General features: G+C 36.7%; 3 protein-coding genes across 5 annotated transcripts; 2 read left to right on the top strand and 1 right to left on the bottom strand.

Moving 5' to 3' along the window:
* Positions 1-4,470: 4,470 nt before the first annotated feature.
* On the top strand, positions 4,471-34,881 carry TASOR (transcription activation suppressor). 3 transcript variants are annotated; one of them, XM_034066294.1, is made up of 23 exons: positions 4,471-4,962; positions 11,230-11,375; positions 12,483-12,575; positions 13,426-13,498; positions 14,853-14,944; positions 15,279-15,437; positions 16,751-16,878; positions 18,127-18,158; positions 19,626-19,731; positions 20,158-20,261; positions 20,366-20,469; positions 20,697-20,769; positions 20,895-20,969; positions 22,336-23,034; positions 24,442-24,875; positions 25,952-26,093; positions 29,536-30,359; positions 31,063-31,185; positions 31,688-31,847; positions 32,490-32,598; positions 32,738-32,916; positions 32,997-33,155; positions 33,767-34,881. In XM_034066294.1, the coding sequence occupies exons 1-23, from the start codon at positions 4,596-4,598 to the stop codon at positions 34,285-34,287; spliced, it is 4,902 nt and encodes a 1,633-aa protein (XP_033922185.1). In that variant the 5' UTR covers positions 4,471-4,595; the 3' UTR covers positions 34,288-34,881. The 3 variants fall into 3 exon arrangements, with proteins under 3 accessions (XP_033922185.1, XP_033922184.1, XP_033922186.1); XM_034066293.1 differs by having other exon boundaries at positions 29,413-30,359; XM_034066295.1 differs by having other exon boundaries at positions 29,413-30,359; positions 33,504-33,908.
* Positions 34,882-35,605: 724 nt separating this feature from the next.
* CCDC66 (coiled-coil domain containing 66) lies at positions 35,606-54,474 on the bottom strand. The gene is made up of 18 exons (XM_034066380.1): positions 54,404-54,474; positions 53,454-53,518; positions 52,294-52,316; positions 51,189-51,609; positions 50,183-50,318; positions 49,912-50,015; positions 48,874-48,995; positions 46,068-46,321; positions 45,620-45,704; positions 44,794-44,955; positions 43,321-43,468; positions 42,746-42,868; positions 41,567-42,030; positions 40,315-40,352; positions 39,755-40,041; positions 39,190-39,311; positions 36,657-36,743; positions 35,606-35,980 (listed from the first exon to the last, which is right to left on the bottom strand). Exons 1-17 carry the CDS (start codon positions 54,412-54,414, stop codon positions 36,660-36,662), a joined length of 2,649 nt encoding a protein of 882 aa, XP_033922271.1. The 5' UTR covers positions 54,415-54,474; the 3' UTR covers positions 35,606-35,980; positions 36,657-36,659.
* Positions 54,475-76,630: 22,156 nt separating this feature from the next.
* ERC2 (ELKS/RAB6-interacting/CAST family member 2) lies at positions 76,631-416,161 on the top strand. The gene is made up of 17 exons (XM_031046076.2): positions 76,631-76,858; positions 88,690-89,492; positions 129,814-130,230; positions 167,077-167,151; positions 175,629-175,784; positions 182,354-182,521; positions 217,597-217,764; positions 242,130-242,267; positions 248,899-249,039; positions 249,594-249,734; positions 259,022-259,215; positions 263,015-263,026; positions 275,837-275,972; positions 313,168-313,328; positions 386,219-386,366; positions 402,179-402,313; positions 416,112-416,161. Exons 2-17 carry the CDS (start codon positions 88,836-88,838, stop codon positions 416,136-416,138), a joined length of 2,874 nt encoding a protein of 957 aa, XP_030901936.2. The 5' UTR covers positions 76,631-76,858; positions 88,690-88,835; the 3' UTR covers positions 416,139-416,161.
* Positions 416,162-476,460: the final 60,299 nt, after the last annotated feature.

Genomic DNA, 476,460 nt, shown 5'->3' with positions numbered 1-476,460 from the left:
TGCATCAGTGAACTGGCATGCATACTGCATCCATGCTGCAGGTGTATACCTCATGCAGAAAAATTGCTTCTGATTTCTCAGGTCACCTACCATTGTACATGCAGTGCCTCCACTAATGAGGCAGTTCAAAGCTGTGTGACTTTTATATTGGATCTCTCAGGGAATAAATGTAAGAGGACAGATCACCCTGACTGAGAAAGAAAGGTAAGCAAAGGGAATACCCATGGAAGTCTGGACTGTATGGGTCCTCTGAGACTACCAAAAAGACAATTTAACTGTCTGTGATCTTTAGTTCCCTAGATATGGTCTGCAGCGCTGAAAAGGAGAAGTCGAGGATGAAGACCTGTCTACTGGGACACAAAGGTCTGCTGTGAGGCACCAGGAGCACTTAGTTTAAGGTTGGTGAAGCTCAGTACCAGGGAATCAATTGCCATAATCTGCCTACAGGACAGGACCAAAGTTGAACTCTAGGGTAGAGAAAGTGTTTCTCAGTGGTCACTCCTTTTCAGCATGACCCACCTGAACAAGGGATACTGGCTTAGGATGCCTCTGACACAGTGAGAACCACATTGCTTGAGGTTCCACAGATACTGAATTTGAAGGACACATCAGAACTTTAATGTACCAGTTTAATGGATTGCTCTTTTTGAATGTGCTGTTGTTTTATGGTGATGCTGACTGGTACTTAACACCCAATCAGGATGTAACACAGTCAGAAATCCAGTTCCATGTACATGGAAGATTTGTTTCCTCTGAATAAGGGGTTCCAGATCCAGAAGGGGCAGTTCTTCCATAGTTCCTGCTTACTCATAAATACTGACATTAAAATAATGTAACCTGTTCTACAGGTTCGTGCTGCCATCTACTGGAAATAACTGCTTAATTTTGGAACTGATTTGATTACATTAAAACATTTTAAGATTTTAAAGGCATTCATTATAGTTTTAATACAAGTAGAAAGTTTCAGACTTAGAAGATCAAAGATTTGTTAGAAAAAAAGTACTAGGTGAATTTCTGCTAACTCATGCATGGCTTTACAGAGTGAAGTTGAGGCTATGTCCCCTGTTTGTCTCACTTTCTACTATTACAGTGATTTTTACTACCAGCACAGGCTTTTTACTATCAGAGGTTTTTGACAAGGTAAATGGTACTAAAGCCCTTTCCAAGTGTGTAAGTTAGGTTTTGTCTCTGAATTTTTCTCTCTGTACAGTCTATGAGGAAAGCTTAATGATACAGTTCTCCTGTCTTTGATCTCCTGGCACCAAAAGTTTAGTCAGCACTAAACATCTGAAGAAATGAGATGTGTTTTGCATCACTTGTGTAATGTCTGGAAAGTAAAATAGACATTTCTAGTTATTCAATTAAACTGTAACAATATGTTTAGACTAAATAATATTTTGCTTTTCTAAATCTGCTTTCATGAAAGAATACTGAGGTAACAACTGGAGCAAGCACCCAAGTTTTCTCCTTCGGCATGGAGGCTTATGCACCCCATTCTTATAAATGCCTTTTATTTTGTGGCTATTAACCTGATGTCAATCTCCATTACTAATGTATTACATATCATCTGATTTCAGAATCAAAGGGATCTGCAGCTGCCTTGTACTTGGGAGGGAAACCACTTAGTGCAAGCCCAGGGAGTTGTGGTTGCATGCTTGGCAAATAGCAGAAACCACAGAAACCAGAATCTAGACAAGCAGTAAGGTGACAGGTTTTATAACCTTGCAATTTTTATGATGGTCTCTCCCAGGCTTGTGTTAATTAATGCCTACAATAATTTTGTATAACTGCAAACAAGGATCTCCTTAAAGCAAGTGATGAGGAAAACCTCTTTGTATGTTTGGGAAATAAGCAAGACTTTGTGATTTTAGCAGCTTTATCAAATGAAACTTAATAAAGCAGGTTGGTATCTTTGGAGATGCATAATGGATCAACACAGACTTAAAACACTAGACTGGTATTCTGGTAGTTCCTTTTTTTTTTCCTTGTAGGTGGAAAGTTCCATTAGAATGAGATAAAGCACAGCAAAATTACTGTGATAGTCTGTTGGCTCATTTGTGATGCTCTCTTTAGCACTACTGAATCCTCACAGAGGCAGGACATCAAGTTCTCAGGGAGACAACCTTAAATGTACCCATAGGTTGAATACAGCATTTGTGGGTTTTATGACCTCTGGATAATGTTTCTGATGTCAGATAAATGTTTGGTGTTATGTTTCTGTAATTGATGTAAATTGTAGTTACAGATACTAATTACCCTGTTTAAACTTGGCCACTCCCCAAAGACTTCTAAAAAGAAACTAATAATTATTAGCTTATCTTCTTTTAACACCCTGGAGGCTTCTATTGGCACCAGACCATTTGTTGGTTGGTAAGTTACTTATGTCTTCTGACTTGCAGGTAATCTAAGAAGTGATCAGTAAAAGGGCTAGGTAAAAATATTTGTTCCTTTCATAGGTAAAACTGTGCATTTAAGCTTGGTAGCTGCTTTAGAGATAACAGTATAAATGGCTGCAGTTATCAGGGTTTAAGGTAATTGGTAAAAGTAATGAAATATGCATTAGTGCAACAGCACTAGTATACTTTTAACAAGGAAAACAAACCTGTCAATGTTCTGTGAGTTACTTGTACAACTAAACATGTGCTACTCTCATTTCCTAGGCACTGCAAAAACGGGTATTTTCAGCAGGCACCTTTCAATTTAGTTCACTCCTCAGAGTTGCCAGTGAGAGGTCTTTGCTTTGGCTCTGTCACACCCTGCGTTTACCAGAAGTTACAAGCTTTGCAGCACGGGTGGCAGAGGTAAGTGTTAAACTGGTATTTTGACACTGGCCTCCAATGCAGGTGTAGGATGGACCACAAGACACAGAAACCCCTTGAAGTACTACAGAAGAATCAACCAAGTTGGATACCTAACAAAGGTGTGATGAAATCTCATTATTTGTTTTGAAATGCCAGTTACTGGCATAATATTTGAAGCCTTGCTTTTCCTTAAAAGCCGATTTACACAAGGACCACAAGGATTAAAGGCACTCACTTAGATTACAGAATCTAAACCAGACAACACTGATCTTGTGAGAGAGAAATAATTTAAGCTAGCACTTGTGTCACATGTGTTTTGCTGTGTCATGCTTGGGTCCATAAATACAATCTTAGGGTTTTTTTTGTAAGTGAACAAAACTTGTAACAGCTTCACCTTATTACTCAGCTCTTGCACTGAAAAAAACCCATGTTGCACAGAACCATCCCAGTTTCTTTAGCAAATCTGCTGGAAAAACAATTTCTGATGTAGCTTCAATAGCACCAAATCCATTTATGGCATTTAGTTTCACTCCATTTGAAAAATCATACTCTTTGGTATATGAGCAATGGATTGTGTGGCCCTCAGTTGATCTCTCATTATTTATATTACCGCTGAGACATTGAAGTTTTCATTTTTTGAAGGTCAGTTTGTTACTTGCACATTCTGTTCTTTTCATCTTGAAGCTTGCTTGCAGTTTGTAGATTCACAAGGCATGGAATATACCCTTGCTATAGAACCTGTCTTTTGTCATAATCCTACATGCACTTGATTAAACATGTAAAAGAGGATTAAATTCAACAAAGTTACACAATTAAAAGTCATTGCAGCAACACACACTTCCTTTGCTTTTTCTGTTCTCAAAGAAGTGTAACAAATGTTGTATTTTAACAGTTTTAGTAAGAACTCTCATACTTTTATGTTTTCATTATAATTACTCCTTACAGTGAAGATATGTTAGTTTGAAGGCATTACTCTAACGACAGAGTTTGTCAGTGTTTGTATGCCCCCAGTGCAGAGGAAGCTGTTGGGTGGGTAAAGTTATTTGGTGCTGTTCTAATGAATCACGACACTAACCCAGCTTCTCTTGCAGTATCCGGACAATTTCTGCCCATCCTTCATGCTTAATAATTCATTTTTATTCTTCAAAGAGTAAAATGTTTTCATTTTGCCCCATGCACTGGGGACAGAAGCCGGCATGGCGCTGGCAGCAGGCCGCGGTTCTCGTTCCGGGGGCCTGTGGCGATGCTGCTTGGCCGGAGGGCGATGGTGCCGCACTGTGGGGCAGCAGTGGGCCCGGCGCTTCATGGCGCTCGCATGTGGCGTTATCCCAGTGACATTCCCTGTCTCCTCTCCCCAGGGCACTGGACAACCACCGACGGACACCGAGACCCGGCACCGAGACCTCGCTTAGGGCCTGAAGAGCCGACTGAAGGCGCAGCCGCTGGTGGGAGGGGAGAGGCGGCCGCGGAGGAACGTTCTGGAGCCCGGCCGGGGCCCGGCGGGCCGGCGGCGGCCCGTGCGCGCACCCGGAGCCTCGGCGTGTGCCCGCGGCGGCTCCCACCGCACCCACAGCTGATTGGCTGCGCTGGGCCGGCTCAGCCCCGCCCCCTACCGCGTGCGCTGCCGCCATGTTACCGCTCGGGGAGGGGGTGCCGGGGGTGCCATAAGGCGAGCCGGACGGAGGGGGAGCAGTAGCGGCCAGAGGCGGTGCATGGGCCCGGGGAAGGAGCGGCTCGTTGGGGCAGGAAGAGGAGACGCGAGCTGGCGTTTTCGCTTCTCGGAGATAGGAGCGAATGGTGGATGCCGTGATGCTGAACGGTGACGAGATGGAGCCGGAGCGGACGGGGAAGAGCAGCGCGGGCCTCGTCGGGGCGGAGAGTCCTAGAGCTGCCGAGCGCAGCACACAAAATGGCGGACGCTGTGAGGGCAGTAGCAGTGGGGAGGCGCTGCTGGTGGCTGCTGCGGAGGACAAGGTCCCCCCAAACCTCAGCATCGCTGCTAAGAGCAGCCAGCGCAGGAGCAGCACCTCAACGGCTCATGAACAACAGCAGCAGCCGCTCAGCAGTCAGCTGGGGGGGCCTCCCCCTCTCCCTAAGCTCCCAGAAGATCTGCATGTTAGGAGGAACTTTCAGATTCCCAGGAAGAGCAGAGAAAAGAAAGGTTGTGCCCTTCCCTTTCCTTCCTTTCTTTCCCTCACTTCCCCCTTCATCTTATTCATGAGACAGGCTCTTTATGCACCTCACACAGCTGCATGCAAAATCCTGCGGGTGTGGAGGAGGCTGTGGCATGGTTTGGACTAGAGAGGCTGCTGGGGATGAGATTTTCAGTGTCAGAGGGGCTTTTACATTCTTTCCCTACCCCTCCTTCTTTTCCGTATTTATTTTGCCACAAGGAGGAGAAAAAAACCCCAAAAACTCGTCTTGAATTTCACTGTTGCTTTAAAAGGATGGAGAAGCTTGACGTGATCTGGGTGGGCTTGAGTACTGATCCTGCCTGTGCTGGAGAGGCAGTCGCATGCTGCGAAGATGGTTCTCTGACACATGGACACAGAAGATGATCCGTTTTTCTCTTCCCCCTGACCTCCTCTCTGCAGGAGAGGGGTGTAATCCTCTTTAGGGTAGGCTGGCAAATACTGAGCGTAATTGTTCTTCATCGATGATACGCAGAAGACTTCTTACCTAGTGTGTGCCTTCCTTGGCAGAAAGGAAGTGAGCATCCCATGTTCACGTGCCTAGCCTTGGAAGCATTCCTCTTTCACGTGTCCAGGGTTTGTTTTGCGGTTTGTTTGGGTTTTTTCCTCTAAAGCCTGTGGTGATTCTTGCTTTTCATCAGACTCCCTTAGCTTCTGCTTACATTATCTTAAGTGACACGAAGACAAGTCTTCTCTCCCTGAAAGTTAACCTCAGTTCTTGACCCTTTGCAACATGGGGTTAGTAACTTAGACTATCAAAAAATCAAACCTGTTCTCATAGGGTTTTAGTTCTTCAGAGAAGAGTCTTAACATCTAACTTCTTGAAATGTTTTCTTCTATAAGGAAGAGATGAAGGTAGGTTTATTTCATTATCCAGTCTTTCCCTTCTGTTTTTTGGCAGTAATATCCTCATTTTCCTTCCATTTCTTTGCCATTGCCACCCCGTGAAGGGGAACACGTCTGGCACAGATCCAGTGTAAAAAGAACTGGGTTGATTTGAGGGGAAAAAAAGTCTTATTCATCTGACAGAAAAATGTCTGCATAAAACATGGTGCCTCTTGCAGTTCTACATGTCAGACCCAAGGGTGGTTGCATTTGAATACCTTTAAATATATCTCAGATATGCTTAGTACTTAACCACAGACTTGTGAAGTTCCTCTCTAGCATTTGATTCCAGTGTGGATGGAAACCTGCAAAATACCTTCTGTGTGATCTAATTCATCATTTGCCCATGCACAACCATCTCCTATGGTGTGTAACAAGTGTTTTAGACTAGTTGAAATGGGCTTCTGTGTCATCTAGAAGGGAAGCCATTCTTTTGCTGTTTCTGAAATTCACTCACTAAAGTCAAGGTCACTTGACCTAATTCAGAAGTGCTTACTTTTTAGTGTACTTGTCTTTTATTCTTGCCCTTTCAGCTTACAGAAAGCTTCTTGGGTATTTTAATCATACTGGTGATTTAGGGTTTCCAGAATTCTCAAAATAGGCCTTTTTCCATTCAATCCATGGTGCTTTTGATCGTGGAGTTGCATATTATTGTTGGTGTTAGACCTTGTGATACCACAATGCAGAGTGCTGTGGGAGAGCATATCTGCCACAGGCAAGATCAGCAAAGTGGGCTGCCACCACCAGCTGTGAGGCCAGCCAATTTCTTTGTTGGCATTAGAGCTATGATGCAGTTAAATCAGTCTGGAACTAAACTAAGATCAGTGGTACATGGGTCATCTTAACATTGCAGGGGCATACACTTAGAACATGCTTAGCACAAATGGTTGAGTACATCTTGTTAATCAGAATACCACCTCTCAAAAGAGCTCTCTTGGCTACATTATGAATTCCATCATAAAACAATACATGTGCAAGCTTCCTCCATACTTCCTTGTTTTGAAGTTGTCCTTGTTCTGCTATTTAAAACTCCTTTTTTTTCCTGGACATACCATCCTGAGATACAGCTGTGTTTTGACTGTGAAGACTGGTCTGTCATGCGTAGGGTATAAAACCTGTACAGAATGATTTTGTTTGAGGAGTTTTGTTTTTTTCTTTTTAAGCACCAAAATGTGTTTTGGAAACAACCCCCAAACCATCAAGTCCTAGAACCCAGGATTAAGTTGCTTATTTAGCCTTTCTGGAATTGACATGTCCACCTCTGTTTGGAAACTGATGAGGGACTAAAAGCAGCAGAACCTTGCTGATGTGAAGAAATGCATCTGGAAGAAACATACTTCTTACAACTAACTGTGATTGGTTGTCACATAGAATCTTTCTTAAGGTGTGTGTGAATTGGTTTTCCTGCTTGGAACTCTCTTGCAAGTTTGTTTTCCCAGGACATAACAGTTTAGTACTGGTGTTACTGTCTTGAGTAGCTTATCTCTTCTTTTTACCTTAGTACTTTGCCTGTTGTCATGGCCTCTTCTTGATTCAGTTGTCACATCTTCCTCGGTTTCCAAGTCTGCCCGAAACTTCAGTGATCCTGGTTTAATAGGATTAAGAAAATGAATTTTCAAGATAAACTACTGGAAGAGCATTTTCTAACTTGCTGAACTATATGAATGGGCCTTGTACCAAAAGACAATTCCAGAACACATGCTCAAGTAGCAAACAATGATTCAATCAGTTGCTTGTTGATTAATGGTGGACATTTATTCCCATAATCTACCAAGTTAACTTCTGTTTCTTAGGCTGACTCAGGGAAAAAAGGTCTTGCTTTCATCCATGAAAGGCTTAGAAATACTTGTTTGGAGGTCGAGGTTGTCCCTTCTTTTAATATTTGATGATTCATTTTCCATATCTTTGGTAGAGAGGAGTTTCTGCTGCTTGATATTTCTACATGGGGATTTCATTAGAAATCCTTGGACTTGATAACTGCTTAGATCTCTTTCAAGCAAAAGACATCTTGGGATGAAAAAAATCATAAAAATAACAATGTTATGATCTGTTAAAACCACACATTTTTGGTGTCATCTTAAAAAATGAAGACTTAAAATGGTGCTTCTCAATGAAGTTTTTGTAGCAGAAACACTTGTTTGTCAAGAGTGCTAGCATTCTGTCAGAATAGGTAGTTTTCTTAAGTTCACTTAAAAGTTAGTTCAGGTTTCCTTAAGGAGAATGTCTCTGTTGCTTCTTCACATTTTAACTTAGAAAAACCACCCAAAACCCCAAACCAACCGAATGTTCTAGCTCCAAGCTGTTTTCTCATGTTGAAGCATCAGAAAGCTGTGAAAGAGAAATCTAAAGCCTGTAGGGAGTGAATGTGCATCTAAACATTATCCAGTCTAATGTCTGTCCCTTTACTACGTGCTATATTGCCTAAAATAAGTTTTCACCTGATAGTACTTGTATGTGTTACAGTACACTGAGTAGAAACTGAACAAAACCAATATATTTTGCTTATTTTTACTTAGAACAAGCCAGCAAAACCCATAATAATGGACTGGTATGTGGTATAAGGATACTGCAAGTTAGTCCCTACATAAATCACTTTAATTTAGACAGGTCAATAAAGGTGCAGCATACCAACATCAGGTTTATGTAGTGAGCCTGAAAAATATGTATGTACATACTACTGTCTTTGATGTAGGACAGGAGACAATCTCATCATTTGCTTGTGGACATAAGGCTTGGTTACTATGGGAGGTCTAGTTTAGTGCTTACTATTAGGTGAGGTATGAGCTCTTCTATACTAACTGCAACCTCCTGGAAAATAGCAGCTCCTCAATACAAGTGCTTTTCAATGACAACTTGAAAAGTATTGCTATGCTACTTAACTCATTGGCTAATGTTTCAGGTTTTTAGTAGGAACCTGAAGACTGCAAAGCCTCAAGTTTTGGAACAACTGGGAAGTGGATTTGGGAGCATATGATGAGTGTGTGTGAGGAATCATGCATCAAGAAGGAGAAAAAGTTTATGCCATGCACACTGACAGATTTGTTGACTGCCATATGTGATAGTTGATCTGAAATTCAAAGCTAAATAACATGTTCTAGTTTAATGGTTATAGTGCTGTCCTTTAGTCACTTCAGTAGTTATTTTGTGTTCCATCTAGTATTTGGCAACTCAGAAAAACAATGCAATAGACACAAAATTAGGCTGTCTCAGAGAAGAAATCCCTAGTTGGGGGATGCTGTCTAGATTTCAAACAGTGTGGATTGTCTGCTAGTACTGTGTATGAAAAGTTGGCAGGCAAACAATTGCTTTTGGTGATAACATTTGGTATTTACAAGGGATCTTCAGAACCTGAGTAGTGTTTCTTTCTGTGAGGATTACACGTTCAACAAACCTTGTTTGTGCTGCTTTTTTCCCAGACAATGGGTGGCATCAGCTATGAACCCAATCACTCTTATTACATGCATGAAGTAAACTAAGGCAAGATTATAGATGTAGTTGCTGTTGCTGTTCCTGTTCACTTTGGATTGCTTGGACAAGGTGCATTCAAAGGAACAGAAATTCCATTACTGGGATGTTTTTGGATTGTTAAGCATTTTCTTATCAAAAGGTGGATGTAGAATCTTGATCTTGCACTGATATGATCATTTAGGAGGAATCAGCCTTGTTTTAATGCTCTGTACTCAGACTGAAAAATTTGAGTCTCAGAAGGGTCTTTTATGCCTGTGTACTTCAGAATGTTTCAGTTTTGATCTGTGTTCATACAGCATAGCAACAGATCTTCTGCTGCCTTCAGTAGTCTGGTGAATTTGGAGGATATAAATTTGGTGAAGAACAGGAAAATGTATTATCGAATAATAAGTAACAATAGCAGTAAAACACATTTCTTTGTCCTCTGCTAAGAAACTGAAAAAAACAACAATCTTTTAAAAAAATCTCTAATTTGCTGTATTCAGTAATTTAGGGGATTAAGTAGAGCTTTTCCCTAAGTCTGTGGAGAGATAATTGTATGCTGGGTTCTCTCTCCGTAGCTTGCTGTTCTTGGGCAAGGCTGTCTTGGCTCTCTTGCCAGAACTTTCTGCAAAGCAGGAAATGTTTAAACACAAATGGGAACGTAATTGACAACATTTGAATGAATGGCAGGGTCCTAATCAATGTGATAATGTGCCTTTTCCTAGATTTGTGGCTGGGAAGTAGGGAACACATTGTATATAGTTTGTGGTCACTCTTTCTAGCTAGTCCTGTAGACTTTTGTCCTCACCTGGGTTGATGATGAACGGAATAGGGTGTATTTGGCTAAGCATGTATTTCTAGGGGTAAGGGGTGAGGTACAGCAATCACCCATAGGAAAATGGGAAATTTGGACATGCAGCTGGCATTGGTAAGCTGCTGCCTTCACTGGTCCTTTCAGAGACAAGAGGAACAGGCAATATGTGAAACTCTTGCACCACAACAGTGGGGTTTGTTAACTCCTTGTCTGAAGGAACAGAGGTGTGTGGGGATGGGAGATGCTTTTCAAGTGTGTGTAGATCTATAGTAGGGTTGGTTTATATTTTACTGGTGTTTCTCTCTTCAGTACAAATGCATTCAATCTTAGTGATACAAAGTAGTTCAGTTTCCTGGGAAGTATTCTCTTAGGCACTCCTCTCAGAACTTGTGCTCAGATTCCCTGCTGGCCTACTCTTAGGTTGCTCTTCTGATCAGTTTGTCACCTTCAGTACCCAAATACAACTGAAGAAGCTTGGGGAGATGAGCACTTTGCTGTGCAAACTTTCATGCAGAGGTTTGCCTGGAAGGTGTATCTGTCCAACAGTAAATGAAAGGCTGTTCTTCTAAAGCAGTCCTTGTTAAGGGGTAAGGTAATAAAGTATGAACACAGGCAGTGTGTTTTTAGTGCCAGGAGCTTATTGGACTTCTTCAGGAAGTGTTGAATTTATTCATATTTAGCCTTATTACAATAAGCAAACAAACAAAAAGCCCCGTAAGGGCTCTAAAGAGAGGCAGAACTATGAATCTGTTGTTAAGGGTTTTATATAGACCAATTTGTAGCTCTTAATTAAAAGAGCTAATTAGTTTAATTATAGAAGTTTAATTACAGTGTTTTGCAATACATATCAGATATTTTCAACGGTAAATTCAGACTTGAGGTGCTTCCTTTCTAGGCTGCTGAGAACCAGCTGTTCAAGAGTAACAACTGCTAAGGAAATGTAGTTTGTTTTATTCTTTTGAAGCTGCTATAATTCCAGGCAACTTCAAGTTAAACTTCCTACCCTGAATTCCATCTTTCTCAAATACTTCAGGCATTTTGTATTCTAAATTGAAGCATTAACCATTTGTCTTTTTCACTTTTATAGCACTCTTCCAGCCAGTAGCTGTAGGATCTCGAGAATTTGAGGATGTTGTGAAGATTCTGCATTCATCTTACTTGGAACCAAGTTCAGTGTCCAATTTTAGTTACAAGAGAGCCAGCTTAGTTCACAGCGAACTGTTGGAAAAGGAAGTGAGTGTATTTATGGCTTCTCTTTATGAATAACGTACAAGTCAAATGAAATTTAATGTCCTTTCTGGGTCCAGAGGCAAAGACCTAGAGATTATTTTGTACTCATGTGCTTCACAATTGCAAACTGACATCCTCAAAAGTGTAAACTGCTATTTTTCAGGCCAGTTTGTTAGTGCATAGATATAATATCTTGCCTGCCAGATACTCAGAAGAGACTAAAAAAAATTGTGTTTGGCATTGCTCATCTCTGTGCATTTTAAGTTTTCAAACAGTTTCTTAATTTTTATGTATTTTTAATAACCTGGGAAGATGTTACAGTGCCTTGTCTGAAAGGCCTGATGTTCCTTGTGAAACTTAAGATGAAAATAGTTTTCTGACACTTAAGTTCACACAGTCTCTATAATTCTGTTGTTTTCCAAGAAGTACCACCTGAAAGAGGTGATTGCTTGACCTAGCAAGTTGAGCAGCTTGGTTGAAACAGTTCTGCTGTACCTTATACAGTGTCTCTTAAATCCAAACTGAGAAATAACTTTTCAGTCCCAGTGCCAACAAGCTTCATGTATGTTGTAATAGAATACATAATTGGTTTGCTGTCATTATTATCTTGAAACTGCAGTGTAAGCTCTGATGTATATTTGTTTTTCTTACTATAACATAGTTACAGCTAAGGAGTATTGCAACTGATGAAAACCACACCTGAGTAGGAGTGAGGTGCAACAGCAAAAGTACATGCGCAGTCTGAAATACACTGATCTGTCTTCTAGGAAGAGTAAAAGGCTTATTTCAAAGATGATAGGGAAGGCATTGAGCTGGATGCTTGTAGCTATTTATACTCCAAAGACAACACTAAACATTACTGCAGGTTTGTTTGAGGAGTGTCTCTTCCTTAAACAAACAAATCTCTGGGCAGATGAAGCCAATGACATTTTTTCCATGGTGCAGTGGGTTCGAAATAGACTTTTAGCATACTATAGTCGCATTCAACTTAATCTTCTGATTATTTTTGTACACTTGGATCTGCTGACATAGATGGGGCCTTAGAACATTGACACTTGAATGTGACATTAAGTAATTTTTCTGATGTGTTAATAACTTTCTGTTTAATAGTACACAGAAAAACGCAGAGAGCTGAAATTTGATGGTCGCCCAGAAAAAGAACTTTCTGAAACCTATGCCTTTCTGATGGTTGATCGAGCTCAGGTAAGAAAAAACTTCTGTCTAAAATTCTTTCAGTTAGAAGTTTGGTTTTATTTTTAAATTGAATATTTTTGTTGACACAATCATTAAGTTATTTTTTGCAAAATTGGAAAGAGATAGGATATTATGTCACCTTTTAAGTCCTTTATTCTCTGCTATTAGAGGTGCTCCATGTGCATGTTTCTGTAAAGTATCTTCTCTGTTTTAGGTTCTGCTTCATAACTAAAAAAAGAGATTTCTGGATGGCATGTTGGTTTCTAGTGGTCTTGTGTTTAGTTTTTAATTGAAAAGGAGTGTTGTGTATTTTCATTGCAGTTGAGTTTTGGGGGTGCTGATATTTTTGGGGTTTTCTGATTGTTTTGGGTTGGTTTATTTTTTTCTATGTCAGAGAGGGTTACCTTAAGGAGAAGGTAACATGTAATGCTAGAAAATGGACCTTCCTGTCTGTCTCTTCTTTGAATATACATCTTTAATGGCAGTGATGGACAGGGAGTTTTTGTGGGTTTTCTGCTATTATAGAGCCAGGATGTCCTAAGTATTCAGTCGTTTGCCAGGTTTCCTTCTGCTTTGTGTATTAAATGCAAGTAATGTTCATAAAGTGTGTTTAAGGTATAGGGAGGCTGTTCTTAAGTTACAGGTGAATCTGTGTAATTGTTTTATATTGAGCATTTGACTTCTATAGTTTAATAATTTGTATTGCAGTTCAGTCTGGGTTTGGTTGTGAGGCTTTTTGGGGTTTGATTTTGATTTAGCTCAATCAAAATTGTGTAATTGTTGTTTCTCCCCATTTGTTCTGTTCCTATTCTGGCTTTTTGGATAGACTTGCTTTAACAAAAATGTCTGTTCTTTTCAGATCCAGACCATATGTGAAAAGGGGCTGCAGGTGGGCCACTCCAAAATAACAATTCTTGGCAGCCCTTCCATGGGTAACTATCTTTTGATTATGTGTGCTGGTATTGTTCAGTGTGAGCTGGCAGATAATGTGATGCAGTTGTGTAACTTTCAGTCCTTTTTCTATCACTTACTGCAGGGACATCACAGCTTAATTGTTCTTAGCAGAGTAGATTCACATCAGGACATTACTTCATAACTCTGGTTTTGACTAGTTTATTTAATTCCTTTCCTTCAGGGAAAACCTAATTCTCATTTTTGCTTAACTTGAACCAGTGTATCATGTCTTCCCCATACAGTAGGGAGGCCAGGGAACAAATTCAGTCTAAGTCTGTGTGCCTCTGTGTTTGTACATACATATGTGCATGTATATGCATTCACAAATACCTAATGGCAATTGCAGCTCAGCTTAGTATTGATGTAGATAGAACTAAGGTTCTTAGATCCTCAGGTCCAAGAAGAGCATAGATGAATTGGAGACCTGGAAGAGTCACAGCATGTTGAGAAGTTTGAAAGTTCAGGATGCAAAATTCCTTTTTTGCAAAGCTTTTAAAATAGAAAATCAAGAAATGATGTTGTCATCCTTTTGAAGGGTAACATGATACAGAGGTGACAGTATGAATGTTGAAAGCAGGATAGATGGAAGTTGAGGAGAACAAAGGTACATGAGCATATATCTTTTTATTAGCTTAGTCAGTAAAGGTTCTGAGCAGTTTATCAAAGCAGTTAAATACAGACTTGGAGTGAGAGGAACCTAAGCAAAATGAATGCTTTTCTGAGTAACTCAGTTCATTTGCAGTTACTTGATCTGAGGTAGTAAAATAGACCAACAGATGCAGTATGTATCTAAGGCCTTAAAAAATCTATGGAATTATGGTTGAAGTGTTGAAAGGCAAGAAATTATTTTACCTTTCCATTTGAGTGTCAGTTTAGGATTCCAAGACTGTATTTTTGTCAACAGTGCAGGATGAAAGATTGCTGAAGATGCCAGGGTTTTCTTGCCCTGTTTCACTATCTTATCTTTGGTGCTTATCTCCACTTTCTGCAGTGGTGCATTGTATGTAACATTAGCTCTTTAAAAAAGCCCCACCTGAAAACAGTATCTGTAGAGCCGCTGGGCAGGGCTTGACCTGTTAGACACAACATTGTGGGTGTGCTGCTTTTAAACTGAGCTGCTGTCCGTATTCTGCTGCAGTTTCATACTGGTGCTGGTGCAAGTAAACATTCGCTCTGCTGTCTTGAAGCTGCAGCCTTTCAACCTTTCTCTGATCTTGCTCCAGAAAAATTATAGTATCTGTATTGTTTGCTACATGTTGAACTTGTAATGCTTTTTTACACATCTAATAATGTTTTGATGTTCACCATAATGTGCTGTTTTTTATTTTTCAGGTGTATATCTCTCCAGGTATGCTGATTTATTGCAGCCTAATCCTCTGGAAGCTGGAGCAACTGGAGATGTGATTGTTTTTAAAATAATAAAGGTAAATTTATCTTGCTTATTCTTGAAGGATTCTGTTGCTCACTCATAAAATAAAGGTGGTTTAAACATAACTTATTCCATTTACAGAGTTAGCTGCTTGTAGAGAAACTAGAACCCTTCTAGGCTTAAAATGTGTTGACATTGAGCTTCAAAAAATAATAATTTCTTTATAGAAGGTGAAAATGCTGTGTTTTCTATGAAAATAATGTACTTATATAAGTTTCTTTTTTAATGGTCTGTTTTCATTTCTGTGCTCTTATTTCCTTTAGTACTTGAAGCATGTTGCTGGTTTTCAGTAAAAAGCTTATGTTTACAAATTTTTTGCTTTGTTACAGGGAAAAATGAAAAGCATATATGACCACATCGGTATGAAAGCAATGGAATCAACAGTAAAGAGTGCATTGGATCCAACACCAAAGCATGAGTGTCATGTTTCAAAGAATGCAAATAAAGTGACCTCTTTGTTGGCTTATCGAGCCTATGAACTCACACAGGTGAAAGCTGTACATGTGTTAACTTCTTATCTAAGACTTGATAAACAGAAGTTACAACATGATGGAGATAAAATCACTGAAGATATAACAAATACTGACCATGTGCTGTAATGCTGCAGTCTAGTGTATGCTTAGCAGTAGCCCAGAGATGTCTGTATTAGAGATTAAGAACATGTCAGTCTCTCCTGTTTCTCTTATATATATGTATGTGTGTGTGGATACATATATATATATATATATATATACATATATATATATATATATATCTGGACCTGATGGAGAGCTCCTTCAAGTCATCAGTATGTAGGTGGAGTAAGAGATAGCTAGGGAACATACATGGGGACTGGAATGTGGGCCAGGGAAGAGAGGAGAGAATGAAAAGCTTTAAGTGTAAAACTGGCTAGGAAAGAACATAATTTTTCTTTTTTCATTTTCCTTTTACCCCTTCTCCCCCTTCCCTCCCCCCCCCCCTTTTTTTTTTTCCTTTTTTTTTTGTGTTTCCCATACCAGATTCTTAGGTTTGGAGATGGGGAGGGGAGGACATAATGGAGTCAGTTCCAGGCATCTCTGTTCCTCCATCTGTTCACTGCAGTAATCTGTTGCAGTTGGATTATTCTATCAAGTTCATAGATTTCAGGATATTTAACTTGAAAGCATCCTGTTTAGTATTGCAGCTTCTTTTGACTTCTGTAAGTCAGAGCTGGGCACTGAATCAGATGACTGGCAGATGGATACATGTTTTCATTTCTCACTACAAACTTGCCTGAACTAACATTTTTCTTTAACATCAGAGTTTTGTGACTGCACTAAAGAGAGACTCCAATACTTGTAGAAATACTTCCCTCAGTGATTTCTTTTGTTACTTGTCCCATACCTCATCAAGAATATACTTTCAAATAATTGTTGCAAAATTATTATTTCGTTATTGATTAGCTTATTGATTAGTGTTTCGTAGAGGATGGAGGAGCAGGTGAGAATAGACCTTAACTGATTGTATAACAAAGTACATATGAGAAGGACCTTTAGAAGTTTTTTTTAAGTATCACCTTTTGAAGAAATAGGCTGTTGGTAAAACAAACATAGATTTGATTTATTATAGTAACATATGACTTGGTTTGTATACCAGTTAATGTATGGCATAATGCATTTCAAACAAAATCCGTTTGTTAAATAATGAATCATGAGGTATATTTTGTAAGCTCTTCTGTGAATCAGAGTACACCTTTCAATGAAGAAAGGTCATGGATTTTAGTGTATCTGCAAAATACAGGTTACCAGACTTGTAATAAACATTGTGTTCACTTCTTTTTTAGTACTATTTCTATGAATATGGCTTTGATGAGATCAGGAGAAGACCAAGACATGTATGTCCTTATGCTGTCGTGTCATTTACTTATAAAGATGAAATGGTGCCATTACCAAAATTCTTGCCGCCATCAAGGTAAGCTAGAAAATAGAGTTTTGGAAAGACTGCATGCAGCATGAAGAATTTATAGCTCTTGGCAGTAGCGTACAAGTGATTTAGGTGAACATCAATGGACATGTTACAGGGACTTAGAATAATAAGTATTTCTAATGCAAAGCAAGAGGTGACAGAATTGGTTTTATACAGCAGGCTGGCCCCTGTAGGAAGCAGTTCTGCTGCTCTCTGCACCTGCTCACCCTCTGCCTAGGTGGAACTCATGTATAGTGGATTGGGGTTCTGGTTTTTTTTGTTTTAGTTTGGGGGTTTTTTGTTTTTTGTTTTGGTTTTTTTTGGTTAACCAAGGAAATTCAGGCCTAAAAATGTTCACGGCATTATTTTGTTTGGTATTTGTCCTAGGTTCAGCAGTAGCAGTCAGTTTTTTCCTTCTCAGTAGCTGGTGCAGTGCTGTGTCTTCAACCTTAGCCTGAGAACAGCACTGATAACACACCGGTGGTTTTAGTTGTGGCTGAGCATTGTTACTCCAGTCAAGGACTTTCTGAGTCTCATGCTCTGCCAGGGAGGAGGGAGGCAGGGAGGAAGCAGAGACAGGACACCTGACCCACACTAACTGAACGGGTATTCCATACCACAGCACGCCATGCCCAGCATAGAAACTGGGGAGAGTTAACCAAAAGGGCTAGATCGCTGCTCGGGTTTGGCTGGGTATCAGTTGGCGGGTGGTGAGCGGTTGTATTCTCTCCCCTTGATATTTCCTTTATTACTATTGGTGGCAGCAGCAGTGGTTTGTGTTATACCTTAGTTACTGGGCTGTTCTTATCTTAACCCATAGGAGTTACATTCTTTTGATTCTCCTCACCATTCCTTCGGGAGCAGTGGGAGGAAGGTGGGGAGTGAGCGAGTAGCTGCGTGATTCTGGGTTGCTGGCTCGGCTTAAACCACGACTGTATTCCAAAAGTATTTTCCATATACTTTGTCACTGACCTCTTCACTGGTGGTGTCTTCCTGCCTGTGGAGAGAATATTGAAGTGAGCAATTGGTTACAGGTACAGTATGAAAGCTGTGCTGATAGGAAGGCATCAAGATGTGGGGACTGTACCATGTAGTGCTAAAAAATAGTGATCAAAATGCCCAATAGCTTGAGGCTAGAGAGCAAATTATCAGTGTTGCTTTGTTGTGAGACTGATAAAATATCCTTAATGTCAAATTCAGTAGCCAGAAGTTTCTGCTTCAACCTGGTCATTCTGGTTTTTTTCTTTTTGATAGATCAAACAGCTTCAACGCAGATAGAATTATAGGTAAGAATAAATTGAAATTTACTGCTTTTATTATGGTGATTATGGAAGGCTTTTTTCCCCACGTAGTTTTATTTGCTTTTAAGCAGCTTAGTTATGCTGATGGTATACCTGAGTTTTAATGATACTGAGTGATCAGATACCTTAATAGATATCTTCTTTTACCAGAACAAACCAAAACTGAACAAAATGAAGTCTTTCTTTTTCCCTCCTTTTCTAATTACAGTGAAGTAAGAACCTAAATTCTGATTCTTAATCTCCTGCTCAGTGGCATTTAAATAAATATGATCCTCTGTCCTGCTTTTCTTTTGAACCTCATTCCAGTAAAATATTAATGTTTGAACATACATTAACTACACCATGTTTAATATAATGTTCTTTACTGTGAGGGTGGTGAGGCACTGGAATGGGTTGTCCAGGGGGGCTGTGAATGCTCCATCCCTGACAGTGTTCAAGACCAGGTTGGATGAAGCCTTGGGTGATATGGTTTAGTGTGAGGTGTCCCTGCCCATGGCAGGGGGGTTGGAACTAGATGATCTTGAGGTCCTTTCCAACCCTAACTATTCTATGATTCTATGAAAATGGTTGACAGTTAAGGTAAGGACAGAGGATACCATTCCACAGATGCTGGCATCAAGGGTGTGCTTTTATAGATAGGTATGGGTGACCTACTAACCTCCTTTAATCTGCTCAGAGCAGGTTAAAACGAGAGGATTGTAAATCTCTTTCTGTTACCTTTTAGCTTATTATTTACCATACTGTCATCTGGTCTGGTGTTAGTATGGAATTTTCCCTATACTGCTTTTGGAGATTCACTGCCTTTTTATTGCCATTTCCTTTCAGTCCCACAAGTGGTTTTGTCACCAGAAGTCAGGAGAGTAAAACTCCTTAGTGCTAATGTAGCACTAAGAGCAGGCACTTCTTTATTACAGCCCTGGGTGCTAGGTGGAGTTTCCACAAATCAAGCACACCCCATGCCCCTTTCGTTGTTACATTTATACACACAAATTACAAGGTAATGTACTCCCAGTTACAATGATTGGTTAGTGATTTGCACGGAGGAAGGGTCTTCACCTGGGTGTTTTTTAGTAGTATAATGAGAATATAATGAGGACAGTTCAACTAAAGGACACCCTGATCTTACATTGTTGCCAAGCTGGCCAGCCTAGGTATCTGCCTTGCCAGGTTGTCACATAACTCATCCTATATACAACACACCCTAGGCACTCTGGTTATGGTCTAGAGAGTAAGGACTAAAGCTAATATGTTACAGAGAACAGGGACTTCAAGCAACACAGTATCAGATTTCAAGTAGCACAGCAACCCATGCTACCATAAAGGCTAAACTTCTTAAATCAAGATGTTCCTATAGCTGCTTCACAAACAAACACAAAATACAGAAAGATTCAGTGAAATTCAAGATAATCTGCAGGTGTTTCACTTAATCTTCATTTCTCTACCTTATTTTAGATAAATACATCTATACATTATGGAGGGGACAGCTTTGGAATAAAGGCAAACTTTTGTGCCACATTTCCTTGAAGTCAGCAGCACGTCCTTTCCTTCCATGCAAGCTGTGAGTATTACCATTTAAACAGGAGGTTTAGGATATTGGTTTGTTAAAACTCTTTTCTAGTAGAGACTGGTGAACTTTGGATGTATTCAGGTGAAAATGTAAAATACACACTGACTGAACACTTGAAGTATGCCAGACTAGACTCTTGAGTCATGTGTGTCCAGAGCTGCTTTTAGTGCATGCACACAATACTGGCAGCACCTCTATTTTTGTTGGTTGGTTGTTTTTTGCTTTGAGGTGACACCACAACCCTCCCCCCACCTTTGCAGGAGTAAACACCACTGGCTCATGAGGTAGTCCAAGGAACTGATTTTTAAGAGCATATACTGAATAGTTCTCACTTGCTCAACAAGGGTAGGACTGGGGGGGGGTGTAAAGAGAGCTTTATCTTGTATTTAATTCCTTCTGCCCACCCTTCCTCTTCAGTCCAGAGAAATTGGAGGTTGAAAAAGTTGTGAGCATTGATCAACTGAAGAAAAAAATCTCCCCAGCGCTGTTGTATAAAGAAACGTATGTAGGAGCAAGAGAAGGTAATTCCAGATTTTCTTTTTAATCTGCATTTTTAGAGTTTTCTGAGTTACAGAATCTTTTGGGTTTTTTCTTACCTTTTCTCTCTCTCTTTGTATTGTGTCAGTGTTGAAGAACGGCATGTACTGTAGCCTGTATGAAGTTGTGGAGAAGTCCCGTTCTGGCAGTCACTTTGAGAGTTTACTTCACAAACTAGAGAAGGAGAAACTTGTGAGTGCAACAGATTTTACTCTTCCTGTTTTGAAAAATGATTTTACTAACTCTTCATTAAGGTGCATTACAAGATCCATGATCTTACTGGAATTCCTTAGCTGCCATATTCTTGGGCACTTCTCTGCCCATGATGAAATTTAGCTTACCAGTAGTAAGCAGTAAGAGTATTAGTAGTGAATGTATATCTGTGCTTGATACCATATCCTCTTTTTGGTTGAAAACAGGTTCTTGTGAAACCACTACTGGACAGAGGATTCCTTTTTCTTCTCTCTCCTTGGCAAATGATATCCCCTTATGGTATGTATATCTGGGGTGTTTTGGTTTTGAGTTGGTTTTGTTTTTTTCTTTTAGTGGGTTTTTGAGTACCAGATTTTGAAGCACAGTGGTGGTCCTGTCAACTGGTCTTATTTCTTGCCTTCTAGACCATCAAACTGGACGGCCTCGCATGCTGCATGCATTGTTTCTGTTCCCAGAACCTAGAGGTATAGTGAATGCAGGTAAGTTTGGTCACTGCTAAGAGTGGTGTGTACATGCTTATTTAAATGTAGTTTAGATTGTGTTGAAGACCCTGTAGTGTTATCCCCTGTAAGTGTAAACTAGGAATAACAGTTTGCATTGGTTATAGTCATGGTGATGGTGTTCAAAAAGCAGTTGTTCATGAAAGCAGTTATTAAATAACATATTTTAGGTTCTTTTTGTTCATGTTTGAGAAAGCAAAACTTTATTCCACTGTCTTTTGACTGTATATTCTAGTAGAACTGAGCATCAGTAGCATTGCACTGAAGAGGTTTGAGGGCTTTCTTTAATGTCAAAACATATTAGTCTTCATTCAGTGTACCTGTTTGGTTTTTTGGTTTGTTTTTGAGTTTTTTTTGCATTGGGCTGTGTACCAAAATCTGAGTAAAAGAGCAAAGAACATAATGATACAATGAAGTAATAACAGATAACTACAGGAACTTGGCTTTGGGATCAAACTTTAATCTTTTACAGTTGAAATTTGCCATAGTTGCTACTAGCAGCAGAGTGCAGTCTCTTTGGACTCTTGTTAGTTAGAAGTGATATTATCAAGACACAGCTCTTCCTAGGTGTTTCACGTTTACAAAGAAGTTCTTGTCCAACATCCTGGCAGCTTCTTAGGTTCTTATGTCTCTATTTCTGATTTTAATAACCCCTTACATTTTTCTTATACAATTAACAATTGGGAAAATTCAGTCCATGTTAGATTGGGTAAGAGGGAATATTATACAAGATGACATTTCACACAAGCTTAATCACTGGTTTGAGTCTTCAGGGTACTCCAGTGGCTGAATGAAGAAAAGTTTCAGTCTGTGATTGGAAGGAGGGTCAGATTGCTCCAGTTGCATCTCTTTGATTTAATGAGTTGTATTGCTTTGGAAAGGAATGGAAAAGGCTGTGTAGGTTTCTGGGGGGTTACTAAGCTGAATCATTTTGTAGGGGTCCAGTGAGCTTAGAAGCAGCATGAATGCATCAGGACTGCATAGGAAGGAGTAATACTTTTGTTTCTTCCAGGAGCTGTTAGGTTGCTTCATAGCAAACCTTAGTAAGCCTTTGAAGTGGCCTTCTAGAAGGGTCACTGGAGTGGTTTATGTGTATCTAGGATATAGGTTACCACAGAATTATGAAAGTGAGCAGTTTATCATGACTATCTGTAGGTCGACTTGTAAGTAGGCTTTATAGATGGTTACCTTCCTTCCAAAAATATCATTCTTCTGGCTTTTGGGCTATTTCCAAACTGTCTTTCACCAAATAACGTATAACACAGAATATTGCTAACTAGTCGTAATTTATTTGTAACTTTATAATTTGATCTTTAATTGTGAATTCCGTTTTCTCCTATGGCAGCACAAAGAGGTGTTCTGTCTGGAGCACAGAAAAACTCAGCTACCATGCATGAAAATCAGGAAATCATTCCAGAATTCACAAAGTTTATTCAGTCTCTACATTTCGCTTTAATCCAGTCTCGTAAAGACACTACTGCAGATTTCAATGCTGTTGTGGAAAAGTATATACATGAGTATTTGAAAAGAGACTCTAGTGGCTCTGGAAAACATAGAGAATTTGTATTATATCGGTATGAATCGCGGCTGGATGAAAAGAAATTCCTTTATTCTGCTCCAAAAAATAAATCTCATATTGACGGTTCCTTGCAAAACTATATTTTTGGTTGTGAGGCCTATCAGCTGCCTGTTTCTAGAGCTGTGGAACTGATGGGAGGGAATCAGAAGTATCAGCACTTCAGTCCCATGTCAGATTATGAAGTCGCAGAAGATTCCAATTTTGCCAATGCAAGAATAAGGAAAAGAATCCGTGCAAAATATGAAGCCAAGAGAAAACTGTCTCATTCTGGAGATTATGATCCTGATAGACTCAAAGAACTTATTAACTTAATCCAGAGCAGGAAAAAAACCTCAAGTGGAGATTCTGATTCTGAAGACCCTAGAAATAGAAACAGTCTGAAAAGGAAGCTGGAAAAAGAGTCTGGAAGTTTGAGGAAATACTTAAAAATGAGTGAATCAGCAGAGAATACTTGTCAGTACGAAGGTAAGTTAGTGTTTGGAGTTCCTCTTCAAACACTGCAATTTAAAGTGTATTTAATTATCTGTATAGGTTAAATGTGTTTTACATGCTGTGGATATTTTAATGCATGGTGGTTCACTTAGACATTGACCTGAGCTCTATGAATAGAGATCAAGTTGATTTTTATGTAGGTTGCCTCTTTGTAGGAGACAAGTTAACAGCAGTTGTCATGGAAGCTGCTTTTGTTCTGCCTCTTTGGAAAGAGGGCAGACTTCCAGAGCTTAGCTTGTGGAACTGTGCTTTCTCCTGTAGAGTACTCACTAAGCAGACTTGATATCATGATGTCTTTTGCAGAGTTTGACTTTAGGGATTGCTGTAATCCTGTTGAAGTTAGGTTGAAGGGGAGGATGAAACTTCTCAGCATGAGCACAGTTAAATTTTTAAATAGCCAGGAATGTGTGTAGTGGGACTGAGGAAACAACCTAATAGGGTTGAGTTACCATGTATATGAAATCATCTCCATCTGAGTCTCAGATAATTACCACAGGTATCATCTGATACTTAGGGAAACAAAAAAAGCCCAAGTCTTTGATTTGTTTCCCTGACCCTTTTCCCAAGGCAGTGAGCCAGGCCTCCTTCAGGAGAAAACCTGGGGGAGAAGAGTGCTCAACATGGTGGAATTTGCACTGATCATTCCTGTGTATGTGAATCACTTTGGAAGATGAAGTGGCTGATTTTAGGAATAAGTTTCCCTTTTGAGAGGGACAAAAGATCTTAAGTATCTAAACATGATTAGATTCTGTATTTCCACATGTGATAAATGGGTTAGGGGTTCATCAGGTACTTGTATACTACAAGTCTCTTCCCAAGAAGAATAAATAAATACCTGTGGCATTTACTCATCCAAGGGGATGAGGATAACAACCCTGTTGTAAAATTATGTTTCCTATAAATAGGTGTGATGATGGTTTAGAATTGTGCTTAGTCTAAGATAACTTACGAGGTTACATGTTAAGATACTCATCAGCTTTTGGAACAACACTGATAGCACGGAGAAAAGTAAATATTTTACACAAACTAATCTTTTTCTTTCAGCAAGTGATGGAGACTTTTAGAGGGTGTCCATAAAATATGTAGATCATGGTATGTGACTTCTATTAAGGCATAAAATAGTGTGTTATTGAGTGACCTAACCCCCCCTGCCCCCCATTTATTTACCTGGGAGAGGCTGTTAGCTTTAGAAACTGCTTTTTTATCAACATCTACCTGTTTAAAATTTCTTATTAGGAAAATAGGTGCCTGTGCAGTATATGAACTGATGCTGTTCTGTAAGACTGTGGGTATGTGGCTGGTGTTGGGGGATGGAAATCTGGTTTTGCTTTTCTTTGATAAGTTAATAATGGATTACTCTTCCCTTCTCCCTGTTCTAAGCGGGCAGAACAACCTTGGACTCGCCACATGCTGCTTTCTCAGTTAATACGGGTCTTGGTGGACATGATCCTGACTTGAGGCAGCAGGATGTACCCGACCCTGCTGTTGCTGACCCACATGGCCTCATTAAACTGCTTTTAGAAACACTGGCTAATGCAGGACACTTGGATTCATCGTTGGCACGATCTGTAAATCAAACTTTAGGACTAAGCAGTGATGAAGAGGATATGAGACAAAAATATGAGTACGAATCCATTCCAGCACAGGACAGAGATGATCATGAGCTTCATAATACTGCTCAGGCTGAAAATCTGAAGGACCCACAGAGCCCAGGGATACTGGAAACTGATGTGGCATGTTTGCCCTACCCTGTTGATGTGGATCTGCAGCTTTCAGCTAATGAAGTAGGCCTTGAACAGACACTACATTTAAAAGTAAGTGCAGCTGCCACATAGGTAGATGGAAATAATGAATATACTATTTTCATGAAGAAGCTTTTTTGTTTGATAGGAGCATATATGGAAATATTCTAAACACTAGACGTGTTGCTGGTTCCTTCTGTCTACTCTTTCTGTGATATAATTAAGAAAACCTCAGAGATGGTGGTTTGGATATGACACCTTACATATCTATATCAGCAGTGTCTGAGTGCAAAAGTGTTAAGGAATGTGCATAGTGGAAGGCTTGAAGTGCTCTGTGGATGTTAAAGGTGGGTGGGGAATTGGCTTTATTTTGTTTTAGTGGGAGCAGAGTTCAAAGGTTCTGAGCATTTAAATGCATGCCTTGTGCTCTCTGTGCCCTCTTGGTATATATGGGTTCCATATACATGTCATGCTTTGCATGACAGCATATAACTAACTGGCAGAACACCCTTTGAAGAAGGCTCTTGTCCTTAGGATTCAGAATGCCACAGCTGCTTGCTCAATCACCATACTCTGTAGAGTGGTTGTTCTATGATCTTTATTATCAATACCTAGAAACAAAGCCCTGTTTCTGAGTCATGAAAGGGTTTGTCCTACCTTGTACTCTCTGCACTGTTTTGCTTCCAGCCATCTGGAATGTGAAATGAAATAGTTCAAGTATTTAATACTAGTTGCAGGCAATTGCTCAGTCATGCCAGCATCTCGTGGATTTAGTCAGCTTGCAAGACAAGAGCCTGAAAAGGGCAAAGGAACAGACAGTTTTCCTAACTTTTTTCCCCTGTTTGCCTCCTTTCTTCCCTGCCCCACGCAGCTTCTCTGCTCTAAGACAGGTGGTCAGGACTGTATTAGTTACTTAATGATACCCCATCAGCAAAGACATCTGTCTTAGAAATTGCCAAACAGGTGAATAAAATACATAAGTACCAGGTGTAAACATGTCCAAGTTTGACCTGACTTGATTGATGGCAAGATTGCCAGTATCTGGTGAACTCAGGTATGTTCTTGATGTCAGCTGTTCAGAATGTAGAAGCTTAACAGCTACCAAAGGAAAAAACAGCTTTGAGCTGAGAATGTCTATTGTTTTTTAGGAAACAAGCACTGGAAGTGTAAGTAGTTATGAGGACTGCAGTCCCTGTCCTGTTACACCTATAGAGCATGTTCATCGCAAGAAGCGTTCCAACTCAAATAACACAGAAGTTGGAATGCACTGGAAACTTATTCCAATTACAGGTAAGATGGGTTTAACTCATCTGTTGCTACAAATAGTGAGAGAAAACTTGCTCTAAAGGTTTGTACTTTTCATAGATCCCATTCTTGGATTACATGTTGGTACACAAGTGTATGTACTATGCAGTTATTTCTGATATTTGGTTAATGCAGAAATCCGCTGGATGAAAACAGATGCTGGTGGAGAGTATTGCATTGGGTGCATACTGACATAATGTAGAAATGTGAATATCTGAGTATTTGTCAGATGAAGTACATAACTGTTTTGAGTTCAGTGTTTGAACCTGCTAGGTTCTGCTGACAGATTGGATAGGCAGATAACTGCAGCTTCTAATCCACAAAAGTAATGAGAAATGTGTTCTCACAGAAAGTAGCCTACTTTTTACTACACGAAGCTCTTCTGCTGGAAGTGCTTCCAAGTCTTTGTCCTGTCTAAGGATTTAAATCTTAAATAGTCATGTGGAAGAAGCATCTTGTTCTCCTTCTTGATGAATCAGCAGTGTCAAGTCTTGGGAGAGTGTAACAGAATGAATTTGAAGCATGTGAAAACTGGGCTGTAGGAATAGTCAGCAAGAGCTCTAAATTCAAGGCTACAAATCAAGTCATTTTATGACTAAATCCAAGTAGAATTTTAACTGCATTCTCCCGAGTACAAACTGACTGATTTCTGATCATATTCCAGGAATGCTGGAATCTGTCTCTTGGACATATCTTGCTTCCACCCAGTTGTGTAGCTCAGCAGCTCTCTTTTGCTTGTTTGGCTGAGGAGGGAGGAGGACTAGGAAAGCAGGTTTCCCCTCACACTGTTCTTAGGGCTTTTAATGACATGATGGGGTAATTCTGGATGATACTTTCTAAACTTTTCAGGGCCAAACATCAAAAATCTGTTCTGATATTTTGCAAAGTAACAGAGTATGGAGACTGTGAAATTGTTTGGATGGAACATTGTTTCTTTTACTCCTGGAGGAGCATACACAGCAGGATATGGTTGCTGAGATAACTAGTTACCTGAATGATTTAGCATCTAAAAACTAATGCATCATAGATGCTGGATGTAGGAGTTCATGCAAGGATTTGTCAGTTGACTGACAGATTGCACAGGCACCTTGGACACTACAAATGTTATGAAAAAAAGAAGTATGTTTGAAATCATAGGATCATAGAATAGAGTTGGAAAGGACCTTAAGATCATCAAGTTCCTATCCCCTGCCATGGGCAGGGACACCTCACACTAAACCATATCACTCAAGGCTTCTGCTCCCTGCTTGTGCATTTGTTTCTGGGAAGGCTTGTGACCCAAAGGTCTAGGTCCATGAAGGACCTTCAGAGAATTTAATTTAAAAAGGGTAACTTTAGTTTAAATCATCCTTTTTTTTCATTCAATCCATTTTTGTTTACATGTCAGGGAACATTTAGGATTCCATATTCAGCAGTATACCTCTCTGCTTAAATTCTGCTGAATGGTTTTAATAAAACCTTGTAGTAAAACCAAAGGCTTTTGGTTTTTGAAACAAAGTTTGTTTTTTTTTCTGTTAAACTTAAAATAGTAACCTCTGAAGAGTAAAGCTAATCAGTTCTGAATCATATATATCCTGAAAAGGTTTTTCCTAATATAGTTGGTACAGAAACTTGCCATCACATCAGGAGTGGATGGGATATTGATTATTCTTAGTAACCTTAGGATTTGAAATTTCAGCTGTATTGGGGGTTCAGAGAGGAGAGCCACAGAACATTTTATGATTAAGCACTGGTATTCAGCTGATTAGCTGTATCAAAATGTAAAAAGTTACAAAGGCAGCCCCAAATTTAAAGCCCCACAGTATAGCTTTTAATCTTCTTACTAACATTTGCTTCTATAGTAAGTACAACATTCCTTGATTGCAAGTAGTGAGGGAGCTTGTAAGTGTTGGGCAGTTCAAGAAGAATGAGATACAAAACACTTCTTAGGTACCTTATATCTGAAATGAGCTTGAACTAAGTTTACTCTGTTAACATTGTGATTTGGTACCAAGTTCTTCAGTCTTCAGAACACAAGTTCTTCAGAACACAAGAATCCCAGAATCCCAAGGGTTGGAAGGGACCTCGAAAGATCATTGAGTCCAACCCCCTGCAAGAGCAGGGTAACCTAGAGTACATCACACAGGAACTTGTCCAGGCGGGCCTTGAATATCTCCAACGTAGGGAGACTCCACAACCCCCCTGGGCAACCTGTTCCAGTGCTCTGTCAGTCTCACAGTAAAGGAGTTCTTCCTGATGTTAACATGGAACCTCTTATGCTCCAGTTTACACCCATTGCCCCTTGTCCTACCAGTGGATATCACTGAAAAAAGCCTAGCTCCATCATCCTGACACCCACCCTTTACATATCTGTAAACACTGATGAGGTCACCCCTCAGTCTCCTCTTCTCCAAGCTAGAGACCCATCTCCCTCAGCCTCTCCTAAGGGAGATGACACTTCTAGAAACTGTATTATGTTGGTTATTGCTTCTGTTCCAGAAATGTGATTTTCCGCTTACAACTGTATTTACTGAATAGTAATGCCCTGCCAAACCCCTCAAACAGATTTAACAAAGGAAACCTCCTTTGAAGCATTTATGGAACAGATATGTATAGGAATACCTGTATGTATCTGAAATATCTGGGTATATATGTGTCATTACTTGCAACAAAGTGTTCAATTTGGTTTAAAACCAAACAAAACCATAGTTTTGAATGTGGATGATAAAACTGAGCGCTGCAGACATGATGTGAGATGTGGGTTTGGAGGTTTGGATGATGCTGGGTGTTCAACACTCCATGCAATGTATTATTCAGTGTAGCAGTAACTACCATAGGACTGAAGTCTTGCCTTTTTTTAGCCAAACCCTTCTGCTGTCAGTGGCAAGATCAGACATGCAGCCCACACTTTGCAGCCTGACTCCCTGGGGCAGTGTGTGGCTGCAGAAAGCCCTTGGAAGGTCTGAGGATTATGACCTAGTACCAAATGAAAGGATGTGAATAATTTGTCACTGTGCTTGATTTTTAATGTGTGTGTAATGAAGGCAGTGTCTGTCATAATCAGATGTCATCTCTGAGATAACTGTTCATGTTCTGCTTTCTGAGCAAACGTTGACTTTATTGTCTCGCCATCCTAGGAGCTATTACATGTGCTGTGATTGTGTACCTCACCTAACAGTAACACCTGAGTCTTTGGATTTAAGTTGGTTAGCGGGGGAGGCACAACAGTAATGCAGTTTTAAAACTGTGTTTTGGAGGTTTTAGTGTTATCAGTTGTGCATGACTGTCAAACACGAGATGGTGATGATTAACTCTTCCTATATAGGTCTGAAATCACCAGAAGAACCACTGGTGTGTTTACCGCCAAAGGATGCCTTTCCTAATGACCCCCGGGTAATAAATAGACAGAGAAGTTCTGATTATCAGTTTCCATACTCTCCATTTTCAGACACACAAAAGGGGACAACGGAAGATGAGCTTTATGCAAGACAAGTGGAGAAACTAGAAGATCAGTGTGGGCTAGCAGACCACCCTTTTTCAACTAAGCATTCCATTAGTGCAGTAATAGAGACTACACTATTAGAAGAATATAATCTCTTTGCAAGAAGGGTTCAAGAGATTTTGCAGCAGAAGAATATCACCTATGTTAGTGGTATATTCACACCAGTCTTCTCTGCCCAGGAGAGGATAATGAGACTTTCTGAATACATCTGTTTACAGGCATCGGAAGTTTCTGTCCAAGAATATATAGAGACACTGAATGAAAAGCTGCATAGTGTTATTTTGTCGTCTTCATGCATTAGACAAACCCCTCCAGTTGGTTCTAGTCCTGAACCAGCAGAAGTGGTCAGAAACGCTGTGCTGAACCCTCCACCCAACACACTGCCCGTTTGCAGGGACTCTGACCCGGCGGTGCTCCCAGAGCTGGTGTGTAATAACACGGTGGAAGATGGGGATTCGAGCGAGCAGCGTGCATCAAGCTTGCCCATAGGGAAGGAGGAAGTAGATCAAGTGAATGCTAGAACAGAGGACACGGTGACATGTGATGAGCAGACCTCTTCCAGCGGTGATCTGACAGAGATGCCAGAAAAGACACAGAAATCCCCAGACAATTTCAACATTTCAACCCAACCAGCCTTTTCTGATTTCATAAGCCAGTTAAAACCTGAAGTATTTAACAGTTTGGTTAAAATTATTAAAGACGTACAGAAAAACACTGTGAAATTTTATATTCATGAAGAGAAGGAAAGTGTTCTCTGCAAAGAAATCAAGGTAAGTATGTTCCAGTTCAACTTCTCATGTTAAAATAGTCTAGAGCACATTTTAAATCACAGTGTATAAAGCTGGACTTGCAAACATATGGTAGTCTGAAATCTTGTTTCAGAAGAGGTTGAATTGTGAAAGTAGGCTGTCCTGTCCCAGTTCTTCTTCAAGCTTCTGAGGTAGTCTTGCTTATATTAAGTTATATGGAAGTCTGTTGTAGTTTGGCTCTTTCTGAAGATACTGCCAGGGGGTGGCCTTAAGTGTGGGGGGGGGGGGGGGGTGCAGGGAAGGTAAGGGCAAAAATGTGATGGTACCGTTTTAGAAAGAATATATGTGAAGTTGATGCTTTGGGTTTTTTTCCTTTCTATCCAGTTAATAGTACAGGTAATTTTTGAGGTTACTGTTCTTCTGTATTTATATGTGTAAGATTGAAGCTGAAAGTGAAGTAATAAAAACTTCTGGCTTTAGTTGAAAACTTCAGCAGTTTCAATAGACTGACAGTTGGCCATTTATGTGCAAAGAGCAACTGACTGCTGAAACAGCTGATCTGTGTGTGCTGCATCCTTCTGCCTACTGTATGGAAAGGACAAGAAAAGCAGTGTCTCCAAGACTGACCTGAGTGCAAAACTTAGTTGATGTGGTCATCATGTGGGGATGGTTTTGGCTGAACTACCTGTTCACTTTGTCTAACCTTCTCTTTCTGCGGTGCTAGGAGTATCTCACAAAGTTAGGTAACACCGAGTGCCATCCAGAGCAGTTCCTTAAAAGAAGAGCTGATTTGGATAAACTGTTGATTATTATCCAAAATGAAGACATCGCCAACCTCATCCATAAGGTACTTCACAAAACAAATGTCTACTATAGAAAGCAGTTGCTAAAACAGTGAGCCAGGCTCACAGGATGCCCTGTGTTTAGCTGCTGAAGAAACAGAAATGGTTGTGATAGATAACTACTTTTGGTCTGTCATAGACCCCTAACTGCTTCCACCTCCACATGTGCTAATGCATGTTTATTCTTAGTAGTTGTAAAGTTGTAGAGAGGCCTGAGTTTGCTTTAACGGCAAGTCAGGTTACTATAGGCATTCTCAGTAGCTGTGGTTTAGGAGCCTGGGCTGGACAGGACAAGCCATTATTGTAAGTGCCCAGAAGCATCAGAGCTGCCACTGTTTCATTCATGCAGTGGTTTTGAGAGCACCTCCCAAGGCACAAAAAACTCTCTTACACTTTGAAAATGCGTTTTGCAGTTTGATATTTGCTACGGCTCAGTAGAGAAGTTCTGTAGTTGCTGGTGTTGTATCAGCTTTGGTGTACATCTCTGCTTTCTCACGTTTTAAACAGATACCTGGCCTAGTAACTTTGAAGAGGCTTTCCTGTGTCAGCTTTGCGGGTGTCGATAGTCTGGATGACGTGAAAAACCACACTTACAATGAGTTGTTTGTGTCTGGTGGTTTTGTTGTGTCAGACGAATCTGTCCTTAATCCAGAGTCCATCACTACAGGTAAGTGGGATGCTTCCTGATGCTATAAAACACAGACTAGGAAAGCCCAACAATTCAGTATATGTGAGAGGTGCCACACTCACCACAGGGAAGAATCAGATCTTCTAATTTCCAAGTCCTCTCATTTTTGTGAGGTTGTTGGAGAGCTTTGGTTAATTCAGTCTCTTCCTTCCCTTGGTGGATGGTTTGGAGAACGTGTTTCTGGGAAACATGGGGACTTGAGGATCTTGTCTCAGTTTGTATTAGATGGTGTGGTTACGTATGTGGAACCTGTCACTCCCTACCACTCACTCCACAAATCTACTAGGAAAAAAATACTGAAAACCTATGGGTTTTTTTCCCACTTCATCTGAAATGGAATAGTTTAACAGTTACCAGGTTTTTAAATAGCTGTTTTAGCAAGTCAGGCTGTGACTGAATTCAGCTTTTACCACTGTTAGGCATCTGACTTGCAAAAAAAGCACCTTAGTTTTGGGATACTGTTCTTGGTTGATCTGCTAGGAAGAAAATCCAGAAGCCTGGGCCAATGTTCATAGTTGTATAACTACACTTTTAAAACAGCAAGGTATATGTGTATGCTGAAGCACTATGTTCAGTTTGTATACCACAAAATGTAACTTCTGTTCAATATCTCCAAAACAGATAAACTAAAACAGTTCTTAAAATTCTTGGAGGATCTCAACACCCCAGATGGGAAATGGCAGTGGAAGGTCCACTGCAAAATACAAAAGAAACTTAAAGAGATGGGGAGGTAAGTAGTGCTCTTCAACTACCAGCTGTTAAAATGCTTCAGCTTTAACTATCCAGCACCCAGTTAAGTGGAACTTACTCTGTTAATATTTAGACTGAGATTAAATCAAGTATCTAACAGTGCACTTTTTCCATCACAGGATGAATGCCAATGCCCTGAGCCTGCTGAGCCTTCTGAACACCTATCAAAAGCAGCACTTGGTTGAGATTCTGTCCTACCATAATTGTGATTCTCAGACTCGAAATGCCCCAGAGTTGGACTGTCTTATCAGGCTTCAGGCTCAAAACATACAGCAGAGACATGTTGTTTTCTTAACAGGTAAAGTAACGACTGTGTCTCTCCCTTTTTTTGATAATAGGTGCAAATATTAATACAAAATCTTCTTTTTATGTATTTAGAAAAGAATCTCAAACCACTTTCGGTTTATGTTGATAATGGAATAGTCGTTGCTGCTGTCGATGACTTCATGCACAATTTTAAAAGTCTTGTTGGGTATCACAACTCAATCACTGAGGAGAACAGTCTTCCTCCCACTGATGCTCAAGGAACCCAATCAGGTAATATGGAACACACTTAAGACTTTATTTACTGAGTTAGATGGTGTGGGGTGGAGGGCCTGGGGACAGGGTACCTATACACTTGTAATGAACACTGCTGCTGGCGAGGAGAAACCCCAACTCACAGCTACTCTTTTTATAGTCTATAAATGGTGGGGGAAAAGCAGTGGGGCTGGAGCACCAGAGTAGATGTTACACATAGCTCCTAGCCTACCTAGCAGGATGCTTGAGAAAGTAGACAGAGTGGTATAACCTCTGTTCTCAGGAGGGGAATGGACTTGAAACTGAGCTGTTAGTAACTGTACTCCTTTAACTGACTGATTACATACTCACCTGCTGTAACTTTAGATGCTGGTTTGACATAACCCCTTGGAACTGGGAGTTGGGATTTCCCAACACTAAGCATGAACACAGTGTGCAGAAGCTTTAGCATCAGAATAACTGGACAGTCACACAGAGGGTTACGTGTGTGTGTTGACTGGCTGAAGACCAAGACATAAGTGATATTGGACTTGCAGACCTGAAGCATAACACTTTGTGAGTAGTATATAGCTTTTCTAACAAAAGTGTGTATTCCAATAGAACAGAACTTTATCTGTCTTCTAATCTAGAAAATGTAGAAAATGATGAGAAGGATGAGGAGGACATGTCTCTGGATTCAGGGGATGAAACAGCACAAATAGAAATCTGCAGTGATGCTCATGTGGAAACTGTGCAGGCACAGGCCAAGGGTTCAGACTGCAGAGAAAGCAGTCTGACAGTTAGAGAGTTACCTCCTGCAGCACCAATTGCCCTGTTGGAAAAGACTTCTAAAACTGACTTGGAAGAGATACAGACAATGGCTCCAGTTTCTACAACAAGCTCTACTAAAGGAGAAAGCCACAGTTCAGCTGAACAAGCTCCTTTCAGTAATTTCCAGGTGTACCGCCGACAGCTAAACATGTCCCATCAGTTCAGCCACTTTAATGTTCTCACTCATCAGACTTTTCTGGGATCATACCCACTCTCATCTGCAAATCAAAACCAAGAAGGGGGCAACTATTTTCTATCTGCATACAGTCAGAGTGTGGATACAGAGAAGTCATCATCGCCTGGTGGCTGGGATGCAAGTTGTGATTCTTCCAGGTCATAATCCACCCAGAAGTAAACTCACAAGTGTCTTTTTGTAAGTTGCTGTGGACTTTTCTGTTTCTAAAATGGTGGATTAACAATTTCTATTTTATTCTGGAACAAAATGTTTCTTGTTCTTGATCTCAAATGTTTTCTTGTCTTATTTAAAGCCTGAGGGCCTGTACCTGTTGGAAGCATCTGAAGATTGAAATAAATATATATATTTTCTAACATTATTGTACTTGAATTATCTTCTTTGTTGGCACTTTTAAGTTTCTACATTTGTATTTGACCTGTACCTGGGCTTCTGTTTTTGAGGGTCTGTTTAATTGTAAAACTGAATGTTTGCCTAAAATATGTGAAACGGTGAGGTTTGGTTTTTGGGTTTTTTGTCTTTTTTTTTACTCTGAGAGTATCCAACTGACTTTTTTCATAAATATCAAAACTTGTGTATTTATTTGACACAGATTTTGTACAAATGTTTTTACGTGACTATAAGTCAGTGTAGTTAATGACCTAGAGACTGGATCTTGGCGAAATACCTCAATCAGAGTAACCAATGGTGCAGTTCCATTACAAAATGAAATAAACTCTTAATGCACAAGGGACTTGCTAACACATTGCCTTGTTCGTGGTTTTTATGTTCATTTCAGAGCCTGTGAGAAACACATCCAGACTTTATTTGAGGAACAGTGATTATCCTCATGTCTCCTTTGGCTGCTCTGTGCTTGCTGCAGCACCATCAGCGCCATCTCACACACAACCTTTATCTTGCCATTGTAATTTCTGTACCGAGGGGACAGACCTGTTTTAATGACTCCGGTAGTTTGCCTTTGAGAAACCTCCATCCTCTCCCCCTTCAGCATTAATGATTACTGGGACCTTCCTCAGTTTTTGTTATTCTTTAAACGCATTGTGGTATAACTACAGAGGTTTATCCATTTCTTATTCTTTTTAATTTCATATCTGCTGAATTATAACGTATTTTTCCCAGTGTTTCTCTCTCAATTGTCTTATTTCATAGCTCATCTTCTGAGTCAGCTTCTGGAAAATGGCAGCTGCTGGCATTAGATGTGGAGTCTTAAGAAGACCCTTGTTCTGACACTGCTGGCTTTGTGGGTACTCATCCTCTGCTCCTATAGTCACTGCTCTTGGCTTCAAGTCGGTTTGGTTGGTTGGATTTTTCCTGTTTGTAATTTCTTTTAGTGTGTTTATAGAGGATGTGTGGTTTAATGCCAGATGACAGTGATGGAAATGACATGATGAACTCGCTAGCTGGGACAAATACTATTGGTTAAAAAAGGGTAGCTTTAGAAAAACCAAAAACCATAAACTTATCCTTAAATTTGAAGATCTTTTATTAGCAGTTGTTTGGTGTTTAAATCAAGAACAAGCCAGTGCGAGGCTGGGGTAGCAGCTGTCCCCCTCCCACCAACCATGGCAAATGCATTCTCTTTTTCAAAGCAAACAACTCCCCTGTATCAATAGACCTCAATGGCTCTTGTGAAGAACTGTCCACCTGCAGGGTAGAGCACAGTCTCACACACCCCAAGAGCCTCTCTTCCCTTCACTGCTGCGAGGTGGCTTCAGGTTCCGGCTGTGGTTACCACCAGTGGTTGCAGGTAAGAGCCTCAAGCTGGAGGTTCTGTGGCATTTACCACATGAGGTCATAGAACCACTACCACAAACGCAGGCTGTGCGTCTTCTGTGGAGATCTGGAAGAGAGAGAAGTTCCCCCACGTTACCCTGTGAAGACTGAAAGCAAACTCATCTGAAGTGAACAATTCTGACCGGGAGCACTGAATATTGACCCCTGCAGACCCTGTTTATGAGAAAACTTCCTTAAACTCAGTTCCACTGCCTTGGGCCCAGCCCATTGCAGTGTTAAGTGCTCTTATCCTGGTTTAATTGAGAAGGGGGAAATGTTTAGAGTCAGCACTTCTGTGGACTTAAATCCTGGAATTACTGGAGTTAACACACATTGTTTAAGCCTAAAATGTGACTGGTTAAATATGAGCTGTTTCACACAGTTAAAAATAACAACCCAGTCTATCCAAGCCATTCAGAATACAGCTTAATGCTTTTATTTATCAAAATACATCCAGCCACATGCTAAAAAAAAACCAACAAACCATTTAACATTTTTATGTTGTTTTGATGGCTTATATTAAATGGACACGTCTTCAGACAGCATGAAGACCATTCTAAACAGACACACCATCATTAGTTTAATGCATCTTCAATATGAAAAGCAACATGATGCTGTAATCCATCAAAATTCACATAATTTAAATGTGTTGTTAAAAAGATAGAGATGGTTCATAATTATTTACAGTAGCAAACAAAATGCTGTGCATTGGCATTGTAAGAATCCAGAACATTCCCAAGTACCTGTCAAAACAGTGACATAAAGTTCTCTTCCTGAGCCATGCTGGGCATCAGTGCAGTCTCCAACTCCTTCTGCTTCTGCAAAAGGCCCTGAAATAGGGTATTAATGTGAATGTTCTGTCTCCCTCATGCAGCCCAAAGAAGTAACATGTCACTGTTATCGTTAAAACAGTTCAATTGTGAAAGCACAATGCTTTTTAAATAGACAAATAAAAGCAGTACAGTGTAACACATTCAGTAGAGAGGGAACCTGAGGTTATCTCCATGTGTATCTCCAAAAGACTCCATGTGTAGCAGAAGTAGGAGCCAGCCCAGTTTCCAGAGGTGACTTTTCCACTGAATTAAACTTAAGTTTCTTACTCCTCTGTGCATTGTCACTTACAGCTGTAACATTCCAGACTGTTCTGGTACCAGCTTTTAGCCTTAACATAAATTATACTCTAAGCTAAAGGTCGCCACTGCCATTTGAGTTAGAACAGTGTCAGTTCAGGATACACACATTTACTTTCAAAACATAACAGGTTCCTGCTTTGTTAATGGCTCTGGTAAGTACTAAACCCTGACTGTGACTTCTGCAGTCCCTTTATCAATCATTAGTGTTGTTATGGAGTAGTTTTGCATTTAGCTTGTTACAGCATGTTACAAAATGAAGTCATGCAGTTAAGTGCCCTAAATCAACCCAGAGCTAAGGGGATAAAGAGGTAACACTGAGAAGTGGAACAAAGTCTATCCTGTGGTTTGCAAAGGTTAAAAAGGGCCTGGACACAAGTAATATGAAATGTTTCCGTAGGGATAAGTCCCGAGGTCTTGCTCTGCCTGTCGGTGGACAGCCTGGTGATGGTACTTGGCACAACCTGCTGGCAAAAGGTTTCAAAACTGAGATGCTCTGGTATGTACTGACTGTAACTGGGCATAGATTTCAGAGGCTAAAGACTTGTCAAATATGAAGAGTAAAGAACAGCCATCAGTGTTGTGAATATTTGCATATTCTGGAACAATCCAATATATGCATGTATATAAAAAAATTTATAGACGAGACAATTCTGAAATAGAAAAGTAATCTTTGCTTTTTGCAAAGTGGAGTAACTGATGCTGAACTGGTGCCATCTGTAGGAGTGCACACCCCACTTCAGCAGCTGACGAAGCCCTATGTGCGTTCTGCACCTGGTAGGACAGTTAAAAAAGAACTTGACATGTTTTCAGTTAACTCTCTCCCAGAGCCAAGGCCCACTGAAAGAGTAATCTTAGCTATTCACAAGACCTGAATATGCACTATGCATCAAAAGTGTCCCTAAGTGCCTGCTTCCTAAGTTTGCCAATGTGGGTATTATCACCTTCAACCTCTTTAAATCTCAATAGCTTTAGCTCACCTCAGCAAATGCAAGGATCAGATTCTGCTTTGAAGATGGCTTCACTTTACTCTTAACCAAAATACCACTGAGAAATGAAGCCTGAATGCAAAATATGGAACAGTTGCAGGTATTTAACAAAAATACTAATGAGCACTGGGGAAGACCAGACCCAGTGAAACCCATTTGGAAGACATTAGAAACTGGCAACCTTTCAGTCTTCCTGGATTGCAACTTAATACCTTGGAAAGAGCCATGACCATTTTTGCTTGCACAAGGAATTTATCTGCTCCTATAGCACAATTGTATGTGTGGCAGAACTTGTGTCTTTCTAAAGCATAGCAGGTAATTAATAACATTAACTATTGGTACCTTTCTTGTACTTAAGGCTGTCAAATAGTCTTCTCTTTATTTTGATATGACTAGTGCTGCTGGTAACAAAGTACGTTAAGTATAGAGCCGTTCAAAAACCAGGGATGATCCTGATACATGTTTATCTTTAGTGTTCTACAAGAACAAAATGCAAACCTAAAAGTGAATGTGTTTGTCTTGCAGTCCCATGTCAGGACATTTAGAAGCATAAAAGTAAGCTGTTCAGTGATTGTCCAGACAAACAGCTTTAATCTGTCACAGGCCACATACTGTTGCCAACAGGTAAAGTACCAAATTCACTTATGTTTTAATAATGATATGCCTGACTTTTTTTCCTGGCATTCTGACTCCAATCAGGAAAATACATAACTTCATGCTTACCATCTTCTGGGCTCACCCACAAAATGCAGGAGTGAAATTTCATTAACAAGAGTGTTTTGTTAAAAGATGATTCTTTCTCCCCTTAAAACTGAAACATTCTTATTAGAAGCAACCCTAATGATCAAAACCTGGAGACTAAATGAAGCCATTCCTCTTGACTTCAGGTTTTCTCAGATATTTCTCAGTTTCATAGCTCATCTAAGGACTAAAGTGTCCATAGTCCCTCTGGATGACACTCCAAATGTAGAAGTATTGCATGAAAAGCAAAAGTAGCGAGAGGGAACAAAAGTGTAGAGAGGAGAGCCCAAACCTTAATCATATATGATGAAAGAATTCATTAAAGGCTAATGCTTTGAACTATGTAATGCTTTACAACGTTCATTTTGACTTTTAATGTATAAATACACACGTTTATCCAGTAACATTTTGCTTACCTGTCGTAATTCTGACAATCCTTTGAGAATTGCTTGTTGTCTCTCTCTAACTGCATCAGGATTTAGAAGAGGATCTCTAACATGATCAGAACTAAGAATCTGCCTTGGCATTTGGTAAGAATCTGAAAGTAAATGTAGATCAAATCAGTTAACAATACTCTTTATCGTTCTTTGTTTAATACTGAAGCAGTAGATTGTCACAGCTTGTGAAAATGAGGTTTTGGTTGCTCTCAGATTACATAGATTGCTAAACGCAGTTCAATACATAATACCTGAGAAATGCAGTTTACCTCATTAAAGGTAAGCAGACAAAAAAGGCAAATAAAAGGGTAAGAAATATTGTTGCTTTTTTGATTTTTTTTAACTTTTTATGTTTTGTTTTTGTGTTCTAAATACAGAGCATCATCTGTTTGCAAAGGCTTTTGCGCAGTGCTGTGACACACATGGGCTATGGCAAAATTCAGTAGAAACAAATACCAAATAGTATAAACTGCAGCACTCGGTTCAAAATCACTGTAACACTGCTTCTCTTCTACATGAATCGGTTCACAATACATTTCAGTACCATTGAACTGTCGATACTGTGGGTCATGTGTTGAAGGTCGAGTCACTGGTGCATCTGGATCAAGACAATAGACTTCATTTGTTCGAACATACGGAATGAACTGTAAAGAGGGAGGTCTTCCAGCTTCTGTACTGGGAGGAGGGGAGCTCCCCTGATGGGAATCTGGCTTGGTGTTTTTCTCTCTTCTACTACTGTTGTTATGCACCAAGCAATTAGAAACGTGTGTCTGGTTTTGTTGCATTTGGTGTAATCTGTTCTTAACTCCCGGAGCAGGTGATGACTCAGACCTGTGTGAAACAATTTGAGTTAAAAAAACCCCAAACAATACATAAGTAACAATTGTCTCCAATAGGCAGAGACAGAGAATCCTCAGAGGACTGGACTTGTCCTCATTTACTCTGCTTTCATACCTGCAGCGTGTCTGGTCTTGTGTGTTTTTCATAATAGATAATCAAGGGCAACTAAATTACTATTTCTGCTAAACAAAGCACAGACAGAAAAGCCTGTGGATTTCATGTTAGTGTAGTTATACACGTAAGTGATGCAGTGTATTGACATACCTTTCTTCATTCGCATGATTCTTATGTAATTGTTCTTCCTAGGAGAAAACCAAGAAAGTAAATGGTACAATAAGAAGCTCCATGGCTTGTATATTAAAAGCTTTCAGTTTTCAGGGCAAGTTTATTCTGAAGTTCAAAAAGTACTGTTTGAATGGGTTCAGAAGAAAGACATTTATCAAACAGACTCGTAATATCTATGAACGGAATTAAACAAGTAACAGGAGGACTGGCTCCAATTTTGTGTGTCTATGGCAGCATTAAGCACTATCAAAAATGTTCTCTGTATTTTCCAATTACCTTGCATTTGTAAGCCTGAAAGGTTCAGTCTGAGATCATGATTATTGGTCATGGGTCTAGATACATCAGTATCTAGATGTGATACATCAGTATCTAGAAGTGAAATCTATTTAAATGAAATCTATTAACGTATCCCATGGTTCTTAAGGTATCAGACAATGCTTTATTGTAAAACTCTGCTTAAAATTCCTTATTTCCTGGTACAAATTTCTTGAACATTTACCTTTCAATCACGTAAGCACAGAACTGACCACTAACCTCAAACCATCCAACTCAGTGTAACAAACCAACAGATCTTTAAAGGCATCTGTGAACAGTTCTGGATCTTCACACTGGTTTTTTGACATACACACAGCTTCTAAAGTATGTGTGTGCAAGCACAGTAAGCAAATGGTTAAACAGAACTGAGGTGGCCAGGAAGTTGTGAGAAAGGTGCTTATGTGCACATATGTATAGATACAGAGTGAGCAGGGAGGGGCAGGGAGAGAGAGAAGGTATGGATATATTCTAGAATATCTGCTTTAAATGAAAATTGTGTTTTTTTTCCCCCAGACACAAGCTATACCAACGTGCTTTCACTGCAAATGGGTACAAAATTACTCCACTAAGAAGGATGCATATCTGAGACATCCTCAGTAATGCATATTCTTTTGTGGAAGTAAAAATTCTCTTAATCAAGTAACTCTACCTGCACGCTGCTTTCATCAGGCTCCTTCTTTACATAACGAATCAATGGTAATGAATAAATGGGAGAATCAACACTTTGGAAGACTGAAATAACAGAGCTATGTCACAAAATCTGAATACATTCTGATTGTGATGAAGGAAACAACACTGTAATACCATTCTTCACACAAAGGATAGTGCCTGAAATTCTCAGTGCCTGAGTTACAGAACTGAATTCCCATGCAGGCAAAACCATATGGAAGATGAGTGTTAAAGCCCACACAGTTACCTTTCTGCCTCTGTGTCCCTTATTTAGTTCTCTGTGAGGTGAAGATGACCTGTCTGAGTAACAGCCCTTTTTTGGGCAGAGATTCCATGGGTTGTTTCTTTCCACCATCTGAAGCAGCTCCATTTGTCGTCTCACTTTGTTTTGTTCCCTTTGTTTCTGCAGCTGTTTAGGGTATCTTTCTGATGCTGGAATGTATCTTTTCCCAGGCTTGTTTATGTTCCAGTCAGGTCTTTTGTTGTATTTTTCTGAAGGTTTAATCTGTCTTTCTTTTCGTGCATACTGTTCATACAGATCACTGTAAATGCCACCAGTCTCTTTTCCTGAATCTTTATCTATATAGTGCATTTCCTTCTGGCATTTTTTACTGTTAGAGGTTTCTTTATATTCTATGGCAATATCAGGTGATCCACAACACACAGCTCTTCCCTCAGCTGGCTCAGTGTATGCTGAAGTGTTAAAGTAATCTACAAAAAATAATAAAGAAATTAGATTTTAACTCTAAGTTTAAGCTATTCAAATAATTTTAAATGACCTGACACATGACTTGTGCATGGATCTGAATCTATCATTGATTTTAGTCAAAAATTGGTTCTTACAGTTTTATAATGTTTATTATTCTTCTTACTGTGGAAGATAGATGGGACCAGTAGAGGCAAACAGTATTCTACCTGGATGGACCTGCAATTCTGTCAGGGTATTTAGCAAACATTGTAGAAAACTCTTCTAGACATTTGAATGTAAGCTCTCATGTTCTAATGAGTCTGGTTTTGTAACTCCAGAATTACTGAGGATGCTTCTGTCAGTATTTTCAGATTCATGAGGAACCCAGCCCAGCTCCATATCAAACTTGTGAATTTTCACACTGAAGACTACAAATCCATGTTTAAATGCCTTAGTAAACTTAGTCCCGCATGGCTTGTGACCATGACTCGCTCAACACCGTATTTCAGACTGCAGGATTTGACTCTGTAACTGGTAAGTAACAACTTTATAGACCTAGAATTTATTTAAAGAATACAATTGTATACTGTAATATACCAACATGTCTGTGTCTGTCCAAGTATTTCCTCTAGCTTTACTCCATTCTGCATGACAGTGATTTGGCTCAGTGTCACAAATACGCTATTCTACTGTCTTTCTTGAGGTGCATTGAAGTAACTGAATTTAAAGGCTGAATACCTGTCTGTACAGCAGTGTCTTTCCGAGGAGAAGCCTGCTGATCAATGGGGCTCTTAATGTCATCAGAAAAATTATGACTTTGATGTGAAACACCAGTATTGCAATTTTCAAACTCTGCACCACCTAAAAAGAAGCAGAATTGTTCAATTTAGTCACGTATGTTCCATTTAAACCATGCTATCAAGTTACCAGACTGCTGTGGTTTAGAACTCAAAGGAAGACTGAGAACTATGGTTCAGATTCTAATACTGTCCCTTTTTCATTGGAAATCTAATTGACAGCACATAGGACTTGATTATTCCCTATGCACTCCTGGTAGTATCTTTATATTTCTTCCTTAATGCAATATAGCATTTGGTGCTTCCTGAAATACAATGATGTTCTGCATATCAGCTAACACTGGTATTTGTTTGGAAATAAGTAAACTGAAATGAGATTTGGTCCATGAAGACAAGACACAATTTCTGACCCAAATGCAAACAGGGGGAAAAAACCCAACAAAGCAAACCCACAAATGACTTGCACACAAACACCAAAGGAATGAGCAAACTGAATATGAAAAGACTTGTACTTGCCAGCACCAAGATTCCTCTGAAGTTTGGAAATGTCATGTCCCTTCTGAGCCAAGTCTTCAATGCGCTGCTCTTGTTTTAATCTCTGTGCTAATTCTTGAGCTTTCTGCATTGTCTGATAGAGCTCATTTCTCTTCAGAGTCACAAGTTCCTTTAAAAAAAGTGGTAAAAAAAGTGATCATTTATTTTGAGAATAAAATTAATAGGATTATTTACTCCCTATGTAATCTTATTTCGGGTAGAGTTTTTTTTAAAGCAAACAAACAAAACCAGAACTAGTTGAGTGGATGCAATGTGTAACATAGAACTTTTATGACTATAAAGATACATTCAGAACCTCTGCTGTGCTAAAGAAAGGTGTTCAATCCTAGCATTAAAAAGCAAGTACCTAAATCCTCAAACTTATTTGGATATTTATCTCCTTTCTAGTAACTTAATCTTCTCCCAAATTCTGCCTGATTTCAGCCACTTCTGACTTCCTAGATCATTGTGCCAAATAAAAGAAGCGTAAATAATAATTTAAAACCCACCCTCCTCCTAAAGGCAGAACATCCCTAAACATGAAAGCGACAGTTTCCAGGTTACAGGTGCAAGAGACTGGGACAAGGAAAATCTCCTGTCCAAACCCCTATTGCTGTCTCATCCCTACTTCCTATTGCATTTGCAGGTGGAAGCATAATGTTTTTCCAGAGCTGTGCTATTACAAAGATGTCTTTTCCAATTTGTTACCAGTTTGTTCCAGAATCTAAAGGCAGATGCTGTTTCCATATAAAAACTCAGAGAAATCACAGATCTGTATTTCTGCAGGTTTTAGACAAGGGGGTGTGTTGGGATCACCTTGTCTTATGACACGGAATCTGCTACTGTTCCAGATATGAAGGAAACCATAATAGCTGCTACAGTGCCAAAAGGATGAATAAAGCATCAGACAAGGCTTTTAACCTTCTACTAAGGTAAGAATGTATACAAATGCAAAATCTGCACTTAGAACTTTTGGATTAAATCTTATAGGAAAGGAGTATTTAAAGCTCAGCAACAGTTAAAGGAGAAAGCTCTAGAACATAAATATATTTAATGCAGAGTGAAAGCACACCCAGTAAGAAACTTCATGGTACTGAAGCATCTTAAACACACTGAGTTACCAACAACAATAACTGGATCACATACTCTGAAAGTTTTCTTGTTTATTTAAAATTTGCATTTTGAAATGCATGTTTCTGCATTATTTCAAATGACAGTTCCATTTTTGCTAGTTATTCTCTTCCTGAAGAGACCCTTGTCTGAAAAAAAAGAGACTCAAACTTGTGTGCTGTTATTAACTGAGGAAACAGATTTTGATTTCAAATATCTAAATTTCTGACAGTTTTCATTTTCAAAACCATGAGATGACAAATTGGAAGGTGAAGAACAAGAAGCCTTTTCCTCAAACCCCAGTATTATTAGACCACCTGCACTAAAGAAAAAGCAAACCCCCACCTCCTTTTGTTTTTGTTTCAGCATCTCTTCTTCAAACTGTTTCTGCATTTGTTCTTTTTCTCGTGCTAAGCGCAGTTCATCCTCTTGTTCTTCCCATTTTCTCTGCTCTTTCTCCAGTTGTTTCTTCTTCCGGTTTTCTTCTACCTGAGCCATTATTGCTTTCTAGTAGCATCAGGGGGGGAAAAAAAGAAAATTAGAAGATATATTAAAAAAAACAAGACCATTAGGTTTTGTTTCATTTCTCATAAGGCAGGTAGATGCCCTCTTCCTTTGTATGTTTTAAAAGAGGCTTTTATTTGTCTTATAGAGAAATGATGGTCAAATTTTTACCTTAGGTACTGTAAGTAATATTTTGATCTAGCAGAATAACAGTTCAACCATTATATTTATACTATTTATACCATTACATTCTTTAGCCGGAGACATCATCATGCAGATACACGTTCAGCTGAAGTGCCACAGAAGTAATGTGAATGACTGTAGATAAAAGTTTACAGATTCATGGAGTGGGTACTGGTAAATATCAGTTCTCCTGCAGACATTGGGGACTGAATTAAAATGCACACAAAGCTACTGGACTTTTAAAGACTCCATGGCACCTTTTTTGAGGCAAGAATTCAGTTAGAGAAATGCCACCATCTCTCTACTAAAAGCAACCAGCAGAGTCTAACTGTATGTAGTACCATGAAACAACTGTAAATATGTGATCTGAAGTGTAAGAGTGCTTCACTGGGTTTTGATATTAAATCCCATGCTTTATTCATGAGACAACACTGTCTTTCATCCTTTCTCATTAAAATAGTGTTAGTCTTGAAAACAAGTTTACCTGATGTTCTAACTGCTTCTGCCGTCGCCTGTCTCTCTCTTCAATCTGAGCAGGGTCCAGGAGAGCTGTCATTGAACGGAGGAAACTATGAACAAAGAAACATGTAGATGTTTTTAGTCATCAGAAAACAAGTGTACAGACTTCCTTAATTAGAACCAGTTTGTTTTCAAGTAATATTTTCATACTGAAGTTATCCCATTATGTTAATTCACATTTATGAAATTCATTTCACTAAAGAAGAAAGTACAGTTATTTGCAGTAAATTTCATTACTGAACAATGGAAATACCCGTGTTTTCCAAAAGTGAAATATCAGGTATTTCTAAGCCAGATCAGTAAGATCCAAATATCAGATTTAAAGGATTTAATTAATTTTCCTTTTTAATTTTTGAGGAGGAATCAGAAGTGTTCTGGTTGGGAGGATGATTATCCCGATAAAGCTCACTCACCTGGCTTTCTGACTGTGTTCCAAGGCACTGCTCTTAGCAGCTTTTTCTGCATTTCCTGCCTTTAAAGGCATGAGACTGTCTGAAGCTGCAGGTGAGAAAGGGTGAGTAACAGCAGTCAGCTCCTCAGGATCCGGTGACAGGCAAAGATTTTCAGGCTGCTTTTTGTGCGTTCCATTTAAGGGGTGTTTTGCACTAGCATTAAGGTGGTTCTTTAAAGAATCAAAATGCACTGCCCATCTGTCATGTTCTTCAGCCTAAATACCAGTCAACAAAGAAACAGAAAGGCGCTCAATTACACTGTTTCTATTAAGCATGGTAACAAAACAGACAATGCACCTTTTGTAGGACAGGAACATTTGAAAAGCTCTTTTATGGAGCTACAATACAGACTGTAGTTAATTCCCTAAATAAGAAAACAGAAGTGTCTCTTGCTCTAAATGCAAGTCAGATGAGAAGATACACTCCTGATCCATATACTTGGGCAGTAAAACCATATTGCTACTGTATTTTCAGGGAAAAAATATTTTTTAAAATCAAAAAGTTAAGATGGATTCAGGTTTTTTTTGGTACCGTTGTGTTTTGGTCAGTTTTTTGTTGGTTTGGGTTTTTTTCCAGTTTATATTCCTATTCCATTCCACATTTTTTCTAATGGTACTGGGAACTGCTTGATTGAGAGATCAGTTCCCTATCCACCCTGCCATGCTCTGCTCCTGTTGTGTGTATACTCTAGCAACGTGAGCAAGCAGCGTCTCTTACACTGTCCTGCATTTATCCCTCCATTTTAAGTCTGGACAGTAGCAGAATGAATGTGCTTCTGAGCAGAGATATTAATCTCCAAATTCCTATTTTTAGCTAGACAGGCCTGTTATAAAATACACCTTCTTTCAACATCTCTCCCATCCACAGCAGCCACCACTGTACCTAAAACTTCTGCAGAGGTGATATACTGTGTTCAGGTCTCTCTTCTCCACCCAGACTCCCAGACTTATGTTTTGGCTCAGTGATGGCCATGGGAACATTCCAATATATCACTAGTAAAAGATTTTTACCTAAGGGCCTTTGGTTTTGCTATAGTTGTTTTCTCCTGACTAGAAGAACAGTTTCCCTGGAGGGACTGGAGAATGGCTGCCTCAGAACCTGTATTCTGCAGGTTAAATAACACAGCCTGATACAATAAACTTCCTGTGATGCCTTCAACAAAAAAGTCCTTTGTGTCAGAGAAGTTTCACACCTATTTTAAAAAAACCCAAGAAAATCATAGTCCATACAATTAGAATCCAAATTATTCTTCCTCCTGTTCCCTGAGTTTTGTTCCCTTTGAACTCTGTAGTGTGTAAGCAGGTCAGAGTGGTTGGAAAATTTACTCTTATGCACATCTGTGGTGCAGTATGCAGAAAGGTTGTGGGTATAACACAAGGCTTAAAAACAAAAGATGTAGAGAAAATAAGATTAAGTGCATGTTAACTTCCTTTCAAAAAGAGGCTGGAAGGAAGATTGCTGTTAGGTTACTAACTGGTGACTGCAACCATCTTCCCATAGCACACCTATCAAATTAGAACCCAAAGCAGCTAATAAAGGAACCTTTCACAGAGGAAATTTGATCCATTCCACAGTTCAGGAAAAGCACAGACTTGTGTTGTGTGCAGGTATGTAACCTGCTTTGGCAACAAGGGGTTTTTTTGTAGGGTGGGTAGGAAAGCTCTCTTCTAATATTACTAACTATGGAATTAATGAAGAATTTCTCTAGGAATTGTCTAACTATACACAATTTACTCTCATGCTTTATTTGAGAGTAAAAAATGTAGTCTTTTAATTTGGAAGGCCACAGGCTATCAACATTCATATCAATTTTGGTAACCAAGATTCCTGTTCACTAATAATACAGAACATCTCACAAGGTGAATACATCTCCTGCATGGTGAAATATATAATCCAGGGTTAAAGCTGCATACAGTAATTTGGAAAGCTGTATTCTAGCGCTAGTAAAATCTTGCTGCATGTTTCTTCACTTTAAAAGACAAAGTCTTTGGCAGAGTTGTGTCAGTATGTAAGAAAGCAGAGTATTCAACTAACCTTGAAACTACTACTAGTAGAAGTAGGAACATATAAAGGAAAAAAGTCAGCTTTTATATGAAAAACTTCCAGGGCTAAAACTAAATTGACCAAATTGGCCAACAGTGACAGTATTATAAGTCTCTTCGGGTATTCTACCTGCAAAGTAATTGTATTTGCCACTGTTTCCTTCTAAATCCAGCATAAGAGACTTATATTCAACTGCTCTGAAAAACCAAAGGGTTAAAAAGGTAAGGCTATTTTGTTCAATACTTTTTGGAGAAGCATTTAAAAAGGTTTTGTATGAGTGCACGTGTACTAAAATACTATTTCTAGAAACAGGATTTGAACACCACTGTGACACACTGCAGGTGTCTGTAACTTGCCTTCTCTTTTCTTGTCTCCTTCTGTAATCTACAGGAAATTTCCTTTTAAGAAGTGTGGGCATTGTCTCTACAGCACCTTCCAAACCCCAGCTCTTTTGCTCAATGGTGGGAAAGACAAAATATAGCAGTATCATTGCCTTCATCTCTGCAGCAAGCACTGTGACACATCACGTGAGGCACGTGTAGTCTATTCTCTGCCACTGCAATAGCAGAACACCACCGGAATTTATGTCATGGAAGAGTTTAAAGTGACCACTGAGACTGGGTTTATACAGAAAAGAAAATCTTGTATGAATTAGAAGTTAAGTTGGCCTGGAACAGTGCTGTGTGGAAACTGTGTGCTCTTTTGTGTTTATTGACAGCCTTACCGTATCTGGGTCAGCTGGTTCCACTTCCTCTTTATGGATTTTATTATTGCCAGGTTTTTCCCAGAAATTACCTACTTCTTCCAAACCTTCTTTCAGTTTCTTCTTCAGTGCTACCTGTTCATCTTCGAAAAATCAAACTCTGGTTAAGAATTCCTAATACTGACATTAACAGGTTCTTAAAAACCAAACCAAAACAAAAAGCAGTGCATGTCTGTATTTTGACTGTAAAATGGAATTAACAGAGGAGTAATAGCCTACATATGACTGCATCTGAGTCTCTGCCCAGAGATACAGAGATAACTAGGGAATCTCTCTGGGAAGATTACAAGACATTGAGGGCTTAATTTCCCAGTGAAAGATGGAAAACTAACAGATAACCACGTATGTAAATTCTCTCAATTTTATTGTACTAGTCTTGGACTAGTTTAATATTATTAAAACCAATGGAACTATACATGAAAGCTATTGACAATGCAGAATCAAACCCTAAAGTGAGATGGTCTACACTCCAGCTGAATTCAAAACACAAGACTCCTGCATGTGAATCATAGACAGCTTAATTTGTCAGATAGAATTTACTACTGTGTTCCATGTTTTGTTTTCTGACAGAGATTCCCCATGGCTGGTGATGAGGCAGGACTAGAAACTGTTTCATGTTCAAACTGCAATTTGATATATTCAGTCATGCTTGTAGATTAGGGTGATGCTTTTCCCACTAAAACCAAATGAATTTGTTAAGAATAATGGCTTTCAACTACAGGTTGAATATAAGAAAATCAATGGCAAGTAACTCCTAAAATAGTAAATGTAACTGAATATATTATTTGTGATAATAGCTATTTGGTTAACAAACATTTCTGAAAGAATTGATAATATTTGCATAAAATTATGAAATTCAAGAAAATCTGTCTTGGAGACTGTACTTTCCAATTTGTAGCAACTGCACTGATGTAAGTACATTTAAGAGAGTATAAGGAACACAAGTTTCCTGCCATCCTGAATGTAATAAATTGACCAGAAATATATTCTGTGAAGTACCTAATTCCTTCTTCCATTGGGTCTTCCTAAATTCTAACAAGGCTTTCTCCCTTTCTCTTTCACCAAACGTAGTAAACATGTCAGCAGGTTTCCATGAATCCTTTCTAGAGAAAAGGATAGGAAAAAGGTAATTTTACCTCAAAAGCGAATCTGTTGATTTTAAAGGTAACTTTTACATTAGTATTTATAAAGATTCTTACTGTGATTAAGAACTACAGCACCACTCTATCAAAGACGTATGTTTTGTAATAGGTAATGCATATCTACGTACGTAACTTTCTCTCCTGGCTGTGGATCTGCTTCTTGTTTCCTGCTTGAATCAGAGCTGGCTTCATCTGGAGCAGATGAAACCTCACAAGCTTTTTGGGGTAATGTTACAATATTATCCTCTGATGCCTCGGTAGTAGCTGTGGTAGAATATTAATATATTTAAATATATATATAAATATGACCATTGACCTGTCTTCAACATTGAGTAAATACTTCAGAAACAGGAGAAATTTACAATTTCTCCACTATTTAACACAACTATTGTAATGTTCAGGCACATTAAGTTCCAGCTTCACAGGGTATTTTTAGAGTGCTAGACTTATAGTAACTTATTGTTGGCTAAGAGCTCAGCCTTTGGAACTTTACTTCATTGCAGTGTGTCTTATGGCAAAAAACTGACCACCTCCATTGGTCTACAAACAGGAGGATATGCAATAGTTCTTATGCTTCTAAGTAGAGGAACGGGAAAGGAAACCCACAACTGTTCAACAAAAAGATAAATCTTTGGGCCAGAGGACAAAGGCACATATATTACAATATATTATATATACAATATATTACAATATACTCTTGAGCCCCACAGCTAGACCTCTTCGCATAACTAGGAGGGCTTATCTTTTTTGAGGAACTGGGTTGTTTGGTGGGTATTTTTCATTCTGGTTTGTGTTGATTTCCCAGACTCCTAATGGCAATGGTACATATGTTCTTTTTTCCCCAGTGTAAAATGGTTCCTTTTTTGCATGAAACATTGACAGAACTGCTTGCAGATTTGCTCTTCAATAAAATATATAATCAAGCATTCCTTAGTTTTTATTGTTAAAATTACCAAACGCATGGTTCCTAACAGTAACAGGCAATTTCACATCAATAATAGCAAACAGCATTTTGTCTGAGATTAAACATACAAGTAACATCTCCACAGCCTGCAAATAAACTTGAGTGATGAACTCTAAGTTAACCTTTCATATTTTGCTGTTTCCATGAAAGCTTCAGTATCAGTATCTTACCCATTTCCTCTTGCTTCTCATTATTAGTCTCAGAGATGCTTCCAGTTCCTTCTTTTACAGTCATCAAAATCTGCTGAAGCTGTTCTTGTGTTAAACACACCACACTACTTAGGTCTTCAGTTGATACACATGGGCTTTGAGGTTTCTGTTTGTGTTTTTTAAGAACATTCCGATTCTCTGAATCAGGGTATCTGTTTGTGCTATCTCTTTGGAAAATCAAAGAGTGGTCTTTAGTTGTGGCTTCATCTGAGGAGTGTTTAGTGACTTGCAGTTTTTCACCTTGTCTTACTGATGATCTTGATTCACTCCTTGGTTTTGTTAAGTTTTCCTGCTTGATACAAGCATTTTGCGCTGACCTCAGAACACGCGCTGTGTGCCTCATTCTCAATGCCTGTTTAGACGTTCTGCCTTTGTTACCCACCTGTTAAAGCAATAAGATTTGGCCATAAATTAAATAAGGAAATATAGTTGAAAAAATTGCATGGGTAACAAATACAAACAAGATTGAAGCAACAGGTCAAGTGTCATTTTTGTTCTCTGTTACATCAATAGACACTAACTCAGTATAAACTAATGAAGCATCTTCATGGGTATGACGAATACGGTGGAGGAGAATACACCACCTAAATGTGGATATTTAAAATTGACAGTATGATAAATACCTTTATGTAGCAGAACATTTAGAAGAATTAACAGACGTTAATTTTCCTTTTCTTTGGTGTTTCTGATGCCTGGTTCCAAACACGTATATGTTTCCACAATTCAGCTAGTATTATTTCAATGTCAATTCTTCTGTACTAAAGTTTTATCCTTTTCAAGGTCCTTGATCTACAGCTGTAATTATCTCCTATGTACTGAGACCTTTTTCTGCTTGCTTTCTTTGTCCAACCCATTCCAGTCATAGAACTTTTAATTAATCCTTTCTAACAGCTATTAAGAACCTGAGAAGTCAGAGTATCAAGTTGGAAGGGACCCATAAGTACATATTTATCTTTCACAAATATCACTGATTACAAGCATTTAGACAGTTCAAATGTGTTCCCAAACTTCTGTGTTAACTAGTTAATTTGTATGCTTTAAGCAAAGAAGTAATTTTTCCCCTTACCTTCACAGCAGGCTTTGATTTATCTTTCGGGAAACAAGCACAAACATATGAAAGAAGTGGTTAAAAACAACTTCCTCCTGAAAAAAACCTTGAGAAATTAGTAAACCGTTATATTCATCTGATTTTTGTAAGGCAGAGAGAGAGTGGGGAAGTACTTTTCCTGTAACATTATTTGATTGTGATTCTTTCAGTTTGCTTTCTTGTCACACCCTTCCAGGCTAGTCCTGGCATCCAACCCCACCTTATTATATGATGTTACCTGTCTTGATCACTGAAAGCCTAAAGAATCAATACTTGCATAATCACACTATCCATTATTGTTCCCCTTACCTATGCCCTGAAATACCCCTCAGTCTTTTAACACAAATCTTTCAGGATGCATAGATGTGTAGTGGTCTCAATAAGTACTATGTTTGATATAATTGTTAATAAAGATCATAATATTGACACATAGATGGGATGTGGTACTCAAGAAATGATGCACATAGAATCATAGAATAGTTAGGGTTGGAAAGGACCTTAAGATGATCTAGTTCCAACCCCTCTGCCAACAGTCGGGGAAAGTGGATTTGTGCTTGTATAGAAACATACATCTGACAGATCACAAAAATAGAATTTATTAATGCTTTATTATGAGCATATATTGGAAAAGTCTATTTCAGGTGGTAATAACGAGACCTAGCCTAAATAAATTGCTTACTGGAAACTACAACTGTTTATATGATAACTATAAAAGCTGCCAAACACCAAAGCTGCTTTAAAGTCAGAAATGTGACCAATGATATAATTCTGTGTAAACGAAGCACAGTTATTAGGCCTCTTCTTCCTTGGTAAGGAAGGTGCTATAATTACAGAAATTATCAAATTATGCCAGTCAATATATAGAAGTATTTAATTTTTTATGAATGGAGAGACAAGCTGTAAAGAGTCCAGATTATCTGCCAGCTGTTCACAGTGGAAAGAGTACACAGAAGGTCATTCTCAACCTACTGTTCAGTATCAAGTTGGTGAGCAAGAGGCCTTGTAATTAACAATGCAAATATATTCTTCCTAATCTGAAAACTATTTGCATAAAGCTGTGCTTCACGTTGCTTGGATCTCAGATTTCATTTCAAGAAGCTTTAAAGATCACTTGAGATAAATGATTTAAAGAAAAATACCATAAGCAGCTAAAATTAGCCTGGGCTTTCCATCCAGCACTTCAGTTTCAAGCTTCAGTCCATCACTGCAAAACAAGAGAGAAGGGAATCTGAAATATTAAGTATCTAGTAATGGTAAGATTTTTACATGAGTAACAAGGGCAACTGTATATAATTATAACGTTGTATTCATTGTTGGTCCAGATGGTCTTTCATACCCCCCAAGCTTCCTATGTTTGTGAGAAGTTACTTAATGTGAAGAAATTGACAGCTCTTGAAGAGGGTATATTTTTATTACTGATACCAGAAAATCTGGATGTAGATGTTGCACAGTGTGCTGAAGGTGCCACTCTGCATTTTTATACACAGCAATACGCTGGCCTCAAGAATTTAATAACCCTACAATGTCAACTATCCGGTACAATTAAAATCACAGGCGCTAAAGATGCGCAACACGTCTGCCTGGATGCCAGTGCTGATCACAGAGGGGCTGTACTCTGCAAACGGTCTTTAACTGTGCTGCTATGCACAGCTCGCACACAACCTTCTAACGCAGGACAGCACAGAGGTACATGGAGCTGTAACTCCAGGCCGTCAACCCGCACCCGGCAGCCGAGCCGAGCCCAGCACCATCCCCTCTGCGGGCAGATCGCAGAGAGGGGCCTGGTTCTGGCCGAGGGTCCCTGGCTGGATGGGGTGCTCCTGCTCACCCTGAAGGCCACGGCCGCTTCGAGCACCTCATTTCCCCCCGAGCCCCTCTGCAGACCCCTTCCCAATGTCCTTTACCCCCCTCCGGCTCTGTCACGGACATCGCTCCCCTCACCCGTAGTGCGGATGGACCGCGGGGCTCCTGCTCGGGCCGGGCAGGGGAAGGCCGTGCAGGGCTCCGACCATGAGGGACAGTCCCTCCCATGCCATGGTAACGGCTCCTGCTGCCAGCCCCGAGTCCTCCCCTCCCTGCCCTGTCTTACCCCAGGTTCATGGCTCTGCCGGCGGCGGAGGCTGAGGGGCCACACGTGCCCCCCTGTCCCCTGTGTACTGCGGTTGCCACCCCGAGCAAGGAGCCGGGAGCCCATAGGCTTCCAGGCAGCGGCAGCCTCGCCAATGGACAGATCCTACACTGAGGGGCCCTCCGCAGCGAGGCCTTGTGGGGGATGGAGTTCAGGGCCGGGAGAGTCCCGCTGCAGAGCGCAGCATTCCCGAGGGCTCTCCCGGCTGGAGAAGGGATGAATGGGGCCGTGTGGAGGGACGGAAAGGTGTCTGCGCTGCAGCGGGAGGGAGGTGAGGGTGTCTGTCCCTATGGCTCCGGAGAAGAGGCCGTTCGCCTTTTATTTGTCTTCTTTCTTCCCCCTGGTTGGGTTTGACAAAGCGAGCAGGGTAGGACAGGGAACTGCTTGAAAGAGTCCAGCGCAGAGCCACAGAGATGATGTGCCTGACCTGTAGGAGCTTGTGATGTAGCCCTTGGCACTCGTCGCTGCTTCTGATGGGCCCCCCAAACCACGCTCTGGGTGTTCGTGGACCGCTTCTGACGCTCCAGGAACCGAACGTTAATCACTGTCCGCGTAAACGTGGGGAGTAAATGAATCCACATTTCGCCTCATTTTTTAGGGAAAGCATCTTCAATTTACCGAAGGAGGATGTGACTGTGTTGAAGGGTACGGTCAGCTTCAGTACAGTGCTTCAAAGCCCGTTTAGATCTGCTCTTCAAGATGGTATTAAAGCTTACTTTTAAAGCCAGTGCTTACTGAAATCCTTAATTTCAAAGGATGTCAAGACCTGTCTTGGATAGTCTTGCTTCCAGATACAGTTAATTTTGTTTGGCCACAGGTGCCATATGTTTCGGGGCAGTGATGACTGCAGCTGACAGTAACAGAAGTTTGGCCCTTTGAGACTGCAAAGAAAACAAATGTTGTGTTTGTCAAACATATGCATCTTTCTAAACTTTTGGTGTACATTTTTTGGGGGGGGGCTGGGGGAAGATGTTCTCTATTGATATTCATAATTCCTTCTAATTAATTTAACAGTGGTTATATAACAAATTATGTTCTCTTTAATTCCCTCAAAACACTCAAAGTAAGGTGTTAAAAACACTTTAACCTTACTCTATTTTTTTTCCACTATCCTACTTCTCTCAAAACTTAAATCATTGAAATGAACTGTTACCATAGAAAGATTAAACCCTAGTGTCCTGCAGACAATCACCTCTAGATTGATGGAGGAGATGGCTGAAGCATTTTCTTCTTCCTAGTCAGCTTGCAGCATCTACAGTCTCTCAAAGCATTGTGCCTGTAGTAAGCAGCTCCCTAATCTGCCTGATTTCCTCCCAGCTGTATGTACCTGGTCATGGTGTGATAAGAGCTGCAAGAGAATGTTGTATTGTGATGAGTGGGGCATGACTTGCTATGTAAAGTTCACTTGTAATTTCCTTTTCATTGACTCATCTCATGTTTTCTGGACCAACCATGGCCAAACAAAAGGAAAGGAGAGTGGGCACTAAGTCATTCTTCACCACTTTAAAAAGTGTATTTCACAACGGATTTGCCAAATTAATAAGTTTCTATTGTACTTGCAGACTTACAGCCAACCGGACCTGTCTCCTCATTTGCCTCCTTGACAGCAGGTGGCAATCTAGTTTAAAACATGTCTTCAAAAGTTTAACCTTGTCATACAGAGAATCAGGACTGTAAAACCTCAGATTTTCTAAGCAAGTGTGAAATAGGTGCTTTCAGAAAGCTGATAATTGATCAAATGCTGCGGTGTCCAGGATGATACCAGAGTTAAGATTAAATAGTCCTTTTAATGCAAATCACAGTGGTTTCAAGACCTGGGGAAAAACCCCAGTGCTATTCTTTGTCTACGAGACCAATCCAGAAAACTTGTTCTACACATAGGGAACTGGAGATTCTATAATGGAATAGGGTTGAAGGGAACAATATGCAGGCTTAGTAGATAATTAATCACAAGTCTGTTTCAAAAAGCCCCCCAGTATTAAAGAGCAATTCAGGCTCTTATCATGATGATTGTTGGCTGTAGCATTATGGGGGAAGGGAATGCTTTCAAAGTGACAGAATAAGCCAGTCCTCTATAGACTGTGTTTAATTCTGTTCTATATTTAATGCTGTTTGTAAATGAACATGTGTGAAATGTCATGGAACATTCACACAGTAGATTACAGGAAGGCTATAATGCAAGTACACATCAATGTTCAGTTTTGATAGCTGCAGAACACTGGTCACTTTTTGTTCAGGTCATACCAGCTCTACAGTAAACACCTACATAATGGAGTTAATTGTGCTAATTGCTGTGCTTTGATAAAACTGCATGTGTTTGGTTGAGGTATCGTTAACAAAAAAGTGAGAATCAGGGAACCTGAAACAAAGTCACCCAGTAGCCCTGTCTGAATTCATCCTCACCCATTACATCCTTGGCATGCTGGTTTACTGCTTGTTTTCAGGCCTCTGAAACTGAACCACAGTTTCATAAGGAATCCCTATGTAATGTTTATATGTTGTGAGAAGGATTATATCAAAGTGTTTATTTGAAAGGAGAATTACTCTCTCCCAGAGCAGGAGAGTCCACGGTGCACTGATGCTGACAGTGCAGATTTTAAGGCAGTCTAATTGCCTATATGACATACTTTTCAAATGAGCAAGAAAATCTGTTGTGTTTTTTTAGGAAACAATAAAGGAGTCTTTGAAGATAAATCCTGCTCTGATTCACAGTTAAAAAAAGACTTTGTTTTTTTCATCTTTCAGTATTTGCTATGATTTTAAATCATGGGAACCTTTCAACTTTAAGACTATTACTCTATTTTATGTGAAGAGTTTTAACATAGGTTGCATCAGATAGTAAAACTCCAGCCTGAATTTGTGGTTCTATCTTCCCTGTATCTTTTCACAAGATATGAAATTACTTGCCTTTGTTGACATACATTGTTTAAATATGTGACTATGGAATCTATATATTATCATGAGGCTTTTCTGTATTTTGGACTGGATGCTTTAGCCATGCATTCCAAACTCTGTAATTCATGGCATTATGTCTGATTGTATGGACTAAAACTTGCCAGACTTCCATATTACAAATAAGTTTTGTAGTTTTATTTACTGACTCTTACCTGCAGAATTCCATGTGAATGTTAGAATCCAGTATAATGAGTGTAACAGGAGATGATGTGAAATATCTGAAGAAATCTAAACACTGTTTCCTGCTACTGCTTGTCCAAAAATATCATTTAAAGGCCTTTGCTTTTAGGAAGAATAGAGGAGATAATACTTGTTTCTGTAACATGAGGACTGTTTGAATGCCTGCAGGAAGAGTTAACCAGGCTTTATTTAATTTCCTGATAAATTAATCACCAGCATTCCTAAATCCTTGACTTATCATTCCAGAGGACTGAGTAAAAATGCTTTCAGGCTACATGCATCTCTCCTAAGGATCACAAAACACTATGCAAAGCACTTCACTCATTAATTAAACTTTCTAATAGCCCATGTAAGTAAGGTAAGAGGATGAGATTTCAGTGGGAGGTAGGTGTTATGAAACTCCCATCAGGTGGCTGCCTTGATCTCCAGACACATAAATACCATTAATATCTGGTCTTAAGTGACTTGAGAGAACAAGTCTCATTGATTTTTCAATCACTTACATACTCATGAAAACCCCACTCAGAATTGTTAGGCTTATTTTCTAGGTGGATAAATGGATTGGCACAGTGATTAAATTCAGATTGCTACTGATGGCTACTGGAAGATAGAACCATGGGGTTTCGGCTTGGGGTTGGGTTTATAGATTCATTTACAATGCAAATGCAGATGAGGGTCCCCCAAGAATACATATTTTTGGGCCTTGCATATGCAATGTAACCAGACTCTCTTTGTCATTGTTGCTGCAGGGGGGTATATTTTTAAATAGTTTAATATACCGCAATTGTGGTTTGATTTCATTAATAACTATTTTATCTGATTTTTAACTTAATTTTGGGAGTGATTCCTATTTTCAGAGTAGAAAGTGTATCTTTTTACCCTACAGTTACAGAGATCATCATCCTTCTTTTTAACATGTGTATGTATTTTCTCTGTGACACCCAGCCATTGCAGATGTGGTAAAGTAAATCAGGAATGTCTTTAAGGTGTATTTAATTTTTCTTCATGAAATTTAGGATTTTAAACTATAGAGAAGCTGAGCACAAAGGTGAATGAACAGCAAATCCCTGTCAAGTGCTCTAGAGATGAGCATTAACAGAAAGGTGACTGCTGAAGAGCTCTCAAAGCATAAGAATGTCTTATATGCTACTGGACAGGTTCAAATTCATACCTAGTTCTTCATATCAGGTCTTCAGAAATTAAAACGGAAACCTAAGAAGTTCTGGTCTTGCTTCCAATACATTTTAGGGAATGTAAATGAAAAGTTTTAGATTTGTTTTCTTGATTGCTTCCTGCAAAAGCAAAGTGATGAAGAGTAACTATCAACTTTATGCAATCAAATGCCAGCGTGAGATGGTGTTAATCTTTATCTAGCATACTTGACAATTAATGAAGTGAATGTATGAACTGGATGCCAAATAAACTGTTGAAATCAAACAAAATCTTGCTTTCAAGAAAATCAGTTACTTTTTGGGACTCCAACTGATACAGGACTGCGTGTTCTGATTTTAAAATAGTATTCCAAACAGGAGCGTACGTGATATGCATACATTAGAGTTTATATTTGATATCATGGATTACTACACACTGAGAAGTTTTTAAACACTAGCATATTTCTAAAATATATTCCTATGTAGCAGAGGAATGCAGTTCCTGAAATGTGCCTTTATGGCCAAGAAATGTGCAGACCATATGTATCATATTTTGTTTTCAGTGTGGGGCATTACATATTCCTTCCCTTCATATTTATAGATTTAAATTACAGCTATCCTTGAGATTGTGCTACAAGGCATTGTCTTTGTATTGTCTCTGTATAACTTGTTCCCTTGCAATGACTGTTATGTGGAGGATTGGTACTTTTCTGTTCTGAAATATACACAGTTTGAACCACCAAGAAGCACATAAGGAATGCAAGGAAACTGTGCTTATTGCATATGCATTACTGAACAACATTAAATCAGGAAGACAAACTTGGAAGTAATCCACCCGGATTTATGTAAATTGAAGACTACAGCAGTCTTGTCTTTTTGTAACCTTCAACTCCATCAGTTTGATTGGGTTGCAGCCAAATGGCTGCAAAAATGGTGGCAAAAATGGTTGTTGCTCCAGTGGAGTTGTGCTGTATCAGAACAACAGTAAATCCTACTCCTATGGAGATAAACTCTTTAATTAACTTCTTGGGCTTTATAGCATTTGCCTTAAGTATTTGTAAGGTATATTCTATATTCAGGTATCTCATGCACCTCTGCGAATATGAACTTTTACATTTCCACTATTCATAGGAACATACTTAACTGAATATTCCAGTAACCTGTTTTGGAAAAACATCTTTTGAAGTGAGCCTGGCTTCAAAAAGGCATATTCAATGTGTGTTTGTTGTCTACATGGCACGTGGTACTGTGAGATTGCACATAGCTGCACAAGGGTCTTGTCACAGTCATTTCCTGTTCTATTTCTTCCCAAGGCAGTCTTGAATGAAAAAAAGAAATATCTCAAATTCATCACAAAACTTACTTCAAAGTTTGTGGCTAAAAAGATTTATGTGTAGTGTCATAGAATTGGTCCAAAGTGTAGGAGTAGAACATGTTGCATAGTAAGGCAAAATGCTATGAAGGAAAGAATGAATTGTGATCTAAGTTAAGTGGCTGCAGATTTTTACCAGGTTTTCTTTACATATTCTTACTAGCAAAGAAACCTCCTGGTACTGTATTGTAATACACAGTGATTGTCAAAACACAAAGGCATCGAGTGGTATTTCTTACAGATATATTCCCCATCAAATGTTGGGGAAGAATAAAGCTTGCATCAAAATAACATCATTTTTTTGCGAATGAGATTCAAATGTTAATTACATAACACTAATATGTAGCATCAGCTTTGGATTTTTAAAAGCATGAGATTACTAATGATCAGCCTATTAAATGAGAATGGACCAGTGTTTCATCTAAAGTATCATCTTTTTTTTCCTAAAAGTATGTTTTGATATAGTTTATAATAAAACATTATAAAAGCTAAAATTACCACTTAACATTTCATTCTTGTCAGGAAAGCATCTCCTGCAAAATACTTACAAATGTGAGCCTCTTACTTCTCAAGTCTTGACTGAAATGCATTATGCAGAAATCTGACAACTGTTCAGTACAATTTGCAAGCTGCAGAGAATGCAAAATAGCCTTTGATGTCTGGGCAGAAATTCACTGTACAGCAGGGAGTTTAGATAGGTCCCTGCATTTTATCAGCCCATGTTGTATTTCATTTAGACATGGCAAGCATTTCAGGATTATCCTTTGACAGCTAAGAGGTTTTGCTCCAAGTTAATAAGCTTGATATTTTTTCTTCTCCCATTTTTCCCTTTCATAGAAATCAGATGGGCTTGAAGGAGCTGCCTTTTTAAATAGAGCTATCCTATTGGCAGTGATGCATGCTTCAACTTCATGCATAGCTTCCCATGTGAGCTGACTAGGTTCTACTACAGAACAGATGAGCAGAAGTATTTGATATAGTAAAATTAGTATCTCACAGCAGATACAAATATCTGATGTGAGTACCACAGAAACTGTCCTCACAGGAAATCAATCAGTATGGATTAGAACATACACTAATAAGAGCTAGATTGCGGCTTTAAAAGAAATAGCAGAAAATAATATCCAAATAATTAAAACATTAGTGATGTTTATTTGTACTTGTTAACAAATACGAATGGTTGTTGTAAAGCAAGGGAAAACTGTAGTAAATCAAACACTAATAAAGCAAAACTATATTAGACTTTGAAAATTTAAATGTCATCTTAAACTCAAAGAGCCCCAAAAAGTGGAGGAAAAGGGAAGAAAGTTATTTGCATACCAAAAATGGATGAAGCCAGTGAACTTTTCTGAGCAAGCACTTGATCAGGTGTTATGCAGATAGCTTTCTCATCTTATATATTTGTTGATATACATATTCTTCAGAGTATCTTATGAAGAAAATGTCCATAAATGGTGAAAAATCTACAAGATAAAAACAAATAGATCAACTACATCAGGAATATTCATCTGAGCTTGGACAAATCGGTATTCAGAGTATATACTGGGAGAAAGCCCTGAAACAATCAGTTAAACCAGCTGCACAAGTATTAAAGAAAATGATAGCTTTAGCAAATGAATGCTAGTAATTATAATTCCATCAGTTTGTATTATATTGTCTTCTCGGGATAAGATTTAACTTATTCAGAATTGGAACCAGTGATTTCTAGAACTTAGACAAAGGGACTGCTCAGAAGAACCCCTGAAGGAAACAAAACCAGTATGTTCACGTTACAATGATCTCTGAAAAGGTATGCTCCGAGCTTCTGGGGCTGTGTGTGTTTAGTTTTTAAAGCCAAATTTTCAGGGATTTTAGAGTAAAGTTAATATTGAGTTGCACAGCTGCATCAGCTTGGGGAGTGAAGGAAGGTATGAAGGCACTTGTTTCTGCACAGGAAATAAATGAAGCTCTGTAGTATCGGATAATAATAATACATAGAATAAATAATAGACATAATAATAAACATTCTGAATAGCAGTATTAGCTAGAAATCGTGTGGCTTTGAGAAATCAGCTATGAGCTTATTTTTTACCTTCACATGAGATAATGGAAGTATAAACAAGAGAGGAGATGATTGTCATTTATCTTGCTCTAAGATAAGTATATTAATTTCTACAGATGGATACCCTATGTATCCATTTATTGTATAGTGGTCAGGAAACCACACCTTCATTTATGACATGACATTATCACAGGATGATAATCACAGGTATTTTGCAAAGATACTGTTAACATCACAAGTTACACATGATGGTGAATTGGTCCCTCAGTCAAATGTCATATATGCTCTCAAATGGACAGTTTTATTATGGTTGTGCCTTCTCTGAAGAATTTTACAGTTGTAATTACAGTTGGTGCTAGGTGAAATTTCATACATTTTTATAGATTAATAAACTCTGTCCTAACAGTTCTATAAGTTTCTAGGATTTCTTTCATATTTTGTGTGGTACTTCATAAATCTTTGCCTGGCTAAATGGTGCATAAAAAAGTTAACAAAAGCAGTAATAGCACGTTCAGCTCTGACTAAAAGAAGTAATTGCAGAGATTGATTTGGCATAAAACCCATCAACTACACTGAATTCCATCCTCTCCCTCCTGCAAAATTTAAGAATAAAAAGGCTTTTAGAACTGGAAATGTTTTGCTTTTATCCTTATGTCTTGGTTTTAACCTGCTCAGCTCTTGGGTATAGCTGAAACAGAAAATGCAGCATAATGGATGGAGATTTACAAGAAAAGTAATGATCTATGTAATGTTTTCTCTCATGTTTTGTATGAATCTCCCCTTTTGTCAGGGTTCCTGAGCAAAGCTATTTATAACTTGCTTCTTAAACCAAGGTGGGCTTGAACTTGGATGTATTTCAAAATCATTTTAATAAATCTCAACACATGCTACTTGCTAAATATTGTTATTTTCATCTGAGCTTTAGAATTTCTGAAGATATAAATTCATTTAGATGTAATCCTCACCAGCCTGTGAAGAGAGTGTTCATTACATCTGGCAATAAATGTTTTTGCAGAAAATTGGGAAAACAGCCTAGAACCCTTGAATGGTTTATGATTCAATCCCACTTCATGAGTAAGCTTTGCCAACTGTTTTGTTTCTACCATGAAAGCTATGTATATATGGGTGGATGTGTATACACACACACACACATATATATAGGGTTGTTCTTGTAAGTATACATACACAAAAATGTACATAAGTATATACTGTAGTTCTGTTCATTCTGAAAGCTTCATACTGTTGAATTAGATAAGCTTGAATAGAAAGATACTGGGACACCCGTAGTTCAGGATATTCCTTTTGAACAAGCAAAGGAGCTTTATTAAAGAGATAAAAATATTGTGGCATAGCTTTCAAAAATGTTCTGTGCTTCAAAGAAAAAGACACTTATCTAGCTACTACAAGATGAGACTGAACTTGTGATGACAAGTGTGACAACAAAATATCATGTTGCTTACTGTAGCTCAAGTCAGTGTAGTCTTCCTTCTGCAGTGATTTTTCTGTACTACTGCAATGCAAATGTACATCTGATAGGGATAGTGTACTATATCCTGGAACAAATGGAACCTGCCAGCAATTACTCTAATAACTATGAGAAATTGCTTCATACTTGTGCAGCTCTTTACAGGTTACAAAAAATTGTCAGTTCTTGAAAGGGCATTCTATAATATTATGTCGTACTTAACATTTTTAATTGAGTATGTTCTTACAACGTGGTAATTTAGAAGCATATATTATTGGATCATAGTAGTAAGAACGAACCAAAATCTGTCACTTTTATGTACACTAAGTAGAAAATAACGTGGTTTCAATGGGCTTATTGCCATACCAATGGAAGTCTCTGAGGTGTATCAACGAAGTTGCCAAGGAAGAGGCTGCAGCAGTGACACAGTAATGGCTATTTCTATCTCTTAACAGTGATTAAAATATTTTCCCTGGAATTTTGTATTATTATTCTTAGCTGAGTGTGTGTGTGTGTGTGCTCCTTTTGACTTGTATTTGGTGAGTTAAAATGCAGAGCTAGATAGATGTTGTGCTACTACAGTTCTGTTAGAACTGCTCAAATAGAATGTCCAAAGATAGTCTGTGAAACAGCCATATGGCGAGGAGCTGAAACACATTAATTTCTATTCCAGAATATCTGGAGTGTAACCTTTTCCCTCCCTAATTCACTTTTCCATTTGCAAAATAAGGCAGTACTATTAAACCATTTGATAAGATTTTTCACCACATAGGTTATAGTGGCATCTCACTTGTATAGCATATACACTGCTCTTGCTTCAGTAACACAGAAAAATGCAGTTTCTTGTCATCTCTATGGCTACATGGCGTTATGCAACGTGACTTTTGGGAAAATTTAAGAGGTGCCTTTTTTCTGTTCAGTCTCAGGGGAAAACAAAATACTGAGAATAATAGTACGGTAAAGGCTACATGATTCTTTGGACTGGCTCAAGTGAGCCCAAAGAAGGGCCACAAAGATGCTGCAAGGGCTGGAGAACCTCTCTTGTGAAGACAGGCTGAGAGAGTTGGGCTTGTTCGGTCTGGGAGAGAAGGCTTTCAGTACCTAAAGGGGGCCTACAGGAAAGCTGGAGAGGCACTTTTTACAAGGGCAGGTAGTGGCAGGACAAGGGGGAATGACTTTAAACTGAAAAAGGGGGATTTGGTTAGATCTAAGGAAGAAGTTCTTTCCTGTGAGGGTGCTGAGGCACTGGCACAGGGTGCCCAGAGAAGCTGTGGCTGCTCCATCCCTGGCAGTGTTAAAAGCCAGGTTGGATGGGGCTTGAAGCAACCTGCTCTAGTGGAAGGTGTCCCTGCCAGTGGCAGGGTTTGGAACTGGATGAGCTTTAAGTTCCCTTCCAACACATTCCAAACCATTCTATATTGTGTACGAACCTTTAAACAAAAGCTCTTTGGAAAGGGATTCCTTTTCCAGCCTTGCTATGCACCCACCACCCCTGATAGCTACTATATCAAAGTGGTTAACACCTGTTGTCCATATGTATTTTATTCACTTGTGTTTCTTTCCTAAAAAAATGAGTTATTTATTATATTTCTTCTTCCATACTAAGGAAGTTAACAACTTCAGAGCACTTAAGATCTCATTGAATGACCTTTGTATACTTGTAAAGTTGCAATAAGCCAAATAACATCACTATGGAATTAAACAATACTTTCAAGGCCACTTGAAAGCTCATGGAGATCATAAAATGTTTACACATTTGAATTTTGGTTTGGTGAATGAAAAAGTGATGTCTGTGACACTTAGAACTGGTTGTCATGGCTGAAAAATAAAAGGAGAAAAATAGGGATAGTGGGACTGTTGACTGTGTAAAGGGCAGAGGTTGCTGAGTGATTCCAGAAGTTTCAAGCTCAAAAAGTATTTTATGGGTGTTGCAGAAACAGAGCTATTTTTTCTTCATCATCAGTATGATATGGATTGTTGCAACGAAGACTTTCTATTCCCTCCTTCCATCTGTGTTCTGCATCCATCTGTCATACTTTATCCATGTTTAGATTGAAAATGTTCTGGATTGTGGCAGTATTTGTATTTACAAACCAAACAACCAATAGGCTGAATGTGACAGAAGCTGTGAGACCTACTGATAGTCACTTGGTAATAGAACCCCAGCTACAAGAGGCCAATTTTGTTATTAGAGTTCCTAAATTCTGGCATCTAATGCTTATCCTGTGACAGCTAAGAATAAAACACAGTTATGCTCTGCTGTCCTTAGGACACACCACTTCTGAACAATAATGGATTATCCAAAGGATGTCTGGAAACAACTTGCATGTGAGTGAGCAGAGTAATACTTCCTAAAATGCAAGACTCAGGCTAATCAATAAATAGATTTTTTTTTCCTCAGATGACAAAGCCAAATGTCTAATGGTTACTATAGAGCTATATACAAGCTCTGTAGTCTTTGCTGAGTCTTTAATTTGCTAAAAATATGGATACATACGGAGAAATATCAATTCTCAGTTCATATTTTTTTATTCAGTACCATTTTGAGTATTAGCACAGAGGCCAGGAAAGAACAATGGGTTTACTTCTCTGAAAGAGGCTCTTTCCCCTACGCCCTTAAGGATGTTTTACTAAAATTACACAAATACACATTTTAGATTTAAAAATGCTATTCCAAGAGATTGGTAATTTATACAATTAACTGTAAATAAAAAGTAAATAGCAATCTCAGGTAACATATTGTAGCCTAAATTCCATTAAAAACTAACTGCCAGAGGTGATTGGTATAGGGACTATCTCTGTACTTGAAATGCTGACCATTGCTGGAGTTGGGGTAATAAAAAGTATTTAATTAATAGCTCAGTAGTTTTTACTTGTTCTTGCTGTGTCTATTTCATAACACAGCCATAATTCCATTGTAATATAGGATTTTGGTTTTGTTATTTTTTTTCTACAAATAAAAATTCTGATTATTGCAGTACTTTATTCTGGTCTTTTCCCCACCTCTCATTCATTTTGTTCTAGGTTTATTTTATTCTACTTTCATGTGTCTTAAGTCATTCCTATGCCTGTGAACATGTTCTGCTTTCCAAGCTGATCTGCAAAAAAGCATCTCTAAGATGCACCCTAATTAACATGGATGGGTTTGGTGATCACAGCTTACATTTCAAATAGCAACATGCAGATCTTAACTATTTTCTGTTCTATATAAGAGCTATGTGATTTTGGAACACCTCAGTTTGAGCTTCAGTAGCATACAGAATTTGTCTTTTAATAACTTTGTGTAGGAGAACTACAGTACCCCAACCGTCTGCTTTATGCTGAACGCTCTGGAGCAGCCAATTTTGTCTTCCAGAACGTGGCTGTTGCACATGCTGGGTGCTGATTGCAAGTATTATCTTAAGAGAATTACTTCTCAATATTTAAGGAAATTACTCTTCTTTTAAAGGCATTCTTTTGTGCTTTTGTACTCCTACTGGCTTCATCACACAGGGAGGTAACTGACAAATAGCATCATTCTATTCCATGGCTGCTTTAATAAACATTGTGTTTATCAAACAAAATTGGGATGAAGAGGACTATGAAAAATCAACAACCTGCAAAGAATGTGGTTTGGCAAAAAAGGAAAACCTGTACTATAGTGCAACCAGAGTAGTTTGTCTGTATAACAAGATGAGAGCAGTGTTTGACCTGAAACAAAGATTCATGGCGTTTGGACATACTAATGTCCTGTTTACAGAGAACTCATGAAATATCACATGCAGGTAGGAGCCCTGCAAGAAAGAGCATAACCAGAATATTTGCTATCAGGCATTTTTCCTTACCTTTTGTATTATTAGGCATATGATACAAAAGTTTAATAATGCATTTGCTAAACAACCAATATTAGTTTTGAAGATCTAGTGGGTTTATATGCAAATAACTTGAACTCACCTTACATTCCTGAGTACCTGCTGCTATGCCAAACTAAATCCTTTGTAAGCCTGATCTTCTTTCTTCACTTCTGTTCCTTATAATACATTGTGGATCACCAGAATCTCTGCTCTGTAACAATACTACAGAAGTAAATTTCACTCAACTAATATAATTCTAAACTTTTTTTTTCATTAAGACAACAAATTGTTTTTTTCTCAGTTTCCCTTTTATTTCTAAATTAGCTCTTCTGTCTGTTGAGCACAAGCCACAGTCCTGTTTAGGATCCTAAAATTGCAACTATACTTACACACAAAACATGAATCCCATTAGCTGTATGAAAGAAGGAGGCAAAATATTTCCAGTGAGATAAGGTTAGTGCAGAGAGGTAATGCATTTTCCTAAGCCAATTGCTGTAGCTGCAAAATATTTCTACTCATTTTCAAATGTACTCCTCTTCATAGCTGTCTGGTCAAGGTATTAAATAAAAAGGAATGCAGGAAATAAAAACATGTTTTGAAAATCCAAAGGACATTTAAATAAGGAGCAGAGAAACGTAAGTACATATAAATAAGAAGCACAGATATGTTATGAAAAAAACTGTTGGTGTAATTACTGCCTCTTGTTTTATCCAGGTATCTCTCTGGTTCTTCTATATTAAAGATGGTTATATACAGTTCTCATAAATCACTAGCAGCATAGTCTGCTCGGGGATCAAGAAATTACACTCTGCATTGTAGTCTGATCTTTCATGGTTTATAAAGATCTTTTTAATTGAGATATACTTCAGTGATTAGTGCATTTATCCTCCCCTTCACAGCGGCTGTTGCTGCTGTAACATATGGTTTGCCTGTCTGTTTTTGCTATACGTATTTGCTTTCCAATTGCCCTGAAGATTTCAGAATAAAGTCAGTACTGCATGGCAAAATACTCCTTTATCCCAACATGAAAAATCTTGTGATTTATAGTTTATAGTTCACTTGTATATAGGTGTTTTACATCCTGAAGGAGCAGGAGATGGCTTTAACACAATGGAAATAAGCTGTATTTGTGAGGCTTTCCATTGCCTTTCTTTTACTTTCTGTATGGCTGATAAATTTGTATAAATTTTGCACTGATATTTCTTCTTTTAGTTAGTGATTTCATTAAAGAATTTTACCAATACTCTATTTGTCTTTATCACCTGATGTTTCTGGGAGTTCTGAATCTGCTCCTCAACATTTCTTTAAGGCTTCAGCAGAGATGATGATTTTCTTCTGCTTTTTTCCACATCTGCCAAAAGAATATTGTGCTATTCAATGCTAATGGATTGACAGGAATGTACACATTTCTTCACCCTTAAAGGTGAGGGAAGGACAGAGCAACAGCTGTTCATGGGCTTCATGTTTGTTTCTTATGTTTTGAGGTTTCTGTCATTTTTCAGCAGCTTTGATTAAGTTTTCTTCCTCAGATTACATCTAAATGATAAAGAAGCAAAACTATGTGGAAATTAGTTACTATGGTCTATTTAATCAATAACCAGAATTGGTTGGAAACAAAATTGTTAGTTATTGTTCCTAAGCTTTAAAGTTTAACATTTTCCTGTTACCTTTTTAATTTTTATTTGACACCTTCAATAAAGTCAATTAAACAATGAGAAAGCCACAGAAATGGACAAAGGAGATCAGGATTGATCACACATTGGGATTTTTCCCCTCTAAACAATATTTTGTCCAGTGATAGCAGAAGAAGAAATCTCTTGAACTTGCAAGAGCTATGTTATGAGAAGCACCTTCTCCCTCACTGCACAGTCACACCTCAGGCATATTCATGCCTGCAAATTGCATTTGCTGAGATTTGCAGTCCACTAGAAATAGATGTGTCAGACTGACAAGGATTCCTGTACATTAGCAGCCATTTTGTACCTGTTTGCAGGGAAATGTTATGTAATGTCAAGCTGGCAATTAGAAAACATTTTTCTCTCTCTATTTTGACTTCTGAGCCCTTTCTTTTTTCTTTTTTTTTTTTTATGTAGCTGAATAAAGGAAAAAAAAGTCATCAGTTCATTTTCATGTAGACCTCAATACTGTTATATACACAAATCCTTCTGTTACAATACATGGTTGTGTTTGTGTTACTGAAGTCACAAAGTGCTCTTAGTCAGAAAGATAATCAACAAACTATACTAGTGGAATAGGATGTAAAAGTGGGATTGGAGCAATGAAGAAAGCAGAAACTTTTAAGGGAAGAATACAGAAAAAAACAATAATGACTTGATCCCAGGATCTAAATGCCCCAAACTAAGGAAGGCACTTCATCCACAATCATCAATACATCAAAAATCAATAGGCCTTTTTAAAGGCACATTTTGTGTTCTGAGAAGAACTTATTCATTAGGTGGTTCTGTAGAGAGAGGAAAAGAATGTCTTCAGAATCAACTGGATACAATGAATTTCACCTACAGTTACAGTTACAGGTTCAGGAACCTCTTCTTGGCACTGGAACTTAACTGTTAAATTGTTAAAACAGTACTTGTGCTTTGGGCTAGTCAAACTTCCCCTCCCAGTTCTAAGGCATATTCTGGAAGCTGGCATAAGTTTATGTTCTCAATAAGAAATCTATATCAGAACACCCTATTTTGAGAGCTGAAATCGTCCAGAAGCACCACTCCAGATAATGTTAAGCCATTTCCTCCTCATGCCAGAAAGTGGTTCTGGATAAATTCAATTAAATGTGCTACATGTAGTTCACAGGGCTGGTTCTCAATAGTAAAAAGGAGAAAAAGTAAATGAGAAAAAGACCATTATCTCTTTTTAGTTCTAGAACTAGCAAGATAAATTGAACCACTTGAAGTTAGTTAACTTGAAGTTAGATCCTCAAAGAGTGACCAAGTTTTACTCAAATGTGGGAGAAGTCCTGATATTTCATAAAGTCAGGATATCAAGAGATACTTGATCATAGAAATACTGATATTTAATTATAGCATCATAAAAAAGATACTTTTAAGCCTATCTTTAACCTTTCTTCAATTTTGAAGACCAGAACATAAATGAAATATTCAGAATGGCATATGCTATTAGTTATTCTGTGTTACAGCACTGACAAGAATCTCGATGACAAAAGTGAAATCCAATGGTTATAAGATCTTTTTGCAAGTTATCACCACAATACTAAGAAAATAGGACAATGAAGTTAAGACTATGAAGACTATGGATTATATGACAACTGTCTGGATACTGGAACATAGTATTCCTTAATATGTGACCATAGGTTCTACATGAAGAAAAAAAATGTATTGGTACAGACAGAAATCTTCCACTCTTGTGTTCTCTAGATGTTTTTTTTACATGGTATAACTTTGTGTATAACAGATTAATTCAAAATTAGTTTTAAAAGAATGTAGGGATGGCATAAAATATTTCCTAACTAAATCATGAACCATGAAAGCAGGAAAAATGTTTCTTTTCTTTAGCTATCGAGTCAAGTATAGGTCATAGTATTACTTTTTTCTTTTCTTTTTAAGTTCTGGGACTTTGTTGTGAAGCTGAAGATTGAGAGGACCTGAGCTTTGTATCATAGTTTCTCAATGGGGAACATATGGAGGGGATTTTGTGTTTTCAAGAAGGAGTACTAGTATATATGTAAAAGCACCTATAAAAACTCCTCACAAATTGTCTAATATATAAAATAAATCAAACTTAATTCCTCATAAATTTACACTTTATGTAATCCTGTAGAGTATTATGAGGTGTTACCCTCTCAAAACTAGTTCTATGAATCCTCTTCAGCATGTCTTTATAGAGTAACAGATGGAAGACTATCAAGTCCTCTTGTTATAAACCTAACAGTTGTGTGAACCTCATGCCTTTTATGTAATGTCAGTTATTAGTTGATAACTAGCATTTAGTGTGAGTTGGGTCATTCATGGTCAGGCATGTTATACTTGTTGCTATTCTGTTGGACTTGCACTTCTTCAACAGAATCCATGACTACTATGAAAACCGTGAAGCATCCGCAGGTTCACTGTCAGTTTTGAAGCAGTCTTACCAGGCTACTGTTTTTCACTGATTTCACATTGTTCCTTAATGTATTTGATCTACTGGGGAGCTATCAGCTGTAGAAATTTTATTCCATTTTGGGATCATGTTTCTAGCTCCACCCAACTTAGGCAGTTTGGTTCCTGCCAGTCTTTCCAACAGGTGAACGTGATTAAGGTAGTTACCTAGACTTTAGTACCCAGCTGTTTAAAATTGGAGGAGATTGGCTAACCAATAAAAGGTTCCCTTACCAAGCAGCTGTTTTGTATTTCTGCTGAGAAGATGTGATATGTTGGGGGTTAGTAATCCTATGATCCTGATTTTGTTTGTACCTACCAGCTTCACTGCAATGGTTGAGCTCCTAAGTAAGGAAGGAGATCTGTTTCCTCCCATTGAAGAATTGAGAGGGGAGAGTCAATTGTCTTCAGACAAAAGGCACCCTGTTGATTCTTGTAAGTACAAGTTCTAATATCTAGATTGACTTTTCAGGAATAAAATAGGCATTTAAAAGCTTAAGCCTTACTGAAAAGCCCATTGGGCTACAGCTCTGAGGTGTACTGATTTTAAAAAATGAACAGGCAGGTGAGAGTTTACTATTCAATGCTCATTTAGCAGCAGCTCTAGTATAGTCACTGAGTATAGTGGCATGTAATAGTGGCAGTAGTAATACTCTGTTTCCAGAAAAAAAAGTCCAACTAGGCTGATAAAGAACTGTTGATAATATTTAGGTCTTCAAATATTATACCTAATTCAAGATATTCTAAGCCACTAGAGTTTGAATTTTTGTAAGAAGTGTTAGATTTCAGAAATACACTGTACAGTTGAAAAAAGCCTATTAATAGCCCTATTTTGAGATGTGTCAGCTGAAAAACTTGTTAGATGAGTCTTTTTACCATTAAATAATTTTGCTGGTTTTGTTCTGTTTGCAATAATGCAATTAACAACATGTGCTGTAGAAGCTTTATTTTTATTCTGAATAGATTATCAGTGCAGTACTTAATAAGTTACTTAAATTATGCAATTACAAAAAATTAAATCTTTCCTTGTTTGGTTTTGCATAATAATGAATTCCACAACAGCATATTGTGTATTCATGTATATCCAAGTAACATTTCTCCATCATCCATAAGGCATGTGCTGCTGTTAGACTAAAAAGACAAACTATAATAATGATTTTTAAAAAGCAGGACAGCATACTTTGATTGGGATCTGTCATGAAGAAGGTGAGGGATACTAATATTTGGTGATTTAAGATTCAATTCGTTAGATATGTGTAGGTGGGTATCTGAACTGATAAAGAGGAAAAGGTGTAGTTCTTCAAGTTACTGACGGGGCAATATCTCCAAGGACTAAACTAATAAGGGCCTCATTCTGAAATCAAGTGAAAAACTTAAGCTTGTTTCAGTGATCTTTGGATTTTTTCATTGGTCTGGGACAAGTAATCACCATGAGTCTGATCACCACAGTGTGGTTTCACTCTGGGGGTTTTCTTTTCGGTGATGCCCTGGAGTGCCAGTGTAATCCATGTGAAAATAAATTTTCTTGCACATTTCAATTAATTTTCTTTTTTTCTGGGTCTTACCAGTTGGGAAGAACTTGCACTATGGAAGTAACTTTCTGATTTGACTGTTGATGAGAATAGGGCATTAATATGAATATTGTAACTAGCTTTAGAAGTGCTTGTGAAAGCAATAAATAGCTAAATTTTGTCAAGAACCTTACTACCACATTTACTTCCTTTGTATTGCAGAATAGGGTAAGCAAATTAGTGATTCCATTTCTTGATGATAGTCTAGCATTCTCTAGATATTTCTGTTTTTTACCATCAAAACAATGCTGACCTGCATTATCATCTTTCTTTCTGCTTAAGAAGCTCCCATGTTTCTAACAATTTTCATGTCTTTCTGTTTCAATTTCTGCTGTAGTTTTCATAGGTGTTTTTGTGAGAAAGTATTTCAGTTTTTCATACATTAATGCAACACTATACTGATTTTTACAATTAATTTTCACTTTTAATTTTTGGTGAAAAGGTAGACTGTTGTATCATGTTCTTGACTTAGCTTTTGTAACAGAAAATGAAAGCTCTGCCACTAGGGAACCAGAGATGAATACATCAGAGCCAGGTTCAATGGAATAAAGCTTAAATGCCTTTTCCTGTTTTTCAAGCATACAGCTGCAGATGCTTGCTCTTAATTATACAGCAGCAGTGACTGAGCTCCATTTATGTTTATATTTATGTTTATATTTCTGGTTTTGAAAAATGAAGCATTGAGCAGCATATATCTTCCCCAAGATATGATAGGGAGCTAGATGCTGCTAAAGTGTAACCACAGGTAAGAAGAGAAGAGGGAGCTGGGATGCATAAAGGGAGGCACAGGAACTGAGGACAATCAGTAACATTATATGTTTTCTAATGTTGTTTTGAATTATTTATACTTAGAATAACTAAACAGTAAAATTATAACAAGAGTACATTTTATACTTTGCTGTTTCCAAAATAAGTGTACCATATGCTGAGAAAAACAGCAGACTTTAAAATCTGTATTTTGTAGGTACTTCAATGATTTAGGGCCTTAGTCTCATGTAAATAAAATTAATCTTCTCAGTAAATTCAGTGGGGTTTTCAAGGCTCCTGATGTACGATATGAGCAAAAGGAACAATGAATATATTGCATTTTTAGGGTAGAAAGATATATCTGGTAGTTAATGCATTAGAACCTTTTGCAACAAAAAAAAAAAAGAAAAAGTGCTAGTTTACTCACATTTTCCAGCTTTCTTCTTGTTATGCTTAATAGTATCCACCTGCATCAGGACACAAAAGACAACACAGATGTTCCTGTGATTAGACTGAAATGAGAACTTGTATCAGCTGCAAAGAAGTCAGTCTTAAGTACATACTATTGTTATTACCTTACCCTTTGGATTTGGATTGCAGCATGGTTTTGAATGTAAGGAATGACTATTATTGAAGGGTTTGGATTATGTGACCCTGAGGTTAGATGTATGGATGTTATTTCTGCTAATACAATAAGTGCATTAGTTGTAAAATGCTGATTATTTTTTCCATTTCCTTGAACTGCATGTTTTTATAACAACTTTCTCAGAACACATCTTGGCAAAATGTTCTGTTTTTTTTTCCCCCCCACAAAGCTCTATCCCCAAGAGTCTTGTTCATAGTGGGTATATGCTATTGACTGCACTGCAGATGATCTGCTGCTCCAAGATGGTCTATGATTAATTCCGCTATATGCTTTATTGAATGATAGCAAGCTTAATTCATTGCGACCTTAGGGTAGCTCTATGGTGTCCTCCCCCAGTGACTGCTCCTTGGAAAGAAGATTGTTAGGCTACCGCTCTTCTGTCAGTATAGTCCTGGTTTGTGCAGGCTGTCACAAGGTCCATAACCTTTGCCAGTGAATGAGTCACAAAAAAGATAAAGCAGAACCTGATGTTCCCATTTTTTCATATAGACAGGGACGGTGTGATATTGCTTAAAAAAACTGTCAGCAGTTGACATCACTTGGAACAAAAGTCCTGTTGTCATTGTTAGCAATACTGAGACAGGTCTTTAATATACTCTTATTGCACACCAAACCTGAATTAAACACTAATCTTTTGAAAATGGACACTTGTGCTCTGAAGCATTCAGTGTAGCCACCCACAATTTGTACTGTTTGTTAATTTTCTTACAGATGCAGACTTGCTAACTGTTCAAGGATATTTTCTGTTTGCTTTCTAGATCAAGTGAAATTATTTATATACAAAACCATGTTCTTTCTTGTCTGTTTCTCCAGGAACAGATTTTCTCTGCCCATAATTTCAATGGGTTTATAACTATTTCAATAGATATGTCCTCAAGTAAATATGAGGCTTGAAAAGCAGCTGAAGTTTATATTTTAATCATGGCCTATCCCATTACTTAGGACTCAGAAAAAATATTTGCCCCATATTGAAATTATAGCTGGGGTAGGTATTTTAAGAGTATGTTCCTTTCTTGGAAAACTCCTGCTTTACTTTTATTGTGAATGGTATTCTAGCATTGTTTCAAATATTTGCATCTCTGAATAAATAGTCATGACAACAAACTATTACAACTGGCTTTGAAGAATTTGAATACAGCAATGAAGGGTTTATGTTCATTTTAAACAGAATTGGTTGAAATAAATTTCATTTGACACAATTTTAAATGGTAATTCAATAAAAGCGTTTCTTATCAATGCTTAATAGTAGCATGTATAGGTGCACATGTGTGCAGAAGAGGAATAAAATAATTGCTGTAAAACAACTACTGATCTTAAGTGCTTTTAAAAGCATTGTTGCAGCAATGTGGTGAAGAGGCAGATGAAATACATGAAATTCTCTGTAGGGTAAGGTATGGAGCTGCATTGAAGCTAAGGACTGAGGCTGATCAGTTCTAACTTATCAAGAGCAATTAAACTCAAAATATAAAGTTTGAGAAGAAGGGGAAAATAGAAGATTAAAAAACACCGAATTTCTTAGAATGGGAAGTTAGTAATGTTTATAGAAGTTTCCCTCACTCTCCTTTATATAAAACTAAATAAATCATCAGGAGTATTTTTTTTAATGCAGCTTTCTGATGAGAAAAGGTTTTCAGGCTCCACATAATCTATTTTTCCGAATACTATTTTTTAAACACAAATAAGTATCTTAATTATTTGTGCACTTCAGCCAGAACACAGATTTAGTTGGGGTTATTTTCCCTGTGTATGTAAGCACATATAGTAATGCATTTTAGATACCATGTTCTTATGCAGCTGGCTTTGAGCTTCTTTGGTCTTTGGTGCACAGGGACAAGGAAGCGCTTTTGCCTCTGCAGGTCTATGCAGGCACAGGTGTATTTTTAGGCCATTTGACAATGAGTAACACACTTTCCTTTCAGAAGATCGCTGGGTGGGGACTGGAACCCAGCGGTTTGCAATGAATGGACAGAGACAAATGCTCAGAGCAATCCATGGGCTTGCAGTACGTGTGCTGCTGCCGGAGAGCTTGCTGCTGCCCCCGGCGGCCGGCTGCCCGGTGCTGGCGGAGCCCCGGCTCCTCGGGAATGCTGGGAATGTTGAGTCAGGGACCGGCAGGCAAGGCTCGCAGCTGGCTGAGAGAGACTCGCTGAGGGACGGAAAGACAAGGGACAGGAGCACACAAGCCTCTCCTGGCTGCAGCAGGTCCCCTCTTCCTCCCCTTGCGGGCGTTGGGTTGCTCCGGCTCGCCCTGCTGCCTCCTTCCTCCGAGCAAATGAGGTGTCAGCTAAACGTGATGTTGTAAAATCCATGTGAGGACGAGACACAGAGGCAATGATTTGAAAGGTGAGACGCATAAACAGGAATATGGCTGTAATACATTACTGCAAATGTACTGTGATTGAGGAAATTGCTATATATTGCTTTCTACAGCTGTCTGGTAGCTGAAACTGGAGATGAATTTGCAGAACAGGCTTTTTATATTGCTTCAGGAATACAGTGTAATAAATGGGACCAAGTGCACATCTTATTCTGGTAACAGAGTGCCTCTCCCTACAGAATCGTTAACCAGAAACCTCTCTTGCTATTTCTATTAAAAGCAGCCATCAGTCTCATTGTTTGTGCCCAGTGTTTAAAAATATTGTTCAAGTTTGCTAGGGTAGAGCTGATGAGCTTTAAATATTCCTAGTTTTATACCTAAATACTGGATCATGTTTGGTGTTTTAAAATCGTGGAAGGAAGAAGGTGGGATATTTCTGTTCCCTTTTAGTGGCTGGCAAATGGAAACAAACTAACATATTATTTTGCAGTTATATAATTAATGGATACTTATTGGGTGCCTCATTTATGATGCTGTGTGATTTATTATTTTTTAAAGATCTTGGCTTGGGGAGTGTATATGAAAAATTCCACGCATATATCCATCAGGGATTACATGTTTTGTCGAGACTACCAGAGTATTAATATGATGGAGAAGGAATATATACATATATATATATATATTATTAAGTGATTGATTTCTAGGCGGCTACCTGCTAAGCCTTGTGATGGATGGATGGGAATCTACTCCCTTAGCGGCGAATTGATATTTCCCTTTTGATAGGCACAGCAACCGACCACTTGCATTGGCAGATCCGAGCTCTTTGCGAATAAGCACGGCCAATAAGTGCAGTCAGGAGGAGGGCAAATCCTACTTGTCAGGGTTAGTTTCTGGTTGGCTTTTTAAATCGGTGGTTTAACTATTTGGTTGTTTGGGATTTGCTTTCCATTGCCGATTCCTGTGCCTCCAGGTGCGTGTCCAGGGCGGCCCCTCATACGCGACCCCTTTCCGGCAGCTCCGAGAGGAGCAGGCCCTTCCCCAGCTCCCCCGTTCGGAGAGCGGAGAGGCGAGGAAGGTCTGGTTCCCCCCCACTTCCATCAAGTCCCTTCTCCGCTGGTCCTTCATTCCCTGTGGTGAAGCTGAGGATGTAAAACCTCCTCAGTCTGAAGCCTGCTCCCTCCCTCGCTGCCCTGCTCTGAGGGAAGATGCTGTGGAGAGCACTTAACCGCCCTTTTCCCACCTTCCCACCTACGACTCCACCGCTTGGATTCAGCCTCTTTTCACCCTCGTTTCCCATCCCCAGGGGCAGGAGGGACTTCGGACTGTCCTCCCCACCGCTCTTCTCCTCAGCGAGGAGCTGAGCAAGCCCGACCTGACCCAACTCCCTGTGTCAGAGCGGCGCCTCCTCCCCTCACTCTCCTCCCTCCAGGGACCCCCACAGGGACCCCTCTGCCATTGGGATTTACTTCAGTTATGGGCTCCCCTTCGTCCCCAAGCCCTCACCGCTGCTGTTCGGGTACAGCTGCTCAGGTATAGCCCCTCGCTGCCCGCAGGCCCCGGCGGAGGGAGGCGGCCGCGGTGCCCTGCCCCTGCCGCTCGCTGCGGGCGGGAGGCAGCGGCCCCGCCCCTCCGCTCCCCTCAGCCCCGGAGCTGCGGAGGGCGGGGGCTGAGGGGCCCGTTGCTCCCGATCCCATTGCTCCCAGTGCTCCCAGTGCCCCTTGGGGGCTGCGCTGCTGGGGTGTGCTCTGTGGAGCCTCTGTCCCTTCACGGTGTCGGCTGCCTGAGCAGTGCGTTTCCTCGCTCCATCCTTTCCCTGAACATGAAGAGGAAAATGTCAGTTTCCAGGGTCTGTTCTGCGCGCAGGGAGTGTGTAATGGTGAGTTTCATCCCGTGCCCTTAAGGAATATGTTTCTGTGCAAAAACCTTTGTTAACAGTTTCTTGAAGCAGGAAACTTCCACTGCAGGTCTTGGCTTCATGGGTGTGAGAATTGATTCCCACATCTCTCGAGTGCTTTAAGAGACATTGTTCAATTTCTGTTATTTTTGTTTGAAGGTTCTGTGTAAAGCAGTTTAGCATTGAAGTGAGTTAGCAATTCCATTCCTCCTAAAGGAAACTGGGTGGGGGAAGTGACTTTCTGTCCTGCAGGTGGAAGGGACTTAATTTTGTCTTCAAAAGGATTAATTGAGGTAAGGGCAGTCCCTGAGGTTTATGGCTTTACAGCTCCGGTTTAAACTATAGAGAAACTGCTCTGTCTGTTGCAAGTGCATGCAATGTGGGGTGGATCTTCCAGTGAGGAACTGAGATTTCATATTGAGCTTTTGGGTTTTTTTTATTGCTAGTTAATTTGTACTGTGTCTTCAGATAGATGCTTTATTTCAAATGCAATGGGAAGGAGATAACGTTTTGCTAGTGAAGGAGAAATTGGGTATGTGGATTGTTGCATTTCTTTCGAAGATGCCATTTGTGTACTTGAGTAGATAGCAAAATCATTGACTCCAGGGAATAGTTGGAGTAAATAACTTGGAAGGGTAATGCTGAGGTCTGTAAGGTGGTTGCTGTATTGCAGAAAGTGTGTGCAGACAGTTTGAGAGGAGACTTGGCTTCCATTACATTTAGCTCCTGTTTTAATGATGCTCAGTTGGTGAGGTCCCTAGGCTGATACGCTGTCTACCTGAAAGTGAAAGATGGCACTGTCTTTCCTTTCTTGCTCTAGCACTGAGATTATGTGCTTTGACTCTCTGATTCTGTGTTTTGTTTTTTGTTATTCATATGCCATGAAGGTGGGTTTATGTCTAGGAAGCGTCTTCTATCTTCAACAAAGATGCTCACCTTTGCCAGTAGAAGGAATTCGGTTTCTGAAATGATTTCCTTCCTTCCCAAGCACGAAGAAGACAGTTAGCATGCAGAGGCATCTTTTGTTCTTTCCCATCCTACTGTGCAGAATGGAGCTCCTTGCCTTAGAAATCCTGTGTATCTGATCTTCCTGAGCACTGACCTCCTTTTACCTTCTGTTAGTGTTTGAATGCCTTATTGAGTGCATTGCACTTAAGATTCAGAGGAGAACCAGCTCCTTTTGTATTCTGTAGGTAGTTTTCAACTCCCCTAACCTACTGGTAGTCCAGTTGTGATGAATGGTGATTTTAAGGTACAGTTATACATGCCAATGGCCCCTCTTATTTCTTGCCTGCTCTGAGGACTGTTGAAAGCCCATGTTCTTATCAGCAGAATATCAGGTGAGCATGTGCTATCTTAGCATGTTATATACCTGATATTTAGAGAATTAGCTAGTCAGCATGCGTGTTTTTTAAAAGAATGTGCATGGTAATTTTCTTGCTTTAGAAATGATTCTTGCAGAACTTTGAAGGATGACTAACAGAAAAGAGTGGGTTTTTCACCCCTCAAAGAGGGTGAAGCAACCAGCCTGTGTATCACTTCCAAAGACAACATATGTTCTCCCACCTGTATCTCTTATGGTGTTTAATATATTTTTATCCACTGTGATGCATTTGTTATCTTCTCAGTTTAATTTAGTTTGCAAAATGCCTGGGATATATATCAAGATGATTAGTCAGATCCACCTAGGAAATATTACTGTGATACTGATTATATATTTTTTATATGACTGCTCTTTTACTTGTGAGTTTATATTTGTTCAGTTTTAGGATGCTCTACAATATTTTTACGATGTTTTAGTTTTTGAGTGACTCATATGTACCTAGCAATGGTGAAGTTGCCTCAACTTATTCTGCAACATTAATACTGCCTGGATAAGGCTCCATTACTGTCACACCATTTTTGTTTACAGAGACCTGGAATTCCTTCACAATATTGGAAATGCAGACTTTGAAATGTGGACAGTTTATATGTTTGGAAAGTTATATATCACTACATTCTCCTTAATTTGTAATAATAATGAAGGAGAAGTGTAGTTCAGAATTGCTGTCCTTTTAGGATGGCAGATGGAATATGTCTACATTTGAGGTATATATCAGTTACGAATTGTAATTGAATGCATGGGAGCCTTTGGTGTTTTGGATGTTTAGCAAAGCCTAAGCTTTATTGAGAGGTTTTATGAGTAGGTTTTTGAAAGGGGCATCAACTTTCTAGATTACCTTGGAAACTCTTGCAGATGGGCATTTCCATGCTTCTGACCAGCTAACAGGTAGCTTCCTTAATGACTGATGTACTTCTAATTTAGTTTAAGTATCCCACTTTCAACAAATACTGTGTATTTTTTTAAGCTTCTTAAGCTGAAATCACAGTGCAGATGTAGAATTCAGTAGCTAAGTTCTATGTAAATAGAAAATGAAGAGATTTATATTAGAGTTGAAACTTTCAAAAAATACTTTAAATTGTGTAGGAAATGCCATGGAATGTTGAAAGGAGTAAAGAGATCAATGTTATAAATGATGTGTTGTAGTTACAGGGATAACTGGAGTTGAGGTGGGAAGTTACTAAAGAAAGCAATGTCTGTAATGACTGCCTTGCTGGATATGATGTGCAACTTACTTGGAAGGAAGTGAAAGAAATGTAGCAAAAGTGTCTGCCCTTCCTGAATTCAGTCCAACAGATCAGGTGTTGCACTGTGCATTGGTGACAAGCGGGACAGTTTCCCTCCAAGAAAATAGCCCACATTACTTGGAATGAATACTGACTTTTTGGGTGTACTGTTCTACCGACTTTGAGAGGCCAACGGAACACATGGGTGACTTTATTCCAATTCCTAATGGAGATTTACTGTGTCTGTACTTGTGGCTACACTATTTGGCATCCATTTGGATTGCCTCATTGCCAGAATAACAAATTGAATAGACTTGGAGACCACAGTACTTGAATTTTCAGGAACAGGTTTCTTGTTATCAAATACGAGTTGAATGCTGTTGGAGGCTGTGCTCCAGTATTGTTAAGTAAGCACTTTTCATGATCAGTAAGATTAATTTACAGGTAGTTTGATAAGATACAGGTTTAATTATGTCTGTGATATGTGCAATGTCAGAGTCATTTAATGACTTTATAGAACAGCATAGGTCTGTTACTTCTGTGTGAACTCTGAGTTACACAGTTTTCTGTAGTGCATAATTTTCTTCAAAAATACAATGCAACAGTAGTGCAAGAAATGAGTATTCTCATGTGCTTCTCTGGAAGACAGTCTGCTGTGCAAAGCATTTTTATTGATGGCTAAGCATTGGCAGTCATGAGATAACTTTGTTTTCACTTATATATCTCTTTTACAGACCTCATTTGAAATCTGCTCAATTTGATTTTCCTTAAGGAAAGTAGTTACAATAACATCTGTCATCAATATCAAATGTTCATATTGGATGCCTGCAAGGACTTGTAAATTGTACTTGTGAATTGGCATGATCATGTGAAGCTAAGATGGGTTCAGTGTTGGCGTAAAGGTGGAAGATTGGTTTTTGCTAGTGAGTTAACCAGCAGTCAAGACTGGGGAGTTCTTGTTAATTTTCTCTGTGAATAAATAAGTAAAAAATATAATTCTGGAAGTGCAGTGCCTTCTAATGGTTTTGGGGCAGAACTGAGAGGTCATCTGCTAAATCACTTGCATTACTGACAGAGCTTGCAAGTTCCTTGGATATCTTTGATCTAATGTGGTTGAGGCAAAGCCAGTTTCTCTTTTTGATGTAATCCTGAAACATGTGCATACTCTGATATCCTAGTGAAGATAATGGGGAGATGTTCTGCATGATTTCCAGCTCTGCTGGCTTCAAAGCATGCTGAATGTACAAATATGTGTAATATTCAAAGAAATGTAAAATGCATAGTAGATATTTAGGCTGCTAAATTGTAAATATCCCAATATTTAAGTATTAAGAAAAATCTGGAAGTTACACAGGTAGTCCTAATAGCTGATCAAATGACTATTCTGTTGCTTTGTTATGTGAATCAAAGCTCTGTATTAAACAATAGTTTTAGCTTGCAAATATAAAAGTCTGTATTTAATAACATTCATGTGAACAGACTTAGTGTTCAATCAAAAATACTTCATTGTGTAGAAGTATCTTGGGTTATTTCTAAGGTAGGCTTATGAGTTTTAAATGCATCTTAAAATGAAAAGTATTACATTAGTATAAATGACAGCATATTCTTAAACATACTATGAAAATAGGCAAATTTACAGGTCTAATGGTAAACTCAATTTCCTTTTATTTCCAGCTCCTAGGTTTTGTTTGTAATTGAATAATTGCAGTCTTTAATGTATGTTTAGTGTATGTGTGTGTTACCAAGTAAACAGCCTTATGTTTCAAAGACTGGTGCGAATGTTGACAATACAGATGTTTGTTGCTTGAACAACAAACATACTCCAAAAAGCAAACCCCTAGTAAACAGGAGAAGGAGGAAATCAAATCAGTTTATCCTTCACTAAAGATGTTTGGCTGATGTTACAATGATACTTCACATTTAGTAGTGAAGGTGCTTCCTGAGCACAGTCTGAATATTTGCTTGTATTATGTTTTCTGTCATGGGAATATCTCATGGGGAAAGGTTTGTCTCTGGCTCTATATCTGGTTATTGAAAAGTTTCCTTTTCTTGGTGTTTTTCAGCATACTTTGATTTAATGATTCTCTTCAGTAACATTGTTAAATGTACTGTGAGATTAGCCCTACTGTGCTGTCTAGTACCTACCTGCTTGTTGGTGAAACCTCTAATGAGAAACTGGTGAGAACTCTGTATGTGCTGTGGCTTCATGCAGAATTGGTAGCGAAGTTTAAACTCTTACCTGTTTTTAATGGTTTGGAATAACTGATCTGATACTGCTGGGCAGCTTTGGCTCAAACAGAGGTATGGAATGTAACAGCCTATTCTTCTGAGCTGAATGAAGGAGGAATTTAATCATTTCATTAAAACTTATCCAGATACCAGAGGCTTTTTTTCTAGAAAGATCTAGTTTCCTTTTTCTTTCTGAGCTGTCATGATGCACAGAGCTCAGGAACCTGGCAAGGTATCTCCCAGTCTGTTCTGAAGCTGAACTACAATGCCTCCATACAATGCTCCACACAATTCTTTCATTTACATAAAAAGATTGACAGATACAATGCAGAAAATGGGGTTTTTTGTAGAAGTATGTGACCAGTGAAAACCAGACCTGACAGGGTTCTCTGAAGACAGTATTTCAATGAAACTGATTGTTATATGTAGAAGTAATGCATTTGGATATTAAATTGAGTGAGACAGACTTTCGATTAGCATTGTATTAGAATCTTATGTTTTAAATCTCCATAAATAGTTAAAAGACAAAATTACAGTGTCAGAGACTTAAGCGATGTTGATAATGTGAATGTTACTGTCTGCAGAGTGCAGGTGATGAAGCAGAAATATGGAAAGTAAGCTAAATCTAAGTTGGAACAGCCAGCAGGAGGTATTTTAGTGTGGAATAGACTATTCGTTGCTGGGATTTACAAGGCTGATGAGAGCATGGGTGTGTGTGGTGTGTCTGGCCTTTTCCCTCCCTCCCACTAAGAATGAATGCTTAATTTTCTGGATCCTTTTATATAATTTTGTTTCCAAGGCAAAATGTTAAAGTTACAGTTATAATAGTTAGTTTTTTGTGTCATGCATCATGGACATTAAAAAGTATTTTTTTTTTAAGTAAGAAAGTACTGACACAAGTAGATCAAGGGGGTTGAAGCAATCCCAGGCACAGCTACAGGCTGAGCAGAGAAGAGATTCAGAGCAGCCCTGAGGAGGACTTGGGGGTTTTGGTTGAGAAGGTAAAATGAACATGAGCCAGCAGTGTACACTCACAGCCCAGAAAGCAACCGTATCCTGGGCTGCATCAAGAGGAGCGTGACCAGCAGGTCAAAGGAGGTGATTCTGCCCCTGTGCTCTGCTCTTGTGAGACCTCAATTGGAGTATTGTGTTGGTGTCCTCAACATAAAAAGGACATGGAATTGTTGGAACAAGTCCAGAGGAGGCCATGAGGATGATCAGGGACTGGAGCACCTCCCATATGAAGACAGGCTGAGAAAGCTGGGGCTGTCATAGCATATCTGAAGGGGGCTAATAAGGATGCTGAGGAGGGACTCTTCATGAGGGACTGTAGTGATAGGACAAGGGGTAATGGGTTCAAACTTAAACAGGGGAAGTTTAGTTTGGATCTAAGGAAGAAATTCTTTACTGTAAGGGTGCTGAGGCACTGGAATGGGTTGCCTGGGGAAGTTGTGAATGCTCCATCCCTGACAGTGTTCAAGGCCAGGTTGTGCAGAGCCTTATGTGACATGGTTTAGTGTGAGGTGTCCCTGCCCGTGTCAGGGGGGCTGGAACTAGATGATCTTAAGGTCCTTTCCAACCCTAATTCTGTGATTCTATGAAGTAGATGAGCATCTGCTCTTCCTCATATTTTCTAGATTTGCATTTTAAAACTCTGCATAACCTTCTGTGAGGAAAATGCAAGAAGTGGATTGACAGCTTGTCCTGAACTCGATTGAATAAATCAGAGTCATTTTTTGTCTCGCAAGTTTTTGGGGTTATAAAGGTTTCATGGGATGTATCTGAGCTCCTTTATGCTAACAACGGCAGTATCTACAACTTCTGGGCTTCTATCAAAAGGGAGGATTGTTCCCTTTAGTGGGTACTCTTGTTCTTGTCTGAACAGCTCTCCCATTCTACATAGATGAGATTCTTACATTTCCACTTGCTTGCATTTATCTCCTTCTCTACCATTTGCACTATGATGCATAAAGGTTATGCTTTAGTTCAGTAAAACTATCCTTGAAACATTGGGTGAGAAATGAGTGCTTTACAGTAATAATTTCTGTATCATTCCCCCAATAATTGAAATAGCAATAGAAAATCAGTTTAGTTTTCAAGATAGAATCATCTATATCTTGCCTGCCCGTTCCAAGATCGGCTAGAACCGATCTGTGTCAGCAGGTTCTATGGGAAGATGGGAGAAGGGATTTTCTCTTTTTCTACAGGCAGTAGATTATATGGGTGACAGTTGTTGAGGCCCTGAGACTTATATTGCTTCTTCATGCCTCTAATTCCTGATACGTTGAGACACTCTGTAAATCTTTCTGAAGTTAGGAAGGCTCTGTGTAAGCAGTGAAGAGTAAGAAATGATGTAGGTGCTGTTCTTCCCCTTTCATAAAGCAATAGTATATGGCTTCTACTTTGAGGTTTTTCACAGCCATAAAAGAAGGCTCAAGGTTTATCCTTAAGATGTATGAACTCCCAAAAGCACACATTCATGTGCTTTCTTTTTTTTATTAAGGTGTTGGCAAGAGAGCCGGTGTGTGTAATTGAGGTTGTAGAAGGTAATGAGTTGCAAATGAAACCAGATAAAGGGTAAGAAATTCTTACATCAGAATTTTCAGGTTTTTGGTCTCTGAGCTATCTTTAGGAGCTCACGAAAGAAAGGAAACTAAGCATATTGTCAGTTTGCTTGCACTTTCTGCATAGAGGCCTTGGAGGTCTCCACCTTGATTAGAATACTTTCAGGGGAAAATTAAAACTAATAATTGAAAATGCTGTAGATGTAATAACACTTCTTTGGTGGTGGTTTAATTCTCTTTTCCTGTTGCTTTCAGAATTTTCATGGGGTTGTAGAAGTTACAGTGTTAAATCAGTATTTGAAGGTGATTATGAAAATAAGTAAGTCCTGGGAGAAGTTAAATCTCCCTTTGGATGAGGAATAATGATTTCCTTTTTCAGTAGGGCTCATTGGTAAGCATTGGAGTGTTAAAAGTGTTCTGTGCTTTGATGACTTCTCAAAACTTAGCAAGTAGACAAAGAAGACAGAGCACAACTAATAAATTCTAAAAGGGAAAACAAATACTAAAAATATATATCAGAGGCATAAAGAAAAGGCTCAGTAGGATATTAAGTGACTCAAAGGAAAAAGCATAAATCACTTATTTGTCAGACTGGCTATGGCAAGGAACAATGGTAGTGAAATGACATAAGGGTATTTTGTACCTGTGTTTTTCAGGATCAGCATATCTGCACCAATCTCCACTACTTAGCTATGTATGATGTCTGCTTCATCTAAAAATACATGATTGTATCAAGTTTAAGTTTACATTGATGTTTTATAGTTACAGTCTTGGTTTTTCACCAGACCATGATACCCAGCCCGACCTGAGCAGTGATCTTGCCCTTATGGGTAACTGCCCCCAGTTTACATAGTAGGCATGATGTGCTGTGGTGTGGAATACCACTTTGGTTAGTTTGGGTTGGGTGTCCTGTCTCTTCTTCCTGCTGGCTTCCCCTCCTCCCTGGCAGAGCGTGCTTGGTGGGAGTAAACATTACTTAGTAACAAGTAAAAACGTTGTTATTGGTGCTGTTCCCAGGCTGAAAGTCAAAACCATAGCACTGCACCAGCTACTATGAAGGAACAAATCACTGTTACTGCTGAACCCAGGACAATAATGGTAATTCAGATGAAACAAAAATGCTTTTGATTATGCTGGCTGTTAAACTTGATGAAAACATACAATAAACCAAGCATTTCTTAGAATTATGGAGAGTCATGTGGTGTATGATTGTGGAGGGAAAATGAGGGGTCATTAGAGAATGTGGCATGTTTCTTGTTTGCTGACATAATTGATATCCATAGTATTTTACACTAGTATCATTGGTGAGGCTTTGATGTGCTAGAGCTTATTAATAAATGACATCAAATCATCCTTCTGCCTGCTCCTGCATCAATGCATTCTTTACAGCAGATGTAGAACAGATGTTTTGCAGCTCTGGGAATAACATATCTATAGATAATAAGGATGCCTTGAGGATACAGTTAAAGATTACTGGATTTGACTGAATCAAACTTTTGTTGTTCTTCTAGTTATCTTTGAAGTAAATGGTACTAAATCTGGTTGATGACCATCAATTTAAGTACTACCACAAATTGTAATGTTCAGGTTTGTTAGAATAAAATCACTGGTCCTGCCTAACTTGAAAGCCCTATTTTTATGTTTATGCTATGTAAAGTTAATAAACTTACTTAAAACTTGGTAAATGTATAATGATAATATTGAAGAATTTGAAAGCTGAGCATTTGTCCACGTCTGTTTGGTTAAATAAATTACAAATGTAGTTAAGTAGTAATATGATACTCACAGGTAAAAAAGAAATAAAATTGTATTTCATGAGCACTCATTTTCTAAATGAAATCCTAGATTATTGTCATGCAGACTTCTCAAAAGCTTATTAACAACAACTATTAGCAAGCTAGTACTGAACAAATAATACTGTGTTGTGATACATTAAAACTGTTCACAAGGAAACATTCATGATATTTATTTTAGTTTTATTGTTAATTTTTTTTTACTAAACTATCTTTGTTGGTTACAGCAGAACGATTGGAAACAAGCTTTCTTCATCTTTTTTCCTATCAAAAAACCATCTTTGTTAATCCAAACAAAAATTGGAACTCCTGCTGATTTCCTTATTCTGTGTTAATATTATTGGAGGATATAAAAAAATAAAATACTGAATTACTACTTCTGTACTGTCTTTTGACAATGTAATATCTTATTCTGGGTGGTTCCTAATGTTAACAACAGCTGTTTGCTTTTTCTTGATGTAATTCCACATAGTCATTTCATTCCATTAACATATCAGGTAAGATATGTTTTTGGGCTCATGTTTATTGCAACGTAAAGCTAATTAAACTAAGATATTTTCTAGCAAGAATAAAATGGGCAGCTTTCTAAGCAAAATTAGCTTGAGATGCATTTTTAACTAGTCATCCTAAATACAAAATGTATACTAAACTTTATTTCTAAAGTAGTTATTTTAGGAAGCAGGTTACTTTATTTTCTGATGTATGCTGATTACTTGGAAAATAAGTTTACAAGTTGGAAATTTATATAACTTCATAATATCTCCTTTCAGGTCTCTGACTTCGGAGGAACAACAGATTTTTGTCTACTGGAAGAATGCAGTGAAACTGCCAACATTTCTAGCTGGAATTATAAATTTAATATTCAACTTTAGTGTTACTAGTTTCTTACTAAATAGTACCTCAAAGTAGAAGAAAAATGTATGGAAGTGCAAGAACAATCAGCAACTTAGAAGGAAGTCCCTCCAGGTCTCCTCGTTTGCCAAGATCCCCTCGCCTGGGCCATAGGCGAACAAGTAGTGGAGGAGGAGGAGGAACAGGTAAGACGTTATCAATGGAGAACATCCAGTCCCTTAATGCAGCCTATGCAACATCTGGACCAATGTATCTGAGTGACCACGAAGGTGTAGCTTCTACTACTTTCCCAAAGGGCACAATGACTCTTGGAAGGGCTACAAATCGAGCTATGTATGGTGGTCGAGTCACAGCTATGGGGAGCAGTCCTAATATTGCTTCAGCTGGACTTTCGCACACAGATGTCCTTTCTTATACTGATCAGCATGGAGGTTTGACCACATCTTCACACCATCACCACCATCAGGTTCCTTCTATGCTGAGACAGGTTAGGGATAGTACCATGTTAGACTTGCAGGCTCAGCTTAAGGACCTACAGAGGGAGAATGATCTTCTCAGAAAAGAACTAGACATTAAGGACAGCAAGCTGGGATCCTCCATGAATAGCATCAAAACTTTCTGGAGTCCTGAGCTGAAGAAAGAAAGAGTACTGAGGAAAGAAGAAGCAGCCAGAATGTCAGTTCTTAAAGAACAAATGAGAGTTTCCCATGAAGAAAATCAGGTAAGTAATTCTGTAAGTTTTCCTGTTGATTTATAGTGAAGTACTTCATGTTTTGCTTATGGTACTGTATTGTGTGCTGGAACAAGTTTGTCATCTACAAGAATTGTATGCCTTGGTCTGTCTGCTTCTGGCCGCTGGACAGTAGACAAGCACATTAATAAGAATCAAATGGAGTTATAATTTCCTTCATGCAACCTTCTTTCATGTGGCTAAAGAGAATATTTATTTTGTTGCTACCTTTTTTTCTTCTTTTTGAGACTGTCTAGTGCTTTTTCTTTTTTTGTTTTCTTTTTTTTCCTTTTCAGCAACAGTCTTACTATACCTAGCAACCTTTCCTGGAGAGCTAAATGAGCCACCTCTGCAAGAGCATAAACAAACATCCAGAAGCATATTTTGTTTGAACTGCATAGGGACTTAGCTCTCTTTCACAGTTAAAAGAAGACATGATACTAAATACCCATATGCAGCCTTCTGTAATTCTGTGTTACAGAATGAAGTAGAAGTTGTGTTTTCAGCAGTGTTTGAGACCTGTGTCTTAGAAAAGAGCATCTCATAAATATGAATTTCAGATGCTTTTATTTACAACGTAAGTCTTTTCACTGAGTTATAAAAATATTTGAGTATTGTAATCTGGATGAATAAAGCTATAATTTCAAGCTTTGAGACTATGCTGTTACACAAAGCTATACAGAACAGGGGCACAGAGTAGATAAAAAAGCCCCCTCATATTGCTGTTTCCACACACTTTTTGGCTGCTGGTTGTATTTTAAAGCTGCTCCTTTTAGACCATCTGTTAACTTTCCCCAGACAAAAACACAATCCTGTGTTTCTCTCACTTCCAGATTCCCAATCCAAACTTCTTTGCTGGCAGGCAGCAACAACTCCAATTTTTAGCTTACTTCCTAGTTTCCGATCATCAGTGCTTCTCACCAAACTTCTCACCTCCTAGGCATCACATGAACTTAAATAGCTATGGGACTAACAAGCCTTACATCAGTTACTTAAGTGGGAAACTGACTGTATCTTGATCCAGAGTTCAGTGAAGTGAAATGATTTATAATTTTCTTGTATAACTTGTGTATTGAGACTGACAGCAATAATACTTAATATTTATTTAGAGTAGGTGCACTAGGATGCACCTATTAAAACCAGTACCATCAGAAACAGTCTCGTGAAGCTTCTGCCATTCAAAAGCTTAATGGCTAGTAAGAGTAGCAGTAGGAATATTCTAATATACACTGACTTTGTTAGCCTTTCTTACAGAAATGTCACATGAGAGTCTTGTGTTAGCATTTGGAATCTGAACTGTGTACTTAAGGGAGTTTGCCACCTGCCAAATTAGTTATGTGTTTGTTTTGTGTGCGTGTGTTTGTGTGTTCATCAAAGCAGTTTTCTCATCTTGAGGGGAAAGTAAATGAGTAACTGCTCTGTGTCCTCCTATTCATTCCTTCATTTCATACAATATTTTATCTTTTTATTTTTAACAAGTGCTCTTATTTTCTTGTAAGTGTGAATCTTAACAGAAGACAAAAAGAATGTATTTTAACTTAGCTGTTTAGTGTGAATTGTTACTGCATAGTAAGTTAATAGAAATATAGGGTAGCCCAGTATTCAACTGCTAACAATATCCAAAAGTTCATAGAATAGACTTAGTATACAGTAATATTTCTACCAATCCTTTATTGGTATAGCTACATTTCTGACTGTGTAATAACTCTCAGTGGACTTTGAATTAATCCATCTGATCTTGGACCTGTATAAAATTCTAGTGACCACAACCTGATATAATAGTGAATCCCACAGCTATTCCTGTCATGTGAAGAACCACTGCTTTTCATTGGGTTTTCACTAGGCTTCGGTGGCTTTTGCTAGGGTTTCCTGTTCCTTGTACTGGAAGAAATGTTGAAGAATTGATGTTTGGTGCTGGACTTGGTGCCACCTGTAGTTTTGTTAGACACCATCATCACATCCCTCCATCAGCTATTTTCCAGGCAGGAGAATTTCAGCACATGTGATAGTTCCTTTCATAAACTAACATTCCTTTGATTCTTTTCTGAGTCTTTCTCAGATCTGTCACTTTTTTATTTGAGATGAGGAGACCAAAACAGTTCATGTGTTTTGTAATACAGCTGTAAAATGGGTTATGCATTGGTGTTACAGTGTTTGCCCTTTTTAGTCTCTCCCACAATTCCCAACACTCAAGTTGTTCTTTTTAGCTTTGGATTAACTTTTTGTTTACTGCTACTGAGTACTGAGCAAGAATTTTAATGTAAGCGTTTGTAATATCTGAAGAATCTCACCAGTGCTTATAATCAGTTTAGATGGCAGCTTGTTATAAATGAAGGTAGGGTTATATTCACTTGTCTGTAACTTCACATAATCTGCCTTAAATTTCATCTGCTAGCCCTTGCCTGCTTCATAAAATCCTTATTTGCTTTTGGCTCTCATCTTTACTGCCCCAAGTTACATAAAATCATGAGGAAAATCAGTCATCTTCCTGTTTACCCTGTTCTTTGGGTTCCTTAGGATATGTCAAGACAGCACAGAACCTATCCAGAGGTTCCAGCAAAACTCCACAGGGGTTCTTCTGTTGGTTTTCTGACTTGACCATGTGTTTTTATGATTTCCTCTCTTGTAATCAAATGTTTATGCATGAAAGGATGATTCCTCTTACCTGATTGCTGCTTAGTTTTCTTGTGAGCCTTTGGAGAGAGCCCTTCTGGAAGAATGGCTTTGGAAGTCCAAGCTGGTTTGTCAGTCTTATTCTTTCAAACAGCTAATTCCAATTATAATTATCAAAAAGCTATAATTTTAAAGGTAAAAATAAGGGTAGGATCTATTACATCTATGCTAAAGATTGATAGCTTTATGTCTGTGTGCCTGAAGATTACTGATTTATGAAACTTCCTTTCTTAAATGGAGATTCTTCCTACTTAAATGCTTAAAATTGCTTTCGGATTGCCTGTACATGATGAAATAGTCTTATAGCCAACTTTGGGAACTTCCAACAGACCAGGAGACTGTGGGGGGAGGAGGGAAGAGAGAAATAAGCAAACTATAAAGTTGATATTTTTATTGTGGTTTCTGGAAAAATATTGAGAACTATCAAAGTTATTTGTAAACTGTAATAATTATCTTTAAAAGATCCTTGATGCTAAAATATAAGGGATATATGAGGAAAAATAAAACAAATACTCAATACAGATTTGATAAGAATAATGTCAAGCAAGTCTGTCTTCAAACAGGCTTTATGCATAAGAGAAACAGTTACATTTTTACATTGGGAAAACTTTCTTTGTCTCAGATTTTCATCAGCAACCTGGTGGGAAGCATATGAGATGAAATTGCTGTTGTATGAATGCCTAATTGGAAGACTGTGTTAAAGTGAAGTGTAATTATCAGTGATTCACAGTGAAATTGGAATGATTTCTAGTGTGAGCTGGTAGGGATCAGTCATGTGTTTGAGGCTTTCATCAGTGTTCTGAATGATGGATGTGTGTTATGCACCCAGGTAATATCAAGCAAGGAAGGGTTAAAATGTTCTGGAAAACGCAATGAAAAATCAAATTTGGTAAATTGAAGAAATAGTCTGATAAAGTAGGATGTATTTCAACTCATAAAATTAAACCTTTCAAAAGCAAAAAGAGACCCATGAGGTTTATGGACAGTAAATGTAACTTGGACATCTTTTGAAGGTTATTTTTCTTTTAAAAATATATGCTTTGAGCACCTGTTCTTTGATATTACAGGCCTAAGTTAGTTATCTTTTCCTTCTACATACTCTTTGTGACGTTTTCTCACAGCATGATTAGTAGTGTTCTATATTGATATATATATATATATATTGATTTTATATATAGGGGCAGAAGGACTCTAAATGTTTTTAAACTATAAAGTGGTTCTTCATCTTGGAATTGCCAACTTGCAACATCTCAGATTCTGTATTTTGCTCCCATGTAGATAGTTATCCTCTCTAATTTTGCTTCAATGTGTAGTATAGAAAAGCTAATGTAGAAGGTTTCAATACAGAGCAGAAGGCTACGAGGTGGAAAGAAATGGGAGGACACAAGAAGTTATTCACCAGTATTCATTCCCAGAATTGTTGCCTGTACGTCAAATACCAGGAGACAATTAGGTTATCCATTTGGAGTAGGTGGTTCTAAGACAATGTATTAATGTTTATCAGTTAACATGCTGCTTTTATGAGTGTCATAATAAGCTTGACTGTGACACTTATAAAATAAACTGTAAATTCAGTTGCACAAAATAATGCTTTTTTTCACTTACAAATGTCATTATTTAATACTACATAATTAATACGAAATGAATGGCTGTGTGCAATGAACAATGGTGCTCTTTCATTCATGACATAGTGATGTTGTTGGAAATAAATGGTGAGCTTGATTCTTCTTTTCCTTACAGGGACCCACATAATTTTAAATGGGTTCTTTATCAGGCTAATGTATACATTTTTGAAAACTGGAGGAGAAAAAAACCCCACCCAATAGTCCCAAACCAAACATAGCATATACTTATTTTGCTTTCTAATGCATCATACAAACCACACTTTTTTAGTTATCTTTCTCCCTGTAAAAGGATTAGTAAGGGCTGTAACTTTGCTGGCTTATCTGGGAACTACTCAGTGGATTTAAAAAAGAATTAAAAATTATATATATTATTTATATATTTTTGTAAAACAATACAGTTGAAAATCATTATGTATTCATATAGGTTATTAATGTATAGATGTTTAAAGAAGCTGGCCACTTTTTAACTTTCCCTAATAGTTTCCCTGGCTGGGATCAACCCTGCATACTTCCAAACTGGACAGGCCATTGCTTCCTTAGACCCTGCTGGCATCCTCTAAATGCAAGTCTAAGGAAGTTGAAGATCTGTTATTTCCTCACTCTGCCTACTGCTGAGACTATGATTAATATCTTTTTTGGGATACTTTGCTTATGCCTGTTGATCCTAGTGGAATATGCAGGTAGTTGCCAGCAATTGGGTCTTCAGTTTGAGCTCCCAGATAACCATTTTCTTCCTTAATATGTATGAAAGTATATATCTTTGGTGTATACTGGTTGCTGATGTGAATCCCTCCCCTCCCCAGCCTTATTTCTAAATACTGGTGGTCTGAAGAGGTTTTGGGACTATAAATACTTTTCAGTGTGTTTCATTGTTTCTGTGTGAATGTGTGCAACACCACAAATTTTGAAGCTTATTGTCAATGTTTATGAAGTACAAGGTTACATATAAAAGGTAAAGCTAGTAATCTAAGAAATGGAAATGTTCTGTTTGTTTTACTATGCTTCCTGAGGTATATTACCATGTTAATAATAACAAAAGTATTAGCTGATAATTTTTTAGTAAATATGTCTTTTTTCAAGAAAACATCATCAATTTAAATATGTTGAACTCAGATATATAATATAGTATTTATGACCAAAGTCTCCTTTAAAGGTATTTTAATGCCAGTAGGTTCAGTGCACTCATTCACCTCATTTTCTGTTTTTCACTGTACTGTTGATTTTTGCTTTCTTCAGCTTTTTTTAGTATTTCTTATATGTCTTAAAACCTGCATGTGTACTTGTTGCTTTTTAACTTTATTTTGGATGTTTTCACTGTTTTCTTTGTTTAAATTCATGTACATTGATGGCAATTTAGGTAAGTGCAAAGTATTTCTTTTTTTTTTAAGTGAAAAAAAATGCTTAAGTATTTGAATGTGTGGAATAGATTAAACATTCATCCTAGAGCAAAACTTCATTATCTGAAGATGAAGGTATAATGAAGTAAAAGTACATCAGTATTTCTTCTTCCTCAGTTTAAAAGGCTAAAATAGCAGGACTGTTGTGGTGGGGAATGACAGTGTATAGGTGGTGTGAAGCAGAATAAGCAAGCTGTGACAGAAGGGTGAATTGTGGCATTTGTGCTGCTGTTACTGATGATCAGGGAAGGCTGCTAGCTCTGTGGTGGGGAGTGGAAAGAGATAAGAAGGTGGCCATTATACTGTAGATATCCAAGGAATTTTTGAGGAAGCAATAACCCAGAATTGATTGAGGGTGAAAAGGGAGTGTAGTTACTTTGAACTGGTTTTTAATTTTAATTTTTATGTTTATTTTGTTTTACACACCATGGGATTCAAATGTGAAAAAGCTTGGTAAGTACTGAGCTAGAAAAAGAATAAGGCAAATGTATATCTGTAAGTGCACAAGTACTTGTTTAGTCTTGGCTGAAGCGTTTTGGTGGTGTTCTGGTTTAGATGATACATACTCATACGTTAGATAGTAGAAATTAATAGTTTAAGCTGTATGGAAATTATATCATGTGTTATTAGTCATTTGGAAAGGATAATAATAGTTATGCTTTTGTATGTTTTTGAGGGTATAAAAAGATCTGAGGAAAGAAAACATAGCTTTTTTAATTTTTTTTTACTGTTCAGCCCAGTATTTGCAGAACAAGGAGCTGAACTGTAACCTCTGTGATGTGCTGTGTGTAACTGTCAGCTGAAGCAGTACTATTACTGTGTTTAAAAATGGTCCTTTATTCATCATATTGGAAATTGAAAGATGTTGAGAAACTGATTTGAACTTAAAAGACTATGAGCAAAATAGCTACTCTAGTCAGTTGGGGCACCTTCTTTTGGTGATCTTCTTTGTGGGGTTTTTTATTAAGTGCAGTCTGTTGTCAGTGGCACAATTGAGAATTACTGAAGTGTAATTAACAAAAAAATTAACAAAAAAAAATTAGTTGTATCTTCAACTCTTAGAATGGGTGTTGAATAATGAGTGTCAGTGAGTGGTCTTTATAAAGAAGCATAACGAGACCAGTCATGTTTTAAGGAAGGATGGACTGACTGTAGCTGAAACAGCTTTCCAGTAAAGGGTGTTTGGAACTGTATAATACTTTATGACTCAGAATTGTGTGCTCATCAGCTTTGAACATATTCATATCCTTAGCTGAAATTTGATGGTATTTCCCTGAGATAGTGCAAAGAGTGCTGCTGCTTCTGTTTTTTGTGGGTTTTTTTTTGCCCTGTGATGGTGGTTATCATCTGCTGTGTAACTGAAGTATTGCATATAGAGCTTTGTGAAAGGCTGTAAGTTTATTACTTGATACTTTAGCTGAATTTGGTAATATCATCCTGTCAAATGTCACTTCCAACTTCAGATGGATACTGCATTCTACATTCCCCTTTCTGATGTGCTTTGAAGCGGAGTTCGTTGTTAAACAGGGGTTGTTTTGTTGCTGTGTGGGTGAAACCCTTTGTACAGAAGCCAGGATTCTGTCAGGATCTTGGAAATGATCAGTTATAAAAATGTAGATCTAGCATGAAATAAGTTGGAATAAAATTGACTTTCAAGTTATCCTGTCTTTAGGCTTGTAGCATTACTTGAAAGTATCCCTTCAGTACGTACTGGTAAGCCACACCTGAATTGTGGCAGCCTCTGCTTTTTGCTTCCTGCTGCCTTAAATTAGGGATCAGTCCAGAGCAGACATTCTAGCAGGGTACTTTATGCTGTCATTAACGTAAAGTAGGGGGGAGAGAGATGATAGTATTGTATATAAGCAAGTTTGAGTTTTGTTAGAATTAGAGCTATTGGATACATCACATAGTAAACTACTTGACAACACAGGAACTTATTTTGAAAGCAAGGCTTACAAAGCATAAATAAAGTCTCCTGAAGAGGTTAACTAAACATTTGATCTCATGAATAATAGGGTTTCATACAGATATCATACATAATACATAAAACTGTATCCTTGGCGAGTTTCTGTATTCATGGTTATGATGGAGCCTGCAGATGGTTTGTTTGAGTTTTTTAAATGTATTTATTCATTCCTCTATTAGCTTCTGTAAACTGTTTTCTTTCCTGCCTTTAAACCTCAAGGCCTTATATTAAAAAGAGTACTAGAAAGAAAAGCTCATTCCTTTTTCATTATACATTTTCAGTCCTTACTACTTCAGACATTTTCCTTCATTTTGGTCTTTTCCTCTTGAATTTTATAAGAGCTGACCCCAGTTTATCATGCAGTTGATAATGCCATATTCTATTAGGCTGCAGTAGGCAACTGTGTCCTCTAGGCTATTAATGAAAAACACAACCCTTTTAGCTGCACTGCAAAGCATTATATTCTTTATTTTACACGTGTATAATGTGAAGATGAACTTGTGTGACACTTCCTCACCTTTCTCTATGCTGCTTTGATTTTGAGTTCTTAAGATGCATTTCAGATTGTTGTGTAGGGATGAGGGAAATGCTATGATGGTGACTTAACCTATTGGTCACTGATTCAGATTTCTTCTGAATATTTGCTTGTCTAGGAATTAGTTTGTTAATATCACATAAGGTCAGGTTCTGGGTTTACGTGTTGTTTCTTCTGTTAAAGGTGTCTTGTTGTTCCCAGCCATATAACTGTGTATCTCCCTGGTGCCAGAGAGTCAGTTGTAAAAGCTGTCATATTGGAAGATATGATTTGCTGCTTGAATTTATTGCTAGAATATATGCCTGAGTTAGCAAAGAAACCAGCATTCAAGAGCCCTTGGTTGTTTTTTTTTTTAAAGGATAACTTTGGTTCAAATTGGATTGCAAGTAGCAGGAGCAAATAGCACTTGAATTCAGTAATTTTAGAGTATTTGGCCTGTGGGATGGGGAAATAGTACTTGCTTTTTGAATTTCCATAAGCATCTGCCACAGTTTAGTTAATGGTTTTACTCTTGATGCTTGAAGATGATACACGAAGCTCAGAAAGCACATGTGTAAAGAAGGCAGTAGATTACATGTGAAGTGCCCTTCAACGCCTGAAGGGAAAGGAATAAATGATGTTTTGGCCAAAAGTCAATTCCTGAGGCAAATAAATGTAAATATTTCAGTGTTAGAAATTCAGAGAACACTGAGTTCTCATAAGGTAATCTCTATTTCAGTTCCATCTATAATTGAATGAAAGTGTGAGGTCTCTACCACATCACATATCAGTAGAAGAAAAGCAAAGGTTAGCAGAAATTAGGGAAAAAACATGATACACATTGGGATTCAGCTTCAGAGCAGCAGGAAGACCTGAATGAAGATCTGGTGTTTGCACAGACTCAGGTTTTCTGTTTGACTGCAGTATTAATTGTACAGGGCACAATTCTTAACTGTAGAATCCATGTTCAAATTGAAAACCAACACAAATAAGTAGGGAGTTGTGCTTTAAGAATTAAATACTTCCCATGTATTTTGATTTAATGCGTGAACTGTTATATAGCTCTTTCAATTTATATGTAGGAAGTCTGAAAGAATAGTCCTGTTAGTGTGAATTGTTTCCTCTGTTTGATGCTAACTTCAGGTAGCTAATACATAAAATGTAATGTTCCAAATGAATTCAGTGAAGAAATGCCTAAATGTGGTGATAGGATATTCCTGCTGAATACAGTAGAAGGTGGAGGTGAAATGGTGGGTTGCTATTTAAGTCTTGCTATAACAAAGCATTAATAAAATGTTTCAATCCAAACTTGAAAATGACTGTTTGAAATCAATGGTTTGTGATAAAAGCCAACTGGTCTATTAGCATATATTTGCAATTATACATGTACATATGTATGCATTAAAAAAGATATATATGTTGGGATATTCAGAAAATTTTGCATTCATTCATCATATTAAATTCCTTCTCTGTATTGTAAGTTTATACTGTTTTGAGTGATAGAAGCTAAGCTGTATCTCTGGGTTATGAGGGAAACCAAAATTCCTAATTGGCCTTCATTCTACACACCAAATTGTATTTCTTTCCATGCCATTCTGAAAATGTACCTGCTTGTCAGCACAGCTTTCTTGAGTATGGAGTATTTTTTACATAGGTGAGATATATTTTAAGTAAAGGTTTGTACTGAGTTTGCTGACATAAATGCATCTAGGTACGCATTATATTGTCATGTTTGATGTATATTTTAAAAAGACCGAAATGAACCCACAGCCCTTTTATATTTTTACAGTTAGTTAGTATTGCTATGAATATTACAATAGACCACTGGACCAATATTACAGTATTATGGAAATCTGAACTTAATGGATTTGTGTTCAAAACGACATTGTATTGTATGCAAGTATGAGTATTACTAGAATGTTTCTGATACTTCAGAGAGATGGCATAATTTTTAATCACTGGTAAAGAGCAACTGCTTAGAAGGCAGTCAACCTCTTGTGGTTAATGTGGGTGTGGGGTTTTTTCCCAATTTTAGATTATTTTAGTATGTTTATTTTTACGTTTGTAACATATAACTCATATGTTCTTAATTTAGCTGAAATATGGAAATGAATAGGCTACATAATTGTATAACTGCATGAATACTCTAGTACTTTCCTTACATTAGAGAGACTTTTGTCTTCAGGTTCCCTAGCGGAATTAAAGAAGGGAGCAGAGAACTAGAGTGGAAAGCACAGAAGTTGCTTAAGAAAGCAAAACTAGGCATTATTCATCCTGTTCAGGAAGTTCATCCCCTGAACAGTGAAAGCTGTCAGAATGAGAATTTGAGCAATTAGACAAGAATAACCAGGATAGGCTTTTCCACCTGAATGCATGGCATTATCCTGACCTCAGGACTACAGAATGAACAAGCAGTGCTAGTCTGGCAATGTCCAAGACGAATTATTTCTAAATAATATTTTAGAAATATACTTGTTTTCTTAAATAGAACCATAAAACATAAAGTATTGCTTATTTCAGGGTTAGTTTTTCAGCCCCCCTGTGGGTGCTAGGTTAACGAAGATTTGTGAAACTCGGCATTGTAATTGTGCCTTTTTGAAAGAATATTCCATTGTGTGTGGAATTTCCATCTTTATGTTCTGATGAAGGTTTACTCAATACATTTCATGGCATTGTTTTACCTTTTGAACATCCATTAGGAATGGGTGATTCAGCTCATAGAGTTTTGTTTAGAGACTGCTTCAGTGAAGTTTGGTTTATCTCAAATCTTACTCCTTGTCTCTTGTGACTGTGTTTCCCCAATACTTTAATACCAAAACCTGAAAGTTTATCTGCTTTGACAAATGTGTATGGCTTAATGTCTTTTGGCCTTTGCCATCTCATCCTTCTGCAGCACTTTGGATCTTAGAGGGAGGGGCTGCAGAACAGTTGCAAAGTCACTTGATGTTTGAGCTAACCAGCAATCTCATGTGTTCTTCTTCTGCTGTCTTTTGCAGTTGTTGTCATTAGAAGTTGTATGTCAGCATAATGTGCTATATCAGGGACAAAATAGTTGAACTTCTTTCATCTGGATTAATTTTCTGCTCTCATCTAGCCATGTGATGGTGTAAAGCAGGAGGTTTGAGTGGCCAAGGGCAGGAGACGCACATAGGATCTCACATTCTGGCAGCAGCTCAGATTCTGCTGCTCATTCTCTATGGCTGCGGCTTGACTGCCTCTAGCACTTAAGAAGTTTCAGGAAAGAATGCTTGAGAAAACTGGATTACACTGCAGTCTTTGTGTTAGATAGACCTCAGCGTGTACAGAGAATAATATTTAGCTTACTTTATGTATTCTGTGCTTGCATACTCGCATCGTGAGAAAATGGTGAATAGTGGTACTCTTGCGAGTGCAGCGTACATCATGGTTTGCTATTGAGTTACATGCTTTTTGGCAAGTCAGTAGAGCATTTTAGCTCTGAATGTCATCTTTGGTGTTTGCTCAGAAAATTTTCTTTTCACACGTCCATAAATATTAATTCTATCTTGATATAATGTGAAGGGCTGGATTTTTTTCAGTGCCTCAATTAAGATTAGTTTTCCCTGCTACTATGGGAATATTTGGGTGGTGGCTCCTTTTCTTTTTCCTTTTTTCCCCCTGGCTTAATAGTGTCTACAACAGAATTAATTATTTCAGCTTTGACAGGTTATTTTCCTCATGTTTTCTAGTAAAAAGTAATCCTCTGTTTGTGATTATTATCTTAACAGATGAGGTATTGTAAAATGTGCAGGAAGTTTTTAATGCGAAACATCTAGTAAATCTCTTTTATGAAGTATGTATCCTTTTCCTCTCATTTTATTGTTTAATTCTTTTTTACCAGATGGTAGAAAATTCTGGAAAGACCCATAACAGGGTTTGCTGCTGTTCTTGTTTTTACTTCAGCTCCAAAAGGCTACTGGGAGGATTATGTGCAATCAAAGAATGAGTCAGTTTGTATAAACTCCTTATTTATACCATTTTACACACTGAGTGTTACCCTGCCCTTTTCTCTTGTGCTATTCAGCTGTGACTTTGCATTTTCTTTGACTTCTACATTTAAGGTCGGCAGTGTTTTGAGCTACTAATTCTGCTCTCTGAAGTGTGGCTGCACACCTACTTTTCCCACATTGACAAGCTCAAGCATTTAAATACCAGAAAAGTAACTGTTTCCTCTTCATTGGTGCTTTGAATAGTGTGGTCATTAAAAGCTATCTTCTGTTTCACTGTGCAGGTGAAAGACTGTAACAGGTGTAAGTCACATCTGAGAGGATAAAAAGCTTAGGTGTGAGGAGCCATGAAGAAAAGCGAGGTTTCCAGCTCCCCAGGCATTTATCTTCCCCTTTTCCATACAACTGTAGTCCATGAGTAGGTACATGTAGTGGAGCACTGTACTGCAGGATCAGTTTTACTGAAACAAGCAGTTATTTTGCACGTGGATGTGGACATAATGGAGGACTTTGTAAATATTTCTGAGCCATTATAATGAATATAAAAATTGGTAAACCATTTAAGTTTGAAAATGGTATTGTCTTATTTCAAGGTGTTGTTTAATCAAAATAGGCTTATGTTGTCTCCTTTACAATTCAGGAAAGAGGAACATCCCTTTCCCAGTAATATGGAGCAAGTCAGATTGAATTTACCTCCTCTAATAAAAGAATATGAGCAAATAGATGATATCTCCTCAAGTTGTTAACTTGCTACTTATAGTATGAATTTTCAAATATACACAGATTACTTAAATACTGAAATCAGGATTCACTTTTCTGGTAGGAAAGGCTTAAAATCTGAAGATTATAAACTATAGGTGGGGGAAAGAAGATTTTGATGCAAATTGTGGAAAAGCCAAAACAAGATTAATTAGAAGCCAATCAAAAAGTGAACACCCACCAACAGTCTGAAAGACAATAACTGACATAAAATAACCATGGCTGGAGATGTTCCTTTCCTTGTTTTGAATACTAAGAAGTGTAATTGTTTAAGGTTCTGAACAGTTCTCAGTTTGCAGAATTTCTATTCTAAAATTTTTCTGAAAGTATGAAACTTTAGGCTATAGATGTGAAGCAAGAAAACCCAAACAAAATCAGTAAAAAGTCTTTTCCTTTGGAGACGGAGAAGTGGTTTTGTCTTTGTATGTGTATCTTGCATTTCTTACAGTTTTATAGGAGAACAGGGAAGGTGGATATTCTTGTGTCAGCTGCAGTGGCAAGCGATGAACTTCAGGTCAATACATTTGCAATAGATATTTGTTAGATACCTAAAAGCAGTGCAGACCATAGCATTAAAGAGAACTTCGGGATGGTTAGTTATGGTGTTCTAATAAACCACTTTCTTTTTTTTTTCTCTTCCTGTTAAATGTTAGCTCCAAGTTGATTGCTTTGACTCTGTAGGTGAAACAGTGGGTAAAGTACAACTTGGAATTGCCTCAGAAAAGAGGATATCCTGTGATACCAAATTTGGATAAAGCTTTATTTCAAATAAGCTATTAATTTCTTTTAGATTTCAAGAAATTATACTGAAAAAAATAATAGTTATGCTTCCATGAACTGATGTAAAACATAATAAAACCCAAACAGGTGGGAATTCGGGAGAACCCAGCAGTGGCTTTGGCAGATGGCACAGTAATGCTCAACAGTTCTATTATCACTTATAATAGTGCTCAAAATTAGGTAACTGCACACTTCTGCAGTTCACAATCCCGTTTACTAAATTGCCAGATAAGGATCTTAAAGAAAATAGAGCAGTTTTGTGTTAAATCTTATAAGAACAAGTATATACCTGCACATTTGCAGTAGTTTGTATTTTAAGTTTTTGTCTATGTACAACTACATTGTTAAACTTCGCATTTCAAATTGATAATTATTGTATATGAAGCAATTCTTCTGATATGCTTACATGTTATTGAGATAATGTAAAGCTTTTTTTCCCCTTTTAATATCCTCCCATTTTCTGCCATTTTTCTTTGGTTTCTTTTGCTTCAGCAGTCTACTCTTTGAAGTGAATAGTATCCAAGCAGTGTGTTAAGTGATTCTGAATACAGTCTTAAAGGTTTCTGTAGTACTATTCTGTTTTAGTTTACATTTTCCTTTAGGCTGGGCAAAACCTGAATTATTTCAGGTTTTGATTTAGATTTGATTTAATTTAGCAAACTAAAAGACCATAGTAATGTATTGAAAGTGGAGTGTTCTACTTCATTGTACATTAATCTTTAAAATAGTTTAGCTGTGCTGGACTGAGTGTTTAAGAAACAAACGTTTGAGATGTCTATATTCCTGAGCATTGTGGGGGTTTCATTCTAGAAACAAACCTGTACAGCAGCTGAAGAAGTTAATGCTCTGTTGGGTATGGGCAATACTGAATAAAAATGCTCTTTTGCCTTTTTTTTCCTTACCCTGTTGGATCTAGTGTAAATCTTATATTTCAGGAACCCTGTTGTCAAAGGTTTCATAGCTTCCAAGCATATGAACTGCATTCCTGCATTGGTTTTGAAAATGGATCTCTGCCATCAGATCAAGTAATTTGCCTTCACCAGTCACAGAGAAGTATTTTATGCTTCAGTGACTGAGGCTTTGATTTTTCTAGTGTGAAATACCCCATCAACTTTGCATCAGCTCAGACTTGCATGGATTCTTGCTGTGCATTAAGGGATTTCATGATTAAATGTCAGCAAAACTGAACCCAAATCTGACCTTTAAGACAACTATAAATTTTACTGAATAAATATTCCCATTAATCTTTCACTAATATTATTCTGTATTTAAAAGTTCAAAATTTAACTCTTTTTCATCATTACCAGAATTTAAACCAGGAGGTTTTATATCAGTAGAGTACAAGAACAATGATTGTGTCTAAAGGAATGCTTTTCTTGGTGGATCTGATTACTTACTGTTAATATCCATTGTTTTCAGTTGTAGCTGGTGATCAGGAGTCAACCTGTAGAGTAATTCTGTGCCTTTAGAGTGAAACTGAAACCATGCACTTTTAGTCCTCCTTTGTGTACTGTCAGTTCTAGTTCCTATCTCTGCACTTGGTAGTGAATCTCTTCATGGTGAGCCTGTTTTGTAAGCTAAAACATGAATATGCTAATAAAGTATGAGTAACATTCTTATTTGCAATGAAATGGGCTGAAATAATAAGATAGGTCTTGTGATGCTTCTCAGGGTATCATAGAAGTATGGAAGCAGTCTTCAGATGTGTGTTCACTGAAATCTAGTTTTACTTTGGCTTTTTTGACTCTCAGCTATATTTAGTGCTCTTTGCTTCCATTAGATGGTTGGCAGCCTTTGGCAATTCCAGGACTCTTTGTGAGACTAAAAATACCTTGTCACACAAAAGTAGTTTGAAGACTGACTTCTGCTTCCCTTACTGGGGAAACTAACCTATGTTGGTGTTTTGGGTATTTGTTTGGTTCACCTTCCCTCCCCAGTCTTGTGTAACATACCTGTTCTTATTCTCTAAACTGTTAGGAGATGGAACATTGTTGAAACTCTAAATATATTCAAATTTTGTGTAAAATATTAAATAGTGATTTGTGATTGGGTGGCTGCTGTATAAAACAGCTGCAGAAAGTATAGATGGGAGTCATATTTGTAAGAACATACAGACCCATTCTCTTTGGAACTGGGCAGGTATACAGAGCAGCAGCCACAGTATGAAATGTGCAGATCTAAAATAGTCTTCCTTAGGAGAGACCAGTGAACACTTTGGGACAGCAGTAACACTGAATATGTTATCAGGCCCATGATGTCTTCTAAAGGAGCCTGTGAAATTAACGTTTTCTCTGGAATTAAGGTTGTTAGTAACAACAGCATCTGTGGAAGTTGTAGAAAAATGGTTGTCAATATTAAAATAAATTAATCCCTAATTTTCTCTATACCACAAAATAGGGAATGTTTCTGCAAATTTAGCTTTATATCTCATATACTAATTTAACCCTTTTTAGAAATTGCAGTTTGATTTATTTTTTAAAAATACATAATTGACTTTTTCCAACATATTAATGTAGAATGTTCATTTGGATGTTTCATTAGGTGGAGACAGAGGTGTGTGTTTGATGGGTTAAATCCCATGGTCCCAACTAGCTTCCATTGGCTGAGGTCATGTCTACCACAAAGAAATGTTATCACCCAAACCTTTGTCGCCTTTCAGCTGCCAACTTTGCTATGCTGCTGTAGCATGTGCTTGGCTGCTGGCACTGGTGTATCTCCTCACTGAGAGACGTTGCATTGGCAAAGGCACTGTGCGTGCTGGTAGGAGCCCAGAGCTTACAGCTGCTGACATTGCTGGGTTACTGGAGCACCTCCAGACTGGCATTTTGCCATCAGCTGAATGTCAGCTGAGGGTTTGTGTCAGTTGTGAAGGTGGTTTCCATGAAAGGGCTGGGTTTTGCCTGCCTCTTTTTGTGATACTGTGGAGGTGTGGCAAAAAGGGGGTGGTTTCTATCACAGAAACTGGCAGTATGTGATCCATCTACAATCCCAAAAATAAGTGATCATTTTTAACAGTTATCCCACTTAAAACATGTTCATAACATGATTGCAGAAGCATTTCTTTTGAAAAACTAATGAAGCAATGAAATCGTGTCATTAGGAATACTGTGCTATTTTGTAGATGCACGCCTAGAACTGAGTTTACTACATCCTGAGACTATGTATATCACTTACTGTGTGCTAAAGTTGGTGACAGAAATGCATATGTGGTTTTGGAAATGCATGTCTGTCATTACAATGAATGTGTGTAATGAGATGAGGCTTAAAAATATTAATGAAATTAATGGAAAGTTTATTCGTTGTCAACAGTCCGATTCATAGTCTACTGAAAATCATGTTTTAGGTCTGTCAAAATATGAGGTATAATATGTAGTAACACATCAGTGTTACATCAGTTGGATCAATGAATATCTAAAAATCTTGTGATGAATACTGTATTCTCTCAATAGATACCTAAAACCCCTTTCTTGATGAGAATACACATTTATTGAATATGTGTGTTAACGTTTTATTGAAATGCAGTTATTTTGGTGGTTATGCAAAAGGCCGGGGAAGAAATGCTGAGAGTGTCTGAGAAGTTAGAAATGGAGATGTTTATTAATTTGTCATTTACAACATGCTGAAAAGTATATTTAATAATATATTGGCCCAAGAGGAAACTATTTATACTTTATAATGGTAAAGCGGCCTGAGATTGAAATGCTCCTTTAGATTCTGTTTGATAGATCATAATCTAATTCATAGATTCAAGTTTGTGAGAGAATTGAAATGGAATGCTTACAACTTCCGGTGCCAGTTTTCAATGTGCCGAATCTAAGCTACTTTCAGTCCTTCACTTTCCAGCAGAACTACCATCTGCTTCACAAAGAATTAAAAATGGTGGAACTCTTGCAATTAAAATTGGCATTTCAACAGTAAAACTGTATTATTTGTATTGAAGGCTTATTTAACAAAGTTGTCATATTTGCCAATCAGTGCCCCATTGTGTAGTGTGATATAAAGCCCATAGGAAAAGGCAGCTGCTAAGAAGTATTTAGATTTTTCTTGGATGGATTGGTGAAATATATATTTTTTTTGGCAAATTAAGATTATTTTTTTGTAACATTTATTGCTGCATTTCTGATGCAATGACAGCTTTGTCAACTTCCAGTATAAGATACACAAAACCTGTTACTAGTGAGTTTCTCCCTGTGTCTTCTCTTTTGCCTAGGTGATTCTGTATGTATGCAGGTGTTAAAAAATAATTGGGGTCTCCATGTTTGTGCTCAAATTGGGTATCATTCATCTTGACTCTTTGCATCCTCATTCCTCTATCTCAGCTCCCAGCTTGCTTTCCCAGTTGTGGCTTTTTATGTCTCTTTCTAGATCAAACTCTTTTCTACGCCCACTTTGTTATTTCCCCCTAGGCCTGTTATTTCTCCGTTAGCTTCCATCTATAAGTCCACCCTATAGGTAATATTTCTTCTTCCAACCTATTTACTTTTCTCACCTTATGTGCCTTTTGCTAGCTTTATGACATTCTCCTGGTTTCATTTCCTTACCATTCTTTTCTCTATTCGTGCTTACAGATCTCTCATTGTGCTTTTTGACTCACAGACAATTTTAGCATTGTTTTTGTGCCTAAAGATGCTTATAAACTTGGAGAATGCCTCTGTACAGCTCTGAGCAAGTATGAGGTTTGCTTCAATGAGTTGCAACTATTTTTTCTGTTGGTGCCATCTTTCTATTGCCATAACTTTCAGTTTCAGTGTAGGAGCATTTGCAGAAACAAGTTTCTGGAGGTGGAGTGTAATATATGACTTCTGGTGTCTCTTGTCTTTATTTTGGTTTTGCTGACTTTGTATTTCACTATACATTAGCGTGAGGAGGAATATCATGTTCTTGGAATGATAGTGGAGGTGGGCTGTGTTTCATATGCAGCTTAAAATAATTATTACGTGCCAACAGAAGTGTGCTACTGAATGTTGAGAGAAATAGTATGACAGCAGAAAGGGAAAATATGAAGCAGATGTACCATATGTTACCATGCATTTGTTTGCTATAATAGAACCGTGGGGAGTGCAAGAATAAATGTATTATTCATTAAATGTAAATTTTGTATTCTTTTTTTGCAAGTGTTGGGGAAAGGCCCAGAACTATGTTTGAGATTGATGCAGGGAACTGTCTTTAAGCTCGAGCAGTGTTTATTGTATCATTGCTGGTGATCACTTAGAGTTTTTTATTCTGTGTGGTTTTTGGCAGTTGGGAGGGGCCTAAAATGGCCTCAAATGCCCTGAGGGGCTGTAATATTATTCTAACCTGAAGGAACATGCCTTTAGGTGCAGCATTTGTGGCCAAATATACATGTATCCCAAGCTATATAGGTGTTGCTGGGGAAATAATGGGGTTTAGAAGGCCTGTATGGCTGTTATGTGCTGGAAAGGGGGTACACTTGCTTAGATTTCCCTGCTGTTTGTGACAGCCTCCAATTATTTTGCCATAGCATAGGGTAGATAATTAGCATGAAGGTATTTTGTTGTATGCTGGATTTAACAGTGGTTATATTAAGTTTTTCTGTTTTCTCTATCCAAATAGAAAAGTTTCAGTGATTCACAGCGTGTACATGACATTTAGCTGTGTGATGTGTATAAATGCAAGTAACTTGGTTTTACTTTGTGTGGAGCCTTGGTGATTGACAGTCATAGGTTTGTAAGGGTCTGATCCCCTCCTCTCTTGTTCTTGTATGTTGTCTTATGTGTTTCAATGAAGCGACTCCAGATTTGCAAAATAAGGAGTAGGAGAAGAGTTAGGCTCCAGTATCCTGTTTTTACCTAAAAATGTCCCCATTTCATTGTATTTGCATTGTAATTGTAAATAAATCCTGTTTAATTAATCAGTTATATGCTAGAACAAGCTTTGAATTAACAAGGCAGACCACCCAGAACTTTCATATTTAGGCAGAAATAAGTTATTTCACATAGTTTTTGTTTTTTAAAAAGTGTGTCCAAAGACAGGAAACTTATTCTTGTCTCTTGATTTTTAATGACAGTATCAGCACTAAACTTTAAATCTTTTAAAGATTAAATTTCTATACCCAAGAAACTTGGCAGAATAACTTACATGTTTTTCAAGTGCTGAGGCAAGTATATACTTCTAAAACATGCAAGTACATCCTATGTGACCATATTGAGACAAGCCAATACAGATCACTAGAAAACAAACCAGCATTTTCAGTTTTGCTGAGTCAAAACTTATAATTCCAACTCAGATTCCAAGTCATTTGGAGTTTCTCTTGAGTAGGAAATCAAGGGCTACATATCCTTTTGGATGTCCTCAGGGAAAATGGAAAGAGAAAAAGCTCCAACATCCATCTCCTTAAAAAAGAAGTGGTGGCTGATCACACAAGTACTACCCCCCCCCTTCCCATTTCCATGGATTTTTGAATACCAGGATATAAAAATACCCTGGGACATCAGCAATAGGATTGTGTTATATATTTGTAGCATTTGAATGTTCTAGATGGAAGCTGAGCTATGCTCAGTTATGCTGTTGAGGTACCTTCTGTGAAGCCTTCAGGATGCTTTCTGCCTGGAAAAGAAAGTGCCACAGTTTTCTGCAACACTACAAATCCTGGAAAGCTCCATATAAAAGACAATTTAGACTTGCATAATTCTATAGAGTATAGCTGTGTTTTACAAATTATGTATGTGTCGAAATAGCATATTAGAAACATGAAGTGGTGCCACCATAATAATCTCATTTTTGTTCTAATTTTATGCTTTGTGTCACAGTAATTTATTAAACACCACATGACTTCTCTTATGGGTAAAACAACTTGTCAAGTAGGTGCCTTCCAGTTTCATATATGCAAGAGATTAAATTTCTATAATTTTTATTAAAATAATATTAGAAGAGCTTCACTTAATGTCATGTTGTAATCTCTCGTGAATATCCCAATTTGCAAAGTGATCTTGAAGTTCATTCAGTGTTTAGCTTGATAGCCAAGAGAACTTCACTCTGAAAATGAAATAGTGTTTGAAATATGGACCTGTTAATATGGGATAGTAGCATTAATACCATTATAACTCTTAAGAATTTCCTGACTAGATAGGTTAAATTCAGTAGCTAGATTATTTGATGATGTAAGCTTAGTCTAGAAAATGTAATCAAGTTTCCACAGCTTGTAGTAGGAAATAAGGAGTAGCATAATACAGTCAAGATGATTCAAAGCAGGAAGAGGAAATGGAAGTTTGTGCAATCCTTGTTCTGTTTGAGATTTTATGAGCCTTGTGTTTATTATTTTTTGGGTGTGTTACATTTGTGAATTAACTCAGATTGGCAGGACTGTGCATTCATTCAGAACTATGAGAGGGGACTCATCTGGTGTTATCTGTTATCTGTTGATGGTGCTTGGTAGCTACTTTATGCAGTACTGTAGAAGCAACAGAAACCATGTCACAGGCTCTTTTGAAGTTAGGATTCAAATGAGCAAAACTTGATACCTTTCACCTATCAGCAACACATATTCTTTGTGGTGTTGTCACTACAACTTATTTCTGTAAAATTTTGATTTTTCTGTTAAAAGCAGTGAAATTAGAGTAAAATCCAAGTTACAATTTTTGAACACGGGGAGCTTACATGATAGTCTTACTGCAGGTGTTGTGCAGGTCAGAGGTAATTTGTATGAAGAGAGAGCAAAAGGGAGTCCATCTTTTCTCTCTTTACTGTACAAAAGAAACTGTTCCATTTTAGCTGGAGACATGGGAAAGAATTATACCTTATGGTCAGTCAGCATATTGTAAATGTGTTGTCGCCTATTCCTGGTTCACTAGTATAATAAAGTTAGAGAACAGTGGCTTAGAGTGATTTAAAAATGTTTATTATCATTATTTTTCATGTTATAACATAAGCAATGTTCCATGGCAGAAAGTAACAAAATATGGAGAACTCTGATTAATTTCATAATTATTTTTCTATCAGATTGAATGTAGGAATATTCCCCCAGTCATTAGAATCCAAACCTGATAGAAACTTATTTGTTCATCCTTACGTGTTTATTATTCAATCACTCTTGTGTTTGTGAATGCCAAGGAGTTGCTGATTGATGACATAGTTGATATAGTCATATAGGGTTTTGAAAAACTTTTTTCAACTTATCTGTCAAAGGTTCTTAAAATAACTAATTTGATGTGAAATTAAAGCTCCTTCACGTGCGTTAACCACTTGTAGAATAACTCATGGAATAATAACAGGTTGAAACAAATCAGGGAGATTGCTTTTGGAGTCCCACAGGGATCTCCTCTGTTCAACAGAGTAATTACATGAAAAAGGGGCCAAAGGGTACAGTGGCATCTTTTGCTGATATTCTTAATCAGGATAACCATGAATACTGATGAGAGTTGCGGGAGTCTACTGAATGAATGTATGATGAAACTGTAAATGAAATCAGTACTGATGAATGAAGAAGCAGTGCACCTGAGGGAAAAGCAGTCTTAAATTTATATAGACAGTGATGCTCACTGAGCTGTTAGAACACAGAAAAGAGGGTTTTGAGTTACAATAGGTTTTCTACTGAAATGTCAGCCTGCATGCCTGGTACACTCAAAAAATCTCAGCAAAAGTTAGAAATACAAAGAGGAGTAGGAATGAGATGTAAACTGGAGAACATTACAGTGACAGCTTATATTTTGTGGTTCATTTATATCCTGAATTCCGTGCAAGTTCAGATCCACTTCATCTCAAAAAGGGTAGGACTAGGGAAGGTTCTACTGAGAAAGAGAGGAAGGGTGAAGACAAATATAGAAGGCATACCAAGGCTGGAAAAGAGATGACAGAAGTGGGGTGTAATAAACATCTGTGAAAGTTTGTGCAGCATGAAAAAAACCCTGAGAAAATACATTTTTCATTAAGTGAGAATTTGGCAATAGAAAGTAGCATGGTCAGAATGAGGGGAAAAAGGCATTTAAGCAAAAAATTTGGAATTAAGTTGCTAGCTCATAGCTGCACAACTTTGCCTTCCAGAAATTCAAGAAGCCATGACATAAGTTTATGTAAGTCTTTCAGGGATTGTTAATACACAGATCCCCAATATGGACCTAGAACTATTTGATCTGAAGGCTACTGGAAGCTGCGTCCCACTCTGCTTATGCTTCTTACACTCTTCCCTAAGCATCCAATATGGGGTGGTTGTTGTATCCAGTACAGAAATATCCTATGGTGTCTGATTTAGGAGCCCCACTGTTTCTTGCCCTGTTCAAAAGATGGCTGCTCAAAGATTTTATTGTTTTAATTTTTTTTTATATGTAAGATGTTTTTTCAACCACTGTCTTTTCTATAAAAATGCAGAAAACGAAAGTCCTTAGGTTGTATTCTAACTACATTTAATCTGGAGTTCCCCATCTCTCTCCAAGTTTAAAAGATGAATTACCTGTGTGGACAGTGTTCCAAACCTCTCACTGATCTTAATAAAAACAGAGTGATCATAGTCATAGATAACATAAGGCCATCAATGAATGGTGACTTTGTCTGGGCATATGCATCAGTCTGTGTTCCAAACGTTCTTTCATCTTGGTTCTCTCAACTAGGGATTCTGTCTCTAAATGAGGAGGAAAAAGTGCCAGAACATCACAGTCTGGAACCATTCTTGCAGTGAAACGAAATGAATTGTCTGCAAACTTAGAGCAGATCCTGTTGTTCTCAGGCAGGTTGTGTTAACTCACTTCATCAAAACTGCTTATACACTAAAAAATTTCAATAGCTAAACAAGAGCTGCCACTATCAAATACATACTTAAAATCAAAGCTGTCAAGTAGATCAGGATACTTTAGGAGACAATACATTAGGGTTTAATAAAGGTTACATTTTATTATGGAAAATAAAAATGTTGAGATGTCCCATCTGGTCAGGATTACTCTGACCTATATAGACAAAGCTTCCTTTAAGTGGGTAGCACTTATCTTAAAAAACACTTAAAATCTAAGGCACCAGATATAAAGTACCAGAAGTGATTCAAATTTAACCTGTAAGCTTGAATTAAGGAAGTAATATCCTGTTAAGAGGAAGGAAGACTGTTAAAGGGTTGTTAAGTTTAAAATCAAATGACCAAAATGACTTCTTTTTGGTAACTTTTATATAAGCACATTTTGATGTTTCTTACGTCATGCAAATTTTACTTGTTGTTATTCTTTCTTTCTGCTTCCCAATGAAGGGTAAGAGCCAGCAAAGCCATAAATGTTCTGAACACTCTGAATAGCTCAAACTATTTCAAATATTCACATTATTCCTGCTGAAACAAGATTTGAATGCTGGCTGGTGAAATTGGGCTATATGTGGATAATATTCCTGACTAGATGCAGTGCATTGGTCTGTTGAATAGTTTCATCAGATGCTTGCAATGAATCAGGCTTCGGGACTAGAGGAAATCATATCTGTGCATCATAGCCTTTTGGTATTTCGTGTTGTACAACTGAATTTGAGCACAATAAAAACTACAAGCACACTTTCTTTTGTAGGTGTGTTTGTAGTTTGCAAGTCTGTCATTGGGATAGTTTTTAGCACAGTTTAATTTCAAACCTTTAGAAATGGATTTAGTATAGAAGAATACATAAGTGAAGTTGCACAGTAATTCTGAGTACACTTGCTTTTTATTATTAAGGATTATTCTTAAGCTCTTGGTTAGACTAAACAAAACTAGCTGAATAGGGCTCTAACACAGGCTCCTGAGATGTTTTGTCAGACTGCCCAAGTGAGGAATACCAATTTGTTGCCCTTATTTGTAGATTTAATGTGTTTTATTTCTAGATACTGTGAGGAAAAAAGGTGATAAAGGATTCTGCAGAACTATTTGTTTAAAATCTATTTGGCTACAAAATGAATGTGTCATTTTTCTTTATTTTCTGAAATGTCTGGAACCATTTTCTCCTTGATTCTATTCTGTGATGGTTAAAAATGAATTACTCAGCTGGCTGGAGACTTTCCACCTGGCAGGTGAACAGTTGGTATTGCTCTCCAAGGAGGTCGGGATGTTTTGCATTTCATGATTCCTGGAATTTGTCTTCTATGATCCAGCATGATTAAACGTCCTGTGACACTGAAGGACAAAGATGCAAAGGTCTTGAAACAAGAAGAATCTGAAGACCTCTATGCTCATAGACAGCAAAGCATTGTGAACTTGATGTGTGTGCGAAACGTACGAAAAGCTTTTCCTTAAGAGGGTTATTTTTCCTTCTTTTTGCAACTGAAGAGAACCAATGGAGCCATACAGTGATGATACAGCATCTGCTGCTGCCTTTTCCAGAGGATTTCTTTGACCAGTGGGCTGAGTGGACTTTTACTGTTTTCTCAGAAACAATTTCCAGTTTCTCCCATGCGAATACAGGAAACCTGTTACAGATTACACTAACATAGACAGCTTCTAGGATCTGAGTGAACTGAGAGATGAGAAGCAGTGAGGATAAACCAGATACCTGTTTCCATTTTACAGCAGCAAACAGGATTTTCATATATAAATGTGCATAGGGTGATGAAGTGTGGGTTTTTTTCTGGAGTAGACAGCCTTTATCTTTTAAAGTAATCAATACTAGAAAAAGTGCTTGACATGTTTCCTAGAACTTGCTTTGTCAATGAGTATTCATTGTGATGAGCAATTCAGAACACAGAGGAAAATGGAATGGTTATTCACATCATCATAGCCTGGTATTTGATTTGTGTTGAATATGGATAGCACTTATTCAGGATTTCTGTAGGTTCTGTTTATCAAAGGAAAAAAAGACAACAAAAACCCTTTCTAAAAAGTATACTGTGTTTTAGTAAGGTTTTTGGCAGTAGGGATGGCACAGTGCTATTTTAAGTTACACTTTTCTATAACGGCTTTTTTCCTATTCCCAAAGCTTCACAGTACAAGACACCTAGACCTTTTTCTCCTAGTAGACAGATATCAATATCTAGGACTGAACTTGTGTTCCCTGGGAACATTAAAGAGAGACTCTGGAGGCAGATGGATTGTGGTTAGGTAGCTGCTTAAGGTATTTCAGGAAGAAGATAGTTTAAAGAGGAAAAAAAATCAAACCCATAGACTTCATTTGACATTGATTGAATAGATTGAATGTGTGTTTTTCTTCTTCTTCTTTTTTTGAAGTGGTAGCAACTGGTTCATTATTCCATTGAATTACGAGTAAAGTTAGATATAAAAAAGGTCTGAAATAGGCCTTTGAGCTGCAGCTCTGGTTCACTGCTGTAGACATCAGGGAGGTCAGGATGTCATATTTGTGGGTAAAATGACAGGTTTAAAACAGTAATATTGTCATTTTAGGTTTGTTTTTAATGAGGTAAATAAATGCTAACAGAAGAATTGAAGCAGGAAGAGAAAGGAACGCATTGTGTAAAATTATTTCCTAGTTTGTCTGAGATAATGGTTTAAGACTTAACAAAAGGACAGTGTTCCATTGACCACCTCTGTTCTCTTCTGTGATCATTTAACATCTCTGTATCAGATACAGCCATTGATTGTATGAAAAAATGAAGCCTGCAGTGCAGTTTTCTCTGCTGTCATTCTGGCAGGTGTTCCTGTTAGAGATAAAAAGTTGTGTAATGCCTTTGAAGTTCCATTTTATTCTCACATCTAGGACTTCTAATCTCTCTTTCGTGAACTCTGTGCTCATACTTTTTAATGCCTAGTACTTTTCTCCTGTATGTCTTCCAACACACTGTCTGGCCATTCTGATTTTTTCACTTCTACCAATTCATTGGCTCATAGTTCCATATCATTAAGTGACATTTGGGTCAGGGCAATCCCAGGCACAGCTACAGGTTGGGCAGAGAAGAGATTCAGAGCAGCCCTGAGGAGAAGGACTTGGGGGTGTTGGTCGATGAGAAAATGAACATGAGCCAGCTTCAGTGTGTGCTCACAGCCCAGAAACCAGCTGTGGTCTGGGTTGCCTTGATAGAAGCATGACCAGCAGGTTGAGGAGGTGATCCTACCTCTCTACTCTGCTCTTGTGAGACCTCACCTGGAGCATTGTGTGCTGTTCTGGTGTCCTCAACATAAAAAGGACATGGAACTGTTGGAACAAGTCCAGAGGAGGCCACGAGGATGATCAAGGACTGGAGCACCTCCTGTATGAAGACAGGCTGAGAAAGTTGGGGCTGTTCAGCCTGGAGAAGAGAAGGCTGCATGGAGACCTCATAGCAGCCTTCCAGTATCTGAAGGGGCCTACAGGGATGCTGGGGAGGGACTCTTCATTAGGGACTGTAGTGATAGGACAAGGGGTAATGGGTTCAAACTTAAACAGCAGAAGTTTAGGTTAGATTTAAGGAAGAAGCTCTTTACTGTGAGGGTGGTGAGGCACTGGAATAGGTTGGCCAAGGAAGTCCTAAGTGCTCCATCCCTGACAGTGTTCAAGGCCAAGTTGGACAGGGCCTTGATCAACCTGGTGTAGTGTGAGGTGTCCCTGCCCATGGTAGGGGGGTTGGAACTAGCTGATCTTAAGGTCATTTGTGACACTAAACATTCTCTGATCATTCCTGGAGAAAAGGTAATAATTAATTTTTCCTTGTTTAGAAATAATTTCTGATAAGTGTGCATGGGATGGATTCCTATCATTAGGAGCAACTTTATCTTCCCCCTGTAAACTGGGAATAAATAAATTAGCTTGTAATCATCGATCAGTTTGCTGGTTTCAGCAGCAGCTTATCTACAGGCTGCAGTTAAGGATGTCTACTTGGAAGCACAAAGAAGTGTGTTATGTTTAATGTTAGTTTCTCTGTGCATCTCTAACAAAACATGTCAGTTGATTGGAATGATAATGTTAACAGATTTCTGTTGTCTCATTTTAAATGCAGGGCTATATGTAAGCTTTCCTTCTTGGGCTGATAGAATTTTGACTGTAAAGAGACTTAATACCTGTGGAATTAAAACATCTTTTTTCTGTTTTTCAGTTTTCTTCATAAGTATTAATTGCACTACATTAAATGGCTAAAGATGCAGACTTTTATGTTGTTTTTAATTTATAGTGACTGGTACAAGTTCTCATAGTAGACTGTGTATGCTAGAAGAACTTCCTTTGGATGGGGCTTCCTGATCCCCTGAGTAGCATAATAGTTTAATGCAGCAAAGTCTGGCTCAGATTTTACTCTACACATCCTAGCAGGTGACATAAATGCATTTACTTCTTTACAGATTGTGCGAGAAAGCTTATTGGAAATTACAGGAGCCATAGCACTGGGTATAGTGGAGAACATTTCCTCTGTGATTCATGCATTGCTGCTGCTAGTGATCTCATCTGTACAGTGTCAGAATGTATCAGAGCGGGACCTCTTCAGTTCTTAGTAGGTTAGAATGCCCTAGAGAACTACTATTCAACATTTTATTACTTCCAGCAGTAGCGCAGTTGTTAGAAATACAATTTTTTCTGTACAATCAGTGCATATAAAACTGTTCAGGAATAGGAGAATATGCTCTTTTAGTTACTATGAATTTAGTGTCAAAGTATCTCTTTGTAGAGTGGTGGTTCTTTTGTTTGTTAGAGAAGGGATTTCAAATGAAGAGCTTACAATCAGTTGGTTTTTACTTGATGCAAGAACAGTAAGGACTGCTCAGTGATAGCTGGGCTAAGAGGACCAGTTCGGAGTTTGTGGAAAAGACTAAGGCATCATATTGCTTGTCATACTCTTCCTTCAGTGTTAGGGCTCTTTGATTTATTCCTTAAAGTTTATTTTGCCATACAAGCTATGGGATGAAGGGTAGGAAGGGGATCGTTTGTGATTTCAGCTGATTTCCAACTGCTTTGCACTTAAGGATCAATAAACAGCAGCCAGAGCAGGGATGGAATGAAGCTTCATCTCCCTTAGCTTTCGGATAGAAATGTACATCCCATAACCTTTATATAGAAATCAATTTACCTTTGATTATTTATGTTTTTCAGTAGTGTCTTCAGTTTACCAAATTACTGTGTAAGGAATTTGTGCTTAAAGAAGTATATCTTTACCTCAGTTTCTCTTAGAATTCTAATGTGGGGTCTGAATGATGTCTGATATCACAGTACTTTATCTTACAATAATTAAATGCTCTAAGAACATGAATGAAGCGTAGTACTGAACCTGCGTGGTTTGACTTCTGAGAGATTAACTGCAGCAATGTGTGAACTGTGAGTTTGCTAGTTTGTCTTTTATGAAAGACAGGCTAGAAATTGTAATTGGTGTGAAAGAAAACACTGTAATCCTTCAGAGGAAGGGAAATATCACTGTTTTCCTTGAGAATCATTTTGTATGAGCACACCTGTCTCACTAAATAATGATTGCCAGTGCAGTCTGTGAACACATCTATAGCAGAAACATTAAAACTTGCAAACCTTTGCAACACCACAAAGCAAACATAATAAAGGACCATGAAGCTTTCTGTTTAAATCAAATGTTTTTCTAATGAAAGCTGATAGATTACTGCATTCTGTTATAAAGCTCAGTTCACTTCTGTGTGTTTTTATCTGAGAAGTGAAGTTAAAAGCATGTGTAGCACAGAAAAGACAATTGAGTTTCTCTGATCTTTATAATTGTTACTTGATGTTTTGCTTTCAACCTAATCATATTAGTGGAGTTTCTCTTTCTCTAGAAGTTATACTCGGAAAACGGCATCATTTTAATTCCCCAGACAGGGCTGTTATATGTGTATGATGGCTCACTGCAAAGCAATGACAATGCATCCCATTACTTTGGGCTTTTGTGAAGTGGATTTAGTGGTATTTCTTCAAATGCTGAATAGCATGGTGCTTTGTTCATGGAAGACCTTTTAGGCATACTGAAGATGTTATGCAGTATGTTTTGCCTGCCATAGCTGACACTTACTGTACATTTAAATTGCTTCAGGTATGGCTTTAAGGGCTTTTTAAGTTGTTCTGTCAAGTTGGAAAATAGCTTATTTTGTTCATTGTTGGTTTATTACTATTTATTTTTAGTAGTCATCTTGTCCTTGGGGAAGTAAAAGGCCCCAGCCATGATAACACAGATGTTCAAGATTTTGCTAAAGTTTTACTAAAATCACATTATCTGGGAAATGTTAGGGTTAAATGAAAGTTGCAACTGGAAAATATGTGATGGGCAAAGTAAACTAGATAGAAGAGTGAGAATTTGTTGCAAATGTATGGGAAATATAGAGAAAATGTGGACTATAGAAGAGGAAGGAGGAATCAAGCAAAATTGAAAACTGTAAAGCCAGTTCAAATAGTTGCTCCATGATTTGTGTACTGCTCAAGAGTAAGATAATAATCCTGTTATAAAGATGTATCTGAGGGTGAATTAAGTAGTAGAGAGCTATAAGGCTGCATAATTTCTTAAAGAATTGAAAGAGCCCATACATTTTATTAAATGATTGACAGAAGCTGACATTTGCTGAGCAGGATGCATGGAGTGTGTTGGATGACAACATGAGTATTAATTCGATACTCTCGCCTCCTTTTAAACAGCATAGAACAAATCCTCTCTGGTCATACAGTGCAAAAACTAGGGATTAAGGGAGGATGTGTTGGAGGGGATATTCATTCTGATCACAAATCTGTACTTAAACTGCAATGAGTTTATATTATATAGCTAACAGATGTGCAAGCATGTGATTGGGGAAAAAACCCTAGCAGTTACAACTGAATAAGCCTTTTGCACTCCAAGGTGTTTTAAAAATGCCTTACTCACCCCACAGATGTTGTGGTGTTCTTATCCTCAGCATAGGGTGGTTGAAATTAAATCAGCAGTAGTGATGTGCTTGTGAAGCTTTGCGTGGCTTTCTATGTAGGTAAGGCTTGGAGCACAGACCAGCTCCTGAAATCACTTTACCTTTTCTTGCCTTAATCTTTGTTTTGTGTCCAGTTAAAAGTTGTTGGAGAGCTTCCATAATTCCTTTTCTTTTTTTCTTTTTCTTTAATAATTGCATAAATGGAATAATCCTACAGCATCCTTATTTAAAAGGGGTTTGAGGGATAAGGATGATACAGGAGACTGTTGGATTGTTGGCAGAAAACACAACAATGCTAACAGTTTAAAACTCAGCACTGTGGGATGCAGTTGGCCCCAAATGACCCTTAGTACCTGCTTATTTAATTGGAGTTGGCAACATGCGGCTCCCTGGAGGCTTCTGGGCACTTCATGAGTTTGAGCCACTACTGAGTAGTAGACTAGCATATGGATAGTCTACTGTTGGAGCACTGCAGTAATTAAGTTTATGCTATGTACTTGGGAGAAAAAGAATACGCCAACATATGGGGGGGGGGTGGGGGTGGGGGAATCACATCTGTAAAGGACTTTGGAGTATTTTAAAATGGAATATTTACTACATTCAGTTGCTCCCCTTTAGTGGTTTTATAGTGGATCTGTCGTCTTAGCTGAGAAATTTCTTGCTGTTTATGGAGTAGCTCCAAAATCATACCGTTAGTTTGATGCATTTTTTTCCTACAGAAATACAACAGATTTTATAGTAATGTTTAAAGAATGTAAGTCTGTAGTACTCAAATATTAAAATCTTAAATACTTAACTGTTCAATTAAAAGTCAATTGTTTTGTGCAGTACTGAGTGTTGGATAGTGATTAGGAAGACGAACAGATAGAACCATTCTTTAATGTGTGTAGCTGTCCTGTATTCATAATTGCTTCTTAGGAATGAAGCCACTGTTCCATGTTTAAACATGCAAGCACAAAGTGTTGTATCTGGCTGTTAGTATTTGCAGTGCGAACAGTGTGATAGTGTTTGTCATTGGCTGACCAGTGTTAGTGTAACCAGGAGCATGAAATAGTTTCTAGCTTAGAAATACTGTAGTTCTGTATCAGAAATTGGAACAAAGAGCCAAGGTAACTTGATTTGTTATTAAGTACTAAAAGTTAGTCAGGGATCAGTATCAGTTATATTATTCCGATCAGATCCACGTAAAATAACACACACCACCACCCAATTCCCAGCCTTCTATGTAGTTTTGTGAGAAAAATAGCTATTTTTGATTAGTGATGGTAAATCAGCCTGTTAGTTAAGGGTTTAAACTCAATAATTAAGAAAGGTTCCAGACTAGTAATGCTTTGATTTAAATTTGGACAATATTTTGTTTAGGGATCCCCTGGTCTTCATTTAAGTAATTCTGGAGAGGATACTTGTCTATGTGCTTGGCGTGTTCCAAATTAGAGGGTGCTTTACTACTGGATGTTAAATTCAGTTGTCTTCTGTTTGCTTGCTAATTGTTATCCTTTGCAAGGCAATCCAGTTTCAGACTGGGGATTGACATTTCAGTTTCTCTTCTAAGGAAAGACCTAGCTTAGGCTGTGAATTTTATTTCTCTATACTTAAACTTTATATAAAGTTAGTTTGACAATTAGTTACAATTCTTATATAAATCTAGGTTTTTATGTTTTAGGTACGTGATCATAGCTTTTCTTTTATATTTTAGTGCCTGGTTTTCTTCAGGATATGGATTTAGTGCCATCTTGTGGGAAAACGTAAAAACAGCACATTTTTTGGTTACTGAACGTACCGTACTCCTTTAGGTCATGAACAAGAGCATGCTGCTATTAAATCTGACAAGAATAAATACAAATTTAACACAGCTCATTGTGAACCCAATGTCTCCACACTTATGAAAACTCATATTTTCAAATTGCATAGGACTTTTGAGCCCCAAATGTTGTCTCCTCAGTGATGTTTCTTTTCTGCTTATCTGCATTTCTTTGGCAACTCGGGATGAAATGTCTTTCCAGATGGTCGTCTTGCTTTGTGATGCATCGTTCTTCTCTGTTGGATCCATCTGAACACTGTTTTGATTGGAGCTACTGAAATCTCTGTATTGGTTTCTTTTTTCTCTTTAACAGTAGCAGAACACACAGTCCTAAAGCTCCTTTTCAAATTGTTTCAATGGGAAATGATTATGTATTGTGGTTAATCATCTCGCAGTACTATTCCTAGTAGAGAAAAAAAGTTGGAAGCTCAAGTGTGCTCTTTTATGTGTTTTGCCTGATTAAAATATAGCAGGCAGAGGTTGAAATTAGAACTTGTTTTATCAGGTTTTTATATCTGGCTTACTAAAAGCAGTGCTTGAAGTCGCCATGTGAATAACTTAAGATTTCTATAGTGGCTGCATTAAAAGAATATAGTTAAAGTTTCAAAATCAAAAGGTGTTGGAGAGTAAGAAGGTCAGACAAAAAGATGCCCCATTCCCACAGCTTTCAGTGATGCAGTGTGTCTTATGTCAGTGTTTCCCTGTAGAGGAACTTCAAGCACCTACTGCACATGTAAATTAAACATGTATGTTTGCAGTGTAGTGCTGATGTTTTGTTTGGTCTTCTCTTGCTTATTCTGTGTCTTTCAATCTAGTGTAAGAATCCCCGGGATCTCTTTTTGAGGAGCTGACAAGCTGTATCAGGCTGGTGTGTTTCCCCCTTGTTACCGCAGGCAAAGCATGAACTCCTCCAGTATGTGACATATTAAGGTCATGTGCGAAACAAATATGTGCTGTAAATTATGGAAATATTAAAAAGAATATATCTAATGTAATTAACATCATTGTTTTCTCCATCACTACTTACTGATGATGGCAGCCATCTCTGTCCTTTATGACCTTATTATTGGGAATACTGTTTGGGTACTGATACAGTTTTCCTTTATGTGCAGGTTTCTCTGATAGTTTCAGCAGAACTTGTACAATGTCACAGGAATTCCCATCCTCAGATTTTATGTTTTTAAATGAAAGAAGTAGGATGTTTCTTTGGCAGTAGACTGCAAAGCAGGAAAAGGGATCCCCGAGTGCACTGTATTTACTAGGAAAAGGGTTCTTTTATTTATTTTCAAGATAATAGTGAGCTTTCTGCCAGAAGCCCATAAACTTTATAGCAAGGCATCAAACAGAAGAAGGGAGGGACTGAAGATGAAATACCCCAGGTTTTGTCAGTGTTTGAAATGTGACCTTGGTTACAATGCTCTCTCTTTTTGCTTTTGTTTCTTAAATAGCCAGAAATATTCCAAGTATCAATAACCTTGGAAATTCTGTGAGTGTTTGCTCCCTTGATCTCACTTATTTGGCTGTTAGCATTTCAGAAGCTTAAAATAGGGATTCTGTCATAGAGCTGTATCTGTCATTTCCCATTAATGTGCTCAGCTGTACATGATCAGCAATATTCTGGATTGTCACTCATGCTCTAAACATCTATCTTTGAGATTTTTCTGTTGGAATAGTTACATAGTATTATCTCTTTACATCTTTAATGTACAGCTTACATATTGCAAAAAGTTATTTTCAAACACTTGTATAGTTCTGCTTAAATAATTTTTTTGAAGTTACTCAATTTTCCTTTAAAGTTCTTAGGCACTGCTGTCTTTCCAGGTTTAGTTGTTGTGCACCAAAATATTTGTGCAGGATGACAGAAGCTGACTGAGGTCTGGTAGTTCAGATTAGGTTATATCTGTACTAAGAAATATAATTGCAGGGCAGATGCTGTCATGTGCCTATGGATGTGGTCAACATGATAGCAACGATGTCTCAACCAGCTAAGATGAAGGAAACACAAACTTTCCTAGGTCTTGTGGGATTCTGGAGAGTGCATCTTTCAAGTTATAGTCACTGTGCAAGTCCTCTCTATCAATTAACCTGAGGGAAGAACTATTATGAGTGGGGCCTTGAGCAACAACAAGCCTTTAAGCATATCAAATGGGAAATGGCTTGTGCAGTAGCTCTTGGACCAGCAGTGCAAAATGTACTTTACACTGCAGCTGGGGAGCATGGGCTCACTTGGAGCATCTGGCAGAAAACATCAGGAGAAACCTGAGGTTGACCATTAAGGTTTTGGAGCTGGGGGCATTTGTTATTCCAACTGCTGCATGTACTGAAGCTGTACTTCAGGGCAGTGTCTGGACATTGCCTGCTGATGTGAAGTTAGAGAATAAATCCTTTGTTTTCCATTTTCTTCCATGTGCAGCCTTGGTTTTTGCTTTGTTAAACTGCCTTTATCTTGACCTATGAGATTTTTTTTCCATCCTATTTTCTACCATAGGTAGATAGAGTGTGGGAGTGATAGAGTGGTTTAGTGGGTACCTGGCTTCCATTCAGGGTCAACCCACCACATGTTTGTGATAAGAAATGCAGATTTAAATGTACATGATAAGATTTCTTATTTAACTTGCAAAGCATGATGTTAAGTGCAAGCTTTATAGGATTTGACCAGGCACCAGATTTAAAAGCATAAAGCAATTAAAAATCAGGAAGGCCAGGAAACAAGAAGTCTCCCTTTTAAATACATGTTTCTACCAGCAAATGGTGTTATGGAGAATTCTCACATCTTTTGCACCTTCATCTTTTGTGTTTTTAATACTGAGAATGCATCGCATGTGTCGTCTGCATCTCCTGTGATTCCTCACAAATTACATCTGCCTTTTTCCACCTCTTTCTGTCAGTCCTGTGTTATTCAAGCAGAATTCTTGTCAGCTGATCCTCAGTGGTGGTGTTTGGATGCCAGAGTTTTAAATTGCATTTGACAGATGAGCAAATGCATGGGAGAATCCATTTCTTCATTTATGGCACTGAAGGAATATCTCCATTTCCCTTTTTGATCTTCTCTAAAAGAAGAAAAAGATTTGCATGTTTATCCTTAACAATTCTGATACTTGTTTCAGTAGTATAACCAAAGTTAACAAACACACAAATTGGTTTAGATGCAGTTCATAAGAAAGCTTTAAGTAGTTTATCTTTCAGTGATAGAGGTTTATATAGTGAAGAATCAAAATGGAGCAGTGGCAGATTATAGAATAAATGATGCAGCTTAGTTTTAGAAAATTAGAGTGTATTTGCCAGTACAATGTGGTGTTATCCTGGTTCACATGTATTTGGATGTAGTTGTAGCTTTTTACTGTGTGCAGCTACACAGTGGGATTTTTTCCATAGTCTTCTGTATCATCATGTATCTGCCACTGTCAAAGACTAGATCATGTCAACTGTATATCCAACCCTGAAAGGCTATATTTGTGTCCCAAGACACTGGGTATTTGAATATTTTGTATTCCTTTCATAGCATGCAACTTAGAGATGAAGTGATCGTGAACGGTTGCTTATTAAGATATCCCATGCCGTTGAGACGTTAGCTGCAGAGACTGCTTAAGCAATCAACTGTTGTTAGAAAAATAAGCTCAGAGACATTGTTAGACCATGTCTTTTCAAAGGTTGTAACAGATCATAAAGAGGTGTCCAAATCCTTTGTGATGTTTATGTGCAGTAATAAAAGGAAAAAAGAATGAGTATGTTAGTATCTTCAGCCTGGTTTGATTTCCAGCTCTTATGGAAGTCTTCTTCATGAATCTATTCCGATGTGCTCCTTTGCATTCCCAAACTGCCAGCTGCCTATAAGGTAAGGCAGTTCAGTCTCATCTCATATCCCACCCAGCAGTGTGTGGATGTCTCTTGTCTGAACCTGCTCTCTTTCTTGAACTCTGGTTATTCCTTCTAAACTTGCAGGGTTTTTCTGCCAGTTGGCTTTCACTTTGTTAGGCAATTTGACCCCCACGTTATATGGAAGTTCTGGCATTGAGAGGACAGAGGCTTTTGTCCGTCATTGTTTTGTAAAGCCAGGCAAGAGACTGCTGGAAGTCAAAGCTAAGACATTTTTTGTTGTGTTTGGAGTGGTAAAGAAACAGGAGCTAAAAATGGAGCTGTGAGAGATAGGGGAGAGAAAGGCAGTGGTGACTGAGGGGGGATTGAGCCATTAGGTGGGGAAATAACACTCAAGACTACTTCGGTTATAGTACTGTACAAAATTATTTAGAGCAGAAACATCAAAGAACATACTCAGAATCCTTCAGCGGCTCTGGTGTCCAAATGAGTGATTCCTGCCTGAGGAATGAGCTTGTTAGATCACCACTGTGCTACAGAACTGCTAGTGAACTGCATGTGGATGGATGTAGATTTCAAAATCCATCACTTGATAATAGCATAAAACCTCTGTCTTCAAATCCTTCACTTGGCTTTTCCAGTCAAGACTGTAATATGCTTAATTCAGAGAAAGTATAATGGAATCTCCTGTGCAGTTCCATGGATTTCCTCTTGGAGTGAGGCTATAGTGAAAGAATGAAAAAGTTCTGAGAGAACTATTTATCTATTACCAAGAAATCGGCATGGAAATATTTTAGGTCACTGGTCTGTTTTTAATAGAAATTATGAAAAATACGGTAAATCTTGCACTTGTTCTAAAATCCCATCAAGTTCTGTGTCTGTGTAATGACAGCAACGTGACAGATATTCACAGCACTCCTACATTCCTCCCACACTGAAATGAATTATACAACTTCTTTCCACCCTCACAACATTTGTTCTTGCTTTTTCTTAGCTAGCTGCAGATGCACAAATCTGTGCTAGAATATGTCTAAATCTGGTTGGTCATGTTCTAAGTATGCTTTAAGTCTTGGAGGTGTACAAAAAGGGATTCTCTTGTATCAAAGTCTGCCACAGTTGAGGCTGTTTTAAGATAGTTACTGAGAAGCAGCCACAACTACTGTTGTGCTTAGTGACAAATGTGACTATGGGTAGAATTTAAGAACCATGTATATAGGTTGCTAGGCACAGTTCTCCAGGGTATGGTTTGCTTTCTGGGCTGGGAGTGCACGTTGTCAGGTCATGCCCAGTTTTGCATCAACCAGAAAAATAAGTTAAGGATGCACCAGATAGGTCAGATACATATTTTCAAGTCCTAAATTGTAAAAAATGAAGCTGTTTCCGTGAATTATAAGAATGGATGAAAAATTTAGTATAATTTTTATGTTTCATTTGTGGTCTTTTGAGTTTTTGACACATTTGCAACACTCACAGTTTGTTTTGAAGCCTTTGGGAAAAAAAGAAATCTATAAAGTCTCAGGCAGACTTCATTTCTGTCAGAAGCTGGGATTTAAGTCCCACCTCACTACCCCCAACCAGTAACAACAACAAAACATGAACAGAAAATATCTATTCCTTGCGCTTGAAGATAGAAACTTGTATTGTGACTTCTAAAATACCAAAGAAAACCCAACCCCAAACCAGAAAACCAAAACCCAAACCCAGCCCTTACCAGCCATGCTACTAAAACAGACTATTGAGAGTCATTTCAAAGTACCTTGCAACACAATCAGCTAAGCTAAAATGTTCTTAAAGATGAGAATGGAGACATTCTAATGTATTCTTTGAGGTGTCTGTCATTATTTATTGTGTTTTTTCTTTCTCCTGGGAATCTACTCTTTCCTAAAAAGAGAAACGTTACTTTTACCTGCTCCCTACCTGCTCCCTTCCCTTTTCCATCTCAATAGTCATATATTGAAGAATTTAATGTAAAAGTGAAAGTTGTTTCTGGTTTTCTTTTTAGTACAATGAAATGAGGATTTAATCCATATTTCTGCTCTAATGCTAGTGAAGGAAATGAATATTTTCCTGTGTAAATGAAACTTGCAATTTATTCAGTAAAATCTGAATTATTTTAAATTTGATAATTTGAAGCATCTATTCTCCAATTCCAGTGTTAAAAAGCTACAAAAGAGCAGAGAATGCAGTCAGTTTGTATTCTCTAATGCAAGATGTCATTTAGTTCAGAATCACTGCAAAACTACTGTGTGGGCTGGTTAAGATAAGCAACAAAAATTATGTCCCTATGACTTAATATAATGAAAAAGCATTTAAAAAGAAAATGGGTTTGATTCTGTTGACTTTGCAGCATCTGTCCCGCTGTGTCATTGTCTTCTGATGTCTTTGTTAATTCACTTGTTCATGATGATAATTTAATACAAGTTCTGTGTTATTTGAAAATTTGATTTGGATCTATGCACTGAATTTCTGTGCTAAAACTGTCAGTTATAAGCACTCATATATTAGTAGATTTGAAGCTGCAAAATTGCTACATCTAGAGTAGTTTTAAGTTTATTGGGACCTTTAATGTTAATGAATATAAATAAGTTAATATAAATCTTACTAATATTAATGTAATTTTAAATTTAAATGAATAATTAAAAAGATATTAAGAAAATGTTTACTATTAAACAAAAGCATGGCTGCAAAAGAGTAGCTGACATTTGAATAGTTTTAAGTGACTGTCTAGTAAGATTCAAATAATAAGAGAAATAAGGTCTGGACATTGATTAAAACACTGCTACTTAATGTCAGAACAGATTCAAAGTGTAACTGTACAGAATTCCACCACTAGGAATTTATTTTCCATTTGAAATAACTGATAAAAGACATGATTTCTGAAGGTTTTGCACTTTTCATTTAGTTTATATTATTGTTACAGGCAGATAACTTTAGATGTAATTGAGCTAAACATGAAGGCAGTATCAAGTGACATGGTGTTTTGTTGTTTAGGTCCCCTTTTTATTTCCCTCCCCTTGCCTTTTAGTTTTTAGAATGTAGAGTTGCACAACATCCATTAAATTGAAAAAGTATGGTGCCATGCACTTAAATCCCCTAGTTCCTGCAGTTACATGTCTTCTGGTACAGAATGTGTGACTATCCAGGAATTCATATTTCGATGAAGTTCGTATGCTATGTAGTCAGTGAATAGAGAGAGAAAATAAGAAAAATAAATTGTCAGATAAGAAAATAATTGGAATTGAACATTATAAACGACAGTAATTTAGGATATTTAACTATATTCCAACCTTAACATGGGTAAAATCCTTTTAATTTTGATTTATGTTGAACAGAGAGTACAAGAATTCCCTCCAAGCAGAGTAAGATCCCTGTACTTAGGTGTGGTACAAACATCTTAGGACAAGATAATTGTGTCTTGGAAAACCATCAGGTATAAAGACCAGCAAGATAAAACAGAAATGTTGTTATTCACTGTGGGATTGATTGTTTCTGATGTTTGTCACATTTATTGAGTAAAGTCCGTGTATAGTTTAGGTTTATCTGTTTGAGTATTGTGAAGTTGTTGGTGCCGTTGTGTATAACTCAAGGTTTTATGTTTTGTTCTGTTGAAGATACGTTTTGTTGAATTCAGTTCTTTCTGTTGAATCTCCTTTGCTTGCTTCTGACCTTTATTTCTGTTGATTTTTGCTCCATTTTCCATTCACCACGCTGTTCAGTTTTTGGATGCCAGGAGAACAAAGGTTTGTCGACTGTTTGCAGTCACTTTATTTTCCACAAATCAGTATTGCTTATTGTATTTTTGTTTGCTTGTTGGTGACACAGTAATCCTGTTCACTAAACATGTTCATAGCTTTAGTTGCTAAACCTAAAAGCCGAAACCAACCAGCCCCAACTGAGCTCCTCCCCAAAGCCCCTTTAATTATAGTGAGTGCTTTGATTGACTTTATAAACAACAGTACTGTTGAACACCTTGAAGGTCTGAATTACCTTTAAGTCTATGAAGTAGCTTAGCTCTGTAGGTACGTATCAACATATGGATGTGTCACAGCCTAGTGTTTGGGTTTGTTGGTTTGCCTTTATTTGCTATTTATTTTATCTGTAGCTGCCATTATTTTGTGTGTGTGTTTTGTTCTTTCTAGAAGCACTTGAAAAGATATCATTACAAATAGTCACATGCATTTGCTATTGTATGAGGTCATTTGATATACTTTTGTCATTGATTCTAATGAATTTTTGCAACAGCATAGAAGTTTAGTCAAAGACTAATCTTACATTGAGATCTTAAACTGATTATTTTTCCCCTTCTTTTCTTAATTACAGCATCTGCAAATGACAATCCAGGCACTTCAAGATGAGCTTAGAACCCAGAGAGACCTTAATCATCTTCTCCAGCAGGAAAGTGGAAACCGGGGAGCTGAGCATTTTACTATTGAGCTCACAGAGGAGAATTTTAGAAGACTTCAAGCAGAACATGATAGACAAGCTAAAGAGCTATTCCTGTTGAGAAAAACACTAGAAGAAATGGAGCTTAGGATTGAAACACAAAAGCAAACACTAAATGCCAGAGATGAGTCAATAAAGAAGCTTCTGGAAATGCTGCAAAGTAAAGGTTTGCCATCTAAAGGAATGGAAGATGACAATGAGAGAACTCGAAGGATGGCAGAGGCTGAATCTCAGGTTAATCATTTAGAAGTTATTTTAGATCAGAAGGAAAAGGAAAACATGCATCTTAGAGAGGTAAGGAAAAAGTAATTTATTTGTTTAAAAGATATCATCAAAGTACTTGCAGTTTTTGAAATATACATTAGAGTGTCCAAGTGTTTTCTGTTTCTGCTCTCTTTTCATAAAATTAATACACAACAAGACTGTATAACATGAAAGCAAGTAGGAAATTATGGAAGAAAAGTAATTGTGGTTGGGGCTTATATCTGACAATGTTACTTTGTTAGTTTCTGTGTTACTTATAATTTGTCATATCTGTGTTTGGCAAATGAAGAATAGAACTACTAAAGAGGCAAGTATCACCTTCTGGTATAAACTAAATAGTCATGAGTGCATGCTACTATGTGTTTGCTTTTATACCATGTGTTTGAGTGTTTTAAAGTGTTTTACTTTCCATGTAAAAAGGCTTCTGCCTATGTGTATTTCTGATGTATTTCTAAGGTGTTGGTGGTACCGCAGCTTCTTAGGTAAATATATGTCATGGGTTCAGCAGTAGCTCATGCTCTGCCAGTGAGGAGGGAGAGATAGGGCGCCTGGTCTGGGCTAGTCGGGGAGGTATTCCACACCACAGCATGTCCTGCTTGGGGAGGGTTAGGGTTAGGGTTAGTGTTGCCTCATGAAAGCACTGGGATGATGGCTGAGCTCTACTTTGAGAGGTCCTGAATTTAATCCAAAGCTCACCTGCATCAGCTGCCCTCATCTGTTGTGAATGTGTTTTTGGGACTGGATCTGGGATGATTGAATTAACACAACTGAAAGACTCTGGCCTGTTGTCAAGCCTGTCTGCCCCTCTACATCCTAGCAGCCCATCAACATTATCATGTGAATCAGTGTGAATTGTCTTCAGAAAGACTTTGGTTGCTTCTGCTAAGGAGGGTAAAAATTGCAGGGAGATAATGGAAGTCAAGATAGATGGGTCTGTTTCCTTAGAAACTCAGCAACAGTGTGGTCTGATGGAACTTCCAGTCTAGTAAAAACACCAATTTGCTTGACAGATCAAAGCATGAATATAGTTAGTACAAGAGCATAGAAAACTTGTTTCAGTATAACTCTAAACATAGGAATGCTAGAGATTAAGAGCAGCTAGTTAGATCCACAGAATATTGTCAAAATCTTTTCTTTGCTATGAACAAATTCTCTTTAATTTAGCTTATCACTACTTTTAAAGTTTTTCTGTGAAGAGCTGGATCCTGAAGCTTTTCACAGGCAGAATTTGAGTTAGAAAGTGATGCCACCCATTAGTGAAGCCTGAAAGTCAATGATCCTGCAAGTAGTTGCATAAGGAATTAATGATACTGCATTTGTGATGAGGGAGGATAGAGGGAGAAGTTCTTTAACTTAGCAGACAAAGTTCTGGATTTAGAGCTGCTATTCTCAGAGTAGTATATGCAGCCTGCTTCAAGGATGAATGATTTGCTATTCTTTGCTTTGATACATGAGTGTTTGCTCTTCACCTGTTGCACCAGTATCACTTAAGGTTCTGAATCCCAATATAACTATGTATTGGACACACATAAATTTACAATGAAAACTTGAAGGGTTCTAATTAGCACATTAGTCAAGAGTAATGTAAGAAATAGAACTAAAGAGAGCTTGAAAAGTAGATAAAATATTAGCATCCAAGTCAAGTCCCTGGGCACACAATGTATTGATTAGTCCAGGGAATGCTGGAAGGAGATCATATTGCTACTTACAGACACTGCATGTTTCTCCTGTATTTATACTGAATTAGTTTTATGTTTCAGAGCTCCCCCTGGGTTACCCTCAGGGGCCGGAAAGTAAATTTTCTCCACCAGTTTACATGAGGACATAGAGGTTGTATTTTGTCTGAAGGTACTGCAAGTATATAATGGGATTTACTGCTTATGACTTGATATGCCTTGGTAAGTGGTCAAGGGTTAAACATTCACTTTTAGGTATCTGGAATCTGACCCTGTCAGATTGGCAGGAACTGTCTGCTGATTTGCAGATTTTGGCTAACAATTTCCTCTCTATGTTAAGAATTCAAGGCTTTGGGTGAAGCTTGTCTCCAGCTCTCTTCCTGTTGCACATGGGATTTATGGGTTTTGATTATTTCCCTGCACATTCGAAGTGTTTTGTAGGGAGCTTGGACGTATGACCTATAGTGTGTATGAATGCTTTAGAAAGTAAATTGTTAGTAGATGCCTGGAAAAACAAGATTCCTGCTTGTTTTTCCAGGAATCTGGATTTGATCAAGTGGATGCTTGGGAAATGATCTGAGGTTCAAATGTTGTCTTTTGCTGTCCTGTTAAGGGAAGTTGCCTGCATGCTTTCAGATATTCTGTATAGTTTTATCTATATGTTAAAAGTCCAAGTGGACCAATTTTTCATCTCCCATGAGTAGCTTGATAAGCCCTTAATATTCTGCAGTGGTGGTTTGAATTGCTGTCACTACATGTAGTCTTCATCCTGAACAATACCGTTTTCCAGCATGATAAAACGGGAGTTCCTGCATTGAATCTTCTGCACAAGTGTCCTTGGTGGATTGATAATTTCTGTTTTGTAACTAATGTCTTTAAATTTTCATTCAAACTGTGTAAATGACATTGCAGAATTCCTGGATTATTTTTTTCTTCCCTGAGAATGATTTAAAAGTGAACTGGAGCTTGGATACATTTTTAATTAATTCCATTCATGAATTATTTCATTTTCACTCAAACTGTGTTAATTTTTCTGTATCTTTAACAAAATATTTGTCATTTTAGGACTTCATCTAAAATATTCTGCTTTCTGTATTTTGCAGGTTGGAGTGTAGAGCTGATGTGTTGAGTGTATTTCTGAGAAACTGGTATATTGTCATGCATAAATACTTCTGTTTTTTAATTAGTTTTGCTATTTGACTTTCTGCCACTGCACTTGAAACAAGTTGAGGAAGATCAACTTCTTTGTAGCAGCAAGTGAAGTTATTCAGGAACTGAGTCTTCTAGTGTGTCAATTTACCATTGAAATGATAGATTCTGCTGTAGTCTCCATTGGAAAGAATGCTATCTATGGAAAAAAGCTGAAAATGGTGGAAATGAGGTTGTGCAAAAAATAACTGAAAACTACTGGTTTTCTACAGCCTCAGTGCTACATTAAAAAGCATACATAGAATGACGTCTTGTAAGCTATGTTGTTAGTATTTAGTTTAAAGATGCTTTCAATCTGAAGTTTTGCAGTTCTTGAAATCTAGTTGCGTACCAGCTTGTTAGCTTTTAAATCCTGTCTGGAGAAAGGCCAAATCTTATTTTTGCTGAGCTTGTGAACACGTTTTCCCCTAATGCAACCGTATCTTCCTCCCTTATGCTCTTAATTTCTTAGTTCTTTAAAATAGTGCCAAAGCTGGAATCTGTCTTCTTTCTTGTTCATTCCCAGTCTTTCCGAGCTCTCATCGCACTGGAATAAAAAGCTAATGGATGAGAAGCAGAAGAAATTAATTTTGGTATTAGTAATCACTGGTGGGTGGCATTCTGACCAAAGCAGAGAATTAAACTAATATGTTTTCCGAGAAACTAAAGCAACTGGTTGGAAAAGCTGGGAATTAAGGGCACTCTCTTCTACGCTCTTAGGTCCCCAGCTGCTGTCAGTTCGATCTCCTTGACCTGCGCCTGCCCCCTGCAAGCACTGATGGTACTAGGAATTGAATAGTAAGGGATATGTTCTTTGCTGTTCCAGAGCTGCTTTTGTCTATTAGTTTTTTCAAAGTTTATTTAAATAGAGTTAACTTTTGTTATTGTCCTTCAGTCTGTACCCCTTTGTCAAATATGAAATGCTTCTCGTAATTGTCTTCTGCCTATTTCATATAAGTATGCACGTTACCAGAAACCAATATCCTACTGTTCTGATTCAGATTAATTTGGTGAATATCCAAGAGTCATGTAAAAACTTATCTTTCTTAAGCCATTGATGGTTTCTTCACCCTGTCTCCCTGGGAGTAGCTGCAGCATAATTTCATAATACAGCTGCTTTCAAAGACCTGGAATTTCTCCAGGCCTTAGGTTATATTTCTTAGGGAAGGTACAGGGAAGGGCTGTACAAATGTGTACCAGAGGCATGGGAATAATGCTGCAAAATAAAACCACCATATTTTTAGCTTGTTTTCATATATTTAGCAGAATTGGACTGACTTTGGTGTGTTAACTACCTGGTCCTCAAGGACTGTATCTGCAGCGTGCAGGTTTCTGTATTTAAACTTGGTTTCACAGGGGCAAACTTGTCATGGTTGGTTTACCCAAGTTTTGTGTTTGAAGGTCTTAGGAATGGCTTTATTACAAGAGGAAGAGGATGCCTCAGCTGAAGTAGGAGTCCTGCTCTTTTACAGGAATAGCAAAAAATGTCAGTGTCGGTAAGGTTCATTAAAATGTTGGGAAATAAGCTATGCAAAAAATGGTATTAGATTTCCTTCCCTGTGTTAAGGAATTTAAAATCTAGGCAATAAGCTTTCACAAGGATAGCTAGATTGCCAGATTTGTGATAGTTATAACAAAAGTTTCCTTAGCTGCTGATTCACAAAGCAAAAAAGAACAAATAAAACTCTGAACAGCAGAAAGTGCAAGCATGTGGTTTTGCTTCAGTTTTGGAGATGCAGCCTACTGAAGAGAGAATGTTGTGTGCTTTTCCATGGTTTCTGAGAACTTCAGCCCAGTTTGTGCTCAGTTTTCCATCACTAAGTTAGTCTGAATCCTTTGTCTGCAACTAACTTACGTATTTTTGCTGATGTTTTTCAAAGATGACTGAATTTTACTGATGTTTTCTGAGACAAAGTGATACAGCATTTGCTTTGGTAAGGAAATAATGTACTCTATATGGAACAAAGTGGTCTTTGCAAATACATGTAGGAAAAAGGGCACTCTTGGGCTGGGTAGTCTCCCTGTAAGCTTGTTAATGGCTCAAAACATGTCTTGAAGGCATAATGTCATACCATGGCATTCTTCAGGTTCAGAATTAAATATCATGAAGATTACTAAATACATATTCCTGGCAGAAAACAGGAGATGCCTGCTTGAAAGTGCTTAAATTGGTTATCACATGTCTCTTCTAGGATTCTAAATAAACATTTGTTTCTCTGTAACTTGGGGAGAACTGTAGGTAATGTGGGGATTTTATCATGTGGAAATCTAGCACAGATGTTTGGTATTACGTTTTTTAAACATAGTGACCACACATTATTTACCCTAAGTACCATTAAGTATTTTTTTATTATTGCTATTAAAAACTTGCCTTAGGCAAAGTCCCACTAAATCTCTAGTGAAGTCAAATGTTAAAATTCCAGCAAGTATTTTATTATATATACATACACGTATATTACACATGCCCTCTCTGTATAACATACATTTTCACAAAAACAGAATCTGAGATCATATAGGATTTTATGTACACATTTTTAACTCTTATCTTGCATGTATGCTTAAAATAATGTTGTTGCACATGGTTGAAAGCTACAGCTTTTTATATTTAGTAGAAAGAAGAACAACACAGCTTCTTTATTACAATTTAAAGTGTACTTCTAAACTTTCAAGCATTCTTTAAAACTTTGCTCTATCTTTGAACTCAGCTTGGTCAAATAATGAAGGCTGCTGATAGGATTTGAACTGCCATCATGAATTAGTTATTGCATGTTTTTAGAGTTATTAATGGAGCAAAGTTCCTTCTTCCACTGTGAATAGAACAGATGCCTTGCAGACTTTTGGTGTTTACTGTAAATGTCTTACACTGGAGCCAGTAGTAATTTACTAAGGAAATTCTTTATCAACACCAAATGATTCTTCCCTGAAGTTGGTTATATAGATTAACAACCATTCTAGACTGAACCTCTTTATTAGGTTCATTAGTGCCTCTTTTATTTCTCCTGGCTCAGCTCAAAATATTAATCTTATCAGTTGCTATAAAGATGATTACTTTCTATCAAAATATCAATAGTCATGTGTTTTTTAAGGTGACCCCTTAGGTATACAGGAGGACTTTGCTATGTTGGCAGTCACTCCAGACATGAGAAAGTAGACAGAGCGCGATTATGCTCTAGAGAGCAGTTACTGCTTCTGGCATAGCCCATTCAGATTTTGTTATGCCTCATGATACGCTTGCTAAGGTGCTTGGCTGCAATAGAATGTCAAACTGACATGTCTCAGGGTTGCAAGTAAAGAAATTCTTTAAGGAAAAATGAGAGAAAAATCGGATTCATGAATAATCTGAGTTTTCTACACCTTTCAATATATGGAGGTGATAAGTGTGGATCCTGCCAGCATTCCTGGAGACTGCATCCTTTGGAAGGTAACCTGGGGACTGTGTTGAATTGCTGTTAAACTGCTGTTGTCCCCAGATATGGAATACTGTCTTTGCAAGGCTGCTACCCAGTTGCATCTACGATTTTCAGGCTGCATGTAAACATTTTAAAGACTAGGTAATGAAACAGAGCAAATGCTCAATTTTGATTTTCATCATAGGATTTGTTTCTTTTCATCCTACCTCTTTAACAGGCTCTGTTCACCTGTGCTACACCGAGATAGAGATATCTGATAGAAATCGTGTTTCTTAATCTTAAAAAGAGGGGAAAAAAGGTAAAATGAATGGTGTTATTTTGTTGACATAAAATATAATGAAAATAAACTGTGGGAAAGAAACTTCACTGAAGACTAAAAAACAAATACAGAAACCAAAACAAAGCACTAAATTATCTAGCATGTTGTTTTATTGTATACATGGCTCATAGTAAACAATGATTATCTCTACATCTCACTGGCATTAGTCAACGCCAAAAGAAGGAAATAGTTCACAGGAATCTTCCAGAACTTCAGCACTCTAAATGTAAAGATGTATCTGTGCTGCTGATAATGTTTGCGTGCCTCACAGTTTCTTTTTAACAAACTATCTCTCAGCATCTTTCTGGGTGTAACACTCCTTTTCTATGGAGGAGGAAAATGAAGCCAAAGGTAAGTCAGAGAACTGCACAGGTCTTCTCAGAAAATCAGTAATGAAAACCCCCTGCTGTTTCCAGCGTGTCGCATGTTTTAGCTGAGACTCCTTTGTCTTAGGAATCATGCTTTTACCTAGAGTAAAAGAAGCAGTCACATAAGCTTGACTTGTAGAAGACTGCAACAGGCTAGCCTCCTGCCAGAGACAAATGACACATGTGATTGTATGCGTATGTACACATTTTGTTCCTTTCTGTGTACCAAAGGAAGAAATGTGCTTTGTCATCTTTAGAAAACCCCTCATCCCCAAGTCTCCTAAAAGGGAAATACAACTTTTTATTTGCTAAGCTTTTTCCTTAACTCTTCGTAGTGACACGAGTTTTGCCTTTGTGTATACATGGCCTATCTTAGTAATAAAAGTGAAAGTGTGTTATAGGCAGTAGGACATGGCTAATAATATAAACTCTTCCTGAAGTGTCACCTGAAATTCAGTTTGATGAGGGGATGAATGTAAGCTTAGATTAAACCATTTAATGAAACAAGATTTCTGATGTAGTGAATATATGTAAATTTCTTGTTGAAACAGTCCAACCACTTTCTTCAGCAATATATCACCTTTGATCTAGTGGAAAACTGCAGTGTAGCTAGTCACTAATTAGGTCATACATGTATTCATTGGCTTGTGAGATAATCTTGATTATAGGTCAGGGTGTTTTCTGTTGACAGTTTGAGACTCATAGTCCAATGTGATTACGAAGCTCTCAATATATTTATTTACAATTACTAAATTTGATAATATTCCATCTCACTATAAAGACTTAGTTAAAATATTGATGAATAACCCCAATGTGCTCTAAAAGATGTATACACCAAAACTCTGGGTATGTGAAAGTACTGAGGACCAAATCCTGCTTGTGATTTTTAGCAAGTCAAATGAGGTCAGTGGGATTAACTGAGTGATTTAGGGTGAATAGGATTACATTTGAAAGAATAGATGAATTCAGGCTTGGTAACTGCTTGTTTACACTGGTTGAAAGTAAGTAGTTCTTGGTAGCTTTTCTGAGGATGGAGCTAACTTCTTCACCTGCTTGGCTTATCTCCATTGAAGACCTATATGTCATCCCTCACATGTAAAAATATTTTGATTGGTCTTCAGACTGTTTTCTTCTCACTTTACAAAACAAAACCACCAAGACATTTTGGATCCATTTACACATAAAAAGTATATTTAGAATAGTTATTGTTTCTGTGTGTTTTCGTGACTGTCATTTTAAGATTTAGGACAGTGTTAATGCAGGCAGTTATATGAACTCAGGGGACTACTTACTGTTAGGAATATCTGCAGGGCTTGTGCCCTTGCCTGTTCCTTCCAGTTTCATATGAAAGAGTGGAGCAATATTTCTGCTGCTCTTTTAATAACACTCTACAGTTCTTGTTGAAGGAAATGAAGTGATAAATAGAATCGATGTGTGATTTAGGGAAGTGTGAATCAGACGTGTTTCCTCCTAATTTCTGAAAGAGTAGTGCCTGTGCAGTATCCTATTGTAGTCTGTAACAAATATCAATTTTTGGGGGGTGCAGAAAGACAAAACTGTAGTGTTTCCTACTCTGTAGACTTGGGAGGCATAAGGGGCATATCTACTGTGTTATTTATCACTCAGCTTTTTACACAGTTGCCTTGAATACAATCTTTTTATTTTATTTATTTTTATTTTTTTAAATACAGTTTGTCTGTCCTGGACACTTGTGATACTGGAAGATTTTTGTTCACCATCCAAGTTGCACTGATATAGTTTGGAAGAAGAAGAATAATTGACAGAAAAATGCTTAGTCAACTTAGTGCTATACTTGGTAATTGCAAACAGGTTCTTAGTGATGGGTCACTGAGTTCTGGGTACTGTATTTCGCCATTAACAAAATTCCTGTGCTGCTGTTGCTCTGTTATGCTGGCAGTGTAATTCCTATTTCACTTCAAACCAACATTTCCTGATGAAGTCTTCCAAGCAGGGTTAATATAATAAAGGGCAGTTTCACTAACGGGAGTAAGCTTCACTCTATTCTCCTTAAAGTCTGCATTTGGAGAATGCATTATTTTAATCTGTTAATAGATAATTAACAGCTGTATATATATTTCTTCAGTCACACTGCTTTAATTAGCATTGGCTCTTGACATTTTTTATTTTCCTGAATATAAATTTATTTACGAAGACATGTGGATCTCTGGGTTTACATTTATAGTGATGAATATAACTGAATAATGTGGTTTTCTTTGGCTCATTACTTGACTCAAAAGTAAACATTGGAAAGAAGCATTCTCTTAATATGTGATCTTTAGGAGGAGAACTTGAGTAATTTCTTGGTTCATGATGTCTTTTCAGGAAGCTCCTGCAAATAGTGAGTTCATTAATGTCTGCTTTTCCTTATCAGTTGAATTCTTAGTTTTTTAACTAAAGTGTGCTGTTCAGATACTGAACAAGGAATAGTATATTCTTTACTAGATATCTAGAAGTATTGGGGTGAAAACTTGTGCCCCAGTTTGCCAGATAACTTTTCATGACTATTAATGACACTCTGGTCATATTTTAAGGTTAAAGCTTAATTGAGATCAGGTTTCTCTACAAGTGAAACTGCTCATTGCAAATATATACAGACTGTAAGAATTGGTCTGTTCTGTGGGATCACTTTTGATAAGAAACAATAATTTGGTAATGAGGCAGTGCATTTCCAGTGGTAGTTATATGCAGAATAAGTCAAGTTGTGGTTCAGATGGTTTGACTGTGGCTGTCTTTGAAGTGTGGCACTTGCTACATGTTCACCTGTTGTTGACAGTAAATCCTACTAAAGGGGGAGCTGTGGAAAGAAGTATGTTGTGTCAACAAAAACAAAAGATGCATTGTTTATGCCATGCTTCCAAAGCCTGGTTCAGTTTTGGAAGTTGATAGATCTGGTTAATGTAGAAGAAATTTTAGTTATTGTGTCAAATGAATAACCAATGGCAGGTTATGTAACCAGTATGTTTTAAACTTTCTATTAGAAATTACTGTTCTTTTACTGTTTTACTGTTACTTGTGAATCTTTCTTAGAGGAACTGTGCTATGAAAATTAGAGGCATGGCAAAGCTTAGCGTATTCTGTTTTAATATATCCTCTTGTCAAGGAGTAGATTAAGGACAGGGGGGAATAAAAAGCCATGTGTTACAGTAGAATATATTTTTGGTTTTTGACTCACTTTTTCTGTTTGAATCTACAATCATACCCGTCCTTCAAGGGGCTTATTGATCAGAATTTGTGTAGTTAAAAAACAATGATGTGAAAAAGTATCTCCTGAATAGTTCTGTTGTTAGCATTTTGAATTACAATAGGAACATAACAAGCCTTCTTTTCATTAAAACCTCAGTACAACTGTGCCCATGCTTGTGTGAATAGTCCCAGTGAACACTGTCTAAAAATTGCATAGCATAGGAAACAATATTAATCAAAGATCTCATCTCTCTTATATCAAAAACCAATCTCTAAACATGGAGATTTCTAATCAGAACTGAGAGAAGTTAGTAGGGTACTTGATAAGTGTTATGTATTTTCTCAATAGCTAGCACCATTCCCAAACACTACTTCTCCATTAACATACACCTTGCCATGTTTCCTCTGCAATAGTTAGACTTGTGTATTTTCATGGATTTGTGCATCTGCAGGTTTATGAGGTCGCAGACATTGAAATTACGCTTATCACTTAAGAATGTCTTACGAGTACTGATCTGCAGCAAGAGTGACCCGTTAGAGATGAGAAACTTTATCATTCTACAGCTTCAAATATAATATTGCCTCTTAAGGAGGGGGAGAGGAAGGAGGGAAGGAGGTGGCCTAAAGAATTCCTCAAAGTAATTCCTGAAAAGCAGCTGGTATGTAATGTGGTCGGTTCACATCCTTCAAGTAAAGGCTGTAGGGTTATACTGGTCACTAGATGGCACTCTTGAATGAGGATTGGCCTTCATTCTTATTTTCACAGATTATCATGCTTTATTTGTTATTTTCCATTGCTCATTTTACAGTGATGGAATTAAGAGGAGAAATATCTTCATTTGAAGTCTGTGGAAAAAGCAATTTCACAGAGCTTTTATAATAACCTGTAAACTGAATGCAGTTTCGAATAGCTGCTTCTAGCAATCTTAAGAAAGCAAGGAGACTAAAAAGTATAGTACAGCTCTCATAAGAAAGCAAAATCAGGAATTCAGTGTGAAGGTGTTAGTGGAATTTGAGCCAAACATGTTAGTCGAAGTTTATAATTGACTTTAATTTACAAAAGTAGAAGAGCAAATGAAGATGTCATCTTCCTCTTTTTAATACACTGAAGTTTCACCATGATATGAGCTCTCATACCCCAACAGCCAAAACACACCTCTACACTGAGATATGTGACTGGGACCTGAATGATGGATGGTGGAGATTATCCTGAGTCATGCTGACATTTCCAAGTGCATTTCAAGATAGGCTTGAAGCACTTAGCTTACTCCAAAGGTTTTCTTGCCTTTGTAATGGCAGAGTACTGTATAATCATACTGAAGAAGCCAAAGGCAACACATACATAGGTGCTGTCACATTGCATAGTTTGTGATGCATTTTGGATCCTCTTACGTGAAAGCCAGTATATAGATAGAGCCTTCAGGATGATATGAAATACTTCCTATAATTAATTTATTATGTAAAATGAAGCACCTGACATTAGGTGAAAAGATCATGTAAGTATAATAAATAGTAAGATGCAACAGGATTTTTAAAGTTTAATTTCTTATTAACTCTGGTAGGAATTGTAAATCTAAATCTGCTAAAACTTGAATCTCTCGTTTGCTTGAAATATTTGTTGTTCCTTTATTATCTTTGTGTAATTGTTAATACTTAAACTATAGTGTTACTTGAGAAGACATAGGTGGCACCCATTTGAAACAGCAGAAATCAAGGAAAAAGTTCAAATGAAGGCTCTCTTACAGATCACACAGCAGGCCTTTGTAATTGTTGTTTGTTTTAAAATGTGTAATCTACCAAAAATACATAAGACTTTTAAACAGCACAAAACTGTTAGCATAGAATATATGCAAGACATGAAAAGGATTTCATGATTAGATCCTGTATTAAGAAAGAAGGAACATATTGAACAACTAGTGACCCTTGAGGGGAGAAGTGGGGACTGTGTGTGAAGAATAGGACAAATTAATCAGAATTTTGCTTGTACCCTTGCACCATCAAGATTTTTTTGTCTGACTTCTACATGTCAAGAAAACTGATGCTTCTAAACACATCTTTTCAGTCTATAATATTTTCAGTGTTTCACTTTGTATTTAACACAGTGAGCCTCAATTCTGTAATGGAAGTAAAATTTACTACTAAATGTTTGGCAATTATAATTGAATCATCATTTATAGTAAAATACAGTTTAATTATGATGAGCTACACAAGTGTACAGACAACCTGCAGTAGCATGTTAGAGGGCTACTTACGATTATTTCAAATGTTAGCAAGTTTTTATAAAGATCTTGAGTTCAAGCACCACTGAATAGAGCATCTTGCACCTATGAGATGCAGGGCACTCATGATTCCAGCAGTCCCTTATTCAAAATCATGGTGAAGAAGCCACCATCCAAAAGAGCCATGCTTTCAGTGGGAAACATGCATCTTAAGACTCATAGGCCATGTCATTCTTGATGAATTTATCTGTCCTAAATATGAGTAACTCAACTGTTCACTACTCTCATTTTTACAAGTGATTGTGGATGTGTCAGGCAAATGAGATCACCCAATATGTTGCCTGGTCATGGCTGACTTTGCTGTCACCTATAAACATCAAATCTGATGAAGAATTACAGTATCCTAGGAAATTGCCATACGGATAATTCTGTAAGATGTAGCTTTCATTCTTCATGATATTTTGTTTGTTTGTTTTGTATGGTTTTATGTATGTATACATATATATATACATATACATATCTTTTTTTTTTCCTTTCCCTTGCATAGGAGATGCCTGTGAATTTTTTTTGTATCTTGAACAAATAACAAATACCATAATAGTGAGCAAACTTGGGTTGGAGATTCCTTATCTGATTCTGTAGTGCAATTACACATACATGCCACAGACAACTTTTTCATTTCATGGGCTCTCTCCAGAGAGCTTTCTCACAAAGGAAATAGACTCTGTACTCTGTTTTAAAGTGCACCATCATAGCACAGGAGGAAAGATTTTTATTGCAGATGCATTGTTATCCCCAACAAAAAGTTGGTCTGTTTCAGAGCACTGATGGACTGAACACCTGCACGTTTCAGAGTCAGAACAATCAGTTTGTGCTCAATTATTCCTGACTCGCTCGGAGAGAGTCATTTTCAGCTCTCAACTTGAACAAGGCATATTTTCACAGAGGAGTACATCTGGCAGACTAAAGATTTTCTGATGATAACAAATCTCAGAAACCATTATCAGTATAATGTTACCCTTCAGCCTCTCAACAGTATTGTGAGTGTTTACAGAGGTATTGGCAGTGCGCACATCCCATCTGCATTATTAGGACAGGATGATTGGCCAGAAAAGAAGGTATCTTACCAAGAGATTGGGAACAGATAAACACACTCCCTCTTGTGTGTGTTTTCTTATCTCAAATAAAGAAAAGGTTCATTTTAACACCAACTCGAATGAATTCATCAAAACAATAGTGGACTACAGGATGGTAAGACAGAGCTGCTGGAAGGATTCCAGAGCAGGGCTACTTTGATCATTTATTTCCACTGAGCCCTTCAGGAGGATTTCTTGTCTCTGTCTCATGTAGTTGGAAGCCTGGTGCCACATGCAAGCTTGTTCTTTAATTTATTAGCCCTTTATTCTGGATGGCTTGCATTCCAGCGAAGTCTAAAAATACTGGTTTAAATATGCAGAAAACCTGGCTGATTTTGTATCTGATAGAAAAAATACAGTTAAAAACGTTTATAAAATCTGTATCTCTTTTTATCCCTTTGGAAACAAATTCTGAATTTCTTATTAGTAGGCTGAGTATTCCCAGTGTGTTAATTTATGGTGAGTAAGCTTCACAGGTATCATTGATTCAGTCTAGCATTGTGGAATTTTAACTAATGTAAAATGTATTTGAATATCTGTTACAATTTCTTCCTTTTGGAATCATTGGGCAGTATGACAGTGATGAACTCTATAAATAAGGGAAAGAGATTGTGTAATTACACATGTTAGCAAGCAGGGATTGGAAACCATATATACATCATCATGTTATGATCTTCTTGAAATGCATATCAGATATTTAAAACATGCTGATGGTCTTAGGAGAAACTCTCCAGAGAAGAGAGGCAAAAGAGCTAACCTGATATATTTAGTTTGCCAGTTGTGGGAGTTACTAATCTGTGGGTTCATTGCAAACAAGAGTATCAAGGAGTTCTTGGCTTTATGGCTGGTCAGATCTCTAAAGGGTGGTTTTCTGAGTCAGTGGTCAGGTTAACTGATACCTGCATTCCTATAGCTGTGCAATTATTGTGGCCAAAGCAGTGGTTCAGGCAGCATCTCCTACATTGACATGTTCTTTGGATTTCCACAGCTGTTTCAGGGGCTCTAGAGGGTAAGTTCAGTAATCTCCTAAATCAGGTTTCTTGTCTCTGCAGGACATATACATTTGACACCTGTCTTCTCATGCTTAGTAGCATGCTTTTTGGATAGATATTTAGTATAAAAAAGTCAAGTTTAGACATCTATAGGAGCACGAAGGAATTTACAAACAATGCTTATTATGTGAGAACGGAAAAGGGTTTGTATGTGATTTAAATAATTACATTTGTCACTCTGACAGCTAAATTATTTGGCTGTATTCCCTCCAGGTAAAATGTATTTATTGTGAACTTGGAAGTCATTAGTGTTTCTAGCCCTTCAACAGGCTGTGTTGCACCTTAGGCTTGTAGTGACTCACGGTTAGAAGGAGCACAAGAGTTCTTTTTCCATAAGAACAGCTTTCCTGCCTTTTGCAGATTGAAGTTTAATATTCCAGCTCTAATGTATCAATGTCCTTTGTCTCCCATCCTTTTTCCATTTCACTTCAGAAGCAGAATTACTTTAGTAACGACAGTATCAGCCAGTATCAGGGTGAAACAGTTGAGACTTTCCTGTCCCACTTTGTTTTTCTACTGTGTTTCATCCTGAGGTGGATCTTGATGAAGACATACTTGGAACTTCTGCCCAAGATAGTTTGAGACATTTTGTGGTTTTCTTTGCTAACAAGTTCCTGAAGGACCTAAGATTTTTAAATCTTGTCACACTTGGAGGCAGAATCTCACCTAACCTGGAAAATGACAGGATAAAAAAGGAGGAAATAGAGCTGTAAGGAACAAAGCTCTCTGGGATTGTCAGAGTGGCTTGCAGTGGCTTGAAAAGAAACTGAATTAATGATTGACCTTGGGGAAGGAGTGCAAACAATGAAGTGTCATTAATTCTTCATAATTGCCAACGCTAAAGGTGTTAACTGGGAGCAATGTATTGTTTTGACTTGAAAACACCCTTCAAAAACTATTTTGGATGACATTATAACAGGCAAGTAAAAAATCAGTGTGCTTACGTATGAATCTACAACTCTTGTCTAATGCACTAAGAGATTAAGTCAAACTGTTATGTGGGGGTTGGTTTGTTTGTTTTTAATGAGCATGCTTTGTAAGTTGTTAATGGAAGAAATTCTGTCCAGCAAGTTTTGTTATGATAAAATAACAATAACTAGTGCATGATCTGTTCATGTACTATTAATGATGAGAAAAAGAACAGAACCAGGAAAGGCAGAAATACCTGAAGGTAACTGATCTTGCACTCTACCTTGGAGAGGGGCATATGAAAAATACAGGCTCTCCGCTGACTTCTAGGCTACATTGGTGTTAGGATAGTAGGGAAGAATAAGGAGAATAGCTTTGGCAAGCTAAACAGTTGTCATTGAGGATGTTTTGGTGAATTTATGCTGTTTTTTTTGAGTCTGCTCTTTTCTTCCAAGAGGGAGAAAAACTGCATTTGTGCTTTTACTCAAACACTTCTGTTGCTCTAGATGTGAAAGTACAATTTGACAAGAACTTTGTGTTCACTATATGTGAAACTTTCAAAGAAAGTTTCAAAGAAATCAAAGAATTTTCAGTTATATTCACAATTAGAGGAATTTCCAGAGAATTATAGCTTGAATTGGAAGGGACCCATAAGCATCATCAAGTCCAGCTCCCTGCTCCTTGCAGAGCTCCCTAGCCCTAAGTAATATTACTGGGTATTGTCCAGGTGCTCCTTTAACTCTGACAGGCTGGATTCTGTGACCAGCCATTCTCAGTGGAGAACCATTCCCTAATGTCCAGTCTGAGAATCCTCTGAGGCAGCTTCATACCATTTCATGAATGTTCAGTTAGATTCTTAAGTCTAATATTTCATTCTAGAAATGCTTTGGCAGGGGAGTGCCTTATTTTCTTTATTTATCTGCTTATTTGTGTCTCCTAAGAATTCTATAAATGCCAAGTGTTTAGAATTGCAGATGAAGTAATTGGAAGCTGCAGATAATCTACTGGGGAGGTAAAAATCAAATCAGTCAGTGGGGCATCTCACACTTTGTATGGTGTGAACAGCCCAGAAGTAAGAATGCTGTTAAGGCAGGTCAGTGAAACCCAAACATCATTAGTTTGGAATCTGGAAAGGGTATTTTTCCACAGAAAGAGTGGAGAATAAATCTATCTTTTCAGAATAAAATTTGAAACATAACAGTAATTTACACTTGGAGTAAATTACATGTGTCACAAAAATTCTAAGGGCCTGTTCCGTAACATAGGAGCTGGTTTTATTTTGCTTTTCAGCGAGAGGAATAGAAAGATCAAACCTATAAAAGTTGGGGTCTTTAATATATTTAAGGCACCTATTGTGGTAGATATAGACAGTTTTACAGAACTATTTCTGTAGTCCGTTAGGCTGTAGTATTGCCCTTTCATAAATCCTATTACTACAATACATTGTTAAGTTCATGCACACCATATTTAGTCAATAAACAAACATCCAGAGCATGTGGAAAGTTCATTTTCTAGAGGTTTTGAAAAGATCTAATTAGATGAGATAATGCAGTGTTACGGTAATGCACAAGCTAAAGTATAAAATCCATTCAGTTGTAATCTGAGCACTGGCCAGACTGCTTTCTGTTAAATGTTTTCTGTTGGAAATTACTTGCATTAACAATGCAGCAGTGCCTTCTGATGAAGGAAACCCCTTTGAATGTCGCTGTTCTTGTTACCATTTTACTTAACAAAGTCTTGAAAAAATCTAATTTCATCATTTAGAGTGTTCAAGACTCTTTGTTTTCATGTAATATTACCAGAGCAGTGGTCTGAGAAGCAGAAGAGAGAGGTACTTGTTCCAGATTCTGCTTGGCTGCTTTGAATAGGCTCTGCTGGTATTTCGGGGTATTTGGAACTTGATAGGATATGATCTTTAATTTCTTTATGGTTGGTCTTGAAGGACACTGAGGAAAAGTTGAGAAATTAACTTTAGAAATGAAGACAGCACAAGATGTATTCAGGGCATGGATCTTTGAAGCTTAGTGAGGTTTATACGGATTCATACTTAAGTAATGTGCAAATCTCCTACTGTCTGCAAACAGGCAGGAAGAAGGGAGACTTGTCTTTGTGATAGCTCAGTATACAACTGGATTTTAGTCCTCGAAGCTCTACTAAGATGGTAAATGCTTGTTATGTAGTAGCCTGGGATTTTGCAGCATTACTGGAGTGAAAAGTCACTAGCTTTCCAACAGCATGACAGAAGTTCTGTGTTCATGGGAATGTCGTATTTCCCAGAGGACTATTTGAAAGCTGGATTAGCAATAATCTAATAGGACTTTTTGTTTTGTGTGCTAGGGCCTAAGAAAATGAGGAAGTAATTTTTATGTAGGAAGGAACCCTTTTCAGTGATGTTAAAAGTTAAAGTGACTGCCCTTTATCCAAGCCTGAATCACTGTCCACTTCATAGTTTTGATGCCTCTCTGGGTGACAGGTAAATGCAAGCTTCCAAAAAGTGAACAGCATTTCCACCTTCTTCTAAAATACTAAATAGGATTGCTGGCAGTGATGATGTTTTGTGTGTACTCCAGTGAATCTGGACTTCTTTCTGCTTAAAGAAGAGCATTCAGCAGAAGAGGTGCGATATGTTACCCATCATTCTAGGATGTTTTCAGAAGGGAAACACGTCTTTCAGTATTAGTGTAGGTAATTGGTATATGTGTCTTTTAGTTGCTCAAGAACAGAAAGAGTAGGCAGTGTACATAAAACATTCTTGTTAAATTAAGTTCCAGAAGAGGAAGACAAAGAACATTCTTCAGTTCAAGTAGCTCTTAATTTTGGGCAAGACATTTCATTTCTTAGTCCTTGCAGTATTAGAGGTACTTCTGAATGTATGTGGAGATGAAGTGATAGGTATGTGCAGTCCCTTCCACTGTTGGAAGGAAGTTTTCATGTAAATATTCTGTTCCTCAGTACCTGTATTTACAGATTACAAGTAAACCTTAGAAGCCTTTATAAATATCTCACCTTCCACCCATGAGAATGTTCAGATGTGAGTTTTTTCTGATTCTGAAAGGTCACAGGACTTTGAATAGTAAGAGAAACCCATGAGGTTATTTGTATAAGTTGTGTTATCTGGGAAACAGCTTGCCTGCTCTTTCCATTGATTGCTGCTGTGTGGGAGTTGTTCTTCCTCTGTTGTTTAGCTGTTACACTGAGGCAGTGTCTCTTCTCAAGCTTGAGAGTTATGGTCTACTGTCACCTCAGTTCATATTTGATGACCTTATAGAGTTAATATTCTAAGTAAAGAGCTTGCTTTTTCTTCAGCTTTATCTGTAGATAAACTTCTAAAAGTTAGATGTGTAAAGGTAAATAATGACTAACAACCAAGTCTGTTGGTAATTGAGTATAACCTTGATGTTTGCTTGAACACTGTGCACATTTTGTGTGCAAGTATTGCAAACATAGCTATATGGAATGCTTGCATCAAGAGTAAGACTGGAGAGTGTTGAGTAATTTAAGGTAAAAGTAATTCAGATGAATTGTAATTATGTAAATGACAACATCAAAGAAGGCACTTAAACCCCCAAGAATTCAGAGGCAATGCATAAGCAAAGTGCCAGTGTGTTAAACCTTATCTTTAATTCTGACTTTGAAAGTATTGTTCATTTATTGTGAATAAATTATCAGCTAATTATTAACTGCCAGATAAGCTGTTGTAATAGTGAGAATTTCCAAGACCTGATTTTAAAAGCTGTTCTGTTGTAAAAGCAAGAAAAGATACTGAGGTTCAGGACTTCCTTAGATAGGAAATGGAACCAACTTGTTTAAGTGAAATTTTGAACCAAATTCCACTCTGTTTTCTTAGCGAAACTCCCATCATTAACTTGATAATTTCTCATTTTATGAAACAGGCATTCATTAATGAAAAGAACCTCATAAATTGGTAATTATTCTGTATATAGGGGTTGTTCTGTATGCATACATCTGCAGATGGGGAGAACATCAGGGTGTAGCAGAAGAACAAAAGGGGGGCCTTCAGGTTGGCCCACTTCTTCCAGTGAACACAGGGTGCTGGTCATGACTGCACCACAGAAGTCCCGCAAGCCTTTCTGTGGTAAGTTTGCTGTAGTAAATGGATTATTTATCAGTTACTCTCATATTTATGTTTGTGATCACAGAAGGAACAATTTGTGCATGCATCCTGGTATTTTTTTGTTATTTTTTCAGTTCAGTTTGCTTCATCATTATAATTTCTCTGTTCATTTTTTGTTTTAAGGGGTTGGATAATGGTATGAGCTATAAATCAATTCAGGGTTCCTTTTTCTTTTCCTGTCTTGCAGATACTTATCATCTGGTAGTAAATGCATTGCATAAGAGAAAGGTCAGAGAAAGAAATCGATGATCCCAGCTTGAAAGACTAAATTGAGGCAGGTAATGATGCTTGTAATTCTTCCCATTTGATACGAGGACTAGATACTAGCTGTATCTTAGAATGCAGCATGATATATATTAATGAAGCAAAGTACAGAATCACAGTTCTTTTACCTGATTTGTAAAAACAAATAAATAAAGCACCATTGTACCATTCTTTCTCTTAGATCACCCCTGTGATGAGATCATCCCGTGTACCACCGTTTTCCTCCTAGACGACAGGAAAATCAGAAGAAGCCTGTGAAAAAAGGATTACATTTCACTCATTTCTTTCTTTAGATGTATTTCCTTATGTTGTAAATTGTTTTAAAGAAAATTCTATCATCCAAAATTGAAATCAGATGAATAGTTTTCAATAAAAGTATATAAAACATAGTTATGTTAGTATGTTTTCATTACAAATGCAAAGAAAATTTGGGGTTAAGTTTTTCATAAAACAATACAATTTTGAAATATATGTTATGGACAACTTAAACAATGAGACTAATGCACATAAGTGATCTATCTTATAAGGGTGCTTTATTGTTGGTATGTTTGCTACTAAATGAAATGCATCCGTTTCATCACCTCTAAATATAGTAATGTGAGATACCTCATAATATCTTTTCTATGCTTAACAGACTTGCATATGATTTCATCTGCAGTGACTTTGATGCAGAGTGATGTCATTGATTAATGTTAATTTACGGTGATGTAAATAAAAAGAGTCAAACCATTGGTTCATAGGGGCTAGAGACCTACTGACCGCTTAGTTCAGCCTTGAAATTCAGTCTTCTGAATAATGACAGACAGCAATATCCAAATTGAGAATGAATGATGTACGTAAAGGGAGCTTTAAGCATGCTGAGATACTGACTGTGGACCTGTTACTGAAGAGATTTCTGTTAGGTAGGAGCTGATGCCAGGAATTTTTGACATTTGTGGGATAAGTCCATCAATTGGCAGGATATGTGAAGAAGTGATTTTGGAAATGGAGGTTATGTGGTAAGACATAGGGGCCTAGAAAATCTGCTAGACTCTACTGGGAGAGTCCATAGAGAGCTGTAAATAACTAGATAGTATTTAACCAAGAAGCAGTGGAGTAAGTAAACCATGAAATAAATTGTTTCTGTAGTATGTCAACAGAGTTATGTAGTTGGCAGTTTTCCACCAGGTAACTTTTTATACTGCCTAGGTTTCCGTTCTTACTCTAGAGAGTTTCTCTCTTCTTTGTACAGTTAGCCTACATCTTATAGTTTCTAACCCTTAAACTGTTTATAACTGTTTCAAATTATCTTGTGCCAAAATGTCTCTATGTATGAGTTTTGCTATCTGATGTCAGCAGAGCTGGGGTAGTAGTTTTTAACAGTCTACTGTTGTTTAAAGTACTGAAAATCTATGAATTCATAGAGTTCCTAGTTAACTTGGTAGGGTTTGTTGTTTTGGTTTTTGTGGTTTTTTTGTTGTTCTTTTTTGTTATTTAGTGACAGTATTGTATGTTCTTAGATTTGTTGAGAACTTCTAAATGCACAGTAGTAGCACATTAAAATATGGAACATACATGAATGGCATTTATATCTAGGCTGAAGATTTGATGTGTTCAATCAGTAATATGTACTTAAACCAGTGACAGAAGTGTAAGATTCAGTCTCCCTAGTGATTTACAGAAGGCCTAGACCAAATTCCCCACAGGGAGGTTAATGAAGGCATAGAAAGTGAACTGCCACATTTGAAAGGATTGTTAGGACTGATCTTGTCCAAGCCTGTGAAAAGTAATAGATGGGAAATAAATGTGAAATGCAACATCTCAGGCAGTTACCAAGATAAAGAAGAGTTGTAAGAAATGACCCTGAGAAAGCTTTACTAAAGCAGGTTGCTACATTTGCTCTGTAGTATGAAGATAGTATGAAAATAAAAGAATAATCAGTATAAGTTATGGAATCCCTTAAGAGAAGTGTCAGCATTAGGAGGTGCTTAACTCCTGACAGAAGTGTCAGAAGACTGAAGGATGGGTAAAACATAAACATATTCAAGCAAGCAGCCTCAGACCATAGGAGCTTTCTGTTAACATGACAATCAATGAGTTAATCATGTTAATGTTTATGTACTAATAACTGGGCTTAAGACTGTATGATGAAATAAAACTATTTCATCCCCTAAAATACAGTTTTCTGTATTGGCAACACAAAACATGAAGCAAATGTTGACTAAAAATTTACTCCATCTATGATACTTGTTTAGCATCTTTTGCTCAGCTATTTCTAAGAGCTTTAGAAATAAGTGTTTAATATGTCAGTGAGATGTATTATATTTTGAAAGCAGATTGCAAATAAAAGGCAGAAAAAGAGTGGTTCTCCTTCATTATTGTGCATATCATAGTCTGTGCCAGCACACAAACTAAGGTTTGCTCTGCTTTCTGTTCTGAGTTTTAGGTCATAGACTACTATAAAAAGAATTAATTTGGTATATGCTTATCTAAAGATTTTTATTATACTGATTTTTATGAACAGTATAGACTCTGAAGTGTTAATGCATGTATTATGTGACAAATAGAGATCAGGATTTTTGCAGATTTGTATTGTCATGGCAAGGGATTCTCAGCAACAGACTGTGTTTTCCAAAGATACCTGCTCTGTTTTAAGTCTAACTATACAAATGCAAGTCTCCATAGTAACATTGTAGATTCTTCTGCCAACCTATGCTCTTCCAGATATTCTTGTCGAACTGAAGTTTGACCATTGTAAAATCTGTTGTTGTAGAAACAGTCTTTGTCATGTAGTTAGAATGTAGAAATAAGATAAACAATTTTATTGTCAGTTTTGCTTATAGTAGCATCTATTGTATGTCCTTTGTGTTTACATTGCAGGTATTTTATGTGCTTGGCTCATTTGTGGGGGGTATGAAGTGTTCTGAAGGGGAATTTTGCTATATTGTGCTACATAACATGGTTAAGACAAACATGCTGGAGAAACAGCTTATTGACTGAGATCACTTTATCAGGATTCATTTAGTATGTTAAGAATTGTGTTTCTATTCTACAAACCTTTGTTCACTAACAAGATAACTAGCATTTACCTGTCTGGGGAAAGACTAACAAAATGGCTTGTGCTAATCAAATCAAAAAGGCATAATTCCTTCAGCTGAGAAATACTTTATAAATAATGAGTTAGAAATGTTAATTTGACTGGTATAAAGAAATAACCTGAATCAGCTATCATGCGAAGGTATATATTGCTATTAATATGGTTCTTTTGCTAAGTAAGACTCAATATTGGTCAGTACTCCTAAAACAACTTGCTTACTTTCTCAGCTCAGAATAAATCTCAGCTTCATGATAAGGGAAAACCATCTAAGGGATCCTTTTCAATGTCATAGGGATCTTTAGAGGAGGTTCCTGCTGCTCTTTGTAGCTGTGGGTGAGAGCAAGAATGGAACAAAGCAGATAGGTGTTGCGGAGTGATTAGTGTGGCACAGCTTAGCCTCCCATGGTGCCAGATTCTCCCTATTCCACTGGGAAGCAGAGCAGTGTATCCACTATGCTGCTCAGAGGCTATTAAGCTGAAGGGAAGCACTCTGTGTGCTTCCCTCATCTCAGAAAGAAGCAGGACTGTGGATTCCTAAAACTGTGGGTCCTGGCACATAGGCTGGCACATAAGGTATCCCTAATGGATTACCTGTAAGTTGTCTTACTCTGCCTGATAAAGAAACAGTTCTTCAGTGGGACTTGTGGGGCTGTGAAATCATTACACTGGGCAGACGATACAGTTCCATATGAAACACTGAATGTGTGTAATGACTTACCTTCACATCTTAAAATGACAAGTAGATCTAATGTGTGATCAGAATGCTTTTGGCATGGCTTAGTGACCGGATGTACCTACTCATGTATGGGATATGTCTGTATTTTTAGTCAGGAAATGGAAAAGGCAGAAAGAAAGAGACTATGGGCTAAATTATTCTGTTTTCCTACACACAGTGAGAAGTTTACCACTTTTGGTGATTAAAAATGCTCATTTTTGTGGACTAACAACTGGTATTCTGGTACTGATGTCTATACTTAATAGTTGTGTGAAGCTCATTCAGGTATATAAAGGTCCATGTAGACATCTATTTGGTAATGCTGCCAATCAGTATGTCCATATTCTGCAAGGAGGAAAGTACATGCTATTGGTGCATAGTAAACTGTGGGGAAAATAACTTCAGATGACTAAATCATGTTGTAGCTGGATCTAGTCAATGTTACATCATGGTTTGATATTCAGAAAACATTTTTGTCTTGATTTATAGATAGATCTTATTGAACTGGTCTGGAAGTCTAAAGTCAAAAGTCTTGAGACTTTTAATAGCTATAACCCATCTGCTTTTTATATATTCTTCAGTTCATCTGTGGAACAGATCTCCTGATTATGCACATGCAGTCGGCTGATGAGCAGAAACAAATCCATAGAGAACAGACCACCTAATAAGATACAGGTAGCAGATCTCCCAGCTCTCTGAACATTTGTTCTGCTATCTTAATTTCTTCAGTGTTTTCAATTACTTTTATAGATTGTAGGGTTTATTTTTTATTTTTTCTCCTTTTAAAATTAGGTTATGAAGCTTTTAGCATAAAGCGTTGCCAGAACATACCTTAGAAGGTGCTTATACCTGACCTTTGGGTGACTTGATAGAAGATGACTGTTACCTTGTTTGCAGTTATATGTTTATAGCTTGCTCTTTGTGATCTGCAATACCTCTTGTAGGGCATCCTTCTCTGTAGAGGGCCAGAAACTAGCAGCAGTTAGTGTGGGGGTCTGAGTTACGATTGCTGCAGAAACTGTTTTCAGGACCTTACTGATATGTATGTGTAATTGTTTTCCATTAGTTTGCATTTACTTTATAAGAAGGGTCAGCAGTTAAGTTTATCATGCTCCTCTGATTTCCACAGACACCTTTCTGAAAAAGCTATTAAAAAAAAAGCATTATGTCACTGTGTTCTAATAATGTTTTCCTTTAAAACTGTGTGTACTTCGGTGGTGATGTTGTTCTTCCCGTAGTTTTGACATCTTTATGACATCTTCACAGAAGAATCATTTATGTTTTACTCTAAGACTACTGTGCTACTTTCAGACCAGTTTATTTCTGGTCTGAATCTGTTAAAACTAATTGTGTTTTAGTAAACTACATGGTTGCAATTCTTTACTTTGTAGCAAAATACTTTGCATATTAGGAAGTTGGATATTTAGGCATAAAACATTGCGGTACTAAGAGTAATAAAACATGGTAGCTTTCCCAAATTGTGCTCCCAAAGGATTTTTAAGGTGGTTGTAAGAAGAAGTATAGTTTTAATGGCCACAAGAGTTTAATTAAACCACAGAATTCCATTTAAAATTTCAGTTTATGTGCTTAACAAGATATCCAGGACTTTTTTGGAAGTGCCTGAACTAGAACCTAAACGCATCTTGTCTATACATACCATATTTGCCTCAGACTGGGTATATTAAGCTCCATTTGCAATAGTGGGTAGCTCAAATTGGGCTAGGTGACTCAGTGTCTTTGAACTAGAGTATGTGAAAGCAGGTAAAGATTGTAAAAACTTTAAATGCTATTAAGGTATAAAGGAAAAAAAAGGTAATGGATGCATTTAGAGGCATCAGCGTTGGGACCCCATTGTGAATGATAAATTATGCAAACCTATCTGTAGTCAGTCTATTCCCTCAAGCTTCTTCAGTGATAAGTTGCTGTAATGGTAATCTGTCTGCCCTTGTCTGTGCAGAAGCTGTGAATCATCTGCTCTAAAGGCATCCAGGCTCCCCAGCTGTGTAGGGAAGGGCTCAGAATGTAGAGTGGCTCCCTCCCTGGGATAATAGCTTCTGCCTCAGACCCTCCTTGAAAGTAGTGTTTCCTTTGTTTGTTAATATCCATTTTGTTCCCCAAAGCATGGGAGGAACAGGATGTTGAACGGGACTTCTCAAGAGAAAGGAAATAGCAAGAGAAAGCTGCTGCTACTTTAGTGTGAATTGAGGGCCCTGCAGTACCTCTTGGTCAGACATGAGCATTATCTTGTCCTGGTCTCCACATACAAAAGAGAATGAGATCTGACAAAGGGTGGCACGGGTAAGAGCAGAAGAGAGACAGCATTAAATGTCTGCCATTGCCTGCTACCCTCTTTCAGTTCCTTTCTTCTCTCTAAAGATCTGAAACAAGTGTCACTCAGAAGCTTTGAACTGACTGCCATTATTTTGAAACAAAGATGACATAAAATGTTTAAAATAACAGTAATTCTAAGTTTTTGAGTTGGAAAAATATAGATGTAGATAATGAGATAATATATAGCATGTGATTATTTTCTCAGCATATTAAAGCATTTTTAATGTTTGAAACTGTATGTTTAGCCCTTCTGCAAGTCTGTCTCCAAAAGTTACCAAACAAAACCCCATACTCTATAGTGAGGTAAGTTTAATGACTAAAAATACAAAAATGGGAGAGTGTTAGGTAACTGTTACACTTCTCTTTGTGGTGGGAATTTCTGGACACATTTGGTAACGTCTTCTGTACAGAATTTGGTATCCTACATGCTCATGTAGGTTTTCTCCATTTGTCTGTTTTCCAGTCTTACCCTGTTTATGCCATCACATGGATTCCTGAAGTTCAGAAAATACACCTTTAGGGACTGATAATACAGTAATTTCAGTGGAGATGCCTTTGATTTACATCTTTAGAGAAAGATGAGCATTTAGATACTTACGATACCATCTGCATTCAGCATTTAAGTAATGATGCACAACAAAGTAGTTTGTAATCTGCTCCTTAGCCCCAGGCCTACAGATACTCATGTTCAGCATATAGTTACAGAAAAGATGCAGTCTCTAAACTGTGTAAGGCAGTGCTGCCTTGGTGCTTATTGCCCTGAGGCAAGGAATAAAAGGAATAAACCAAAGGGGAAATGGCATTGTTTTAAAGAAACCATATCAGATATTTTTAACTCTCGCCGTAACTTTAATGCAGAGAAGGAACTATAGCATCTTTTATGCAGTGAGAAAACCTATTTTTCCACTGATCGTATTTTATGTTAAGGAAGGTTTTTTCATTCTGATAAAAAGGAAGACTGAAAGAGGAAACTTGAACAGATGGGTTGAAGTTACCAAGCAACACTTTGTTTCCCAGGCAATGGAAAAAGAAATAGAGCAAATGCTAAGAGAATTTTCTTCCTTTTTTTATTTATTAGTTGTTGTTTTTCTTCTTTCTCGTACTATCACGAGCTGATGTATGAACTTGGGTTTAGCAGAGCCCTGGCAAACTAAAAGAATGTTAAATAATCAACTGGATGGTACCTACTTGTGCAAGTTATTTTCCATGTGACTTCAATGTTTTTTTCTTCTACTTCTGGTAGCGCACTGTACAAATGCAAGCGACACATCAGGCACATCACGGCTAGTTCTTGTGGATGACACTGATGGTGTTTGCTTTACTTCAATACTCTCATATACAGCCAATTGTATTTTACAATACATGTGTTCCTGTAATGATGCATTCAGGCTCTTCTGCAGAATATAACCTTCAGAATGAAATGAGTGCTCTGGATTCTCAGATCTTTAGACATTACCCTTACCTCTTCACTGTGCAAAAAGACTGACTTGGTTGGCATATCTCAACTGACGGGTTGGATACAGAGTATAGAACTTAGGTGATCCTTTTGTGTTTTAATTTGATCCAGCAAGCCAGCATTTACCTGCACTTCTGCTAACTCCTTGGGAATGTAGGGGTGGAATTTGTCTGAATATCTAGGGGAGATAACTTGGTTAGTTAAGAGCTCTGAGGTTCTGTTATGTGACACTATGACAAGTGTAATCTTTGTTAATTCTGTTATAATAATGTCTAATTTTTCATCTACTGATATCTCTAAGCCCTTCTCTGGAGGGCTGCTCTCAATCCATTCATCCTTTCTCCAGCCTGTATTGATACTGGGGGTTGCTGTGACCCATGTGAAGGACCTTGGCCTCGTTGAACTTCATGTCGTTCACTCAGGCCCACTCCTCCAGCCTGTCAACATCCCTTTGAATGGCATCATTTCCCTCAAGCATTAGCAGCTGACTGCATCACTTGGCTTGGTGTCATCCACAGACTTGCTGAGGGTGCACTGAATCCCACTGTCTGTCAGTGATCAAGATATTAAATAGTATTGGTGCCAATATGGACCCCTGAGGGACACCACAAATATCACCACAAAACTTTGTTTACATTAAAAAAAATTGCTATACCAAAGAGCCAAGGAACTTACACATTTGAAGTGTTATTAGCTCTGATGTTTGTTGGCTTTGCTGATTAAGACCTGATGTTTAAATACTAAATAGCCTAAACCAGCAGTAATTTTAAATACGTGTAAGTAAAACCCACCCATCTTTAGAAAAGTACTTCCTGGAGAATTGGGGAACTGAAAATCAAAACCATAAATAGTTTTAGCTTGTGATTTTAGTAAGCTAATGTGAAAAGAGACAGTGAGGAATACACTAAAAGTTAGGCTTAAAAGATAATAAAGCAGTATATCCATTTGTAGGAAGTATGGATATTAGAAGGTAGACCTATGAGACTATGCTTTTCAAAATGAAAAAGTCCCATAGTTATTGGCCTAAAGCATTACTGCAACATGGGGGTGTGCATCACATAGGGAATGACACCACTTTTCTTGCTTGGCTTGGGGTGTTTGCAGTGCTGCTTTGCTCAAGGATTGATGTTTTATGATTTGTACCCAGAGTAGTGAACTGCATGTCTGAATTGCAGTGTTTACTAACACCTGCTAATACATTCTTCAGTGAACTAGAGGTGTGTGAAATGTAGTAATTGTGGCTCTGAGTAGTTGAGTTCGAGTCTGGTTTTGGTTATTTTGCTTCCAGTTAAGAAGGAACATTTAAATGGGTTTTTCACCAGCATTTGGTGTCAGGGGAGCACAAATGGACAGAAATCAAAACAATTACTGGTTGTGGGCACAGGCTGGAAGATGGGGAATGCGCTAACATGGTTATTACCCTTTGTCTTCTTGCGTTTCTAGAACAGAAGTTGTATTTCAGCTTGTTTAAGGGAGCTAGCAGGATGTTAGTCATTTGGATTTGAGAGCTATTTGGAAATGCTGTTCCTATAGAACTGACCCATGGAAATACCACAAGCATTATATGTTGGCACTGCTTGTAACATCCCATCTCATGGTACTATACATGCTTTGAAAGGGTTTTGAGTTTATCTTTTTAGTTTGTTTGTTTTGGTGCTTTTTGTTTGTTTCTGAAGAGTGAAATTAGCAGGCAGCAGCATCTCTGTTGTGCGTTCTGGATCTTAGCATCCTATTTGGTAATTGTTGTTGTGACTTTCCGCTTTTAAGCTTTGCCTGTATGCTGCTGATGGCAGGAGCTATAGGCAAGCCTACTCTTAGTTATGCCCTAAGGTGGAATTCCACTGTTACTCCATGGTCAGTATTGTGTTACACTTATTGTAAAACTCATCTGATATTTCTTTCTTTTCCAACATTATTAAGAAATTCTTTGTGTGTTCAGATTTCCAAAGAGGGAGGAAAGAGTAAACAGTTTTGGGAGGGTGGAAGGTGATCTTTAAATCATGGATCTGATGGGTAAGGATTTGTGCACATCATGGATTTCAGGATTTGTTTGATAAGGATTTTGCAGTTTTTAGACTTTCAAAATGTGATCTTAAAAAAATACTTTTCTGAAAAAAAACCCAAAACCCAACCCCACACCCAAATACAAATGCCAAAAAATCTTGGTCTCTAACTGCCAACTATGTTTCATTCATGTGTCCTTATGTAAATTGACCCCTTTTACTGCAGCTGGGATATTAATAAATGCCTATTTTAGACATTTAGTTCTTTAAAAATTGGCATTTCCCTGTGGTTTTAAATCTCTGATGCACTGCAAAGAGAAAGTCTTCTTAGCCAGGATGTTTCCAGAGCATATATGCTTTGCAGAAGAGTAAGCAATGATCGGAACTTCTATTTTCTGATCCTGACAATTCCTGAAAACATACGTGGGTTTCCTTTACTTGTATCCATTTAAGGGTTTTGTTACTGGTTTGTAAATAAACTTATGATGGGGAGAAAAGAGAAACCCATTTATTGTTGAGTTTGTTTCTCTGAAGGTATTTGTGAAGCAGTCACTTTTCCCTTTTTAACTTTGGAGAAGTCATTTTTGTAGGAGGACAAGAGGTTAATGAGAATGAGCAAAAAAAAAGGATCCTCTGGACATTTTGTTCCTTCTACAGAGAGAAGAAATTGTCAAGAATTCTGGTTAAAGTAGAGTTTCAGTAGTTCCTTTCAGGAAACGTTCTATGTGCTTTCAAGTAAAAGCTAAATAGTCCCACATGCATTTCAAGCTCCATACACAAATCATCTTTTCACTTGAAACTTTTTATATGTGGTCTTGCCAGAGGACACTAGTCTAATATGACAACATACATGGTTTCCTGAAGGTGTTTTTGACATACATGTCAAAGAAAAGCTGCATTTTTTAAAGATCAGATTATTTTTCCTTATAGTCTGCTTTAAGCATATTGGTAAAATGTACCATAAACCCTTATTCTGTGCATGAATTCAGGAGTAAATGGAAGTATCGTTGTAGAGAAATATTTTGGTTAGTGTTTCAGATTGGTTGCTTAATCTGGTGTAAAAACTCCCTCCTCCCTTTCTTCACACACCCAAGTTTTCTAATGTAGTCTATGAGCGGTGTCAGAATTGTTGAAGAGTAACACTGAGACCAATAAGATTGTCACTAGACTGGTCTGTACTATTGATCTTCCTTTTATAGTTTGGCCATGGTGCTCAGTTCATGCAATTTCTTCCATATTCATTGAAACTCATTATTTGAGAATGCTAAATGGAGAGAGAATTAGGCATGCGTCTGAGTATTTTGCTTAACTATGAGAATTTAGCTTACGAAGAAACTCTCTAGCACAGTATTTATTATTAGTTCTTTATAATAGTTATTAGCTCTTTATAATAGTTATTAGCTCTTTGTAATAGTTAATAGCTCTTTATAATGGTTAATAGCTCTTTATAATTTCCCATAATTTTTTCTTTTCATATGCTTGTATCTACATTTTCATTTCTTCAAACCATAAAATTTGTTGGGATTTGACAAAATTTCTTTAACAGGTTTCAAATACCTATGGTAGGACGTTTGTAAGAGATGACCAATAGCAACATGATTGTTGGAATCCTTGCTAATAATAGGGCTTTGTTTTCCTACATACAGGAGCCAGACATGGAAGTGTTCACTGTTGTCAGTTTACAGTTTCCAGAAAGATAAGAGCTTCTTAAATATACTTTCATCTAGATGACTATGAGACCATTTTGGCTGGGGGTAGATGCAAAGGGTTAGAAAAAGGGAAGGAGAAGATAAGCTTATATGGTAAAAATAAATTAATCTATTTTACATTTTTGTAGTATTCTGGTTAAATAGAATTTGATTTGTCTTTCTAATGGTATTTTTGGCTGAAGAAACACTAGACACTTTTGAGTGGCTGTGCTTTTACTTAAGTAATTGATTGAAATATTGGTATACTGCTGAATTTAAAATTTAAAGTTCAGACAAGCAGATCATGTAGAAGCAATACCAAGGCTTTCTTATCCAGGAGAATGGAAGCAGTCTGCTTTGAGGTGTTTGAGAGAACTAGCAGCTCCCATACTATTGCCTGCTGTGATTTACAGATTTGAACATTTTGCCTAGGAATACAGGAAGCTAGATTTACTGACATAATGGTTTCTTATGCCTGGTTTTACATTGCATTAGGTATGGTATGGTTGCTGCCATCTTTAATTATCTGTCTTCTTCCAATGGTTATTTGATTCTGATGTCTTTGTTCCTATTATATCATTATTTTTATCAATCTAAGGATTTATGTTATTTTTTAAAAATCTTCTGGTTTATAACTCCATTTTCCTTTTGCTCTGTAATCATTAAGAGCAGTTTTATGTAAATAGAAAGTAAAACCTTGAACTGCATTAACAGCACTGGTATAGCCTTTTATTTAAGAGGTTCAGCTCAACCTCATCTAATCAGAGCAACTCATAGTCAGTAATGTCTTAGGAACCTTAATATAATACATCAGGCAGAGAATGAAAGGAGGATCATTTTGCAGCACTCTGGCTTTCCTGCAGCCAAGTGATAAAGTGTCTTCTAATAGAGTTGAGATGAGAAAGAAGTTTCAGTTAGGTTTTAATTAGTGTTAGGCTTAGACTATGCTAAGTATATAATATACTGGTATACTATACATATGTATACTATATATATACATACTATAATAGTATACTATATATACTATATGTATATTAGTTGATAGTGATAAAATCTTACATGATCTTTTAACCATTTCTGAACAAAAGAACAGGACTTATCTTCCACCATTATTTTAGGAAATAAATGATATAAACTGTGTCCTCTTGGGATTTTTTGATGTTTAGTGGTAAAATTGTATGCTTAAGTTACTTCTGAGGCCAACACAAGGTGCTAGTCAATCTAATATCCAAGAACCATATGAAAGGAGAAAGCAGTGGCTAGCTTTGTTTTAAAACTCGTTTTGGTCTAAAAGCAGACAATGTTAGAATAAATTTAATATGAAGAAAAAGATCTATTTACCTGTCAATTATGTGTGGGTGTGTTAATCACCTTGATGACTGAGACTCATTTTGAAATCCCAAGTGTGGGCATCTGGTTATATAGAATTATGATGAATTTACATGTGCCAAGTGGTTATTCAGAACTGGTACCAATTGGAGTGATACAGATGTCAGCGGTTATAATGAAAGTGTAATTTCATAAATGAGTGCATCTCTGAGGGATTATTAGGATAGACCTTGACGGCTGCAGAGACGATGGCACAATTAATTTATCATGGATAAAAGCATAAACATCAAGAGTTCCATTCTATGCAGTTCAGGTTAAAAGAAACTACCCCTGATAGTTCTATTTTTAAGTTTTTTATAAGCCTTTCTGGACTTTTTATTAAAAAAAATGAAAAAGACAAAGCGGCATCATTCCAGAAATGAGGTAATGGATAAAAATCTGGTTTCCTTAGGCTGTAAGGACTTCATGAAACATGCAGAATATCTTTTGGTTAGCTCTTCAGTCAAACTTGAAACCCTGCAGATGACCTTTGGTAGTAAACCAATCAGTGTAAGGTATCATGCACACAATGTGGTAGTATCATTGAATCAGTACCCCAAAAGTATATCCCTGAATCAGGTAACCCAAAGGAAAAAATGCATCCATAGAACAGCATAGATTGAAAAACTGAGCCTTGTGGGAGTCTCCAAACATTTGAATCTGATTGGAAGAAAACCCACACAAAATAATAAAGTGGGAGTCATTTTCTGATCTTCTCCAGAATCCTAAAGTCTGTTTCATTTTACCATCAGGGATAGAAAAGAAAAGCTTTTAAGTCAGCCAGCATCAGATTGATTCATAAAGCAAACAGGAAAAGTATTATGAGGCAAAGCTTCATGCTATGATAGACATCTAGGAATACTCATCTTTGGCAGACTATTCATCTTTGGCTAAGGGGGTGGAAACTCTGTTTTGTCTCCTTGGGTAGTGTGTGGAATCCTGTTTATATTCCAGCTCAGTTTATGTGGCCTTGGGGAGCGAAGTCTGGTCTTAGAATTAGCTGTAATTTTTGCTGATCAGATAGTGGTATGAGTGGCCAACTGTTTTTCCATGATATCTGAAGAACTGACAAGTCTACGACATATTATTATTCTTTAAAACATTTGTGTAGTGAAGGTACTTGTTTCATGTGCAACAAACAGCTAGTGGTGATGGAGAGATTCCCTGGATAGGTGATTTGCAATGGTTTCTTTTATAACATGGATAGTTTTCTTTCTTTCTTTCTTTCTTTCTTTCTTTCTTTCTTTCTTTCTTTCTTTCTTTCTTTCTTTCTTTCTTTCTTTCTTTTCTTTCTTTTCTTTCTTTTCTTTCTTTTCTTTCTTTTCTTTCTTTTCTTTCTTTTCTTTCTTTCTTTCTTTTCTTTCTTTTCTTTCTTTTCTTTCTTTTCTTTCTTTTCTTTCTTTTCTTTCTTTTCTTTCTTTTCTTTCTTTTCTTTCTTTTCTTTCTTTTCTTTCTTTTCTTTCTTTTCTTTCTTTTCTTTCTTTTCTTTCTTTTCTTTCTTTTCTTTCTTTTCTTTCTTTTCTTTCTTTTCTTTCTTTTCTTTCTTTTCTTTCTTTTCTTTCTTTTCTTTCTTTTCTTTCTTTTCTTTCTTTTCTTTCTTTTCTTTCTTTTCTTTCTTTTCTTTCTTTTCTTTCTTTTCTTTCTTTTCTTTCTTTTCTTTCTTTCTTTTCTTTCTTTCTTTTCTTTTCTTTCTTTTCTTTTCTTTCTCTTTTCTTAAAACCACAGACAAGCAAAACCCTACAAAGAACCAAAACCCCAAACACACAGACCTGAGGAAAACACACCATTCAGATGTACTTCTTCATAAATGCCCAATGCAAAATCTGAAGTTCGTCGTTGTCATATGTTAGAGGTAGTTTAAGTATACATACATGTAACTGTAATATATTAAATGTAATAACAAAAGCATGCAGAGCTACTTAGGTATGCATTCAGACACTTGCACCTGATGTGACACTTGAGGGCAGTCCTGTGGTCAAGGTACCAATAGGTTATTTCAGGTCAGAATCTAACTTAACAGCTTAACGGTTATGTTTTTGTGCATCCCTTCTATGGAAATAGCAGAGTGGGCAAAACAGAGTGTGGATGACAGCGCAGATCTAACTGCTTTCTTTATATTGCCAGGGTTCCCAAGAGCTTCAGTCATGGGCTAAGGTATTATTGTTAGCTATAGTACAAAGAGGGAATGAAAACTGCCCAAGCCCCATTATGTTTGTGGGTTAGGATCATGAACAGTAGACTCTGAAAAACTGGTATGAGCTAAATGTTCTTAATTTACCAGCCCTTTGGCCATAACTTGTCTGCTTAACTGTAATCCTACAGATCATAGTATTGATCTTTTTCTGTATACATAAAGTTTTCTGTTAACCAAAAAGCTTATGTAAAGCTTCTTTTATTTAAACCAAAAGTTGTCAACCTGGCAATTTTGGGGGTGGGTGTGTTGATTGTATGTCCTGCCATATACTACATCTCAAGTAATCTATGTTCAGTTAAATGGAGCACACATGACAAACTTGTCCCTTTCAGTTATTTTAATACATTAGGCCATGCAATGTTTTAATGTATCTTATAATTATCAGTATATTTTAATGTAACAACATGCTCCAGATCTCCTCTACTACCTAAGTCTTTAAAGAGCGGTTGTTTCTCAAAAGCACTGATAAGCAATATGCTTATTATTAAACAGAACAAGAAATGGATGGATAGTTAGTTCATGGTACAAAAAAATGACATCTTTTATGCTTGTGGGCTAAAAGGTAGACAAGACCAGAAATGTGGATAGGCTGAGGTGGGGCAGGATAATAAACCTGCACAAACCAGAGTTGCTTATATAGTTAATAGTCTGTCAATTGATTATTAACTTGTACATTGTTTGACTCCAGAGAAGGGGAATTGAAAGATAGGAATAAAGATAATTAAGACTCAGAGTGTTAGGTGTGTTATGGTTTGGTTTGATGACTCCTCCACCCTGGAGAGGCATAACTTGGAAGACACAGTTGTTCAGGATCTGGAGTCAGGTAATGTCTTTGTGGTGAATGAACTAAGCTTCTGTGTCCGCTAGGCATAAATGTATTTTTTGTGGTTATAAAGTTAGTTCAAGTGTGTATGTGGAGCACTGGGGTAGAAAGAGCAGGGAGAGAAGGAAATCTGCCATAGCAGTCCTGTCTTTTAGAGGGAAGGGCTCTGAAGGACTATAAACAGGATTGTATCTGTCCTGTTTCAGTTTTGTTTTATAATAAACTGTTTTAATAAAATAAACAGTTTAATAATAAACTGTTACAATTAAATGTTTCTGGGAAGGGTATTATAAGCATCATGGTATTCTTAAAATCATAGAACAGTTTGGGTTGGAAGGGACCTTCACAGGTTTCTACTCCAACCCCCATGCAGTGAGCAGGGACATCTTCAACCAGATCAGGTTGCTCAGAACTACTTCCAGCCTGGCCTTGAATGTCTCCAGGAATGGAGCATCCACCACGTCTTTGGGTGACCTGTGCCAGTACAGGGGAACACTGAAAGTGGGGGGCACAGGGTGGTGTGCAGGTTCTGCGCCCCTTATGCTGGGATCTCTGCTGGTGAGAATGTTAAATGATAATATTTCATTACAGCTTTCTATTCTTAAATGATGATGTTTCATTACAGCTTTACATTGTTCTATGTAGACATGTGAGTTTTTTATTGACATATCTCATGCTGAGGTACAACTCCTGTGTTTTATAAAAGAGTGAGTGCTGCTGTCTTCATGTGCTCTTTTTCTCCTAAAGACCAGTAGACATTAATTCTGTTATGTTTTAACTAATGGAATCTATTTTTATTATACCTGCAGATTAAGATGCATGAAAAATAGTATGAAAATGTGAAAACTGAAGTGTAATTGCTACTGTAGATGGTGCTGCATCAACCCACTATAATTATTATCTTTAAAATGTCAAATTTAAATATAATGTCTTTAAATTTCTTATTTCAGGTACTAGAAGAAAAAACTAAGAAGAAACTACAGTAATAGATTTTAAATGGCTCATTGGAGAATTAGTAACACGACTGATTTAAGTTTTGATCTTTAGGCAGAAACAGCAGCATTGTATTTGGGCTAATAAATTACTTGCTGGCTTTGTCACTGTTGACATTAATTATTGATAAGGGCTTCGGAAATAGCGCATGTGCCATTAGAGTTGACTGTAATATAAGAAAGGGACTGCAGCGATGCTGGAGGGCTTATGGAGAGGGAAGCACCTGTGGCATTTGGACCTACATGCTTCTAATAATCAGATTTTTATGTTGCTGATAGAAATTCATATGAGTGATTAAAGTAATGGAAATATGAGTCGTCAGGCTTATTTCTATCGTGTCCCTCCACAGGAGTTACACAGAAGAACCCAGCTTCAGCCTGAGCCAGCAAAGACGAAGGCTCTTCAAACAGTTATTGAAATGAAGGTATGTTCTTTGCATGTTTTCCCATGTATTATTTTTGTACTATGAACTCATGCACTGCTTATGGCTGGGATGGAGTTAATATTCCTCATAGCAGCCTGCGTGGTGTTGTATTTTGAATTTGGGGCCAAAACCCTATTGATAACACTTTGTTTTAGCTGTTACTGAGCAGTGCTTACACAGAGCCAAGGCTTTCTCAGCTTCTAACTCTGCTCCCCCCACTGCCTCAGCAAGTAGGGGTGAACGCAGCTGGGACAGCTCACCTGAATTGACCAAAGAGTTATTCCATACCACAGAATGTCATGCTCAGCAATAAAACTTGAGGGGAGGACATTCAGAGTTATGGCATTTGTTGTCCCAGGTGACTGTTAAGCATGATGCCTGCTTTCCAGGAAATAGCCAGACATCTGCCTGCCAGTGGGAAGTAGTGAATGAATTCCATAATTTGCTTGGCTTATGTTGCACAGCTTTGTTTTCTGTATCAAATATACTTTATCTTGATCCATGAGTTTTCTCACTTTTGCTTTTCCAGTTGTCTCCCCTGTTTCACTTAGGGGGAGTAAGTGGCTGTCTACCAGGGTTAATACACAACTCCTCCATTTATAACTTTTGCTATTAAATCATTAAATGCTTCCTTTTACTTCCCATTTTTTTCTGTGAATTTAGAAATAATTAGTATTTCTCTCATACTTTGTCTTAATAAGACTTTATTACAAACATCAAGTTCAGCATTATGGAATAATAACTGCATATTGCTTTTTAAAGGCTGGGGAGAGGCAGTTTCAGGTGAGCCAAAGTAGATTGAATAAACTGACGAATGCAAGAAAACACAAATTGTCCAAAGTTGATGTAAAAGTCTTCTTGAAGTTTTTCACAACAGTACTTCTGTTGGTGGTATTTGGCCATCATTTTGCATCTACCCTAAGGAAAATACCCATTGCATCAGCAGAGTGCTATGGCAAAATGTGATTAAATTCCTTTCTTAGTCCTAAATATAGTTTACTCTTTTTGATATATAATATTACTAAAGTGTTGTAGCTTTTTTCCCCCAAGTAACAAAAGATAATAATTTGAAAAGTGAAAACTGATATTTTCACATAATTCTATAAATCTGGAATGTGCATCTTTAAGAAAACTACCAAGAGACTTGAGATAATTTGTGAGTTGCCAGTGCTGCCTGAAACACATTAATGATGGTCTTTCAGTCTTAAAAGGAAGTGCAAATTAAAGGCCTCATTTTGCCAGTGACTTCTGTTATGAGCAAATGAGTTCAGCATGTCTGAGCATTGTGGTAAATACACAGTTACAGCGACAGCAGGACTTCATATGTATAGAATCTGCCTTTTAACAGATAACAATGAGTTTGGGTTATATGAGTAACAAAGGTACCTTAGTTAGTAGTATGTCTTCTGATGTGTATTTGCCTTGGATCTTCCCTGGTAACTCTAATTCAGAAGTCTATATATCAAATCTAAAACATATTTTTGCAGTAACTTGTTATTCAGAGTATATGGGAAAGAAACTTGTTTCTTTCTATTAATATTCAGAATTATACATTGAAATTTTTGGATACAAAAATAGTTTGTTAGAATAACTTATGGTCTCCTATGTGGGTTATTAACAATGTCAAGGTTATGTTGCAAATATAACCTTGGACATGACATGCGAATGACACACGTGATGACTGTGATTGCAGCCAGTCTGACAGTGTCTGTCCCTGAAGACAGGGAGGTCTTTTCAGTGTCTCCAGGAGAGTTTGGTGTGGTGTGCAATGGTCCACTCCTTAAAAAGCTGATCTTTGTAGTCAGGACTCTCCATTTGTCATGGATGAGGCTGTAATGATGCTGCTGGAGCATTCTGATGCAGGGCTCCCTTTTGGCTCTGAGGCACTCGGTTTTCTGGTGAACACACAATCCTTTGGGGTTGCCCTGTCTAAAACAAGCCTAATATTGAAAAGAAAAAGGGGCAAATGTAAGAGGTTGAAATCCACATGATTAAACAGCAGTTTTCATTACAAGTTCCAGCTTTGGAATGTTTTCAAGTAGATTTAAATTGTCTTAATCCAGACAGCATTTGTTTTGAAAAAGATGTGGAACATTTGTTTTGAATGATGAAGCATTGAAGCAATTATTCCCCTACAGTGTTGAGGGTAGAAGCAGGGAGAGGATTACCCTGTAATATGGCAATCTGGGGCAAACACTCCCCTGTGCAGAGGCTCCAAGCAGTATACATTTCTCTATACCGCACCCAACCTCTTCCACCCCTTCACCACTTAGCTTTTGTCTGAGTCCCCTCTGTGGCTCCCCCAGGCTATGCCAGGAGGCAGCTTTCCTTCCTGCATACATCCCTCTATTCTTTCCTGTGTTGTTTTCTGTCCCTTGCCACTTCTGAATGCCTTCTGTCCCTTTTCCCAGGTAGTCCTCTGTTTCATTCAGTGAAGTATACCTATCATCTCACGTGTGATTCTTCTTTTTGGTCCTAAACAACTTTTCTTCTGTGCTACCTTTCCTGTCAAGCTTCTCATTTCTCTCTGAAAACTTTACAAGTAGTTGCTGTTTCTTATAGTAACTGTATTTTCTGCATAACATCTCCTTGACCAGTGACTATCTTCTCTATACTCATTAAAAAGAAGGGGGAGAGGGAGGCATACAGCAAAGACAGAAACTTCCCATCCTGTATCTTAACTCCTGTTTCTGGTGATGTATTTATTCATTCATTTTCAGACACAATCTTCTCAGATTCATTGCACAGCCCTTTCTTTCCTAACTTTCTGGTTTTGCTTTAGACACACTTGCTTCCAGATGTCACATGTCTTTTGTTTGTTCTCTTACGTTCTTTATTCTCTGTTCCCTTGTCTGCAACAGACCTTCTCCAGAAGCCCGTTCTTCTGGAAGGCAGAGCCACAGGACTGAAGGAGGGCAGGATGCTTCCTTTTCTCATGTGCCTCTGTTATTCCGTCAAGCTCCTGTTTCTCTGAAACTTGAATACTTCTTTGCATATTGTGTGCTGGCAAATGCTGGATCACTGATATGTCTGAATATATGAGTGATAACTGAAGTTTGATTAACACTGATTAATACAATAAAAAAGAGTAAAAGGAAGCACACTTCTAATTTCATTTTTGCAGTAAGAAGTACACCTGAGCACATAAATTGAGTTAAAACTTACTCATCTTTTATGAGTTCCTACGCTGGGAACTGCATTCTATTGTGGAGTCCTCATTACAAGACAGGCACAGACCTGTTGGAGTGAGGCCAGAGGAGGGCCACAGAAATGATCATTTCTGTGCATGCAGAAGGCTGCAACACTTTCCTGTGGGGAAAGGCAGAGAGAGGGACTTGTTCAGCCTGCAGAAGAGAGAAGGCTTCTTGGAGACCTTCTTTTCAGTGCTTAACGAGGGCTTATATGAAAGACATGGACAGACTTTCTAGTAGGGTATGTTGTGACAGGACAAGGGGCAGTGGTTCAGTTTTAAACAGAATAGGTTTCCATTGGATATATGGAAGAAGTTCTTCCCTGTGACGGTGGTGAGATGGTGAGATGCCCAGAGAAGCTGTGGCTGTCCTCTCCTTGGCACTGTTCAAGGTGAGGATGGACAAGGCTTGGAGCAAACTGATCTAGTGGAAGATGTCCTTGCCCATGGCAGGGGTTTGGAACTAGATGAGCCTTAAAGGTTGCTTCCAACACAAATCATCCTATGATTCTGTGATCTTGTTCAGACAGCTCCGTGCTTAAACAAGTGACATTATTTGTAAGACAGAATCAGAAATAAGTTGCCTACAGATACAGCATAAAGCTCACCGTAAGTGTAGGGTATGGACCATCCTGAAATGTAAGTAGTATAGCAACAGGAATTAAAAAGTCTTTAAATGTGGTAAGCTGTTAAGTAAATGAAAATATTTGTGGTTTACCTTACTTGCAGAAAGAGACATCTTTATGTATTGATCCAGCTTTCATATTTCAGGTATGGGTTTGGTTCTAGAAAAGTGTGTCTGTGTGTTTGCAGTGCAACATACTCTTACTGTTATGATTGCATGAACTTTCATTTCCCTTTGTCCTCAAAAATAAACCTGAATATTCTCTGTATTAAATTGGCAAAGCTAAAATAAGTATATAGTAAGAGTAGTTGTGTATGGTCTGTTGGTAAGCGTGTGCATACATGCATTTAAATGTCAGTTTTCTTAAATGTGAAGTTTCAAGTGTTTGCTCTGATTGCTTGTTGAATGCCCTACAAGCAAGATCTTTCACAGACATAGTTTAAATTTATCACATATTTAAAATTATGAAGAGTAGCATTTCATTTCCTTCTGTTTCAGAGGAAGATGGGTTGGAATGCTGTAGTATTTACAAATGTTTTGCCCCTTTTCAACCCTCAAGTGTTCAGGAAATGTGCTATAGCACTCTTGTTGTAAGGACTGGGTATATGAGGATCATGAAGCATTACTGTAGAAACTAATTTGTAAAGTTAGTCTCCTTTTTGTTCTTGAATATTATTTTCCTCAGCAGCAGGATGCATACAAATTGTTTCATGTTCTAAAGAGAGAGATTTCTGCTAGGTCCAGCCTAGAAATAGCACTAACCTCTCTCTCAGAATATGTGAAACACTATTCTAATAAGGGGGATGAGGAAGAGGTTTTGGTTACTGCTGGAAGGAGGGGATAGATTAGGGTGAGTACTCTGATCTCTATCACAAATCCTGCTATATAATCTTAATGTCTTTTAACTGATTTAGAAGGCCTGACTGGAAGAATCTGTACAAATGTTGCATTGTTGTAGAACTGAAAGACGTTTATTAGTACCATTTAATACTAAGCTGCTTCCTTAATATTGCTGCAAAGGAATCCTCTTTGTGATTCAACACAGACCCATGCAGTTCTTCTTAGAATGCTGCTAATGTGGATAAGACTTAGGGGTTAGGAGGAATACTGCATCTGTTCCTGTTTCAGCTTCTGAAAGATTGCCAGACCCTGTGCCACAACAAGAGCTGGTTGAAACGTCTCCAATTGAAGTTTTCTGTGGGAAAATGCTGATTCAGCTGAATCAGAAGATTTTTATGGGAATGTGCCTATTCTGTTAAAACTTTTAGCTAAAGCAAAGCTATCTTTTCTGTTCAGCTGTAGGTCAGTGCAGCTCCCTTGTGACAGTACCTGCTGGGGACTCTAGGCTGCCTGTATTATCTTGGACTGGAAGGTTCCTCACTTGCTAGCAGTTGTCCAGTTCATGTTTCCTGGGCAAACCAACAGCTTGTCCAGTGTATTTGCAGAACTGCTGGTCCTGTAGTGTTTATACATAAAGGAACAGTACTTCTGCCTCCTTGAACAGCCTGTGAACAAAGGTGATGTCTGGCTTCTCTTCTGTCTTGTCATCACCTAATGTTTTTTGTGTATTATTTGGAAGCAGATTTTAGTCTTCAGAACTTGCAGAATTCCTCTATTCTGTTCCAGTAAAAAGTCAATACAAAACAGTGACATTTGTTCTGTAGATAGAAAACCCAGTTTTTTGCACAGCTGTAATCACCATATGCAGATTGATTAAAAATAAACTTTTCCTTGGGGAGTTAGAACTCATGACAGTGCAGAAGTACAGAAAATGTCTCCACAGGTTGTTAGGTATCTCTTATAAAGCTTAGATGTTGTTCTGTGATGTACAAACCTTCTAAAGAGCATAACAGGCTGTGCTGTAAATTATTTCTGCCATGTTATATTTGCAAACATGTAAAATACAAATTCAGTCCATAAAGACAGACTCTTAAAGACTTAGCTGGAGAGATTTGATGAGCACTGCTCCCAGATGCGATGTCGTAACAGGTCATGTAAGTATTAACATATTTCAGTGAACATCATTCTGCAGTGCAGTGAAGCTTAGGGTTTGCTTTTATCTTCACTAATACGAGTAGAACATTTCTAAACTGAAGTCTGATGGAGAAAGCTGATTTGATAGCAGTATCTGTGAGAGCTACAATAATTCATTGTTTTGTGTAAGCCTTCATAGTGTTTAACATTATTTTTTTCTCTTTCAATATTGTTATTTTTGAGTATTTCTCCAAATGCTCAGATTTAATGAGAAATCTTCCCCTTTCTCTTTTTCATTCCATATCAACCTTTTAGTTTATTTTCCTCTTTGGTGTGGTGGTGCTGGGAAAGTTTATGGAAAAAGGTTTTGTGAACAGAACAGTGGACATCGTAAAAACATTTATTTTATGTTGTGTGAAGGGCTGGTCATTTAACAGAAAGATGACCAGTTTTTTTAATGGTAATTCGTGCAGCCTTTGCGCTAGGATATGAGTAATGCTGATTCCATGGGCAAATATCAATCAAATTTTAGGATTCTGCTATTGGAAATGTCATGTTAACAATCTTACTTTCTAACTAACATACAAAGTAATTTAAGTTGCATTCTACCTGTATCTTGAAAAGTGTTATTCAAAAAATACCTCTGTAATTGTATTGAAAGATAAAGGCATATGCTGTTAAAGCTGGCTGGAAGTCTTCCAGAATAGAGGTGGGGGTGGTGTGTTTTTTGCCTCCCCAGTCAGTGTCTTTGTGGTTTTTACTTCAAGAAAGGAAAATCTGGAGCGCTGATTATCATCAGCATTTTCAGTATCAGATCTTTTCTGAGGAAAAAGATAAGAAACAGCAAGTTTCACATGAATTTCTGTTTGTTTCCTTTGCCTTCTGGAACCTTCTCTTCCAGCTGTTGCTCCTTTTCCAAAAGAGGATGCTGGTAATTTGGAAGCTTGTAAGATACATGAAGGGATTTGGTATTCCCTTCAAAGTGCATTACTTTGCCTATATGGCATGAAAGTATGTTTGCTGTCATGGAAGATAGCTCTTCTCAGCTTCTGTTTTGAATTCTTTTGTCTTGAGATTTCTTATTGAAAAGTTTTGCATCACTGAGCTCTTGTCTGGATTAAAACACTGAAAAACTCTTCAGACGGGAACCACAATATGTTTGCATACTTTTAGAACCCAGTGAAACTGGTGTATCAGTGTGATGCAGATGCATGGATCTACATTCAGCAGCAGGCTAGATGTATTTTTCTTGTGTTCGCAATCCTGGAAGTACACAAAGTTTGACAAATTTTTTTTTCTCTCTTTTTGCCATCATCTTAATGATATTTTTGTGTGCAGTGGTGTTTTTGTGTGGTTTTTGGTTTCTTTTAATGAAAACTTGATTCTGAACTTCTTAAGTATCTGGGAAGGAGCTGACTGTCACAATTCTGATTCACACTAAGATTTCCTGCTCACTTTGTATGACCGCAAGCAAGTGCTTATCCTGCTGTTCATTTTAAAGCCTTTGTCTTGGGATGGTTGAAATGGTATATATGTACCTATATTAGTATAGTGTTATATTAATTTACTATGGTTTTGATTGTGCAATTGAACAGAACTGTTTAATGAGGGCATGGTCTTTCACTCTGCTGCCAGTTTTCAACTAACTTTTGAATGGGGTTATTTTTGTGCTCTGCTGCTTGCTATGGTCATAGTATCACGTTTCCCTGATGTTTTCAGAATGCTGTTTGCAAAAGAGAATAGCCAAGAGTGAAGTATTGAAGTCAGTCCTGCTTTTAGGAAAGACATCCATCTGCTTCTACAATTAATTAGATTGCAAAACCATTTGTGATTAATTATTAAAGCAATAATCATTTAGGGTTCTAAAATAATAATACAGTTTACTAGTGAAATACTGAACGTATTTCACTGACATCAGGCATTCAGGCTTAAGATCACTGTACTACAATTACTGTGGGAGTAATGACAGAGAAAGTATATTTGTTCTACCCCACTGGAATTCATGAATATTTGCCTGCAGTATACTGTCTCATGATTGAAGAGCCCAAATGAAGAGAGAAAATCAGAGCTTTATCCTGTCAGATCATGCTACACCTCCAGACATAGATGACACTGCCTCTCTGGGCAACTATTTCCAATGCTTGTGCTCAAAATATAAGACTTGTAGGTTTTGCAAGGTTACTTTTGGGTCCCCCCATAAGCCCCCCATAAACCCCCATTAATTTCTCTAGGCTCAACAAGCCCACTTGCTTTGCCTCTTCTTAGAGGCTGTGATGTAGAAACTTTTTAGTGGTTGAGGTTTTGTTTATTTGGGGATTCATAATCAAAATTACTAAATCCCCTCTTAGTGATGTGGCTGAATTAGAGGAGGAAAAGTATATGAGGAGATAACCTTTCTTCCTCTTGGCATCAGGTAGAGCTCTGTGGAAACAGGGAAACACAGCCTCAGTGCAAGTCACATAATGTAGTGGCTTGTCATCCTGCTGGACTTCCTAGGCTAAACTTCATGTGTAAGAGCTGGGAAGTACAGCCAGGCCTAGATGGTTAGCAAAGCAAACAAGGTATGTTGTCATGTACATGTGGAAATGGGGCTATGTTATTTGATGTTCATGCAAATACAGATACACTTCTGTTACACTGTACTGTATTTTTCATCTAATTTTCAATACTGTGTTTTTTATATCTTAGGATACAAAAATAGCTTCACTTGAGCGCAATATAAGAGATCTTGAAGATGAGATACAGATGTTAAAGACTAATGGAGTTCTGAATACAGAAGACCGAGAAGAAGAAATCAAACAAATAGAAGTTTACAAGAGTCACTCTAAGTTCATGAAAAATAAGGTAAGGTCTATTAATAAAATAGCTTAATGCTGTTTAAGTAATGGAAACAAAAGTTTTAACCTGACCCTTTTCAACATAAGCATCTTTCTGCCTGTCTTCTTTTGTTAAATCTCTACTCTGCAATAGTAGCTATGGTAGAGTGCAAAATTTGGGATAAATATAAAAGCTTTTGACTTAGGAAGAGATAAGGTAAGAGGCTATTTCACCACTTCTGCAAAGGCTACTACAATCCTGAGTGTACACTCTGTTCCCTTTCTTGTGGATGGTGTTTTAATATTATCATTTTGAATTAGTTAATATTTGTGATTTGCAGTATTTTGGCATAACTTTATTTGTGCATTTTCCTGGTTTTGACTGTAGTATTACCATAAGAGCTGCTGTTCCATAGATGATGACAAATCACGATCTTCTTGTATTTTAAGACTTGAAATTTGTTGACTTTGTTCCTGAGAAGTACTTTTCATTTCAACTTATTGTACATAGATAATTATGAGTTGACCACAAGTAGACAGTAAATGTGTAGTGATGTAACACATTTTCTGGTAACAAGCTCACAAAACATTATTGCTTGTTCACTGTTTTTAAGCACATCAGAAGTAAAGCTTGATGTCCAAATTATTTTCTCAGCTGGTCTTTCTACCTCCTTTCATTTCAGTGTGCTCAGCTGCTGTCTGAGTAAAGATGAGCCTGCCAAACAGTCTGTTTTTTATGAGGGCTAATATCTCTTTTCCTGATATTTTTATAATTACTTGAAAATTGTAACAAATATATGTAATGTTACAATCTATGCTGGTTTATTTCTAGTTCTCTACCTTGAATATGTTTATGAAGTGACAAAATACTGAATTAAAGTACTTGATTAAAAGGGAAAAAGAAGTTACAGAGCCTAAGGTTTATGGTCCCGCTGTCTTAGACCTAAATATAGGTTTTGGAAATAGCATTTTTAAATACTATTTATAAGCTCAACTAAGATAGGGCAAAACAAGTTACAGCAGCCTGAACACTGAGGAGGAAGGTAAGCCATCTCCTCTCTTGCAGGGGTGTTAAAAAGGTAACCATAGCGCCAGAATAGAATCTAGACAAACCACTTCAGTAGTCATGATTATGATGATAATTTACTTTAACAGTCTTTCTGTCCCAGTTGTTCGTTTGGATTCTTATTCTGTTTAAATATATGAGGTTTTCTGTATGTGGACATTTCGGATGTGAAATTCTAGTGAATGGAGATGGATTGAGTCACTTTTTCTGAAATGTGTACTTGCAGCTCTGAAAAACCTGCTTGAGGAGGAGCTGGTTCTCTGACCTCTCTAGAGGCCATGTAAATGAAAGAAGTAAGAGTTAAGTGACTTAAAGTGTAATTCTTTGCATACCGTTGTTGATGCTAAAAACACGTAGTAGTGTTGCTGGTTAAGTGCAGAGTTTGCACTATCAGGTACACAAATACCATTACAGTTCTTTCAGAGTCAGGCAAGCTTTGATTCAAAGTATGCAGCTTGTTTATGGTTCAGGGAATAAAATGGTGTCAACACCTTCTGGAGAGTCTGTAAATCAGACCTTCATTATCTTCTTGACCAAATGATTTCATTTTGTCTGAGTAAGTGTAAGAGTAAGAAAATTCACTGCTGTGTAGTGTTGGATACTGAAGGTTTTCCATCTTAGATGAGCTCTTACTGTCTCCTGCTTTGGAGTATCCTGTAAACTACCTCACAGGAAATGCTGGTGTCTTGTGATATTGGAGCTCATTTTTATCTGCTTCTGGGGAGGTTGTGCTACAGAAGAGATGGAAGTATTAGTGCACATGTGGAATTAATCCAGATTGAGTAAAAAATAAAACAAATCCCAAAGAATATATTAATTAAAGTAGCTGTTAGGAACTTTTAACTCCTTTTAGTAGCTTTAAGTAGCGTTATCATCAGGGAAAATTTTTTGCCAACTTATCATTAACTTCAAAGCCATTCAGTTTTAATAATTCACAGCAAAACTCCCAATGCATCTCAGCAGATCTGTTGATATAAAAATAATATACAAGCCCCCATTTTGTTAACAGTTTCCTGATGTTTTTTAGAGAAAAACTTCAGTATATTCCTGTGCCACAGAAGGGAGATGGATGAGAAGCTTATTAAACATAGCTTGTTTTGTTACAATCGTCTGGTCTTTGAAAAATGCCATGTTCTGATGAAACATTGTCTGTTTTCTTTCACCAGTCCTTTTCTTCCACTTAAAATTGAGATTTGCAGCAGAAGATATTCCTTTTATCATTCATCTGAGAACCTTTCAAGGTGGAAAAGTATTTATGTAGCTGTCAGCAAACAGATCTGATTATACCTGATTTGTTGAACCTGAGATTGTTGAAAAACTCTGATAAACAGGAGTCTTGATTGATGGCAAAGAGCAGAACAAAACTCTTCTCACAGTTACAATCTTAGGTGCTATAAAGCTCTTAATACTTCACATTTATTTTTTGAAGTATAACTTGTTTTAAATTTGCTCTTGATTTAAATAAATGGGAGGGTGTTAAATGGAGGCCAAAACAATATTATTTATTGTACATGAGTGGCAAAGAATGTTGGGGAGTGTTTCTTTTCTTAGCTAACGCTTAATAATACTCACTCCTTCCAAATATAGAAGCTTTAATTTTGACTTTCAGTCAAACAGAAGTTGGTAGAAATGAGGCTCACTCATTCTGGCCCACTTGAGGCGAGGACAGTTCTTGCTCTGGTTTTGAAGGGACAGAAATTGTCCAAACAAGTCTTCATGGCTAAGGGCTCTGAAGCTTCAAATATCTTGATTAAGGATGTGAAGAGCATATATAGGATGATATGCATTTTAAAGAATGATTTCTGATTTCTGCTCTGCAGGAATTCCTTCCCTTACCTAGGGTTTGTCCTTTGCCTCACAGCCAGATACATGAAGGAAAACACTGATGCATTTTTTTCAGGTGTGAATTTGCACTCTTGAATTTAATTAGTCCTTTGGGTATTAGAACTCTTGTGCTAAATCCCACAGGAATGAATATGAAAATCTAGTGATTAGTTAGTAATTAAGTTAGTACAACTTCAGCAAATTACCATTAAGAATTGATTAGGCTGCAACAGGGCACTCAGTAATTAATGACTGCATAAGAACTATTAACACTGTACGAATGAAGCGTGCAAGTTCTAGGTGATCCTGTAGGAAAAATAATACAGCAGAAAAATTACAGCATTTTTTTGTGCATAGGCCTGGAAAAGTGATAAACACTGCATGCAGCCACTTCATTAGCATTGCTACAGGTTTTGCTCTCCTGAAATCCTTCACTTGAACAAGCAGTTGCCATTTTTCAAATAAGACCAAATCCTTTTGATGCTTAAATCATCAGAGTTTCATTTCATTCATTAGTAGACTAATTTATTTAAAGATTTATTTCATTAATCTTAATGTGCAGTAGTCAGGGGGAAAGCTCTGATTGCTTTTTCTTTGTTTCTCAGTTACTCTATGTAATGTCCTCTAAGGTCATGGTGTGTAAAAGTAGTGATGTAAGGAAAAGGAAAATAGTTTTCTGAAAATGCTGGTATCTAAGGAACTGTGAAACTATGGGAGGGGACAGAATCATATATTAAGAAGGAAGACAAAGCATTGGAAGCAAAGGAACTAGGGTTTCAAGAAAGGAAGTGAAGAGAGATTGTGGACATGGTGAAAAAGCAGTGACAGGCAAATTGGACATTGGAAATACATGAGATAACACATAGGTTATCTTCATTCTCGTCTTTATAAAGTACAAAAACATTTTTGCCTTTGTTTTTTCACTGACAGGAGATATTGCTGAATTATGACTGTTGGTCTTCCACACCACTCAAGATACAGCAAATGGAAAATGTTTGCACATCTGCTGGAGACAGACATTTATTTCATGTCCTGTTTAACTTTTTTGCACACTAGCAGATAATGCAGCACTTTTAAGTTTCTGTGCTTTCTTGTTATGCCTGTGGTATTTTAGATATCTTTTTTTAATTAAAGTTTTAGTACATTTTCACCATTATATTTTAATAAAGCACCAGCCAAAAGCGTAGAATTGGAGAACAGTTAGGACTGGAAAAGACCTTAAGATTGGAAAGGACCATGGGCAGGGACACCTAACACTAAACCATGTCAAACCGAGGCTCTGTCAAGCCTGGCCTTGAACACTGCCAGAGATGGATCATTCACAACTTCCCTGGGCAACCCACTGCAGTGCCTCACCACCCTTACAGTAAAGAATTTCTTCCTTATATCCAATCCGAACTTCCCCTGTTTAAGTTTCAACCCGTTACCTCTTGTCCTATCAAACGGTTGCTTTCTGGGCTGCGAGCAAATACTGAATCCGGCTCATGTTCATTTTCTCATCAACCAATGCCCCCAGGTCCTTCTCCTTGGGCTGCTCTGAATCTCTTCTCTGCCCAACCTGTAGCTGTGCCTGGGATTGCTCTGATCCAGGTGTAGGACCTTGCACTTGGCATGGTTAAACTCCATGAGGTTGGCATCAGCCCACCTCACAAGTGTGTCAAGGTCCCTCTGGATGGCATTCCTTCCCTCTAGCGTATAAACTGAACCACACAGCTTGGTGTCATCGGCAAACTTGCTGAGGGCACACTCAATTCTATTGTCCATGTCAGCAACAGAGATGTTGAACAAGACCTGACCCAACACAGATCCCTGAGAAACACCACTTGATACTGGTCTCCAGTATCTTAATTGTTAATAATTATATAATAATCATAATTATTAAGCACATTTTTGAGTTTGGGATTCATTAATTACTTTTTAATTATCATTTGAGAGCTGTAACATATTTTTAAACTCCTGATAATGTGTAGGTCTTGTAGCTAGAACTTTATACTAGACACATTCTGTTTCTAAACCATGAAGAACATACCTGCAATTGAAATGAAGCTCTTTATTATTATTTCTCAGTGTGTGGGTTGTGTCATGGGAAAAAGTGGGAAGAGTGTCTTGGAGAGATTACCTGTCTGCCGTGTTCACATGGGTGTTATATAAGGCATGTGATGTAATTCAGATTGGCTGCAGATCTGTGTTTTGTCTTTATGTCTTGTAGACAGGTTTTTCCATTGTTCATGTTGTATACATTTCTGCCTTGGTTGCCATACTTGCTTACATGTTCTGGCAAGGCATAGAGGAAGGTGTGCAAGAGAGAGGACTATAGTCAGAAGAAACAGGTTTTTTTATTTAATTATTAAGAATATGCTTAAAATATAAAGCAAAATAGAAATACTTTGATAAGCAGTAAATGCTTCCAGTGACTGTGCCGTACCGTATTGAACCTGTGAAATACGTAAATACATGTGTCTTTATGATGTGGTTGGGTGGGAGCAGCCTGTGGATACACTTTCTTCTTTTTCTGGGGGTTTTTGAATCACCTTCCATCTAGCCCTTCTAGATTTCCTCCATCCCAAGTATCTGTTGGGATGCAAGTGATGAGAGAGGATGGAAAAAGCTCTTCCAGGACTTCTCTGGTTGTTGCACAATTGAACATTGAAATTTAAAGGAAAATATCTAGGTATTACAGTCATCAAGAAAGTTTTTTGGGAAAGAAAGTGTCTCAGGTGCACTGAGGCACTTTATTTCAAACAATCCTCATGAGGTTTTGTATCTGAAGTCACCTGGTGACCAGTGTTATTTGACAGAATTTAGGAAGAATAGCTTTACATCACCTAATTCACCATCCCTTAGCATCATTGTGTGTATTGGCCAGTGCTTTGTTCAAATTCATATATTCTAAATCCACCACTTATGCATTCTGTGGCTATGTCTCCCATTTATCATTGTGATATGAACCTTAAATTCACTTAAATTCAGAAGCTCTACCTTAGTGACTGTGTTTCTGCTGTTTCCTTTAGGATGTGCGTTTACAATCTCACAAACCTTTCATTATGTGAATTTTTGTATAATGTTTTCCCCAGACTTCTCTTAAGTTAATCTCTTTGGCTTGGCTTTCCCAGTACCTGAGAATTCCATATGAACTGCCAGGGAGGGAAAAAGGAGGTGGAAAAAGGGCAGCAACACATTTGCAAGAAGAATAAGGTTAAAATTTCACTTCTCCGTTTTCCTCTCCTTATTAAGATTCCTGCTTTTCCTTATCAGGCTCCTAAAAAACTCTCGATACATTTTGGCCAATGATAAGTCACCAGAGTCATGCTGTTGGAAGGAATAGGGTATTGGATGGAATTTATACTTTTATGAACAGCTTTTTTCTTGCGCATTTTTGCTGTCCTGCCAGACTTGCCTCACGCAGGATAAATTCCTTTGAACTTAAGTGAGGTCCATGGTGAATTTATAGGCCAAATCATCATGTATAATCTTTAAGAGTTTCCTTTTAACTTCTGCAACAGCAGGGCAATCATTCTTAAGGCAGGTACATTAAATTATAAGAAAGTCAATTGAAGCTGTGAGTGTAAAAAGTCTTCCAGAACTCTTCCAGAATGTACAGCTGTCTGAGTTGTCATATCATGGTCGTTCACACCTTTGGAATTTCAAGTGCAGCTATGAATTGGAAATTAAATTAATGATGTAACCTTTTTTTCCCCCCATTACAGATTGACCAACTGAAACAAGAACTCTCAAAGAAAGAATCAGAACTTCTTGCCTTACAAACTAAGCTTGAAACCCTTAGCAATCAGAATTCAGATTGCAAGCAACACATTGAAGTGCTTAAAGAGTCACTTACTGCCAAAGAACAGAGAGCTGCCATACTTCAGACAGAGGTATTGTTTCTTCTAATCGTGAAATACAGTAGAAATATTTAGTTAATAACGTGTCAAGGTGATGATGTGTTTGTTGCAAGTCTGTGTGGAAGGCAATTTGTTAAAGAGCAATGAAATAATTTTAAACCCTTAAAATGCCAATATATTTGTTATATATTTTTTTGGTAGTACACCAGCTCTCATTCTAGAAACACCTATGATTGCGTTTTAAGAAAACGTGCCTAATTCTCACTGCCTTCAATGGGGGAAGCTGGGCCTTAGTGTCTTGATTGCTGTGATTTCATTCCTTGTTTCTTCATCTGTTAGTTGTCTTGAATTTGCCTTTTGGTTACTCTGTCTTGCTGCTTCTTTGGTGCTGTGTATTTCTGGTCTGAAGAGTGAAGCTACTGAGGTACTTTGAAGGGATCTATTGAAGGGTGCATGATACTAATCTGTGTGGTGTTGTTTTGTTGTTTTAGGGCAGGGTATTAGTTATGTATCTATCTACAAAGTCAGATGATAAAAATATGGGTGATGGAGTACCCCTGAGATGGTTGTCATGTTTGATAGAATGTGTGAATCCAGTGTTAACAATATTGTCCATTTTTTTCTTTTCTTGGGCTTTTAAGAAAAATTATGGGCTGGAGCACTTGATACTGATTAGACTGATTCCTCTTATAACTTCTTAATTTCATTTTTAATGTGTGTACCCCTTTAAAGAAACAAAAATACCTGTAGAATTCATTCATGCAGTGCAAATAGTTTCCATTCACAATGAATAGAAGCATTTCTATTCAGAAAGAGAAGTATGTTCTATAAAGTATACAGGAATCTTACAGAATGGTTCAAATTTCTGGCTAGCAAAGTTCTAGAAGAAAAGAACTAGATTAAACTATTATTGTCATGAAGCAGGAAATAAATATTTCTGAGACTCTGATTATCAGTCTCTGCTCTATGTCTTACCCTCTTCACATTAGCAGATACAGATGAAATCTTGGCATTTCCAGTTTGTGTTTAATGGGCCAGCCAGCATATGTATATAATAGAAAATAATCATAATAGAGCAAGGGTAAAAACTCCAGCAATTTTGGCAGATCTCAATCAAGCATCTGAGTTGTAAAGATTATGTATTTTTAATCTCTATCTGTGCAAATCTGTTTTGCTAGGTTTGTATTAATTGCCATGCTGCTGAGGATAGTGATGAATTCCATTGGCTCTCCATTAATTTGATTTCCTAATTCTTTATCAGATGCCTATGTATTTAAGGCATTAGTCTTATGGCTGATGGATGGGCCATAGTAACCTTAACAAGTGAAAGGAGAGTGCTCTTGATGAAGGGCTGCTGGGATTGTGTTCCTAGTGGAGGACCAGTTGGTTCCAGACAGGTTTTCAATTCCTCTTCCCAGTTTCTACATAAGGCAGTTCAGCTCAAGCCTTTTACATGAAGCAGTTAAAATTACCTGTAATTGCCTGTTGGTGTGCAGGTGACAATTGGTTGTATTGTGGCTGCTTGTTGTTAGTCTCCCAGGGAAACCAAATGAAAAATTAATGTTAAAATTGACAGAGAGGTAGTTTGATAGAAGGAATGCTCTGTAATAGCAGAGAATGAATCCCTTTTGTTCGGTCTGATATGATGTTATTTGTGATATATGAAGATAGGTGGGTTATTGCAGATAAGAGACTTAAAAATGAATCAAAACAACTCATAGACATCCTCACAGTATATCTGGGTTCTAGACAGCTTAGGCTGTCTCTGCATCAACTTGCTAAATCACTTGAGCCTGAATTTGGTTGTGTGAGAATCTTCAGAAATTGTGGGGTTTATTTCATAGGCTTTGATAATCCCATTATGTTACATCAATAACTTCATTTTCCTCAAAATTCCTTCTATTTACTTTTAAAAGGTAGCAGGACGGGGTATGCTCTTATATGCACCATTTACCTATAGGCAGAGACTTTAAACTTCTGTTAAACTTTGAATTATGTCAGTGAATTACGTGATCTTGAAATACTTTAATAGCATTCCTACTTTGGGCAGTATTAATTATATCCCATTTTTTATCTGTTGAAGATGCACTGAATATTTTTTTACTTTCCTGTACTTGATGGTGGAGATGTAGTGCATCTCAAATCCGCTTAAAAGGATCTTTTATGTAGTAGCAATACAGCACACTGTGTATGCATTAGTTTCTCAAACCAGGAGTTATCAGGAAAAAACAGTACTTTTGTTATTTTAAAGCCTCAAGGTTGCTGTAGGCATGTCACAGTCTACAACTTTCTATCTGAAAGATTGCATTTCCAGGGGTTAGAAATGAAGAGCTGGGGTTATTATATAGCATTGAGGCTCACAAAGGATGTGTTTAGTCTGAACATACTTTCCATGGCTTTTGAATAGACTTTGAATCAAGAGCTCCTTCAAGCTACTGACCTATCCAGTCTTGTCTCCTGGAATAAAGTCTTATAGGAGCTTTCAGCTAGCCATAAGAAATACACTTGTATAACCAAGCAGAATTGTCATAAACTGCTGTGTAACTATGTGAAGATGTTACTTGCTTTCTCTGATGATCATGAAAACAAGTGACAGATCTCTGCATTCAAACAGTCTCATAGATTAGAAAATGAGATTATCCAAGGCATGCTCTAATCATATTCTGTTGTTAACATTATTGTTACATAATGTTGAGACCTACAGGGTTCCAGCGCATTCCTTACCAGCCTGTTGTATGCAAGGGAGTTTTTTCTGGTTAGAAATGATTGCCAGGATGTCTCCTCCACCAACTATTATGTTTCAGCTTCCAGACTGGGGGTGCAGTTTATTAAAGAGGGAGCCTGTTAAACTGTGGGTGTTCTGGAGAAATGTGCAGAATGGAGCTCTGAGGAACCCAGGCTGAACAGAGGCTGAATTTGTAGTTTGTGACATTTACTCCTCTAGGCCAAAGTCTTTGCTGCTTATCAATATTTAGACAAAATCAGAAAGAATGTGTCCTTAACATAAGCAACAAGAAAACATCTCGGTGAAAACTAATAACTAAGGCTATAGACCACTTATTGGATGCCATAAGTTTGAGGGGTTTTAGAGTTGATCTTGTTCCTGGCGTTAGTCATAAGATGGTTGAAAACAGGCTGTTTGTGGTGTTTGCACTTACTCAGGATGGAAATGCCTCCTTTTTCTCTCATTTCTTTGCTTGCTTATTTGCCCTTCATGTATTTCGACTTACCAGGCAGCCAGTATGTGCCAATAGGAATTGTTTTGTTTGTTTCATTGTATGCTTCGCTGTACGTTTCAGTTAACAAATTCATGCCTTTAGGCCACATTCTCCTGTTACATCCTGTAAAACTAAATGTGATGCAGCAAGACAGGAAAATTAGAGTAAAGTTTCTATGAACTCTGTTTGTATCTATTCTTAGTTTTACAGGGACACTTTTTGTAACCACTTTGCAAATATCAGCTTCGTATAACTCAAGTGTCTGTCTTCAGTAGTCAGAAATATCCTGTCTTTCAAAAGGGCCTTTTAGATTTCCACTTAATCTTTAGAGGAGTAGAGGGAATGTTTGTCTTATGGGAATGTTTGCTGCAAATGTTACATTGCGTTATGTGTGAGACTGAATAACAGCAGAGGCCACTGATGTTTTGTTTCTGGTATATATATTCAGCTGTGTTAAATTAAATACCAAAACAACAACAAATCAATAGCTCCTCTAATGAAGCTCATACTTTTCCTGCAGAAAATACAGTCCATGCAACAAGAGACCCATGATAAGATAGAGGGGCTTTCTATGCACTAAACCCAGCATCCTTCTTAATGAATACCTGAAAATCATAGAATCATAGTTAATGTTGGAAAGGACCTTCACATAGTCTGGTTCCAATGCCCATGGGCAGGGACACCTCACACTAAACCATGTCACACATGTCCAACCTGGCCTTGAACACCGACAGAGATGGAGCATTCACAGCCTCCCTGGGCAACCCACTGCAGTGCATCACCACCCTAACAGTAAAGAACTTCTTCCTTATATCCAAACTAAACTTCCCCTGTTTAAGTTTTAACCCATTACCTCTTGTCCTGTCACTACAGTCCCTAATGAATAGTCCCTCCCCAGCATCCTTATAAGGCCCCTTCAGATACTGGAAGGCTGCTATGAGGTCTCCATGCAGCCTTCTCTTCTCCAGGCTGAACAGCCCCAACTTTCTCAGCCTGTCTTCATACAGGAGGTGCTCCAGTCCCTGATCATCCTCGTGGCCTCCTCTGGACTTGTTCCAACAGTTCCATGTCCTTTTAATGTTGAGGACACCAGAACTGCACACAATGCTCCAAGTGAGGTCTGACAAGAGCAGAGTAGAGGGGCAGGATCACCTCCTTTGACCTGCTGGTCACGCTCCTTTTGATGCAGCCCAGAATACGGTTGCTTTTTGGGCTGTAAGCACACACTGCAGCTCATGTTCATTTTCTCATCAATCAACACCCCCAAGTCCTTCTCCTCAGGGCTGCTCAAATATCTTCTCTGCCCAACCTGTAGCTGTGCCTGGGATTGCTCCGACCCTGGTGTAGAACCTTGCACTTGTCATGGTTAAACTCCATGAGGTTGGCATCAACCCACCTCACAAGTGTGTCAAGGTCCCTCTGGATGGCATTCCTTCCCTCCAGCGTGTCAACAGAACCACACAGCTTGGTGTCATCGGCAAACTTGCTGAGGGCACACTCAATCCCACTGTCCATGTCACTGACAAAGATGTTAAACAAGACCGGTCCCAACACCGATCCCTGAGGAACACCACTTGTTACAGGTCTCCAGCTGGACATTGAACCGTTGACCACAACTCTTTGCGTGTGGCCATCCAGGCAGTCCTTTATGAAAATGAGCAAGTGTTGTTTACGTGGTAGTCAAGCAAGTGATCTGCCAATATAAATTGATGAGGAATAAAGAACTGCTTTGCCAGCAGGGCCCTCTCTGAGACCTGGGGTTTGAGCTGATTAAGCTAATGCTAGACTGTGCTGTGGTAGCAATCCAGCAATGTTTCTAGACATAGCAAGTTTCATTCTCTCCACCTGGGGATTAGGAAAATGTTTTGTTTGCTTAGAGCAACTCTATCTTCTATCTAGAGGCCTCAGGTCTTATCTAAAGGGAGGGCAGTGGCTTCCAGCAGCAGATGGGAAAGCAGCTGCAGGGAGATGAAGGGTGAATGGCAGTCCTCCAGCAGGTGGGAATCATTATGCAAGGAATTTTGTGCTGTACAAGCTATTCTTGGTCGTTCCCAGATGAGTAAAGTTAATAACATTTTGGCCTGCATTAAACCCACTCCTTTCTTCCTGCAGAATTCATGGAGAAAAGAGTGTGCTGTATTTGTATATAGGATTACCTGAGTAAGCTGTACTGCAAGAGATACCTGTGCCATTTCCCAATGGAGCCAAGAAACCACCAGAGCTCTGATTTTTCTCCATTGCTAACTGTTGGGGAGTGGTGTGACTGTTCCCTGCCTTGCTACCTAATGAGTCAGTAATGCTATATGTTTTCATCGCTCATAGAATTTTTGAGACAAAAATTGCAGAATAGGAGATCTCTTCCTTGAATGGCTATGATGGCATCAGTAATATGGTAAAGTCCATTTTAATTGCTAATTTGGGAAATGTGTCTTTCTGAAGTGCTGAGTTTGATTCTCTGTGGGAACTAGTGTTATGATGATGAAAGTGAGGTGTGGTAGCACCTAGATGTGGTGGGATCTGAGCACCTGTGACTGTTAACAGTACACAGAATCACAGAATCAGGTAGAATCAGTAGAGTCAACTAGACTTTTAAGATCATCAAGTCCAGCCTTTACCAGAGGACTGCCAAGTCCACTACTGATACTGCCCCTTGAGAAAGGCAGAGGAGGAGGAAGCCAACCAAGGAGCCTGGAGTTTCCCAGTCCAGAGAAGTGTCACCTTTATTGTGCTGGTAGAGGGGGATTGCAGTGGTCACTCAGAGATGAAACGTGGTTGGTCCCACTGAGGTGTCCAGGCCATGTTTTGGGAATCTGGGCCCGATGTTGCAAGTGGGAGTTGTCTCGTGCCCACGTGGGCCTAGCAGGGATGGAGCTGCTGCCACTTCCCAGTGCTGTGGAGTCGGAGGATGCTGCCGATGGCCGATGCCTGTTGGTTCTGGGGTGATGGTGGCCCCCCTTTCGCCACACACAAAGCAGACCTGGAAAGAGCAGAGCAGCCGCCATCAGCGGCAGCCTCACGGTCTCCACAGCCAGACCCACACATTGGGGCAGGGTGCAGGATGTGGCCCAGCTGGACCACAGGCCACAGATCCAGCTGGCAGAGCAGGGTCCTGTGCTGGAGCTGCTGGGAGCAAGACTTCTGTCCCAGAGCTGGGTGGGAAGGCTGGGATTGTGTTCTTGGTGTCTGGGCTAAGCTCCCGCAGACCTCTGCTGGCATGAATCACCAGGGGCTGTTCAGCCTGGAGAAGAGAAGGCTGCGTGGAGACCTCATAGCAGCTTCCAGTATCTGAAGGGGCCTACAGGGATGCTGGGGAGGGACTATTCATTAGGGACTGTAGTGATAGGACAAGGGGTAATGGGCTAAAACTTAAACAGCAGAGGTTTAGATTGGATATAAGGAAGAAATTCTTTACTGTGAGGGTGCTGAGGCACTGGAATGGGTTGCCCAGGGAGGTTGTGAATGCTCCATCCCTGTCAGTGTTCAAGGCCAGGTTGGATGAAGCCTTGGGTGCCATGGTTTAGTGTGAGGTGTCCCTGCCCATGGCAGGGGGGTTGGAACTAGATGATCTTGAGGTCCTTTCCAATCCTAACTATTCTATGATTCTGTATGCACATTGTGTATTTATAGAATAGTTTTGTTAGTTATTACTGTATAATTTTATGCTGTCCTAAAAGATGCTCATAACCTGCCTTGAAGGGCTTCTTTCTTGAGGTGAAAGTGAGCTTCAAAGGCCAATTCTAATCCCAAACTGAGCAAGGTATTTGTAGTTGCAGTGTAACTTCCTGCCTAAATAGGATTACTTGGTAGTCACTTTGCTGTAATTAAATCAGCTTAGTAAATCCTGTAATAAAAGGAATCCACAAAAGGTCCTCAGTAGGATCTCGGTTACTTTATAATTAAGCCAGGATGTACGAGTGTGTGGAGTTGTTCCTCTCCACATTCATGTCCTTTCCCTGAACTACATGAGGTCCCTCACAGCCGCTTCAGCCTGTTGAGGTCCGTCTGAAGAGCAAGAAGCATTACACTCTGGTGTATCAGCTGTGCTTCCCTGTTGTACCATCAGCAAACTTGCTGAGGCTACACGCTACCCCATGTCCAGACCATTAGTGCTGGTGTTGAACAGGACTGGATGCAGTATTGATCCCTGGAGTAGAATGCTGGTTCTGCTTGAGTCCCCTGATTCTTCTACTTGTTACAACTCAACCTTGCTCCATTTTTCTTGCAAGCCAGGTCTAATAGGCCACGAGGCTTACAAGTATTATGTTGGTATTAATTGTAGCTGCTTGTCATTCAGGTATCCCTAGAAATTCATTGCTGTCACTTTTTGTTACTGAATTCAGTCAGGGTTTGTTATTCAGTAGATTATTTTTTGTGTCATTTCAAGTCTGGATTTTTTATGATGTCACTGCAAAATTAGCTCAGAAAATATTACTACTTTACAAATATAGTTTAAGTTTGAGCTCATTCTTACATAGGTGGTGTCAATTGAGATGAAATGTAAGCAGAGTCACATTAAACACTGCAGAATGCTGGCTAGTATTGAGAGGCAAGACTAGTCAATCTGCTTAGTCAGATAGTTGTTTTACATGTATTACAGCCGATCACCAGAAGTACACTGAGGATATGTGGTGCTTTTTGATGAGTGTAATTAGCTTCCTTCAAACAATGGTCGGATTTCAGGTACAATGGCACTTCTCCATATGATGAGAGAGAATTTAAAACCAACAGTAAATAAGTCTAAACCTAAACACGATGTGGTTTTCGCATGGTGATTGTGTTGTCTCAGCGATGTCAGTGTTTTGGGTTATTTTAATAGGTTTGACTTTAAAAACTATCATTTGAAGTTTTTATTGACAGCTGAAACAAAAGATATAATCCTCTAAAGCAATAACTGTCATGGTGGCCAGAGCTGGGAGGTCTGAAAATGGTTTATTGCCAGTAGGAAAAATGCTTGGAACCAGGCCTTAGAAGGTTCACCACCTTTGCGTTTAATTTTGTTCCATTTTTAAGGGTATATATGATAATAGTGCCAAATCATGCAAACTTTTCCTACCCTAACATATATAGCCTTTGTTTTGATTATCTCTTTATTAATGATGTGAAACCCCTGAGGTCAGATAGCAATGAGCCAACGTCAGGCTGCTTCAGCTACAGAACAGGGAAAATGTCACTGTGCTCCACAGAGGATTGTTAAAGGAAGAATATTGGACTTGCTCACATTTTCCTTGCTGTTGTAGAAGTTAGTTAATTTTTAAATGAAGCTTTGTACTGTTACTGCAGAGGGAAGGAGGTTAAACAGCGTGAATGATTCTTTTGATGATTTAAAAAGATGAGACACTACCATTTGTATACATTAAAAAGTGGTAGATGGTACAGCCTCAGACTCTGCACATACTTAGTGACTGGCATTTAACTACAGCTCTTAGCATCAAGGGAAAACCTCCATAAATTGATGCAAATAAATTCATTTCAGCTGGGTAGCTCAGTGAAGGAAAACATTCATTTCATAAGCAATTCTGACACAAACATACTTAGCACTTTATTAGTTAGTGTATTGCTGTGTTAGATAACACACCTCCAAGGCCAGGTGTGCTGTTTGAAGGTTAATGAACTGTGAAATAAGTAAATGGCTACAAAGACATCTTGTAAATTGTGAGTGTAGTCCTCTCAGTGGAGAAAATGGATGAGGAAAATAGGTGAAGTCTGTACTGTGAATACTGATGTGTTCAGCATACATGTGTTAATAGAGAAGACCAAATAACAATGAAGAGGAAAGATGATTATAATACCTATTTATTGCAATCTGTTTTTCTTCTGAACAAACCGGTTTATAGAGAAGGGCTGTGAGATGATTGACTTCTTGGCAGTTCTTAGTTTGCATAAAGAGCAAATAAAAGCAGACAGCACAAAGTACTTGGAACAAAACTACAAACACTTTGTTTTTATTTCTGTTGCAATGTTGATATTTGATATTGCTTGAAATGTAAATCTGCTTTTAATTTTGCAATAGTAATGATATAACTACAGTTCTTTCACTCTCATGTTTTTATTTTTCTAAGGTACAGTTTTACTTTGAAATTGTGTTTTTCTATTGTTTTGTGATTTTTCTCGTTTCAAATCAGGCTGAGCCAGATATTTCAGTGTGGTCCTTGTGCTGTACTGCCAGTGTATTGTTCTGGTACATCTGCTGTGCGTGCGAAGAGAAGATCACCCACTGTAAAGCCCCAGTCTGGAGGCTTGTGTTCCATTTACTCTGTCACTGCAGCTGTTCACAGCTTTCTTGACAGTGTGTTTCAATTGGAGCTTTATCTCAGGTAGAGCTTGCCAGCCATTGCTTTCTAGGCAGTTTTCATGTTTTGTGGGCCCCTGTGACTGTTTGGAATGAGAGGAGCATAGTGGCGAGGCAGTAAATTCTGAGTTAACACTTAGATTAGCAAAATGCTGTATTTAAACAGAAGTAAACTGTGAAGCAAACTTGTGTGTGGGTTGTGTTTGGGGTTTTCTTCCCACCTCCTTCCCCTATTTTTTTCCCCTTTCTTGTCTCTCTATTTCAGGATTTAAATGCACATTAGACAGCATGGTCTGATTTCAGCGTTCTCCATGCCTTGAGCATTGCACTAGTGATCTCCTGAGATGCGTTCCAATCCCACTGACTTTATGGTACTACAAATGAAATGCTCTCAAATACAAGACATGTAGTACTGTCCCAGTGATGTGTGTTTTCTGCTTTGTGAGTTATATACTAGCGTTCATTTATCTGGAGGAAGATTAGATGTTGATTGATTTATTCACATACACACACTGCCACCATCCCTAATTGAATCCATTCTTGATAATAGCTTTAAATGTTCTTTCTTTTGGGGACACCCTTATTTTTATTTCATAAAAACTGAAATGGAATTGCCTGTGGGAAAGGTGACTAAAGGAGTAGAGAGTTCCATTTGTGGGGCCTGTAGAAAGTACTGCCCAGAGATAGGAAAACACAGATAAAAATAAAATGGGAAAGATGAAAGTACAAAGATAAGACACTGTATACTTGATGTGTAAAGACCTTATGCAAGTTGTTTGGGACAGAGAGCTTAGTGAATGTTAGATTTATCATACTGTCTGAAAGCTTCCCATTTTCATGTATTTTATTTAATTAAAGTGATAAATAACTGTGGTGTCCGTCCCCATCCCCACCCTGCCATCCAGTTCATAGATATACAGAAAATTACCTTGTTGCCATTTAAAGCAATATTCACTTAGACAGCTTAAATGGTTTTTTATATCCAAGAAAATTTACTGTGATAAGATAAATTAAGCATCCCTTAGGCTTGATTCTAGTGGATGGAAATAATGAGAAGAATGATAATACTGTTATCTACTAATTTAAAACCTTTGTTCTAACTGGAGATGTTTTGAGAGGAACTTTAATAGGATTGCTTAAGAAACAATTCTTTGCATGCTTATTGTGACTAAGCCTAAAGGGGCCTAGTTATGATCCTAGTATATTGGCACTGTATATAAATGCCAAGGAAAATCGAACTCAAAACAGTATTGCAATTTCACCAGGTAGGTACAAACCCAAGGGGAACATGAAGAATCTATAGATGTTGTAATTAGCATAATAACTGGGCAATGGCAGCTGATGTCTTGTGTCTGATAGCTTGGGGTAAAAATTAAAGAAGGCAGCAAATCATGAATGGGGCTGATCCTTGTGTAGGGTACATACAGATAGGTAAAAGTTTGCTATACAAAGGTAGGGACAAGGTAGGCTATTTTATTTCTTGCATAGTAAGGGTTGTATGGTTTTGAGGATTTTTTTATTCTTCATTTTTTTAGTATGGGTGTTAAGGGTGCAGTGCAGGGATATAATGTGGGACAGGTCAGGCTTTGTGCTAGGACTAAGGTCAGAGACTGCAAAATGTCTTTGTTTTTAGTTAGTGGTTCAATTTGAGAGCATCCTTGCTCAATGAACTCCAACACTCAAGCCTGTGGTAGGTGCAAAGATGTATTTTCAGCCTGCCCTCTATCACTGCAGAGCAAAAAATCATGCTTGCAGCAGAAGCAGAGTTTAATAAAATAGGAGATGGGGCTCATTTGAAATAAAGAAAAGCTTCTGCATTGTGTCCATCCAGAGATCTTTGGTGATCTCCTACTGACAGCAGACCTCATGGCTTTTGTATTCCTTTTTGTTTGTGGTAGGATTCTGAATAATCATTTATTTACAGCAATGTGGTAGTGTAATTCCCCTCCCTACCCCCCTGCCCATTTAACTTTTAGAAGGAAAGAGCTCTTTAGGTCTTGGTACACAGTGGAAAATGAAGGTAAGAATCTAAGCCTATGAAAGATCAATGGTTTCACAGATGACCTGCTCATATTTAGGGACAACTCTAAATAAAGTCAGGCAAGGCAAACTGAAGTTACACTCCATGTCCCAAGTGATAACATAATATAAATACATAACCCTTTCAGTTTCCTTAGTACTCTGCATACTTTAAATCACCAAGCAATGCAGGCTGCTAGAATTCCTGAAAGATTTGTCATGGTTATAGGTGAAAAGTATTTACAAATTATCTCCTGCAAAAGAAGCATTTTCTCCTAAGCAATTTGATTCTTTCATTATTTGGTGTATTTTCAACCACCAGGTGTGGTAAACTTAATGGCATTCCAGTTTTATGGCTGCTGCAAGTGAAAGCTGCTTTTTCTTTATAAATTGGACAAACCAGAAACCCAGACATAAATGTACTGTTTCATTTAGATGAGTGAAGGATAATACATGCATAGCAAAAACTGCCTTTCTGAGGTAGATTGGTACTTCACAGCTCTACTATAGCAAGTCATGGCAGTTAAGTTGCGTAGCCTTAAGGCTTTAGTAAATAAAAACCTTTGTGGCCCACCAGCTGGCACAGACATATGGGAACAATCATCTTGGTTTCCAGTTGTCACAGGGAGGAACTGCAGTTGTGCACAGAAATGCATGAAAACAGGGGTTTGATGTTTAAAAAGAAGCTGGGCTAAACAACTACTGTGCATGATAGCACCTAGTTAAATAATGATATTAATGTCCTTAGAGCAAAACTCACTAAACATATGTAGTTAATAAGGCTGTGAATTTAATGTAATTAAAATACAAAATGTTCTCAGAGGCAGGATGCTAATTGACATTTGCTGGACTTGATGGGGAAAAAGGGCTTGTAAATAAGTTCTGAAATCATCTGTCTCCTTTGAAAAATGTTATTTCTAGGTTTTTGATCATGTAAGTGGTCAGCGATGTCAGTAAACTGCTCAGTTAGTGGACTGGGTTGTAGTTCTTAGTTTGTTTCTTTGGTTCTTTTCCTGTGATTATTCTAATGCATGGCGTTATAGCATAAATATAGCTCTTCAGACAAATCCTCTGCTTTTGTGTTTCCTGCAAGGGATCATATGCCTTCCCTCTGCTAGTGTTACAGTGCTTCTATGCAATAAAATGTGTAATGCAGTAATACTTGTTAAAGAAATAATGACATTATGTGGCATTAAGTAATTTGAATCTGTATAATTGCCTTTGGTTATTATCTGTTCTGTGAAATATAAAGAAAGGCTCCAAATTGTTTTCTCTGTACTTCTCTGTTGGACGTTCACTCCTTCTCACAGAGATGATTAATTTAATCGTACGATTAGCATTAATTTCCATTATTTTTCAGAAGGAAGCATGGTATGTATAAAGTGATGAGAATGCCAAGGTTTAGTGATGTTGTTAGGGATGGTCATATACTTTAGGGTTTTTTTTCCTCTTATATGACTATACTTTTCCTACCTGTGTCCATTCTACCAGCTGTAGTTTAAAGACTCCATGTACATACTGATGAATTTCCCTTGTATGCTCTGCCACAGATCCATTTCTGTGTTTTTGAAAGGTTCTTGGTTCACAGTATCCGTGAATATGTTTAGTTTTACAGAAGGAACTGCATAAGCAGTACCATTCTAGAAGAAATGTTTACAAAGGTGTTACAAGAAAAGGAAAGGCAATGAGATTTTTCTTGAGTATTAATAATAATCTAAAGCCTCCTGAAGAAAATCAGGTATTCTACAGAATGAGCAGGAAATGAATCAGCAGTTTGAGGCTCCAAAAAGGAGCATGGAACTGTGGAGAGGGGTTGCAGAAGATGCTACTACTTGAGTTCTGGCATAGGAACATCAGTGCTGGTGTAGAGAGCTGTTTGAACATTTGCTGAACTGGTAGAGTTCTGCTATGATTAGTGTTAGAAATGTATTTAAGTACTGTAGAACTAAGCACTAACAATATAAAATCACAGAGTTAGAAGTCAAATCGTTAAGAGAGTTTTGAAAATGTTGTTAATAGTGTGAAGTTGGATTCAAAAGTAGGTGAGAAGATAGAATAAAATGCATAAAGGTGCTTTGATTTCTGTTTCTGCAGGAAGGGGTCAAACTGTGTTTGCAAAGGCAAATCTTAATTCTGACATTTAGTAATGAGTGGTGTTCGTTTATCTCTTCATAATAACTTACTTTTAAAACAGGTTGGTGTTGTAGATATTCATATTGGGCTTGCGAATCACCATTGATTCCTCACCTTTGCTAAGGTTCTGCTTTTGCCTTTCAGTGGAAGTAAGTTCGATGCAAGCAAGGTACACATCATATACTGTAGTGTGAAACAGAAACAGTCTGATACAATTTTATGAATACTACATTTATGAAAGCTGTTTTCTTATGTCCTTTTGCTTTTGTCTTTCAAATCCTCCCTCAGGTCAAACAAACACAACAGCTGCTTTTTATCTTTAAAGGCTTTCTTCCACCTGCCCTACATTGTGAGATCAGGCACAGGTACAGGGTGGGAAAGACTGAAGAGCGTGTGAATAAAAGCAGTTCTGGATCATGTTCACTGCATCCTTATTTTTCCATTTAAACTGTTGAAGTTCCAAGAAATACTTAAAATACTTCCCATTAAAAAGTTTAATTATTTTTACTTTGCATCAATTTCTGATGGTTCCAAACACTGTTAGAGCAATACTCTGCTGGATTCTGGAATAGATTATAGTATTCATAAATAATGTAGCTGTCTTCATAGAATGCCTACTATCTATTGTATCTGTCCATTTCTATATATTCACAGTCTTTTGCAGAAATAATAATTTGCTGTTTTCAAAGAATGTGTACTGTTTGAGGTTGAATTTAAAACATTCTTGGAGCAAGATCAGAGAATATTACTTTCTGTTGCACATATCTAATATTTTTCAGTAGAAAATATGGAAGAACATTTCAGTTGAAATATTTTTCACTGAGAGCACTAATGTTGCCTTAAAACTCAGCACAAATAATAAATTAATAAGAACATTTCTGGTAGAAATTAATACCAGTGGTAATAGAAGTTAATAATATTCTTTTTCTTTGTATTTCTGAAAGAAGTGTTCATGATGCCTGCTTGCCATATAGAAGTAAGTCTTTGGTCAGTGGCCTGCATAGAGGATGGGTCACTGCTGGGAAAATTCGTATTGAAGGTTCACCTTTCATCCTTAAATGTAAAAAAGTAGCAAAATCATGGGGGAAAAAGCAGAGTCCTTGCAGGGCAAGGAAGGAAACTGTAGAGGAACAAGTGTTCAGATACATCTGAGCTCCAGATTATGCTTCACTGATCCTTTATGTATTTGAAACTCTAAAACATAACATAGTGCACAGCTTTGAATGGTCTTTGCACTATGTTGACTTTCCAACGAAAGATGCAAGTCACACTAAAGGAGGTTTAGATTGGATATCAGAAATATCCTCAGCATCCTGGAAATGTTTTAAAGACAAGTAAATGTGGCGTTTAGGGACATAGTTTAGTGCTGGACTTGGCAATGCTGGGTTAGCGGTTGGACTCAATGATTTTAAAGGTCTTTTCCAAGCTGAATGAGTCTATGATTCTCTGTATTTTGCATTTTCATATAGTTTCACATTCTTTTCTGTCTTTGAATCCTTATAGCTAAATTTCTCTGATTTATGTCAGCAGCACTGAGGTTCCTGAGATTAAAGTGTGAAAATGGAAGAGTGAAATATTAATTCTCTGCAATACCTGGTCAGATGCACATTAATTGAATTGTAATGTTTTCCCTTCTTTTTAGTTTATTTCATTTTTCAGACCAATGTACATTTCATTTTACTCTTTAGGCTAGAAGAAATTCTGTTTTTTTTCATTAATAGACACAGATAATCACTACGATATTTCATTGTGGAGCTGTTTCCTCTTTCTACATGGATGATATAACAGAAAATTCCTTTTCTCTTCCTGTATAATTTATTTACTTTAAGCCAGTTTTATCTTTCCTGAAGATAAGGTCCTGTCTGACTTTGCAAAATAAGGCTTGGTTTGCTTCCTTGTTTATTTTGAAATGTTGCCAGAAATTAGGGTGGTGGTGGGCAAAGAGAAGTTGCCTTTATTTTATCCCATTTTAGGATTTTATGCATGATTTTGTAAAGTTATGGTAAATAGAATAGTACATATTTAATACAGCTTGCAGGTTTATGTTTGCAACAGACTGGAAACAATTGAGAGTAGTTTTCCTAAGCATAACCATAAACATAATGAAGTTTCTCCTGCCAAGTGTCAGGCCACAAATACAGACACACGTGTGATCAGCCTCCCTTCTCTTTCTAGGAAAAGTGTCATTGGACTAAATAAACTAAGTTTAAATCAGGCAGGAAATCTTTGCCAGACTTGACCTAGACTCTCACACATTGGTGACTCATGGTTGTTGCCCAACCCTGCAGCTGTGTTGGTTTATGAGCCAAGCAAAAGTTCTGGCCTATCTGCATTGAAGTACCAGTTGCCTCTGTTATCCTTTTCTCTTCCAGCATGATTTGGTGTGCTAGTGGGCTGGCAGTGGGCTGGTTTACTTTGTGTCATCTTCTGTCATAGATTTTGGAGCAGTCTGTTACATACCTAGTGAGAGGGTAAGCTTAAATGATGTGTTTTTTTCCTGGACAAAGAAGGTTTTCAGGACTTGTTAAAGTACATGGGAATGTTTTGGTACTTTGCATTTCTATAAACGATTGCTTTTGCATAATTGAAATCAGCTCTCATTCCTCCTCCTCTAATTATGAAGCTAAATGAAAAGGAATGGTAACAGGGGGTGGGAGCAGGCGCAAGTGACCTGGGAGGAATAGGGCATCCCAACATGCAGATATAGGGTTAAGAAAGCCAAAGCCTGTCTGGACATGAATATAGCAAGAGATGTGATGGGCAACGAGAAAAGTTTCTACAGGCACATCAACAGCAGACTAGGGAAACACTAGGGAAAATCTGGGCTCACTGATAAATGGTAGTAGAGACCTGATCCTTAAGGGCATGGGAAGGGCAAAGGTACTGAATGCCTTCTTCACCTTGACCTTTAAGACTAGCCTTCAGCAGTCCCAGGTCTCTGAAATCAGTGCAGAGGTCCAAGGCCAGGCAGACTTATCCTTGGTGCAGGAGGATGAGGTCAAGTCATATTTAAAGACACTGGACACATAGAAATCCCTTGGAATGCATCTGCAAGTGCTGATAGCTTTGTGTCTGTTATCTTTGAGAGGTCACGGTGGTTGGAGAGGTTTCTGAGGATTGGAAGGAAGTAAATGTCATTCTTATCTTTAAGAAGGGCAAGAAGGAGGATCTAGGGAACTAGAGGCTGGTAAGCCTCACATTGACCCCTGGGAAGGTTGTAATAAGGGAATAATAATCCTAGAAGCCATTTCCAAATATATAACAGACAGGAAGATGATTAGGAGCAGCCATCATGGATTTAGGAAGGGGAAGTAATGTCTGACCAAACCAATAGCCTTCCTCAGTGAGGTAATTGCTACTATCAGGGTTGTACAAAAGTATTTACTGCTGATGCAGGTCAGGTCCTAAGTATTTGTGTTGCTACACAAGACTGTGACTATGTTCTGTTTATCAAACATTACTTTTCTCAGGCTTTTCTTGTTAAATACACCACCTACTCCTAAAATCTTGTGTAAATATATTCTAATTTATGCTAATTGTACTGCTTGTTTTCAGCCTCTCTTTCATTTTAACTAAAGTAATTCCATTTGCAAGCTAACTCATCTTTATAATATACTTTATTATAATAAAGGTGTGAGGGCAAGAGACTGGTCTTCTGTTCACAGTGGCATAAAATTGTTTGTATTTATTTAAAACCAGATTATAATTATCATCCATTATTCTATCAGTTCTTTCCTGAAAATATTAGAACTCGTGTGCCCTTTCTCTGGACCTTCTCCATCCTGTCCACATCTTTTTTGTCTAACAGGGACCAAAACTGGATGCAGTACAGGATCCTGTGTCCAGTTCCTGTTCCTTGCAGGTGTGACTTGGCAAATGCTGAGTAGTTGATCAACCTTGTGGTAAAAGGTGTGGCTTTTTCTATGTCAGGGTGGGATTTCCATGCTCCAGTTCTCTCATCCCATCTTGCAGCACACTTGAGAAGAGTTTGACTGTTATACCTCCACACTAAGTAACTGAGGACAACAGTAAGATCTCCCTGTGGCTTTTTCTTCAGGGTGCACAAGCTCGGGGCTCAGCCTCTCATAGTACACTTTGTGCCTGTCTCATGGCCATGCAGATGGGGCCTCAGTTGGACTCATAGCAATATCTCAATATCTGTTTTGCACTGGGCAAGTCCAGACTGGGCACAGGCTCCACATCCCCGAGGTAGGTGCTGCTTATTCCTCCAGTTAGTTGGCTTTATTTTGTGCTGGTTTAGCTTTAGTGAGGAATTTTATGTTCTGATACGTAATTGAAAGAAGCATTTCTAGAGCATGAGTTCAGATTTACAATGTGTTATTAATTCAAATAGTTATTATAGTCATACATAAGTCCCAGAATTATTATCCACTTAGAGTTCTAAGATAAACAGTTTGATGAAAAGCTTATTTTGTTATTTGATGTCTTACTTAACAGTTCAGTGTATTTAAAAAAAATACAGAAGAGTCCATCAATAAAAAGAGAACCTTTCTTATCTAAATTTTGTGTCAACTATAGATGAAAAATGATTAGGAAAATGATTGTATCTTATTTTCTTCCAGTAACACAGATACAGTTTTTAGGGTTTGAAGACCAGGCTATGTTTTTCAAACCTTGCCTTAGTCAGTTGCAGGATAACTGATAGGTGAGTTTTCTTCCTGCTTTTGTATTTCCCCTATTTGCTTTGGTGGGAACAGTGAGCAAATGGTTTTGATGAGCAGCTGCTCAAAGAGAACATTAAAAGAAGCCATGACAGCAACTGATGTCAATCTGATAGCACCTGCTGTTACTGGGCCTCATCCCTTCATGAAGAAGAAAGATCCAGGGCATGTTTATGTGGTTCTCTGCTTCCAGCTCCAGTTACTGTATGGAACCCCATAACGGTCTCATAGGGAACAGGAATAAAGACATGGCATGCTTTGAAGTTCAGGCTTCTATTTATTTCATTACTTTTGAGCTGGCTGAAAAGTGTCAGCAGTTGCATGCACATGGGGGTTGGAAAACCCACATGGGTAAAAATTGTAACAGGATTCAGATCCATTGTGCTGGATTTTCCCTGTCTAGGAAAGAGTTCTGGGATGGCTGTAATAGTCTTACAGATCTAAGATGTAGTGGCAATAGTTAATACACAATTTTAAAATACAAACAATCACCATTTAAAATGTCAAATGCAACAGCTGAGAGGGAGCTCAGGATGGCAGCTGTGATGTGCCATATTGATAAATCAAACCAATAAATTCAAAACACATGTTATGATCTCAGTAATGTAACCCAGATTATGCATTAGAGGGTAACAGTTGTGCATTTTGAGTGCTAGAAGTTTTTACTTTGCCTTCGACCTGATGCCTTGATGTGCACTAAAGGTACAGTGTTGCTCTGTTGTGATAAATCCTATTTGTGCTCAAGTGGTACCATTAACCTAAGTTCTTATTCAAATGAGACATGCAAGTAAAACTATAAATATCTTTATTCCATAAAAATTATGTTTCCTTTCCTTTGTTGCATAAGATTCAGGGGGAACTTTAAGGTACCAAAACTGGGGGGAGGTGGGTGATTTGCTGTGGTAAGGCCTTAAAGTGAGTGTGAGAGCATTTTTATGCAAGTGATGAGAACCTCCTGGATATGATTGACTTAAATTAGCCTGATTGCTTTTTATCAATTGCAGCTGTGCTATTTAGCATAAAAATGCAAAACATGCAAAAATCATTTGCCTTGCAGTGTAGTAGAAAGATGGTTTTAGTTAGTCTTTAAGATGTTTCAAATGTTTATTCTACACAGATTCTCTGAGAATGGATCCAGAACGTATCTAGTTACAGAGAATTAGTATAGATATTGTAAACTTTGAGAAAATTAATTAGGGAAAATATGCTGCTTTATGAATTACATATTTAGGATTTTTTTTTCCCTTTTGACTGTATTAGTAAGTTAACCAATTGAAAGTTATTTATTGTAGTGGCATAATCATGCACCTGCTGTTAAAGCTAAAAGAGAGGCTAGAACTTCTTGTGTGATGTATATTGAGCTTTGATGCCTGATGTCCATCTGACATCTTAGTTTCCATTTTGTAGGACTGTACTGTTGCAAACTCAAAATCCTGTCTTTGTTTCAAAGGCTTCTATTTTTCAGTTGCTAATTAAGTGCTTCTTTGTATTCCTTGGATGCTTAATGTTATCTAATTCACCAGAAAAATATTAATGTATATGAAACATGCATTGTTTGCTGTCATCAATTATAAACAGTGATTGAGCTGAAGAACCCTTACTATGCCAAGCAATAGGTATTAAAGAAACTACCTGCAGTCAATCTTCTATACACTTTTAAGTGTTCTTGGTTCAGGATGCCTATACCTGAGGTCAATAGATGTTATTATTTCTTTGATTAATTTTCTCTTACATGTTGCTAAGATGATGATGCCTATTTAGGTCTTTAGACAGATTCTTGGAATTAAGGTGTTTGAAATAGAAAAATAGCCAGTTAAGAGCATACTTAATGGTATAATTTCAGTGGTTGATACCTTTTAAAGGTAAAGCCTTAAATATTTACATATATGTATATAAAATATGAAAGTTGTATATATATATATATATATATATAAAGAAATCACAAGAAAGTATGGGAAATCTTTTATTACTATGAAAAGACACCTTATGCTCCTCAGGTTGTTAACCTTAAAAATCACATCTCTGTATATAATTCAGCAAATAAAGTTTTAAGTTTTGTTAATGCTATTAGGCCGTGCAATCCAGTACACAGATGAATGAGGATAGAGGGTTATATTTCTTCTTGCATAAGTAATAGAAGGGTTTAGAAAGTTTCAGTTACAGAGGCACTTAATTGCATCTGCACAAGTTTGAGGCAGACTGCAGAGGTATTACTGGGGATATAAAATATGTGGGAAGAACAAAGGCTGTCTTTCCTGTCCTAGATTTAATTTTCAAGGATGGCAGATGTAAAAAAACCCTGTTTTTTGTTAAGAGAGATGGAAATCAAAGAGGCTAATTCACCTATGGATCCACAGTTAGGCTTTTGTAATGCAGTCTTAAGGTCGATCTATATTTAATAAATGAAATTGTACGTGGTTGTTCTTTATCTACGAGCTCTTCACTTTGGTTTTTTAGACTTCCTTACTAAAGGAGTGCTTGAAGTTAAGTTCCTTGCAGCAGCATTTTAAGCTCCAGAGTGCTTATGCTTTTTGCCGTTTGGTCGAGCTGTGTGAAATGTGTGTCTCTACATGTGATTATATATAGAGAGAAAGCTGCTAGGTATTGTTTAAGACAGCTTGACAGCCACCCAGAAAATGTTAGCAGTTCTTCCATGTGTTCTTTTTTAACTTAGGGGGTTGGAGAGGTGGTTGGGTTTTTTTGGTGGTGGTTGTTTTGTGTTTTGGGTTGGGGTTTTTGTATCACACCCTTCGCCCTTTTCCTTGGGATGATATTATGATACTGTAATATACTTAGGTGTGCTGATAAGCATACTTAATTTGCATAGTGCAGGATCCGATGTAGTTAATCTATGCTAGACTTATAAGATTCCTTCTGTGTGCTGGCATTGTCCTGTTTATTGAATGTATCTTTAGTTTCCCAGTCTTTTGAGGAGATTTGGAAAAGGAGCAGAATTTCACCCATGTGCAGAATAATCTGTCTGGAAAAAAGCTTACTTTCAGAACGCTTTCCAGGACAAGAAAAACAGATGAGGAATGATACTTGCTTTATTCATTTATTTACTTCTAAAATACTTTTAAAGGGCACATTTGTAAGGCTCCAGGTTAATGTCAATCGTCAGAGACTGGGGAACAAGTTTTCAGGTTTAATTTCCATGGCTAGTAAATTTGCTTTCTTATTGCTTCTACTTCTGTGTTAAGTTACTTACACCTCAATCTTTTTAGCAGTAATGTTTGTTTATACATGAATGTGCATATACACCTCTATATGTTTACTAAATATATATACACTGAGAATAATACAGGCCAAATATATACATACCATCTTCACTATTGAAGAGGTGGCCCTGCCTTGGCAGGGTAGTTGGACTAGATGATCTTCAGAGGTCCCTTCCAACCCTAGTGATTCTCTGATTCAGTGATTCAGTGGTATTTAGAGAGCCACTTTCTTGTGATGCTAACTGGTGGCGTTCCTCTTTCAGTTATGTTTGCTAAGGAATAGTAACTTCCAGTTACTATTACTACAGTGAATTAGCATTTATCACACTTAAATTTTAGCTGAGTACAGTAAAATGAAAAGCCTTTTAAGTTTCTTCAGTGGCTATTTTGTTGATCCTTTTATAATTCTGGTAGTCTTCATTGCTTGAGTCTTATTTTAGGGAAGCCTTTAATCCATTTCATGGATGAAGTTGTCCCAAGCTAAGGATAATACAGATAAACTCAGTGCTGTGTATTTCCTTTTTTCCCCACTCGGTGCAGTCATATGTTCTTACTTTGTATGTTGGATATTCTGCAGAGGTGATTGCCACATTTGTACCTGGCTTTGGGCTCTTCTAGGGACCACCATCTAATCACACAGAACTAGCCGGGCAGTTTGTGAATGTTATGTTGTAACTTTGCTCTGTGAGCTGTTTTTAATGGCCATTTTAATTGCCAGCAGTTATGGATTTTATTCCTAGGTGGTCTTGGCAGTCCTGGGGTAACATTTGGACTTAATGATCTTAAAGGTCTTTTCCAACCTAGTTGATGCTATGATTCATTTGAAGTTGTTTTGGAGGACACCACTGTTGGTTCTTGTAGCTTGCATGGCTCCTTCTCAGAATGTAGTTTTTGAGAGTAATTTCACTGCTGATTCTTCTCTGAAAGGATCCTTTACATATCTGACAGTGTAAGACCACTTTGTGATACCGTTTGTTTTTATATGTAACTTTACATAGCTTGTTTAGTGTCAAGACTGTTATGAAAGCAGCATATACCACTTTTGCTTTATCTTTCTCATGCAGATGCTATTCTGTCCTGAGCAACAGAGTGTCTCCCAGATGGAATAGAATTGTGGTAAACTAGTAAACCTATAGCTTCCAGCTGAATAATAAATAAATGCAAGATCAGATCTTGACATGGCTCTGACTTGCTGTTAGATGATCTGGCAGACTGGATTCAGTAAAAACATTTGGCAAGTTAATCTCTGTTAGTATGTTAGCAAGCCTGCAACTGAAAACTATGTCTGATTTCATTCCTGCATAACTTTTTGTTTTATATTACTGTGGAACTAAAGTGCTTATAATAGAGGTTACAATCTCATGCATTTCTGTGCAGCATAGTTGAGCCTCATGAATTATCTTATACTTTTCAAACTCTTTAAGTATGAGGTGAAGATCTACCAATTTGGTGATGATTGAAGTTTTTTAGAGTAAAATTCCTTCTTCAGTTCTAGAATGTTGCTGCAAAGATGACATAAAAAGGAGTTACCAAGTTTGGAATCTGAAACTGCCCTTTTAGTCTTTTCCTGGCACACTGCATCTCAAGGAGCCTCTCATGGACTAAGCAGCCTTTCCCTGTCTGGAATTCTTATCAGAAGCCAGAACAATCTGTGGAAACTTGTTTGGAAGTCTGTTTTCTTCATAAAAAGTAAATATATTTTCAATGTCTGAGACAGGCAAAATGGTTGTACTTCTGTTTCGGTAGGAGTACAGGCTGATTTTTTAGTTGAGATGCTTGTTATTAACAAAATAGCTTAGCAATATTACCATGCCTCATAATTTTCAGCTTATGGGCCATCTACTATCTGTAAGATATCTCTAAATAATGACTTACAGACTTAATATATAATACAGCATTTCACAGAGCAATCTCTTAAAGGGCTCAGCATATCACTGAAAAGCTATTAGTTTCCATAAAATTGATAACTGAGCCCTCTCATTTTGAATCTTCACTCATCTGTTGAGTCTGAAAATCATAACATTTTAATGTGAACATTTTAAATGTGCACTAAATCCTAATTTTAAATCTTTTTCTGTTTTGAGTTTTTCTACACTGCCATAAAGACCAGATTTTTTTTACAAGTTTTAATACCTGTTATTTCCAAACTAAGAATTTAAGACAGTTATCACATGGCTCACAGTATGCTTTAAATCTTGTTCTCAAGCCACTTGCAAGCTAGCCTCGTAAAGTTAATTTTCCTATGTACTAGGGAAGGCTTTGGCTGTACTAGTAAATTAGATGCTTTTAGACTATTCTCCAGTCCCAAAACTAAGTGACATAACACACTATTCAGGTATCAGCTTCTAGTATCAATAATCAGCTGTGTCTATCTTTGAGTTTTGTGCTGGAGTCCTCAATTTTGAGCAATAGTTTGCTATTTACATGAGAACCAGCAATTTGTCCAGATACCACATTGAGGCAATGCTGACAGTTTTTGTGTAATTCAAGAGTTCTTAAAACCTTGCTTATTGTGACTATGAATATGTGTTCGTGTTGTTAGGTGTTTTTATCTCTCATCTATTCTCAAAGACTTTTAATTGCTAACTTTGGAGTCTGAAGTGTTTAGTCCAAGATCACAAAGCAAAAGTTTCTTTCTGAAGTTCATGTACCAAGTTTTACTTGCTTACAAAGCAGAATATCAGCTTTTCCTCCTCCTTCAGGTAAAGAAGTAGATTTTATATGAGTTGCATGTATTAAGCATTTTCATTCCTCTGTAAAGTATGCCTTCAAGATGCCTTAACTGGGAAACTAAGGTTCTATCACACCACTAAAAAGAACCTTCATCTCATTATCTGCTGAGTTTTAAATGCCTGTGTAGGTAATTTCTAGCACTGAGATCACTGTGGACTTGCTACAGAAGCATTTGTTTTTGAGTTCATCAGTCATCTTTTTGGGTTTATCAGTGATTTTTCACCTTACTTCAGAAATAAACCTCATTTAAAGAAAAAATTCCTTACAAATATTTTTTCCCTTAATCCGAGACACTCATCTACTCATTAAGTTGTCCCCTAAAGTAACCTACCATTTGCAGCAAGCAAAAGGCATTGGTGTAGAGAGAGTGCAGAGTGCTTTTGCTTGTGCCAGATTTCCCATTAAAACTCTCTGAAAATGGTATGCAAAATTTGCTATTTAAAGAACTATTTATTGCTATTTATTATATCCTGAATAGTTTCAAATGTTCTTGCTGGGAGATCTCTATCATTTTTTAAGATCTTATTAATGTTTAGCAGATACAGAGATAAAAATTTATGTATCTTGCTACAGCCAGAATAGGCCTTTTAGAGCCCATTTGCAGAACTTTCAGTCCATATTAAAAAAGAATAAATTATTTCTTACTAATTATTGCTTGTGCCAAACATTTTAGAAGGTGTGGTTCAACTCAGGGTATGGAAATAAAGATCTCTCCCAAGGTAATGTGTTCTTGCATAACTTCTCATTTTATTTCTAGAAAGATGTAATTTAATTATCGAGTCTCTTAGGTCTCTTTTTGTTTTAGCAGGCCTGACTTTGGAATTCCATTAAGTTTTTGTCCTTGATCTGTTAGGAAAAAGAAAACCAGATTAGCACTTAATTTAATTTTTAAAGTTAATTTGCAACTTGTCTCTCAGTTTTATACTTAGGCTAGAACTGAGCCAGCTATGCTTTGTTTTGCAGACCATAGGCATTGCCTTTTTGTACATCTAATGTACTGCACTCTGCTCTGATACCAGGCAAGTATTTTCTTGCCTTATATATGCAAGGAGAGTAAGCAAGGAAGTTGCCTTGGCTTACATGCCTCAAAAGCTGGGGCTAATGAGAAAATTCTGTGTCCTAGTAGTGCCTAGAAAACCATAGGTTTGGATTGAGGACAAGTGATGGACCTCTAACACTTGTTAGTATTCAAGGCCAATATCAAACCAGCTGATGTTTACTGTTGTCTGGGAGATTGTGGAGCCTGGCTGGGTGGGATGGAGAACACCACTCTCAGCTTTTATATTTGGAACATTTTAGATGTGTATTTGTAATCAGAGAGATTACAAGTAGAATCTTGTTCACTCTTGAGAAAAATGCATCATTTTGCAGAGAAAAGGCTGTAACTTGGTCTCTGAAAGGATAGCAGGAGAGATACAAAAGCTAAAATGGCTTATTTCTTGACAAAAATGTGTTATATATAAAGTAAGCAATATATGTGTAGTTTATTGTTTTAACCTTCTCTGTTCGCTGTGTTCTTGTGAATAAATGAAAAATATTACCCAAGCTGCTTTATGTCACTCTATGATCTGGCCATAGATCTGGAAGATAAGCTTGTAGCCAAGCAGATTCCAGCTAGACCTGCTGATATAAGAATGTCTGATAAAGAAGTGGGTGACATACACAGGTGTTCCAGTCTCAGGACAGGGTGCATCATAAAATCCTGTTCCAAGAGATGTGACTCAATCAAAGCATGTGAGATTGAGATAGAGGTCAAGGATCCAGAACACCCCTGCAAGTGTAACACAGGCTCTCCAGCTCAGCTGGAAAGAGGTTTACCCGCAAGCACCTCCTTTGTTTGAATGTTCCAAGTAGGTTACAAACCTAAATGTGGTTTTTGAAAATCACTGTTATGTCAACTGTTTATAATAACTGATTCCTATTATTAGGAAAAAAATAAGCTAAGAAAAAAGTTCCTGTAAAAATTCTCTTTTTATCATGTATAGAGCTCTAGTGGATGTTTACTGATGCTTCTTGCACTGTTACGGAATTCTACACATTTTTGTTCATGAAGCAGTTAAATGCATTGGCATGGTTTAAAAAAGAACATTGTGGCCTTTTAATTCACTTCCTATTAATCTGTTACAGTATAATAAAATGTGAATGTTATTGGAGGCAGAAATTTCAAAAGTTAAAAGCTTCCAAGAGTGATAGTTTAGTAAATTGGTTTAAAGTATTTTGAATTTATAACTATCATTATGTTGCTAAATAACATTGACTCTGGAACGACTGACTTCCTTTTGCAGTAATTCAAAAACATTATGACAGCTATAGTTTTATAGTGAGCATAAAATCAGTGAGGTAAAGTCCATGAGGTAAGGTTAGTGTTGGAAGTTTTATTAACAAAAACTTTAAGTATTAGCGCAGGAGTTACAATTCCCGTGTGTTTTCCAAAATCTGCTGGCTCTGAACTATATATTAAATTCTGAACTTTTGACTAGTTGCTTTAAACTACCTGATTTTAGTGGTAGGAGTAGGCAAAGATGTAACCTTGCATAAAACAGCTGTTAGGCAGTTGGCTGCATTGATAAGCTACACCTGATCAGAGTTTCTTGTGGCATATAATGTTGCACAAGGATGAGTTTCACACTGCCTAAGGGAACCGTTTATATCTTGGCTACAACCTCTGGTTCAGCTGAAACCTTTTCTAGTGTAGTTTGACCAGGCAGTGTTACCGGGTTTCTCTTTTAAAGGGAATCTGGACTAGTGGGAAATGAATGAAAGCAAAATCAAGATTGATTAGCAGAGATGGTGGCTGGCGAAGCTTTCAGGGAGGGAGGCTGGGAGCCCACAGGTACCACCTTTCAATGAGCAAATGAAGGAGAGTAAGTGCATTTAATGTATTACCCTATTGGGTGGTTCTCCCGTCCTTGTACAAAAGGATTGAGAAAGCTTGTATCAGTGGTTTTGAGGTCAAAGGTATGGTACAAGGTAATACCATTGTACGAGGTGGTTTTCCTGATGTGAACAGCCAGCACTGCCCTGTGTTTATAAACCATCTAATGTTGCTTATGTCTGTTTCCCTCAACTGCAATGTACTCAGCTGCTTTAAACCCCAGGTCTTTTCTCAGTTCTTAAATACTGAAGTAGAAGGAAGATGGTAAGGTAGGTTATCCTGTAAAGATATAAAGCCTGTTAACTATTGGCTCTATGATAAGCTCATTTGCTGGATTAAAATGTAAACTAGACCAAGCATAATATCCAGAGTAGTAAGGGTGGGAATGTTGTTGAAATAATGCTTGAAGGTGGAATTTCCTCTACAAAGGGGAAAAGCTATCTAACTGACTGAAGTTTCAGTTTGGAATAAGAATGTAATGTGTACTGATTGTACAAAACTCAGGTGTCTGCAGCTTCAAAATATTGCCATGTTCTGCCTGTTCTGCCTTGAATTGTGCATGGATCAGATGGTTTTTGAAAGAAATGAATGTGTTGTATGGATTATCAGGTGCAGCCATTGCTTTGAAAAAAATCATGGTTTTCATCTGATCAAATTAGACTGAAAAATGAGGGAGATAAATGATGAGGGGAGAGTTTTCATTTTATTGTTGTACTTTAGGGGGGGTTTTATAGTTCTGAAGTGGAGAGTACAGTTGGGACATTTTAAAGACATGGGATATCCTTTCTGTACTTGTAGCTCAGTTCCAGTATTTGCAAAAAGGCCCATGTGAGGTTATGTTCTCTTTACTCACACCTTAGTACTTGTGTATAGAAAATAGAAGTGACAGCTTTCTCATGGTTTAAACTGGTTTTCGTAATCAAAACTTAGTATATTGCATTTCACTGGATATGTGTGGATGTATAAATACAGGCACTGAGATCTTTAACAGAAGTTTCTATAGTGGTCATTAGGAAGGGGGAGGATGATAGTATGGAAGGGGGGAAGACTTGCTCTGGGACACAGTGACAAAGACTGACTGCAGTGTGTGCTGGAGCAGAGATGGGGCTAGGAGGAAGATTGATGATAGGCTACAGTTTGCCTTCTCTGTTACCCCAGGTGTGGTACCAGACTACACTTTGAGCTCGACTAGTAAATGTAGAATTAGGTTAAAATAATACAGCCAAACCTTTGCTTTAAATGTGTTTATGATGTTAAGTAAATGATTCTTAACAGTGAAACACAGTAGTGCTTCTTCATGTTGTACTTCCTCACGGAGCTCCATAACACTAAAACAACTTTCATAAATGATATATGTATAATATGGCATTTAAGTTAAACAGTTAACAGTGGGGAACTTCAAGGAATAGACGTCACTACTGGAGCTGGTCATGAGTGGCGGGTGATGACATGAAGATTAATAAAGTTCAGCTTTGAATTGGGCAATTTTTGCCACTGACATGAACTTTTCTGTCTAAAGTACAACTCAAATCTGAAGTTTTTGCAGTGTGTTGTATATTTCCAGAACAAATGACAAAGTTTATTGTATTAAATAGTTGGAATAAGTAGTTGCTGAGGAAAAAGAAGTTAGACAAAATTAAAAGCAATTTACCTAGGCAGAGCTCTTTGAAATGCTTTATGTGTTAGCTATCTGATCTGGTTTTGCTTTATTTTTCTGGAAAATTATGGTGTTTTTCAGATTGCCAAGTTTTACTAGTAAATGTACTGCCAAAGCTTGGGAAAAAATAAGTCAATGCCTCTTAAAATTACATAGTGTTGAGTGAAAAGCCAAAGAGAGGGTTTTTGTGTACCAGAAATCCTTATGCTTTCAAATATAAAAATATATAACTGAGGCTGTAAAACAACCCATATTTAATTTCCTTTCAGATTACATTTAAAATGCCATAGATGTAAAAGGAGGGGTAACAAAATGGCAGACATTTCTCATAGAAATGCCCCATTTAGAATACTTGTTTCATTATTTTGGGGAGATGTGATTTCACACTACTATTTTCAGGGAAGAGATAATTTCTAATATTGGCAAATTCATCATGGCTATAAATGAAGTAGTATATTTTGCTGCTCGTCTTCCACAAGATGAGGAACTGATTTAACAGCTTCTCAGTTTTACACCATCTGGGCATTCAGATTTGACTTATGAAATGATGTCATACATGCTTAGCACTGAACAGATACCATATAGTAAAAGGTCTCGTGCAGTTCAGGCTGAGTGGTTTTATTTCACATGATGAGAAATGTAAAAACCTTGGTTCCTGATTACTGGAGGCAGAGAGAAGAATTTAGGGAAGGAGAAAGTGACTGACATAACCAATGTTCTTGTAAACCTCTGCATTGCATTCCTGTGAATAGCAAATAAATCTCTCCATCGAAGACCACACACAGTATGAGTTGCTTATTCACTTTCCCAGACTGGCACTGAGTCAGAGTTCTGCTTCTCTGAAAACTGACTTAGAGCACTGATTTCAGAGTGGCTGCTGTCTGTGTGTGTTAGTTTGGAGGATGATGTGCCTGTTCTATACAAACACATGGGCTTCATCATGTGGGTGGATTTTTGAATTAGTGTTCTGCTGTATCAACCTCAAGGTATCTGAGCACTGGTTGAGGAGATACAAGAAAACAGAGATGTATTAGACATATTCTTATTTTCCTTTTTTCTTCTTAACATTAGTGTCAGGACACAATTTAATTTGAGCTCCACAAAACACAGCTTTTGGGGATGAAGACTAGAGAGAAAACTAGAGATGTTTTCTATACTTGCAAGGAGAAAAGGGTGACACAGATTACAACAACCGTGCTGTGTTATAAATAATGTTATTTTCTGATCTTAAAGGTTTAGTTTAAGATCTTGCATGGACTTGGCTTAAATTACAATACCCAATGGTTAAATATCTCTATACAAAGGGGGAAAAAAGAAGGAACATCAAATAAGGTATTGTCTTAGAATAAGAAAATGTATGGTTTACAAGATTAGCTTGAATCTCTGTGATCCAAATTGATTTAATCATCAGGAATGCTATGTCAGTAACCCATGTCTAGCTGCTTCTCATCATATTTGGGAAGGAGTTTTGTTTTACCAGGAAGGTAGAATTCCTTTAAGACAGAAATTCCTTGTAATTCTGTGGAACTCATGCTCTAGCTAGAACAGTAGAGCATTTGCTTACCTGTGGTTCATTTGCAAAGGGCTGGGGAATAAGACAGTTTAACCTTCTAAGTATAACATCAGATTTGTTGTGGCTTGGAAGTAACATCATGGGCTGTTAATGGAAGTGTCATAAGCCCATCTTTTAACTCTGTGTTGTGCCTTTGTTTAGGGAATAAAAACAATGTATTGGTCATGTTATGAGCTGGTGAGCAGTGAAAGGAAATGCAAAAAGGTTCAGTCATATGGGGCTCTTTGTATAAACAGCTGTATGAGGACAAGATTGAGTCTGAGAAATGAGTGGACAGGCCTCTGCTCCTCTTTCACGCACAGATTGTCACTCACAGACTTGGACTTCAGCACCACTCAACCTTCCTTCTTGTGTTCCCAAGTTTTAATGTCTAAAATCCCCATTCCTGGGTTGAATCCCTGAGCTGTGATGACAGAGTGTGTGGGAAGAAATTGATGAAGAAGAGTGAGAATTGTCTGCTTGATCCTGAGGGTGGGGACTGGATAGATGGAGAAGAGAAAGCTATTGACTCAGAAACCGCCTGGTTCAGCCAAGCAGAACAGAGCATGTGTGAGCTACTGTGTTATCCTAGTCACTAGGGAACCGTATCACTGCTTTGTTTATGAGTGGGTCTAATCACCCTCAACTCCCTTTGACTTCAAGCATTAAGCTTCTGCCTAGTGGCAGTTGGAAAACGAGACTGCAGTGACTGACTGAAGAGAACCCCTTTTGGAGTTCCCACCGCAATGTTATGATGAGCTCCTCAGCTGCAGCTTAAAGGCCCAACGGAGGTGTTTTTGATTTGACTTAAGGGATTGCTTTCAGACACGAAGCAAACAAGTGATTAAGTATAAAGAAGATGTGGTAATGAGTTTCAGATGAGGCCTTTTGTGTTTATTAAAAGAAGTCCAAAAGTTTGCTGCTCCTACTATTTCTTATTTTCTGACTTAAGTCATCTTTGAATCTTACCCTGCACACTGCTTACAAACTGCAAGTTCCTTATACTGTATTATTGTAAAAAGAAGTCTTAAAAATGAAATAAATCCAATAGAATTCCTCTCTCACTCCCTCCCCGCTCCAGTGTATAGAAAAGCAATGAGCCATTTTAAGAACAGGGAGAACATGCATTTCGAGATCCAATAGATCATCTAAATTGGTCCCAAACCAAGTTTTAAAATGGCATTGCAAGGACTTCTGCTTTGGATAAATTTAACATTACAAAACTCGGGATATAAGTAAAATAAATTTGCTGATTGTTTTGTACTGAACTAATATTCTAATCAACTAGGAAAATAAGTGCTTGATGGAGATGATCCTTTCTGAGTAGTCAAACTGCAGAACTTAAACATGCTAAACTAACATTATGCCCTTTCAGTTACTTGCATCTATCTTTTCATTATAAATTTATTTGTAATACATTAGAATTTCTATGTAACATAAACTTTAAACCCTTGTTCTCTATTTTCTAACATTTGTATGTTTGGAATTTGGATTAGTGAATCTAAAATTTCTCACTTGTCTGACTTCCTGCAGCTCTCTTTAGATGGATAATTACTCTAGACTGCCCCATCATATATTTCCAGTCCAAGCCTTGTCTTCTCAATGGCTTACCTTGCAGCCAAAACAAGCCTGTGTGGGTCCACCTAATGTGAACACCTCAAGGTTTCAGAGCTGCAGAAGAAAACAGCATCAGAAGAACGGCCTCTTTTCAGGGAAATCCATCTTTGTAATATCAAATGATTGCACTCTCTTTATCTTCTACTTTGCATGAAATTATAATGTTATTGTAATGGTTTGCAAACCTTGCAAAGGTTCTCCATGCCTGTGCTGCCACCTTCGTGTGCTTTCTGAGCTGCATGCTATCTATATGTCTTTCTCTCTCTGGGTGGAATAGAATGGCAAATGTAGCAGTAGGTCTATGGCAGTAGTTTTAATATCTCCTGGACTTGTTTTGATGTGTTAACGAGTCTTCTAGAAAAACAGAGTATTTCACTCAGAATAGACTACTTGATTTCCATACCCCAGGCTTGAATTTGGGAGTTTGAGGCTGCACAATGAATGCAGAATTGAATCCATAATGCTTAACACTGAGTTGGTTTTGTTGATATTGTACGATGTTTAAAAGTGCTGGCAAAATTTCATGGGTTTTTGCATTATTTTATTTGCACACTAGCCTTCAATAATATGAGACTCTCATTAAAACAAACAAGAAACCCCCATCTTTTGGTCTTTAAAAACTTGAGATATGATGACATTTGGTTTTTTTACCCCCACATATTTCCATCTAGTATATTCTGTGTTGCCCATGAGCTGCTCAGTGATTAATTTGTAACTGCATTTCTGAACCAGAATGTGGAAACAGGTATGATTTAGTGGAAGTGGTCCCTGAAGGAACCAATACATGCAAAGTGCAACTCTTGAAATACTTATGATTGAAACCAAACATATTCAGTTGCCTTAATGAACTGTGATGTCTACTGTCTTATTACAAAGCTGCCTTTTATTACAAAGGTATTAAGTGTAGAATTTACGTGATGGGTAATTCTTTCTTTGGCATTAGTGAATGAACGAAGTTCTGCCCCTTACCCCCACAGCATATTTTAGATTAAACAAAGAGACAGATAAACATTTTAAACTAGAGATACACGTTCTAGTTCAGTTTAATTTCTATTCCTCCTCACCCTTTTTACGATTCTTCTCTATTTATCTATTCAACTTAACACACCCTTTCATATGCTTATTTTTAAACATTCTTGTAGGAATAATAGTATTTGTTTTTTCAATTGCAATGAAATATTTAATTTTTCACTTTGCTTATTATCAAGGTCAGCAAAGATTACATGCATCATAATTTGAACTCTTTACATTCTACAGTCAGGATCTTTATATTCTTGAATTATTACAGTATTAATTCCTAATTTTCTTGATCTTTTCTACTATATAAAAAGCTGCACCCTTAGAACTTGCAAAACTTAACTTTCCAGCTTGCAATTGTACCAAAAGGTAAAATTCACCTCCATGTCACCATCACATCATTGTAAGGCAGCTTAAGCGTTTGCTTTATTCCAGTCTATTGTTGTATTTTAGATTAAGGAAGCAGTGATGAGTGATATACTTTGAATATCTGTTTGAAATTTATTGAGAGCCAATTGTCTGTATCTGAATCAGTGAGCATCCTGGTAGTGACTGCTTCCTTTCCTCTTCACGGTGTGAAGAGTAAGTCTTCCTTTTGGAATTAGACCTCACCTTGTGGTAACTGCTTCAGGCACTGCTTATGTAGAATGGTATTATTAATAAAGGTACTAGAAACTTGAAGCTGTGAATTAGGATTGTTAAATCTACTTGAAAAACCTGCTTTGCTGTCAGGCTCTTTGTTCCTTCCCCTATCTTGACATTTTTTGTATGTTTCTCTATGGATCTGTGTTCATATGCCTGCTGCTGTGGTTTAGTGTGAGGTGTCCCTGCCCATGGCAGGGGGGTTGGAACTAGATGATCTTGAGGTCCTTTCCAATCCTAACTATTCTATGATTCTATGTCTGTCTGTCTGCATTGTGTATACGTTCCAGTTTCTTGATTGTAGTCCCCCAAAAGGCAGTTCCTTCTTCCTCCATTTAGTTGAACAGGTACCTGTGATTTAGATTTTCCTTTTCCTTTCCACTTTTTCCTTTGCTTCACAAAAAGTTTTTCTTGTTTTTGATAATATTTATGCTGCTATCCTTGAATGTGGTTGCTGTTTCCCCCCACCCCCATAGTAGAGTCAGCTATTTTTCCTCCTTGTTTACAAATGCTTTTATGAGTACCCAAGCTTCTAATTGCCATTTAGAAGTAGAGCTGTTTATAGAAACAACTGTATACAAATAGTAACCAGTATCAAGTGATCTACGGATTTTTTCCAGACCACCAGCAAGCATTCGCTTGACTGTAATTTGGGAACTGTTTGAATTGTGTTAGGAGAACAATCAAATTGCATGCTTGAGCTTCTACAAAGAAAGAAGTGAGAAAGTTGAGGCTCCATACACCTTCTGGCCTGTTAGAATGCAATTGATTTTCTTTTTCCTTTTTAAAATCTGTTTGATTTTAGGGTTTCTAAAGGAAAAAAACGTTATGAAATGCATAGCACTTCGGTGAGGTTCTTTAGTAAGACATTAGTAAAATCCTTAGGATATCCCTTATTTTGGTTGACAGGGATTTGTGCTTATTACAGCAAAATATAGTAAGGCCCATTTGTTGAGAGGCATATGCAATATACAATGGAGAAAAGTGAAGAACCTTATAATTTCCTTATTTGCCGTGTATTTGTTCAATTATCTTTCTAGATTGATGATCTGTGCTCAAACCTTTGTAGTGATTGTGGTATCTGACAGCCAGCTTCATGGCTTTAAATGGGCAAAGTAAATACAGAACATTATTTTCAATGAGTTATATATTTCATAGGTCAAGGTGGTTTTCTTTTTGAGTCCTTTATGCATGTTATGACTTTTTTACTGCTGTTTCATATTTTGACTATTCTACTTTTTCTTCATTCATGCTTTAGTGCTAGAAGTGCTTTCATTTTTTTATTCCATTTTAACAAATAAAATAATCTTTTACTCGTAGATGAAGTTGGAAAATCTACACAGAAAAAACCTCCAAAACCTTTGTTAAATGGCAAAAAAAGGGTAATTAATGAAATTAAATAAAATACATTAGTGACCATTTTAAAACCAAAACATGTTTGGTTTACTCCCTATAGGTTGATGCCTTGCGATTACGATTGGAAGAGAAAGAAACCTTTCTGAATAAAAAAACAAAGCAACTTCAAGACCTCACAGAAGAGAAAGGAACCTTGGCTGGAGAGATTAGAGATATGAAGGACATGTTGGAAGTGAAAGAAAGAAAAATTAATGTCCTGCAGAAAAAGGTAAGAGCACTGATGAAAGGCTGCACTGTAAAACTTTGGAGGCATATTTATTTCTTATACCATATTCATTTTAATATGTTAAAAATTGAAGGAATAAGTCTATAATAATCAAGTAGTTCTGTAACTGTTTCTGTTCAAGCAGCTCTTTCCCATGGGATCATTTCTATAGTATTATATCTTAATCATATTATGTCACAAAAACATTAGGTTGCATAGTTTCCACAAAATTATTTGAACTAAATGAAAGTCCTAAAAATTCTGACAAAACTTGTTATTTCTCAAAGTGAGGGATTCTGTTATCCTTACTAACACTGATTACTTCTCTTTCCAAGTAATGTAAATAAAATGTGTGGGACTGCTCAAAGATTAGGATACCGCTTTTTCTTCTTTAAAGACTTCTAATTTAAGTTAGTTATCTAATTTTCCTGCGAGCTAAAGATGTTAAGAAGGGTCACTCTGAAAAGCCTTATTAGCCTTATTTCTAACTTTCCACAAATTTAGCTAATTACATTTACTGTGTTTGGGAAGTTTGATTTAATCATTATAGTTTCCATGTGGGGGTGGGAAGAGAATTTCCTGGAAAGAAAGCTCTGCAAGTGTTCTGCATACAGTAGTAGAGTGTGGGTGTTTATTTATCATAGCCTTTTTCTCACACTCATTTGTATCACTATTGTATGTAGATGCACTTGTGAGCATACAGATAAATGGAGGAACAGTTCTTGCATCACATACATTTTACTATTACTTCTCCCCTTCCCCTCACAGCCACCCAAAAGAATGTCTGCTCCTTACTCTCTATTATTATGTAGGTAGTTCATATTACTGTGTTTTCTCCAGGATTCATATAGGGTTCACATGGTCCAGCTCTGCTTATGTCTGCAATTGGTTAAATACAGTCTTTAAAAAGCCAAGTCCTTATTTTCCAGAAACTGAGGAGACTGCTTTTTAGGACTAGGAAATAAGGCCTATCAAAACTTCAGTATCTTTAATCTTAATTCTGAATGTTTGCCTTGTTAGCAGTGCTCATGATGTAAAGATAGGAAAATTCAAGCCCTTTACCCTGTCCTGAATGTCATTAGTTTTGGACATCACTTGACAGTTCTGAAGAAAAGAATGCATCTTTTCTTATGGTTTGTATTCTAAAAAGCCCCTAAACACACCAACAATGTGCAGTTTGTCTTGTATTTATATCTTGAGGAAATGGATCAGTTCGAGGAATGTGGATTTAGTGATCTAAATTGGGGGATGAATGTAACTTATCACAGAGCTGTCAGCACTCTGTCATGGCTGTGTGCACAGTAATATTCAGTGTGATCTGTTGTTTCTGGTTTTACTACATTATGGCTGTTTAATTGGGGCTTGCAGATGGTCTTGCCTCTTTTGCACCTGTTTCTTAATGAAAATAATCAGTCTTAAACTGCACTATCTATTTTCACCAAATCATAAATACATGTTACAGCATTGTGAGTTCTAGTATACAATGTGATAAATAAATCCTGCTAACTATTAGGTGCAAAATCAGAGTTAGCACTAAACTGGTTTCTTAGGTTTTTTAGGCTTTTATTCTGGTAAATATGCTTCATCAGGACTTTCTAAGTTCAGGTTTTTCTGTTATGGACTAAATACTAGGTTTATATAGAGAAAAATGCATTCCGATGATTACTTAAAAGTAAAAATAGTTATTTCCATCATGTAAATGTTATGTGTCAATTTGCTTCTCTGACACATATTTAATAACCACAAAGTCTTAATATGTAGATGTTAGCATGCCCCAGAATGATAATATCAGATTTTGATTATAGGAAAATAACATATTCGGAAAATACATTTTTACATTACCCTTAGGTCATATTTTCAGCTTTTACTTGTGCCACACTTCCAGTGTAGTTTAGAGATAAATTCACTCGCAGATAATTTAGCTAGAGAAAGAATGGATTAAAATACTGTCCTGCTCTACTTTTTGCTGTTATTTAAGTAAATCCAGAGTGTGACACACTGAAGGATGCTCTCACTGTTTACTTCTCATGTGTCTGGTGTACAATTCTGGAGTAAAAAATCCTGTATGTCACCAATGGAGATCGAGGTTTTTAAATTAATCTGGAAGAAAAATAGTAATATACCTAAAAATATAATAACCCAAGTGTTCAACTTCATTTTGGCAGCACTTATTAGATCCTGACCTCCCACGGTTATCCTCCTTGAGCATGCCAGTGTCCTTGGCACCAGATGCAATCATATCTCTGGACCATGATACTTGCATGTAGAAAGGAAGATGTTTGGTGCCTGTAGACCTTTTATCAAAAAGCTTTCCTGGCTTTGTGCATTTCTGTTCTAGATAACTTTATCCTCACTGCATGAAGTTATGTGTCCTAGGACATTCATACCTCACAGAGCTTTTATGTTCTGTCAAAGGCAAAGAGAGCACAGCTCTTTTTTATCCATAAGCAGGTTATTCATTCAGACGTGTGTGTTATTTCAGAGCTATGTTGGGCTGTATGTAGTAGTAATTCCTAGTGCTGTAGTATTCTTATTGTAATGGTTTTGAACAGTCGCTGGGATTTTCAGATAATCCAGTGGTGGATGCTGTGCTTTTAGGTTAAGATTGTCCAATGTCCTTCTTTTCTTTCTAGTTTTGACAACATATATTTCCAATAGCAAGCATATAGAAGAAAAAATTTGATAGAAAAGTATTCAGTATATATATATGTATGTATTGAATGCAGTAATTTTATCCTTTACTTGAATCTAATTAGGCTTTTATTTTTACTCCTTGCTGGATTGCACATCTCTTGCATTCTTCCAGTTTTTGCCCATTTTCTCCTTCTGACCTTTTGTCCATTTCTTCCACTATTGTTTTTGCTTCAAAGGATGGCAGCCAGAAATTTGTGTGTGGTGTGTTCAGAAGTTAATTTGTTCCCATCATGCGTATATATGTGGAGAATTCAGTGGGTGGAAAGCAACATAGGCTGTTTCATAGAGAATTAGGAGGTGGAACAATTACTGGGCCTTCTTCTAGTGGATTGTCCTGCCTTCTGTCTTAACTGTATGAAAACCCTTCTGAAAGTGAAGGAATTGCGTTTAGTTTTGCATCTAGTTCTTGCTAGTCACTGGATTCTCTGATTGTAATATTATAATGCTTGTCTACATGTTTTTTTATTATACAGGGCAAAATTTTGTGTCTGCATATTTTTAGCCTGGAGAAGGCTGTATGGAGACCTTATAGCAGCCTTCCAGTATCTGAAGGGGGCCTATAGGGATGCTGGGGGTGGACTATTCATTAGGGACTGTAGTGATAGGACAAGGGGTAACGGGTTGAAACTTAAACAGGGAAAGTTTATATTAGATATAAGGAAGAAATTCTTTCCTGTGAGGGTGCTGAGGCACTGGAATGGGTTGCCCAGGGAGGTTGTGAATGCTCCATCCCTGGCAGTGTTCAAGGCCAGGTTGGATGAAGCCTTGGGTGACATGGTTTAGTGTGAGGTGTCCCTGCCCATGGCAGAGGGGTTGGAACTGGATGATCTTAAGGTCCTTTCCAATCCTAACTATTCTATGATTCTATGATTCACTTTTGATATGAGAATCTGTGAATAACCAGTGATTTTAGTGCCTTTATTGATGCAAGATAAATGGCTACATCTCTCTCCACTCAGCCTGAAGTGCTTTACTCAGCCTAAAATAATATTTGTTTTAATGGCTGTATTCAAGTAATTGAAGAAGGAAGTATTTGTATATAGTGCTTAAAAATAGTTCTGTCAGTAATAACCTGAACCTGAGAAGGAAGGAATATGTCACTTGGAAAGATGCAATTTCTAATTCAATGCTCTTTCTCTTGTGAATACTACTCTTATCTGCCATGTTGAAAAATACAAAGGAGACCAAAGCAAACCTAAAGAAGTTCCCTTTCAAAGGTGGAGTAGTTTCTCCTTTTTTCTGGATATCTGTTATACTTGGATGACAGGACAGGTTCTGTTGAGGGCTCCCTATCAAAGGTGTGGAAGAAATAAAACCAGTGGCAACAAAACAGCTGGTGAACCCCACAGACTGGCATAGGAACAAGCATAAGGCAAGATATTGCAGAGAAAAGTAATGGGCAGATAATTATCTAGTGATGCATTGTCCTCCCATGCAGTGGTTTTGGTGTAATTTTTGACAAAATAGAGAAGTTGGTACACTATTCAGTGTAATTTGCAGGCTTAAGGGAGGCCCAGCACTGGAACAGCATGCATTCAGAGGATTTGGATCAAGGTAGATTGGCATGGAGTAATAATAAACTTATGTCAATGTCAGAGGTGCAATATTACTTAATATTTCTTTCTTTTAGAATCTTTGGCACCAGTGTTCCATTTTAGTGCCAGTAAAGTTGGGTATGCTGTTTTAATAGCCTTGTTTAACCTGGCAAAGCTAGTCTTACACCTCATATCTGTCAGTTCAGCATGCAGAGGGGCAGACCTCAGAAATCTTTATGTATTTCTTACCAGAACGTGCAAGTTCTATGGATATGGCCAAGTTGTAGGCTGAAGGAAAGAAGTGCTGAAGTGGATGATGATTCTTTTGTGTCCCTTTTTCCTCCCGATTGTTTTCTTTCATACAGTGGCTATTCCTGGTATGTTTTGTGCTCTAGGAATCTGTAGGTATTTTAAGAAACAGTTATATACTATGAAGTATGAGTCTCAGTGTTGAAAACAGTAGCTGTTGAGACAAGAACAGTGTAGAGGATGTAGACCTGGATCATATTAGGACAACAGCTTGTGGAAATTCTTTTGTGAGGACTATTATAAAAGAACACCATGTAAAGGGGGCTAATATAATATTCTAGTTTGACTTGCAACATAACTTTTCATGTAAAATGTTACAGTTTCCATCTTTAATAGTTTAAGCTTTGTGATTGATGAAGTGCTACATGACTAAGGGCCCTAACATACCAGCTAATTAGCATCTGTAGGAAATGTCATAAAGCCTTAGCTCTCATGTAATAATTGGAATCTGTACTTGGAGTGGCTGGACTGTGCACACTAGGTGATGTTGTCCAGTTTATGTTAAATTAAACAGTGTTGTGTAATCAATTGTATGCATTACTGTTAGCTGTCTTCTAAAAATGAGGAAATTTGCCTATGGTCAGGTTAGGAATATACTAATGTAAGCAAATGAGTCCTACTCTTGTACTTAGAGATTTGCATCAGTATTATTGCTTGATGCAGGAATTCTGCCTAAGAATACTGCTGAGATCGAAACTTCAGAATCCAGATTTGTCCAGGAAGACCTAAGAGACCAGCTTCTTTCATTTAATCTCAACAAGTAGAAAGTGCAAGCACACTGTTAATAGAAGATGCCTTTGAAGTTTTCTTTTCATGGTTAATCAGTTGGGAGCACATTTTTGTGATCCACGAAGGGGTCATGGTGGCACAATGAAGGCTGTTATTAACATTTCAAATTCTATTGGGCCATTATAAGTGGGCTGTTAGGTGAACTGGGGTTTCACAGTTACGAATTCAGAGTTCTGCTGTGTTTCTGAAGTGTAACAACAAATTCTGAACTAACTCATCCTGTAGAACAGATCAATGTTCTGACTGCAGATTACCAGTGTTAACAATTAGGGAGACATTCTGGTGTAACATGAAAGTTTCTGTGTTTCAAAGCTGCTATGGCAACTTTTGGTTTGTGTAGTACATTACAAAAGATGGTGAATATTGACTGTACCTTGTCCTGGTGTTAAGAGTCATGTCTAAGCTGGTCTCTTTATCAATGGCAGCTGGCAAAGGCTGGATATGTTCAATACCAGCTGTTTGGAGGAATTCACAAGTGTCACTAGGTTTCACTATTAGCATCTGAAATGACAATCCTATCTTAGTTTAGTGTAATTATTCCACCAGTTGGAGGGGGAAGCATCTATCTTTGGAATGAGCTTCACTTGTCAGAAAATATTACACGAAACAACATGTATGCAGTTTTTAAAGAAACAGAGTCAAACTGCAGTGGGTCAAACTAGTCTGTGTCATGTACCAATGATAACATGCTTGCATGTTTGCAAATCCTAGTTGTATTTTAATATCCTAAAGGTTAAATTTGGCTGCTTTTGTATGCCACAAATCTGAGCGTTTTGGATATATGATTGAATTCATTTGGGAGCTGTAGGGTGAGAGATTGTTAGCAAAAGGGGAAAAAAGTACTAGCTATTTGAAGAAATAGGCTGAAATAAGAAATAAGTGCTTTGAAGAGATGCTGTCATATATTCATGTTTATGTAGTTTCTAGCACAGTAGTATGATACAATACATACAGTATTAACTTTCTAAATGTAGTTATATGTATAGAAAGGAGGCAGTTGTAAGTTCTAAATTATGTAGTACAATATATGAGAGAGAAAAAAGATCACTGTTTTGGAAGTAGAAATTTTGTATGCATAGATCACTTGTATTCAGTCTTTAAAAGATAAATCCTTAAGTGTAAATCATATAAGTTATTACAGATCAAATATGCTTGCTAGTTTTGAGAGGGCTCTTTACACACAGCTCAAATGTAGAGATTTGAATAGTTCAAGCCTCAGGTTATACATGAATACAGAAGTGCCCTTAAAAACAATATGCCATTTGCAAAGTAGGACTGAACTTAATGAGATACTTACATAAGGGTTTCATACTGCTAGTGTGACAGCAGTGCTACTGGCGAGGAAGGAAACTGCCATTTGGCTCTGAAATGTCAATACTAATTAATGAAGTCATCTTTAAATGAAATCCCAAGTTTTATTCGTGCTGAGAAAGCAGCCAACTCACATCCTGGGAATTGAAGAGTAGTATTTTCTTTTCAATAGAGTTAAAGGAAATATCTTTTGAAGTGTGAAAGAGCTAAAGTATGTACAGTGTGACTGGGCGAAAATAAAGTAGAAGCTGTCATACTTGGGAGGTACAGAAGAACACAAAGGAATTATTTAGGCAAATGGAAGACTAAATATGTATCTGAAAAAGAATGAGGGAGAATCAGAATTGATAAGAGAAGAAATGTTTTAGTTTTGTTTTTTGTGAATTAGTCTTCCAAGAAATGTAATAGAAATCTGCTGACTGGAATTGAAAATGATAAGGGAGAATGCTGCTGACTGTGAGGAGAGTGTGTGTTCATGTGACTCACTGCTCTGACTACTGCACCTTTGAGTGGCAGTACGGCTATTCCCTGTCTCAATATGACAGATTGGGCTGGTTTTATACCTGCCAGCTGTTTACCATTTAATCCTTGACAACTGATTTAAATGACACAAAATCAGATCCTTCAAAATGCACTCTATGGATCAAAGTTGTGCACAAACCCCAAAGGCTTGCATGTCTTGTTTATATGCTAACCTTTTTCTTGAAAGCTCTTTAAAGCTCCATGCTCCAGGTGGCTGATTTGTGATAGGGAGGAAGGAGGTTGGGTGGCTTCTCACCTTTTCTAACTGACAGACATTGAGAAGGAGGATTCATAGGAACATGCTACACCTGCCTGTGAATCAGCAGGCATTTCTCTGTTGATGTGGTAACTGAATATAGGAAGTACTCCAAAATGTAGATACACTGGATTAGATTACCGTTTAAGATGTATTTTGTAGTAGAATAAATACATGTATGTAAAAAGCATAGCTCTAGCTTGAGAATATATAAGGTGAAAAGCTGGGACTATGTTGCTAAGTAATAGTTTAACTAAAGCAATAGTGTTTTATTCTGTACCTCATATTTTGTTACATGGCATAACTGTGGTGACACCAATATTGGTAGAGATGTATAATTCATACCTTTATATGACATAAGTTGTCACCTTCAACATTATCCATTGTGAGGCTGGGACCTGTGCATCCTGTCAGGCCTAGTGTATTTGAAGAAGCTATATATACTTTTTAATGCTTTGTGCATAGCAGGAAAAACTGTTGATGCTATGAACTTGGGAGATATTTGTTAATGCTGTAATTGCTGCTCAGGTAAAGTGAGAATTTTATTTAAATAACTGAGCTAACAAAATATGTGTGTATTATTTTTTTGTTTCCCTTTGAACTGATGCATCATTCCTACTGGAATTTGGTGTGTTAACACTGAGTCTCAGAAACAGTTCAAAGTTTACTGAAATTACCTATATGTAAAGAATAATGATAAAGTTTAATCCTAAATGAATAGTTTGTATAATTCTGTATCATGGTTATAGTACACTGTTTCAGATGTGTTGCTACTAGGTTTTTGTTAATGAACCTTATTCCTTTTTAACATATTTTAGCTAAAAATTGCTAGAAAGTTGCATGTCATAGCTTTATGGAATGCTTTTAAATCTTGAGTGATTCAGAAATTGTACATCTCATTTATGACTTTAAGCAAATTTTGACTGAGATTAATATTTTTTCATAGTATAATGCATGAAATATTGGGCAAGTAGTGATTAAATAACTTGATAATGTGATAAACCATCCTGACATTATCCTGAAATAAGAAAGTACATCCCATTGCTCTTGTTCATCTCCTTGCTAGGATACGTAGTTACAGCTGATCTGTAACTTGACTGAATGTATATCCAAGTTTGTTGTATCTGGAAATAAAAAGAAACATTTCCTAATAAATATAAAAAGTACACATATACATTGGCAGTTGTTTTTTACCAATTTTGCAGTATATTAGATTCCTACCCTTTTATTGGTATAGAATCAAACACCTTAATTTATACATTGCTAGAGCTCCTTGACATTGGCAGCTTCCCTGGTAGTATTCCATTGCTGTCCATCTGACAGAGCAGTCTGTACTAGAGACTCTAATACCTTAGTAAATTGGGTATTTTATCACTTTTGGAAAAGCACCACCCCTCACCTTTGAGTGGAGCTCTTACTGGTTTTATGAAATCATGAAATTCAAAGCCTTAAAAGTACACATGGAGATAAGTTTAATGGTAATAATAAATGAGAATTGTTATCTTCATGCTTCTCCCTTCATATTAGTGTTACCAGATGTAGCCAGAGCTAGTGGTGCCAGTTTGGTCCCATTGCTTTGATAATTTTCTTATTTCCAAGTAATATGTATTTCTTGGTGGCAGAATCAGCAGTGGTGTGTTTGAATACAAGTAGAATAAATCCAGCTTTAGAATGGAATCTGAATCTAATTCATTTCCTTCTAGCGCACCTGACTTTAATTTTTAACACCTAGCTAGGCACAGTGTTGAGATCAAAGTGAAATAAAGAGAATGGAGTAAAGCAGTTCTTGGAAACTAAAAAGAAAAATTACATAGTATTGCATAATCTTTTATCTATGAAAGAAGTACTGGGTCTATTTGCCATTCACGTAGGAATAAATCTGCAGTAAATTTACTAGCGGTAATTATGCCACTGTAAAATCTTATTTATCCGGGAGAAAAATCAGGCCCACTGTATTTATTGCCTAAAAGATGCCTTGATATGACAGGAGAAATATCCGTTCATGTCTCCAGACAGGCACAGAGTCTGGAGCCTGCCTTTACTGCTCTGTGTTTAATGCCATCCCAGAGTGACTGTACACCACAGGAACTTCTGGGCAGTGTTCTCTGTAGTGCATACTGCTGATCTTGACTGTGGGTGAGAAGCTGCTAAAGGTACACGTGAATCTGTAACCTCTTCTTAAAGCAGCTATTTGTTGATAGAGAGTACTAAGAGTATGTAAAATTGCATTTTAGATTTGAGTGAAATACCTGCTGTGACCTATCCAAAAATCTTAATCCATGGTTAAATCTGTATGGTATTTACCATCACTATGGTTAAATCTGTATTCTTGTTGTGGCTGTCCTGGGAGCCATAAATAGTTTGATTTGAATGTTTATTTTAAAAGAAATAATCCATGGCTTTTGAGAGTTTGAAATGTTTTGCATGTCAGAGGCAGATGTGATGGTAAGCAGCTGAACAAATGTGAACAGCTTCAAAGTATAGAATTTAGACTACATGTGAAGGTAATAGAAAACAGGAATTGGATAATTTAGTTGCAAAAGGGATCATCCCTGTGAACTGTCCGTGGGAGCTAGTCTTGTACCTTGTGTTGGATTTACAAAACATGATTTCTTGCATGACATTTTACATGTTAAGCGATTGTTAGCGCTCTTGAATTGTTCCTGAGTTTTGTACACTGTCATTTTATGTAATGTAATATAATTCATCCTCTGCCTTGGAATGTATGAATTGCAACACCTTCTATGAGTCCCTGTAAATCATTCGAACTTTGGGGAAAGAGAAGAGAAGCCACCTCATAAACAGCTAGCTGCAGGCAGGGCAGCAGAATGAACCAGTTCATGCCATCACCCCTGTGAACTGCCTTCCCTTGTCAAGGTAGGCACTTTTCTCCTTTGGGCATGTTGTAATGTTGACAGCAGTGTTTAATGCTGACAAATACATCTTACTGAGACCTGCTTTACAATTCATGCTGCAGGGCATTTCTTGGTAAAAGCTAAATCTGGTTTATTTGGAGGATGGGGGTTAGGTATTGGGAAAGGTTGGGCAGTGTTGCAGCCACTGACTGTCACTGTACCGTAAGTACACTGTTCTGCTGCAAAACCTCTTGAAATACCCCAAACCCACAAAAAGGCATAGGAACAGAACTGGAAGATTTGCTTGGGTTTTGATTAAGTTTTAATACACTATTTGCAGACCTCTGGATTGACACTCTTAGACTACTTGTACTAATGCTAAAATAAAAGTTCCCTGAGTACAGCAGCAGAAAATAATCTTTATATGTGCTTAGTTCTGGAAAAAGCTCTTCCATGTCTGACAGCTTTTTAGCATTGAGCTGGCCATCATTCAGTCATTTAAGAAGTCCAGACCATTCATAATACCTATCACCTGAATGGAAGACACTGAACATGAAAGTGTTGTCAGACTATTGTAGCTTCCTTGTTAAGCAGTGCTTAAGTTTTTTAGAAGAATTTTAGTTATTTAAATGTGTCTCTTGAAGAGAATGAATGATGAAAATTAAGATATGTAATAATTTGTGCAGAACTACAGAGATAAAGTAGTCAATGTGTAATATATTTTGATACAGCCATCATCTCTAAAGGCTTCGAAGTGTTCTTAACTGAAAACTCCTACCTTGCCCCTCTTCTGAAGGTTTTACTTAGTGTCTGTCAAACCCACAATGGAGAGGGCCATGTTACAGGTAGTAACAGAAGTGAGCATGGAGCTACAAAGGCTTAACACTGTGGGAGAGAAAACTGCATATGGCACTTGCTGAAACTTCTCACCATCCTGTGTAATTCTCTGAGATAAACTTTTAAATATCTGCCATTAAAAGAACAAAAAAATACATCAAAGAAAAAAGTATTACAAGTGTGTTATCAAGTCTAGTATAGTATGAGGTTAATGTCACTGACATTGCAATAGCAGATGACCTCCAAAAGCATTATCAGGATATTAAAATGAATTTTCCTCTAATTGCCATAGGAACAATTGGGTGTTCTTAATAGGTCCTTTCAGCAAGGCTTTTACTAAAAGGAAAATGAGCAAGAATGAATGAATAGAAGAGTAATAGAACATGAACAGAAAGCCAGATGACTAAGGATGGCTGCAGTGATTAATAAAACCCAGGCATCGATGACCTAATGAAAAACTGGGTTGGGGAAAAAGTATTTATGCCTTTTTTTTCCCTTACAGTTGATGGTATTAGAATGAGGCTAAGTTAAATATACAAACCTGCTGGCTTGAGGAGGAGGCACATGATGAAGGAAATGTAGTGAAAGAGTAAAAAAAGCTATATTTTTCATACCAAAAGCAAACTATCTTAAACACAGAACTACGTCAGATTATTTCTACTTCCTGTTCAGACATTTATATAAAAGCATTGCTCTGTTACCTTTGCTGCTATAGAAAATCTAAACTGTTCAGCAGATGTTGATTAAAGACATTCAAGTTGCTGCGTTTAACATTTCAGTTTAAGTTTAGTGGTGCTTTGATAGTTTATACTTCGAATGACTGTGTCTGGCCTGCAGTAACTAATGGTGAAACTCAATATGTGCATTGTCTTTCATGCAGCTATAGTGCAAATATTAAATTACATCTCACAGTAACAGGAATCCTAGTTCCCTGATGAACAACATTCTGAGCACTTCAACTCTTAATTGATAAAAACCTATGTACATTGACCATATGTTAATTTAGCATGATTAAGAAAAGACATCTTTAAAAAAGGGGACAGGGAGATATGTTATCCTTCTGCAGAGCTTTTCTTTCATGTAAAGTGATTATACTGTCCTTATGTATGAATATGGATGGCCTCTGTAACCAGGGAGCTAAAAAGAAACTTTCCAATAGGAAAGGTATTATTATTTCTGACTGATTACTGCGTAACTGTTTAAGCTCCTCTGCTGGTTTTTCCCCTCCTTTTTACCACTGGCACTTAAGGAAACTCATATAAAAATAGTACCATGTGAAACTGGGTTTTCTATTACAAGCTCTTGAACGCAATTTCTAAGGGCAGGATGCTCTTCTAGTACAAATTGACATAGCTGTATTTAATTCATACAGCCATCTTTCATTGATTGTAGCTAGGGGGCAAGCTTGTTATTTTTACTTTCAGTGTAAAAATTGTTGTTGTTACAGGTTTTTCTTCATCTAAAATTATTTTCCCTTTTTAGGGCTTTCTTTCTCCTTCTTCAACCTGTCCTACCCCCTTATTACTCTGAAAGTAAGGAAGTATAAAGTTTAATGTTTTTCCTCAGTTGATTTTGATGAAGTATTATATTATTATTTACAATATTTTACAGGGAAACTGGGAAGTAAAAGAATATTGGAAATCTCTGAATAATTTTGTAAGTTTGTAGGAAGAGGTTTGTAATTAAAATTTAAAGATGACAGAGCAGTTTTAAAGTGCTCTACTTGCAGGTTTTCATGGGTTTTTTCTCCTTCAGGTGTGAAATGTCTGATTTAGGTGTTCTATAAGATCAATTTGCCATTTAGAATTAAAAGCAGTACACTTATCCTAAACTCTCTGAATTAAAGAAAGCATACTGAAAGGTCTCTATGTTTTGGAGCAATTAAACTTACACTAAATGTCAAGTAAATTACCTGTCTGTACTTTTGAAGTGCATACCAAATACTTTTAATATTGTCATACAATTCTATGTAAAAGACATGTTATGGAGCTATTAACATAGGGAGAGATATCAGTTACTGTTATAATGTAATTTATGATCAGAGGCTTCTAATAGAATTAGTTTTAGCATGCTACAGTAAATGTTAGTTATTTGCTATACTCATAATTGTATATGGTCTGAGTTACATTGTCCTGTAGAATAGTGTGATGTGTAAAGTGCATTTAGTTTGTTTTTGTCTAGACTATCTTTTATAGTTTTCCACTGGAGTCAAAACTGTAGGAGTTGCTTAAATGAGATATATATTGAGTTTCAAATTCAGACCTTACAAAGCATGTTAAATGTATCCTTAAACTTGCCACGAAAAGAAATAAAGGTATTCTTTTCTTTCACTCAAGCTGGTGATTTAAAGGGTAACTCTGAGCCATCAATAGAAATATATAGGGGTGTTGGTAAAAACAAACCAGATATTCTGAAAGTATTACAATGCATATGTACATAAATTTATGTGAAAAATAGGCAAACACCCTGGGAGACCACTGGTCATGATAGATATTAAATATGGTGTTAATTTTTTAACTGGATTGTCAGCATAGGTGTATATGATATCTCAGTGGAGCTGTGGCATACTAAGCTTGAAGTATGTTATTATAAACCATACTTCTGGATTGAATATGGGAAGAATAAACAAAAGATAATAGGACTAAAGTAAAAAAATCCTCCAGGTAATTAAAAAGAAAGAAAACCCCTGCATTTATTGAAGTTAATGGAAGAAGTATGAAAAGGGATAAATGAGCAACTATGATGAGGATGATGGGGACTCACTTGGAGTGAGAAGGCAGATTTTTGTCTTGGAATGTTTAGAAAATGTTCCTCAGCGTTTCACTTAGGAAAAACCCCAAACCCAAGTTTAAATGCAGATGGGGGAAAAAGAATGGTGAGCAGCCTGAAAGAGAAATCTAGTGTTAATGCCAGGAGGCTGAAGGGAGCTATTGATACCAGTTCAGAACACTCTTTGCAATGGGATACGGTTGTAACAATTGCCAGTATTTCTGTCTGTGGGAGTGCTGGACAGCAAAATAGAAGATGGTAACCTCTTTGTGTCATCCCACCTGAAAAACCATGCTTGATTTCAGACACCTCCTTGTCAGAACAGTAGTGTAAATGTGAAAGAGGCAGAAGTAGTTAGAGACTGTACAGGTATCTGACTAAAACATTAGACCTCAAGGGCTTTTTTTGTTCTAATAGTCTGAAAATATAAATATCACAAAAGAGGAGAAATTATTTCGGACAGTTGAAAACTTAATAAAGGAGTAGCATGAAATCAAATTGACAAGGAGATCTGTTAAGTGATTGGATAGCCTTCAAATAGGAAAGGAAATTCAATTACTGTAGATTTTTCAGTGCTAGGTGTAACTTAGGCCAGAGTCCTGGAAAGGATCTTGGAGTATCATACTGTGTTCCACTGCCCACAAGCAGGATTGGAAAGAGATTGTTACAGTGAATGAAAACATTGCCTTCTCTCTAGGGATTAAGCCAGGCTTCCAGTCTCTCTGTATCACAACCTGCTTAACCTTTTCACTTTGAGAAGTACACTTTGTAATTGTGCCTGTTTTTCAGACCTGTGGATGATGGCTCTTTTCTGTAATGAAAACTAAATCTCTTCTGGATGTCTGTCTGGTTTCCTATCTTAATTTTCTTAAGTATGTAAAATCATAACTCAGGATAAGTTAGGGTAAATTATTCTTCTTGTTACTTTTCTAAACTCTTTTTAGTCTTCTGCTGATGGAGATTGTTCTTGTGTCACTGCTTTGGTTTCTTTGATGAATGCTGCTTGTTGATCAGGACTGTATTGCTCTTTAATGACTACATTGACTTTAGTAACGTTTGGAAGTGAAATAATTGTATTTAAAATGAAATAATATACTTTTTAGCTTCTTATTGGATACTGAAACCTTAATCTGCTTTCAGAACAAATCGGTCATCTATTTTAAAGCTTCTATTAATTTTCTATTTCTCTATATATTTCCGTTTATATAGATGTGTATTCTAAAATGCTGCACACAGTATACACATCCTGTGCTACTTCGCATTCATGTTATCCAGCATGTTGATTTCTGTGTGTTTATTTCTCTGGAAGACTTCCCATACTACTGTCAGTCTGGGCAGAGGTCTTCTCACTCAATAGAGGCATAAAAAGTATTTCAAGATACAAAGTAAAAGGTAGATCACTGTTCATCTTAAATGATTGTGTTAATGTAAGTCTACCAAAGCGGCTTTTTTCTATATGTGAGTTTACATTTATATAGACTTAGAGTATATGTACTTCCCTGGCTTGCAGAAGACACAGTATAGCAGTTTTCCATGCAAAGCTGTCTTGAAAAAAATATTGCATAAGTTGATATATCCTTTTTATATGTATTTGTACCAAATAGTAGGAAACTGGCCATGAACAGCAAATTGTCAGATGTTTTCATATACCTGAAAGGCAGGGTTGAGCAGAGAGGTATAATTCTTCATGGTTAACTTGAAGAAGTGATACAGGTCATATTTTCAGGAGGTCTTGATGTGCAATTAGGCTAGGCTTCAAAAAAGGTTCTGCAGTCATTACCCTGTAACATGTAAAGTATGAGAGGTAGGAATTTATGCCCAACTAACCTAGCTTGAAAATCTGAGCCTGAATATATGCAGACAGTTGTTGTTTACTTTGTTAAGAATTAATGTCTAGCTCTTATTTCCTAACTGGGATTATGTGTTAGTCTATTTTGTATTACTATATTTGCTATCTGGAAAATACCTATCATATTTTGAGTTATATCCCAATAAATACATATAATGAGAACACAAACTTTTCAATGGGTGTCTCACAAGACTGAGTGCTGCTTAGAAGAGTCCAAGAGTCAGGCTGTTTTGTTCAGTGAATTTATTGGTCCCTGAAGAGGAGACAGAAACTGAGTATTTCCAGATACACGAGTGGATATTATCAGTCCAGGCTTCTTTTGGCTAGCTTCCTCATGAAGGTTAATTTTAGCATTAAGTTCCAGCTCTTTCTCAGCTAGAGTCTGGCAACAGAAGCCAAACTTCCAGTCCAGGAGCTCCTTTCTGTGTGACAGCCTTCTCTCTTGGCTCAGTTTGCCCACTGACCTGCTTTTATAGCCCTGTAAAAGTATCAGCTGACTTGAGGGCAGATCCTTTCTTTAAGAAGCCCTGGAGGAGTTTTTTTTCTCTATGAGAAATCAGTGTATGCATCTTCCTTTTTAATGCTTGTTGATTCCTCTGAATCTTTCCTATACCCAGCATTTGAATCCTGTATTATCTAGAAGTTTACACACCATAATGATCCTTTATGCTTCTGTACTGTTCTCCCCTAAGGCTTTACTAATACTCAGTTGATACTCCCTATGTTAACAAACTGAATCATACAGAACATGTAATGGCATGGGGAATACTTGCTCCTTATAGGAGTAGATCTCTTGATTCTACCAAGGACTTACTTCCTTTCCTCAGCCTACTTTAGGAGGGTTTCATTACTGTGTAACATCTGTTCAGAAGCTTAGTATCAATGCAAATTTCATGTCTTCATGAGTTATTTTCCCTATTTTTATGGAGCAAAATAGTAAGACATTCTAATAAATTAATGCTGATATAGCATTTTCCATCAAGTGTAATATATTACTGCAATCATACTATATTTTAGACAGCGTAAAAAACACAAAAATATAAATAAAAGTATGAATTCTTCTGTTTTCCCATTCCAGAATAACAACTAAGTATTGGGATCAATTGTTAATGGTAATAGAATCATTTAGGTTGGAAAGAAACCTTAAGATCATTGACTGTTAACCTTGGTATAGAAATTGCATATGAATTTTTCATCCTTATGTGTTCCTTTAAAATAAAAGAAAAAAATCAAAACTGAAAGCCACATTGAAGATAAGTATCTGAATTCTCATTAATGGCCTTGAAAATATCTCCAGCTTTGCAGCTGGAGAGGAAAAGATAAGAAAGATACTGATGCAGAGCTTGCTGCCATTACTGATAGTTCAAGCAGGAAGTCTAAGTGCAAGCAGAAGCATACCCTGTCTTCATGTCTCTACTCCTGGAGGCCCTGTTGGTGCTGGTGGGGAATTCAGCATGAAACATAAGAATTGATAAGATACGTGGTGACAGACTTGGGAGTTCATTTACAAGACAGCCCTTCAGCTGCTTCCATCTTTTCTGTTTATTTTGGTGGTTGTTACAAACGCACGTATGCATTTGATATCTTTTTTCTTCATTTCATTTCATTCCTTGGAAATTCCCATCTCCAGATGTCAGAATCTGTGTAAACTCTTGTTTATGTTTGTCTGGTATATTCTTTATGTTTGGTTGCTACTGCAGCTTTTGTGTTCAGGCTGAAGAGCATCATTTTTTCACCCAAAGTACTGCTTTCTGTATTCTTGTCTGTGCATTTTTGTTATAATCTTCAACTTTCTCTTTTGGAGGCATGATGTCATCTTTGCTACTCATCTTGCATATCCACTTCCTCTCTAATGGTACTATCTTCAGGTATTTTTCTTCCTTATTCAATTGCTTAAGGGGTGAGCTATACACGCTGCTTAGCTAATGTCTTTTGAAGAGTGCTAGCAGCTGATCATTTGTCTCATGTCCTGTTGACACTACTGTAAATTTACACATTAAGTTTTTGTTGGTGAATAAACAGAAATGAGTTGCCCTTTTTTTTCTGCATGATTTCATACCAAGTGCAGTAATAGAATACACATCTCAATTTTATCAATTTCTTTTTATGTGGGTTAATTTGCAGTATGCATTTTAATGCTTTATTTAGGATGCTAGTGACAGTTTCTGCAGGTTGACAAGAAACTGGAATTAAATATGCAATAGTCCTGGAATACAAATGCTAACAAGCGTGAAACAAGCACTTTCTTCTTCAGCTCAGAATTTCAGCTGGATTCACAGTGCTCATTTTGTGACCAGAGTTTATGGTAGCTACTGAGCAAGGCAAAGATCAAATTCTCATGCAGTCTTTCACAAGAGTCTTTACACGTAGCCTTGCCTAACAAAATTAGTTGTACTTAGTATGTCATCCCAGGACTTGACATTTGTTCTCTATGAAATGGTACACTTGGCTTACTTAACGTGTCAGTGCATATTATAAAGGACAGCATAAATCTATGGGGCATAGTTTCCCTGTAAGTACTCAGTTGACAATGTTAATACTGCATAATAGTAGCATTTTGTAAGTATACAAGTATGTCTTAGGTAAGTAATTGTTTTGTGTTGTTTTATTGGACCGATTTTATACAAAATTGCTTTAAAAAGGCATTATATACATTAATACAATAAATAATGTGATAACATTACCCAACAAAATGTGATGAAAAAGAGATTAATTGATTTCATCAGTAAAAAAAAATCGTGTGACAAATGCTTTCATTTGTGAAATGCTGTAGTATTTTATATTGCACTATTACTGTGAGGACATCAATTAGAATTTGAAACCTTAGGTTGCTTAAACACTGTTGTAATATCCTCCTGACCCGAAGCACTTGTTACTTTGTTAGAGACAAGTTTGCATGTAAAGATTTGCAAGTTCAATTGAAGCAAAAGGGAAGATGGTTCTCGTATATTGGATCAAATGGGCACAAGCAGGTGGTTCTTAACAGTGTAAGTCTAGTGAGTAGAAAAAAGTCATCTTTGGTATAAGAATAATGAGCAACCATGAAAGTGTTCAGTCCACAGTTTAAATCTGATCAGCTGTGTAATCCTAACAGCAGACATTTAAACAGAACAGCAGAGATTTAAAGAAGCAGAAAACGTGTTATGTAAAAAATGCTGTAACTTTGGAGGGAAACAGTGTAATTGTACCTGAGGAAAAATACTCTGTTTACTTTTTTTCTGGTTTCTTACTATGGTCCTATGTCTTTTTCTGTTTTTTAAGCTTGTCAAGTAGAGCAAAATTCTGAAGGACTATTTTCTTTCCTGCTTGGACTATTCGAATTGGAAAGGTAGCAATAGGGTAATTACTAGCTCATGCCACTTCTCTATTGCTCTTGTCATCAGGTTAATGTGAGGGCTAATGTCTGAAGCAGCATTTGTTTCATTAGCTGCTTTGTGACAGTTGCTGTGCAACTGCACTCTGCTACTTGAACTGTAGTCCTAAAGGAAGTTTAGGTAACAGCTTCAGACACATCAGTCCTCTTTTGTGGAAACCTTACAGACCCATTGGAGACTGCTTTCTTCTTGGATATGCACTGTATCCCTGGCTGGAAATGTTTTACATAACCTAGAGGGTTGTGTACAATTTACGGACAGCTTTACAAATGCTTTTATTGTCTCTGGTTTAGTAACCTACTGTCATGTTGACAGTGTAGGATTGAGCTGGTCATAACGCCTTGGGCCATCTGAAATCTCTGATGCTTAAGGAAGTCTTGTGGACCAAAATAATGAAAGCTATTGGAACTGCTTCTGAAATCTGAGCTTATTTTATCATGTCATGATTAGATTAGCAAGCTTTTTTCCAATTACCTTGGAAAAACCAAAGATTAGTGCAAACCTTATACTTTAACAGATATATTTAATTGCAAGCAGCAAACTCCCATTTTTAGAGCATTTTAGAGAGCTTTATATCATGGCATATTTTTTCAAGGTAATATTTGTTTCAATTTTTTGAATCTATATGTATTTTGACCTTTGAAAAGAATATTCTTCATTAATACTTTTCTGTCTACCTGCTTAAAAGGAAGGAAACCAAAGTGAAAGTCAGTGATACTGCATGATGGAACACTTTGGGGGCTAGTCTCTTTTGAAACAAAAGGCAGTTCTGCAACGTCAAACTGTTGAAGTTCCCTCAATGAACTCATCCTGGTAATTGAAATCCTGTTTAAACTGAAAGAATGTATTTAGGTCATATCATGAATGTTAGTGCAAAGCTATGGAGCCACAGCTTCCCCCTCTCGCCCCATAGGGTGAAACTTCAAATAGCTGTGCTAAAGCCTGTTAATTCTTAAGTATTCTGGCTGACCTGGTATTTAATAACTGATAACAATTTCTGGCTGAAGATCTATAGTGCTTTCCAAAAACTATGCCTCTGTATATTGAGCTTTCAGGTAGTAATATTTTTACAGGCATGGTAGGGAAAAATGATTTCATTTTCTTCTTATTTCATTACAAATTATGCATGTACACACACATAAATGGAGATGTTAGGACATCTGCACATACTTCTATTTTACTGAGTCATTACCAAAGCTTGTTTCATGTTCTGGGATATACTGAGATGTTTCTGAAAAGGATCACATGAGACAGAACATTTATTATGAGCCTTACAAATGAAAATAAATGGTATGTAGACATTTAGAGTATTTGCATTTAACAATACCTAAGCATTTGTTTTCTGTTTTCATTAATAGATACGGCTTTTTGTCTGTATCGATGAGGCAGCTGCATAAGTCTGAGATGAGTGCTAAGATTTAAAGTAGTTATAGTTAATGCTCATGTTGAATGAATGCTGTTGTTTATTAAATCTTTTTTTGTTCTAATTCCATTAACTGTTCAAAGCAGAATGTAACAATATTTGGGAAATTGGTTCAGTAGATTTTTTTTTCCCTTAAAATAGGGAGGGCCTTTTTCTTTTTCTTTGTAAATAATGACTATGAAACATTAAAATGTCCTTTTCCCCCATGTTTCAGTTCTAAATTAAAATTAAAACTAAACTTTTATGATTGACCTACCTCACTCAAACAGACATGATCTGTGTTTTCAGACAAAATGATGCTCAACAATTTCATCTCAGAGAAATTTAGAACAGAACAAAATGAACTATAGGATTAAAACCCCATTGTTACAAAATACTTGTTGTTTGAGTTATTTAAAACTCAAATACAGAGCAGAGAGGAAAGTATGTGGCTTCATGGTTTCACTAGCTAGGCTCAGGAAGCTGCTGATGATTTCTCTCTTACACTTCTAATGCGTATCTCTAAAGACAGATTGTTATAACATGGAACATCTTTTATTATAGAATTTTCTTTCAGATTTGTTGATATACTACCTGAATTTTGATAATAAAAGTAATTTTTTTTGAGAACTTATGTTACTATCGAACTTTAAAATGTGTCTGTGGGTGAGATTTAATTTAATCCCTTGAGTATTTAAGAAACATTCCTAAGACCTCACCAAAAAGGGACAAGATTAGCACTTGCAGTTCATTGACAGGATGCCTCATAGGAAAGACATTTATCTGTAAGAGCATTGGTTTTTAAAAGGGACTAAATTCAGTTTCTGGGAATAAGCATGTTATGAACTACAGAATGGATTTTTGGGGCAGTTCCTCTTCAGGCAGTTCATGGCACAGGGACATAACAGTTTACAGAGTTGATAGTTACATGTTGACAAAATTACACAGTAAGTAATTTCCTAACAGATAAAAATATAAGTGTTTGAGGATTAGGAATGTCTTAACAGTCCCTGGCATAAATTGAATTCAGGCATGTGCAAAGGTAAGTCATTATTCAGCAATAAAATTGTATCCTGGTATATATGCTTGTGCCTAAATATATGCTGGAGGGTGACAGAGGTTACCAGAGGGTTTGTTGTTCTTTCTGGGTTTAAAAACCCAGGAAAAACCAAGTTGTATCTTGTGCTCAAACATTTTAGCATGTGACACTGCTCAGTCTCTTCGTCCCCTGTAATCTTGTTGAGAGAACTCTTCGTGCTTAACTGGTCATAAAATCTTGTCTGCATTAGCAGTTCTTTACTAATCCCATGTCCATCCCAACAACCAACCAAATACTCTGTGGTACTGATTCTACTTTCACATACCCCAGTGTGGTCCTGTTCCCATCAAAGTATTTCCTTCAGGTTTATATAGCACAAGTAGAAGAATAATCAGATCCTTTCCTCTTATTTTATCTATGGACTATGCATTGAATGACTTATTTTAAAGCAGTTGTGATTCAATGGGGATGTTTTTAATTTGCTGCCTGTTCTCTTTACCTCTGAGGAAAGAATTTTGTAAATGCTGAATAATTTTAGCACATGTTTTCTTGGTTAAGGGTTGGATCATATTTTAAATTAGTTTTAAGAGGAAGGAAATAGTGTAAATGCTGTGGAATTCAGATAAGCACTGCGCATAGGAAATAAGTACTTTAATTTAGGGTGCCTAGAATTGGTAGGTCAGGCTGATGGTAATAAAGGACCAGATCTTAACTTTGTTTCAAAGAACATGTAATCAATATGCACTCTCCTGTTTTATTTCCCTGCTTGCTGGAGAATTTATTTTGATGATGGTACGTGCAATTGCTGAAGTATTCCACAGGGTGTCATGAGGTAGTTGTTGGAATCATTAATACTTGGATGAAAGTAAAGAAACATAGTGTGCAGTCCTCTGAATGCCAGTTAATGTAATTTTAGATGTGACTAATACACATGCCATAAAATAAAAAGTTCTTAACTCATTAACACATGTATCGTGTTTCTGTATCTGTATAAAATATACACACGAAGAAAAATGTTACGAGAGGTGGTTTACAAGAGTGAGCTATTCTATGTCAGCTCTTCCCAAAACCCTTTCTATATGTACCTTAGTATTTTACAGAGCAAGTGGAATCTTTGGCTGTAGCAGCAGTCTGACATACCAAACTATGCAGGAAAACCTGAAAGATCTACAGTGCTCGTATTTGCCATACTGTTATAAAGAATTTCTAATGGGAATGTGCTCCTCCAAACTGACTTTCAAATTTTATTTTACTTTAAATTTTTATTTAAGTTCTTTTAAAATTTAAACCGATTTAAACAAGCTTTAAACAGTGCACACAGCTGTAGTCTGGATTTTATGATTTGTTAATTATAGATATATATGATGTCAAAACTTAACTTCAGGCTTCTTTTCATGCACGTGTGTAGTACAGCACAAGGAGATTTTTTACCCAAGTATGCTGCAAATTAAAGTGTGTTTGGTTACAGTGATGCATTTTTGTATATGGAGACTAAATTTTTATTGACTCAAGTGTTGACTTGTGCAGAGTCTGCACTGAATTCATGTTCAGGTTTGTAAAAGAATTAACAGTAATTATGAGGATCCTGCTTCTGTTAAATCTGAATTTCTTTACATGGAAGTTATATTGGCCATGAGGAAGATTACATTACATTATGAAATGAACAGCAAAAATGGATTTCAGTAGCAACAGAGCATGAGCCAAAGTGTAAAATCACCGATGAAAATAAGAATTTGAATCTCTGTTGACAGTAATAATTTCTCTAATTTTAACAGCATATTTAAAACCTGTTTTGAACAGATGACTCTTTATTTGTAGAACAAATGTTGTATGTATTATGGAACACTATTTGGTTTTATGTAAGTGGCATAAGTGAGTGGCAGGAGGAGTATAGGAGGAAGGGAGGGATGTTGGTTCTTCCAACAGACAGTTAATAGAATTTGCACACATGACATGCCCTACCACATCTTCTCTGCCTTATGCCCAGAAGGTCATCAGCCGTAGAAAGTGGTTGCCATGACAATTAGAAGCTAAGTCCTTCTGTTCAGATTTACTTCCAAAATCTACATGGTCTTGTGGACAACTTTTTGTGCAAAATGTTTCTGACTTATCCACTATAAATCATGACCTGTTTAACAGACCAATGTGTTTATAAGCACCTTAGCAGTGTGTTTAAATACTCACTAGAGGAAGAACTACATCCATTTAAAGCTGTTTTAATATCCAGAATAGAGTGACATACTTTAAATCTTCATGAAGATGAAGAAAGTGAACGCAAATGGTGGTGTTTGGTTTGTTTTCTTCTTGTTTCTGGGTTTGGGTTTTGAAGTATAAGCATCCTGATCTCTGTCCAGGTGAGTTTCCTTTACAGCAGCATGCCATGGAAGAAGAGGTTTTTAGGTAGGTAGGTTGTCTTTCTTCTGCCTCAGTTTAAGGCTTACTAAAGTAGCTTTGCCTCTCTCTTTCTTTGTGCTTCTTATTGCAACTAGAATAATCTAAAGGGGTAATTCCACACATACTTTGAATTACTGAGATAATGCAGTACCTTAAACTAAAGTGATTCATATCAGAAAATATTTAAATAATAAAATACCTGACCCCACTGAGATTTTTCCTATAGTTTATTAGAAAATAATAGTTCTTAACAAAGGAAAACAAAATGGAAAGGACAGAAATTAGAAACTGATGACATTATACCATGTAAAAACTTCACAGTGTATGAAGGCATATGGATCGTGTAATATGTATACATCCAATTGATACTAGCACCCACTCTTTGAATGTTAAAACAGGGCTGATGAATATTCTAATCTGTTTTTATTTTCAGATTGAAAACCTACAGGAGCAACTTAGGGACAAAGACAAACAACTAACTAATCTAAAAGACAGAGTGAAGTCATTGCAGACGGATTCTAGTAACACAGACACAGCACTAGCAACCTTAGAAGAAGCTCTCTCAGAAAAGGTAACATTTTCCCATGAAATACCATTTTGTGCTGCTATTAAGGGTGAAGTGTGACCAGAAAATGTATATTTAAGTTGGTGTGGCCCTTTCAACAGGAGCCACGCTATCTTAGAAATGGGCCTTGTCAGGAAAGCAGGGGTGTCTGCTCTGGTAGGATGAGCAAGGAGTGATTCCCAACTGATGAACTGAAACATGGCTCTGGTAAAGAAGGATGCCCTTTTAAATCAGGAGGGAGTAAATGACCCAGGAGATGGGAAATTGTTCTCTTAGTCAATAAGATGGGTGGTTGTTCCTTGGACACCTGACTTAAAGAAGGCAGTCTGGGGTAATTTTATGACTTTATGATCTTGATTGTCTTGTTCTGTCTGTTAAGCAAAGCGTAACTGAAGAGCCAACATCAGGTGACTGTACCAGCTGTTACCTTGGCTTGCTCTTAGCACTATTGGCTTCCTACATTTAGTTTATAAGAGCAACTGTGTTTCATAAAAGAATGGAGCTTTTTGTTTTCTTTAAAAGCTGTATGCCTTTAATTTGAAATTATCCCTAGCAAAAGGGATAAATCTGGACTGTTTAAATTAGTGGCAACATTCCTACCAGTTCCAGTGATGTCAGGGTTTTTCTTTCAGTTGACTTTGAGTACGAGGTAATCCAAGTGAATTTGTATGCCAAAAAAGAATAGTACAAGTATCCACTTTTTATAGCTTACAGATCTTTTTATATATATGTCTCTTAAATGTACACAGATGAGTGCAACTAATTAATGTATTATGTGCCATTCTGCAGTGTGTAATCCTATGAAGGTATATATGACTTAAAATGCCACGGTGTTGTTGACATTAACACCTAAAATGCTAATGTTGGAATTTTTCATTTCTTGCTATGTTTGATCATCTTACTAACATTTGTTTGGTTAACAACAGTGAAAAAGTTGGCATTACTGTTATTTCTGTGGCTTCATGCAGATAAGCTTACAGCATTTATGCAGCAGAGAAAGTTCCATGCACTTTAAAACTTCACTGCTAATCTGGACACAGCACTCACCAATCTCACTGTATATGATTAAACAATGACACAAAGTACTTTTCAGTCTGTTTTTTCCTCCATGTATATCTTTTCTGGATTAGCCTACATTGTTGCTTGCCCAAAATGCTCATAGAGGCAGCTGAGATTTTAAACCCATCCTTTAACTATGATGCTACTGTTGTCAATGTATAAAGCAGAGTGAGTGTCTCACGTCAAACTTGCCCGTTCTCCCGTGTGACTGAGCATGAAGTAGATTGTCAAAAGCCATTTGTATCCCATTTTCTGCTTCAGTTATATCTGCAGCACTTCAGAGAAAGTGCAGTTATGCAATACTTCTTAGCTGGGTAATTTGCTAAGTTGCAGTCTGTCTTCAATTGTAATGTTATTTCTCTCTTGAAAATATTAAATTCATGACAGTTTGCCAGGGTTCAGAGTAGAAGCAGCTAGTGTGGAGCTGTTGAATAGATCATATATAGTCACATTCTCATTACCAGAAATATAAAAGATTAAGAGGTACTGGGTTAAAAGCTAAGCTAAGTTAATGAGTGGCAATTAGTTGTTCTCAAGTCATTTTTTGTACCCCTACCATTCTAAAAGCAGTTGAAATAAATGTAAACTCTTTAGTAAATGTAAAAAGGTTTTATAATCTTTATGAAATTCAGTATGTATCTGAAAATCAAATATTCTGTTAATATCAGACATACAAATAGTAGTATTTTACTAAACTCAGGATGTATTATTTTTCAATATCATAGTGAGGATTTGTCCCAGAGTTTGATTAACAATTGTGCTGTAAAGTTTCTTTGGGTATATGATAATTTGAAATGTGGCAACATTAGAGATGCTGATGACATGAAAATTGTGTGTCAAGCTTTATTTCATTGATTTGATGGAGATTCAAAGTGCAAGAAATGACGCTGTTTTATTACTTTCAAAATAATTGATAAGCTTAGATGCTTCTCTGAAATGTGTTTTTGTGGTTCATGTCAACTTCATTTGCAATTGCATGGATATATATGAGCAGACACTTTTTAGAAGAATCAGTGTGATTAGTGGTTTTTCCAAGTGGAACTGATTAGAACTCACATGGGGTCCGTAAGGCTGAATTCTGTGCAGAGTAGTCACTTTGCTTACATACGGTCAGCTGAGAATGGCATCTTTCCTGCAGTTTTTGCAGGCTACTCTTAGGCACACATATAATGAATCATAGAATCACAGAATGCTTGGGGCATCCCAAAAAAGGGATGTTTTCCTCTGCCAGAGATTTTTGTCTTATTGCAGCTGATGAAGGCAATGGTATCTATTGTAAGCCAATACTTTTGAGACGTGGTGTGAAGCTGAGTTACACTGTGGTTTCTGGTGACTGTTTCAATCACTTATGGTGAGATTGTTAGAAGTTAGGTGGCAGTCTATAAAGGGAAGTACTCAATATGTTAGTGATATGCTTATCATTCTATTTTATTTCAGAAATGCTACTTTGTTACTGTTAGAAAAACATTATACAGAATTATTAAACCATCTCTAAGAAATGAGCTTTATAACTTTTAAAAGTCACTCCCAGTCACTGGCAAACCTTCTTAAAGTTGAGGAATGATTAGTGTATTAGATTAAAAAAGGAAGAGGAAAGCAACACTGCAGAGTAGAATTAATATCAGCTTTTGAGAAGCAGGGTGACTTGATCTTAGAGCATTAGACACAATGAAGAGGAAATTTCCATGGTAAAAACTTCTCTCTATGATTTTTATTGTTCACTGTATAAAGAAATCATGCACAATTTCATTTAAGCGTAGATTTCTCAGTCTTAAGTGTTATCTCTGGGATGTACTTACACATTGAACAAGCCAGCAGGTATCTTATAGAAGCTCCAAATGAACTAGTATGTCTACCTTTCTGGTGTCTTCTGGCAGCTAAATACCTTGACATTTTATTCTTACATATGTGTGTCATTCCTGTTTGTGTCCAGCATTCCAGCTCACCCTAGCTGCTCTGTCAGTAACCTTTCTTATTCCTTTTCCCATCTACAGTAACATTCTTAAGACCTACAGATTTTATTAATACTTACTTTTTCACTGCAAATGCTGGTAGCAAAAGATTTTTGTCCAAATAGGAGGAAACAAGAGCCCTTTAGTGATAGTTTCTTGTTAACAAGCGCATCAATATAAGTACTTTTATAGATCTAAATTTGTGATGCTCTCAAGAAGGGTGCTACTGCTTTCATTCAAGAACACCTGGTTTCCATGGAAATACATTGCTTGGGTTTTATTTGTTTTTCCTAGAAGCTGTATCAGACCAACTTTGTAGCTGAATCATATTTTCTACTCCGAGATTAGGTGAAATTTTTGGCTTTACCTTAATTCTTTGGCAATTTAACAGTTTTTTCAAATTTTAATTTAAAAAATAAAGAAGAAAATACTCCAAGAAGCGTTTTTAAAACAAATCACGTTTATAGCAGCTTGTTTAACCTCCATTCAGGAAAATGGAATTTAATTGCTTTTGTTAGTTTCTATTGGAAGAAAAAGTATGAACATATGATACAAATGAATTATGAGGCTGTTTTTAAAGTCCCAAACTCAAATGTTTGAACATTTATGTTTTTCCTGCATTGTTCTTGAGAATACTCAGATTGAGATTTTGGCTCTGAATTAGGAACTGTGGCTCCTTATTCTTCATGAATATAGTTTTTTGCAAGTATCTGTCTCTGATTTGCTTTCATATTTAGTGACTAGGTAGCTGGTAATAAATGAGAAAACATTGTAGGCATCATAAAACAGCATCAAAATTTCCCAAAATGGACTCCTTAAAATTTTGGGTTATCCTGGCAATATTACTGGTGTAATTTATTCTCTTGCCAGGAATCGGAAACAAATCAGCACAACTGCAGTCACTTTGGAGTGCATTTTATAACTAAACTGAAAAAAGTATTAAGTCCTTTACCCCTAAGTTTGGAGCCCCTCCTAAATACTGAAAATAATGAACAATAAATTATTATGCAATAAACAAAAAATGAGCTTTAGAAAAACCAAACCGATTTGAAAATCACAATATGGAAAAGTGTTATCAGCTTCCTTGATGTTCTAACAAGAAGCTTTTCAAAGAATATCTCAGCTCTTGGACTGGCCCAAAGCAGCTCAAGAGGTTGCTTTCATGAAGCTGATATTTATAAAGTTGGTCCTACTGTAGCAGCATACAGCAGATAAGCAATTGAGTATGTCTGATAATACAGCTATATGCTGTGGCAATTCAGTTCCTGCTTCTGTGATAAAGTACTTCTGTGATAGAAATTCTAAATAGATTAGACCTGTGAGGTCCTAGATTAGTGCATAAGGAAAGCTTGCCAATGCAAATAAGACTGAAACAAGAACACATTGTTGGGATTTCTGCAAGTTAGCTGTTAATCAAGTAAAACATGGTATATTAGGGCCTTTTAACACGTTTTTGACATTTAGCCTTATGCGGCTGACAGATAAATTAGTCTTCTTTTGTGATTGACTGAGAAAAGAATTATACTGTTCATTAATAAGATGAAATAGTTTTGTGTTTAATTCATTATAGATGAAAAAGAATCATATAGGTAAATAAATTTTAAAGGGGGAAATGGTATAAAATTAAGTCTGAATATCACTAGGTGCATTCTAAATGGTTATTAAACTGTTCCACTTAGTGAAGGCTGGCGTTCTAACACTAATATTCAAGGGGTTAAGGATTTATGTTTTTCATTACTTGGAATAACCTGAAGTACCCTATAAAATCATAGAATGGTTTGGGTTGGGAGGAACCTTAAAGATCTTCTAGTTCCAACCCCCTGCCACAGTGGACACCTTCCACTAGACCAGGTTGCTCCAAACCCCATCCACCCTGTCCTGAAACACTTCCCTGGATGAGGCAGCCACAGCTTCTCTGGACAATCTGTGCCTTATATCTAATGAAAATCCCCCCTCTTTGAGTTTAAAGCCATTACCCCTTGTCCTATTACTACATGTCCTTGTAAATAGTTCCTCTCTGGCATTGTTTTAGATGCCTTTAAGTACAGGAAGACTGCTGTAAGGTCTTCTCAGAGCCTTCTCTTCTTCAGGCTGAACAACTTAACCACTGTGTTGTACGGGACAGCATCAAATGCTTCGTACGAGTCCAGGCAGTTGACAGCAATCACTCTTCTGCTGTAGCCCTGCTGTAGATGGCCACCAAATTTGTCAGGCATGATTTGCCATTTTGGCTGTTATCAGTCACCTCCTTATTTTCCATGTACTTAGCACGTATAGTATCTGCTACATGATCTTGCTGGGTACTGGAGTGAGGCTGACTGGCCTGTAGTTCCTCAGCTCCTCCCTTTCTCCCTTTTAAAATATATCATCCCTTTCTCACATAATCTATATTAGCAAAAGCCAGAAAATAGTAAAATTAAAAAAAAATTTAAAAAAAAGGTAATATATTTGCTGGTTTGTCATTTGTGTCGTACTCAACAGTGTTGCTATTGAAGGACCTTCATTCTGTATGAGCACATTTCTATCTTGAAATCCTGGCATCTATGATTTAAAGGGAGATTTTACCGTTGGGCCAAAGGAAGCCAGGAGTAGTCTACATCTGCAGTTCCAGAGATCTCAGTGTACAGACAACTGATAATGTCTTGGAAATAGATTTAGTCTTAGCTAGCCTGCTAAATCTAGGTTTGACCATCTCTTTTTTACTGTGTACAAACTGGAACATACTATGCCATCAATGTGTATTTGTTTCTGAATGAAGTAAGTAGAAATGTGAGTTTTACAGAAGTAGTCAACACTGTTTTCTGTGAAGATTCTTACAGTAACGCTGATTGCCCACAGTCTTGTCCAGCTGGGTTTTGATTATCTCCAAGGTTGGAGTCTGCTGGGACAAAAATCACAGCCTTGATTTTAGACTCCGTTTTATGCATGTATGTGTTGATAGTTGGCTTTTTGCAAAGTATGCCTTAAGCATAAAAACACAGAAACAGTCTTCAAAAGATGCTATGGGGCTTTAAGAAACATCATTAGTGTATGGAGAAAACAAATGAAAGACTAGGACTGTCTGAATGATATATGCTTCTTAATGGTGCTGTTCCCACTTCAGCTAACTTCAATAATGAATTAGTATTTTTCTTTCATCATAATGACTGAGTTAATTACAAATTATAATAGGATGTACAGCTGCTTAAATGTTGCTTGTGTGGTAGTGTTTGTTGAGGTATAACCACAGAGGCTATATTGATACTATCAGGTAAAGCTAAACGTCAAGTAAACCAGTTATGACTTCTCTGTTTTGAACTGTTATTCAAAACTGTAGTCACTTACAAATACAGAAAATGCATTAATGTAATGAATAACTTTCCATGTTTATCACAGGATCAAACATATTCATATTGATATAGATGTTTAATGACGTTTCTGTACTATGTTACTCTTATCAAGTATTGAAAGCTTTGATGCTTTTGAAATCAGGGGAAATCTTGAATTGACTCTAATACCATTAACATAATTATACTCTTCTTCTGAAGGTTGATTTTTCTAAGTGCTACTTAATGTAAACAAATTTTATTCTCTCTTTTCTTAAATGATTCCCAACTTTTCCATTTTGCAATTCTTCCCCTTGGTAGGAAAGAATAATAGAGCGCCTGAAGGAGCAAAGGGAGCGAGATGACAGAGAAAGACTCGAAGAAATTGAATCTTATAAAAAGGAAAACAAAGACCTGAAGGAGAAAGTTAATGCTTTACAAGCTGAACTGACAGAAAAAGAGGTCAGTCTTTCCAGTAAAATCTATGCTTTTCTATCTATGTTATTGTGATGGAAGAAAGTGCATTAGGATTACTCTTGAACTTTTTTAAGTACTGAAATTCTGCCACTCCAGTGGTCAGCTTCTGGGCTGCTATTTTCTTAAGCATTCTTCATAATACTCACTTTTGTACGTAAAATAATGCATCAGTTCTTGCATAGTTGTGTGTCATTATCTCTACTTTTTCCTTTATATAAGCCTCCAGTATGCTCAAGTATTCCAGTGTTGCTCCTGTTCTTGTTTGTCAGTTAGATCAGTAGAATTCAAAGTCATTGTACCTCCAGAATATAATGTCAGCTTGTGTGTATTACAAGTGTTTCTGTGTTTCAGTCTGTGCCAGCTCCTGTGGTTCCAATTGGTTGTATTCTCAAAATGGTGTCTGTTGCTATAAATGCTTATCTCTGTGTCAACTCTTTGGGGAAGGGGAGGGGGAACAGGATCCGGGTGATCACTGAGCTGGCAATAAGGTAGTGTCCTGGTGACTACGAATTAACTGTTTACTCTTGGTCATTTTTCAGTCTAGTTTAATCGATCTCAAAGAACATGCATCTTCATTGGCATCAGCAGGGCTGAAAAGAGACTCCAAACTTAAGTCTTTAGAAATAGCCATAGAACAAAAGAAAGAAGAGTGTAGTAAGTTGGAAGCACAGTTGAAAAAGGTAAGTTCCATCTTAAACAACAACAATCAGAAAACAATCTTCTGGAGTAAATCTAAACTCTAGCCATCATACACTTGCATCAAATACTGCTAACTTTTTCTTACTAGGTTTGTATCAAAGCCACTAGTGAGCCTCAGGATTTATCCTGAATACCTATATGAGGGAATTCTGAGAAGCTGCTACAGATAGATGAACTGGGAGCAGGACATTAGAGGGAAAGTAGAAGGGCACAAAGACATTATCAGATTTGTATGTATGTGAGTTTATGCATCTTTTAGAAGTAGACCAAAATGTTTGTAGCATGGGAAGAAATTAAAAGCTCATCAAAAGAATGTTGTACTTCCTAATAATAAATAAATCTGCTTCCAAAACTGAAATTGTAGCTAGGTTTTATTTTGGCTTTTTTTTGACTATGTTGGTGAACACATATTTGTGATAGATAAGCGAAATAATGCATAGTTTATTTCAGCTAGCAATTCAGTATTTCTATTCAGCAAGTAGTGGAAGCAAGCATTTAAAGGAAAACATACAAATCCTGTATTTTATAACATGGTTTTATTTAAATTGATGCATCCAAATAGTTTTTGCTTAATGCATTTGCAAATTTGTTGATGCCTTTTCTACCGTACATTGTTTCTTTGACCTGTTTCTATGTCATTTGGTAATGTCTGCTCTCATTGTTTGAACGCCAATCTCATAATGTATTTGACGGGTTTAAGCATTATGTTTGCCCACTGCAATTCATGATTAAGTGTATGTCAAACTTTAATTTTGTATATTGATATCTAATGTTTCATTTTCTAGAAAAGACTGTTTCTTTGTTCTTTGAAGGTCACCACTGTTAGGATGATATTCTGACTCTCTCTTTACCCAGGTTGAATAGTATCCTGCGCCATGTTTAAGTATTGTTTCAATAGCTTTACCTGTGAAGAAGATGTTGCAAAGTATAAAGGATACCAGAGTGTAACCTTACACTTCTATTATTTTTTAAATCAGAATGAGTATGTGCAATTAGGTGTCTGTGGTAAATGTTTGGTTGTAGAGAGGAAGGAAGGGAATCTTTATCAATAAACATATACAAAAGCTTTTAATGGATACACGAATACTTTATATGTTTGATAGCTTATAAATGCTGTTGATGTCAGAATGAAGATATCCAAAGAAACTATTTTTTGGGAAGTCCTTTATTTTTCATTGCTATCTGACATACCTTATTTTCTTCATTTAAAATAGTTATAAAATCCCTAAAAGCACAGATCACTAAAAGAAAAGAGAAAAAAATCAAAATCCTCTTTAAGGACTTGAAATCCTAAGTCAATCTTTTATGACCGTACATATAAACACATCATAGAGTCATGGAAAAATAAGCACTTATAAAAGTCAGAGAGTGTCTGGCCGTCTTTCGTATAAAAAGGGAGTATGTTCCCTGTGCATAAATACAAAGGATTATTAAATGAAATTTGAAAACATAATAGTTTTATTATATCATAAATGCAGCATAAAGCCCCAATGGAAATTCATCCAACATTTGTAGGAGACCAGGTATTTCCACAATAAAATGTAGTTACAACCTTCTTTGTGGGCATGTTTAGTTGAACAGAAACGGTGACTGTTAATGATAGTAGACTCCAAACAGTAATTTTCAATTCACATTTTCTCTAGTAAAATACTTTATGTTCAGACCTGTAAATATCCTGTGTTAAAAGTAATTGGTCCCCAGAAAACTACCTTCACCATGTTTTCACTTCTTAGGAAACTAACTGAAACAGAAATCTGGGTTATTCCTGCATATGTCTGAGTTAGAGTAGGAGGGAACATCAACATAGTTCAGAGTAAATTAACTTGCATGTCCCATAAGTGTGCTTAGGGCTGAACATTAACCACTATGAAAAGTATAAGGAATGGGTACAGTTTATATCTCTTTTCCAAAAGTGACTCTAAAGGGCTTTCTGTTACTGTGAGAAGTTTGAATGCAGCTTACCCATTACTCCTTTCTAGAGATATTATAGAGGAGACACTTTCATTGTGGTATTATAGAGTTATTATAGTTTAGTGTTGATGTCTATGTTTTAACAAACTAACTAATAAATATGAAGGTAGCATTCCATATACATTTGCTAGGAGTTAGTTTTCCACGAGAACTGATGGTAATAAGTACTGTTCCTGAAAGAAAATGTGTGCAAGGACAAGTCCAAACATAATCTATAAATTAGAAAAACCCAACAACAAAACAGACAACCCACAACTTTATTTAAAAGTTTGTCTTCCCTTGTTTCCTTCCTAGTTTTGGAGAGAATAAGATTCATTTCTTGGTAATAAAGATAGTTTTGATTTGGTCTGATTAGACCCAGTATTTGTCAGTATCACATAACTAGATTGTTTTAATTTCAGCAGAGTAAATATGCTGATTCTAACCCCAATATTTTAATTCTATAGAGTAGATGCATTTCAAAAAGTAATAAATAGGATATTCATAAAGAGTAACTATTCATGTGACTGTGCTGTATTTTTTACACAAAATAATGTATAAAACTATAGATATTTTTATTAAACTTTCCATGACAAAGATTCTGGGTTGAAATTCATAAAACTAGAACAAAAAATCATAAACCCAATAAGAATTGTCAATGACTTTTTTATTATTTTTTATTTTTTTGGCCAAAATATCATAGGTTTTGTTCTCTTAGTTTGTCTTGCTACTACTGAAAGAACAGCAGGAATTACCCAATTGGTAGCAAAGTGGTTTATATATATATGTGGGTGTGTGTATATATATATAATCTTATTAGCCACTCTAAAATTTCCTCCTTTTGTTGTTTTTCATTAAGTTAAATTTACTTGCTTACTGACATACTGCAGTTGCTAAAGTACTTTTTGCCCAGCTGTACTGTTTGAATATCATTCTGCATAGAAAATTCAGTCTTGTGTTAAACAAAAAGAAAGTAATAAATTTAATGATACGATTTAATTAATCTTTTATTATTACCATCTTTGAAGCTTTGGTGATAAATTGCAGCCTCAGCCAAAAGCACTTCTCGTGATTCATTGCTTGAGACCAGCACTTAATGTATCATCAAAAGTGGACACCTTTCTTTATTTCATGGGTTATTTAACTTGAGAAAGGGAAAGTAACACAAACCTTACATTTCTTACTCCAGCTATTCTTTCTTAGGAGCCAAAGTCAACATTTACGTTTCTCCAGTGCCTCTCACTTTCACCAAGGAATGTTTAGAATCTTAAATTTCTACTTTTTAATGACAAGTTCTTCTGTGCAAATGCACTGGTTTTGTTGAGCTAATGCTGTTTTCCTGGATCTTTCCTTCTCTTCCTGTCTGTGCTTCACTCCCTTCACTTTGCAATGTAGCAAGCTGAACAGTTGTTCAATCAGATGTACAATCCAGTAAGTTCTTCTTTAAAATGCCCGCTGTAACATATGAAAGCATGAGGATCCATTACCTTACTGTGTTGTGCCCTTCCTCTGTGGAGCTTTGCTGGATACTTCTGATGCTCACTATGCTGTATTCATGATACCTAAATAAATGAACTTTGTGGACTTCAAGGCCATTTTTAAGATACGAAATGTGTTAAACAGGTACCTACAGCAATTCTGAGGAAAAAACCATCCTAGCCTTTGGGTCCTCAACTTCTCCATTAGAAAAAGCATGCAGATGACTTTTTTCTTTCTTTTTTTGCTTTGCTTTGCATTTTAATTCCTCCTTCTGCAGTACTTTATTTGATCCTTCAAACTTCAATAACATTTATTCAGTTTATCTTAAGTAACAGAGTTGATTACACAAGTAATAGTATCTAGGAAGTGACTAGTACTCATTTCAAAATTGCATATGATTAGAATGATACAGATCAGTTTTACTGTCAAAGGCTGTATACATTCAGCATCCATACATTAAGAATATGAAATCAATCCTATCTAATCAAAGGAAGTGCTGGAATATAAAATGATGAACACAAAGGGCAGTTTTTGAAGAAGCCAAACAGTATTACTTGGGCTTTTAAAGTGTTATTATTTTTCCCAACGCCTGCTTTAATTGCACAATATCTGCCCTTTTGACTTGACTGTGTCCCTTTTTCCATTTGAGGAAGAGCAGTAACAACCAGTCCCTCTGCAGAGAACAGTTTCCATGTTTTTGGCTGTGACTGTTACATTTAATGTGCTGTGAGCATCACAGTACAGAACAAATGATGTAATAGCAATTTACAAGCTATAGTTTACTTAGTAATCATAGTTAGTACCTATTGAAGAACTGGTTTTGTAGTTCAGGTAATGGGAAATTTTGCATTAGGGAAAATACTGCCTTGACTGAATGTCCATGGACCAGGATTCCAGCTTTGGGGTTTATTAGTGCTGAGATTTGTGACTTCTAACCTTGTAATAGATAATGTCATGCCCTATGTATGGGAAGGACAGTCCCATAGAATGTACAGTATTTACTTTTAAAGTTATTGGTTAACTGTTTTTAGAATCCAGATATAAACTGATTGTAAGTAGCATAAGCCCTGATGTTACCACCTCTACCATCCATCATGCTGATGGTCAAAGAGCTTTTTCCCTTTGAACAATAAACCCCTTTTTTCTATTATCATCTTGGCTCACCTTTGTGGTAGTTACGTTTCTATTTGTATCAGTTGCACTCCCACTATGCATGTCTTTTCAGACTGGAGTCTTTCTTGTCTTAGTTTTAATCTTGATTTTAATAAATGCTTTCTATTCCTTCTTTCAATATTAGTTATTCTGCTGTATGGAATTCGTTTGTTACTTCCTAGTCTATTTGTGTGCAGTATCCTCAAGTCAGTCCTTTTTTGGCTTTGATCTTTTCTGCCTTTAAGAGCTTCATTTTCGAAAGGACAGCCTGTTGGCAGTTCCAAAACAATGGCACCAGGCAGCAATTGTCGTGTCCATGAGACAAGGTTCTGTTAAGTAAACTTCTCTTGTTCTTCTTTTTTCTCCTGCTTATATGTATATCGGCCTATTTTTAATAATGTAAGTAGCAATGATCCTCTGCTCCCTCAAAACCGCCTAAGATCTTGAAATGAAACTGATTTGATTGAAGTTAAAGGCAATGTATTATTTGAATTCTGCAAGGCTAAGATTTCCCTTTTGTTCTTTGAGAGGACATAACAGCAGTTACTTGAAATGTTAATAACTACAGATCATCAAACATAAAATGTTTCCTTGACCTTTGTTGCTGAGCATAATAGTGTTACAAAACTCCAGATTACAGTCTAAAAATACTGAGATTTGAATGCTTTTCTGTTCACATGTGTTAGAGAAAAAACAGTTTCTGAGTAGACCTCTTTTATGTCATACAGGTATCAACTCCAAGACTTTCACTTATTGCCAAATCTGATGTTTTTAAAACGCAGCAATGGATAGAAAATCTTAATAAGGAGACCACAAAAAACATAAGATTACAGCAATTTTTATTTTTCTTTTAGTTTATTACTGAAAGTAATAAAATTTGAAGGATCTTACAAAGTAATTTCTTGCATGTAAATTCTGTTTTTTTTTCCTTTTATGAAATACTTGGTTGATTTCTGTGTATGTTTGTATCTGGAGCTTTAATAATGAAATACTGTATCCATACATTTCTGTTATGCAGAATAATGTGTGCATGATTGTATCATATAGACTAAATAATTCATGTTGCATGTCTGTGTCAAATTACTACAGTGTTTCTGTAGCAAATTCATGGTTTACCTATGGAAATGTTCTTTACTTCTAAAATATTTGTAGTACTTATTAAGCAAATATGAGACCAGATACATAATCACTGTAAAAATGAGTGAGACTCTAATGGTAGAGTGATATGCTATTTTTATTGAATTGTAAAAATAACATACAACATAGTCACAAGACTGACAGACAAACTTCATAAACCAAGTGTGCTAGATTGAAACTAGCTTAATCTGCACACACCAGTATTATAATTTGCAGATAGGTTAAGACGTCAATTACTTGGCTGCTGAAAGGTATGCCTGAACTTTTCGCTCTTACCCATAGAAACAGCATAAAACCAAAAAATGTATTCTTTCTAAGAAAATAGAGGACCTGGGGAGGAAAGGGGGTGACAGAAATGATAAAGGATAGAAGAGAGGGTCGCAGTAGCACGCAAAGATGTACTGATTCTTGTGATAACCATGCAGCTTCTGGCTAGAAGTGATCCAAGCCTGTCTCCCACAGCCGCCCTGCAAAACAAGCCAAAGCAATCTGCCCTGGTCTGGGTGGGAGCAGGGTCAATATCTGTGAGCTGCCTTTCATCTCCTTTGGGCCTACTGTTTGACCTCAGAAGTCAAGTTCCATCTGTCAACAAATCACCCCTGATCTGTATATAACAATTAAAAAAAGTGCCTAGTTCAAATCCAAACACATCTTTCAAAGCCATAAATATAATAGGGCTTTTATATGTAATTCTATGCCTTTGTCCTGGGAATGTCAGATGGATTGTGCTTTGCTCTCTTGTATTATCAGCAGCTTTGTTTACACCATGAGGATTCCCTTAAAGGGAGTATCACCTGCAGAAAGCTCTTTTTAAATGTTCTATCTCTCTTTTTATCCAACTTTCCTTTCCTTGCATTAAGGCAATGCCCTTGAAGAAGTCTGATTCCTGCCAACAGTCCAAAAGTATTCTATAGGAAATACTTGTGAAAGTAGAGGCAACTAAATTAATTGCTGGTTTGCAATATTGGGATACTTGGATCTTGTTTTTAAGATTAGATTCATCTTTGTCCTTGAACTGAATGTTTCTATTGGTTTATATGTGATATTATAGATCTGTGCTGCACCTGAAAACCCTGTATAGGCTGGATACTTAATCACATTGGTTTTAATCATATCTTACAAGTTCTGCTTCATATTGAAAACCATAGGGAAATATAGTGACCAAGTATGTGCTACACAGGTTTCCAAAAACACGTCCCACAAATATGGAGTGACATGAGTATCACAGAAAGCACAAGAATTGAAAATACTTTTGCAATTTAAAGCTAATTTCCTAAGCATGGTATTGAGCAAGGATTATAGGGCTAAACTGAATAGTATAGTTTACATCTAATACAGCAGGTGATGCTTTAATTATAAGCCATGCAGTAGATAATTTGTTCAGTAAGTTTCTGATCTGCTGTGTGAGAGGAATGTTCTTTGATAGCTGAACATTTGGCACCTTGGCTCTGGGGAAAAGAATAGCTGAAGCTGGGCGTTCTTGTATGCTAAAGTGAAGAAGGCTGGTTAGAGGTAGGAAGGTGGGTGTTTTGCTTGTTTATGAAATGATGGAAGCAAGGCTGAGAGATAAGTGAATGAGACACTAAAATAAATGGAAGGGAAAGAAAGGTGATAGGGAGGAATATGAAAGAGTGATAGCCTCTTGAGGGGAACTGGGAAATTCTATATTAACCCTTAGGGAGAGGAAGAGAAATCTGAAGAGCAATAGGGAACAGCATGCTCTTTGCAAAGGTTTCTTAGCATCCTAAAGGTGTGAGCTGGGTTGTTTGTCTGTTTTATCTCTCGAAAATTAACAGTAATATCTTAATAGGCCTGTTGGAAAACTGAAATACTTTCAGCTGGAAACTACTACACAGCTCTCGTATAATTGGCCCTGAGTAAATTTCTTGAAACAATTAGCACCTGTTACAAATTAAATCAAAGCTTATTATTAAAGTAGGAAGATACATGAGGATGAAAAGGTATTGGTTGCTAGCATCTCACCCAGACAGTAAAATCAAGATACTCTTTGGTTGTTGCCTTGAAGCAAACTCTGGGTTAGGAAAGTCCTGTATCTGCCTAGGATTCAGGGCTGGAGCATATATTACTATCCAAACCAGACAGTTTGAAGAGCAAGGCCACTGGATTTGTAGGCTTCTCATGTCATTCCTTGGATCATTTTGGTAATGAAACATTTCTTCTGAATAAGAATCTCACAGTAGGATAAATAACACTTAAAATCTACTATTTCTTTCTTATTATCCTCATGCTTAAATGATATGTTACATGCAAACACCCTATGTTTCTTTCCTAGTAATTTCAGCATTTTAATTGTTGTAATTACAATGAGACTTGTTCTCATTTATACAGGAAAATTTATCCATTGCAAAGAACCTTCTAGTATCTGCAGTTTAAACTATTTTTTCCCAAAGCATGCATGTTTCATTTTGACCTGCATTTCTTTCATTGCTTGCTTGCATTGTCTGTTCCTTGAAATTAGAGAAGGATAAGTCAGTCCATGGCTTCTCTGCATCATCAGATAGTCGGAGGACCTTCAGTTCTATATATCCTGAATTTCTGTATAATTCCTGTATGTTAAGAGAATGTTATCTGAATTTTCTATGTTTAATGTGCACTGCCTTAAACTACTTGTTTTTTCCTTGCCTGCTCTTTCAAGATGCCAATTAGGAATAATGGGAAGCAAGGGGTAGGCTAAGCATTGCAGTGCATTGTTGTTTCCATCTGTCTGTGATTATTCCAGCCAACAGTTTAAAGTACTTGATGCCAGATCATGCTCCCATTGAAGTTAATTGGGTTTTTGCCATTAGGTTTGATGGGAGTAAGGTTGGGCTCTGCACTGCTGTTGTTGTATTCATTGCGTTCTTTCTTGTCTGTGAAACTGCCACCCATCCATGCATGTGTTTGCCAGGTTTGTGCTGTTTACACCAATGGGCTTGTTCTTCTGATGTTTCAGGTCAAGTATAAACAATAAGAAAAAAAGGATTATTGGGTAAAATGTCTGTTGAAAGCAACTTTTTAGTTTATTGGTTTGTCTTTTACTTGGTTTGTCTTTTAAAAACAGCACTGCCTAAAAAAGAATTTATTCCTTTTAAATTCTTCAAACTACATTTGAAACATCTGGTGATACAGATTACAATATATGTGTATCTGTGTGTGCATATATACACATGGACAAAGTGTGTGTATATATATGGGGAAAGAGAGAGAATATGATTTATTAAGAAATTGCCAAACTAATTGAAACACTTTAAAAGCTTAATGTGAATTAAATTACTTACAACTAGATTTATTTTTTTAATTTAAAGAACACCCTTTAAATATGGTCACTTTAATCCCCTCCCCCTGCAGGATGATAGCATTTGAGTATCATTTTAGACTGTGAAGTTATTTTCCTTCCTTTTTATACTGCTTCTGTAGAAAATATTGTAATCAGACAGAATCACCCATAATCCTTTTTAAGACAAAAATTAATCTCCGAGACTGAATTAAAGCTCTTAAAGCTGTATAAGTTATCATCATCCTTACTCTTTTAAACATCTTGATTCTGAAGGCTCATGAGGCTGAAGAGGAGGCACGGATGAATCCAGAATTTGCAGACAGAATGAAACAGCTTGACAAAGAAGCATCATACTATAGAGAAGAATGTGGCAAAGCTCAGGCTGAGGTTGACAGACTCCTAGAAATACTCAAGGAAGTAGAGAATGAGAAGAATGACAAAGATAAGAAAATTGCTGAGTTAGAAAGGTAATTCTTGTATTATTTGTCTTACTTTAAGTGGCATTTTTATTTACTTGGTCTTCATTGCAGAGCAGAGAAGTTAAGTGTAGAACGTGGTTTCTTTCACAGATATTTGTTATCTGCTGATTTTGGAACAATTTAAGGTTTCCACTTTTTCAGTAGTCTCTATAAAAGGAACATATATAAAAAAGCCATATGCAATTTACAAATGATAAGAACCCTCCCAGAAAACCTTTTAAAGAACAGTCCTATCTTTCTAGTAACTGGTAAGTTAAAACTCCCTACACATGCTGCTTCAGTGTGAAGAGCAACCCCAGTTCTCAGAGGTCCTGAAAAGCATTGATAAGTATTTCTAACCAGTCCCATGACAATTACTTAATAGTTGTAACTATTTTTGCTGTTTCTCTGGTTTTTGTCTGCTTCAGTTTTCTCACACTGACCAGGCAGTGTTAGTCTCGTTTCTGGGAAGGTTGTACAGTCTTTCCTTAATGGAGACAGGAGGGTTTGGGGGTCCATTTGTCAGAACTAAATAATTCAGGGAGCCTCTCCCATATGATATACTGCCATTTATTTGATTGATAAGCAGTTTATGGGATCTGATTTCTTTGTTCCCTTCCTGTACTCAGCCACTCTTATATGAATGAAAGAAGGAATTTGATATTTTCAGATATTTTATATAATTGTTCTCTAGTGATCAAGTGAGAAGAAAAATGTTTTGTGGTTCCCAAAGAGAAGTTTAAGGGATCTCACTGTTGTGATTATTGCTAGTCAAGACAAAGCACTACTCTGTCTCATCAGGGAGAATTACCATGAAAGAGGGGAAGGTTTGCTGGAAATGTTGGTTACCTTAGGGGGAGAAAACCAGCCAGCTTTGAAAGAAAGACATGTAGAGCATCTTTTACTGATGATGACTTATTAACCTTCAGTTATCTGTTGCCAAAACTTATCCATCTCTGCAAACATTTGGCAATGGTTTACTAATCATAATACTGAAGAGTACAGAGTTATCAATCAAAGCGTCATGAGAGCCAAGACCTTAAATTTAAAGTGAAAAAAGATTTGTACTCAAAACAGAACTTTTTAGAGTTGTTTACATGAGAACAACTTTATTTAGCAGTTATATGTTAGAAATGTAGTGGTTGCACTGATTTTAATGTGTGAAGTAGATACCAGAAGAAGCTGGTAATGAAGAGTGGTCACTTTGGCACCATGACTGAGAGTTCTGCCTAAACTGTCTAAAATCCTAAAGTGGCATGTTGGTAAAATATAACACAATTAATGAATTTGTGTGGTCAAGAAAGTGCTGCCTATTCCACCCATCAGTGCATGTATTGTAGGGGCAGTTACATACCTGGGCTTGTAATACAGGGACTCCAGGTGTGACCAAGCTGGTGGAAACTCACTGTGTAGTTTTTACATATACAGTAACTGATATCCTCATTGGGCTATAAAACGTATTGAATTATTGTGTGACACTAGATGCAATAGCAGGCGTGATAAACTTTTGTTCAAGAGGGTGATCTTAAGAGGTTCATGAAGTAGCAGTCACACAGGTGTTGAATGGTCGAATATTAAAAGACAGTTAAGATTAATAGATAAACATGAAGTAGGGAAGCTTGTGATCTAAAATTTTAGTAAAGGTTAATTTAAGTATCTTATATAAAAGATGTAAATAATCGATAGAGAGTAGTAGATTTGTCTCAATTTAGTTGAGAATTATCGATTGAGAAACAATGGTTATGAACAAACAACGTGCCAAGGGAGCTGTTCATTTGGCCTTGTCAGAGTACCACCTCTTCTTACTGAGAGCCTTGCAGTGGGTGATGTGATGTGCAGTGTTTTCTGGTTTTGTATTAATACATTGTTAAATTTGATGCATTTTTATCACTGACGTTTTGGGACACTGGTTTCCAGTCTGTTGTTGTTGATGAGGGTGTTGATCCTGAAATAACTTTTAGTTTGGTACTGCACAGACCTTCTGAACAGGATGTACTGTACTTTGAATGTGAAGTATAAGTAAAGCTTTGCTATGAACTCCAGAATGCTTACAGTAAGATATCTGTGGCATGTCCAGCTAAGGACAGTAGCATGTTGCAGTTTTTGGGAGTCATCATGCTCTAAGATTGGGTTTTGAGTTCTGTTAACTTTAACGTACTTTCTCACTTGATGTAACTTACCTACAGCTTTCAAGATCAATTTGAAATTCCTATACACACAGAATATGTAAATTAATTATTGTAAATGAGAAAAAAAAGCATTTACGTAAAAATATCTATTATTGGTTTCATCAGCAGAAGTTATTCCCTTTACTTGGCAATGAAGTTATCTAACATGCATAAGCACAGGCACAAATTTGTTGATTAATACAGTAAGTCTAGCCATCTGTCAGCAAGATAAAGGTATAAAAGGGAAGTATTTTTAGAGAGTGGGTATCCAGCCCTCTTACTGATCATTCTTATCTTAGGTTTCTCTAAAATATAATTTATTTTCTATCTCTTTTTCTTATTTTCTAAAAATATTGGCCTAAATATTAAATCTGTATATAACTGTGCCATCTGTTTGTGTCGCTAGAGAGGGAACTTTGACATTGAACTTCCCCCTTTCTAGGGTGCCAGGTGGAGTGTAAATTGATGTAAAAGAGAAAGTAAGTGATGAGAACATTGCAAAATCTTGAATCTGTTTTTCTCCATTGGTATGTTAGATGGTGAGTCATTGCTTGATTGAGAATAGCCTCTCAGAAGAGCTTACAACAATGGCAAAGGCCATTTAAAAATACTGTATTAGCTAGGAGATAAAACCAGTTTGTTTTTAAATGAGAAGTTTGAGTTTTTTGATATCCACTTCTCATATGCAGTGGTAAGTTTTGGGTAGTAACACTACAGATGTGCATTTAAGGTCTTGAAATGTTGGGATTACAATTACTCCATTCTGAATTAATCTGGATTTGAATTCTGAATAAAGTAAGTCCACACAGCACTGACAGTTCATTGCATAAGTGAAAAACCATCAGCATATGGAATAATTGCATTCAAAAAGTTATTTGTGTGACTTCTCAAAAGCATCCATAGGCACCAGTGACAGCTTTAAGGATTTTTCTAGCTGGGTGTCAGGCAAAGATTTTTCTTTCTGTCTTAATTGAATGGGCATTAGGTATCTTAAACAATTTATCACGTTTTGGGGTATTTTCAGTGATGAAGTAGGAACCTTATTCTTTACACTGAAGAAAAAAATTGCTGTCAGGGTTAGAAGGGACTGTATTTCCTGAGGAGTTGGGGTGGGTAAATCTCTGTCTTTGGTTATAAGGTACAGTGCTTTGTGAACTGCAAAATGGTATCTTAGAACAAGCTGCCAAACTGTTCAGCTGTTTTGGCTTTCATGGGAGGTGGGTCACCAAACCTGTGTTGGTTCAAGAAGCGAATTCATGGTGTAGGAAGAGACATCTATGCACCAGCAAACACTACCAATATCCACCTAATTTATTGTTCTGTTTGGTGTGGACATGCGTTTGGATGGTTATAAATATAGATGACTTTTGCATGGCTCACAAATGACAAGCTGCGATTTTATTTTACAATTTGTGTTTAATTCAGTGTACAACAAGGGTTTACTGCTACAGAAATTTGATTTTACTTCTTGCTTTCCCTTTCCTTTCCCTTTTCTTTTATTTTCTTAGTAAAAGCTGCTGATATAACATCTGCTTGTTATATTTTATAAGAACTAATGTGTTCCTCCCTTTATTCTCTTTTGCTGTCTCCTCCTTATCTGTTTTTCTCCAAACCGCTGCTTTCATCCCTACTCCAACCAGCTTAACTTCCAGGTCAGTATTTTCTGCTCTCCTATTTAATTGCTCCTTCCACAATGAAGGTTTTCATTGATGCTTTATTTGGCCATTTTGATTCCATAGAATATCTTCTTTTACTTTTCTGTTCTGTTTTTATTCTGCTTGTCCCTATTGTGAAGTTTTTGGTCCTTCCATTTCTCGATCAGAAACTTCACAGCAAATGAATGCTTTTGTCAAAAGTCTGTAAGAAAAAAATGTTTATTAACAACATATTTGATTTATATGTTGTTTTGTGTGAAGATTTTTTTCTTCTTTCAGTTTTATTATCTTTGTTTAGGCAGTTCAGTAAGCTGAATAACTTTTTGGTAGACAACCAAACCCAGCAGGTAATGGACTGAACAATAACAACAGAATGCAGAGAGATTTATACCTAATATCAGGGAGTTCTTAATACATTACCATCACCTTTGTTAGTGCAAACATAATAGGATGAGTTGGAGTGGTTCAGCTTCTGGTTTGTAAGCTTCTAGCTGTTTGTGCTGGCCACATTCTGGACCAGCACCGAACTGCAAGGGAGGTGTATGTGTGTGTGTTTTATATGCAGTGCGTGTGTATAGCATGATCTAGTCAGACTCATGTTTTTCTTTCTTTGAGGTTTTGGGTTAGTTTAGCATTTGTGCTTGTGAAGTGGTTTTGAGTAATCCTATCTTATAAAGTATTATTACATGTCTTGTGGTGCTTGTTCAAAGTAAAAATTGATCTAGTCAACTGTTTTTGTTTCTTATTTGCCTTGATGTTAATTTTTTTCTCATGTCTACGAATGGCTGAAAAGTTTAAAGTTAGTGAAGTCTTAAAATGGTTATTTTAGAAATTAGTAAGTTTATACAGTTTGGACTGCAGGTTCTTCTGCTTCTTCCTTATCCCATTCACTTCAGAATGTGGCTTTTTGGTTTTTTTTCCTGTGACAGGTGTTTAAGGCAGTTCTCACCCTTATGACCATCCTTATTGTCAAAGGAGAAAGTGTTTACTACTTCATAGATCAATTGGACTGGGGTATAAAGGAGCGTGTATACCGCAAAGGCTTTCTAGGTGGAATTCAGCTACCAAAGTTTTAGTATTTGCAGATATGGTTCCAGGTGTCAGGTTGTCATGCAGCACATTTGTCTAGAATCATGGCAAATGTCCAGTCTACCTTTATAATATGTTCAGATCTGATGTTTTCAGAATTTTTATGTCAGTGTATACTTCTTGCACAGCATTGTTCTCTATTCATATAGAAGCAGAAGTTGCTGGTTTAGGAAGGTTCTCAAGCACAGTTCACATTTCACGGCTCAGACATGCTGGAAAAGTTTCTCATGTGGATGCTTTTGAGCTGTATGGCAAAAGGTGGCTTATTATGAAAAGATTGGCAAGACAAGGGTGTTTTTCCTGATGTGCTTTAATGCACACCACAATTGAAAGTTACTTTCCAGCTGGAAAATGTTGCTTCTGAAATGTGAAGCTTACTGATTGGAGTAATGAATCAGATAAACGCTTTATTTTTGTTGTTTATTTACTGTGAGCACATTTTCTTGTAGTTATTACACCTCACTTATAAAAATACTTAATTTATTTCTTCCAGAAATGAATGAAATATATTTCCTCTGGAGTTGGTTATGATGAAATTACCATCTAAATATGACCATTGTGGCATTTCTATCAGAACATACTCATCACTGATTGAAAATCTGTCTAGCCAGAGGGAGCTTAAAGAAGGGTATTATGCTATGCAGTTGTCATTCTGGTTGATTTCACTGGAATTCAGTGATTGGTATGCAGAAACATTTGTTCAGCAGTTGGAGGTGCAATTTCTGTTATGATTTATTGACCTAAAAGAGCAGCTGACCTTGTTGAAGCAAACTGTCCTCATAACCCTGCCAACTTTCATCCCTAGGGTCCTAGATAACTTGTGGTGTATGATTAGGGTTTATTGTGAGATCTCAGTGAAGTGTTAAGTTTTTTGCAGCTTGAATCATCATTAGGATCAAAACTTAATTTAAGGAACAGATCTATTAATTTATTTAATTTCTGCTAATCTATATGATCTTAGCTGTCATTTTATTAATCTGTTTTTATACGGGGTTAGAATGATTAGAGAAATAATGCATCTGTTTTATAAACACATCTCTGATACTGATGGCAAAGAAGAAAATCACATACATTGACATTTACGTGCCCCCCCCAGCATGCACATCTGCCTATAAAATAATACTGTTCTGAGCACAAGAATCAGTCAGTAGCATGGGTTTTATTTGCTTTTGGTTTGTTCTGTTTTTCATTCAGGTTATAGCAGGTTGTATACTCCCTAAACCTTTCTGCCTGCAGATAAAAAGGAGATGGATATTTTTTACCTGTATAATATACTGGCCAGTGCTAGAAACTTTCCCACCAGCCTCTGATGCTGGCCTTCCTGATGGTTTCCATGGGAGGCTAAAGCTCAATGAGATGGGTAAGGCGAGGTTTAACGGAGTTTTAAATTTAACTTAGGAGCCTTCCACAGTTTTGTCAGACGTCAGTTTGATGGTTCCAAGGGCACAGTGATATGTTGTTCAAAGATAATTCCCCTGGAGAAACTGAGATAGTGTACTCATGAAAACTGAGAGAATCTGTGATATACATTACTCTTCTGAGGGACTGGTTATTCTGAGTGAGAAGCATAGTTGTCATGTTGGATAACAGGCAGATTGTTGTCATGTCTTTCGCTTTTAGTCTGTTTGCTACACATGCAGAATCAGCTTTTTAACATTGTGAGCATTTTAAAGTTGAAATGCTTTGAAAAAGATGAAGATCTGAGAAAAGATTAGTTAGATTTATCTGATTACATGTGTGGTTTTGAATTTGTATCCATTTGCATTTCATTTCATTTAAGAAATGAAATAAGTTAATTTCCTTGGAATTCTACTTTCTTAGAAAAAATAGTAACTTGCAAAATAAGCATAAATGATAGTGATAAACAACAAAAAGATACAAACAGGTCCCTAGGACAGGATAATGCGTTGTTGCTTATTATCTCACTCACTCCTGAAGTGGATTATTTAAATCAGGAAGGATACTTTTAGATTTCTCAGTGATATCCTTTTTTTTGGTTTTGATTTGGAGTGTAAAATACTCAGGCAGAAGAAATGGACATGAAGCATAAGTTAAATATGAGGGAAAAAGAGCTCTACCTCTCTGAAAAATACCCACTTTGGATTGGGTTGGACCAGAGACCAGAATCCTGCATTGAGGAAGACGGAACATTAGGACCATTACTCTTCCTGTGTTAAGGTTCCTAATTCAAAGACAACAGTATTTGCTGTGCTTCTCCATACCTGCTGCTTGTACTAGTTTTCCTCAGGGGGAAGAGCCACAGAATGTACTTCTTTACCTCTTGAATGTGTGAATGAAGCATCCGCACAGCTCTCATGTGGGGAGCTTGGTGGCTGCCTGGGTGCAATGCTGTCAGGATTCCCTGTGTACAGTGAATGGGTGTGTGAGTGAAGCAGCACTGTGAGATAGCACAGCTTACCCTCAAAAAGCTGTGACTGAAAAGAGACAGGGGAACTAAATTTAGGAATTGGGCTGTTGGTGGAACCACTTCTTCCACTCACATTGTTTGCTTCCATAACGCAGGAGCAACATGTCTAGACAATGTGATCGTGACTGAGTTGAAATGCCGTGATCTGAGTTTCTGATGAAGGCAAGTTAGTAATGTTGAAACAAGAAATCATACAAAGTATATCTGATTTGTTTAGAGATCTGAATAGGTTACTGCAAAAGCATGGGAAGTTTGATTTATATATTGAATGGTAATGACTAGATCTATCCTGAGAACTGCTAGATTGAAACAGGAGTTGCAGTTGAAAGTTTCAATTCAGAAGGAAATTATGAATGAATATCCAATGAAACATGGATCCTGATTGCTGGCAGGCTTAGCTGGACATGCTGTGGAGCAGCTGGATGCAGAGAACTGGACAGAGTCAGGAGTTGGTGGGTTTTTTTGTTGTGTGTGTGGTTTTATGGTATGATGTCCAGCTTATCTGGACAACAACTGGAAAGGACCTGATGGAGCAGCAGCAGGGCTACAACTTGTTGATTGCAAAGGAGCTATTTGCAGTTACTGGTTACAGTTATTGCTAATGGTATCAATTAATAAGATAGCTGAGCAAGCAATTTGCATATTAAATCAACTGACATATCCCTCTCATCTAGTGTCCTATCACCAGCAGTGTCTTTTTCTTTTTTGATTTATTTTTTTGTAAAGAATATCAAATATTCTTTAAATAAAGAAAATACAGATCAATCCTGGGTACACAGGAGATATGTGACAGATGTCTTCTGGTATGAATTTCACACATGTTCCTATAAACTGTCATCCAGTAAGAACGTGCCAAGGAAGACGGTGCAGTGCACTGCATTGGAGTTTCAGTGGTTGCAGTGCAAATATGTGTTGAAACAGTGATATGACCCATAGTTTGGAACAGGATTTTAGTAAGTCTTTTTCATTCATGCATTATCCTTGTATGAGTATTTCCAGCATCTCTCCAGGGCTTTGGAGGGAACTGTGTCAGACTAAACACTTCTTAAGCAGATTCTGGAGCCCTTCCCAGATTGTGTGTTAGGTAAACACTTCCTCCCACGTTTTTGTCTTGGAGGTGAGAAATGTTTCAGTGGCTTCTGGGACACTTGCTTTATTTCTGCCAGGCAGAGTTGTTTGCTCTCTTAAGGCGACAGTATCTTGTTGTGGTGCATTTGAAGGCAAGACGGTTGTCACACTGAGGCACTGTCATAATGTGTATGTTAAGAAATCTTAAACTAGGCTTCAGACGTGTGGAATAATGAGATTTAAAGGGGAAAAAAGGGTTATTTGAATTTGTGTATTTTTGGTGGTTTTTTTTTAATTAATACTTTTTAACCCTCTGTCATGGTTTGAGCAGTAGCAGTCATTTTTCTCCTTCTTGTAGCTGGTGCAGTGCTGTGTTCTGACTTCTGGGCTGGGAACAGTTGCTGATAGCGAGCATGTATTGGGGGTGTTTTTGTTCAAGGCCTTTTCTGAGCACGTGCTCTGCCGGGGAGGAGGGGAGGCCGGAAGGAAGCAGAGACAGGACACCTGACCCAGGCTAGCCAATGAGGTATTCCGTACCATAGCACGTGATGCCCAGAATGCAACTGGGGAGGGAGCTGGAGGGGTGGAGCGCTGGAGGGAAAATGGAGGAGGGAGCACGCGGTGCTCGGCCGGGCAGGGTGGAGTGAGTTATGGGTCGGTGGCTGGTGGGGTGTTGTATCCTTTTCACTTGTTATTGGCTTTATCATTATTATTTGTAGTAGTAATGGCAGTAGTGATTTGTGTTGTGCCTTAGCAATTAAACCGTTCTTATCTCAACCCGTGGGGGCTACATTCTTTGGATTCTCCTTCCTAACTCTCCGGGAGTTGGGGGACTTGGTTTAAACCACGACACCCTCCCATAGAATTGCCTTTTTTTTTGTTGGTTGGTTGTTTTTTGGTGTTTTTTTGGTTTTGGTTTGTTTTTTTGGGGGAGGTTTTTTTGTTGTTTTTTGGGGGAGGGTTTTTGGTTGGTTTTTGGGGGATTTCTGGGACCTGTAGATCCCTGTGGGCTGCAAGCTTGCTTCTTTGAGTGCAACCAAAATTGCTATGAATCAGTTGGAACCAGGAGATGGGAATGTAATGAAAACAGGGACTATATTAAAATTCACTTATCCTAACTTGTAGCTTGGCCTTACAGAAGTTGTGCATTCAACTGCACAATTAGGGGTGTAGGAATGAAATTCTGTGGAGATTTTAAACATGCTGTTTGTTTTGGATGATCTTTGTGTCTTTTGTATGTGGTGTTTATTGTGATTTTGGTCCTTTTATCAGCATAGACACAGAGAGAGCTTCTTGGTTCTCCTTGTGAGTAGGTGGATTATGAATTGTGACATGGAGTTTTCTGTGGTCTCAGCTTCAGGTGAATGGCAGAGAGAAAGCCAAACATTCTTCTTTAGTAAGAGATGACAATAGTTGCTTTTTGTGATAATATTCTCTGAGACGTGTAGTAAAATAGTGGCCTCTATTACCAAAAGATGAAGTAAATTTGGCCAAGGTTGACCAGAAAGTATTGTCGTCCTCAAAATTCTCTTGTCCTAAGGGCAACAAAATATTACTCAGTTGTCATTAAGGTTATTTCGTAAGTGAAGTTGTTAATGTCCCATTAGCCTTCCTTGCAGTAGGTACAGTCCAAATGCAGGGTGACAATGTTTTCTCGTCTCCCCACTAGGCATCCACTCAAGATTTCCTTCTCATCCCATGTGTTCTAATACACATGCTAAGGAAGCTGAGCTACTTCCATTTATGTCCCTTGAGAATGGATATTTATTTTCTGTTCCAAGGTCAGATAGCACCACTGTGAAAATGAAATTGTATGTCAGAGTCAGCTGTAGGGTGGTAGGTTATGCTGTTACACAGCTTAGGAGTTTAAACAATTATAAAGGCAGTTAGTTCAGGCAGTTGAAGTCTTGCCCCTGCTGCTTTCCAGTGGGAAGTAGAGGGGGGGGAAACATACTTCTGTAGGGATAAGGAAAAGAGTGGGAATAAGATCTGGTAGCTTTTCTGCTTTGGAATAGTGAGGGCAAGAAGGGCAAAGTTGAGATAGGATTGAAAAGTTTTTTTTCTATAGGATGGTATATATGGGTTAGTCAGACATGCAAAGAAGGTGGAGTCCTTTGAGATTTGTGGATGAAGTTGTCCTCCAAAATGTGGCCTTTATGAGAGCACACATGGCAAAAATACTTTTATTTCCCCTTTTGAGTCTGGAATGTTTTGTTTTGTTCTGTTTTCCTTAGGAAAGGAGAAAACACTTTACTCTTATGTGCCTATATAGTGGTCTGTATTAGTCTGTGAGATTTTTATGCTGGTCTGTCTAGTTTTCACATTGAAAGCAGAGACTCCCAGAATCAAAAGAAGCAGAAGAAATGTTTTTTAAAATAGTGTAATAGCTTTGAAATAGAGAGTGGAACTGATTTACACCAATGGTATATTTCAGTTCCACATGTATCGGTATGAACTATGCCCTCTTTAAGGAAGACAGGTATCTGGCCACTAGTATTGTCAGAATTGTGGTGCATTGTATGGTGATATCAAATGGAATAGAAGCAGTGCAGAAAAAGTATTATAAGTTTTGGCACCATTTTTAGCCCAGTTACAGATATTCATTATCTGATTGTCAGAACCAGAGACAAACCTGAATGAAATAATTACTCTGAGGGGGTGTAGCACATTAGAAGTGGTAAATGGCTTGATTATAGCTTTAGGACTTCGTTAGGCTCCATTCCATGTGTGTTGCTTGTTTTATGGGTGGAGTATATTGTATATATGTATATGTATATATGTATTGTATATATGTAGTGGTGAATATGCACTTAGTGTGGGTTGTGGATCAGTTTTGATCGGCCATCACTGAGGCATTTCACACTGCCCTGCAACATATATATGTTTTTCTGTTTTGAAGATTCACTTGTGGGAGAGCCCGGCTTTATACGTTTGTTCTTGCTTGTTGGTACTGCAGCTGTGACACACTTCAGTGAGGAGTACTTTTCTTCTCTGCAGCTTTGGACATACCAATTCTTTTCTCACTCTTAGCAAATGCACTAGCAATAAATAGTTATATTCTGTGTTGCTGTGTGACATGACATATTTGCTAGTCAGGAGATCTCTCAGACAAAAATCATTGCATACAATGGTGAGATGGCTTGCAATTTTGCAGTCAGTAGATATCATTTACAGGGAAAAAGGCAAAATGCTTAGGAAATAAAATATTGATATTATATATTAAGGAATTTTAAGCTGTTTTCTTCCTGTGGTTATGATCATTATGCCATTTTTTATCAGGGCATAAAGCTAGATGAATGATTTGGACCAGAATGTACAAACTTATGAGTCTAGCTAGCTTTTTGACCATTAAAAGAAGTCAGTCCCACTATAATTTTTGCCATCAAGGGAGGAAGAGTAGAAGTTTCTTTTGAAGCCAAGCTCTGTTGAACATGCTGGCTATGTCAAAGTAAATAATTTCTTAATGGTTGGGATGATTGCTTTTGGTTTTGCATTTAAGGTATTTTTTAACTTGTTATCATTATGACAATTGTATTAGGGAATAAAAAGAAAATAAGAAAGACTAAGAATAAGATAAAATCTAAAATTGTCATATCAACATTTCAGTGTGTCATAACTATATCTTTTCTTATCACGATAATACCTATTTTCCTCAGACAAATGAACCTTAGGGTTGTCAGTGAATAAACTCTGTGTCCTTGCATATTAATGTCAGGAAAGTATCTGTGGGTAACCTTCTTAATATGTCTTGTGATGTTTACAGTTTGCTAGAGTCTAACCCGTCTGTTTTTCAGGTTTATAGATTTTAGTAGCAAATACATTTGTATTCCAGGAAAATGCCAGAAATGATACTTAACTTTGCTCATATCTTAATGGAAATTCTGTCTTATGGATTCCAATAGAGTTGGATCTGAATTTTAAAGTTATCCTTAGGCTTTTGTTTTAGTCTTGACACAATAAATCAGATGGGAACCTATGTGTACTGTCATTTTTAAGACAGTTGGGAATGTTTCCACTGAGTCTTACTGAAGTAATGTGGTTTAGAATGGACATTCACATGGATAGGATTTACAGGGATCAGGTCTTCTGCATGACTGGCTACTGAGATACAAAGTGCCTAGTAAAATGTTATAGCATGAATTATTTGTAAAGGTGTGGGCTATTTATAAAGGAGAATGAGATTACCTGTTAAAAATAATTGTTTTCAAGTAATGGTGATATTCTCCCCAGTGTTTGCCTGGAGCAACAGTTGCAGATGTTTAATTATATAAAATATGGGGACTGGATTAAATTTTAAAATCTATTTTTGAGACTTCCCAATTTTATAGAAGTTTCTTGTTTTGACTAAATTGTATTTATTTTTTTTGCCTAAAAGCATTTTTGTAAGCTTTTTTAAAATGTATTTATTTATTGAGGAGTGCAGGTTCCCAGCACACTGGAGAATTTTTTGATTGACTTTTAGACAGCTGGTCACATTGTGGTGCTGTTTAAAGTGATGAAAATCATTGCAGATATATTGCTTTACAAAACGTTACAGGTTTTGGTCTTGGTAGTGTTTTGCATGTCTGCATTTTTTGGATGCTTTGCAGGGAAAAAAGTCTTTATGAAATAGGGTAAAGGCCATACTAAGCATGTAATACTTATTTTTGGCTGACATTACCAACTTTTTGGCCAAGGTACCCAGGTGGCTAATTAAACCTGGGAATTTAATGAAATGGTGTGATTTTTCTATAGCTATCAGAGATGAAAGCATTGGAGTTCAGACAACGGTTACACACCACTGTAAAATGAAATCTGAAAGATACTCACATATATGCAGAAACTAAATGTGAATATTTTTCCTAGAAGGTTGGGCTGAAGGAATCAAAGGTAGTTAGAACTGAGATCAATTTGTACGTTGTTCCAGATGAACAAGAGAAAGCCACAAGTGAAGTAAAGGTAGTCATTACAATTAGAAGTATTAATAACTGCAAGAACTAAGTGCTGCTGCTGTTTTGATATTTGTCTTTCTGCCAATCGAGGAGCTGGGTATCAGTATCCAGGATGCTGATGTCTGTTTAGTTCAAAAATGTTTCAACAAAAAATAAATAAATAGAACAAAAAATAGCATCTCTGGGTTCTTTGGTTCAGACTTCATAAAAGACAAAGCTGTAGGGCTGTATAAGAAGTTTTTGTCTTTTTCCCTTCATCTGCCCTGTTTGGATCTGTGATATTCCTATATACCTAAAATTTAGCATTTATAGTTTGATGGTTCTTCAGCAGTATTGGAAAGCAGAGCTTCTACAGTTCATTGATTCCTCTGTTGGCTGTCTAAGCCATTTTACTGGAAAAGTTGTTGGATGCTGAGGGAAACAGATGTAGGCATTGCTCAGAACATCATTTCTTTAAGCTCACTGTAAAAGAGAATACATAGCCAGCTTCAACCTGAGCTAAAACAATGTGGAAAATCAGCTGTGGATTTCATCTAAGTGCTTTGGGGCAGTTAGACTATCAAGCAAAGAATACTTTTGCATATATTTTAGTATCTGAATATGATTAGTGTGTGATGGTAAGATCAGTTCTACTGCCCAGACCCCCACAGCATACACTTCAGATTTTGAAGGTGTACATCTTTAACAGTAGTATTTTATTTTCTTCTGTCTAATGAACTGAGTGGTCTTACAGGTTTAAGTTGAAAAACTGTAGCAGAACACATGAAACTAATTCCTCATGATAAAGAATAGTGTAGACTCAACTGTGTGCACCAGCATAGCTAATAAACTCTGTGGATATTTTATACCCTATATGGTAATGACATACGATGTTTTGTGACAATTCTGTACTGTTCCCAAATATTATTCTATTTCTTGTACATAATTTTTAGTTAGTCTGATTTTCTATTTTATTCAAAAGCATTTCAGAAACAGAGCCATGTGAAAAAACACCAGAGCAAACATACTAGAAAAAATACCCTGGATTATGGACTGTGTTGATGTATAATTGCTATATTTGCTGTTTTAAACAAAAAAAGAGTGGGAAATGTGGTCTTGTATTTATTTCCTCTGAAGAACTCCTCCTGCACCTTTAATTCAGGCCTAAAAAACTCTACTAAGGATTTTTAACTGTAGCATTTTCATTTCCATAGGCATGTAGTCAGTTGTGGAAGAGAGAGGCTGGGATACAGCTTTCTTTTATTTCCTTCTCGTCAAGATTTTGCATATCACAGGCACCAGATGTTTTCCTTTGCAGCTTTACCATGTTCTACATTTCAGTGTGGCATTAGACAGAAACTGAAATGGGAAGTTGTGAGAGGGAAGGGTGATGAAAGAAGCAGTTAGCGTTGGCATGAAATTGAACTTCTTACGGAGATTAAATATAAATTAATCTATCATTTACTCAGCATTAGGTTGGAAACCATTTTATATTTTAACAGCACAAAGTCATATTACACCACCAAAATTTCTGCCAAATACCACATTTATAGATGATGTTTTGGATGTAATTTTTTCTAATACTCATTTTAGTTATATGCTGATTAGGTCAATGTTTATGATTATGTTACATGGACCCATATCACATGGAAGACAACTGTTTTTATGTATTTGAATACTTGATTGAGAAAGACAAAGGGCATCACTCTAAAAGTCTTGAAGAAACTTAACGATTCCTAAACCTCTGTGATAAAGTACTCATGATCTGTGCTATACTCCCAGGTCTATTGAGGTAGGTCTCATGTAGGCAGGTTTCCTCTGATCATTGTGTAATGTACTATTTATTCTTTAATTTGGGGATTTGACAGGTAATTCATACTTGTCTTTAAAAATATTGTCTATTAGGTTGACGTAGACTCTTTAAAAAGCAGTGATTTTCATTTAAATTAGTTGTGCCCAATTTTATTTTTTCTAGGCAAGTTCTAGTTACTATTTTACTGATAATAGATCAGCTTTTCCATTACGTACCATACTTATAAACTTCTAATGAAGTGTCATCTAAGAATTTTTAATTACATGGTAACAATTATTGATTATAAATTCATTTTCATTTTCAGTATAAATAAGTAGTGAAAAAAACTCAGTGACAGGACAAAGCAATCAGCCATGGGAGTAAATATAACATGACCTAGTTTCTTTAGCATAATAATATCAGTGCAAGAAAAGTATTCTGCAATTTTGGTTTTGTTTTTTTCCACTGAAAATTGTGATGTGGAAGGAACAGAGACATTTTCAGTGATCTTTTGGGAATTAAATAATATTCTCTTCATTTGCCAGAATAGGATTAGTGAGTAAAGCTCATTAGGAATTTGCACGTGACCTTATTTTTATGTAGATAAAAGGAAGCAAATTCCTCAAAGTCAGAGAAAGTCAGGAAAATACTATTTCAGAATCCAAGCAGGTAGAAAGCAAGGATGTTTTTTCAGTGCCTGCCAGGCAAAATTATCTTGCCTTCTTTCTTAAAAGGATGTATGCTAAGTATCAGAATCAGAAAAACTTTGGGTAACTTAATAACATCCACAGTAGAAGATAATTAAACACTGAAGCAATTAATAAATTTATTTATTTATTTATTGCTGGAATACAGCCTTAACAGAAGCAAATCTGGAAGTTGCTCAGAAAGCTATTTGTTGATAATAGTTTTTAGAAAGAAAGAAGTCTCATTATTTAAAAAGGTAGAAATGTAATGTTCTTGTTATGTGCAAAGCTATCTGTAAAGGCATCATTTATTCTTCATGGCATATTTATGACCTGACCTTCTACTCCATCTCACTTTATTCCTCAGAAAAGATGTATTTATAGTCCAGGTTTTCAAACCAGAATTTCACGACATACACTAGTCATCACCTTCACCTTCTGCTTCCTTTGAAATTAATGCTGCTTAGAGCACCCATTAAAATTGTCCTGAACTCACCGAGTGTGTAAGGATTGTTGGATAATCTCTCTCTGTTACAATATATATTTTCTTCATAGTGCTTAAAACATGTATTGGGTATTTGTGAGCAAGTGGTAAAAAAGAAAAAATCCTGAAGGCCTGAATAACTGCTTTATTTTTGTATAATCTGCCTGTATTAAAGCTTTCTTCATACGCTGTCTTGAAAACAAGATGAAGTTGTATTGTTTACATCTGATAGTAGGAATACTTGTATCTGTTGAAGAATCAGTCTTGTGTTATAGTCACAAGTTAATTTGTAGAGAGAAAGAAGTGATTGCAGTCATTAACACTAATGCATATGTGTGTGCAATTCTTAGACATATGAAGGACCAGAACAAGAAGGTTGCCAATCTGAAGCACAATCAGCAAATGGAGAAAAAGAAGAATGCACAGTTGTTGGAAGAAGTTCGTAGGCGAGAGGACAATATGACTGACAATGCTCAACATTTACAAGTGAGTTTGTTTTTCAGTTGGGTTTTAAAACCATCAGAGTACACACTGTATGTCTTCCAGGATGTGTAATGAATGTCTTCCCACAAAGAGCTGATGGATCTCTCCTTTCCTACTCGGGATGCTCTACTGACTACAGTTGCATCTGTGACATTTTTATTACTTAATGGTGAGGAGAAAAAACAATAGGATTTGAAGCCCTCATAAGGATTGTATTTTGCTCATTTAGAAGCAAGTAAGTCATTATGGCCTCTTTTGAGAAGAGTCAGAAAGCAGAAGGATAATTATCCTTTCTGGATTCTATTTCTGTGCTTTTCACAGCATTATATCTACAAGCCATAGTGAGGTAATATAATCTGGTTAAGAATTTCAGCATGTCTTGAGTATCACATAATAGTGTACTGTGATTTTGTTCTATTTATATTTTTTCTTCTTGCTCAGACATTGACATCTAGGTGATTATCTCTGTAAAACAGAAACCAGTTTTTCAAGTGCATTCAATTGTATAACGAATTCCACCAGATTTTCCAGTGTGGAGATTGAATGCAACATTTGAGAACCATAAGCCCCTTCCTGTTCTGTGTTTCTTCTAGATGTAGCTCTCAAGTTTAAATTCCACTGTCTGGAAGTGAAATTCTATATCAGCTGGGATACCATCATCTGGTTGCATACTCAGATCATTTAAGGAGTGTGATTTGATCTTAAGGCTCTATGTGCATATGTAGTGGGTTCAAAGGGTGAGCATAGATTGCCTAACAGGGTAATTAATGGTAAATTTAGAATCCTTACCAAAGATCACTTTTATCTTATGTACTTAGATGTAGCATAGAGGAGTACTTGGGACAGCTATAACTGTCTCATCTGACAGATCTCTCACAGTCATTACTGCACAGCTCCTACATCAGCACTTTATTTACAGTCAGAAAAGAAAAAGGTTTTCCTATATCTCTTTTTTTATTTAAGATAGGTTTTGAAACTTATTCCAGGAGAATTTTTACAGTTTGTAAGTTTTTAAGTTCAGGCATTGAGATTTGAAAAATAATTAGCTGATCTGGTTAAATGATACATTATGGTCTAGGGCATTGGTATTGAAGACCATAGACCACGTTTGATACTTGACTTCTAAAATATTCTTCAAGATCTGACCATGAAAACTGTGAAGTACAGATTTCTGTCAGCATCATCAATGTCTCCATCCCCAGTGTTCCTAGGCAAGTCTAATTTACAGTGCAAATTGGCTTTGATCTGGTTAATGTAATGGGTTTCTGGAAAATTTCCAGTAGATGAAATTTGACCCTCACATGCTTCATATGGTACTGTATTTGTCATGTGTTCCTATATGCAAAATGGAGAGATTAGCCCAACACCTGTCTTCAGGCCTTTGGTGGTGAAACTGTATGTCAGATTCAAGTTCAGGAAATGATACATTACTTATGCATCTGTATAGTGCTATGTGTAGTTTATCACCTTGGTCCTTGCATACTGATTGCATTCCACTGCACTAGATATAGTAATGAAACCGTATGAAGTATTTGGTCTGATAATATGACATATCAAACAAAATTCACTGTTGAGCAGCTACTTAAAATTAACATCCCTCAGTAAAGTAAATGAATTTGATTTTCAATATAATACTGAAAAGATAAAGCTCTATCAGAGCAGTGTGATCACTAGAGAACAGAAGTCATTCCTTGCGCCTTTGATGGAACTGCTATACTAGAAGCTTTCAGGTCGTGTGATGAGACTGGATTTACCAAATGGAAGCAGCATGGCTGAACAGCCTGGATTTAGAAAGAGAAAACCTTGTCTGGTGCATAGCTCTTCTGTGCTTTTCATTTGCTATGAAGCATTTATATACTAAGAACAGTTAATGAAAACTAGTTGAGTAAAAACTGTTACTTCTCTGTTATTATTCCTAAAAATATTAATATTTAAATATTGTGTACTTCAGCATGCTACTTTCAGTAATGTATGTATGTATGTGTTGGTGTTGTGGCCCATCCTATGCTTGCTGAGCTGTTGGGAAAGTGAAAAAGAGAGGATCCCAGCTGTTTATGCCTATTAGTAGGTGCTTTGCATTCCCTACTCTTCCTTCAGTAGCTACACGAACTGGTTGTCTGTGTGGCTGGCATGCTGGTACAGCTAACCCTGCTGTCTCTGGCATAGTCAAAATACGGAATCTGTTGCTCTCTTCAGTTTGTTGCCATAATTAGTTGTATTTTCTGTGTCTAAAATGCTTCCTCATTTCTTTGGCTTATTTATTGCCATGCCATTTGGGTCATTTCTTAATATTGACCATTGTGTTCTCGCAGGGCTGGATGTGTTCTCTCATTGCGGTTTGCTTTTTTAGTGACTTAGACTGGCTGTCACTTCATGTATCACAGAGGAAGCAAATCCACCTAAATGAAAATGGCTTATTTGCCTTTACAGATTGAGTCATATAGTACCTGGAGATATGCAGTTGCAAACAGAAGTTTGACTCTACTATGTGTTCAAGTAAATACCTAAGAAAACAAAGTGAATGGACAGGGATGGAGAAAAGCAGCTGAACTGTGTATTTGGCAGCTTCTTCCTTCCACAGCAATTTAAGATACAGAGTTGTGGTGGTCTAGGAGGTACAGGAGACAGATACCATTTCACTGCTTCAGGGGCTCCTCTCCAAAATGGGCTTCATAGTGTGTATCCTTGTATGATTGTTTAGTTCATAAGATTAAGGAAGATGGCATAGTGGTAGCTTTTGGGGCTTTCTTTAATGTTCTTCTGATATGAAGGCATTGTTATTCTCTGTGGAAGTTCCTTAGGGTTTGCTTTTGGAAACTAATCACAGAATTAATTCTTCCAATAAAATCTCATTATACTACATCGAATGGAAACATATCCCTGCCTCACATGTCGGGAGCTTGAGGTTTCTTTTTGATTGGTTTCTATGGCTTGCTCTTTCAGGGTGATTTTGATTTGAGGCTTTTGTACGTGTTCACATAAAACTGTTTCATGTATTTGGCATAAGATAGTTGTTTACTGCTGTAGTATTTAGCCACAAATGCTTGGGTGCAGGAACGGAACACACCTGCAGGTGTGAGTATGCAAGCCTGAGTGTGCAGCTACATTTGTGAGTGTTCTAGATTTGAACTTATTTAGGCATGTGGTCAAAAGGACACATGTCATGCAGTATGTAACAGGCAAATTTATTCTCTTTCCTACCAACCCAAGGATACAATACTTTCCTCAAGAAGCAAAACAAAAACTGAAGCTCTTCTCATGATGTGAACATACACAGAATTCAAATTGGGATGTAAGAGTTGACTAGATGAATAATCTGACAGAGTAGAATATTTGTTCAGTCTTGATATTAAATTTCTGTTTATAAATAATATATCGAGTTACTAAAAAGTTGTAACTGTAGTGATCTAAGTATTTAAGTGAGGCAGTATTTGTGGGGAGACATGAGATACATGGAAACAAGTTCCTGAGAGTACGTATGCATTTGCTAATTAAAAATAAAATTAATTAGTATTTCAATAAATATTGAAATCAGAATTTAGTAAAACAGAGTGATCTGACCAACTTTTCTTGTTACTGTTTATAATACCTTCTACTATATTTAGTAGAAGCATCCAATATTTATAGGCATCTGTAACACATAGTGCTTATGTCTATAGTGTACTTGTTACATTTATGAATGATGTATTGAGCTGTTAAGGTAAAGTATATCCTAAAAATTCTCTGCCCTGATGTAATGATTATATTTGTTGGCTAGCTGTGATAAGCTCAGCAGAGAATTCAAGAGCAATTACACTAGTCAAATTACATTCACTCCAGCCAAGTCTCAAGTGCTGGAAAAGATGTAGTATGAAAACTAGTATAACTGTCTATGGGCTGTTCAGGGCAAACTGAAGCAATCAGTTGAAGTGCCATCCATTTTGTGCAGTTCAAGCAGGGGCTGAAGCTCTTTCCGTTGAGCTGCCCATTTGTTTTCTGATAGGTTTGAAGTCTGTAGGTTCTTTGGAGCTTCAATAGTATGAAATAGTTCCTGGGGCTTGTAGCATTGTGTATATTTGTGACACTTTTCACTATCTTTTCAGATAAAAGCCTCTCAAAACTGCCTCACATCCTACCATCAGGGCTTACAGGTCAAGTTTGGGTCTCTGGTGCCCCATCTCAGAGCACTCCAGGGCTGCTGCTGGATGGAGAGGGCCCTGGGATGCCCGGGGAGGGAATTCACTTTGGTCTCCCTGAGCTATCAGCTGTAATTGTGAGTGATGCTTCAGGTGTGGTTTTGGGGGGGTTATTTGGATCTCTGTAAAATTGGAAACATCAGGGAGCCAGGGTTCAGATTCATTCTTGGGAATGAAGAATAGTTGTGAGGTTTTCTGCTTTTTTCCTTCCACAAATCAAGGGCAGAGCTGTGCAAATCTTGCCAGACATGATGGTAATATATTACATAAAGCATCACAGCAGGAGAGCTGGCCCTTGAACACTTTATCATGCAATTTGTTGAGAATAGTGTATCTAACATGACTTCATTTTTTTCTTCCTTTTTTTCAGCTGTCTTATAAAGATAAGCCTTTGTGAGAAATGCTGAGCTAAGAGTTAGACAGGTTATAAAGTTGTACATGATTCCTCAAATCTCTTTGCAGGGTATTGAAATGATATGGGATGTTTATTTCCTGAGATGCATTTTACTTGATTCTTGTATGGAACATGTTTGTTCCAGTAACACTGTTACCTCCACAGAACTGAGTAGGAAAACATTTGCATGACATTGAAAACTTGAGTGGGTTTGGTTTTGATCCTGATTTTCAAACCTGCTGTATCACAACAAAGTCCTTTCTTTAGAGTAAAAAAAAGAACATGTATGTAGTAATATTCCCATATGGCTCATCACATAGCCTCAAAGCAAATCAAAGGTACACTTTTGTCCTATTATAGCTTTCATAAATGTAAATTACAGATTTAATAGGTGAATCAAACCTTATGGAATCACATCTGTACTAAGTCCAGAAACACTTCTCTGTGGAAACTTTATGCAAAATGTCCAGTGCTTACTTGTCACAAGAGACACGCAGGGATGAGCCTTAAAACAAAGTTAAAAGGTTTAGTACCCTAATCTGCTCTGACCTACACAGCTGCTGGGTGTTTCCACCTTTTCCTCTGTTTTATGTGCTGGAAAAGTTTTGGACTCTCCTAATGTTTTAAGTGCTTGAGTTTGTCACAGTTCTCTTCTAGGTGGCTTGGATTTTCTTTGGGTGGAAGTCTAGATGATGAAAAGAGATATTTTACTAAACAGTTTTTGAGTGAGACAATGTGTAGTTCTCATTGATATATATAATATATATATATATATATGCCTATTATATATAGGCAGCTTGATCAGTACTCTAAGCCTGTGAAACAAATTGTGTACAACGCATCTATTTTCCAGGTGTAAGTATGTCTCTTTTTAAGCAGAGTCCAACATGTTGGCCTTGGCTTGCCACTGGACATACTGAGGCAAGGCAAGAATTCTAGCTTCTCAGTTGTTTTGTACTGACTGAAAGTTTCCTCTTAGGTAATGAATAAACCATGACTGGGAGAAAGTCCTATGAAAAGAGATAGAAAAACTGGGGAGTTAATATTACTGCTGTCTGATTCTTGCCATGTGAATATCTGTAATGCCTTACTCCCTAAAAGTAGCTCTTCACAGCTAGTCATCACGAATCCTGAAAATTGGATTTGTTTCTTTATTTTTCACTCTGTGTTTCAGCATATAATTTTAATCTCCATAATAGTTTCAGAAATACAAAATACACTGAAGACATCACCCATTGCCATATGTTATTTCTGTGTCTCTTAAAAGAAAAGCATTGCCTAAACAAGGGGTATACCTGAAATGAGTTAACTATATTTCTATTAATGCAGTGTATTTTCTACTGCATTGTCTCAAAAGCTTTGAAACTATAATATTAATAAAAAGAGGAAGCTAGGGAATGAGCTGAAGTCTTGCAAATAAAACTGAACAGAGCAGTGTAATCAGTTCAGATACAGAGGAAACAATGGTGACTGTTACGCAGACAGGCGTTAGTGTATGTAGCTGACATAAGGCAGGAGAGAATTCATTGAATAAACACACAGCTTTGTATTTATTAGTGCTGAAATGCGTATGCAGTGAGAAAACGCAACCTTTTATGAAGTTAAAATCATGAGTTATTGTATTAAAACTGAATTCTATTTTAAGCATGCATCTGAAGGTGACCCTATACCTCTCTATATGGGAAGGCTTTAATGCTGAGTGTTTAGGAGATGTTTTTATGTTTCTGTCTTTAGAAAGCTGGTCATTTTGCAGGGAAAGTTGGAGATAAGATTGGACTTTGACTTTTACAGCATTCCCTTCTGATTTCTACAGTGTGTGGTGAAACATACATTGTGGTCTAGCTCTGATAAGGAGAATTGCTCCTTTCTCATTCAGTTGTGGGCAAAGAATAAGGGGAAGTAGGTGACCACTCTTGATTTTCCTTTCTTAATATTACGAGCAATGAAAATACACAAAGGCAGCGTTATGGAGATGAACTTTTGGGAATGTGTTCAGAGGCAAGAGGAAGGATAAGATTCAGCCTGCAGTGCATCTTAGCCTCTTGTTAAGGTTTCTGTTATTGGGTACTGGTATTTTGAAACAAAAGTTGAGCTTCTTGCAAGCCTATGTAAGAGTCAGCTGCAAGAAGTCTTTCACTCTTTGTGATTAAGAATCACAGGGATTCGGAACTAGCTCAGTGACAAATTCAGAAGATGGGCTAAGCTACACCAACAATGAAGTTCTCTTTTTAAGGACGTGTTTGTGGAAACTACAGAAGATAAACTTATCTTTGTTATGATTGTAGTGTAAACTACAGTATTTTTCTACAGTTAAAGCAGAAGCTTAATGATGCACCTGACATTTAAGATTGAAGACTGTAATTGTCTTGTGCTGTGGATACCCTATTTATGACTGTAGCCCATGCAAAGATATTTTCAACAACCTTATTTCCAGTGTTTCATGCAAAATGGTAATTTTTATGACTAGGTACATTTGTTAAAGCTGTCGCAAATACTTTTTAACAAGTGAATTGATTCCAAGTGCAGTTGAGCGACTTTTGAGTTCTTTCTGGCTAAGTTCTCTATTTATAGTGTACTACGTTAATGAACTAACATACAAAGAAATGGAAAAGTCAGTATTTTATGCTAGTTTTCTATAACACATCTACAGAATGCTCTTAATTCAGTTTGTTCTTGTTCAAACATATGTTTTTGTATGCTTCTGTTTTAAACTGTAGGTTCCTTGGGACTGTAAAGTTTCATCTTTGAGTGCTTAAACTGAAGTTTAGTCAGTTTGTAAGATAATTAGTATTCATGTACATATCAAATAGGTTTACCCTTACAAAGCAAGAGTTATATACCAGTAAATGGAGGGGACGTAGCACAGTAGATTAAGACTGTGTGTGCATTAGTGATATGTTCATAGGCACTTTATTTTTTCTCTGCTTCTCTAATTATAGCTGGATTTTGCCAAGGTAGAGTGTAGCTAGTAACTCCAACCTCAAAAATGTCTAGTCTTCAGCAAAATGTATAGCTTATTCTGAATTTCCCACAGCTCAGGGAACATTTTTTTCTCCTGTGATTCTCTAGGAAAAAGGCAGGAACAACATTTATTTAAAGCTGTCATTTTCATGTGGCTGATCATAGGTTTTTAATAGATATTTTTAAAAAGTAGGACTTAACAAACATCTTTGGGTGGAGAATCAGCCAGTGGGTAATAGAAGAATATAAGTGGTGACATTGCCTTGCATTGCATTAAGAAATGATTGCCAGATTAGAAGTGCATGCAAAAACCAGACTGATAAATTCAAACAGGCATTAGACTGTTGAAGACACAGCTAGTGTATGTATCTTCAGATTTCTCACATAATATAAATATAAATTCAGATTGTAAACATGGATGGATGTTTAGGAATTTTCCTTGCTTGGCCTGTGGAAGTTCCATAAGTCGTGGATAAAATCCATATGTGTTGCTGAAACGTGTGTTGAATCTCAGCCAGTAGTTTAAGATTATGTTGAAGAAAGTATTTCTAAAAGGTTTCAGATGAAGAGAAGTATCTGAGAGTCTGCAGAGGGCAGGAAGTTGATTGGTAGGTCTGAGGATCCATACCCAAAATGGGTTTTTTCTTTGGGGATTTATTTGACATTTGTTTTCATTGTGCAGTGTAATCCCCAGAAGCCAAAACTACTTCTGTTATAAAATGTCACTATGGATAATCTGTGAAAATCTCACTTTACATCAGTTTCTAATAGACTCAGTCTCTTAAATCCTTTTTTCTTTGTCATAATTAGGATGTTGACAAGCAGTGACTCAGTGTTCTGTGCTGTGTTGGTCTAACCATCTATTGTATAAGAAAAGGTTAGCCAGTAAAAAATTATCAGTACAACTGTTGTATGTAGTTGTCATGTCCTTTCTTTTGTCTGGAGAATTGTTGCATGAGTATGTATAACCTAACATGAATTTTATTCTTAGAACTATCCAAATTTATTGCTTTTGGATTTTTAACCAAGTGCACAGTATTACAGAACGTTATATATGATTAATAATTCAACCTTTATACTATTATAAGTACTTCTAGAGCATCCCATATCAGAAAATCTGAATACTGAGTTTCTCATCTTTCTCAGTTTCTACAGTGAAGTCAAATACGTAATGTTTTCCCATGCTAAGTAATAATAACTCACTGACCTCAGTTACACAAGAGTAAGACCTGGACTTATTGATTGCAAACAAACTTAAATTTGAGTGCTCTATTGTAATTATTTAGAAATTAGTGAACTGCCTTATTGACAAGTATGTATAGAATAAATCAGTTATTTCTATTAAATGCCTTTATTAGTCAAAAAGGGCATATATGTCAAGGCACTGGAAGGAATAAAAAGATTCTTTTGGAAAAAATGAAACTGCAACAATAGGAAACGAGAAAAATTTAATGTGATACACCTTTTTTTTCCCCCTTTCTCTCAATATTTATGTAATAACTCACACATGTGGGACTCCTGTAGTCTCCAGGGGGCAATCACATTCAACATGCATCAAAAGAAATAGTTCAGTTAAACAAACTCTCCCTACCCAGCAATAATTACCACAGGTTTACACTGAGATATAGTTCCAAAAGGTTAGGCAGTAGGGCATCTGCAAATCAAGTCATATGTCAACTCTACATCAATAACCTCATTATAATAGATGTTAGTATTTCAGCACATGACTGTCCAATATAGCATTCCACATATAGTTAATTTTTAACTTTTACATTGACTTATAGCTCGTCTAATATTTTACTAACTTATGTATTTAAACACTTTATATTACATAAATTATAATCGATGACAAAACCAATGATTTAGATTGAAATTCTGCAAAGTGAAATTGCAATAAAATGTCTGACCCTATTTGTGTAGCTGTCTTCAGTGTAAGATAAATATGGGAGGTTTAACCTAGTAATATAAAAGCAGTATAATGGATATTTGTATTGGCGTAGATTTTCCAATTTAGGCATTTTTAAAAGGGTTTTATGTTTGTGATTTTTTTTTTAGTTTTGAGTTTTCACAGATAAAAGCTGTTTTCCTATATGTAAACTATCAAAAAAGTAATAATGTTCTAAAAATATGACTGTGTACCTATGTTCATACTCAACCTATGAATGGCTAAGTTCTATGCAAAGTGTATCTCCACAGAATTTGTTGCATTTGTAGCTTATCCATGGACTGTAATGCTTTGTTCAGAGCTCGAGAGCCTTTATGAAAATATAAAAGGGTTTTCAAAACCCACCTTGTGGTCTTCATCAAGCTCATATTTCGAGCAAGTTCCTCAATTTGCTCTTGTTGTATTTACCTGTTTGTAACCAGTGCTACCTGTTGCTGTTTGTCACTTTTCGTAGATCATTCTGAATAGTATGCAAGCCTGTTACTAATATATCTGGTCAGTTATGAAAGTTCTGCTTGATGTAAGCATAAGTAGAATTGGTTTTCTTGATTTCTAATAAATTGGGTTTATACCACTTCTTATTACAAGTATCCTATAGTAGCCTTATACATTTTACTTGGAGACTACGTTGTGCTACAGACTGGAAAGAGAAGGAAGGTATGAAGGTGCTTCTTTACATAATCATGTCTATCTCCTAACTTGGAAAGTTTTCTTCAAATTCTTTATTGTAAATGTATCTTTGCTGTGAGGAGCTTTCATGAGACAGATTTCATTAGAAGACTTCGGGACCAAATTCAACTTATACTTTTCCAATCCCTTTTTTGAATTGTTAGGGTTTAGTTGGGCAGAATTTAGCCAGCAAAATTAGTGATAGTAGAATAGATAAGTCAGGGGGAAATTTTAGTACATCTCAAAGTATTTTAAAGAATATAACAAATACATTGAAAGAAACTGAGGCAAGAAATTAAGGAACAAAGCTTACATGCAAGGTGTCCCAGGTGACTGATGGCACCATTAAGGAGCATAGACTTAGTTTTTGTCTGTCCTGTATTCCATTTACTGGTCTGAACTGTTAAGAATTTGAAATGGAGTGTTACTCATGGTACTTACAATGTTTCCTGATGAATTGGTACTGATTGAGGTACTTAGTGCAGGTGAATTTGATACAGCTTTTGGCTCAGTGAGCAGTTGGAAGATTGGTCTTTGGGATGTGAAAGATGAGGAAGACCACATACCCTGTTAACCTGGTAGTTTTACTGGTCTGTTACTTTGTGAATGGTCTCTAGTAGTTGCATATGAAGAAAAAGACGAGTACTGCCATTTGTGGTTTAGATAGCTTTTACAATGGATTCAAGGTTTTTGCAACACTGGAGTGCAACATACTGAATTTTACAGAAGGCTGTTTTTTCAAGTTACAGCAAGGTCCTTACTGCCTTAACAAGCAGCTATCTACCATAGAGGACTGTATGTAGATCCTCTACTGATGTTTGTGGTTTTCCATTTCTCTTTTTTCCTCTAGAAACAGTCTTTTGAGCTTTCTACATGAAAAAAATCTGCATTTCTTTCTGTAGAAGTACCTTGGATAAAGCCTGATAGGTTATGGAAACTCATGCAGTCCCAATTGTTTTACTAAACGAATGTATGAATACAATCAGAGTTTATTTCTGCCACACCTTTCATAATTGTCAATAAAGCAAAATGAACTTAAAATACAGGTTTGATGCAGGTGAACTACAAAAGTGTTAACTTTGAATATTAAACACCAAAACTAGTCACAGAATGCAGATTATTTTTCCATATTGCCTTCTCAAAAGCACATCTTGAGTTATTATTTGTATTTTTCTATATATTTTAGTGCTATGAATTAGAAATGCTTTTACAAGTGCATTTGTTCTTTAGTGGGGTGGAGTTTTCTTAAGCAGTATTATCCAGCATGAGCCAGTCATGTTTCTTTTCACAGTTGCATATTGGCATAACGAAAGAAGCATTTTACACCTACTCTTTAGCTGTCACATACCTTTGTCATATTGAGAACTGCCATCATTTATCCATCTAGAAGCTATGACAAAGATAAAAGCCAGGTGTGTGTGATCCCCCCTCTTTTTCTTTTTAACTTCAAAGGGATATTACAACAATGTGAACAGTGTGTCACATGAATGCTGTAGTCCCTTCATTTTGAAGGAAGAATTTTGTGCATGTGGGGTGAATTCCTGGCTCAAGTAAAGCTAATGGGAAATTTGCCACTGCCTTGTCAGACAAAGGTTTCTCACATAAAGAGAAAAATAATTAAGAAAACCCTGTACAGACAAAAAATAAACTTAAAAGGTCATTGAGAAAGCAGATCTCGAGTGCAAATGGAAACAGTCCATTGTCATTCATCATTTCCATCGGATCTGTTGATGTGAGTTATAATTTGTGAGAAAGCCCTTCCGCAGTCAGCTGTGAGGTTTGTCAAGATTGGCTTTTCTGTCTGGGTGTTCTTTCATAAGAACATTTGGCTGCCAAATCATAGCAAATATCATTACTTCACTTAATGCAGACATTAGAAAAGACTGCTAGAAGGCTGCTGTCTGGTTCTCAGGCTTTCAGAGCAGGTCTCAGTCCTTTATGCATGATGGCTTTGTTCACCTTTATCTTACGAAACTGATAAACACTAAAATAATTAGTGCTTTAAGTAGGATAACTGGTATCATAAACTCCCCTTGTGTATCTTTTCTCTAAACGTGAAATAGGCATATCAGAAGAATACTAGAAAGTTAGCATATAAACCGTTGCCTAATAGTGTCCTACCTAGAAAATTTTGCTATGAATATGTTCATGGAATACCTGTATGAAGATATCTTAAATCCATTGTAGTAGGTTATGACTTTTTAACTACTTAGCTGTGTAACAAGCTAACTTCTCTATTGTTTGTTCTTTAAGGTGGCTCTATTCCAATTTTCAATTGCAAATTACATTTTTTCCTTACCTAATTAAATGTGCCCTTATTAAAGTAAAACACATTGAATTGCCTAGTAGGCAGTCAGGTAAAATAATACATCTCAAATCCTGAAGATGTTTCTTAAAAGCTGAAAGGGCAAATTTCATACAATTGTTGTCCTGGATAATTTCATGTATGTTGATTTCCCTGTTCATTTTGCTGTGATGCTTTGGAAAACCTGGTCATAAAATACATGTGAAGATACTTAAAGCATGTTTGTTTCTGCAGTTTCCCAGCACAGAATTGTCCTGCAGTAGCTCGCTTCTCTTCTCCTGTTGTCTGGGTTTTTCTTCAATTTCTTTTTTCCCCTCAAATTTATTGTTCCCAAGACTAGTTTTTGAGTGAAAACCAGCTGGTTAGATGTTTCATATAGTGGTTGAAAGTCAGTAAATCACTCAGAATGTAACTATTGCATTTGTGCTTTAAAGGAATAGCTTAATCAACAATAAATTCAGTGAGCTAGTAACAAAGGACTTATTGAATTTTATTTTTATCAGAATTTTAGGATGCCCCAAAATAGTTCAGTATTTTCATGAAAATTTTAGCACAAATATGTATTCAAAAAGGAAAAAAGAACTTTTCCACTGCCTTTTTAATGTCATAAATGAGCAAAATCTGAGTCGAAATAGGTCAATAATAGGAATATGTGAGCTTATCCAAACTAGTATGAATCCTGAATGCCACAAGTTTCTTTATTCTTAAGAAATTATGTAGACTACTTGGATACATGCAGGAATTACAAACTGTGGGGAAAAAAAGTGGGGTTTTCTGTCTGTGTGTGTGTTCTGGAAAGAATCTCTCTTTGGTAGAATGGATATTTGAAATATGAAGAAATGGAAGTCTGCATAAGAGAACATGAATTTTCTGGGCCTTTTGCTCTCAGTCACATTCAGTAGCCATGTTCTGTCTTGTATTTTTTTTTATGCAATCTGAAAATGTTGTCCAGTATTCAGAATATATACATCTAAAATTTGACCCAATTTTGATTTGTATTCTGACTTGAGGTTCTGTTTATTCCTCTGCACTTTTATAGTCATGTAGCTTTTTTAACTTCATTAATACCTGCACAAAGTCTTACCTTTTTTGTCCGTATCTTTTAAATGATCCAAATATCTTTATGTATGTTGGCAGTATCGTGGTTTCATTTTTGTCTTGCTTCTCCGTGTTGAATCCCTGCAGAATTTTGTTTAGATGCATGCTTAACAATCAATACATTCTCATTCTCCATAAAGAAATATTCTTGACAGATGCCCCATTCGGAGAACCTTGCAAGTTCTCTTTTTTCCTTGGTGTAAATGAAGTTTCACAACTCATGAGGTAAAGCTGGAAAGCAAGCAAAATGCAGCTTACATTGACAAATGTGTTACAGCTGTGCTGACACAACCACTAATAGTAATTGCTGATAGTGTACTCTCTGTTGTTGTATAGTACTTTCAGACAAATAAAGAACTATTAGCCTATGCTAAATTGGGTTTAAACCTGGTTTAAAAAACTGGGGACCAAGAATGTAACTGCAAACCCCAAGCAATACACTGTATCTGTTAAAAAACTGAAGGGGTATAAACTGCACAAAAATAAGGAATGTAGTAAAAGAAATTAAAGAGGACAGTCAAAGGGGTAAAAGCTTTACAGGCATCATGAAGACTATTTAAAGAAAATGATAAATTATATTGGCTCAGAGGACATGGATATCACCTATCAAAAATGGCTTTAGGAAGACCAAACAGTAACCAGCGTAGTTAAACAGCAGGACAAAGGAAGCTGTCAAAAGCTAACAACAACCAAACAAAACAATACCCATGAAATTTGTCCAGGTGAGAAAATGAGAATCATAAAACCTGGCAAATAAAATGTGAAAAACCCCACAAATAGGCAGCCCATGAAATGCATGAAGCACAATAAAGGGGAAATCATGAAATGCATTCAAACTAGTCATTTTCCTATGTGTCAGAAGGCAGAAGTTTGCCAGAGAATCTGAAGAGCCAAAGATAATCAAGACATATAAAGAGTGCTTTCAGAAAATACAGTCATGAGGTCAGAAAATGAAAGAAATGTCTTTCTCCTGTGTTCACAGAAGAGGAACTTGGGTAGTTTCTGCTTCTGGAACATCCTTTTATGGGCAAAGTATTGGAAGCTTGATCTCAGAGTGGGGTGGCAGAAGAGAAGATTAGACAACAGTTACCAAAACTAACAATGCCTTCATGACAGGATCAGTGGATCAGAGGATAATTCGGGTTGAAACCATGACAGGACCTCAAAGTGGGACCATCAAGTTCAACCTCTTGTTCAAAGCAGGGTAAACTTGTGGTCAAGCCAAGTCACTGTCAGATCCAAGTAGTTTTCATTTTAAATTTCTTGGAAATTAGAGGTAGAAGATGTGATTTGTAAGTCTGGTGTATAACTTGCTTAAAATGTCCCTTTTACCAGAAGACTGGAAGGTGGATAACATGACATCTGTTTCTAAAAAGGGTTTTGGGTAAGTTTTGGAAAACTACCTCTATATGTGACATCTGTATTGGACAAATCAAGAGAAATCGTGTAGAGAAAAGTAGAACTACTGGGCATGTGCCTAAACATAGTATGTTACTAAAGAGCAAAGTACTTGTCATAAAATTAAGCCAATCCTCATGAGTTCACAAGTCATTTTTACAAAAGTCTTATAACAATTTGTCTTGTGACTGTTTTTACAAGGTCTGGAAAAGAGAGTGAATAGTTAAATGGAATTCAGCATCATCCACTTCAAGGCCAAGGATTGTTTTTTGGTTATGCCTCCCTGTAAACTCATAGGAAACTGGATAGTGTTTAAAAACAAACCCCATAAGAGTTGTTTAAAAAAAGAAATAAAAGTCAACTGTCATAGAGTAAGAAAGCCATTATGCCATTAAGATATGAAGCTATGAAATCATGTTACTAAATGCAGTACTGATGGCAAAAAGCTTAAATGTTACAGGCAAGAGTTTAGTGAGAAAGCTTATGCAGAACAGAATAGAACATTTTGGCAAACTTTGCCTGATTTATGATGGTAGGAGGAACTCTGTGGGTTTGCATGGTTTTGACCCTAAACCTGCAAAAGTATGTTGGAATTGGCAATGTTTCACTTGGAATTCTTGGCTTCCTTGAAGCCCAGAAGTCAAAGCAACAGTTGGGATATGAGTGAAAGCCAAAGAAAAGGTTTGGATGAACCGTACATACCATAACAGCCAAGTTTCACACAACCCTAATTATCATAATGGTTTTCCCCTTTCTTTATTTCTTTACTCTTTTCCAGAGCTGCTTTTCTATTTCTGAATCTTGGTGGATAAGAATCTCTATAGCCAGTTTAAGTCTTTTAACTGTATGTTAATAAGGGAATGAAAAATGATAGCTCAAAGATTTTGTTTCTCATTTTTGTATTACAGCAAAATTTGAACAAAAAGGTTGTAACTACCATCTGAAATTAGGTGTTGTATTTATATCCATTCTGGAAAGGCATTGTTTCTTTGCTGGAAGTGATGATGTTAGATACTTGGGCTTCCTTGTGTGCTTCAGAATATGAAGTTACATAATTAAGATATCCAAAACAGTTTAGGAAAGGGATATAGTTCAGCTTCTTCTGACCACTTATTAACAAGCATCTCTTAAATTCTGGCAATGTAAATACCACTTTCATGAAGACAGCCATGCCTGTACAGTAAATGGGGCATGTTCTGCATCTCATTTGAGTCTTGTGAAACTATGGGATATGATATGTTCAAGCTGCTGGTCTGTGAAAGCATCTCAAATCCATAGCCTTTGTATGCACATCAGACACTATACATATGGTAAATGATAAACATACCATATGGGATTTGGGAAGTTAAGACTATCAAATTCCTCTCCCATTATTTTTTCTTACATTGTATGGTCAAATCAAAAACATATTATTTACATTATTAGGGGGATATGTTTGTGGCCCCATTTATAAGGTTATAAAACTGATCATGCCTTAAGCTTTCCTTTGGCCTAAAGATTTTCCTGGTTACACTCAGGTTGTCATTTAAAAAAAACATAAATAAAATGGTGTGCGTGAAGTTTGCAGAAGTTCGGCCAATTTTGAGTTACAGAGTTCTGAGAACTTCATGTGTAACCTCAGCCAAATATTGCAGCTCAAACCAGCTGAATTTAGGGTTCATTTTGAAAACTCAGTTTTCCAGAATTTTATTGTATGTACTGTGAAGATGTTATCTGGAAAGAATAGTTGCAGTCCTGACAGTCTTGTGACTACTATTTGGTTTCAGGATAGTTCTACTTTTTATGTTACCTATGTGGACTGGAATAACTTAATATCAGCCAAACTGACAAGTGTTTATCTAAACATTATAAATTTAGTATGTTGTTTTTCACTTTAACATGACAAAATACTTTTAATCTTACCCCAAAATTGGAATTAGTTATGCTAATGAGGAAATGTGAATTTGCATTAAGTTCATAATTCATCTTTGAACACTACTATTGAGCAACCATTTACCTGACAACCATTTATTCTGACAGTTTAGCCCAGTAAATAGACATTTCTTCAGAGAGGGGGCTCTCTGAAAACTGTATAGGAAAGAAGAGTCAGACATTAATACTGTAGTCTAGGGTGAAGGGGGATAAAAGTTTCTGAAGAGAGATGGAATACTAAAAATACATTGCATCTGTATGACATGCCAGGCTATTAACATACAGGCTTCTCAAAGGAATTATTTCTAACTTAGAGAAATATCTACTATAGACAATGTAAAGTCTGTTTCCCTGTGAAAGCACTAGTTAGGGCACCAGTACAAATCTGTAGCTTTTGATAGTGGGATTAATTCTGTGCAGTGTACTTTGCTAAGAAAGTTAGCAGTTGAGTAGAAGAATAGAGAATGAGAGCAAGCATCAAGACTTTCAGCTCATACATCATGAACTGATCTCATCAGTTGAGATGGGAAATGTAGTAAGCTCTCTTTTTCTCATTGTACTTATTAGTTAAAGGTACAATCTTATGTTAGAAAGGATATAAATATGCACATTTGTCTCTAAGGTGTGTGAGACAGTATTTCAGAGTTGACTGGATTTCTTAATCTTGCAACGTGTGGACCCACGCTTTTATGTATGGAACCACAGGAATTAGTGCCTGGGGAAATCGAAAGTAGGCATGTAGAAGATGGGCTTTTGGGATTGCTTATCAAATAGGAAATGACTTTGTGTCAAGGGTTCTGTGGGGGAATCTGCTTTGACATGCTCATATGTCTGATTGACATATAAGGCAATCTCAAAATTTTAACTGTTTTGTTTTGGGTTTTTTTTTCCCCTTTTCCAGCCAGGGATTCAGATTACCCAGCTCTATCTCTACTGTAAAGCCTTGTTACCAGTTTTGTAATGAAACCCTATCATGGGAATTTTATTTGACCTATCCAATAGACATGGGGTTCAAGAGAACTCATCTCACATGCAGCCAAAATGTGGCTTACAATAAAAAGGATAAGCAGGTGTAAGTCTTTTTTAAACACAGTTCAAACAAAGAAACATGGAACTAAGCATCTCCTGCATTAATTTGGACTTGAGGTTTAACTGAGCTAAGTCTGATCTCATTAAAATTTTCCCATTAAAATGAAGTCTCACTGATTTAATTGGCTTTTCAGTTATGCAGAGCAGAAATGATACTATTTTTTAATATCTAGAAAACATCTTTACAGGAAAAAGTATCTGGTAACAGCAGTTAACTGACAGATCTAGAAGGAATGGTAGGCTTAATGCAACATTTGGGTGGAATCTGCACTAATGGAATTGTGGAGAATTTTTTATAGTATTTATAAAAGGTAGAATTAATGTTTTAATGAAATTTAGAGGAACAGTGGTTCTCAGGATGACCCCAAGACAGGGGAAGTTGGATATACGTTCTTTACTGTGAGCGTGGTGAAAACAACTCCATAATGTAAATCACTGGTTGCTTGTAAAGGCTGAGAATAAACTCTAGATGTCAAGGCCCATAATCCATCCAGCTGGTGTCATACTTGCTGAGGAAAGAATCAAAAATGGCAGCTCAATTGACTTTGTTTCATGAGCCATCTGAACTGTGGGGTAGTGTCTTTGGAGACAAATGGTTTCCTGGGATTTTCATATGATCATTAAACTTCAGTAAGTAATTATGAGTGTAATGATACACTATATATACATTTTAAATTCCAGTGTTGTCAAGGAAAAATGTACATGCATTAGTTTAACATATTGTGATTTACAGTAGGGCACTTCTATCCACATTACTGTATACCAGAGGACTAAGATTATCCATCAGTTCTTATCTGTCTACTCACAGCTGTATTTAAGCAACTAATACACGTTTATATAAACAACTTGATTTATAGACAAAGTTGGCCAATGAGAAGTCAAGTTTTTTTCCGCGGGGTAAGGATGCTTGTAGTTCTTCTTTGGTTTAGTGGGGAGATCACAAACTTCCTGCTCCTGTAGTGCGTTTTGGTCTTCAGTGCTAGCCATTTTACTGTCCATACTTGTAAGACCTTTTCAATTTATAATGTATTTTGTCTTTTCCCAAGTATTTATTTTATTTTCATGAAACAGAGAAGTGCTTTTAGTACTTCTGTTCTAGTTACTATCATTAACTCTTTGGTAGAAACATAGAGCAATTTGACTTATATTTAACATGTATGTAGTTTCTGTGATCAGTCCCTGCAGCTTGGTAACTGATTCTGTACTTGTGCATCACAGCTACTCTCTGTGGGTATTGATATAGTAATTCTGCCTTCCTGATGAATTGAGACTGAGTTGGTGGCAACAGTGTTTTCAAAGAAGAAATCAACAACATTAACATCATTCCTGTCCCTCTTTCATGCAACTGGAACTCCTTAATCTTTGCAGCATAAGAACTGACACACTGGATTAGATAAGAGATACATTAATTAATTTTTGTGCCCTGGTCAGCAGAAAAAAAGCTTGGCATAGAATAATGTAAGAATTAGGGGAAAAGTAAGAAAAGGCAGAGTGATTTTTCCTCAGTGTATTCTCTCAGATTTTACTGATTGGTTGCTTTGGGGATCTTTTGAGCTGGAAATAGCATATATTGTGTCAATTTTAGAAGTCATAGAAGTCATAATCAATAACGTTTTTAAAACTTTCTGGCACTCATTTTGGTGCTGAGAATTATCGCAGATCCTTGAGCTGTGCATCTTAAAATGTAATTTTAGGTTTTTAACTATTCTATGATTCTGTGTGTTTTTAAGACAGTTGCATATTGATGTCTTTAAGTGCCCATAGTTCTTCAGTTGTGAGAAATAGTTAACAGTAGTTTCCCATTCGCCTTCTCTATAGCATTTATGGTCTCTCTCTTCTTTTTCAGTAGTGCATTTTCCAAGCTGAGAAGTCCTGCTTGAAAGTGTGCCTTTCTCACGTCAGATAGTTTTAAGTTGCTTGTCTTTCTTAACTGGGAGAGTAGGTTCTTTTAAAATGATTTTTGGCAGATTGGGAATGTTTTGTCTAGCAATTTTATTTATTTATATTTTTTGTGCATTTAATGCTAAAAATAAGTTAGATATTTTAAATTAAAATACCATGGAAAGCAGAGCTGAAAGGGATGTGAAGATATCTTCTAGTGCATCCATAGTACTAAGTAACTATGAATTGTACCACTGTTATTTGAGAGATGTTTGTCTGGCTTGCTATTAGTGACCTTTGTAATAACCTTGGTCTGGATTCGTTGTTCACAGGTATTAAAAGATTTCTTTCATATCTTGACTTAGTAGCTTTTTCTTTAATTTCAGTCAGTTATTTCTTGTCTTACCCACATTAGACATAATGAACTGATTTTTTCCTCCTCCTGTGTTATGGCCTGTATCTGAAAATAAGGATCGTATTCCTCAGTTTTCTCTTCTTGAGGTTGATAGCCCTTAATTCTTTCAATCTTAGTATAGAGGTTATGTTTTCTAGTTATCTTATTGTCCTCGTTGCTTTTCTTTGTAGCCTTTCCAGTTTGTTCACATCCTTGAGTGGATAAAATTGGATCCAGTTCTCCTGCTGAGATCTTGCCAGCGCCAAAGAAAACAGGAGGATTACTACTATATACACATCTTTCCATAGTGTGTTTTTTGCAATAACATGGCACTGTTGACTTGTCACCTTAGTGTCTTGATCCTTTTCTTTAGTAGAAAAAGACAACTTCTTAATCAGTTTTTTCTCTTGCTGGATTTATGGAGTTGATTAATACTGCTGAAGTGTATGACCTTGCTTTTCTCCCTATTACATATCATAATTTGGGTTTTTTTCCATTTGAGTTCTCAGGTTTGGCAAGGTAACTTAATGTTATGTTTTGGAGTTTTTTTCATACTCTCTGCAAATTTGTAGTCTAAGTATTTGGATTATTAATAAAAGAATTGAGTATCATATGGCCCTGCAAAATACCAAATTCTTAAACATCTTTCTAGTTTAACAGTGAATTGTTGGTGGCTCACTACAGTTTCCAGACTAGTCTGACAGCGCTACCCTTAGGTAAAGAGTGATGTAAAAGAGCATCAACCCTTTGGTGGTCTTGGCGTAAGCATTTAATAAATTTACGGATGTGTCAAAGAGAGTAAGCTTAATAGAGTTAAGCCTTACACATTCAGTATGGATTTAGTAGTTTTGTGAGTTTATTCATGACGTTCCTTTAAAAGTTTGCAAATGAACGGGATAATGCTGTCTCATCTACTGTGAAATACTTGGACATTAAAAGTCCATAGAATAATAGAGAGTGCATTTCATAATTATAATAGTTAAAGATCCCAGTGGGCTTTGGTATCTAACAGCATCCAGTAACTTTAGCACAGACAGGTGGTAAAGGATGGGGAAATATAGTTGTAGCCTCAGGCAGATAGTCAGCTCATGCAGCTGTTTCATGCATTCTGGCAACATGACTCAGTTAAAATCAAATAACATTCCTTATGCCAATATTTCTTACCTGCATATGAAACCAGTTGTCTTTCATTTTGCAAAAACATGATAATTCAAAGAGCATTAAAAAATGTACTGTTTCTCACACAGAATTTATATCTTGCAGCTGCACACTAATCCAAGTGAAATGGAGTAGGGTTTCACTTTATCAGCCAATCATAACTTTAAACTGTTTTTACAATTCATCGTACAGTTTTTAAAGCCAGATTTAAGTCTGTATATGAAAAATAGTCTACTTGATGTATGAAACCATAGATTAGTCAGTATGTTTTTGAAGAAGTACTTCAGTAACAACAGAAAAGTGGCTTTAGAGAATTTACAGGCCAAACTCTGAATGATACATGTAGAATGTAAGTGTTATGCCATCGGTACATGTGAAAGACAAAGGTGAAAAATATAGTTAATTTGCTCAAATAATCTCTGATCCTGGTACTCTTTTACAGCTGTCATATTTAGATTATTATTCTATTCCATATCATAGAATCGTAGAATCATTTAGGTTGGAAAAGCCCTTTAAGATCATTGAGTGCAACTGTTAACCCAGCACTGCCAAGTCTACCACTAAGCCATGTCCCTAAGTGTGATACCTACATGTCTTTCAAATACCTTCAGGAATGGTGACTCTATCACTTCCCTGGGTAGCCTGTTCCAATGCTTGACAACCCTTTTGGTGAAGAAATCCCTTAAATTCTGCCAGTGACACCAGGCTTGGAGCCATGTATTGAGCTGCTGGCTCTTCTGTTTCTTCCCTCATCATTTCCTGCAACTGAAAGGATAGAGGAGAACACTTGTGCCCCTGATCCTTTATCCAGTGGTCCCAAGGCCCTAGCTGCTTGTTAGCCTTTTTATTTCTGAGAGCAGTAACTTGCCAGGTGGAAGACAGGGTGGATCTTTTGTGTCTGGGTAAAGCTGAACCTGTTCATTATTTCCTTAGTTGGGATCATGGAAGAAGACAAACAAACAAATTCCTTCATGTGACTAGATGTGCCATGTAATGTAGGATATTGTCTTTGTTCTCCTGAGACTGCTGAGCATTCAGTTGCACCTCTGTATTGGGAAAGCCACATGTTGGTTACTATGCCCTATTTAATCCCTTTTAGGGATTATTAGAATTAAAGAATTATTAATTCCTTATATTAGGAGGAAAGGAAGCAAATCATGATAAGAAGAATGCTCAGCACTTCTTGTCAGAGGTGAATGCTCAGATGGTGGTTAACAGTCTGTGGCATAGATTCGGGACTGAATCTTGTATCTGGAAAAATGTTGCATACTTCATCTTCTCTACCATACTTCATTCTTCTCTAGTGTCAGGACAACCATGAGATTGATGGGGCCTTTTTGTCTAACTTGGTAAGAGGTTTTTTTCTGGGGTCAAGATTGTGTTTTAACAGGAATTAAAGGATTAGCAAAATTTCAGTTGCCAATAATTTAAGATTTTATACCCATATTATTTTTAACCTTTTTTTTTTAAATCTTCATCAGTCTTCCAATTTTGTACAGACTAAGATAAATCTGGTTTAGTATGTGAAAAGGGCTTTTTGTGTTCTTAAAGGGGTTTGGTACATGAGGAATTAGTCATGACTGTTGTGATCTCCACTTACACAACTCATTTAAATATACGCAAACTTGGGAACACCCTCATGTACTATTTTACTAACAAGCTCTTCGGTATTGACTTAAAAATGGCAGCTCCTAGAAATAGAAACCTATTCAAGTTTTGCGCCAATTCAGTCCTTTAAAATTCCTGTTTACTATTCCAGATTAATTTTTTAGTTGATGCCAGTTATGATATTTGTCCATTTTTGCTGTCATCAAGCTGTTAAACATATTACTATTCAGTGTTTTTGTATGAATAATGCCTTTCCTCTTCTTTAGAATAACTTCCTCCTTTAACAACATTTTCTGGAAATAAGTCAAGAATACTTAAATACCTTAAACAGGTTTTACAAGTTAACAGTTTTGCTCTAGTTATTCTTCAGGCTACCTCTGGCTCCATGGATTTTGAGCTATCAGAGTTTACTGTGTTGTGAAAAAAAGTGTTTTACTTTGTCTGGACATGCTTGTCACAAGTTTCTCAGTATATCATTATCCTATAAAACCTCCCACTGGCAGTGTCTGGAAGGAAAAAATATAGTGTAAACTATAGAAGACCTAATGGCAGCTTCCTGCCAGTGTTCATTCTTGAGTCAACAGCATTTGTTTTTGTTTTTGCCTTTGTGAAAATATGCCACAATCGAGTCTTTCATACAAGTTTGCTAGTTTTATGTATCAGCCTAGTAGAGCATATGTCCACATCTTCTACTTTCCCCTATTTTTGCTTCTTTTCATTCCATGATATCTGTATTTCTGGTCATACCACCAGTGAGTGTTTGCACACATAAATTACACACCTAAAAACACTCATCACTAGAAGATTTACTGCTTCTAATATCTTTCTCATGAACAGTTGTGTTTATTTCTGAGTTGACTTCTCTGGTAAAGACAGCAATGTTCTTAGCTTTGCTTCACTTCTTTGTTTTTTCAAAGCTCTCATTTTAGGTATTACAGGATACATGGGACCATGTGGGCTTTTCACCATAAGCCTGTGCTGGGAATATTAAAATGGTTTTAGTTTATAAATGCAACTCTGAGTAAAAATAATAATGGATTGCTATCTGTGTTAACTATACTGCTTCTACTCTGCTGAAGTCAGGGCAGCATGTGAGAGCAGAATATATCCTCCTGACAGAGGATATAATTGGCTTTACTTTTTTCTCTGTGAAACCCTGTTTGAAGAAGGCAGGGGACAAGGAGGGAGATTGCTGTCAATTCAGAAAAGGAGCTTGAATCTTCTTTCCTATGTCCAGGAAACTTGTGTTTGGTTTTGGAAATCTTTTATCTTCTCAGCCTCTTTTTGGCAGCTGAACTACTAACTCAACTAAAGGAGAGACAGATACTATAGATACCATCTTAGAAAAGTAGATGCTTTTCTCTTTTTTAATATGACATACTTTTGTAGTAATACAACAATTAATAGTTATTTTATTGTCATATGTTGCTGTGCATTTATAGCAATGAAGGTTACTCTTGCAATGACTAATTTTGCTTCCTCTTGTAATACGTTACATGAAGAATCATGAGATACATCTCAGATTCAGTTATATTCATAACTCCACACAGTATGATACCGGTTATTCAAACAATTTTTATGACAGCAAATTTGTCTGGGTGACTCCATTTGTATCATGAGGAGCCACTGTCAGACAGGAAGACCTGTACAGCAGGGAAGTCTGGATAAACAGGATCGTAGTGTGAGTATTTAGTCTTTTGTTGGCCAAATCCATTAGATGTAAAAAGGCTGTATTTCTTTTTTGTTCACTTATAGAAAGACTCTTTAATACTACACTATCACATGAATTGACTGAACAGATGTCATATTATAAGCTGTTACTTTTGATCTTGTCATGCACAGTGGATTTTAGATAAGTGGTACCAGCTCAAAAATATACCTTGAAATGAAAAAGCCAGTTTGCAACAAGAGAATAGTTGAGCTCTAATTTTAAATAATAATTTTATTTATTCATTGTAAACAGTGTTTCTTAAAGGGAAAAGAATTAAAACTGTAAGTTTTAAGGTTCCAGCTCTCCTTCTGGATAAGCAAATATTCAAAGCACATGTTCTACTCATTTGTTTACCACTGTTGTCTAATTTTTGTGTCTTTTGTGTTATTTGGTCCAAGGAAAATGGACAGATAAGATGATTTTACATACCAATGATTTCATTTTATTAATTTTATTTTTTGCTGGCCTTGAAACACTGTTTTTCTTGTTATCCTTTATACCAATTAAAATCAAGAAAACCCCAACTTTCAACAAAATATGCCTACAATTGTCTAATCTGTGTTGCCTGAATCAATGAGAATTACTGAAATCTCCTACAGTCTCTGTAGAGATTTTGCTTTGTAGAGGTGTTTCTTATGGAATTTATCTTAGAGAGGGGAAGGAATGTAGGTGTCATTTATGTGCATGTGTGTGTGCTCACTGAAGTGATTTTGAAGGTCTTAGCATGCACCAAGAAACTGGAGAAATTAGATATTTGGGAATGGAAATTGGTGGTCTTCCAGGCAATATTGGATCTAAAAGTGCTAAATCCTTTAATAAATAAACTTTGATTCAGACTGGAATGTCTTGGCTTGATCTTAAAGGTGATATTATGAGGGACTTCTAGCTGTTGACTAGCCTCAAAGATAATTATCTGCACATTCCAATCTTGTTCTGCCTTTAGCAGCGCCTGAGGTCTAAATAGAGCAAATGTTATTTCCACTAGAAGTATATTATATTTAGACTATCTTCATTCCTAAACACTTAAAAAAAGATTTTCAGCTGACTGGAAATACAAAGAATAAAATAAGTAACTATAGAACCTGCTTCTTAGAGTCCTGTGTGCTTCACACAAGAGCCATGATTTTAGCCTTTGTAGGCAGTTTACTATGACATCGTATGTTGTGAGCACACCCTTACAGTTGGTGTTGGTATTTTCATTAGGCTGTGGATAAGGAATAAGTGTTCATGGAACATTCCGGAGGTGAGATTTCTTAAAACACATAATGCAATGCTAAGGATTTTGCTCATAATACAGATCAGATGCTCCATGAATTTCATTTACTGTGTCATGTACTGGAGCTGATTTCAGAGACTGAATTGTGCATCTGAAACAGTATATATGTTATTTCAGAGATAGAGTGTTGTGTTTCTGTATCACAGACCTTAAATCAGATGGAAATGCTCTTCTGTCTTAAAAACTGCATAGTTAATGCATAACTGCTTACTTAATATGAGATAAACCTAAGAATGTTTTGGGTTATGTTTGTTTTGTAAGTTTTACCTGCACAAGCAAAATAGGAACTTGGTTCTTTAAAGGACTTAACTGCTGGGTGTAGCAGAGACTTCTGCAGTAAAGTTTGTCTGTGGGACAAATGCCTGTACAAAACTGAGAAAACAAGCAAGCTTTAATTTATAACATGCTGTGTAAATGTGTACTTTTGTAAAAGCACTCTATTATAGCTTTAATGTATCCTCACTTGTGGGATTGTATGTTCCTTGCATAGGGAGTCTAAATCTTTGGTGTGGACAGTGTCATCTCTGTCCTCTGAACCCAAACCCATCTTTGGATGAGAGGGACTTAAGAATAATGAAAGATATGTCCTGATGAGAAATATTATACAGAATATGAACAGTGCCAAAGGTGTTAGTTTACAGTAAAGTTAAAGCAGATCCTAAATACAGTTCTCATCAAGGCCTGCTTAAGCCTCCCAGCTGTAAGTTTTGTAAGTCCTGTCGCTGAGCTTGTCTTCTGAATGCTCATATGTTTTGCCTTGAAAAAGAGTGAACAGGATCAAATTGTAAATCTGCATTTTTTCTGTTTATACCCTCCTGTGATCTCTCATTTAGGGAGAGGCTGGAGAGACTAAGAAGGAAGCTGAACTTTTAGTTGAGGCATAAATGGCAGCTTGTATTAGTTAAAGATTCTGTTAATGCTTTTTTCCCTTTATTGTGACAAATATTATTGTTCTCATCAAACTGCTGATGCATTTTGCATAGAAAAATATTTATAGTTGTATAGAACTTAGGCTTTTATATAAGTGCCCATTGCTTTGGTATCTAAATAGTGTTCATACAAGGACAGTTACAACAGTAAAATCTTCAGTAAACTTCATAGAGCAGTTATGGTTGCCCAGTTCAGGCCAAGGCTTATAAGTGCAGTTTCTCCTAGGTTTCTTATTTGAAAGTGACTGTTACTTTATCTATGCAGAAATTTTCTTTATACTACATGTAAATGGAATTCCTGCATCTAATGTGGCCACCTTTCATAAAGATTCCTGTTATAATATAAAATGCAGTTTAGGAATCCTGAAAGCTCTATCTAAATATTGACAGCTGCTGTTCTTCAATATTTATTCTAGCAGATGGCAAAAGCTGCTTGTAATCACTAAATGAGAAAAGCTGCCATATGCCAGTTGTTGAGTATATAACCCACAAAAAAGCTGAGCAGTAACTACTTGGTAATAGTTGAGAAATCTGTTAACTTCTGTAGGGGAGATCTGAGTATTTTAACTGTCACATCTTTGGGGCGAGAAGACAAAAAGGCAAAGACATTTCAGTTAAGTGACTACTGACCAGAATGTGGAACTGAAGAGGAATAATACAGGGAAATGTTTCAGTGTGAGCAGCCAGTTGAGAAGATGAAGTGGAAGAGTGAGAGTTGGTTCAGAAAATCCTGTGAGCTTGCTAAAGAGGCAGCTCTGTGATATTTATTCTATCAGTAGCCAAAAGGGACTAGAACAGACCTAGAAAATGGAACATCAGAGTGAGCAGGTACTTGTGGACAGTTTCAAGAGGAAAGAAACAACTGAATTCATAGAATAGACCTAAGCACTGTTTTCTATGCCCTTTTTCTATTACTCTTTTTTTACCTGGTAGATGTTGGGATGATATAAATACTCTTGAAATTGTATAGTGATAAGCTGAATAGGGGTATAAGTATTACAGACTTTCCTTCCTTCCTCTTTTCAGTCTAGTGAAACAAAACTCAGTAGAAATGCATTACCAAATACATATTTTGGCTGGTGTATCACTAACTGCATAACAAAAAGTCTAGGTGCTGGAACTTTCAGTTACAATATTTGCATGTTTATACTTTGGCCAAACTGTCACAAGCAGATGTGACAGTGAAAAACTTCGTTTTCTTTGTAGCTGAGGCGATAGTTTAAGTGACAGCTCTTTTTCTTCATCTGGGCATCCTTATTACACCCCCATTTGGTTGTGATAGACAATGTGGTTTTGTTGCTTGGAAAAGAGCAAGTTCTGTGATACAGCATCTTTGTGTTTTCCAACAGTGTTTTTATTTATTGTTAACTGCTATTGTACTTCACAAAGAGATGGTGACAGTTTTTCTGGTGCTAACGTGAGTAAAGCCATTGATAGTCTCTTTAATCCTCTGCCTTCCTTCAGATAGTTATTGAGGAAAAATGTTCCGTTTCAGAAGAGCTGTATTTCTTGGGCTATCTTCCTATCTTGTCAGTGTTCTCTTCCCCACCTGATTTTCTTCTCCCATCTCTGTAATCACAGTGAGCCTTGAAGTTTCTTTTCTACATACTCCCTGTGTGTCTAATCCTGCACATTCTGTCTCTTTGCAACTTTGCTCCGCAGCATGCTGTCTGTGCAAGTATGTGTAAGGGTCTGTTTAGTTGCTGCATAGTTTCCTCCTGAGCTAGTGTGCCTGCAGCATCGTGGAGGCATCGACGGGCTCTGTTACTGCCTTCTTGGCTTCTGCCCTGCTTTCGGAGGGAGCTGGCTGTGAAGCACCCTCACATCTGGCTCCCTTTTTGCACAAGCAGCATTTCCTGAGCCTGTTGTTGAGTTCAGTTCGATATCCTGCTCCTCCAGCCCTGCTTCTGCCTCCCACAGGGAATTTCTCTCTAGCATGGTGATGGAGGGGAGGCACTGTGATCTGTGACTGATTTATCCACAAGGCTTATTCCTGTGTAGTTTCTGTGGGGATAGTTTCATTTGAGCAAGAGTTGTATTTAACGCTCTGAAAATTCGACATGCTGATTGTAAACTGCCTTCATGAGGAAATTCCTGCTGGCAAATTCCGAGTCTATATTTTTGCTCCATCGTGTGATCATTCCTACCTTATCATGTGTTAATAATGGAGTCCAGTTGTCAGACATGTTGTTGTCCCCCTCAGGCCTCCCTGACTGTCCTATGGGCTATCCTATTCTGGACAGACTCATAAGCACTTCAGTTCTGTTCCTATTGACTGATCTCTTCCTGAAGTGACCCTCCAAAGCAGCATTTTTTTCCTTCATCATTTATTTATTTATTTTTAGTAAGAAAGATTTCCTTCTAAGAAACAATTTTCCCTGGAAAAGTACTGGAAATGACACAGAATTTGTAACCTTTATTTTTAGGGTTTAAGTGCAACTTATTTGACCTGTAAAGGCAGAGCACGTATTGGTAAACTTGTGCTGCTTATCATCGTACCATGTCTGAAACAATTAACTCAGTCAACTGTTTGTAGTCCTGCTCCATGTGTTCTGTACTTCCCTCGCTCTGGATAAATTCCAGTAAGAATGTAACTACCAATTGCTATACCAGGTATTAAAATCTTTCTTGATAAGAGTTACTTGCAAATGCATGTGCCAGGGCTAGAATTTGGCTCTTTAACATACAGACGTACATGACTTTTCTTAACGTTATTTATGTAGCTGATATTGCATTATACGTAATAGGAGTTAATTTTAGGTTTTAAGCATGTAGCATGTCCATGGCACTGTGACTTTAGTGCCAAGGCAATGAAATATTGCATAAATAATTATATAGTAAAAATGCTGTAGAATTAAGCAAGCAGGGAAAGATATCTGCACTAAGAACACAGAGCAGATACATTCAGTATTCGCATGAACACAATGTTAAAAGTCACAATGCTAAAGATGGTATCAGGTATCTTTGGTGCAGGAGCTATATACCATGTCATAACTTTCATGGATCTCTATTTATCTTGATGCTTATGAGTATTATTTAGCTTGCAGCAAAACCAGGTAGGAAGCTGTATTTTCTGAGATTTCACACGTAAAACTATTTAGATATTGTCATACAATAACATTTTCACTTTAATAAATCTGACTTGCTATTTCACAATACATAAACACATTGTAGCGTGTGGACAAACTCTTATGTATGTACATTACCTGTTTGCAGTAAAACTTTGCACATACCATGTGAATCACTTCTGCCTTTAGAAATATTCTAAGGGAGAATTTCTAACTTTACTATATTGGGATTATGGATTAAAAGCAGTGGGGAAGTAGCCTTGTGCTATGTAACCCAACAAGTGTGTTAAGAATCAACTTTTGGCAAGAAAACTCCCAATTTGCCCTCTCTCCCTGAAGCTGACCTGGTGGATGAAATAGTAGATGTGTGTATGATTCTAGGCATGCCTTCTCCAAAGATCAACATTTGTACACACTTTAGTCACCTTTTATACGCAGTGCTATTGACATTAACCAGAGAGGCCAGTTTGACAGCGCTGTACTTTAACACCAGCTAAAGAGTTGCGCTGCTCTACTTGCATGGTTTATCTAAAAAGACTCAACACTGAAATCACACAGCGTAATTGTTTTCAGTCTGTAAGAGTTCTCTTCCAGATACAATATCCTGTAGGACAATTGAGTATCCTACTGAAATCAACATATGTTCAATAGCTAATTCGATTACATTTTTAATTATTCGGAAAACATTAGGCTGAGCTCTGTAATTTATCAACATATTTTATCTAAATGTGCTTTCATTTGCACAACTATAAAACACCTTTAATGCTACTTTTGTAATGAGGTTTGCACAGTATCAGGCAAGTTAGTGCAGAACTGAGGACACCAGGCATTTAAAGCAATCACAGACTTGCTAACATGAAGCTTAATGGAAGAGACAACTAATAAGATATGTCAATGAAATAGTGCATGCCTGGATGACATGGGGCTGACCATGAGTTAGACCTTGTCAGCATGAACTTTACCTTGGACAAAGAACATAGTTGACTGATTCTTGCAACACTTTTAATACTGTGTCTTTGTTGATATGGTCTGAAAGTGTTTTTTTCCTAATTTATATGGCATTGCAAAATCAGAATTGATGTTATATGATGTCCATCATATAACTGTATTTTGCTGCTAATGAAAAGGTTTTCATTTGGGGCAAAACATTTCAGCTGCATTTGCAAGGAGCATTCTGCTATTTTGCCCATCCTTTTCAGTTCTGCAGGAGTTCACACTCACAGTTTAACACTGGGGTTTGTACAGTGCTTGCTAGTTGAAACTAATTGAGGACACTGTAACTGGAGGCCACTTGTGTTTCACAAGAGGCTTAAAATACTTTAAATCCTACTTTATGTAATAAAGCAATCTCAACAAGGTTTCAGATTTCAAATTATGGAGCATGGCATCCCATTTGATAATTGTGCTGTTGTGTTCCTATGGCGATGGCGAGCCATCTCATGAGGATTGCTATTTCAGTGCTACTGGTAATTGATGTTATACCACCATTGCATTGCTACTTGATATAACTGGGCCCTACTTGCCTAGTCTATTGTGATTTAAAATAACCCCAAAACAACTCCAAGTTGAAAATTAACTGTTATCCTGGATTTTATAAATGTTCTACTTTACTTTCTGTTAAGTCCTTCACTTAGGATGTTTATTTGAAAGCTTATATGTGTTCTAGAGTGTGGTTACTTTTTCTTCTCTGACAATAACCAAAATTGTGAGAAACAACATGTGTCTGATTTCTTTGTAAAGGTTCAGGAATATCAGCCTCCATAACTGTACTGGTTTTGTTAGACCTGTTTCTGGGGTTTAAAAGCTGTGATGGAAGAAGTCAGAGGTGAGGAATTTGGCTATGGATGACAAATGGGATGGGAAGAGAGTGGAGGGGGGAGTGACAAAGACTTTATTTCAATGTCTTGCAAAGCTCAGTGTGACACTTGGCTAAGTGTGTTTGCTTGTGTGAAAAACACCTTTGTAGTGAAGCTGTTTAGACAGTTGTACACTGGAGAAATTCCCATTAGAAATATAAAGAAACAGGGTATTTGCAACCATATTGCGGGACAGTGTGGGCAGTTTTAAGAGCAGTAGGTCCACATGACTCGTGCTGGACCTCCTGTATGTGTGTAATTGAATTAGATAGAGTGGTTCTCTGCATGGGCAGTAGCCACTGGTGCAGGATCCTGGGATGTCTGGCATTCGTCCTTCAGTGTGCAAAGCATAGGTAATCTATTAGTGTAAAAAGCCTGTGAGTGCAAGGAGCTGGTAAGTGGATGTGTTTGTGTGTACAAATCCGGGTTATTATCTGTTTTCACTCATCTCTGTGGATGTGTTATCGATGTCCTTTTAGTTCAGAGACAGAATAAATAGTAAAGCCACAGAGAAACTTTAAGGATCATAATCTTTACTTTTTTTGTAATCTCATGCTTAATCATGGAAACAAAAAATAACCAAAAATTGTTTTTATTAAATTCATCTTCACAGAACTTGAGATAACTGAAATTTATGTAGTGTAACTTGGCAAAAAGAAAGAAAAAGAAAAGCAAATGTTAAAACAAACCTCACCAAACCACCTTTGAAAACAACTGCACTGATTTTTACACTGACTGATGACCTATAGCTAAAATTCAGCTCATGTAAACCTGAACTGGAAACATGTAATTGTTAAGTTTGGGGTTTTTATTATTGTTTTATTTAAATGATCTGTAATGGTTAATATTGTAGTAAAGAAAAGTGAAGAATTGATAAGTAAATAGTAGAATTTATTTCACTTTATTATGTACAGTTCATCAGTGATCTGTGTGTACTAACAGAAGATATGTTTTTAAATCAAAAAACCTAGGGAGTTTTTGTATAGCTACTGATAATTGAAGAAGTCAGTTAGAGAAATCCAAACCTCTCGTATTTATCCCCAACATCACTGCTAAAATGAAGTGCCAACCCTTTAAGATAGTAATACTACTAATACTAACTTTGACTGCTGGCTAGTTGCCATCTCTTCGTCATCCTGCAGGAATATATTATACTTGACCTGAGAAAACATGCAGTTGTCCCTCCCCCTCCTGATTCCCACAAACTGGAGCAGTATTATGTTAGCCTGAGTTGTGCTGAGCCGAATCCAATCTGGAATTAAGAATGCTCCAGGGCATTTTTAATAAACTGTCATTCATTTGAACTCTAACCTTCTTTAATTTGCAGGATCTGGTAACGCAGATGTATACTTCAGCCACATTCATTTCTTTTTCTTATCTTGGTGTGAAACACTGCTGATAGGACTTGAAAATGTGAGGCTGCAGAAGAAGCAGAAAGTGCTCATTGAAAATAGACTCAAAACTAAGGAGGAATTACAAGAATATGCTGGGTTTCTGCCATTCTAAGATGTAAACTTAATTCTAGCAGTGATTTTAATGAAGTCCTTGGAGTGCTGGGACAGGTTAGACTTTCTGAAAGTATATATATATATATAAAAGGTTTCTATTAGAAAATCCAAAGGGTAAAATGAGGCCGTTGTCTTGCGAAGTGGAAATAAAAAACCAGTTAATAATATACTGGGGGCATAGAGTGCATAGTGGCAAAGAACTTTGTATTCAAAGGAGTTCTCAGAGTAAATTCTTTCCAAACATGGATCCTTATTAATTCTCTAGCTGCTGTATAAATGGCAACGTTTTTTGATTAGGGGTATTTCGCCTAATAGAGATAACGGGGAGAAAATGAGCAGATCTCAGGCATCAGTGTGTGCCTGGCTGGGTCAGGAGCTGCCTGCGGGAGCTCGGGGACTTCACCTGCCTGCCCAGCAGGTGGCGCTGCAGGGCAGGAGCCGCGCTGGGGGGGGGTGCACGGGGGGCCTGTGACCGCGCCGGTCCTTAGAGCGTGTTATTGATCAATGGGATTACTGTGGGAGACCTGCCCGTGTGAATAACGGGGTTAAAGCTGCATCTGGGATCATTACATAGCACAGGTGCTTTGCTTTGGGATGCAAACGGGTGTATGAGCACAGGTAACAGATAGGGTCATGAATACAAACTTTATCTTGACCCTTTGTAATGATCAGAAGAGTATGTGCTCCTAAATGCAGCAAAAGGGAGCATTTGCCATAGGTCAGAAAGCTAAAATCTGTCACTAGTACTGCTGGATTTATTCCCATTTCTTACAGTAAGGCTGAGAGGTAGTAAACTGACATTAACCATTCGTTCCTTCCAGCTATCATTTTAATTCTAAGATCAAATATGAGAACATGTGCTTACATTAAGAATTTGGTGTATGTTTACAATGTTCCCCTCCATCCCTGACTTTTCTATCTAGATAATACTGCCTTCAGTGTTTAAAGTTCATTTTCCATTGTAATATATCTTCTGTAGCTGTATAATAAACATGCAAACATGATTGTGTGTGCATTCACACATTCACATTGGATAGTAGTGGATTTAAGGAAGAATAAAGCTCAGTTTCTTCTGCACATGCCAGTTGAATCCTGCTGTAGGTGCTGATGAGACAGTTACCTAGGAAAGCATACAAATGTGAACTTGGGTCATATTCAGAAAGTGAAGGAAGAGCTAGCTGGCAAATATTGGGTTGAAAGTGTAAATGAAAGTATAACTTTCAAGTCTACACATGTGAACGATTTGTGGTTTGAGAAAGTTTTCATATTTAAATTTTTAAAGGTTTTTTTCTCTCTCCTTTAAACTTTGATCTCTTTTGTCCGGTAACACAAGAGTATGTTATTAATATACATTAACAAATCCACACTTTGTTTTGCACAAGTTTTTAATTCCCTGAAATGCTTTAAAATGTAACTGATGTGATAGAACTGAGGTGAGTATTCAGTCAGTCAGCAGGTTGGGTACTAAATTCAGCTGAACCTGCAGGAAAAGGAGTGCAGGGATACTAAAGGTATGGAAGTGCTGTTATTCTGCCTTCCTGTGTTCTCATCTGCCAAACAGATCTGTACGTGTGGAGGGACCGGGTGTTTAAAGATGCTGTCTCAGAGCAAAAGTCTGTATGAATGAATGACTTTGCAGTCTACTGTTTCCATTAATGTATGTAGCCTGGAGTTAAGCAGCAGACTGGAGGCTCAGCAGCAACTATAAGCAGGTTTAAAAACACAAGGATGAGCCTGAGAAACAACCCATGAAAACAGGTAGAAATGTCGTACAATGGTTTAGTAGTTGAGCCTTGTCCTTGTTGAAGACAGCACGGGTCTGCGTTCTTGTGCTAAAGCAGAAAATGAAGTCTCTGGTGTTATATTAGAAATTAAGTATATTTTTAAAGAAATTTGATCTCTCTCCTTATGCATTTTTTGGGGTTTTTTAATTCCATCACCACCAGCCCCAGATTTAAATGCAAATACAGCTTTTTTATTTCTTTATTTTCCTCAAGTATATGTTTCCTTTGCTGCTTCTACTGTGAGGGTTCACTAGGTAGTCCTTTTACAAAGATATCTAAAGCCTTCGTCTTTCATGGTTTGCACCTGCACCAATTCTACTGCATCATTTTCACTCCTTGCTGTTTCATTTATATCAGTATTACACTGGTTTTACTTTCTGTGTGGAAGGCTGAGCATCAGTAGTTTTAATGCTATTGGTAATTCTGATGCTGAATTCATGAAATACAGCTTCTTACACACGAAGGGTATCAGATGTGTTCTTACATTCCATTTATCTTATGAGAATATTTATAAAGATGTAGATGCAGCTGGTGTAGAAGAGGTAAGTAATCAGTATATCATTTTCAAGCAGGATGTGAGTACTCATAATTTGATGAAGACTGCATTATTAATTTTGCTATCTTGAACCTGTTATATAGGAGGCAATGTGTTTTCAAATTGAAGCAAAAATAATGTTTGTCAACACTGATAGCATGCCAGTAGGATTTAGATAACAACAAACACAAATTTGCATGAAATTTGGAGAAAACTTCTTATTTTCTCTGTAGCCACACTGATATTCACTGATAGCCACAGTGGAATACTTTTAGACTTTTCAATGCACCAGCAGAAGTGAACAATTTTAAATGGCTTGCATGACATGAACAACTGGAATATATCCTCTTCCCATTACATTTTATTCACATGTTCTTCCCGAAGTGTTCACTAATTTAAAAGATGTTAATATTTGGACAAAAGAGGTGAGAAAGAAAATACAGGAAATAGGACATCCATTTTTTGAGTCATTATATCTCATAAAAAAACAAAGGATATCTGTTGCTCACTTGCAGCTCTTAATGTAAACTATATCATTTGAATAAGGGGAAATCATACTGGTGTTCTGGTTACCAGGGACTATTTATGACTCTCTAGTTCTGTAACTATAATGATTCATCCCACAAGTAAAGTTCCTGCTGCCAGACAGGTGTCATTATATAGTCTCCATTCTTTAGTGTGTTCTCTAAGGAATGTGATGGACCATATCATACATTTTGATGTGATGGAGGTTTGCTGAATTTCTGGAGTTAAGCAATCTATTCGACATCCAGCCGACACTAGTGTTAATTAAGGAGTGGGATTACTCACACTTTCCTACATTTCAGAGTTCAGAGATTCTCACAGTTGTAATGACGAAAATAACTCAGTTGTTACTAGAGCAGTAACAAACATTTAAAGTTCACAATCCTAGAATAATTTGGGTTAGAAGGGACCACTACAGGCAATGTGGTTGAAAACCCTGCTTCAAACAGGAGTAACTTTGAAGCTGGCTCTGATTCTCGAGGCTTCATTCAGCCAAGATCTGATACCCAAGACTGGAGAGCCTACAGTTTCCCTGGGCAACCTGTTATTTGATGAAAAATACATTGATTGCCATAACCAGTTTTATATTAAAAGAAATACCTATATCTGCTTCTAGAATTTATGAAATTGCTATTATGTTATTGTATATATAAAAACATATATATAAATAAATATATATTTAAAATTATATATTTAAATAATATAAATGGTGTAGAAAATATTTGTAAGCTGTGTTTGTACGTGGTAGTGGCCCAGGTTAAATGGATTTATGGTGATCTGTATTAGTTCTGCTTTGTATGAATGCTGCTTGTTACTCAGTGGATTCATGTGAGTGTTAAGATTTTTTGGTATTTAAAAGACTACTTTTGTTCAGTTTTAAAACAGTTAAGGCAGCAATAGAAATAGCTGTTTACCATAGTTCCTCCTATATAGTTTTGTTTAGTTCCCCCCCCCCCATATCTATATAGATTTAAGACCTTATTGTAAAGAATATGGAGCTTAAAAAGTTCTCTCTCTTAGGTAGAAGAGCTGATGAATGCACTGGATAAGACTAGACAAGAATTAGATTCTACCAAAGCACGTCTTGCCTCAACACAGCAGTCTTTGGCTGAAAAAGAAGCACATCTGGCTAACCTGAGAATAGAGCGAAGAAAACAGCTTGAAGAAATTTTAGAAATGAAGTAAGTACATTGATTTATCTCATTTCTAGAAACATTAAAATTATTGCTTTTTTCTATGAGGTTTTTTTCCTGGTTTTGTTTAGTTCTGTTATATATTTATCTGAATCCAATGACTTCTAGTTGTTCTAAGAGTGTTAAATTCATATGGAAAATTCGTTTTAGAAGTACTAAACAATTGACATGAGAGGAATTTTTGAAAGCTTTCCTTTGTTACATGCAAATAAAACACCAGCACAATATGATTTCTGTGAGAAATGGAGAGTTTAAAGCCCCATCTACAGTGGGAATTTTATGTTGGAATTTCTGTTAGTGTCAAATTCATGTGGATGGTGCAAAGTTTATTGCATTGAATTTGTTAAACAATCCCCAAACCACCAAAACCCTATTTGCATACACAAATGCACAGAATGAAAAAGGAGGGTAGACCCATCATTTACATCTAACCTCCTACCCACAATAAAGGTAAATATCTGTAATTATGGGATGTTAAAGCTCTGACATGATCATTAAAATGTGCAAAAAAGAGTGAACCTGTTGTGACTTGGCTAGGCTGGTGTGTAGTTAACATTCAACAGACAATTCACAGTTGTGATTTTGAAACTGTTTTATTGAGGGAGGGAAGAATAAACCCCAAGCACTTACGCCATATATAACTTCAGTTAAATTGTAGATATTCTTTAATATAAAAGGAAGTTAAATAATCAGGAAATAAATGGTTTTAATAATGTTGCTGTAAATAAGACAGATTGGAAATGGAGACACATATGTACTAGAATTTTATAAAGGTAATTTTTAAGAATAGCTGCCATACAATATGGTTGCAGAATACTGTCATGTAAGCACAAATGTTTCCAGTGAAAACAAAAGAACTTCTGCTTTGACTTTAATGTGGTCTATTAAAAAAAACATTAATAGGAGCACATATGAATTAGGGTAGCGCGTGGCATTACCTTCTGCAATAGATCTTTTTTCTTTTCAGGTTTTCTGATTTTCTTTTATATATACATATTAATACACCTATGATGCTCATTGCCAGTATATTTCATGGAGTTATCTTTTCTGTGTAATGCTTTGGTGTGTTTCTGTGAGTACACATTTGTTTGTCCAAATGGTAAGATTTGGTTTTCATTTTATAATTGTCGAGTATCGCACAACATAGGGGAAAAGAAGCAGTATCTTTAATTCTCTTCCTGTGATTTTCTTTTGGTTGAGTACACAGAATCCCACAGAAAAGCCATGAAAGGCATGTATCTTCAGTCAGAGAAGGGGTTTTGGCAAAAAATGGTGAAGTTTGACTTTTGATAGAAGCTGTTCCATTTTATGAATGAAGGGTGATGATACTATGGTGAAAGACCCCAATATCAGTGGTCCAAGGCAGAAACAGTTTGAAGTTTTTAGTGAGGTATATAGTGTGCTTTCACAGTATAAGCTTTTAAAGTAAGATAGTAAAAATCAGAAGCAAAGTTTAGATTGGGATATAAAAACTGAAATTAGTGAAGATTTCTAGTTAAATGTATGTTGGTTTATGGGGGGGGGGGGTTGGTTGTTGGGGGTTTTTTGTTTGTTTTTAGATTTGGTTTGGTTTTGGTTTTATGGTTTAACTTTTCTGGAGCAGCTTCTCTGTGGAGACAGGCTGAGAATGTTAGGTGTGTTCAGCCTGGAGATGAGAAGGCTCTGGAGAGAACTTAAGAGTACCCTTCCACTTGAACACTTGAACACGCAGTGTTCAAGACCAGGTTGGATGGGGCTTGGAGCAACCTGGTCTGGTGAAAGGTGTCCCTGCCTGTGGCAGAGGTGTTGGCACTGGATGAGCTTTAGTGTCCGTAACCCAAACCATGCTCTGGTTCTGTGATTCGAGTAATAAATGTCTTTTAGAAACAATTCGGGTATTTCATTGCAATAGTCTAATTTCTGAAATTGCTCACTGAAATAGGTGTATGACAAACAAACTTTATAAATCTGCTGCATTGCCACAGAATGTACTAAATATGGCATTACATTTATTTTTTCCCCATGAATAAAGCGTTCTCAAAACCAGATTGCAGAAGCAAGGCCCAGATGTCCATGGACAGAATAATGATAATTCTGTGTTGTAGTAATATACTAAAAGAATGTGTCTTGGCTATTTGAAGATAATTTATTAATTGGCAGCATTGACTGTAACTTCTATTTATCATGTTTAAAATTTAATGTTGAGTGATTACAGTTTTTAGCTGCTGGCTCTCAGTTAAATAGGCATGAACTGTGTGTTTAAGAACATTCATGATGATTTCCTATGCTTATGTTATGTTCAAGTTCCAAACATAACTCTGCATTCTAGGCCCATCTGGCTGACATTGCAAAGATCCATCTTAATATACTGGCTACAATCAGTTGTCAGTTTTAGATAACTTCTTCAGTTGTCATTACATGTTCCTGTATGCATCCAGTTATTTAAGGAAGTTTAGAGTAAAAATGCATAGAAGTTGAATCTTGTTCATTATCTGGTTGGTCTTTTTGAACTGGAAACTAGAGAAGTGCCCATTAAATGCAAGGTAGTTTGATGGAAGGAGTTATTCTTAGCTTAATGCCAACATGTGAAAAAATAAGAGCTATTATAAGGAATTCCAAAGGTTTAAATTTGGGAAATGATTTGCATTTGTGTATTACTTTCTAAATATGTGTTTGGGTTTTGTTTTTTCCAAAAATGTCTATTAAAAATGCTACTCTATTAGTTCTGGAGGAAATATTTTTGTTATGGTTATATTATTTTAGCAGTGCACACATAACTCATACTGACATTAATGGAAATTACGCATACATGTTAACAGTAAAATGCAGCATGTGTTCAAATCCATCATTTTGGCTAATTGTCTTAATGCTTTGAGCTCTTCATATCTCTGAGAACAACAACAACAAAATCAGTGCACTTTTATCCTTTAATGAGTGCTAGTTTTAAGAGTCTATTACATAAAATGTTGATGTCTTAAGAAACTTATTTATCATCCATAGAGATGTTTCAATTGGCCTGAACTTAAAAATTGGTAGTTAAAAATATATATCAGGGCTGCTTTTTCCAGACATTGTTTTTGTTTCTGCGAGTGCACAGGAAGGAGCAGAGCTTACTGAGACCTTCACAAGGTTTCCCTAGAAAAGCTTATTCATTTTGTAACATGAAGAGCTTGAGGGTAGGAGAGGTTTCTGTGCTGTGATGTGGTGGAGGGGTTTCAGATGTTTCAGAAATGTCATATTTGTGGAGCATACTTTCACGACCACAAGCCGTCCACAATGCTTTCATACAGATGTCCTTTCCTTCCAGAACTCATAAACCTGCTTGTAACAAAATTAGATAGCTGTATAGATAGATAAATGGCTATTTATATAATATTAAAATTGCTGCATATACGTATGTGAACTAAATGCCTGTCTGTGTGGAAAGTGGATTTTACTCTGTGGGATAGATCATCTTTTTAGAAATGGTCAAAGTTATTTCCCTTTGAAAGATACGAAGTTTGACCTGGAGAGCCAGTAGTCATAAAATAAAGTCTAGTGGCATGTGAGGGAAAAGATACACAAATTATTATCACCCTTTTTGTTAGTTCAACTTGTACATTTTATACATATAATCTTCAAGCTGCAACCACTGAAGTTAAAAACCAACAACAAAACCACGATCTCCCTTAAACGCCCCCAAACTTTGTTATCAAAGCTTAGGGTTTTCTTGGTTAAAAGTCCTTAAATTAACTTCCTGTGGTGTTTACTCTCCTTAGAAACATGTTTAAATACAAGATTCTTTAAAAAGAAAACCATTTCACTGTGGTTTTGCATTGATTTGATGATCTTTCAGTGGCCTAATTACCTGTCACAAACACTGGACTTAGAAATGGGTGACCATGAATTAATCCCCAGACAGAATGAACTTCATGGTTTGACTTGAAGATCTGTGAATTCTTATTTTTAGAGATCCAGCTGTTAATTACTATTTCCTTTAGCAGTCAGCTCAGTACACTCAGTGCTCTGAAGCTTTCAATGTATCCTGAAGGAAACTCTTGCCAAGAGTTTGAAAGGCAATTTCCTTGCCTTTGATAGAGTTCATGCCATCACCTGTGGGTATTGCTAAATCAGTTTGGTTGGAAGTGACTTTTCCCTGAAATTTACTACAAATTTCCAGCAGAATATATATTTTCCCTTATGTGGAATAAATCAGATTACTTCAATAACGAAGCATTAAAGATCTCGTAGTGAAATAACCAGCTACCAGTCCTTTCATTCAATAACAAAAATAGAACATTGCTCTGCTGTCCAAAAAAAAGGCCTTTTAAAATCAGATTTTGCAGTAAATGTTGTCACAGTGACAGTATAATGTTAAACATTGCTTCTATTGTTTAAGAACATCTACCATTTTTTTTCACTGAAAATAATACATAAATATTGCTTATCTCTGTTTTTCAGTATATTTATTCATTTAACAGCACCTGTATATAGTCAAGTATGAAATGTTTGTGGGAAGAAAGGGATAAAGTGTTTTTCTCACCAAGCAGTCTGTCCCAGCAGCTGCCACTCTGCAGAAGTGCTGAGCACATACTGCACTTACACTTCCTATGTTAGTGGTTCAGCTCTTCCAAACAGGAGAGGACACTTGCATTTGCCACTAGATGCCAGCCTCGGGTGCAAGACCATGGTCTGGGTCTGCTTGGTTCCACAGGGAATAAATAAGAAGCTTCATAGTGTAAGTCCTCTTGCAGCAGAGAGAATGTGTCTTGTCTTACTGGTGCCCTCCTTCCTTTTAATGCAGGAAATTCAAGTACAGATAGCATACAAATGGCTTCAAGTGGACTTTTGAGGGTATTGTAGGGATGAAAAGCGTCTTTGACTGAATTTGGAAGTCAGGGATCACAGCCTAAAGGGGAAGACTATGTAAGATGTAAAACTAGAGAGTCACAGTCAGGATTTGTAGGAAAGTCAAAATGCTTTATGAAGTACTAGTGGCAGAAGTATAAGAAAATTTACCATTCATCTGGTTCTGCAGACATACCCCTTTTTTCCATCTATAAATTATACTGGAGTACAAGTTGGGGATTTCACATCTGTGTAGCAGCTCAGCAGGAGCTGCAGCTCTGACAAGGGCTGGTGGATGTCTAGAGGATCTAGACATGTTTCCAGCACCTGGACAAATGGGCTCATGTCCCTGCCTTACATTCTCCTATTACTAATTCCATCTATCACCATCTCAGAAACATCACCTCCCTTCTGGGGAGGGAAAGGGAGAGCAACTGGACATATTTTCCTTTATTTATATCCTGAATACTCCACCCCAATAGAATAGTGATTTCTTCCTCATTACTGTGGGTACAGCCATGGTCAAAAGTGCATCTGAAATCTCTGTGAGTAGTAAATCCAATGCACCTGGAACATTTCAGAGTAATTATGTATGCAACACACCTGTTCAGTGCACACACACAGGCTAGAAGCATGACACTCATTGGTCAGGATATTGTAGGTACTCTACTTGTAGTCATTAAGTTAATTTCCTTTCTGGGGTTCTTCCATACAGCAGCAAGGATGAGGAAGGCAATATAACAAGGTAGGAGGAACTGGCAGGGTGATGTAAGTTGACAATTACTCTTTGAAATTCCTTGGAACTCCCTCTTTAAAACCACTTAAAATCATAGCTTCCCTATAGACACTGACTGCTTTCTGTGTTACAGGGAGGCAGTGCTTTCCTCCCACCCCTTCTTTTCAGAAGGGAAAGCAAGAAGAGAGAGCACTATTTATCCTGCCTACACTGGAAACTGAGGTGTTTATGTAAAAGGTGTGGGCAAAGATGCTTAGTTTATAGGGTTTTTTAAACACTAGTATATTCTAAAAGGAGCCAGCACCTGCCCTGGGGATAGTTCTAGGCTATGTAATAGTGGATACCTGACACTAAAAGATACTCTTTGAAGTTTAATCAAATGCACTGGGGTCAGATTTGTTAGACTATTAAGAAGTTATTATTTTGAAAGTAGAATTTTAAAATACTGTTTTTTCTACTTTGTTAGCTCTAATGCAGCTTATATTTTGAGGAAAAAAAGCTATGATAATTTGTCCAGCATGGTTTCTTAAGCATATTTTTCGATACCAGTATGTACATTGCTGTGGAAAAAATGATCATTTTCAGAAAGCAGTTTTACTATTTTTTAAGATTTTACTAGAGGGATTATTTTGACCTGTTTCAGCTGTGGTAATGTATACTAGAAACATGCTCAGTGCATGGATAGCAAGCTGATTGTCTGAAAACTTGTACCATTTCAACTGTAGAACACTGGACTGTTTTTTAGTAACCTGTGGACTGCTTCTATTTAATTGTAGGATTCATGCTGAGAGTGTAGAGAGTCATATCCCAAGTTAAATACAAACAAAACAGCAGGATGTTGATACAACTGTGACTTCCATAGGAAGTAGTTAGAATGGTAATGTGGTCTCCTTCTAACTTGGGTGGAAAGTCTCTTGTGACTGCCTTTGCCCCACAGACCTGTAACACAGCATGCCTTGACTAACATTTTTGACACCAACTTGCAAACACCATAAAGATTAGAGAAACCCAAATGAAGGCTTTGTTCTCTGGAACAGAAGCTTTCTTGACTAAAATGAAAAGATGTTTTTCTTTTGTAAACAGCGGAGGGGCACAAAGCAATAAAATGCTTCTCTCTGTGAGAATAGAATGAGTGAACTGTTTACTTGGCAAAGCATTTCTTTTATTTAAAGGTGTATGAGTGCCACCAAGTTCCAATTCACTTGAGAGTCTTACATGTTCAGACTAAATGATAGTATACTTTGATTTGATTTGGTATGATTCATGATGTTTGAAGCTTCATCAGCATGGGAAGAAAGTGTGCCATTTCTCTTTTGTTCTTGTTAAGGGTCGTAATTTACTTTCAAAATAGATTGTCATCTGCTGCTGGAGGGAAGATCAGTTCAGGGTTGCTCCAAAATGTGATACAAGAGGTTGTGTTTTGCCTGTTTTTATATGAGTATCCAAGGAAAGGAAGCTGAAGTCTCTCCCATGTTGTCTGTCCCCTTTAGAAAGTGGGAGGTGCAGCAGCAACCTTCAAAGTGTTTCCCTCCCAGGAAGGCAGTGTCTTCCTTTCTGTTATGGAATGGTAGTAGTGCTTCTTATGGCACAGAAGTGTTGTCTGAAGGTTAACCAGAAAGAGTTCAGAGTATTCCAGACAACACATATTGTGGTTATAATAAATAAACATATTTATCTAGAAAATGGGTCTGTTTTCTAACCAGCTTGTTTTCCTCATCTCATAAGTATTATGGCGTAATTATCATGTGTTTCCATGAGTTGTGTTCTCAAGAAACTAGAAATTTTAGGCTTTTGACTTTCTAGCTGTAAGAATGATCCATATGGTTTAAGGCATCAGAAAGGGACTTTGATGGTAGTTGCCACTCTGCATCCTAGTAGTGAACTTCTTCTGATTTTGTTGTCATTATTGTCTATAGGCATTCGGGTACCTTGCCTCAGTAGAAAACCAGCAGTCAGTGCTCAAGCAAACATTTTATGTTGGAAATTCCACACTACTTCTTAGGGGTTTTATTTGTCAAGTGCTTCCCTGGAACCTGAATGGTAGAGAGATCAAGGGGATCCTGCAGCTGCTTTATGAGGGAGAGACTTAAAGACTTTTCACTCTGGGGAGGGGGAGGATATGTTTGAAGTTTGCAGAATCTCAAAGGAAGGCATAAACTGAAGGTAGAATTGTTGTTTGCCAGATCTCCCAGCATGAGGAATATCAAGCACATGCTGAAGTTAATCAGTGATCGATTTGAAAGGGAGAGAAATGTTGGTTTATGGATTGGTTGGTTGGTGACCTTCTGGAACATCGACAGAAGGCAAGAGTGACATCAGCTGGTTCAAAAAGGGAATAGATAAATTAATGAACAACAGGTCCATAAATGGCTGCTATTTTATACTCTGCCTGTTGTTCTTGAACTATGTTCCTAAAACTTATTTTCTCTCTGAAGTATTAGCTCTTTCCTCTGAAAATGCTCCCTTGCACTGAAGCACACACAGGTAATGATCAGATGATTTTTAATGTTATTTTTTCTATTTTGAGAACCACTTACATTAAATAAACTACTACACTCTGGAAGGTTTAAAGGCTGTGCTTGGAATAGCCTTTTGCATCTTCTGTTGCTGTATAGTGTATAAGTGGATTTACAAGATGATAGAAGGGACAGAAAGATTATTTTGAAGTGCAGGTTATAAGAGTGAGATATGATGGTAACATGACATTCTCTAGTGATTGAACCACTTAGAACAAGCAGGATTAAAGGTGCTTCAGGTTTACAGGTATATCAAGCTGCTTGAAGGACTTTGAGATGCAGAGTATCCTCATCTTTTGTAATTCAAAAGTTAAGTAAAGAAACTAAAAGAAAGACAAGGTAAAGAAGCAATGGCAACTGAAAATCATTACATTTCCTTCCCTGTTTCTGTTTTTTGTTCTTTAAATTGACCTCTTTAAAACCCTTTTCTGTCTTTTAATTTCTAAATGTGTTATGGCTTAAAATACACCAGTTTAATCAGTGATTTATCTTGATTGATATAGCTTCCTGAGAAGTTTAGCAATTTTTAATTTTAGATGAAGAAGTTTCTATGCAATATATTCAGTATTAAACACACTTTATGTGGTTTCTATTGCACAACTAATATTTTTTAATGTACAAAAACATAAGCAATTAAATAATTTTACCAGAAGAATAATATTGTTTAAAGCAATGTACTCTGTAATTACTGATCTTGATAAAGCTGTAAGTGCTTTTATTAGCTAAAAAATTAGTTATGATAAAAATGCTGAAATGAGATGGCATTTGTGTCGAAGTGCATCTGGCCTGGGAATGTGGAGGCCTCCACCTCTGATAATGTACTCAAAAGAACAAGTGGCTCAAAGGACAGAAAGGAAGGAGTAGGAGGCTGAAAGTAAAAAAAGAAAGAAAAAGTTAGGCTTCTGTTTCATGGATTTTTTTAAAGCTGACTGAATTACGCCCTTGTCTGCTGAAACCTCTCAGTGTAATTCCCATTGACCTAGGGCAGCACTGATCAGCTCCAGGCTCCCATATTCCTAACCTCAGCCAACTGAATATGATTCTAGCAGATGTTTCTGCATTTTAGACCTCAAAATATGATGGGTCAGGGTTTTTTTCTTTTTCCAGTGGCAAATCTTACATACTTGAGACCCAGGACATGCAATTCAATGGTAGGAATTATGAGCTGAGGATCTCCCCAGTGGGATAATGCTGAACTTAATTTAAACTCAGATCTTTGAAAATGGAGAGCCAAAGAATTTAATGGTTTGGATCATTTAAAGTAAATTACTGGGTTATTGTTTACTATTGTTTAAAAACACAAAGTGTGTTTAGAAACATATATGATGATGTTTTCCATTAAAAGGAAAAGGTCTTAAAAAGTTAGGAGAGAACAGAGCCAGAAGCAAACAGGAACAACTTTCTCAGTGACAGAAGAGAAGGGTTTGGTCAGCGTTCTCTGCCTCTCCATTACTCCTTAGGTGCTATGAAGTAAATCCACTGCTGTCTTCTTCCTGTGCTTCTTCATTTCTCCCGCTTCCCACACCCCCAGTGGAACAATTACTACTCTGTGTGCTATGGCAGTATAAATATAAGTTCCTATTGCTTTGTTTCCTCTGATTAGGTTCTTGTGTGTGTAATAAAGTGCAAGATGTGATCAAAGTCTTGCTCTCTCATGTCTGAGAGCGTTTGTTAATGCTTTCTAATGTACATTCTTTCATGCTTTGTAAGGTGTGAGCTCGTGAAGCAGCCTTTCTGACTGTAAGGGCATAAGGAAGATTTTCTCTTTAACTGATGTAATGATATCTGTAAGTATTTATTGTCATAGAGGCCTGTGTTTCTATCATGAAATGAATCAAAATGTTTCTGTCTTTTGGGGAAGGAGAACACAATCATATTTTAAATACGAAAGAACCTAACACTGCTTGTTCTGGTGGTGTTTGTGCCCTCCCACTGCACCGTGTATAGGTTGCTATTTAGAGCATAAGACTGATCAATACTTTATTAACACAGTGCCAGCCATAATAGGCTCCCAACCTTCATTGGCCATCATTATAATAAACAATGTAATAATAAAAACACGTATTGTTATCACTGTTAACACTATGTAAACGATGTGAGTGTGGAAATATTGTAGTAAATAGCAAATACTTCAGATATAATTGATAAAATATGGCATAGCACACAAAAAGTTGCTAAGGCACTTGAATTTCTAACAACACCTACCTCTCAATGCCGTGCTGCTGATCATGACAGATAATGATTTATGTGATGACAGTGGAAATTCAGATGAGTTCATCTCAGTTTGCTCTGCTTGTGAACAAACTTGGCTATGTCCACACTGTTGTGAAGTGTACCAGAGTATCTTAGCAAAACCTTTTTAAAGGAAGGTACGTAGTTTAAGAAGGTACATTATGTAAGTCTGTGCTACATCTTACAGTCAAGCTGTTGTGTTCAGAATAAACATCACCTTAAAAGGACACCTTGGCTTGCTTCCTTAGGGTGAAGTGGCTTTAACTGAATAGATAAACTTTTCAAGGTGGAACAAAAGCTTTGTGACAGCGCGAACTTGTGCAGGATATTTTTAGTGGAAAGCTTCTTTCAGTGGTTGGTATATAGAAATGTTGCATTTGTAGAGGAGCTGGTATAATCCCAATAGGAATACTACGCTTATTATGCAGCATTTAAAAGTATATTGGGGGATGCAAGTGAAAGACTTGGTATATTTTGTGCTTAGTATTTAACAGTGAATTTGTGAAAACCCATCCAGTTTTAGTTTTGTAAATACGTAGATACAAAGGGGGGAGCTGTGATTTACTGGCTTAGATTAGAGATGTAAAAATACTTTTTTTGTGGTTAAACTCTTCCCAGTTTCTAACCACTCCTACCTCAAACATGTGGTTTATCTTCATTGCATTCAACTCTGACCACACAGGTCTCTGATGATCACCATATTGCTAAAATGATTCTACTTAGTAGGGATCCTTGTTTTTTGCTTCCCAACAAATACATCGTGCACTCTTTGAGGAGTAGTTTATGGCATTCTCATCTTCTAGGCGGGAGGGAAAACCTAGATTGGACTAACAGAGACAGTCAGTACTACTTTGTTCTTTTGTTTTTCAGTCCCCCCTGAGCTTTCTTTATGGTGAGGAAACAGAGATAGGTACTGAGGAGAAGATGTTGGAAGTATACTAGGTAGGTCATCTCTGTGTGCAACACGGGATCAAAGCTAACCTAGATACTTTCAAATCCTGATATTACGTGGGTTGTGGATATAAGTTATTGAATGAAATTCTAATTCCTCTTAGATCTATATCCATAAGAATGCTGCTTTATATCCTGCCTTATTTCTGTAGGCTGTAAGACATTTGGATAAAATGCAGTCAGGTATGAGCATTGAACCTTATTGTATTGATCAGTGAGCAGTAGTGAAGGGACTTCCTGGTAGTTATGTTCAGCTGTCTGCATGCTATTGCAAGCTGTGTCCCAGAGACTGGTAAGGAAGGAGTGATGTGGTTAATAGGGAGACCACTCTGATCTTTTAAACCCCCTTAAGTCTAAAACCTCCAAAATACGGAATTTTCTAATCACTATTTAGGGGATTTTACTGGTTTTGATACGTTATGAGTATTTTGAGAACTGGCCAACCTCATTCAGGTCTTGCATGATTATCTTGAGAGACTCTTTTTAGTTTTCTATGTGGTCTGTAAACCAAAGGTAAGTAATTCATGTCTGTGAGACTTCAAGCAGGAGCTGATGATGCGGCTAGTGTGAAATTCAGTAGCAGAATAGTAGAGATTATTACAGAACAGCTAAAGAACAGGAGCCCAAGAAGTGTGGTAGATAGTGATCTGACATCCAGCAGCCTGATACCCTCTTAACAGAGTGGAAAATACTCTGACATGCATGAGCTTAAAGACTTTTCACCTATTGAAACATATTTAAGCTTTCAGCAAAAGAAACTTGACTGCTTTGCAGTTTTGTGTTGGGTGCCCATTACCCTCTTCTCCTACCTGGATTATTTTGTCAACAACTGCAAGAAAACTGGTGAAAACAGAGCCTTTTATGGGTTTTGTGGCTGTGCGTACATGTGTACCACCCAGTTACCCACAGCCACCCCTCCCATCAGATCCCTCTTAAAACCAAATACTACAAGGATCCAATCAGGATGAAAACTGCCTACAGTGTTTTCACAGTTGTATTAAGAAACAGAATTTAGGTTTTTTTTTTCTCTCAGAAAGATCTCCCTTCAACACTTCAAAACTATGATGTCTTGTTTAGTCTAATGTAGGTTTTTGTTAGTATCTAGCCTAAAAATGAATCTAATTAACAGATGAACTTAGGAAATCCCTGCTGTAATTTGGCAACTAAATGAATGGGGGATATCAATATATGACAAGCAACTTCCACTTAAGGCTAATGTAACTATTACCTCATTAGAAGTGCAACGTTACACTCTTCAAATAAAACCTTTATTGAATTTAGAATATGTATTTGACAAAGGACTAGCTGAACTTACTTGAAATTATGCTGCCTTTATTGATACTGACTAGCTTTATAAATGTTTATCTTAATTATGTTTTATTGTGATTAAAACCGATTGGAGATACTCTGCCATTCCTGTAAAGTGAGCTGTTGGAGCTTTTTTGTTAAAGATGGGGGTAGGGTACAAAGAATAGTCCAGCTACAGAGAGGAGGCCCCTCACAGGCCATATGAATCCACTTACATGTAAATTGCTTGTCTATATGAATTAAGGTGAAGGTTATGAAAGAACTGCATTTCTGTGTTTATTGTAGGATTTTTGACAGTCTCTTTCCTCTTTCAAGTAAATTTGGCTTAAGTCCACAGTCAGTACAGTTTTAAGTAAACTCCTCTTTTGTTACATTAACAAGGTTATAACATCACCGAGGCAGATTTCCAGCTGCATGAATTGAGGCCTAAGCATGCAGACTGAGGGGATAATTAAAACCTTAGGGTGGGTGAGTTAAACTACCAACTAAAATTGGATAAAAGGCTAATTGTCCATAGCAACATAATACATGTTTCTAAATACCTGTGAAATAAAGATAAATATTTGTGGTCTTTTCATTTCTTTTTGAATCCTCACATTCAGACTATATTTTTAGGGCAAACAAATATCTAGAGGAAGTAAATACAGACCCAAATAATTATTTCCCAGGTATTGTATTTTAGTTATTAATTGGAAAAATAGATTTATTTTGAAAACTTAGTGTTTTTCTGACTTTCTTTACAATACAGGAAGCATTTTTGTGCAGGAAGCATGAGCCTCACTGTGTGATGCAGTGTGTCAGGACAGACCGGTTGGTGCTTTGTCAAAATTTGTCATATCTCTTTTTCCTTCCTCTTTTTTCCATCATTAAGAGTGGAGTTACATACCTTTGATGACCTTCAGGAAGATGACATCGAGTCAGGCAAGATGATACATTACCACAACGTTAAAAAAACAAAATGGGTTGTAATGGCAGCTTGTACTGAACTAAATGAATTGTGAAGGCCCATTTGTTATTCATTAGGAGAAGCAGAGCAGATTACTGTTCTGCCTTCATAGGGAGCCTTTAAACTTAAGGTCATTTTACACTAGTACCCTTGTGGCACGGACAGCGTTTAATACATTTTTAACAGCTTTTACATTTCCATGGTTTGCAGCAGTGCTGGTTGAATCATTTCTGTAATGAAGGTGTTTTAAAGTAGTTTAGAATTACTTTGGGGGAAAAAACAGGAAAAAAAAGAAATAATTGGGTTGATGAAGTGACTTTATATACTAAAGAGCGAGGCATGCAGAACGTACTGCTATAAAGTAATGCATGCTGATTCCCACTGCTACAGAAGTACATCCCTGGGGAACCGTGGGGGTTTTTGTATGTGTTTTGTTCCTGTTATTTTTTGAACATAAGTAGAACTATCCTTGTTTTTTCATTCCTTTGAGGAAGGAAGGTCTGAGGATAGAAGTTTAAGAATGATTTTTTGTGCCATTTCTGAGTTGCTCGGGCATCTGATGGAGAACACTCAACATTTTGGCATGTTTTGGGGAAGTGTGCATACTAACTGTCTATCATAACCATTGATGGTGGGCATCCAAGGAACCCAACGTAAAATGAACGTGGAATGGTGGGTAGAATTTTGCTGATGAGAATAGATATTGATTATTTTAGTACCTCTCAAATGGTTCAGTGGTGCTGTGGAAAGTCAAAGCAGAAAGGTAGGTACCAATATGAAATGATCTGAGATTGATTTGTTCAGAAGTGCTGAACAAACCTAAAGTTGTATTAGCTTAAATAATGATTTGTAAGTCTAAAGTGAGGTACAATAACCCCAATTAAAGGAGGTAATCATTTCACGAACTCCTGTTTTGTGGTAGACTGTAGTCTTTCGCTTGCTACCTTTTAATTATGCTATGGAATTAGCTGTCAAAACCCATGTTACAGTGGTTTTATTTTTGTTCAGAAAATATTAGGACACAAGTGATGCACTGTTTCAAGATTTCAACTTCATTAAGAAAATGCTGATTTAAATGTATGATGTTGCTTCTCCCAGCAGCCAGTCCACCCCTAATTTCCTTTCCCTTGTTTAGCAGATTAATGACATTCATTCTATACTTCATTGCAGATGGTTTTCACCAGATTCTTTTCTATTGATTTTACTGTTTTGTAAGGATTAATTTTGATAAAATACATGTGGAATATGAGGAAGAAAAAAATGACTCATTCTTTGACAGCAGAAGTGTTTTTTCCTGAGATTTTGAACAATATGTATTTTAAAGCTGAAGGCTATCCATCTTTAGAAAATAACAAGCTTTAATATAAATGCAGCAGTGCTTGCTTTAATTTGAAATTAGAAAGATAGTAGAATGATGGAAGATGTGAACTCTAAAAATCTTGTTGCTGTTTGGATGGTATATTTGTTCAATAAAATTAGATTCTTTAAGTTGTAAATTTCCAGTTGCACCAATATTTCACCTAATAGAAATATTTGTCATATTTTACATTTGCGCTTCTTGCCAATTCTGGTTTGTGAACTAAAGCTGTTTTAATGAAAACTACTTTAAGCTCTCTGAGTTTTTACAAGTTCTTCACACATGCAAAAAGATAGCTGTCAATTCATGTCCAGGAAATATTTCAAGAGTGGTTTTATTTGGTCAGAAAATGAACCCATCACTTTTGTTATATTCAGTGGAAGGACTCTTGTCCCATGTCAAAGTGATACCCTGAGAATTATTAGAACATAGAGAGTTCTATGTTCTAATAAGAAGAACATAGAGAATTCTGTGAAGGCCATGCATTAGGAATTCTGAACTGGGCTATAGTATATCCATTTATTTTATTTTATTTTTTTGAACTCAATACATGTAATTAATGATAAACATATTTCATTGCCTGAAACTGGTGTTTATTTTCCCTTTGAATTCCCCTACAACATTATTTTCATGTTTGTAACTCATCAGAAACAGAAAATAAAGAACATAGTAGTAAGAGGAAAGTCCCAATATTTGGGCTATTTTACTTGTAAAATTATGTTAAGTAACTAAAACACTTATTGTTCATTCTGTTGGTGCTTTAACATAGGATTATCTCCTAAACTGAGGATTGTACAGTTCTGAAGCTATTTTAGTGTAGTACTGAATCCAGCACTTCTTGGATTGCCATTGCTTGGGCATCTTGTTAGCATTTTCAGACAGATTTTGTAACAGCTGTGATCAGTAACACTCAAGGTAGCCAGAATTATTCCTGTTTGCTTCCAGAATGTTCTTTGCATTGTGCGACATTAGGAGGGTCCTGTGACTGCAGTGTGCCAATTGAAGCTTACTCTGAGTGATTCCAGATGTTTATTCTGCCACTGGGAAGGGATACATTTAGTCATGTTTTGATTCAGGCAAGAATCCCAGTTTTTGAACAGGTCCTAAACAACCAACCCCATCCCTCTCTTCCCACCCCACCCAAATAAACAAAAGCCTCTTGAAAATAGGCATGAAAGTTTAGTGTAAAGGAAATCCATTGAATACAGGTATTGTTTGAAGTACTTAGGCACTGTGTGTCCCATTTACAAGCCTTTTACCTTGCTGGAGCCAGGTAGCAGAAAGCTTGGTCCACCACTGTCATATATGTGAATTTTCTCCTTTTGATAATACTTTTCCTGCAATCTCTCTGCTAGGCAGAAGGTTCAGATGCCCCTTCAAAGGAAGGATCTGTGTTTGTTTTCTGGGACATTTGTCAAGTACTAATTGGGGCATTACGAAAGACTTCCACATGCAGTTACTGACTTTTGGCATGTAAAAAGGCATCGGGTTTAGTAAATTTTATGCCTTCCAAATGAATTTGTGGTTTAATTTTACCCATTCCTGGTTTCTAGAAGGAACCAGACTTGGTGATTCAGGATGTCTCTTTGAATCCATGTTCCTACTTCTGTTCATATTTTCCCAAAGTATAGGGGTTGGTGCTTTTTTCCCTCAAAAAATATTGTAGCTACTTTAAGTCACTTAAATAACTTCTATTCCTTTTCACTCCTCATTCCCTTAACACAGATACATTTATAAAATCTCTTCTTGTTTTCTCTTCCCAAAAGCAAACCACCTCTTATATAATACTTTCAGAGAGACCTAAGCTTTGTAATTTTACCATGAAGATTATACTGGTATGTAAAAGGAGTAGAATTTTAGGGCTGCTATGTATTGGTCATATTTATCATTTCACCTATGTCTGCGAATGCACAGGTTGTGCAATTGGGCTGGTCCTTGTAATTGGAATTGCTTGGAGATAAAACCTCTGTTCTATGATGTATCTGTGTTTGTATTAACATTCAGTTCAGAGGCAGCACACATCCAACAAGATAGACCAAACCTTAATTTGTAGCTGCCTTCTTAATGTTCCCCATACAATACAGATACGGAGAGGGAGTTCCTCTGAACAATGAAGTATCACACAGCAACCTGTGTAGGACATGGCAGAAAGACAGAGAAATCATAGATTAAGTTCCTTTGTTTTGTTCAGGTTTGGCAAAATATTATCTCACAGTCCATTATGACTATTGAATCAAGTAGAGACAGTAGGAAGAGAAAAATCTTTTCAGGGAGTGATGTTCATATTATGGAGTCTCTTCAGATCTCAAAAAGTAAATTAATATTCACCAAAATGAGACAGTCTCAGATGATCTTCAGTTACTACTGTGGGAAAAAAATTTGCTCATAGAAGTGTTCACAAAACTAAATGTTTAGCTTGTTTTAAGTAATGGTCACCATATGTGTGCATCCTTTAGTGAAATTTGATTATAATAGTTGTCTACCTCAGTCTATGGAAAGGCATATAAAAATCCCAGACATAGGTGATATGGAAGCCACATATAGGAAACAGCTTCTTTCCTGCCCTGCATTTTTTAAAAACACCTAGGTTTTGAGGTAGTATAAGTGATACCTATGGCTGTTTATTTTCTTTGATCCTATGCAAATCAGCCCTATGACAGAACTAATGCATCTGAACAGACTGTTTTGCCACAGTGGCTCCATTTGCTGTGGCACAAGAGGCATGGTGTTGACAGGATTTGTAAGAATTGGTTAGAGATTTGTAGTGTGCCTGATTCCACCTTAGTTAGGTGACTCTAAATGCTAAAGTTTCGGTGTAAATAACCACATTTGCCTAAATAGGTAGCAAGTGTTACTGGAAAAAATGAAAATATTATTGAAAGTTTAGAGAATGGTAGTCCACAGACAGTGGTTGTGGGTGTTGTTTGTGTTACTCTGGCATCACAAAGCAAGCAGGGAGCTTCTTTAAAGAGTGTTTAAGGAAAACAGCTTATTTGGAGAACCTTGTACTGTTGTAAATCTGGAAAAACTATGAGAGGAAGAAAGTCTTCTTCAGTTATGTTTCTTCAGATGGTTAACTCTCAGGTTGATAAGAAAAGTGAAAGAATGAATGAGCACCAGATAAAAGATTCGTGTTGAGAGCAGACATCCTGACCCGTTAAGGAAGGAACTGGTTTCTGTATCGGGCGGTTCTTCTGACATTGCCCATTATGGTTGGAGCATATTTCTTAGGTGGGAAAGACCATAAATACTTCTAATATAGAATTCATGTGAAAGCAAAGAAAAATGCAAACAGAATATATCTGATATGATCTAATCCCTACTCTGCTACATAATTTATTTCTAAATCAGGTGAACTACAAAGCAGTCATGTTGGCATCTCATAAAGGGTAGACATGGATAATATACAGTATATTAGCAGTCTTCTGTTTGTATAGGCAAGAGTTTATAGCAGCTCAATATAAAGAACAGCAAGTTTCAGGCTTCTACTAGTCAGATGTATTGAATGCTTGAGAAAACTCCTATAGTTGCCTAGGTGAACAAAGCAATAGTGGGACAGGAGCAAAGCTTAAATTAACTGCACAGTCCTGTACTGTGTATTCCTTCTGAAATGATAATGTACTACACTTTGTAGGCAGGTGGTAGTAATAATCCAAAGTTAATTATTGTAGTCAGATTCTAGAAGATGAAAGTGAAGACATTAAATAGATCATATGCCTTGTTCCTTTAGCATTAAGATGCGTAAGAGGGATGAGCTTTGGCAAAACAAACGGAAATTGTCTCCACCTGAGAAGACAGAATCTGTTGTCTGAAAGATGGCATTAGGTTGTTTCCATTAGAAGATAAGGGAATTGTCTATGAAATTTTAAGGCAACAGAGGGTTTAAGCTGTATTCCATTGGACAGAGACAGATGTGCAGATGAATAACCAAAATTAATAGCAGGCACCCTTAAAGGGCTGGTTAATCTGCCAGTAGAGAGTCTGTCTCTTTTCTACCCACTCGTACATCAGCTCATAAAAAATACAAATGAGCCCAATAGCAGCACGAGCCTTAAGATCTGCTTCCTCATTAGTGAAACTTCAGAGGATCATTTCCTATGGCCCTGTATCTTTTTCTACCTTTTAAGAAAAGTTGTTAGCAGGAATGCGTAGACTGAGTTCTTGGGATGGGATGGGGGGGAGGTAGCGGAAGGAATCTATAAAAGGAAGAGCCTATCTTGGATTACTTGGGCAAACATTATTTAAGCATTTTAATGGTGAAAAATACATTGATGTGTTTGGTAACTGTTTTTCATGTGGTAAAGAGCAACTTGTGTGGTTTATACTTTTGTTCATGCTGTAGCCCATTGTAAATCAAATGTCTTATTCTATTCATTCTTAGCTATTTGGAGTTTGGTAGCAAATTCCCCTGTTTTGCACAACTGGGGCCAACCTAAGGAAAAGTGAACCAAGAATGGGCTTTTGTGACAGTACAAGAAACATTCATGCTATGTAAGTTGTTTGGGTGGTGTTGAAAGCGAAACAAATTTGGGGTGGGAGAAAATGCCCTTTCAGAAGCTGAAAATAGCAAGACGGGAGAGAAGCTGAGCGGGGAGAGAAGTTCAACTTTAGAAAGATTCTCTTTCATGAGGTTAAGTAAGATCAAAACAAATAAGAGATGCACAACTGGAAAGAAGCAGAGGTCACTGGTCAAGAGGTTCTAGGGGTTGTTCAATTGTAGTGATAACTGGAACTGATAAAGTTAGTTGAGGGAGGGGTCAGTCATCTAAAAGGGTTCAGCAGTCTAGCACTGAAAAAACAGGATGTAAACAACTTTGTTCCTCTGTCTTCCTTCTGAAATTGCCCAGTGAAAGCTAGGAGCTTGCTTCAAGCACTCTCTCACAATTTATCTTCTCTTTGACCTTCTGTTTGGATATGCTGCCTTAATATATAGCAATTACCTCAAAGCTATTTGGAGTCATCTTTTGGGATTGTGTGGCCAGTTACGTGACCCACTTTTTTTAAGAGTTGGACTAAAAATTGTTCCAGGAAAAACAATCAAAAAGCAGTATTGTAAAACTAGTTGCACATGTGTTTAGTGCAATGAAATTTATGCCTGACTCTTTCCCCAATGCAACACAATAGATCATGATGATCTTACTGCTGTACGATGTAATTTTTCTCCAGTATTTCAGGTTATCCAACCATTCACCATTGTTCAAATGGGTGTTTCTTCTCTCATTTTCCTCTTCCTCCCTCATAATCATGGAGTTACATGTTTCCTGTATCTCTTCTAATGACCTAGTTTATGCTTACCAGCACTCTTACAAAGGCATTCAGGTTTGTTTCCCAAAGTGATATACTCAGGTTTGTTTCCCAAAGTGATATACATGTTTCCTGTATCTCTTCTAATGACCTAGTTTATGCTTACCAGCACTCTTACAAAGGCATTCAGGTTTGTTTCCCAAAGTGATATACTCTGCCCCTTCACAGGTTCTTTGATCAAGTATTTATCCACACTCCTGTTTAAAAGAAAGAGCTTCTATGCATGGAACATCCGGATAACAATAGCAATAGAGAGCTGCAACACACATTTGAAGTTGCTACAGTGAGGTACTGACTTGTAAACCTGCATGATTCTTCAGTAAGTTTTGCAAGGTCTTTGACAACTTGTCAGTGTCTGTCTGCATCTATAGAACACAGATGCACACACATAGATTTTTGTGTTTGTTTGTCAATGGTGTGAAAGATCCTTTAGCCTCCTTCTGCTGTCTAATAGGTTCAGGAATTACTGCCTTTAAAAACAGCTGTTGACCTGATGGAGTCAGGGAAATCACATACTTTTGAAATAAAAGGTTTTCCGTGGCAGGAATATTATTCATTAGCAATATTATTCATTTATCTAAATTTATACTTAGACTATGTTTAAGTACTTCCTATAGGTCTGTAATTACCAGTTGACATGCCAATTCCACACAGATAGAGTGTCAAGATATTCTGAAGCTTTAGTCCCCCTGGGGAACCTCAGAGACCAAGAATGGGGTAGCATTTAGAACAAAAGCAGTTGTATAATTTTGCAGACATTAACAACATTGGTAGAATTACTTAAATTATTCCTATTTAAAGGATAAAAGTATTTGTGTTTCCTTACCTGCCTTCCCTACACAACAAATTTGTTAGCTGCTGCTTTCATACAGAGTTTATTTATGTTTGACACAGTAGGGATGGCCTGCACTTTCTCAATCATCTGCCGTATTTGCATAACCTTGCAGAGTTAATAGCTGCCATTCTGACAAATTAAGCTGGTTTCCGATGTCTTTAATGGATTAAGTCCTCTTGGACAAGTTATACTTTATTTTAATCCGTGAATAGTGTTTGCTAAGTGCTGTAAATAATACATGCATTCATTTTGTTCTATTGGCATTTGACTTGTGTGCTAAAAAATATCTATGAAGAATTCTTGAAAAATATTGAACAAAACAAGGTTTTTATTGATACAAAAACAGAATATAAAGATTGTCAATTTTTAATAGAACAAAAAATAAAATGTGTTTTAGTTATGTTAAACATGTGAAAAAATTATGGCTGTGTGAATAGCCATACTTTTAAAGTTTTATTACATTGTAGTAGAATTTCACTCCGTTCCTGATTCCTGTCATTTGTTTAAATCACATCATTTACATAGTGTACTCCAAGTACAGAAGCATTATGTGTGATGAAAGTGATAATCAGGTTCCCTAACAGCTGCAGTAATACATCTGTGTTGTAAATATATGTAAAAAAATTTTTTTTTGGTAAAAACACTGCAAAAATCTGAATCGAAAATATGTGTTATAAATGCCTGAAAATGGCATGTTTTGCAGGTAAGGTAATATTTAAATATAATAAGCTGCAGGAACCGAACAGCATTGAACGTGAGACAATATCACCTACCTATTTATAGATGAGTATTTTAATAATTGTTAAATTATCATAATGGACGTATTCTTGAAGCATTCTGGTGTAGTAAAGGGGTAATAGTTCTGCAGTTCTTACAAATAAATGAAGATATAAAACTACTTCTATTCATATAAATTAAAAACTTTTTACTGGAGTTTTTCTCCATGAGGGTTAGGCAAGACATGGATTTCACACTACTTCAGGCTCTGCATTTCCTACTTCACTGCCTGTGCATTTACCCACAAATGCACCTGGGGTTTGGGAATGCAAATATGGATCTCTGTCCATCACACTGGCATTCATTTAGATAAATGAGATTTCTTTAACTCCATTAAGTAAATATGTAATGTATGTGATGCTTGGGTTAGAACTGTTCTGTAATTGAAATGCATTTAGCCACATAGTATAGCTAAGTAGGGAAGAATTGGATTGTTCCTGGCTACCAGGCTTTCAATTCAGTAGACCACACATACACAGCACTATGATTTACTCTTTTTTTTTGGTAATATGTCAGATCTCTGTCAGTGTTCCTAAATCCTGTCGGTTTTGTATGCACAGGCTTATAAGCTAACTCTTTGTAAGCAAATCTGAAAGTTGTTTCTACCAAATAAGTCCTAGGCACAAGATCCCTCCGTGGACTGTGGAGTAAAACAATGCTATTTGTGAGATATGACATAACTACACAATATTAAACAGGAACTTAATTCTCCCCATCCTTCTTCAAGTCAAGACAGTGGGCCTCCTACTGGGAAATACAATGATCTATTAGTAAAATGACAGCCCCACCTAGGGAGACAACAGCCCAATTCAAAGAAGAGAGCCAAAAGTGCCTCCTCTACCACCACCAGCAATTGAGATCAGCTGGTGCACTAACAATCCCTTGATTTAAACATCTGGTGGCAGGACTTTCTCAGTGGAGGTCTGTTGAGTGTGGAATTCCCTTATGCAGACACATACATGGTTTAGCAAAGCCAGAATTTCTTTATCCTCAGGGTACAGTGTAAGGCTGTTTCCTTTCCCAGGCAGAAATATTTGCTGATGGTTCCATTGGCATCTGGTACTGCATTGGATGAACTGTCCTTGAGGTATACATCCAATGATGCCATGGGGTGAGCTGCTACACAATGTCAGTTCATATTCTTCATAACTCTCCACATCTAGTAGAGCCCTTGAGGGAATGCAGTGTTGGAAATGTTTCTTACTCTTCCATGGGAATCCATTGGGTTTGCACCTTATCTCAGTTTTACTGAGAGATGCACATAGCTGTGAATTAGGGAATCAGAATGTATGTGCTCTCCTGTTCCCTGTCTTAGACCCTGTGTTCAACTGCCCAGTTTTCCAGGATGCTTCTTTAATTAACCCCCTGAAAATGCAAAAACTTCACTTTTGTTTTGCAGGTGTAATTCTGCAATGCTTTTTCACAGCTTTATCACAGCTATAAAATATGTGTTGAAGAAAACGTTTTAAAAACAGTTCCATTTACTTTAAAAAACAACCACAATGCTACAGGCAGCAAGATTGTAGTGGTAAAGAGTATCTTGATTCATCTTGCAGCTGTAGTCTGGTGTAATGCCTCCTGGAGGTGAGGTGGGGGAGATTGCTGTTCTCCCATAATATCTATGGATGCTAATGTTCTGTTTTCCTAGAGCTGTTTTTTTTAGAATCAGGTGAAACCTGGGGTCTTCATTATTTAATTTTAAATTATGAGCTCCTAAAGTAAATGTAATATGACTTATTTCACAGCACGGTTTATTTACAGCATATTAGGAAATTAAGACCATGTGATGGAAACAGTATTCAGCACAGATACGTGAACCAAGAACAGAACTGGAGTAACTGATAGGTATCTGTGGAATTATGATGTAGCATGACATGGAAGTGTAACACAGTCCTAATACTGTAATATAGATACAAAGCAGTATAATTTCTCCTCCTTCCTCCAAATCTCCTTTGAAAAGTAAACATAAGAAAGAAGTTCAGCTGAAAAAGATAAATGTATATTGATGTTTGAGTGCTTTTCAACCATGTTTTAGCTATTTCTTTACACGATGAAAATTCCTTGTGAAGCACATGATGAGAGATGCTGCTACTCTTAAAAGCCAAGTGTAACTGCAGTCTGGAATACTGCACTGAATTAACTTTCACTGTGAAAATGGAAAAGGAAAAGCTCAAGTGAGGAAAATTAGAAATGCTTTCTCTGCTATTTTCTGTTTGTTGTTAGAGGCACGTATTTGTAGTAGCTCAGTACTGTAAGCTGGATAGTTTGGGGTTGGTTTTGGTTTGCCCCCCTTCCCTTCACTCTGTGCATATTAATACAATAGAAAAATTGACACTGTGTGTTAGAACCAGCTTTAGCCTAAAAACTCTGTCAGAAAGTACATGCAAGTAACTTACCTGTATCTTGAGAAAGATGAATGGGAGTTGCAGAAGGCAGGACACCAGTGTATTTACATACAGAGTCCATGAAGTGATGATTAAATTGAGACTTCTATAAATTTCAGCAATCAAGTTAAAAAAATAGGCATAATGTCAACTGTTCGTGTAGTTTTATGGTCAGTTGCTTTAATTGTTTTTTATGTACTTCATGAAGCTAATTATACACACATGCTTCTCAGTGAAAGAACAATGCTAGTTTATACACAAATAAATAAATATGCTTTCATACGTTAGTGTAGATGGAAATATGCCATTGGCAGTACATGGAATATATGTTGTTGCTGTTTGTGGAAGGTGAATATTGAAAAGATACAGGAAAATTTCTCCATAACACTCTTTAGTGTACCCTTCATTTAATTTGTTTTGCATTCATTCTAGACTGAACTTACTACTTATAATTCTTTTTTTGACCTGGTCTTTTGAGCTCAGTTCTGTGATTTTGAGCAAAAGAAACCAGAGCAGAATAGTGTAATATTAAAGATGTTGGTGTATATAGTGTGTAGAAGGAGGATATTTATTTCTTGCTTTATCTGAAATTATCTTAAATACCTAAAACAACAGAATCCCTCAACAATTGATTTTTGGAATATAAGATGTCCAGGCTTTAAAAAAGAGGATAGAACTTTGTTTTATTAGATCGAATAGATGCAAATAAACCAAAAATAAATGCAAACAGCAGAACTCCAAAATATTCTTGAAGTCATATTAGCAAACTTAGCTAATATCCCCTCTTATATAAAATAAACACCAACCTTCACCACCTTCCCTCAGGCATAGTTAAGGAGTATTGGAATGTTGTTCCAGAATGGCACGTGTCTTTGCAGTTCTAATATCATCATTATCCAATAGATGCTATCCCACAAGTGGGAAAACAAAAATGTATTCCAGAGCCTTTTCTGCTCTCTACATGTGCGGTAAAAAATTTCCATGCACCACATGTCTCTTTACTATATCTATATGGTATCTGCCAAAATAAATATTTTATTCCATTTATTTTTAGTTGGTACTGCACACGTCCTCCTAAGATTAAACAGTCAAAGGTCAAATAAGTTGAGATGAACTGTAGCTTTAAAATAGTTGTGCTGCTCATAATTATGTGTATAGAGGTTTTTAGATATATACACGTATACGTACATACATATATAGAGACACATACATACTTGATTAAAAGCTGAGGATGTTTGCTCAGCAGAGAAGCAGAACCATCATTATCTGATTGTACATGGAATCCAGTGGCTGCTAATCAAACCCGGGGCTGCATCTGGTTAAACATACTTGGCATAGACTTGTTACAATTAGAGGTTTTGCCATGTCAAGGGAATCTTTCACTCAAAGCAGCGACCCATATTGTACTGAACAAACACATGAGTTTTTAATTGAGAACAATAGCTTAACAAACCACTTCCCAGGACCACTGAAAGAAAAATATGTGCCCGTGGCAATTCTGGCCCTGAACTGTGTTTATTTGAATCCATTTATTCCAAGCCAGGGTTCAATATACCAAGCAAATAAAAAAAAGAATAAAGTCAACATGGAAAACAAAGTTAAAGTGAGAATATAGTATGCTGAAATGTAATGCCAATCTGTAACTAAAAGACTTGTGATTTAGCAGATCTCTGTGTGTATGCTTGTGCCCTCTTTGTATTTTATAACTTTTAAACCTAAAGATCATCTACACTTAAAATATTTTCTTTCATAATGTAGGAATTTTACAGTGTATACAGCTACAATGTAGTATTTACATTATAAAGTGAGCATTGACTATAGCTTTTGTTACATAGAATTTGTACTACATCTGTAATTCACAATAGTATATTTAGAAATAGCTAGAAATGGTAGCAAGAGTGTAATAAGCATTAAAGAAGAAAATGCATAGTTTGGGAAGTTAGGTAACACCTATTTACACTAGCCAGGGCCCAAAGTTCATAACTAGTACGTATGGCATTCTAAATTCAGTAATAGCTAGAATCTGAGTATATATCTGATGGTATAAATTAGATCAAGGTAATCGAATGAAAAAGAACAGCAAAAACTCAACACAGTATTTATGATACTGGAATAAAGCTTAAGATATATTAGTTCTATTCACTGTTCTACAGTCTTCTCAAGATTTTAAAGTCACAGTTTAACCTGAGGTTTATAGTAGAAAACTACTATTATCTGCTGATTACATGCAGCTGTAGGTAAAGTTGGGTACTCAAATAAGAGACCATCTAGATTAGTAAAGACTCCTAAGAGTTCTAATCCTGAATTCTTTAGATTTGTCATCTTCACAATTGGTCTTATACTCACACCTTCAGTTCTTGTCCAGACTGTCAACAAGTTGATTCAGTTTCTGACTCATGAGTGGAATGAACCAACTTTAGTACAAGCCAGGGGACACAAAGATACAATGAAGAAGCAGGGAGGAGAGTGAATGGTAAAGCTGTTTTGGACTTGAAAAGGTATATGCGTTTGTCCCTGTGGACGTAGTTCAGTTTCAGTATATGATACCACTTGGGAAATGTTTCGCAGAGCGTTCAACATGTATCATAAAAACAGTGTAGGCAGTGCTACAATGTGGGAAGTCTGCAAGTATACCTCATGGATCTATAATAGTAAAGAAGCAGAACGTTAAAGGTGAGTTAAGTGTTAAGGAAATGCAGTCTAGAGTTTCTAAAGAAGGATAGGTGTATAGAGACAGTGGAATATCTGTAGTTGTGTGAATGATTGACTCTTCAAGATATCATGCTTAGGAAGTTCTGCCAGTAAATAACCAATTGTGAGACAGATACGAATCCCCAAACTTGTCTTTCTGAGCAGAAATTTGGGGCCATTTTACCTGGAAGCAGTATGGCCCAGTCTGTTGCAACTGCAGTTCTTTATCAGGCTTGACTTTTTGTTTTGTGAGAGAGTAAATGCAGTTTTAGCATAGTTATTAACAGATCAATAATGTTAAGTATGAATGCTGTACAGACTACCCCACAATATAAGAAGGATGTTCAGGTACTCGAATGCTTCCAGAGGAGAGCAGCAAAGCTGGAGAAGGGCTGGAAAGCATCTCCTGTGAGGAGCAGCTGAGGACTTTGAGCTTCTCCAGTTTGCAGAAAAGGAGGCTTATTGCTCTCCAGCTTCCCAAAGAAAGTGGGAGGAAGGTGGTGGTTGCTCCTCCCTGGTATCTAATGATAGGACACATGGGAATGCCTGTCAATGTTTATAAGAGGCATTTGGATAATGGTCTCAATAACATGCTTTAACTTGGTCAGTCTTGAAATGGTCAGGCAGGTGGACTAGATGATCATTGTAGGTCCCTTCCAATCAATATAGTCTATAGTCCTACCACATTTTATGAGAAGCATTTCTGTCCTCTTGGGGGTAACTTAATATTGGAATAAATACAACATTTTATAATCATCTGTCATGATAGAAATGCAGCTGTTCACACTTAAGTGTTTTTGCACCATTGATCTCCAGTGCTGTATAGATCTTAGTGTATTTAGAGCTATGGTATTAGTTTTGTTGAAACAAGGCTAAAACGTTTTCCTACTCAAGGAAATGTACACTACTGTCTTGTATCGTGATCAGTATGTATGTGCTTGTGGTTTTGTATCACAAATGCGGTTTCACTCATTATTTTAGTGAGATTGTGTAACTTCTATGTTATATGATAATTTTGATGCTGCTGCTGATGTTTACATTAGCAAAATAGTATTGCTTAAACTTTGTGTTGAGTGATTGGCAATGAAAGGGGCTTGAACTAGAGAGCTGGGGGTTTTTTGCCCTGTGAGCAGGAGACCTCGATAATATGGAATGAGTTACCTAGTAAGTAAATTACTTGACTGGATTATTGCTCTTCCAATATTGTCTTATTCTTTTATGTAATATTGCTAATAAGATAACTTTGAAGCATGAATTCATTCAAGTAATATAAAGTTTGTGTTACCCTGCTGCTCACATGCTATCATAGTAACTCACTGCAGCTTAGAGTTTTCTTACTGATTTCCTGACAGCTTATTTCAGCACTGGGAATCTCCCCTTGGCTTATAGCATAGTTTTAGTAGTATTATTTTCTTATACATTCTTTCTAGAATGAATTCAAGCTTGTTGACAGTGCAGCCTTCTACTAAGACAGTAGTACTGAGTATTACTAGGATAGAACAGACAAAATGGAGTAGGATACACTGACTCTCTTTCTATTTTTTTCCCTAAATGGCTTATCTTGACCATGTTGTTTATTTGTTTATTGTGAATGGGACATGTTTTTAAGTTAGTCTGGAAATGCAATAGTAAATAAGTCTTGTGTTAAACTTTTGTGCTGTAATCCCAGTGGATGGAGTGAAAAAGCTGGTAAGTTTTTCCTGATTGATTCAACCCTCTTGCATGTCTTAGTCTCCATTCCAACACACCCTGTTCTGGCTGCACCTCAGTATGGTTATGAGGTTACCTCTTCTGGTTCAACACTGCATGTTCCTACTCTGCTAGAGGTGACTGTTCTCCTTTAATCTGTTTGTACTTGTATTTGCTTCCTACCCTAGTTCTGTTAAACTAATTCTGTTAAACCTAAACTAGTTCTGTTAAAAGCATCAAAGTTATTTTAAAGTCTTTAATAATGCTTAAGGATTCTTCTAAAACAGATTATTTTGATAGTAACTCATTTGCAATTACATTTGTAGTTTTACTATGAAGCGTGAGGGGATACCGGTGATCCCTTACATGATACTTAAGGGGTGATATGCAGTTAAGATTTAGAAGGATGGAAGTTGAGCAGCTCCATTTTGCAGGATCTTCAGTGCCGTGGCAACTGAGGCTAGTGGTGAAAGCAGGGAATAGGGATTTGTTTGTAATATGTAGATCTGCTTGTGCTCACGTGAATATTTGAATTGAAGTTTATGGTTAGACTTACAAAACCATGAGCTGAAAAATCAGTGTGTTTGCTGAATACTGGGTATTTTGCAAATACAAAATGAGGGGAAACATAAGCAGTACAAATGGATTCATCTTCTCCTCCTATGTACAGCAGAGAGTGTTAGAGGATGGTTAGGATTTTGGATAGATTGGCAGGAGGAAGGATGTACAGACTACAGAGGGAGGAAGTGGTCATTAATTTTTATGTCAGTATTGCAGGAATGATTACAGCCACAGTGAGCATTAATGTCATGAAAGGCAGTGTACTTTAGGTAGCTCTAAATGTTAAAGTCAGAGAAATCAGGAGCTGGAGAGCTACTCTGCTGAATCGTACAGTGTTGAGAACAGAGAGCATGTATAGAGTCCAGTCTTATCCAGGTAGTAATAGGGAGCACTGATTCCTTGGATGCAGTGTTAGGGTTCAGAAAAGCAGCAGCTGGAGAGGGTTACACTAGTCAATCTTGCATAATCTTCTAAGCTATGACAGGGTAACAAGGCTACAGGGGTTAGGAACTCCACACATGCTCAGTTCCAATTTGTAGCAAATTAGAAAAAGAATGCTGTTAGGACATCACTTGTTACCTTTGCATGACTTCTTTCTGATATGGTTTGAGTCTGCAAGCACAACTGGTGCACGCAAAACAAGTTTCCTTTTTGGAACACTCTTTCCTCACTGCTCTTCACTACTCAAACCAACTTTCTTTGCTCGTTGTTATATGCAGCACATATTTGCTGTGATGTTGTTTCTTTATCAAAGAGAAAACCTGGTTGTTTTTAATAGCTGATATCTGGTATTATAAGACAGGTTCATTATGTACTTAAACATTTGCAGTTTGCTGGTTTAGAGTAGCATCTCTCTTTCAGTTTGGGTAGATAGAAGTAAAAAAGTCACCTTTGCAGTGATTGGAGGTAAAAGCCAGATTTAGTCTGGAGAAAGAAATTCTTTGCTGTAATCAGCACTACCCATTCTGCAGATTCTAGTTGTGTAATCTCCAAAGAAACATTAGGAACATTTTTATGGTCTGCTTTAGTACAGTATCTGAAAACATCTCAGCAGGTCTGCCCATTCTGTAATAGAACAGATACATTAGGCATTTAAACACTCTCTGATTCTGAGATCAATCTGTTTGCTTCATTAGTTGTTTTGACATCAAATCAGGATCTCTTCCTGCAGTGTAGCCCCTTAAATATTTTCTTTTGCTTACTGCTGCTGCCATATGTGGAAATGAACTCATTTACACAGGTGAGTATTTTCTAAAAGGTAACATAGGAGCTTGTACTGTAACTGATGTTTTTCCGTGGCTTGCTCGATTGAAACAGGCATCTTACTGCTTTACCAGCCATTGATCTCCATCCTGTTTTGTTAATAAGTTGTTCAAGCATATCAGCTTGCATGATAAAAAGATGAGGAGGAAAAGGGTAGTATCATGGGCACTATGTGGAGAGAGTTAGTTCTGTTGTTAGTTCTGTCTTGGCAATTTGTGAGAAAATTTGGTAACTGTTACTTATCTCACTTTTTGACTTCCAAAAGGAATACAAAAAATGTAAGTGCTGTCCTATGTGTGATCCCTATAAAATGATTCTGAAGTTTTTTGCAGGCTTTGAGTGGGGAATATAATGTTCCTAGAAAATACGTGTGTGTATATAGATGTAGAACATATATAATGATAACTTCTTTATTCCCATGATCTTGGTGAACTGAACAGCTCTAGGATGTTTCATGACTATTATTTTGTAGTTGAATATGAGCTGGCTCATTGTGGAGATCCACAAATGGTCCACGAAGTAAAGGTAAAATAAAAATACTTAAAAAACTATGGCTTTTAGGAAAGGTAACCCTACGTTTTCTGAAAACCCAATCATTCAAAAGAAAACCCAGGCAAAACAGTAGTAGTTACTGAGGGGTTCTGTGTACCCAAAGTTGAAATACATGATTACTGTTTTCTTGTTGCTAACCCACAAAATGTAGTGAACCAGCAGAAATACCAGGCAAATGATAAAAAGCTAGGAGCTTACTGTTGTGTTTTCTTCCTGAGCTAATGGATGTTTAGTCTTGTGAGTTTTGAAATGCTAAAGAGAATTGGGCTGTACAGGCAAGCTTCCAAATTTGGGGCTTGAAAAACTAGAGTGTTAATGTTTCAGATATAGCAGATGACTAGGGCAATAAGCATATTCAGCTTGAAAGGTATTAGTTTTAAATAGAAGGTTATTCCTTCTAAAAACTGGGTCCTCTCTCTAAGTACATTGTATCTTGTAAGAAGAAAGTGTTTTCAGTGCCTGTTGTTATAGAGAGATTTGGGAATGCAGATTCATAAATGGAAACGAAGTGATGCCAAGTGTGGCATTAAACCCTCCTTCAGTACAGAATCTTTGACAATCCATTAACTTTGCCTGATCTGTCATTCAAAACTTTATAGCAGAATACATTTTGTTTCTGAACTAATGAACTCCAGTGAGATAATTTCTTTCTTTGTGAGTGGTACCCTTTTTTTCCACATGAACTCCCAGTAAACCAGCTCACAATGATGGTGATAAGAGAATAAGTAGTCTTCCCAGATCCATGGAATATGACTTCCCCATTTTCTGTAACCCATTGTCCTTGTTTCTTTCAACATCATCACAGAAGACCTGCTTTTTTTCAAATACCACTTCCTTGGTCTATCTGCCTTCTCAGAAATTACTAACATGAAATAAATATGCAAGTAATTCCCTCTAGTTTCTTACTGGCAACTTTGTCAAGGCAAGTTAGTGCAAACCCAAGTGAGCCAGGGTACTTTGCTTTGATACTTCATGGCCTCAGTGAATATCACCTTTTGTAGCTGAGGTAAAGTTATGTAGTTAAATATATTCAATTGCAATGATTTTCTTCTTTCAAATGGTTGCTGTTTCCTAGGCCACTAAATGCTTGTTTCTCATATGCACTGCTTTCAAAATGACAGCACAAAAGACCGTGAAGTCTGTGGCAATTTTGTCTTTCATTAAAAAAACCAGGGTATCAATAGCAATTTTTGGCAGCTTTATTGTGTGAATTATAATTGATTCAATTGAAGAGTTGTTTCAAAGAATCAGGGAAGAGAAATACCAACCTTGAAAACCACAGTTCAGAGATTAATTTGACTTTTATTCAGGCACTATGGTATACCCCCACAAAATTAACGTGCATATCGATTTGATAATATATGGTGACATGTGAGGAAAAAAATCACTGTAGTCATGTTACTTCAGTATGCTCAGATGAGCTCCTTGGGCTGCTGAGAGAGGGTCATTCATCACATCTTCTAATGGAAGTCATATGTTGTGGAAATGTGCTTTAGCTATTCCTATCTAGGAGAAATAAATACACATTGAAATGCACAGTTATCATTTGGAGATAACAGGATATAAAGGAGCTTTCAGTCATTTGGGAAAGAGTCATGAGCTTTGCTCTAGTTCAGAGAATGTATTTTGCAGCATCCTTTCAGCTGTATTAATTAAACATTCATCTGAACTTGGGAGAGGAAGAACTGAAAAAGAAACTGTTGTCCTGGCAATATGTATGCATTAGAATCACTGGTATGCTTTTTATGTAATCATTTAGCTGTGCATCATAAAGAGGGCACTAGATTTCATAATACACAGCATATAAAGCAGCTATTGTGGAGAAGGAGTATGTATCTGCATGCATTGAATGCACAACATTAAAGCACACATTTTATTTTAAAAAGGAGATTTCGATTCTCTTATGACTGTTCCTTGTGTTAAAAAAAACAGCAAAAAAAAGAAAGCTGTTTTAGATACTATAGGTACTGTCACGTAGTCATTGTTAGAAAGTTTAGTAGTGTCTAAAGTGTGACTTTGCATTAATTGCACCCAAAAGTAATTAATCTTGGTGAAAAATCTTAAATAGAGATTAGTGGATATTTTAAAGTACTTTTATGTTATCTTATGGTTTGGTTAACTGCAATACTTTTAAAATAAGATTTTTTTTTAAGTTGAGAGAATATATGTTTATACCTCAGTTAGCGATATGTTGTATACTGTATGGTTAGATGACCTAGAATGTGAGACTTAATAGAACATAGCTGGAGGTTATGGTTAAAGTCAGTTTTATTATAGCCTTTTTATACACTGTTAGGATGATTTAATTAGCTAATAAGCAAAGGAAGTTATTTCAGTCCTCATCTGTTAAGAGGTTGAAAGAATCAGATGGTCCATATGGCTACATTTAAGCTTCCTGTTGTGTATTTTTTTTCACAGTTCAGATATCTTCTTTGTATTAATCTGGGGGATCAAATAAGCCAGACATGCCTTAACTGGCACCAACAACAAAGACAAACGCCTTGTAGCTGTGAGACCTCATGAAAGCCAGACTTTAGTCTCTTTGACCTTTTTAATACCATTTACACATCTATGGAGTCTATTAGTGACATTTTTCTTAAGGTGGAATTACTCACCTCTGAGCTTAATATAACATAAGAACCAAAGATTAGATATTTCATATGACACAAAGTAGATGATGATAATAACATAGGTTTGTTGAATACAGGATGCTTACATGATATTTAAGTAAATAAACTACTGTAGAATATGCATGGTTCCTATTTTTGCTGGGAATTTTATTTTACTTAATCGCTAAAAATAACTTACTGTAATGGATAAACAGCTCTATAAAGCAATCTTCCATTCAGGAAATTACTCATTATATGTAATTTTCATGTTCCAGAAGAGATTGAGGTCTATCCTGTAACAATACAAATAGTGAGCCTACCACACAGTCTGAATTCCAGTACACTTAGTAGTCTAAGTAATCACTACTGGACTTAGTAGTAAGTTACTAAAATAAATAAATAAATACAAGAAACTGATATGCCTGTAGATTTGCTACATGAAGAGGAAGTTGGGTACCTTGACATCTGTCCACTGGAAGAACAAATAGTCTTTCAGTTAGTTTATAGCTTGGCACAGTACTAAAATTCAGTTGTCTAACTATTTGAATAAATATTTATGAAGGGTGCCCTGCAGAGTTTCATTGTGAATTAAGAAATATTGGCAGTTGAAGTGATGTAAATCTGCAGAGGACCAGAGACAAACATTTCTTTTGATCTTTGTCTTACTAAAACCCTGTAAAAATGACCAGAGCCTGATAGCGCAGTCTCATCTCATAGAGGCTGATCTGCTGAATGTGTCCTGTAGGATGCTAAGCATGGTGCTTTTGCTGAAAGGCACAGTTACAGAGCATGAGCATAGAAAATAGGTCTCTAGTCTGCAGTTTTTCAGTAAGGATTTTGAATGTGGAAATATATTTCTTCTAAGGTAACAGGAACAACTAAGTAGTTCCAGTTTATTCCTTGGAAGATGCTGATGAACCATGACATTTCAGCATCACACTGCAAACAGCATGGTTTTCACTGTCCCCTTTTAATATTTAAAAATATTTTAGAAATAAAAAAAAAAGAAGCCTTTCGGACACACATATCCATAAAACAGAAGCAGTAGCTTTTGCTGTAGCATCACCTGCAGCTTTTCATTAAAATCTGTGTAAACTAATAGAAAAAACTACTTTTATCTGTGTTTCATAGTTATGAATTTCTTTTCTGGCATTCTCTGACTTGAGAAGCTTTAGTGTTTGCAGCATATCTTGTTGCATATCTTGCAGCATTTGATATGCTAATACAATATGCTGCAAGATATCATGTTAGATATCTTGCAGCATATGATATTAGAACCACTAACGATGGGCAGAAAAAGTCAAGCTGCATGTATCCCAGTCAAGTAGAAATAAAGTCATGGTCCTCAGTTCTCTCTTACAATTTTGTATGTGAAAGGTATCTCACAGAATGTCTATTGAACACTGTGCAGACAAATTTTCCTACCCATTCCTTGTCTGTTGTCTCATTTATTAAGCTGTACTTTTTTGAACAAAACCATGGGAATCCTTGCTTGCGCTGTTGAAGTACGTTGACTGACATGCCTTAGTGATCTCAAGGGAAATACTTACTCGTAGCATTGCAATAATACAGGATGGAGGTCAAATGGAGTGATGACCTGCAATTTTTTAGCAGCAGAAGGCCAGTGCAGGCTTGCTGTAATAGAAAATGAGTTGTAAAGTGCAATCAAATTCAGCAACAAGCAGGAATTAAAACTATTTTAGTAAGACTCAGCATGTGGCCACATTTTACTAATCAAAGAAGCTTCCACACTTACAGCTATGTAATTGTTTTTCAGTTTGTCCAATGATGGGAGGAAGGGGTTTCTTTCTTAAAGCAACGAAGAATGTTTTTGTTTCACTCATTTCACTCATTCTCATAGCAGAAAGAAAGATAGTGCTTAGGTTCTCACAGCATTACAGAAGAAGGAGTACTGATCTAATTTCAATTGATCGGTTGTGTCTGAATTCACATCACTCACCTTTCAGTAAGATGCTGTAACCTGTTGACTGTCAGTCAGTCTCTCCTTTCAGAGATATTGCAATAATGTTCTGGAAAGCAAAAAGAAATACCACCTAATGTTTATGGGAGACCTGGGGAAAACTGGGTTCCAATACTTGTGCCAGTGAATTAAAAGGAAAAGAAAACATTTAACCCCAAATCCTTCAGTTACTGTAATTGTTTTACTTTCCTGGAAAACACTTATTTTGTTTTATCTGAATTGAGTCTCAGTCAGTTCTTGTCAAAGCTTCTGTTGGACCTAAGGTATTGGGAAAACAGAGGAATACTGAGAAGCTGAGTCCTGTTTCTGGAACCAAGTGTTGCTTAGAGATTGACACACAAGTGCCATTTGAATGTGTTGATTGTATCATTTTGTGGTTTTGTTGCTGAATTGCACCTCTGTATTGGACTCTGTCTTTAATGTAAAGAGAATTTAGTTCCATTGCTAGAAACCTCTCTGTATGAGGTGTCCTTATATGTGTACAAACCCGCAGCCATAAATCCATGTTAACAGTTTGGATTTCCTGGGTTGTCTAAATCATAGAAACATAAGATAGTTAGGGTTGGAAAGGACCTTAAGTTCATCTAGTTCCAGCCACCCTGCCATGGGCAAGGACACCTCACACTAAATCATGTCACCCAAGACTCCATCAAACTTGGCCTTGAACACTGCCAGGGATGGATGTTTGATTGAGGGGAAAAAACCAATCCCTTCAAATATAATGATCTTCCTCATAGTTCAACACAAAACCTTAACTACGAGAACATCAGCAGATACTCAGGGTTGACATATGTGCAGTTTAGGTCTGTGGTATGTTATGTGTTTGCGGGGGAAAGCATGAGGTTGTAATTAAGGTTTTACATTGTACTGTGTGGAAAGATTAATGTGTTTGTCTGTAACATGTTTCTTCATCACTGGGAGACAGGGGAAGTTCTTAATAATGATGACAAGCCTGTCACTGAAAATATGCTATTTGGTCACTGGCATAAAATTAAGTATTGTCCTATAATTTGTCATATCCTGGGTTTGCCTTGTGAGTGATGAATTTATTCAGCATTTTCCCTTAGACATGGAATTTTTATTAAGAAATTTGAGACTAAAGAACAGGAAGACTGGCACTTCTGTTCTTTGAATTTCAATTCCTGTAACTGAAATTTAGAATAGAATATAAAGTTTGTGTGAATAAGGGATGTCTTACAAGGTGTTTGTTCAGAAACTGATTTCCTGGAACTCCCAATTTCCCCAATGTCAGATGGTAAAAATGGAGAACATTAAAATATTTCTTTTTAGACACAAATCCCGTAATTTAGCTATAGAAGATAGTTTTCAGCACATGTTATCATTCTCATGCTCATGGGCAGTGCTCTAGAAAGCAGACTGGAACAAGGAGCATTATGACTAAATTGTAATAGTACAGCTGTTCGATTTAAATGGCTGGAACAAATTGAAGTAGTACATTCACATAGTAATTAACTGAGGAGTGTCCTGGGTTCAGCAGTAGCAGTCATTTTTTCTCCTTAGTAGCTGGTGCAGCACTGTGTTTTTGACTTTCGGCCTGGGAACAGCGCTGATAACACCAATGTTTTTAGTTACTGCTCAAATGTTTACTCTGACCAAGGACTTTCTGAGTGTCATGCTCTGCCAGGGAGGAGGGGAAGCTGGAAGGAAGCAGAGACAGGACACCTGACCCAAACTAGCCAAAGAGGATGTCATGCCCAGGATTTAACTGAGAGTTACCCAGAAGGGCTAGTTCACTGCTCGGTCGGGCTGGGTATTGACTGGTGGTATTGTATTCTCTTCCCTTGTTATTTCCCTTATCTTTATTATTATTGGTGATAGCAGCAGTGATTTGTGTTATACCTTAGTTACTGGACTGTTCTTATGTCAACCCGTGGGGGTTACATTCTCTTGATTCTCCTCCCATCCCTCCAGGAGTGGGGTGAGGGGGGGATAAGGTGGGGGGAAGTGAGGGAGTGGACTGCATAGCTGACTTGCCGACAGGGGTTAAACCACGACAAGGAGGCAATAATCATATAACAATGTTTACTGAATGTTTATTTTGTAGATATTGCAATAGAATAGAAGCAATTAAAGTTTATTAAGAAGTGGAGCAAATATTAACAAGGTAGCTTAAAGCATTTTACAGTGCTGGAAAATGAGAGTAGATGAGAAAAGTTAGGATGAAGAAATTGGAGATTTGTATGGACAATTAAATACCAATTGTATATATATAGGTATATATACACTGACCCAGTAGGAAAATACTGAAAAGTTAGGACTTTTAGCAGCCCTGTTTCTGTATAAGTTTATTTTAATGTAAAATATCTTGAAACCAATTTTGTTCATGACAGCGATAATTTATTTGTAAATAATAAGACACCTTTTACCATCAGTCACCGAGTTGCAATAAATCCTCTGGACTGATCTGTTGGAGCTGTTTCACATCCAAGTCTGAACATAGTCCTGGACCTTTTGTCACCAACAGAGAAGCATATGTGATTAAAAAAAAAAAGAGTAATTTGATTTCCTTTTACATCTTTGATATGTGGCCTATGACTTTCCATGAAGACTGACACATTGTCATCACCAGTGCCAAATCCTTAATGCCATAGAGAAAGCATTTAAAGTACAAGTTCCTGAGCTAAACTAAACCCTGCATATAGGCTGCATAACAGAAAGTTGAAGCGTTCAGGAGTGGTAGGCTCTAGGTTAGGTTGAACAGATTGGTGTAAAGTAGAAATTACAAAGTCTTCTTTCTCCACCAGGGGTATCTAATCCAGGTTATGCTTTGTCAGGAAGGGTTGGACCAGATGATCCTAGAGGTCCCTTCCAACCTGGTATTCTATGATTCTGTGATGCACCCCAACTGCCTTCTCCCTCTTACATGATTCCCACATTCTACTGTTCCTTCATGGGCTCCCAACATCTTGATAGTCTCCTTATACCCTTCAGGATGCATTTATATTGTACGTTCTGGAGTACCTGAAGATGAACATCTCTGTTTATATGAAGATGTTTCTTTTCAGCTAGGAGAAAATGAAATTCCTTATGTTCTACATGCAAATTGAGCTATTCTTCCTTCTCAGCATTGCAAAGTGACAGGTATGAGCACACAGAATGGTTAGGTACAGGTATGAAAGCATTACAATAATTAGGTTTGGTGCACAGATTTGAACATTATGAATCACATGATATATTTATTACCATCTCTGTAATTCAGTACTCATGGAAATAGTAATGAATTATTATACTTTTAGTGGTGATGATGATAAATGCTTCCATAAATCTATTATGCTTTTATCTTCACATTATATTTTTAAGTATTTTACAAAGTATGTTAAACATTCTACACTACTGGCAAGCAGAATTTACATGGCAGTGTCCAGAAGGATGGATGCCTGGGAAAGCCAATGATAAGGAAAAAAAGGCTTTGCTAGCAATCATAATGGAATTACATAAAGCGAGATATGCATGAATGTGGCAGTGAGAGCCCTGAGTATGAATAATGTAGCAATAAATTTCTGTGTTTAATTATAGACAGATCCAGACCTGATATTTTTCTTCCCAGGCATGCCTATCATGGGAGAGAGAGCACTGTACTGGCTTTTCCTTAAAAACAAGTATAAGTAAGAAAGAAGTTTCTCATGAGTTTTGCTGAATTACTGACTGAACAATGCTTTAATATACCAGACCTCTCTCTGAGTAAGAAATATTGCAATAAGTTATAAACTCAGTTCAGCTCTGAATTATGCATTGTGTACTTAGGCTATGCTAGACCTATAGTATGTTTATCTGTTGACTTCCACTAAGATTTAGAGTCTATTTTGACTTAATAACTTGCTTTATTCTGTTTGACATATATTTTATGTCTTCCATGTGCATGGATACATAAGATACACAATCGTGGGTGAGGGTCTTGAGAGAAAGTGCAGCACTATAAGTACTAATAATAGTGGTTGTAACATAAAAAATAACACATCCCTGTTTTTTCTGGTTTCTTGTCACTCTTTAACTGGTCTAGAAGCTTTAATAAATGGTAAGAAACAGAAACTGAAGAAGTTATATCATTATGCTTTTATTATTTTATTTGGCAAGTCCAAAACATTAAAAATAATAAATATACAATTCTATTTCCATATCCTGCTGACACACAGCTATCATGTTCGGTGCAAAAAAGAAGTTTATGAAGTGTTCTGCTGATTTGCATCCTATACTACACCTCAGTCTGTATTTCTAGTATTAAAAATGAGATCAGTGAACAAGTCTGTGCAGCATGTGAAATGCTTTTAAGTTCAGCTATGAGTTTAAACTGCATTTACTTGATACTAGAGATGGTAAGAATGTATGATTTACAAAGCAGGAGTTTTCAGCAGTTTGATCTTTGCTGTTAAATAGAGAAAGATTAAAGCTAAACTAATCTACTCTGTCTATAAATTTTTTTGCCTTCTACATTCTGTGTATCTTTTAGCTTTTTCACATTTGGCTTTCTTTTATGTTATGGTTTATAAAGGAAGTCAAGGGCAAACTGATGTTGTTATGGACCCCTCCTGTTTCAGTCTGCTGCCGAAGCTAATTGTTGCTTTCTTGGAGATGTATATAAGAAGATTAAATACAAAAAAAATCTGGACTTTTAGTGAATGAAGGATAATCTTCTACGTTTATTAAAGTTTTAAGTGAGGTGACAGGGCAATCCTTGCCTTTTTGTCAAAGATGAGAGAGGAATAAACAGAAAGAAAGAAAATCCCGGAAACAAACCCAAACCAAGGAAGCAATCTGTCCAAAGGCAACTTCCGATTCAGTGGAGTTCACAGGGAAAATGTGGAATATTGTGTTGTCTTGCTCTGGTCCTACCTTTCTGTGCTGCTTCAGAAGTGCCAGCAAAAGCACTAGCAAGAATCCATGTGGAGAAGCTGATTTTAAAGGGTTAGCATGGATACACATTGGCTAGTTTATCTGAAAGTCTGGCTACTTTCCTGTCCTATATCACAGAGGAGCTGCCCCAAATCTAAGGCTCTCCTTGTGAGTATAGGATTGTGGGAAATCTGACCAGAGATGTGTTTGTCCACCTAGCTCCATCCTATAAAGTGTATGAGCATCAAAAGACAGAACCCGAAAACAGTGCAACACATTTTGGACAATCGATAGAAAAACAAGTGATTCCTCTGAAGTGAATATTATTAAATACTTTATTCCCCAGAATAAATGTCATTTGGTACAGATTAGGCCTTCTGCTATGGGGTAGAAATGTCCATGTTAGCAGCAGAAAAAGGTTATGAGTAATCTGTTCTACAGGTTGTAGTTTTTTCAATTAAGATAGATACCATAATAATGAATAATTCAAACCAGTGTTCTCTAGCGAAACTTTGGTACATGCATACTGGTGTGTAATAGACAGATATGAGCATTTTGTACAACTGCTAACTCAATGGAAGATCATTAAGAAGGTTGGCAGGAGTACAGTGTCAGAAACAGTCTTACTGACTGGGGATGATCTTCCTGTTCAATAGAGCAAAGCAAGTTTGAATTCTAGAAGCAGTTTAAATGCAGTGATATATCACTGTCTCCAAAAGTTAGCCTTGTCTGGTCCTGTTAGCTGGGATATGGCACTGTGCTGATGTAGCCACAGTTGTCCTGCTTTGAAGTTACTCAGTCTGTGGTAGGTCATGGCTGCTGCATACAAGCTCTTTGAGCAGGCAAGCATCACGTGAGGCAAGATAGACTTCATTGCCATTCTTGCCTTTGCCTAATTTTTTCACTGTATTACCTATGGATCTGGGTGTACAAAGTTAACTTCACTTTTATGTTACTATGTTTATCAAATTGACACTGTAGTTTTTGACAGGTTAAGGAAAAAGCCTGGAGAACATATCTGGAGAACAAAATGTTAAAACACTGGATTATTTATGGAGACTTTGCCATGGCAATATAATTTATCTTCCTATGCAGTGATTTCAGGATCAAGGTGAAGTTAATGTTCCAGGCTATGTAATATGATTATTCCTTGCTTAGGAGCTAGGCATATTGATGACTATATTGATGACTGAAAAGGAAAGCTTGACAAACTGTGCTGAAAATAACATCCCCCATTGAGAAAGCTTGTTTGAGAAAAGGATGACATCCTCGTATAAACTCACAATTGCACTTTCTAAAAAAAACAACAAAAAAAGTTATATCCACTATCAGTATTTTTTGATCACTGGGGAAAAGATTACCCTTGGTCAAAATAAACCAGAATTGCTGAAAATAGAAACTATTCCTACCCTGAAATGAAACCCCATGGCTTTTAGGGTTTCAGGATTTTGTCCAAAATTGTGTCATAAATTGTTTTTCATATACAAAGTGAATTTTGAACCCATGCAAAGTATCGAGTTATGGTAAATGTCTTATTGTAGAAATTGATAAGAATAGCTATGAATGCACTTCTGAGTAAAGACCTGTTAATTTTTCTATTATACTTTGAATACTAATAAGTTATGAAATTACTTTGGATGTGCTGGAGTTTCTCTTCTTCAGTTCTATTTGTGAAGCATTTTTTATTGCTTTCTTTTCTGTGAAACCATATTTAAATAGTATTACTTGCATGTATAAATAACATTCAAGATTATATATTTGCATATATATCCATAAAACAAGATCATATTTTGAATAACAGTAAATAAGAAATGTTCAAAGATTATATGAGAAGTGTCCTCAGGATAAAAAAGTCCCATGTATAAATGGTAGAGCAGCTTTTCAAATGAAAAAAATTGTCAAACAACTATTGCAGAAATGCAATGGATTTGCCTCGTTTCAAAGATGCAACTCTGACTTATCTTTGATTTATTTGATTCTCCCTTTGTGTTGTATTCCTCTACAAGAGAAATGACAGGGTTATATGGAGTTCTTTTCTAGGTGAGGGGAAATAGTTGTTCCCATGGGGAAGAGCTAAACATGGAAGGAGGAAAAAGCTTGGAGGGGATTTCTGATGAGGACTAAAGAAAGACAGAAGAAACATTAGTTCAGCAGTTTAAGCAGAGGGACTGCTGAGCAGGGCAGGAAGCAGCCCCCCAGGCCTCAAAGAGAAGGAAAGACCCTTCCGAGGGAGCACGGGGCACTTGTTGCATTCTGCACCAGCCCTAGGAGTTCAATTGTTTGAGTTTATTGAATCATGTGATCCTCTGGAAGATATTGTGCTATGTGTATGTTTTTTCTCATGTTTGGGTTCCCCAGTCCCAGATTTCTATTTTAATTGAAATAAGACTGGAAGATGAAATGAAGTTTTTCTGTGTGGGACCATAAGACATGTTAGGTAAATTAAATATAATACACTTATTTTGATGCATTATGGGAAAATTATAGTCAATTTACATGGTCTGCGAATTAATTTTTTAATAATGACAATGCTGCTATGTTTTGGAGCTCAAAGATGTAAGATACCTCATAATTTAAATATATTTTCACTTGTTTCTTACAACTATTTTTTCAAAATTATTATTTCTATTTTATGTCAGATTCTGTTAGGATTTAAATTTGTGCTTTTCTTAAGAAATATTTGTAAGTAAATGCAATTTTTTAAGTTTTTCAATGGAACCAAACTATGATCCATTCCTGCCAATGTATATTGCTTCATTCTTAATACTTCTGTTGACTTTTGTCAAATACGCATGTAACTAGCAGCTGAGTCAAAGCTTACAGATGTTCCCAAATGAGAGATGTAAACATCATTGTTAATAATGCAAATGATGCTTAATACAATTCTTAGAAGCAAATAAAATGCAGTGTTATTTTGTGATACTAAGAGAGGAAGCTTTGAAATCTCTGTTGAAGGTGATGTTATAAAAGTTGAAAGTGCTAGAACATAGATTTACCATATATAGTTTTCTAAGAAGAAAGGCCTTTTGCTAGGTAACAGAGACATTATTTATTGACAATATATGTCTGCACAGGAAGGAATAATAAATCCACATACAAAAGCAGCCACAAAATTATTTTACTATTACAGTTGGTGTCCTGGGCCAGATTAATCCCTGTTTGTTTTGTTTTTTTCTGGTAGATCAGTAGAATGGCATTAGGGATTAATTCATCCCTTATAAAAACACCCATTCCTCACCTGTAACTCCCAAACCCATCACCTTCTCTTGTATCAGAATATAGCCGAACATTGTGTATCTGCGTATGCATATGCTGATTTTACGTTACCATAACATACCATTGCTCATTCTGTGTATGTCAGATGTAAAAATTAACATGCTTAAGTTCGAGCTCTAAACAATGGTAAACTTTCATCTTGGATATTTCTGCAACCCTTGATATCTGAATGCCTTAAATTGCAGTCAGTATAAGCATGAAGAAATTGCTATCCGAATTCTTAAATTTACTCAGTCTCTTTGTGGAAATTCTTACTCAGGATATTTTGTATTTAGGAGGAATAAAGGTGTATAAAAATATTATCTTAAGTTGCATAATATTTATATTTTATATACCTATATTACCCAATTACTTTTATATCTAAGTATCACAACATTGATGTAGTGATCTCTTGCAATGTCTAATGCAATTCCTATTTTGTAGATTAGAAGTGAAAGAGGCAAGCCAGATTTAAATAACTATGTATATAATCTACATAATTAAGCAACAGATCAGTAGAATTTTCTAAAATGACTGGGTCAACAGTGGAAAACCTTTTCACATCATGTTCTAGAATTATTATCAGCACTATCCTTATTGAGTCATACCATGGGTCACCTGTCATAAGCAGGTTTCTATATGAGATCTATCACTAGGTATAACAGTGGTATTCATAAATCTAGGTAACCTTTTCTTTGAAACCTTAACTCTGAAGCGGAAATGTCTTCATTACTCAAACTCTTAGGAATGCATGTTAGAAAAGCTGAAACCAAGGTGTATCACTGTGTTGAAAGCAAGTGAGTTTCCAGCACCCTATTTGGTGAACAGTTGGGATGCTGTTAGAAATATCTTGTCACAGATTAGCTATTACTTTCCAGGGTATTTTCTTCAGAAAGTTCATTAAGTTTCTAACTGTTTTGTTTGGGGTTTTTTTAACTCTTAAAACACCCTTTTTCTAGTTCGCATTTAGGTGAGTTTTCCAAAGTAATTCGTAGAATCTAGGACAGAGACAAGAGGCATGTCATTGTCTCATGCTGGTGTTCTGTAACTCTGCTAGATGGTTGGTACTGGGCATGTTAGTATTAGACTAGTTAGTATTGCACATGAGATGTGAAACTGTGTTCTGGAGAAGGTTTTAAGAAGTTTGAGAGAAGATAAGGAGATCTAAAGTGTATGACAATTTTCAGTCATTGTGTCCACAGTCTTTTCCTGTGCATGATATGTTAACAGTTCATCTTTCCCTGAAAGCCCTGCCCTGCTTATAGTTAACTAAGATTCATTACCTCAACTCCAGCATTCCATGTCTGCTCTATAAGAGGTGGTGAGTTATCTTCCTGTTTTCATCATCTACCTTTAAATGTGCTTAATGCATTGCCTGTTGACAATAATTGTTTCCTTGATGGCCTAGATTTCTTTTGCATATGGAGGCAAGGATATAAGAACGTAGAAGAAACATTAAGCTGTTTCATATTATGCAATGTCAGATACTGCAAATAACATTAACTTATGCAGCAGAGAGTGATACATCCTCTCTGGAAGTATTTTTATGATTGCAACATGGAAAAGAGTATATTTGTTTTGTTCATCCTAAATGGTATCAACATAAGATGTTCTTGTTGTGTACTAAGAGATTAATAATTAAATTGCTTTAAGTGTTACTTTGCAAAGGATCATTTTAAGATATATACATATAAGGTAGCAGAATTTTCATGAAGTCTTATCTCATAGAAAGTTTGAAGGAGTCTGTTGAAATTCTAAGTACTTAGCAGGCCAGTTAGTCACACCTATGCTCTAAAAAGCTGTGAGCTGCAAATGAATATTGGATGCTACTTCTGTGAAATAAAATTATTTCTTAATTTTATGCCACAGTTTTTACTACTTAGCTTGGTAGTGAGTCATGGACAAGTAAGAAAGAATGAGGCATGGAATTTCTTGAAAGTACAGATTTTCATGAGAAGAAAATACAAAATGAGTGACTTAATTGTTGTTTTTTAAATTAAGAAACAAAAATCCCATTAATATTTAATTGCAAGAAAATTAAGACAGAAAACATTTATTTTGCTGTTTCCAATACTGTTTTTGTTCTCTGGCTGTGTTTTGCAAAGTTCAGCGGTTGAGCATGACTTAAGAAACTGAAGTTCCCTCCGGGACACTTTGGGGATTAGAGACATACTGTAGTAGAAAATGTAAACACGATAGAGCAAAGAGCAAGGTCAAGCAGAGCACTATCTGTTAGCAGAAGATCTTAAAATTGATTCACTGCTTCTCTATAAATTCTCTCTGCAGAGAAATAATGATCTCTGACGTATAGACTGGATGATCATTCTTGCAGGAAGGCTTTTCGTAAAGTACAGTTGCTTAAGGAGAAGAGAAAGATGACACTTTCAAATAATCAGCTATGTTATTCTAGTCCAGAATTAATGGTCAGTGTAAGGGCTTGTTAGACTTAAAACCTATCAAGATGAAATGAATTACTGTAACATAAAGAAGTTTCAAAATTTGCTAGGATTATAGATTTATGTTGAGCTGTAAGGACGGACATAAGTGAAATCCTGGTGAGGACTCGTGCAGTATATTTGATCTAAGGTAGCAATAAATCCCGAACTTCTTGAGCTCAGCTTTGGCCACATCAGAAGTTATCATTTATTTTTAATGTTATTGGTTTGCTTTAAGTGTATTAATTTTTGAGCAGTCAGACATCATCAGTGTCAAATGAGAGTGTTTATCAAATCCTGCAAATTATTACTACTATGACTGTTGTTTGGAGAAAAACTTCAGTTAATGTATCCCCACATTTTTTAAACTGGTATTGGGCCTATCTCCTGTAGACCACACAGATGAGAGGCTGGATGCGTTCCTAAGTGGGTCTGATTTAATATCCATTGTGGAAAAGCCAGAAGTGCCATGTGTGCCTGCTGATGTTGAAATTTGCCATAGGAAGTATAAAGGATTACAAGTGATACAATTTTTTTAAGTACCCTTTACTTAGTATGCTACATCACCCCATTTTTTCAGGTCTGCTCAGTTTAAAAGTCTTGTAAGTTTTTTGAAGGCATCCTATCATATTTCTATTTCTATTTACAGGAAAACTGTATGTCTGGAATGCCTTAGAAATATTACATTATTCTACTTTTGAATTTATCCCGATGTTCCATGCATTGCTCTTTCATATATGAAGCCTATCTCCATTCTTTTCTGACTGCTTTTACCATTCTTCCACTCACCTTTCTGTATTTTTTGAGTCTATATAATATTATTTTTTTCTTTAATATTTGCAATTATTGTTTTTCTGGTGTGAAGAAAAATTGCCTACAGCACCATGTGGATTCAGACAGAAATCTGCCCATTCCAATGATCTTTAGCACTTTGAAATACTTGGTTTGTATTAATGATATAGAACAAAAACAGGTAATGTAGTTTTCAATCAAGGAACAGAATAGAGATACCAGAAAGCTAAGAAGATTGATAGTTGCTCTTATCTGCAGAGCAGATAAGAGTCTGAGGAACATAAAGAATGTTACAGAATATTTGTGACCCTTTACCAACTCCTGCAACCACAAATAGGTGGGGATTTAAGGAAGGATCTTACAAGTAAGAATCTCACTGTTCCTGACCAGCAAAGCACTTAAGCATATACATATGTGGGTAGTTCTACTGAATATGAATCTGATTTGCTTATGAGAAACTGTATGTTTAGATGTTTTAGTGAATAGGAGCAGACCACGCTGTAGCTTTCAGGACTCGACCCTGTTAGGCAAGGAAAATAATCTTTCAGGGATTCTGTAGAATTAGAGTATAATCATTAATGGTGATTGCAGGTTTTTGGTTGGGTTTTTCTACACCCTTGACTCGATGACCTATTACAGTCATGTTTCTGTTATGATTTGTACATATAAGTTTCTCTTTTAAAGTATTTCTCACTTTTCTGTCATTATGGGTTGTGTATTCAATAACTTGAAGAAATTAAAATAACAGGTACAAAATTTCTCTTGCTAGTTATAGCTAAGTGGCACTTAATGGAAAATACTAGGCAAAACTAGACGTGGGGTTCTTTTAAGAAAGGTCAGGTCATTACAAGGGAAAATGCTACATTTGGGTTGAACAGAGAGCCATATTTAACCAGTTCATGTAATGCATTTCAAATACATTACATAAAGAAACAATTCCCTTTCAGAATTTCCGGAATGATGGAAATTCTGGATAATGAATGAAATTCTGGATATAGAAATGGTTTTGGGAGTGAGAGAGAGGCTGCATGGTTCTGAGTTACTAGTTGGGCTTAAACCATGACAAAGATACAAAATACAAATTATTCTTTATAATGTGCAAATATTATTTTAATTTCTAGTAGCTCTAATGTGCTTTATATAAAAATTACAGCTTTTAGAAAGTGGCACTAATGATGGAACTGTTTGTGTAAGTGAGTTTTTGGAGCTAAAATACAATCCTTAGCTGCATTCTCTTTAGCAGTCCTTCCCCTACAGTAGGATCTGTACATAAGGATGGCTTGCAGTAGAAAACCAAAACTTGTTACATTACAAAACAATTCGTACACAAGATTAAGTCAGTGGGACTAGGGAATAAAGCTGGACTCTGGGAAACAAAACCTAAATCTTGCTCCTGATTTGGGTTTTGATAATTTTGCATTATTTTAGAAGAATAAGTTTCATCCTTTATTCCTTTTTTTTCTCTTTGTGAGTACTTTGAGATAAACTGAAGAAGAGCTGGGTGATAATTTAGAGAACATTTTCAGAACTCTGATTTTCTTCCTCTTTCTCTGAACACCTGCACAAGAAAGACAATATTTTTGTTATTGTTCTGAAATTCCTGCTTAAAAAATACCATCATAAATATAGCACTTTGCTTGTACCTGATCTTAAACAGTGTCTGAATCAATAGGATCACAAAATGAAGAAATTATGACAGTTCTGTGATGTTCAATTTCTTCTATTAGAATTAATGGATAGAATTATAATTAGAATGATAGAATTAATTCCACTTGAGGTGGAACTTGCATTAGTCAAAGTTTTGTAATAGAGATTGGGCTTTAGTGCTTTTTTGCTTTCTTGTGTCTCTATTATTAAAATAGATTTTTGCAAAAACATACTTTACTGCTGCATGGTACATGTTTAACTCAGATCACGGTATCAATAGATTCTGTGATCAATTGATTTGGAAAATTCCTTTCCAACCCTAACTATTCTATGATTCTATATAAAGGAAACCTAAACTTAGTAAACTTTGGAGCTAAACAACCATGCTTTAGTTCATTCAGCTAAATGTAGCTGGTTTACTCTGTAATGGGTAGGGGTAAGCACAGCACTGCCATCTTCCATGATCCGTGAGATCAGTAAGATGGAACTTTTATTGTGGACAGTATTGCACTGAAGATAGCTGTGCAATTACACCTTTATAGTGTGATCAGCTTTGAATAATTAAATTGTGTTCATTCTGTCTTTGGGAATAGAATTTGGATAACAGCAGAATAACTGGATGGAGAAAATGCCTGATGCTCTTTCCCACTTACTCTGATCTCACTTTTTCTTGTTATCTATAACCTGTCTGAGTCATGTACCCAGTCCCACTCGCTGTAAGCAAAAAGAATTGGATTCAGTTTTACTGCTTGCTTAAGTAACAAGACTGGGTGCCTCCTTAACTAACTTTTGCTCTGTACTTCAGTCTCCTTCCCTTGTAAGTCATTCCATATGTTTATTGTACGTGTCAAATTGTTCAAACTGTTATTTCTAGATTGTTTTATTTAAGATTTATTTTTAAACTAGCAAATACAAATTCATTGAGCCTGCCTCTGTGTGGACCAGTGTTGACACCCTGTGGCTAACTAGATTAAATCACAGATGAGTATTTAATAGGGATATCCTGTGGGACATCTCCCAGACTTTATCTGCTCTTTGAATACAGTAGTCCATAGCTGAACTGTGTATTAACTGTGCAGCATGTTTCTGCACTCATTTCCTCAAGGGTATATGTGAAAATAGTGCAATAATATATTGTATAACAACTGAATTTTATGGCTACTTTCTCTTATCATGATTCAGTACCTTTTAACTGCTTCAATGCTAAAGTAAGAGCTGGTTGCCAAGTGTATGAAAGCATTATGTGATATGTGGTGAAAGTGTCTTTTAAACAGTCATAAAATCAATGTTCTATTCATTGACCATTCCAAATATTCAGTTACAAAATCTTTAAGTATTTTTATTGCTGTTGTGGACTTGCTGTTTCTCTGGAAATTGCTGCTGTATAATTTATTTTATATCTTAATGTCTGTCTTTACATTATGTGCCTTGCTTCAACCTTAAAACATAGTGGTAAATTCAGAGTGGTACCATTGAATGCAGGGACTAATCAACTGGGAAGAAGGTTTAAGCACTGATAAAAATGTGGATATTTAATAATATCCATTTGACTTTTGCTATAGATTTAAAACGTCATGTGAAAATATAAAGTCTTGTGTTTTGTTAGGTAGCTGCGTAGTGATGGCTTAAAAATCATATACCACTCAAAGTATTTTATTATCATTCCTTAAGGAAACTGTGTAAGTGAAGCCAAGGAATAAAGAAAACCTCAGAATAACCACCATTCACAAAGTGAAAGATGGAATTTTTGTCAGTACAGTTAGTGTGTTCATCAAAAAGTCATGAATAGGAAATGATACCCTCTTCAGGCACTCGAGTAAAATGATGGTCCTTATGGCATAACCTTATGGGCTGTTTAACATCAAGAAGTACATTTTATTTCTTTCTTTCTTTTTTTTGCACAAGAGAACACTTAATGCTTTCTCTTCTTCCCTCATCCTTGTTTCTCTTCCTTCCCCCCTGCCTCCATGCACTTCCACAGGGAAGTCTTCTGTGCTGCCCAGCACAAAAGAAAGGTAAGAGGGAATCTTTGGAGCAAACAGGTGCCAAGCCATTTAAGACTGTGTAGATCAAAACTAACACTTTCAGTTTCACCCAAAGGTTGGCAGGCGACCAGCATAGGTCATGGAGTATTGGTGTTAAGATCTCTGTCTAAAATATATGACTTACTAAATGGATCGCTGCCCCTTGCATTAGCTCAGGTTTCCCTTGCATCAGCACTAGAGTTGCCTTTGTTGAGCACATTGCAGTAATTAGCCCAAGAAGGCACTTCAGAGTAAATTCTGACATACTTTTACACCCTTTGCAGTGTCAGTCATCCCAGTGTATATGGGATGTAAATCAGAACAGAGTTATACTATTAGTTGTTGACACATGGCACTATTTCGAGCTGCCTTTTCTCTATAACTGTATTACTTATAGAAGCCTTTCCCTCTTCCTTTAATGAATTGGGTGTCAGGTGTTTGTGGACATTTTGATTACTGATATGACTTCTGTTTCCATTAAGAATAATTACATTATCTATTAAAACTTCCATGATTTAATATTTTTAATGATCTAAAGGAATACTTGAAAAATAACAATGTATTTTCTTGGGTTAAAAGAGGGTGTTTGTGGCAAAGTATTTTAAAAAATAGCTAGCTGAGCCTTTTGTTCTCCTTATCTCTCCATGTATAACTCACTGCACCAGTCCTTGAGATAAAGTTAATTTAATATGATCCATTCTATATTTCTCCATTCACTTTAAACCATAAGACTGGGTGGAAAGCTGCTCCCATGTAGTGCTCCATGGGTCCCTGGCACCCCCCAAACTATCCTCCCACTTTAAATAACACCATAGTCCAAAAGAATCTGTCACTTCAGATTTATACAACTCATGCTGCTTTCACTGTACTGAAGATTTTTCTTGTGGTTTTGAGGGAGAACAGGTCTGCCTTGCTAGCCTCCCGCCCTATCTGCCTTTAACCTCTCAAATCTCTTTGCCTAGTTTCAAGTTTCATTACATATACTTTGACCAGCTCCGCTTGTTGCCAGTTTTAGGCTTTTGCATTCCAGTTATTATATTCACTTGGGAATAAAAGCTTGATGTGCTATAAATTTACTTTTCTTTTACAAGAAACAGAATATAGTTCTTTGGAAGTTAATCTATTGTCCCCATTTGTCTGATAACCTTTGGGCTGCTTTTTTCTTTAAGAAAGTGAGTGAAAACATATTTCAGTGTTCTCATAACAAAGTATTTGAGGGTAAGAAACCAGAGTGTAGGGATTTACTGGTTTTTAATATATTCCTACAGGCAAGGAACTCTGAGACATAGCATTTAGAAATCTTTAGACAAAGGACAACTCATTTAACCAAAACACAATGTGAGTTCTCTTTTAAACTTTTTTTCCTCTTTTACAATGGGAAAATGTATTTCTTTTCTCTTTAAGTGTGTTACTCTTCATAATCCTTCATAAAACTTGAAAGTGTCAGCCATTTAGATAATTGAAAACAGATAATAAACTTAAGACTAATATAGTTGTTAAATTAACTACTGAGTGCATTTAAAGACCTAAAATTTATAGTAAAAATGTTTTCCTCAAGTCTTTTTGCTTCTAATTATGCACTAAGAGAAAAAGAAAAGAATTTACAGTTAGTGAGGTTAAAATATTCTCTTCTGTTTAGTCTTTCATCTTGAGTTTTGAGAAGATGAACTACCATGTTTATCATACTTATTTTGACCTTAACCTTTTTTTAATGAAAGAGACTTAAAATGTCGCAGCTGGCATGTCTCCCACTGTTGTGGAAAAAAAAAGGAAGAAAGAAAACTTCGAGTAGTCTTCCTCTGCAGTATTCCTATCGGGATTAATAAAACCTAATAGTGTATTAGGCAGAAAGTCAGTAATACTGTTATTTGGAGATGGAATTTGGTAGATGTCTTGCCCCAGTTTATCAAAACTGTGAAGAATGAGTAGAAAGAAGAGTCACAAAATAAATTAAGTATTCAAAAACATTTACATAAACTTTTTTTAGAACATTTTTGTTTTACATCAGTAAATACAAACCCAACAGTCATAATAATGTATTTGCAACTTTTAATGTAAGGTGCTTTGGCTCAGTGCAAGGTTTACGTACCAGACCATTAAGTTTGAACTAGAACAGTCCCAGTGATTTTAGTGGAATTTGCAAAATGTGTAACAGCCAGAGATCTGATTTAAGGAGTCTTAGTTAAACCTCTGTACCTTACCTATAAAAGCACACTTAAATTGCAGGTGAGAACTGGCTCTGAGAATATGTTTTCATACTAGTATTAGAAGGGCATCACTTCATGTTAAGTCAGCAGATTCTGCCTTGGTGCAAAAGTGTTGCAATAGTGAGATTTTCTTTATCAGTTTATGATTGTATTTTCACAAGCCTGTTTAGCATCAGATGTAAAAGAGATGAGATATAGTTAGTTATCTTACAGTCTATATCATATGTCTATGTTGAATATTGCTCAAGAGTGCCTCTGAATGGAGAACACTGTGCTCCAGATCACTTCCAGACAGATGTGCAAGCCAGCATAAGGCTGCCGAGATAACTGTAGTACTTGGTCAGGGTCAAAGATGAGAAATAATTCAGTGCCTTGGGTCTTATTCTTGTGAAGAGCATTCTCTTCTGTTATTCAGAACTTGAATTATATGTTTTCACCTTTTGGCAGTTGCAGCAGTTACAGAAGTGTAAATAACACTGCTTTGGAACTAGGGAAGAATCAAGCGGACATACACTGTAGCCTGTGAATAAGGTTCAGAAAAATAAGGGTTTGGAACTGTTTTAGGAGTATGTTACCTAAAGTAGTTAGTAGCTATACACATCAGCTATGTGTAAAACCTGCATATGTTTCTGATTATGTTCTGTGCTGACTGAAATAGAATTTTGTCTGGATAAACAGTCCTATTCTCATCATGTAAGTTGAGTGTTCTTCCTGACTCCGTTAAAACTATCCACGCTTTATAGTGAGTATGACTACTAGTTAATGCAGTAGAAAGGTTTTGAAAGCCATACTTATATCTTAGGAAATACATGATGTGCATTGATGTTGCATGTTGATGTAGCTATGTGTTCAGAATCCCTGACTAGGTCCTTTGGATTATTTGTGGTATTGGTCTTTCAGGTGTTCAGCAATAATACCTCAGCTTTTCTGCCTTTTATTTGAAGCCTAAGTCTAGGAAATGGTTGTAATGTTTTCTTTTAGTAGGACTGAAGTCCTGTAAGTTATATGGCATGCTTGAAGTTACGTTCAGTTGTGTCAGTGATATGGAAGGAACCATGACTTCTGCAAGTCTTGTGGCATTAGCCTGCTAAGCCCATTTTAAAGTGATACACTACTGTAACAGATGGCCAAATAGTTCTGGGTAGGAGAATGATTCAAGACTTGCACCACAGAGAGCTTATTAATACTGGTAAAAATCATAAAATGTTGATCGAGTGAGATTGTCAAATTAATTCTTGATCAACGACCTGAATTAATTACAGGTTAATATTGTAGAAACTGTTGTATTTTGTTATTTTTTTTTATCCATTGCCTTCCAAATAAGAACAAATGCATGAGATATAATTATCTAAATGTGTTTACTTGAAAGCTGCAAATATACTGGTCACTTGAAAAAAAAAATCTCAAAGACTGTTAAATATAATGTATTTAAACATTAGATGTTCATTGTCATATAAGTAGATACCCTAATTTATGTTTTTCTTTGTGATGCTATTGCATAAGTGATAGATAATGGTAAAATGATTTTTAAAAGCTTGATTATGGTGGCACTGTATAACAGTCCCTTTTCAACACACTTATAGTGTTTCAATTTGCAAATTTTACATACTCAGTCTAGCAAGCTGCAAACTTTTAAAGACTTTAAATCTGCCAAATTATAGCCACTTATTTTTGTCTGACATATTTTCAGCTTAGACCCACGGAGGGGCTGCCAAACTTGTTTCTTTTCATTACCTGTTCTATGTCTGGCTCAAAGTTTAGATTTTAGAAAATGGAAAAAAGCTGTTTGTGAAATCACAAGGCTCTTGAGCTCTTAGTTTCCTCTTAGTATCAACGTTTATTTATTTAGGTTTGGGCTGGGTTTCAAAAGATTGAAATTGGAAACAGAGAAGGTGACTCTGAATACCATTTATCTGTATGTAAGCGAACATTCAATGTACATTTAATTTAAAAAATTGCTGTTTCCTACAAGAGGGAGATATTTTTCACATTGTTAAAACATTTTTAGAGGTCACTAGGTGGTCATGTCACCAGCAGGGAGTTTTTGTTTGGCAGGCTGCATTAGCAGTTAGTAACAAATGCCTCCCATGATTCTGTTTTCAAAAGGAGTTGCTTTGCAAGTAACAAATACTTACAACCTGAGAACTGAAGTATAAAAAGTAGTGACAAGGGAGAATGTTTGGAAATGTAAACCAGCATCTTTAGTGGCCAAATTGGAGTGTTTAGGGAGTTGAAGATTACATATCTACTTTATACTTGAGCTTGGAGTTTACAGAAGCAATAATATTTTCACTACTGCAGTTGTAAGTCTCATCATTTCTAGTTAGCAAAGTACTATAAATTTGCACCTTACTGAAGTCCTTGGTTTGGGATGTAATTAAAGTTTTCCATAGAATTGTCATCAGATCCTTCATATTCCTTTTTATTTTTGTTTGCTGGTGTGGTATTTGCATGTTTTATGAGTGCCTGTAAATGTTCTGAGTTAGTTTTCTACCAATTTTTAAAGTTTTAAAACGTAAGAGGGAATAAAACTGAATAACACCAAATATGTACAAAACGTTTGGCCAAATCTACACTGTGAGAGAATGGAAGCCGAGTTAGAGATTCTTTGTAATCTCTTAACTATGTTGTCTTTGTTGTTTGAGATGTGTATATTTGCTAATGAGAGTACAGTGGGAATATTACTATTTGGAACATAAAGTCATGTGTGTTGGACTGAAAATATCAGTTTGTTATATATGTAATACAGTTAATTTATGAACAGATTTTAGTAGCTGGAGCAGTGTTTTCTTCTTTGACTCTTGGGTTTACTTTTTCCAGGTAATTGTAATACAGAAATTCTGGTTATTCCAGTATCTAATTGATTTAAACTGACCATGTCCTGACTGAGGTCTTTTTTTACAGGAGAGTGTCTGTTGTTGAGCACATAGATTGCCCAGTTGTGTTTCATTATGAGGTATACCTTCTATGGGGAGTCTGCAAGGGGTGGATAAAGCCAGAACCAGGATGAATTGGAAACAAAAGGTCTTTTTCTTTGGCATGTCAAAGTACTTGTTTTCTTAAAACAGAGCCTTGCACTTCTCAAAGGGAGCCACTTGTTGCTGGATAGTAATCAAAGTGTGAGAATGAAGAGTACTTCTGAACTATTGCAGGATGAGATCTGTGTGTAATCCCATCAACATACCTTTATAGTTAACTTCTACAGGAAGGAAACTCTAGAATATGAGATAGAAGAGAGCTGCTATACCTTCTGATACTGTGACCTTGTAAAAACCAGGCCTCCAATCTGGATGAGCTGAAGAATAATGTGCGCCAGCTGTGCAGTCTAGATGTAGCATTAGGAACCAAGAGTCTTTGACAAAAAAAGGTGCTTGGAAAGGCACATTAGTCCAATTAATACCACATGGTGACCTTAGGAGGACTAGAGTCCTTGGGGTCCCTTTTCGGAATTAGACTTGGACCAAATCTAGCAGCTGGATTTTGTTTACACTAGAGGGTTGCTGTGGTTTAGTCAGCTATAGTATTGCTTGTCTGTATTGAGACGAATCCTTGAATTCTCAATATCTCTATTTTATTATACTCAAAAGACAGATTCAGATAGTTTTTGTGGGGATTCCTGGCAGGAGCTATATGAAACTTAATCCTTACCTCAAGCTCTGCTGTACTAGATTAGCTCCTGTGTTACTATGATTAGGGCTAAAGAAGATACAAAAGAGTGTTATCTCAAGTCTGTGGGCCAGTGTTGTATCAAGCAAGGAGCAAAGGACTTCTGTTTCTCATATATGAGTGTTACCTGGTTGCTCTAAAGCCTGTCAACGAATTCTCTTATTTCCAGTATTATTATGGGCATTCTGCTCAGTCAGGATATGTTCACCTTTTCTTACTCCTTCAAGGTATGTTTTTGTTTATCTTCATTATTGTGGGCTACAATCATGCAATACATAGAAACCATAACTTTGTGCTGAGTAAACAGCCACAGTCTGTGACTAATGAGATTTACTTCAAAGGTTTTCTTGAGAAAGGTTTCCCAAAAGTGATCTTACCTTATTGGAATAACCAATAGTTAACCTGGTCAAGAATTCCATGGCTAATTGTATGGTTCTCGCTGTTTTAGTTTCTTTGTAAAAGGGATCAGTGGGATATTTTGTATGTTTTTTCCAAAAACTTAATTTTTCTTTAGATTCATTAGGCTAAAGAAGTGATAGCTTTTAAAAGAATGTGTAGACTCATATTGTCACACGTAGAGTATGGAATAATTTGTAATTTGGTGGGTTTGTATTTCTATGTTAAAGAACGGAGTATGAGTATTTCACCTTGAAAAAGCTAACTAAAAATTGATCTGTGAGGTGGTAAACGTTGGTAAATGCTGTTTGCTGTTTGCTAGCTAACATAGATCTGCTTCTTTCCTTGCCTGTAGCAGCTGAAATATCTCTGCTGTAATAAATTATTTTAATGTGATTAGTGTTAGGCCTGTCTTAAGAAAACGAAGGCCACAGCTTTTTAACTAGAAGTTGTATCAACATCTTTAGGAAATCACCACTGAGGTGCAGTAGTTATTGTTAGTAATCATTTCTTTACTGACTTGGAAAAAGTCATTGCTTCTGAGATCCTATTCTGTTATTTGAAAAACTAAGGCCTCTCTCAACATTACAATCATATGCTTGGGTCCTTTGAGGAATATGAGCTCTTTTCTGAAAGGAAAGGGGCATAGCTGGGGTACTGTCCGTCTCTCAGCTCTGACAATTGGTCATTTTTAGGTACAGTGTTGAACTTTGGGAAGTGCTTTCAGCTGATAGTAATGGTGCTCTGTTTTATTCAATTGACTGTACTTTGACTACCTGGTGTTTAGTTACCAGATAATGACATAAATCTAATGATGATGAACCATGCAGAATAAGCTGCACAGATAAACTGCGCCTGGTAGGTTTGTCCAGTTTGTCCATGAGTTGTCTGTGTATCAGGTGTATTGGAACTGGATATTCTGGGATGCAGGTGATAGATGTTTCAGGCTAGCCAGCTTCCTGGCTTAGTGTCAATGCTGGCACAACTGCAGGATGCAGGAGAGCTGTTGACACTGAGGTTAAGTGGAAGTGGCAGAAGGATCCACTAAGGAAGAACGCAGGTAGCAACAGCCCAAGGTTGTGAATGGGAATAATGTCAAGGTGCATCACTCAAAGGGGCATTATTTCGTAAGAGATTTTTACCTGGGAATGGTTAGCTAGTAACATGGATTACATTTGGATAGAAAGACTTCAAAAATTACTATCCATTCAGCATCCAGGTTCAACAGAAATTCACTGGCTAAGAGCACAGGATGTGATTATGACAATTAATAGTTATTCTACCTGTTAAATAAATGAGGAAATATCCACTAGCCTGTCCTTTTATTATAATGAGCCTTATCCACTGTATTGACTACAGAGTCAATATGAGTGGCTGAGACAGTGACTTAAAATTACTTATTTTTGAGGTATTGTCAACATATGTGAAACTATTATTCCATACACTACACTAATTTACTTTTCACTTAGGTAGTCAGCACTGATATGTTAAGTTCCTTGTTCTTCAGCGCTCTTGCTTCAAGCTAGTCTGCTTCCTGTAAATGTGAACTGAATATGTCAGCCTTTATAAACATCATATGCACTCTGTTCCTCCCAAACAATTGTAGCTGTTAGTAATTGTTCATTACAAAGTAACTTCCACTAATGTTCAGAAGCATGGAAGTAATTTGTGGAGGAATAGACTTTGTTCTTTTGTACTTAAATAATAGGACTTTCTGCCTTAAGGATAAGCTTAAGTCATCCTTAACTATGGAATCATGAGCAGTACTCACATAGTATAGTTTTAAAATGAGAAGAGCAGCCAAAACAATTACATCTTTACCAGATTTTTAACACTTGAATGTAGTTTTTAACGTTTTAAATATTATATTAGATTTTTACATAGTGTTTCCTTCTTTTATCAATAAGTCAGTTTGTTATTAACCAAAACATTAGTTTCTATTGCTAAATCAAAGGTTTTTGAAAGTGTGCATTTTCTTTTGTCTTGGACAGTGCATTCAACAGTGTAGCTACCTACGAAGTTGAATTGTATTAATTAACTAGTTCTTTTTTGTGCAACAGGAAATAAAGCCTACTCCTACGTTTATATGTAGAATTTGACTTGGTTAGTTCTGGCTTCTTTGAACTGCTGAGGTGCTATTATTTCCTACCACCTGTACAGAATCTCTGCTCATTGCAGAGATTAGCAGCTGTGGTTTCATTTCTCATAGCAATGGCAGTTACTTCTATTAGCATTCCTCCTTAGTGGCAGCTCATCTTAAAATGGATCCTATTATTTGTATGAGTCACGAGGCCACCCGGATAGCAATTAAAGAGAACATTTTCCATGGCGACCGCTCCATAGGCTTTCTCTGTCACGATTCTTTCCAGATGTGCTGTTGATTCAGGTAATGTTCAAGATCCTGCTTAGAAATACGTTATTTTTCTGTTGTCTTGGATTCTAGAGCCCATCTAAAGTTATAGTAAGTATGCAATTTTGTACATAGTTTAAAGAAAAATCAAATCAACCATGAGCCATACAGAGGCCTCAGAAAGTGTCCTCTATTTGATTCTAGGCATGATTGATATTTGTTACTCTTACAGTCCGTACCTTAATTTTTGGAAGAAATGTACAGTTTTTGAGTGTACCAAAGCCACTGTAGAAATTTAGAAATCTTTATTAATTTAAATGTTCTTGCAAACTTACCTCTTGTAGGACCATCCCTGGTGAAACCTGATTGGATGAATTTACTATCTGAACTGTTGAGTACTTTCCAGTGCATAGGGTTTTGCTTTTTTTCCCCTTTATTTGTGTTTTTTGTTTGTTTTTTTTAACTTGAGTTAAAATTTGGTGAGATAAAGTTTGTCATCATTGTTGAATGTCAGGTTTAAAAAAGAAAATTGAAAATTAAATTATTTGCATTCTGTACAATGCTTTTGTGTGGTGCTTTTTTTTACCCCACTGTTGTATTCTTTTAAACTATGGAATTTATGCCTGGGTTAAAATTTGAATGGACTATAATGTATGAAAGTGTTATCCATCCTGATCTAAGCATCAGTGTTCCCAGTAATGATCCATTTTGATACTTTCAAGCCCTTCTCATGGTGTTTAAATAAGTTATCTTCTGCTTTTGTGTGGTAATGTCTAGTACAGTAGCTTGGCTACCAAATACCAAGCTGCCTGTAGTAGTTGTTGACTTAAAGAGCTCTTAAATGTTAGTAAGATCATAAACATCACTTTATTAATTGTTACATGAGAGATCTGCATATTTTTCTATGATACAGGCATCAAGAGTTTACGAATTAACATACAAATAGTATTCTGAAGTTATATTTTTTAGAGTATTAGGGGTTTTATTATTGATGGCTTTTCAGATTAATTCTGTATGTTTTCCAAATCTGTACCTTAGAAATAGACTGCTCACTGAACTCAACATACTTTGTTTCTGTCAGAGCTGTTGTTTGTATTCTCCCACTTAATGAAATGTAACGAGGAGGGGAACTCTCAGGCATTGTGAATCTTGCAGATACAACGAGGTAAGAGGGGGAAACATTGCTAATTCCTGTAGCTTTCCATAAGATAAGGGCAGGAAGACTGAGGAGAAAAGTGCTGCATTCTTCATTAGGAAGTATTTGAATATATATAGAAGACCGCTATGCGCAGTCCTGTTATTCCACTGCCACTTTGAAGATTACAGCAGTGCATTCATTGCCAATATATATGTGTCTAACTGATGAGTAAACTCAGCTGTGTGCCATCTGGATGAGTCTCAGATCCTATATTTGATGGAGACTGAATAACTACACACATAAGGGTCTGAAAGCCTTATGTCTTGTGACAGGGCCACAGTTTGGTCATAGTTTTGACACATTCCTTCAAGATGAGTGAAAGGCTGGGAATGTCTCATCAGAAATTAAAAGAGCTATATATATATATCTCCCCACCCCTGCAGACATGTCCCTTTTCAGTGAACTTGATGACTTTTGCATGGCAGCAGACTCTATCCAGTTCCCACTGGTTCCTCAGAAGCACTGTCTGTCCTCTGCGAACCCTGCTTGTCATCTGTGTGTCTGTGGAAGCTGCTGGCCCCCAGCTCCCTGTGGTGACATCTTTCTGTATCTTGCCTAGCAGGCTTGGTAGCTACTTCAGAAAAGCTCTTAATATCCCTTTCATCAAAAAGATTCACTTCATTCATTTTTAACTTGCTATTAACTTGTCAGTTATTTTCAACATATATTTGAGAACAGCCAACAAGAAGAAGTACCTTCTGGCATATACCTAGCTTTTATTGACAGAAGGGAGTGATCTAATTAAGGAAAGAGATGATAGTTGAAACATTGATCAGAAAGTAGTTTGATTGACCTATCCAACTAGTAGTAAGTGCTGTATTATTTTTTAGTTCTAGTTCACAGATTTTAGTACTTTTAAAAGTATCATGAAACAACTTCTCAGTAATAAGTGTAATTCTGTTGATTAAGTAATTTTAGTATTCATTTTGTAGTAAAATTTGAACTAGCATGAGCTCAGAAACAGACTCCATCTTTGTCCTCAATAAAACTCACTTTTAGAGGTCTTCCTAAAGACTCTCAGAACTGTTATTCAAATCAATAGAGAACTTCATGTCTTAGTCTGTTAATTTAGTATGATATGTAAGAAGTTAACTGTTTATCAAGACTAAACATGCTACAATTTGTTGTGGAACTACCTTAAAATATCCAACTACTGTTATCTCTGTTGTGATGACTCCTTGTTACCATTCAGACATGGCAATAAGGAGTCATTATTCCTGGACACTACACCTCTCTGATACAGTTCACTGATAATACATTATGCTTCTTTCATCTGCTGTGAGAAAGTCAGTACAAACTGTATTCAGGATGAATCAATGTGCATTGTCTTAGAGCTCTAACACTGTACATATGCCTTTTTTAATATGCTTCCTTAGCCTGAAACAAATTTTGAAACAGTTAACCCACCAAAGAAGATCAATGAGCAAACTTCTTTATGCAAAGTTGAATCATATGATGGCCTTCATGCTCCTGGCAATGCTTTTGAATAGCTCTATTAGCAGGGAAGTCATATAATTAAATAACATCATGTGGTATCCTATCTCTTTCATTCCCAATCTTTTAAGATACTAATTAGAGAAGTATTTGTGTGCTGTTGTCTAATTCCCTCTCTCCTTATGAAATCTCTTGTGCCTGCTCTGGGATTTCATTGTCTTTTCTCTTTTCCATTTACTATTTTCATATGCTGTATTTTGGATGGGCAGTGTTTTATTAAATATGAAGGTGGGGTTGTTTTTCACTGAGATAAAATGAGGGAGGCAGGGTTTGAAGAAACTTTCTCTGACAGAATGCCTTTAGGCACTTAGGTCTTTAGATATCCCAAACTTAAAGGAATGGTGACCTGTTGGTTTGTGAATAAATATCTTAAATATCTTCTTTACTCAAATGCTTAACTGGTTTTTTATTATGTTAAAACTAATAATTAGTGGTGTTCATAGGTGGTATCCTGTGGCTTGAACATAAGTACATATCCAGTGGGTCCCAATATAATGAAATCCTCAGAAATCAAATGTGTGGAGCAGTATGTTTAAGTTTATTCTGTACTTTCTACTACCTTATCAACTAGGCAAATTTAGCAAAAACATCCTCATTTCACAGAATAAAAAATGCTGAGTTGTAATTTGTGAACTTACAATTTTAAGTTGTAGAATTTCCTGTACCTATCAAATTAAGCTATGTAACAGTTTATAACACATGCTCATAGTGTAATGGTAAGTAATGGATGTAAGCATGTTAATAATGGAAATGATGATCCTGACTTCACAGGTCAAGTAGAATAAAATATGAAAACTGTCAGCCTATTTGAGGGTGTCTGTGCGTATGTGTGTTATGTGTGTGTGTGTATGTGTTTGTGTGTGTTTGTGTGTGTTTGTGTGTGTGTGTGTGTGTGTGTGTTCAAAATCTAAGGAGTTTCTTCATTTAAGGCTAACATACAGAATTCTACTCTGACATATATCTGCAGCTAGTGGAAATCATGTGACACTAGTTTACATGATCTCTGCCTAACACCCAATTTAATAAGTGAGCATTTAAGCTATGCTTCCAGATCAGTTATCAAATATGAATTATGCACTGCTGAGAGAGTGTGTTTTGTTAATCATAAGTGTTCAGGCAGTTTTCTTTCTTGAATTTGTCTTCTAATATATTGTAAAGCTCAAGGTATAAATTCTAGTACATATTCATATTGATTTCTCTATGTTGGTTCAAAATTGGATCAAATTATTCTCTCTGTGATATAAAGTTCACTGTGATTTACATTGGATTTTATGTGCTTTCTCATATATGTTGTTCGAGGGGGGGCTCCTTGAAACTTTATGGAAATTAACATAGGACCTTAAGTTAGTTGTTTTTAAATCAGGCCAATCTTTTTATCCAGTTTCCAGTGGAAAGAAAGGAAATAGATTTTACTATTTATTTTTTTCTATGTTTGTGTGTATCTGTTTGCCAAAAGGATAATTTTGATGATCAGCATTTATTAGCAGTTGAAAGAAAGCCTCAATCATTCTTTAGCACAACCAGCTACTTTGCAAGAAATGGCCATTTGGAATATGTTGTGAACTCAAAATTAAGAACAGAATACAATTAACAAAAGTTTATGTCTTTTTAATATTCTGTCTCTGCTTCTCAGTTTTGTATGTCTTTGACTCAATTACTTTGAATTCTCTGCAAATTCATTAAAGCTGTAGTAACTCTAAGTAGTAACTTTTTTCTAAGTGTAAATGTTTATTTAGCAGTTAAAAAATGTTACCAAGAACTATATTGCAGAGATTTAACTATTCATCCTGTGAAGTACTTTTATCTTTGTCTTCTATAAACACAAAAAGCGGTGTTGAAGGATGAGGAGGCTGACAATGACAGATTACCTATAGTTTGGTTTTCCTGTTTAACTTAGGTGGACCCTGTGCAGCGCCGTGTTCTGCTGTAACACAATCCCATGTGTTTGGATGCCATTGTTCTTGTTCTCAGCAGCCCCTATTTCTGCACTGCATTGTGGATTGGTGTAAAACAGGCAGAGGTCTTTTAACCAAGTGTTGGTTACATTCCTACAGAGAATCATACAAAACCAAATGAACAATGGGAGCTAATTCTAGTAAAAAGCTGCAAAACCCAGAAATAATTGTCATCATTAACTTCTTCAGCTGTGTTTTGCAGCAGTGTGAATTCTTTTTTTTCTCTGCGTTTCCCACACAGTCTGAAGCTTGTTGTATTTACTTATGTGTGAGCAGTGCTGCCCATTTAAGTGGTATGATAACGCAATGGTTATTGAAGCATGATCTATGAAACCGTGATGTAATTGCTTTCACAGATGAATATGTCTTTTTCCAAGGGCATCTGTTTTACTTATCTGTCATTTCTAAAACATAAATCATCGAGACATCAGAACTACAATGTTACAGGGTTTGAAAAGCTTCAGAGAATTCAAATGGTCTGCTGCTTACTTGAAAATTAGCCCCAAAAGATGGGCATGAAGTTCCTTCTTTGTCTTTTAAAATTTCCCTCTGAACTCATAGTTTTATACTGGATGGTTTCTGTTTGCTTAACAAAAGACCTATATGTACATTCCCAATGGTTGTAAAGGGAATGATTTACCAGTGTGAAGACAATATGTTTTTACTGGGGGAACGTAAGGAGAGGTTTGATTATGCAGCTAATGAAACATAGGGAAGAAGCACTGAACTGTGGTTCTGGGGATGTGAACTGACAAATGGGTAAGAAAGCTGTCTTTTCCAAGAAATTCCTATGTGATTATTCAGAATTAGGTCCTCTCTTTTCCTTCTGTGATTTACTCTGAAATTTCACATTAGGGACAGCTGCTTCTTCCTGTTTCTTCTTGATTTTAGACTAATAGAAGTGTAATATAGAGAGTATTTGTTGTTTATCAACACAGTATGCATTGGTTATTTCCTCCTCACACCTGCTACCAGCTTGATCTGATAATAAAGTCAAGCTTTGGTTCCTCAATGTGAGGAAAAGTGTTTGGTGGGTTGGTGCCTGAGGCGTGTAAGAGCAGGGCCTCTGTCTTTCTGTCCTGTAGTTAATGGAGCAGTCATCTCTGCTGCTTGGTGTGTTTGTGCTGTGGAGCATCAGTTCTCTGTGGTTGCTGTAAGGGCACTAGGCCAACCTGAAGTGCTGTTTCATGCCTGTTTTGCTTCAGAAAAGCATTTGCTTCTGCAAGTATTTCAAAAGGGATTGCTCTTTGAAAACAGTGTAAAAATAATTGTTCATTTTAAAGTAGTTATAAATGCTTTTGTAAGGCCTATTTAGCCATATAATTGGAGAGACAAATTTTCTGTCAGTCTCAGATACACAATTTTCAGATTATCGTCTACAATTCATAGTGGCTGAATTTACATGTCTGTCATGCAATTACCTTAAGCTTACAACTCTTGTTGAATATGCAGATTTTAAATCTTATGCTTGTGATCAGTATGTCTTGCTTTTAAAGAAAAAGCTTTAAAATACCAATAATATTCTGAAGTTTATTTTTGAAGATGCATACACATCCATAATGGATTAACAGCATGTTTTAACAAACCATTTATTTGGTTTAGGAGTGACAGAGAGAAGCTGTTTCAAACAGGATCTCTCATCACCGTCTATCTCTAGTCACCTCCTACTGAACTTAAGGTGGAATACTGGGGGTCATGAGGGAAAGAAAACAATAATTAAAGGAAAAATTTGGTTGAGCTGTTTTTGGGTTGTTTTTTCTTTCTTTCTTTTCCTCCATCAGTATGATCAGCCTGTAAGAAGCTGAGTATTGTGTCTCATTAGTTCAAACATCTTGTATGTGATTTAACTTTAATGGTGACTATAAGTTACATTTCTGTATTTTGGGGAGAATGGCTTAAGTAGTAAATGCAGTAAAAGTTCTTGTTAGAAGTTCTTGTTTCTATAAATCTTAATCTTGGAATTCTGATAGATTACAATTGGACCATTTCTAAGATGTTTCTAAGAACTCATTCTACCTCCCAAAAACTTGTCATGAGTTCTTTTATTAAAGCTCAGAATTAGACTAACAGAGGTAGGGAGTAAAGCGGGAGTGTTTACAAAGTTCACTTCTAAATTGACTGTGATAAGTGGCAATGCAATGTATTATGATTAGAGGTTTCTGGGAGACTCTTTAAGAAGGTTAACTACAAGGCAGCTCTCAAAAGAAAGCATTTATCTTCGTGGTCATCCCTCAGTGTTTTACACTACTGAGATTTTTTGTGGGTGGTTAGAACCATTTCTTGTGTTTTATTAGCTGTATCTTGAATACCTCCTACAACCTGAATGACAGTTTAGGGTAATTAAATCTGTTCTTAGTGCATTTTTTTATCCATAGTTAATCTTGACTAAATATATGCTAGCGAGCAACCCTTTTTGCTCAGTTGTTGCCCATATTTGTTAAAGAAATTATTCCATTTGACATTTGTTTAGGCTGCAGTTTGATAAAATACTGTATACAATATACTTTTTCAGTTTGGCATTCAACAGTCTTTCATGGATTTATTCCTTCTTATGTTATCTTATCTTCCCTTCTAGTATGCTAAGGCTTCCTCTTCATATTAAGTAATTTTTTTTCACTCCAAGACAGATGCTTTCACAAACACAAAGTCTGTGTCTGAATTGCTAGAGATCTATAAGATTGTGTTTTTCAGGTGTTAGGTTACATTTATAACTGAGTTGTTTTGGTGTCATCTGCTTTCTTTAATCCTATGTATGGTGTTTTTCTTTAATTCAGATTGTTCTTTAACACTACTTCCAGTGACCTTACTAAAAGATTTATAATATTTTATACTTTTTGTTTGTCTAAAAGCCATCTCTATTATGAGGTTAATAGTTGATAGAAACTCCAAGGAAAGTCATCTCCATATTTCACTTTCACTGAGGAATGGCGATTATCTGCAATTGCTTTCACAGAAAATTATATTGTTCTATCTTTCTATAGATGTAGAGACTTAAATGTAAAAGGCCTTTTCTTTCAGTCATTAGAGTGCTAGCAAACATATGATGGAAGAAGTTAAAGCATGACATTAACTCCAAAGACTACTGTCATAAATGAGACACAAGAGTAAACACCTTTAAAACTTTGATTCATTGAATAATTGGGTTGCTGGTGTCATGTCCTGGGGCAAGATCAGCTATTCCCAGGTCATTTCTAACAGACTTTTGCCTAAATTGTTCAAAAAAGCTTTCACTGGCAGTGACCGTTTTCCTCCCAATTTCTTGCAGTACTGAATTGCTATTCATACTTACCTGCCATTATCATTAGACCTTGTTTGGACATTAGGAGGAAAAGAATGCAACTTTGTGTCCTGCAATTTGTGTATATTTCTTCTTGTTCTCTGTGCTATGAATATAGATAAAAACGTTCTATTTCAGTTTGATATAGTATTTAATAGTTATATGATCATGTTGTCACAGACAATTTATTGTAGTCTTTTCCAGTGTTTTCTTGTCAGTCATTTCTCTGACTGTTTTTGTTGGCTCTCTGCTGAACAGTCTCCACATTTTTCATGGAGAATCATATTCAGAGTGGATGTAATATTTCAGCTAAGGTCTTCCTGAAGTCATGTAGATCAAAAGAATCACCTCTGTATTGCAGTCTATTTCTGTTTATACTTCACAGTGTAATGTTTGCCTTATTCACAACAGATCATTAATATGAAGTTCCTCCTTAGTTTTCTAGGTGGCACATTTGATTTGTCAAAAGATTTGTATTCCTGTCTTCACGGTATTTGAAGCTACTCCAGTCTCAAGTCTCAGTGAATTGTAATAAGTAGATTTTCTAGTCCATCAACTAATGTAGTTAGTGACAACAAAAAACAGAGTGGAATCCTGAATATTTTTGGGTGGAATATCACTTGCTTAAAGAAATGCCTGGCCATTAGGAAGGGAATGTTCCTTTCATTTTCTTGTTTTGTATTTTAGCATGAAGTGACATTAAATATACTAAGGAAACTGTAATTAATGCAAGTTTCCTAGTACTTCTCACTGGAATCATTAGTATCTTAAGACCTGACCTCGCAACTATAAGTATGTTTGCTCATCAGGAGACCATTATATTTACTGCCTTTATATTAAAGAAGACTAGCTTGAGGTAGTAAGTTGCTGTATAGTGGAATGCAGTCAGGCTTTGCTAGGGGAGGAGAAGTTCCTTTCAAAAATGTTGTTTTTCCGGGGAGAAATTCTACCTCTCTTTATAAATGAGCAACCATATTATAGTGGAGGATATATCGGTTGAAAATCCTAGGAATTACTTTAATTATATCAAAGGAAAATGTGCAGAATAATTACTAATGTGGATCAAATGCAGACTGATCAAATACAGATTAGATTTAACATGCATTTTTTAGTCTCAGAGGTTACCTAGTTTTACCATATACAATTAGTGTGATTTTCCTTGGTGTTAAAAGTACTACACTGTTGTTTGTATAACAGATTAGTTTGCCAAAAAAGAGAGAAAACTACTAATAGCGAAAAGGATTACTCTTTATAAATATTACTGTTAAAGAATGTCATTTAATTCAGTGCTCTAATAAATTATTTTAAAATGTATTTTATTACCATAATTTATTAAACAATAAGGAGACTTTTTGGCTGCAAATAGTGATAACATCTCTGTAGAACTGTATTTGGATAGTCATTTTTTTTCCTGACGCAGTAGATAAGTATAATAAATTATGCTTATGCTCTTAAGCATGTTAGCTGGAGAGCAGATCAGACTGTACGTTGTTCTTGGTGCCAGTTCAGGTCTTGATTTTCAGAAGTTCACTGAAATGCATGATGAGTTTCTAGCAGCAAAGCAGAACTGTATTACTCACCTGAGAGATCTACACAAAGGCCTTGACACCTGTTTTTGAATTGAGTTTACTTCATATTTGTGAGGGAATAATTATAGTCAGCTGTTTTGCTGGCTTCTCAACCTTGTTTCTAGTGGTTAGATAATCTTATTTCAAGTTTGATGCAAAAAATGTGATAATTTTTTAGTGGGGTCACTGGGTAGCTAAAATAAATTGCCTCTGATTTGCTTCTTCTGTAGGAATCTTGAAGTATGCTGATGTGTCTAAAAGAGCATATAATATGCCATAAATGAGATATGATAATATAGAGCTCCAGGTCTATTCCCACAGGGTGCTTCGTATATGCTTGTATCCTCTCACAATTCCTCACCAGCATGGGCAAGGTGTTTTTCAACCTCCCAGGGACTTTGTGGAGGAATTGTACATCTGGTAGTATGCTAGACCATACATAGTAAAGTAAAGGAGGCTGCTTCGGTTTCTTTAGATGCCCTGTCACAAGCTACTTCTTTATCATGTACTCTGTAAAATAATAGCAGTAAAAACTGTTGGGTCTCTCTGTCTTCCCTCTGTATTGAAGTAGTTAATTCATTAGGATGTAAGCAGACAACATATGGTAGAATACACGTGGTAGAATTATTTGGTAGAATACACAGTCCTGCTCTACTGAACTCTCATTAACCTGAGTGCCTGGTTAAATGCCACTGGATTATATATATGAGGATATTACTGTTCAGATTATCCATGATGATAGACACAGATAATATGATGAAACACTCCAGGAATATGTCTGTGCAGGCACATGCAGACAGATACAAGCTTGCTCTGCCCACACTCTGAGCAGGCTGTATGAGAGCCAGTTCCAGCTTGGAAGCCATCAGTGTGTTGACTGGCATTATGCCCAAGTTAAAACACCTTGTTTTTTAGATAAATGAGACTTCAGAGCTTCTGAACTAAAGCTAACTCACATTTGGGTGGCTTCAAGATTACTGGTAGTGTGAGTTTGCTTTCAGCTGTTCATCTACGTAGGTGTATTCCTCTTTCCACATTGCTGTAGAAGAACTTCAGTAGAAATCCCCATCCTTGTGTTCTTGTGCAGTGATCTCTCAACATGTGCAAGTTTAAAGGTTTGCAACTACACTTACATTTACTATAACTATAAGAGATAAAATACACATTGATAATAATGTTGGAGTCCAGTTCAAACTTGTGTGCGCACTGTGGGTTTGATTCATGCATGCTAGGGTCTGCAAAACCTTGTGGTTTTGGGGCTGCAGACTCCAAGGTTTTTCAAAGCATGTTGATCGGCTGTCCTCTCCCATGGAATGTTTTGTCTCATCTGCTACTTTAAAGTGGGACTAGAGTGTTGCACACTTAAAGAGTTATGACCATAAGAACCTGTGGTCATTTTGGTTGGCAGTGCAGAAAAAGATGGCTGGGAGTGAATCCTATTGTCAGACATGGAAATGATACCAAATAATTCAGTAGCTTTGATTCTTCTACCACACTAATCAGGTTTGTGTTTTCACTGCCAATTTTGAGGTAGTGAAATGTTCTGAACTTTGGAGGATGAGTACAATTTCACAATAGCTTCATGTAGTTTTCAGTTTAAAACTTACTCTGTTTGTGGCTTTTTACAGCTGCAGTGCATGTTACACGTAATTAGATACACTATATATCATTAGAAACCTCCTAGAAGGCAAGTATTTACCATGAAATTAGCTACTAGATGAACAGACATATTGTGTTGGGTCTCACTGGGATGGAGCTGACTTACATAAATTAGGAATTAATGTAAATGTATGTTGAAACCTTGGATTTTTTTTAACCTATTTTCATTCTGAGCGTGGTGGGTTTATGATGGTTATGTCAGTGTTTATCTTCAGATATTAAATAAGTATATCTTAAACTGATGATTATGGTATAAATAAAATCACATTTTGCTCTTAAGTAGAATCATAGAATCATAGAATAGTTAGGATTGGAAAGGACCTCAAGGTCATCTAGTTCCCACCCCCCTACCTACTTTACAGCACTGAGTTACCATGAGTGAAGGTTAAGATTTAATCCCACTGCTGTTAATTGCAGACAGGCTAATCTTTGTCCTACGTATCCTGAAAACCAGAAAAACATTGTGAAACCTTTTCTTAAAACAATGCTCAAAATAGCAATGATGCATGCTTAAAATTGGAAAAGGTTTCTTGGTGCAAAGCACCAGAACGTTGTCAAAACTTCTGATGGTTAGTCAGAATTTTATGTGTAATTTTAATACAGTCTGCTGTCAGATAATTGGAGAGAATGTAACATAATCCTATTTAATTTGGAAGATATATTTTATGTAATAATGCAATATGCTATTTCTTTGGTTTTAAATTCACAGAATACCTGCTGCTGGCAGTTTCTGTCAGAAAGATTATGTCATCATCCCTGCATAAAGCCTCCTCCTTCTAGGGCTAGGATGCATGTACCAAAAGGTACAGACTTGTATGTAAAAGATACTGTGGAGAAAAAGCAGAAAATACATTTTCCTGTTTGAATCAGATGCTCAAATGATGCATATTCCCATTTTATACAGTGCATAAGTTCTCTGCCTTCTGAAAGGTGAAAGGAATTGTTGAATACAGTGGCAGATCAACTTTTTTCTATTTCAGTGCATTAATAAATTAAGATTCTAATGAAAATGTTATGGAATTGATACGGTATCTGAGCACAATGCATGAAAACACTGCGTCTTTTATAAATGCAGCAAGTTTTATGCATTATGAAGTGCATAGAAAACAATATACCTGTATCTCATTTCAAATTAGCATTATAGATATGTGACCTTCTGATGTGTTTTTTTCCTTAATACCTGTTATTTAAAGTAATTAATGGCTTTCATTTAAATTAAGACTGTTGGAGACTTATGGCATCCTCTTTTAAACATCATTTAACCGTGATTAGAATGAAGACAGAATAATAAATGAGAATATTTAAGTGTATGAACAAAATGCAACTGTTTATCTAAAATTGATCCACGTCTCATAACTTGGAGAGTAAAATAAATGGGTTGTTTTTCTTTGACTCCATCAGAAATATTGTCCTATAAATATTTACATTAATACATTAGGAACTTTGAAAAAGAAGTGAAATAGCTTTCCTGACATTTTTGCTGGCAAGCGAAGGGCTATGAGAATTCCAAACTTCTAGCTCACCTTGACTGCCTGAAGTTCATGAGCCGTATTCTTACATTTATTAGCAGTTGGAGCCTAAAGTTAATTTATGACTCATTTATCCATGTTTATTTTTTAATGATTGATCTTACATAGTTCTGGAAAAAGGCATAGGCCGTAACATATTCTGTTCTAAAAGCTATTAAGTATGATACGCTTTTTCTTGGCTGATAAGTCATAGTCTGTCATTGCATTGCAGAAGATGAATATATTTCTTTTCTTGAGTAGAATAAGGGACAGATTATGTCCTTGCCAGCAGGAGCATTTAGAGTATAAGAAATACTAAGATACTGCAAAATATGTGCTTCCAAATGCATAGTGTAAAATTACCTTTTGTTATACGTCCACACAAACTATTTATGATGTGTCCTGCCAACTTCTAAGTAATTCTGTGTGTTTCTCAGTACTGTAAGTTTCTGTTTGCTTTATATTCAAGATTCCAAAGGAAAGGATTCCCCATGAACAATTAGATCAAGGAACTTATGTTGTGGATGTTATATTTTACTTCTGGCAGTATAGTTATGTGGTGATACGATGAATAATAACAATATATCCATAGGAAAACTTTTAAGTAAATGTGAGAGAAATGTCTAGAGGTTTCTGTACTGAGGTCGCTAGAGTACAAAATTAATGGCATAATATAAAAACACCTGTTTTATCTGTATTGATGTTTCTTATAATTATTCAATCTGTACAATTTGAATAATTCACAACATATTTATGTAAGATATTCTGGAATTCAGGGAAGTGAATTGAAAAACGTAAGTAGCAGTTATTTAAAAGCAAGACATTTAACAGAAATATTAGCTATCATATTGTAGTACAAGAGATGGAGATAAATGTTTTATGAAATAGTTGCATAATGAGAAATCTATAAAGATAACATTTTTGGCTAATCAGTTTATTTCATGATTTGATTAGACTTGACAGTGCTTGCTATTTAAAGTGTTCAGAAGGTCGTAGATTGTTCCTCTAGTAGTTAAAAGAAGCATGTCATGTTGTATGAGGTAGCAGTATATGTTCTGTTGTGATGAGAATATAATGATGTTTGTTTTATTTAATCAGACAGGAAGCTTTGCTTGCTGCAATTAGTGAAAAAGATGCAAACATTGCCTTGCTTGAGCTGTCTGCTTCAAAGAAAAAGAAGACTCAAGAGGAAGTAATGGCTCTTAAACGAGAGAAGGACAGATTAGTACATCAGTTAAAACAGCAGGTGGGGAGACATTAATTTCCATATTTTCATGGCAATAGAAAATTGGCATTATTTTCATTGTTACTATTTTATTCTAACCTCATATTGAAAGTCTTCAAGCCAGGTCTGAGATGTGACACCAGTTATGAAAGGTAGGAGGTGTTCAGTGTGTTTATTGCTTCTTTATGGATGTTAATTATTTAGCTGCATGTTTGCTTGGCTCATATGCAGCCAATGCAGTTTTCTGTCCTCGTAGAGCTTCCAGTCTTCACTGGAAGAAACAGAGGACAGCAGATGCTCTTTGCCATAAAGCAAGATCTGTCCTCTCCGTTGACTTTTTCTAACCTTCTCTCCAGTTACTTACCTATCTATTGTAAAGTAATTGTGTTTTCAGAAGGTTTCAGGCTTTCTGAGAGGTTATCTGGAAATCGTGATTATCCTTAAATGAGTAAAAACCACCCTGTTTTCAGCACTGTAAGTTATTTGAGGTTTTGATTTAAAAATAAAAGTAGTTACAAATTCTAGAAATAGGTTTTGTCATAAGCAAATTTAATATGTGTTCTGCTGTATTAATGAGGAAAATAACCATACTAGACATAGTATACGTGTACCAGGCACAGTATATAGGTCTTTTCTCTGTCTAAATAAAATGCTTAACTCTGCATACTGTGCAGTGGCTCCTCCACCTGATTTTTAAAAGGTAATGGTCATAGCCAGAAGAGGTAATGTAGGCAAGAGGACAAAGGATGTTCAGATAACCTAGGTACTAAAGACCTGTGCTGTGTGTCATGTATGTTGTTAAACACCTTTCCTGTTTCAGAATAGGGAAAAAAAAGTGAAAAAGTTGTTTTCAGACCATGTCTGAAGGTGTTTTGTCTGTTTTCTTCTGTGTGACATTCCTGAATCCTGTGATTGTTGCTTGAGGAGGAGAATACCATTGTCATGATCATTCTGATCTCCCAAGCCTGTCAAAGTAACTGCTCTGGTGTCAGCAGTCTGCCACTTTACAAACGAGCATGCCATTTCAATAATTTTTGGACATACTGCATAGTAAATGTTATGATTCTTTACTCTGAACCATGCATTGCTTACTGCAGAACCCCATACATTCAGTAACAGAAAGTTAAGGAAAACCCTTGCTGTTATGCTGAATTCCCAATAGCTCTGACCTCATGCATCTAATCATTATAGCTTTTTCCCACAGGTCTATAAAAATAGGAAACAGCCCCTGAGCATGAACTTACCCACTCGTGATGTTGACGTCAGTACAGACGTTCCAGCCAAGTACCTGTGTTCCAGCCATGATGCATTCATGTCTCAGGTCAGTCAGCTGGCCAGGAGACATTTCACCCAAATTTATATGCTAGAAAGGCAGACATACTTCATGGTTTTTAGTACTTCATCTCGCTGTGCTACATCAGAGCAGATGATGTTCCAAAGAATTTTAGGGATTTTTTCCTGTTAGTTTGCTTTGGAAAACAGTTATTTTCTCTTTCAGATTGTCTCATTTTTTTTCATCTTTATCTTTTGTTCCTGCAGAGTAAATGAATACACCACTTTGCCATATTCCATGCTACCTGTCCTGTATGTTTTCTAATTGTTAGAGATGTGGGCAGATTGGTTTTTTGTTGGTGCTGGTTTTGTTTGTTTGTACCTTTAGACTCTTGCTGAGAAGTGGGAACTTCCTTCAGACAGAGTGAAGGAATAGTAGAAGAGAATTGCTGGCGAGGCATTGTTTTGGATAACCAGTTAGAATTGTAACCAAATACTTCAAATACCTCCATTATATATAGTGATAAAGATCTTCAGTAAAGCTATTTAACTAGATTAAATTGATGCCAAAATAATCTCCCTGTTATCTCAGACACCACCAAAAAAAGACACCAGGAACAGGAATGTGGTTTAACTAGGTCACTGCTTTATTACACTTAAGAACTATCTGATAATAGAGGCTGTAGAGATCATTCATACTTCCATAATCCCTTTGGGGAGAACACTGTCAGCCCCCCAAAGCTCTCACGTGTGCATCCAAAACAAAGGCTTGTTAGTGCTCCTCTTCCTCGCTATGACTATGCTGGGCCAGGGGAGAAGTGGGATATATCCACCCAGTTCCTCACTGGGCCTTATTGTCCCATTGCCCATTTCCACAGTTCTTATACTTCTGAAAGAAAGAAGAAAAGAAAGCTGAACTTCTCCAGTCTAATGTGATCATGAAGGGAGAGATATTTATAAACATCAGAAGATGACTTATGAGATAATGCTAAATATTAGGTACTACTCTTCTCAACTGTAGGAAGGATTACTGCTTTGAGAGACAAGATAACAGGGTGGGCAGTGATATATGTTCCCTTCATGTATATCCATTATAGCAGATGGATTTTTCATGCATCTACCTGTCCAATCAGAAAGCCTAATGTTCATGGCTACAGGAGGCTGAGAACTTATCAAGGCAGTAAGGCAAAGGATGAGAGATAATCTTAGGGAATCCAAGTTGTTTCTTATTGTGTTGCTCCTTTTCTTGTTCCTCTTCACAAAGGTTCTCTGTTTTTCAGTTACTGATGGGAAAGCCAGGCTGTGTATGAAACACTATGGCTGAAAATCTTATTAGCAGAGCATTAGCAGGTGTATGCTTTCCCTGTTCCACAGAGACATCAGCTGATAAATGTGTTGCAGACAAGCTCCTCATTTCTCCTTCAGCAGCTGCAATTCAGATATTTCTTCTGATGCATTTATATCCTGGAGGAAGTCTCATTCTTGATTTGCACATCAAATAACGCATCTCCTGTACATAAAAGAATACTATTGTACTTGTTCTGTATTGTTACAAAATTGCTACTGTTACAGGTAGCATCTTCATGAAATATAAGATTGTTTTGTGCTGTGTTTCAGTATTTTTCTGTCTCCCTTTTACAATTCCTACTTCAAGTTTTGTGGAGTATTCTTTTCAGAACCAGACTGATTTCCCAGCCTGTGTGAAGCAGCAGTTAATATGGATTATGCCTTAAATCATGTGGCCAAGCCATTGGGAAATCATTTTAAATTATTTTAGAGGGTTAACTGAAGTTAGCAATTTGCTTGGACATAATTTCACTTTTCCTGAAAACCTACATGCAGTGTTGTAGTGTCAAAGCTCATATAGAAACAAAGTCCTAGCATTTGTTTGGATTTGGATAATCTTGTCATGTTTTCCTCATTATACTGCAGAGTTTATGTTGTGATGCTGCAATTGCTCCTCTAATTGCATCTGCTTTCCTTTTCTCCTCCATGTCTCGCAAGAACATCTTGTATATCAAAGACTCGTCATTTTGGTAAAGGGGTTATAACTGAAATTAGCCTTAAGTGATGAAGAACTTTGCGATTTGGAATAGAAAATAGTATTTCAGTCAAGTTTTATTTTGTGATCTTTATAGACAGGTGAATCACTTTGTCCTACATCAGCTGTTATAGAACTTCAACCCTTGTACTGCATCATCTTACATTGATTGATTTGCTTTTGCCTTTTTTTGCATACAGGGGAGTTTCTTTCTGTCTCAGAAACTCTCTGTGCTTCTGTTTCTGCTGCTCTCTTTCAGTAGCATCCTAGACTTTGTCATATAGTTGATAAAGTCTAATTCAGTATTTCTAGTAATTTCAGATCATGCTCTGCTATATATGGATCATTGAAATGGATAATACCTAAACTAATGCAAAGTTATGCTCCAAGTTTTAATGGATATACTTCATAACACTTATAGGTGCCTACCTAGCTGGAAAATCAAACTGTTTGCAAATTCATCTGTTGCTACTGAGAATGCTGCATAAGAGCTTCGGTGGCTCCCACTCTCTGAGGTCATTTTAAGCATCAAAAGCCTGCTTCATATTAAAGGAGATAGGGCACAGGATGCAGTAGATGTCTTAAAGGTTCAGGAGGTCAATTCTATTAAACTCAGTGGAGTAACCCAAAGTATTGAGGTTACTCATAGAATTTTATTGTTATTGGATTAAGGCCAGAAAAACAGATTCTATCACTGTGCTGTAATGTATTGCAGACTTGCGCTGAGATTAAGTTGGCTAAATGCAAATGTAGCTGTTTTTACTACAGACTTACACTGTGAAAGAGTTCTCTAATCACTCTGGTAGACTCCTGAAGCATCTTGGTGTATTTTTTTATTTCAAATGGAAGCTTTTTGACTCTCCATGAGCTTCCTTAAGGTTTCTTCAGAAGAATATTTATATTGTGCCACAGGCAATGAGCATGAGAGGAAGGAAAGTACTAAGAACTTTCAATATCGAGGAGTAACCAGGCTATTGTCTAAACAGGCACCATTCTGGCAAAGATGAACCAAATACAGTGTTCTGTCTGCTTAGGCATAAACACTCATCTTAGCATATCCATGTCATAAATGTGATGTTATTCTGTCTTTATTTATAATGCTGTTTGTTTGACAACAGTGAAGTCAGTTATCACTTGGCTTGGAAGCAAAGTATTTACTTCCCAAATGTGCCCCCCCACTCAGAGAGACACTTGCTTCCTTTTCTTTTCAATTAGTCATTTTTTTGTAGTAATAAAATGTCAGTGTTTCCCACATTGACAAATGTACTGATTTCTGATTTCCTTTCCTCAGCAGTGCCTGCAGGCTGATAAAAGACATCCCAATAGTACCCTAAGTGAAAACAGAATTAAATCAGAAATAGAATATGTTCAAAAAAGAAAGTTTAAAGAAGTCTCAATTGCAAATTTTTGTTTTCTCTTTTTCAGTGGTTCATGACTTAAATAATGATCCTAGCACCAAATATGCAGTTGAATGATTTTCTCTGATTTTCCTGTTCTAAGTTTTCTGTCCTTTGGGAACATCAAGGAGATTGTAAACCATCAAAATATTGATTTTTGAAGTAGTTTGTTACAGTTCTTCACACTGAAAAAGAGGCATCTTACAGAAATGAAATGTTCTGCCTTTGTAAGGGAATGAGAACATATGTGATTTATTTTAAACATGAAATTGCAGATATACATAAATTAAAGACCAAAATATTATTTGTGTGAATGAGTTGAGCAATCTTTTTATGGATTGTGATTGTGTTAGTTTAAGTAAGACTCTGGTTATTCCTAAAATGGAAGAAAAGCATTGGTTTTATCTCAAGTTCTGGCTTACTTTTACAGGGTTTTTTCACATTATAGTTTGATAACCTATGAAAATCATTTGTATCACAGTGCATCCATCTGTAAAATTAGTACAAATTATACTGACCTCTGTATTGCAAACACCTTCCTATAAGAAATAAGAATATTTAATTCTAGTGTTTTAAATATAATTTAGCAGCTGCAACCTGTCAGTTATATATATATTGTTTAGTGGTTTAAATAAATGGGAAGCATAGTAATGCAGAAACAGAACCACTGGAATTGTTTTGTTTCATACACCAAGTGCTGTATTTTGAGAGCCCCGGAGCTTTGTAGTAGGCTTAAAAAACCTCTCAGAAATATGGTATTAAACTAAATCACCACGAGGGCTTGGCTGAGTGATTACATAACATTTATAATCACCCTGGCCAAGATTCCTTTGGAGAATTCCGAGGCAGCTATTTTTAGAGGAATTTGTATAGTGATGCAATCGTTCATGAAATAATTAGCTTAAAGTCCTTGTTTTAGAGCAACTCAGGAGATTATGGTAACAGCAGAAGACACTGCTATGTTACTGGTTCATTATGAACTTGGATACTGAGAGAAGATTTCCCAGTTGCCTCTTTACACTTTTAGGATCCAGAGCCAAAAATGTAAGTGGAGTTGGCCAAAATGCAAGGCCTTCTAGCTCCTTGAGAGCATTTTTTCTTCTCAAAACATGGAATTGGAAACCTTTCCAGTGTTTTCAAGACTGCAGGTGTACAGAATACTCTAGCCAGAGGCAAAGCTGGTGCTTGGCAGTCTCCTCTAGTCTATTAGTTCACTATGCTATATTTCATCGCAAGAACATATTAGTAATGAAACAAAAAGGATGAGAAACAATCAAGGAATCTGTGTAGCCACAGTTTCTCAGCAAATTAACCACTGGTAACATTCTCTCCTGTATTCAATGCATAGAAGTATTTCTTACCAATTAACATACAAATACTTCAACTCAGCAGCAAAGTAGTAAAATGGATTGAAGACAACATGTTGCATTGCATGTACTCCATCAGAAGTAGTGCTAATGTAATATTATGGTGGTGACATCAAGCACTTAAGGATAACAGAATACCCCAAGTTCTGTTTTCCCTGTTAGAATAATTCAGCTGTATTGCATTGTGTGTTTTATGATATTGGAAGTGTTTTTATTACTGTATAAGAGAAATAATAGGATTAGAAGTGATTACGATTGTGATGGCAGCCCAAAACATTCTTCTGAAACTCTGTGCATTAATTAATCGTGTTTAAACTCACTGATGTTTAAAAATGTGGGAACAAAAAAGTCTTGCAATGGTTTCTGATGACGTCTGCAGACATTATCATCTGTAGACCTTGGGATCAGTAGCACTGATACTGTGTCCTCATATTGTGTTGATTTCTAATCACTGTTGCTTCCATTTCTGATGATGTCAAACTAAGTTAATGTTTCTGATTTTCTTGAATTTCAGAGGTGGCAATAATAGAGGAGTGCAGAATACTGCATTATTATTGTAGTAGTAGTAGTATATACAGAGATCTACTTGAGAGAGAGGTTTATTGTACTGTTGGGTCTAAATGTTACTGTACAGTAAATGCATCCATTTTATAAAGCCAGTTACATGGATACTGCAGACATATTTGACCACTGTTAGTTTTGTTTTGGGCAGGTAAGTACAGATGTTCTAATAACTTCATATACTGTATTCATATATGAGCATAATCAGTCTGGTTAATTTTTGCCCTAAAAAGTTCTCTGGAAGTATAGCAAAAAGGCTGTTAAGCTCTGATTTTAAATGTATATTAAGATGTTTAAGATCCCACTGATAGCAGTAAAAGCAGCCCAGGTATTCAGTGGTCTCAAGTTTATTTACTACCTGAAAAATGCTTGTAGTGTATACTCTTCCATTAATTGAAAATATCCTAACACAATAGTTCTGCATTTCTTAATATTGTATTGTATTCTTTTAATTTGTAATCTGAATTTTGAATCTGCATTTTTGAGTCTGTAATACTAAACTTTGCAAGTATGAGTATTTTAGCTAAAAGCCCATTAAGCACAGATGAGTGTAGGGGTGAAAGAGGACAATGCCACTTCTCCCTGTAGCTTAAAGCAGCAGTTCTGTGTGGTGCAAGGTAAGAAAGAGAAGTGCGTGTGTGTACCTAATAGTCTTTGACTGATCAAATTAGTACATTTAGAAGCAATGTTCTGTGTTGAAAAAAATACTGAACATGTTGGCAGTGCTCACACACTCACATATTCCCAGTAAGATTTGACAATTTACATTATAAAAGTCAAAGGACTCAAGTGATAGCTGAATATGGCATCACTTTCTCCTCCTTTTGCTCTCAGGAATCCAAGTTTTTTTTCTAATGGCATTTTTACACAAACATATTCCAATGAGAGAGGCTTTTTGGTTTTAAGTTGTAGCCTGTATCAATCAGGCCCTGAAGGCAGCTCAGCTCTGGTTCCTTGTATTTTCCTGCTTTGTAGTTCGTGATCTGCTTTAAAATCTGTTTCTGTTTGTTCTCTCTCTTTTTTTTTTTCATTCTTGGAGAATTTGTGTCATATCTTAAGCATAGTCTTGTCTAATAGCACCTTTTCAGTGGTGACAATCTCATTGTGAACTTACACTAGAACCCCTCAATACCTATACCAGTCATAACACACTTTATTCAGACAAATGGTTTAACTTTACTGAGACTGAAAATCTTAAATGGAAAAAATAAGAGGTGTAGATTTGAAATAATGTATATTAAGACTGGAGCTTGTGTAATTTTTGACCTGTCTGGCTTGATAGGTGAAGATGGGTATTAAGTATCTCAAACAAGAATAGTGAGCATCTCCATTAAATAAATGTATGAACTCCCGAGCCAAAAAGGTTTTTTGTGTTGGTTTTTATTTTCTCCATAAGACATTTTTGAAACAAGTCCTTAAGTTTTACTACAAAGTACCCCATGATAATAAAGCTATATATAGTTGAACACTTGTTCTCAAGTACAGTGCTAAGTAGCCAATTATTTATATTTTGTAAAATATTGTAAAAAAAATATTGTAAACCTTCACTGTCAATTTTTTCTACTTCTGGGATGATGGGTAAAACCTATCATTTCCATAATATGGCATCAAGCAAGTATTATTTATAGGTAAGGTCTATCTATAAAGTATACCAAGACAACGTTGCGATGTTATCTGCATTTCAGTCCATATTCCAATATAACATCCATGTGTTGAAAGTTTTTATTTATCAATTTTTATTGCATACAAAGGAAGACAAGTAGTAATTTCAACTTAAGCTGTATTTTGTATGGGATACAAAAGAGAGATGTGCTTGGTAGTGAAACTGCAAAAATGGCAGCTGAAATGAAGTATCCAGACATTAAAGACGCTGACAATCAGTGCTACTAACCAGAGATTCGCAGTTTCAAAGGTCTAGGTACTAAACTGTCTGATTCATGTCTGGTTTTAAATGATTATTATGTGGAAGTATCTTTTTAATGAGTTATTTCCTCTTGTAAAAAAAAAAAGACAACCTCACCTTCTTGCATTGCTTGTCTGCATTTAGTAGGACCTGGCCTGCCATGTCCTCAGGCAGCTACTGTTTCAGAGCTTTAATTAAGCTTTTTAACCCACTTTTTGTGTCTATGTTCTTACATACTTCTATGTAATTACCAAGTTTGGTAGTAGGACTCAGGCAAATACCTTTAGCATGACTTTAGCCTATACATTACTGAGTATGCTGTATTATTACAAGATATTTCCTACGCTTCAAGCCACACTTTTAATTCACAGAAGTTAAGAAGACTTCAAACACACAAACTCTAAATGCAGAGACCACAACTAGAAAGTCAGACCATGTTCAAATCGACATACTAAGTTCAATCAAAAGTATCAGGAAAGTTGAAATTTGGCCTTAGTACTTTAGATAAGTGTCTGCTTGGCACTTAGAACTGCTGCCTGTCTCTGTCTGCCAAGTGTCTAACATCGCAGCTGGTGTTTGTGAGACTGTTATCCTTCAGCTCATGAAAAGGGAGCTTCACTGTGAGCTCTACATCTTTTCAGGATAAACCAGTCACATTTTGTAACCCTGCAAAGGAGCAGGTGTAATGGTTGTTAATATCACTTAAATAATACTGTAATTCAAAAAGAACTGAAATATATGTGAAACTGTTATGCTCATTTTCAACGCTAAATTATCAGATCCAAAGATTTGTATTAGAAGCTACTTTCCGTTATGCAGGGGTATGTATTTTGGCCAGCAGTTGCTTTTGTATTTCACTTGGGAGGATGCTTGGATTTCATGAAAACTTGGAAAATACTTAGTACTGTTTCTTAGCTCCTATTCCCTATCCAGAGAAACTGGGGAGTGCAGACAGGGCCTGAAGAACAAGTGTTCTGATTGCATGCATGTTACAAATGATAAGAATTGTTAGATTTTAGCCACCACATGAATTAAGCTTAATATTTACTTAACATTTTACTGAATTTTTACGTAATAGTAAAGAGTATAAACTCTTTACTGTGTTCTATACTTCACTTACAGCAGTTGTATCATTAATGAGGTAAAAAATAGAGTTAAATGAGTAGGCAGACTTTTCTCCGAGAAGCTACCATGCGTGCTTTTAGCCTGCATGCATCCTGTCTCTCACACTTTCCAACACAATTAATACACTACAACAGGAAAAGAAAAACATGCTCATTAGCTCGTTTGGAATTTTAACTGGGAAAAAATTGTTTTCTTCAATGGAGACAGGAAACAAAGCAGCAAACACCATATTAAAGTACAGTTAAGTGTAAGAATATATGAATAGATTTCATTACAGGGATATTATAAAAAGAAAATGCATAATTAAGGCACTTAGTACAACATAGCACTATGCCATAGTGAGGCATTCCAACACCCATACGGTTATGATTATGATAGTTACGTAGCATCTGGAGTTTCTAATTAGTTACCATACTGTAATGTTTTTGTTATCTTTTGGTTACTGATGAGTGCTTGCAAACTTATAAGCTTCATAAAATAAGGGTTTTTTTTTTAATCAGATTTTTCTTGGTGTCTGAAAACTCACTGCATAAGCAACAAAAAAGCCTGAATTGATTATTATTATATATTTCTAATGAGTGAAGACATAAGTATAGTTTATTTTGGAAATAACATTATGTTGCTAATATTATGCTGTTCAAAGTGCCCTGAAAAATTAGCATAAGGTAATAGAAGCTCTGAAATTCTCTGAAGTACATTGAAGAATGTTCCACACAGCTATAACATTGGCAAAAGATCCTTCAAAGCAATAGCCAATTAACAGATCCTTTGGCTTGTGGAAAAACTACAGAAGTACTCCTGTCAAAACCAAAGTTAGTGGGTATGTTTTAACAGTTCATCTTATTTAATTTGTTAATTTAAGAAGTGTGTTAGCATTAAAAAGAATTAAGAGTGGTCTCAAGGCTAGGCTTTTTAACAGTAATAGCCTTGGAATTATCTTTTTTGATTCAGCTCAAAAATCTGTGTGTGCATCAAGTTTAATCAAATGAAGTTTCAACTGAAACTTTGCAGTATAATCATTCCTAAATCCCTTTTCTAGATGGTAAATTAAGCTTACTATTCGATTTATCAAATCAGTTATCCACGATGCGTGTATCTCTACTAAGCTTGAGATGCTCAAAGAGGATGGAATTGAAAGACAGTGGTTTTGAAGTTCCAGGTTGAAACTTGTTATTTTTGATCTGAGAAAGATATTTAATAATGATCAGCCAACACAAGTGAAATAAATGGAAACTTGCTAAAGTGTTTCTAAAAAAAGGAAAAAGTGAACTTTATTGAGTTCTGAAAATACAGGCTTTACACAGCATTTAATTATAATTTTCACTGTAGCCTGTGGTGACTGCTTTGGTTTTAGGAATCACTATAAGGGTTACTTGGAAGCACAGCATTCTGTGTTGCCTTCTGAAATGCCTTTTCTGGCTACTCTTCCAGACTCTATTACAAAAGCACGAAATAATTTGTATTCATTAATGCACAAATATATTCTCCTTTCATAAAGGCTTAATTGCCTGTGAACTGCTACAGTCCTTTAAAAGACGGTGAGTGATTAATACAATTTGTGTACTTTAAGGATGTTTGAGGCCAAAGACAGCATTAGTTGCCCAATATTTAATTAAGTATAACATATCAAATAACAAATCAGTTATAAACTGTATTCTGTGGCAGTTAGCAGCTTTTGTGTTGGGCAGCAGTAGAAACGATAAGAAATTCTTCGCTTGTCTTCAGATGATAACGGTTTGTGTAAAACAATTGTCCTGACATGAAACCTGATTTCATTTGGAGAGGCTGAGTGTGGAGTTGGGTTAATTACAAACTTTCTGTTAACCCTCAGCTAATGGAATTCAGGCCTGGATCACTGGATTCATACTGGGAAACCAATTACAGTTATAAATGCTTGCATTAAATTCAGGTTAATTTCACTAAGATTATGCAAATTCTGGATAAACTTGGTGAACTGCGTAGTCTTAACAACACAGTTCTTTAGATCATTACCTTCTGGATTTCAAAAGTATTTTATTTGTATTTTCTAAAATTATTGTCTCACAAGAAAAAAGCTCAGCTTAAATAATTTATTAGTAAGAATCAGGCAGACTAAAACTAGACACTTGCCACATAAAAATCTCAAAGTGCTTTGTGGAAATATTAGCATGTTTATTTTAATGTGGAAATATTAGCATGTTTATTTAAATAGTGAGATCACAAGAAATAGAGGTTCTATGTCATTGAAAACAAAAGGCCATTGCAGAATCAAAGCTAGAATGTGAGTCTGTCGATTTTAAATTCCATGCTTTAATAATCAGACAACATTATATTTCCAGGATAGTATGTAGGCCTTATATCTGCCTTCCCCCCTTATTATATAGGGAAAACTCCTACCTTACTGAAAATCAATATTCTAGAAATGTTTCAAATTCCATTCAGTGCAGAGGGACTGAGAAGAAAATCCGAACGAAAGTAACCGCTATTGAATGTATTACACCTATATCCCAGAGCAACAAATCTTACTATTTTTCCTCATTTGAACCCCATTCATGAGAGTTTTGTTGTTAACTTGATCCAGATGACACATCAAAGCATAGTTCTCTATTGCCACCTTGCTAAAATATTTTTTAAAAGACAGTTTTAATATTCTAGTTTTACAGTTACAGATTGCTGTTAAGCTATTTAGTCTGTTACCAGTCAATCAAGGACTTTCCTTTCACTCCAGTAGATCCTTAATTAAACTCAACAGAAGTTTAGGAGGACAAGAAATATCTGTCAGTTTTCTTACAGTGCTAGATCATAAATTCTTTGGTAAGTGGGTTAAAAATTCAGTTCCACATACCATTCATGACCTTGACAGCTTGGCAAATAGTGATATTGAATGATCAAAGACAACTGTTTCAAGCCCTAAGGGTTAATATACCTGTGCACCTAGATTTAAGCTGCTTTTAATTCTTCTATCATTCCTTTATTTCAAAATGGATGCAGTATTTATTGAATGTTGTCAATAAATCTAAAACAAAATAAATCTGAGGAAACTGTTTAGGCTAAAATTAATGTCTGTACATGTTTTGTAGGAGATGCAATTAATTGTTGTATTTTACAAGTTAACATTGTTTTCTTTCCTAATACAAATCCGAATTAAAACCTGCTCCTTTCCAGGAATGGGCTTGGTTTTCAACAGGCATTTTCAAAACAAGCTGTTAGTGTGATGATTTTGTTGTCAGAGCAGTAAATTCTAGGAAATGTAAATTCTAAGAAATCCTGTCTCCAGGAAAACCATATCAATAGTAATAGTTTTTAGAAGAAAATGTAAACAAAATAGTAAACTATATAACTATTTCAGGTATGGAGTAACTGATCAGAGTTACATGATGCTAATTTGATATGGAACAATTTAAACACATATATGTCCATCACACTAATTTTCATTAATTGTACATTCCAAGACTGACTTTCCTGATCACCCAGGAAGGTCATATTAAATAATCTATTACACTTTCAAGAGTAATATAACAGAAGGTCTTGGATGTTTTTGAATAGGAGATTTACAGATGTGCTGAAGATGTTGCAGGGAGTTATGGCATTGCCAAGTTGGTAGGTGGTATTATTCTTTGCAGCAAGCACTGAAGCACTCTCCTACTGTGTTGATAAGGGGCACAGACCATGAGGATTTACTGTAGGTCTGACAAACCAATGTCCTATAATATATACACCTTTCTGTGTGTTTGTGTATGTGCTTGTATGTAGGTGTAGGGGTGTGAAGCCCTGGTGTCCTGAACGAATTCCAGTGTGGCTAATTAATTACTTCCTCAAATAAAAATATACCTGACATTTCAAAGCCTAGGAAAGATTAAGAGTTAGCAAGCAAAGCAAACAGAAGTAACATTACAGGTTTTTGTTTAGAAGGACCTCAAAGTGTTGTATTATTCCTCTGCTATTCTTCCTCCTCCAGAAATCCTTCTGTTCATCCTCCTCAAGCGTTCTGCTTTTGAAGGTTTGAAGTTATGTTTTGTACTTAAGTCAAAGCTAAGCATACCTGGAAAATACAGTTCAGTGTGGAAGTGTAGCACTCGGACAATAGCTAAAGCAAAGGCAAACAGAACCTCAAAATCATATTAGTTACCCTTGTGAAGAGCCAATGAATAAACCCAAAAAGCTTTTAAATATAATGTTTTGCAAAATATTTAGCATCTTTTTAAGGAATCAGTGACAATCACAGGTCATGGACAAGTTTGGATGGTTTGATGATCACTTGAATGGAAAAGAAATTCTCATTTCACATTTCTTACATGTTTTGCTTTTCCAGAACAGGCACACTAAAGGAAGTCTAATATCGCATTAATGTTTCTTTGTGTGCATTTTACTGCAATCTGACATCCAAAAGGAAGAAACATTAGAAGTGGTTTATTTATATTTCAGCACCAAATTAGAAAGATGACATCATTCATTTACAGTTCTTATGCCATGACACGTCTAATCCCCGACACCTCATTACGGGGGACACTTTTAGGATTGCATATATCATCTTGTTTAACTTTTGCATTCTTTTATGGAACACAGTTGAAAGGTAGGAAATTTAAGGCTGTTCATTGATAAGAAAATAAACCAATAAAATGTTAGGAGCTTCCCCAAAGAGGTAGGGTATTACAGTGTTTACTGTAAGTAGGTTATTATTTGTCTATTAATTCTCCATCTTTTCCACTTTTTTGTTCAAAAGGCCTTCCTCTTTGAATCTAAAGACAAACAGACCAACTATGATGTTTTAGATTGAGTTTGTCTTTTGGCAAAATACGTAGAAATTCATAGTTGAAATTCATACAGTTGTATGCTTCCATCTTCTTATCTGGGAGGGAGAAAATGAAATGGTTCCCACTGCACAGAAGATAGCATCTAAACATGTGAAATTATACCATATACTGCCAGAGCAATTCCTGTTCAAAGGAATCCACCAACTGACCTCTGGAAGACATTTATGCTGTAACATACTGAGAAGATGCTCTTTTAGTGCTACCAAGATGGTCAGAAAGAGTCTGACACTGGCTAGAGTGTGTGCATATCTAATCTGTGGAGCATGTGCATATCCGATCTGTGGTTGTTCTTCTGTCTTGTTATTGTGAATGACTTCAAGGTTTGGTTTGGCTGTTTGTTTTTACTTGAACTGAGTACAGGTCCCCTCCTGTGAAATAGTTTTCTGTGATGCTTCTAATGGACACATAAAGTGCTTGAGAAACATTGTGAGAATTTAAAAACAAACAAAAAAAAAAGGCTAAAAAGGCTCATCAGGATTTCCTGTGATTCCTGTGGTTCATAGGTTCTTGCATTAGATTTTACTTAAAATACTGTATAATATGAACACTTAGTTTCCTTTTGTTCAAGTCTCCTTTCTACTTAAGCAAAACCAAACCAACAATAAAAATCAAAACAAAGCAAAACCCCGAACATTAAAATTGGGGAATTGTGATTTTACATTTTCCATTATTCTTACTAGTGAATTTTTTCCTAATGGAGGTTTTCATATAGGGTTGCTCTCATAGGCAAAGCAATCTGTGTTAGTCCTGGAAGTAAAGAAAAAATAAGTACTGTATCCACTGCCATTGAGCAATTGCTGGTAAGATATTTTGGTATTATGAGCAAGGTTTGAATTATTCCGGTCTACGTATTTTATGATATGGGATAATTGTAATATTGATAAAGTGCACTGATGTATCCTGTTTTCTCATAGTAACGTATATTTTATTATCAGTACACAACAGTAGCTGAAGTGTTGCTCTTTTTTTCAAGATCTGTATCTAAGACTTACTTTCATTCAGTAACATGTCAAGATCCATAATCACGTATTTTTCTAAGTGCCTGTGTCTCCATCACTTGATTATCTTTTACCTTACTGCTTAGCACGGTGATCTTGGTATATAGTTAAATAAATATCCTCTTCTGACTGCTTTGTGTAGTCCTTCTTTGTGCAGTCTACTGAGACAGAAGAGACGTTCACATACTTTTATCTTCTATTTCTGTTTCCTTTTCTTTGTGAGCCAGCAGTCCAGACTTCTGTTGTTAGATTTTTACAGCAAAAAATATAAATAAAGAATAAAAGGAGCTAAGAAAGAGCTAAGATCTTCCTACACACTGTTAGAGTGATACATTCCAACATTTAATGGAATCATTTCACTTTACATTTTAAACAGACACAAAACAGAATGAAACTGATGGCAGATAACTACGATGATGACCATCACCACTACCACCACCATCACCACCACCACCATCATCGCTCTCCTGGGAGACCACAACACTCCAACCACAGACCCTCTCCAGATCAGGTTAGTCACCTCTTTTTTCACCTTCTGTTTTATAAGTTTACTATTTTGATATTTCAATATAAAAAAAGTGTTTCAAAGAAAGAATTCGCAAGTTATGTGTTATTTGTACTGAAACTAATAGCTCTAGATTTTATTTCCACCTCTAAAACAATTTAAGCATTTTGGCTTTTTGTTTGGTGTCTTATATTTTTCTTCCATATGTTTCTTTAGATGGTTTGCAGCTATTTTCTGTGCTTCATAACTCAATATTTTCAGTAGGAAATCAGTGAAAAATTTCCTACTTAGTGATTACTAGTGACTGCTACTGATTTCAGAAGTATGCACTTTTGGGAATAATTTTAGTATTGAAAAACCCATGCAGCATTTCCCATTGGCAACTTGTAAACCAGTGGTTCTAAGCTGTTTTTTTGAAAGTATCTTTCTGCTGAAGCTTTTTAATACCAGATACAGCTTAAAATCAAGTGATGTATTTTTAACTAGGCAAGATGAACCAAATTCCAAAGGTGTTAAAAGTGTTTAGCATGTTTGTGTGCATGCGTGTATGTGCATATGAAGTGCTAAACTACAAGAAATACAAATGACAGAAGGTAAACCATAGCTGATGGAATTTCAGGAAACAAACTTCTATTTTGAAATTAAAACATATATGTAAGCCATGCTGCCAGCATGCCTTGTGTTTTCAGCTGATACTGGGTGCCACTGTTCCGTTTCAAATGAATAAGTTTTGCAAGAGCTTGTCATCTGTCAATGGAGTCTGACCTGAAGATGACTTTCATATTTTAAGATAGGCTTCTTTTCACTATATGACTCTTTAGCCTACTACAATGAGTAAGAATTGAAACTGTAGGATTTCTACAAAGAGCTCAGTCACATTAGGACATACACTGATGAGGCAGTAGCATGGAAAAAGGAATTTGGATTGCACAATGCAATACCATTGCAATGAAGTTGTATCTAATTCTGGGATGGATATAATACTGGAAAAGAAGCAGCAAGCAATTGTTCTGTTCTTTCAAGCACTGCTGAGACCTCATATGGAAAGCTGTATACAGTTTTAGTCACCATACCCTAGAGAAAGACAGACAAATTAGGAAGGGACCAAAGGAGAGCAACAAGAATGATAGGAGCTTTAGAGAACATGACCTATGAGGAAGGCTTAAAGAACTGGGTTTGTTTAGTCTAGAAAGTACTAAAGAGGAGACATAAGTCTTCTTATACATAAAATGTTGTAAAAAACCCTATGATCAATTGTGTTCCAGTGCACATGATAATAGCTTTATTTTACCTTGTGTTGATGCGTTGGGCTTGGAGTAGGTGTTCTTCTGAAGTATTGCCATCCCTAAATCTCCAGACTCTGTGAAAAATGGATTAGCCAGAAAATGTTTACTTGCAAAGCATGGAAATAGGAGATCCAAAGCAAAATCCTTGCTGAAATAATCTTTGAGAACAGGACTGTCATTGATAATCATGAGTGAACTGTGGCCATTGCTTTAGGTTACATTTTTCAATCAGGGTTTTTTTTTTCTTTTCATACTTTCTATGTTGTGTTATTCATCAATTCATACAGCATTCTTTTGTACAACAACTAGATTTCCATGTGCAATACAAACCTATATTTCCCATTCAATTGTGTATTACACGTAAAATCTAGATATGTGCCCATAATCCAACATACTACTAGAGGTTTGAAACCACAGAATAAACTGAGAAACCAGGGAAGTTGCAAATCGTCAGAGGGCATTTTTAGTTTTCTAAGGGTATAAGAAAGTGGTGCATAACTGTAACATAAATGCCATTTAATTTAGTGAATGCTAGGGAGGGTATTTGAAAGTTTTATAAAAAATTCCAGAGAGAAAGGGATAATTGAACACATAGTATTAATTTTGAAACATTACTAATTTCTATGGGTAATACTTAATGTAATATATATGCTACATTTATATTAGAGAAATATGTGTATGTTTTTATATATGGCTATAAAAGCAATGCACATGTGCATTTGAGCACATATTTGTAATGAAGAATAAGACATTTCTTAGTGATGTAAAACACTATATATGCTGCTGTAAGTCTATACTCCTTTAAAGAGAATGGTGTACCACCAGTCTCTTGGAAGAAATAGACGTACACATCCTGCTTAAGATACGCATACTTTTTACATGGTGATGTTTGGTTTGGGTATTGCCATTTCGTTTAAATTATCATATTTTTCTTATAACTGTTACTCTATTGTATCTTGTATAGGCAGCATGGTTCTAGATGTAGTAAACAATAGGATCTCTGACTTCTCTTGAAAGAACTAGTCAGGCACATTTTTCAGATGTAATGGATGTGTTTAGGTGTTCTAGTTGTTCTTGGGAGCCAAGTGTCCAGCAACTTCTTGCCTTTATTCCCTCTCTTTCTGCTTTTCTGTTTAGGGTGAGGTATAGGTTGATGATCTTCTATTTTGTCCTTGTATGTTTGGACTTTAACTCTAGGAAAGATATAAGAAAACTTCACAAGCAGTAGGAAGACTCTGGCTCTTCTCTGCATATACACATGGTCATGTTACAATGATTCATGATGTGCTCCCTCGTTATGTCGGTGCATCTGATTTTCATTTGATACAAATACATTTCTTGGGATTGAGTGCTGCCATGTCAATAACATTGCAATACTAATCATTTTTACTAACCTTCAAAAAACTTGGGGAAAAAGATAATTTTGCAGCTTTACAGTAAAAACTTAAATTTATTTACTTCAGTTTTGGCTTGAGAATTGGCAATCTTTCTTAAATTCCACCTGGAAACATTCTGGCAGTCAGCATGCATCCTGGAGTGTGGATGTAATACTTCTAGCATGAAAATGAGTTTAATAACTATTCTGTACTAGCATCAGTTTCCAAGGACTTGTAATACATAGCCGCACATAGAGTGCATTACAGTAATCTAATCTAGACCATTGAATCCAAGATCTGTCTGTAACACAAGAAGAAAACAAACCAAAAACATCAAAACCCACAAAACCAAAAATCAGCTAACATGGCTGTATAAATTTGGATTTCCACATCTAGAAGCTGCCCTACCCGATACCATAGACTTCGTCACAAAGCCTGCTGTCCCACTCCCTGCCTCTCTTACTTCTCACCTTTACATGTTTTTTCTACTTGTTTTCCTTAAAAACATTTTCTTTCGGCCTCAGTTGCCCACATCATCTTTCAGTTTACTTGCTTGTATTGAAGATGTTTTGAAGGAAGCTCCTGTTTGCGTCACATAAGTGACTGTGTGGTCTTGATGCAAATTGCTGTTACTGTTTAAAGTTGATAGGAATCAGCACATTTGTGTTATTCCCTGCCACAGCTGCCTTACTGTACTGCAGTCCTTTTGTAAGTTTTTTTCATGCACTTTCAGTATCTTAACAGGCTGTAAGTTACTAACCAACAGGGAATTCTATCTTGCTAGCCACAGCTCTGCTCAAATTGTGACATCTCATTCTCTTTGGTTTTCTAATCAGAAGCCTTACTGATCCTCCATGTATGTATCCCATTCTGAGCCTCAAGCTCTAGTCACCTGTATTCACCTACTATTAAATTTCTGTGGGCATTTTCCATTCCTTGCTATCTCTGAAGCAGTCATTAATTTATGGGCACATATGACACATCTCTAACTCTAGGATGGTCTCCACAAAACAAGTAGCGTTCTTTTGCTGTCACCCAGGACTTTCTTGTTCAAGTTCATAAGATCATTGCTATGTGGTTGAAAGGTCCTTAGTTCAAGTTGCTGCTTACAGAATGCATAGTAAAAATTATACTTCATTATTTGAATTAAAACCAGCACCTCTACGTAAAGAAAGAGACTTATAAGAAGTTGTGTAGGTAATCTAAGACATGTATGTGTTGAAGTTATACTTAAATTAGTCTGATGACCTTTTTAACAGGATGTTATGCTATTTGAGAGGGCATATGGAAGAATTTGGTTCTGCATTCACATAGTAGAAGACTGAAGTTATAACAACCTAAAGAATTCTCATACTTTAGGACTTTATTGCTAACCTTGATGATTACAAAAATGTTCAAATCTTCTTACTTCCCATAGTATTGGAGATTTTTAATGACATAAAATGTAAGGTTTTTCTCCTATCATAACAGTCTTCTCAGATCCTAAGCTGTAGTTGAGTCAAAACCGAATGCCTTACGTCATGGTCACCAAGGCTACAAATGTGTTTTAATTTTGTTTTATGATGAGAGATGATATTCTCGTAAAAAGAATCTGATGTTCAGAAAAATATGAATATCATAGGGCGTGCCATAAGGCTGTAGGAGGTGGCTGCTTTCCAAAATGTTGTCCCTGTTCTTAAAGCTTTAATTGAGGATGGAATGTCACATGGTGTCTAAGCAAATAGAATATCCTTTTACCTCTTTTAATCCATTCTACGTGTAGATTTTGTTCCAATCTAAAATGTTTTTGATGGCCCTTCTACAAGGTGGTGTTGTTTAGAAGTAATGTGTTGCAAACTCACCATCAAACTTTCCATTTACTCTGAAATCCCAGCAGAGAGGCCCAAAAGGTAGTTCAAGTTTCTGAACTATCCTCTTACCTAAAGGAAAAGTTACCCTTATTAGGACAGTGATGGGGCAGTGTGTATCTGTGAAGCTTCCCCTACTTCCACCTTTCCAGTCAGAAAACCAACTTTTAAAGAGCTGGTTCCTAACTTAGTATTAAATACATGTTGTTTTAAAAATATTAGGGTATTATATATATATTAATATATATATATTAATATATATATATTAAAGTATGCTGGTAAACTTATTCATTTGAGAAAAGAAATCATCTGCAATGATGCATGAAACTTGACAACAGTCTGACTGTTGCAAAGCTGGAGTATGCCACTAAAAATGCAACATTTTGAAGAAGACCATGTGCTCTCAAAAGAAGTGTTTATTGATTTGTAAAGTGGTGACTGGTCTTGGCAACAGGTCTTTGTTCATCAGCTGGAACTGCTAAATATCCTTGGAGCTGCTGAAAGACGATATGTGAAAAACTCCGAAGAGATCAGATGGAATTTTGTTTGAGGTAGCTGACTTTGAAATCAGAGCCACAGGACAGTCAAACAACGATTATTATTTTAGTGTCGGAACCTGATCTGCAAATCACTGTATTGATCCATATGTTATTTTAGGGGAAAGAAGTGCATGCTGCTTTGTGTATTTTGGCAGCCTTGGCTGTTAGCATAATGCCGTATGTTCTGTGGCAATACTGGAGAATTGCCAACCTCAAACTCCTGAGTAGGCCTTAGGAATATTGAAACTGGAATTTGTCTTTAAAAAAGAAACACAAAGACAAACAACACAAAAGGAGGACAAACATAAACCAAACCAGATTATTTTAGCTTATTCAAATAAGCATAAAATTCTTCAATTTGCTTTAGACTGTGAGTAGAACATTCAGTCTGAGCAGAAGTTTAATATCTGGAAAACTGAAATATCACTTTTGGAAGTTTTCTGCAACATTGAAACTTTGTCCTATAATTGTTCGGGAAAGAAGAAACAAAAATAAGGGAAAACCCAGAACACAAGTGCCATTTTAGTATATAAAAGTACTGATATGCTATAGCTGACCCAGATTTTGTTTAGTATCTTGTTTCTTTATCCTGCATGTTTACAAGTTGTATTTGGGCAGGTGTGAGCTTGCCCTTGTCTGTTCACTAGATGTTTGTGAACTTGTTCTGCTGGTGCCTCAAGCTGCGAGGAAGCACGCAATTGTATTAGCACAGTGCTGAGCCTGCACTAAGCTCATTGGAGTCACATGGATTTATTTAATTTAGGAATTTGGGCAGGGCAAGGTTTGCTTGATGGTACATTCAGTATAAACAATCCCAGTCGTATACACTGTAAATAAGTAGTATTGTGGTAAATTAGTATTTTGCGATGTCAGGAGTGCAGTGCAAATATAAATGGTTTCACATTTTTAAGTATTTTCTCTGATTTTTCATTTTTGCTACGCATGCTCTTCCCCTGGAACAAAGAACTTGTGATTCATATCACACATTGCTCAGACTTGTTGAACTGAATGCAATAAAATCCTCTCTGTATCCTGGTCACCAGTAAAAGGTCAATTTCCTGATTAAATTTTATTCCATTATAATAGCTATACTATTTATTATAAACACTGAATGGCAAATACTTCTTTTCTAATGAGGATAAAAATTCTGTCTACGCATTTCACCAAAGTCAGTAAGTGTTATCATATGCTTATCACAGTAGATACATACAAAGGATTTTTTCTGCCTCTGACATCTGAGTATTTCTGTCTACTCTAAAAAGAGAATTGAAGTAGACTTCTGCAGAAACTTGCCCAGATTTTGAGGATTATATGGTTGGTTTCAACCTGAATTTCATTGCAGTTTACATTATGGTTTTGATGGAACAAAACAAAGATCCTGGAAATTTGGAAGGGTGTACTCTTGAGTTTGAATTTGTCTTTCAGGGATACTCTAGTTCTTGATTTTGGTATACTGCCATTTTACAGTTAACAAACGTTGTGCTCTACGTTTGATTTCTTACTGTAAGTAAAAGCCAATAAGAGCTTGTAGGATTTGTTAATGCTTTTTGTATTCCTACCTCTTAATTGTAATTATATTGTAGCCAGATGATTTCTCATATACATCTCAGTTATATTAAATTTGTAATTTGACTAAAAGACCAGCTAAACTGGAACTGTATTAAAAGTAAAAAGTAGAAGATAGGTTTTGCTGTCTATGGTACCTCCAGGAGATGGATTTTGTATATTGAAAAGTTATACCTCTCCTTTGCTTACAGCAATGAATTTATTCTATGTTTTGAGGTTTAATGAATGTGATATAAATGTATACATACTGCTCAGTGTGTGTATATTTATATATATCTATATTTATATGTTAGCTTTGCCATTTTTTCCACATATGGAAGAATTTTTTGAGATCATGTTTAGCTATAGAAACCTCTCCCCTCACTTCCCCTGAATGTGTGTGTTAGAATATACAACACTTATGTAGAGGTTTACATTTATCTTATAATTCTTACTAGAAAAATTAGCTGCCACCATCCTAGTCTAAAACAGGTCTTTAGACCAGCTGAAAGAGCCAAAAATGCATTTCTGGGAGACAGTAACTTGATAACAAAAGTTGCATATCTGGCACTGGTTACTTAAAGTGAGATAACATGTCACAGGCTTTCACTACAAAGGGGACCATAAATTTTTGCATTGCAAATCTGATTTCACGGACCACTTCTTGTAAGAAGCATTGAGTTTCCGCTTCATCTAGTGATAAAACTTTAGAATGCATGAGTATCTGGTGAAATATCTTATTCATGTTAATGCTAGTCTGGGTGTTGTAAAGTAAGTGGTCAGAAACAACCTTTCCCTTACCCTCATTGCCAGTATTTATGTTTGATTTTAACCCAACTATATACAAATAAAACAAATGGTGAGATGGGTTTTATGGTCATTTTTGTAACTGGGTGATTCATGGTTACTTGTGACCCCCTCTGTTATGGATAGGTTTGAAAATAGACCTGTGACATAAACCCATATTGCTGAAGCAATTCTTGAGATTTATTCAACCTTTGGAATATACAAAAGAAACATAAAATAAAGACCTTCTAAAACTCTACTCAACAAAGCCTTAAATGAATCCACTGTTAGTCTTTCCCCTTTCCAGGCTCAGTTCTTCAAATCATTCATGCACAAAAGTCTTCCATAATCAGTTGCTTTGTGTATGGAGAATTTGTGAGATTAGTCCTTGGTAATGTTTGCTCTTAGAAATTGCGTAATAGATAAAAGTCTCACTAAGCTCTGGAAGATTCTGATTTTAGACTAAGTTCTTGATTTGAAAGAAACATCATTGCTTAGCAGATAGATTTCTGTGTCACAAGGGAAAATTAGTATTTGTAAATACAGTTGTTTGCTGTAAGTAGGATAGTTTCACAGACCAGAGCCAGTAGTTACATTTTTAATGACCCATTAGTAGCCATAGATAATAAGGAAAGTAGCATAAATCAGTCATCAGAAAGTTAGTTCAAGAGATGAGCAGGTTATCACTAGATTTATTTAACCCAAGTTAAGACATTAATTCTTAGCATGCCAGCACATGAAAGGGTAATGTGATGAGCCTGTCAGGAAGGGTCTTCTATCGTGGGAAGAGAGCCAGAAAAGCTTAACTCATCAAGGTTTTAATGTAGCCTGTGTTGCAAAAGCTCTTGTCTAAAAGGAGATAAAGGAGATTAGGATTATTTTTTTCCTTTTAATTTAAAGAATGGATTTTATACGATACTTGCATGCCACAGAAACAAGGGGACGTGTGCTGTAGTTCAGCTCCATGGAAGTATTTGCTGTCTGGTTTTTGATGAGTTTCACTATATTCTTCACTTCAAGTAGCTAAACACCAGCAGGTCTTACAGTAATGCAGAATTTTGCAGTTTCTGAGTGCATCTACATTAGGGTTCTAGTTCTGACCAAGACTGCAGGTCTGAATCAAATGTCCTGATGATTTTTATTCCTGCACCATGGTTCATGTCCAGAAGGCAGTGTTGGAGTGGCCACACTGAATTCCTTTTTGATTAAATGTAAGTGAAAGATGCATTCCAGGAGGTCCCCAAACACAGTGAAATTGTTAAAGGGAATTCAGTCTTGGCAAAATTAATCCAGAATAACCCACCAAGAAAGGTGTGCTGTACAGATGCCCATTCTCAGTAGCACTTAAATTGGCTACAGATCTGTTGCAATATATTGCTAAATATGATCTCTTGCAACTAGTTCATGTCCACTAGCATTTGAGAGTATGCTATATGCAGAATGGTTATGAGTAGGCTTATAATTTCTGGCACCTAATAAGTAAAATCTTTTAGATATACCTAGTTATGTAGACCATGATTAAACTAATCTGTTGTTTCTAGCCTTCTATGTAATTTAGCTGCTTTTATCTGAAAACTACTGTCTCAAATTCACTACTGAAACTGATGAACCTTAAAGAATTGATGGTTGAGAAATCTGCCTGCAAAACTTGTATTGAGACACTCTTCAATAATAAATCAGAAGCCATCTTTATAACAGCATTATACATCTGTATGTACTGTTTTGCAAGCACAGCTCTTTAGGTTCCTCATTTTGCTATTTTGAAGCAAGGTTTGAGGGGTTTTAGCATTAGATTTTGTGGCAGTAGGTTCAGAACAGTAAATCATATTTAGTAACACCAGATATTTCTTTTTAAGATGTTAAGCAGATATTATAAGTAGCAGCTTAGAAAAAAAGGGTAGCAAAAAGGTGAGATAAAATCAGTGAATTAATAATGCATAAGTACCCCATGTAGAAAGACTTTTATAGTACTTGAGATTATACTATTGTGTAGTACCTAAATATACGTCCAAATTAGAGACTTGGATGTCAGTCTTTAAAATACAAGGTATTCAACATCTTCAATATTTTGAATTTCTAATAAAATTATAATAATTAAATGTGTATAATAATTCAAATGGTATTTCTGGAATTCTCTTGGGGTTTTTTTTCCTTTTTTTGCTTGTCTGTAATTGAGATTTTTCTTTGCAGTTTTTGTCATTGAGTTGCTGTTCTTGACCCTGTAAACCAATGAAAGATCCAAGTTTAAAAAGCAGTTAATGTACACAAACATTAATCAAAGTTGCTTGATTATAGTTTATTGTTTGAAAGAGCCATAGATTAATGATTCTGTAGGATACACACTGATAGGGAAGACTGAGTATACTTTGGGAAGCCTCTGATCCAATATTAATAAATGATAAGGCATAACTTCAGCTTTAATTTTGCTTCACAGTGTCTCGAGAATGCAAAAATAGGAACTTCATTTGTCTCAGAACATCAGTGAAAAATTCTGTATTCTCTTGCATTATGTTTGCATTGTGGTAGCAAAAGTAAGCTTCCTGATAGAGTAGTTCATAAAAACAGTGAAAACTACAATCCTTACGTGTTTTTTATCCAGTGCTTTTGGGTAGTTCTTCCTCTCCATACAGAAAACTCTGTAGAATTTAGAAATTTATGATTTTCACTATTAAATACCCACTCCTCAAGATGTAAGAGGCAGCAGAATGACAACAGTAGTTGATGTTTGGTCAGAATGACAATGATGTTGACTTTGATCCAATGCACTGGAAGGAGGTAGTGCAGGATGGAAAACAGCCTGTCTCTATAAAGGGACTATAAGTAATCAATGAATTCTTTCAATATTCCTTAAGAATCTTGCATCTGTACATTCTGGCTTCTGTTAAATAGTGACTTCACCTATGATGAAATTACAGTTCTTTGGTTTAATCCTACTTTGTTTAATAAAAAAGAGGGTTGACATTGTCTGATATCTGTAGGAATTTTACTTTTCTCCTCAACTAAGTGCTAAGGATTTTTAGGTCAGTACATTTCCTAGTGTCAGTATATGACATATTTAACAAAACAGTAACATAGTAGGTAATAAAGCACATAATTATGAAACACTTCTTTGGTAGGAATGCTAAGTGGGTGAGCTCTGCTTAGGTTACTGCAGGTCTATTTATCTTCTATAAAAATGAGTTTGTGGAACTCAGGGTATGAACAGGTTTTCTTGGGTAGGTATAATTCAGTTCAAAATACTGTATAGGTACAGTTTTTTAAAACAAGAGAGCATGTTGAGACTGGTTTTCAGGTTGCTCTTAGTATTTAAAATTTAAAATCCAGCAAGGGTTTGTTTTTTCTATTCAGTTGACAAAACAGATGACAGTATTTTTTTATTAATGTGATAATCACTAAAATTGGAAAATAAGTAATAAACTCTTTGTACAGAATAAGATCTTGACATGGAAGTTCTCACTAAAACTGATGTGAGGAAAAAAGGTGGGAAAGGATTTGTACTCATTGTAAATGTTCCAGGTGAAATTGAGCATAATCATAATCTGGATCTGATCACTAAAAAATTTCTACATTAAATCTGTACTTTTTCAAATACCTTGCTGCATCTTTTGGAAATTATCTAAGTCTTGGTGCAAAATCTTTAAGTCACCCAGAACTGATGCACTGTTAAAAAACAGGTACCTTATTTGCAGTGTAATTACATCCTACCAATCTCTATCTAGCTTTTTGCTGCTAGAGAAAAGCTCTGTCTCCTTTTCTGTATGTGTCAGCTAATAGTGATCAAACAATCTTTGAATATTTTCTGAATGACCTTTAAGGTTGAGTCTCTTTTGTTTCTCACTGCAAGTTTATTTTTCAATAATTCTGTAGCTGTTTCCTGATCTGGTTACAGTCTTTGAAATATTCACAAGGGTATGACATGAGCACCAGATGTGCAATTCTATTAATGGTCTTATGCTACTGCATAGAGATACCACGGACCTTTTGAATTTGTTTCTCTGCTGTATTTGTCCTTTTGAATTCTACCTTGTATCACATGTTCACTTCCATCATGAAAAGCCGTTTTTGATATCATTGATTTCAGATGCAGTCACCTGTTGTCTAAGTTTGGCCCATAGGTTTTCAAATAATGACACTGTATACATGATTTCAGTCAAACATGTATACTGCTGACAACATTTATTCAGCTAATCCTAAATACATTCACTTTTCCAAGCAGTCTTTGTCAGATTTTTCTTTCACATCATGGGAATACAGTACAAGTTTGGAATTAGAAGATTCTGTAGGTCTCCTTCCTTCTCTAGCAACATTCATTCTATATGGACCTTATTTTGCTGACACTGCATCTTGTGGCACAAAATCAAATGACTTACAGAAATCTCAGCATATTATTTCAAAACACCTTATCAAAAAGTGTAATTGAAAAAGATAGAAAATTATTTTGATGGAACCAGTGTTCAATAAAGCAATGTTCATTGACATTAACTTAGCTCCAGCTTTTAATTTGTTACTTATTGTATATAAGGATCAGTGTCAAACTGTATAGTCTGTAATTTCCCATAATTCTCTTTAAAAATATTTGACAGTAGTTAAATTTTCAACTCTTCTAGAATTCTGCCAAAATATTGAAATAAAAATGAACATCTGCTTGGTTGAAGAATTACAATGCACTAAACAACAAAACAGCCGCGTGTAGTTGAGAGGAGTCATTTGGAAACATACTGAATTGGCCATTTGGTTGATTTTTGTTGTTTTTAAAGATATCACCAAAGATTAACGTAATGCATTCTGTTAGTGAAATAGGATCAAACTACTCAGTGGAAAAGAAACCCTTCAGTCTTTCTTCAAGGTTTACTCTGGCAGAACTCTTGTCAACTTCAAAGTCAGTTCAATTAGCGTTAGTAGGCCTGAATAAAAGTAGCTTCTGCAGAAATTAGAGGGAATGGTATTTTCAGAGAGGCAAACCCAGCTCATTGAATGTTATACAGAATCTGACCCTTTTTAAAACATAAGTAAGAGTATTCAGGCCTGTGCTTTGTGGTGTAGTTGTGCAGACTTTATAACTAAGATGCATTCCAAGTTAACTGTAAAAAATTTACCCACATTTCTTCTCTGTTAAATGATAGCTAAGTTTATAGTGGACTGTCAGATTTCTTTACTTAATTCAGCAACATGCAAGACATCTATCTTAACATCTGGTTTTTAATAACAGTTGACATCTGGGAGTTCTTTTTTATTCCAAGAATGGGCTAGGAACAGTAGTGATACTGGCAGTGTATATTTGCAGGCTAAAATTCCTGTCTGTTTCAATCATAATTAACTACCATTCATCATATTTAGTTCTTAGATTTAATAAAGTGCCAGCAATGTGTTGCACCAGGTAACTTTTGAAGGTTTGAAATTATAGAATGTATTTTTTTTACATTTATCAAATATTAATGGGTGAATTTTAAGGGTATCTAAAATGATGTTTAATTTTGAAATGCTGAGTTAAAAAAAACAAGTGTTGTACACCTCTGTCTTTTAGAAGCTGAGTATTGCATCAGAACTTGGCACACTGGAACAATACGTAGATATATGTATGCACATACACATCTGTGTGTGCTTTTCATCATATGAAAAGTCATCATAAAAAATACGATCTTCAGCAAACATGTCCAGGGAAGAGCATTTCACTCCCCTGCTTTTAGTTCATGGGTTTTATGTAGTTCTTTCTAACTTAGTTTCTAATAAATAGAAAGAATGACCTTCTGCTTTCAGTGCATCTACAGTAAAATTATCCCTTTTAAAAGCAAAGTCCTGGACAAAATTGTTCTGATTTTCTTTGTATTTGCCACATTTAAAATTCTAAATAAATGGGTAACACTAATGGTTCAAAAATTAAACAAAATAAAAGACAGAAACTGCCTAACAGCATTCAACAGTGTGCAGTGTTTAAGGATTGCTTGAAAGACAGATTTAATTACTAGCTTATTAGAAAAGTCTAATTTGCTACTGATAGGTATTTTTGATTCTTCATCAGTTTTGTATCAAGCTGACAACGTAATATAATTTGATTATAGTAATTACTTTGCTTAGTTATAAGGTTTGATCTTTTTCTGCTGTCAATGTTCATTTGAATTGTGTGCAATTAAATAAATGGATAATCTTTTAATATTTAATCTGGTAATCTACTTCCTACACACTCTTCTAACTGAGTGGGAAGATGTTTATGTCACTGTTCATGGGTTTTTGGTTGCCATAGATGCTGATTCTTTTATATGTAACAGAAGCTTTTTCACTTGTTTTTGCTGGCTGATGTTTAAAAAAAATCATGGTTTTATTAGCCAAGAAAATTGTCTTTTGTCTGCACCAAAGTAACTAACCTTTTTTTCTTTCATTCCAATGCTAACATCTTCTCTGTGCATCTCCTAATGTCTGGCACACAGGATGACGAGGAGGGTATATGGGCATAGCCGTTCCTATAAACCAAAGTTCCAGTTTTGTTTTGAGGGGTGAGAAACTCTCTTTTCTATCTCTTTTAAGTTGCAGTCTAATTGTTATATTTTCTTTTAAACTGCATAGTCCTGTGTGTTTCCTGACAAGTATGTTTGTGAACCCTGTAGGAATGTTTTTTTTCATATACAATGAATGAGAAATTGCATCTAATGTTTTAATGGTCTAAGGGCTTCATTTACTTTCATAGCCTATTGTGGCTGAAGGTGTAGTTAGCTACAAAACTGTAAAGGGAGGAGTGTATTTGTATCTGTTTGTTCTGTTTGTCTGAACAAGTTCCTTTTTCCTGAAATAATCTGATGGACTAACATCCATATAATAATTTGGTTGTGATATTTAAGAGTACAAAGTGCAACTTATTTTGTTTAAGTCTCTTTTAATTATGAGTAAATACTATATTGTCTCTGTGTGTCATTTATTGATCAATGCATATCCACTTTTTTGGTGCTTGCCTTTGAAGTTGTAGGTAATTTGTAGCTTGTGATCACTGTGACGATCAATCAACATTGCTAAGGCTGTCAGACCTGTGGTTCACTTGTTGAAAACGCTGCTTATGTCACTACTTCCTACCAAAACAATCATATTTACTACAATGGGACTACACAGGAGCAAAGTCTACTTATATAAGTAAAGATTAATGTGTTATTAAAGCTGCCATACTATACTCTCTATTGCTTTGGCCCCTGTCACCCCAGATCAAAGACTGTATGATTTGTTTTGTTTCCAGTGGTACAAGCCATGTATAAGTCAGTCATTCTATATGAATGAGAATAAAATCTCAAAAGTAATTTTATTTCTTGTATACTTACTTTTTGGAGTAGTTGCAAGATGCAAAATTGATGCTGTCCATAATTAATAATTTATATTTTGTTAAAAGAACACAACTGTTGAAGCTTTCTATTGCAGAGAAGTTTAAGAATCAGCAATTGTAAAATAGCAGGCACTGTAGTACCATTAACATTTAAAAGAAAGCAACCCTGGTTTATCAGAGTATAGTTATATACCTTATAAACCTTTCCTGATTTATACTTTCTGATTCAATTTTAACTGTCATGCTTGTACAGGTTGTATGTCTAGATAACTTCTGAGTTTATGGACACACATATTGCATGTGGTAACAGTAGGAAAGGATGTCACTTATATTCTGATTTTTTTTATTTACACTCTCTGCTTTCCTGTAAATAAGCAGCCTTAAAAAGAATGTGGAATTGTTCTTTTTCACATAAAAATGTTAAAAAGGTTTATGGGTTTTCTTAGTGTTGTGTTTTAAGTAATTAGCAAGTTCTGTTAACTGCAGCTGCATATTTTAATAGCAGTTTATGATGTTACTTAAAAGTAGTGTGATTTTCAGCATCATTCTTCTGGTTTGGGTGTGGAGAGCAGATCTTTGTTTATTTTCCAGGCCATATATATATTTCCAATTTAAAAACAGACATTCCTGTCTGACTCTTTTGTTCATATGCCAACATAATTTATCTGGTGTCGTTATATACCAGACCTTTGACAAATACTTTGTTTGCTGTTTCTTTTCATGTGGGAGAGCACTGCAAAGATAGTATAACAACTAGGTGGTAGCAAGCGTAGCCTGTCCTCCAGACTGAACTCACGAGTAGACTTGTCCTTGTAGGTAGAATAGCCACAAGTTGAGTGGAATGGCTGTCATAAGGTGAAAATTCATGTCATAGACCTCCTTCCCTAGGGGGAAAAAGAATAATTTAGGTCCCAGACCTATAAACCTTTCTGAAAATACCTGTGGTAATACTAATTTTCCTGATTTTCACTGCTAAGAGCTGTATCTTACAAAAGAGATGCCTACAAAATATACACTTAGAAATAATAATGGATGTTTTATTCTACTGTGCACAACCTTAAGAGCTAACAGATTGATTTGGCTGTGTGAGCACAGGAGTTTGCAGTCTCCACTCATTTGGTTCTGCAGTGGGGGATGCTTAGGTAGACCTGAGCTGCTTAGCTCTTATATTAAATCAGACGAAAACCGGATTTAGTTCTCAGAAGTATTCTTGAGGAGTAAAAGGTATGACATAAACTGCTTTCGAGTTCTTTATTCCTACTTATTGATGTTTGAACAGAGCAGTAGTTAAAAATTACTTGATTACTTGATAACTATGGTGTTTTCTGCCACACAGACTAAAGCCCTGGATGTATTAAGGAAATAAACATTTTGGATAGTTCAATCATTTCCTGTTTCTACTTGCAATCAATACTAACAACTGAAAGGATGATACAGTTGAATCTTGCAGACACTGTCTTTGTCAAATGCTTTTTTTTCCACATTTGCTTTATAAGAAGTCTGGACATTGTAATCAGTTCTGTTATTATAATTTGCTGTATGATACTCTTTTTAGAACCCACTTTATGATGCTGCAATTATGGATTGAAAAGAATAGTGCCTCTTATTCAGTTTTGGAACATTTTAATGATTTCTATTCCTATTTGAATAAGACACAAGATTTGTCTTGGATGCATACGGCTTAAGGCTAAGTGAATTTAATAGCTCAAATTGTTAGTAATCAGAGTGAAATTAACTGTTGTGAATGTTGCATTTTTGTTTGAAAATGGCATGAAAATGGCATTTTTGTTTGAAAATGGCAATTGTAATTACAATAAATCCGTTTCTGTGCAGAGTTTTAAAGTTCTAGGTGTAAACTGTTCACTACAAAGCGCTCTTACCTGTGGTTTAGACAGTACATTTAAGAGGAGTCTGGATGCTTTTCTCACCAAAGAAGGTGATAAAACTCCCTGAATGACTGTACGCCACTGGGAATGATGGGTGTGCAGTTCACTCTGGTTATCTTCATGCAGTGTGGTTGCAGGACTAGTCAGGATGGGTTGGCTCTTTTTGCGTGATAGTAGTAGAGAAGATGAGTGGCTGAAGTGGTGAACTTTCAACAGCCCACTGAAGTAGATTTGGAGACTAGATAAATGGCATGGCAATGAGATGAAGGTTTTGTCTCCATGTAGGAAGGAGGTTATTTCATTCTTCATAATTTAAGGACTCTTAAAGCAGCCCTTAATTCATGGAATTAGACATGTTTTTACTATTTTTCCTCTCTTTTTTCTTATTTTTATAGCAAATAGTATGGTTAAGGCAAATCAAATCTCCAAGTCAATTGAGCGTATATTAAAACACAGACATAATACAATTAAATCGGATGTACATCCTGTCTAGAAAAGCTTTTCTATATTTTTTTTCTTGCTACAGACCTCTATCAAAAGCTGATTGTGAGCATGGGAAAACCAAGAGACCAAACAAGACTGAACATGAGGGATATATTTTACATTGGAGAGAAAAATATAATTATGGCAACTCATTAATTTTAAAAGTATTTTAAATGCAAGAATGTGGATTTTAAGGGACAAAACTTTCACCTTTTTTATCATTTGTATTTTTTCCATAATTTTTACTTATACGGTTTAAATTATATAAACTGTGGATGCAGCAGTCTGATTACGACGCACACTTTCGTTTATGAACCAAAGCATATTAGCGTCCTTTCAGAGTCTCAAAGATGCATTTGTTTTGCTTTAAGAAAACAAATTGTACAATGATTTTGAAAACTGCCTATCAATAGACTAAGGGAATCTTAATTTAATTTTGGTTACAGTGGTTTAAAGTAAACTGTATGCTTTTGAATTGGAGTTGACTTCTGTTTAAGAGGATTTTCTTTAGTAGAAAGCAAAAAGCCCCTGAGATACCATCATGTTTAGCTTGTGAACTTGTTTCAAGTCTAGTTTCAAGTCACTAACATTGCGTTAGGTACCATGCAGACAGTCTCATGCAATCAAAAGTTTTCCTGGGGTCATTAGGTATCACTCTACAGAAGTAAGGACAGCACACGCTGGTCCTCTAATTGGGTTTAAAAAGCAGTAAGTTAAAAATGAGTGAAGTCCTTTTTAAACTTTACCACTTCAGTGTTCACACACTGCACAAGGGTGACATGAAATGATGGTGAAAATCTAGATTGGCAGGATGAGAATGTGTTGTAAATGTATAGAGAGCTAGTTCCTCATTAAGGTGTTCAGGGAAATCTCACTGGCCAGCAAATTTGGTAGCACATGTTGTTGCAGTGTTTGGGGCTGGTTAGAAACAGGATCTCTTTCCCCTTCCTCACCCTTACAAAGGAAAGGAATCAGGAGGTGATGATAAGTTTTAAGAGTTAAGCCTGTATAGCAGTTGTCATAGGTAACTGAAGCCATGTGACCCTCAGGAAATATGATTCATGGTACAGCTGAGGTGTGCTGGTAGCACACAAGTGCTTGTTTTTTCCTTTCCAGTTACTACCACTGAAGTGCAGCAGACGCTGGAAAAACAGGAGTTTGCCACAAACTGTCCATGTGTGTCGGTAATAGCAATCAACGCAAAACCTGTTTGTACAAGGTTTTGTTTGTACATAGCTGTAGACTTTATTCTTTGACAGATGTGAAGTAAATCAGATGTCTTAAAAGAGGTTTTAGGAGTGTTTGGACAAACTTATTGTCTGTTATATCCTTAGAAGAGGGTTACCTTTACACCTGAAACAAAGAAGGGCTGAAGCTTGTGCCTGGCAACAAATGATGCCTAGTGTTTTTGAAACTAGAATCATAAAGCAGCTCTGTTAAAGTTGGATTTAGGACCAGAACATAAAAGCCTGTATTTTACCATTTTGCCTTAGTAGACACTGTGGCATCTTGAGGTGGCATCAGTGTCACTCAGTAAAAAAACCCTTCAAAGCAGAAATTGTCTAGGGAGTGGGCTAAAGAATGAAAGCTTCTTAATTACTGCTCAGGCAAATATTCACTGTTGACATCTAACTGTTGGATGTGTTTTGTGTGTTTTCAGGGAGGAGGAGAAGGCTGTTTTAAAGCAAATGTGGTGCCTAGCTTTGTCTTTGTTGGGATATGATGAACAGCTTTCTTTCAAGATGTCCTTACTAATGGCAGTACAAAGCATAGCAAAATTTGGTCATGTTGCTATATAAGGATATGTTTAAAGGCATTAACTATTAGCTATTGTTCTGCTTTTTGTTTTCCTTATTTCAAGTCAAGAGTTTTGTAAATAATTTTTCTTTATGTTTGGATATTCTGTTTAGCCTGTTTTGGAAAAAAACATTAACTCTGAATTGAGTCCCAGTAGCATGTAAAGCAATGGAAAAATAGAGCATGACTGTTTGCAGTGTTCATTTTGGATTTCTCATAGAGTGTATGAATACTAGCTCTATGCTTAATTAGCTAAATGGGTTTTGCTACATTGACTGGAGCCCAAGGGCAGTTTGGATTTGTGGATTTCTAGGCATGATTGTTGTTTTACTGCAACTTGGTTTTTACTAAACAAAAGGAAAACCTCCCTAGGAATGCTTGTTTTGCAAACTATGGGCAGATTTGAGACTCGTCTTCATTCCTGTTAAAATCCTTCATTCATAATGGAAGTAGTTTATAGTTTTTATTTTAACTGGCAAATTCTATGTTTTCTTAAAAATGTCTTAACCACTGATAGTATTTTTAGGTATTAATTGTCTTTAAAGGGTTTTCATTAAAAGTATATAGGACTTTCATTAGCTGTATTTTATTATTTCTTATTGATTATACACTGTAAAGTACAGAAATTAGGGCCAAATACATTACAGTTGAGGCCAGAAGTTAAAACTGTGGCTCGATTGAAGTCAAAGTCTTGTTATATTAGTACTGTTTTCACCCAGAGCAGTTTCTGTTTTCTGAATTGTCTTAGTAGAAGAAAAGTTGTGCATACACATATATGCATTCTCAAGAAGGTCTGTGCAAGCTAGGTGTGTTTTACTTTTCTCCAGCAGGAGTTTAGCTTACCCGTGGCGTTTATGAGACACCAAATCACCCTTATGTCTAGCTGTAGAACTTTATTATATAGATCTGATTGGTTTTGGTCTGTCAGTTGTATTTTAGCTGCGTGAGTCTGGCCATTGTGCCTGAACTTTGGCCCCAGCTTCTTCACTGCAGGTGCAGAAGGTGTGCAAACAACCTGAATATGTAGCTGCTGAGCTAAACTTCAAAGCTATTGATGGAGTCAGCCTAAGGACAACAATCGCAAGGCCTACAGCCATCAGTTTGGCTCTTTTATGATTTTCCATTGTAAAAATGAATAACATACTAGACCAGTTTTTGAAAATGCAGAAAAAGGGGAAAGGCAGTATGCATTTTCACAGCTAAGCTTTGTTACAGAATAATATAGTTGCTATAAATAGGAGTAGGTAATCACTGAGTTCACACTGAAAGAAATAATCTCTATATATTGTTTACTATCTGAAGCTAAGCTCACATCTTGAAAAAAGTAACAAAAATCTGCTTTAAAATATGAATTCAGTGATGAATTGCATTTTGTTGGATTGCATTTCTACAAATATTCATGTGAACATATGAAATTAATATTATTTTATCTGTCTTGAAAACTGTTTCAAGCAGTTGTTTGTCAATATTAGGGTACATAAGTATTGGGTTGGTAACACATCATTCCTCTTAGGAGTTTCTTTGTGTGGAAGCAGTACCACCAGACTTCTGACTTAAAGACCACATCAAAGGTCATATGACCTAAACTTTCAAATGTAAGATTTTGCAATTGAATGCTAAAATATGAAGAAAACAGTCAATTTTGAATAAACATGAGATTTAGATAAATTGCTCTGAGAAGTTTATGAGAGCTACAAGAGAAAATGATCAGTAGAGTACAGAAAATAATACCTGATAAAAAATATCTAGCATCTATTTTTAATATAAACATGTTTATTCTGTTAGTTACAATACTATAATGCTGCTTTAAAAAACAAAACAAAACCCCCAAAAAACCCAAACCTGCCTGTGCTGACCTACTAACATCAATGAAATACCACTTGTCATTGCACATGCCTCTTGATTTCCTCAAGGAAACCCTTTGATAGATGGTGACTGCTATCATAGATACCCAGTCCTACCAGCCACAAGGCCTGGAGCCAGTTTTGAGGCACATCCCTGTCTCTTATGCTTCATGTTACTCCTGCAGTGGTTTCTAATGCAGATTTTCAGATCACACACATGTAATTGAAACATTCCATCTGGGTGTGGTGACTGGAGCTCAGACTGAGGGAGGTATAGATGCAAAGAAACAAATAACAACAGGCATTTGGCTGTTTCAGCAGGTGTATGCTGCTTGCTTAGCCTTTCTCTTTTTCTGCTAAAGAAATGGCATTGGGCAAGATTGGGATTGTCTTATATTTGAGCCTTGAATTAGTGGCTGAAATGTGATAATTTATAAATAGTTCCATAATAGAGAGTATAATACAGAAATCCAGGAATAGTGTTTTTTCATATGATTTAATGAAGTTCACTGTCAAGCATCTTGGGAACATTGCTTTGACAACATTAAACTGTGTATATACTTGTACTCTAGTATTAATGTGATGGATTAGACGTAGTTATGGAATGCCTGTTAATATTCCTCATTTTGCTGTACTGTCTTACTCCAGTTAGGCATTTGTTTTGGCATCAGTATTCCCTTTTCTTCAAAGAAATCTACTGTGCTAATTGCCCATTTCAAGAGACCACTAGGCAAAGAGCACCTTGTTGTGATGTAGTATTCCTGCATATCACAAATGACAGAGCCTTGATGCTTTGTTTTACTTCAGTTTTGATCTTTGCTTTAGAGGCAGTTCACCAGTGAAAATGTTTACAGGTCTGTTTCCAGATGAGCAGGAATGGTTTCACTGGTTCCCTCCTGGAGCCTTTCAGATCATCTGGCTGGCCAGAGCATAAGCTCTTCTTCAGCCTGACTCTAAGTTGTACCTAAGTGAAGCAAGCTAGCTATATAATGATGTACTAGTTATACTTTTAACAGATCTTTTTGGCAAAAAAAGAGCAATCTAGTCACTTGAACAGCATTACTGGAAGATAGGAGTAAGTAATAGTCTTAAAAGGGAGGGGGACAAGCAGCTGCAATCTCTTTCAATGGCATATCTGGATGTAGATGAGGATATCTGTCTACTGCCTTAGGCCATGGGCAGAGCACTCTACAAACAGCTGTGCCAGTTGATGATGTTAGTACTATCCACCCATATGTGCTTATTACTGTTTTCTGGTAGAGACTGTTACCCTCCCAGATCTATCAACAGAAGAAATCACTCCCATCAGTACCATATCAATCAAACTCAGGCAGATTAACTTAAATAGTGATGAATACCCATTCATCAGGCAAACCTGTTTATCCTTGCCTTGTGTGGATTAGAGAGCACATGTGTTAGTGGCAACATCCAGCTGATGGTTAGTGAAGAGCAGGTTAGTGGCAGTAACATCTTCAAGTGGAAAAGCTCAGTCTGGAAGAGAATTACATCCATAAGATAAAGAGACCTGTACTGAAATAACTTCATCTTCAAAAGCTTGTGCAGCAATTTAGGTAATCAAGTTATTAAAATAATTTAAATTAAAGCTGTGCAGTTTTCTTGTTTAACTAATCAGAAGCTCTTTGTTCATTTGGCAGATAGACATACTTTTACCAGATGCAAGCATAGAGATCAGTAATTTAGATTGGATATAAGGAAGAAATTCTTTCCTGTTAGGGTGCTGAGGCACTGGAATGGGTTGCCCAGGGAGGTTGTGAATGCTCCATCCCTGGAAGTGTTCAAGGCCAGGCTGGATGAAGCCTTGGGTGATATGGTTTAGTGTGAGGTGTCCCTGCCCATGGCAGGGGGGTTGGAACTGGATGATCTTAAGGTCCTTTCCAACCCTAACTATTCTATGATTCTAATAAATTATATTTTCCATTTTACATAGGAGCTATAATTTTGGATAGCAAATCTGTGTCAGATTCTAGGAAAAACAGTGCTTCAACTGGTTTTTGTTGCATTATCTTGTTAGATACTACAATAAGCCTTTGTTGCCCCAATTGTAAGATGATTAATTTTGTGACACATGGTTTTAGGACCTTGAAATGCCTTAGGTGATAAATCTGAAACAAAGCTGAAAGCAGACAGCAGAAAGCTTTATAGCAGATCTTAAAGTCTATCTATAAGTGTTTATGAATGACTACTGTTCCCCAGGGTGGCTGAGACCTAAATCTTTATTTGTTGGAGCCATCAAAGAAGCACAGTACAGTCACATTCTTCGTGCAGTGTTTTACATGTGTTGACCTGGCTCCTGCATGTAAGCTTTTCATGAGGATTCATTTTATGTCTGAGAATATGGATAGGGTCAAATGTAAGCACTGAGGTAAGTTTTTAATGATTTAGGAATTTTTAGCTAGGATGAGTTTTTTATGGTAGTTAGAGGCTTTAGGTCTGACTTACATTGGTTCTCTGCCCTTACAGGAATTTACCTGTTTAAGTAATAACAGATCCTAACATTTTGATTGTATTAAGTTGTGATCAAGTCTTTTGGGTGGAAAGTGAGATTACATTTACATTTTTGAATGTAATTGAGTATTATATCCTACCTGCATTAGTTGGGGGGAGGGGGGGGAGGGAAAGCATAAAGGTGAAAAGCTTTACTTCTTTGGTAAAATATTTTAATATTCTTGATATATTCAAATATTCAAGTTCTTGATCCAGTGTTGGACTTGCCTTCAATGTCATGTTATTGAAAGAATTTTCTACCAAGTCTCTGAACTTTCTTCTCTGCCCTGCTCTATGCTGTAGTTAGGTTTTAACTCTGTGGTTGGATTTAATGAGAGCATAACTCCTTATCCACTCTATTTAACTTCCCCTCACTCCTACTCTTTCTGATGCTGACAGAATTGTTGACAAACTTACATGAATCTTGCAGCACTCATTTGTAAAAGAGTTAGGAATAGTAGGCGATCCTTTTAAAGACTTCTGAAATGGCTTGAAATCTGTTTGCTGTTTTTAACACAGATTTATTTACTAAACCAGATTTGGCTTTTATTCCATCTTTGTACAATTGCCATTCATCTTCTAGGAAATCTTTTTCTTCATTTGTAAATTTGCTGTATTTCTAAAGTCAGTGGCAGAAATTTTAAGAAGAAACTGTCCTATTAACTTTCTTATAATTAATATTAACTCCTTTACAATTGCAGTGTTACATCTTATAATCTATTTCTAGTGTGTAATAGATTGAAAAATAGTTATAACTTGAATTGCCATTTATTTTAAGAAGTGATACATGCTCAAAAATATGTGCTAGTGATAGTTTTAGAATTGAACCTGTCTACCAAAAAAGCCTGCAACTGATTGCAAGAGAGAGAAGGGCTCATTCTCAAAGAGCTGATTCTTTGCTCCATCCCTGGCAGTGTTCAAGACCAGGTTGGATGAAGCCTTGGGTGATAAGGTTTAATGTGAGGTGTCCCTGCCCATGGCAGGGGGGTTGGAACTGGATGATCTTGAGGTCCTTTCCAGTCCTAACTATTGTATGATTCTATTGCATCTTTTACTTGTTTAATAAGTTCCCTAATTTTTAATGAGAAGTGAAGACTACTTGTTCAAATATTGGAGTGTCTTAGAGTACTTTGTCTTCTGGTTTTGTGGGAAAGAGAGGTCTTAGTATGAAAACTACTAAAGTTGTATGTGGATCCGCCACAGAAACAGTCTTATTGCTTGAAGAAAGTTTGGGAAAGTTTGATCTGGAAATGGTCCTTCAGTGTAAGAATCAGAAGAAAAATACCCTTTCTTTCCCTCTTGAAAGCAGTGTAGCTTCTAAGAATGTATTTTAAGACAAGTTGAGTGAGAATCCTGCCTTAGTTACAGAAGAAAAGATACTCTACAGAGTACAGTATACAAAGGAAAAACATAAGCTTGCAAGTGATATTTAACTCCTGTTAGCACCAAGACAAAATGAACACTGTTAACTGTACTTTTACCAGTGTACTCTGTTTTTCCTTGATGATTGATAGGTTTAAATGTACTGTTTCTCTCCTTACTCTGTCAGACTTTGATCTGATGAAGTGTTCAAAAGCTGCATGTGTTGCAGGATTTCAGCAAACTTGATCTTACAGGTTTAACTTAAATATTGTTTCCGTTTTGAAGTCTGTCATATGGATGTCCCACAAAGAGTGTTTGGGTTTAGCCCTGATGTCTTGGATGGTGGTATGCAGTGAGTAACAGAATCCTTGGAATAAAGAAGAATCCTGAAATGAATCCCTCCAGCTATGGGCCAGTTGAGAGCTAGAGAGACAGGATGTAAAGTAAAACCAGTATGTCTCCCTTTGATCAAAGGATAGATTCCCCACCACCACCCAGCAGGTGATTAACACATAAGTACCTTCTCCCCTAAATGGGATGACAGGACAAAACTAAGTATCTGCTTAGCACCTGTAAAGCTAACTTCAGTTAATAAATTGATGTTAGAAATACTTCAAATGCTGTCTTTGTGCGTTCAGATTAATAAAATTACGTGATCTGATGCACCAGAGTTGCTACTAAATAGTCTTAGAATATGAGCTTCTCTAAAGGAAGAATTGTTAAGCAACTTATGAAAGTGCATTTTTATTGTCAGAAAAGAAGCTCTTTCCACAAGGAAATTGTTCCATGTTTTTTTCAGTGGTGTATGCTTTCTGTATTTGGAGAAATTCATTAAGAGTAAACTGCCCTATAAATTTGGAGTATGGTGAAGCCATAGAGTAGGGTGTGGGTGTGCATGGTTTTATACATAAAAGCCATTCAGAAACAGACTTGACTAGCTGGAAGATCTGTCTCTTTGTTTCCAGAAGATCTGTCACTTTGTTTCTAGAAGTATGATACTGGGTTTAGAAATCTTTATTTTCTCATGGTTTCATCTAATATTATTTATTACATGCCAAATACATGTTTGTTGAAGAGGAAGGACTTAGCACATGAAGCCACACTAATGTCAGTAAACTGTTGTTGTCCCACTGATTTCTTTGATGAGAAAATTTCTCATAAAACATTTAAAATTCAGAGAATGTCAGCTGTTCTGTTCTCATTTTCATCATTATAAATTGCTTTCCAGAAGAAACCAGAATATAATGACCAAGATTAATTATAAGACGGTTCTGCTGTATTTTGCTACTAGTAAGAGGAAAAATCAGTGGGTGTCTCTTTAATAAGTATCCTCATTTGGGTTGTCTGGTAGAACATAATTTTAAGGAAAGTCACTTTGGATCAAAAAACAGTTGGAATATAAAAACTCCAAATCTGCAGAAGAGGTATTTGACAAACTATTTTCATCAAATGGAATATTAATGTTTTAAAATCCTTTTATTTTTAATTGTAAAAACCCACAGATGGTGGGTGGAGGGTACAGAGTTTGCAAGAACATCATTTTCTCTTGGTAAATGTTTCAAAGATTAATGATCAAGTAGTTTCCATACTGGTGATCCTAAATTGTGATAGATGAATAAGGGCTCTGTAGAAAGGAGAAAACAGGTGCTGAGATGCAGAATGATTTATTCTGTGTATTTTGTATTAATAGCAGTAAAGCTGCTTTCTTCTTCAGAGACTAGTTTTGTGTTGTTTTATGGTTTTAAGCTAAAGACTCTAGCTTTTGTGACATAGCACTCAAAAGTCCTATCATAGCTTAACAAAGCATCACCAAGGGTCCTGATGTGCAATCCTGACTGCCAGTCACTTGGTACCTAAGCAGATAGGCACTATCCTGAATGTCCTCAGGGTGACTTCTTGTTTGCATTTCCTTTACAGAAAGCCTGAGGTTGTTATTACACCTGCTGGTGTTCAGTGTCACTGACCTCTCACCTAACGTACAGTCAGGTGCTCTCTTTTAACAGGCAATCTGGCATTCAGCCCAGTTAAATTAGGTTCATTTGTCATGTACTCCTATCTGCCAGCAAGCAAACTGGGGGAAAAGAGGTCAAAGTAGGGATTTTTCAAATGTAAATGTTTCCTGGAAGCTGCTGTTGAAAGTTAGACGTGTCATTCAGAATGCAAGTTACTGCCTGCCTTCCTTCTTTGCAAACTGAATTGTCTTTTACAAGTCCTTGCTTTTCTGAATGTCTTTGCAATAGTTTTGCATGAAGTTGTTACATGCATATTTTTATTGCCAAATATTGTTGCAAGCAATAACTAAATCACTGGGCTATATTAAAAGCATATTTTGCCCAGATGCTGCTTTGAAATACTGGAATAAAATGGAAAAAAATAGTTTTAAACCACTTACAGGAAGTGGGATCATGCAGAAGCCTGGTTTCATTTCCAAGTATCTTTTTGCAGTCTTTGCTTATGTATATGGGATGTGTATGAATTTACATTGCATGATGCTATGTCTGTATTTTAAAGTTATTTCAGTTTGCCCTCCTTTGTGTTTGGGGTTTTCTGTTGGTTGGTGGGTTTTTTTGTTTGCTTATTTTCTGTTTTGGGTTTTTTTTTAATGTGTGGTTTGTTTTGTTGGGGTTGTTTTGTAATTTAATCACACGGGCCAATGTATACATAACATGGTGAGATGTAGATTCTGGTAGTAGGTGGTGCTACTTCTTTTAAAACGTAGTGGTAATTAACATCCTGAAAACTGTGGATTCAGTCACATTACTAAATGTTTCAGTGCTTGTGACAGCATTATAACTTGTATCAGGTAGGGATTCTGGAATCAAGATTATCACAAGAAGATAGAAGTAGACCCAATAACAGAGATGGAGCATGGTGAGGTGGCAGGAATTATGCTTTTTCCTTGTAAAATAATAACTTACTTTTAGTTTTGCAGTTCTTAGAAATGAAACTTCATCAAATAACAGTATGCAATTGTGCTTGGATCAAAAGTTAACAGTATTACCTAATTAATCTGCTGTCTTTTGCTTCTGATTCTTCATTTCCACTGTCAGTAATGAGGAGGGTTGGTTCTATGTCAGTGAGAAGGAAGAGATTGGTTGTGAATTGGGAATTGGTTTTCTGAGGCTGCAGACTGACAAAAAGAGATTTCTTCAAACCTGTGACTGTTGAATGCTATTGAGACAGAGACAGACTTGCTGACCAATGTGGATATTTAGAGGCAGGTGGAAGTAGGAAGGAGCTGAAGAACATAGCACCAGGATGGAGTGTCATTTGTTTTGGCAGGATTGAACATGTGAGATGATGTAGTGAAAAGGTGAACGACAAAAGAGGTTGAGTTACATCCAGTGAAAGCGGTAGGTAAATTGTATACTAAAGAATTAGCTTTAGGGATAGAATTAGGACATGGGGAGAAAACCAAACATCATCATTATTTCTTTACTCTGAGTTACTCTTTGCTAGGTCTTCTCCACCACTTTTGTTGAGGTTTCTTTTGTTTCCATTTTATCTTTTTTCTTTTTCTTATGTACCTATATCTTAATATTTAGATGATCTTACCTGCAAACTCAAGTCACTTTCTACATCTTTGCTTAAGAGTTCATAATCTGCATTCCAACCCCAGTTCCAACTAACTTTCTCCAAATTAAAGTCATGGCTATTGCAGCCCTCAGGTATCTAGTTGCCAGTTTGAGGACATTTGTTTAGCTCAAGTAATCGTACCTTTTACTTCTGTTCAGCTTTTCTAATGATATTTATTAATGCATTTGTTTAGATTCCCCAAATAGCCACACTACCATGATCTGTAGTTTACTTCTGCAGGCACAGAAAATGAGCAGCACATAGCTGAAACCACAAAGCACGAAAGTGGATGAAGGTAAGGTCTGAAGACACAACTAAAGATTATAGCTTTTCTTTTTACCTTTGTTGTGCCTGTGTTATGTCAAAGCAGCTTTGTTTTGGTTATATTTACTGTAGGCTATGAATGTGAAAGCCCCTTCAGGAAATTGGCTTCCAGAATAGAATACAATTGTTTTATTCATTACTAAAGGTAGTAACCAACACATATAAATTGCCTACTCCTCTGGATGAGTCACTACATGGTAGATTTAATAGTACAAAATAAACTGGCTGGGGTTTTAGTATGGATGGAAATATAGTATTCACATCATCTTGCCAGTGCACAGAAGAATCTCCTGATAGTGAGTTAAAGCAATGTATATTAGTTATGTTACTAAACAAAGCATAACCAACATTATTTCAGTACGAAGGAAATAGTCATAATTGGCACAGTGAGTTAAATTATCTTCAAACTACAGACCAAAGTACAGAAAAAAGGAATGGTGTAGGTATAGGAGATCTCAAGTGGACAGATTAAAGGCATCTCACTCCTAGTGTACAGGGATATACTGAGGTATTTGAAAGATTAATTCAACAGTTGAAGTCTTTAAACACCATTTTCCAACACTTAAAATTCTTATTCTACAATGAATTTATGTCTTTGCCCAGTGAATTCTATTAAGACAGAATTTATGTCCTCAGTAGTTGAATAGCAGGTCAAATTTTGGTAAAGCTTTCCCAACAACCTAATAAACCGATAGTATTACATGTATTGGTGCTTGTTTCAGATGGTTTTATTTGCTTTTGTGAGCTAGGAATTGCTACCTTATCAACAGTGAGAAAACTCTTCATGGTTTTTTTTGTTAGTTCCTCAAAAAGCCCTATGACCAGTCTAAAAATTGTTCTTTTCTCTCCCAAGCTGATAGAAACTGTGCTGGAAAAGACATTTTATCTAATTTCTCTGTCAGATATGTAGATTAAACAAGACAAAGAAGCAGACCACATGTAGGTCTTCAATTTGTATTTTCATTTCTTCTTGAAGAATTGTCCATTAGTGGATGGAGATTTCTGATTTATATAATGGGTTTAGAAATGTATAGGTACAGTGCAGTTAGATATAAAATATAAAATAGAATATGTAATGGGGTTAGAGATTACTTGGAAACTTCTTAGCTGATGAACAAGTAATGAATTTGTATTATATATCATGGTACATATTAAATAATATGTATCATTATGTTTCAGTTTTGAATTGGGGAAACCATTATTGTTTTATTCCACAATTCTTAGTATTTTTCAAATCTCCCTGATTAAGAAAAGAATCAAAATTATTAAAACAGAAATTTATGCGTGGTCAGTGACATTTAAGGAAGTTTTCACTTTTATTACTTAATATATCATTAGATTAAAAGAAAAGCTTTCAAAGTTAATAATACTCTGCCTTCTGCCCTGAATGATTTTTAGGGTTTAAGGAGGAATCAAGAAAGGTGTAGGAAGTTGTATAGAAGGTAAAGTAAATTGCTTTTTCCCTCAGTGTATCTAGATCGTCAACATTATGGTTTTGATTTAAAAGAGGCAGGATCTTTACTGTCTACCAAGACAATTAAGGACTGGTAATTGGCATAATCTTAAATCCACTCCAAGTACAACTTATTCATAGGAATCCATCTTACTGTTTCCCCTCCAGACTAACAAGATGCATCATAATATTTGGCTGTCTACTTTCCTGTAGAATATGCAGAAGAGATTTAAAAGAGAATCTGTTATTACAGAGTGCACAGAATATATTTACTTTCATGAAAGTGACTCAAGATGTCAGGTGTGTGGCAGAGTGAGAATTCTAGATCCTTTTTGCCAATTTCCAAGGCAACTGCTGAAGTCCGTCTTAAATACTTGTTTTCACTTTAGCAATTTCTGGCAGAGATTATATTGTATTGTAGAAGACAGCTTGTATGTTATCAAAGCCAGGACAAAAAAATGCAACCAGTGGGAGAATGTGGCATTTATTAATCCGTAGGGTATGCACATAAAGTAAGTAACTTTATAATGTGAACATCCATGTGCTTTAGAGTCAATAATCAAAAGCCTTGAAGATTTAGAAGAAATAATTCCATTTTAAAACAAAATTAACATGTTATTAAAATTCTTAACATAAAACTGGAATGCAGCATGATATAGCACACTAAGGCTTACATTTCCAAATCCTTTTATGTACCCTTTTCTAAACACAAAACCCAGTATGTACATACAGATTGAAAAAATGAATCAAACCTAAGCCAAGGATCAACAAAGGTTTGTGCACATATTTTTGCACCTGGGTTTGAAAGTATTGCTTTCCCTAACTTACTATGACTTGGTCATTTACATTTATTATCCTTTTGTTTTACAAAATGTCATTGACAACAGATCAGTGAATCACATGCCTAGAGGAATGGGGAAATAACGCACCCTTTGGTTAGATGTATTTTTGTCATCTGAAATGTACATTTCCCTCCTGATTTTCTTAGAATTGTACACTATTTGCATTACTGTGGTGAAAGAAGTGTATCATGGTAAAGAATATGACCAAAATGCCAGCACACCATCAAAGAATTCCCGATGCTAAAAAGATGTGAGAGGGTTTGATTCACCAGATTTAAGCTTTTTTTATGTCAGGACAGAAATCAGGTCTACCAGGTTCCAGATCAGGTCTGTAGTGTTTTCCCAAGGGTTTGCCACTTAGTAAAAAGAAGGCCTGTTGCGCTCAAGCCTTAAAAGTATAGACTCAGCTATTTTGGTTTTGTGGTTAGGACAGTGCTGTTTACTGAGTTTCCAGGTAGGAATCTGGTAGGTTATCTAGCACTCAATATATTACTGTATGGCCATTGAGCTAAAAAATAAAGGAAAAAATCAACTTTCTTACAGTGTCATCGTTGGGAAACAGTCAAGCAGCCAATCTGCTTATTTAGACAATATGATGAAAATGACAAAATGACTTCTGGCATAATTTCCTGGTTCTATAAGAGGATCTTTTGATTTGCTATTCCTATTTACAACTTCAGAAAATCCTCATTCATTGCCTGGCCAAATTTTGCTGGTTTATTTTTATGTTTGCAAGAACACTGGGAGCCTTAAAACAGTAACGGTATTGCACTGATTAGATTAATGAGTTCCTAATTGGTTTAGCTTCTGGATGCTTGAGAATTTCATACACATTGAAACATAAATACATCAGCATTTGGGGTTAAAAGGATAAATGACATGGCTCTTCCTTTAGGGAGTAAGATTCTTTTAATGTGCTATTTTATTATCCTGACACGTTCAAGGAAGTCTATATCTAAATTCCTTTGACTAGTTGGCTTGTCTTTCCCACCAGGGTCAGGGGATTGAGCAGTTGTGCCAATGTTTTTTATTCATCCCTGTTTGCACAGAGTGACTAGGAGCTTTCAGAGTCAATCATTCCAATCACTCATAGCTGAACTGCACCCTCATGAATGTAAATCCAGCTGGCGTTTACCCATCCCATTTAATTAGCATATTTAGCTATATGGTTTGTATCTTTTCTTGTAGGCGTAGACAGATAAAGTTTATTATTTTGTGAGACTAGCTTAACTAGTAGCATTTTCTATGAGCCAGTTAAAGAAAGAAGGGGGTATAAAAGACATACTCAGGAATAACGCCTCAATTTGCTGTTCATGTGCAGTTTAAGCACAGCATGTGTGTGCTGGCATACATGTTACTGAATGTCTTTTTAACTAGCTGTGTGGTATGAGGGCCAACGTGATGAGGTAGAGCATGCCAGTTTTCCTTCCCAAAGGATCTAGTTGTTCGTATTGGCAGGAAGTTTTACTTACCAAAGTGGTTAGCAACTGGCAAAGTGAGCACATCCAGGTCTGAGGTATTCCTTACACACGTTTCTTCATGGGAATTTCTTATGTTAACAAAGGTACAGTATACAGTGTGCTTAATATTCTGTTTTATTTATCAAGGCATAGAAACAACTGTATGAGTAAGCTCAATATACAGTAAAAGTTATTTTAGGTTGAAGGTCAGTATGTTGGTCCTTGTGGTTTGTTGTTTAAATCTTTAGAGATTTTATGTATTAGCAGCTATTTCCTGGAAGCAATAGGAATGATGTGAAATCCAAGAAGGATTTTCACTTTTCATTTTCCCTTTCTTTTAGAGGAGTATGGTGCTCGTCCTCCTAAAATTAGTTAGTCTTAGTTGTGAAGTTTATATAACCTTTTGCATGTGTTAAAGAAAATGCGTGTTCTAAAAGTTACACAGATCTTTGTGTAAAAACTAAAATTGAAGTGTTACATTTATAAAACTTCTACTTTCTTCTCCTCTGCACCAAACCTAAAGCTGCAGAAGGTCCTTGTTTAACCTAGCAAGTGCAGGGAATTCTCTCCTTCCTCTCATAGGCATGATTTCTGAATGCACTGTCCTACAATTGAGAAGATTGCTTTTCAGTGCTGCATTTTATTTAGAACATTATTTCTCTTCAATGTAGAAGAAATTTAAATCTTTTTGCCTAAAAGAACGTGTTTTTCCAAATAATTCATTGAATGATAAAACTAATATCTACTCTTATGGAAAACAACCACACAAACCCACAAAGTTGTTGTAATCCTGGCCAAAACAAAAACCCTGTACCAAATACCAGTATAAATGTAGCAAAAGTAGTTAGTATATTAAAAAAACCCATTTTTTTAATATTGCTGTCAACATTAAGACACATTGCACTTTGTCTTAAAGGTTTTTGATGGGACAGTGATGTCTTTAGTAATTTGTGGTCATTATGACAGCCTGGCAGTTGAAAGACCCTCTCTGTGGTTACCTGGAGGAGATCAAGGTGCATCACCTGTAGAACAAGGCCTTGTTCTGGCTCACAGCTGTCCTGGAAAGGGAGCACAAGACATTGAAAGAATGTTACTGCTAAATCCACCCTTTCACCTCAGTTACACGCTTTCCTGTATGTGAAATTTAACTGCAGATGAGTTATTTCCACAATAAGGGTCCTGTGTTCGCAGTTTTTAAGGCTTGCTATGTGTTCTGCTATCGCTGTTTTCTTAATAGGATGACAGCAGCTGTTCTTTGATTGAAACATGAAGAAAGATGTGTTGAAGTCAGATAAGCATCACTAGTAAAGCAGCTTTACCTCCCAGTTTGCTGGTCTTTTTGATATGGCTAGTAATAGGGAATGCTGAAATTGAGCTTTGTACTTGACTTAAATTATAATCTTACAAGATATGTGTAAATCTATCTAAAGATTTTTTTCTTCGTGTATCTCTGCTTCTTCAGACAAAATGCACTCATGTCATTGTAAACTAAATATACAGAATGGGAGGACATCATCTGGCCCTAGTTCAGTAGGATTTTTTCTTGTCATTCATTATGATTTATTTGCTTTTTTTTGTGATTTATCAGCTTTGTTTTGTTTTGGGTTTTTTTTTTTTTGTGGGGGGTTAATCTGAAGTGATTTGTGGTTGGACAGCAGCAGTTTCTTTTATCTTCATTTCCAAAGCTGCCCTTGTAACACCACATTCAACAGCAGATTAATCCTCAAATACCTTGGTTCAATTTTCACAGTCGCTGCCAAGTAGAACTTCTTTGTAGACCATTTTATACTTTCTGATACTTGTAATTAACAATTACTTATAGTGAGCCTGCTTCTGTATTCTGCAAATGAAAAGTAAGGCTCACTGATGCAAACTACTAATGGAGATAAACAACATAAAAAGGTACAGGAAACTTCCTCTTGTTTTTTAAATGCTGTGAATAATCTCTAGGTGAAGTGATCCCAAATGCTTTAGCAGGTATGAAGATTTTTACAGTTTAAGTAAGGCTAAAGAAATGCTCAGATCGAGTTTCTTCCGATATCATTTGATTTTTGATTATGTACAATAATGAATGGCATTCTTTTACAAACTGAGTACCAGCTCCAGCATCTGCTTAAATCCACTGGATGGCATTTAAATTGCATTAGGATTAAATGGGTCCAGTAAAGTATATATCCAAACAATGTATGAAATGAGAAACTGATCTTCCAGCTTCTTAGTGACTTTAAAAAACTTGTGCCATTGCTAGATTTTCTTGCCAGACTATTGAATAGGTAAAGTTTTCAAATAACCTCTAGACTGGGTTTGACTGTGACTGAAAATTGTGTTTCAGTTTTAATTCAAACAAGCATCATAACATTTGCAAAATAGCAAAAATCATATTCAGTTTAAGTTGGAAAAAAAACACAGACAAACCTGACCTTATTTTCAATAAGGTTAACTTGCCTCCTTGATCTGTTGCTAATCTTTCTATTGTATTTAAAATAATAACTATATTACCTTGATATTTTAAAGTTACAATACACTCAAATAAGCATTTTCTGTTTTTTGAATACAAATAGGAGCTAATTTAAGGAAATCTTATTCAGAGAGAAGAGGTTTGTGTTCTCTGCAAGTTGTATTGTTATGAAAGAAATATTAATGAAGAATATCTTTTAAAAACATGTATTGGGCTATGAAGATCCTGATTAACCACATAAGGGGAAAAATATTGCACAGAAAACTAATATGGAATGTTCACATTCCAGAAAATATTTATAAATAGAATTTTTTCCCCCTATTTCCTTCTATGCCTTTTATACCTGCCAATACCTGTCTTGGTATTTTGAACAGGGTAAATACGATGACTCATAACAACTGTAATACTGCTACAACTAATAATAGTAATAGTAGCTGTAGAAGCTTGTCTTCTCTAAAGATGCTCGTTTCTACTAACATTATAAATTAAAGGGTTTTTTGTGCTGGTGTGTTGGAGCACTTTGTTATGGGAATGTACCCGCTGTGACACTTTAAAGGAACATGCTTATTTTAGCTGCTTGCAAGCTGCTATGTGACTAGCTGCCATGGAGCAAATTACAGATCTGAAGTGAGCATTCTAATTTAGGCTCTTCATTCTGTTCCTTTCTGGGACTCACAGATCCTGTTGTCTTTAAAGAACTTTGCAGTGTGCAAAGGGGGATGGAAACGTGGGTGAATTAGAGCCCCCTTAGTGGGTAAATCACTAAGTGGGAAGGGTTTGGTGGAATACTGTGAGATCATTCTGTGAAAGCAAGGAATTTACTATACATTTAGAGCTCATAAAGAAATTATGCTTTAAAATCCTTCCAAATTTTAATAAGATCTTAATTAATTTCTCAGAAGGTCCAGTGTGTCAGGTAGCTTCATGAAAAGCAATTGGAGCATCCCTATTTTCAAGCTTATTTCTTTCATTGTTTTTGAGCAGACAGACTTTAAAGTATTTTGGCATAGCTACACTCACTGTATCCATTATCACTCTTTCTTTTCTCTTACATATTAGTGAATGTAAACCAAGACACTTTTAGCCTCCCTGGTTTCATTCAGTTTTTCAAACAAAGTGGTAGTGACTAAAACAGCTCTATCAGCCTCTCAAGGAGGCCAATTTAAGCTTTGGCAACTTGCCATAAGCATAAAAATACTATTTCTTTATTTATTCATTTATTGGGGGGTGGCTAAGATGAGGCAAGTGCCCCTTTTTGCTTTCTTAAAAGTAAATTTCCCCCTTACTTGAATCTTCTTCACTAATAGATCGTTAATAATAAATTATTATTAATAATAAATCATTAATCATTAAATAAATTTAAATTTGGAATTTAATCAAATAATAACAGTAAGGAAAAAGGAGATTGCTGAGTACCCTAAATCTATTTTAAGGTTAAAAGAAGGTCTCATGATATTTATTTATATTGTAATTATATACCAGTGGTTAAAATAACCCAAACCCATTGTTTTGTCTGCATCATTTAGTCTAAAAACCAAATCACATAATTATTGATTTAGACTCTGCTGTTTCCAAAGTTAAGCTAGTATTAGGAATTAAAGTTGAAATTCCAGTTTTAAATCTTGTGCATGTGGCTTTGACTTTACTACCCAGTTTATGTCTGTGCCGTTGCTTTGTTCCTAGGTGTGATTGGAAATCTTGGAAGGGTCTGTTTTCAAGTCCTTTTTGCGTTTGTAGCTGGGTAGCATTTTCTGTCTGGGCTTCAGTTCATGGGGATAAAGTAATCCATCTCAATTCTGAACACAGTTTGCCCATCTGATTTCTGAATCCAGCCCATCAACTGCGTATTTGGATTGAAACCTGGTAATCATTTTGCCCTACTGTGAATTAAAAGACTGATACCTCAGCTGTTCTCTGGTTTTTATTTTCCATGATGTAAATAGTAGTGGAATCTTTTAAAAGTAGATTCTCAGTAGCATTGATATCGTATTCATTTGCTTTCCCCATTTACTTTTTTCTCTGGTCAAAAATATTTGTGTCTTAAGCTATGAAAATTAAAGTCAATGGACTCAAAAGGCATCTGTTCAAGTTAGTAGGATCATCTATGATCATCTTTTAGCATAAGTTTTAAGCAGTATGGTGCTTCCTTTGAAACACAAATCAAGGATTTTTGATGATTTAAAGAAGTGCACAGTATGGAGGAATGACTGATAAAAGACATAGAAGCAGATGTGAGCCAGAATACAAGAAACCTTATGTATCATGAATAAGTCATTACCGGGATCCTTTGAGGAAAGTGATACACTGTTGATTTCAAAGGTTAGAAATAGCATCCTGATGTATTTTATACTTTTAGGAATTGCTATAGCTGCAGAGGTTGTAGAAACTCTGAACTGGTCCCTGTTCTTAAGGAATAAATAACACATATTTAAGCATTACACAGAACCCCATTTCCAAGTGACCTCTGTGATGGGTAACTCCAATGTTCTGGTAGGATTAATCTTAATGAAAAAGAGCTGCCATTTCTGTTAGAGAAAGAAAGATGCTTACTGTATGTTATTTTTATACTGCCTAAAATAATGGCCATAGAAAACTCATCCTAGGTGAAATAAACGATAACAGTTCTTTCTTTCAGCATGTTATTAATTTCTAGCTTCTTATTGGAACAGGAATTCAATTTTAATACTCACAAATTATGATTCTATAATCCAGATAAGTCTTGACTATTCATAGGCTCTCTCCTCACTTCTTCTGCCATGATAATTTTTGTTCTACATTTTAGAATGACATTGATTTAGATAATTTTCTTGACAGAACTAGTCAGAATTTAGTGCAGGATTTCTTACCTTATGGAGATGAAATTGTGTGACACTCTACAGAAACAGGTTGTTCTTGCATGTGTTCATCAGGTTCCAAAGCTGTGCTGTTCCTGGTGGTGATGGCCAAACATTCAGGTGTAGCTTAATACTGCTAGGAGATACTACATTATGTTATTTAGACATGCCTTTGGCCCAGGACAGAAGTGGGGTTAGCATTTTGAGCTAGAAGTAGGCATAGACAGTCTCTAGGAGCTTGGAGCTGTATGCTTACATACTTAACAGTAGCCCACTTCATGATAGGAAATCAGTGTGCTATTTCCAGATCACTTCCAGGTCACAGCAGTCGCTACAGGACATGACTGTAGTGACTAGAAGAGTCATAGAAAACGAGAAAGATTTTATGTTCCCTAGCCAGTCAAAGGTTGCTGGTTGTATAGTTCAAATGATGCTAAAACAACACCGAGGTTGTCCACCTCAGATGGGAGACATCCTGGTTTCTGCTCTCCTGGTTTTATCTGTGAAGAATTCAAGCCAGATACTTTTTATTCCGATGTATTTCTTTTCCCATTGCAAAATCATGATGATAACACTGCTTATGACAAAAAAGAAAAGTTAGGTTGCTTGCTGTCATATTAGTGCTATCACCATTTTCAGCCTGTCTTCAAACTACTATGACAGTTTTCAGGTAGAGCTCTTCAGTTTCACATATAACTGAAGCAGCCTTTTTCTTGATACGCTGTCTCATGTAAATCTCCATTGTGTTTTTTGCTGGAGTCTCTATGTTTTAACTACTTCCAAAACTATTCAGTCACATTGCTAGGGTTTTTTTGTTGACTGTAGTCAAAATGAGGTGTGGCTTACAGTGTCTTGGTTCAAATATACATCATTTAAGGGGTGGATAGATACCTTTGTGGATGACAGATGTTACAAAGATAAACTGCTGTCAGATGCCCTAATACTGTTACTGAAGATGATTTATCAAGTGATTAGCAGAGCTGTCAGAATTAGGTTATATTTATTTCCTAGTCTAGAAAGCCTATTTTTAAGCCACTGACTTGACTCTCTAAAATAGTAACTGCTACTGGTTCCTGTAGGCAGATAAGAGAGATCTCTGCTGCACAGGAGGTAGTTTGTGAAGTATGGATGCTTCACCTTTAAAGAATAGTATGGAATGGACTCTTCATTAGGGACTGTAGTGATAGTGCAAGGGGTAATGGGTTAAAACTGAAACAGGGGAAGTTTTGATTGATATAAGGAATAAATTCTTTACTGTTAGGGTGGTGAGGCACAGGGAAATTGTGAATACTCCATCCCTGGCGGTGTTCAAGACCAGGTTGGATGAAGCCTTGAGTGATATGGTTTAGTGTGTGGTGTCCCTGCCCATGGCAGGGGGGTTGGAACTAGATGATCTTAAGGTCCTTTCCAACCCTAACTATTCTATGATTCTATATTGTTGCTTGAGTTTCCATGCAAACATGAAAATGTAAAAGAAAGGGAGTAACAGAACTGGGAGTCTTAAGAGAAGTTTCAGAAATGGAATGAGTCACTCTCCACTCTAATGACAGATTATAAAGGTGGTTTAATTTTACACTGTGAGTGTTCTACTGGCAGGTTCTCATGTGAACAGATTAGACATCCATCCGAGACGTTTTTATCATATTGATTTATTCCCTTGGAAGAATGCAGGCTTTTATGTATTTTAGAGGAGATTCCAAGTGGCTTGTCGAGATTATATCTTGCATGTGAATTTTAACTGGGATTATGTTACATGGGAGTGGCACATTTTAATAGGCATGATTCAGGTGGTACTGAAGAAAATGAGTAGGTCAGCTTAATGGAAAAATCTAATATATACACATGTGCAGCAAGCAGCTCTAGGGGAAGTCTGTAAATAATGTACTTGAATAGTGCTTGTGTACATAAAAAGTAATATAAAAAAGTACTCTTGATTTATGTTTTAGAGAATAGGCAGTTGTATATAAACCATCCTCGTGTCTGGGGCACTTCACAACCAAGTGGCAGCTCAGATAATTTTTAAAAGCATGTTCATTGATGGATAAAAGGGAATAAATACTTTCTGAGCCAAACTTGATTAATGCTTCATAGTGCTATAACATTTGGTCCCATACTTACAAACTTAAAGCTTAAATCAAAATTTTAGATAGAGCTTAGAAATTAATACTTTTTTGTAATGTTTCCACTATATTTTCTCTTTAAGAGATTTTTACCTAAGATGACATTCCTGCTTGAAGCAGCACTAACTTCAAAGTTAGATCAGGTTACTCAGGCCCTGTTTTGGACTGAGATTTTTCTTTTTACCAAGACCTCAGAGTAAATGGTCAGTGAAATATATGGAAGCATATGAACAGGTAGTATAGAAATAAGAGTAATTTTTGTGTTTGTCTATTGGCATTTAATGCAAGCAAGGATGAATCAGGGAGTTTATGGAGATGATAATAAACTACCAGATGTAACTGAGAGATCACAAGTTCTATGAAAATAATCTTTCTCAGCAGGAGGATTTGGAACTTGTTGTTGAAGAGACTTTAATTCATCAGGAGTCAGTCAGGAACAGAGAAGGTAAGAATCAAACTTACCTGCATATCTATAGATGATTAAATAACCTTCTTTAATATGAGATTGAACTGCAGTGAAAGGAACTTAGCACATACCTTCCTGGTGACTCCACCAGTGCCAATACACTTTGGTCTGTGAATTTATTGGAACATTCAGGAGAACCCTATGTATGGACCTCTCTTCTGTATTTGGAAACACCGAATCTTGTCTTATTGGCCTCGATTTCTCCCTTTATATTATGAATAACACTGTACTGGCCAACTCTATAGTACTTCTTACTGTCTATTAAGAACTTGAATGATAGTAACTAATTTAAATTTAGCCAGCTATAAGGGTACATGATATAGTAATTTTGCAATAATTAACTTGAATCTGTTACCTAAAGGACAAAACCTTTTACTTCATTTATCAATAGCCTGGCTTGTCTGTTTTCCTAGCTTCATAAAATAGAGATCAAATGAACTTGCAAAAGATATTTCATAGGAGAGCAAGGCATTCTAATTAATCATAGTTTATTATTTTACAGCCATATGATATGAGTAACTAAAAAATGCATGTCAGAACACAGCAATGATGCATAAAAAACAGAGATAGAACAGTGTATATGGAAAGTACAAAGTATCCAAAGGGTTTTTTTATCATCTGTGAAAGCCGGTCTAAGTCTGTTGGTGCTGCTGTGAAGGATGCCTCTGCCCTTAAGGAAAAGACAGACTCCTGGCTGCAGGATCTTTTTGCCATTATTAGTACTCATGCTCAGCTTGCAGATCTGGCTGAACACTAACCCTTACCAAGAAAAGAAAAAGACTTGCTTTGTTGAATCTGAGAGCTTGTCCAGCTCACTAGTTATCCAGATGGGTAGTAATGGGATGAGAATAGTAATGGAGTAGAATAGAGATGGGAGTAGTAATGATGAGAATGCATGGCTGTGACTGGGAGGTGGGAGGCACAGGGAGAGGGAGTATATAAAGGCAGGATGCCCATGTTTAGCGGGTGAGCAGATAAACTGAAGGCAATTGTAGAACTGTTTTCATTAGCATCAATTGTGACATTCATAGTTGCTGTGTGTTTGTGCTGTTTCAGGAATAAACTGCTAAAGCAAACAAAACAACACAAGGAGTTTAGAATACTAACGTGTTTATCCAGTTTTGGGTTTGTTTTTTTTATTTCTTTTAAACGGTTTGCATGACATGAGGTCCTTCCATTTTACCTAAGTAAGCAATTCTTTAACAGTCAAATACAAATTCACCCTGTAATGTCTGTACTGATTCAGCATAACGAAAATGGAGTTTTTCCCATCATTGCAGGCTATAAATCATACAGACTATTCTTTCTTTGGATAGATTTCAGTTGTCATTTCTTATATATATCACTTGAAAAATTATTTCTAACCAGCAGTTGAACTTCTGTAACAAAGTGCCTATTCATTAGACATGATATTTCCTGGATATCAGAAGGGTATCTGCAATAGGCTTTTATCAAAGGAAAGATAAGATTCCTCCTTTCCCTGTGACTGAGCCAGCCCCTGCAAGGAGCAATAGGGGAGTTCTGTAGGAGAGTTTTGTATCCTGTTGCAGGTAGTTAAGCCAATTGCTTCTCATTTGGCACTAATAAAACATTTTGTTCAGTTGCAGATTAATCCCTAGCAACATGTCTTTACCTAGAAATGCATTAAATATTGTAATATTTAAATTTATTAAATATACTTACATTTAAATTTGCACTGGATTTACATGTGCAGTATTTTTAAAACCTAGAAAATTAAAATGACAGTGTTTTCCATTTTTCACAGCTATATATCATGAATATGTACAGCCTTTTTCAGTGTAAACTGAGCAATACAGTGAATGAAGTCAATGTGGATGAAAAGATACTTATACAGAATAGCCCATTCCAGTCATAGAAAAAAGGATTTGAAACTTAAACCAAAAATACATAAATAAGTGTAATAAATAAGCCATTTGTCTGCTGTAATTTACATTCCAAAAGGTGACCTGCACTTTAAAGTTGGATTCCTCCAGTGCTCAATAAAAGCAATAGAAGTCACAACAAACTCTCTGGCTTGCCATGACAATCTGCTAACATGGAAGAGTAAAAGGCTTCTGAGATGATGCAAACTGAGGAGCACTTCATTATGACATGAAATTTTATTGTTCCTCCAAATAACAAAAAGCCTTTTAGAATTAAATTAATCTTGCACAGGTTACTCATATTGGTTCTTTTCTCCTAATATGACAAAATTTAGATTTTAGAATTTAAAAAATAGCCTTCAAAGTTATGGGTAAATTGCTTTGCTTAGGTGTGTAAAAGAGTGAACCCCACACTGAGCACATGGTATTTGGCAAGTCTGTAGACAGGAATGTTGCATCGGGTTTTCTTGTGAGGAGGATACTGTGTGTTCTTAGAAGGGCCTAATGTTTCGTTTTGTTTTTTAAAGTGGTCTGGTTTAGGTATTGTTTGCTTATTAATGAATCCTTACCTGATGCTTATATTCAAATCATGTATGTATTTTGCATGTATGAATAACTGTGTTTAATGGGGGATGTCTGAGAGAAATGTAAGAGAAAATTTTTGGGAAAAAGAATAAATCACAATAGTTATGATCAGCAGAGAACAGTGGCCTTCATCCATAATACATTGGTACCAGGAGCAAGAGAAGGCAGATTCTGTTAGGCAGCAAGAAAAGCAGAGGATTACATGCGTGTGTATTGAAACTGGCTGTGGATTGTAGTGTGTGCACAGCCATACCAAACGCATTTGTAGTGCACAAAGCATGTCCTGTGTAGTCTGTTATACCACATATTTTTCAGTTCTTTCCTTGCTATCTATTTCACTTTCCCCTTCAAGATATTTAAGGATTGTGTAATATTTTCAGGATAAAAAAAAATCTATGCCTAACTTGCATACCTTTCTGCGGATGGGTTGTAAAGTCTGGATGGAATATTATATGGGTTGACTTCAACCTCCTTTTTATCCTTAAGATGTCTCTTATAGCAGGTTATACTTTTAGACGCTGTCTAAATTCGCCTCCATTCCATGTGTAAATAACACTCTTCATTGCCTCTGAATGTAGTAGCTTTGCAAAGATGTCTTAAGTAGCGTAAGTGGGTTTAATCATAATATTGAGGCACAGAAGAGGAAGAACTCTCAGGAACATCTGTGTGAAGATGTGGACCAAGTGTGGGTGTTCACTTATGTTTTCTTTCATGTATTTAGTTGCAAGCTGCAGCCAGCACCAATTTTACTTCACTCTGGTTGGGTAGTCCTTTTTCCCCCCCTATGTTTTCCACTGTCTCTTCTAAAATCTGCTATTCAACCCTAGTATAATTATACTGGAGATAGTTTGTTATGCTATTTCAATATTTGGGTTTATGAGGAAAATGACAAAATTGGGTTAGTCTGCCATAGGCTCCTGATCAGGGAATCATGGTTTGGTTTGAAAAGGATCTTCAAAGATCTTGTCATTGTCCCTCTGCCATGGACAGAGACAATATCTCCCCTCTGTGTACATCCTCTTCAGTTAAAATGTGCTCATTTTACAAGCCCCATTTTGAGTTTCTGTGCCTCCCACAGTGCCACATTTCATGTTAATTCTTCCCTGAGAGGTTCCTCTATGTGTGACATTATTTCAATCTAAAATGTTTTCAGTTGCAACCCCTGCAAATTATGGTAAAAGTTTATGGTAAAAGTCTTTCCATCCAGATTTATAGTTGGTAATTGCCAGATCATCAAACAAATCCGCAAATACCATGGCACTCATGTTTCCTTAGAGCACTCTTCCTTTAGATCGAGGGAACCCTAATTCAGTGCTGACCCCAACTGAGCTGAGCTATCACTAGCACTGAACTAAAATGCTTGTGTCCTTGAAGCTGACCCTTAAAGTCAAGACTACTGTGTCTCCTCACAGAGCTTCTTTGTATGAGAACACTGTTCAGGTTGGGTGTGGGTGTCTATGCAATACAGGTATCTTACTCTTCCATATGTATGGCAGGAGGATTCTTCCTGGTGCCTCCATGGAAGGAGTTCTACTTCCTGCTTTTAGGATTTGAACACTCCCTCAATTAAATAACCTTCTGGAAAGGCATAAATTACCTATAGCAGTAAACAAATAAGTTTGCACATTATTTCGTATTCTAATATTGTTAATTCTTATATATTAATTTAATTGCCCTATATATTAATTTGTTATTAATATCACTTGCCTTTCATCAATTTAAGTTTCCCAGTGGTAAGGAGGATATGAAAATAAATGAATGGAAAGGAGGATCACTGCCAGGATAGGTCAAATTTTAGGCCTTTCACTCTTGATCTGTCACTTAAAAAACCCCTAAACAACAGAGAACAACAAACTCACCACCCTATAATGCTGTGAAAACATTACAGTGTAGTAAGTTAATGGTGTAAACATTTACTTAAATAGTTTTTGTAAAAGCTTGTCACTGACCCAGTGTGATAAATAATCAAGGCTGGATTAATTCAAAACCTGTATGAAGCTGTAGGTCATAAGAAGTTTATGTGAAGAAAATAAAGCCATAGTCTCAGGCACTTGCCCTGTGTGGAGCTTACTACTTGCAGGATTTAGCTCTTATGAAGTTTTGACTGGATTTTGTCATACACACAACTGAGGAGTGCTTCTAAACCATTAGCACCAGCACTTTAGTCAGGATTAAGTGTTGCTTGTGCCAAACTGTCTTCCTGTTTTCAACAGTTTTCCTAACGTAATTTGGCAGTAGGAAGACATACTGGGCTCACTGTATAGCTGTTGCCATGCAGAAGAGATGAAACTAGGAGAAGTGAGTTGTGGGGTTTACTTTAATGTTTGCGCTGTAGCTGATCTGATTAAATTAGGTGTAAAACTACTGATACTAAACCAGGTATTTGTTCTGTAGAAAAAGGGAGTCTGAGAACGAGTGAGTCTGATTCAGTATCTGCTTGGAATATCACCAACAAAGAGCCTGGAAGGGAGTGGGATGAATTGTTCTCTTTCTCCTGGAGGGCTGCTGAAATGGACCCTATCTTAGAGCAGTTAGAGCAGTGTCATTCCTGAGCTTAGGAAAACCAGCTACATTTGTTTTAAATGGTTTTAATTGACTTTAAAAAGAAAATGCACTGGCTTTGTATATGTCAGGCCAAGTTTCACAACCACAGAGAGGCTCTGCTGGAGAGTGCGGTACCCTGTCCTGCTGTAGGTAACTTCAACAGTGTACTAACTGTGGTTAGTTATGCGGTTTTCTGTATGTGTACAGACACAGTTACTTCTCCTATAGACAGGCAGAAAGATGTGTGCTTATCAATAGTTGAGAAATACAGACATACCATAGCATTTCAGCTCCTTCTAAAGGGAATGTAAACTTTTCTTTCTTCTGTAACAATAATTGTCTAAGTCCTTAAGTATTATAGATTGTTCTTTCTCATAGGTGTATTTGATAGGGAGGTTGGAAGACCTGGTGCTAGGAATATGCATCCTTTCAAAACCTCTCTTAAAAAGCAAATTGAAGAAGACTGTCTACTCCTTTTCCCTCTACCCCAAAGAGTGATTTATTTATGGGAAAACAAACATGTCAGTGTTTCACTGTGGACTATATCACCACTTGATGTTTTATGTGCCTCAATTGTTGTGTTTTCAGATTGTAAGCCCCAAGAGGCAGGGACCATGTCTTCTTTTGTTTGTACAGCACTGAGCCTACTGTCAGCACTCTATAAATAACAAGTAATTGCAGTGTTATGCACCCATGTATTTTGAAAGCTTGGGTCTGCTCCCATTGAAGTCCAAGGACATTTTTCCCTCTTTCTTCAGGGACAAAGGATACTTATGGTATTAGCTGGCTGAATTAGTTTTAATTTTAATTATTCTTCTTTTGAGGGGGGGAGAAGGGAGAAGTTAGGGGTGTTTGTGTGAGGAAAATAGACTAAAAACTATAATGGATCCTTTTCAGCCAAGGTGCTTTATTATATGAAGCTGTATTTTGGTTATGTTAAATGGGCATATAGGAGGTGTTGTGAATTAAAAATACTGTTTCAAAAGATGATCACCAGTTTTCCAAAGCTAACAACTTAGCTTATTAATGTGATAGTAAAATAAGAAATTAAACTGCTACCAACTATGGAAAACTGTAATGAGAATGGAAAATTCCATCATTCTACTCAGTAGACACAAAGGTTTTTCTGAGTGCAGAGAATACTAGAACAAGAATGGGAAACCTGTTTTGAGCTACCATGTAATCTGAAAGGCACACCATTTTTTTAATATATGTGAAACATACTTAAATGCTGAGACCTTGTGTGTTAAGGTTCTGCCTGAAGTGAAGTTTTACGGCCAATTTATAAGGTCTTGCAAACAGGAGTTTACAGTGGAAACAGTGACTCTTACCTTAATTGTAGCAATGTCAATAGCATTGCTGTAATGAGCATCTGGCTACATTCCATCTGTTGACCACACCAATGGGTTTTGTGCATCATAAAAGAAGTGTTTCCCCTCCATATTTGATTTTCCACATGTCAATCCCTCCTACACACGCCAACCCTCTCAGTTTATTGGAATCCCAACACATGAGCTGTGTGAGGGAGATGCATGTTTGCTTGTTTGATAGAGGCCTTCTTGCATGCTTTTTTAGCTGCATGACTTGCCCTCATTGCTTCCTCACTGCCATCCAAGTCACACTGGACAGACGTGGTTGATTAGCCTGTCAGCTGTATGTGGCATATTAGGTTATGGATTTGGAGAGAGGAAGCAGCACCATGCTGTAGATGCATGAGGTTTGCAGCAGGAGAGCATGAGACAAGGCCAAAGAAATGAATTTCATCTTCAGAATGAGACTTGGCAGATGTAGTTACTGGCATGTGTTTGGGGGAAGCTGATATCTGCATTTCTACAAGGGAGAAGTTATGAATTTAAAAATGTTACCAAAACAGCATAATTTTAAATGAATTCTGGGCAATTTCAGTGCTAAGTCACTTTATTAATTTTTTTCAGTCAAAGCAAGAATTGAATAAATGCATCTACTAAAATAGGTAAAGAATTTGGAATAAAATCTTTTGTATGAAATAGAAGCAAATGTTGCCCAGATGTACATGCAGGGTTTCACAGCAGTACATAGAGGTGCTCTTGTTCAATAGAAGGTAAGTCTATTGTTAGAACTTTTAATGGGTGATCTGGTTTCTTCCAGTATCAGTGGTTCTTCCATCTCCACCAAGGTGAGAAGCTATGAATACCCAAAGTTTTTAATACAATGACAAACTTACCACTTTCAACTTGTCAATATTGGGGTCTGATACACTTATTATTCCAGGAACAGAGATGTTCTATTCTGGTTTTGGCAGCATTCAGTCTAAAATGTAAGACAATCTTCAGGTCACCAGCTTTGGTAACATGTTGCCCAAGCACCTTCTATTCACTTTTGTGGCAGATTTTCATAGGAAGATCTTGAACCCTTTAGAAAACCTAATGGTGACATTGCTGAAGATATGTATGTGTGACATTTGTGTTATATATGTAGTGGTGGCTATTTTTAAACTATCAGAGTATCAGTTTTGGTCCCCAGCTTCTGGTATAATTAGTACAAAACATGTTCTGAGTATCTTCTATCAACACATTTAACCCAATTAGATGTCTCAAAGGTAGTCTTTAGGTCTTTGGAAATTCATTAGGCATAAAAATATTGCTATAGTTTTGTTCTCAAGGATCATGTTCCATCTTCATACATGCTTGCTTTCGGTAGAACATCTGCTATTAATTGGAATACTTTAGGCCTGTCTCATTCTAGTTTTCACATATTCAATAAAAAATAGGCTTTCTACCAGTGAAATCAATATTCCAGGACACAGTGTCTGTCATTGTGTCCTTGGCTGCATCAGGAAGTCCAACCGTTATTGCTAGTATAATCTACTTGTTCCTCCAATAACTTCAGACTTCCTGTTGTGTTTCCTGCAGGTGAGGGGAAGCTATGTTCAAATCTATAAATTCACCATGTCACCCTTTAAATCACTAATAATTATCTTATTAGTGCTATCCTTTAAAGCCTATTAACTTCTGTTTGACAAAAGAGGGGCAAATAACAAGCAAACCTGAAAAATACTAATTCAAATCAGGGCTGTATCTACCTGATATAATTCACTTTTTGTGTAGAGGTGTAGAAATGGTAATATTTCTAAATGTGTGAATTTAGGATTGGTATGTAGGTTTGCTTTTAAGGCTTTTTGTCTCTGAAAGATACTTTTTGTTGTTCATAGTAAAAAGAGCTGTAGTTTGTATGTTGTAGGCACACTAAATGTTTGCTCACAACAGAAAATAAGACAGTCTTTGTCTAATAAACTTTAGCAGGAGTAGTAATTTTTGAAATTACTAGAGGAATACTATCATCATAGCTGTCATTATTTACACAGGCAGTGATGAATAATGCCTCTTAGTAAAGGCAGCAGCTCAATGAAGAATGTGGAGATGGGGAAGGGCTATTGAAGCAAGAGGCTGAACTCAGTTGAGATCCATAACTTAACTAGCATTCCTTGGTTTTGTTGCGTGCACTACAACTACTTACTGTATAGATGTAACAGAGCTATTAATGGGTAGTTTACATTACTGAACATGTTATTGACTCCTGGATCATTTTGTGCCTCCCCTAGTGATGTCTCCCATGGAGTTTTTGATGTGGGAAAAGCCTCCAGAATTTAGTAGTGGAAAAGATGTTTTTTTGTTTCAGTTTGTTTACTGTGTCTGCCTCATAAATGATGATGATGTCTTTGAGAATATAGGGAGCTAATCAGGCATGGCAGGAGTGCAAGTGATTGAGAAAGTTAGTGCCCGTAAGTATTCCAATGATCCTAACTGATCATTTGCTTTGTAAACCATCCTGTGATTGTTGCTCTTCCTTTCATCCTATACTTCAGAATAAAACAAAACAAAAAGCCCAAAACCCTAACAAAAAAGTATTCCAAGCCAGTGATCAAAGCCAAAAAAAGGATGAAGATATAGATCTAATATGCATTGCATTGATCTATGTTTTGAGTGTTTAGAGAGACTTAAAACCACAGTATTCTGTATGGCACAATATGGTGGCTCTAATTTTCTTTGTTTTAAGCATGTGGCATTGTACTGTATATAGATGTTTGTATACTTTCCATAACATACCTCAGTCAAATGTCTTTGTTTGCTACTTCATGGCATAGCAGTTCAAAGTTGTATTATTTATTTATTTGCTTATTTTCCTTGATGTACGCAGACAAGATAAGTATCCAAAGCATCAAAGACTCAAAAGATGCTGGTTCTCATAGCCAAAAGTTCTGGAGTCTTTGAGGACAGAGTTTGTGTATCTGTTGGAAGAACAATAAAGACGTTATTTCATTAGCACCAAAATGTTTTTCAAATGCTCCTAGTTAAATTGAGTCTAAAAAGAAGCTAGAAAATTAATATCAAGGGTGAATATTTCAATATTAGAAGGTGCTAGCTTGCAAGATTCATAATTAGGAATGTGATTCAAAACTATAGCTATACCTTTAACACACATACTATCTATAATTCAGATAGTAAGCAATGCATAACAAGGGCATGCATTTATTGTATTTTACTTTACAATAGCATTTTCCATATGGGTATTGCTATAGTTGACTTAATCTGTTAAGTTTTAATGCATTTTGTCAGATAGCTCAGATGGCAATATGTGACGAGCTGAAAAGGTTGTCAAAGATGGTGACAAAGAGCAAAGCTAGTGACAATATGACTGGATGTTAACTTGAGGAATGGCACGTAAATAGCTGGATCTTGGAATGAGTCATGGCTAGTAGAAATAATTTGAATGAAGTAAGCCTATTAAAAAGGGAGGAAAAGAGCTACTTGTAGCAAGGGAAGCCTCATAGATATGGGGCTATTTCCAGTGATATTTTGCAAAATGAGAGCAGAAACAGAGAAAGTAGAAATTAGAAAGACAACTTTTGCAGGATGCAGAAGTAAAAGGAGTCTGATAAGTGAAAAGTGTAAAGCAGGCAAAACTAACAGTTGTGACCGTAGAGAAAAACAGGAGATGAAGTGCTTAGAAACCACTGTCATAACATTCAGGGACTGAAGATTGCAAATAGCCCATTAGGATGACTGGAAATTTATGATGGAACTAATTATAACCTATATTTCACACCAAAAAAAACCTCACAGGACAGATAAGAGAGAGATTTGTAACAGGGAAGACAAACATCAAAAAACAGTGGTGGATTCTGTCATTCTGAAGCCTTCATTTTAAGATGCAGTGTTCCAGCTAAACAAAACATTCTGGATCTGTTGAAGGAATCCCTTGAAGATGTATTTTGCATAATGTCATGGAGGGACTTTGGCATTATCAGTATTTTCTCATGGCTTTAACCGTGAAGGGAATAATACAAAGCAAATTACCTGGAGAAGTGTTAAGAATTTCATTATAAAGTAAGGAAGATTTAACTTGCTCACCTGTATGCTGCCATCCTCCAAGACCTTCCTCTGTAAGGTCATGCACAAATGCACATACTCAATATTTAGCTTTTATACACTTTATCATGATGTCATTAATAGTAAATATAAACTAGTTTACAATTGTGGCTAATTCTAATTGCATTTAGAATCAGCAGGTGACCTAAAAAGTTTTGGAGCACTGTTTAAGTGACTGTTGCAATCCCCTCCATCCCTTTTTTGCCTTAGAAGGTATAAACCTAAAAGGAGAACACACTCTGTGTGATATAGGAGAAAGGGCAGAGGAGTGAGAAGAAAACATAGTTGCTCGGTTGTAGCTCCGTAGTGGGAGGTAAATCAGTGTCTAACACAGTGTGTTCCAAAAGGAAAAGGAGCAGTGAAAGCCCAGCAGCCACATTTTGATGCGATCTCAGATACTTGGCCATACAGGGGAAGGCATCTGCACAGGCATGGCAGTGGAGAAGGTGACTGAAGTACAGCCTTGTTTTGTTCAGGTAGGCCTCTCTACAATTTAGTGGCTTAATTTCTATCCCAGAGTTAAATAATAGTTGAATGCATTCCTAGTCAGCAGATAGGTTTGTGTAATGAAAGAGCTGTCATGCTGTAGTACTTCATTTGGTCCCTACTAGTGCTAAAGAGGTAATAATCACTCTTAATGTTTTCCAAGATGACAACCAAGGGGTCAAAAAATGCTTTTTTTGTCTGTTAATGTGCTTAACTAGCTTTCAATGAAGTTGCCTATCACAGTTCATTGCCCCTTGAATGGTTTTCAGGACCTAAAGTGGCTGGTTTAGTGACTAGCAGTAATGTATCAGTGCAGATCAGCAGCAGATAATTTTGTCTGATCTTGTTTGATTTTATGGGTCTCCTAAAAACTTTGTTTCCACATACCTAGCAGCTTAAAGCACAGACATATGATTTCAAGCTGCTAAACTTCAAGGACTGTTGTAGAAGGCGCAGGAATGCATGGTGAAGGGAAAAAGGGGTGGAATTAATGCTGGGAAAGAATTTGGCTTATACTCTGTTGCCTTTCATTTATAGACATGTCTGCTCTGAATATTATACATTTCTGCATGTGTTTGTGGTCCAAAAAACAGACTTGAGATGACTAAATTTTAATAAAATGTTTTCTGATGTATTTCTTCATGTTCCTCAAAAAGGAAAATAGAAAGTTCTTTACAATTCTAAATATAACTGAACATCTACAGCTAAGGGATTCTTGAAGCTGTTATTATTTAAAACTAATCTTGGTAGAAATAAAGATGGACCTTTCAAATGTTTGAGTAATGTATAATTTCAGTGGAAAAGTGTATCCTGGACTTAGCTGGGGTTTCAGACTGTGTTGATCTTAAGGTTAAAATGAAGTGATTAAAATGTGGTTTGGGCTTTTTAGGTTTAAATAAAAGAATTAACAAAACAAAACAAAGCTCATAGAGTAAAAAAAAAGAAAAAAGAAAGAAAAAAGCCAATGTCTTCTACTAACTCTTTTTACAAAAATTAAATTCTGATGCAGAAATTAATAATGCTAAATTCTAACAGAATTATCCTCTGTACACCATTATCCTTGAGAATCAACAATTTTGAGTTTTATATGAGGCATTAATTTAATGAGGTGGAATTTTCATAACATTCCCATAAAATTAATTATACAGTATCTTAGGAAAAGAACAGTTATTCCCAAGAGCCAAAGGAAGATAAAATGTATCTGTATTCTTATGAATGGTCCTTGCCCTAAAGAACAAGGCAACTTGCTGAGTTCAACAGACCTTATAGTCAACCATCTTTTTTTCTCAGCAAATAAATCTGACTTTAAAATATCTCTTATTTTAATTCTATAATTCTGTGTTAAAAACCAACAAATCTTATATTTCAAATAGCTGTGATTGCTGTCATGTGTCCCACTTAGTTGTTTTCGATCCTTTTGTAGTAAGCATTCATATTCAATAAAGTAAATAATAGCAGGTGACCATTACTTTAGACAGGATTAAATTGACTCATATTTAATGGTGGGGTGTCTGTAGAAGGAGCCAAAATACTCTAACAGAGATCTATCTGGTTTTAAGCAGGGATCACAGGGTCTCACTTTTATGTGCCCAAGAGCTTGATGTATTTATGGGGTGTAGGATAGTGGATAGTTTCCTTTCATTTTTTATTTTTTTTACAGTTAGACAAGGTATTACTGGTATGAGCAGGTATTTCCTATATGCAGAATAGGAAATACTGCTAATACAGTTAATAATCCAGCTAACAGAAGGAAAAAAAAGAAAAGGAAATGCTTTAAGGGCCCTCATGGTACACTGTAGTATTAAACTATGGACTCAAAATAAAGTCTTACAATTTGGGTGTGATGTCAGTGGTCAATTATTTGACTGGGTAGCAATATTGATAGTGATATCACACCTATGAAAACTGGAATTCATCCAGCTGGGTTTGAAGGTGTGATCTACAATCCATCAATGTCAATTGAAAGTCAACCATTACCTTTTACATCAAACTATAAAAGCAGGTTTTACCTTTACTGCTGAAGCGTAAGGGTGTTGTTCAAGCAGACCATTCTTTTTAGTTATTATGTATATAGTTTAAGCATTATGCTCCTCTGGGACACCTTTGATTGCACCTTTAATCTTAACCAGTATCTGCTGGTAATTGCAACAAATGATGTTTTCACTTTTTAAGAAATTAAACTTGTAAGTAGGAACTATTATATTTCTATTTCAAGAAAGTACAAAGATTTTATGACCTGTTCGTAAGTTATTATGTATTTGCATTGACCTGGTTTGTAACTAATTGTGCCTCTAACATCATTCTGAAAAGCAATATTTTACACAATATTAAAAGTAAAATACAATTCTCAACTGAATAAGATAACTTTAAATGTATTTAATCAGCTCTAACCAACAATATTCTCTCTGGCAATACTGTAGCTTTCAAATGTTATAGATCCTTTTCCCTTCTTCTGAAAATGTATGCATGCAACAATATTTTACTCTTGTCATGCTGGAGGGATTCTTTTGTCCTTAGCAAAATTACATCAATATATGAACATTTATATCAATACATAGAAAATATATTAAATATAATTATATCAACATATTTTTTGTTTCCGTAACTTTTACAGTATTTATTAACTTGCTCTCCTGGGTTTTTTAATACAATTTTTCAGCTGTTTTACATATCTTTTTAATTTTTAATTACAACACTTCAAGATTCCTGTTCTTGCTCTGACAGCAAAAATAAACTTATTAGTTGGGTTATTACAATAAAGCAGTAGTATGGGTTTATTTATCTGCATTATATATTTGCAGTTTAGAGGCCTGACTAGAGTTCTTTCTTCTTTTAAAGGTTGTCTGACCTTTCCCATTAAAAAAACCCAAAATATATATTTCATTCTTTCAGCTGATAATCTTATAAAATCAGTTGGGATATGAGCCAAGTGAAGTATCCATCTCAGTAGTTTATATTCTGCACAAATGGTTCCATGTGCTTAGCTGAAAAGGCTCAGCTATTTCCAAGAGAGATAATAGATGGAGAAACAAACTGTAAACAAAGCAAGTGGCAACTTCTTTGAAAGGATTTAGTGATCCGATTGCTTCAAGATGGTGTCCTGAGCTTTAGCAGTTCAATAGTATGTATTTCATGGATATGCATTTTGTTGTCCAAGTAAATGTTTGTTGGAATTGGTTAATGTAAAAGAATCTCACTTTCCACAAGATCATTAGGTTTTAATAACTAGGATGCCATCTGCATTATCAGCTCTGGGGCTGAGAAAGATTTCCTTTACTTTTGGTTTGGATCAGATTCTGTCGTGCCAGGTCCAGAACTGAAGCTGACAAATTGTTCTGTTCCTCCTGTATCTTCTGAGTCATCTGCCAATCTATAGCTGTGATTTTTCTCAATGGGTTTATTTGAGAGGGAAGAGTAAGATACAGAGAGGACTGAGACTGATGAAAGACTTGAAGCGAGTGGAAAAAGAGTTTGGGAATGTAACTGAATAGGAAAGAAAGGGTGAATCAGCTGTAGGGATAAGGTAGAACTAAAGGTAAGGCCAGAATAATGGTTGGTGATTCAGGAGACAAGAAGAAAAATTGGGATTGCTAAACTGTAAAGCAGGAGATCATAAGATGGGAATTGGTGAGCAAAGTGCAGGTCAGAGCACATCAATGAAATGATTGAATACAGAAGATGGAGGGGAAATCAGAACTGGCTGAGCAAAATCCCTAATGGTGGTAACTGAAGAGAGTCAAGAGATAAAGATAACTTCAAGTCATCCAATCATTTGGATACTCAGGTAAACGAATCCAATAATGTCATAATAAATGATGCTGTAGAAAAGCCTGAAGTGAAATTAACAGTTTTGTTTTGACAGTAGTGTTTGAATAGCATTCAATTAATGAAGCTTAAAGATAAGATGTGTCAAAAATGTTGGCTAGTTGGTCATGGGCAAGGGCCTGACATTCATTCTGTGTCCCGATTGAGGAAGGAGTCCTGGGGAGAAACAAAACATGCAGAGTTAAGGTTTGTATCATAACTAATATTTAGTAAGTGGCAAAACTCCAACTGAACAGGTAATCTTAATTCTGGAACTTTTTACATTCTGCTTATTTCAGCTTTTAAGCTGGTGATGTTGTTACATCATGGAGGTTTTTTTCTGTGTGTGGAATACACTTTAAATGGATTGTATGCAAGGTGCTAGGTAAACTTCTGGAAATTCAGTGTGTAAATTAAAACCAAAATTTGTTGATACGTTGATATGTTGATCATATTATGTGGTTAACATTAAGCTGGGTGACAGAAGGATCAGCTTCTCAATGTAGTTTTCATCGGTGAAATACTTGTTCAACGCTAGAAGAGGTTGAATATACAGCAAGCAATTTGCTAAATAACAGTAGCTTTAATGTGAATTTGGTGTTTTATCAGCTACTGGAACAGGCTTTCCAGGGAACTGATGGAATCACCATCCCAGACACTTTTGGAAGTGTTCCAAAACCATGTAGACAAGGTCCTCAGTGCCGTGGTTAGTGGTGGTCTTGGCACTCCTGGGGTAAAGATTGGACTTCGTGATATTAAAATGTCTTTTCCAACCAAGTTGATTCTGTGATTCTGTATTCAGTGTGTATACGTGTGTAAGTCATAAACAAGAAGATTTGTGTTAGATACAAGGAAGAACTTTACTGTGAGGGTGGTGAGGCACTGGCACAGGGTGCCCAGAGAAGCTGTGGGTGCCTCATCTCTGACAGTGTTCAAGGTCGGGTTGGATGGGGCTTGGATCAACCTGGTCTAGTGGAAGGTGTCCCTGCCTGTGTCAGGGGTTTGGAACTGGGTAAGCTTTAAGGTCTTTCCTACCCAAACCATTCTATGATTGTATGATTTTATTCTGATAAAACAGGTTTTTTTTGAGTGAGATGAATAGCTCAACGGCTTTTACTACAAGGTCTAAGTGTGTCAACATTGACAGGTAGTTCTGGCATATATTTTTAATCTACAAGATAAAATCTTGAACTCAGAAAAGGAAAGTAAATAAAATAAATAGGCTTAAAGAGACAGCTGTGTGCTTTTATGAAGAGTAACAAAGAATACATCAAAAAGACAAGGATGATGTGTTTCAAATAAACCTTCATACATATGACAGTTCTTTGTTTAGGATTTTCTCATAAAGTAGAATAATTTGAAGGTGGAATAGAGTACTTCCAGAATATTTGGCTTGTCTTCCAGGGGAGTTTTTTGGGGCAATGGAAGTATTTAATTGACCTATATACGTAGAATTTATTGTCCAAGAAGGCAAGTTCCATGCATCAGCAGCATTTACAAAACAATAGTTGTCAGACTCCATGATGAGGTTTTTATTTGACAGGATCTGGTCAGGAAGTTAGTATTCAGAGTAAACATGAAGTGAAATGGAATGAAAGAATACTATTCTGTGAGTCTGTTGCAGAAGTCTGAAGTTTACAGTAACCAGGAACTATAGCTTGTGTTGCTAGAGGGTTAGAGGGTGCCTGGTTATGCTGAAAGCTGATGCTGATAGGCTTACCCTTAATTTGGAAATGTTTCTGTTTGTTCATTTTTTCATGTCATCAGTGCAGTATTACGTACATTGTAAGATATTTTGCAACAAAGCTGGGATGTGCATTCTCTAGGCAGAGCTTCCTGTTCAGCTACTTTATTAATAGAAGTACCCTTCTTAAGATGGTCATATCAACAATTACTATTTTCTTCTGAATGAGATTAGCATTCACCCTAGTGTAAAACCCAAGAATTTATCTTAATGACCAAGTGTAACTCTGGAGTTGTTAACAGCGAATGTGTCTCTTGATTTCAGCAAAAGTTGAGAAAATCTTAGTGTTTTCCTCTTCACATTATTATTGACACAGGTTGTGATGCGCCTGTTATTAAGACAAGGCTATCTTAATATTTTATTGTTAAAGCCAGCAGCTGATTAGATGCTGCATAAGCAATAGCTGACAGTACACTACCACCTTGATATATTGTTATGGACAGTCAGTGAGGGGGAAAAAATCACAGGTGTTGAGTTTGGATACAATAAAAAAGTTAATGATTTTTTTAAGGTTTTTTTAACTGTATTTTTTTTAAAAAAAAGATATTTTCAAGTTTGTTTTTTTTTTTTAATTCAATTTTTAAAGTTTTCTTAGGGATTTAAACATAAAGATCTGTTTAAATAAAGAAGGCTTTTAGTGGAAGAATAAAAGAATAATCTAATGCCATCTAAAAAAGCTTCAAAGTCAGTCTGTCAGGTTCTTTCTGGCAAAGAAGCTCTCGCATTATCTTTTAATGTTGAAATCAGTTCAAGTCAGTGAAATTTCTTTAATGAACTTTAGGGCACATCTTCAAAGAAACCTGCAATTGAACCTGTGGAAAGGCCAATGCCTTTGAACTGTGGAAAAGAAGTTTATCCTAGATTAGCTTGATCTTTTAGTTTACTCTGCCTTCTAATCTAGTAACAAAGATCTAAGCTTTAAGAATACCCCTGAACTGCAGTGACAACCTAAAAGTAGTGTATTGTTATGGATAAATTCAGTACTTCCCTTAGGTACTGGCATTTTTAACTTTGGAGGGTTAGCCAAGTTGTTTATTTTGCACTGTGAACATGTACATTCTGGGTCTCCCTAAGTGCTAAATTTTCTTTATTTTTGTTGCTATCTTGTAAATTGAACATTTTAGTTAATTTTTGTTTCCATTTCCTTAATATCTCAGTGTACTTCCATCGCCTTCAGTCTTTCATCACAGAAATGTGGAAAAATGTACCTTCAAATGTGAAAGAAATAACAAAATCTGAAACAAATTATGGGTGATGGAGAAAGGAAATGCAGAGCTGTATGGAAAGAAGTACATTAACACATAGGCTCTAATGCACATAAGTCTGATTTGAGGGACACTTCATTTTTAGTTTGAACTTCTGCTTTTAAATGTTACTGTAATCAGATACAACATTCAGTTTACTAAGTACTTGAGGAATTTTTGGTGTTAAGAGTATTCTTTTCTATAGAAATTCCTTTGGATTTCAGATTTTGTACTCTGTCCAGGTTACAATAAGAAAAACATGGAAGAGATTTTTGTAATAGAAAAGCAACACTTGGTGGCTTGCAGCTGGCAATCACTGCTGCTTTTATTTTAATAAGTGGAAGAGGTCAGCTCAATATCAGCTGATTTTGTTCCTTCTCTGGTGAAAGTGAAAATATAGATCTAGCAAAAAAATTAAGTGACCACTAGTTTCTTCTTTTCAATTACTCTGTGAAATATCTTTTCATAATCATCTAATTTTGTGGAATTGGGTAGGTTAAGAAGAATTATCACTCAGCTAGCAAAGGAAAGTGTGCCTTTTATCTATAAAGATTGACTCCATAAGTGACATTATTTGATGCCTACTTTTAATTAGTAGTTACTAAGGAATTAATTAAGAACTGTGCAAAAAGTTCAGAAAACCAGAGGTAGGGTTTTGAAAATTAAAATCTCATTCATAATCAGAAGAAAAAGAAATAATATTCATAAAACTGGATTTTTGAAGAGGGAAATACAGAAGAGAACAATATAAAATGTGGCTGAAGGACCAGAGAATAATTGAAAATTGGAATTATATATTTATCAAGGATTAAAAAATAATTTATGCTATACTTTCCTATATTATATTACATTTTGCAGTTAAATCCTTGCCCTATCAAAGTCAAAGGGAATTTCAGAACTGATGTGATTGGCACTATTTCATCCTTCATCTGTGAGAAGCAGTTTCTGCTTTTTATTATTATTTCAAATGGTATCCTTTCTTTTCTTCTGTCACTCCAGTTTCCTAAGGATTTATAATCTTTTGCTTCAAAAGGAAAACTTTTTCTTGGTATATACTGTATAGTTGAAACCAAGTGCCATGCAAAAGGCTCATTGACCTCATTGTCTGATTCGAGCAGAGCAGACGTTTTGAATCTGAACTTTCTTAGTTATTGAGGGTATAGGATTTTGAATGCTTTTATCCTTTTATTGGTGAATTCACTAAAGTGCATGCAGACAGAGAATGTTAAAGCGGCAGTCAGATAAACTTGTTAAAGCAGTGGGAGTTTTTCCTTTCTTTCTACGTGACTTTATCATCACAGTGGAGTTAAAAGGCAATTAGCCCTTCAGCTCTTTTCTGGCCAGTTTATTGGCATTTTACACACAACTGTTGAATAGACAGTGCCATATTAAAAATTCCAATGAAGCTGGCCTGGGGATAACAGACTCTAAATTTCAGGTTAATGTAGGTTTCCTTGAGAAGGAGCTATTGCCAAAAAGCTCAAGTAAAATTATCTAAATACAGTACCTATGCTGCATGTACTCATAGTTGATGGAAAATTGTAGTAGTCTTGCTACATGCTGTGTTACATTTCCAGGGAAATATTTTTATAAAGAGTGTTTGATGAAAAAGTTTATTCCTTTAGTAATAACAGGCTACCCACTGTGTTACTTAAGGCAATGAACTTAGTGAGTAGAACTAGACGTTTTCATCATAATAGCAACAATTATACTTGCTTTGCATTTCTGTAATTTTTGTCTGAGGTCATTAAAACACTTTACGAATGTGGATTACTTATTTCTTTCAGCGTATGAGAAAGTGCAGGACAGATTATTATATAAAAGTTTTCACCAAATTACTTTTTTTAGTAATTGTAAAGGAAATATTGTGGGTTTGTTCTCATTTCAGTCAATAGAAAATCAAACATATTTTTTGCAAGCCTTGCACCCCAAAATGTTAATAACCAAAACCGGATTAGAATGATTTTTGATCACTGAGGAGAATGAAATACAGACAAAAACCACATAAGCTCACTACTGAGCGTAAATTGGAATTTTTGTAGCATTTCAGTTTTAATCTGTTCTTGCCAAAGAAAATGGGAGGGTTTTGATAGACTTGACTGAGACTATTGGGTCTTAATGATGCATTCAATGCTTCTACAAAGACATTTATGTAATTAAATTTCGTAGCTGATTCTAATTTACTGATGGTAGAACAGATAATGAGAAATCTATTGAGATCTGTGTGACTGAAAACCAGATGGTAAAAATAGAGTAGATACGGTATTTTTAACCTGTCATATGCACTGTTCAGACTCCTCCGAGTTGTATGTCACCTAACTGTGAAATAAAGAAAACAGCTCCTTATAAGTCCAGCTGAGTCTTGGATCAGATCCATTTCCAAATGGGAGGAAAAGCCAGTAGGTTTAAAGAATAAAATGCATACTTTCACAGTTTTTTTTAGTTTATGTGTCTCAGATTTAGTTCAGAATGATGGATTTATGCTTCAGTGTGTTTTAATAAACAAAACAAACCAAAATGCTTCCATTTTCTCAAGTATATAAGCTAGCAGCATTTTCTTTCAGTGCACAACACTATAATTGGAAGTGATCACCAATAACCATAGGTTTATTTTTTAGGTGGTCTATATCTGTACTTCAGCTGTCACTGTTAAGAGCTCAAACTTTGCTTCTGATGCTGATGAGCCATCGTTGAAGTTGTCTGTATTTTTGTCTCTTAATACAATAAATATACAAGTCAACCAAATGGCTTCATTAAATGGACATTATAGTGTAAATCAAAATTCTGCAAGTTAGGAAGTGCCAGATTTAAAGCAGCTTATATAGTTTTTATTTTAGTGTCCTTGTTGGTTCATGTTACAGTGCTTTTCAGTTCTACAGCCATTTACTACCTTTTCTGTAGCACCTTACTGCTGTGACATGCTTGCTATTAATTATGTTAAACTAACATATTTGAGTTCCATATTAAAAGGGACAGTGACTGTGGGAGAGACAGACAATAATGTTAGTGGGCAACTCAGTCCTATCTGTTCTCTTGCTACAGATTTCTTACGTGCTAACAATTGTGTAGGCCAAGATATAGGTATTGTGTGAACTTGTGTGTATTTCAATCATGATCTGTCACAGCTGTGTAGAGCATTTGCAGTACCTCAGAGCAATAAAACCATTAAGGTTGTAAAACTACCTGGTCATCAGGAGCAAACTTCAGTGGTTCTGAGTTTTAGTTTCTAATGGTTTCCAGTGTGGCCTGTGAGATGTGTCATGTTAAAATCTATACAACTGTTTGGAAAATGAAAAGGACTATAAAAAACAATGAACTTTACACGAGTAAACCTAATGCGTTAGCGCAAACAACCAAGACATCTGCAGCAAACAAAGACTTTTGAAACTGTGCCCAGTGTCTGTGCACCATCTTTTCCCACACAGATAATAATGCTCTTTTCATATCACAAAGAAGATACAGAAAGAGGTTTTTTAGTATTCTAGAGATATCCAGATACGGTGATGAGCATCACAGAGAAGCCCAGGAAACAAATAATAACATAGGTTCAGAGATATGCTTAACAAAGGCAGAGTTTTTCAGACTTTGGTAGTATTGAAAGGCAACTTCAGTCTGTAAGAAGCATTTAGCCTGGGAACAGAATGACACAGATGCTAAAGTGAAAAATAACGTGTGATCATTAGTCAGAAATAACCATAATTTATAGACACCAGGGGGCAGAATTAAGGTTGAAAGGACAGCTATAAACCTGGCATTTCCAACCATCTTAAAGGGCTATTTATGTTCAAACTCAAACACACTTCTGAATTTAAATATTTGAATGGTAGTGAGTTTGTTGCAAATACCATTCTAAGTTTGTGGAAGCAGAAGTGTTTAAATACACTTGGAAGAGAAGTGTGATTGATCCTATGTTAAAAATGTGAATCTAACTAAAAGCTCATTTTAATTAGTTTCAGCTAATGTCCAACACATTATTGTTTGTGCATAAATTACTCCAGTTTTCTAAAGGAAAAACATCAAACAAACCCTTTCTTGAATGTTAAAGCTCTTTTTCTTACTTTGTGAACTGCAGAAAATGCTGCAGATAACTGCAGCTTTTTGTTTCCAACCTGACCTTCCACGTTCTGAAACTAATTTGCCATCCTGCTTCTCAAAGTCTGCTCAAGGACTTCCTTTAGCAGAATAATGTGGTTCTTATTAAGTACATCCTATAAGACCCAGGAGGATTTCATGCAAAGAAAATAAGACCGAGACACAAATGGATTTCCATCTATGATATTGATGACCAGGAAGTATATGAAGGATATGGTAAAGAAGACAAAGAAAAAGAATTAGAGCAAATGTCTGACAAATTGGCTGTCTTCATACATACAGATGACAAGTGGTCTATACAACTAAGTAGAAGAGATGTAGGCATCAAGCCAAATAGTTATATAGTCAACAGGTCCCTTTAAATCAGATGGTTATATGTAACCTCTTTTTAAAGTAAGGCCTCACTTTAAATTACGTCATCATCCTGACTTAAAAGCCATGAAGTTTTTCATGAAAACTGATAGTTTCTCTTAACTCCAAATGCTGTTTTTCATTGGTATGAATTTTATGTTTTTACCAGAATACCCAAAATATTTCTGTTAATGTGGAACTTCTTTAGGAGATTCCCTAATTTTCAGTTAAGGTAAACCAATATAAATAGCAGTGTAAACAGCAGCTTGCATTTGAAAGTCTATTTCTTCTAAATGTTTTCTATAAGGTGACAAAGTATTTTCATGTTAGGATGATTTGATGAAAATATTCATTGAAATAGCTTGAAAGTACTGTTATTTCTGTGAATGCCTGATGTTCTGGTTCTAGTGCATCTTGCCTAATGTAGCTAAATATAGATTTCAGAGGTTTTACAAGGCAAATGTTTGATGAAAAAGTTTTACACTCTATATGTGACTCAGTGCAAGTGTAAATAAGTGAAAGGACTCTGGAACTATCACTATCTTTCAGTTCATTCTTCAACAACATGCAGAATTTGGATAATCAGGATTCTAATATGATTTTCCTATTAATCTGTTTTAAACCATGAAATCTGATATTTTCACCATAACTAATCCATGAAATTTGTCAGCTTTATGATTTACACAAGCTCTCTTTATAAGGAGAACTTGTTTGAGTCCTAAGGCATGGAATTCTATTTCCCAGCATGCTTTTAGTGCGTCTTTACTAATAAGTGTAAACAAAATATGCTCATTGACTGTATTGTTATTTCAAGATCAGGAGGCAAAACATGAGGAATGTCCAAGAGTATATTCCTCATAGCAGTGCTTATGAGTATTAAGCCATTAAGAAGAAAATAACCTATCGTATCAGAGTTGGTAAGAATGGTTGTGATCATAAAGTTTACCTAAAATAATTGGATAACTTGCTTATAGATTAAAAACATATGTGATACTTGTATGTCTTTGTGCTGTAGGCTTTGGAATTAATTGCTGTCAGCATAAAGCAGACCAAACAAAAATAGATTCACATCAGTTCTTTGTAATGGGGGGGAAAAAAAGCTTGAATGGCTGTGAGGATAATTCTATTTTGTATTGGGGGGGGGAATGGCTATGCAACATTCACATACTGGAGTTCAATTTACTATATATGGGAAAGAATAAAGATCCTTTATGTAAATGTAATAACATGCAAGTAATACCTTCAAAAGGAGAGCAAAGAAGTCTCTTGTGTACAGAAAGTGAGTCTCCTCCAGCTGTCCTCTCTCACTTTGTGGGGGGGGAGACATTTGGGGAAAGGCCAAAATGCAGATACTCACTAAGTATCCAGTTTTTAGTTCAACATGTCCAAATCAGCTTTTACAGAGCTGCTCTGATCTGTACCAAACGTGCTATAAATGTGTAATACATGCAGTACATGTAAATAAGTCACACTCCCTGTGGTGATGAGAACAAGATGACTGCATATTTCAGTAACTGCAGTATGCCACAGGTAATAGAAAGTCAGCATTGTCTCGTTGTTTCTCAGCTAGCAGGCAGCTAGAGCTGCTGAATACTACAGCTGTCTGTATATCATTTCAAATTCCTCATCATACATGTTTATGAAAGTTCTCCAGAAGTTGTACACATTAAACATCACAGATGGACAATTTGTGTCAAGATCCATAGACTGGAGCCAGATAGTAAGAAGTGGATCTGCTCTGTAATCTGGTCTTTCTCCTGAAGAAATGACCATAGATCTATTTACCTGTCCATTAAATCATCAAAATACAAACATCATCTGTCTTGTTCCCTCACTCAATTATGTGATATATGAGATGCCTGTTTTGTGATAAGATAATAGATGAACTTCTGGTCATGATGATAAAGGTCTTAAGGAATACAGTCTTCAGGTGTACTTCTGCAAATGTCATATTCCTATGTGGTTGCCCAAGCCATGGCAGGGGAACTCTGTGCATTTGAGCTTGTGGTTGGCTTTTTCTCTCTCCTGCCTTAATCACTCTAGTTTAGGTTCTCAAAGGCACAACTGCCTCTTAAACTGATTTCTGAATGAAAACTGAACAGTTGATAACTGGAAAACTAATTAGGTTTAACCAAATACCTGTGAGTTTCTAGAAAATATAAAGCCATTCCTTATGAAGAAGTGAATTCAAAACAGCTATTTACTAACTGTCATATTATGATTAATCTGAGTATCAAATAAAAGTGGCAGTTGGGGAGCCTTAAAAACAAAACAAAACATGGGGACGGTGGGGGATGGATGTTTCTTCCTATAAACTGAAATTCTGTGTAATTTCTTGCTACATGATGCTGTGAGTTGCCAAAGTTTTACTGGTTCAAAAAGAGATTCGATGAATTCATGGGATTGGGGTGTCCATCGCAGGCTATTAAATGCCATGATGCTGTTTGCAAAAAAGCTATTGAATACATTTTATTCCAGTTACTCAGAGCATAAGATGGAAAGTAACTGAAATGTTAGCCTTTTAAAAAGTATTTTAAAAATAGTGAGTGGAAATTTGATATTTAGAATGAAATTGTCATTTTATAAAATTCCATCACATTAGAAATAAATATAATCTATTGATCCTTTTTTTTCAGTAAGTGCATATTGTTTTGATACTCACTATGTCCCTTACAGGTGTCTTCAGAACCTTAAAACTTCTCTAACACTATTGCTGTAGTATGCAATTGATGGATAATTAATAAGGTTACATAGGTTCTGTTACTTGCTCATTCTAGATATCCTAGATATTTGAAGCTAATATTTTTATGTATATTTAACCTAATATAGATTGAATTGCTCAGGACAGAACTGAAGCTGTGTCACACTACAAAAGTTTGTGGCTTTATCCATTTACTGAATCGTTAAGCAGATACTCTTGTGCCTTTAGGCTTTTCAAAAATTAGTCTTTATGTTATAAATGATTCTGTTTTACATGATTATCATGACATGTTCATATAAGACAAAATACTCTCCAGTGTAAATTAGGTCTACAGAATTTACCTAAATGTTTGTTGAGTATGAAAGTTCTACAGCAAGGCCTTTTCCTAATGCATACATTTATCAGCTAAAATCTTGATTGTTATGCCTGTATTATGTCACTCACGTCTGGAAAGAACAGCATCCTGCTGTTTGTGAAGCTGATCTCCTGCTGCTACTTAGCCACTTGTAGGATTCTATCCCAATTCCTCTAATCCACTCTGTTTCAATAGCACCATATTTGGACTCCTTCACAGATTCTTTTGCTGCTCTGTTTGGGATGCTTTATGAACTGAATTAGAATTGTAATGTTCCACTTAAAACAGAAGGAACCTTTTTGTTAAATGAGAGTATAAGGAATCTTCTCTTTCTCAGATAGAATTTATACATAGGCACTATATTGTTTCCTTTAAACTGTTGTCCAGAAGTTTGGGGCACTATTTCAATATATTGCTCTACATTATATAAATGAGATCCAGTTATTTAAGGTTTATTGCTGCAGTAAGGCCTGCTACCATCTTAAATTGTTTCTTTCCCATTGTAACTCATTCAGAGTTCAGTGCTCCTTGTTTCCATTATGTCAAAGGTTTACTGATATCTATTTGAGCTCATTTATGCAAGTCAGGCCTAATGAAAGCAGAGAACCAAGAGGACTCCGAAAATGGTGTTAGAAATGACACCAAACCACGAAGTGTGCTGTAGATATTGTTGCCTTACTTTCAACAAGTCAGCAAAGATTTGGATATGTATTTTGACACCAGCTATTTTCTGATCCTCACATGAAACAAGGTTTTGAAGTTAACAGACATTGTCTGTTACTTTACTTCACAGCTAAGTCTGTTAACTTCAGTGGAGCTATTTGTGACTAAGATAGCAATTGAAAACACAGGATAGCAGACTGTCATCCGTTCTAATGTAAAGCTTCTAGGCTTATAATTGGTTTAAGGATTGTTCTTTAGTGAATGGTATTTAGTTTACTGAAAAATAAAAATGTGCTGAATTATGATGCTAATTTCACTCTATGAAAAGAAAGAAGTTCCTTGGATGCATTGTAATATTGCATGAGTTTCTGTTGCATGTTTTTAATACTTTTCAGTGCAGTATATATAACTTCTTGAAATGAACAAGAGAATAAAGACATTATCCAGGTGAAACATATTTCAGTAATTACACAAAGTGTCTTGTACCAAACTTCCCACACTGGGAAATTTAGAATGGTTTTTAGAGCAGGTACCGTGTTTGTTTTAGCTGTAGCTTTCTGCAGGCCAGAGTTCCCTCAGCGTGCTGGATTATCATCATCAGAAGCCACTGGCAGCAAGACCTGATGAGAATCATCATCTCATGAATGAGGTTAGGGATGCAAGTGGAAACTGGAAAAGACAATGGCTACAGCATTTTGATAGTATATAAATTGCTATCAAAGTTTTACAGCTAGGAATGGAACAGAGAAGATAATGAAGAAAAAAGACTTCAGAAAGTGAAGGTGAAACAGGAAGAGAGGTAGAGAGGTATAGAAGGAAGCAAAGGAAATCATACTGAAGAAAAGAAAGTGGGACAAAGAAAGAAGTATTATATGGCCTCCTTACTTGCTTACATTTGTCAAATGATGTGTATATATGATTTGTTCACAAATGTGTTTGTATTTCTAATGATAGAAACATGTAAGACAGACAGACATTTAGAAGTTTCTATGAAGGAATATAGATCATATAATACAGAATAAAGAGATGTGTAAGCAATTTGTCTAGGCAATATCAGCTTGAAGACTTGTGGTTCTGCTGCTCCTTCTCTGTACTTCAGAATTAATTGAAAGCCTCATTGTTTTGTTTGAACTGTGAAAGCTTCCAAGGTCAATGAGTGAGGTAATTGACCTGCCTGTTGTAGGACAAAAATATGTATGTTAAATTGCATAATTAGTTTTAATTACATAATTATGGTGTTTAATGTGTGGGGGTCAGAGGTTACTATTACATTTAGAAGTCATGGCAAGAAACACAAAAATAAGCAACCCAGTTTAATTCTGTGTTTCTCTTGGTTTTAAAAAAACAGGGTCCACTGTGATCTGTCCTTGACCTTGGATATTTGATGATTACAGCAAATAATATATTACTGTTATATCTTTTGGAATCATAGAGACACCTTTGTAAATTACTAAGTGACTTTACCAAAGAGTTCATTTAGGTTTAGAGTACACAAAAGTTAATCAACAGTGGGAACTCAACTGACAGCAATTTAATCTGATTGGGTAAGGTAATTACATGATTACCAGGACTGTTTATATATGGACAAGGATATTTTTACTGGGGGGAAAAAAATGTAATTGCTTTCTTATTGAGAAAAGTAAAAACCAAACAAATTTGTTGTCACAGGTTAAGAGGACATCCTTCATTCCTTGAAATAGCTTCTTTTCATGTTTTAGCGACAAAATGGACTCATAATTCTTTGCACATTTGAACTGGGATTTTGTTATGAGTTAACTGGAAATAATGACATCATTAACTTGTTTTGTTTAAGAAGCCCATTGCTTGCACATTAAGTGGGTGATAACCTAAAGATGTCATGATGCTTTTAATTCACGATCTCTCTTACAATGTGTAAATACCGTTGCCTAAGTACGGGTTGATTTCACCAAACCTAAACCTAAAGGTCCATTATACTAATGGATATTTCTGGGAAGGAGGGCATTATTTGTTTTTCTGTGATGGTAGATAAAAGGTGGTTTACCTAAATGCTAGAAGAAAAAATCTCACTTTAGGTTCTCTGAATGGTCCTTTAGAAAATGCTCTTTCAGCCTATTGACAATGAAGGGAGTGTTTGGAGATGAATCTTCATTGAGAAGCATTAAGCTCTCTGCATATTTCCCTGAAGTGCATTACAGGGTAGAAGCTCATTTGACTAATAAATAGTTGTGTGCTCCAAAGCACTTCGTATGGTTGTGTTAGACACCAAAAAATGAAATTGAAACTTATGAGTATATCTTGATATCAGTATCTGTTGAACACATTCTGCCAATGGAAATGGGGTACAATGCTTTAATGGCTAAATGCTAAGGAATTAAACAGTTTATGAACTAAATGTTAAATAAGAAATAAATGATTTTTTGAAATTAACTATATAATTATGGGAAGAAATTCTGTTATACATTCAGTTTTTAAAATGATTTGTTCTCCCTTTTGCTATCTTTTCCCTAAATAAGTTCTTTAGAAAAATTACAATTTTGAATTGTTTTTCTAAACCAGATGATCCAGTCACTGTTGGAGGCACATAGCCACGGCAAAATCTCATGCTGTACATTGATCACCTGTCCAACCTTTGCCTAGAGTGTGATCCCCAGTTCCTTCAAGAGATCCATCTTTACCTGTCTATAAAGAAGAAGAGGAGGAGGGAGACATCTGGGATATTCAAGTATCAAAGTTTAACACCAGAGCAGGTTGAATCTCTGTTTATATTATTCTCTATATATGTTGCTAGCTTTGAGTTGGATATTTGGCTGAAGCTTTTTTCAGTACGTTTATAGCATGCTCTGAAGTTTTACCAGCGTTAAAGCATTTTTATTTAGACTTCTCACTTACCAAACTACACACACATTTTTCATAGTTCCATGCTGTGAAATTGAATCCAAAGTCATTCTGGTATGTAGGAAGTTAGTTAATACTGAGCATGCCCGGCAGATTGGGCCTGTTTCTTGCACATGTGCTGACCACAAAGACCAAAATGGCTTGCTTAAAACTGTTCAGTGTACTGTAGTTATACCGTTACGTATTTAACACAAATTCCCAGCAAATACACTATTTTTTATTCATTTGCTTCAGGCAAGTTAAACTTGCTTCTTACTCTTCCTTTTCCATTTCCAAGAGGACTTTGATATTCACACAACAGACAAGGTTTCACTTACTGTCCTAAGGACTGCCCCTTTAGGAGTCTAGCACAGCCCACACACAATCCTGGAATATGTCCAGCTTGTTCTTTGAGCAGAATGTGAACCTCTGACCTTCTAGGCCTCCGGCAAGAGTGCTGCCTACTGAGCCACCAATACCCAGGCCATCAATAAGTTTTAAATGCCAGTTGCAGACTTCACAGAGATAATGACTTCAGTGTGTAAAGGTTTTGTTGTGGAGGCTGCAGTCTCACATATGGCGTGACAGAGTAAATACGCTAAAACCATAGAGAGCTGTTGCATAACTTGCCTTGATATAACAGGTTTTGTAATATGTTTTAAGGCATGGAATATTATTTAAAGGGACCCTGTTATGTAGACTAAGGCCCAAAATGAAGCTATTATATAAAGAATGTTTAGCAAAAACAGAAATATGTCCATGAAATTGTTGAAGTGGGAATTTCAGGGTGACCTTGCTTGGGTTTAAACAGTCGCCTTCATGATATTGCACTGTTATGCTAGGGAATGAGAACCAGCAAATAAAAATACTATGAAATGAAAATCAGAGACTGAAACTGAGAAGAATTAAGATATTAGAAGTCTGTTACTCTTGTTACAACTTCTTAAAAAACTTACCACATCCTTAAAAAGATGAGATTACAAAATAAATTCCCATTTAGTAACTCAAAGCATTTATTTACACAGGTAAATAAATGTGTTTGCATTTTAATATTGGTTTTATCCTGCTCTCAAGTAAGTTGTTGTATTTTATGCACTTATAAGCAAAATTAATTCGGAATGAACTTTAGGGTTTTAACACATTCCGGTTTTATTGATGTTCTCTCTTTAAAATTGAACATTAAAAGCACACAACAGACACGTTGATGTATGCAAAATTCAAACTGATAAATGTGGCTGCACCAAATGTTATTTATAGACTTGGATCAAGAAGGGAAACACAGCAAGAGTCAAGCTAGGACTTACACTATGGAAAGACTGTTAGATAAATTGCATGAACCTCCTATGGAGCAAAGGCCAGGAACCCAAGACTCCTTTTCCCAGCTGAGTGTCCAGATCACTAGGCTACAGTCTCTTGCTCCCTCTTGTGTTCTTTCTCTGGCCCAATAAATCTCGAATTATTTTCTGTACATTGATACAGGTTCAACAGAAGAGCTTTTACATACCCCTACCCTCATCCCAGCATTTAACACAGCCTGTGGCCCATTGATTAGAACATTCTGCTAAAAGACATTGCTTTGAGTCCTCAGCAGATTTGGACCTGGGGGGTTTGCTTCTGGGATGAGTAGTCCTGCTGCTAGGCTAGGAATGACTGCTGCTCATGTGCCATTTTAGAAAGAAATAGCACCTAAGGAATTTTATAGGAAACCCGCCTGACTGGTGTTTATTAGGCTGGCTTTGAGAAGACCTGTTGGATCAAACTCCTCAGATCATCTATGCAGGGATGGGCTTCATGTCTAGATCCCAGTCAGGCTTAGACATAAGCTGTGCAGTGAGATGTTCAGTCCTGGCCAGGTAGGTAAACTCTCACTGTGTACAGAGATGCAGCTCCTCTGTCTTGCCTATTTTATCATTGAAAAATGTATTGTCTTCAGAGGATAGATATCTCCAGGATGAGATAGGGACCTTGAGGATCACCATTTTGGCTGGAGGGGACTAAATTCTCCTCATGTCCCATTTTGAATTCCGTATTTTTAGGCCTGTGATTAGTTCATTTTAATTTAACAGCTCCTTTGAATGTAGAACTGAGGGATTTTATGAATCTGTTTTTCAAACAGTTTAAAAGTTAACTTTTAAAAAGTTTGTTATAATTAAGATGATGAGAAGAATTTGTGATTCAAAAGTGCATTGACAGTTGTGAACCATAGACAAACACAGTGCGTATTGAATGTAAAAAGTGAGATCACTTAAAATGTGTTAAAGCTTTTCAGTTGTGTAGAGCAGTGTGTATTAGATCTCAGCTAAGGAATAATCAACTAAATTGCCTGCATTGCAGTTATGAAGCAAATGGATATAAAATTCCTAGGCTATCATTTTAATGTTTTCAATATGTATGTTTTTATGAAGTCCCACAATGCGGATCCTTATTCATGCATTTATCTGCCTTAGTGGAATTATTCTTCTAAGTCAATGTCTAAGATCAATTAGGATGAATCTAGTTTTCTTGTTAATAGAAATGCTGATTTTGAAAATGACATCTTTGAATTATTTTTAGTATGAAAAGCTACAGACAGTGTAAAATTAGAACTGTAGATTTCCCTGGCAGTTCTTTTATTATTGTTTCTACCTGTTTAAAACACTAGAGGAATAATATGATTCATTACACATTACTTTTCTGGTAGTAGATGTATCACCTAGTTTGATAGCCAGATGTGAACTAATGCTGCTTTATAGTATGGAAAATTGGGGGTGTTGGAGGTGGGAAGAGAAACTTATATTCAAGACAAGCTCTTGCTTTTAAAGAGGTTTTTTTGTGCCTCACTAGTGTCTGTTTGCATTGCAGTGGAGCTTTTTGTATAGTAGGATAGCAGTCAACAGAAGTAGGAAGGATGCAGTCCATATCCTGGTTATTGACTGGGTAGATTTATGCACAGTTCATTTGGCAGCATTTATGTTTCCATGTACAAAATGTTCACTTTCTCATAGTCTGTCTTTAGAAGGGCTACCCTGTGCACAATTTAATGTTATCTCCCCTTTCACAGTGAACAGAAATTAAACTAATACAGACTGTAAGTCAACACCATGTTAATGATTTTATGTGCATGGGGACCTACTAGTGTAGGGAACTACTTAGCGCAGTGTTGATTTGATTGCACTACAGAAGTGAGTGTTAGTACGTTAAAGGAGGTGCTTAGATATGAGTATTATGAATTTGGGATAATAGCTAAAAAACCCCACTGTTATAATGACAGAGAAGGATAGAGAGGACTTAAAGAAAACTTGGAAAGCTGAGTAGGAGAGCAGTGAAATGGAAACATTTCTACAAAGGGGAAGAATTTCAAATGCTAATAGTTAATAGAGTGGTAAACTTTGGGGGTAAATAGAGGTCTTCAAAAATGAATTTTATATAATTATGGATAAACTATATTATGTGATTTTAGTTGATTTGAATCAATGTAATATGAATGCTGTTGTGTTTTCACATCATCAATTTTAGATCAGAAATGGTTTAACTTTATTGCTTATTTTGTTATTTTTATTTTATAAGAGAGGTTTGTTGATGATTAGTAGCAATGATCCACCAGCCTTTGATCACTTGATATCTTGAATAGAGAAAGATTGCATGGCCTGATCTCACTGTCCCCTTTTTAGCATTGCCACAAAGGGGAAAAAAAGGCTGTTTACAGATGTCTGAAAGGTATTTGCATTTGCTCTTGGAAATGTTGAAGCTGATAGGGAATTTTTCAAGTTAACAGTTTCTGATAGAAATTATTGCTGTATCAAACCTGAGAACTCTTGTGTCAAGGGTAGTTAAGAAAAGAATCTAGGAAGATTTAATTTCAAGTAGCAAATAACTGATTTATTGAAAATGGAACTGCTCAACAAGAAAGCTTGACAGAAATCTGCATTACAATACCCAGAAACTAATAGTTAGGGCATTATCCTTTAAGACATGTGACTTTGGTTCAATTTCCTTTTTTGAATCCAGCTGAATAGAGACTTAAACCCAGTTGAATATCTAATGCATCCAAGGCAACTGTCATTACCATTGGACTATTGTCCATAATAGGTTGGGTATCTCTGCTTTTGAAGAAATTGTGAAAGGATTTGTCCTAATACTAACAAGACCTTTCTGAAATCTCCAGAAAGGGTAGGAAAGAAACTTTGTGCCTAGCTTTATTCATAACCCCCAGCCTCTGAAGAAAAATGCCTGTAATAATCATTACTTTATATATTCATACCAGACATTTATTAATCTGAACTCTAAAGTAAATCTTAGTCTCAGACTCTCTATATATCTATCTTTCCATGCCTCTAGTGAGTCCTGTCAGCTGTCTCCTGGTTTTTCTGTTTTTTCTATATCCATACTTTCAACAGTTCTACCAAATTACCCAAGAAGTAGTACTTGGGGTATAACTCCAAGGAATTTAATGGCACTTTCAATATAGTTTTCTATCTGTTTTTTTGCACGTTCTACTTTACTATGACACGGTAAACGCGGTGGTGATCCCTGTTTGTAGTTGAAATTTGCACCTACTGAGAAAAAAAATCATTCCAAAACCTGTTGTAAGTAGTTTGATTGTAGCTGGGACTTTATTTTAGAAAATGCAGTCAGTGATGGATTCCATGGAACTACAGGAATCAGGATTGTTTTGTGCCCTGTCAATGTGTAGGTATTCTTCTGAGATTACCAGAAGGGATCAGTTACCTTGGTAATGTGTCCACCAATATTTATTGTGTCTTATTTCTTTACACAGCCTAACAAACATTCATCATGTGGGAATGTTGGTCATGATCAACTTGAGCTGAATTTAAATTGATGACCTAAAGGTTAAAGTCTCTGTATCCCATTACCTCTCCCTTGAGCTGTCCGGTCCCCCTACAACTGGGTTTAACACCATTTTTAGCTTAGCAGTGTCTTTGGAGGAAGAGCAGCCTTTAGAAGTATTGATCTGACAAATACCATTGATGACCTGTTAAAAAAGAATGAAATAAAAAAAATATATGACTTTCACAGCTTGTCAATTCTCAATGAAGAAGGTTCTAAACAAGTATTCAGATGCTGGACTAATAACTTAACCAGCCCGTTAGATAGCTTTAATCCAGTCATATGGGAACATAATGCATTGTAGCAGCCCAGTGAAACATGAAACTGTGAGAACAGCTGAATAAATTTAAACACATTTTTGAACATTCTAACCTTTGTCATAAAATCTGATAATATAGAAGAAAAACTAATAACACTTTCTTTTGGTTCTGTTATTCTGTACAGTAGTTGAGAAGACTTCATATTTCTTGCGTTTGCTGACTTTAAGGAAGTAGTGACAGTTCTTAACACTACTTTTT

This window comes from Melopsittacus undulatus, chromosome 9, assembly GCF_012275295.1.
Source record: "Melopsittacus undulatus isolate bMelUnd1 chromosome 9, bMelUnd1.mat.Z, whole genome shotgun sequence".
In the NCBI taxonomy this organism is placed as follows: Eukaryota; Metazoa; Chordata; class Aves; order Psittaciformes; family Psittaculidae; genus Melopsittacus; species Melopsittacus undulatus.
Note: the sequence above shows the minus strand (reverse complement) of the source record. Positions and strands in the feature narration are given on the sequence as shown.

What these genes read in the sequence shown, in the direction of transcription:
- TASOR (XM_034066293.1), top strand. Translation starts at nt 4,596, where the DNA reads ATGGTGGATGCCGTGATGCTGAACGGTGACGAGATGGAGCCGGAGCGG. An exon ending in GAATACTTGTCAGTACGAAG is followed by an intron (nt 23,035 to 24,441) that starts GTAAGTTAGTGT and finishes CCCTGTTCTAAG; the next exon opens with CGGGCAGAACAACCTTGGAC. An exon ending in GAAACTTATTCCAATTACAG is followed by an intron (nt 26,094 to 29,412) that starts GTAAGATGGGTT and finishes CTTCCTATATAG; the next exon opens with GTCTGAAATCACCAGAAGAA.
- CCDC66 (XM_034066380.1), bottom strand. An exon ending in AACCAGCTGACCCAGATACG is followed by an intron (nt 46,322 to 48,873) that starts GTAAGGCTGTCA and finishes ACTGGTATTTAG; the next exon opens with GCTGAAGAACATGACAGATG. An exon ending in GATTGTCAGAATTACGACAG is followed by an intron (nt 36,744 to 39,189) that starts GTAAGCAAAATG and finishes ACCCTATTTCAG; the next exon opens with GGCCTTTTGCAGAAGCAGAA.
- ERC2 (XM_031046076.2), top strand. Translation starts at nt 88,836, where the DNA reads ATGTATGGAAGTGCAAGAACAATCAGCAACTTAGAAGGAAGTCCCTCC. An exon ending in CTGAACTGACAGAAAAAGAG is followed by an intron (nt 249,040 to 249,593) that starts GTCAGTCTTTCC and finishes GTCATTTTTCAG; the next exon opens with TCTAGTTTAATCGATCTCAA. An exon ending in ACAGACCCTCTCCAGATCAG is followed by an intron (nt 402,314 to 416,111) that starts GTTAGTCACCTC and finishes TCTGGCACACAG; the next exon opens with GATGACGAGGAGGGTATATG.